Raw genomic sequence first — 570,116 nt, 5'->3', positions numbered from 1 at the left:
TACCCATGGACCTCACTTGCAAGAAATGTCCAGAGAAGTTCTTTAGAGAAAGCAAAATGATACGGGCCAGACACCTGGAGCCACATGGACAAGGACAGAGCATCCGAGAGGCAACAAGCAAAGGGTCCTGTGACTCAGGGTGCGGACAGAGTGGGGAGTGAGCGTGTGTGGGGACGGGGGTGGGGGTGGGGGGACATGGGGACTCTGTGCCTCCTGCTCAGTTTTGCTGCGAACTAAGACTGCTATAACAAATAAAGTACATTCACTTTTTAACAAAACAACGGGACTTTCATTTGCTTTATAAGACGCAAACTGCAGTGGTCGGCCTGTGGGCCTTTGTTTACATTCGTCCTGACTGGGGACAGGATGCTAACTTTCCAGTAATCTGTCCTGAGGGCTGGGGAATGGGGAGCTCTGCAACCAGGACCTGACTAGTCCCGCTTTTTCCTCTTCCTTCCTCTGCTACTCTCCAGCAGCCAGCCGCCCAGGGGTCCCACAGCCCGCAGGCGCAGGGGGACCTCGGGACGAATGGGCCTCAAGCCAGCTCTTTTTGTTTGTCTGCCGGGGCTCCCACCAGCTGTCCTCAAACCAGACTAGCGCTCGCATCCATTCCAAGCTCCGACGCTTTCTGGTTTAAAGGCATTTCTCGACTGTTCAGAATCTGGAAGAAGCTATTCCATAATGGAGATTTATTTCTCTTGTAAATATAAAGAAACAACTCTAGTTGCCTCTCCACCTGGTTTCAGAAAACATTTAAACGAATGAAAAATTAGAGCAGCAGGGAAGTCTGTGTGCTCGGGTCCATTTTGGGACGATGGGACTCATGCCAAATTATTACAGTCTTCAAAAATCCTAAGAATCAACATCGCGAGCTACTTCAAGGGGAAAAAATGTGAAAACGGAGGGGAAAACGTTAGTTGATCCAAAATACAAAGTAATGAATTAGAAAATGAGAAAATAGAATGGTTCAGATTAACATCTTCCCAAACCGTTCCTCTCAACTAAACACAGATGATACCAAGAAAGGAGATAATGAAAACCACTGGGCAGGAAGTGTTTCCCTAAGCGACAAAGGCTCGAGGCGTTCCCAAAGCGTTCCCAAAGCGAAGATGCCAGAGCCGGTCAAGACTGAGCAGCTTCGGGGGAGGAGACCCTTAGAAGGCAGAGCACTCCTCCCCAAAGGACTGCTCCCTCAGGCTGACGTGTGGATGGGCACGCACCCAGGGCCCCCCCCCCCACCCCCGGCTCGGGCCCTCCCCACCGCCCCCGAGGCAGATTTCAGGACAGTCCCATCAACATCAGGGTGGCTGGGTTCCCATTGAGTCCGGTACTGTTTCTGTCCTTGAAACCAGGGAACCCCCAAAGGCCATGCTCAATCTCTCTGATTGCACTTCATCTGACAGCTCTCTTGGAAACCACAAGGGAGCTCCGAGCAGAGGTTGGGGGTAGGCAGCGTTGCTTCTGCCCAGTGTCTCCAGTGCCCTGCTCCCTTCCTGACAAGGTCACTCCTCCCTCCTTCCTCACGACGCACACAGCCCTGCGGTTGGCTTCGACCAACGAATGGCACGTAGATGGAGCGACACGCGTGTCTTCCAGGCAGAAATCTTCAGGACTTTTCCAGTGATCATTCGCCACAGCCCGGGATCAGCAACGTTCCCCTCAGTGGCAGCCCCGCAGCTGAGTGAGCTCCCTGAGAGCCAGGGGCACACACAGCACCTGAGTGACAGGTGAACCCGTTTGAAGCTCCTGAGAGCTTGGGGTTGCCTGTGACTGCAGCACTGACCCGGCCTGTGTTGTTCAGAAAAGCGGATAATTAAGGCAGTGGGAACTAAGGCTTCCAAATACTTCGCACTGCCTTATTGTAGAGAAACTTCTTTTTGGATTAAAAAAAAGGGGGGGGGACATTTTCCAGCTCCCTGGAGACGACTGAAAAGGCAGCCATCTGTGAACAGGGACCTGCTGAGTGTGCGAGGCGTCAGAGTGCTGGTCTGCGCCGCCAGCGGACTTGTGGGGCAGCACGCGCCCGGCTGGCCGTCCAGGCCTCCGCCAGCCCAGCGCCTCTCCGCAGCCTGCTGTGATTTTGCTTTTGAGATGCTTCTCTGATCCTTTGTCATCGATATCATAGCTGCTTGAATAGCGCAATAACTCTACTTGTACTTCAATGTATAAACATGAAAATATAAAAATGCCTGTATATTTCTACTTAAAATGGCTCCACCTAAAATTAACCCAGCCCCTTAGAAGGATAATTATTATAGAGAGTTGAGTGTCCAGATATTAAGAAGGGTGAATGGAATTGCCAGGTGTGTTACTTAGGTCCTATTTACCAGTACATCTCATGTGTTTTGAAAGTCGTTTTCAACATTCAGTCAAGAGTAACTGACTGTGGGGACCATTACAAGGTCAAAGGGACCTTGATGTTGGACACGTATTTGGCAGGCGGGCGTCTGAGCCTGGGTAAGCTCTTGGACTGATTTTTATGTTTTTAGGCAATGAATTCAGAGAGACAATCTGAGTTTTAAAACATGCACTTGAGAGGAATGCTCACATTGACAAACTCTGGTTCGGGCCCATCCTTCTGGGAGGTAGTACAACACGTGCTTTTAAGTTCAAGTTCAATCTCAGGTAACGAATGTTGCCTTGTACTCGTCTACAGCATGGGTCTTCTGGAAGCCACGGCAGCACAGTGTGAACTAAACACTTCTGAAAGACGTGGAATTCATAGACAGTATCTTTTGCTCCTTGGAGATTTTGTTGAGAGAGAGGAGATCCCGACAGGCTCGTATGACTTCGCTTTGGGCCAGGCCTGCCTCTCCGTGAGTTCCTGAGAGCTTTCCAGAAAGCAGTGGGCCAGATGACACAACCTGCCCCCCCACCCCCGGGCCTGGGCTGACTCAGGGTATGTCCATGTGGGTGTCTCAAGGCCGTCTCTCCTCAGCCCGTCCCCGGGTGAACTCCTCGGCTTCCTCCAGTGCGGCGGCCTCAGAGTGCCCGGCAGCTCTCCTCTGCCCTCACACCCAACCGTCCTTGGACTCCAGAATCCAGCCCTCACCTCCCTGACAGTCTTACCGCCTCCCATGTCCCCCCCACCCCGCCCCACCATCCCAGTTCCCGCTGTCGCCAAGCCCATCACTGTAAAGCCCAAGCTGCTCTGTGCTGCGTTTAACCTCAGAAATGTCCGGTGACTCTTGTGCTGTCTTTTCCTTGGCCCTTCTGACCCCTGCTCTGTCCTTCTTTCTGTCCAAAGCCCAGCTTCTATGGGTGGCCTCCATGCCTCTGTGACCCGCTGACTGCTAGGTTGGTTCTGACGGTGGAGGCATGGAGCCTACAAACTCCCCACCTGTGTCACCAGCAGAGGTTGGCCACGTCCACCCCCCCTCCACTGAAGGCACATCTGGTCTAGAGCCTTCCCTGGTCCTGTCCTCATTACTGCCCACGCCCACCAGCCCCTCTCTCTGCTCTGCTCTCTGTCGCCTGCTCTCCTGCGGGCTGTAGGGAACAGATGAGTTGTTTTCCTCAGGCATCTGTGTCGGGCCGCACTCTTGCTGAGAGTCCACAGGTCCTCCGTCCACAGCGCCTTCTAGTCCGAGCTTCCCACACCCACTCAGGCCTCACCAGACCGCTGCTGCCGCGGGCTAGGTCCTCTCTCCGGCCAGGCCTGTGGTCAGGCTGTTTCCGCCCAGAGCACCCTCCCTGCGCCACCCCTCCTTCCTCCTTGACTCCTGCTGCTCACACTGGGTGCCCCCCTGCTGGGTGCCCCCCTGCTGGGTGCCCTCCTGCTGGGTGCCCCCCTGCGACCCCCTCCCTGCAGCGTCTCTGTCGAAGGTGATTTCGTTACAGTGCTTCCAGGGCCACTTGTTCGTCTGTGTCCCCCACCAAACTAGACAACAGGAAAGGAAGGTCCCCGCCTTCCTCACTCTCCTGCCCCCAGACCCGGCCGTGTAATTCGGGTGGGTGCACGAACGAATTCAACACAGACGCTGCTCGAACAAGCGAGTGGATGGTTGTTGACAGAAGCCCCAGCCTGGCGGATGGTGCTTTTTGACACGTGCGTGACCCTTCGTGGAGCTCTTCAGGTGGTCTTTCAGCCGTGCCCTTCACCATTTCGGGGTGCTGTCTTAGTCTGTCCAGTCTGCACACAAAAAGGGGCGACCCGCCAAGCTCAGCACTGTGAGCCACCGCCGGAGGTCTGATCAGAAAAGGTCTATCTGAGCGGGCTGCCGTGGGAAGTCACGGCCTCGGCCCGGACGGTACAGTGGTCTCTGCCTGGAGCAGGCCCTGCCCCGTGTCCGTGCGTCTAGGAGAGCACACTCAGGTGGTCAGGATGGCCGCTTCTCCAGACCTCGGGGGCAAACGCCCCCCACTCGGGGCGAGACGCTGGCAGCCTTCCTCGCTGCTGTCTCTTCCCTGCGCGGCTCTGGAAACTGGGCGTGTGCACCTGTTCCAGAGCCCGCCCCACCGCGTACCAGCAACGTGTCTCTCCAGCTGACTTCTGCCGTCCCAGAGACTTCCCTGCTTTGCTTTCTCCCGCCTCCTGAATCTGCTGTCAGTCAATTTCTCAGGCCCCTCCTCCTGGCTTCTCCTTTGATTCTAATGTGAAAAGAAACTGCAAGCCATTCCTTCAAGCACTTTCTCAATCCGTTGAGATTTTTGCATCCAGGTCTGGCCCTGAACACTTTGGATCCAATAAACCCTTTAAGCCTCTCTTTTTAGGCTGGGAATTCGTTATCAACAGGATGATTTAACAAAATACCACAGGCCGGGCAGCTTAGAGATGACAGAGAAATATTTCTCACTGGCTGGAAGGTCAAGTGCAGGGGCCAGTGTGGTCAGAGAGGGCTCTCTCCTGGGTCGAAGACTTCTCCCCGTGTCCTCGAGTGCGGAAGGGGCTGGGTCACTCTCCTGAGACTCTTGCCGGTGGTACTGACCCAGGACCTAAAGGCTCGGCCCTCAGGGCCTCAGCCCCTCCCAAAGTAGGGGTGAGGACTTCAACACCTGCATTGGGGGCACACACAGTCACACCATGGCACAGGGCAAGCCAAGAGCCCTTTTATCTCAGCCTAGGTAGGACAGCACGACCAGAGGCATGGGCCTTCAGAAATGAGAGGTCTGAGTGAAGAGAACACCCATGGGGACAAGAGAGGGACTTAGGGGACCATGGAAGCCATCTGTGTTGGAGGGACAAACCCTGGAGGAACTAGAGAAATGGCCTTTGTCCTCTTTCTTGCCAGAGGAATGTGTCCCGGTGGGAGCAGCCCTCCCTCAGGGCTCATTACCCAGAGGCTTCCCGTCCTGTGATTGAAGTAATCAAGGTCCAGAGAAGCCCAAGGACTTGCCCAGGGTCTCCAAACCTGCAGTAGGACCTGCCGAGAGCCGGTTCCTGGAACTGCACGGTCTGGATGTCTGCAGGCCCTCGGTGCTGACGTGTGACCTGCCAGGACACAGCCCTGCTTCCTCAGCCCCGGGCCCCTGGCCCGGACACCACGGGGGCCGGGGGCCAGAGGCCAGAGCCAGGCCACGTCCTCTGACCAGCACGTTCCGCGGGGCGGAGCTGCTCCTCTGTGGGAGGGCGGGGGTTGGCGGGGGCCGGGAGGTGGGCAAAACCGGGGAAACAGCTCTTTCTCTTCTGAGGTTTTGGTGACACTTCACTTTTTTACTTTGAGACTCAACGGAAAATGTTGTCTTGAGTGGATGGGTTGGGGGCGGCTGCACATCCTGCCTGAAGGAGCATCGGGGTCCATTGGAGCCGCACAGGAAGCACCTTCCCCGCCTCAGCCCCGGGCTGCAGCTGTGCAGCCGGAGGCCTCTGGGCACCATCCCGCTGAGCTCCCAGCCAGCTGCGCGTGCCCGCAGGTGCCCATTTTCCCTGAGCCAGGGCTCAGCTTGTTAGGAGGTAAATGTCCGTGAGTCGGGAAGAGAAATGAAGAGCTAATGAAGTGGTGACGGCCTTAAACAAGGCCTCCTTCACGCACACGAGCAGCTGGCTCTTTCCTCCTTTCTTCTGCCCATTCATTCATTCACTCATTCAACCAACTTTCTCTGCGGGGTCCAGAGGCTCACAGTCTAGTGGGGGAGACATTAAAAACTGAGTCTCTGTTGTACCAGGTATATTTGAGATGTGTGTAATGCATGTGGCAGAAATTCTGGTTCAATCAGACGCAAACAAGGAAGGGAGTCAATTGGTTCAGGATCGAAAACTCCTAGAGCCGGTTTGCCTCAGAGGAGTCCCTCCCAGCAGCTGCGCCTGAGGCCACCTTCCCATTCCTCCACCTGTCCCCTGGGGCGCCCATGCATTCGAGGCCCAGCCGCCCTTGCAGTCCAAAGATGACCACAGGCAACTCCCGGAGCTGCGTGCTCCTCCGACCCAGCCCAGGGAGAGAGCGCCTCAGCCCCAGCCTTCCTGGAAAGAGCCATGGGATGCTGCCGTCTGGTGCAGGGGTGTCGTTCATGGCCAAGTTGGGTTTATCAATCATGCGGTTAGTAGACGGTCACATGCCCCGTGGCGGGGGCGGGGGGCTGGTGTGGGCTGCATGGGAATCTAAGTGGAACTGAGAGAGGGGTGTGGGAGGTGTGGGGAGTGGAGGGAAGACACCAATGCCAGGAAATGTATTTCAGGGGAAGGGCTTTGGCAGGGCTGCTGCCACGACAGCCTGTGGACACCCAGGGTCTTCTGCGAGCAGGAGTCAGCCAAAGGGAAGGAGTTGGACTCGATCAGCCTCTGGAACACACTCTTAATGCACTTGAGCTAGAAGCTCCCCTCAGCTAGGACCGGATGAAGGCATGAAATTAATGTCCAAGGACACGAAGGCCAGCCATGGGCTCTATGCTGGGACTCAAGAGCCAATGTGCTGGGGGTGCATATCCGTCTCTTAAATTCTCAGTGAAGCAGATGAAAATATCTGAACGTGTTCTGAAGGGGTTCTGCGGAAAGTAGGGTCACAGGGTGGCCTGCTTTAAATTCCTGACTCACAATCAGGTCCTGGTGGGCAGTCGCGCCCCAGGCTGTGGCTTCTGTAGAGTGAAGGTTCTAAGCTGGCTCTCTTGTTGTCCTTGTGCACCTAGGTCAACGCAACTGGCCAATGTCAGAAATAACCCTCTTTTCCCTCCCTGGGAGGCATAACCTCCCCCCCTCAAGAGACTGTCCTGCAATCCAGTCCCACCATCCTGTAGTATTTCTTACCTTTCCTCCTTACTTCTAAAGACAGAAAGGAAACTTCAAACTGTCATTCTCAGGAGCTCTTGAGACCTTGCTCCCCAACAATGGGCATCAGTTTGGCTCAAATAAACTCTTATAAAAATTCTCTACAGGTTTGGACATTCCTTACATCGACAGAGCTATTTGTAAGAAGCTTCTGGTTCCAAGGCTCATGTGAGGCTGTTTCATCAAGACAAGGCTCGGCTCAGTTCCCAGCAATCTGGGTCACAGTCATTATCAGTGGGAGTGGAGATCATGCGGTATCATGAAGAAGAGAACTTCCTGAGACCTGCGCGGCAGGATGGGGTGCTGTGGTACACTCTATTGATGATGTGCGACTAAGGGGGCTCCCCTCCTGACTTTCCGTGTCCTAGCTCTGTCCATGTTGCCATGGAAAAGGTCCAGCTTCATCTTCAGTAGGGCCAGAGTTTCTGCTCCGTGTTAAAGCCCAGCCCAGCCCAGCATCCGGCCAGCTTAGCGTGCGTTCCTGGCTGTAACCCACTGCTGGGCTGAGGTATTCAGGCTCCCGCCCGGGGCCTGCGTGTGGGGTCCACACAGCCGTCGGTCACATGGCTGCTAAGGCCACATAGCTATGGATAGAGGTTGTGCAAGTGCATGAGATGAATGCAGGTTGAGACCGAGAGAGAGAAGGAGAGAGAGGGAACGCTTCCCTGGCCCCCTGGGAGTGTATTAGCCTGGGCTTGGAAAAGACCAGAAGCTTTTTCAAATAACCAGTCAACGTCCCAAGCTTTCGTGGGCTTTTGATAGGTCCCCCCGCCTAGTTAGACTGACAGGCCTCTTTGGTCCAGCACCGCCCCCTGTGCCCCCCAACAATCCTGTACTGAAGGGGGAAGGGAGGAGTGTTGATCCCCTGGGTGGAGCGATGCTGTGATCCCCTGGGGTGTGAAGCCGCAGCTTCCTAGCTAAGCAAGCAGGCTCATGTTCCCCAGTTTTTTAACCTCATTGTCTAACTCCCTTTGATCTCTTTCCTTATTAATAATTAGCTAAATGCCCACAGTAACAGAGTCTCAGCTCCACCACTCACTCACTGTGGCCTTGGGGAAGTCACTTAACCCCACCACTTAACCTCTTCATTTTTAAAGTTTGGATCATCGCACCTCCCTTGCAGGGGGATTGTGAAAAGCAGAACTAGGCCTCTGAGTGCCCAGAGGAAGGAAGCAGGCATCGGGCCGCTGTGACTAGTATTTTGTACATGGGCTGCCTCTCTGGGATGAGGCAAGGTCAGAAGAGGGGCGCACACTTTCTGGAAGAGCCTGGCTCAGACAAGCTCCAACTGCAAATGTAAACGTTCGGGAGAAGTAACAATAGGGGTGCACTGGCACAGCTGGGGTGTCTGCTCAGGTCCCAGCTGTGCTTCCCCTGGATCCACCTGCCCCTGGGCAACTCTGGTTCTAGCAGCATAGAGTCTGCCCTCAGTCCAAGGTAATAGACTCCCGTCGGAAAGCAAAAGTGATAATCTCACCCTTCACTCGAAATCAGAAGGTTTTGGTCACGCCCCCAGCTCTGGGTCCTGAAGGGGAGGAGACAGTAGGAAAGTAGGAACACAACTGTGTCAGGAGCCACTCGGGGGAACTTTGGGACGGCCCCCAGGAGGGAATTTGGGTGCCTTCTGGTTGGGGCTGGGATTGAAAGGGGTGGGAGCCCACAGTGGGTGGCCAGGTTTGTGCCAGGGACACCTTAGCACAACCTGGCCTGAAGAAGAATGTGGGGAGGCATCCACTCAGTGGGCACGGGAGTGAGACAGAAGGGAGCAGCAGCAGGGACACAGGTCACAGCCTTGAAGCACGGCTACAGCAGCTCGGTGGTTGGCGACCTCGGCAGACAGGGCTATGTCACACCCCAACACAGACATCCTCACAGCACCCGTGGTGGGGGGTGGGAAGCTGAGTGCAGGACCACGTGCTGGCAGAGGGGGCCCGAGCAGGGAGTGCCCACCCCTGGGGATGCTCATGAGCAGCGGGGACTCCTCAGTGTTGACGAGGGGCAGGCAGGACACACTGTGCCAAGTTTCTCTATTTCGCCCCAGAACAGGGTGGCTCGGGAAACCAGGTGGCGCATATCCATCATGCCGCCTTGGACGCCACATAATCCTTTCTGTGCCAAGTTCAATCACTGGGAGCACATATATTACACTGTGCCTTCAAGAAATCATGATTTAATGTTGCTATGACTGTGCCTTTCACCAGAGATAGATAATTAAGAATGTTTTCATATCTCCTATAAAACTTAACTATGAGGACAATTTTTATGGTAATGTTTAAAAAGCTGTGTAAACAATCCTCCTAATCACTTTCTGTTAACGCGCTGGGAATGTTTGCCACTCATGTTGTGCGAGCTGCTCTCCTCCCGTTTTTTCTCTTTTCTTTTTACTTTGTGAGGAGTTAAATAACTTATTTTCTCTTCTGTGTGGTGCACAGTGGGGGTAATTACGGTCCGGGTACATCTTACGGTGAAGCTACTTCCCAGCCCCCTCGTCTTCTCCACGGCTCTGGCTTGGGGTGTTTTCGTTCCAATTGTTGCTTTTTATCAATTGTCCATGTTGATGAGTCTTTCTGGTGAGCCACCTAAAACACTTATTGGAAGTGGTTGGCATTTACTTAATAAAGCCGCTCACTGAGCAGAGAGTGTGTAAAAATGTCATCTTTCTCAGAACAGAGATTTCTTTCTTTTAGGCCTCATATTGTTTTTCTCTTAGGCTCTCAGCGCTGAATAACGCCGCCCCTTTCTCAACATATTTTCATCTGAGGCAATTCTTTGTTCCGTCAAACAGATTTATTTTCTTTATGAGACAGAAATGTGGGCAGAAGAAAATGATCTCATTGCGTGTGACTCCTGACACAGTCTCCGGGCTGCAGGCTACACGACTTGGGAAACCGTTTCGTCTCTGAACGCCTGCCCCGGGAAACCCTGTGTGAGAGTGCTCCTTGCAGCTCACCCGTCGGCGGCCACACGCTCCCGGCCTGACCCTGACCTTAGCTTTGAGCATTCAGGGGCTGGTGTTGGAGTTTCTACTCCTGCTTTTATTTAAACGAGAAGCTGAAATAAATGGCAGCGCTGACTCACTGGACTCGTGTGCTTCTATTGACGGAGCTCAGCCCAGGGGGGGGATGGGCACACAGACTAGGAAGCAGAGTCACCAGCACCCCAGCAGCTGCCCTCTTGTCCCCACCAGTCCCCCACCAAAAGGAAGCAATTATTTATTTTTATGGCTCTGTACTAGTATTTTATTATATAAATACACCACAAGCCAGATATCCATTCTACTATTTACCCCCCTCAGGTTATTTACCATTTTGGGGCCCCGACGTATAGTGCTTCTACGCACACCCTTGCACGCGTCTTCTGGGGGCACATGCGTGCTTTCTTTGGCGGACATACCCGGTTGTCCTGGGCACAGGTTTTGTGTACGATGCACTTGAGAAGATTGTACCAGGAAGCAGGTTTCCAAAGTGATTGAACCCAGTTCCACCCTCACTAGCGGCATCTGAGCGCCCCCAGGCGCCCCCACCCTCACCAACCCTCCTTACCGTCCCTACGCAATGGCCACCATGAGACAGTCTTCACCTGACCTGTGATGTTAGCCCTGCGGTGACAGCTAACGGAGCTGAGCCCGCTTTGTGTCTGCTGACCTCGAGGATAGGCTCCCGTCTCTGTCCACACCGGAGCTCCACAGCTACCACCCGGCTTTTCTTTAGAAGCTTTAGTTTGTTGTTTCCTTTCGTCTTCCACTGAGGCCCGCCGTCCACATGGCAGTGTGTGTGGGGCCCAGGTGGAGACCTACCTTTCCATAAAAGTATACAGTTTGCCCGGAAGGATTCATTACAAAGACCGTACTTTCGCTACTGCTCTGCAGCGCTACGGGCATCCTCCAATCAATTGTTCGCGTGTGTGGCTCCACCTCCGGACTTTTAAGTGCAACCCACTGTTCTCAAATACCTTCCTCTCACCAGCCAACAGGACCTGGTCTGTGATTTCTGGCTCTGGGTTGCCCTGTAGCCTCGGCAGAAGGGCCTGAGGGCATAAAACACGTTAATGCAGAAGCCCTGTTGGAATGCTCCAACCAGGAAGATGCGTAAGGTCATTTCTTACAGCTCCACCTTATGTTTGAAATGATGAACCAGGAGGGCCCAGCGTGCAGACCACCTCCTGTCCGCCCAGCCGGGCCTCTCTCCATGCTGCCCACCTGCCACGGCCTGTGGGGACCCACGGGGGGGCTCCCTGGCCTTCGCAGTGCCGGTAGGTTCAGCTTTGGGAAACACAGTTTGAGGACAGAGGAGCGTGGAGTCCGGTGCTTATCTCCTTGACTACGTCCCTGTGGGCTGGCAATTCTCCTCTATGACATGGCCCCTGACGCATGGCCCTCTCCACCCACCCCGCTCCCGCCAGGTCCCAATGACCACTGGGGGCTCTAACCGCATCTCACAGCACTGGCTCCAGGGTTCGGGTTGGGATTCTGACTCCATGTGACTAGAGGCATTGGGTCCCAGACAGGAGAGTGGGAGACAGGACCCAAAGAAGAGTCAGAGGACATATACCTCCCATCTCTTGATGAAGGTTCTAGAAGCTGTCACATGACACTTCTGCTCGCCTTTCATTGGCCAGAATTTGGTCGCTTAGCCACAGTTAGCTACAAGGCTGGGAAATGTCCCAGATGGCTATGTGTCAAGCTAGATACCCTACCAGCTAAGAATAAGAGTCCCTACCATGTATGCCGTTTAGTTCACATCTAGTCATTAAACGTACTCAGGGCCGCCCTGGGCTGCTCACTACTCTGGGATGTGGAGAGGACTCAGGGCCTGGGGCCGGCCACAGTAGGACAGAGATTCCCTCCTCCAGCGAATGACCGTGCCGGTCCCGGTGCCAGGCACTGAGGACTCAAGGGTGCACACAAAGTGTCCCTGCCTTCAAACGGATACCCACGAAGACGTCCCCTGTCACAGTTCCTATCAATCCAGGTTCCCCAGGGGACCCAGGTGGGAAGGGCAGAGACCTGCTCTCCAAAGGAAGGTGTGAGCTCAGCACGGGCACGAGAAAGAGACACACCTTCTGGCTCAGAGGCAGCACCAGGAAGACGCAGGGTGCGAAAGAACAGTGTTTCACGGGGGCAGCGAGGATGCCGGGAGCCTGAGAACGCACACGCGTGGGGGTAGGTCCGCAGTGGCCACGGAAGGCAGGGCCTCACACGCTAAGCACAGGCATTTGACAAATGCCTCCACTCCGCCCGCCCGCCAATCTTTTCTGCTGTGCGTGCACACGCGGGTTCTGATAAGTCACGCATGAGCGGTAACATCGTGTCAGAAGTACGCTGAACCCGGGCGCACCTCTCGGGAAATTTACCAGCAGTCTGAGCCTGGGAATTGCACCCGCCTTCCTGACCTGAGCGATCTGACGGAATTCCAGTGTGATTTGCCTGGCCTGCCTCACTCCCGGCCTTGGGGAGAAAGGCCAGCATGGGAGAGGGCGGGGCCGGGACTCCCAGTCCCATCCAGGGTCTAGATTGCCTCCAAATACTGTGTTCTGCAAAAAAACACACACTCAAAGTGGGAAGTTTTTTCTTCCCTTCTCTCAGGAGTAGTCTGGGAGAGGGGAGGAGGAGGAGGAACGACTACGAAGGAAGGAACTACGGACTTCCGTGCGCACCTACTGTGCACCAGACGTTATTCTTGGAGCTGGGCCACAGTGGGGGTCAAGGCAGCGTCCCAGCCGTGCCCGGGGAGTCCGTACGCTACCAGAGGGAAACATAACTTGAATGTGCTTCTGGTGCAATTATTTCCAGGCAGTGATACATGCTGTAAAGAGAGTAGAGAGAATACAGTCAAGAGAGAGACCACGTAGCTAGGGGATGAAGGCGACCTTTGCACGCGGAACTTGTCTTAGTTTTCTGTCAGCCCTGTAACAGACTTCCAGAGGTCACCTGTGGACCTTGATGGGCCCTTCCTCTACTTTAAAGCCAGCAGGGCGGCACCTTCAAATCTCTCCCTGACTCTGACACTGTCCTGTCTCTTTCCGACACTCAGAAGGACCCTCTTGGTGACACCGGACCTACTAAAACAATCCGGGATGATCTTCCCATCTCAAGATCCTTAAGCCACGCAAGGCAACCTCTTCACAGGTCTCAAGGACTAGGGCTAGGCACCACTGGATGGTTGTTCAGCCTATCGAACGGGAACCCCAGGTGGCCACGGGCGGGTTCTGGACAGAGTGTCCCAGCAGAAGAGAAAGCAGGTGCACAGGTCCCGGGGTGGAAAACACGCAGCACTCTTAGAGACGGAACCACAGAGACAGGGCCACGTGTCTCGGGTCTGGTCCCCACGTCTTCCCAGTGTGGAAAGGAGGCTCGCCCTGTGTAGGCCTCGCACGTCGGAGAAGTCAGACGGAGCGGAACAGCATTGGGATCAGGAGACGCGGCTGTAGATCACCTGTGTGTGGACAGGCTCACCTGCAGCCCGTCCCCCACATTGAGCGCTGGGAGTTTCTCAAATTCTTGCATGCCATTTTTAAAAACCCACAATCAAGTTTTACTGTGAATACCTTTGAAAGCTTTCATTGAAAACGCCCACGTTTTGGTTCGACAGTGGAACGTTTCAACGTTGACTTTTGAAAATGTGCCACCATTTATTACTCGCCACCAGAGAGCAAATCTGCAGCCGGAGGAAGGTGGGCTATGGAGAAGGACACGGCACTTCAGAGAAGGTTTAGAGACTAGAACACTGATGGTTCTTTTTCCGCACTTAATAGGCGGTTTTTCAAAAAGTAAAAGCGTGCAGTTTAAATAGAAAGGAAAAATAAATCAAACTGCACTCTGAGTCTCACAGAACACATGCTTTCCGTAATCCTGGTCAGCAGGATGCTGGCTTCAGCAGAAGTTCAAACCTTCCCTTTTCCAAAACTGGCTGGGAGAAGCTGTCTGTCACACAGTGAAGACGGTGTGACCTTTCCCTCTAATCAAACGTCGTGTGTGTCTGTGAATTTCTCCAGTTCTAGTGGCCCGCTTGGGGGTCCATCCTGGCTGTGGCAGCTCCCCCATCGCTACAGTTTTCTACGTGCCATTGTTACCATGTCAGAAAGGGGGAACCGGGCACACGGGGACGCCCAGAAGTCTCAGCCACAGCCCCCGTGTAGTGTCGTCTCTTGGCGGCTCAGTGGAGGATGCCAAGGACCAAAAGGGCCACGCAGGTCACGAGGACGTTCAGACACCGCCAGCTAATCGATGATGGGTCAGCACGTGACAGGCCAACCGGGACCCTCCCAGGGGACACGCCCTGCACCCCTGGCCTGCTGCGCTTTATAAAGTGGCAACTCCCTGCATTCGTTTTATGTCCTTCATTCCTCAAATCTGTAGCATCACATCTTTTTAATCATAATATGTAGAAAACACACTATCATTTCCAGTTTCTTCTTCTCAAAGGCAACCACTGGGAACTACTCCTTTGGGGTCTTTTCCGAATTGTCTCTCTACGTTTGCAGTAAAGTATAGACTCGCATCACAGTATGATTCAGCGTGTCGTGTCTGTTCTCCCCTCGTGAACGGTCCAGGCTGTACGCATGGGTGGACAGCTCGCACTGTCCACTCCGCGCCGTTTCCCGGGCGACCCCCCACGGCAGCGGGTCAGCGTGCTGAAAGTGCCCCGGGCAGACTCGCAGGCCCCGGCTTCTCCGCGGTTCAGTGCTGGTGTCCGAAGAGGAAAGTTTCACTGAAATGTGTCCAGACCGAGGCCTTCGGGAGAAAGGGGTCCTTTGTGCGTGTAGCTGACTTCACCCAGCTGGAGGGCTTGGCTTTGGCAGTTTGTGTATTATTTTCCTTATCACATCATCAGACATAATTAAAGGACTTTGAAACGTCGCTTTTGTCCCTCCCGTGGCATGTGAACAGAACTCTCCCAAGGCCTTCAGGTTTGTCCTCTCACCAATTTCCATTCTGACAGCCAAGGGCAAGTAATTTCTCTCAGAGATTATGTGATGGAATGAGGTCCAGCTTGGACCCATTACATCAATTATGAAACAAAGGGGCCCTCAGCTGCTATGTTTACAAGAGACTTAGGAAAAACTCACTGTGAATATTTTTATAGGTCTCATAAGGTGATGATTCACATTGTGAGTGGGGGTATATGAAAACAGTGAATTCTCCTGGTGTGTTTGGTCCCTTCTGGATGGTCCCTTCTTCGAAGAAGGGATTAAATTTCAGATTTCATCAAAATCACACAAAGCATGGTTTTGAAAAGGGGTCAATCTAAGTTAACATCCAGAAGATGGTGAGTTTTTTCCCTCGTAAGCAAAGCATCCTACTACCCCGCTTTGTGCCCTGAGGGGGCCCTTCATTCCCCACGGGAGACACGCCTCCCCCATCACGCAGAGACCGGAACTTACCAGCCTGGTCGTCAAGCCCTGGCCGTGGAAGGTTTTAACAACAGAATTACTCAGTCTCTGCCTTAGGACACATCACGCCCTCCTAAACGAGAAATGGCCGCCTGGAGCAGCCCTGTTTCCTTGCTGCAACTATCATCTAAGCAGGCGACTTCTGTGAGAGAGGGTGTGTGGGCTGTCCGGTCAGGCAGACTCGTCTTGTGTTCGTCTTGGAACAGCGTCACTGAGCGATAAGTCACACACCACACAACACCCCCGCACTCGGTTCAGCCCCCCAGGCCTCCGCCTCCTTATCTGTGACGTGGGATTCCAAGAGCACGTCCTACTGCTTTGCTGTGGGAGTTCAGTGCGTGTGCTCCCTGGCACGGAGGAGGTCCTGAATAATGAAAGCGTGATTTCCTGATTAGGAGGGTTTCCTGGTCCACACTCACCTTGGCCCCTGAGATTTCTGCTCAGTCACGCCTCGGAGTCTGATTTCCCACGGCAATGGGCAGTGGGGACCTCGATCCAGTCGGCAGATGGGCATTTCAGCTTCCCCTGACCGACCTATGGTGACCTCGGCCTCTTCTGATTAAGGACTTGGTCTGACTGGCAGCTCAGCGGGAGGAAGAGAGGCAGGCCAGGCCCCATATGTAGGCCGACGCGTCTCAGGGTGGCCACATGCTCTTCCACAGCTGTCCACGCCTTACTGACCCCAACCACCTCATCGCCATGGAGACGTTCTCCACTCCCGGCTCTGGGTGTGGCACCTTACTCACTTTTCTCTCTTGGAAAATGAAATCTGAAGGGTTTCCTAATTCTAGGTTTACCACTCTTCACCCTGGCTCCTTGCTTCCATTCTCGGGCCTCCGATGTCCTCCACAGGAAGTGCCCCCCTACACTGGAGGTTAGGGTTAAACAGTGCTCCCCCCTCCAGTTTACACGTTGATGTCCTAGCCCCTAGTACCTCAGAGGGTGACCTTGTTTGGGAATAGGTGCCTGCAGGTTTGTAATTACTTAAGATGACGTCATACAGCTAGGGTAGGCCCCTGATTCCGAATGACTGGTGTGCTCATCAAAAGAAGAAATTTGAATACAGAACACACATGGGAATGGAAAGGAAAGATGAGGGTGATGCTTCTAGAAGCCAAGGCACACCAGCAATTGTCAGCAAACTAGCAGGATCTGGGAGAAGGGCCTGGGACAGACCCTATAGGCCTAAGAGGAGCCAGCCCCTCCCACACCAGGACCCCGGACTTCCAGCCCCAGGGACCTAACGCAGGGCTGCTGTGCTGTCTCCTGGGAAGGCCTCCCCACACCACCCCCGCCATGAGCAGCGTGATGCACCCCTGGCTGCAGTGACTGAGAACCTGCGTTTGGGACCAGAGAGCCGTCTTCAGTGACTGAGGTTGAGAAGCAGGACAGCTTGGCGATAGCCAACAAGCACGTTTTCCACCCCAGAAGGGAAGCCGGTCTGCAGCAGGACGCAGCAGCCCCAGAGAAGCGGGGCGCGCTGGGGGAGGGGTGCGGACTGAGGTTGCGGCCCACCTCCAACTCCAGGGACTGCAGGGACCATCCGGGACACCCCTGTTTTCACTCAAACTGAAGTGTAGCGACATGTGACACTCGCAACTCAGACTCCCAGGTAACACAGCCCCAGCTCATGCAGCCTCCTTTCTGACAGTGAGTGGGGGAGGGCTCACCCTAAGTCTCCTCGCACCTGGCTCCGCTCAGTGTCTGGGAAAGGCCTTGATTAGGATTAAGCTCAGCCGAAAAAAATGAACAGTGACAGTGGAACATTCTTTCTTCAATGAAACTTGAAGCCATCATGAAGGGCAAGAAATTAGATTCACTTATTTACCTTTAAAACAATTCTTTTAATTAAAAAACTTTTTTTAAAGATTTTGTTCATTTTTAGAGAGAGGGGAAGGGAGAGAGAAAGAGGGAGAGAAACATCAGTGTGTGGTTGCCTCTTGTGCATCCCCCACTGGGGACCTGGCCCGCAGCCCAGGCCTGTGCCCTGACTGGGAATTGAACCCGAGACCCCTTGGTTCGCAGCCCACGCTCAATCCATGGAGCTACACCAGCCAGGGCAATTTCTTTACCTTTTAGATTAAAACCAAAAGTAACTCAACAACAAGCGACTTTTATCTTTCATGAATGTACTGGAACGTTTGTTACCCTATAGACACAGCACAGTTCCTTCGTTAATTAAAAGTCACTGGCAGAGTGGACTAGGATGCCTCTGAAATTAGTCATTTCACGTATTTATTATTCCTTTTCATTAGGTCTCTTTTCAAATCTATTAGCTCTGTGATGAGTTTCAAATGCCCAGAACTGTGCCTGAGAAAAAACATGTTATTTAGTGCACTAACAATAAGGCCTTTTCCTGCCTGCCTGTGACCACGTTTCGTAAAATCTCAGGAAATAGTTGCTGAGTTTTCGTTCTGATTTGCACATGGCTTAATGGCTGCTCATTTGTCTGGAGACAGCATCTCAAAGGCCACCAGCTTTATGTCAGAAAATGAAATCTGACGCTGAAGATTAAGAAACAAATTCAGCAATTCCTTTGCTACTTTACATGCTCATTGGGGGAATATACCAGGGGCTTAACGCAACATTAAATATTTATTGTCTCATACAGTTGCTGTTGGCCAGGAATTCGAGAGTGACTTCCATGGGTGGTGCCAGCTCCGTGGGTTGTGAGGGTGGAGGTGAGAGTCGGCCAGGGTCACGGTCACACGGCTGGCTATGGGGTCTCTCTCACTACACAGAACGCCTCGGAGCCCTTCAGGGTCCTCAGGACGTGACAGCTGGCTTCACCGGCCATGAGCCACACCCACGGGACAGCAAAGGCAGATGCTGCAGCCTTTTCACAGGAAAAATACGAAATCAGCAAAATGAGAGTCTAAGCAATTTACACAAAAATTGGTCTGCGTTTTTCTTAAAAGATGATGAAATCCACGGGAAATGGAGCAGATCATGCGTCCACTTGCTATTTAATGGTAAGACTAGAGAAACGAGAGTGATTTGCTGGGTGGAGGAAGCTCTGTTAAAACACATGGAGTGCGCTCATGACTGAAGGTCGTGGCCACCGCCATTTCTGCCTTCGGAGAGCTTACCAAAGAGGTCGGGTGCTCCTGACCCTGAAGCAGGCCCTGGCTGTGAGCAGAAGCTTCTATAAGCACCCCTCAAATCTGAGGGGGGAGGAGTGCATCGGGGTTGGAGCAGACCTTTGCAGGGGAAATGGGCTTTTACAAGCAGAACAAGGAAATCTGAACTTCCCTTATTCTGTTGAGAAGCGCGGTGACCCCTTGCCTGACTCTGGTTTTCCTGAGATGACAGGACTTGTTCCGGGAGCTGCCAGCAGTTCGGGGGGGGGGGGGGGGGGGGGGGGAGGGGAGGGGGTAGCAGAGGGAAGGGAGATCACGGGGAACCGCCATGTAACTGACAGCAAGCTGCGGGCTCTGGCTTAGGCAAAGAAAGGGGTTTTCTTGACGATGAACTCGATAGAAGGGTCACAACCGGTAATTTTCCTGGAAAGCAGGGATGTAAAAGACCTTCAGGGATGACTGAATTCGCACCTGGAACCGAGTTAACAGTCGATGAGTGTTTCCTGAACGAAAGAAAAAACTAGAAGCTGAAGGGATGCTCAGACTCTCTCTCTGGCTTCTCTCTGCTTACAGATTCACTTTTCCTACCTGGGAGGAAATGCAGCCTCTGGCAGCCAATGAGGCTCATATCCTGTAGCTTCTGGCCCTGGAGGGGACTAATGCCCGCTCTCTCCCCGTTCCAGGTGGAACCATTCCAGGGAAGCACTGGCCTGGCCAGCTGCCTGCCTCCACGCTGATGAGCTGTGTGGCGGGGACACATGCGAGTTCCCACACGCTCAGGTTAATTTGGGTAGGAGGTGGGGAGGGAGATCGTCAGCCTGCAGGGAGGGACACCATCAGCGTCCCTCAGGACACCCATCAGGGTGTCTCTGCAACAGCTTGCTGGGGCTGCCACAACCAGGGGCAGGACTGAGGGCTGAAACGAGGAAGATGGATTTCCTCCCGGTCTGAGGGCCAGAAGTCCGACAGCGAGGTTCCGAGACCTCTCTCCTCGGCTGCTTGTCTTCACTGGCTTTCCCCTCTGAGCCTGGGCAGCAATCTCCTCCTCTTACACTGGGTCAGGGCCCACCCTGACGGTTCACTTTACCTTCATCACCTCTTCATAACCCTATTCCAGATGCAATCACATTCGAGGCTCTGGGGGTTGGGACCTCAGCGTGGGATTTGAGGGGCACGCAGGTCAGCCCGTGACCATCTCCGAGAAGAATATTGTGGAGGATGTTCATTACACAATGTTTTCTTTAAGTTCTCTCATCTGGGCACCAGAAGGACTCGTGTGGCTTCCCTGTGGGTCGCCCTAGCTGTGGTTTCCTGAGGGATAGTTGGCGAATACACGATCCGTTTGGAGCAGGTACTAGGGCCTCATGGCATGAATCTCCGTGTGGGCCTCTTTTCCAGCTAGGTTTTCTGTTCCTTTCGTCTTTCTTACCTATTTATACGTGGTGCGATCTGGTTCCATGCTGTGTATATGCATCCTTTATGGAATCATATCGATGGTTCAGTAGATAAATAAATAAACTTAATTCATCAACTGTATGTATACAAGTAGAACATCTTCACATCTTCAAGGAAAAACAGAGAAAACTTCTGTGCTAATAATAAATGTCCTTTCTAACAAATCACCTCGTATCTTTTTTGGGAGGAAGCAGAGCCTATAATAAATAAGTAAGTTGAGGGGGGAAACCAAGATGTGTCACAAGATATTTTTTAAGACTCCAACAGTAACTAAGCAAATCAATGCTTAAATTAGCACAAACCGGTGAAAATAAGCATCCCTAAATTGATTTTTCCATGTACTTGCCAGGAAGCAGACAAAGCGTAGGAGGAGCTGGGTTGCTGCCAGACCTAAAGCGTTTTTCTGAGGGCCACCGACAGCCACTAATGGGCACTGACGTCACTCGGGCCCAGCGCCCCCCTGCAGGCGGGCTGAATGGGGCAGGGGCTGCGTCAGAACCAGCCCCCTCCCGCGCGCGCTGGGCGCTGGGGAAGCTGAGCCCCCGCGACAGAGAACTGACTTCCAGTGACGCCAGCAGAGGGCAAAGGCCTGTGCCCAGGTGGCCTCTGTGCAGAGGAGGCTCTGGCTGACGGGACAAACCAGCAGCACTGCCCCCGCCCCCACTGCCCTCCGAGGCGCCACAGCCCCCCTCCCCACCCCCCTGCCGGCCAAGGGCAGTGGACAGGGACCCGCACAGCCTGGGAGCCCTTAGTTCCAGTTCACTTACTGAAGGCAGTCCACTCACCATGTATCTGTTTTTAAGACAGACACATTGCCTTTTTCTGAATTCCCTGCATCACCATCGTCCCAAAGTACATTCAGTAATTCCTCCCAGCGTGTATCCCGCCATGGCCGGCTCAGAATGCCCAAAGCGCGCTCGTGGGTGGCAGAGGTTCCCCGTCTCCTGTGCGAGCGGCTGTGGGCCGTGAGCTCATCCCTTTCCCGGTGGGAGAGTGAGACACAGCGGGGGAGGGGGGGAAAGGGCCTGGAAGGAGCACTGGGCCCGGCGCAGGCTTCTCAGTCCTGAGCACCTGCGGGTGAGGGCGACATGGGGCATGATATCCTTGAGTCCACAGAGATGTTTAAACGGAGGGTAAAGGACACCGCCAACAGGCTCACAGGGCAGGAAAAGGGCATTGGGGGAAACTGAGGAAATCTGAATCACGTATGGACTTTAGTCAATAACAATGTATCAATCTCGGTTCATAAATTGCCACAAATATAGCTTAGGGATGTGAAACGTTAGTAACAGGGAAAATCGGGTGTGGAACATACAGAAACACTCTGGTGCTATCTTCCCAATGATTCTGTAGATTTAAAGCTGCCCCCAAATAACAATTATTTTAAAAAATATTTAATATATTATTATTACATAAAAGATATGTATTATATACATATATTTTGTACAATAACTACTGTACAATAAATATGTATATTGTTACATGTGTGTGCATGTATAAGTATGTGTGTGTATATATATATATATATAAATCCATTAGATTTGCTTCACAATAATCTAACCTGAGGGGTGTGGGGTGGCGTATTAATAGGGGAACTGAGGAATCGGGACTGGCTGTGACTTCCTGATGATTGGAATCAGGTGAGGGACTCGGAAATGAATGTATCCTGTTATCCTTTGTCCTTTCACACGTGTTTGAAATTCTCCACAATGGGAAGTCAAAAACACATAAACCCCATGACACTGAGAACTCAGACGAATGGCTATTTCTCTGCCCGTTCGGGCTCCTCCAGGCCCTGTTCTCGCTGCCCCAATGTCCCCGCGCGGGCTCAGCGACAGAGGGTAGCGCGTTTCACCGCCACTCCCGAGGGCGTGCTCCCTGTTGTGTACGGCAAGTCGACGATACTGACACCTGTCACAGCATGTCCCACCGAGCTTCTCTATTCCGCGCAATGCGCGGGTCAGGCCACCCCACCGTCCCCGCCGCCCCCACCGCTCCGTGCAGACCCTGCTTCCCCAGGGGGCATCAGAGCCAACGGAGCTACAGCTTCGGAAGAACATCATTCCCTGTGTGACCCGTGTGACCCCCTCGGGTCTGGGGCGGGTCTGGGTGAAGCCCCTTCGTGGCCTGTGACACAGGCGGGGCCTGGCATGCTCCTCTGCCCAGCGCTGCACACCCACACTGCGCCCTGCATGGCGCTAGCTCCTCTGCCTCCTGCCCCTCTGCAGTGGGACAGGCGGCAGCATCCCGCCTCCCAAACAAGAAGGCGGTGCGGGAAGCCCCCATCTCCTTTATCTGCAGGAAGCACCCTCGTTCTACAGGCTCCCCCGCTTGCACTGTGCTCTCCACCGCAGCTGCCCCCCAAAGTCCCAACGCCCATTGTGGCCATGCGGGCAACTTCGATGGTCTCTTGCTTAGCCGCCGGTTCTGGTCCCAACCCCACAGTCCACTCCGACACCGCCGCAAAGCCCGACACCGTGACCCTCTCTCCCTCATCTTCTGAGAACCCTCGGCACTGACCCCCGACCCACAGCAGGAGGAGCGTGCTTTGGGGCTGGACCCTTCAGTGCCCCTCCCCCACCAAGTTCAACTGTCCGGAGTGCGGCAGGTGGTGTCTGATCTCCTTACCTTCACCCATGGGCCCTTCCTCCCAGCACGCTCTGTCCGGCCCTGTGCTCTCAGTGAGCCTGGGATCTTTCAAGGCTGAGATCAGGCTTTGGCCTGGAAGACAGCCGCCCTACAGCACCTGCCCCAGGTGGGTGGGGCAAACCCTGCCCACACCCCCGCCCCAGCCTACGCTCTGCCACAGGGATCCAGGAGCCCAGGAGGATGACGTCCTGATTTCCATTTGTGTTGGCAGCCGCCCCACTGCCCAGGTGGAGCCTCCCCTCCCTGCTGCACCCGCTGCACCCCGTGGCTTAGTAGATGGAGAAGGGGCCGATATTCGAACCCATGGCCCACTCAGGGCGCCGCCCTCTCTTTTCTGCCTGCACTGTCGCAGCCAGCGCTTAGTAGGTGTTTAATAGATGATGACTGAGTAAACAAACGCAGCCGTAAACGACGCCCAGTCACGCACTGCACTTGGATCTCTTACGAGCGTGTCTATTGAAGGCACAGTGGGCAAGCCAGCCGCGCGGTAGAATGCCCGAATGCCACGTCGGGCAGAGCACGAGCTGGTTCGGAGAGCGTTTGCTAAGTCTCCAGCTCGGGACTAAGGGCTGCCAGGTCCTCCTCACAGGCGTCCCCAGGAAGAGGCCGAGGCCCGGCCGGAGACCACCACCCCAGCCCTTGGCCAAGGCCACGCAGTGGAGCAGGCTCGCCCCAGGAGTCCCGTGGTGAACGGGCTCTGCTCACGCCCTGTGTTTGGATCGCTGGGCAGGGCAGGGCCCTTCCTCCTGCGCCTTTCGAGCCAAAGAGCACATTGCAGGTGGAGGGGACTGTGGCTGGAGGCCTGGGGTGGCACCCGGCAGAGGCGGCAGGGGCGGCGCCCTACACTAGCAGAACGTGCGGGGAGCCAGACACGTGTGGCAGGCGACCTAGGAGCGGGGTGGCTTTCGCTCCGTCGGTTTCTGCTGGGGCTGCAGCTTGAGGGAGGCCGCGTGATGTGCCTGTGCTGTGTTACGCTTGGCAGTGCCCCCCTCTCCCCCGTTAGCGCTGGTCGAATACTTGCCCACCGTGCTCTCTGTGGAAGAGAGGAGCCTGCAGACAGAAGGGTCGGCTCCACGCCGCGCCCTCCTCTCACGGGCTCCGGGCCCGGGAGGCCCGAGCTGCGGGCCAGGCGCTGTCCCCAGAAGCAGACAGACCAGAGGCAGAGGCTGGGCGAGTCCCGTCTGTTTCACTTCCAGGACTGAGACACCCACAGGGCTATTTTGGTCTATTTTAAGGAAGAAGAAAATCAGACCCTAGAAGACTGTTTCAGAAAAGCAGCAGAAAGGAAAAAAAAAAGATTCAGGCCATATCTCACAGAGAGAAAAACAAAAATTTGGGTTTTGTTAGAAACAATGTTCCCATTCCCAGCACCATCAAATCCTTAAAATGAGGAGAAAAACATCTTGCTGTGGGTTTTGCATGCACAGGGCATTTGTTTTCTCTCTCATTTCTTAATTTGGCATTTCTTTCTTCAAGTACTTTAAATCCAGTAAATGTTCTTTAAATGGAAAAGGAAAAAAAAGCATTAATGAATGCCAGAAAAGTTTCCCAGCCAGCCAGCCAAACCACAAATATCCAAAAATGTGATTTCGTTCTTAATAATAATAATGAACTGAAGAGTTTCAACTAGAAATCTAAAGAGACAGGAGAAAATGCATTCTCAAAACATCTGTCAAAAGAATTTGGTGCTTCGGATTGTTTGGAGAAGACAGATAAAGAGCAGCAGCTAGTCGGTGATGGAATCTGTGCAAAACCAGGGTCGACATCGGGTTTGACATTGATACTCCTGATCAGTGAACTCCCAGCCCTCACTCCGCTGAGCCCCTGGCCGCCTACTCTGAGTGCCCTGAATTCATGCGCCAGACAGCCTGCGGCTCCCTCATCTGTACCCGGAGCCAAGCAGCCCACGTTCTGCACCGAGAGACTGAAGACAGCGTTAGAACCTGTGCTTTCTGTTCACTCTTTATTTTTTTGTTTACTATACATTATGTACGTGTTTTTAAACTCTGTTTTTCGATGACAGCTGACATTCAGTGTTACTTAGCGTCGGTGCCAGGCACACAGCAGAGCGGTTAAGCAATCATCTACTTCCCAAGGTGGCCCCCGATAGGTCCAGTCCCCTCCTGGCGCCAGGCACAGTGACTACACTGTTAGAGACGGTATTTCCTGTGCGGGACTCACATCCCTGTGACTCTGTTGCAATCTGTGCTTCCTGGGTTCTCTGTTTATAAAATTGTTAGTTACTGTATCCTGAAGAATACCAGCCTCCCCACAGCACAAGTCGGTGCTTAGAAAACGCAGGTTCCAGCACAAAGCGGTGTTCTCCGGGAGAGACCGGTTAACGATTTCATAAGCAGAGACGCCGGGGCACATGTACGAACTACCAGACCAGAGCTGCTCCATCGTCGCTGCGCCCGCAAAGCCCGTGGACACGGGGTTAAGATGTCGATTCTGAGTCGGCCGGCCTGGGAGGGGCCTGGGCTTCCTCCCACCTTCCTAATAAACTCCCAGGCGATGGCAACGCTCTGGGGTCACAAGGCCACCGTGACTGGGGTCATATGGGATGAACTGTCCCAGCACACGGAGTAAATGTATGTTCAAGCCCCAGGGAAGCTCAGTGATTCTGTGAAAAGGTCGTCCAAAGGAAGGCAGCCAACATTTATGGGGTGTCTCCACCCAGCAGGCCCAGTCCTGCGTACTTTAGGTGGTTATACTACCTATAAGGTGCCCGCTGTTATTAGACCCTTTGCAGGTGGAGAAACTGAGGCATAGAGATGTGACGTGACTTGCCCAAAGTGACAGGGCTACTTGGGTCCGAACAGGAAGGAGCCCAGGTCCGAGACCCCTAAACCCTGAAGAATAAAATCAGGAGCTGGTCGCTGGTCTCTGCAGCTGTTCCCCCTGTGGGGGGTCCTGGTTCAACCCAGACAAAACCAGGCCTGCTCTTGACCCTTTCGAAAAGGCGGAAACGGAGGCTCAGAGGTGTGAGCGTCCTCTCCAAGGTCTCAGCCTGAGGGTCTAAATGCGTCTGGGGAAGTGAGTGAGTGTTTTCAGTTCTGTTTCAGTCTTCTGTGACGCCACCACCCTGCTGGGTTCACAGGACACAAACCTCTCAGCCCTTCTCTCTGCAACCGGAGAAGAGCTTCACCCGGCAGGGACCAGGGCTCCACCGGGGGCGAGCGTGAAACCTCCAGCGCGACTCTGGCCTCTGTTTGGGTTCAGCAGGCCTGGGGGTTTCTGCCTTGTGGGTTAGCCAACCGAGTGACTCCAGGGTCAGAAAGACACTGCCCTGCCTTTGGAAGAAATACCTCTTATCTGCCTGAGCTTTGGCTGAATAGGAAAGATGCATTTTCTTGTTAAAGAGACCAGGACTAATGCCCTCGGTCCACCCTGGCCTGGAGCAGACCCTTCTGGCTGAAGCACACAGCTCCCCTGTGAGGCTCAGCCCCTTCTCCAGGGTTCGGCGAGACTGCTGGGAAGGGCTGCACACAGACAGGGAACCCACAGCATCCTTCATCCGGGCCTCACTCCACCTGTTCGTGTGCCCGGGAGGCAGTGTGGCCTGACTACCAAGGTTGCCAAGGTATGCAGACAAGCCAGGGTGGAGTTTGCAAGGCCTGTCTCCATCCCCTGCTGGTGCCAACAGCTCCCTGCAGCCCTGCGGCCCAGGCCCTCCAGTTCCTTCACAGGAAGCCAGTCCTCGGCCAGGCTGCCTTTGATCCGCAGGGCTCTCCCGCGGCATCTCTGCCAAGGACATGTATTGGCTGGACCCACTCCCTAGGCCGGAGCACATCCCTGGGAAGCTGAGCTACGGGAAAGATGGCCTGGGCGGGAGAAGGGAGCTGTTGGGAGGGGGTGTCCAGTGAGTGCAGGACCCTACAAGGGAAAAGGGCTCCAGGGACAGGGGCTCAGTGGACCGGTGACCAGCATCCTTCCACCCCCGCCCTGAGCCCCTCAGCCTATGGGGATCAGACTGCTGGCTGAGCAAGGACCCCAGCCTCTTGGGGTCCCTGATTCCCTCCTCTCTGAGCAGCAGGAGAGAAAGTGGGGCGGGGGGGGTTTCCTTGTCCCCATTAAAGAGGGTCAGCACACAGTGCAGTCGGCACTGGCCTTGTCTGGGTTTGCAGTGGGAACTAAAGCCACTGACAACGAAGGGCTACGGCCAAGGGGGCCGTGTCCCCCGACACTGGGCCGCATAAGCAATCGTGCGCAGCTCCGCTGGTGTCGCCCCTGCCCCGGGGAGTCCCAGGCGCTATTTCAAGTCCAGTTCCAACCCCTCTCCTCTCCATCGCTCCCCTGAATCGGGGAGGGTCCTTCAGCCCACGGTGATCACAGGGCTGGTTCCGAGGCCACACCTGTGGGGCCACCTTCCCAGGCTCCTCTAGAGGCAAGAGTGTGCTTTGCGTCTCTGCGTTTGCCACGGCACCTGGGACTGAGCCTTGCCTACAACAGGTGCTCCACGAAAGTTACATTGATGGCAGCCTGTGTACACGAAAATCACCCAGCCACATGGTCTGTGATAGTTAGCACTCATTTACTGGCAGAGAGAGAAGTGAAGAGGGAATCGGCCTGGTTGTTTCATTTGCAGCCTTTCTACGCACACACTCAGTGAGACCTCTACTGGGACATTGGCCGGTGTGATGGGCGGAGCCTGACTCTGTGACAGCTGACTGTCTCTGAAGCCACTCTGGATGCGTCCCTACCAAAGGGCAGACACTCAGCATGGCCTGCAAACCGTCGCTTTAGAGAGGTTTCTCAGCACTCAGTAAAAGAGGGGCTTCTTATCGTCACCAAAGGGACTCAGCTGTTGGTTTTGGCCAGGGACCCGCCAGGGGCTGGCTCTGGCAGAGACAGCAGGACGAGGATGAGACACCGGCAGCTGTGTGACGGACCTCACTGGCATGGTCTGGCCTCCACCAGCGCCTGAAGATGGGGCGCTTTGTGTTGCTTGGAATTGCTACTGCTTTCCAGAATTCATTCTTGCCTCTGCAGGTGGCAGAATCCTCCCGTGCACCCACGCTCCGTGGAGGGGAGCTGGGAAGCTGGGTCCTCTGGGTGCCCGGCAGGCAGCTCTGCAGTGACTATACGGCAGTGGAGTTTCAGTCCGAGCCCTGCTTCCTGCAGCAGGCATCGACCGGCACGTCTCCCGAAAGGCCGTGAGGTCCTGGGTTCTGGAGAGAGTCGGTGGGTCCAGGCCGGAGCGCTGAGCACTTTCCAACCAAGGAGCTGGCAGGTCAGCTTTCCAACGAGAAGCTGCAAGAGCAGCAACAAGAGCAGAGTCTCCTCAGGGGTCTCCGTCACCCCTACCAGCCCCAGCACACTCACACTCACACTCACACCCCCCCATCTCTCTCCCAAACCCCGAGCCCCTGCGTGCAAGCGCTCAGGGGGGTGTCTGAGAGGGACAGCGAACCCCGACTCCCGCATCAATCCCCCCACCCGCGTTCAAGGACACGGCCCGGGTCTCCAAGCGCAGCCGAGCCAGGGCAGCCTCGGCAAACCCTCACCTGTGCAGGTGGCCTGATGCCACCGCCAGGGGCTGCCTGGCTGTCACAGAGAGACCCGGCTGCCTGAGTGGGGCCTGACCCCGCCCCCTGCAGTTCGGTTCTGCTGACCCTGCTTCCCTGGGCTCCAGTGCCTTCCCGACCCCACCTCGTGACTCTCTCTGAAGAACTGAATGAAGTGTTCCTTGTAAAGTGCTGAATGCACTTTTACTACTTCCCACTTGGTCCCGAAGGGAAGTCTCATTTTCCTCCGTCATGCAAGGATGGGTTGATTTCTCAGCTGCGAGGGATCTCGTCCTCCCTCGCTCCCTGTTTCCAGTTTTCTCCTTCAGGAAGTCGGACAACGTTTCGGTTCCAACCCGTTTGAAGGGTAGATGTTCACAACCTCTTGCAGGCGGAGCCAAGCCTCACACGACTCGACAGCAGCGCTGTCCGTACCCCTGTGTGAGCCGCCAGGGACAGCGCACAAAAGCACCAGTTGACGTTTTCATCAAATCGCTTCCCAGCTCAGCAGGAAGGAGACTCACAGAGGCGGCACCTGAGCACGAAGTTATAATAATCGCCTCCTACTGTGGTGGGCTCGGTCTGCAGGAAGGGTTCCGACGCAGCGACGGGGTCCGGCTGTCCCCGGACGCGTGAAACTGTGTGCGTTCAGACGGACGTGGAAACTTCTGCCGTGATGTGGACCCACACAAACAACACCTGACTCGGAGTGAAGGGCGGAGCAGAAACCGAAATCTGAATTTGGTGGGGGCGAGAGAAAGTTTCCAGTTTTCCCAAAGAGCACTTGTTCCGTGTTAAATCACCCTCCTTCTCGCTCTGCTGCAGAAGCAGCTGCTCGGCAGGGAGGAGAGCGCCGGCCGTAACCCACCAACAGGTGGGATCAGACGAGGACACCGAGGACAACCAGAGACATCAAGGGACTCGCCCAAGGGCCGGGGTGCGAGTCTCAGGACGGAAGCAGCCGTGTTTCTGAGAGCGCTTCGTGAGCAGCCAAGTAGGAAGCAGCCTTTTTGCAAACCACAGGCCCTTACTTGGCAGCCGCTCTGCCCCCGGGCCGTGTTGGACACCGTAGGATGAAGACACACCAGCCTGAAGGGGCTTCCTGTGTGGGGACACAGGAAGAAGTGTGGGCAGGGCACAGCAGGGTGCACCGGAGGGTGTGGCCGCTTCTGAAAGGGCGAGAGCAGGGGCTTTCCTGAGAGGAGACTCAGGGCTGACTCAGAGGGTGAGGGCTGGACGCTCCCCCCAAGGACAGAGAGGGGGGCGGTGCACACGGCCGGGGCAAAAGGGCCGCCCGGGCTGGGGATGGCATTTTCAGACTCACAGTTTCACCTTCTCTGGGGCAGCTGCCTGCGGACGGGACTGGGAGCAGGAACACAGCCCCCAGGCCCAGACCCTGAGGCAGTGAGGGCTGGAGGGGCAGGGGGCTGATAGGAGGGGTGGGGTTGAAGAGGCAGGGCGCCCAGAGTTTGGGCTCGCTTTGAGTTGGGGGGGGGGAGCTGGAGGCCCAGGCTGACCCCCAGTTCCGACTTGAGAACTGGGGGAGGTGCGGGTGTTGTTCACAAGAAGGGAGACCCAGGAGGGGACGATGACCATGGAGCTGGCTTGGCAATAGCCTCTCTGCTATGTTTCTTGGACTTGAGTCTCCACCCTGGCGTCTCAGTCCCCCTCCAATCTAGGGGGGCTTCCGTTCACTCACTTGGCTGGGGTCTTAGCCATTGGTGACTGACTGCCAGAGAGGAGACACAGCAGCCAGGTCCATGCTCCAAATGGTGGCCCCACGCTGAGACACAGAGGTGACACGGACATCCCGTGGAAGACACAGGTGCCTGCTTCTGGCCCGGTGCCCACATGGTCAGCCTTTGGGTGCACGTCGGGGCCTCGCTTTCACGCTGGAGCAGCAGGGCATGGCAGGACTCTGTTGACATGATAATCAGGTGGCCTGTGCGCCCAGCGTGTCGGTGTGGATGCCCGACAGCTGCAGTGAGGCTGGGCTCCAGGACACCTACATGTGGGGGCAGCTACGTGCAGGCTGAGAACTCAACCAGCCCCTGGGCATTTAAGGTCAGGGTCCATGTGATGCTCCACTAGCCTCTGCTGAAGGCAGGGGTGTCCCTTCTGGAAGGACGTAACTGCACGGGAGCATGGCTGGACCAGTGCCTGGCTCCGGGTCCAACACACAGCTCAGGAGGGGGAGCACAGGCCCCCACCGTCTCTCGTGCCCCCACTCCTGAATACAATGGCAGCCACTGTGTGAGGCACCCCGGGACCTCGGGTAACAGCCCCCCTGCCCACAGCAGGGCCAGGCATGACACCCCATGATTGGAGCCTGGAGAATCTCTTGTAACAAAGCTCAGCACGAAGACTATTGAATACTCGCTGTGCGAGGCACTGTGGGGACGTGCAAGCGTTTGTTAAATAAAAGAAGACACAGGTGAATGAACAACTCTCCACCAATGGCAACACTACACGGGCCCCAAACACATCCCCGGAAGGGACGGAAGCAGAGAACTTAAGCACCATCGGATCGTGCAAAACCCACATTTCCTCCTAGTAGGAAGAGCAGGGTTACGTGTTTATTCCCGGTCTTTCCCTTCAGCTCCTGACGCTGCAGACTAACAGGCTGATGGCCCTGTTTTCCAGCTCGAAGGGAAATCCTTCCGTCTTTAGAATCAGGGTCTTATCTGATGCGTGGTTTGTGTGCAGCAGCCCGACCTGGCAGCAGCTCCGTCAGAGACCTCGCACCCCGGTCTTCTCCACCCCACACCCGCCCGAATGGACAGTGTTCTGTGAGCGCGGGCAGAGCGCACGGACGTACGTTGGAGGAATCCGTTCTGAGTAGTTACTGGAAACAGGACAGATATCCTCTGTGTGTCCCTTTCCAAGCTTTAGGACCCGGCATAGCAGGCAGGAAGAAGACGGCCTTGTTCTGGCATGTTCTGGCATGTTCCAGCTTGACCGTGTGTCATTACCTAACCAGAAACAGGCCAGCAATCTCGTGCTGTTGTTTGCTAAATTGCCTACAGACGGTTTAAAGTGGGATCTCTGGGCCTCTGCACCGTGGAGACTCGGGGCTGGGTGACTCTTCGCTGGGTGGGGGCGGCCCTGTGTGATGTAGACGTAGAAAGTCTAGCATCTGACCTCTGATGACAGTGGCACATCTTCCCCTTAGCGATGACAACCGCAAATGTCACCGGACATTGCCAAATCACCCTGGTTGAGAAAAACTGATTTGAGAAAAACTCCCAACCCCGAGTTCGGCCAGACACAAGGAGCCAGTGAGCACCCCAAGAGCATCTCCCGGCTGCTGGGATGACCAGGACTTGGGACCAGTGGGTTGAGACTCTCAGGTCTGGGCGCAGCGAGCGTTGGGCACTGAGCAGACAGCTTGCTACGAACGTGAGAAGTGATTGGGTCCATCACCACAGTCCAACTTTAATGCCTTGCTGCTTCTTCCCGCAGACAGAAAACCATACAAACCATTCCAGCTCCGCATCTGTGTCTCAGCGTCTTCCAGCAGAAAGTGATGGAAACCCGCCTGAACTCGGCATAAGCAAGAAAGAGAGGCTCTTCATTGGCTCCCGTGGCAGAAAGTCCCGGGACAGAAATGGCCCTGCGGATACCCAGACTGTAGGAATGTGTCACTCCCCACTCTTGGTCCTATTTTTCTCTCTGTCAGCCTTGTTTCCCAGGGCCTTCCTGAGATGGTGACAAAGATTGCGGAGACTCAGGCTGATGTCTTGGAAGCTCCAGGGGAATGGGAGGGGCTCTTTCCAAGGGTCCCAGTCGAAGTCACACGCTTGCCTCTCGCTGGCCTGATTGGATCACATGTCCACTCGTGAGCCACTCACTGAGGCCAGAGAAGTGGAACTCACCAGGTGACCACCCAGCTTGTCAGCACACCCTGAGGCAGACAGCTGCTGGAGGATGGGGTCCAGTCCCCTGGTTTCCACACCCCTGCCTGCCCTCCTCTCAACTGGACTCCCTTCTAGTGGTGGCCCGAACACAGCAGAGTGATGGGACATCACTTCTGAGATGTGTGACAAGGAGACTGAGCCTTCCGTCTTGCTTGCCCTGCCAGGGGGTGAGTGGTCCTGTGGAGAGTCGACACGGCAGGAGGCTGGTGACTCTGTCCCCGAGCCAGGAGGCCGGCCAGACTGTGAGGGAGCTTGAAGCAGGCTGCCTCCGGGTGAAACCTGAGGTACCACCACTCAGACTGACACCTCCATGCGGTCCTGAGAGAGGTCCGGGGTGAGGGCAGACCGAAAATCTGTACCCCGGCTCCTGACCCACGGGGGCTGAGACAGCATTTGCCATTTGAAGTCATGAAGTTTTGGGGTTATCTGTTGTAGAGCCTTATAGAACTAATACAACATACCCTCCCCCTCCCACCCCTTCCCCTGGGACTCGGGATGCCTCCACCTCCCTGAACTCCCTGGCCCGAGATTGGGGCAGGCACAGCCCCAAAGGACTCCTGGTCTCGGACCCACAGCGCCCAGTTCAGGCTGCTTGGACGGAACATGCGAGCTTCGACATAGAAACGGAAAGCAGTGTTCTGACACCCCGGCCACAGGGGAAAAGCCCGTCAGGCGACTGCCCCAGGAATCGATTTGTGTGACTTACAAGACACACACAAAGCCAGGGGCCCGGGGCCGGGGCTGGTGAGGGTCGACGCGGGCTTCTCCCGACTCAGCCCTGGGTGGGGGTCGCCGGACGCCAGTGCGCGTGGCTGTCTGCGTTGCTTTGACCCTGCCTGCTCTGGATGTCTGGCCCCCACTATCGCTTAGGCCCTGCAGCACTCTCTGGTATACGGGCCGTTGATTTACTGCTCCCATTAAACGGGAGATGGAACAGCCTGAAAAAGAAGCTAAAATATCGATGAATCTTTTGCCGCAGGATCATGAATCTTGCGTGTAGTTCAATGTCAAACTATTGGCAGTGAGGTCCTGACTAAATATTTTCTTCCCAAACGTCCCTGAAGCACTGAAGTAAGGTACTCATGCTCTCAGAAGTGCTGCAGGGGCTCCGGAACACGCAACAGGTAGCCCGGAATTCTCCTTGTTTGCTTGCTTCTACCGTCCCTCTTATCATGCCCAGCTCGAACTCAGTACTCTGGGAAAAGGAAACGCCGGTGAAGCACCTGATCAGCGGAGACGGTGAAAGTTGGTGACAACCCACTGGAGCCCAAGTCTCTCCGAGCTGCCCGTGACAAAAAATCACAGTGGAGAGCATTTAGGAGCGGTCTGAACGCCGGGAGAATTCAACACCATGAGTGCTGACTGCCACTTAGGCCCACGCGGAGCGCTATTTTATGTTGCTTCTGCGCAGCGTGGCACCGGGTCCAAACCGCACCGCAGACAGCTGGCTCATCAATGTGTGTGTTTTGGGGGTAGCTGGACCCGGTAAAATGTTGAGTGTGTCATTGGTGGATTTTGTCATTGCTGTGTCTTCGGGTTCATAGCTGCCAGGGGGCTGCTAGAGAGAGGCCTGTGGTCCTTCCGCAGCCGTGGACATCCCCCCGGACCACAGTTCTTCACAGCGACCTGAGCACAGTTTTACTGATCTGCTTACTCACAGCTCAGGTTAAAAAACAAGAATTCCTATTCCGTCCCTGTGACCTAAAGCTCCTGAACGTACCCAACACTAAAGACATCGAGAGGAAGAACGGTGTATCACTTGACATCCTGAAGTCCCCAGGGTTTTACCCATGGTCTAGGCGGGAAAGAACCTTGTTTGTCTTTCTTTGCATATTTCTCAAAATAAATATTTTTAAAGCCGCAGAAGCTATAAAAAAGCTTTATTATCATAATTTTCATTGACCTGCGTTTCCCAAGACATCAGAGTCACATGCCCAGCGGCAGCCCCGAGTCTCTGAGCACCAGCCCCCTCACACACATCAGGGCCGTGGGCTCCCTCAGAACCGCCCCCGTAGCTGGGGGAGTCTGGGTGTGCTGAGTGAGTGTGGGGTGGGTGTGAACGGGGCACCACTTCCTCCTGCAGGTTCTCGGGGCTGCCTGGGGGCCCCGCCAGGTCCTCATGTCCTGCTTCAGGGACTCCGGCCCTCGCTGCCAGAGCCAGCAGTCCCAGCCCCACCAGCCCCATCTCAGGACCAGCTGGCCTCTGCACCCCGGGCTCCGCGTGCCCTCTCTCAAGGGCTGCGCTGCACTGCCTTCTGCGTTCCAGCCCCCACAGAAACACGTGGGAAGACCCCTGTCCCTTTGAGTCTTCCTGTGTCACTTCCCCAGGACTCAGGCGCCCGCCCCGAGGGAATCGGAGAAAGAGCAACTCCCGAAGCTCTGATCCAGCCTTGGCCTGGTGCTGGCCGCCATCCTGCGGCCCAGAGGGTGCACGTGGCTTTCTCTGCCCCGAAGGGTGAGTCTGGCCACCGCACTGGCCTTGCGGACACGTCTGACCACCTAGGACGTATGGTGCCGGCCATCGGGCTTACACGCCCCAAGCTCTACACCAGGAGGTGCCCTGTGGGCTGGGTCAAGTGAGGCTGAGCCACGTGAGAGACACACCGCAGTGTGTTTGGGGCGTGCGTGTGGGGAGGTGGGGGGAGGATCCAAAACGACATTCTCGTATATATGGTCACAGTTCATCTTAAGGCAAAAAAAAAAAAAAACTCAAGAAAGGATGAGCGTTGACTCCCCAGGGTGAAAAACTAATTAAAGAATTCAATACCTATTGTTTCCTGCTTCCAACCTGGCCAAACGTAAAGTAGGTTAGTTTGTCACGAAGCACCAGATCTGACATCAAACTCCACTTAGAAACAAGGTTAAACTTACCGCGTCGCTCAGTCTGCAGAGCCTCAGTTTCCTCATCTGCAGAACGGGGACAACATGGCCTCTGCCCCTGTGGACCGCTGCGAGCGTTCGCTGGGCTCAGTGACGTAGACAGAGCACAGGCAGCTGGCCCTTCGAATCGGCGGGCTTTGTGCCCTCGGAGTCCGCCCGCCGTGGGTCAAAGGTGTTTAAAAAGCCACGCTGTGCTGACGGACACGCGCTGTGGAGCCAGACCTGGGGGGGCACTGAACACGTGCGGGCGTCTCTTGTCATCGCCCCACAGACACCAGTGCAGCTGCTGCCGACACTGCACTGGGGTCTTCAGTGACCTCGAGGCGATTCGACGTTCGCGCAGAGGACCTGCGCGGATGGCGTGCAGATGCCGCACCCTTTCACACGGTGGACCGGGGCATCTGGGGCTTGTCGGATCCACCGGAGGGCCTGGAGTGGACCCTCAGTGGACACCGAGGGACGACTGTCCCGGCACAGAGGGAGCACCCAGCCGTTAGCCATTTTGTGTCGTCTGTGCATCAGTTTCTTTTTTGTTTGTAATTGATTGACTTTAGAGAGAGAGGGGAAGGGAGAGAAAGAAATGTGGATTTGTTGTTGCACTTACGGATGCATTCATCGGTGGCCTGTTGTGTGTGCCCTGACCGGGGATCGAGCCCGCAACCTTGCTGTATTGGGGCAATGCTCTAACCATTGAGCTGCCCGGCCAAGGCCAAGATTTCTTTACAGTATAACACAGAGGTTCGAAATAATTTTCCTTGCCTCACTAGACAGTGGTGAAAGCTTTTGGGAAAAGAGTACTATTATAGAAGACTGGCCTCAAATCTTGATTAAGAGTGACATGTCTAATTTTTTCCTGCTAGCATGTAAACAGCACAGAATCCTCACAAATAAATCACGTCACTTTGTATAAACAGACTCCGAGCTTTCTGCGGCGGAGGGCAGCTGCTCACGGATTCTTCTGAGAATCCGGGCTCTGTCTCGACCCAGATCGGCCCAGGCTGAGCTCGCTATTCAGACCCGATTGTTACCAGGCAGTTGGAGCGGCCCAATTCCCACAGCCAATTTTCCATTAAAATCCCAAGTAATTGAAATGGGAGGCAGGTACCGAGGGAAAGTCAGGGTGAATAATTCAGCACGGTGGCCGTCTGCAGCCTCTGAGGCGGTATATTCAAGGCATTCGTTAGCGGGCGGACGGAGCCGCTCTTGTCTCCAGGGCGTCCTGGCGGCAGCCCACCCGGCTCATCAAGAACGAGGAGTCCGGTCAAGATGGACGCGCAGGTAGACACGCTTCACCTCCTCATGCAATCACAAGAGGCATTGCCAGTAGCCTCAAAACAGAAAACACCCAGAACTGCCAGAAAATTGAGCTGTGTGGAAGTCCAACAACCGAGGATCCGAAGAAGCCACATTCCTCCAGACAGGTAGGAGGGGCAGAAACACAGAGTGGGGGTGAAGAGGACACGGTGTGGAGGTGGTGGGATGGGCAGTCCCACATTCATGTGTGGTGGATAAAAAGCAGAAGGGACACCTTGAGAGTGGGCGATCCCAGTTGCAGGCCAGGTTGCCTAACCCCGGGTTCCAACACCAGGAAGATAAATACCCTTAACTTCTGGCTCTAAAAATCAGCGTGGGTTGGGACGGCGGAAGAAACTGCCAGTTTCGCAGGAGAGTCCACGTAAAGGGCCCCCACAGACTTAGAATGAACGTAAGCCCACCCGCTCTGGGATTCAGCAGCAGGGCAACGGCTGGAAGGGTGCCAGTTGCATACAGGAAGTGGGTGAAGTGACTGGAAATGGGGCGAGTGCAGGGCAAGCCTCCAGCAGCCAGGCAGCGGCACTGTCCCCTCTCCTACCTGCCCCTGCCCCCGCCCCACAGCCCCACCCTGGCAAATACCTGAGGCTCTGCCCCTTATAACTTAACAGGTGCACCAAGACAGGGAGTCAAAGCAGCTCTACTTAACACACAGAAACAAACACAGGGAGTCTGCCAAATTGAGGAGACAAAGAAATGTGGCCCAAATAAGAGAACAGATCACAACCCCAGAAAAAGAACTAAACAAAATGGGGATAACCCACTATCAGATGCAGAGTTCAAAACACTGGTCATCAGGATGCTCAAAGAACCCACTGAGTATGGCGAACATAAGGGAAGGAATGCAGGTTACACTATGTGAAATAAAGAAAAATCCACAGGGAACCAACAGTGAAGGGAAGGAAGCCAGCGTTCAAATCAACGGTTTGGAACATAAGGACGAAATCAACATTCAACCAGAACAGAAAGAAGAAACGAGAATTCAAAATAACGAGGAGAGTATAAGATGCCTCTGGGACATCTCCAAACGTGCCAACATCCGAATCATAGGGGTGCCAGAAGGAGAAGAGGAAGAGCAAGAAACTAAAAACTCATTTGAAAAAATAATGAAAGAAAACTTCCCAAATTTGGTGAAGGAAATAGACATACAAGTCCAGGAAGCACAGAAAGTCCCAAATAAGTTGGATTCAAAAAGGACCACATCAAGATGCATCATAATTAAAATGTCAAAGGTTAAAGATAAAGAGAGAATCTTAAAAGCAGCAAGAATAAAGAGGACAGTTACCTACAAAGGAGTTCCTGTATGACAATCAGCCGGTTTCTCAAAAGAAACTTTGCAGGCTAGAAGGGACTGGCCAGAAGTATCCAAAGTGATGAAAAGCAAGAACCTATAGCCAAGATTGCTCTACCCAGCAAAGCTTTCATGTAGAATGGAAGGGCAGATAAAGTGCTTCCAAGATAAGGTAAAGCTAAAGGAGTTCATCATCACCAAGCCCTCATTATATGAAGTGTTAAAGGGACTTACCTAAGAAAGAGAAAATCAAACCTATGAATGTTAGAAAGGCAACAAACTCCCAACTATCAACAACTGAGTCTAAAAAACAAAAACAAACTAAGCAAACAACTAGAACAGGAACAGATTCACAGAAATGGAGATTACATGGAGGGGGAGCAGGGAGAATGGGGGAACAGTGCAGGGATTAAGAAGAATAATTTGTGGCTACAAAGTAGACAGGAAGAGGTTAAGAACAGTATAGGAAATGAAGAAGCCAAAGAACTTATATGCATGACCCATGGACATGAACTAAGGGGAAGGGATCGCTGGAGAGAAGGGGGGTACCGGGTGGAGGGGGGCAAAGGAGGAAAAATTGGGACAACTGTAGTAGCAAAATCAATAAAATGTACCTAAAAAAAAAGAACAAGGAGCATGGCGAGACCCGAGCGATCCTGTGGTTGCCGAGTGTGACATTGTCCGTGACGTCTTCCTAAAGGCCAGCGCCGAGGAACATCAGGAGTGGTTGCAGTGGCCATTAGGTGGGTGCTGTGGCCCTCCCCCAATCTGCAGGTCCCGCCAAGCGGCAGAGCCACTGCTAGGGACAGGAATAGGCCAGCTGCTCCTTTAGAAAACCAGCCTCCAAGCTCGATTCAGAGGGACATTTCTAATTTTTCCTCCCCTATGGAACTAGAAGAAAATTCTCACAAATCAATGCCTTCTGTCCCTAGTCAGGACTAAGTCAGGAGTTGGGGACACAAGTGGCAGGAACCCAACCCAAACCGCACTCAGTGGCAAGGGAATGTGTCAAGAATGCAAAGAATGCAAAGTTACTCCCAGGATGGAACGACGTTCTGGGCTCGGACGGCATTCGCCGGCTCTGGCGCCTGAAACCAGTGACCCAGCTCAGAGTCCCACGTCTCAAGGACCCCGTGGTCATGGGGTAGAGGTGGACATCCAGCACCAGCAACGGGTGTTTGGGAAAATGATGTGACGGGGCATTAGGTCAAAATGAGCAGTTCTGGGAGTCCCATGAGCTACTCTACACATACACGTTCACAGCGGCCATTTGAAGAGTTTACCGACAAAAACCCTATGCCCGAGGGGCGTGGCTGAATTGCGTTCCACCCAAATTCATCTGTCCAAGCGTTAACTCCCCCTTCCCTTCTGAGTTCTTAGCTGAGACCCCTGTAATAAAAGATGGATTAAACCCGGACTGGTGTGGCTCTGTGGGCTGGATGTCATCCTGCAAAGTGAAAGGTCACCGGTTTGAATCCTGGTCAGGGCACATGCCTGGGTGACGGGTTCGGTCCCCAGTCGGGGCGTGTACGAGAGGCAACCTCATCGGTGTTTCTCTCACATCCATGTTCCTCTTTCTGTCTTTCTCCCTCCCTTCCCCTCTGTCTAAAAATAAATAAATAAGATTAAAAAAATAAGACTGATTAGGAAAAGAAAACAGTTTATTAGCAAGTATATATCATGTATGTATGGGAGATACCCTGTGAAAAATTGGTAACTCTCCGAGGTGGCTTAGACCTGCATCTTAGTTTCATCTTCAGCAAACAACCGGAAACAGAAAGGAGTGGGTGGAGGCCAGTGATGGGAAGGTACCAGGAAGAGCCAGGCAAGGAAGGGGGTTTGTCAATCAGGGTTAAGGGGGTGCCTCCTCCATTGTTGAGGTCCCCTTGTGATTTGTAGCCTTCCGTTCTGGCACGGAGGGGTCACCATTACAAATGCAGATTTCCTGTATAAATGCAAATGTCCCTCACAAAAGATACATTTCTACTGTTTTCAGAACATCTTTTATGTCCATTGTTGCCCAAAATAATCAGCTCAAAATAATCCTGAAGCCAAAGAGGCATGTTTTAGGGTGGAGTATTCTGCTGCCCTTGACTAGCGACCCCCCTGGGTCCCCCCACTGAAGATTCCATCTTCTCTTGAGGCTCCTCTGCCCGCTCCTCCCTCCAAAGGCCCGGGGCCCAGGGATGAGCTCAGCTCTGTGCACACCTGCTCTCTCTCTCTCTTCCACTTCTTCTCTGCCCACGTTTCTGCAAACAGCCACTCTGTAAATAAACCCTTTCCGAGGCATCCTAATTCGAGTGTGACATCTGCTTTCCTGACTGGTAGAGCTCTCTACGAAAGAGAGGTGGAAAAGCAGAAGGATGAAACCTTCTCCCGTCCGCCTGCAGAAAGGACCCCAGAGTGTCCGGAGTGCGTGGGGCCCCAACACACAAAGCCCGTGTCAAGGGGGAGAGATTTTTAATGTGCCCTCTGCTACCAGAAATCAGTTGCTTAAATAATAATGTAGGCGTTTTTACTTCCTTTGTGTGTCTTCTTCCATCTCTGCTTTCTAATTCCACTTGTATCTTAGAATCTGTGTGGCCTGAGTATCAGGGTGAGCGTGTTCGTGGAAACCTGTGCCCGATCATGTTGATTGCCCCAGATTTCTACCTGGGCTGTGGTCGGTGATGCACCAGGGGGTGCGGATGGAGGGGGGGGTGGGAGGCAGGGTGGTTATAAACGGGGAGCCCGGGGGACCCTGGGGGTGTAGAAGGCTCTGGGATCCTGACCGTGAGGGTGACTACTCAGACCTGTACAGACGACAGTGTTGTGTAGAACTTCACACACTGATGCGGACGCCGGCCCGCAGTGGCCGCGGCATTTTGGGTGAGATGAGACAAATTCACACGGACTACAGAAGTCCTGTGGAGGAAAAGGGATGACACAGCCGCTCTCTCAGTGAAAGAGGGCTGGCCTGTCCCTTGCCTGGGCAGGCTTTTATTGGGTTTAATTTGCATAGGAATACAGGGTGTAATATACATAAAGCTCATCAATCATTGTCAGGCAGAAATGATCGAACAACAGATAACATTCAAAGAACTCTGAGGGCTTATTCTGAGTCAGGGTCAGATGGCGAAAGGGCCATAAAACTTTGGGGAACAAAGTCATTTCATGCTTGGACCCTTATCATTTAAATTGAGGGTATTAGCAGAGTAGATTTCATAGGATTTTATGCATTATTTCTTTGGCCTGATCCCCCGGGGAACCCGCCCTTTTTCTTTTTTTTTTTTTTCAATTTTTATTGTTATTCAATTACAGTTGTATGCCTTTTCTCCCCTTCCCTCCACCCACCCCAGCTGAACCCACCTCCCTCCCCCACCCCCACCATCCCCCCTGATTTTGTCCATGTGTCCTTTATAATAGTTCCTGCAATCCCCTCTCCCCACTGTCCCCACCCCACTCCCCCCTGGCCACTGCTAGACTGTTCCCAACCTCAATGTCCCTGGAACCTGCCCTTTCCAGCACAGGGCCACACCCACCTCCAGCATTGTTTCAGGCTTAAGGCAGGGAGGGGAAGTAAGGCAGCCGAGAGATTAGGAGACTTCTTGCAGACAGAATGAGGACTCAGGCTATGTCAAAGCCAAGGGGTGAGGTCCATCACTCCCTTTCTCTATAGCCCCCCGAGTCCTTCCCTCAGGGCTCCCTCGTGACCTTGCCTGTCTTAGGTTGTCCCTCCTTTGAGGAATCTTCCCCATCATTGGCTAACCGGTCATCAAGCAGAGTGAGGTGAAAGGGGACAGAGGCGGCGCCCCTGCCAGGGAGATAAGCTTTGTCTCCTTAGTGGCTTATGGTCCCAAGGTCTCACTCAGCCTTAGCCATGGGGGGTTACAGCTTCTAAAACCAAGCAGGGCGGTTCCCAACAGCACACACACCTGAGTGCAGGTAACAGTGGATTGTCAGTGTCACTCTCCTGGCTGGGACAGTGTCCTTGCATTTTGTGAGATGCCACCGCTGGGGGAAACTGAGTGCTGGGTAGGTCGGGCCTCTCTGTATTAATTGTTAAAGCCACGTGTGAATCTAGGATTGCCTCAGTAACAACTTAATTTAAAAACAATTGCTTTAGGCATGAGGATGATGGGATACTTTGGGGTGAGAGAAAGACCAAGGCTGAGTGAGGGTCCCCGAAGGGAGCCTTCTGGCCTGTTGCCAGCACCAGGTTCCCCCAGAGCTGTCTTCAGCAATACGGGGCAGACATCCAGGTATCGGGCTGGCCAAAACGTTCACTTGCTTTTTCCCCCACGATGGCTCTAGTAGCGCTAAGTTGTCTTTAACTTCATCTGAACCGATTTGGTTAGATTGTGTTGTGACAGCTGTCGTATCAGCGTGCATTTAAAACAAACCATCAAATGTAGTGAATTTTTGTGCAGCCATTTTAATATTGAAGGTGGAAGAAATATGCAACATTTTCGGCATATTATGCTTTATTATTTCAAGAAAGGTAAAAACACAACTGAAACGCAAAAAAAAAATTTGTGCAGTGTGTGGAGAAGGTGCTGTGACTGACTGAACATGCCAGAAGTGGTTTGCGCAGTTTCGTGCTGGGGATTTCTCGCTGGACGATGCTCCACGGTCGGGTAGACCAGGTGAAGTCGATAGAGATCAAATTGAGACAGTAATTGAGAACAATCGACGTTCTACCATGTCGTTCTACCACGTGGGAGAGAGCCCACGTACTCAAAATAGCCAAGTCAATAAAGTTATTGGTGTAAATCAGGGGTGTCAAACTCACTTTCACGGGGGGCCACATCAGCTTCGCGGTTGCCTTCAAAGGGCCAAATGGAATTTTAGGACTATATACATGTAACTACTCCTTAACTGTTAGTTAAGCGAGAGCTCGGCACTGCCGCCGGGTAGAAACAAGGTGCCAGGCTGGATAAAACAAGGTGGAGGGCCGGATTCGGCCAGCGGACCTGGTGTTTGCCACCTGTGCTACAAATGAAAAATGTGTCTCTTATTTTACACAAAAAACCCCACGAACTTGTTGGCCTGCCCAGTATCTTTAAGAGTGAGCCCTTTGGGACAGCAGGCACACCCCGTGTCCCCAGCCCCTGGAACAGAATCCGGCACGTAATGGGCACTCCGTACTGTTGTTACATGAGGGGCAGCAGCAGGTCCTCGGGACCCGTTAGTGCCCTTTCCCCTCTGCACCCGGCTCTCCTGCAAGCCCGGGAGAGCGGGGCGGGGTCTGCTTGTCTGTGTGCCCAGCACTCAGCAAGCTGGCAGCACGCAGTGACCTTGCTGGGTGGAAGAGAGCCCCGCTCGGTGCATGTATTCGGTTTGCTCAGCGGCGGTCTAGAGTTGACCCGAGGATGATGGCTCGGAAAGCAGGGAGAGGGTCCTGTGTTTGCGAGGAGCAGAGGAAAACGCCCAGTGAGGCGCCCTGGGCAGGTGCCTCTGGCCCTTTCTTTTCCTCCTACACTTTCCCCGTTGTTTCTGGACTCTGGCGTTTGCGGGGCCGGACCGAAGGGAGAACACACAGCTGGAAAGCTGGTCGACGTACATCGCCTGCCTCTGGGAGCCGAGGCTCGCTGGCTGGGTTCGCCTTCAAAACAACAGACATAGCACTGAAGGCTTTGGTCCCATAAAACGCAAGCGCCGACCTCCCAAGGCTTCTCGGCATTTTAAGCAGCAGGCTTCGGGCTGGAAACTCAAATGACTGTCAAGGCCAGGCCATTCTGACCGTGCCCGGCGCGTACAGGAGAATCACGTGTTTACCACTCTGCGTTGTGCGCAGTAAACTATACACAGTACACATTGCCCTATACGTGTAATAACGGGTTGTTAAGTGCAAATGGCAGGACCCGAGTAAAAAATACCCAGCTGGCACCGGGAACCATTTCCAGGGATTTTCTCCCCAAATGAGGCCGGCCGCCTTTACTGTCGGGAACCTGTTATCTCAGCCCTGAGTGCTGGAGGCAAAGGGGAACGAGGAAACCGCCTAGAATCCCCACATTAGCAGGCACCGGGAGCCTGCCCGACTGTGAGCACCCCCCACAGCCCCCCACCGGCTGTGCTAGAGTCCCCACCACCCAGAGCCCCCTCCAGAGTCCGCTGACCCTGGTTCCCGGCTTTGACCCCCACGGTGGGGGCTCAGGCACCCTTCCATCTCTGAACCTCCCACATCGCAAATCTCCAAGGCTTTCTCACCTCCACGGCTCTGCCCTGGGTGCTGGCCGTCTGGTGGGGCCAGGATGCTTGGGGGCCTTTGCCCACTTGGGGGGCACTCTCTGACCTTTCAGTGTGCGGAAGGCCTGTGGGTGGCTGCCTATCAGAAGGAAACGCCGGGCTCAGGAAACTGGCAAGCAGAGCAGGGAGCTGTGTCGAGCTGTGTCGAACTCCATCGTGCCTGGAAACCACACCCAAGTGCTGTCTCCAAACCCTCAGTTTCCAATGGTCTCTTTTCCGTTTAGACAATATTTTTCAATTTGTTCCCAGTCCAGTGTCAGTCTTATTACCTCATGGACTGGAGCAGGTGGGTGGGATGAGGGAGAGGAGAGAGGACCACAGTGCAGGGGGCAGGCCCAGGAGCAGGCGCTGAGCGAGCAGAGCTGGGGCCCAGGGGGAGGAGGACCTGGGGGAGCCTGCCCCTGCCATCTCTATCCCCTGTCCGTCCTGGAGGCCTCTCCCCATTCTGGGGCTGCTGCCTCAGTCTCTCCCCCTGCCTGCACCCAGCAAACACCCAGGCCCATAGGAGAGGTGCACAGGGCCTTGGAGAGTCGGACGCATTCTGGGCGCGCAGTTCACCTGTGTGGATGGATGGATGGATGGATGGATGGATAGATGGATGGACGGACGGACAGATAGCAGATGGATAACAGGAAGTACCCACGGTTCATCCTCTGAATCTAACTGAGGGCCTTTTCTGGTCATCTGTCCCAGGTACTCAGTCCTGCCCAAGTCCACACAGTCAGGGAGTCACCGTAGAGTGTGAGGGGCGGGGGGCACAGCTGTCCCTACTGCAGGCCCCACCTGAGGCTGCCATCTCACAAACATCTCACAGAGGACACAGTAGGTGTGACCCACCGTGCTGACAGACAAGAAAACCGGGAGCCCACAGGAGCCACGTTCCCAGGCCGTGGGTGGAACGACTACATCTCTGCCCAAGAGACGAAGTGGGACCTGTGGGTCCACAGAACTTGTTTTACTCCTCGGAACAGTGCGGGGGGTGGCACTACGTCCAGTCCCATTTTATACATTGGGAAACGACGTTTAGCAAAGCAACCTGCCCGATGCCACCCAGCCCCTGAGCCGGGAAAGCGAGACCTGAGCCCAGGTGTGCTGACTGCTCTTAACCAGTGCGCCCATGGCTACCCAAGACCGTCAGCGGGAGCGCCCGACATTGCTGCCCCATGCCACCCCCCAGTGTCCAGCCCTGGCCCCTGAGGGGCGGAGCTGGTCCTGCAGTAAAGGGGGCCTGGAGCTCCAGCTGACTCGGACAGGAGCCCCTGACGTGCTGGCGCCTTCATTCAGGACTGCTGCCCTCACACCTGCAACTGTGGAGCAGGCTCGGCCTCCGGGCCATAACAAGGGGCCCCACAGCGCCTGCGCTGCCTGGATCTTCCTGCAGCCCCGCAGGGGAGACACCGACAATTGATACAAAACCGGTGGAAGGGCTACATTGTAACATTTCCAGCAGCTCGGAGAAGAACGAGGCGAATACGGGCTGCTGTGACTGAGGGACGCCTTCATAGAGAGGGTACTTGGGTGGGAGCTCCTCCCAAGGAGGGGCGGGCTTAGGAGGGAAGGGTGGGGACACCCTCCTTAACCCTCCCCCACCAAGCACGGCGGCCCATCTATTTCTTTTGAAGCCAATGATAGCGAGTTATGTATTTTGCTTTTCTTCTTTTCAAATTCCAAAGATTCTGCACTTAGAACAAAAGAGTACAAACAGAAAACTGAACAAGCATGTCACCCCCACAGTCTCTAACTTTGTCTCACGAACTTTGCTGGTCGGTGCTCAAGGGGGGTCAGGTCGGTCGCTGGTCTGACCTGGTCACAAACAATTTCAGTGTAGGACCCAGACCTCTGCTGGCACCTGCCAGACTTTCAGAAGAATGAGAAACGGTGTCGGACCCAGACGCACAGCTCCAGAGGCCTGCTCTCTTTCCAGCTTTTACCAGGATGTCCGCAGCCTGGAGAGGGAAGAGTTTTACCGGGGCACTGAGCTTGACTCTGAAGCTCCAACCTACCATTTCTGGGGAGGCCCGTCCCCAGGCCTGTGTGGGGGCAGAGGCCTGCTCCCCCGTGCAGCCTGAACGAGCTGGTTTGCCTGGCTCGCTGGCCCTTGAACTTGATGCTCTGCCAGGGGCTGGAGGGGCCTCGGCCTTGGCGGTGGCCCTGAGCTCAGTCTCTGGTGAGAGGGCCAGCTGGTGAGGGAACAGCGACACAGCCCTCAGCACCGAGAATGCTCCTTCCAAATGAAAACCGAGCTTGAGAGAGAGGCCCACAGAAAAGCCAGTTAGCGCAGCTCTTCCTTCATCCGCAAGTTCAGATCTTCGGAGCGGCACCCCCACAACCCTTCCAAGACATGCTGGATGTGGCAGTTCTTCAAACGCGTATGTGAAATGCAGGCGTAAATCCGACCTTAAGGAGGGGGAACCCTAGTAAAGGGGGTGGGAGGGGCAAAAGGAGGGTCACCGTGGTTTGTGTGGGAAATACCTCGATAATCAACAAATGCTACACAAGAACAAACTCTGTGTTCCGTGGGCTCACAGCGGCGCCCTCCGTTGCCCTCCCCTGCATTCACTGAGGCAGGACTCGGAAAGGCTGTTCTATAAATGCTCTTCACTTTATCGGCCTCATGTCTGCCAGACCGGCGGCGTTGGGGCTGCGTGTTCGGGCCAGCGGTGCCCCCTGAGTCGGACCGTCCGAACCCGATCAAAGAGTAAATGTGCCCACAGGTGGACGGACAAACACAGGCGACTCTTGGGTCCATCTGGCAAATGCAGAAACGTATCTTGTTCCTGAGGAAAATATATTTCTCTTGCTCAACTCTTCTATTTAACAACAGCTGGGTTTTTTTCTTTCGTGTTTTTGTTCCTTGACGGGGAAGAAAATTCACTTAGCCGTGTTCCAACGGCCGGCCACCCCTGCTCCAGGACCTTGCCGGGGGCCTCTTGGGAAGATGCTAAGATGCTCCCCCGTCTTTCATTAATGTCCTTTCCCAATGGACACTAAGTCCTTCTGTTCACTAAGTGCTGTGGCTTTTCCACCTAGAAGCCTCACAGTGTACTTCCCTCTGCAGCTCCCTTACTAGACCTTTACGTCACCTCCCACCCAGGGGGGTTTCAAGGAGCCTGAACTATTCCAGCCTCTGCCAGTCTCTCCGACTCGGAGTCACTTGCCACACGGGCCTCGGGGCACTGGCTACTGGTGAAAGGAAGGATGAAGGAGGGAATCAATGAAATGTGCATTTATTAAAGTAATCAGTAGTTGGGCTCCTGATTCTGCATTCACTTTCTTTGCCATTTAACATTTTAACAAATGAACACAATGATTGGCCGAAATATGTCTGCTTCTGTCCCCGGCACAGTGAGGGCGTGAAAAGTGAAGACAAATGGCATGGTTTTGACGTCGGCGCCTTTCCTGTCTAATTAGAGAGGAAGGATGAGCAAACAGTGACTATCAGAGAGCTAGCTGCCTAAAACGACGTGGTGAGGGGAAGGGAGCAGCAGGTCAGGGCGGCTACAGGGGGGAAAACACCCGCGGCTACTTGGGAAGGGTCTGGCAGGGACCGGGGTCAGTCAGTTTCCTGCCTGCGGCGCCTGGCCCGGCCCAGGGCAGGTCTCTTCGTAAAGAAGAGTGTGTGCTTGTGAGAGACAGGAACCTCCCAAGCTCAGAGGTGAAGGAGAATTTATTCCAAGGGTCCTGCAAGACGTCCCTGGACCCGTGGAAAGCATCCGAAACCGGGCAACCTCCTCTCTCGTCACATCTCTCTCCCTCGGGCAGTGGGGCCTTGCGCAGCTGCTGTCCACCCGATTCGTTCTGGGCTCTTGGAGGTCAGGCAGCCTCAGTCTCCCGGTCCTCCTGGCCTCTCGTTAACTGACCGTGGCCCCCTCCTTCCGAGCACATGGCCGGAACACTGGGTGACTGCGGTCCTGGAGGCAGGTGCTGGGACCCGTGTCCCCTACTGCAGGGTCTGGGGCAGGAGGCCACAGGGTGCCAGCAGCACAGGGCCAGGGCACGCCCTCGGACCCCAGCGCCCGACTCTGCTTGCACACAGGGAAACGCCTGGTTTGGAGAAGGGCTAAGCCCTCCTGCCGTCCCTGGGGAAGAACTCCCTGGCGCCAGAGGTCTCTGATGAATCACCCAGCAGCTGACATGTTCGTGTCAACAGTAATTAAGCCATCAGACTCAACTGGCGGCTCAGGTGAACAGGTGCAGCCATGGACCTCACCTGGCAGCCTGAGGAGCAGAGGGCTGTGCCCTGAACCTTCGACAGCTGCCAGCCCCACCCAAAGAGCTGGCACCGCAAGCAGGAGGACCTGGGCCCGGCGGCCCGCGTGCAAACGGCATTTCTGGGTAATGGTGAGCGGCCGTGCTTGCAAATCAGTGGTGTGCTTCTTGCTTTGGGTCAGGCTTGGGTCTGACCTTGCTGGCTTCCCAAGTGGCTCTGACAGTGCCACGTGGCCAGCAACCACCTCCTCGGTCCCTGAACACACAACCCAAACCGGATGGGAAGAACAACTGTGGGTCACTCGCCCCTTCCCCTGGCTCGTCCTGGGCTCCGGCCGCCCTCTGTCTGGTTTTCACACGCCTTCAGGAAGGCCAAGCCCTCAGCTCTCCACAGGCTCTCCCTCCACCCCTCCCCCTGCTGGGGTCTTTGCATCCGCTCTCCTTTGTTCCACCTGGAAAGATCCCGCTGAAAGAGGAGCAGACACCTGGGGACAGATCCCAGCAGCCCCCGCAGCCCAGCCAGGTGACCGCAGGCAGGTCACTGAGTCTCTCTGGGCTCCAATTGTCTCCTCATTCAAAGCTCGGCCCCACCCAAAGCCACAGCCTCAGCCCTAGGATTCAGCCGTCTCCTCCGAGCTGGCTTCGATGCACACATTCCAGAATCTGCCTGGCTGGTGCACTCTCCCGCCCGGGGCTTACAGCACTGGGGAGGGGCGGGGAGGGGGCACCATTTTGATGTGTATTCAGGAGCCACCTGTGTGCTCCTCTGCCTCACCTGCACCCCACGACGTAGGCGTTCACATTTCCCTTCTCATACGTGGGAAATGACTCGGAGACACACTCCACACCCCGTGAACACCAGGCCCTGGGCTGCTGCGGCCCCGCTGGGAGGGGGTGGCCGGGCACCCTGCAGCTGTGGCCGGAGTGACGTGGATGGGGACCGGGGGCACCAGGGAGGGGAGGTGCCGCTGAGGAGCCAAACCAACGTCGTCAGCCTGGCCGTAGCTGCTGGCTGGGACCCCTTCGGCGAGTCGTCTCTCACCACGCAGCGCAGAAGCCGGGGCAGGAGCTCCTTCGGTGGCTGCAGGCCTGCACCTATGTGCCCTGTAAACGACGAGCTTTAACCTTGTTGCGTTGTAATCACTTTCACTCCGAGTGTTTGATGTGTCCTCTGGTAGGCTGACATTTCCACTGGTTCCTCAAGTAGACACAAGTAGGTTCTGAGGAGTGACAGGACGTCACCTCACCACGCAGGTTTCTAGAAGTCACAGGACGGTCTTAAAACCCTTAATCTGCCTGATGCTCAGAATCCGTTAGCACAGTGGTGGTAGGTGCTCAGACTTTGTTTTCCAGGACTCTCTGTGGGTGAGAGAGTCCTGGAAACTATTCATCAGGCTCATCGCCACCTGCACAGCACTGACCCTGAACTGGGCCAGGCTGCGTGCAGGGAGCCAGCGGAGTCCAGGCGGGAGATCGGGACGCATCCACTTGGCTGCGGAGAGTACAGCCCCGTGCTGACCATCGGACTGAATGCCTGGGTTTGAGCCTGATTATATAACTATTGATAAAGCATTTGGTGACTGTGGTGCTGGAATGACGGTACAGAGCTGCGTGGCTCTAGGTGACCGTGCCTGTGCTAGGCCTCCTGTGACGAAGGCCTCATCACACGCTGTGGTGACTTAAAACAGCAAATGTTTACCAGCTCTGCTGTGGAGGTCGGAAGTCCAAGGCCAGGTGTCAGCAGGGCCCAGTTCCCTCTGAAGGCTCCAGGAAGGGTCCTCCCTTCGCTCTCAGCTCTGGTGACTGCAGGCCACGCTGGCTGTCCCGTGGCTCACAGTTGGGATGCTCCGGTCGCCCCTGTCACCACGTGACCTTCTCCCTGTGAGTCTGTGCACCTGTGTCCAAAGCTCCCGGCTCGGATAAGGACGCCAGGCCCTGGGTCAGGGCCCATGCTGACCCAATGTGACCTTGCCAGAACTTGACTACAAAGACCCTGTTTTGAAATGAAGTCACAGTCACAGGAGCTGACGGACAGGACTGCAGCATACCTGTTTCAGAGACGCAACCAAACCCCTCACGGCCCACGGGACGGAAAGGAGTGGTGGAAGGCTGTCGGTACTCAAACCCAGCGGCACGTCTGTGGCACGCCTCCCACGGACGCTGGGGGCCTCGTTCTCCCCTGAGTCTCGGCAGCGTTGTGACTGCTTTTTCCAGTGTCGTGGGTAGAAGTGATGCTATGTGACTTCCAAGACTAGGTCATCAAAGGCCACGCAATGACACCTCGTTCGCTCTGACAGCCTTGAGCCACCGTGTGGGAAGTCCAGCCACCCGGAGGCCGCCATGCTGGGGGGAAGCCCAAGTCACATGGAGAAGCCCCAGGTAGGCTGGCCCTCCAGGCAACAATGCCCACAGAGCCCAGGGTTCCAACAAGCCCATCCGGGTGCTGCCTGGGCAGGGTGGTGAGGAAAGAGCCTCCAGGCATTTCCAGACCCCCAACATTCCATTATCAGCAGCCATTTGGGCCTCCCTCTCCGGGGCTGCAGACCTCAAGCCGCAGGGGAAGCCCCCAGCTGCGGTGGGCTGTCCCGAATCCTCACCCAGGGCAGTGATGCGCTGCCCCTAAGCGGTCGCTGTCTTACACCTGTAAGTTTTAGGTTGGTTTCTGCGGCAACGACCCTACGGCTCACAGAACGTCAAACATCGATCGCAGAGGCCAGGCCCACGTTCTCAAGCACGACTGTACAGGCGTGCGCAGGGGCGTACAGGTGGTTTGACTCCAAGCCGTTCAGAGATTGTTTGGTGGGGCGGTCGCCCTCCTCTTCACACCTTCTGTGTTTTCCGAGTTCTTTATAACGACGTCATATTACTGACAGAGTCGGGGAGAAAGAAGATGCTTTTCACGGAGCAGAAAGGCACCGGTGGCACATGGTGGCTGTGTCTGCAGCCAAGGGCCGGGCCGGCCCTGAGCCCGAGCCACGCAACCAGCATTTGCAGCCGGAGCCCTTCCTGCCCAGGCCGGCACGGAGCCCATTGCGGTCTCTCCAGGGTTGGGTCTGGGGAAGCAGCAGTGCGGAGAGAGCAGGTTCCAGCACTTTCCTCCCCAGACAGACCCTGCTTTGGGGTGGGGGCTGGGGAAGGTAGAGAGGACCTGGAGAGGGGAGTGTGCACCTGGCCGGTGGGGGCTGGCACTGTGGTCCCTTCCCCGCCCACTGGGCACAGGCACTCACACCACGGCCACAGCCCACTTCTCCCTCCACCACCAGAGCTCCAGACACGGGGTGGGTCACTGCCGTGCAGCCGGCTCTGCACAGGTCAAGGACACATCGCGCCACGCACAGGCAGAGTTCGGCCAACAAAGGGGGCCTCAGCGCTCCCGAATGGTCACACTTCGGAGATGGAGGGAAGGCAGAGAGAAGCAAGGGCCTCCATGGGGAAGAGCGACCCTGCGACTTCCACAGACAATGGGTGCAACAGGCGCCAAGGGAGAGTGAAGTGGTGTTGGACGCAGGGTCTCCACAGAAACCTGGGAAGCAGACAGTGCATTGTGGGGGAGAGCTCTCCTTACAGAGATAGTTCCCACACCCAGGGACCAACACTCCATTCCCTGCAGCCACTTCCCATTCCACACAACGCTCCAGGCCCAGGAGCCAGCACAGCTGGCAGGTGGCATCCTCCACGAGACCAGGTGAGGGGTGGGGCCCGGGTGCTCTGAGCTGAGCTGGGACAGAGGGCCCCCTCCCCCCACGGGACCCACTCGGCACGCTCCCCCAGCAGCAGGTCCTCTGGTGCTTCAGAGCTCGCTCTGCAGGGCTCTGGTCCCCACCAGGGCGGCAGGAGGCAAGGTCAGCCCCCTCTGCACCTTCCTTCCCATCCCTCCCATCATGCTGCCCGATGTCTCACAGGGACAAGAGGAAACACCTCGGTTCCCAGGCCAGACAGTGTGGGCTGGGGCCACCGCAAAGCTGCCCGCTTTCCAGTCAATGTGATACCCCTGCCGTTCCAGGGCCCCTCTGACCACCCTCCTCTGTGTATGTGGCTCCAACAGGACCCCTCACGCTACCCCTCTCGCCAGCCTTTCTGGGCCATTTCCCAGGGAACTTTGTCACCGCCCACGGTTCCTAAGGACCACAGCATACCATTCCCCGTCCACCCCCACATCCAATTCACGTCTCTGCTTGAAGGCCAAGCCACCTTTGTTTCTAGACCAGCTCCGCTGGATTGTAACAGCGCAAGCTGGGCAAGGAAGAGAGAGCGTGGGGTGGGCGGAGCGTGTGCCAGCTTCTAGAAGAGAACCCTCGAAGCCGAACTTGCCAAGTCCACACAAGTCCAACAGGGGAGAGGGAATGTTGCCAGAGGGCGTCCATGGCCTCTGGCCCTATAGCGCCACGGCCTGCCCTGAGGGGGAGAGGGTTCCGTCCTGTGTTCCAGACAGGCACTGGGGGAGGTGGCCAGCTGCGGGCCAACACGGGCTCTTCCCCTCTCTCCAGGTCACAAAGCCCCAGCTGGGGGCCAGTTAGGAACCTGGCCACAAGGGAAGCACCCCACACCCCCACACCTGAGCTCCGCCTCCTGTCCCCCCTTCCGTGGTAAACCGTCCCCAGTGCCAAGACGGTTGGGGACCACTGCTCCACTTGTTGCAGGTTTGCCTCCTGATGGAGAATTTGAGAACAGAGCAACCCCTTCCAGGACGTGGCTATTAGTTCTCACTGTTCGGACAGAACCCACTGGGCCCCCTGAGTTTGGTTAACAAGCCTGTGCCCGGCTCTCCAGAGGCTGATAGAAACCAGAGTCCTTCCTCATGAGGCCAGCGGTCAAGCCATGGGTGTGGGGGGACTCGCTGGGAGAGGAAGGCCACAGGCTGGGGCACCGTCTGCCAGGCTTCTCCAGGACAGGGCGTTTGCATCCCACATCTGTGGTGTCTCAGAGATGGTTAGTGGGCTTTTTCTAAGTGAGAACATGTTCATACTTTACTTCCTATAATAAAATATGGCTCATCTGATGACACGGGATTGAATTGTATGAAGTTAAAAGCAGAAATCCATCCCCTACCCTACCTGGCCCCCAGCGTGCCTGCTGCCAAGTTCACACCGCTACTGTTACCAGTTTGGAATACGACCTTCCAGTCCCTGATAAACAGATATACAAAGTTTTATAGACACAGCACGGTATTGTTTTCAAAAAGCAGGCTGCAGAATATCATAGATGTATGTTTTTGTAAACGTGAAAACGGCTGCTCTGCCTTTGTTTCTTTTTAATTTTCTGCTATTCCAATCTTTGTATGTACCATCATGTTAATCACTAAATGCTTTGAAATGAGAAACGGTATCAAAATAAACATTTATAAAAATGTATCTTTGTTCCAGCAGTTCCGGTTTTGGCAAGTTAACTTATAGAAATACACAAGAAATTTGCAAATGTGTATGCAAATTGGAATGTGAATGGATATTTCAAAATTGTCCCCCCTGAATATGCTATCAATTTATAGCCCCATGAACAATGTATAACTTTGTTTATATCTTCACACCATCACCAACACTGGTTACTGACAATCTTTTATAATATTGACAAATCTAACAGGTTTAAAACATTATTTTAGTAGATAATATTCAAAAATATTTATTTAAAGTGAACATCTTTATTGAAAATGAGCACCTTTCATATTTATTCACCTTTTGTATTTCTTCTCCTGTAGAGTTGTCATATAGTTTCTTTGCTTGATTTTCTCATTGAGTTATTTGTCATTTTCTTATTAAAGTGGAGGAGTCATTTATAAATTTTAAAAGAAATGGTTATTTTCAATAATATTTTTGCAAAACTCTTTTCCAAGTCTGTCGCGTGTTTTTGAAACTTGTTTATGGTGGTCTTGCCACACAGAATTTTAACTGACACGCTTCCAAGGTAGTCAGAATTTCCCTTTGTGAGTTCTTGGCCCATTTTGTGCTTAGAAAGGCCTTTCCTTTCTTTTCCCAAGATTATAAAATTGTCCCTGCAAACTTTTCACTTGTATGTTTATGGTTTTATGTATTCCAATTAAAGATGATCTGTGAGGATTTATAATTTTGTTGTAAGGATTATAATTTGTTTCATTCTCAAACAGGAAGCAAATTGGTCCCAACTTTTATATGGATAATTTCGTCTTTTCCACAATGCTTCGAGGATCCTGTTTGGCATCTGCTACGTTCCACATACATTACATGCCCAGACTCCATATTCTGCTCCACTGATCTGCCTCCGTGTCACACTATTTCAATCGTTCTAATTGTATAATATGGTTTAATGTCTAGAAGGCAAAAGTTAAATGCCTTTTGCATTCATTTTCCTCCTGAAATAGCATGTGTAAATTACTAGATAAAGTTTAGCACCATTTAAACAATTATTTTTCCTTCAAAAAGTTACTGAAGTCTTGATTGGGTTTGTATGAAATGTAGCGATAAGGAGAAAGTTGTATCATTTTTAGTGGTTTACTTTTAAAAAAATTGTATCTCTTCATTTATTCATCCTTTTGAATATTCTCATAAAATTTCATAGCTTATTGTATGTGTTTAATGTTTATTCCTATGTGTTCAATTTTTGCTACTATTATGAATATGCTTTTTCTGTTTTATAATTGATTATTATTTGAATAGAAGAAAGCTGGTTGAATTTCTCTGATAGTATATTTTTCTTTTCATCACAACTATTATCTTCCAGAACACAGCTGGGGAACGCTACTAAGTTTCAGAAAGTAACTGTTAGACGTGGTAACGGGATCATTCTTCGCCAAAGTATGAATTCAGAGCCGGGAAGTCTGCTTCAGTCTGCATGTTGGTACGCTGTAAGTTTCTCTCTGCTGGAAACAGCTACCGTTTTCTTATTCCAGGGCACACCGTCCACTTTCCTAGTGTAAACACAACATCGCTATCCAGGGAAACATCACCCGTCTCTTCGGAGACGGAACTTGTTTCCGTGCGCCTTTGCACACCGGAACTTCATCTACATACAGTGGCGTCCTAATGCGCTCCTGCTTTTAAGGAAAAGAGGAGGTCTTTATGAGGTCCATCCTGTCCGAATAAGTCCTAATTCGCTGTGGCTCGTTAAGAACATGCAGAGATCAGAGACAGTGTGTTCATTTACCCGGACCCACCCTGTTTCAAAGACCAATGACATCCCCTTGTTTGGGGCTGGCATGTCTATTTCCTTCGCCAGGTGAGGGAAGTTTTCCGTCACTGTTTTTTCACATTGGTTTCCAATTCCTTGCTCCCTCTCGCACCCCCACACACCCACGATGGAACACTTGAAGTTGTCCCAGGGGCTCTTCACACTATTCTTGGTTTTTGGATTCTTTTTTCTTTTTGCTGTTCTGAAATATTTGCTATTCTGAAATACCTATTCTTTTTTCTTTTCGCTATTCTGAAATAGTTGGGTATTTTCTGCTTACTTATCTCCCAAATCTCTGATTTGATCCTCTGTTGATTCCCTGTAATGTACTCTTCTCAATTAGTGTATTCTTCAGTTCTGACTGGCTCTTTTTCATGTTTTGTAGTTCTGTTTTTGTGTTTCCTCTCTCTTTGTTGGAGTTCTCACTAAGTTCCTCTGCTCTTCCCCGAAGTTCATTGAACATCCTTCCAACCAGCGGGTTGACTCTGCATCTACTAGATTGCTGGTGTACGCCTTGTTTCATCTTTTTCTGGAGTCTGATCTGTTCTTTCATTTGGGCCACGTTCTTTGTCTCCCCATTTTTGCAGGCTCCCTGTGTTTGCTTCTGTTCGTTAGGTGGAGCTGCTACATGTCCCAGGTTTGGTAGAGTGGCCTCACGTAAGGCTCACTCCAAGATGCATCATAATTAAAATGCCCAAGGTTAAAGACAAAGAGAGAACCTTAAAAGCAGCAAGAGAAAAGCATTTAGTTCCCTACAAAGGAGTGCCCATAAAACTGCCAGCTGATTTCTCAACAGAAGCTTTGCAGGCCAGAGGGAGTGGCAAGAAATATTCAAAGTCATGAAAAGCAAAAAGCTACAATCAAGACTGCTCTACCCAGCAAAGCTGTCCCTCAGAATCACAGGACAGGGGAAGAGCATCCCAGACAAGGAAAGGCCAAAGGAATTCATCAGCACCAATCAGTATTACATGAAATAATAAAATGGCAATAAATACATACCTGTCAACAATTGAATCTTAAAATAAATAAATAAATAAATAAATGAGCAAGCAGAACAGAAGCAGATTCACAGGTACAGAGAATGTTTTGATAGTTACCAGATTTGGGGGGAGATGGGGAGGATGGGTGAAAAAGGTGAAGGAATTAAGAAGTACAACTTGGTAGTTACAGAATAGTCGCGGATGTAAAGTACGGCACAGGGAACATAGTCGATAATATTCTAATAATGCGTGGTGTCAGATGGGTACGAGATTTATTGGGGTGTTATACAATCACTGTTTCAGGGTGTACACCTGAAACCAATATATGGTATGTCAACTATAAGGATAAAATAAAAATTATTCAAAGTAAAATTTAAAAACCCTACCAGATGAGAGGAATGCGCACAGAATACTACCATTTGCGTGAAAAGGAGGGCTACGCATCCACATGTGGGCTTCAGTGTGTCAGAACGGCTCTGGAATGATGTGTAAAAATCCTGGCATCGGTGGTGGCGGCGTCTGGGGAGCCTGGAGGACACAGGTGAGCAGGAGACTTCCTTTCCACGGGGACTCTTTTACACTCTTTGAATTTACTGTCACATGCAAGCATTGTACTTCTTAATAAGCTTCTGTGGCAGAAAGGTGGGGGCACAGTAACAGTCCGTGCTAGCTAGCAATGGTTTGGGGAGAATGAGATGGGAATGTTTTTAATTTGCAAATTGATACAAGGTGGTACCATTATGTTTGACATGTCAGAAGCTTTTAAAATTTCCTTTACCTGTATCTCTGATTCTTTCTGCAGGATGAACTTTCGGAAGAATTACCATGTGGTAGGCAGAATAGTAGTTCCCCCAAATGGTGCCCCACCTTCTAATCCCTGCATCCCGTCAGTTTGTTACATTACAGGGCAGGAGGGAACTGGGTTGCATTTGGAGCGGAGGTTGCTAATCAGAGACCCCGAGATGGGGAAATTATCCTGGATTGTCCAGACAGATGCAGTGTCATCTCTGGGCTCCTTATACACGAAGGCGTGGGAGGGGCAGGGGCAGAGTGGTGCAGTGGGAGAAGGGCTCCACCTGCCACTGCGGGCTTAGAGGATGGAAGGGGCCGTGAGCCAAGGGACGGGGGCAGTCAGCCTCGAGAAACTGGGGAAGTCAAGGACAGGGCTCTTCCCCAGAGCATCCAGAATGTACATGGCCCGGCCAACACCTTCATTTCAGCCAATGAGGATCATCTTGGACTCTTGGCCTCCAGAACTGAAAGATAATAAGTTTGTGTTGTTTTGTTACAGCAGCAATAAAAAACGAATACACTGTGTCAAAGAAGCGTGCATTTCCAAGAGTGAAAATCTGGAAAGAATTGAAATGTCCATTAACACAGGCATGGGAAACAGTGTTGCTGCTGCACTTTCAGGAAGGGATATGGTACAGCTAGTACACGCTTGATCTGAAAGTTGGTTCAATTCTTATGAGACAAAAGTGAGTTGAAAGAAGTTTATAAATCTCTATCTGATTTCCATTATAAAACTTTTATACTCATATAACATGTATGTCATACTTCTCAGGCAAGTTCAAACAGAAAGGAAGATATAAAGAATTAGATGCATACAAAGTCCTGCAAAAACTGTAGGCATCTCAGTGTCCTCTTGAGAGGTCACAGTGGGCTGCCAGGGTCACAAGGTGGGGGTCCAAGGTCACGTCTAAAACGCAGTGGAACAGAGACAGTCTGTCTCGTCACCGCTATGTTCTACTCACACGGTGTAAAGAATATTTACATCTGACACCACACTTTTCTGCCTCCATATTTAGAATACTTTTAGCAGACGAACCAGAAAGGACAAAGAGTCCCGTGTGGTTTGGGGCACAGACTCTGGGGCCAACGACCTGGGTTTCAACCCAGCCCCACCTCTGCCTACTCTGCCAGCTGGCTAGTGCCCTCGCTCCTGGCGCCGGGCACCCCTGCCGGTCAGTCCAGGGGCACCAGCCCTTGTGCAGCCCCTCGGCGCTGTCTGAGGGCCTGCCAGGAGGCGGAGGCCTAGCCCTGAGTGGGGAGGCCGAGGAGCGGAACCTCGCAGTACAGGGTAGCGATTGTTCTCCCCTATCCTTATCAGTTCTCTTATCATGTCTCAATTCTATCATCAGAAAGACAAAAACCTCATTTTAGAAAAATCCATGCTGGATGTTAACTTTCCTCAAATAATTGCGGTCTGCTGAAAAAATATAAATCTCGAACGTTGCTGCCTTGCGTCAGGTTCTGTCTGCTGTGCGCCTGCTTCCTGCTGATAAGGGGAAAATCAAGCCCCACAGGCCCCGAGTAAAAGTCAGGAGTCCACAGGCCCCATGTGTTTTGTGCTCAAGGCCAGTCGGTCTCCGTCTGCTGCATAAAAAGCACCCACTTCAGCATCTGACAGTGAACGAGTCCGTTTTGGAGGAGAGGGGAAGATGGGTTACAAGAAGAGGTGAATGAGATGCACTAGGTGACTTCAGACACAGGGCCACCTCAGTGTGGGCATCTGTCAGAGGTCACTCCGCAGCACAGCTACTCAGTGACCAGCCTGGTCCCTGCATGAGGAGCAGAGCTGGGCGCCACGTCTCTCCTACAGGACAGGGACCCTAAGGGACTGTCCTTGATGGCCCCACACACGTGGCTGGTCATGGGGGGCATAGCCTCCGCCTGGGACAGGCAGCTCCGGGTTCTCCTGATGGGTGAGAATATGAGCCTAACACCCTTTCCCTGCCCCTCGCTGAACACAACATCCTCAAAGAGCCACGTGGGGTGATGTAGTTTATGTCAGCGGCCATCCTTGTAATTTAATTTAAAAACCTCTATGTCAGTATGAGCCAGGTTTTACTCCTTCCAAATGCGGAGCAAGTCTGTGCGTTGGAAACACACTCACCCGAACGTGGGTGGCAAGTGAAGCGCGAAGCTCACTGGATTTCAGCAGGGGACGTTGTGTGGCTGGTTCTTCCGTGTACCAAACCAGTTCCCGGTCCCCGGAGGTGGAAGGAAGCATGGGGGATATGACCATGAAGGGACCTAAGCAGAAGCCCCGATAAGAAGCAGTTTCAGTTTTGTTCCCAAATTCCACTGCACACAACTGCAGGAAGTATGGCTAGGGATGCAGTCAGCATTAGCGATTAAGAACCAGACGGGAAATGGCTTTTCATGTGAGGTCATGGAGAGCCCACGTCCGGGGCCAGGCCGGCTGTGTCCTTTGTCCTTACGGCTCTTTCCCAGCCTTCTCAGAACAAAACACAGGCGTGGGCATAGGGCAGACTTCACCACGGCCTCCGCCAGTGCGGCTGGTGATGCTCTGCGTGGCTGCGGTGCCGGTACTGATGTTGAAAGAAAGAACGAGAGAGGAGGGAGCAAGGCAGGGAGTTAGAACCCTAACCAGCTAGCAAGACCCGCCTAAGCTGGAGGAGCCAGTGAGGGTCGCCAGGCACGTACATGCCCGTTAAGTGATTGTGCCTTCCTGTCATGTCTCGGGCGGCACTCCTGCTGTAGAGGACATCCGGGATGGTGGTCACAGTGTAAGTCGCTTCCACGTCACTCAGGCACTGTCAGGCATGAGGACATGGGAGAAAGATGAGCTGAGCTCAAACCCCAGCTTAGGTGACTCTGGGCAAGGGGGCGAGTCTCTCACCTGCGAACCAGGCCAATTCCTATGGGTCACAGAGGGTTGCTGGAAGGACGTGAGGAGATGGCCCATGGACGTGCCTGACGCAGCTTCGCTCAACAGACGTTCGCAGTTGCTCCCCTTTGATGCGCAGGAGACAGCCGGGTATGTTTTTAGCTTTGCAAAGAACTGCGGTAAAACAAACGGGGCCTGAAACTTACCATCTCGGGCACGTTGACGTGTGATGTGAAGGACACTCCCATCGTGGGGAACAAATCTCCAGAGCTCCTTTCGTCTTGCAAAACTGACCTTCCACTCCATTAAACCCTGTCGCCCCGCCCCGCCCCCAGCCGCTGGCGACCCCTCTGAATACCTCCCGTAAGTGGGGTTTGCCTTCTTGTGACTGGCTCATGTCAGAGAGTCAATTTCTTAGGTTTCTTTTTCAGACTCGACACATTTTTACACCCCAAAGTTTTGACCCCCACACATTATATTGCTACATTGCACGATGATCCAACTGTGTAGATAAAAGCATGACAGTTCCCAAAATAAAGGTGATCAGTTACAAATTAGATCGTGTAAGGGGCGATGGATGGATCTGACCTACGCAGTCAATTCTCAAGTTGCTTGCCACATCTTGGGCCCTTTTTTCCCTTGTGCTGCTCTGCAAGTTCCTGGAGGCCCGGCGTGCCTGGCACACGGTAGGAGTGAAAAGCACGGATGAATGAATCAGCAAGCTGGTAAATCAACGGGTTCAGATCCTGTTTGGGGAATTGCTGGCGGAAAACGTCCATCACGGGGTATTTCCCTTGCCATTGATTCCTGACTCATCAGAGTCAAGAATCAGACAAGGCAAAAGTAGCTCAACATCACCCCAAGCAAAACTCCGCTTCGAAGATGCTGCAGACGAAACTGCCGTGAGTCTTCCGAAAGGCCAACCCAGCAACGTCTGGACTGCAGACACTGTGCGTCCCATCAGCTGCTAGATGCCCACGCACACGTCAGTTTGCTTAGCTTTGCGATTCTGGAGCACTGGTGGATTTTCACAGCAGGGTCGCCGAACATTTAAAACATTCAAACCCGCGAGACCTGTTAGGACGGCAGACGTTGGGGCGTGTACACGTGACGGAAATCTAGACCTTTAAGCAGGCAATTAAAGCTCTGTGTGCATTCGCGTCCGCACCCCCATCAACCCTGCCGATTCAGTTCTAGTCGGTCATTCCACAGAGAAGGCACCCCAGTGCTCAAGGACGCATGGCCGAGGTTGGCCGAACAACGTCCTCCCAAGACGTCTGTGGCCGTGGCTGCGGAAACTGAGGACCTGTGGCTGTGTCGTGTCCGTGGTGGGGAAACAAAGTTGCTGCTCAGCTGGCGTTAAGAGAAGATGCCCCTGGATCCCACAGGTCGCTTTGAGGTGGGTGAGGACAGCAGGTGAGTTCCTGCACAAGCGAGTCGGGGTCAGCGTGGTCGAGACTCCACCACCATTTGCTGCCAGGGAAGGTGGATGGGGCCAGGGGCCGAGTAGCCTTCAGAAGCTGGAAAAAGCAAGAAAAGGGCCTCTCCCCTCCGGTCTCCATGGAGGAAGGCAGCCTGCCACCACCTGGACGGGGAGACATCTGTGTTGTTGCAAGCCACTGGGTTTGTGATACTTTGTTGCCGTAACAATAGGAAAGTTAACACAGCTGTGACAAAAGGTGTCAGCAACGTAAACGCCCATCAGTAAAAGCCTGATGAAATACTGTGTCACTTCTACAGATGTTGACGATTTCACCAGAGAGGGAACCCTGGAGGTAGGTCTCTTTCTGCTTTTGGTGAGGGCGCACCAACCAACTTAAAATAGAAGAGAGGAAAACAGTGAAGAAACTCTAGTTCCTAAGCCACGATGCTTGTAAACGCCCAGCAAATGCAACCCAACGCTGAGACTGCAGGGCTTCTGAGTCACCCAGCCTCATTTCCTTCTTATAGTTAATCTATAAATCTTACCAGCACTGTGCCAAACATTGGAAACAAGAGAGGAAAGAAGCTGACTGACTAGAGAGGGAGGAGGAGGAGCAAGCGAGAGAATTAGGCTAAGTGTGAGAGATAGATGCACAGGCCCGGGGAAGCTCGGGGAAATGGGCACAGGGAGGGCCGGCCACTGGTTGGCGGGAAGTCCTCAACGCAGTCCCACAAGAGGTGGGGGATTCAGCCAGACTGAGAAGCAAGGGTGGGAGGTGGGGCAGGCCAGGGGCGGAAGGCAAGGCTTACCCTGGGGAGTCAGCAGATTGTCCAGTGGGGGTGAGTGGGGGGTTGGGGAGGGACGAAACACACAGAGACTGGTGAACTCTACAATGCCACGCGAGGACTTTTACATACTCAGCTTTTTACGCTCCCTGAACCTCAGTTTACCCATCTTCAGCAGAGAATCATAAAACCTTCCCTGCAGGAGAGGACTAAGGGATTTGCCCAGAGTCCCTGGACCGGAAAAGGAGGCCCGGTGCTGGGAACCTCCACCCCGCACTCCGCCCCCCGCCCCGGCAGCTGGAGCCACTCTGGTCTCTGAAGCCCGGTGCGCTGAAGAGCGAGAAACATTCTGTGGTTTATGGCACTCGTTTATACTGAACAGACCTCTGCTTTCCACACACACACACACACCAGCGGAATAAAATTGTGCTATTCAAGTGGATTACAGGCTAGAACTCTATTAATTCACGGTTCATTACAGGCCGTGTCTGGTCACGGGGCAGAGATTTACATGGGATAATGGGCGTTTTCTTCCTTCCGTGCCTGCGCGATGCTGACCAGGAGGCCTGGTTCAGAGAGATCCTTTGAGCGCCGTGGCAAACGAGGGGCCTGAGCAGCCGGCCCATCCTTGGCCCTGTGGATGCTGACTTGAGAAAGAAAGCAAACTTGGGCATCAGAATCACATGGGAAGAATTTCAGGATGCACTGAACCTGGGCCCCACTTGCTCGATCCTGACTCCGTGGGCCTGCGTGCGGCCCACGCGTCCCAGTGCATTTCAGAGTTCTGCAGATGCTGCTGCTGTACAAAAAGCGAGGGTTGAAAAATACAGTAACTGAGGGCAGGAGAGACTGAGAAAGGAAGGACTCCTTTCAAGTTTTATCAACTCATTTGCAGGTATTTGTGAAAAGACAAAGAATGGTGAAGAAAAAAAAAACATGCCAAAACAGACGCAAAAGGCAGGCTCCAGGCTGCAGGGGGGGGCAGGGCCCAGCCTGGGAACCTGGAGCGTGTTGGCACTGGGGGCGTGGCGGCAGGGGGCCCGAAGGAAACGTGAGCGGCCGCTTCAAGTTTGCCAGGTCACGTGGTGGCGTCCGACCGGGCAATTAGGACGACCCCAGGAAGGATGGAGACAAGACATGACCCTCAACCTGTGTTCGAGGTGCGGGCACCGGTCCCAGGGCCACTGTGGCGCCCAGCACACGTCATCCCTACAGAGTCTCAGGCCGACACCGGGGCCCACCTGCTGCTGAAATGCGGGCTTGTGCACAGAAGCTTGGGAGTCAACTTTGGGGGTCCGACCTCCATCTGGCTCTCACGCCCTGGCTGGGGGGAAAGGGATGAGGTGGCCCTGGGCTCGGCCTCCACGGCCTGCTCTTCGCGCAGTTGCATCCCGCCTGCTTCATCACACTGGTCTCCCTGCTTCCGCCTCCTCTGCCCCTTGCAGCAGCCAAGTGGCCCTGCCGCCACGGGAGGCAGGCCCTGCTCTTCCTGCGCCAACCCTGCAGGACCCGGGCAGACCGAGGGCCAGTGCAAGGCCGCCGAGGTGAGGCGCAGGGCTACCCTTTGTTTAGGCCCTACTTCTGGGGCCTTTGCCACTGCCTGTTGGGTAGAGACGAAGTGCCACAAAACGGGTAAGGACCAAAAAGACGTGCTCACCCAACACTCTCGATAATCAATAGAATCCAGGCAGGCCCACCATACGCAAGAGGGAGCTGAGGCTGAGCGGGGTTGGGGAGCGCCGGGCTCGTTCAGAGTGCAGAAGCTCAGAGATGGCCCTGGCTCTGACGCACTGCCTCCCTCACCCAGGTGCTGACTCAGTTTCCCCCTCTGCCTGCAGAGAAGTCCACCAACTCAGCGGCTACCCAGGCCTGTGAGCCACTTCTAGGAGTGACTGAAAATTTAAACCACCTCAGACTTAACATCATTTCCAGATAAACTGACAGGACCCACAGCAAAGGAACACCACCCACCTGTGCATTCCTGAGCCTACCCCAGATCGACGGCCCCCAGCTTGGAGCCTGGAGCCACAGCAGACTCAGCTGGGGACCTCCAGGTCCCACGCCAGAGCCTCGCAGGACTGCAGCACTCTGCCCGGAGTCCACTCCACCAGGTCCCAACCCACCAGAGCTCCCTCCACAGGGCACTGCCTGTCACTTCTACCCGTGGCCAAGCGGAACTTGTCATGCCGACTCTGACCTTGACCGACTGGACTGAAGCATCTGACTTTAGTTCCCATAGCTGAGAGGAGGACCTGCGGGCGGGAGCCCTTACCCTTCTCTCCTTCCCTATCACTCTGGGAACACCTGATGGCTGAGACGGAGCCGGGCGGAGGTAAGTGCAAGGGCATGGTGCCTCTCACCATCCCGACAGGAACAAGCACAAAGAGCAGGTAACAGAGATGCCCTTTGCACCTTCATGCCAGGGCCCAAAGAATGACAGTCCCCCATCAGTCCGCCGTGGGGGCCTGGGAGAGCTGTTCGCAGCTTCCGCAGGAAGTGGCCTGGGCCAGGTCCCATGTGAACCTCAGCTCCACCTGGTTTGTATGACACTGGGCGGAAGATACCGGGCCCCTCTGACCCTTTTACCGGACCTACACACCAGAGGTGGTGGGCTGCCTGGGTCCGCTGAGAGGACTACTGACCCTTCCCTCCCTCCCTTCCTTCCTTCCTTCCTTCCTTCCCTCCAGCACTCCTTCCCAGAACCTCCCCTCCTCAGGCCACCCCCCCGACCCCCGCCTCACTGGCCACAGCTCAGTAGCCAGCTGGGTCCTGTCCACCACTGGGCACCTGGGAAGACCTGTGACCAAAACATGGTCTGGCCATGTCAGGAGATGCTACCAGAAGAAAAAAAAAAAAAGGAAACAGACCCCTGAAGGAAAGAGGTTGACTCCATGCACTCCCCCCCATTCCCCCCCAGGCCAAGCTTGGCTCGGATGGGACTGTGGCCCCTGGGATTCACCAGGTCCTCTGCGTTTTGGGTTAGGCTGGTCTGAGCTGGTCCGAGCCGGTCATCACACACTCTGCTACTTTTCTGTATTCACCTTTCTCATAAAGCAAATGCCTTCTTGACCACGGGAGGAAAAATAATTGTAACAGGCCATTGAAGCTCCAAAATAAGCAACCTTGGTTTATTTTTAGAAGATAAACATGGCTGATCTGCACTACTCATAACATTTTTAAGGAAATAAAACGATATTCAACATTTTTAGTCTATAAATAAATAAAACCCTGCTTTACTTATTCGACTAGCTGAACATGAGTGGGATGCTGCCGATGGGTGGAAAGGTGCGGACACGGTGTCGGGTTCTGAGAACATGATGTAAATGGAGAACGCGGTAAGGCATTTTACGGTGCAGGGTGAGAGAGGCCTCTACGGGGACTTTATGTGTCTGACCGGACCGGCTGAAACAGCTCTCAAGTCCTCAGCGACAGGGGCAGCCCTGCCGTGCTGGGGGCACCGACAGAGACCCCGCGCGCAGGCACAGGTGCGCTGGCTCCACGCAGCGCACCCCCTCCTCTGGCTTAAAGGGTGCCAGGAGGCCACAGCAGCCCCTCCTAGGGGCCATCATGACCACGCAGAGGCAGAGACAACCCCGCCCACGACTGAGTAGCCACAGCCAGCTCTGGCGGACGGCTTGGCCTCGTGAATACCCCTTGGGAGTATGGGTCACAGAAACAAGGACAGCGATGGCATGAAGGGCGTGAGAGTTTATTGGTAAAACCTGCACCACACCGATCACGGCGACCAGCACGCACATGAGGACGGCTTTTCCCTTGGGCGCCGACACCGCAGCACTCAGCGTCCGGAAGTGTTTCAACAGGACCAAGAACGCTGGCGAAGGGAAGCTCTCAGGTGCAACTGAACACTAATACCTCTGCTGTCCCGCCCCACAGAACGGACTTAACCCTCCTGCGAGGCAGCGGCGTCACAATGCTGTCACTACGAAAACCAAAGTTCTCTGTGAAGTCGGAGCGTGACCTTGCACTTCCTTGTGCTTCAGTCTTCGTTCCCGTAACTTAGCCGTGTCCGCCCTGGCCAGCGCACAGTCCTGTAAGACACCTCAGAAAATTCCCGCGCTACCATAGCACAAGTTTAGTGATTTTACTTAAAAAAAAAAATCAAACCACCATGAAAATAGAGGCAAATAAAACCAATTTTCAAATCATTTGAAAAGCTTACGTGTCCAATACAGACCCAAAATTAAATTAAATGCCAGAATCACAACCTCCAAACTTCTGCCATAAAATTAACATTTATACACATACGGGTTTTGTTTATCAAACTGTATTCTGCAATCGGTAAGAGAAAGTCACTTTTTAGAGAACAGCATGTTTGGTTACACTTATCCGTAGTAGAGACTTTAAAGCCACGTGATGCGAGACCTGGCTTCAAGTTTCCCCAAGGTATAAACTTCGGATCAAAATGACAACACTCTGATCTGAAAAGCTCAACCCACTCGAGGTTCCTTTCAAGGGTAGATAAACGTGTTGTGGAGCGACGGTCCGAACAATCACCGTCTTCTCAGTGGGTGTGACTCACCGGCATTTCGACCGACGTCTGCTCCCGCGCCGGCATTTCGGTGCCCAGCGGCTTCCCCAGCAGCGCAGTCTCAGTCCGCAGAAACGGCAGCTGCTGCAACCTCGCAGAGACAGTCCTCACCCCTGTCCCTGCAAGAACCCCACTGCCTGGCTCAGCAACTATGGAAAACATTGAGATTTTGGCACTTCGAGCCAGAATCTCTTTGTGCTTTTTAAGTGAAGCTGCTTTGGAATCTTTTTGGTACTTATCAGCCATTTCTACTTCCCTTGTAATGATAAGAGAGTACATTTAAGGTGATTTGTTGTAACGTTCGATGTCCCGGGGGCCCATCAGTCCTTGAAAATGAGCAGTCGCTTCTTTCTTTCCGCATCTGGAATAGTTGCGAGTATTTCTGGTCCCTCCTCAGATGGACACTAGCATCACTGTGTAACACTGGATCTTACAGACGTCCCTGAAAAGTGTCTGATTAAGTAAACGATGAATCACAGTGGAGTCTCAATTGGTTAACAGTGTAGATCCATTGAAAAAAAAAATCACACTGAATAGGAAAAGAAAATCTTCAAGCTAAAAATAGAAAAAAGGGAAAAAAAAAAACCCTTTTACAAGTGAAACTGAGTGTTCTCACTGATCCTGTGTAGGGTCCCCGGCTGGCTAGATTCCGCTTTCCCCACACAGTAGGGCACATCAGTGGGGGCCGCCCACCTCGCTTCCAGGACGCGGGTGGGACGAGTCCTCATCACTGTAGCATCTCGGGAGCAGAGCGGCCCCTCTCCTCCCCTAACGGACTGCACACCCTGGAGGAGCGCCGAGCCCCCTCTGCTGCACTCACCGCAGGATCAGGGGACAAACCCCATGCGCTGGTGACAGCGCCCTCCCACCCGCCCCAACGACAGCGTGGAGTCCCAGTGGGCTGCGACCCTAGGCACCACTGGCCTTTCACTGTTCCCATCAGAAAAGTGGTCACTCAGGGAGGAGGGGGGAGAAATGAAGAACGTCGAAAGGCACAAAGTCGCATAGCTGCTCTAGTTGGAGTTTGTAAACAGAGGACAGGCTGAATTCGGGGAACCCCAATCTACACGAGGAAAAAGGCATCCAGAGCAGGCTGTGGCCCAGCTGCCGGCTTCTCTGAGACCCTTCGCGGGTTCTGAGGTCTACAAAGTAGGCTCTAAAATACCCATACTTCAAAAAGCAATAAGGCAAATAGTATAATCATTATTCCAAAAGTTACAATGGTAGTGTAGGCATACATAGTATAACTTAGTTACAATGTGTGGTACTGTTTCTACTACAGAACCGTATTAACTGTTTCTGCCCTACGTAATTATGTATTCAGCCCAGTTTCAGTCAACACAAAACCAGCCTTGCACCACCACTGGGCGCTGGCCACAGCTCTTGGACAGCAGTGTCTGCTCTGCTGCAGAAATTACTCTTGAACTGGGAAAGCCCACAATCAGCCGTCCAGTCATTAAACACTATCGTATTTGTGGAGAGCCTCTTCCAACTTCTGGGTCACTTTCTGGAAAAACAGTATTTGTTGCTGTAAGAAATGCTGCATCTGTGACTTAAAGTCTCTCACTCGAATTTGATGGAAATGGTGGATCTCGGCCAAGGTGGCGAAGGAGATCGTGTTGCAGCGGTCCTGGATGCCGTCGGCCTTCTGCACCTCCATCTTGCCCTCCTCCACGTGCCGCCGGCTCTCCTTCACTTTGGTCAGCGCTCCTGCAGAGGAAACAAGGGCTTCAGAGGCGGGCACGTGCGCCCCACCGCACGGACACACAGGCTACACAGTCGGGGCACCAGACACACCCGGGACTTCAGGGCGACTGTACTTACCTGTTGAAGCAGGAAGGAATCTGGTCAAGTTTCTGAAAACGCCGATGCTTCTCCCTCACTGATTAGAACCCGTGTCTGCCATTGAGCAAGTGTAACCCTATCTCTCTCCCAAGTAGAAATACTAGGAATAACAGACCATAAGTACAGAGAACTGTCCCTGAGAACACGAACCGAAGACCCTGCACTTCCCGCGTCCCTCAGAGAGGGGGCTGGCGCCGCCAGGCTCGCGCAGCGTGGGCCGAAGCAGGTCTGCGGCTGTTGTATGGGAAGTAACACGACAAACCCTGTTCCGCATGCGCACATCAGCCACCTACTCGCGCCCACCCTGCATGTGAAGAGCTTTCTCTGGAAGGGCACCACCCCAGAGCACGCCACCCCCTCCCCAGAACGTCTCCCAAAGGAGTCAGTGCGCAGGACTCCAGAGCTGGACGGAAGCAGGTCGCAGCCCCTCGGGCCGTGTCCTGGGTCACGCAGGGCGACCACCCCTGTGCGTGCTGGCACAGAAGGGGTGAGTGACACACACACAGCTGGCTCTGACCCTGGAGTCCACCAGCGACCCGTGCCTGGAGCGCAGGGGCTGTGGAGTGCGAAGTGCTGTCTTCTCTTTAGGGGCCACGCGGGGGAATGAAGGCATTGCAACTGTGCCTAACAGTGATCTGGGAAGGAAGCAGAGGTGCCACAGCCACCTGCCAGGAAATATCACCAAAAAGCGTGTGCGAGGGGGAGGAAAGGGGGTGTGGCCCTGTGAGGACACAGAAGGGTGCCCAGGGGTTCTTGGGAACAAGTGACGACAAAGCCCCCAGCCCCCGGAACACAGCCAGCTCCAGGAGTCAGATCCCCGCCTCCATCCAGCGCTCACCCTCCCACCAACAGGAGGGAGGGAGGGAGAGAGATGCCGGGACACCGGACACCGGGCGTGGGGTCAGAGGACCTGACCCCGAGGGGGAAGGGCAGAGGGGAGCCAGGAGCCTTGTTCGGGATGTCCAGCTCAGCCGATGGTGAAACGTACAAGGGGAAAAGCCCTTAAATCTCTTCAAATCTCCTGCACATTAACACAGAGCAAACACAGTGGCAAATTAGGCCCTTCAAGGTGGAAGAAGGTGCTTTTTTCAGACACAGCCAAAGACCTGAGAATTTAAACCCACCGACAACACGTTACATGTACACGCGTGTGCATGTTTCACCTGTATTTCCTAAATGTGATCTTAAGCGAGAAGCAGAGAGAGTGCCCCACTTCCACTGGCCTCACAGCCGAGACGGGCCTGCCCCACGGAGAAGCCACCTATCCGCGTCAACACAGCTCCAGGAGGACCCCCAGCACCCGGAAAGTTTGGCACTTTTCATACAAACACCGACGCTGAAAAGACCAGGAAAGTGTGGGACAGAACTAAAGGAAAAAGTTTTCAAAGCGATGACTGAGCATAGAAAACTGGGAGCTACTGGTTTAGAGCGGTGAGAGAGAACAGGGAGAGGGAGCACGGGGTGCGGAGAGAAGTCTCGGGGAGCAGACTGTTTTCCCCAGGTCGGAGGGAGGTGCCAGGCCCACTGCGCGCACGTGGGGGAGCCTGTGGCAATCCCCCCCAACGTCCGCTGCACCGGCTGGGGGCTAGGGGGGTTGCTGGGCCGGGTTAGAGCTGCTCTGCAAGGACACTGGGCCTGTTTCTGAGCCTGCCCTTCCCAGTGGGGACGGGGCCCAGCACGGGGGGAGCCTGAGATGAGCCCGGGGCTGTGTGAGGGTCAGCCATGCTGCAGGCTGTGGCCTGGCAGACTCCCAGCAGGGTCTCACCGTGTTCTTAGAAACCGCACCCCGTCACACAGAGCTGCAGGCGTGCCTCTACAAAAGCCAATTTAAAGACCAACAAGTTGGAAGCCTTCACAAGCTCTCCCACCAGCACGCATTTCGAGACCCGGGCGCAGCAGTGAGCATGGAATCTGAGGCCTGAGGACCTGTGGCCTTGAGCACATTTAAGCTTTTCAAGTGGACACACTGAAGGGGCCAAGGGGAGTCTGAGTCTCGGCTTTCTCCCAAATGCGAATGCATTCAGTAGATAACCCAGGTGCTGCTCCGCAAAGCCTGAGTTTCGGGGGCCGGGACCTGACCTCACTTCGCAAGTGTGTGGAGGGCCCAGCGGGCACAGAGCGCACGGCCAGCGTGGGATGATTCACTCAGGTTGAGTATCCAAGTCCCCACCTCCTGCAGGTCCCTGAAGAAGCTCCCCGCAAAGCACATGGAGGACAGGCACAGCACCGGACAGAGTGCGGGAGGACCCTGAAGTCAGCCATTCTGTGGGACCACTGACCCCAGCCCTGTCCCAGGCACTGTGGGGTCCGCGTCACTGCGGAACGGAGCTCCTGCTGCGGGCCGGGCAGTGCATGCAGACGGGGTGTGGAGGGCAGGGGCAGGCGGGCGTCCACAATCCACAGCACACAGGAGCTGTCCAACAGCAACAGCTCTCGCTGGGCACCGTCCCTGCACGGCCCCCAGTGTGGCGGCAACTTCGTAACAGACGCGACCCCTATTTCCACAAGGAAAACAGGAAAGCCGTTCAATCCCTTCGAGCCTCCGAGTCACCAGGTAACCAGGTAAGAGGTGCGATCAGGTCTGAGAGCATAGCCCACGGCAGAGCACACACGGCAAATATTTAGAAAGGAAACGAGCGCAAAGGGGCCGAAGGGCAGGTGAGGATCCCCGGCTGTGCGCGCACACCTGCCCCCCCCAGGTCCCCCCTTGTATTTGACTTGCATTTCAGAGACCTGTGTGTCAAAGAAACTACTCGGGCTTTGAAGCTTCCCCTGGAGTCTCCGTCGGTCACCCCCCCACTAACTGGGCCTGTGAAGTCCTCCCATGTTTATAAGCTGTGTGATTTTCCTATCTCTGCAGGAACAGGTTCGGACGCCGTGAAACGACATGAAAAAGCACACACATCACGACCTTCCCCATCGAAGGGCAGAATGGCGTGCAGAGGGCGTTGTGCCTGCCCCCCCCCACTGGGAGATGACGTAGGTTAGGAAGCACCACTGGAAACAGTGACAGTGACCCCTTTATGGATACACGGGCTTCGCTCCCGTGAGGTGGACAACCAGGCAAACACCGTTCTGCAAACGGGGAACGGAGGGCAGGGGGTCCCTGAGGGGAGAGAGCACCGCCCGAAAGCTAGACCCACTCGGAAGTTCAGCCAGCCCGTGGCACAGCTCTGACCCACCGGTGTGGCGCACGAGGGCCGCTGGGGCGGGAGGCAGAGACAGGTTTCTAAAGAGACTGGGCCCCGCTTCAGGGGCTCCGGTGGCTGCGGGGGCCACAAGCTTGCGGCCGGAGAGGACGACAGGCCTGTGCAGTCTGACTGGACAACCCCCCACTGGAAGCGGCCCGCACGCATTTCTGCACATCACGCGCCTCCACCTCGAAAGTTTTAAGTATCGCAAGAAAGGCAGGGAAAGCCAAAATCTTCGGTCAGGCCCAGCCTCCAAGAAGGGAGAGGCTGGTGCAGGAAGCTCCTGGGCCGACACAGACCACCTCGGCCCCCTTGGCCCTGCCACTTGACTTCTAGGGCTCGGCCCTCACAAACTCAGCACCCTGTAGCGCCGGCCGGTCCACAACATGGGGAGTAAGTGACACACTTCTCCCGGCCGTGATCCAGGTGCTGCCCACCTCCGACAGCACCACCTTCCTTCCGGAGCCTGCCCGTAGTCACTTCCGTCCAGTCCGTGAGAACGGCCTCAGAGGCACCCCCAGGACATGCTGGTCTTTCTGAGGGGGGCGTGGTCAGGCTCCGGTGTCATCTGGCCCATCAGTGGGGGCAGGGACCAGCGCCAGCTGATGGCACACACCAGGTCCTCCACACCAAACCCATCCATGTCCCCCCACCTGGTCTGCAGAGAAATCCCTTTCCTGGGCTCCTGGGACCCCCACGGGCGGAAACCCTCCCGAGGCCTCTCAGGCACTGCACACTGAGCCGGAGAAGTGTCCCCCCTATCCTCCCCCCACACACAGCGGCTCAGGGCCCAGGGCCACCTGCCCCTCCCAGCCCCACTGTGGCCAGGCTCCTCTCCTCCAGCAGATCTCTGGTTCCGGTCTGTCCTGTCCCTCCTAAGACCAGTCACACCACAGGCCCAGTCACTAGGCAACAGGGATCCCGAGGCTACATTTTCTCTCTTAAAAAAGCAGGAAAAAAAAATCATGAACTCAATTTTCTGTCTTCCCAGGGCCCTGCCCCAGAAAACTGGAGCCCGGGTGGGACTGAGGGGCCCAAGAGAGGCTGAGGAGCAGCACCCACGCCTGGACGAGGCCTGTTCTTCCGTGCTCCCTGGCACAGCGACAGGGTCCAAGGAAATGTGGACTTGGGCCCATCCCTGCCTCACACCACCCACGGCACCTCCCCTTTCTTTCCTCCCTTTGGTCTCCACCTGTTCACTGGTCACCACACAGAGGCCACCATCCCCCTAACAGAGAGGCAGGACAGTCACAGGTGAGCAGCACCTGCTCGGCGCAAGCCTGCACCTGGCACCTGCGAGTCCCATCTCATCCTCTCACCCCTGGAAGAGAAGCAGCCATCGCCCTCACTCCTGAGGCGGGCGGCAAGGCTGAGGGAGCCAGACGGAGGGCGCAGCTGCATGGGAGCCGGGGTCCCGACTCAAGCAGGCTTGTCACACCTGGTCTGATGGGGTCTGCTCACCCACGGGGGCCTCCGAGCCCATGGAGCAGCCCTGGGCCCACAGCATGGCCTAGCCCCGCAGAAGTCTCAGGGGTGAGCAGCCCTCCGACGGCCTCCAGATGCTGTGCCCCGGCCACGCCATGCGGCTCCCCGGGGGACTGCACCAATGACCGCGGGAGGCCACAGGCAGCAGTGTGGGTCACAGGATGGTCACAGGGCACTTCTGAAGCCAAGAACTGTCAAAACTCAAAAATAAAGGGAATTAAGTTCACTTTCCATTCCTAAACATAATAAATGACAAAGAGAACTTCTGAGTCATCTTAGAAAGGAGGCGAGAGGGTTGGGGCAAGGGAAACAAATTGCCAAGGAAGCAAGAACCGGGGTCGCACAAACCAACGAGACAGCCGGGCTGCCTGAGGATGACACTGGCCAAGGCCACAGGCCTCTGAGCTCGGTCTGGCCCTAGAGCTGCACTGAGGAGGGGGAGTGTGTCCCAGTCAGCCCGGACGGACAGCTCCGTCCCGCGCCACCTCAGGGCCCAAGGGCACTGGTGTGAGGGGCAGCCTTCACCTGCATGGGTCCCAACCCGAACGCCAATGGCTTCTGCACGCCGGGGCGCGCACCTCCGTTCCTGCAGCCCACCCTGCTCCATGACGAAGAGCAGCCACGGGCTCCATTTCTCGAGGCTTATTCTGTGGAACAGGCCGTCCACTGCCTGTGAAGGTTCTTGTAGTCCAGCTTGTATCCAACAGTAAGTAGTGACACAGTTACCAATTCCGTGAACACAGTGTTTTCACTGCAGGAGAGGTGGGTGGGTGGTGAAGATGCTGATGTGCCTGGGGCCAAGGACCCAGAGATAAAGACTCTAAATTTGAGAACAGGGAAAAGAAAGCACATACCGCTTCCTTTCTCAAAGACCAAATGCCCACAGAATCTTTTTTTTTTAAATTTAAATATATTTATTGATTATGCTATTACAGTTGTCCCATTTCCCCCCCACTCCACTCCATCCTGCCCACCCCCCTCCCTCCCACATTCCCCCCCCATAGTTCATGTCCATGGGTCATACTTATAAGTTCTTTGGCTTCTACATTTCCTACACTATTCTTACCCTCCCCCTGTCTATTTTCCACCTATCATCTATGCTACTTATTCTCTGTACCTTTACCCCCTCTCCCCCTCCCACTCCCCTGTTGATAACCCTCCATGTGATCTCCATTTATGAAAGGAGGTAGAGAGACTATCCTTGATAATCACAAACATACAATGAAAGTTGTAAAAAGCATTGGTTTAATAAAACAAAACCCAGAGAACACAAGTGATGGCCGCAGCCTGCCGGCCACCGTGGCCTGAGCTGCGAGCGCAGGTGCCGGCCTGGAAGAACACGCAGCATCCGGTCTGTCCACACGCAGCCAGCACTTTGCGCCTGGGTGCCTTTTTCACGTGGAATAAACGTATTTGTACAAAAGAGAAGAGTGGACTTAGGAAACTTCCTTTACTGAAAGGTAAAACCTGAGCTTCTTTTTTCTAGGAAGATAAAGGGAGACCGTAGCTCAAATCAGTCGACCAGCTGCTGCTGAACACACAAGCTCCCCTGTGGGGGGCAGGAAGGGACCCAGGTCCTCAGGGGAGGAACCAGGGAGCCCTGAGCTACGGGCCCGAGGCCCACAGCCCACAGACGGACCGTGTGCGGGCCTCTGAGAGCGCGCAGGGGCAGGGATACTTTCTGAGAACACATTTCTGGCTCCCAGCTATTCTCCCTGAAGAATGGTTTTAACTATTGATAGTTGAGTTTTAACTCCAGAGTTGTAGCCATGGCCCTGGGGTTACAAGCCGCTCCATGAGCTATCAGACACTGACCAGCAGGCAGCACGGCCACCGCGCCCGCCTCAGTGCGCCCACAGTGGGCACCACAATAGGCACTTCGCCTTGCTTTATGGTCACTGAGCTTTGGGGACAGTCCCTAAGTCAGCTGATGTAAAGTGAAGAACACCCCGACCCTGGGATTTCCCTGCTTCCTCACACTGGCAGGGAGCAGGTTCCCGTGGGCATGAATCCTCACCCCGGCCACCGCTGGACTTCCCTGAGCTGATCACACACAGCCGACCAGAGACAGACAAAGCTCCTAGAGAGAGACCGTCCTCAAACAGACACGCAGCACAAGCCATAAAGCACGGAAACCTCCAGACGCCTGTTTCCCACCCGCTGGCGTGCAGTGAGACACCTCCCTGCAGAGAACAGGTGGCTCTTGGGAAACTCACGCGCGTCAACCTGACCAGATGCAGCAAGAGGCCCAAAGAAGGGAGCGTCCCTGGAGCCCTGTCCCGTTCTTGCCCCCCAAACCCTCCTCTTCCCACTGCCCGTATCGCTGCTTTCTGTGCCCAAACTGAAAACCTCACAGGTAACTCTAGACGCCTCCAGCCGGCCATGCTACCTGGCAGGTGTCTCGACTTCAGCGGCTCCTTTCCACAGCCACCCTCGTGCCGGCCACTCTGACACCCTGCAGGCCTGTGCTCCGCCCGGAGCCCTGACTGCGGCCAGAATGCTAGGCAAGGGCGCCTCCTCGCAGGGACGCAGTTCCACTTCTGCGTGCCACCTCTGGTCTGCAAGCTGGGGGTCGTGAGAGCGCGTGCCTCAACATCCCCCGGGGGTTTACGTGGGTGTGCTGCGTACAAAACGTGAAGCATCGTGCCCGGCACGGAGGAAGCCCTCCAAACGCGCCCGCTCCTTTTATCACGACTCACGAGTCGCTCCGCGGTTTCCTGCCCCAGTGCCTGCCGACCACCCGTGGAACAAAACTCAGTCTCCCGCCCGGCACACTGCTCACCCTGGCTCGAGGAACGCCGGTCTGAGCGCAAGGCAGAAGCGAGCTCAAACCCTGGCTCTCCTTATCAGCTGGGAGCCTGGAAGTCATTTCACCTCACTGCCCCAGGCCTCTGCTTTCCCAGGTACCCCAGGGCCTACACCCTCTCTGGGGGAGCCAACAGCCCTACTGGGTGGAAAAGTATCCCCCCAGCTCCTGCCCACCTGGAGCCTGTGACTGGCCTTACTGTTGGACACGGCCTGACGCGGTTCCAGCCAATGACAGACCACGTACAGGACAGCGGTCCCCAGAGATCACAGCGAGGCTGAAGGGTCCTGCTGCCTCCTGGTGTCATCGCTGCTGTCACACCCTCCTGTGATGGGTCACTCCCAGGTCTGTGCCACGCGGTGTCCTCTGACCTCCTGCCCTGGGGGCCGTGGAAAGGCGCAGCCCACACAGTTACGTCCAGCCCTGGTGCCTGACAAGGATGGTGAACCGCTATGGTGCCGGCAGAGTGTTTACCACACGGCACTTGTCTCTGCGGTTGTATAGTGCACTCGGCCGCTGGCGAGAGCGCTGGCTGCGTGACAGCCTAGCACCATCCGCCAGCAGCCTCACCCACCCCGTTCACCGCTCTCTTGCAGCATCACTTTCTCCCTCTCGGGACTCAGTCTCAGGTGGCTGCACCGCACAGGCCGTACGGTGGGCTGGGCTGGCCGGGGCTGCGTCTGCGCCCCTGTGAGGTCCGCCCCATGACAAAACCTCCTAATGACACATTTCTCAGAACGGATCCCACTGTTAAGCACTGTGTGACTAGCTGGAAATAGGGTCTTTGCCCATGTAATTAGTTTAGGGTGGGCCCTAAATCCAATGTGACTGGCGTCCTCTAAGGAGAAGACGAAGTGACCAACACCCAGAGTGCCTTTGAAGGTGTGGGCGGGGCCTGGAGTCCACAGACCAAGGAGCAGCAAGGACCGCCAGCAACTGCTGGAATCTGGGGCATGGGATGAGCCCCTGCCCCCAGGCCACTGGAGGAAGTTTGGGGGCCCTTCCAGCATCTCATTTTGGACTTCTGGGCCCCAGCCCAAGGAAGTTAATACAATAGCTGATAATTCATGCTTAAAATTATTTGCTACAAAAAAAGGTCATACCATGCTAGATTCAAGGAAACAGAGGCTGAGAGAGGCCCACAGCCCAAGGTCACAGAGTGTGCTGGTGGGAGCTCAGCCCCACACAGTGCAGACCCCAAGTCCACGAGCACTCCACTGCCACCCTGCTCCTGCGTGGAACCAAACCCCAGGCACTCCCCACCCAGCACGCTGCCGCTACTGGCCTCCAACTGCCTGCGTGCTCGACCGCCAGGTCGTGGGCCAGACAGTGAAATATTTGATGCTTCAGCAGTCGAGGCAAAGGGAGGCTTATAGAACCGTTAAAAAACGGAATCATTGACAAATGGAAGAGCCACTCTTAACTCCAGCGCTGGGAACCAATGGCCAAGTGGGCGGGTGCGGCCCACTGGGTGTGGCCCACAGACCCTGCTCCAAAGGTCTCCCTGGGAGGCTCCGTGGCAGCTCCACAGGTCACTTTATACTCCTCCCTGTCGTGCTCTGGTCCTGTCCTGCAGGCACACAGCCCCTCAGTGCCCCCCCCCCCCAGGACTCCTCCTCAGTTGAGAATGCCACCTGTTGGGCCTCGCCCCATCTGAGCCACCTGCACTGCTGCCACCAGGATCTGCCCCTCCCTCCGTCACCTCCTGCTGCAGCTGTAACCCCGGCAGGGCAGTTCCCGGAGGAGCTTCTCTGAGAGAGCACCAGTGTCCCGGCCGCAGGCCCCAACACTCGGTGGGTCCCGTGCACAGCTGTGGCCACTCCAGGGCTGGCTCGGAGAGGCAGCCAGCATCTGTCCCCGAGTTTTGTGCACAGGGTTCCTCTGCCCAGAATGCCCTTCCCTCACCCTGCCTGCCAGGCCAGCTTCTAGCTGCTTTTCTGGGACGGGGACAGGCAGGGGCCACCCCAGTTAATGACCCCTCTCTGTCCAAATCACACAGGGCACATGCCCAGGACTGTACCTGTCCCTCACCGACCCGAGCCCCTGGCATGCAGCCTGTCAGCTACTTCGGGCCGACCAAACCTGTCGTAGAGCGTTTCCAACCTCAACAATGCCCCGTCCACCCACATCCTCCAAGTCCAAACAGGACCATCCTCTGGAGGGGAGCCAGTGCTGCCCCCAGCCTCCCACCCACCACAGGCTCTCCGGCCTTGGGCCAGGCCCTTCTCCCGCAGGCTCTGACCTGCATCTGCCTCCCAGGCACCCTCCACACACACCTGCCCCGCCCCCTGAGGAACTGCCCCCTCTGAGGGTGCAGGTGCGCACCACTGTGCCCCAGTCACTCCACAGGATGCGTGCACTTTGCTCTCGGGGTCTTCGGCTTTCAGTTAAGCAACAGGGCCCCAGTAAAGGTGTCAAAATGAAAGCTTACAAAGAGGAAGACAGGCACATACTCAGGTTTAAACACCCAGAATCAGCTCAGTGAAATCACGAGGCACAGACGTCTCTGACACATAAAATAAAGTATTTCCAACCTCCTCCCCTCCACCCAATGAACTGTGGAGAGTCATTTCACACATGCCCAAGTCTAAGATGTTTCAATCGCTCGTGTTAATGAGGAACTTCACCCATAAAAAACATCCAGATCCGATTTTTATTTCCTATGTACTTTTAAACTGTCACCCATATTTGTATCAACAGAAAACAAAAACGTTCTATAAACCCCAGGGAATGTCCATTTCAAACTCCACCAGGAAGAGCTTACAGAGAGCCTAGCTCATTAACTCAGCAGGCACCGCCGCACGCACCGCGCAAGCACATAACCGTGGGTAGGGACTGCACGCGCGTAAACAAACACTCAACCCCACTGAGCCGGTCACAGAGCCCTGCGCACAGGCGCTGGGCACCAGCCAGCATTCCTGGTAACTAACAGCACCTGGGAGGGGTGGGGCTCCAAGGGCAGGGCTGTGGGGGCAGCTCCAGGGCTGAGACCCAGGCTTCCTGAGCCGGCAGGGGAGGGGCGCAGGGGAGGGGAGCAGACTGCTGGGAAGAGAGGCTCTTGCCCACCCCACCTGCCCCACTTGCATCACCACATCTCAGCGGACATCCACTCTGGCTGCTGGTCCCTCCTGACGCCTCTGATCCCTTACAAAAACCTGTTGGCCTGACCTTTAAAATACATCCAGAGGGGTCCCCTCCTCACCCTGTCCACTGTCCCCACCCAGTCTGAGCCTCCAGGTCTCTCCCTGGGTGGGCGGAGCAGTTTCCTGCCAGTCCCCGCCCACTCGGCAATCAGCACAGCAGGGCAGCCCCTCCCTCTCTGTGCAGAGGCCCCATCAGCCACAGCTCAAACTCAGCTCTGGCTCTCTCATGCTACACAGGTCTGTGACAGCAAGTCCTGACAGTGCCCTATGCCTTGCATATCAGACCTTCCGGGGACCACCCCCCTCGGGTCCTTTCAGCTCCCTTCACCTGGCATCACTGCTGCTCCGTGTGCCCAGCACATGCCCATCCCAGCGCCTCCTGGGCTGGAAAGTGCCCCCCAGGCTCCTGTCAGGCTGACTCCTCCCCCCTGGGAGGGGGGCTGCTTCTCAGTGAGGCCTACCTGGACCATTGACCTGGACCATGGAGCAGCCCCCCCAAGCCCACACCCTCTTCCGCTTCCCTTCTTTGCCCACACCACACTCCAACCTCCTGCGCTCACTCCCCACTGTTTGTCTGGCAGGGTCTCACCACCCTGGTAGCACCGACACTCCCCAAGGGCAGCGGCCACTGGTGGCCACTGACACAACCCCAGCATCTTCGATCGTGCCCAATCCACACCAGGCACTAAAACAGTCACCGAAAAAAATCAAGGATCTTCTGAATAAATCTAATAATGTACTTAGCCCCTCCACCCTAACCACTCGTCTTCCTACCTGCTAAACAACACAGAAAATTTCTTGATCGCAAAAGGGCAGGCAGACCACGCCGGAGGCGAGGAGGTATGAGGCGGGGACAGGAAGCACGAGTGGACTGACCCCTCTCACACTGACGTGAGGCCACGATGCAAGTGCGGACCAGCAGCACTGGGAGGCAGGTGGCATGCAGATGCAGAGGGGCCTGCACACCTCGCAGGGGGAAGACCCACCGCACTCCTCTGCCTGGTGGCCTGTCACTCACACCCGGTGGGCGGGAGCTTGTCCGGCCGATGCCCACACCTCGAGCAGGGGTGGGGGGGCTAAGGTGTGTATTTGCCCCTCTGAGCTAAAGGCCGACTGACGAAATGCACCGGGCGATTCCAAGCCTCCCGTCTGTGCCAGCTGGTGAGGCGCTGAGTGAGGGGCAGACGCGTCCGAGTTGCGTGCGCAAGGACGGGCATCTGGGGGGGCACAGCTAGAGGAGACACTCCCATAGCCTGTTCCGTGTGAACGGCACAGCAGCGACTCCACGTAACACAGACACGGTTTCCACTCCCACCTCTCCTGGTGGGCACCCAGGAGGCCACATGGGAGCACAGCATCCACCTGCTGCCCTTCTGCCTGCAAGCCTGGCGGTGCCAGGCTCCCTGGGAGGGGACAGGTCACTGGCCTTGTCTTTCAAGGAGGGCAGCTTCCATTCAGCTTCCATTCAGCTTCCTTTCTACTTCTCAAAAGGAAGCATTTAGTGAGCAGCTATGAAGAGCCTCGCGACGCCTGATGCCAGGCGACGCCAGAAGTGTCCCCACTTTGCCTGCGGGGAATAGGAACTGACCTAGGTGAAGGTAGCGCCCAAAGCTCCTGCACACCTGCACCGGTCCCCAGGCGCCCTGTACAGCCTCAGGGGGCCTTTGGTACCCGGGCAGGCGGCCTCCCATCACACGTCAGGGACCTCAGTGAGGAGTGGGGTCCCGTGTCTGCCCTCGAGACGCAGGCCCAGTCTGTGCTGTGCGTGTGGATGGCACAATACACAATCTCCTGGGGCTGTCTCTACACCGAGCTGGGCGTCGCCATGCCAAATGATGTGTGGTGACAGAGTTCAGGGTGTCGCAGAGCTGCTGACGTGGCTCTGATGATGCGGATTTTAAAAGACTGAGACAACGCCGCAGGTTCTTCTCAGCCTGAAGGAAGGGACGAAGGCTCAGGGCTCTGACGGGAAGGAAACTGAGGCCCTCCCCACCCCACCCCTGAGTGTGCAGGGCAGGTCCCTCTGCCCCTCGGGCTCTCTGGCATCAGCCGGCAGCCTGGGCCTTCTGGGGTGATTCCCAGGAAGTTTGAGAGCCAGTGACCGGGCGAGAGCAGTGTCCTGGAGCTTCGGGACCACACCTGGCTGGGGCCAGCCCCCACACCTGTGTTTCAGCAAGGAGCTCTGTCTCCATTTCGAAAGCCCCCAGGTCACCTTATTTTCTCTAGGAAAGTTCAGACCTGGCCAAAGGTGAAGCTGCCCCTGAAGTCTCCCTAGCAGCCAGCTGGGGCGGGGAAGCAGGGGCTAAGGCGGAAAAGGTGAGTGAGCTCGACTTCTGGCCCCGAGCCTGCAAACCGAGGGTGAGCCTGTACGCAGCCTGCTTCCTAGACCTTTTCTCTGGGCCCCTGGCACCACCCTCTCAGGGCTACTTTAAGCCCCAGGAGAACGGGGCGCGCGACGGCCCAGCCTTACCCAGCATGCCTTGCCGGGACTCTGGCTATCTCTAATTAACGCGGGAGGGACAGGGGACCCGCAGTCCCCGAGCCGAGCGGCCCAGTGGTGAAACTCTATCTGACACCGGATGGGCCCACTGCTGGCCTGCAGCCCCAAGGCCCTGGGCTATCGCCTGCAAACGGGAGGCTCCACCTGGAGCGGTGACAGAGGGCAGTGTAGTGGCCCCCGAATGTCTCTCTGAAGAGGACAGAACACGGGCAGTCCGTCTGGTTACTCGTCTGGTTCTCACACCCCAGACTACGTTTCACCAACAGGTCCCTCCGGCAGCGCTACACACCTTCGTCTGGAATAAAAGTTTCCCTGCCAGTGACCCGCCCAGGCTGTCTAGTCCACATTCGCAACCAAAGGGAAGGCCACGAGTGCACGGCACACACTCTCCCCCCGTCCCCCCATGCAGCCCCCAGAGACAAAGCCGAGACTGGGAGGCCAGGGCCCCTCCACGAATACTGGGCATTATTACATGTCAGATGTTACTTGTATCTTTGAAAACACAGTTGATTAAGTTAAGGAACTGATAAAAATATATTCTCTGCCGTGCCCCTAACTCACCAACGTCAGAGTGATAAAGGCATCCTGTAGGCAGGGATGATGAGAAAAGACGATCGAGACCACGGGGCCAGAGAGAGCTGTGACAGGCACATGCATGGTGCCTGGCAGGCATCAGGGAGCAGAGAATTAAAGGGACTCCTCGTCAGACAAGACAACACGTGAATAAAATTCCAACAGATTCGGAATTTCCACCCACTGTCCTGCGGTCTAGAGCAAGCTGCCTTCTTCCTATTCACGACTCCGCTAACCAAAATAGATCTGTTTATTTAACACTCTATTGGTAGAGAAAAAAAAAACCCCAATTCTAGAATTCTCTTTTAGCAAAAGGAACCATATGGCTCTCTTCAATTTTGCAGAGTACTCACAATAAGACCATTGTCAAGTCTAAGCAAGTTTCAGTGTGCAGTGTAGCCCGAAATGCCAGCCCTGCGGTCCGTAAGGTCCGTAAGAGCCGGTAAGGTCTCCGAGTCCGCGTTCCTAAGTCCATCCCGAGAGCAGTTCTTTCTGAACACACTGTGAGGACAGGGCCCGTGGCAGAGACATCGCTCCCTGGCTGCCAGCTGGGAGGCTCTGGAAAGAGGGCTCGGGCGGGGCCTGCTTCCCTGCATTTCTATTGCAGCCTCTGTGGGGGGCAGGGGCGCCAGGAGATGACCACGTGGGGAAGGAAGTTAGGACAGGACAGGGCTGAGCTGGCCACCGGCGGTGGGGAGGTGCTGCTACAAAACACTTGAGGCACACACTCAGTGTGAGAGGAACTGAACTGCTTGATTTTATTTCATTTTAATTAAGTTTAAGCAGCCACACATGGCTCACAGAGACAGCACGGAAGAGCGCTGGTCTGGAACACACAAAAAAGCAGCCTCCTGGCACACAGAGCAGCTCAGAGGAGCCCAACGCGCCCGTCCCGTCTCCCAGGAACTACAGGGGAAAGCCCAGTTAACTCCCCTTCTTCACTGCTTCCGTGACTGAAGAGGACTGTCTCACCCTAAGGACCGACTAGGGCAGGTGACACGCCACAGTGGTGAGGCTGCTGTGCTCTTGCTGTAAACAACGGGAACTCAAGCGTGGAAAGAGCTATTCTGAATTTTTAAATCTCTCTCTAAATTGAAACATAAGCTTTGGACCAAATGTTTACAACAGAAGATGGTTTAAACTGCTTAAAGGTTTTATCTTTGTAGCTGCTGCTGCTGTTCTCCTTTGACCTGATCGGGCTTGGAGACCTTGGGCGGGGGCGCTGGGGGTTGCAGGGGGAACCACCTGTAAACAAAATTCCAAGTGCTCGGACTGGAAAGAGGTTCATTCCAGCAGCAACTGTGTGACTGGGGGGGTGGGGGGTGGGGGGTGGGTGAGGTGGGGGGTAGGCAGGCTGGGGACGAGCTGCTCTTTACAAACACGCATTCAAGCATCCAGAACACGTTCAGAATGCGTCAGCCTGGCTTGTGATATTTGTCTCATCCGTATTCCTAAAAGTCGCCCTCACGGGCATCCTTGACAACCACAGGCCGTGGGCACAGGCTTCTGGCCTTACACACGGCACACGGGAGCTTCAGACGGCAGCCCGTCCCAGAGACGTGTCATCTGGGGACACGGCCCCTGTACACTGCAAGCCAAGGCCACGGCACAAACAGACGGCGCTGAATGCCACCAGTGTTGTTGCCGAGATGCCTAAAGACTGCGTTTAGTGCCCTTGAATCTGTCTGAACGACATAAAATGGTGCTGGTTTTAACAAAGGAAGTTTCTCAGACCCCAAGCCACAAGAGACAACTTTAGTTTTAGGATTAAAAAATTAAATAAACCACACGGTTTAATACTTTACATAGACACCTGCTGTGAAGTCAAAACAGACGGTGCCTTTCCCAACAAATAGCTTCCGGGGCAGGGCACCTCCCCGAGTATGCGGTCTGGGTGATGGAGAGACCGGGGCTGGCTCTCCCAGTCACCTGTGTCCAGGCTGCAGGTGTCTGTCCCTGGCTCCACCCTTTCACTATTTACCAGGAAGTTGCCTAAGTCCACCTAAGAATCTGAAAAGGCCACCGGCATGGGTGGGGTATGGGTGTGAATGGATGTTAACACGATGGAATTTAAATATAAGGTCCTGCATTTAAGGCTTAGAGTCTGTCCTGCCAGTACCAGCCAAAAAAGTCAAGGATTCCTAGCAATTTATGGAGAAAAAAAAAAAAGGCACAAGGAATGCAGAAGCAGGTTCGGTCGAGGCCGACAGAGATGGTGGCTCAGACAGCTGACTCAATCTCAGACTGCCCTCACAAAACATCCATTGCCAAGAAAGTGACTACAGCCCAGTGCAGTTTGTGCTGCAGAAGCTTCAGGGCACCGCCAGGGACCAGACCAACTCAAGGTGTTGGAGGCCCCGCCCCTCCCCGGTGAGTCACGAGGAGTCACCCACTGGGAAGGGGAAGGAGCAGACTCCAAAGGGCTAAAGGGCTGACAGGAGATGAGGAATAGTCTGGTTTTGTGTGGCTCCAGGGGACAGAAAGAGAAGCAAGAGGTGAATCTCAGTTCAATACAAGTAAGAATAAGCCCAGGATTGGGGGGGGGGGGTTCCACCAGCAGGAGTTCAGACTGGGTGATTCCCTCTACTCCCCGCCCCGCACTGAGCAGACAGGTGCACAGGCAGGACCACTGCCCCGGCTTTTCCACTCCCAGCACCCCATCCAAGTGCAAACCACCCCTCTTGTAAAGCGATAATCTGCGATTTCCAGGGCTTTAACAAAAGTCAGGGGCACGAGCAAATTACTAACAAAACAAGCTCTGACCCTGGGCAGTTTCTGGCCTGTCACTCCACCCCGGAAACAACGCCATCAGACACAGCATTCAGCATCTATACCTTCTAGGTAGTTTCCCACATCATTTCCCTAAATAATCTTCTAAGTTTCAGTCTTAACAGACTCCAAAATCAAAATGACTGAGCTTAAACAGATTCTCTTAAAACTTCCTGAAATTCTACAAGGTTGCAAGCTAGAAGGATGGGCAGGAAGTTCTTGGGCTGCCCCAGCTGGTGCCTCAGAGAACTGGTCCCAGATCCTCTACCCACGCAGGGGCGGAGGGGGTGCAGAACGAGGGCAGACTTACCTGCAGTGGCGGGTGGCCGTTCTTCTATTTCCACACCTCCCGAAACCCACTGCTAAGCGACACTGCAGTGTTCACAACAGATGCCTAACGTGGTCTGGGCCCCTTCTAATTGTACCCTAGACACAGATTACAGACCCCAGAAGTGCAAGGCCAAAAGTTCAAACTCCAAAAAGATGTCACAGAAAGCACTGGTCTGAAAGAGGTTAACAGCATTTCTGCCAAAGCCACTGCCACCCCCTCCCACACCCCCAAGAACGCACTTCACACCGTCGGCTGCAAAGGCCCGATTTACCTTTCTGCACGTGGATGATATCTGGGAAGTTGGCCAGGTGGCCCTGGTACAGCGCTAACAGGTCCATGACGGGGTCCAGGTCCTGCCTGGGCTGCTCCGCAAAGAGCTCGCCGATGGCGTCGTAGGCGTCTCCGGTGAAGGCGATGGCCTGGTTCAGGCCAGCGGAGAAGGCCTGCTGGTCCAGCTCGAAGGCCTGGCTGAGGCCGCGCAGAGACTGGCCCACCTTCTGGTACTCCTTCTTGAAGCCCGTCACCTGCTTGCGTGCGAACTCGGTGGCCGTGTGGTTGAGCTGCAGCGCACTGTCGTCCATCTTCTTGGTGAAGCTCTTGAAGCCGTCGATGCGGCTTTCCACCTCCTGCAGGTCCAGCGCGGCGGCGGGCGGCGTGCTCAGCGTCAGGAAGAAGTTGGCGCCCACCATCTCGTCCCTCTCGGCCTTCCTCTTGCCTTGCTTCCAAGCCTTCTCGTCAGTGCCGCTGGGGCAGGTCAGGAAGTGCTGGAAGACGTCGCACTGCGCCAGCACCGGGTGGCTGGTCATGTGGTTCATCCACCAGATGAGGCCCTTCCTGCGCTTGGAGATGAAGTCCTCCTCGAAGCGGCCGGTGGCCTGCTTCTCGGGCAGGTGAGGCACCGAGATGACGGGGAACTTCTCAGCCAAGCGCGCGTACAGCCAGTCGAAGTGCTTGTAGCGCCGGTGCACCGGCACCTGCGTGTGCGTGGGCACCAGCTTGTAGGAGATGTAGCTCTTCATGCCCTTAAACTTGGTCTGCTTGGTGGGGTCGTCGATGGTGCACTGGAAGGGGTAGGGGTTCTCCTGCCACTCGGGACCGTAGGGCCCCAGCACCACGCACAGCTTGTCCCCGTCCTTGACGAAGCCCGACGCCTCGCCCAGCACGAAGGCCTCCCCGCCCGACTTGACGAAGGTGGAGAAGCGGTTCAGGTTGCGGCTCACTGTGGCCGAGCTCTTGGCCCCCGACGGCTGGTGCTGCGCGGGCGCCGGTCCGCCGCGGGAGCCCAGCGACAGGTCGGAGCGCGTGGACAGGCGGTAGCGGCCGGCGCCCCCCGCGGACGAGGAGCCGTCCAGGTCTGGGTAGGCGCCGCTGCCCAGCGCGCCAGGCTCGTCCGCCACCGTGGAGCTGTCGTCCCACTCATCGTCCCAGTCGTCGTCGCTGCCCTGGCTGGCCTGGTAGCCGCCGCCGTAGAGCTGCTGGGGTGACGGCTGCAGGGCGCCCCCGGCGTACGAGAAGCCGGCGCTCGGTGGCGGCTGGAAGGTGCTCGGCGGCTGGAAGGAGCCGGGCGGCTGGAAGGCGCCCAGCGGCGCGGCCGGCAGGGGCTCGAGGCCGCCGGGCGGCACGTTGGCGTAGCGGGCCGGGGCGCCCGGGCCGCCGTCCGGCGCGGGGACGGGCTCCGGCGCGCGGATCACCTGCACGTAGGAGGCCGGGAAGAGCCCGCGGTCGCCGCGGCTGTTGATGCCCTCGAGCCAGCCCTCGATGTCCTGCTCGCTGCACAGGCTCAGCACCTCGTGCTCCCGCAGCGAGATCTCGCCCGGGTTCTCCGACCTGAAGTCGTACAGCGCCCGGGCACGCAGCGCCATGGTCCCGGCCTGAGCCGCCCGGCCGCCGAGGGCCCGCGGAGGGAGCCCGAGGCCGCGCGCTGCGCCCCGTCCGCCGGTCGCGCCCTCCTCCAGCTCCGCGCGCCGCCGTCTGCGGGCCGAGCTGCCGCCGGGGGGCGGGGCCCGCGGCCGCCCACGTCCCCAGCCGCGCCAATCGACCGCCGAGAGCAGCGCGCCAGGCAAGAGCAAGCGACGTCCGAGTCGCCGCCCGCCTCCGGCCCGGCCCGCGACGCCGCTGCCCCCTCGTGGCCACTGCGGTACAGCCGGCGCCGCGGGGCCTGGTGGGTGCGGGAGGCTGTTCAGAAGTGGGTGGGCTCAGACTTATTTAAGCTTTTAAGTGAGAAAACGTCTCCTGAAAAGGAAGTTAACACAGTGTTTGCTTCCCCGGTAGTAGCTCCCTCTCCGAGCGCTCCGGCCGTGATCAAGGGCCGGCCATTGCGCTGTGAAGACACACGACGCCTTGCGGGGCGCCGACGAACAGCGCCCTCCCAGCTGCCAACGCCGGAGCCTGCGGAAGCCGCGGGGCGGGGAGCAGGGCAGCACAGCCGGGAGGGAGCTGCGGGTGACACCGAGCGGTACTGCGCAGTTTGCGACGCACCGAGAGCACGTGTCCCTGCTCCTCCCCGAAACGTGCGTCGCGCAGGGAGTGACAGCCCGGGCTGCGCTTGAATCCACCTGCTGACCACACCTACCTGTGTGGCGGTGAGTGAGCCCCTCGTTGTACCCACCTCCTAGGGCAATGCTGAGTAACCCCCGTTTTGCAGACGAGGGAAGGGAAACGGGGACGTGCATATATGGCAGTCTACGTGGTGAACCCCGTGCATGGGTTTGCTGCCGCTGCTGCTGTTTCTTGGAGAGCAAACACCCTGTCCGCCTTCACAAAGAAAATGTGGGTCCCCAGGCCCCAGCCCGGGGTGTGTGCACCGGGACGGTTCCCGCGGTCCCGCCCCGCCCCTCTGAGATCAGTGAGCATTCTCCAGCGCGCGCGCTCTCGCTGTATTTGTATCATTTTTAAGGTAAGTAGATTTAAAAGTCGCTTCCTGAAATAGTAATCAACTCCAGCTCTTGCAGTTGCTTTGTTTCACATATCCCGCCCCCCCCCCGTGTGTCATTTGCCCGAAGCCTGTCTTCTCATAATCTTCTATTAAATCTGCCCAATTATTCCTTTGAAGACGCCTCTCATTGGGGTTCAGCATTCATATGCCATTAATTTCAGCCTGTCTTCTGACCCTTCTCAAGCAAGTCTGGGAAACGGGCCAGAGAGCATGCAGTTTTTGTGAGGGCCGTGGTATTCCAAGCATCCTGCACGAAACCACCAACCCAGGACACCCGAGTTGCTCCCACGGCGTTTACTTATAATGCACGACCTTAATTCAGTTCCTTAAGTGAATTCTAAACAACAACATCTTTAGCTGGAAACTCTGGACTGGAGCTCTCCTCACAGCAAGCAACAGAGGTCACTGTTTCATTGTCAACAACGTATGTGGCCAGAAACATGAAGCCAACGTTTACTAAACACCTACAACACAATTGCTCTCCGTATTAACTCGTGAGCAGCTAAGATATTTAAGATCCGTGCATTCAGTTTCCCCCTTACTGTTCATCTGGTAGGTAGTTCTTAGGCCAAAGAGTTTATGAAAGTGACATAAAACTGGCAGCGTGTCAGGCTCTGGCACAGGGAGGCTGACACCCCCTTTCAGGTGTGAGTACCCGGGCCTTCGGGTGAACACCTGCACGGACGCGCTGGGCCGCTCCAGGAGGCAAAGAGCAGGGACTAGCGGGTGTCGGTGGTCTCCGGCCCCAGCACCTGGCCACGCTTTCGGCTTCGGGAGTCTGGTGGGAGGCCAGGCCTCAGGCTTTGTGAAAGGACAGGGGACGGACTATTGAAGGTGCCTATGGTACCCACGGGACAGGAAAAACCTTACTCCACGGGGTCCGGGATATCTATAAAACGTACTCAGGTATTAGAACTGACAACTGATCACTCGGGGAAGGAGATACAGTAATATACTTTTAAAAGATTTCTCTAAAACAACGGAGCATATTCTTCAAAATGTAGTTTACATAGTTACATTATAACAATCAACTCTAATTTTTATGCTTTTGTAAAAAGAAGTCATTAGGGGCCATGAAATGGCCCTGAACAATTGTATCTCTCACCTCTTCCCTTAGCATTTGGTGGCCTGGACTCTCCGTCCATCTCCACTAGAGAGAGGCCACGGGGGGTTCTCTGCTATTTCTGGAACAGGCCCAGCGTATTGGGGACATGGGTTTCTTTAATAAACTTTTTTTTTTTAGAGAAGTTTTAGGTCGAGCAGAAGGTACAGAGATTTTTCAGATAGACCTGCCCCCACTGGTGCGAAGCCCCCGCTGTCAACCCCGCCCCCGGAGCACGTGTGGTAGGTAAGTGACGAACCTATGCTGACGTACCCCTGTTAATTACCCAGACCCCAGAGCTGACAGGAGGCTGCCTCTTGGTGGCGTACCTTCTGCGGGTTTGGATCTGCCATCACAGTGTCACGCAGAGAAGCGTCACTGCCCTTAGACTCCCCAGTGCTCTGCCTGCTCCCCCTCCCCGCCCCCACCCCTGGTGACCCCTGATCTTTCCCCTGGCTCCGGGGTTTCGCCTTTTCTAGAATGTCCTACCGCTGGGAGCCTACAGGTGGAGCCTTTTCAGACTGGCTTCTTTCGCTCAGTCTACTCATTTAAGGTTCCTCCCGGTACCGTCATAGCTTTTCGGCACGTTGCTTTTTAACCACTGAGTAATATTCCGCTTCCTGGGCGGACCACAGTTTATCCATCCAGTTACCTCCCAGAGGACATCTCGGCCGCTCCCCGGTTTGGGCAATTGTGCACACAGCTGCTGTGCGCATCCGCGTGTGGCTCTCCGCGTGGGCACAAGCTTCTGGCTCCTTTGAGGAAATGCCAAGGAGCCCAACGACTGGATTGTATAGTCAGAGCACGTTTAGTTTTGTAAGAAACTGTCGGCTGTTCGTCAAAGTGACTGCACCACTTTGTGCTCCCACCAGCAAGGACTGCGGCCTTCTGTTGCTCCCCGGCCTCGCCAGCATTTGGTGGTGTCAGTCTCCGGATTTAGGTCGAGTGTGTGGTGGTGCCTCGCCGTTGCTCCAACCTGCACTTCCCTGGTGACGTATGATGGAGCGTGTGGTCATGTGTTTAATTGCCATCTGCATGTCTGCTGTGGCGATGTCTGTTTAGAGCTTTGGCCCACTTTTAAATTGGGTTCTTTGTTTTCTTGTTGACTTTTAAGATTTCTTTGTATATTTTGGACAAGGGTCTTTTATTGGCCGTGTTCTTTGCAGATGTCACTCCCAGCCTGCGGCCTGCCTGTTTCTCTTGACATTGCCTTTCACGGAAGTATTTAATTTTACTGCCCAGCTTATCAATTAGTTCTTTCACGGACACTGTCTTTGGAGTTATAGCTGAAAAGTCATTGCCATACCCAAGGTCATGTAGGTTTTCTCCTATGTTGTATCTTCCAGGAGTTTTAGGGTTTTGCGTTTTACCTTTAGGTCTCTGATCCATTCCAAGTTAACTTTTGTGGAGGGTTTAGGTCTGTGCCCAGATTCTTTCTTTCTTCCTTTCTTCCTTTCCTTCCTTTCTTTCCTTTCCTTCCTTCCTTCCTTTCTTTCTTTCTTTCGTGCATCCAGTGTCCAGGCAGCATTTGTCTCCTCTGCCGAAGGCCAGTCAACTATATTTCTGTAAATCTGACTCTGGGCTCCCTGCTCTGCTCCACTGACCTGTCCGCTCGCTCACCCACCCCGCACTGTGCTGAGGGCACTGCTGCTGCCGGAGGCTGCCACTGCGCTGCGTCAGGCTCGAACTGTGTCCCTCTCCTCCAGCGGTGTGCTGGAGGCTCTGGCCTCTCCACACACACTTCAGAGTCCGTTTGTTTATATCTACAAAATAACTGGCTGGGGTTTTATTGGGATTGCATTAAATCTGTCGATCAAGTTGGGAAGAACTGATATCTTGGCAATATTGAGTCTTCTATCCATGAACGTGAGCTCTCTCTCCACACATTTAGCTGTTCTTTCATTCTTTCAGCCGAGTTTTGTTGTTTCCTCGTGTACATCTTGTACGTATTTTGTTAGGTTTACACTTAAGTGTTTTCATTTTGAGGCGGCGCTAATTAATGTCTGCTGTATTGTGCTCTTAATCTCAGTTCCACGTGTTCGTTGCTGGCGTGCGCAGGAAAAGAGCGGCTTTTCTGAGTTAGCCTTGCATCCGGCACCCTCGCTTTAATCACTTTAATCTAATTTCTTGTTGGTAACCAGGAAGGTTTTGTCTGTTTGTTTTGTTGTTGATTGTTTTGGATTTTCTACATGGGCAATAGTGTCCTCTGCAAACAAAATCAGTTCTATTTCTTGCTTTCTAACCTGTATGCCTTTTATTTCCTGCTCTTTTTTATTGCATTTGCTGTCTGTCTGATTTTGGTATTAGGATAATGCTGGCCTGAGGGAGTGAGTTAGGGAGGATTTCCTTGGCTTCTATCTTCTGAAAAAGATTGTAGGGAATTTGCAGAATATTTTCCTTAAATGTTTAGTAAAAATTCTCCAGTGAACCGATCTGGGCCTTGTGCCTTTTGTTCTGGAAGGTTATTCACTGTGGATACAGTTTCTTGAATAGATACATGCCTATTTTGGTTATTTATTTCTTCTCGTGTGAGTTTTAGGGGATTGTCGTTCAAGGAATTGCTTCATTTCTCCTAGATCGTCACACTCATGGGCCTGGAGCTGTTTACAATAGCCCTTCCTTATTCTTCTAATGCCCGCGGGGCCTGTAGTTGTACCCCCTCTTTCATTCCCGATATGAATAATTTGTGTCCTCTCTCTTTATCTTAGCCTGCCTAGGGACTTGTGGGTTTTATTGATCTTTCCAAAGAACTAGCTTTTGATTGTATTGATTATTCTTGATTGATTATAGAATTTCCCTGAATCCCACTTCGCACATTTTGTTAAGTCGTCTTTTCCTTTAGTCCAAAATATATTTTTAAATTTCTCTTGAGATTTCTTCTTTGACTGATGTGTTATTTAGATGTGTGCTGTTTAACGTCCATACATTTGGGGACTTTGGGCCTATATTTCTCTTGATTTCTAATGTAGTTCCATTTGGTCTAAGAACAGACACTGTATGATTTCTATTATTTTCATGTGTCATGGTGTGTTTTATGACCCAGAATGTGGTCGGTTTTGGCGAATGGTCCATGTGAGCTTGAGAGAAATGTGTGTTCTGCTGTCAGATAAAGTGGTCCGCACACGCCCATTCTGTGCGGTGAACTGGAGGTGTACCTGGGTTCCCCTGCGCGCTGATTCTCTGCCTGCAGCTCTGTGCATTTCTGACAGCGAAGGGCCCGAAGCCTCCAGCCAGGGGGCGGGTGCATCCGTGTCTCCCTGCGGCTCTGCCCATTTCTGTCTGGTATTCCCACACGGCGCTGTGCGAGCTCACCTGCTCTGTCTCCTGGGAGAACGGGCCCCTCGTCCTGTACTGTCTGTCTTTCTCCCCGACAACGCTCTTCACTCTGAAGTCCGCTCTTTTTGAAATTGATACGTCTACCGTTGCTTTCTTTTGATTAGTCTTAGTTAGCATAGTGTTATCTTTCTCCGTACATCTATTTTAATCCCTATGTGTCTTTGTATTTCATGTGGATTTCTTGTCGGTAACCTAGAGTTGGGTCTTGCTTTTGTGATTGAGTTTGACACTTTATGTCTTTTAATTGGTACATTTGTACCATTGATATTCAAAGTAATCATTGATAGGGTAATTATTGATACATGCCGTAATTGTTACTGCTTTTCAATTTCTTGATTTCCATTTCTGTCTTCCACTCTTTTTCTGCCTTCATTGATCATTTTATTATTTCATTTTTTTTCTCCTTTCTTAACATACCAGTTCTACTCTTTCTTTTAGTAATCGATCTAGAGTTTGCAATCCATATTTACAATAAATCCAAGTCTCATTCAAATAACACTATATTTACAAACGATAAAATAAAATAAGGTTAATTCATACCAAATGGGATTTTTGCAAACTCTTTTCAGCAGAGGATATAATTTGTGAATTAAATTTATTTTAATTATGTAATGAATACTATGACTGCAGACATGATAAAACCTATTATTTAAAAAGATAAAACAAACAGAACAAAACAAAACACAACCACTATACTGCCGCACAGGGAGTAGAGCACCTTAGAGTAACGAAGTAACACTAGTCCCGGCCCTTGGGTCGTGGCTTTCATCCATTTCACTTGGACACAGGCTACATAAGCACAGCCATGTGTGTGTACACGCACTCACACACATGTGACTTGTATGCATACGCACCTGTAGCTGAACGGTGTTGTCATAATAAAGTATTATTGGGTTGGCCAAGAAGCCCATGTAGTTTTTTCCATAAAATAATAAACACGTTTTTCATTTTCACCAATAACTTTATTGACTTGGATTTTTTGAGTATGTGGGCTCTCTCCCGTGTGGTGGAATGTTGTTTGTTCTCAATCACTGTCTGGATTTGATCTCTATCGACTTCACCTGGTCTACCTGACCGTGGAGCAGCGTCCAGTGAGAAATCTCCAGCACGAAACGCTGCAAACCACCTTCTCCACACACAGCACAGATCTTTTTTTTGCATTTCAGTTGTGTTTTTACCTTTCTTGAAATAATAAAGCATAATATGCCAAACATATTGTGTATCTTCTTCCATCTTCAATATTAAAATGGTTACACAAAAATTCACCAATTTTGATAAGTTTTTTAAATGCACACTGATATGACAGCTGTCATGATACAATCTAACAAAATTGTTTCAAATGAGGTTAAAGACAACTAAGCCATCATATTAAAAATCCAAATGAACTTTTTGGCCAACCCAATATTCTGAAAAACTGATATTTGTTAGATCAATTAAGAATAAGAAAAAGTAAAGGTTTTTTGGAAAGATTTTATTTATTTATTTTTAGAGAGAGGGGAAGGGAGGGGGAAAGAGAAGGAGAGAAACATCGATGTGCTAGAGAACCCAGCCCACTGAGCCACACCAGTCAGGGCTAGAAAATGAAAGTTTTAATTTTACCGTCTCCAGTATTCCTGCTTTCTTCATGTAGATATGCGTTTCTAACTTATATCACTTTTCTTCTCTCCGAAGACCTAACTTCTTTAACATTTCTTACAAGACTTCTACTGGCAACAGACCCTCACACGTTTTATTTGTCTGCGGGAGTCTTCATTTCCCAGGGTACAGGATTCTAGGTTGGTGGTTTTTTCTCTCAACACTTTAAATAGTTCCCTCCACTTTCTTCTTGCACACATGGTTTTTAAGTGAGAGGTAATTCTGATTTTTGTTCCTCTGTGTGTAAGGTATTTTTTCCTCTGGCTTCTATCAGGCTTTCTCTTTACCTTCCAGTTTCTGTAGTTTAAAATGATGTGCCCCGGCTAGACTTTTGGTTTAGTTTCTTCTTTTCCGGGCATTTGCCCTCCTTGCTGTCCTCTGAACTTCTGGGTCTGGGGTTTGGTGTCCGACGTTAATTTGAGGAAGTGCTCAGCCCCAGTTTCAAACATTTCTTTTTCTTTCTCCTCCTGCTGGTATTCCCATCACACTTATGTTATACCTCCCATGGCTGCCCATCGTTCACGGATGCTGTTGTCTTTTTTCAGGGTTTTGTTTTTTCTGTTTGCTTTTCAGTTCAGAACTTTTCCCCTGCGATAGCGTCCAGCCCGGAGATTCTGCCCTCAGTCACGCCCACTCTGCTGCAGGCCCACCCAGGGCTCCCCTCACTGCTGCTGTGGGGTTCGATCACCAGCATTTCTCTGGCTCTTTCTCAGAGAAGCCACTTCTCTGCTTGCATTTCCCTTCTGTTCTTGAATGTTGCCCACGTACCCGTTAGAGCCCTTTGCATATTAATTCCAGCTGCTTTCAGTTTCTGATCTGATCATTCCAACATCCCTACCCCAGTATATGAATCTGCTCCCGATTCCTCTCTCTCTCTCTCCCCCTCTCTCCCTTTGGGTTTTTGTTTTTTTGTTTTTTTTTTTTTTGCCTTTTAGTAGGCCTTGTAGTAGTTTCTCGATAGCCACACGACGTGCTGGGTAAAATGAACTTCAGTAAAAAGGTGTTAGTGCCGTGTGGTCAGGTAAGGGGGGAGGGAAGCATGTTCTAGTCTGGTGACGCGCCTGAGTCATTTGCTGAGCCCGAGCCCCTGGACAGGGAGGCTGGCACGTGCTTCTCCAGCCTCCTGCCCCCTTTTTATTAGACAGCGTGGCCGGACTGGGCCGGAGTTCGCCGTTTCTCTTCCCCGGGTCAGCGAGGTTCCGGTGAAGCCGCGGCGGACCAGTCTCTGGTGAGCTAGTCTCCCCTGAGGGCAGGCCTTGTTCCGGGAAGAGCGTGCTCCGTGCTCCGGCACATTCCAGAGTGGCCCCTCTCCCCAGCCGGGGCAGAGGAGGTTTTCTCTGATTTGACTGTGAGAACCTGGCAGAGGTGCCGAAAGTAAAACCGCTGAGAGTGCGGGGTCTCCCTGGAGCCGTGCAGGCCGAGCTCCCAGCCGGTCCTGGGTTGCAGGTGTTCCCACCCCAGCGCTGGTTCCTGCAGCAGTTTCCACGCTGGTAAGCTGTGATTTTCTACATCTTCCCATCGGTCTCGCCAGCTCGGGTTCAGTGGTTCGCCCTGCGACCTCAGTTCTCTTACAGATCTGAGAGTTGATTTTTCAGCTTTTTCAAAAGCTCTTTACTTCTTGTTAGTGGGGAGAGGGGTCAGAAAATAACTTTCCTCCCACTTTTGAAGTCCTTCTGGCTGGGCTAATCATCAAATTAACGCGAGACAGATTCACAGGAGAACAGGTCCAAAATGTGTTCCGGATGTGCGTGCAGAGCGGGCGGGGGCACGAGAACAGGAGACCGGTACATGCCCTGGGCGGTGGAGGGCTGTGTGCCTCTGGGTGAGCGTGGGAGTGGAACGCCAGGGTGTGGGAGCGCAGAGGGAAGGCTGGCAGTCTGCAGGTGGGGGGGGAAGAGCAAGCACGACCTAAACACTGCGTGCTGGCCCACTCAGGGACAGCAGGACGCAGAGGGGTCTGAGGACGGGCTGTACTCGGTTTCTCCGTCTGCCAGACCTCGTCCACTTTGTGATGCTAAGGCGGTGCTCTCTTCCTAGAAGCAGGTTTTTCTGTCTGAATTCCTTTAGACGGGTAAGAGGGGGCGGTGTCACAGGTTCTTTGAGTCTTTTGTTTCCCAATAACCTGCTTGAAATCGATATCCCAAAATGCATATTTGCTGGTGGCAAAACTTTGGTCACCTCGTCAGAATGGAGTGGCAACTTCCAGACGACTTCCCTGCCAAACCAGAACCGGAACTTGCCTCAGGGTTGCGTCTCTGCGGCTTCTGCTGCCTGGCACCCTGCTCCCCGGAGAGCCACCGAGAGGAGACTTTGCTTTGTGCAGAACCAGTGGGGCTCCTCCTCTGTCCTCCATCCTGGGAGAGCCCGGGAGTGGGGTGGAGGGAGCCCGGGTCCCGGAGTCACCAGCCCCGGTTGGACTCCGTGAGAGAAGAAATCTTGGTTGGGCAGGCCGCCGAGGTTGCGAGGTTTCTGAGGCAGCTGCCTTTAATTATCCCCATCAATAGCCCTCCCTCCCTCTCTCCCCGCCTCCAGCACTCACTGTCCTTGTGGCACTTGCCACCTAACACAGACACATCCATACTTTCACTGCCGCCCCACTACAAAGCAGACCTTTCAGGACAGCGGGTTTGTTCTGGGCACTGGGGGTGCAACAATGGCAGACCCCCCATGGGGGTTCGTTCAGTGAGTGAAGGAGGGGGACCCCTTATTTGCCTCCTAGGGGTCAGGTCTTCTCTGAGTTCCTCCTGTGACGGGGTCCCTTTGCCGGTGACCCACTGCTGTCAGCTGGGATCATTTCCAAGGGCCCCTGGCGACCCTCCTAAGTCAGCCACCTTGCAGTTCGCTCTGTCACCCAGAACAGCCCCCCACCAGTTAATTCCCTGAGATTGCTGGAAATGTCACCATTGACTACTTTATATTGGTATCTGGCTATTTATATAGTGTTGTGAATGGCACTATATTTATATTTTACTTGAAACCTCTTTGTATAATGTATCAAGAATTACATCAATATATACGTAGGATTTTATAGGCACTTCCACCTTTTAAAATCTTATTTCCTGCTGTGTCTGCTCTGTGGGCAGAGCAGAGTTTATCATCTCTGCTGTCACAGAGAACACCCAACCGCAGAGATAGGGGTGGGGGTGGTCTCTGCTGAGGTCACTTGCCTGGGGTTGGCCCAGCGGCTACTCAGCTCTCCTGAGAAATTCCCTGGTCTGAATCATAGGTTTTCCTCTGCTGGCTCCTCAAAGCTGCTATTATGGCTCCATTTTGACCACTTGCTAGAAGCTGTGTGGCTCAGATTCGATGGAAGGCCGGATTCAAAGAGGGCGCTGTGTCTGAAAGAAAGGAAAGAGGGGCTGAGACCACGTGCTGTGTCCCTGCGTCTGCCCGGCTTGCTCGGCTTCAATGGGACCGTATGCTCCACGTGGGCAGGGGTCTTTTACCGGCCTCGTGCACCACCGTACGCCCAGCATTTCAACCAAATAACCGTGCGAGCGAATGAATGAACACACGAGTCTTTCCGAACCTTTCTTAGTCTGCACAATGGGACTAAAAATAACTCACTTCATGGGGTTATACCAGGATTCAGGGAAGTAGTAATTCCATTTGGTGTTGTATAATGCTCTCAGTGTAGAAGTACTTTAGTATAGTTTAAAACATACTCCAATTCCTGGTACCAGGTTCCCAGATGGTGTGACGCGTGCTGGAGGTGAGTGAGGGCTCCCTGACGTAGACACAGTTGCACATTTGGACTCTGCGGCCTTCGCGTCTCCCAAGTGGTATTTACAGTGGAGAACACGCCCCAAGTGCCTAAAAAACCCTCCCCCGCTCTTGAGCAAACCGTCACTCCCTGGCACCGTGCCGTCACACGCGGCTACTCCTGCCCCACAGTTGAGCCAAGAACCTGACTCAGCTCCCACGGCCTGGCAGCCGCTCCCCGGTGTCCTAAGTTAGCGCGGGTGTAGAACGGTGTCCTCTTATAGATGCCTTGCCCCGTGGGCTTCCTTCCCGTCCCCTTTTGAACCATGGCCTCTGTTTTCCTTCCCCTCGTCACTATACACACACACACACACACACACACACCCCCAAATTCACAGTTTGTGAGTGGAATTCCTCCGTCGTTGGTACCAGGAGTCAGAAATTGTCAAGCCAAGGCCTGAATCCAGCCTTCTGTTTAGTTTGAGCCGCATTTAAAGTGTGTATCACTTCTCGTTTGTTCAAGATGCGCGTGGATCCCTGACGGGAGGTGTGGCCGCACGGAGCCAGCATTTCTGCATCGCGGTTATTAGCTGGTTCCCTTCGGCAGCGCGAGTCCTTGTGAGTTACCAGAGTCCTCCCGGCTCCTCGGTGTCCTGGACCCAAGACTCCCCCACCTTCCACCTCAGCCCCTGTAGACATAGGAGAGCCTGTCCCCCCACGTCTCCCGGGACAGAAGCAGTCACCGCAGTAGCTTCATGTGGACGGTTCCAGGTGCTGTCGGCCGTGGCCACGTTCTGGGCTCCACACCCAGCTGCAAATCCGTTCTGCGTCTCTCTCACAGAAAGTCTGCCAGTGGGCCCTCCCTGCCTCCCTTCCACCGGGGCATAAGGAAGATACCTGCTTCATGGCTCCGAGTGCTATGCGGCGGTGGCAGCAGGAAAGCGTGGAACTTGAGGGAGCAGGAAGGGAGTTTGGGCGGTAGGCAGAGAAGGCTTTCTGAAGCAAGCAGCACCCCCAAATTGACTGATTTAAGCTCCAGTGGGGCAAGAAAGGGGAGAGGATAGCTTTTATTCTGGGACAGTTGATAGAAGCCAGACCTCAAAACCCATTCGGCCACCTTCATTCTTTGTACTGATAGTTGAGTGTCTGCGATGTGGTGGGAAATGACCAGAGAGAGAGTGTGGACAAGAGCCAGGAGCCACAGGCCAGTGACAGGCGGCCCCCTTCAGCGCTCCGCTTCCTCCGCGTGCACAGAAGCAGGGGTCGAAGACATCAGAGGAAACTTAGGAGCATGACATCTTAGACAACAAGAGGGAAAAAATTCAAGGAAGAGAGGGAAAAAGTCACATCGGAAAAAGATCAAAAGCATCATTGGATTTAGCCAAAGAAGTCATTCAGTGGGCTCACAGGGTCCACTCCCGTAGGCGAGCCCAGGCCGCCGCCTCCTGGTCGGCTCCCCCGATGCTGATGTTGGCATGTGGACACATTCCTGGTAGAGCCGGCTTCCACTGCTGCCCCGCCTCTCACCTCCTGCCTGTACCCTGAAGTCGGTCCCTCTTCTCCATCCAAGTCACCACCCTGCGTCTCGGCTGTATCTCTCACTCTGTTGGATGGTGGCCGGGTCCTCAAAAATGCCGTGAAATCATTAACTTTCCACTTGTGCCATACCAGCTTCCCCGCCCTCCCCATTTCCTCGCAGGCTGTGTGCCAGTAGGGCCCTGGAGTTTGTTGCTCACAGACCCCTTCCTCTGCCTGGGTGCCCCCCTCTTTCCACCTGCTTGGCAAACCTGTCTGTGAACCTTCCGCTGAGGCTGTGCCTCTTCCACCACGAAGCTGCTCTTGGCAAGCCTGGCAGAATAGCGCGCCCCTTCCCCTGTGTTCTCACCGCGCTCCGGCGGCCACTCTCCCGCTGGGTCATGGACTCATTCCAGTCTACGCGTCTGCCCCCTGATGGGTTTTGGGGTGAACATTCCGAGGGTCGGAGGTCATGGTTTTCCAGGCTGGCGCTGCCCTTGGTTCATACCCACCTCTCCAACCATCCTGACGGCAGGCACACGGGGGACTCGGTTCCTGCCAGCTGGAAGCCCCCACAGGAGCGGGGACATGAACCCACTTGGGAAGAAGAAGCGAAGGAGAGGTTTGGGGGCACACCCAGAGCGCTTCAGATCCTGGATATGGAAGTGGAAAGAATCTTCCATCTTCATCCTCAGGGGGGAAAAAAGTCATTCATAAAGTTGGAATATAGGTTATCGGGGAGAGAAGAGAAAAGGGGAAAGAACCTAGTGGCCAGAGAGAAGCCCTCCCACCGAAGTGCTCTCTCCATCTGTCTGTCTCTCCCCAGCGCAGCTCTGTCTGTCTGTCTCTCCCCCAGGGCAGCTCTGTCTGTCTTGATGATGAATTCCAAGGGGGCCTTTATCTTATTAACATCAGAACTCCATTTACTGACCTTTCCCTGAAGGTCAGAAACTGCAGGAGAATCTAAATTCAAAGAAGTAAGGAGAAGAAAACTTAGCAGAATAAACAACCACACAAGAAAACCTAAATGAAAATTAGGGGTAGATTTTCACCATCTTCTCTAAGACACCTGCCCAAGCACACTGACTGAAGCCTCTGGGATAGCAGCCGACTTGGTACCTAAGGGAACATTCATCACACCGAGAACGAAGTCAGCCCAGCGCTCCAGGGGCCTGGCCGTTACACCTCAGACGCAGTAAAACCATGTGCTGCTCTGGGCATCTAGCACACAGGAGATGCTGCACAGCAGACCCGTCACCGAAATACGAGCTGTAAATAGCATGTGAGCTCCAAACAATGTTTTAAGTAAGAGGCCACCCGTTCCGATACCCCCATGGGACAGGCAAGGAGGCCAACAGGCCTGGTGAGGGGGAGGAAGTGGGCGGGACTTGGGGGGCCCTGGGGAGTTGAGGCGAGCCCTCCCACCTCCAGGCGACCGGAGACTCAGTCCTCCTTGGTCTCATGAGGAAAGAAGGGCCCCGTGTTGCCATATGGCTTGCTTTTTCTAAGAAGCCAGAAATCCTGATTTGTGCATAAAGTGTCCCGATTCTTAAAACGTGCATCAAATACCACGAGTCCCAGGGCAGCACTCACTGGACTGGCTTCCAGGTCGCCGCACCCGCTCTGGAAGTCCGCATGGCCCCTTGACCCCGGCTGGAGAAGGAGAAGGAGCGCGGAGCCTGCGTGGTGGCGCTGGGTGCCACGGGCTCTCCGCCTCCTGGACACGTGAAAGGTCTTCAGGGAGGCCAGGCCAGGTACACAGCAGACATCGGGACAAACACGCATTTCCAGTTCCTCCTTGATGATGACAAATGTCATTCAAATGTCCCCTGTCATAACAGGAAAAGGCGGGGTGCTTGTGATCAAACATTTCTCCCATCCCGCTCTATGCCCATTAGCCCAACTAAGAGAGCGTGTTTATAAGACTGAGGGGAGAGTGGAGGCGTGGCGGGACGGTCCAGGTGAGGGACCAGGTGACTTCTCATTGGCCCGACATCAACGAGGCCGCACAAAGGTCTGCAGAGCCGCTGAGTGCCATTGTCCCTGGCCGCCAACCGGACTCGAGACAAACACAGAGACAGCCCTGCAAAAGGAAAAGGCACGCACTGCGGCCTCAGTGAATCCACACACACGCGTCAGATGCTGCTTTCGTAGCGGATGAATTCTAAAGGCTAAGATGCAGCGAAATAAAACATTTGCTGTGAACATGGACAATTGTTCTTCTTGTTTGCGGAAATCTTGTGAGTGAATTCCTTGTAAATGCAAAGAATCCTCTGAACGTGCGGGACAGGTATGTAAAGGGTCCATATAAGTGTATCTAAGTAAATCCATGTTCTATGTGAAATACGGTGCCAGGACCTGGAGATGAGTCTAACGGCCAAATCAAGCAGCAGAAAAACAGTAAACCTGCGTTGTGTTCTAAGAGCACTATCGTCTATGAACTCCCAGTTACAGAATCGACCGGGCACGGGGATGTAACGCCTGGCATCGGGAAAATGGTCCACAAGGGCACAATGACTCTGCATGGTGGCGGGCAGGCACCAGACCTGATCACGCTGCAGATGTCAAGTCCCCTGCCGCGTACCTGCACCTGCCAGCATGTCGCTCGCCAGCCACGCTTCACTAAGTTAAAGGACAAGGCGTCATCATCCAGGCGGAGCATTCAGGGCCTGGGCTTCACACCTGGACACAGGGGCCAGGGGGTCGGGCACCAGCAGACGCTCCACGCTGCTGCTCCCATGTCTGAGGAGGGCGTCGGCGCTGCCTGGCAGGGCCTGTCAGAGCCAAGCCCTTGGGGACAAGCAATCTGCCCCGGTGAGACAGCCAGGCCCGTCCTCCGTGTCAGCAGGACTCAGTGGGACTCAGCGGAACCAAGGTCCACGCTAAGCCAAAGTACTGCTCAGGGAGGAGGCGAGTCTTCCTGCCTAGACAAACTGCGGCTCTTCTCCTTTAGAACGAGTCCAAAGGAACTTCTCAGTATTGTCGGTCTGTGCCGCTCGCAGGAGACTGGGCTCCCATAAAACACAAGCCAAGCGTGAGCAGCAGACGTACATGCCGCCTGGACCTGAAGCTTCCCAAGTGCACGTGGTACGTGGGGTCCCTGAGCAGGCCAGTGTGGGGGCGCTGTTTGTCCTTAGTCCAACCTTCGGTCTGTCTGAGGGGCGCCTGTGATGGGAGAGCGAAGACTCTCCGTCTCTGCTCAGACGGGTCCATGCGTACTTCTCAGGTCTTCCCGGACATGCGGGACGGGGAAGGAAGGGCCCCGCGGTGAAACCCACTGCAGGAGCTGCCAGCCGGTGGAGACTGTTCAGGATGCTCCTGCTGGCTTCCCCCTCGCTGTTCAAAGGGCCCGAGGGACTGGCCGTGCTTAGTTCATCCACCAACAGCACTGCTCGAGCGACTAGTGCACCGAACTCGAGGTACAAATGCGAATGAATTACAGGTACCGGCTGCGCGGGAACGGGGGAGGGAGGTGGGTGCAGAGAGTGCGGACACAGGCCACTCGGTCATCTCACTGCAGTGCGCACACTTATGGAGACACACACACACGTGTGTATGTTAACAATGTGGATGAATATATGTATGTATACGTGTGTATATCACATGCATGTATAAAACACCAAGTGCTAGTTCACTCAAAGTGCCGTGTGAACCGCATCACAAACATTATCACACTTAACATTCCGTTCCCCCAGAAGGGTTGTTTTGGGGCTTGTCATTTCCAAATTACAAAGCAGGAAGTTGAGACCCAGGGGATCCCTGACCTTCCTAAGCTCACAGAGCTGGTGAGTGGAGGCGTGGGATGGACCTCAGGCACGCCGGACACCGGCCCAGGTTTCGGCCCCCTGCACTGGGCTCCTCTTGCCCGAAGGACACAGAGGAGCCAGGCCAAGGCCAGGGGACTGGGTTTCGACTTTGTTTTTACTGTACATGTGTTGAACAGGCATTAAACTCACATGATTCAGAACTCCATGACGAAGTACGCAGTGGGAAGCTGTGCCCCACCCTGTCCACTCCGCGCCTCCAGCCCCCCTCCCGCCCTGTCCAAAGTCCCTATGATGTCAGGGGTCCCCCACACTGATACGGTCCCCCTCCCCTCCATCACGCACTGGGCTGGTTGGTCTGCGGCTCCTTCACTAACTTAATGATGTGCCTCAGTAATAGCTCCGAGTGGGCCTGCAGGGAAGGTGCCCTCTGGTGGACGTTTCTGGGTACTGTCTTGACCGTGCTGCCTTACTACTTTCCCGCATGGGATGCAGTAATTTTTCTGTCTGTTCTTTCGGGTTTTTCTGGCCTCTCAATAAGACGAGCAATAACGAGTGTTAGAGAGGTTGTGTAGATAAAGGAACCTCATTCGCTGCTGGTGGGAATGTAAACTGGTGCAGCCACCATGGAAAACAGCGTGGAGGCGCCTCAGAAAATTAACAATAGAGTTACCACAGGACCCAGCAGCCCCTCTTCCGGCGTCTACCCAAAAAACTTTGAACACACCTCTTTGTAAAGACATACTGTGCTCACTGCAGCCCTATTCACGGTGGCCGAGCTGGAGACACCCGCGGTGCCCTTCTGCACTGGAGGACTGCGGGGAGAGGTGTGCTGCGTGTACACAGTGGGACGCTGCTCGGCCCTGCGGACAGACGGAATGTTCCTGCGGACAGACGGAATACTGCCATTTGCGGCAACACGGGTGGGTCTTGAGAGTGTCGCACTAGGGGGATCAAGTCAGACAGAACGAGTCAAAAACCATTTGGTTTCACTCATATGTGGGATAAGACACTGAAAGCAACAAACGAACAAACGAGAAAACATAAACAACAGCAGACACAGACAAAGGCATGGTGGTGACCGGAGGGGAGGGGTGGGGGGGACAAGGAAGAGGGTGCAGGGGTCAAATACACAGTGACGACAGGAAACTGGACTTTGGGGGGTGAGCACACAGCGCGATAGACAGAGGGTGTGTCAGAGAAATGTCCACTCGAAACTTACATAATGTTATTAGCCAATGTCTCCCCAGAAAATGCATTCTAAAACAATCTCCTGGCTTTGTGCCAGCTCTCATCTTCCGCCACCTCTCTGAAGTAGCTGGCCGGGGCTGCTTCCATTGTACAGCTCGACTGACGTCCACAGCCTGGGGTTGCCCGCCTCCCCTCTTTCGTTGCCATTTCTCTTCTGCCTCCTTCCGCATCTCTTTTTTTCCAGGGAGCTTCCCATTGCGTGGTTTCAGCTCTCAAGTGTATACATGAAATCTCAGACTCACCCCCTCCTTGCTTGGCTTCTCGGCAGGCGCTTGGAAAGGAAGGATGAGAACGTGGCCCCCAGGCCCTGCCCCGGTGGCCCGGCCGGCACGTGGAGGGTCAGCTCTGCCGCATCCTGCCATTTCCATGGCCATTCTGCCAACTGCTCCTGAGGAGCCTGACAGGGGTCACCTTCTCTTTTCATTCAGTTGGTTTTAGTTTCCAGTGTTTCAGTTACAGGTGGCGTGCAATATTGTATCGCTTTCAGGACTACAGTGTAGTGATTTGACATTCACATGCCTCACACAGTGGCCGCCTCCAGTCCAGTGCGCCCCCGACACGCCGCATAGTCACTGCGGTATTCCCGACGTGTTCCCGACGCCGGGCTTCACAGCTTTGTGGATGTTCTGTCACCCCTGTCTGTGCTACTACCCCTCACCTTTTTCACCCAGCCCCCGACTCCCTCCCCGGTGGCGTCTCTCAGTCTGTTCTCTCTGCCTGTGACTATGTTTCTGTTTGGGACTTAATCAAACTAAAAAGTTTCTACACATGAAGAAAACCACCAACAAAATGAAAAGACAACCTACTGAATGAAAAGATATTTACCAATGATACAGCCAATCAGGGGTTAATATCCAAACTATGTAAGGAACTCACACAACTTAACAACCAAAACAACCAGTCTGATTACAAAATGAGCAAAGAACCTGAACAGACATTTCTTCAAAGAGGACAAACATGAAAAGATGCCCAATGTCGCTAATGATCAAAGAGATGCAAATGACAACCATAATGAGACACCACCTCACACCTGTCAGAACGTGGATCATCAATAAGTCCACAAACAGCAAGTGCTGGTGAGGATGAGGAGAGAGGGGAGCCCTCCTGCACTGGTGGTGGGACTGCAGACTGGTGAGCCACCGTGGAAAGCAGTGTGGAGGGGCCCCCAAAATGGATCTGCCTTTTGACCCAGCAATCCCACGTCTGGGTATTTATCCAAAGGAACCCAAAACACCAGCTTGAAAGATGTGCGCAGCCCTGTGCTCACTGCAGCGTTGCTACAGTAGCCAAGATCTGGAAGCAACCTCGGTGTTCATCGATGGACAAATGCGTGAGGGGGGAGTGGGGGGGGGTGTGTGTGTGTGTGTGTGATGGAATAGTACTTGACCATAAACAAGAATGAAGTCCTGTCATTTATGACAACTCGGATGGACCTAGAGGGCATTGTGCTGAGTGAAATAAGTCAGACAGGTAAACACCATACAATCTCACCTGTATGTGGACTCTGAGAAACAACACGAACCTCCCCTTCCTCTTCATCTCCCGTCCAAACCACTGCACCCGGCTTCTCAAACCCTCCCTTGACCAGCCCCACCTACCTCTCAGCCTGGTGTTGCAGCCTCCGCAGGCCACACCATCCCTGGGGCCAGGTTGGTCTCTCCACCGCGCCCCTTCACAAGGAAGGACCCCGGGACCCCGACATCACAAAGCAGGATGTCGTGAGAGAATGGAGTGGACAGATGCCCTCTCTCCAGGCTCTGGAACCCTCAGGGTGACAGCAAGGAAGTGGTAATACCTGTGACATACCTGTCTCATAGGGTTAGTGCCTTAGTACGTGTAAAGCATTCAGAACGTTCCGGCAGTGGGGTCATGTGTGTTTGGAGAACCAGGCAGCGAGGAACTACGTCCCCGTTTCTCGGCCATAGCTTGCCTGTGTCACTACATAGTCGTCACACGGGAACATGACTTTCTCAGTTTAACCAATAGTTCACGTTTATTCCGACTGCATAGAAGCACAAACTGCTCTAAGCCCTGGGAACAAAGTTACCTGGTTTACAGAAGGGTCCCTTCTCCTCCCTCCCACCGCCCCAGTTCCATCCCATTCCCCAGGGGCCTGTGAGCCCCCCTTCTGGGAAACCCTTTCCTGTTGCTTCGGCCAACTCTCATTTCTGGAAACCTCTGCATGGTGGGTTCACACCATACACGCTAGCAGTGAATGGTTTCTGTGGGTCAGTATGTCCTGTTGGGGTCTGTGGGGTCCTCTCAATAAATACTTCTCTGCCTCTCAGACTGAGCTCTCAGCCAGTGGTGAACCTAACCGAACGGCTGGCAGGTGGAAACCAATTACTGTCCTTGCTATTGAGCACACGAGATTGTGGGATGTACTGGAGAGTGAAGGTCAGGTGAGAACGAGCACAGATGTGAGAAGCAGGGGGTGCTTGAGGAAAAGCCCTCCTCAGCAACCAACAGGGGGTCCAGGCCCGCCCCTCTAGCAAGGTCTTCCAGAGTGGACTGTAAGCTTCCGGTGCATTCTCTATAATACTGAGACGGAGGAGCACACACCAGCTGCTCACTAATAATTCTTCCAGGCTCTGTTCCAATCAATCACTGTCCCTGCATGAGCTTAACCAGTCCTTACAACGAACCTGCAAAGTACTGACTCCGGTGTTTTATGTAAGACAAGGCATGGTGCTCACGTGGTCAGTAAGTGGTGGGCTTTAGCCCAGCCCAGCTTCAGTGTCCATTCATTAACCCCCTACCTTCAACCTCCCAGGCTGACTGTGATGGGCAACGGCGTTGGTGGAAATGAAGGTTCTGAGCATTCAGGAGCTGCCCGGGACCAGCCCTGCTAATGTCAAGTTCAAGGAAGCTCTGTAAATAACAACTGGTGCTCAGAGAAAACCACTGGAGCAGGTTCGACTGCTCATTTCCTTCTTCCTAAAAAAAAGAATCTCGTGAAATAATCTGCTAGGTGCTGCCACATGCACTTGGAGAGGGGTGTGCCAGCCCACCCCACTGAACCACCGGAATCACATCCGGTCCCAGCTTATTCACGAGCACAGAGCCGGATCCCAGCGGCTGGCGTCCGACTGGAAAAGGAAGTCGTTTCTGGCTCTGACCCTTAGTCGCTCACATGATCCCATCGCAATTAGTTTTACAGTGAATAAGGACGCTTTCCTTTATTTCATTGTTTCACAAGATGAAGTGAAGTTAAAATCCTGTCCAAATAGTAATTATGTTTTACCCCTGTAGCTTTGCATTGAATTTCTGTGATCAGTTTCAGCTGGAATCCTAAGTTAAAAAAAGCGTTCATGTGCTTTGTCTGTTTACCACTGGAGGGCACTATCTCGTCTCTTATCTGTCAAACACAAACCCGACCTTGGGCTTGGTTTGCTACATCAGCGATTTTCAACCTTTGTCATCGCAGGGCACGCGTAAACTGATTCCTAAAATTCTGCGTCACACCAAAAATATACGTTTTGCCTATCTGACAAAAGTAGGTATAATTTAGCTTCATTCACACAGATGGCCAATGCTGTGTTGGCTGTTGTCATTTTTCTTATTTTACGGGCTGAGGGAGAAGAGGTCAGTGCCCCTGAGAGAACAGATATTGCATGTTTTAAAAGCTCCCGTGGCACACGGGTTGGACATGGCTAGGTGGAGAGGCAGCGGGAGGCTGTCATCTTCTGTCTTCGGTGTATTATGGGGAGGTCATCCAAAGTAGAGACAAATTTCAAACCAAGCCGCTGCTGTGCATGATCTGATGGTGGCCACCACTGATTCGGGCCACGTTCTGTGCTGGGTGCTGCAGCCACATCCCCTCCGAATCCCACGGGACCCTCATTTTACAGCGGAGGAAATGGGAGCTCAGGAAGTCACCTGATGTCCCCAAGGTCCCATGGTTGCCCCACAAGCACTTAAGTCAGGCCGTGAACCCACGTCAGCCTCAGGGAATAAAAGAGGAAAATTCCCATGATGCCCTTAGCTGGTTTCCTGACCTGAGAAGAGGCAAACGGAGTTTGTCCACCTCGAAGACCGTTGGGGGTGGTGGGCAGAAGGAAGCAGCGATAAAACAGTAGCAGCAAGTCTGAATGGGACTCACAGCTCCACAGGGGCCCACAGCACAGCAGTCGGGGCACCAGCTGCTTTCAATGGCCTGTCCCACCCATTCGAGCGGATGCAGTAAGTGTGGCCACTTAAGGGGCCTGATACCACAGGACAGTCTGTTTCCTAAGGGAACTGTATTTCTGCCTTTGAGAGAAGTGGCCTTCAGCTGCTCCGCTGTCTTGGGGGGTCATGGCATAAGTGTGTGAGCCTGGGAAAGCAGCCGTTTTCCCATGTGATGTCTACGGGTCTAGAGAGCGTGGCTTCTGGTACGAACCTGCCCATGCTCCCACAAATGTGGCTGCGTTTGGTGGCCATGTGTGTCACACTTTCCCTGCATGCCTGTCAATGACACCTCTGGAACTGATCGGGCATGCACTTGAGGCCATCGGTGCTCATGGACATCAGCTCCTGAGTCCGAATCTCCGGGCTGCCCTGAGTCTGGACGGGTTCACTAAATCATGAAGGGCTTACAGTCACTCACTAGAACGCCCTTGCCTTTTCCGCCCTCGGTGTTGTTTGACAAGCTGCTAAATAAGCTCCTGAAACCTTCACTTTCGAGGATGTAGGTGAGGAGCACGTGCTGTGTATCAGCGGGGGGGGGGGGGGGGGGGGGGACAGTGGCTGCACCCCCTGCCTGCTCGGCGCTTCGGTATTGACTCTGAAATACAAAGTCACGGGGCTGATAAATCTGGGGGGAAAGGCACATATTTCACACACATTCCAATCGCTTGTTCAGTGGGGGTAAACATCAGGCGCTTTTCATCTAGAAACGCCTTCAGCTGAGGTCAGGCTTTTAATTCCCCCTCCCCTCTGGGGTCCTGGGTCAGCTGTTGCTCCCCAAAGGACCCTGTTTATTTAGATGGGTTTTTAATTACTATTTGGTGCTAACGGTGAGCAGTCTCTGAAAGACAGCGACAGCGACGGCACCGGAGCATGTTTCCCTTGTCCTGCTGTTCAGACCAGTTCTGTCCCGCGTTCTTTCCCGCAAGAGGCGTCAGGCCCGTCTCCTGGGCCTCCACTCACTCTTCCTTACGCGAGGAAACGACAGCTCTGCCTGACAGAAGCAGGGTCCTAATCACAGCAGCCCCGGGGATGCCACGTTTCCTTCTGCGGGGGTGAGAAGACAAACTAGCTCAGTGGTTCCTGGGGATTGCGACATAGGCTGGTACAGCCTCAAAACCCCGTTCCCGCAAGTGGGCCGTGAATAAGTGAGTGTTATTTTTAATTACATTTTTCATCTTGAGATGGTCGAAGATTTGCACGCAGTTGTACAAAATAGAGATCCCGTACCATTTTCCCAAATGTCACCACGCAGACACCCTGGGCAAAGAGAACCTTTCGGGGATAGACAACTGGTTAAAAATATCTGGGAACACGCCTGAGAGATGAAATATAAATAGACGCATCAGCCCGGTGCACGCCAGTTGGAGAGAAAGCAGAGTCAGACTTGTTTAAACATATCTTCCCACACCTGCTCTTTCTCTTCCTTCAGAATGTCCCTTCCGGAGGGACAGGCACACCTCTCTCCAGTGTTTATAGAACATGTAGCACTGCACGATGTTTGAAGACAATGAGAACAGGAACAGATCAGTTTCAAGTAGTCCCTTGTCTGCAGGTGGTTTTCCCGTACCCCTCGCAGCGGGTCGCGGTGCCAGCTGGAATGTGGCCAGGCCGGCCTAGCTTAGTCGGGCTCCTTGGGAGAGCTACAATTTGGGGAGCCCTGTAGCTAACCAACGTCAGTGAAGTGTATGAACGATGCAGGGCTGTCCAACCCGCGGCCCAACAGAAAATCGTAAAAAAGTGTTATGAGATTTTTTTGTGATTACCTGTCACAATGTATTTAATGTGTGGTCCAGGACAATTCTTCCTCTTCTGGTGGGACCCAGGGACTCCAAAAGGTCGGACACCCCTGAGAGTTCCATTTAAAATTCCACACAGCCTTCGTCCTGTTTCCACAGATTTGTGTGACGTGGGCTCAAGCATTATGGGATGTTTAGCATCCCAGTCCCTAAGTACTAAAGGCTGGAGATGCCCAGGAGAGAGTGATGGTGCTCGGTTGAAGCCATTTTGAAAGGTGTCCCATCAGAAGCATCCCAGGGGACACCAACCAGATATAGGTCCAAGGGCTCCCACCCTCCACCTGCATCAGAATCTCTGTTGGGTGCCTGGAAATTTGTGCATCTAACGACGGCCCCTGGGGGTTCTCATACCCAGACTGGTTTAGGAAACAGGGAGATGGCCCTGCCGTCCTCGTCCCTGATTTGTCTGCGTGATCCCAATGGCTTGTTGTCAGCCAGACGTTTGCTGCTGTCGGAGGTCACCTGACAAGTTCCTTCCTAGTCTCTGCAGTGCTAGGAAATACGGACCAAGAGACATTCATGCCACAGAATGGGACTGACAGGTGGGAGAGACAAGGAAGTGTGCTCTGGCTGCCATCTTAACCGGAAGTGTTCTGATGGGAATACTGTCTCCAAAAGCTGATGTGCCTGATGTGACTTTTTATTCGATGACTCTCCAATTCATTTCTTATCATGATAGACGGTTTTTTCCTTAACACAGGGGCACTTTTTAGGAGCAATGTAACATCTTTTAAAGACTTGGCTTCATTAAATGAAAAAATCAACTTGTAGAATTTTAGAAATAGCCAAGTAGACCTTAGAAAAGGGCAGTGATTCTGATCCACCAATGGAGCATTTTGTTTTTTAATTATAACTTTCAGTCTTTCTATAAAAGATAAGGTTGTGATGTGTCTAATTGACCTATGGAGAAAACACCTCCATGGGCATATTCTTAAAGGCGTTTGTGATGTTTAAAATAGTAGTGTCCTGGCCGCTGTCTCAGCGGGTTGAATGTCATCCTGTGCACCAAAGGTTGCAGGTTCGATTCCTGCTCAGAGCACAACCTGGGTTGCGGGTTTGATCCCTGGTCATAGCACGTATGAGAGGCAACCGATCGATGTTTCGCTCTCTCTGCCCACCTCTAAAATCAATGAACATATCCTTGGGTGAGGATTAAAATTAATAATATTGGGTTGGCTAAAAGTTTTGTTTTTTTCTGGCAGATGGCTCTAGTAGCACTTAGTTGCTTTAACTTCATTCAGAACAATTTTGTTAGATTGTGTTGTGACAGCTGTCATATCAGCGTGCATTTAAAAAACTTGTCAAAACTGGTAAATTTTTGTACAGCCATTTTAATATTGAAGATGGAAGAAAATATGTAACATGTTCAGCATATTTTGCTTTAATATTTCAAGAAAGGTAAAAACACAACTGAAATGCAGGAAAAGATTGGTGCCGTGTATGGAGAAGGTGCTGTGACTGATCAAACGTGTCAGAAGTGGTTTGCGAAGCTTCACGCTGGAGATTTCTCGCTGGACGATGCTCCGCAGTCGGGCAGAGCAGGTGAAGTTGAGAGCGATCAAATCAAGACATTCATTGAGAACAATCAACGTTCTACCACACGGGAGACAGCTGACATACTCAAAATACATCCGACTCAGTAAAGTTATTGATGAAAAGGAAAAATGTCTTTTATTTTACGGAAAAAAATAAATGGATTTTTGGCCAACCAAATAAATAATAAGTAAATAAATAAGATAAGACAAAAGCGTAAGAGAGCAGCCGCCATTTACTGATGCCAGACACCGTGCAAACACCTGAAACTCACCGGCTGTTTCCACATTGAACTCTCCTGTCCCAAGCAACCCCTCAGGCCTGGGCACACCGGGCCGGCTGGCCACCCTGCCCTAGACCTCAGCTACTCCTCAAAGCACCGGTATGTGATAGGTACCACAGTGAACCCGTTTCACAGATGAGCAGTCAGAGGCACAGGGGCCTTAAGCGAACTGGCCAGAAGGACCAGGCTAGAAAGTAGCAAAGCTGGCTCTCAAGCCCCCGCCTGTCCCTGTGGCTGCTCTCAGAGCCTGCTCTCCTCGCTGCTCTGCTCTTGGCTGTGAAGCCACAGTCACTAGAGGTCCTGTCACCTCTTCCCTGTCCAAGGACAAGGTGATGTGTGGACTCCACACCGAAAGAGCCTGTTTAGAATTTCCTGGCAACTTAAGATACCAGTTTCACAAGCAATTAATTGTATCCCATTCAGTAACAACAGAAAGGTAAAGCCACACTGAGTTCTCCAAGGCTTTGGATGTTGTTTGGGGAATCTGAGGCCGCTGGGCTTGCAGGGATGGAACCAGGGCAGCACGACACCGCCCCTCAGAAGGAGCATGGCACGTGCCCCACAGCTGCTCTGAGGGGCACGGCCACCCAGGGACCCGGAGGAGCCAGAGGAGCCGGGGAAGGCGATTTGGGTCCTGGCCGGCCGCTCGGCCCAGACAGCTCATTGGCTGCTTCTCACTCAAGAACTCTGAGTGGAGTGAAGTGCTGGGATGCGTCTGTCGTTCAAGTTGGAAAGTGATTTGCAACGCAGGAAAGCTGGATTTTTAGGAATAAAGTCATTTGTGCTTATTGAATTTTATAGAATCGTGATGTTTTAGGGTTATTGGTCTCGAAAGTTCTGGCTTCTTTGGGACAACCCAACGGAGAGGGCACACGTTCACCAAGTGAGCGAACACTTGCTTTCTGCTGAAACTGTAACATCTTACGGAGGTAAGGAAAGAAAGCACTTTATGCCAAGATACTGTGATGATCATTTATCAAATGGCATATTTATAGAATATTTTAATCTTATATTTATTGTTTTTCCTGACTATAAAGTAATTTGCAGAAACATAGAATTCCTGCAGTGAAGTACAAAGTGAAGACCCTAAAATCCCAGTCATGTAATTACCCTGTACTCCTTCTTCTCTGCAATACGATAAGCCACGGCTATTCGTATTGCAGAGTTTGGGATCATCATTAAATCATGTCCCAAACAAAAGCTGATTGACCTGGGCATGTGCCCGCTGGTGAGCGGTGGGCACCGTGCACCCCTCTTGCACCCCACTTCCCCGCCTTGACTGCAGTGAGCACTCTCCCCTCCCCGCAGTGTTGTCCCAGAGGTGAGTGGCATCGGCAGCACAGGGTTTTCCAATACGGGTGGACTTCAGTTCGCTCAGCACATTTCTCATATCTTCAGTGGGTCAAGTTAAAGAACTCTTCACAGGTTATTATGCGGGGCCTTTCTTGTGTTTTTTTTATTAAGTGGAAGGTGGTCACACCAGCAACTTCTTCCCTAGGGGGACACTCCATAGACACTCCTGTGCGGGAGTCCATGGGCCTGTTCGCGAATAGTGGGAAGCGCACCGTTCACCCGGCCCCAGACTAGCCCGGGATGTGTGTTTCCAACTGCACGGACCAGGAAATCGCTGCGGTTAAACACAACGAAACCTGCGCATCCACGGGAATGAACAGAGCTGCCCTGGCAGGTGTGGCTCAGTGGATCGAGTGCTGGCCTGCAAACCAAAGGGTTGATGGTTTGATTCCCAGTCCGGGCACATGCCTGGGTCACAGGCCAGGTCCCAGTAGCGAGCATGTGAGAGGCAACCACACATTGATCTTTTCTCCCTCTCTCCCTCCCTTCCCCACTCTCTAAAAATAAATAAATAAAATCTTTAAAAAAGACACGAACAGAGCACTATTCTCTGTGCCTGAGGCTCACACCTGCTTCGGTCACAGCGGCGAGTCAGGGGAGAAGACGTAGGCTAGGGCTCCGCTTGGATAGAGTGCAAACACAGGCCCACAAACCTGGATCGGTCAGAGATGCAAACACAGCTGGGGACTTTGTAAAAAAAGAAAAACACACCGTCACATAGGACAGCACAGCTGTTGCTTCTGGAAAGGCAGGGAGGGGCACAGCTCCCGGGTACAACGACCTATTTCCTGTCCTGCGTGGTTTAACACATGGACGGTCTTCTGTAGAACACATGTGTACAACGTTAATTATAATTTTGTGTGTATGGGGGATATTTCAAGAGGAGTAAGAGCACTGAAGTGCTGAGAAATTCACCCAGAGATACGGCCCAAGAAGCCTAGAGCTGTGAGAGGCCCCAAGCTACACGGAATAAAAACTCAAAAAGCAACAAATAGGGTTAGTGGAAAACATGTGCAGAAATGGCAGCCAGGAAGTTTCCAGACCTTGAAAAAGGTATGTTTTCAGATGGCGTATTAAGCAGCACACACAAACCCAGACCCGAATGAGGACGCAGCAGAGCAAGCGAGCCCTCACCAGCCGAGCGCCCTTCCGCTCCCGGCGTGGGTGAGACGCCAGGCGCCAGGGCACCTGCGTTCCTGAGCAGCCGCTCGGGGTTGGGGGACCCCCACAGGAGAGCCGGAGAGGCTGTTCCTGTGCCGGGAAACAGGGCGTGGCTGGGACCGGGGCAGACGGCTGTTCCTTCCTCTCTGCCCCTTGCTCTAAGATGGGGTTTCCACTGAGGATCTGGGGGACCCAGGTGTTGAGGCTGCATCCCCATCCCCACCGAGAGGCTGCCGAGTCTCTCTGCGCTCACGTGAGGCACGGCCAGCCCAGTAACGCCTCACGTCACATGTTTCCCACTTCTGTGTGCCTCGTGCCTCCTGGTTCCTCAGCCGGACCATCCTGGGCTTGCACCTCCCAGGTCACGTGTGGGTGGTGTCGTGTAGGAAAGTTCCCACAGGGGAGCCCCAATGGCAACCAACAGAGCTGCCCTGGCTCATGGGCTGGATGTCGTCCCCTTGCCCCCAGGAGTCAGCTCTGCTTCCCCTGCTCACCCTCTGCCCTGGGGGCCGCTGGCCTTCCTAACAGAGCAGCCACTCCCCCTGCCTACCCATCGGGTCCAGCCCCTGGCCGCCCCAGGAGGAGATTGGAGGGAGACAGGATTTCTCCGGGTGCCTCTGCAGTCCCCTTGGGCCGGCTGTGTCACTCAGAAGCCACAGCTGGTGGTCTCCGGTACGGGGAGGATTCCTGCTTGGTTTCTGGGACTGACTTCCTCCTGCTGTCCCTCTGGACCTGGGAGACAGGAGGACATCCCGCCGCCACGCACCTGCCCTCCACCCTGCCCTTTGGGATTAACCTCTTTGTCAACAAAGCGTTCCCATTGGAAGGGTTCCGACTGGAGAGTGCCATCTGCCTCCTGTCAGGACCGGTGGTGACAAGGGAGGGTTAAATGATAACGCAGTTTAAGAGCTGAGTGCCTAGCCTCGCACCTCAGTTAATGTGTGGTGGCAAAAGCATGTGACGTGTGTGTGTTTTTTTAATTACTTAAGAGGACGAGCAATCGGGTTCTGGTAGGAAGCAGAATTCCAGCGCCTGAAAGAGACTCTGATGAAGGGACCTTTCGCGGGAGGGCAGCCAAGTAGAGGGAGTCAACGGGGGACGGGGCGTAAGAAAGGGCAGAGAGCTGCCGGACGGACGGACAGAAGGCAGAGAGGGCGTGACGATGTGGGAGTCCACGTGAGTGGGCAAGCTGGAGGACTGGCCGCCTCTCCGGAGCCCGGCCAGGCCGGGACTCAGGCCCTGCCACAGCCTTGTCCGGTTGTCAGTGGGGAAAGGAAGGCCCTTGCCCCCCAACACCACCCCCGCTTCTCTCCCCAGACTCCCGTCTGCGGTCCGTGTCTCCACTGGCCGGACCCAGTTGGAAACTGGCAGGACATGTGCAGAGGGGTCAGCCCGCCGGGCTGCGGGGGAGGCTGGGAAGGGCTGGCAGGGGGCGGGAGGGGGACGGACAAACACCAGGACCAGAGGGACAGCAAACTCCGGGCGAGTGGAAGCCTAACTTTGTTAAAGCGATGCAAGTATTTATGTACGAGAGAAAACGGAACAAGACATTTAAGGTAGCAACCTCACATGAGTAGAAAAATAAATGATTTGTATTTTCCACAGCGCTTGGTATATTTTCCACATCAAAAAATGGCTGTGCATTACTTTAACTTAGAAAAAAACACATGCCAATGGGATGGTGCGTTTATTTCAATGTTCATGTGTTAAAGGACATACTTTCTTTCAGTGGCCCCTCGTGGAAAGGATTTCATCCACTTCCTGGCCTGCCCCACCAGCAGGGCCTCAGTGGGGCCAAGGCTAAACGGGAGGTGTGGGCTCCTCAGTCCTCACCCTATTGGCAGGTGCAATCTCATTAATCACGACCGGTTCTGTTATGCAGTGAAGCTGGCCCTGACGGCCACTCTGTCAACCACGGTGCCCAGTCCTAGGGCAGGAGGGCGAACCTCAGAGCGAGGGCAGCAGCCTCCTGCAGGCGTGGAGCAACTGCATCCTCTCAGGCTAACTAGACCCCCACACGCAGCGCTCTCTGGGGCTGTATCTGTGGTCTAATGCTACTTTGAGAACTGTGTGACTTCTTTTTCTCTCGCTGCCTGTCTCTCCTGTGTGCACTTGAACTAGATCGCCCCCTAGAGGCGCAGGGTGGGATCATCAGCAGCTCCTCTGTCCCCTGACTCCGCCCCCCCATCGTCAGTTCACTGCGGGGCTGCCCTAGGCTCACGTGGGGGCGGATCAAGTATTCAGTTTGTACCCGAGGAGACAGCAGGTCTTTGGAATGTCACTGACCAGCTGTCAAAGGCAATATTCCTGAAACAAACCCTTAGCCCCCCTCCCGTGTCTTGGCCAAAGCCCAGCTGGGGAGAGCAGCAGCTTCCGAGCCCACTGGCTGCATACCCCAGCCTGGGTCGGCTTGGCCTCAGCCCCTCAGGGCTGCCAGGCTACAACTTGAAGCCAAGGATCTCACAGCAAGCAGAGGCCTCACGGTCGCTTGTCTTGTGACCTCTAAAATTCCAAGTAGCATCTAAAGAGCATAGATTAAGACTCTTTAACCAGCTGTGCTTTTTAAAGTGGTTTCCTATACTTAATGTCAACTGCTAAGAGTATGAGTTAACACACATCTTATTAATATTTCATGCACATCCACAGACCATGTGCTGTTTTAAAAAAACTGCAGATGAGAGTCAGTTTAAAAAAAGAATAAGATACGTATACAGAACTTTTAAAAATAAGGTTTATATCCTAAAAGCCCCGTGAGTTCAAGGCAGTCACAACTGTAGTGAATCACACATATATTTCAGGCCCAATTTCCAAGTCCCGTAATTTGACCTTCAGACTGTTTACAAAGCGTCCCTGTGGTTCAGACACGCGGAGAAGAGAAGCCTGTCGGCAGGAGGGGACCGCCACTCTTTTTAGCAGCGCGAAGATTGTTCACCAGACGGGTAAGCACTCCTGCAATCAGCGCGGCTGCTGCCACCCGGCCTGACAAAGGCAGCTCCTCCGGCCTTGCTGCCGTGACACAGAGACAGTTCTGAGTTCTCGCTAGTCCCCACACCGTCCCCACAACCGTCGGTGTGTCAGGGGCAAGGATGGCATCACTTTGCGCTCTGGGGACATATTTAACGAGAATCCTCTTGTTAAGGGAACAAAGACAAGCTCAACATACCAGCGACCACGTCTCTATCTTTAATCTTCCCAGGAAGCATTTCCAGCGTGGGTCCCGCGAACACTCAGCGGCGCAGTACCGTCGCCACTGACCCGCACTCGTCCTCGGCCCGTGAGAGGTCACTGGGTCCCCGCCGGGTCCTTCACTTCCACCACCAGGATGCCGTCATGGCAGAGGAGGGCCGACAGGTCCCCGGTCTTGACGCCCTCGGGCAGCCTGTACTGCCGGGTGAAGCTCCTCGAGATGAAGCCGTGCTCGTCCATCCCGGTGCCGTGCTGAGCCTTAATCAGCAGCCAGCCTTCGAAGGTCTGGATGATGATGTCTTCGGGGAGGAACTGGACCACGTCCAGCAGGACCTGGAAGCGTGCCTTGCCTCCCCGGGCTGGCGCCTCTGCCGCGGCGTCCCCTGCCGGAGCCTGGGCCTCGCCAGCTCTCCCCAGGTCCACGGTGGTTGGCCCGGGCAGTGCGAATAAGGCATGGTCCAGCCTGCAGTCCTCCAGACCCCGTGCTTCGAACTGCTCCTGGTAGCGCACCGGGGTCTCTATGAGGTGCCTGAGAATGATCTGCGCCATGGAGGAGAGGGCAGCAGCGCAGGCAGCGTCCCTCTGGGCTGTGTCCCTCCGACCGTCCCCCCTGCTGGCACCCTCTGACCAGATTAGCAGGTGGAGCAGCCACTGGCTTATAACCCTGCGCAGATGCCGCCACTTGATCAGGCCCAAAAATACCCCCTGCCCTCAGTCTCCTGTTGCCGCGCAGGCTGCCAGTGCGGGGCTATTTATAGGGTGGCTCGGGGCTGGCTTTTATTTAGCTCACAGGCTGCTGGAGCCGCCCTCTCGTCCGGCCTCCACTCTCCCCGCCAAACGGGTGTGCCGAGCTTATCTCGGGAGAAAAGAGTCCGAACCAGAAGCAGTGTGTGAAAAATGTGGTGCACTGCCCTTGTGAACAACCGTGGTCGGAGGTGCCGTGACCTCTCAGAGCAGCCCGGACGGCAGGACTCACTGCCCACAGGAGCCGAGGCTGGTGGACCCATCTTCACGGGCAGGGCTGGCGGGTCGCGTCCGGCTGGACCCGTGGGGACTTAAGATGCCCACACACACATCCAGACCTCAGACCCGCGACAGACCCATGGCCCTCAGTCCTGTCTTTCCTCTCACCTCCTCTTTGATCTTTTGTCCTTAAGGGACATCGGAGCCCCATCCTCTGGGTTTATTCCGTATAACTCATCAAAGATGAGATGGGATGACTAAGCCGGAGAAGTGCTGAAGCTCAGGGTTGGAGGCCACAGAACAGGGAAACTTAGTGGTGAAAATAGAGCCAGTGGGGAGAGAAAAACGTGAAAGCTTTCAACTATGCGATAGGCAAGCCCGGGAATCTAGGATGAATCTAGTCACAGCTCTGCTATTGAATCAGCAAAGATAAATTACCCGTAATTTCTCACCTGTAACAGCCTTGGAAAGGACGAGGCAAGTTTGTACCCGCTGCTGTAGAAGGGTCTCCGGGGCCTGTTGAAAGCCCGGGACGGCAGTAATGAGCTACGGTTTGTACAACAGGCATTTGCCTCTATAAATAGGATCCCTCTGAAAGCTGCGGGCTGGGAACGGCAGTTGCCGCCTGGGCTGGAGGGAGACCTGACCTTCAGTGCGAATGATCTGTGCTTTTGGTCTCGGCAGTGTGCGCGTAATAAACACGTACACAAGCTTCCTTTTTACATATAGAAAAGCTTCCTTTTCGTGGGCCGGTATTTTCTAGAATGGGTAGGCGAGGCAACACAGTTCCTTTATTGACGTGTCCATTTTCTCAGAATAAAAGAAAAATGCCTGTAAAGAACTTAACGTTGGAAACCAGGGGGAACTGACATAGATATCGGCCCGCAAGATCTGCTGTTGAGGTTGCAGTGTTCCAATACACAGACACACGGACGAGAGAGGTCCTGTGGGGGAAGAGGGATGGCGTGGCCACTCTCTCAAGAGGAGAGTATTTCTGAGCGCCTCAGCCACTCCCTCAAGAGGGGAGCGCAGACCCTTGCCTTGACAGGCTTTTATTGTTTTTCTAGGCCCCTTACATCAAAGAAGGTCCTCCTTTACTAAGCAAAGGTTTGTTTTGGGTGGTTATCTTTGCAGACACAGGAGAGGGTGTCGCTGAATACATCAAGGGAGGACATTTGCAATGTAAAGGGAGAAGTGGTCCAAACGGCTAGGTTCCAGACCTGGAAGGTCTAGCCCAGATTTTGGGAAGATAAAGATACTCAGTAAACATTTGCTTCCTCAATTCAGGGAGAGGGAGTTTTAGCAAGAGCAAGTCTCATAGCAGCCCAGGTACAATGCAGGCCTGATTCCCCACGGGAGAACCTGTCCATGGGCGTGGGTCCTGCCTGCCAACCTCGCTCCCCACTGGCTTTTCCGAGTGGGGGCTGGGCCACATTTCCCATGCCTAGAATGTTCCCCACAGGGAACCACCTCCTCGAGCTCCTCTTACCCTCAGCCCTCCACAGACATTTGGTACGTACTCCAGAACATGCCTTAAAAGTGCTGTTCACGTGCCGCTTTTGTGACCTGCCCTGGACCGGTTGGTGACATTTGCGGAAAAATGTACACTTTTCCACATTTTCACGTCCCCTGGCTCATCAAATATCGAGAGGCGTTTCCATTGGCGCTGCTCTGAGTGATAAGCCAGGAACGGACTCACCGCCAGCAGCAGGATAGGAAGAATTTGATTTTAAAATAGTAGAAAATGTCACAGCGGAATTGAGATTCTTTCAAATGCCCCCTGCCCCCACACCTGCATGGCTCCCCCATCACCACCCCCCCCAGAGGTGCATTTGTGACCACCTATCACCCACGGTGACACGTCATGGCCGTCATTGTCACCCAGAGTCCAGAGTTCACAGGAGGCCCACCCTTGGCGTAGGCGCCTGTGGGTTCAGACAGAGGTGCGGTGCCGTGTCCACTCTGCCATGTCCACTCCTCTGTGTCCACTCCGCAGTGTCCACTCTGCCGTGTCCACTCCATGGTGTCACACAGGGCGGTGTCCTGCGCTGACCCCTCGTGCTCTGCCCGCTCACCCTACCCCTCCTCAAACCCTCTAAAGAAAAAAGTCTATTTAAAGAACCAAATCTGAAACTGCTCTAAAAAATAAACTTTGTTTTTAAAAACCTGGAAAGACCCCGTCAGGCGGTGGACCAAAGTCAGGGCCCACCTCTGAGGAGGACCTGGTGGTGTGAGCTGTCCCGGTTAGAAACGAGCACCCCATTTGTGACACAAGCCTGAGCTGTCTGCTTCCGCATTTCCCCAAACTGCCCTCTGGCGCCCACCCTGCACCTGACCTGCCCTCCTCCTCCTCCTGGCCCCCTGGGGCCCCTGTCCTGTCGGAGAAGCTGCCTGGCTTCCTAACGGGCCTGCCGGCCCCCTCACCCGCGCCCGTCCTCGCCGGTGGAACCAGAGCAGCGGCTCCGGAGCCTGGTGTAGATTCTGTCAGCCCCGCTGAAACCCCCACCAGAAAAACCCTCCTCCTGCAACCGGGTGAAACCCCCAATCCTTCCCACGGCCCTCAGGAGCCAGTCCCTGGGCGGCTCGCCTCCCCGGCCTCTCGCCCTCGGTCCTGCATTCAGCCGCCCTGCCGCCTCTCTCCTGGAATATTCCACATGGTTCTTCCTGGGCCCCTCGCTCTGGGGTCCCCTCTGAAAGCCCCCCTCTCAGCCCGTGCATGGGTTGGGTCGCCTCCTCCTGACCACTGGGGCGTCAGGTCAAGCGTCGTGCCTTCAGGCAGGTCCCCCACCATCCCGCGCGCGTCCTCCTGTCCCTCCGTCCTGGCCCTGCTTCATCTCCATCATCACCGTGGGCACCTGCGCCTCTCTCACCGAGGGGCTCTCTGAGGTCAGAAACTGGGGGCTCCCTGCGTCTCCCCAGCACCTCAGCCAGCACTCGGGAAATGATTCGTGTGCTGGTATTTGTTTAGGGGGCAAATATTCAAACTGCCACGAATTGTGTGGTTTTCATTCTCGCTGGCCCTCGATGTCACTTGGCCATCCGCTGTGGACCGAGGGCGGCCCCTCCCGCTGCTCCAAGGTGGAGACCCAGCCCCTCCAGGCCGTCCCCCACCCGGGTCTCCCTCTCTGGGTGAGGCGACTCCCTGGCTACCTTCTCACCAAGACACCTCGGCCGCAGGGACGCACCCTCGGCTCCCTCACCTCGGCTCCAAGTTCCTCCGCCCTCCCCGCTCCTGGGCCCTTGTCCACCAGTCACCCCTCTGCTGTCCTGCGGCCCCGCACCAGCCAGGGCTCCTCTCCCTCAGGCCAAAGGCAAGTGAGCCCCACCCTTTGAAAACCAAATCAAAACCCTCAACCTCACTTCACCTCCAGCTAGCTAGTCCCACTTCTTCCCGCCCCTCGCAGCCCGCGTCCTTGAGCCTGCAGCCTGTGCTCTGCAGCCACCTCCAGGCCTCCGCACACAGCTCCTGCCCTTGGTCAGCTGTGTCGGCCTCGCCGCCAAACCCACACTATACCCTGGTCTCCCTGCACCTCGTCCGCATTTGATGGAGCCTCTCGTCCAGGACGAGGGTGAACTCTTCTTCTTGCCTCCCTGAAGGAGGCAGTGAATGGACATGCGTATCTGTGGTAGTAAGCGCCACGGGGAGGGCGAGGGAAATGGGGTACAGAATGTCGTAAAAGCCTCCTGGGGGCGGGGGATGCGGGACAATTTTAAAGGTGGGATGAGCGGTTCTCCTTGGCCTCACGTTGCTCCTGCAGCCCCCACAGCACAGGCTAGCATTTCGGGGGTTCCAGTACCTTCTGGGCCCAGAGGCCAAGACAGCCCCCTAGGAAGAGTGACCTCTCGGCGGGGTCAGCTGGTGACGTGAGCAGCCGGGCAAAGCTTCAAGCCGGAGGGAAGGAGGGTGCAGGGCCCCCACGACAGAGTGGCTCGGTCCAGGGCCCAGAGGCCAAGGAGGGTGGGGTGACCGCAGGACACAAGGACTCAGTGCGGCCACCATGCAGACCCCGAAGGAAGAAGTGGAACAACGAAGCCGCAGTGGACAGCAGGGACCGGTCACATCATTTCTGTTGGGACAAAGCTACATTTTCAAACTTTTATCACCTGCTCTAGGAGCACCCCCAGGGCCTGGTGTAAAGGGTCTTCTCGCTGTCTTCACAGCGTAGAGGTCGAGGGGGGACAACCCCCACACCCCGAGTGAATTTGAAATTCTCAGGGAACAGGTGCATTGATGTCATGGAATCCCAGCCAGGGCCTTTTTGTTTCCCTGACTCACCCACAGTAAGAAACACAATGACTGTCACCACCCAGTGAACACATGGGCACCGTCCTGGGGACCGAACCCCAGTGCCCCACACCGCGCACCCCCAGTCTCCAATTCCACCCGGCTCCACAATGCGCCTGCAATTCACTGAGCTGACTTCACAGCCCCCCCCCCACCCCGATGGCTCACAGCCCACAGTCTGAAAGGCAGTTAATCCTCACATCATCACACAAGGAGCGTGTCCTGTTCCTGTTTGTGAGGCGAATCACCCCTCTGCAGAGAGACTGCCACGGTCTCGCCTGGTTTTTCTCTGGCGGCTGCAGTGAGCTGCTGAGTGGGCAGGGAAGTGCAGCCTGGCACTGGGCAGCATGGCCTCTGGAGGGGCCCAGGGGTCAGGAGTGGAGGATGCACAGAGGTGGCAGCAAGGGTGCCTTTGAGTGAACTCAGCGGCAGGGGCAGGCAGAGTGAAATTGGGGGTGAACACCCCATGCAGACCACAAGTTCAGGGAGCTGGGGGAGGGGAGGAAAGAGGTCACTAAAGGTTGACATGTCTTGTTCTAATAAGAAAACTGGCCAGTCTAAGAGCTGTCCATCAGTCTGGCGGGGAGGAGGGAGTGGTCAGCAGGGCCGAGGGACCGTGGCTGATGGAGTCTGCAAACTAGGTGGTTGATGTCCTGTTTTCAGTATCTCCTTTAAATGGAGTAATTTCCTCCCGCCGGCCTGCAGTCACGAATACGGTTTTGTTCAACACGATGGCGTGGCCACCCGGGCTTTGGGGCAAGGAAGGGGGAGGCTGCACCCGCGCTTTGGGTAAACCAAGGGAAGGGTGCCCCCCGAGGCCAGCTGGGAAAGCAGCCTGGGGACAGCGGCAGGCATGCTGGGGAGGAGCGGCTGCAGAGCTGGAACACAGATGTGCCGTAGGGACTCCAGTCCCGGATGGCAGATTGGACTGGCCCTCGAGGCCGTCCTGTGGGCTGGACGCCAGCCTGAGGCGCCTTCAGGAGCTTGCACGTCAGACAGGAGCTGAGGAAGCACAAGCACAGTTCAAAGGGCGTGAGAGGATGGAGGACATGACCTTCCTGAGTCTCCGCCTTGAGCCCAGGCCGTCCCTCTGATCAGATGTGGGCAGCGGCATGAGGCTTTCGCACGGGAGACTGTGGTGCGTATACAGGCCGACCGTGGCGGCTTTCCCCCACCATCTGCATCTATCCGGCCCCTGTCATGTGTTCCAGAGTCTCTGGTGTGGGGCTCAAGGCCCTGCCAATGTGGCAAAAGGTGGGGGGAGGAGACCTGCCTTCCAGGGAGCTCTGCGTGGTCCACGCCCCTCCAGACACCCTGCTCCGCCGGCCTCCAAACCCCACTTCTTCTCCCTCATGCTGTTACTTCCCGTTGGCCGAGTTACAGCCCCCCAAAGATATCTCCACCCTCGCCCCTGGAATCTGTAAAGTTCCCCCACATGACACAGACTTGTCTGATCTACTGAGGAGATTACCCAGGATCACCTGGATGGGCCCCAGAGGTGGTCACAAGTGTGTCCTTCTAAGAGAGGCCCACAGCGGGGTGGCGATGGAAAAACGGAGCAGAGAGTCGTGCAGCGGCCAGCCTGGAAGACCGGGTGATGTGGCAACAAGCCAAGGAGCTCCAGCAGCCACTAGAAGCCAGAAGAGGTGGGAAAAGACCCCGCCCCCCACCCCCACCCCCCCAGAGCCTTCAGGGGGAGCAGCCAACAGCTCCATCTGGGGCCTCTGGATCTGGGAGAAAGTGAAAGCCTGCTGCTGGTTTCAGCCGTGAATTTGTGATTGTCTGTGACCCAGTCACAGGGCAACAATGCATCCTCATCCTACTTCCAACGCTCAAGGTCTGTCCTTCCGGCAGGCTGAACACCGGCTCTTCCCGCAGGTGCCCACAGCACTTCACCTGAAAGCACATGGCCTGCTGGGTACGAGGGTCGCCTGGCACCTGCGGGCCGAACTCCTGGACCTCACGTCAGTCATGCTTAGTGAGCAGTCTGCTAGGAATCCCGGATGGTAGGGTGGGTGTTCCAGACTCGTGAACAAGAAAAGCTTTGAAAGAGTCTGCAGGTGACTTTGTTTCTAAGGTGCTCATGGAGCTTCAAGTCCACAGCGCCGAAGAGACCTTGTCTAAGACACTTCCCGAGGGAGTGTCACCACGCTGCAGTCACGGTCACCTGGCGCCGCTCAGGGTGGACATGCCCGGGACAGGGGTTCGCAGGGGGTGTCTCCCCCCACCCTGTGTTCACTCTGCCTTCCCCAGGGTTGGCCCGGCCCCTGCTCCGAAGCCTCTATCACCAAGGCAAACGTGCCACCCACAGCCTCGGCTCACTGTCCCGGGGACCTACAACAAATCAGCTTCCCAGGCCGTGAGGCAGCCACACAGCGGGGCACCCTCCTGCCCTCTCAGACTCCCAGTCGAGGCCCTTCCTACTCTGGGGGCTGGTGCATTCGTAACACTGACCTTGGCCAAGACTGCCTCCTCTCTTTGCTTTCTTCCCTGCCAAGCCCCACGGTCCCTCTCAGAGCCTGGATTTGGTGCTGGGCCCTGGCGGACAGCTGCAGCCAGGCACCCCTGTGGAGGGCACCTGTTCTTTCTGTAGACATGGGGCCAGTCTCCAGGCTCCCTCCCCCCCTGCGAGCCACACTCCCGCCAGACTGTGTGACTTCTGGGTGAAGAGAGCCCCAGGGGTCCTGGCCTGCCGGGGAGTAATGGTCTGCCACCATGCAGGCTTCTTACCTCCCCACCTCCTCCTCCTTACGCTGCCACCGACTTTCTGAGCCCCGCGCAGGCGCCCGCCTGACCCTGCCAAGTCTGTCTCCCGGGCCCCTCCCACCCCCACCAGATCCTTCCTTCACCCCGAGCGAAGGGGCACGGCAGCACAACCACCTCCCAGGGATGTTGGGAAGACGGAACTTGATTCTGGCCACCAAGCATTTTCTCCATAAGGCCTTGTGTCAAGAGATGGGGAAATGGAAGTGTTTCCGGTGGTCTCTGCAGCCACAAGCAGGCGGGACACCCAAGCCATTATTTGTGGTCTGACAGGGTCTTCAGTCCCCGTTCTCAGCTCCCCAAGGAACCCTCGTGGCGAAGCAAATGAGTCTACTTTTCTGGACAGTGCGAGTACTGAGACCCAGAGGGTGTTCACGTGGGAAAGTGTAAATCTGGGACCCAGGAGGATGCTTTTGCCTGCCAGTGAGGGTTTGCACGAGGTTTCAGCCTCTGAAATAGGACCAGTACAATCACCTGCCTTGGGCCCAGGTTAACTCTCCCATTCAGAGATGGTTTCTAAGATGTCACAGCTCCCTGCAGCTGCTAGGCAACCAAGCAAGGCATAAAGGGTCAGCTCCAGACCTAGAAGAAGTGGAGACCTTCCCAGGGTCTGCGCTGAGCTGTGAGACTGATTCCAGGTGGGACAGGGTGTGGGTGGGGATCGGAAAGCAAAGCTCCGAGGGGTTCATATTTTGTGTGATGGTGCTCTCTGGTGGTAGAGACTGGAATTACACTGACAACAGACTAATAAATTCTAAATGAGCAATTGGTACTCCTCTTGCCTTTGACTCCCTGTTCCAAGGAAAGGCCCCCACAAACTGATCCAATTTTACTATTCAGTCCAGAGGTTGCAGCTTTTAGGCCACTTGTGTTGGACTGGGGTAGCAGGGTGGGACTGGGAGCTCTTCAAAGAATAAATTGTGAACCCTTGCTTCTGCGTGGAAACTATGAAGAGTGAACTATGTCGGGTCTGCACAGATACACCCAAAGGGGCATCGCGGCAGTGTGATTGGAGGCAGAGTTTTCTGGGACAGAAAAAGGCAAACTCGAGTCCTCAGTCTGCCCGTTCCCATACGCTTGGTCCAGGCAGAGCACCACCTCTCCGAGGCTTCATTTCTTTCCGCCAGGAAACTGGGAAAACTACAAACCCCTCTTAGGGCGGCTTTGAGGATTTGAAAAGAGGTATAAAATGCTTAGAATGAAGCCCGGCACATAGGGCGTGTTTGGTAAATGTTAGACAGTATCACTTGGACCTACAAGAACATTAAAGCTCCTTGGGGGAAAAGCTGGCCCCTTTCCATTCAGCAGCGGCTATTTTTAAAGGAACAGCAGGGAGCATGGCCCACGTGTCTGTAAGCACTAACCACGGCCTGGGTGAGTGTGAGGCGTTACTGGGTAACTCTACGAGCCACTGGTTCTGTGCAGATGGGGTTCAGACCATGCCGGACCCTGGGAGGAGCCTTCTACATCTTCCCTGTGGGACCAGGGCTGTCTTTATCAGCTACAATCAAATGATTTTTTTCTTTTTCCACAATTTGCTTTTAAGCCCTTTGGTGGTATTAACATTTCTTTTTAGTTGCTGAACTACTAAGCTTGAGAAACTCCAAATTGCTTTTTTAACCGGAGGGAAATTCCAAGGAAATACTTACCACAGCTGCTCACGACTGGTTCTCAGAGCTCCCGAGCTAGCTCTCCCACAGCGCTGTTCGCCCGAAAGGTCAGGAGAGGCGCGAGGTTACGGGGAATGTAGGCTGGGCGGTGGTGGGTGGAGGGCCGGGGGCGGCCTGGCCGGCTGGGCTGGAGACAGAGGCCAGGCTCCTGGCTAGCTCTGTGGCCGGCAGACCCTGGTAACCAACGCGACCCTCAGCTCTCAGCTACAAACAGAACGAGTGACTGAATGAGGTGTATAACATTGCTTCCAAGTTAAAAAAAAAATATATATATATATATATATCTAGAAGGAAAGAAGAAAACACTTAGGTATGATGTTGATGACAGATGGCCTGTGTCCCCCGAGATGTCACCATGTTTGTGTCTGTGCACTGCTTCTCGTCCCCAGCAGCCACCTTTCTATCCATTTCATGCCCTCCCCGCCCCTCCACGCCAGGGCTGCCTTATCTCCAGCACCGTGGGTTGGCCAAAGGTGCTTCAAACGCACGATTCTGTTGGAGGCCTCGCCCTTGGACCAGAGGAGACAGCGAACAGCAGAGGAGGGGTCTGTCCTTCCGGGTGAAGGTCGAGAGCCTTTGACACCCACCCCCACGATTTATGATGGCACGTGGCGAAAGGGATTGTGCAGGTTTCATTAAGTCTGTTTATTCTGAGTTGAAAGGAGTGGTATCTCAGCTGGGATGACTTAACAAGTGAAAAGCCTTAAAAACAGCCGAGAGCTTCTCCTGTCGGCTCAGGGAAGAAAGCAAAGAGCACATTACCTACCAGCTGTCCCAGGCCAGGGGCAGCCGCTCCATGCTGAGGCCTGAGTTGCCCGACCTCAGGGAACTGAATCCTGCCCCCGATCGCGTGAATGTGGCAGAGGGCACAGAGCCCAGACCAGAACCTCAACCCGGAGCCCAGCTTCCCTGGACCCAGGTCCTGCCCGTAGAGACCGGGAGTGTAAGCTTGCGTTGGTCCAGCCATCAGGTTTGTGGCCGTCTGTCGCTTTGCCAGCCTCACACGGCGTCTTCAAAACCCTGTCCAGGGCACCAGCCTCTGCAAGATGTCTTGGCCCTGCCCCCAGCCTTCCTGGCCACACAGTGCCCACTCACACCCCCGTCATAAAGTCAGATGCGCCCAGGAGATTGCCGAGACACCGTGGTGTAGGGCTCAGGCCGGTGTGACATCATGTGACCACAGGGCACTGGTCGGAGACACGAGTGGTCTGTGTGGGCACAATAAGAGGAAAATGCCGTCCAGCACCACGGCCTTTGTAAGCTTCTAGGCCATTTTGGACAGAAATCTCACTTCCTTCTGATAACGGGACCAACTTCCTGGTTAGGAAGAAAGGCAATACGTTATTATATTCTCTGAACCTCTGGAGAGAGGTATGGCTTATATCTTCTTGCATCTTAATCGCTTTTAAGTAAAGTGGGGGCAAAATAAAAACAAGTTGGTGAATAACCACTTCCTATAACTAATCATCACTATTATAGCTCCCGCCCAAACTTTGGAGTTCAAGAGGAAAGGCCCCATGAAAATACGGCAACGCCCAGCCGCACTCTGCAAACGCCCAAATGCACCAGGTCCACCCAGGACGTCCCCCGCATGCGTGTGGTGCCTGCTTTGAGCCTCCGGGTGGGGGGAGGGGAGTCGCCTGGAGACCCTGGATTCAGCTTGGTGGAAGTCGGTTGCTTTGTGCCTCTGGCCTATATTTGGAGATTGCGGAAAGCAGCCGAGAACGAGTCCACGGAAGGAGACACAGATTTCATGGCTTTGCCGTAATGAAGCTGCTGAAGGCATGTTCATTTTCTGATTGTTACCGGAATGTTCCAGGCCTCCTATATCCGAGCCTGGCCTCTGTGCTGTCCAGCCTGCCTCCCCCGACGTTGCTGGCTCATCGGCCCCCACCGGCCCTTCCAGAACCTGAGTCTCAGGCAAACCGGTCCCCACTGGGCTCTCCCCGAAATGACCTTGCCGATGCTAGAGGGTGAGCTGGCTTCCTTCTAGTGTGATCTGCTGCTCTTCCTTGTGGTGTTTGCTGCTTCTGGCTACTTCGGAGGCAGACTCCTGGGTTCCCCAAGCTGCTGAAGGGGGTGCGTGGCTTCCCTATTTCCTCCTCACACACCGTACAAGGCACAGTACAGATGCTGAGAAGACATCTCTCCAACTATCTCACACTTGGCCCCTAAAGCTGGAGATAGCACGGCTCTGCACCCTGAGTCTCAAAATCCCTAACACCAACGGCTGCTCCACTGCCTCCCACCACCCCAAACCCGGGACTCAGAGCTGGTCCCTGAGGCCAGCTGGGGACAAGGAACTGAAGCAGCTAGTGATCTTTACCCTGCTCCCCTCCTCCCCAGAGAAGCTTCTCCACCTTTCTTTCCCCTTGCAAATCACTCCTGGGCCTGGAGGCTGTGAGACCAGCAGCCACCCAGAGAGCTGCGTAGTGGAGAAACTGTGCCCCCGGCAGGGATCCAGAAAGAGTTTGTGATCCAGCAGCCCCTGCTCTGGGAGTGCACCCTGAGGAAAGGGAACCAGCCCTCCTCTGCCTGCCCGAGCTCAGTGCTGCCTCACTCACGGTAGCCAAGGTGGGCTTGTCTCCTCGGCAGATATGCCTGCTCTGACTTGGGTGGTTTCCCTCCTGAACCAAAGTGTCACGGCTGACTGGCAGCCGTCGTGGTTGACATGAGCGACTCCACTTTGTTTCATAGACTCTGTGCTACATTGACCAGACCGGCACCATCTGATGGGTCCTGCTCTCCCCAGTACACAGGGAATAGTCTCCATCCTCAGAAAAGAGAGACGTGGCCCTGGAGGGCATTGCGCTGGGTGGAACAAGCCAGACGCAGAGAGGAGCGAGCTGAGTGGCCTCATTTGTGTGTGGAATAGTTACAAAGCTGATTCCATACAAGCAGAGAGTAGAATGGTGGTTACTTGGTGGGGGGGGGGGCTGGGTGACGTGGGGAGATGATGGTCACAGGCCACCAAGTGGCCATTCCGTCCGATGAATAAACCTGGGGGCCTCGTGTACAGCAGGGTCACCGCGGGTCACGTACCTGAAATTTGCCAAGAGCGTAGATTCCGGGTCTCACCACACACACACTGATCAGTGGCTCTGTGCGGAGATGCTGTGCTGATGAACTTGGCTGTAGCCATCATCGGTTCACCCGGCGTCGGTATAGGGGTGGGCGAATGTAGGCTCACAGCTGCGAGTGCGCGGAAGTTTTCTCCTTGTGTTACTCTTCATTCTTGTGTATTCCCTAGTGTACGTTTATACAAACAACTGTGAGCCTGCTTTCGCCCACCCTCGCATGTCAAATCATCATGTTGCGTGCCGTAAACGTACCCAGTTTTTATGTTTTAATGGAAGAGTTCCTTCTCAATGGGAAGGAAACTCCAGTTTTTTCCCCACAGACTCAGAGTGGGTCTGGTGTCCCGGGGAGAAAGGTGGTCCTCCCGTGGGCACTGAAGCCCCGCTGCGGTCGGTCACGGGGGACGTGGGAGACTCAGGCGTGCAGGGCCAGGTACTGACTGTGGTGGGGGGGTTGGCGACAGCAACCCACCCATGGGGCCCGGATGGTGAGAGGCAGCTGGTGGGAGAGGGGACAGGAAACATTGAATTGTCAAAGCCTCAAAGGATGAACGAGTTGCCTACTTTTAAGTTGCATGTTAGGGAAGGTCACGCGTTCCTACACCTTGGAAAGGAGACAGTAGGTGACCTTTTACAGCGCCCAGCCCAGGGGGCAGCTGCACACGTCCCCGGGCGGGAGGGGCTCTGGCTGGGGGCAGGGGAGCCCTGTGTGCTGGCAGGCTGGGGGGCGGGCAGGAATCAACCCCAGGCAGGTGGGATCCAGCCTCAATTGAGGAGAGGGGGGCATGTGTTTTCAGGTAAGTCCCCCAATCCCGCGCCTCTCGGAGGGGCACTTCTGAGGCGTGTTGTGCATCGTCTCTCAGGTACTCCCAGTGACAATACGCCCCAGTACCCCAGGAAATAACCTCCGCACCTATGCAAACTTGAGTGTCTTTATTGCCTCTCTGTCTCCCATGCCTACTCCCTCCCCGTGCCTCCTGGAGTCCCTTCTCAAATGAGTAACCTCCAAAAAGGAGCAGTGAATTGGCTAAAATTTCCAAATTACATCCTACTTTGCATCTTATTCATATTAAATAGTGAACCAAGAAATTATACAATAAATGATTTATGAAGAAAGAACTAGATCAAATTTAATAAAGAATTAGTTTATAACTCAAAAAAGAACTAGAAACCATTCTAATAGCATCTTTAACTCTGAATCTTAATTAGAATATTAACCCCCAGCAACTACAGATTGTATCTGGACCAATCAGAAAGCCGTATATATGTTTGCCTGGTCATTTGCATAGGAGCAGCATGAATATTCACTCACGATGAGAGCCTTCTTAGGTTCACTGTCCTGGGAGGTATAAGGAATGGGGGGGTGCAGCCTTTAAAAGCTTTATAATGTGCCATCCTGAGGGCGGCCCCGTAGCCAAGCTGAAAAATTTCTGTCCTCCACACTTCACTGGCCACCCCTGTAAGTGTGAGCAGATTCCTCTGCTCTCATGTCCCCAAATACCCAAGCCTCCTGGCCCACCCATCAGTGACCTTCCCTCATTTCCTGTCAGGCTGGACCCTGGGCATCCAGTATGGAGGCTGGGGATGGTGCTGCTTTAGTTCCTCAAATGTGTCTGCTCATGTCTGATGGAATGGGTGGGCCTCTTCCCTGAGTATGACATTTCAGGCCAGGCCTTGATCGAATAATCCATTTTTCCAGGTATGGCCTGGTAAACAGACAGCAGATTCTGACTGAACCTTTGCAAACAACTCTATTACTGCGAAAAGTAGGAATCCTCAATCACAGTCTCTGAATTCAGGCTAGGGGTGGCAAGGTCAATGTGAAATACATAGTGTTTAAAAACGTTTTACTTCTGTTTATAAAAGCAAATCCTACTAAACTGCTAGGGGGTACAGAGAGCTGAAGAAGAAAGGGCTTCCTCTCCCACGCAGAAAGCGCTGTGTTCAAACAGCACCAGCGATATCACAAACAAAGAGCCACAAAGACGCCTCGTGAGTTCACGCAGTCCCAGGGAGTCATCCGTCCACTGTGTCTTGGGTTGGCCATTTTGTGAAGCCATCTGCTCCTCAGCCAAAGAGTTCTGGAAGTCCTGACTCAGCCTTCAGGGGCAGACCAAAGATTGTGAGAGCGATGCCAGCAGCAGCCCCATGCCCACAAGTCCATTCTTGAAGCGGCTTTGGTCTGACGTAGCTGGCAGGGTCCTCTGCCACGGGGCCCCGACACGGCCACGGGGCCCCGACACGGCCACGGTGTGAAGACGCAGACGCTAACCTGCGGGGCAGCGCTGGAGGACAGCACGACCTCTTTGCAGATGGCAAGGCCTTCCCACGGCCGCGACGACTGTATTCCTGACCCGGTTCAGGGTGCAAGGTCTGGTGAGAGTTTGTAGCGAGAAGATAGCAAGGAAATTTTTGGTTGTTTCTTTGGCACGTGTGATAAAGATAAAAAAAGCCACTTCAAAAAAGTTTTAGATTATTTATACACATATGTATACACATGTGTGTATACATATATACACACATATATACTTATACACACACATATACATACACACAATGATTAGCAGTTTTCAGAGTCAGTACCTTTCATCTGGTTCATAAAAACTGATACCTATCATTGTTACATACAATAATTTTGAGACATAACGTACATAACATAGAAAGCACATACCAAGCATTTACCAAGACTATGCCAAGAATGCCGAGGAAAGAGAGTCGGTCTGCAGTAAGTCCTAAACATCTATATTTTAATACAGCTTCATAGGTGACTCTAATATGCATCGCCAACTAAAAACCACCGGCTGAGAAGATGCTAGATTTAAATTAAAGAAGAGTGTGAAAGAGTTTTAAACAATAAATGAAACTAACACTGATAACCCCCTGGCGCTGTTGACCGAGGGTGTCAGACAGAGAGCCACCGCAAGTGTGACAAATACAGGAAACCTCATCAGAACCATTTCATGTTATTTGTTTTCCTTGATGTCAAACATATTATTGAAAATAAGGACACTGACATATCCTTGGAGACTCCCATAAAGTATTATACAGGTAACATTTTACCTTAAATTTAAACACAGGTTCAATTTAAATACAAACTTAACAGATTTAACCTATAGTTAAAAAGAAAAGCAGGCCTCTCATAGTGCCCCGTGCCAGAGCACCCTGGCCTGGAACCATCGCCGGGCCTCGCCCGTGGGCTGCCGGCACTGAAGCGGGCCGCACAGTGGAAAAAAGAAGAAAAAAAAAAGAAAAGCAAGATCCTTTCACCATAGGAGATGAACGATCAATTAAATTTAAAAGCCACCTACTCTGGAAATGCCCATATTGGCTTAATCATAAAAATAAAGTCCAGGGTCTGTTTTGTTACTACGTTGGATAACAAAGTAACAAAGTATCCTTGGACACGTGAAAAGGTGAGCTCTGCCTGAGAGCAGGGAGCTGAGCTACCACTAGAGGGCAGTGTAAACAGACGACTGCCGAGAGCACCCCCAGCACCTCCCACCCGCCTCTGCAGCGTTCGTCCTAGAGAAATCTTAAGCCCTTAGTAACAAAGTAGGAAGGTATATCCGTCTTTTTTTTTTTTTTCAATTTGCAGTTCACATTACTTTTCATTGGCCTCAGGTGTATGGCTCAGTGACCGGTCTCTCTGAGACCTGTGACTTTGTATCCTCCTGTCCCAGCTTCCAGGCTATTCTTCAGGGGCTGCCTTGGGGTGGGGGAGGGGCCGAGGGTCACCTTAAAAGGTTCCTGTCACCCAACGTCAAACTAGAGCCTTCACCTCAGGCTTCACTTACTTTAATAGCTCTCTAAATACTTTATTGTCCAGCCTCAGATGAAAGGATCGTACACACACGTTCTCTCCCCCGTTTGAAAGGAGATCTAGGAACTTGCTTCTGATATTTTCAAGAAACCATACGCCGTTCCTACGGAACTGAACCCTTCCTGAGCCCGCCCGTTTGCTTTGCGCCCTCCTGTATTTAACAATTCCGGAAGAACCCACTACCCTGGAGGGGACATCTGTCCGTCCCACCTGCAGTGTACCTTCCTGCTTGCGTCCACGCTGTCGCCCTTCATTCCTGTTCCTGGGTTGGAGAGCGCATGTCTCCTCCCTGCTCCTGTGGCTCTGCGTTTCCCGGCCAGCGCGCACGTCACAGCTAAGCACCTTGGGATCTTGGTCGGCTCCTCGTCCACCCCTTCTCCACGTCATCTACCCGGTGTCTCTTCACCCTCATTGCCATCACCCATTGGCATCTGACCCCGCGTCCCCGGGTGTCGGGTGGTGGGAGGCGCGTCGCCTGCATCAGCTCAGCGCGCCCTGCGGGGGCTGCAAGTCCCGGAACAACTCGCTGCTTGGCCTTCCTTCCAATCCAAGCACAGCTTTCCTCTGCTACTTCTCTCCGCAACCCGCGAACTTCGGGTCACTTCCCTGGTAGTGTTAGAAACCGTCTAGTACGACCCAATATGTTTTTCCTGACTCTCCCACTTTTTCCACCCACCACCTGTTCCCCTAATCCAGATCACGGTGCTTCCCACAGCCTGCAGCACCTTCCGTGTCCCGCTCTGCACCTGCGCTCTTTACCACACCTGTAGGCGAACGTGGGACCGGTCCATGAGAGCGTCTTGTGCCCACTACCCCGTTTCTATCTATCCCTTGCTCCATTTTTAAGGCTCCAGAAGTCTGTTACACCATCTACCGTGGGTCATATACACTGTTATGTTCTCTGCGTACCTAATGGCTCGTTCCTCTTGGTGGGAAAACAGGGTTGGGTGTTTGCTGGCTCTTTCATTCAAGCGTCCATGCAATCGTATTTATGAATTTCAATTCGACTTCAGAACACCTTAGCAATGAAATGGGAAGCATTCAATCCTGTGTGTAGAGGATTTGCAGAGCTGGTTTTATGGGAGATTCTGATTGATTCAGTGCGGTCGTCCGCGTTTTTTCTGTTTGCTGTTACAGTCCCCAGATGCTGAGTGGGAGTGCACAGGCAGGTGTCGGTGCCACACTCCATGGGGAAATGCAGACTGGACCCAGCCGCTTCCCGACCCACTGGAACTCACACGCTGGGGCCGGTGGAGCCTGCACTGCTGGGGTTCCACTCTCAGCCCTATCACGGACTGGCCATCTGACCTTCCGGAGTCCCCTCCATGCTTTAGGGTGTCACACTGAAGGTGATAGGAAAACTCCTAGGTGCGGGGTCCCCAGTTACCCCTTCGAGGACAGATGCAAGTGTCAGACCTCAGGAGAGGGGTCCTCCAGCCTCCAGGGTGGAGCTTTTGGCCGGGTGATTCGGGAGGCCAGGCTCCTGCCTGGCGTCTGCAGCAGCTGCAGTACCTGCAGTGGTGACGTGGTGAGAAAGGCTTTCCCGCCAGCGCTGTCCTTCCAGCTTGGCGTGGGGCTGCAGCCCTCGCCCTTCTGTCTGCAAGGTCAGCAGGCTGGGGTACCAGCCAGTGGCACGATCCATCACCGCGGTGTTTGTGGTGGGGGCAGCAGGCTCTCCTGGGTGGGCAGAAGGCAAGCCTCGAGGTCCATTGGCTCTGGCCAGCTTCCACAGAACTTTGCAGCTCCGTTCTCCTGGAAGGCAGCCTGTAGGGCATTGGCCTCAGGCTAGTAACTAACTCTTACCCTCACTTTGCTCTGCTGTGATGGGGACAATCAAGGTTCACGCCCCCTGGGGTGGTGTGAGATTCAGTGGGTTAGGGTGGGATGCATGCGGGGGTGACGGGCATGTGACAGGTGCTCGGTAAGCATCTGTACCCAGAATGCACTTGCAGAGCTGTGACACACAGGCCTCGGGCCCATACCACGCAGTGTGAGCTCAGAGCGCATCTCCATCTGGGGTTTCCAGAAATGACCCTTGCGTCCGCCCACAGCTCGCCACCCTAGGATCTGCCTGTGCAGAATCTCGGAGGTGGGGTCAGCCTTGTCGTCTGGATACCACACACTGCTGTTTTCGGTGCCTGTTTTGTCCCTGGACCCCAAGGCCTGTCCGTGTCTGGGCCTCACTCTGCCTGTGCGCTCGCTGGTCTGGTAGGCGAAGCCCCACCTGGCTCCTCCTTACCTGCGGACATCCAGAACTCTCAGGCCCCTTAGCCCCCATGGTGCTGCAGCAGCTCTGCCTTGCCCCAGCCCATACCTCTTAGTGACCCCGGGCTGAACGCCCCCAAGGGCCTGCCATTCGGCCAGCCCCATCCTTCCTCCACTCCCCTGCAGCCCCTGCTCTGCCTTCCCCCTCCTTCCTCAAGGTCATGCCTGACTCTTCTGTTAGACTTGTCTTTGTCGGTGTTGGCTGCTACTGTAAAACACCGTAGACTTGACCAACCAACACACTTCTGACTGCTCTGGAGGCTGGGAGGGGACGTGTCTGGTGTTCAGGGGGCATCGTCCTTCTGTGCTCTCCAGTGGCCCAGAGTGGTCCTGTCTGCCACCTCTCCGCTCACAAGGGCACGAGTTCCACCATGAGGGCTCCCCCCCATGACCTCATTTATCATGAGTGGGTGCAGGATTTTATCAAGTGTTTTTCCTACACCTATTGATATGGTCATGTGATTTTTATCCTTCATTTTGTTTATCAAATGATAATAATTCAGCTGAATCAAATTTATTGAGTTACAAATGTTGTACCAAGCTTGCATCGCAGAATAAATCCCACTTGATCATGCATTGCTGTATTCGGTTTGCTAATATTTTGTTGAGGATTGTAGCATCTGTGTTCATCAGGGATATTGGCCTATAATTTTCTTTCTTTGTAGTTTGTTTACCTGGTTTTGGAATTAGGATAATGCTGACCTCATAAAATGAGCTTGGGAGACTTCCCTCCTCTTGAATTTTTTGAATAGTTTGAGAATGAGAAGTGTTAGTTCTTCTTGAAATGTTTGAAAAAATTTACCTGTGAAGTCATCTGGTCCAGGGCTTTTGTTTCTTGGAAGTTTTTTCATTACTGCTTCAGTTTCACTAGGTGTAATCTGTCTGTTCAGAGTCTCTGATTCTTCCTGATTTATTTTTGGAAGATTGTATGTTTCTAGGAATTTATCCATTTCGTCCAGGTTGTCCAGTTTGTTGGCATGTAGTTGTTCATAGTATTTTCTTACAATCCTTTGTGTTTCTTTGGTGTCAGTAGTTATTTCTCCTCTTTTGTTTCTGATTTTATTTATTTGGGTCCTTTCTCCTTTTTTCTTGATGAGTCTGGTTAAAGATGTGCCGATCTGGTTTATTTTTTCAGAGAACCAGCCCTTGGATTCATTGATCCTTTATATCGATTTTTTCAAGACTCTATCTCGTTTATTTTTGCTCTCATCTAATTATCTCCTTCCTTCTGTTCACTTTGGACTTTATTTGTTGTTCTTTTTCAAGTTCCTTTAAGTGTGAGGTTAGATTGTTTATTTGAGCTTTTTCTTGTTGTTTTGAGATAGGCCTGTAATGCTATGAATTTCCCTCTTAGGATTGCTTTCCCAGTGTCCTCAGATTTTGGATTGTTGTGTCTTTATTTTCATTTGTTTCAAGGTATCTCTTGATTCTTTTCCTTGATCTTATTGTTGACCTATTCATTTTTTATTAACACGTTACTTAGCTTTTATGTCTTTGCACATTTTTCAGTGTTCTTCTTGTGATTGATTTCTAATTTCATAGCATTGTGGTCAGAGAAGACGCTTGACATCACTTCTATCTTCCTAAATTTATTGAGATTTGTTTTGTGTTCTAACATGTGGTCTATCCTAGAAAGTGTTCCATGTGCCCTGGAAAAGTCTGTATATTCTGCTGCTTCGGGGTGAGATGCTCTGAAGATACCGATTAAATCCATTTGGTCTAGTGTGTCGTTTAAGGCCGCTATCTCCTTGTTGATTTTTCTGTCTGGAAGATCTAGCTATTGAAGTCAATGGGGTGTTAGAATCCCCGACTGTGACTGTATTGCTGTCGGTCTCTCCCTTTATGTCCATCAAGATTCGCTTCACATACGCAGGTGCTCCCATGTTGGGTGTGTAAATGTTTACTAGGGTTATGTCCTCTTGTTGGATTTGTCATTATGTAGTGTCCTTCCTTAAAGTCTATTTTGTTCAATATAAGTGCTGCTACCTCAGCAGTTTTTAATTTTCTATTTGCATGAAATATCTTTTTCCATCTCTTTCCTTCTAGTCTGTGTGTGTCTTTCAATCTGAGGTGGGTTTCTTAGAGGCAGCACATATATGGGTCTTGTTTTTTGTCCACTCAGCTACGCTATGTCTTTTGGTCGGAGCATTTAAGCCATTACTTTTAAGGTGAGTATCGATAGATACATATGTAGTACTATTTAATTGTTAGACTGTTTTCCTTTTTTTTTTTTTTCTCTGTTTCCTCTTCTTAAAGCAAGCCCTTTAACATTTGTTGCAGTACTGGTTTGATGTTAACAAACTCCTTTAGCTTTTTCCTTATTTTTCCTTCAATTTTAAATGATCGCTTTTTTGGGTAAAATAGCTTTGGTTGTAGGTCCTTGCTCTTCATCACCTTTAATGTTTCACCCCACTCCCTTCTGGCCTGAAATGTTTCTGTTCAGAAATCAGACGAGTCTAATTGGTGCTCCCTGTGTGTAACTACCTGCTTTTCTCTTGCCGCTTGTAGGATTCTCTCCTTGTCTTTGAGCCTTGTCATCTTGATTATGACGTGTCTCAGTGTCAGCCTCTTTGGGTCCAACCTGTTTGGGACTCTCTGAGCTTCCTGGACTTGTGTATCTTTTTCCTTTGCCAGACTAGGGAAGTTTTTAGTCATTATTTCTTCAGATTGGTTCTTGATCTCTGCTTGCTCTCTTCTCCTTCTGGTATTCCCATGATGCGGATGTTGTTACATTTTATGTTGTCCAAAATGTTTCTTAAGCTGTTCTCATTTTTTTTATTTCTTTTTTTTTTTTTTTGTGCTGTTCTGCCTGGGTATTTTTTTTTTGTCTATCTTGTCTTCCAAAAACAATGATTCTATCCTCTGCTTCATCTAACCTACTGTTTATTCCTTCCAGTGCATTATTCACTTCAGATATTGCATTTTTATTTCTGATTGGTCCTTTTTAATGGTTTCTATGTCTTTTTTCATGTTGTCAAGTATCCTTATAATCATTACTGTAAACTTTCTTGTCTGATAAATTGCTTGCTTCCATTTCATCTGATTCTTCTGGAGAATTCTCTTGTTCTTTCCTTTCGGGACTGTTTCTTTGTCTTCCCATTTGGGCTGCTTCATTGTATTTGTTTCTATGTATCGGGTAGATCTGCAAAGACTCTGGTGCAGACCTTTGTCAGATGCTGCTTGTGACTGGTCCTGTTCAACCTGCTTGGAGCTTTCAGTGGTCCCCAGTGTGTGGCTCCCTCTGCTGGGCCTGTTTGTGTGCAGAGAGAACCAGGCTGCACACCAAGGGCGGCTTTTGTCAGCACCAGGCAGGAGGGAGGGTCAGCTGAATTCTAGAGCTCCCAGAGATCTGCCTAGTTGTTAAACTAATCAGTGATATAGCCTCAAGCTGTGATCAGCAGCCTGACTTAAGGTCCACAGGGTGGGGCAGAGTAATTCCTTTGGGTGGGGTATTGCTTCCTCTCAGGCTGATGCCATTTGGAGAGGAGTGCTCTGCCTGAGAGAGATGGCTTCTGCAGTGTGGAGGGTGACTCAGCACAGGGATGCTGGTGGCTATTCCCTTCAGTTCTCTCCCCAGAGCTATCAGCCCCAGGTTCTCCTCAGGCGTCTCTAGTCCACTCTGCCCTCCCTCTGCCAGAGCTCAGGGTGTCTGCAAATGAACTTTTGTGTGTTGGCCCTTTAAGAGACTGTCTGCATCTCCAGCCGTCTCTCCCTGATCAACAGAAGCCCTGCTGCTTCTCACAGCTGGATGTTATCTGAGTTCCTTTCTGGCTCTGGTGCTGTAGGCTGGGGAGTGCAGCTTGGGGTTTAGACTCCACACTTCTCCGGGGGAACCCCCAGCCACTGAAATATCCCTCCAGAACTTCAGCTGCCATCCATGGGAGCCCAGCCAGCCCTCTCACGCCTCCTCAGCACTCCCTACCAGTCTCACCGTGGTGAAGTGGTTTCTTCTGTCTGTCTGTGGTTATAAGGCTTCTCTCCCACTAGCATTTAGTTGGTTATTGAGGATGCTTTCCCTACAATTTAGTTGTAATTCCAGATTGGTCCTGGGAGGAGATTAATATAGCTTCCACGTACTCCTCCACCATCTTGGGTCTCAAATCATAACATACTTCATAGCATAGTGTGAGACACACAGTAGGTGCTCAAGGATGAATAAGACAAAACCTTGCTGTTGACAGACTTGTGACTTGCAGGAGAGACGACACGTGTATAGAAGTGTGTTAGGGTGCACAGGAGATACTTTCACTGAGAAAGGGACACATGGGTCAGAATTCAGTTTGGCACCCTGCCCCCTGACCCCTGTCCCCACCCCAGCCCCAGTCGTGTCCCAGGTCCTGGGGTTAGGAAAGAGGCGGGCAAGGACTGTTTCTTCAGGTGGGATGCAGTTGGATCCTGAACGAGTAAAGCTGGTGGCGGCAAAGAGGAAAATCCTCTCAGTTTGTTTCCATATTTGCTTTGAGTATCTATTCTTTCTGTCTGTCTATCTGTCCACCTACCTACACACCTACCTGTCTATCTTGCTGAGCCATTTCAAAATAAATGAGGCATCGTGACATTCCACCCCTTAATGCTTCTACGGGCACTTTAAACAAAGAACTCAGGACATATTTTTATACAACTCCGTCATCACACCTCACAATTAGCAAGAGTTCTTGAATCTCTTCCACCACCCAGCTGAGCTTCATTGTCTCCCTGCTCCCCACCTCCATGCACCCAACCTCCCTCCTCTGCTGCGTCAGAGCCCCAAGAGGGTGACTTCTCCAGACCACCAGAACTGGGCTCCCAGGGGGTGCAGCTATGGGGGGGGGTGCAGCACCAGGGGGCTGCACCTCTCAATAGTCCCTTCCTGGTGTTTCCTGATTAAGTTCTTCTGAGTTCGCCGCTCGCTTCCTGCAAGGACCCTGCCTGATATTTGAGTAAGCCGTACTGAGGTTCACATTGGCCCAAGAGGTTTACAAAGCTTTTACAAAAAACAAAATCCAATTGAGTGTCTTGCATTGAACTTGGTTCTGCCTCTTTAGGCTCTTAATCTAACTCTTCCTTTTTTTTCTTATCATTGACTTTTTTCAAAGAGACCAGACCTGTTATTTTATAAAGAAAGTTCCCACGATCTGAATGTGTCCAGTTGTTTCCCCGTGGTGGCACTCCACTGCTTTGTATTTGCTGGAACGTAATCTAATCGGGCCTTCCGGCCCAACGTCCATTTTAAACATGGTTGGTGGGAATAGAGGTGATGGCGTGGAATGTCAAAGGCATCGTCTCAGGAGTCACAGGGCATCGTCAATAGCAGGACTACTGGGCAGTGAGTCTGACTACTGGGTGGTAATAGCCTTACTTGTCTCTTATAAAAGACCCCCCCCATCTACTAGCAAGTCATTTATGGGGGGCGCTACTTTGGAGCCGTGTGAGTATCTCGTTCTCCGTCAGCCGCTCCACTACCCGTCTTAGCATTCATTATGGGTCCTTGTCTGGATCAATTCTTTCAGCACACCTTGCACACTGGTTCCTTTCTATTTTTGTCAGTGCTTCTACGGCCATCAGCTAGTGCTCTATAAATGAAAGCTTTGCTTTGACCACAGGGGCTCTTTCTGTTTCCTGACTACAGTCACAGCCATGGGAGCAGGATAAACCTTGAATTTCCCCTTCAGCTCCTTACTCTGAGTCAGGCTCCCAGGGCGATACTACTACTTGTATAAACTTGACACTGTGTTTCATCAATGAGGCCTCAGAGCTCAGTACAGTTAAACCTGGCCTGATTATCGGGGAAACGGAATGCTATGCCTCCCGATACACCACATATTCAACGCCATCTGCCTTCCCACCTTCGATCACCGCAGCAGAAATGTTGCGGCCAGCCCTGGTCACACACCCAGTCCAGTGCTGCCGACGCCGGCTCGGAGAGCACCTGCCACAGGGACAGAACCCACGCTACCCCTGGCCCCACGAGCAGAGCGCACACCTCCCTGGCACACTCGGACACACTCAGAGGGCCGGAATGTCTGCTGCGCTGGCTGTTAGTTTCGCAGGCCATTGACCGCAAGGCCCGGAGCTTGCTCCACCGGCCCATGGCTTTCTCCCTGGGTATTGTGGAATGAGCACATAGCTCCCAGGAGTGCTTCTGCCGGGAAGAAATAATGGGTTTTTAAAAGCCAGGCGGTGAGACTTCTAGGTTCTGCTTGGACTTTTAGAATCGAGCCCTTGGGGGCGGGGTTCTGGTCACTCCCTAGGGGCTGTCACTCGCTGTGGGAAGAACTGCTGCGTTTGGAGTGCCCAGCGGGGATTCTCCCCGCAGCTCCCTGGTCTGGCCTGGCCCCGCCTCTGCATGGCTGGTCCTCAATTACAAACAAAGATGACACGGCCATCATCAATTAATAAAATCTTCCTCAATAAGACTAACAATAATTACCTGGAACTTCTAACACCCCCGTGGCCATCACAAATAAAGCCTCCCTCAGCAGCGGGAGAGACCTTGACGGTCACTGACAGAGCACAGGGAGACCCAAATGAGCCAAGAGCGTCTGAGCTACGGGGCGCGCTAAAATCCCGTGGCATCATCTGTCTGCTCCTGTCTTTCCCTGTCTGCTTTTGCATTACAGGCTGGGCCCCGCAAACGCCACCTCCCAGTGTACTCCCTTTCTGTTGCTGCATAACTAACTAATCACCACGATCGCAGTTTAAAATAACACCCAACGATCATCTTGTAGCTCTGCTGCTCAGAAGCCGGGTGCGCCGCCTGGCTCTCTGCTCAGGATTGCACGGGGCCCACGTGGGATGGCTGCTGGGCCCCTCTGTGCAGGCTCTGGGAGGCCTCATGTGCCAGGAGAGGGCTCGGCTCCCTCTTCCTTACTGGCCATTGGTGGGGGGCTCACCTTCTTCCGTCATTTACTGGGGGCTGCCCCAAGAGGGCCGTGACCTGGGCCCAGGGTGGTGGGGGACCACGAGGGGAGAGCTAACCCTCGAGGATGTTAAATGGCTCCCCTTGCACCTGGGCAGAGGGTCCAAGGGCCTTGCAGGAGGGTCTCAGCCAGGGGTGGGCGGACGCAGCCAGAGCACCAGGACTGGCTTGCTGCCTGCTTTTTCACAGCCCTGTAAGCTAAAAATAGTTGTCACATCGTTAGTGGTTCCACTTTAAATGATTATGTAAGGTGCTACATAGTATTGCGGTAATTTTGCTGCTTGGGCCACAGGGCTGAGATATTTACTATCCGGCCCTTTACAGGGAGAATCAGGGGAGGGCACAACCCTGTCCAGAGCACAGTTGTCTGCGCAAGCCTGGGCGTCAGAAAGGGGGGGGCGGGGCGGGGCTCCGGTAACTGGGGAAGGATGGCGATAGAGGACACCCCAAACCCTGGCCTCATGAAGCAGGGAGGGCCTAAAAAATCTCCCTGAAATAGAGTATACTTTTTCAAGTTTCTTGCTACCTCGTAAGAAAAAATGCTTTTGTTTTAATTTGCATGTCATTTGGTTACTAATAAAGTTGGAGTTGGATTTTTCCTATGTTAATTTGAAGAATTGCAAATGACTGCCACAAATAAACCGAACAGATTTCTGAACCAAGAACAAAACCCCTTGGTTTCTATCCATAGAGCTAAAATCATCTGTCAAACAGAGCATGTGTTAGTGTCCCAACCAAAAGTGAGCAAATGTTCACTCCTTCCCCTGTGTGTTACTCTGCGAAAGCAGGCCCCCCTTTTCAGCAGAGCTCCTGGGCCCCGCACCTGGTGGGGGGCGGGCTGGAAATCTCAGGGGAGCTTCCCGGACTCGCTTCCGGTCTCCTTCCCTGTCGGTGCGGCCAAACTGCAGAATTGCACTCCTACGACTCACATTAGCAAAGAAGCAGGAAAATTTTAGAGAGGAAATGGAGTCAAGACAACTGAGTTTAGATTTGCAATAAGACTGGCTTGTTATTATTATTATTTAAACTTATAATTAGAATGTTTTTTCTTGAAGAAACTGCGACACAAAGCTTTATAAAGATCAGTGTCCCGTTAGGAAACCTATGCCTGATCGCTCTAGTTCAAGAGTAAAACCCCTGTAAGTTGCTAAGAGGAAAGAATCGTAGGATTACATCTTTAAAGAATTCATGTTTTTGTTGTGGAAGTTTGGCCCTTATGGGCTTTTGTTTCCCATGCAAATGCCCCAGTTATGTGGGTGGTGAGTTTTTGCCCAGCTGCAATATCTTTAGGGGTATTTAGGTTCTTCTCAACCTGCCTCACTCTTCCTTATTCCCCCCCCCCCGTGGGCTTAGAACCTGACGTGAGGGTCAGCCGTCCGTGTGGATATGACGGTGGCCTATGCAGCTTCCCTTCCAGGCCGTGTGACATGCCCATGAGACACCGAACAGGACACAAAGCTCTCCCTTGCAGAGCGCTTTCAGACTGGCCTCGCTCTCAGGGGGTCTGGGGGCACGTGCCTGCCCGTTCGAGAGGGGGGCTGGAAAACACGGGGGCAGCCTGTTCCCCATGTTCCCCAGAAAGGGAGCAGAGGCACCCATGTCCCGGGGGGCGCACAGATGCACTCACGGAAGGAAAACGAATGTGGCGTGCGCCGGGGCTTACGGCTGCGTTGCGTGTGCGGCGCGGGAATGTAAACGGTAGAGTGGGATCCTTTAAAAACTCCTTGGTTTTCCCCACCATTCTCTACAAGAGTAAGGGGAAAATGCAATATCAAAATTCATGCGAGAGCCGGGGGTTGGGGAGGCTGGGTGGAAAAGGCGAAGGGGCTAAGAAGGACAAAGTGGTAGTTTCGAAACAGTCACAGGGATGCCACGTCCAGCACAGGGAATATGGTCAATAATAGCATAATAACCATGTATGGTGCCAGGTGGGGATTGAATTATTGGGGGGATGACTTCTTCAATCATGAAATTGTCTCACCACTGTGCCACATACCTGCAACTAATATAAAATAATACTGAATGTCAATTGTTGAAAAATAAAATTTTAAAAATCACAAAAACAATTCACGCAAGAGCTTCCAAACATGGACAGACAAGTTTTGCGTGGCCCTTTTTACCCTGAATGTCTGGAACCCCTTTGAGTGTTTTAAAGATACTTTCACAGAAGCCTTAAAAGAACAGAATTTCTACCTGCTCGCTAGTCTCCTCTTTCAGAAAAACCAAAATGAATTGAGCAAGATCATTGCTTACAGATTTGGATAAATTACATTCCAAGAATATTCATGTTCCTAAAATTAAAACCAGACCAATTTAAAAGTTTTATGAAAAACTCAATGACTTTTGTTTCTGAATTAAATCTCAGAGACTGAATCTAAGAGAACTCAAGCTGATTTTGTCCAGCTGGAATTATCTGTACTATGTCTGTCAGGAAGGCCGCCGTGGGGGTCCCACCTCTACCACAGGGATTCTACGGGAGGAAAGGAGGCTGCTTTGCTCCTTTGTGCCTGAAAGGACTTGTTCTGAAAACACAGACAGACAGCAACAACCCAAGCAAATTTAACAGTTGCTCTTTCGTGACATTTATGGGCTACAAATACAGCGAAACTTTTAGAGGTGTGTAGTAATCATGTGTTGCTGTGTTAAAACGATACAAGTTCCAAAATTTAAGAACTTCAAACAACATTTATTATCGACGCAGTGCCCAGGTCAGGAACCCTCAGAGTGAGGGACAGAAGAGAAAGTGAGAAGCCGCAGTGCCTTTTATAACCTGATCTCGGAGGCAACACACCATCAGGTCTGCCATAGCCTGTTGGTCACACCAACTAATTCTGGTGCATTGTGGCGGCGGGGGGGAACTCTACAGGGGTCCCCTGCATACCAGGAGTAGACCACCCAGGAGGCTGGCTGTCACGGTCTGCCTTATGGGCCGCAACAGCCCACGACCCCCGGCACAGGAAGTGCACTCGCCCCATCCCAAGATCTCCAAGTTTTCATCTCATCGCCGCATCCGCTCGAAGTGCAGTCACGCCACCTGAGCCAGGTCCGGGTTCACGTGGGGCTCCTCGGCACAATGGCTTGAGTATGGTTTCCCTGAATCTAAAAATGGGGAAGAAAGAGACACATTCTCTGCCCCCCCCATAGTCACCATGCAGGGGTGGAACAGGCTTACGGTAAACAACGTAGGTGCTACTATTCCAAGCGGGGCGGGGGTGCCCTGGCTGGTGTGGCTCACTTGGCTGTAACATCATCCCATGCACCAAAGGTTGCCGGTTCGATTCCTGGTCAGGGCACATACCCAGGTTGCAGGTTCAATCCCTGGTCAGGGAATGTATGGGAAGTGGCCAATCAATGTTTCTCTTTCACATCGATGTTTCCCTCTCTCCTCCTTCCCTTCTCTTTAGAAATCAATGAACGTGTCCTCAATGAGAATTTTTTAGAACGGGGGTGGGGTGACGGGAGGTAGACAGAAGTCCCCATAGCTCCAAAATTGGGCCAGGACAATGTTGGAAATTCCTAGGACTCAGGCCTATTCCTACCTGGGAGCCGTTCTCCAGGGCCCTTGGCTACAGCTTCTGAGCCACGTGTTTTCTCCTGAAAGCTCGCACATGCACGCAGGTGCATCCTTTCCAGACCTGCAGCAGCATGGGGCGTGGGGTGCAAACGCCTGTTTTCACTTCATGCTGCTTCTGCCCCTTTGAGTTCCACTTAGTGATGTTTCTGCTGATACAATCCTTTAAAACATGTTGTGGCTCTCCTGCCAACTGGGCCAGTCGGTTTCATTAGGCAAAAGTCACACCGGACACACCTCCTTGAGATTAACCCCTTCTCCCAGCTGGGATTCTGCGGAGGGGCGATGCCCTTAAGCTTCCTAGAAGCCCTGCTGTTTGATCGAGAAGCTCTGTGAGCCACGCCCTTAAAAACCTCAAAGGCCTGTGAGTGACTAAGCAGGATGCTGAGGCACCCTTCTGATCTCCCTAAGGTCACAACAAAGGGTTTTATGGTCACACCCTCAGCTCCCTCTTTAGCCCAGGGTCCCTAAGCGTGCCCGGGATTTGACCTCCGCTCTGAAGCCATTTCTTGATTTCAGCCTTGCCCTTGGAGGAGGCTGGACTCTCGCCCGAACTAAGTCCTGGCCCCTTTGTTGAACAATTCTTCCTTTGGCTCGCCGCTTCTTGCATTGTGTTATCAAGAGCTAGACGAAGCCCCTGGCACCTCCACACCCAGCTGGAAATCTCAGCAACATCGCCCAGCCCACCAGGTGCCTGTCCGTCTTCCACGTCCCTGGAGACAGCCACATTGCTCAGCTTTCCGCCTCCACACAATAAGGATTCCCTGGGCTCCGGTGCTTAGTGGGATTTCCCCCACTATCTTTTGAACGCCTACCAGCGTCCTGCTCACTCTACAGTCCTGCTGGCCTTCTGTTCAAGGCTGTCACTAGTGCGTGCTTTCAGACGCTCCCTCCTGCCGCCAGCGCCCCATCCCAAAGCCACTCTGAGTCTGTAGGTATTTGCTAAGGTAGCACCGCATGCCACACGCCAGGTGCTAGAATCTCTTAGTCCTCCGTTGTAGCATAACAAACCCCTCCCCAGGCTCCACTGCTTAAAGCACCACGCATTTATTATCCCACTTAGTTTCTGCGTGGGAGGCACCCAGAAGTGGCTCAGCTGAGTGGTCCTGGCTCAGGGCCTGTTGGGAGGGTGCCAAGAAGTCGCAGCCAGGGTTGTGGTCGGTCCCCGAAGGCTGGGCGGCGCCGAAGATCCACCCCGACCCCTGGCCTCACACACGTTGTCAGTTCTCATGGCGGCCTCTCAACAGAAGACTCATCTTGGATCTCTCTCTCCCCCAGAGTGAGGGACCCACGAGAAGAAGAGAGATGGAGAGAGAGAGAAGCCACAGTGTCTTTTCCAACCCACTCTTGGAGGCGGCACACCAACACCCATGCCGTACACACAGACTCTGGAACTAAGTGCGAGGGTGTGACCGCCCGATGTTGGGCTCACTGGGGGGATTTTGGAGGCTAAGTTTCACGGGGTGTGATTTTAAAAAGAACACTCCATTTTTTTTCTTCCCAGAGCCAATGGAAAAGCAGATGCTAAGCAAGAATTAAGCAGGGAGATCAAAATATTAACTTAATTGTGGCTTGAAGCTGCATTGGAGGAGGTGGCTTCAATTTACGTGACCACACTGAGCCTCAGAATTAGACCAACGCACCCGGTCACAGAAGGGACAGGGCAACACGTCACCTTCCCAGACCGGCCTGTCACATGGGCAGTAAAACAAACCCCTTCTCTGTGGTTTGGTGAAGTCTAGGGGCAGGAAGGAGCCCCCCGGATCAGAGTGGGGAGTGGAGACAGGGCAGCAGGGCAGCCCCCACTCAAGTCCTTCCACAGACAGGAGGGCCGGATGGGGTTGCCCATGAGTGTCTCGGGGGGGCTCCACTCACAGGGGCTCAAAGAACCTTTCAGGAGTCCCCACATTGACCAGCGTCTGCACTACCCTGTCGTCAGCCCGGCCAAGGTCTTACACAGTTGTTCTCAGACTTCAGCCTGGCGACCGCTGGGGCCACTGGGAGAAACTGCGCCTCCCTGCAGGCGCCCAGGCAGTGCCAGCCGCCAGAGGGCACACGGAGAGCCGCTGGCCTTGCACTGGCCCGGCACGTGTGGGGCACGGCACTTCACTCTTCACGGTGTACCTCACTCTTCGGTCACGGACACGTCAGTCCTCCCGACAGTGTCAGATGTCGTCCACTCCTTCCCAGTCGGGGACACACAGAAGCTCAGAGGGGAAACAGTTCGGCCAAGTTCCCACCCGGCTCGCCCTGCGAAGCCCGTTTTCACACCCGGATCCGCTCCCGAGCCTGTGCCCTTCCCCAGCACCGCGTTGCCGTGCTGTACCGAGGACCGTGGGCGGGGAGCCGAGACCCACGCCGTTTCCTGCTCACCTTCTACCCACTTCACTGCTCGGCGTCTTCTTGACCAACGGCCTCAAGCACAGTTTTCTCCATTTTCAGTTGTCAAAATCAGTGGCACACGCGGCACAACATACTCAGCTCAGTCTACGCCCATGTGCTTGTGTCTTAGAGGTAGGTTAGGAGGTTCCCCTTTAAGAGAAGGAGGAAGACCACAGACTTCCAGTGAACAGTCCCATCGCAGGGTGAGAAAGTGTCCAAAACAGCCGACATCTGCCTGGTCGCCCCCGACGCCGGGCGCACCCAGGCCCTCTGACTGGGGGGACCTCCGCAAACCCCATACTCTCCTGTCCTCGGGCTTCCCCTGGGGTTCCTCCGCCCGCAGTGAGGAAGCAGGTTTCCAGCCCGCTCCCGCAGGGCCACCAGGACCGCCTGCATTCCTCCCTAAAGGACACCGGTCCTCCGGGGAGCAGCTACTCCCAGTGACCTTTCTCCCAGGGTTCAGGAGCTCCTCCCTCCCCTGTGCCTTCAGCCTGGGGGCAGTGACAGCCTCAGAGTTCTGTGCTACCCCACGGATCCCCACACCCTGTCCACGCCTAGTAGACACCCCCTAATTACTCCCTGCTTGATGTATGCTATGTGAGCGTGCTGGTTCCTGCTGGGACCATCCCTGACTGTCTGAGGGGGGCGGCTTACCGCTTCGCTGGCTTGGAGCTAGGCTGGGTGACTTTGCTTGAGGCTCAGGCTAACCTTCCAGAAGTCGGTGACTTCCTGAGATTCCTGCTGCTGCCCAGGACGGCAGGCTAACACGCCTATTACAGGTCTAAAGATGCTACACCCCACCTTCTGGCCCTCAGGTGTCCCGCTCTGCAGGTAGAGACCAAAGGGCAAGAGGCGGCTTGGAAGGCTGTGCTGGCAAAATGCCCGTCATGGAAATTGCCGCTGCGCTTCAGCGGTTTCCCCCTCACACTGGGCCTGCATCCCAGCAGGAGGCAAATGATTTCTGGAACGCAGATCGAGTGGGCGGGCAAAGACATTTATGTCCGAGGAGTTTCGGATAAGTTTTCTATTTCGGTGGCTAGCTAGCGACATGCCTGGTTTGTGAAAGGGGAAGATAAGAACCATCTAGAGTCTAGATTCTAGAACAATGGTCCTCCAGGTGTGGGGGGAGGACGGAGGGCATTTGGAGATTGCGGGGAGTCTCTGACAGTGGGCCACGCGCCTCCAGGGAGAGGCCCAGTGGAGGATAAGCCCACAGGCCCCAGGGTGCCCCGGGAGCGCTCACGTTGCCCAATGAACCCACTCATCAGGGTCTGGACAAAGGGCTCGTGTTTCCTTTTGCAGGAAGGAAGGAGGGGGAGGTGGAGGGAGGAAGGAAGCTGTGTCTTTAATATTTCATTTGGGTCTGACCAAGCCGGCCAGGGGGTTGGACAGCGGCGCAGCTGGCCCTCCGCGTTTGTGTGCAGCATTCCGGGCGGTTCTACAGAAATATTCCAGGGCCTGACCGAAGGCTGTCTGGCCCCGGCTGGTGTGGCTCCATGGATTGAGCACCAGCCTGCAAACCCATGGGTCACTGGTTCAATTCCCTGTTGGGACACATGCCTGGGTTGTGGGCCACGTCCCCAACAGGGGGCACTCGAGAGACAGCCACACACTGACGTTTCTCCCCTTTCTTTCTCCATCTCTTCCCCTCTCTCTAAAAATAAATAAATAAAATCTAAAAAAAGAAGAAAGAAAGAAAACTTGTCTGCCCATTTCTCTTTTGGTCTTCTTGCTTCGTAAGACCCTGCAACTTTACCAACTGTGTGTTACAAATCTGTTTTCCTGGTCTAGGGATTTTTATTTCTCTGTTTTGTGTTTGCTACCTTTATACACAGAAGTTTTAGATTTGTGCAGGGGAATTTCACTGTTTCCATCGACATCTTTGCCTTGTCTTCAAGGGGGGGGTGACTTGCACCCCCAAGTTTTGTACAAGTCGTACCTTAACTACAGACAGATTGTCAGTCGTCCCGGAGTCGCCTCATTTACTGGTGCGAGGTAGGGGTCTGATTTTGTTTTGTTTGTTTCTGAGTGGATAAGCATGTTCCCAGAGAGCTTTATCTGCAAGTCCTCTCCCCCCCTGATCTGCGAGGCCTTGCCGGTCACACGAGTTGGGCAGAAATGTGTGGAGACCGGTACCAGGCTCAGTTCTGTCCACTAACGCATGGCCAGCTCACTCTAAAATGATGGTGGAAAAAGCCCTCTGCTGCAGCGGTCCCCTGCTCACTCCCCCTTCACCTTCCTGTTCGCCTCCAACATGTTGACTGCAGGTGGTCCTTCGTTCTCCCGTATAATTTAATATCGATTGGTGAAGACCCACCGAAAAACCCTGCTGGGACCCCACCTGTCTTTTAAAGCTGAGTCGTTTTCAAAAGCTTTAGACTTGAACCTGTCTCACTCACCATTCGAGGCACTCATCGGCTGGGAGACGTGCACGCGTGTTTCAGGCCTTCAAAGTCCTGCCGCTCTCCGGAAGCATGTCTGTGGTAGCTTTGGGCAGAATGGCCCGGCCCAAAACCTTGTTTTTGTAATCCCAGGGAAGACACTAACTCAGCAGTTGTTGTGCGGAGCTTGCCCAGAGGCCTTCCGCCGAGAGCTCCAGGAGCCGGCAGCTTGGGTTACTCCGCGAGGTCACCCCATGTGGGTTTGTGGGCAGATGGCCAAAGCTGACACCAGGCTGCAGCAGATGCCGAGCGAGTTCGTACACGTCGCTCCCTCTCTGTCTGCAGCCTGCCTCCTTGGTCTGCACCAGTTGGGTAGGCTCCCAGGGGATGTGTAGCAAATAAGCTGTTCCTAAAAAATTAAGTTTCAGATAAGTTTTAGGACAGACAGCCTCTGTAAAAAGCTCATGCCCATATATAATTTTCTTCTGCAACAAGCTTAAGTAACACGAGTTCTAATTGCCATACAGAACTCCAAATCCAGTCATTATAACTTGCAGTGAAACCTGGAATTAAAGATAACGTAGTTCAGTGGTTTCTAACCTTGACTACACTTTAGAACTACCTGGGTGGCTTTCAAAACCCTCGGTGCCCGGGCGGCACGCTCCACCGCAGTGGGTGGGGAGACACAGGGGTCAGGGGTTTTGGAAGCTGCTCGAGTGATTTCACTGTGTAGCCAACACTGAGGACCATTGGCTTGGTCCAAACCTAGAAGATGAGCCTTACAGAGAGTGACTTGTAATCCTGTTCTAAGCTTACACTGTTTGGTACGGCAGGCTTATCCACATGTGGCTTTTTAAATGCATTAGAATTAAATGAAAGTACAATTTGAGTCCCTCAGGAGCACCAGCCCCTGCTCTGAGGCTCTGTATCTGCCTGCGGCTGACAGCGGGACGCTCTCGGGGTCATCGCTGTAACATGCACTTCCACGTGTATTTTTTAAGGTTTTTCTTTGAAGGACGGCAGAAGACCACCTTATGCATAGCTGTAAGTGGGGTTGATTTGTAGCTAGCATTTAGTAACTTGAGAAGCATTTTAAACCATTATTGCAGAATGGTTAATATAGTAAAATATGTTTCAAACAAGTGCAAGTCAACATCGGTGTGTACATTTGTGAAGCACCTAGTACCACCATCAGAGCAACAGCTTTTCGGGTAAGTGTGACCCAGGAAGCCACTGTTCCCCTCGATTGGCGAGGAGAGTACACGGGGGTGAGGAGAAGGGGAGTGACAATTTCAGCGACAGGTCCCAGGCTCAGGGCCACTCCGAGCTTGTCTAGACACTGCGTTGGCCCAAGGAGAACGTACAGAAAGTCGGGAGAGAACCATTGCCTTCTTCTAATTGACTGAAAACAAGACACAGTACAAGAACTAAGCAAAAGGAGGTTTCCCAATCTCTACACCAGCTTTGTGACCACCTCTGTCTTTAAAATGAAGTACAGGACAGATTTTATCACTGAGATTCCTTGACCTCTTGGAGTGCACGGGCCTCGGGGCAGGTTTCCTAAAGCAGGCAAGGGGTGGGGGGGGCGCTCACGGGGCCGGTGGACTGACCAAGTTGGTTGTGTTTTCCTCACGGCAGGCGAGCATCTAGCGGAATTCAGCGTTTTCTGTGCCTTGTTTCTTCAGTCTGTAATGAAATTGCAACTTGACACCGCGGTGCCGCAATACACTGTTGCTCATCTGCTGTCTATGGATTTGTTTTCCCAAGTGCGTTACAGCGAGCGCTGAGGCAGCCGTGCCTGGGCCTGAGCGAGAGGGGCCGGCGAGACCCACGCTGAGCCAGCGTCGCCCACGGCAGCAAGCCGGTGCAGTTCGGGGTGCTTTGCGTGCAGTGCATCCTGGGATTCTCACGACGCACAGCGAGCTGAGTGCGGCAATTGTCCTCACTCCACGGGGGAAGAACGGAAGTCACCTGCACAAGGCCACCCAGCGGGTCAGTGGTGGCGCCGGACGTCCAGCCCTGGCAGTCTAACCCAGAGCCTGCACCCCACGGCTCTGCTCTGTGTCCAATATGCGCGTGCTCCATAAAAAGGCCTATTGGGGCCTGTCAAGATCAAGGTCAGAGGCGGCGGATCGAACTGGTCCATTCGGGTGGGTAAGGGGGCCCCAAGGTAGCAAGGTGTGACGTGGGCAGGTGCGGCCGGAACCCCAGGTTTCCCAGTGTTGCCTCACTGGGGGTCCCCTCACCCCACTGGACTCTGTCTCCTCTGCTCCCTGGCTGCACACCCCTCGCCCGGCAAGGGCAACATAGTAGCTGCAACAAAACCTGTGACCAGAGACCGCAGGGGGGGGCGGGGAGGGGCGCAAAGCCCACCCACAGGAGCTGCGGATGGTCCCTGGAGGGCCATACAACAGTCCCCAGTGTCTGCGCCCTGAGGGGCAGCGGGCTGAGGTGGAGAGACACCAGCATTGATTAGGCCGTTACATAAAACATCCTCTTTCTTAGGTCCAGTCTCTTCCTCCATAACCTTTACAAATCTCAGCGTGTTCCCACGTTTCATCCACAGATGTAAACAAGAAGCACAGTCTGGCCCTGTAGCTGGCTTCCCAGCCCCAGCGAACCGCATCACCTTCTCGCCCCGCAGCAGCACCCTGTTCCCACAGGCAGCAGAAGGAGCTGCGGGTCCTTCTCCGCCCCCAGGTCTCTGGGCTCCTGTGCTGCAGGCCAATGCCACTCCCCCGAGCAGCCTGGCTTTGAGCCCCTGGGGCTTGTCCTGCGCCCCAAAGAGTCCACCTGTTTGTTCTTCTTTCTTTCATTCATTCCCTTAGTCACTCATCACAAACTGTATCATTTAAAGCAGGCTCCTGTTCACAGCAAGGCTGAGCTGCGAGTACAGAGCGTTCCCTCGTTCCCCCACCCCACCTCCCCCAGCATCAACATCCCCAGAGGAACATTGGCTACAATGAATGGGGACACGTCCCCTCACAGCCACCAGAGCCCGTGGCTCACGTGGCCCGTCGTGCTTGCCATTGTGCATCGTATGGGTTTTGTTAAATGTACCGTGACATTGAGCTGCCACTCTAGTGTCGTTTAATCATTCATATTTAAAGGGTATCATGTGTGTACTTTGTTCCCGAGTGGCCCCACCTGCTGTTTGGATAATTCAGGAACGGCCTCACCGTTCAGGAAAGCTTGCAGACTGATGCTTGTGAGTTCCCTACAAGGCCCTTGTGCTGGGTGTCACCGTGAGTGACAGCAGAGGATGCTGGCCTCGGAGACACTCCTCCTGTGGCAGCTGGTAATCCTGCAGTTGCCTTGGCAACAGTGAAGTTTCCTGTGTTGGGCTGAAAAGTGAGATGCCTCTTCATTTATGAAAAGTCTGTTTTACCCTCTCAATCTGCCTGGGGCCCCAGTAGGGCCGGACAGGAGCCAGGGATTGCATTTCCTGTGTCCATCCCAGGGGCTGACCAGCAGGCCTGCACGCAGCTCCTGGGGGCATCAGGCTCAGCTCTTGTGGCGCAGGCGGCATTGAAGCTGGGCCAAGCCTCACGCTTGCACAGGACGTTGGTTCAGGTACAGCATTTGTAAAGGCCGTTCCAGAAAGAAAGAATCCTATGGACTGTCTCCTGCAGGGACTTTCCGGGCCCTCCCTTATATTTTTAAACCCAGCACCGTTTTCAGAGAGGAAAGAAGTCGGGCCTCCGTGTAAGGGCCTGCATGCTTGATTAAGCCTAATGTATCTGCAGTGGCATTTAAAGAGCTCCAACGTGACCTCTTCTAGCCTAAAACACTTAGGAGGCCCATCAGCCTGCAGACAGAGAGCAGACGGTCCCTCCGTTTCTAATTGATGTCTCTGTTTGAGTCCAAAGAGTTGCAATTTCCTTGACTGTCTCTCCTGCAAAACTCCCCAGACCATTGCTTATCCCAAAGCCCTGATGGCTGCCTATTCTAGTCACTGGGATGCAAATAACAGTTAATCATCCTTCCCTCCTTTGAAGAGTGAAGCTGTAATCTCTAAAATGCATCCGCCAGAATTTATTTTAGCGCACAGGTGGCAAACACAAGGCCCACTGGCTGAATCCGGCCCTCCGCCTTGTTTCATCCGGCCCGGCACCTTGTTTCTACCCGGCGGCAGCCCAGAGCTCCTTGCCCCTAGTTAAGGAGTGGTTACATTTAAACAGTCCTACAATTACATTCGGTCCTTTGAAGGCAGCTGCAAACCTGATGTGGCCCCTGGTGAAAAGCAGTTGGACACCCCTGTTTTGGAGCAAGGAGAACAACTGGATTTCCCGAAGCAAAGAGAGTCACATGTTTCTACAATCCTGTAGCTTAGCATCTCTAGAGGTGGCCACTCACCCACCCGATTCTGTGCGCCTGGGCGTGAACGGCCGGGCCAGCGGTCAGCCACAGGAGGGCCAGCCCTGGTTCCGGCAGCCCGTCCTTTCGGATCCAGGGGACAAGGCACACCTGCTCGAAGCAGATGGCACGTTTTTTCTCCCTTGCCCTAGCACAGGGGGTCAGGGGCCGCAGCGCAGGCCGGGGCAGTGTCAGCAGCGTCCCTGTCGTCGCGACAAAGGCCCACGCTGAGGCGGAGTGAGCCCCTGGGAAACGCGTGGTTACGTCGCGAGCCGACTGCTCACTGGCCTGACCTGAGGTGAGGAAGGGCGTCACACTGTCTTCTGGGACTTTCTACACAGTAGATACTTCAGGAAGGTGTCAACGCCAGGAAGGGTCCCATGGAGGAAACCGGCTCTTGCCGTGAAGGAACCGCCAGCAGGACTGTGGCGTCGCCGGCTCGCGGGGCACGCACCGCGACGGGAGTGCAGGCAGCAGGCGGGTCAGAGGACGGGCTGATTCCAGGGAGCAGAGCCCGCAGAGCGGAGGTCCACTTGGGATCTGAAGAAGACACCACCGACGCTCACCGGGGCCACTGAACCCCTCCTAAGGGGTCCATTCCTGCCCTTGTGCCTCTTCGGCCTGTTTGCACACAGCTGCCAACGACCCTGCAGAGAGGAGGTCTGATTCCACCATCTCTCCGTGTGAATCTCTCGGTGGGTTCCTGTGTGGCCCCGAGTGAGGAACGAAGACCCACGGTGGCCACAAGGCGCTACGCGACCCGGCACTCTGCACCACGGACCCCACTCTCTGTCCCTCCCCACGCCGTTCTCTCTGCTGTGGCTGCTGGGCCCTCTCACAGGGCTGTGCTCACTCTAGGGCCCCCCATGGCTCACCTGTACCTCCCCCGCCCCACCCCCACTTCTTTCAGGCTTTTGTTCAGAAGGCACCTGCTCTGTGAGGGTGCCCTTCAACCCCTGTCTGACCCTCCATCCCAGCCACTTAGCACCCTTGTGCTTCCTCTGTTCCGTTCCCACTTGTCACCAATGTGCCATATATGGGCACCTTACCTTGTCGTCTCCCCCACTAGAAGAAGACAGGGCAGAAGTCAGAGATTCAGACAAGCATTTTCCCTCTGCACAAAAATACCGTCTGGCCTCACACAGGGGTTTTGATCCCTTGGGGTCTCAGTTCCTTCATCTGTAAAACGAGCCTGGAGTCCTCGTTCCAGAGCTGTGCTCGGGCTGATTAGTCATGAAGACTCTCATCTTAGCTGTTGGATTCCAGCTCAGGCAGAGAGACAGGAGGGTGCCCCGGGCCTGCAGACTTTGCAGAGCTGGAAGAGAAGAATTGGATTTCTGTATAATAACTTTTTTTAAAAGTCCCCTTTTGTTCTAAAAATGAACACAGAAGAGTGACCTTTTTGAACCTTGGGCTGTTGCCAAGGCTCTTCCCCTGTGTTGTGTCACTAGTGCTTAGGTTTCAGCTCTGCCCCTTGAAGAACACAGGAAGCCCTGTCCCTCAGGTAGAGGTCAAGTCTGCGAGTCCACGTGGAGCCCCCTGTGGAAGCCTTTGTGGCTGGAGGGCCATGGCATCCTGCTGCCTGCTGGCTGGGGCCCCAGTGCTGACTGTGGTGGGCAGGCTGCAGCCGTGCCGGATCCTGCTGCTGAGTTTCTCACTCCAGGCCTCGCTCCCCGTGTGCGGCCTGCCCCAGCGATTCATGTTTTCCTGCTAAAGGAGCGGCTGGCTTCCTGAGGACCACGGGAAGAGAACGCTGACTTAGCAATTCACAGAACATTGCGGTTTAAGCTCTCACCCCATAGGGTGAGTTTTCCGGCCCTCTAGCTTCATAGGTCTAGACGGTTTCCCTTTCTGCAGCGTCAGAATCAATATTCAACAACTCCTTACTTGGGACAGACATGTAGGGGGTCCCCCATGTTATCTCATGCGATTCTACAATTAAGGAAAGTTGGGAGCCTGCACAAGGCTGTGACGCAGGTGAGAGTGAAGCCGAGACTAGACCTCGGGCGGCCAGGCCGCCTCTGGGGTGCCGCGCCACGTGCTGTAACTTTCCTACTTTCCAGGTAGGTATTGATTTGCCAGTGTTGGGTGCACCCGGGGCCCATCGCTTGTGAAAACCTCGGGTGGGAGTTCTACGTGGAAAGAGAGGCTTACAAATGGCGTGACTTAAGCCAGGGACTGGCAGACTCTGGGAAGGGCCGGGGGCAGGCCCTGTGGGGAAGCCCGGTTGCAGCAGCTCAGCTGGGCCGCGCAGTGAGAAAGCACCGCAGGCGACGTGTGCCCAGACTGGCCATGGGCGATTTGGTCACACAGGCCAGGAGGGCAAGCGTCCAGCCTCAGAGCCAGGCCATGCACGCCCGGGACCGCGCACTCTCACCTAACACTTTAGAAGGCGGAATGAAGATGTCTGTCCCTGCTTTCCTTAGACAAACGGGAAGGGGACGTTTGTTTCACAAAAGTATCACCCCCGTACTTCAGGAAACTCCCACACATTCAGCTCACAAGTGCAGTCCGCAACCCTGCCTGTGGCATCGGGGACTCAAAGAGCATCACCTGCCCAGGGACACCGGAGACAATCCGGTCTGAACCCGTCACTGCACAGGTGGCGAATCTGAGGGGGTTTCAACCTCCCGTCCCAGAGCAGTGCAGGTATCATTTGGAATTTATGCATGTGGAACTTAACATGTGGCTGGAATACCTATTTCTTTTTAGCCAAAGAAGAGACTATATAATAAAACAGATAATAAACTATATAATATATAAGTATATCAAGTTATTCCTGTACATTTTATGTATATAATTAAAATAATGATATCATGTGTAAAATAACTATGTTATATATTATCTAAATAATTACATACTATAAAAATTTATATTATATACAAATATATATTCTACAACATATAATATATAAAATCGAAATATATATGTAAAATAAACATATAATATATAAACATATGTTATTTAATACATAAATAAAATGTTATGTAAATATATAATCGACAAAACAGGCAAGCAGAATATTGAAATTAAAAGCAAACTGACAGTAACCAGAGGAGAGGGAGGAGGGGATAAGAGGGGAAAACAGGGGAAGGGCCATCAAAGAACATGTATAAAGGACACATGGGCAAAGCCTACCACGGGGTAGGTTCAAGGGTGGGAGGCAGGGATGCGTAGGGTGGGGGCTGTGGTAGGGTAAAAATGGAGACAACTGTACTTGAACAACAATAAAAAAAAAGAAAAAAGCTGAAAGAGAAAAAAATATATGAAATGCTCCCTGATACCCTCCTTTCTCACCTTCGTCACACGGCAGAGAACTTGTTACTACAAGACACTTTAAAGTCTTTAAAGAAATATCCGGCAGAAAGATACGAAAGCACCTTCCGTCCCTAGTCTTTCCAAAATGTTGCTCCTCTGTGTGCTTTTGTTATTGGCCAAGACACTCGCAGACCTCTTATCTGACATTGTGAGCTGAGGGTCGGGACACAGTAGGACGCCGGTGGCACACTCGCTCCGGGTGCCTCGCAGGGAGCGTTAGGGAAACACAGGGACACGGCACAGTCACCCGGAGCAGAAGCAGAGAAGTTGGTGCCACTCCCAGGCAAACAGCGGACCCTGCGGTCATGAAAAGGAGGCTCCCGCAAAGGGACAGTGTGTCTCAGTCACGGGACAGAGCCAGCCTGGGCCCCGTGGTCCAGGTTGAAGGCTGGGAGCTCTGGTTCCCAGACCCCCTTCCTGACAGAGCTCCAGGGGAGACTCGGCCAAGGAGAGGCGCCCACAGGAGGGTCAGGGGGTGAACTCGAGGAACGATCACCAGTTTGGAAGGTCCTGCTGGTCAGGCACGGTGACAGACAGATGTGGCTGCCCGGGCTGGCCCCAGCCAGTCCCCGCTGTCCTGATTCTCCACGTGCTGCTCACCTTCACAGTGGTGGACACTGTCACCAGCTCAGCTTCAAACCTCCATCCAGGCAGTAGGTAGTAGCTGTCACAGACTCCATGGCCTCCTGCCTGGGTGTCACTCTGTCACCCAGACGTGCACGCTTCTCAGAGCCACCTGTGTGCCCTGAGGGGCTGGGCAGCCCCGGCGCCCTGCACCTGGCGTAAGTGACTGGTTATCCATCCCGTCCTCTCACCAGCTCCTCCCAGCCTGCGTGAGCCCCGACTCCTTCCGGTCTCATTGGTAGTGACGCTCTTTCCCTAACAACTCGGGAAACACCGGTCTGTGCTACCCGGCAGAGGAAGAGATACCCTGCCCCCTTTCCCTCCTCCTCCCAGTTTCCCCCGTACCCCTCCTTCCTAGACCTCTGGGGTGGCCAGCCGGGGGCAGGATACTTTTTATGGAGCAAGGGGCCCTCAAAGGTCAAAGTGCTGAGGGGCGTCGGAGGTCCCTGTGGGGTCCGGTTTCATGAGCCCTGATTAGGTTGTAAGATTATTATCTTGAGAAGCCAACAGAGGACCCTTTGGACTAAGGGATTTTGACAGTGAAGGGAAATTTCCAGAAAACTGTCCTGTGAGTCCTATGCATTTTCAGAAAAGCAGCCCCAGCCAGGGCATCCTCATGGGGATCCCTGAGACCCAAGGACCCCCCAGCCGCTCCCGGAGAGCTAGAGAGTGGGAAGTGATGGGAATGTGGGGTCACGGGCCATGGGCCACGGAAGGAGAGGAGCAGAAGGGAAGGAGCTGAGAATAGACAGAGGGCTAAATTATAAACACAAGTATAAATTATAACCACAAGTAATGACCTCGTACCAGCAGTGGCCTTGGCTGCAGGGACGGCTCAGCGGGCAGCAGCGGGCAGGGTCCCAGCCTCTCCCCGACCTTGGAAACCAGCTCTCGGGCTGGGCTTTCAGAAGCCAGCCTGCCACCCACGTCCATGTCAGTGTGCTCGGTACTGTGTGTCCCTGTGTCCCTGTGTCCCGTCCTCCGTCTTATCATCATGTCAGGGTCTGCCTGGCGTCAAAATAAGACACGCCTTATTCTGGGGAAAGGGCATGCCACCAGATTAGACAGAGATTCCCAGCTCTGCTCTCGCTGCTGCTCCCGGGAGTCTGGTTGCTCAAAAATAAGACAAGTTGAAACTGTGTGAGGGAGCTCCTCACGCCCGGCTGCGACCGTGTGCAGCTCACGGAAGCAGGAGACCAGGGTCCCCGTGGTCCTGGATGCGGAGGGCCATGCCCTCTGCCCGGTCCCCCACAGGCTTCTGGGCCACTCTTGCTTCTGCAACAGGACAGGGAGAGGGCTCGAGGAGGTATCTCCAGGGCCCCCTCGAGCCCCAAATTATATTGATTTTGCAGATCATGCAGCAGGATAGTCGCTGCAGCATCAAACCAGAAGCAGCAGAGTCGCAGCTCTGGGGTGCTGGAGCCCCAGCTGTCTCAGCGGACACTCCCAGTCACCCTGCGGGAGCAGCACCCCCTTTGGCACCAGCCTGCGAGGTCCAGTGTACCTGTCCTGCCAGCAGCGCTGGAGGGAGGCTACACGTGTTGTCCACCTGGTGTCCTTGCCTGGCCACCTTTATGAAATTCTGGGTGCAGCTGGCAGGGACTCTCTGCACCCCTGTGGCAGGTGACTCTTAGAAAACACAACCCCCGATCCCAGCAGTCTCCCCGCCCTGCACGGTCTGCCAGGGTCCCTGCTGCCTCCATCTGTCCGAAAGGAGGTCGCACTTGAGGCCTTCTGCCCAAAGCCCACTGCTTAAAAACCGACGCCTGTCTAGAAATGGACAATGGCCGTGATGGCACAGCACTGTGAATGTACTTAATGCCGCTGAACTGTACACTTGAAAATGCTCCCGTGGCCAAAAAAAACAAAAACAAAAACAAAAATCAGTGATTCAAAAATCAATGATTCCTCCTCGTCTTTTAACCTTCTCAGCCAACTTGCTATCGAGCATTCTGGGGCTGCATCGTGGCAGATGTGCAATGTGGCGTCTCCTCTGCCTCCGTGTCCAGCAACCGTGCTCTCACGACGGCACCCACTCTTCGTGGGAGCGACGGGCTGGCCAGACACCCCCACCCCACCCCCACGTGGTGAAGGTCACGTGGCTCTGATGCCGCTTGAGGTCTTTGTTCCCAGGCGCCTTTGCTCGGGGTTCAAGCCACCACTCATTGGAGCGGGTGGCGGTCTGTCCATACGACTTCCCAGCGTCAGCGCGGAAACCAGAGTTCACCTGCTCTAGCTGCCCCACGTGCTGTTAAATGTGGAGGATCAGGCAGATGCAGGCTCGGTGAAGAGGTCACGAGAAGTTACTTCTGGGAATAACTTCTTTTGAGCAAGGCCCGCAGTTTAGATTCTTTAGGGGAGAGGTGAAACTTTCTCTGAGGCTGCAGGTTCTCAGATGCCTTCAGCTCAAAATATAAATACTCTACAAGGCAAAGCAGGAGATCTTGGGGTCAGGCTCTGAACCCCTCCAGGGGTCAGGCGAGGGGCAGTGGGACGGGACCCTGCTTCTTTCCTCAGCCTGGGTTCCCCTGCGCTTCAAGGTCCAGTCTGAGGTCTGCTTCCCAGCTCTGTCCCCAGCTCAACAGCATCAGCTGGACACGGGACAGACTTAGTTTCCTCACCTATAAGAGGAGCAGGTTGGGTTGGGACAGTTCTGAGGATTCTTGCAGATCAAAGTCGTATGAGTGTGTCTCCTCTGTGTTGGTTGTGACCTCACCACCCTGTCCTTTGCCTTCCAGTTGCGTTTGCCAGGACACCCAGCAGGGTGACACATCACAGGCCAGAAGGACACATGGCCTTGAGTCCTTCCTACCTCGGAGTCCTCATAAGGTATGACTTATAGAAACTGCTAACAGAGCGTTCGATGAATTAAGTCCCACTTCTCTGGTACCATCCCCAAGTGCTCTGATCTGTTCTGCTTTCTCCTGAAATTCTCTGTCACTTGGCTTTCAGTCTCAGGCTCCCTCTTAATTTTTCATTCGATAAGGTTCAATATTAAATGCGTAGCCTTCTTTCCAGGAGCGAGACGGATTCCCCAGGAAGCCTGCAGCCTGTTCACAACAATGCGAGCGCCCGGTGTTGACTGCGTACATGGCGAGCCCTCCGCCCCTGAGCCGCACCTGCTACCCAGCAGGACACTGTGCGCGGGTCCGCTTGGGCTGCAGGAACGAAGTACCGTGCGCGCGGTGGCTTACAGGCAGACATTTATTTCTCACGGTCCCAGAGGCTGGGAAGATCAAGGTGCAAGGAAATTCAGTGTCTGGTGAGGACCCACGCCCTGGTCTTCTCGCTGTGTCCTCGCAGGGCAGATGGGGGAGGGGGCTCTCTGCGGTCACTTTTATCTGGGCACTAATCCCATTCCCGGGGGCTCCACCCTCATGGCCTAATCCCCTCCCAGAAGCTTCCTCTGCCAACAGCGTCACGTGGGGGGGCAGGACTTGGACCGATGGCTGGGGGTGGGCACGAACGTGCAGTCGCTGGCACGCACTGGCAGCATTCTACGAGACTTAGGTTTGGGCCTGCCTTTGTTTTCCCATTCCGGGGCTCCGCACTGTAGACCTCGGTCCACACGTGGAAGAATCGTGACCCTAACGATGCTCTTGGGGTCGGGAGGGGAGTTTCTTCACGAGCAGAACGCAGAAGAATGTCATCTCCATGCTGGGAAAGCACGTCCGGTGTTCTGGGTTTTCCTTGCTGTGGGCGTGTGCAAGGCTGCTCACAGCCCCTAGCACAGACACACCTCATGTCCAGCACCTTCTGGGCATCTGAGAGGTGACCGAAAAGTTAATCGGGGCGAGGAGGCGCTGGACACCTGCTCCCACTGAAGAAGAAAGCACACTCAGATTGTTGTGTGATTTTCCGACCCCACCTGCAAGGGGCCGACTGCAGCCCGACAGTCCGATCCCAGGGTGGCTCTGGGGGGCAGGACGGAGGAAAGCCCTACTCCCAGGGGGCAGAACGGGGAGCAGAGCCCCTGGGTGCCCATTTCCTCTGGGGGAGAGCTGGTGAGGCGGGCGTAGCTGATGGCTTGCTGGGTGGTCGGGACTGGAAAGGATGGTGACTGGGAAATGCTGACAAACAGGTCTGGGGACTCATCTGTAGCCGGAGGGAGGGTGGAGGCTCACCTGCCCCTGCCAGTGCGCCCCCTGCCTCCTGACAGGAAGTGCGGGGGCAGGAAGCTCTCTGCAAGGACTTTTTGTGTATGACTCCAAAAGCAAAACTAAACATCTCACTAAAAAGAACAACCAACAAAATCAAAAGGCAACTTACAGAATGGGAGAAAATATTCTCAAATCATAGATCTGATAATGGATTCATATTTAAAATATGTGATTAACTCATACAACTTAAAACGAAAAAAAAGTCTGATTAAAAAAGGTGCAGAGGACTTGAACAGACATTTTCCAAAGAAGACATGCCGTGGCCGATAAGTACGTGAAAGGCGCTCGGTCATCAGGGAAGCGCACGGACACCGCAGCGAGGTGTGCTCTCCCGCCTGTCAGAACGGCTGTTAGCAAAGCACAGGGGCTAACAAGTGCTGCTGCGGACGTGGGGGAAGGGCACCCTCCGCACGGCTGGCGGGCTGGGAAGTTGGTGCAGCCACTGTGGAAAGCAGTGTGGAGGGTCCTCAGAAAACTGAAAATAGAACGGCCATCGGACCCCTCTGTTCTGACCCTCAGTCTCATACAGTCTCAAACCCCCAGACGCAAAGGGTGAGGCTGGCTCCTGAGCGCCCTGTGCTCTCGGCCAGCGTGTGATCTGCTGTCTACCAGCCCCCACTTTCCCCTCTCCATGCACAGGAGCCTGTGGGGGCCCTCGAGGTTCCCGCGGTATCACCCCTGCCTCCCCGGCCCTCTGTCCCCACATCTGACCGTGACGGACTCTGGTTTTCCCCTTAGCGGTTCCCCTCTTCTGCTGCTCACGCTCTTACTGTCCTGGCCCTCCTGCCTCTGACAGTCACTTCGCAGGTCCCCTCCCTCCTCCAAAGCTTCCAGGCCCCACCTCCATCCCAGGGTGGGGATGTTAGGCCTCAAGAGCATTGGACTTCTCTTGCACGGTCGAGACCTTCACGGACGGCCCTTCTGCTGTGACCCAAGCAACGCTTTACGGTTGTGGGTGGGAAAAGCGGCCTGGAAAGCTCACTCTGTGCCCGCACCGTTCGCAGTGCCACACAGCTGCACGCACATAAACAAGTCCGTGCCAGCCAGCCTGTGGGAGGCGGTCCTGGCGTCAGCCTTGCTCAGGTCCGGACACTGTAGTGCAGGGAAGCTAGACAAGGTGCCCCGGGCCACCCAGCCAACAAATCGTGGAGAGTGAGTTTGAACTTAATGGAACTTGTTTCCAGAATCCAGGCTTTTCTGCATCCGCCTGGGGACAGAGGACTGACGTTTGTGAGCCCACGGCCTCCAGAGTGCCTGTCACACGGAGGTCTTCGCGTGTGGTGGCCGTTGTCTCCTGATTCGCCAGGGCTATGAATCGGATGCAAACGTGTGTGTCACGTGCTACACCACTTGGCTGTACGGGACGTGGGACGGAAACGCTCGCAGGCCCTGGTTCTTCCGCTGGGACCTTTTCTGAGAAGCACACCCAGGTGTGCGAGCCCCTTGCCCCCGGAGGGGACGGCGCTGGCTTGTGGTCGTTTGATGCACCGCCTACACAGCACTGTTTTCCTCCTGGGACTGACTGAACTTGCTTCATTTTAGGCTTGTCAAACACTATGAACATGATGAATCCTTCTGAGTTACAGATTTATCAGAAACATCTGTTAACTTACTAAAAATACACCATGGCCTGGGCTGCGCCTCCCCGAAGCAGGATCAGCCGCGACCAGCTTTCTGTCCCTTTCTCAAGGGCTAGAGCCATTGTGTTGTGGAGGCTGGGACATCACTCAGTATCAGCTGCACATTTTTTAAAAATCTCCACCCAAGGATATGTTTTTCGTTGATTTTAGAGAGCGAGGAAGGGAGAGGGAGAGAAACATCGATGTGAGAGAAACATACCTTGGTTGTCTTCCCCACATGCCCTGAACAGGGATCAAACCCACAACCTAGGTACGTGCCCTGACTGGGAATCAAACCCGCAACCTTTCGGTGTACAGAGTGATGCTCCTACCAAGGTAGCCACCCGGCCGGGGCGACCTGCGCATGGAACAGGGTGCTCTTGGCCTTCTTCCTGTCCTTGATCCAGGGGGTGTCGGGTCTTCCCTGAGAGCTAGCGCACACTTCCGATAGGACACAATATAGCCTCGCCTCCCACTCGTCCTCTGGCCCAGCAGTGTCCTCTTCCATGTTAGACTTCCGGACAATGACACAAAGTCTTGTCTACGGACACTTTACGGTGCATTCTACACAGAATCACAGGACATGTCAGTCACTCAGGTGGCACCACCGAAGGAAAAGTAGGACACGAGGAGACTACTGCCACTTCCCCACTAGAAAATATAAATAAACCTCCCTTAAGTGGCCAACTGTATCAGCTTAGACTCAAGACAAAGGGCTTCCCCTGTAATACGGGCTTTCCTAAACAGGCCTGTGTTGGCACATGTGCTTCTTGGGTTCACATGATTCTTCAAACCTTTTTGAGAGGAAGTTATCAAGTCTTAGGACTGTGATATGTTAAATCACTTTCATCAACGACCTCTGACATGCCGGGAGCTGAGTGTTTTGTTATTGTGCTGTGCTGTGAGATTCACTGTGAGGTCCCCTATGAACACGATCACGCATGCCTGTGACGGACGTGCCTCCGTGCACCAGGAATTGCAGCCTTTTCCTGGGAGATCTGAGCAGAGAACCCGAACCCCACTGCTTGCCCCCAGCCCGCACCCCCATCGTGATTACTGAGCACCACCTCACTGCTAATTCTCCCTCATAAGACAGCCGAGCCTGACAGATAATGAAACACTTGACTTCTCAACTTCGAATAAGAGCGACACACGACCTCGGTAGCATTAGAGCTTCCTTTTCTGACCACAGATCGTTGACATAGTGACGTGTCCCCGTGTGGCAAACAGAATTGTGACTCCTGCTGTGGCATTGCAGGGTGACCTGAGCCTCCAGCCTTCTTATTGGGGGTGATCACATCTGCAATGCAATGCTGTCCCAAAGGGCACATGCTGAGTTCTCCCCTGGTAAGGTTCTAACCACGGGGGCCCGGGGAGGGTTACTGGCGAAAGACAAAAGCCTCACTTACGTCCTGACGTCCTGACACTGTGCGTGTGCTCTGAACATCCCGTCTAGTCGTCCAGACACATCATCAAAGCCATGTGTCATAGGCAGAACTTTCATCCAAAGCAGCGACCGCGAGTTTGAGACAGACAGATGTCCTTCCAACGAGGCTCTTTCCTCTGACGCTCTCTCAGGTGTCTCCCTCCTCTGTAAGGAGAGCCCCGCCCGCCTGTGTGCTCACAGTGGTCACTTAGGCTGCAGAGAGAAGGGCGGCAGCCCTGCATGCCCACGCATGGCCTCTGTCACAGAGAGGCAGGCTCTGAGTCCATGACGGAGCACTCGAGCCTCTGTCCCCCTGCTGATGTGCGGATGCGGTTGTCACCAGTGGAAGTGGGCCAACGCGCCAGGTGGCCAGCGGAACGGCTGGAGAAATCAAATGGCCGATCACCCCCTTCAGCAGCTGCAGAGGGTCTCCTGATGCCCTCACTGCTCCGTTGTGTCGGACTCAGAGACGGCGCGGGAGACAGAGCTCTGGTGCCCACCTAGCCGGCCCGCATCCCCGGGACCGCGCATCTCCTGGGCGCTCTCCACTCTGTTCGGGCCCAAGTGGACAAGGCCCAGGAACCAACCAGAGCCGCCTCGTCTTCCCCACTGCTCTTGGTTGGCCCTTTCGCTTCATGTGTCCGTTTCTCCAGCACGGTAAAGCTGGCGTCGTCACTGCGAGGGGGGCAGTTATGCTGCTGTCCAAGGCATCCGGCGACGGAGGCAGGACCCTATCAGGTCTGCAGCCCAAGTCACAGGCCGAGTCTCTGGGACACACACATCTCCCACGAAGCTCCCGGACAGGGACAGCGCTCCGTGCGGTGATAATGATCCTCCCAGCAACCTGGAGGCAGCCACGGTGTCTTACCTGCATTCACAAGAGGGAGAGATGGAGTCTCAGAGGTTAGGTGCCCTTCTCAAGGTCACACACAAATAAAGTGCCTGGGATTGAAAATTGGGTCTTCGCGCTGCCGAAGCTGGATCTGAACCATCAGCTGGCTGGACCAGGGTGAGGCGGAAGAGCTGTTCCACCACGTGTGGTCTTGGTGGTGTAAGGCGGCCGTGGCTTTTCGGGGCCCTTGAAACCTCAGGAAGCCACGCCATGCCTCGGTCCGTGGCTTCTTTCCGTTCCTGTTACTAAGATGGGCTATGCGGTTGTGCTGCCCTTTACAATGACCTCTACCAGTCCCTACTTCCCTCTGACCTCCAGATGTCTCCTGGGAGGCAGCAGGGGCAGCAGGGAGCCCTTCCTTAGTTTCCCCTGGAAGGTCAGTGCCGACCACGCATGCACGCCGCTGGTCATCCGTGATGCCTGCTGGCCCACACACGTGCACGATGTGCAGGAAAAGAGGCCACAGTAGGACAAACACGTCCCAGAACACTCTCGAAAGGCACTGACTGACAGTTTAGAAAGAGTGACTCAGCGGTGCGCCCTGGCCGAGACTGTGCCGTGCTTGCCGTCTGCTCTTCCAGCTCCCAGGGGCTCAGAGCAAGAGTCTCCGCTCCAGTGCGGGGAGAAGCACACCGCCCCTCTAAGACCGAGCATGGCACGGCAGTCTGTGAGGCGCGGCACAGAACGCAACGTGCAGGCACAGACCTCGGTCGCGGCAAGGGGCAGAGAAGCGCTGCAGGAGCCTGGCTCTCATGAACCCCCGGGCTCCTCAGATACCCATTAACTAATTAATGAATAGGTAGTAATCAATGGTTAATTGCATGCAGGTTTCTCAGAAAACCTTCTTCTAAGAAAGCTGATCTGGGATTTAAGTAGTCGATTTAAAAGTCAGCTGCTTCTGGAGTATTTAACTTAAAAATAACTTATTTTGAAAGACAAATTAAGTTACGATGGTTCCCGCCTGTCCTGTGTTCTATTGCAGACTGGGTAGAGTGTTACCAAGTGGACACGCACTGCGGGTAGAAGGCAGAAAAGGGGACCGGGACCGCGTCACCGGGGAGTCACTGGGGAGGGGCATACTTACCAACGTGAGAGTTGACGATTGCCTCGGCCCACCACAGACCATCCGAATGTGTAAGTCCAACACCTTGCTCCCTCACCTCCCCCCAAGTTTTCTGGCTGTGCGGGGGACAAAGCCGACGTACATGAAAGGGATTGTGAGGAGGGAGGACAAAGTCAGGGAGACATGTCCTGTGTTGGCACAAGAATAAAGGGATCCGTGAAACCGGAGAACTGCGAGGCGGACTCACCTGGAACAGGCATCTCACGTAGGCTGATGGTGATGTCACCCCGTGGGAAGGAAGAGGCTGGCGTTGTGCACCGGTGGTGCTGGGGCCCTGGCTGGCCACACAGGTACAGACCGATCTCTCCTGAACCCAACATGCCCAAGACAGACCCCAAGTGGACAGAAGGCACAAGAGTGAAAGGTAACGCCAGGAAGTTAGTGAAAATGGAGACTTTCGACTTTGAGGCTGAAAAGGATTTAACTTCAAAAGCACCGGCCGTAGGGCCCCAAGTTGGTGGACCTGACGACAGCGAATGGAGGGTTTTCGTGCACCCAGGGGTGTCATGGAAGGTGCTGAGGGGCCATCAGGCAGGAGACCCGTGTTAAGGACACTGGAATGACGGCCCTACTGTGGGAAGTGGGTATGGGGATAAGAAGGAGTTGAATACACAGAGAGAAGGACCTGGACGGACCAGCATGGACAACAGGGGGTGCCGTGGGCTGCGATCCCGACCCACTCAGCCCTCCTGCCAGGAGCACGCCGTGACGCCAGGCCGGGAGAGCCTCGGGCACCTGGTGAACCGAGGCTGCCCAGGAGCTGAGAGAGAGAGATCCTGAGGGAATTTTGACAAGTGTGGGTCACGCCTTGGGCATTTAGTGTGTGAAACCCAAGGAGAGAATGGTCTGCCGTTTCAAAGACATAGGCTGTTGGACCAGCCTCTTTGATTTGCATACACAGGGCATCCTCAGCCCCACCACCAGTTTCTCCTGGGTTGGGACCTGGGGCTTGGGGACCTGGGCAGCTAGCACAGGCCCGTGCGCCCGCACTGACTGAGCGAGGCTCAGAAGCTGCCAACCCAGGGAGACATTGAGTCCTTCCCCCGAGGAACGGAGACCAGAGAAGAGAGAACAGAGACAGGAGCAGTGCCGGCAGTCTCCCGATGCTCGCCGTGGCCTCACGCTGCTCCAGGGCCTCCCATCAGCCCCTCATCTGAATAACTCCGCCAGGTGGGCATTTGCTTCCTTACCTGTCAAATGTGGTAAGTAAGTTACAGAGAGTTAAGTAATGGGCCTGAAGTCACGGAATGAGAAAGAGGTAAAGCCAACCTGCAAACCCAGGCAGACTGGCTATGGCACCTGGGTCTCGGGCCTCCACGGTCCACTGTCGGTTCCGACAGCGCCAGCAGGTAAACGTGCATGAAGCAAGCGCTCCCCTCGCAAGGCGAAGGGTGCTCTCCTCGAGGTGCGGCCAGTTAAGAGATGTTTCTGTGTAGCGTCCTCCACGATTCGGAGTGTTGTCGTCTGTACCTCGTTCGAGGAGAACTCACAAGTCTACAACATGTGATGTCCATCCACGAACATCACATGCAAGGTTTTAATTTCTCTCAAACTCTTAGAGTTGTAAGATTCATTCTTAGATGTTTTTAAAATTTCTATTTTAAAGGTTATTTTAAAACACATTTCCTGCCTTTGCTGCTAAGTAACTAGAGATACAATTAATTTTATATTGATTTTTAGGGAGTAACGAGATTTCATTTTCACTTGAATAATTGATCTGTAGATTTGTGTTTTCTATGCATAACTATGGCCTGAAGGTGAGTTATATATAGGAGACTGTTCTGCGTGGTGTGGGCCCAGCTCCCACTCGGAAAGGCCAGTGGAAAGCGAGGTCCGGCACACAGGACCCACGCCCACAGATAGGTTCTCCTGTGGGGAATCAGGCCTGCATTATACCTAGGCCACTTTGAGATTGCTTTCTGCTAAACTCCCTCACCCTGAATTGTGGCAGCAAATGTTTGCTGCATATCTTTCAAGTAACTTCCTAAAATCTATGCTAAACCTTCCAAGGACTAATGTAACCAGTTCAACCACTTTTCTCTTTACATTTGCAAATATCCTTCCTTTTTGATGTAATTAGCAACATCCTCTCCCTTGTTTTCTGTGAAAGGTAACCACCTAAAGTGAACCTGTGCACAGTAAATGACCATCCTCAATGTAATGTGCCCAGAAAAGCAATGAAAGCTTGTCAAGGCAAGGGTTGGGGCACTTTCCCCTTGAGAGAGTGGCCATGCTGTCCCTTTTCCTCCACAGGACTCGGTAGTCCGTGTGAATTTGTCTCTGCTTGCCAGTGTCTGCATGAGTGAGTGGCTTCTTTCCATCTTCACTGTGTATATATTTTGTCTGATTGCCCAGGACTTTTGGGATACTGTAGCATAGAAGCAGGGAGAGCTGGCACCTATGTCCTGCTTCTGACTATAAGTTTTTTGTAGATACTCTTCATTAGCCTGAATAATTTCCCCTTTATCCTTAGATTGCCAACCGTGAATGTTGCTCTGGGCTGAACGGTGTCCTTCCATCCCCAGCTTTGTGTGTTCCGGCCCTAACCCCTAGTGCATTAGAAGTGGTTGCCTATGCAGACGGGACCTTCGAGGAGGTGGTTAAGTTAAAATGCGGCTGTTAGGATGGGCTCCAATCCACTCTCACGGGAGCCCTTAAGCGGGGAGGACATGTGCGGAAGGAAGAGCAGTTACAGACACAGGGAGAAGGCAGCCATGCGCAAGCTTGGGGGGCAGCCTCCAAAGAAGCCTACTCTGGGAGGGTTTAAGGTGGGAATGTTTTGTTTCTGGCATGTTTGGTGAGCCATGGATGGCAAACCTATTGGGTGCTGTGCTCTTGTGGGAAGCTTTTTAAATAGTTGTTCCTTTAATAATAATGCATCTTTTCCCACCCCTCGTCCTGGGTATCCGCGGCCTTTTCAGTCTGGGAATGCATCATTCTAGGCCGTGCGACGTTTGCTGGGATTCTCTGATACCCCGACCATGGACGACGCTGTTTTTCTTTGCTTGTCTTGAAACATATAAGGTATCCGACCTCCAGGTCGATACTCTAATTTTCTTTGTTCCACTGCTTCTCACTTATTTCTTTATTTTGGGGGGTCGATTTCCTCAGTTTCTTTCAGCTCTACTAAATTGACTCTTGATCTTTCACCTGGTGCCCCTGAAATCCCCGGAGTAACCTTTCACGCTGATCTTCTTTCAGGTGCCTCTGGGGTGGGGGATGGCGGGCCGATCAGTGGGCTCCGATGTGCCCTTCACGCCTGCCTCACGGCTGGTTTGCATTTTCCCCAGTCTCTCCCAGGTCGGAGGATGGGGCCTCTTATTCCGAAGCCGAGGGTTCTGCCGCAGGGATCAGCGAGCCTCTGTCGGGCTTTTCCCACTTAGAACTTCGGCTTCAGGCTCTCCGCTCCACTGTGTCACCTGCTACTTCTCGACCTACTTTCTATTTTCCGAAATGGGTGGTCTCTCCTGTGCTGTCTGTAATTCTGACTTTATGGATCTCTTTTTATTCCTTTGCTGTCCAGGTCAGGTGGGGGAGTTGATCTTGGTACTTCCACAGCAATATTAGGGGAAACACACACTCTGGAATTAGGGAAGGAAATTCCCCGCCTCAACTACTCAATAATATAAGGCACTGGGAAAGTTATTCCATCTGTGACTTTGCTGTGGGAGTTCAGCCTGTTGATCATGGGGCAGGTGGATTCACATGGCAGGAGTGACTTCGCAGATGGGACAAATTAAGGGTCTTGAGATGGGGAGATTATCTTGGATTATGTGGGTAGGCCCTAAATGCCATCCCAACTTCCCTAAAAGGGAGGCAGAGGAGATTAGAATGCAGAAGAGGGGCAGGCAATGTGACCACAGAGGCAGGCTGGAATGATGTGGCCACAAGCCAAGGGATGCAGATAGCCACCAGAAGCTAGAAAAAAAAGTAAAGCAACGAAGGAATTCTCCCTTGGGACAGCTAGAGGAAATCACCCCTCCCCACGCCTTGATTTAGCTGCAGAAAACTCAGGACTTCTGGCTTGCAGCACTGTTAAGAGAATAAATTTGGGGTTGGAGTCATTAAATTGGTGGTAATTTGTTACCATTGGAAACCAATACAATCCGTGGGGCGGCAGTGTGTCTAAGACAGTCAGCGATTCTGGGGAGCCCCTGAGAGGGATTGGCAGAGCTTTTCAATATCTGGTGTTTGCACGGTGGTTGCTTATGATGTCCAGTTCCATTTTCCTGGTGTAATTATTTCCCCCTTTAATTGGTGATTCTTCATTTTAAATGCCTTACCTGTCCTTACTATTCCAAGACCCAGCAAATCCTTTCGGGAAGAGGAGAGTCATCATTTGGGGGTCAGTCCTTGCTGTCCTAACCTCATTCTGATGTCTTGCACGTACAAACCACACTCTGTTAGCAGCTTCATGCGGGGCACCCTGCTCTGGCGGGGCTCATCTTCCAGGGCGCAGCGGTGCTTTGTGTGGGTTTAGGGCCCAGAGACGGACGGGAACTGGAATAAATCAGAGGTGGTGGCGGTGGGGACAGGGACGGGGGCGGTCAGGGCCCCGGGAAAAGGGCAGGGCTCGGAGGAGCATTTTTAAGTCACAAGGGCTCCTGCAGGCACCAAGTGGGCAGACTGTCTGGGGACCTGTGTCCACAGACTTCAGTGTGTGGCACCTCCGTTTTTTTCTGAGAAAAGGGTGGTCTGTGGTTTAAGAACTACTCTGATGAAAGCTACCATCTCTCAGCGATTAAGGAGTAATACCCTCCATCAAGGCGAGAGTGAGGCCAGATAAGCACTCCCTGCTTTGGGGTTGGCGTAGGGGAACAGAGGCTGCAAGCTGGTGGTCACCTGGGTGTTAAAGCACTCATACCCTTTGTACCAGTAATTCCGTTTCTAGACACTCTCTGTGGGATAATGTGATGTGAACAATTCTATTCGCAAACACTCACTGCGATATTTATCATAGTTGTATCGAACAGACGATTTGTTGACGTAGTGCATTTATACAATACAGATTTATATTCCCATTAAACACTTATGAAGTTTCCTGGTATGGTGAATTTTATACATGGAGCATGCATGATACAAAACTACAAAGATATGTTCTTCCCAAAGTTACGATGTATCAAATGAACAAAACAAAAGGAGTCGATGGAGATAGCCACTAATATGTTGGTTTTTTCTGGATAGCAGAATTTGGGAGACCAAGTTGCAAAAACTCATTTTTGTTTTTGTTTCCTACAAGTAACATTTTTACAAAAAACCCTCCAAATCTGGGTAGCTGGTGCTCTTGATGGAATTGTAGAGCATGGGCTGTCAAAAAAATTTCCCCTTGGTTTTGACAAGCCGTAGCGAAGGCCTGCTTTCTCAATCAGTGTAGTAATGCACTTACCGCGGGAGTTTGTGCATGTTTCCTTACTCATCTGGAGCAGGGTCACTCTGTTTACGGAGAGCAAAGGCGAGCCTGCATTAATGAGACTGTGTCTTATTCAAGAGTACAGCCTGTTACCTGGCATGTAGTGGGGTGGGTTGACTGAATGCATGCTAACCTCTCAACATTCTCTTTTTTAAAAACACAGATTGGGGGCATTGCTGCAGCTGCTGTCTACTTTACGAGCTACGACGGCGGGTTCATGCGATGCGGAGCGTAGTATCTACTTAGATCAACATAACCCAGTTGGCCTCTTTCTTCTGCACAAGGGTGCACACATTTACATCCCAGAAGATTAATACCTAATGGGAAAATTTTGCTCTACAGGGGGTTTTGAAGCTTTATTAAAAAGACGAAAAGCAAGCCCTGGCTGGTGCGGCTCAGTGGATTGAGCCTGCAAACCAAAGGGTCACTGCTTCGATTCCCAGTCAGGGCACAGGCCTAAATTGCAGGCCAGGTCCCCAGGTGGGGGTGTGTCAGAGGCAACCGCACACTGATGTTTCTCTCCCTCTCTTGCTCCCTCCCTTCCCCTCTCTCTAAATAAACAAATAAAATCTTTAAAAAACACAACAAACAAGAAAAGGACTCTTCCAAAAGGCCATGTATTATTCTTTTGTTACATTACACCTAATGCAGGGTTTCCTTGGCGCCAGTCAGAATGAATGTGCAAATGGCGTGGAGGAGGGCACCACGGTGCAGACTTTGGAAACTGTCCTTGAACAAATTCTTTCCTCTGCCTGCTTTGGCCCATTTACTCATCCCTGGAGGCAGCACGGACGATGGTTCACCCAACATCCTTCTGTTCAGGATGGTCTTTCTCCGACCTTGGCTTCTACCAGAAAGGCGGAAGCCAGGGGCTCCTGGGTGGTTCTTTCCCTGCACAGAAAGTGACCGGCCTCTGGAGAGTCGGGCCTGACAGTGGTTGAGACGTCACTGATCCTGAAAATGAGGGGCCAGAAAGTGTCTCTTTGTCAACTCAAGCCCTTTATTTGCAATATGCTTATTCGTGAAGAGAAGGCAAACAGACAAAAACACAAGGTTTCTTGCCTGTTTGAATGATTTTTGCCAGCGAGTTTGAGAGGCTTCCCACATCTGCAATTAGTTTCAGGCGATTGTGCTGGAAGTTCATGGAAGTTCATTGCCTCCAGGACCCAGGTCAGAATCTCTTCTAAATCTCAGAATGCTAAGACCAATCATAATTGGATCTACTGACAATGCATTTGAGTCTAGTTAGCTCTCACACAGAAAAAACTCACTGAAAATTTTTAGAAGTATAATTTCTTATATACACACACACCTTGTCTGTAAATGGGGTCACCAAAGTCAGGCTCTGTAGTATGTCCCTTTGAAAAACCCTCCCGCCTTAGGAATTCTCACTTTTTTAGCAGAGGAGATAGGATACCCCAAATCTCAAGGCTCACCACCTGGAGTTCCCTGGAAGTGGACACACTCCCCCCGCCCGAGTTATCTACATATTTAGAATGAATTCCACTGTTATCCAATAGAATTGTTTTCATGGCCCTGCTAAGCATATTGTATGGAAATTCACTCAGGACAGAAAAAGGAAGGTGCTGAGTTGGGGGAAGTAAAAATCCAATCCTACCTAAAACAACTTTTATACAGTTAGGCAGTCACTTCAGAAAGATTTCAGTTGAAGTTTTCCTTTTGAGAGTTACTGTGTGGAAGTCCTGGTTGCTAACACGTGAGCCATCCCTCATCCTCCTCAACCTCTGGGGGCACCTCAGCCACCCGAGCCCGACAGCACAGGTATCCCGTATCTGGAACTGTGCTTGTTGAATTGGCTGTTCATAGCCTGAATCTTAGGGGGAAAAATTGAGCCTGGAGTGTTCTTACCCAGCTTCCTTCCCCCAAACTTAATGAAATAGTGAAATCTCAATGCTAACCAATTTGCGCGCTGTTTACCAGGAAATGCACAAGTCTCAAGGGCACCTACTGATAATAATTTTACTTAAAATACTTTCCAGAGAGCGTCTTATCGTATTGCTCATCTTCAGAGGCGAGGGATTTGTGTTCAGTGTCATTAATTGGACAACACAGGCAGATCGCTGAGCTTTTCTCCCCAGTGTCAGAGGTCTCCAATGGACTCTGCCAACACTCCCATTCCCGCGTTGGAGAGCGGAGGCTTCGGGGCGATCTGATGAGGGAGCGTCCGCGCCCCTCCAGGACTTTGGGCTGCGCTGCGCTCCCAGGCAGCTGACGCCCGGGCAGCTCTCCACCGCGGAGGGCGCAGGCCTGCCCGGGTCCGGGCTTGCTGGGCCCCGTCCCCGCGGGCCGTCGGAGTCCAGGAACCTGCAGGAGTCGCTGGGGAGCGAGGCTCCAAGGGTCGGTGGCCACCGCTCCTCTCCCATTGGGCTCTGGCTTGCTGCTGGGGTGAAAGGAGACACTACCGCCGTCCGCCCTGGCACCCAGTTCTGGCCGCTTTACCTAATGAGGAAGCTCTGGAAGCAAAAGCCTCCAGCAACCGCACCGCCGACTTTCCGCCCCTCCCGCCCGCTCTTCCGCCTGCACCGCCCCAGCTCCCGCCCCCGTGCCCCGCCCTCTCCCGGGATACCGAGGACTGGGCTGCTCCCGCGCTTCTCCGCCGCCCGCCGCAGCGGCCTGGTTTTTATAGGCGCCGGCAGCCAATCAGCGCGCCGCTCTCCCGCGGCCCGCCCCCCGGCCAATCGCCGCGCCCTGGTGCCGCCGTCGGCTGCTCGGCGGCGCTCGGCTGTTTTCGTGGTGGCTGGCTTTGCAGGAGCTGCTCGCTCGCAGCCCGAGACGCTGCTTTTTTTCCGGGTTCGGAGACGTTCCGGATGCTTTAGGTGCCGGATGACTGATCTCCGGATACCTGAGGCGTTTCTGTACATGGATTATCTGGTAGGTGTGGGGACGGGGCGGCGTGTCGCCTGGCGGACCCGGCGCGCCCAGGGTCCCCCGCCTGGGGACAGTCCTCCTGCTCTCTCCCCGGGACGGGATGCCCGGGCCCCCTGATCCCGCCCCGGCCCTGGAGCTGCGCGGGGCTCGGGCTCCGCGGGCGGGGGGCGGAGTGACAGGTGAGGCTGGCCGAGCGGGGGCGCTCCCGCCGAGCACTCTCCTCCCGGGAGCGGGAGCCCTCGGCGCCCCCTTGAGCGGGACTCCAGGTACCATTAAACAGCCATATCCTGAATGGCTCACTAAGTGCCCGGCAGCCCGCTCATTTGGCTGTTATTAGCTCTCTAAAGCGGTGACCTCGGTCGCGGCGAGGTTTTAAAAGCACATTACCCGAAAGCCGACGGGACTACCTGCCTGCAGCCCGGCCGGCCGGGGCTGGTAGGGGCCGGCGCGGCCCCACCTCCGCGCCCACGGGCGCTCTCACCTGCGCGCGGGTCGGTCCCGGCCGAGCGCTTGGGCCAGGCTGGCGCCGAGAAGTTCAGGTGGGAGGAGGGTCAGCCCCGCGCTGGGACTGAACCTTGTTTAAAAATGGACGCGTGTGTGTGCGTTTGTGGAATTAGGCAGCACCTCGTATTGTTCCAGAAATTAGATTTTTCCTCCGAGCAGCGGGTTTGTGCTCTGGCTGACGGGGGCTGTGTTCGGTCCTATAGACACAATCACCAGGGTTGCCTTGTTCCCCGAACCGCTCTTGCAATGCAGAGTTCAAGTTCAAGACGATGGTGCGACACATTGACCCTCTTGTCATCGGGTTGGACACATGCAGTCGCTTTTCCACTGTGGACTGGCCTGGCCAAGACTTGCCAGTGCCTTCTAGGAAATGCTTTTACTGCCGTACTGAGAAAGACTGTGGCGCTTCACGACCGAGAAACGCGGGCCGAGGGTGGACTCGTACTGTTACTTTGTACAATATTTGGGCTTGTTGTTGAGCGAAGCAGATAGATGTTTCCCCTGAAGCTTCGAGGTTTGATGAGCTGTGGCGAAGCCGGCAGGTAGCCGAGCAGAGTGAACGATTCTGAGTTCAAATTCTGTTTGGTTGTTCATTTGTTGATTTTAGTCACTTCCTCTGTCTTTGTGATAAAGGGACTTTATCTGCCTACAACTGGAGCCGGCTAGGGGATTATCCGTCTGTGTTTTAAAAGGCAAAGTGCCCATGTAGGTTAAGAGAGTTGCCAAATATTTCTCAAGTGTTATTTTTTAAATTAAATAACTGATTATTTTGTAGCTTGTCTTTTAAAATACAGTACTTCGGGTTTTCTTGCAGTCGCCCAAAGTAAAGCCACTTTGTTGAGGATAATTACCAAATAGGAAAGGGTAGCATTACCTCTACTATTGACAGCTAATTTTTGATCCTTAAGTAGTTCCTAAAAAGGAAGTCAAGTAGTTACGATCATTTTCTTACAGTATTTTCTTTATTTACCGGATGACTGAAATGTACAAACTGCATTACAAACTGTCTTTGAGGTGCCAACCCCCCCAAAGCATTTGGCGAGAGAAGAAATGGAAAACGCTGGTTAATCACAGTTAATTTCTGGATGGAGAGCCTGGGGACGGTGGGTGGATGTTTGTGGGGCCCTAGGTTACCTTCCAAGCAGGTTAGTGTCTTTACTAATTTACTAACGGTTTCCTGTCGGAGTCAGTAGGCCCCAAGTTTGACTGGCCTGTTTGTTTTACCTGCCCCCCACCCCCAGCCCATTGCATTGTTATTTGAAAAATCATTATTTTGCCACTTTATGCTTTTTAAACAGTTCACAAGTGCAGTGAAATGGTCGCATTAAAAATCACTGGATAATCATTTGGGGTGAGAAAAAAAATCTTAAAGGAAATAACTCAGTTGTTATGAGTGTGCCAAGTATCGCCTATGAAAAGAGTTGAGAAAATCCTTAACCATTAAGTCAGTTTTCACTGAAACTGGACTGAGGGGGAAAAAACCTGTGTGGTGGTCTTTGGTGTTTAATTTTTGCTCATGAGCTGTCAGACAAATGATGGGCCACCACCCCTTTCTTCCTGCCTTTCACATGGACTCGTTTTCAGGGACAAAATCTTGTTATCAAAAACCAATTGCTGAAAAAGGAAGATCAACTTTGTTGACTATATCTGGGATCTTATTCTTCAAATAAATCAGTTCTCAAGTCCAGTAAAAAAAAAAAAAAATGCTCCTTTCATTCCGAGTCCGACCCTTCGGATTTTGCTGAGATTGCAGATGAGGGTGAGCGGCCCCGTCTGCGCCCTGCCTGCGCCCCACGCCTGTGGCCCAATCTCAGCGATCACGGCGTGTGCCGTCTTTTCTCATCTTGCTTTTCAGCAGGGGGGTTTGACTCTCGGGCTGTGGCTGTGGGAGCTGGAGGGGGAGCTGGGTGTGCGTGGGGGCCCTGCCCATGGTGTGCGGGACTGGATGTCATCACTTAAACATTTTTATTTGGAGGAGAATGGAAAGGAAGGGAAATGAGAGAAAGAGGTGCTATTTTTAACAGCTTTTAATAGGGTGGTGGATAGTAAAACATGCCGGCAGCCTCTGATTTGAGAAGTTGCTTTTGATTTCTTAAAAGAAATGTTCTCCTTTAGAGATGACAGATAAGGTGAGGGACAAGGATAAGGCCTTAATACTTAAGACGGGGTTTTTATTGATTTCCGTTGAAGGAAGTAGTGGTAATTTGCTAATCCTAAATACTCCGTATCACCCAGCGCCCACTATTTATGTGCTGAATTGAGTGAATGTGAGACTTAGACTTTTCTCACCTGCTTCTTCTACTCTGAGACGAGATAAAATCTGCTTGGATTGGGTGTTTTGTTCTGGGGAATGCAGAATGTATCTCTTACCCTTCCCTTTAAGGCTATCAAGATACAGTTTGTTTAAGCCTGGGTGGTAACATAAGTATAAAAATCTCAGCTTTCCACTTGACGAGGAAGGTGGCCCAGGAGGCCACACACCTGCTTCCCATTTTGGTGATGGGCTTCAAGGCCATGTTCACGCTGGGCAAGCCTGTGCGTAAAGATCGTGGTGCTGTTCCAACAGGTAGTACTGGCACTTTTCTCTGATAAGTGGAGCTAGTGAGCCAACGTGCAGAGCTGTTTGAATAAGTGGGAGAAAATAATCAAGCTGCAATGAAGGAGAAAAACACGTTTATCAGTTTTTCCTGGGAGGCTGGATAAGGTCAATTTCTAGATTCCTTTTTGTTTTAAGTTTTTTTTTTTTTTTCCCCACTGGTCTGGATTTCGCCCGTTCCCTTCCTCTGCCTACAATGATGAGATGATGTCATGAAGAGGGATGTAAATACACCGTGATTACATTGCTGATAGTGTTCTTATCTCCTGTGGAATGACTGTTCCTGCCCAGTAGTGACTATTGGGCTACCTTTTAAACTAGCCTGATAGAGGGAAAGCTCAGAGTGGTAATCAGCAAGCAGGAAGTCACAAGACTCTCGAGGACTGCTGAAGACCCATGGAAATAATGCCACATCCTGACCTTTCTCATTGCTCCATTCGGCAAATATTTGTGGAACCCCGCTTTGTGCAGGGCGCGGGCAGTCAGGAGGGCTGCACACCCGGCGGGGTGCCCTTGGCTGTGGGAGAGCAGAGCCCGTTGTCCTGGGGCGTGGGTCGGACAGGTCAGGGAGGAGGAGGCCCGGGGGCTTCCTGGTGGGGTTGTCTCTTATTTCACGTGTTTCTTTGTCTTACTGTGAACTAAAGTGTGACGTTAGACTTGAAAACGTGGCAGCGCACTGCGTGATGAATCGTGGATGTCGATCGTCTGTGGACGGTCACTGCATTTGTATGTCGTGCTTGGGATTGAATAAGGCTGGGTTCTAGATTCTTCCTTGTGTAGATGGGCGAAGCTGGCCTACTTTCCTGGCCAGAGGCTGCACCGGCCATTATAAAGCCCTGTGTGTCAGTGGGGAAGTTCAAGTGACAGAAGCTAGTTCAAAGCCGTCACCATTTGCAGGATAAAAACCAGCTCACCAGCCATGCAGCGAAGGACAGAAACTCGTGGTGCTGCCGCACGCAGAGGAGCCGAGCTCCGGTCAGCTGGAAACTGGCCTGTTCAGAAGGGGACGTGAAGGCGCCTGTGCAATTTTGCCTGCTGTTCAGTGATGTTAAAGGTGTGCTGTGTTTAACTGAGTGACTGTGGACGTGACTAGTTGTGGTTCTGGCTTGTGGTCAAATTGATTGTAAAGTAACAGTGCAGGCCAAACATTTTTTTTTTTTCTAGTTTTAATGGGTTAGTCAGAGTCACATAAATATTCTCTTACTGATAAATAATAAGACAAAATAATGCAAACACAGGAAGCAGGTCTGCCCCCTGTGGAGGTTGCACACAGACCGGTTTAAGGATGGCCACAGCATTGGGCAGGAGCGTGGAGTCCAGGGTTGGTGCTGGGGCTCTGGCTGGGGCTCCGGCAGTCCTGAGCGTGGCCCTAGGGGTGGGCCCAGGGGACAGGGTTCCTGCCCTCTAGGAGCCCCATTCCGGACGGTGCCCGAGCCGCGTGCGTGCTGGCGTGCTGGGGGGGGGGCTGCCGAACACGGGGGGTTAGGAGCATAAAATCCGTTGACATTTAACTGAGGCTCAGAAAGGTGGAACAGGTCCCCAAGTTCACACAGCGGACAGGTGATGGAGCTGGGACTGTGGCCCCAGGGCCCTGCCTCTGCACGTCCTCCCAGCTGGTGGGTAACGCTGGTGGAAGCGGGGGGTGTGTAAGGCCTGTTTCATGTAAACACTCTGCTGCTTCTCAGGTCCAGGGTGAAGACACCAGGGGCCCTGAGCCCACGACTGGGGCTCCCACGGCTCGGGGACTTGGTTCTGCTGAATGACTGTGCAGGAGAAGGCCTGGTAGAAACCCTGGGCTGTGTCCTGACTGGTCGCTACGACGACCGTGAGCATCTGATGTTCCATCGAGTGACCGCAGAGGGGTTTCCAGGCAACCTGGTCAGTCGGCCTCCAGCCTCACTTCAGGGACACGCTCTGGCCTTCCCCAGTGCCAGTTTCTCTGGAGATGTCACTGAGACTCTGGATCTGTCAGCTCCTTTACCAAGTGCTGCCTCGGACACAGGGGTGTCCCCAGCAGACACCAGGCCCCAAACAGCCTTTTGCTTATGGATGTCAGTTTGGCCGAGGGCATGAACTTCACAGGGTTGTATCTGAGGTAGAGTGGAAACAAGGGGAGATTTCAGGGGGCGGGTGGTAACTGCACTGTTGATGACAAGAAAGCCGCACTGTTCCTGGATTCCGTTGCAAACTGCATTAACAGTGGGATTTCATTTTAGCTCTGGCAGCCCCCTGTCGTTCTGCTGTGTAAAGATTCTGCTGCCCTGCATCTCCCAGGTGCTTCTGCTTTGGGGTACTGGTGGGCCCTCACTTCTGAGTGTCTGGACAAAGTGCCTGGACACATCCCCTCCCAGCAGGGCCGGGGCCGGTGGCTGCGGGGGGCCTGCACTTGGTTGATGCTCTGCAGTTGCTGTCCTGAAAGTTTTCGTTTTGGGCACTCTGCAAACATTTCCATTTTACAGTGGGCCCCACGCGAGAAGTAGCCGGTTCTGACTTCTGGTGCTGGCGTCAGGACACGGGGCGAGCCCGCAGTGCCCAGGGCAGCGGTCACCTACCACGCCTGTGACCTGCAGTGGGGTGGGCCCGGCCAACCGTCCCGGTCCTGGCTGTCATCTGTCGTCAGAGTCCAGTCCGCTCCTGATAAGCAGGGGCCTGTGTAGCAGGTGCCATGCGAGGATGTGTTCCTCCCAGTGGCCGGTAGGCCTGGCGCTGCAGACTTGGTTTGGAAAGAGGGGCCCTGGGGCTCTGTGGGGAGGGGACGGTGGCTGGGGTCACGTGACCAGTGGAGTGCCGGGCCAGGGTAGGAGCCCAGCTTGGCGGACTCCAAGTCCATGCCTGAGGGCATCACCCAGGACGTGCTGGCCAAGCCGTGAGCTGGAGGGGCCGTAGGAACCGTAGACGCAGTGCTGGATATGGAGGGGCCCCTGGATTGCTGCTTTCACTTGGTCCCGGCCCTCCCCTTCCCTCTCCTGCATGAACTTGACATTCTGCTCTTTGGCCCTGAGCCGAACACACCTATGTGGTTTTGATAGCAACCAACCATTGAAAAGTTGGGTGGACGGGCCAGTGTCTTCTCTCAGGTACCTTTGTACCTGGCTGTGTGGATGGCTCTGCCCTCTGGACGGCTTCTCTCGGGGGCAAGGACTTTCTGTGTCCTGGTCCTTGTGCCTGTGTGTCCTGGGAGGGATCCTCGGGGTTCCTGTCTGGAGAGGAGGCTGCCTCTCCGGCCCCCGCAGGACCGGTGACTGAGGCGCGGAAGGACGGCGCTTGTCCCGAACCGATCCACACACTGAGTTGGGGGCTCCAGCGAAATATATATTGCAAAGTGTGATTTTTAATCAACACAAGTCTTCTAAATACTCGTGTTAAGCATAGAAAATAATAAAACACACTTCTGTGTACTTACCCCTTGATCGAACAGTAGTTAACAGTTTTCCATTTTAAGGTCAAAACTCTGATATTATTTAAAAAGAGAAAGAAAGCTAAGGCTCCCCCTGCAGCCTGGAGCTCCCGGACGCTGTCTCCCTCCACCCTCTGTGGGGCTGACGACTGTCGCGAGCCTGGTGGGTATCGTCTCCTGCCGGGTTTGCATCTTTACTGTATTTGCATGTGTGGATGACCAATGTACAGTATTGTTTGGGTGTGTTAACAGTTCTACAGAAAGTGTAACATCCCACCCTTCTACTGTGACGCTTGTTTATTTCTCTAATGTTTTTGAGATTAATGAATGTTGCTGCATGTGTCAGTAAATACTTGTTTTATGTTTCTGGTTTGGCTATTACCATTTCTTATTTTGTATGTGGAGATTGTGTCTAGATTTTGTGAGGGGCTCACCGAAGAGAATAGGTGTTGGTTTTAAAAAAACAATAATTTCAGAGAGAGGGGAAGAGAAGGAGGGAGGGAGGGGGAGAGAGAGGGAGATGCGGATTTGTTGTTTCACTTACTTGGTTGCTTCTTGTACGTGCCCTGCCCGGGGAGGGAACCTGCAACCTTGGTGCCTCGGGACCATGCTCTGACCGACTGAGTTACAGGGCCTGGGGCAGGGGTTGGTTTTGAGTCATCGTTGTGTGTGTTTTACTTGTTTTCACTTCACATACATTGTTTAATGAAATTTCATTGCATGCATTCTAGTTTGATGATTCATCAGTTTGTTTTGCAGTTTATAACAATCACTTTGTAATCATATCAACACAGGTATACCTATATACACATATATGTTCTTGCTTATGTAAGGACTCAGATTATTTTGGTAACAGGTTTATTGTCAACATTACTGAAGGAAAAGCTTACTGAAGGAGATTTGGAAAGCGTAACAAAGCACCCTGGGGAAAAAATATATGTCTGTCATCTAGCAACCCACAGGGAACCTTTAACATTTTTTAACCCAGTATCAAAAGGAAGATACAGTTTTATAACCTTTTTATGCCTATGAATATTTAAATTTCAACAGTTTCCCTTCTGCAACATTTGCTTTCTGCATTATCCTGGTAACCCGTGCTTTTCATAACTAATCACCTTGCTGAACATTTCACGTCTGCTCCAGGTTGGGCTGTTACAAGTAATGCTGCCCTGAACATTCCCAGTGGACTCTGCGGCGCGTTTCAGGGTAGTGTCCCGTGAGGAGCCGCGGTCCCACGGCACTTTCACGGGGTCCCACTCACAAGGGGTTCCAGTGCCGAGTCAGCTTGGAGACTGGGTCAAATAAAGTTAAACAATTTTTAAAAATTTATGTAGCTTTTATTCTGCAGATGCACATGGTGTGTCTCTAGGAGGAAGAGTATTACTTGCCTTTGGGGTATTTGTGCTTCCTCATCAAGTTCTAGAAGGAGATTTGTGGGGTCAAAAGGCAGCTGCATTTTAAAGCCCTTGGTATTGATTAAATAAGTTAATAGCTGTGGTGCCTTCAGAACAGCTCCTGGGTGTTATCAGTGGCTGTTTAAGGCACAGTTATGTAATAGCAAAGTTGGTGATAGTGATAATTAATATTTATTGGCAGCTTGCTGTGTGCCAAGCAGCACTTAATCTGCACCCACCATTCGTCCAGTCCCTTCCGCATCCCGCCGATCAGCGTAGGAGCTGCTACAGTTCCTCCTGGCTGGTGGTCGAGCAAACCCGGGTCAGGAGGAGCTGAGCCGGCCCGCTGCCGCGGTGGTGAGCAGCCTGCGCGAGGCGTCCGTTCGTAATCTTCGTCTGCACGTGCTGTCGTTATTGTGACAGAGAAGAAGAACTTTGGCTTCCAGGTGTCCCGCTGCGGGTGTTCGTGACATAGGACGTTTCCTGAATCTCAGTCCACAGAAAAATGGGAAATTCAGGAGAGTGTTGCAAAGCAATTGTCTGTTTAATTTAGACTTAAAACATGTGAGATACTTTTCCAGCTTTTGTGGATATAAGAATATATTGTCTGTTCTGAATGGTAGTGAATGGTCGTTTCTCTTTCTCTCAAAATGTCATACCTGGCAGACTCAAAGGCTGACAGCGCGGTATCAGTCCTCGAGTGTGTGTGTGTGTGTGTGTGTGTGTGTGTGTGTGTGTGTGTGTGTGGACAAATGGAGGTGTGGCTTTGCAATGTCTTACTTAGGAAACCCCAAATACTGGGAACCTGGTTTAGGACAAATCACCCCAAGCCACACATTGTTTGCCTTCTCAAAATTCGGAGAGCATCAGAGCCTCTGCGTTGGCATTAGTAACATCAGAATAGGCTGTCAGTGCTCTGAAACAAAGTAATGCCTTACTGTTTCTGTACTGATTGTGTGAGAGGTCCGAGGACTCCAGGACTCAATACACCCGCGTCAACATTAGGTTAACTGGAAAGTCAGTCTCTCTTCCCCCTTAATTTCCTTCTCTCTCTCATCAGTTACACTTGGGTTTTTTTCCTCTCTCCAAAAATGGCAGTGTACACTCTTTGTGAAATAATTTAACTAAACATGTAGGAACACATTCTTTCTTGTACATTTTAAGAGCTGGGCATTGAAAGGTTGGCCCTGGCGTTTGGAAAAAACAAAAACAAGAACATGTTTTGTGGTCTCTTCTGCGATTTACCAATATGGGGACTTCTAGTCTCAAGTAGAATGTTAAAGTTAATTTTTGTTACTTTAATTTTTATTTCCTCTTTTCTCCCTGATCTGATTCAGAGATTTTTTTTTTTATTGATTCATTGATTTTAGAGAGAGAATGATCTGTTGCTCCACTTATCTGTGCATTTACTGGTTGATTCTTGCATGTGCCCTGACCAAGGATCGAACCCTCAACCTTGGTGTATGGGGACAGAGCTCTAGACAGCTGAGCTACCTGGCCAGGGCCAGAGGTTTTTTTTAAGGTGGCATTTATGACTAGTAAGTGATCTGAGAATCTTGCTTACAAAACACTTTAACATGGGGTTTCTGAGGGCTGAAAGAGACAGTTCCGCCCCGTGCGTGGCATGTGAACAGAAGGTATTATATGAAGCTCAAGTGCACCCACCGCTTTTGTCTGAATTAAGTGTTTACTCACCCAAGTACATGATCATCTTTTCAAAAACGGAGGTATAGTTTACATACAGTAAAATGCACAAATGGTGAAGGTCCAGCTTGAGGAATTCGTACGTCCCCGGACCTGGCGTGACCACCCCAGATGGAGGTGCGAAGCAATGCCAGTTCCCCAGAAGGGTCTCCCGTGTCCCTTTCCAGGCACTATTGGCGTAGGCGAGTCTTGCCTGACTTTGAACTTCATGTAAATGGAACTTCAGTTGTGTATTCTTCGGTGTGTTATTTCTTTCACTCAACATCGCTGTGTGAATCAGTAGTGTGTGCTTTTTTTGTTGCAGGATAATACTGCATGGAGATACCATTGCTAGTCTACCCGTTCCATTATTGGTGGGCGCGAAGGTTGTTTCCAGTTTTGAGATTTTTGACATACGGCTGCCACAGACACTTTGTACGTGTTCTTGGTGGGGAAGCCCGCCCTCATTTCTGTGGGGTGGGGCAGAATTTCAGGTTCATAGGGCATACGTGGGTTTGGGCTGACTAAACACCGCCAGACATTTTCCCAAAGTGTTTGCACCAATTAGACTTCAACGAGCCTGCCAGGGAGTTCCGGTTATGTCACGTCCTCACCGGTACTTTTTATGTTGGTGGAGCTTGTATTTGGCCATTCTAATGGGTGTGACTCCAAAAAATTTAGAGTTGCCCAGGGCTTCGTCCAGATATCCAGGCATGAGAACAATATAAGGCAAGAGGATTATAAGGCGGATTTTTTTTTTTTTTTTGGAGAAATTACTTGGCTGCATCCTGAAATTCCTGCATTATTTATTCAGTTGTATAATTCATTTGGAAATTCTGACATGCTCCAGAGGCACCATGGGAGGCGAGCGCCTTGGTCGTTTCCGGCTTGGCCACTGATTCAGTGTGGGAGCTCGGGCAGGCCAGTCCACGCCACTGACTTCGTCTCCTCATCTTTCAAAACGATGGTATTTCTTTTACGTTAAGATTATCCTCAATCATGTTCCTTCCTGGAATGGCTGTCTTTCCATTCTTTCTTCGAGTTCTATGGAATAAGCGATCCCAACGTTGTCTTTACGTCCTTTGTCATTCATTCACCCGGCTCTGGTTCCATACGAGCCTGTACTGCTCTGGTGGCGTGTGGGGCACTCGGGGTGCACGGGTGAGCCGCACACAGGCCCGTGCTCAGGGGACGTGCGTTCTCGCAGAAGCGGTTCCACACTGGAGCGCCGTGTTCTGTTGAGAGGGAAGGGACAGCTGCTAGGTAGTATATGACACAGGAGCTCACCCTTGGGGGCCAAGGAGAGCATCCCAGAGGAGTCCTTTTCAATCTGCGACATTAAAATTGCATCGCCTTGGCCCAGGGCAGGTAGGGTCAGGACCCGGCAGAAGGAGCAGCTTGTGTGGAGACTCGAGTGTGAGGAGCCCCAGGACGTCAGGGGACTCCCTGGCCTCAGTGTGGCCGGAGCTGGGTTAGGAGAAGGCCAGCTGTGAGGCCTCCGCCTCGGTGAGGGTGACACCGTGGGCACCGCTGAGTTTGCCCGGAGTGACATGGTCACCTCTGGTCAGATCTGGTGCGTGGTGGGGGTGGGGCCGGGGGACTGGAAAGGGCAGCCAGGCTGCAGCCAGCAGACCAGTGGTGTCCTGGGTCCGCAGTGAAGTAAATGGTGGCGCGCAGGGCCAGGCAGGGGCAGAGGGAGGCAGCGATGGGGGCGGAGTTCAGCGGCCCTTAGGAGCAACCACACGTAATTCCTACCAGATCCTGGGCCGTAGGAGGTGAGAACAAAGGCGATTTCAGGGCTAATTTTCAGGCTCGGGGTTTGAGCATTGTTCTGGTTATCTATTACTAAGTAGCAAACCACCTTAAGACAGCAGCTTGGCCCTGGCTGGCGTGGCTCCGTTGGTTGGTGCTTTGTCCTGCAGAGTGGAAGGTCGCCAGTTTAATTCCCGGTCAGGGCACGGGCCTCTGCTGCAGGTTCAGTCTCCTGTCGGGTGTGTGAGAGGCACCCGAGTGAGTTTCTCTTCCTCTCTTTCTCTCTGCCTTCCCCTCCTTCTCTCTAAACAAACAAAAAAACCAGTGGCTTAACAAAGAACAATTTATTTTGCTCATGAATCTGGAGGTAATTGAATTCAGCTAGGCTATTCTTGCTCAGGGTCCCTTGAGAAATCACAATCAGATGGTGCCTGGAGTCACCTGGTGGCTTTTTCACATGCTGGCCTGGCCCCTTGGCTGGGGGCCAGAGAATGTGGACACCGGGGCCACTTTCCTCATGTGGCCTTTCCGAATCACGGCCCTGCGTCCGGGCCGAAGGCTCACGGAGAGAATGTGCCAGCAGACACTGGCAGGCTGCTGCTCTTTCTCACCCAGCCTCAGCGTCACTTCTGCGTCTTGTTCATCCACCGTGAAGGCATGCTCAGGGCCAAGGGCAGGAAACCAACATCACCTCTTGGTGAGAGAGGTTGAAGAATGTATGGGCATGTTTAAACCCACCGCCAGCACCCAGGGGCTGACGGGGTTGTGCACGGCTGTGGGACTCCTGGGAAGAATGGCATGGGGGGGCGGGAAATGAGCTTTATTTACGTGGTACCAAGTTGGCGCAGCTTGTGCCACAGCCAGGAGCTCTCGTGAGCGCAGGTGGGAGGGCGGCGGCGGCTCCTGCATGCTGTTAGTTTGGAACAGCAAGGCTGCTGCTCATGGTTTCTGCCAGACGTGTGCTATGCTGTTGGTACCGCTCGGGAGCCAGAGTGCGAGGGAGGCAGAGTGCCACGTGCTTTCCGAGCCTCACCCGTTGCTGTTATCACTGTGGGGAATAGAGACCCGAGGCTTAGAGGGTTGAGTGTCTTGCCCACGGTGTGATGGGGCCAGAATTTGAGCCCCGGTCTGGCTGATGTCTGACCTCTTGTTCTTACCCACGTGGGTGACTGGTGACGGCCAGGAGCGGGCTCCCCAAGGAGGCCCGGCACCCCCGTTGGTGCCGGCACCGGTTGGGCATGTGGTTGCTGTGGGACCAGCAGGGGGAGAGGGCGAGGAGGAGTCCCAGAGGAGGACCCGTGGGGTGGCCTGTCGGGGCCAGCATGGCCCAGAGGTCATGGAAGGTGATGGAACGGGACCCCCGGGTTAGGTCTGTGGTGACCGTGCTGGGCTCTGTCGGAGGGAGGTGAGGGGGTGCTGCTGCCACTGTTAATGTGAAGAAGTCCCTGTGAAGGAGTGGGGGGTGGGGCACGCTGGGTGGGAGGGGGGACGCTGGGGGGCCTCCTTTCTAAACGGGACTGAACTGCAGACGTGAGCTGCTGGCAGAGCGGAATGTGACACCGCCTTGCTGATGTGACCGGAGGTGGTGGGGCGAGGGTGAGGGGGACCCGAGTGTCGTTTGCTGTGCTCCGCTGCAGTCGGAGACACGGCGGGGCAGTGACTCGGGTCTGGGTGGCTTAGCACTTGGTTTTCCCTTCAGACTCGGTAGCTGTGTGGGGGCAGGTGTCAAGAGCTGCCAGTATAGGCTGGGGTTTGTCTGGGGTGAGTCAGTGCCCGGCATCGTGGTCCAGGACCCTGGGGCACTGGCTGGAAGATGGCTGAAGCCAGGAAGGAGGGCAGGAGGGCGAGCAGTCAGTCTCCGAGGTGCTGGTGGCAGGTGAGGCCGCGTGGTGGGTGTTGTCTGGACAAAGGATTCAGAAGATGGACAGAAGGGAGGTGGCACTGGGGGCAGACAGGTGGGGAACACACTGGAGCGCGCAGACGCAGACCGGGTGTCCGAGGGGGGCTCAGTGGCTGTGGTCCCCTGTGGACAGGGTGAGGGCACCCTCGTGGGGAAGGCACCAGGACCAGGGCGGGACCCTGTGCCTCAGTTTCCTCATAGGCAAGTTGGCCGTGACAGTAGTACCTGGGTCACAGAACTGAGTGAAATGTGAGAAGCGTTTCGAAGAGAGCCCAGGCCACCAGCGAATTGGTGAAGCAGACTGTTGGGACCGAGAACCTGGCACTGGAAACAGGACACAGGCGTCCGCTGGGCCTGGGTTGGGAATCTGCACATGGAACGGGCTCGGGGCACTACTGTCCCCCAAGGACTCCGCTCTGCTTCTCTTGCTTTCCCAGCACCAGCCTTTGCAACCCCCCGCCCACCTCACAAACAGGGCAGAGGAGCTGGGCTGAAGACGGAGCTGCTTGCTGGAGTTTCCAGTGGGGTGAGCGGTCCTGGCGTGGCACCTGGTGGCCCGAGTCTCTCCGCGGCCACCTGTGCCTAGAGCTGTCCCAGGGTTTGACAAGCTCTCTGAGGCCCTCTCTGGGCTGTGTGGTGGGGGTGGGATTCTCAGCCTCGTTTCTGTTGGAGCCAGCGGTTTGAAGGTCAGGCTTGCGCTTTGGAGAACCTTCCCCCGCGTGTGATTGACTGGCCGGCTCTTCCACCCCCGCTTCCCTCCTGACCGTGTCCTGCAGGCAGCGTGTTGCAGGGACGGAGCTCGTGCTGATTTATGGGGTAAGGCTGCTGTTCTTGTCAGCTTGAATGTTTCCTGCATGTGGCCAGTTCTTTTTTTAAGTCGCTGGGCTGGAGGTAGGAAACCTCTGGTGATTATTGGATTTCTCTTTCTTTCTATTGCGTACAGAAATGCTGTACATCTATATTACTCACCGGTGATGTCTCTCGGTGCAACATCATTTTCCCCATGATTTGTTGGCTTTTTGAGACTGAGGATTTAGACAGGATTATTTGGTCATATCCTGGGTTTCCTTTACGTTTCCGGACACTTGTTAGGGCCCCCACTGACGTGACCTTGACTGCGGGCCGGATTACGTCTGGAGCCTGAAGTGGAGCTGCCCTCTCGTTCCTCTGGACTCAGGCTGCAGTGGTTCCGCAGCCCGAGTGTGCGGGAAATAGATCCCTGCACTAGCGGGTCCGACTCTTCTCTCAAATATGCCTTTGTTTAAGATGCCCGATTGTGAAGAAATGATGGAGAGGTTTAACAGGCGCACGGGTGGGTGGATTCCGGCATCCAGTTGAAAGCAGTTCTTCCGTTTCCCAAATCCAGCGTGCCTAAGAGCGCACCTCTGAGGCAGAGGTTATTTACCCCACTGCTGTGTGTTATTGCAGTGAGTGACATTAAAACAGCAACAACAGTAACAGCAAAGAGTATTCTTCTATGAGCGTCTGTGGGGAGCATTTTCCTGGCTATTCAGAATTCACAAGGACTTGTGGTTTACTAAGCACCATTTTAATCTGTGTTTATTGCTTGAAATGAAACATAGTGACTTTAGGTCCTTGATTTTAATTCAGAGACAGAAACCCGCATTCAGATACCTTCCTAGCTACCGCAAGAAGAGACTCTGAGAGCTTTTAAATTATTCCATGAAGGATCGATGTCAGAGGAGTTTTGGGAGAAGAAAAGTTCTACTCCCTCCCCCTTCTTCTACCTAACTTCTTCATTCACCAGATACTTCCTGAGGGCCCAGTGTTTGCGAGGCACTAGGGCATCTCGATAGGACAGGGGTAACTCTCTATCTGCTGAAACGAGAGAGCCTGAAACTTTGAATACTGCTCTTCGCTGTGGAAAACTCCAGACAGTGGGCTGGAGCAGGGGGCCGGCCGGGGATCGTTTTAGCCTTTGCAGGGCACCCAGTCGCTGTCCCAACAGCTCAGCTCCGCTTGCCCGTACAGCATGAAAGCAGCCACAGATAACACGTACCTTGGCGGCTGTGGCTGTGTTCCAGTAAAGTTTTATTTACAGCAACAGGCACTGGGCCAGATTCCATCAGCCGGAATGTTGTTGGAAGCACATCTGCGCTCACAAGCAGCACCGCCCCAGGCCCCCTCTCCCCACCACACGCCGTTCTTCCGTGTGATCTTTCTTTGTAGCGCTTGTCATCATCCCACTCCATCTCTTTGTTGCTTCTGCCTGCCACCCTGCCATGTGCAGGCCCCGGGAGCAGGGTGTGGGCATGCGTGCCTCCAGCGTGGGGCGCTGGTGCTCTGTTTACTTAATGCAGGGGATTCTTGCCAAGTGCACGGGTGCCTTCCACTTGGCCATCGAAAATCCTCTAGCCTTTCAAAAGGACTGCCGCTCCGAGCCACCCTGCCCACCCCGGGGCGGCGGGACACCCAGTACATCCGTGCCTGGGAGTTGCAATGCTGAGGCTCAGAGTTACAACAGTCATGGGATGGAGCATCCTTTTGCTCGAAGTTCATGAGAAAGGCCTCTTAACACCTTAAAAGAGCTCTCCCATCTTACACAGCAGAGCGTGCCGCAGGCCTCCCAGAATCCCTGTGCTCTTAGAATCCCCCCGCCCCGCTCCCTACAAACCAGACTGTACAGGCTTCTGCCACGCACGTACCCCTTCCTGCGGGCTGAGAGTGGAATACTCGTGTCGGGAAAAGTGCTTGTGTCCAGCTCGGCCAGAGGGCTGCTGGGGCACGTCAGCGTGTCATTTGTGCAAGGCAAGTGACCCTGCCTTCAGCACGGGTGTTTCTATCCGTCAGAATGGTGGCTGAACCGTGAAATACTTGCGAACCTGCTCTTCTCAGTTTGGCTTCATTTCTGTGAACGTGGGATCTCGGGTCCAGGTGATTTGGTTTCAAATCCTGGTTCTGTCACAAAGGAGCAGGTACCTGTTTCCCCAAGTCTAAATTGGGGATAACAACATTACCGTAAAGTGGCCCACATCAGACTTCCATCTAACTGTCTGAGGGACCCCCCCGGGACCCCCTTCAGGTTGAAATGACACTGTCCCGACCTCTGGGTCACTTAGCATTGGTGTTGTTTGGAAAGTAGGAGGTTGGACAAGATAAATGTTTATGTTTATTGCTTTTCTTAGGTAGGTAAGTACACAAGTAATTAGGGCCCCAAGATACTTCTGCCCACTGTGGGTGGACTTTAGACTTTATTTATTTATTTTTAGAGAGAGGAGGAGGGAGGGAGAAAGAAAGGGAGAGAAACATCGGAGTGCTAGAGATACATCTATCGGTGCCTCTCACATGCCTCTCTGGGACCATTTATTTTGTAGCATCTCTTTGAAGATTTTTTTCTCCTTTATTTTCATGCTTACCTTTGAAATTTCTTAGGGAAAACAATAATAAACTGTAAGTAATACAGGCTTGTAAACCAGGCATGTGCCCTGACTGGGAATTGAACCAGTTACCTTTTGGTTCACAGGCCGGCACTCAGTCCACTGAGCTACAGCAGCCAGGGCTGTGGGTGGACTTTAAACTCATGCTTTACAATTGCTGCCAGAACTCCTGCCATCACTCGGCATTGCAGGCAACAGGATGGAGAGAGGGTGGAAGAGGTTTTCTCCCTCCTGGAAGACTTTTTTAAGACTGATATATCTTATGTACCAGAACTTGGTTACATTGTCATACCTGACTGCAGAGGAAGCTGGGGAATGTAATTTTTTTACTGAGAAAAAAAGAATTCTCTGCAAGCCCGTTCAGCCATTGTTGACACACCTGTGTCTCTGCTTCTCCCGAGCGTACCAGCAGGGATATTCTTGTCTTTGGCTCTGTGGGCCTTCTCTTTTCCATATGGTGTCTCATTAGTCGTTCTTTTGGCTTCCTCATAAATTAGGTTGCTCTGATTCTTCATGGCTACGAAGTTACTTAACAGCGAAGTTTTGAATTGTCAGTATTTTTCCACTCAAATTTTGGGGAGTGAGAATCCCTTGCCGTTCCTTCTGGGCCATCCCGTGGTTGTTGGGCATCTCAACGTGGCTGGCCTGCCGGTTGGGTCAGCCCTGCCCGTCCTGAGGCGGCCTCTCCGCCTTTGGCCGACGTGCCTGTCCCTGACACGTGGAGCCTCCTTTGTCAGGAGCTGGGGACGAATCTTCGAATGGGGATGCTCTGTGCACTACTGGGCGGATTTAGTGGTGACAGATCCTGGGTGAGCGAGTCTGAGTCACGGACGGGAGACTGACAAGTGACTGGAAGAGAACAGGAGAGGCCGCGGCCTGCAGCGGTAGCCCCCGCATGTTCGCTGCCCTCACTTTCGTCTGGAAGCTTCTTTTCTTCTTCTGTTCCCCGCTCCCTTACCTAGCTTACTCGTAATCTTTTATTGTTTTTAAGGACTTCATTTATTTGTTTTTAGACAGAGGAGAATGGAGGGAGAGAAACGTTGACGTGTGGTTGTTTCTCGAGCGCCCCCTGCTGGGGACCTGGCCCACAACCCAGGAACGTGCCCTGACTGGGAATCGAATTGGTGATCTTTTGGTTCGCAGGTTGGCATTCAATCCACTGAGCCACTCCAGCCAGGGCTAACTTGCAGTCTTTTAAGACTGTTCAGGAGGTACCCCCCCCCTTGCAAGTCTTTCCTGACACCCCTCTAAAGCCGTCGGGGGTCTGGCTCTGCATCCCCGAAGCCCTCCGAGCACCCGTGCCGCCCCGCTGAGCGCAGAGCCGTTGCCCTGTCTGCCACAGGTCTGTGACATCACTGCTCTCCCCCGAGCTGGAGACGGCCATGCCAGGGCTGGGTCTGTCTTTGCCTACCTGACAGTTACCTAGCGATGCCGGTCACGTTTAATGAGGCTCCACACATCTTCTTCTTCTTCTTTTTCTGTATTGAACTTTGTATCCCCAGTGCCTGGTAAAAAGTGAAGGAATAAAACCTCCGAGGTACTAAGTGGCAGAAAGTTTTTAGTGACTATAGATTACATACATCTTCCCATTAATCTTGTAAATTAGAAGGGGATTTCTTCCCCTCTCTCCATACTGTTTAATAAGAATTTTCTGAATGAGAACTGTTCTTACCTTCAGCCTGAGGCAAAATCTCTTTTTGTTAGTGTATTATGTGTGACTTTTAGTGCCATTTTGCGGAAGATTGGCTAACATTTTGCTGAGAGAAATCTATACATTTCGATATGATGATTTATGCTTGCGTTTGGTTATGTTTGGCTAGAAGGCTTGTCTTAGACTGTATTGTAAGTAACATTTATTTTGTAGCATCTCGTTGAAGATATTTTTTCTCCTTTATTTTCATGCTTACCTTTGAAATTTTTTAGAGAAAACAACAATAAACTGTAAGTAGTCACATAAACTTCCCATTGAGTGTTCCTTTCCCTTTTTTCGGGATTACGCACTATTTTCTAATATTAACAGATTTTAACCAATCCACGACTCTCTTTTGACGGCATCGTTTTTGTGCTTTTATCACATGAAGCAGCAAAAAGACACAATATTCTTTACAATATTCGTCCTCAGGCAAGCCGAGGTGGAGGTTTATGAGGCCCAGCTGACTTTGAGGCTCCTGGGTCCCAGTTTACCTACAGGAGAGATTCGTCCTTTAATTGGGTGTAATTAACTATTCATCTTTCATTCCAAGTAGTGTGTAACGTTACAATATAGTGGGTTGTTGCAACTGGAGCCTCTGTCTAGGGAAGAACGTGAACCAGTCATTGGAAGTCGGTTACCAGTGTCTCTGCTGTGACCAAAGGAGGCCTGGCTGTGCTTCCAAACACCCCCATACCCATCTCCCGCACCCGAGCACGAAGGGCCCACTCCATCTCAGGATGAATGCGGGGTTCTGCGGCAGACGGGCTCCTTGGTCTCGGGTAGGGCTGTCAGGGCTCGGGCAGCACCTCTAAGAACTGGAGGTTAGAGAGTGAGGGGTGAGGCTAGTCGGGAAGAAAGTTGCGCAGAATCAGGCTTTCCAGCATGATAGCAGGAGCTGGTGTGGCGGCCCTGCCGTCCCCTGTGCCTCCAGGCCCCTGGTGCTTGGGCTCCGGGTGCCCACCGTCCTCAGGTGCTCCAGAGTCCCAGTGGTGGGAGCTACGATGTTCCATCCCAGTGACTAGGAAGAGGAGTGAGTGAGGTGGAGGAGCCCAAGCAGGCCCTTTGCAGAGTCCATTCCCATCATGAACCTATCACCTGTAGGGCTCACCACCGCGAACTCAGTCCCCTGCCCATCAGTCCCCAGCTCTGAGGAAGAGTAGGAGAGACTCTTCCTCCAGGGGACAAAAATATGACAGCGTTTTTCATCTGGGGACGGGAACCTTGCCAGCTCACTGAGAGAGCTGTCAAGTAATTCAGTGTGTGCCAAGTGATCCCTGGGGTGACTCCGCAGGTGGGGCGGGGGGAAGCGGGGACCAGGGACAAGATGACAAGCCCCTGTCCTCCCGCCCGGAGGAGGCTGGTGGCATTGCCCTGGGCTGTCCTCGGTGGTGTGCTTCATCCGAAATGGAGGAGCCCGGCGGCACCATGGTAACTGTGGTGCCTCGATGAAAGAAGTGATCCCAGATGATTATTGATTTTTTTTCTTTATTGATTTAGAGAGGGGGAAAAAGGTGGGGGAGAGAGAGAGGAAGAGGGAGAGAGAGGTATTGAGAGAGATTGATGTGTTGCTCTAGTTATTGATGCATTCATTGGTTGATTTCTTGGATGTGCCGTGACCGGGGCTGGAACCTGCAACCTTGGCGTATCAATTGGGACGCCATTCTGACCAATGGAGCTACCCGGCCAGGGTCAGAAATGATCCCCAATGTTAAATCAGCAGCCGCCTGTTTGAACAATAGCATCAGCTCATGTTTGGAAACCTTTGAAAGTTTACATTTTGCGTCTGATTTTTGCATTGCTGTGATTTTATTTTGAATGTCTGTGTACGTAGCGTTTGGCTTTTGGAATGTTCCTTACTGGTTGTGCTAATCGTGCAGAATTCAGTTTCCGGTGGATATCTGAAGAGGCAGAGCCTTTTGCAGGGTCGGTCTGGTACGGCTTCCTGGCCTTCAGGGGGCCTCGTCCTCGGAAGCTGTTTGGCTGCTCCGGGGGTCAGGGCGCCTGTGCCTCTGCTCCCTTGGTGCAGGGATACAACCGCGCCTGCCGAGATTTGTGGCAGAAACTTGATGGAGGAGCGTGCCCTTGGCAACGGTAAACCCCAAGGTGGCCATGTTGGGCTGTATCCAGTAGGGTTGTCTTGATTACATACCAATTTAATCTCTTAACAACCATCCTCCGGGTAAAAAATGAATCAGTACGTATGTGTGGTTTTGTGAGTGAACGTGAGTTTCCGGAATCGAAACCGGATTTGGGAGAAGTGGTAAATTCTAAAGTGAGTACTGTGACTGACGTTCTGAGACTGAGGACTTCAGTCTTCTAAGTTCAGCCCTTTGAAACTTTTAGTCTATAACTGATAAGCTTTTCCTTTTTTACAAAGGCTACTTACTTTCTACAAAAATTGCGGATATTTATGATCTGGTAACAATTGAACTAAAAATGCTTATAAAGCTATTTCTCGTGGTCTAAGAATTTTGCCATTAAATGTTGGATTTTGGAACAGGACTTAAAGGAAACAGAAATTCTGAGCCGTCACAACAGATCGCCTTCTTTCGCTGAGCTGCCGGGTTGCGGGCCGTGCCTCAGTCCCGGGAGGGAGCACAGGTGTGCGCTCCATTCACTCTGGCTTACCTGAGCTGGCCTCGGGAAAGCCGAGGGAAGGGAGAACCGAGCGCCCCGCTCCTAAAGTGGGTGTCAGCACGCAGCAGACTTTCTTTAAGGAGAAAGCAAGACAAGGGGGAGAAGTCAGTTCGGCGGGGCCAGCATTTATTTAGTTGTAGCCTCTCGTTCTTACTTCCGCCTTGTAGAGAACGACGTCTGAGTGTCCAGGTCTCACTTGCGCTTTGTGGAGCCGGCATTCACGCGGTGCGCCGTGGGTGTCGGTCATGGAGACGCCCCTGAAGGACTGCGCGTGCGGGAGCACGTGGAGCCCTGGGAACCAGCTCCCCCCATGCAGGAGTGTTGTCGCACACAGGCACCTGGAGCGTGACGAAGTGGACGCCAGCGGGCCCCAGGCCTGGAGGACACCACGCAGAGGCGCTGTGTGTGACTGTTAGAAGACTGGGCTGGGCTTGCCCCCAGCAGCAGCACGCGTAAAAGCCAGCCGTCACCCACGGTGCAGGTGTCTGCCAGTAACAGACTGGATCCATAAGTCGTGGCATTTCAATGTCAGGATGCCATGCACCAGCACAAACACGGGAGCGGAAAATAATACCCAGGGCCCGGCAGAAGTAACGCCTGCTGGAGTGTGGCTGGTAGGGTAATAATACAGATGTAACAATTTATAGTTTTAATTTGAACAGTTCCCCTAAAATATCACGTGGTGTGCTTGAGTGTGACATTGCCGTGTTACAGAATGACATGCATGAGATTTTGTAATAAGAGATTTTAATGTAATAAAAAAGGGACGTTATTTGTGCTGGACCCCATACGTAACTACAGCTACACAATATGCTATGGATACATTTCACAATGTTGAATGAAAAAAAGTTACAGGAAAATACATGCAGTATGATTTCATTTCTACCAAGTTCAAACCAGCAAAACTCAGCGACACTTTGTCTTGGGGAGGTAAACTGCAGGACGAGGCGGATGTGGCCGCCCCCAGGCAGTGGTTCTCAGAGGCGGGTGACCTGCCCTCCAGGTGAAGGAGAGGACTGTCTGGCAAGCCCGGAGCCAGCTCTGGGTGTCCCACCTGCGGGCAGTTGATGGAATGCTGCTTTTATCTTGGGCTGACGCCAGCTGTATTGCTACACAGCCATCAGTGCTCCGGGGAAGCACTTAGGAATCCTCAGCCTGGTGCGGAGGCTGAGAGAGTCCTCTGGGGGTGCAGGGGGACCAGCAGCCTTTCAAAATCTCGGTAACTGCTGCCTTCTCACTTGGTGGTGGGCACAGGGCATTCGCTGCCCATCTGTGTACTTGCTTGGTGCACTCTCGTAAGTCTGCAGAAGAGGAGATATGTTACCACGTGTGTGGGATCTTCTTTTCCCACGCGAGTCTGTGTCAGTCCAGTCCAATGCCCTGCGCCCATTTCTCCATTTCGGAAGACGGGGTGCTGTCTATGCAGAGGACTAGTAGAGGGCTCCTCTCATCTTCAGATAGAGGCGACGTGCCTTGGCCCTGTCCCTCTGAAGGCCTGGGAGGCAGTGCCGAGACCGGCCTGGAAGCCCCGTATGTTCACGCTCGCAGACCGAATGCTCTTTAAGGGAGGGTGGAAAAGATGACAGTGACTGTTTCTCACGCACCCGCACACAGAAGAATGCGAGTGTGTGCACACGAAAAGGTTAAGGAGATTGTTTGACATGAACGAAGCAGGAGCCCGCTGTGCATGGTACGCACACAAACTGTAAATTCTTCCAGGGCGGGCACCCCCGCTGTGTGTGCCGTGCGCCCCGGACCCTCACAGCACCTGGCACACAGCGAGCGCTCAGTCGGTATGTTCAGTGGCCGTAAATTACAGTGAATTCGGTTTTCAGTTTTGCCTTCGTTTCAATTTAAGAAGCAGCCGCTGTACTTTATTCCTTCCACCGCTGTTTGCTTTAGCGGCCTGTCTCAGCCGAGTCTCTTTCATGTATTTTACGTATTCATTCAAGGTGCTGGATTTTGTACCTGACGTTTGCAACCGCAAAACTGAATGGGCGGTATTTGTCTGCGGCTAGATGAATAGGTTACCCGGGAGCTAGACGTGACTTGTATTACTTCATGGGGGCGGGGGGCACTTTGGGAGTGTTTTCTTTGTGGCCTCTGGGACGCGGAGGCCAGGCTGGGGCCAGGTGTGCCAGGGGTGAACTGGGGGCCTGTCAGTGCAGGATGAAGGGGGTGGCAGGAAGAGGTGGAGAGGGCCCTCAGCCCAGGTGTGACTTCTCTGAAAGGAAGCTGTGGAGGGAGTGGCTTGGGGGAGAAGAGCCCCTGAGGAAGTCTTTCCCTGCTGCTGGGCCTCCCTGGGCAGGAAGGGCCGGCCCCGGGGCCCCGGCGCTGGCTGGCAGCCACTCAGTTGTGGTGAGGGCCGCGTGGACCGGAAGCCCTTCGGGGAGCTGTCATCCAGTCGCTGTGCTTGTCTCCGTGCAGAACTGAGCGTGAGGCCTCTGATGCTGCGGGTCATCACAGCTGGAACCCGAGCATCCTGGGCTGCTGGTGTCCTGAACCACGGACTGGCCCCCAGTCTGGGCCCTCGCAGCTGGTCGGTCCCACTTTACCAAAGGAAGCAGCTCTAAGCTCTGGCCGTGGAGTGCTCGTTCTAAGACAGGTAGACATTGTCTCTGAAAGGGGAGTGCTGTGGACTGGACTGTGTCCTGCCTCCCCCACCCCGCCCTTCCCTGAAATTCCACAGGTTCAGGCCGGTTCTCCCAGTGGTGGTTTTGGGAACTGGAGCTTTGGGACACTTTAGATACAGCCGTGGGGGCGGGGTCAGCCCTTGGAGGGACGTGGAGGGTTTGCTCTCCCTGCTCCCGGAGGCCACATGGAGTAGGCCACGCAGAGGAGGCCACATGGAGGAGGTGGGGCCAGGACTCGGGCACCCACTGGAAAACCACGGAGGCGGCACCCTGCTCTTGGACTTTTTCCCACGGACCCGCGAGGGAGAAGTTGTAACCACCGTTCTACCGCCGTTTTGTGCGGCGCCCAAGGGGACTTGCGCGAGGAGGGGAAAACTTCGTGAATTGCAAATAAAGCACATAAGCCTGAAAAAGTTTTGTTATCACCTGCTGAAAATAAATGCTGCGTATGTTCTAAGTGAAACAAAAAGTAGAGGAGGAACTTTACAAAGTTGCACCTGGGTTTCCAGGAAGAGAAACTGTGTTCAGTGGTCTACTGACTTTTATTTCTGCGTGTTTCTGACGTACTGCCGAGTAGCAGCTGATGGGCACTTGTAAGAACCGCGCTTTTCTTTCCTGGTTTGTTTAAGTGCCCAAACCGCTGCATACGTTAGGAATCCGCAATCTGAAATGAGCAAGACAAACACGAAGTGATATACACTCCTGTGTACGTACACACAGGGGTGGGCAAAAGTAGGTCCACAGTTATGAGTACACGAAACCCAGAGTTTATTCTTATATTATTATGTACTAATTATTGTATTATTTTCCACGCAAACAACTGTAAACCTACTTTTCCCCCACCCCTGTATATATGTGACAGAGACGCTGAAAACACCCCAGGTTTAAAGTAAGTGCTGTGTACAAGTGAATGCATACTGAGCTTGGGTGTGAGACAGCTTAATAGCAATCGTCACCGGGGACAAGGAGGGCCACCTGTGCTTGCCATTCCCGCGTCCCTCTACTGTCTGCAGCTGACAGCGCTCTTTCTAGACGGGATGGCAGAAGGAGATGATGCTCACTGAGTCGTACCTGGGGAAGCAGAAGCACAGCCACCCTGCTTTCCGGGCGGGGGCTGAGGCACAGGTAGAGACACGACCCCGTTCTCAGCGATGGACTTACCACAGCTGTCAGATCCGGGAACACGCTGAGATAGCGAAGCAGAGAACACCGAGGAGGGGACTCCTTCCTGTGCGGCCTCGGTGGCGTGTGTTCTCTCCAGGGTCACACCACGATGCCTCACAAAGAGGTGATTTAGTTTCTGAGACAAAAGCAGTCCTGTTACTCGGGGCTGGACCCTTTCGGGTATTCAGCAGCGCTCCTGCGTTCTGGTCAGGAGGAGGGAGGGGAAGTGAGTTCAGCCAAGAGTTTGCAGTACAATGTGGGCTGTGCTTTTATGAAATCCTGGCAATGGGAACAGGCCAGACTCCACGAAGGGACCGTGAAATGACCCTTCTGCGGTCAGGTGTGCACGGGCTCTGGGTTAGAGGGCACGCCAGGGCAGGCCGAGTCAGGACTTCCCTTCGGAATATCAGGAGCGGGGTCCCTGGGCTGAGCTGGGAATGGGAGTGTCAGGAGCCAGAAGTGCGATGGCGGACCCCTGGTGGTGTCTGGGAGCAGGATGAGGGGGAGCAGGGTCTGAGCCTCCAGGCACCTTCCCGTCACGTCTGAGCCTGTTTGATCGGAAGTGAAAGCTCAGGGGCCTTGGATGGATGAAGCCTTGCCAGTTCACCTTGCCCCCCAAGGACGGCACCGATGGGAGCACGTGGCCCCCATGGCCTGTGGTTCCCCTGTACCCAACGCCCACGTGCACTGCCGCTCAGTCTGGTGGCGGATGTGAGGTCTGCACTGAGAGCTGCTGGCAGAACACCATGCGTGGTGAGGGAATGGGTTACTAGTAGTAAGAGCTTTAAAAACTCCTTAACTTCTCCTTGGACTTTGCAGAAAGTACCGGTGCTGTGATACTGGCAGAGACAACATTCATCCTTTAGAGCGATAACAGTTTGTGGAAAGAGCACCGGGCACTGATCACACTTTATTCGGCTGTAACTGGTGTTGAAGCTGCCCCCAGCCCCTCTCCGCCCTCTCCCCGATCCTGGCTCAGAGTCAGCTTCTGAGCCTGTTCTTTTGAGGAGGGGCAGGGAGAGCTACGTCTGCTATCACAGTAGAATAGAAATCGATAGTGTTATTAATAATGGTATTGATAACATCGTGCATCAGTGACGCTGCTTATTGTGTGTACCTCTTTAGGTCTGAGCCGCTCCTGCCCTAGACTTCGATGGTGTTCTTACAAGATACGGGCCTGATGTAAGGGCACCGTGTTTGTTTCCTCTGCTGCCGAAACGAGTCCCCGCACGTTCAGTGGCTTAGAGCAGCGTGGTTGGTTGTCGTGGTGTTCTGGGGAGCAGGAGGCTGAGGTGGGGGCTTCACCGGCCAACGTGGTGTGGCAGGGCTGGGTTACTGCTGGGGGCTCTGGGGGAGAATCCAGTCCAGGTCTTTGGGGCTTCCAGTGGCTGCCTTCGCCTTGGTGGACGGTCCCCTTCCAGCCACGATGACACTCCAACTTCTGCCTCAGTTGTCATCTCTCTGTTTCCGCCCTTACTTCTCCCACCCCCTTCTCGGGAGCATCTGACTCTCCAGCCTCTTTCTCTATAAGGATTGCTGTGGTTACGTTGGCCCTGCATGACCACGCAGGCTGACCTTCCCAGCTCAGGACCCTTCCTCACACCTGCAAGGTGAGGCACTCCCGGATCTCGGGGAGCAGGGTGTGCACACCTTGTGGAAGCGGGAAGGGACGAGATGTCTCACCTACCACTGGCACCGAAGAGGCGAGTGCAGAGGACTCAGACCATCTGTCCGTCCTGGGGGGACAGTCAGGTGGCCAAGTCCTGGTGCTGGGTTCAGGTGTCATCGTCACGTCCAACACCAAGGTCAGATACTTGCCAGTCGGCCGGAAGGCCTGCCAGTGTGGGCTCTGCGAACACTGGCTATCGCAGCAAATCAAAGAGCAGGTTTAACGCCCGGCCTCGCCGAGCGGCAGGGCGCTGACCGGGCCTGTCTGCCCTGCTGCCCCCGGGGAGGCTCCAGCTCACATACTTGTTGCAGACTCTGGAATGCTGAGCTGTCTGCCGTCATGCCGCAGAAATGAAAAGCGCCCAGCCGAGGGGAGGCACACCTCCACTGGAGGGCTATCGTGGGGCAGAGGGGAGGCAGTCCAGGCAGGGGGGCGGCCGTTTTAGTGGAGATCAAACGGCCGTGTCTCCGCAGAACAAGTTTCTGTCTCAGATAGCAATCTACCCCGGTAGTCAGTCGGGAGTGCAGCCCGCAGCTTCACCAGACCGCCAGGGACTCAGCTCCTTCTAGCTGGCCCTGCCTTCGCCGAGGCAGTCCTGCTCAGGTGCCGCTGCGGGTGGCTGGCCACTCGGGCTCTTTGTGAGTCTGTGGGAAGGAGGAAGCGGAGGCCAGGCAGCTGCCTTCTGGGCACGACCTGCAAGTCGCACACAGCCCTTCCCCTCACCTCCCAAGTGCCAGACCTGAGTCATCTGCTCCGTTCCTGCAAAGGAGGCCTGGACATGGAGGCTCTGGTAAGGAGCTCACACACAGGGGGAGGGGCGAGCGGGCCCTGGGGGCCCACCGGCTGTCTCCTTTGTGGGGAACTCACGCCGTGGGACCGTGGGATGCGCCTGGAGGAAGATTCGGGGGCAGTCAGGGTTGCCTGGAGCCATGGGTGGTGTGCACAGTGGATGGCGCATAGTGTGGCCTCTAGAGTGACTTTGTGACAAGTGCGGGTTATCTCGGTCACTGAGACTTCATGCCAAGATCGGATCCCGTGTTTTGTTCGTGCATGTCAGCACACCTATGTTCTTGTCCACAGATGCACACGTGTGGTTGGGACTGTTTCTGACGGTCGTGTTTCGGAGGCTGTATGTGGGGGTACACGCTTTACAGTCCAGGCGATGAACGTTTCTGGTGGCTTTCCTTCTTTACTGAACAAAGTAATGTCCTCAAGGAGAGGGAGGCTGCCTGGCTTGTGCCGCTGAGGTTCCTGGCAGGGACCCGGAGGTCTTGAGTTTGGTGAGCCTGTCGAGGGCCGCAAACATGCGCGCTGCTGGTTTCTGCAGGAAGAGATTTGCACCTTGAAGTGCTAAGACGGACAGGACTGCCTTTGCTTTCTTTTTTTTAACTGTCTTGTGAAATGGGAGCTCAGCTTCCGGCCAGATGGAACCTGTTTGCTTTAGGTGTTTTATTCTGGGGAAGGCAGGACGGACCCTTATCTCTCGGGTGAAGGCTGGTCTGCCGCAGACCTCCGCCCTCGCGTGGCCCTGCCTGTGAGTGGGAGCCACCCTGAACCTGCGTGTGGCCCGGGCTTCCTTTCCTGGTGATTAGCACCACGGCCCAAGTGGTTGCCGTGGCCCATGGCCGGACCTGGGCTTGGTCCGCAGCTGCCCTGCCTCTTCTTCTTCCCTGTCCCCAGGTTTGTCCCCACACCCCCCAGCCTAGCATCTGTCCTCACCGCTGCTGTTACCTGGGCTCCAGCACCAGCCTTTCCCACCTAGGAAACGCGAGCAGCTTCCTCCTGTCTGGTTTGCCCTTTCCAAGGTCTCGCCCCCTGGGTCCATTTCACCCCTGTGCAGCCAGCAGCCTGCAGAGTGCAGATCTGCGGGCGCTGACCCTCTCCCAGCCTCCCGTCTGAGTTCAAGGTGAAGCCCGGAAATCTTAACGTAGATGGTGAGGCGCCGAGTGTGGGCTGCCCTGTACCCACCGGCCTCTCTGCCTGCTGCCCTCCGCCCCCACATTGTGTGTTCTGGGCACACAGAGCTGTTTTTGGCTCCTGGCACATGCTGTGTTCCCTTCCTGTGCTTCGTGGGGCTCATCTGACACCCTGGAGCTACCAGCTGCCACCTCAACCTCTGAATCCGGTTCCCTGCGGTCCCCAGGGCCACTGTCTTAGCGTTGCCTGGTGGTTTTTCTCTGACTGGACCTCGGGGCATGACCCTTCACCCTGGGTCCCCGTTTCCTCTCCTTCGTGTCTGAAGGCTCTGTGTCCTTGTCATTACCACCACCACTGACTTGTAGTGAGGGCTTCCTCAGTGCGCTGAGGCCGTCTGGACGAATTAATCAAACTCTCTCCGGCCCCCCGGGGGTGGTGCTGTTAGCATCCTCACTTTGTAGAGCGGGCACAGCCCAGTTACCGTCTGTACCCCTGGGGGGCGGGGGTTGGATTTGGGCGAGACTTGGAGTTGATTTATACCAAGTTCTAAGCCCTGAGCCACCACGCTTACCGCCTCCCAGATAGTGGGTGTTCAGTGCACATTCGTTGAATGGGATCTAGAGGAGTTCCTCCACGCTCTTGTCTTCTCTTCAGTGATGGCTTCGGAAAGGCCAGGCCAGCTGTTTGCAGGGTGCCTTTCAGCTTAGGTCCGTGTCACTGTTCCTTCATGATTCGGTGCGTGCAGAACACCTTTGGCTGGAACTTTAGGTAGGCGACATGGTATCCTCAGTGCATCTTGTCAGGGATACGCGATGCTAATTTGTCTTACCCCTGGTGACTGGTGGACATTTTTTAATTCCTAACTAACCCAAATCTGAGGCTGGTATGTTCTGGCTGCACCCCAAATCCACAGGCCGCCCTATTTACGGCCTGAGGTGTCCCTTATGCGCTCCCCACAGTGTGTATTTTCTCATTACAGCTTTGTAGCACGGTTTGAGGGCGGCCCTTTTGAAGCCCGTGCGGAGTTTGCTGAAGTTTTGGAATGGTTTCAGACGTGTGCTGTTTTGATCTGGATGGGACCTTGGAGAGTCTCCTCCAGCCCCTGGACCCAGTGTTGGTGAACTGCACATCCCATCCCAGGCAGTTGGGGTTAGTGTTGAGAGTCCGGCTTTCACGGGTCCGTTCTGTCTCCCGGGCTGTGGGTGGCTCCGCTCGCTCTGCCAGCTGCCCGCAGCTTCACGGCTCGGCGGTGTGGACTGGTGGCTGTGCCTGTACGGTCTCCAGTGGAGAGGAAATTGTGATTGTGTATTTCCTATTAACTAAACTTAGTAGGAAATACAGCATTCTCATCTGCTGACTGTGCCTATCCTGATTTGTCTTTTTTTTTTAAAAAGGCAAAACAAAGAGAGGCAGCGGGAAGTCGGCTGGCAGCTCCCTGAGGGTCATTCTTTACAAGGGGCCTTTGTGGACATTCTTTTGGTTGTTATCAACCACGGCTGGGCGGTGAGGCCCTTTGCTGGGTAGGAAACATTTAGAGTCATTTAACTCGGGAGCTCAGATTATTTTTAATTTTCCTATTTAAGTGATATGGTGGCCCCTAACAAGAGTGCATCTAGTCAATGGAAATTTCCACCCAGGGAAATTGTTATGTTGTCTCTTTTCACGGAGGCTGGGGTTTGCTGACAAGTGTGTAGTCCTCTGGATGAGTTCGTTTCTCTCGATAGGAAGAGTGACTTGTTTTTGTCAAAGTTATTCCAGCACACACTTGCTTTCCAGGATGTAGTTTACTCGCATCCATAGCTGGGGGACCAAGTTGTGTTTTAGATTTTAAGCCGAGCCAGGAGATTAATATTATGCATCTAGAGGAAAATAGAACTGGCCCTGGTGGAGGTTCGGTCTTTGCCTTGCAGAGCTCAACTTTAATGAAACACTAGCTTAAAATATCACCCTGAGTGGCTGGGGACATGAGAGACTGCGCCTGTGACACCCTGCCACACAGGTCGGCGTCCTCTGCGTTCCTTCGGGCTCGGCCAGGGCCCTGGCAACGAGAGGTTGGTCAATGGCTGACTGTGGACTGACCCGGCACGCAGCTTTTTGGGGTGGGGAGGGCAGGGCCTCACTGGGGTTCCAGGAGGCCTGGCGGCCCTGGCAGGTGCCGTTCTGGACCTCACAGGTGTGCTCTCCCCCTGGATGAGGGTTGCGGGTTCGGATCACTGCTTCAGCTCCAGTGCTGCCCTGTTGCAGGAGCTCAGCGAGTTCTGGTGGAATGGACGACTGAGCTGGTGAACCACCGGTGAGTGAGTGAGTGATCGGGGCTCCCATCAGTGTCAGTGTCAGTGCGCGGGACGGGTACGCACGTGCCCCCGGGAAGCATGGAGACCTTTCCGGAGGTGCGTGGGCACGGCTGTGGTTGGAAGGAGGTCCCTCTTCCATCACACCGCCTGGCACAGCTGGCCCACTTCCAGGGGAGAGCAGGCGCCTGCACTGCCCTTGGAATCCCCTCGTGCTGCGTGGGCCTCAGGACCAAAGCCTCCAGGGCCCAAAACAAGGAAAATCAAAATGTGGCGTTGTGTTCAGAGAGTGGATGGCCCTCCTGTGACCAGATTAGTCTTTTCTGTTCTTGGCTTTCACCAAAATTGAGGACGAATATACTCAAATAGTCATCTGATCATTAGCAATAATATCAATAAGCCACAATAGTGTTACCCCATGGCGGACCTGGCCCGGAGCATGTGGGCTCTGGCTTGGGCAGGGAAGATCTCACAACACAAGTCCAGCTTACTCTGAGGGTGTGTTTATTAGAGCCGGGGACAGTGACACAGGGAAGGGCTCAGCGTAGAAGAAGCAACAGGAGAGCCCAGGCGTGGCTGCCTGAGCTCACTGGGATGTTAGAGAAAAGGGGGCCTTGGGGACAGATCCGGGGGGTGAGCCCGGGATGAGCTGCCACTGCCCACTGCTCCCTTGGTTGCAGGGCTCGTGGGGCCCTAGAGTTGAGGAGGGGCAGCCTCTGGGGGAGGGAGAGGGGGAGGGAGTGGCACAGTCCTGCCTGTGTCTGGAGTTCTTAGGGGAGGTCTTGGGGGTGGGGGGGTTCAGCAGGACAGTCATCAGTTTTTTGGGTGGGCTTTGCTGATTGGCCAGCCCCAGGCCAGGGGCTCATCAGTCACCACAGCTGGTCCTGGGGTCGTCCGCCTGGTTTTGCTGATTTTCTGGGCCTGGAGCTGCCGTACAGCTGAGGCCTGGATGTCACCTCCAGGGAGGTGACCGTCTGCATCTGGCTGTAAGTGGCTTGGCCAGTCTGTTCAGCTGGCTACCTGGCTCAGTTTCCCTGTTCCACTGTCCTGGCCTGTCTCAGGTTTTACACCCAGTGTATTGGCAGGGAAGCAGATACAATGATAGTATGTGATTTTCCACCATAAAAATACATTAAATTAAAATTCTGTTGGGGATCTGGAAAAGACAGATGACTTGAAGAAGAAAACGGTAAAAACAAAAGGATTCAAGACTGAGGAGGAGCTTTTTTTTTTCTTTTTTTCCTTTTTAAAATGAGTAATGTTTTTCAAATTCTGTGTCACTTGGGGATCTTGTAGCCACGTAAGAAATTAACAGTTGCACTTACGGACATGGGTATTGACGCCAAGTCAGCGTTTAAACTCTACTTGGGAGCTAGTGGCCAGGAGAGACGAGCGAGCTCTTGACCTGAGACGGGCACACCGAAGGGCTAGTTAGTGGGCAAGGAGGGATGCCCTCGGGGGAGAGACGCCCTCGGGGGAGAGAGGCCCTTGGCTTTGGGCCTGTGAGTCGGAGGTGCCCTGTGGGTGGCCCGGGGAAGCAGGGGGGCTCTCTCTGCTCAGTTCGCTGCCTGCCCCTGTTTGCCAGACCCCTGCCTGAGCCAAAGGCAGCCCTCCGCGAGGATTTGTCGGGTGGACGGGTGGGAGTAACCTTGGCCGTCCTCCAGAGCAGAGGTGGCTGGTCTGCCCTTTGGCCCATTCGCTCCTTAGGGGCCTTGCTGGCTCCAGTTCCCATTTCCTTTCTCCCCGGGCCGTCGGGGACAGACAATGGCCGGGAAGCACAGGACATACATCTTCCGTGGTATTTTACATCCCGAGACCAAAATACTGCCTTTCCCCTCAGTCCTTATCTGTTCACACTGTGACCCCTTCCTTCTCCGCGCTGTGGGGTGGGGGGTTCCAGGCGCAGTGGCTTCGTGGTGGATTCAGGCTCTCCGATCGCGTCTCGGTTGTTCGCAGTGAGAGCGACGCCCCAGGCGTTTGCCCGCAGCCCTTCCGCTTTGTCTCCTCCAGGGCCCCAGGCCCAGAGTTACGGCCGGGCCCCCACAACACCAGTAGTAACAGTAGGGTTTCCTTGCAGTTTTGTTCTTCATAAATGCATGATGCGCTCCAGCCTGTAATTAATACTAAAACACAACCACCACCAACCAACCCAGTACTGCTTTCTGTGGGCCCTGTCCCCTCCGCCTGACCGTGTCCCAGCAGCGGTCAGGCAGGCTGTGCTCTGCCGTTTCCCTGCCATGTGTCCCCACCTTGCCCCCGCCAGGGCGACCTGCCTGGGAAGATGAGCCCGAGGTCCGCTGCCCGGCGACTCCACCAATGTCCATCCTTCCCAAAGGCTACTGTTTGTTGCCGGTGCCGGGCTGAAGGAATTAAAATGCCCGTCCACTTCACTGAATTTCATTATCTAATTTCCTGTCTCAACTTTTCATTGGAAAGGAACACAGACGGAGTATTTTGGGGGGTAGGGGTGGGTGAGCTAATGTAGGAGTTAGATAAAACTTTTAACCAGTCTGGAACTGGAACAATGTCCACTTTAGTGAGTTCCCACGAAGAGTGCAAGGAAAGGCTCTCAGCTCTACTGGGCGGCAGGCGAGACCAGCATCTTTTATCATTACCTTTTATTTGTTAGAGGTAGGAGAAAGTAGCTGTTTGCAGTCACAGGCAGAAAGAACAAAAACCCTAGACCTTTTGTAGGCCGCCTACGAAATGAGAACATAGTTCCCCTCTCAGGCCTGGTCACAGGTCACCGGAGTGCGACTGTGTCTCAGTGAGGGGGCCATGTTCAGTGCCAGGCCCTTGGGTGGCCTGACATCCAGTCCCACCAAGGCGGGCAGGGGAGTGGGCGGGAAGACAGGCTCTGACTCAGGCCCCGCCCTTTACCGGAATGATGCTGGGCGAGACACTTTGTGATCAGGGCCGTGTTATTTTCTGAAAATGATGCCTTTGAATGAAATTCCCAGGAAAATCGCTGCCGATGCTGTGTCTTGTGAGGCTAGCCTTCGTTTAAAGCGGCAATGGAACCGGAAGCTCAGGCGGCGGCTCGAATGTGAGATCAAAAGGTTGTTGAAGAGACGCAGGAACCCCCAGGCATTCAGGAGTGTGTGCGGGAGAGGGGCGTTCTGTGTGCAGACGGATTTGCGGGGGAAAGAGGTTTCTTGTAGGAGAGAGGCGGAGACAGCAGATCCTGAAGAGAGATGGCCGTTAACATACACTGCGTTCACCCCAGAATACGTATTCTTCTGAGGGCTTGATGTTTTTCGGAAGGCCTTGCACTGAAAACATGCATTATCCCAGACAAACTTAGCTCACTGACACTTAGTTAAACTATGGACTTAAACAGCGCATTACCCTCTGGGACAGTTACTGTGAAACCTCCGGTTGATGGGAATCCGACTTACTAGAGTCTTACTGGAATTTTTGCTTGTTTATTTGCAGACGATAAGAGAAAATGAACCCCTGCCACTCCCCCCAAAGAGGTGGTGGTAATGGGGTGTGTGTGTGTTTGTGAGAGAGAGAGAGAGAGACACAGAGAGAGAGAGTTGGTGCAGGGAGAGGGAGAGAGACAGAGAGAGAGAGAGTTGGTGCAGGGAGCGGGAGAGGGAGAATTAGGTATCTGGTGGATTCACCTGTCCTGAGGCTTAGTTTTCTGCTGGATCTGAGAGGACAGGGCTACACTAGATGTCATTCTCTAAGGGTTTTCCAGTGCCCGTGCTGTACGATGACATATGTAATGAAACCCAGACTTCTGACGTTCTCTGGGTTTATGGCGTCTCCAGTCCCAGGCTTTCCCTACCCAACACCTGCCCCGTTCAGTTTGGCCAAGGTCTCTGGTGCCTCTGCCGCACGTGCAGGGCCCTGCCAGGCTCCAGAGGTGAGACGGCATCCTGACCCTGGAGGAGTCGACTGATGGTTCTGGAAGGCCTCTCTGGGTCAGTGTGAGTAGCTGGAGCGCGGTGAGATGCATTAACAGGAAAACCTGCCCTGTCGGTTGTGGTCCAGCTGGAGCGTGGATGAAGTCTGTCGATGGGCGTGGCTGGCAGGATGGGGGCGTTGTCTCCTACAGGACATCGGGCCAGGCGCGCTCCCACAGCAGGCCTGTGACTGGGGTCGCAGGGACAGCGATGACCCACACGTCCATGCTCCTCTCCTGCTGGGCCTGCGGAGAAGCCCTGTGAGTGTGCTGTTCGTTGGCACACGCTGCTCGGGCTCACCTCAAGAAGCACGGCGTCGGCCCATTCAGTGGGCTGCGTTCCAGATTCCACGCCTGGTGGTTTGGGGAGCGGTCAGTCCCTTTCACCGATGACTCAGGTTGGGGGTACGGTAAGAAGAGATGCTCCTGGACCCTGGGCGCGCTCCTTCGCCTCTCCCCGTCTTCAGTCTGCTCGTCGCTTCTGGTCCCTGAGTCTTCCTCCAGGTGGCTGTTCCCTGAGTCTTCCTCCAGGTGGCCGGTCCCTGAGTCGTCGTCAGGCCTCAGTTCCTTCTTGTTTAGGCCACCCTGCCCCTTGGAGGCAAGAGAGACATTCTGTGCATTTTGTAGAGTTTTCTAAAGGAAGGGTTGAAGTCAGGAGGGTGTTCAGTTCCTCATTCGGGATTGAAGCAGCTTGCCCCAAGCCCTGTGTTCTCCTGGTGGGTGCGTCTGTGGCTGATCCTAGCACGGCCTGTGTGGGGAGTAGCAGATGTTCCTCTCGCCCCCCGGCTCTGCCGGCTGGTCTCCTGGTGGTCAGACAGGCAGGAGGCAGATTAACAAGGGAAAAGAACCAGTTGAACACAAACCTATGCGGGAGGCACCCGCAAGCTGTGCGTGAGGATCAGAGACAGACAGGGGACCCTGGCAGGACGCCCTCGCTGGGGTGGCGTGCGTGCAGCGCCCTGGGGCCCCGAGGGCTGTTGCAGGGCAGTAGGAGCAGGTGGTTAGGGAACAGAAATTTGTCTTGTCCTGCAGACGGGTCAGAAGGGATTCTCTCTGACGGTCTCCCGTGGTGGGCAAGACCCCCAATCTACGTTCTTGCAGGGGGTCCAGGGAGGGCATAAGGTTCGCCTGAGCCCTCAGCTGGAGTTGCCTTTCGCTCCAAACAGCCCACGTGCCACAGAGGCACAGCTCGGGTGACTGGTTCTGAACTCCACGTGGTCTTTCAGTTGGGTTAATGGGACCGGGACTTCTAGGGCCTGTTTGCCTCTTTCCTTAGTTCCTGGGGAGCCACAGGGAAGACCCAACTCAGAAGCAGCGGGCGGGACCTTCAGACATCTCCAAGGAAAACAGCTGGGAGTTCTGGCCTTCGCTGTAATGGCCCTGTGACGTCAAAGTTATAGGCAGCGGCGGCTGGGGGGGTGACGTCCTGGGAGAGGTGGGTGCTGTGGGTGCTGGGGTTGGAGGAAACCCCGGCCCCTCGTCCCTTTCTGCCGTGCCCGTTCCAGCTCAGGGTGTCCCTGGGTGGGGGTGGGGAGCATGCAGGGGGACGCCATGCCCAGGTGGGGATGCCGGAGACGCCCACGCTGCGTGAGCCATCCCAGGATGGCTGCGGGAGCGTGCTCGTCCTGGCCCCCCAGGCCAGGCCCCGCACAAAGGTTGTGTCATCCCGGAAGGCGGCCAGTTTCAGTCCAGTGTGGCAGCGGGCTGCGGAATGCACACCCGTCCTTTGCCCACAGTTGTGTGTCTGTGTTAACCGAGCTGGCCTCGCGAAGGGGCGGGACGTTCTGAAGGTATTCTGGATAGACACCCTTTTCCGTGGCTTCGGGGAATGCTTGCCGGCCCGGGGCCAGAAGGCCTTTTGCTCACTCACAGCAAGCGGTGTGCAGTCGGGCTGTGACGGTAACTCACCGCATCGTCCCGTTTGTCTGTCGGAGAGCCGCCCCCTTGCTCGTCCTCTTGCCTTTGTATTTTCTCTGAGATGCAGACTTGCTGTGGTCCTTCACCTCCGCTGCAGCGTCCGTCTGCAACCCACAGTCGATTGTTTGGAACGCCCGGCTGTGGATGGCCTCAGCTTACCCACGGAAGCCTGTTGAGCCCCTGGGCTTGCTTTCTGGCAGTCCCCTCTCACCGGGTGTTTTCCCTTGCAGAGCACTTCAGAGGGTTCCCACTGGTGTCACCATGGGGATGGAGGAAGTTAGTAGAAATACAGCATTTCTGCACAATCGCATTCTCGGTCCTTGAAAGAAGGGCTGGGCTTGCCTGTGGTTCTCCGTCTACCACCTCTGCCTCTGGCAGGAACAGTCAGGAACTGGTAACAGGACAGGCTGACACCAACCAGCCCCCGGTTAAGAGTGTGTGTGCCTGTGTGTGTGTGGAGGGGGAGTGGAGTGGGGCCTGCCTGTTCGGGAGGGTGAGCACCCTGTGGGCCGCCCCGGCCTGTCTGTCCCTAGTGTCTATGCCTGATGGGTGCTGGGTGGCTCTGAAGAGCCCCAGGTGTGCTGCGAGGCCCCCTCTGCACCACTGTCTGTCCCTTGGAGACCACCGTGTCCCGGACCCAGAGTGGAGGGACGGCAGAGCTTGGCGGGCAGGGGGACTGGTCTCCACAGCATTGCGTGCGGTCCCGCCACTCTCCTTCCGGCTGGTCTGCAGGGTTGTCTGAGTCTCAGAAGGTGGGTGTCCTATGGACTCCCGACAGCCTCTGGAATTGGGGGCGGCTGGTTCCACCACAGTGCCCCCACAGTGCTCCTCAGCCCTGGGGGCTCGTGTGGGTGGGTGCCTGGGCCCGCGGTCCTGATGTTTCTCAGCGGCTCTGGCTAGACTTGGGGAGAACCTGGCTTTACCTCCCAAGCCCCTCTCCCTCCACCCCACAGCTGAGCGGGGTGGCTTTTCATCATTCAGAGGGCCTTGAGCTGCCTTGGGGGCTTTGGCAGAAGACAGAGTTCAAGTGCCTCGTGAGGTTGGAACTATTCTGTTCTGGAACTCTTCTAGGGCAGAGGGTGAAATATATTTTCATGCATGATCGGCTTGTCTCCAAGACTTCCAGGAGTGAGTAGATGCACTTGGACTTCAGCTCTTTAAGGATGAGTGATTGGTGAAGCAGAAGAGTTTCTTCCTGCCCTTCAGGGCTCTTCCGGCTGGTCTGATCATCGGAGTGGCAGGAGGCAGACCAGTGGGGGAAACAGATTATCGAGCTGAATACCATGTCTGCCTCCTGTTTACCTTATACCCGGGAGAGACCCAGGACACCTGAGTACCTTCCCAACGTGGGGCAGGGGGGAGCCATCGCCTTAAGTGCCACCTTCAGCTGCAGCGGAAAGATGTTATGGGTGGAGAGTCAGCCACAGGAATGACCAGGAAAAGTGCAGGAGTGACGGCACCGTGGGTGGCCCGGGGACGGAGACCCTGCACAGGGGGGGCGCTGCCCCTACAAGTGCAATGTCCTCCTTGTGGAGGAGGGTGCCTTCTACTCAGGTTTCAGGGCTTCCTCCTGGGATGCTGTGCCTTAAAATTAACTAGCCTGAAATAATCAGCATCCCAGAGAGGCGTATTTTGGAGTGGCAGGCGTCTCCCCTTCATTCTTTTCCCAACACCCTGCTTTTCTCTCTAATTGTAGCTGCTTCAGGTCCTCGTCTAAGAAACGGGGCTAGCGAGAAGTTTGAATGACACAGGAAAGAATAAAAATGCGCCCGCCCAGCAGGGTGGGTTGGCTTCCGACTTGGTGTAAGCCCAGCCACCTGGCCCCCTGGGGGGGGGAACAGTCCCGTGGACTTAGCTGCTGTATGCGTCTGCTGAGGCTTCCCACCTCCACTGAAGTGTGTTTTGCAAACACAAGGTGGTATTGTTATGGCAGCAAATAGTGTAAGTCAGTACCCCGTTGTTTATATGAGGCTCTGAAAAGAAACCCAGTGCGCGCAGCACCCAGCAATTGTGGTCGGCAAACAGGTACCTGCCCCTGTTTCGCCGGAGGCGCTTTGCCTGTGGGGCCTGGACGGTCCGAGGCTGCGCCACTCACAGGAGACCGGCAGCCTCTCCCCTGACAGGCGACCCGGTCCTTGGGTTAATTCTTACCCGGCATGTGAGCGTTTCTTTTTAATTGTCATTGTAGTAAAAATGAAACAGCCCATCTGCTTATTTTCAGCTGAACCTGGCTCCCCGCGGTCGCTGGCCCTGACTCATATTGCCACTTACAGCGAGAGCTTATAAGCGTGATTTCGTTTCCAAACAGGGGTTTCTGCTGCAGGGGAGTGTGGCCCGTTTTCTCTTTCTAGCTCGGGCCACAGGCCAGGTGTCCGCCTGCGGTGGCTGAGCCCCTCTGAGTCTGTCTGCTGGGCCTGGAGCTTGAGGTTGGATGGCCCTCGTGGGGGTGTGGGCAGGGTGAGCGATAGTTCATTTCTAGTATAAACATCCATGATTGTGTCCTTAAGCTGAGCTCCCTCCTGTGAAATTACTGAGTCCTAGGTATGGGCCGCTTTAAGACTGTTTTCCTCCCCGGTGTACAGGAACGCCATGTCGTCATCCGCACCTTCGTCTTCCTGGTTTCTGCATACGGGTGGGACAGTGAGGAAGGCAATAGGAACAAAAATGGGTTCCCTCGGGACTCGGTGTTGGAGGAGGCTCTGTGGGTGCCCTGGGCCGCCAGGGAGACGACTGGGTGGGTCCTAGTGCACGTTGGCCAGGGACACTGCTGGAGGCCGAGATGACAACCTGGGGCTGACCTACTCAGGGCAGGTCCCGAGAAGGGGCTCTTTGGAAAAGACAACAATGCCGAGAAGGACAGGAGGCATGTGGAAAGGAGGAAAAATACCATCCAACAAGGGGGACCGAAGACGGGATGGACTGGCTCGGGGCTGAGCAGGGCTGTTGGGGACAGGACACCATGGACGTCACTCATTCACGGGGTGGCCAGGAGTCAGAGCCCCTGCTGGCATGACACGGGCTCACTTCTTCCTGGCACCGCTCCAGACATGTTACATACTTCACGCTTCTGAAACCAGGGAAGCCGGCGCTCGGGCTGCCGGTCACTGCCAGACCCAAGAAGCAGAGACAGGGACTGAGTCTTCATGGGCGCTTTAGTCAGATGCCAGCCCTCTGCGAAGACGGCGGGTTTGCACCCTAGCAGACCGTCTTACATTCCATTGCAAACCGACCTTTTTTTGCAAGGAGAAGGAAAGTTTAGGCAAGGGGTTTGGAATTCAGGGAAAAGTTAATCAGATGAAAAGCTGCAGCATTCTTCCATCTGTTGACCTTGATTCTTTATCTGTGTCCTGGGTGGTGGGTGTTACCTGTGTCCTGGGAGCACAGTGGCTCAGATTCCATCTCCAGGCTTGCAGTCCTCCCAGGCACAAGGGTGGCACTGCTTGTGGTCTCCTGGAGTCCGGATGGGTCATGCCTTCATTCCTAAAACGATAGCTTTTACAGGCATTGATTACTCAGCTTCTTAGCTATCACCTGAAACTAAAGTTTCCCAACATTGGCGCCCCACCACTTTCACCAGCGAGGCGTCACGGGGGCTGCCTTCTTGTAGGTCGTCTCACCCCAACTCCAGATGCTGTCTGCCAGGCCCAGAGAGAGCCCGGAGGCTGTGCTAGAAACAAATGATACACGTTTATTCTCGGATCTCGGCGTTCGCGGACTGGGAACACAGCTAAGCAAAAACTCAGAAGTGGCCAAAGGAAAAGGAAAAGTTGAAGTTCTCACACATATTCTGGAGAATTGCCAGTCCTGTGTTCTCAGCCCGGGAGTGGGTCCGGAACCTTTGTCAGCCAGACGGTGGACGGTCCACGGGCTGGGTGGCAGGAGGTCTGGTCGCCTCCGGTGGTCTGGACATTGGGTTGGGTGTCAGTACCTGTGAGTCCTTCCGGGGGCAACCACAGGGCTGTCTGGGGGTCCAGAGGTATAACCAGGCCTTGACTGGAAAGTGCAAGAAAGTGTAAGTTCCCAGGCTGCCAAGGACAAAAATAGCGCCCTCGTGCCTGAGCGTTCGTAGTGCTAGTGATTTTAGGAGCTCAGTTCCTGTGACTCCATTTCATACATTCCGTAGGGGTTCAGAGCGAGCCGCCCTGAGAGGCGCCTCAGCGGCGTGCAGGCTCCTTTGCGCTCCAGGCGAGTTTAGCTTCAGGCTCAGGAGAGACTCCTGCCCCTCAAACCTCCTAGCAGAACTTGAATCAGGGATCTTGCTCAGGGATTATCAGAGACAACCTCTTTTGGCTTATCTGTCAGGCAGGGCAAACTTCTACTTACTAAACCGGTTCTCACCATCCCGCCGTGGCCCTTTGAAGCCCCCAGGGTGCATGATCTCCCTAGCTCAGGACGTCTCCTGTGCCCCGTTCCCCTTCTGTCCCCATCCTCTCCTGCATGTGGGGTCTCTGACTCTCTCGTGCACGCGGGTTCCCTTCATGGGCAGGCGTTCAGTTTGGTTGTTTTCCCTTGCTCATCTGTCCCGTGTCTATCTGAGTATTAGACCAGCCAGAAGAACCTGGAGGGAGGAGGGAAGTTTGTTCCTCCTGCACAATTCCGTATCTTCACTCTTTCCTCAATATTATGATTTAAAGCAAAACTAAATCATTGCCACCTAAGATGAAAGGGTATCACGTTGAGCCAGGGTTAGGGGCCAACCCCCACCAGCTGAAAGTCTGCACGTAACTCTGGCTCTCCCCAAACCTAACTACTAATAGCGTAGTGTTGACCAGAAGCCTCGCCTGCAACAGGAACAGTTGACTGGCACATTCCGCACATGAAAAGAAAACGCTATCGGGCCAGGAAAGTAGGACGCTAGGTGCAGGCCTCTCAGAGAAAGACAGATGCCCTGTGATTTCACGTGTATGTGGAATCTAATGAACAAGGTAAACACACAAAATGGAAACAATCAGAGAACAGACTGGCAGCTGTCAGAGGGGAGGGAGGAGCGGCCTGGGGGAGCTAGGTGGAGGGATTCAGAACAAAACACCAAAACAGGCACAGACCGGGTACGGAGGTTGGAGGTTACCTGAGGGAGAGGTGGGTGGGGGAGGTGGGAGCGGGTAAAGGGGGGAAAATGGCGGCGGGAAGAGACTTGACTTGGGGTGACGAACACAGATACAGTGTACAGAAGTTGTGTCACAGGAGCCTATACAATCTCATTAACCAAGGTCACCCCAACAAACTCAGTAACAATTTTAAAAATTCATAAGGAAGAGAAAATGCATCTGATGCATTACGGGGGCAAAGACCTACGTGGGAGTGAACCCCTGCAGGCCAAACCTGAGTCGTTCAAGGGTCAGCTGACCTAGTGCATTGGTTTCCTCCATACGTTCAGGGGGTGGTTTGTATGCTTTAAACGTGTTACCTTCCCCTGTGTTTCTGGAACACACCTTTTCAACGTCTGTTGGAAGATGAACTGGGGCATATTAAAAACGTTAAGAGTTTATTCGAGCAAAAATCAATTCTGACCAGGCAGTGCCCAGCTGGAGGCGGTTAGGTGGCTTCTGGACAGGAGCGGGGGTACGGCTTTTCTGGAGAAGAGGTAGACGCTGGCAAGGGGATTATTTGATTTGCTGAAGGTTAAATGGTTGCAGTTGGGGGAAGTCCTTTTATCTCAGAAATAAACTGATCTGCTGGTTGTTTAACCTGATACAATTACTTTTAGTGTGACCTGCACCTAAACACCCTGATCCTTTACCTCAGTCATAATGAACTGTACTCAATCTATTTGTGCTTTCTCTTGTGGCTTGGCAAAGAACCTACTTGTGTTGAGTTGACTGAGCTAAGATTTTCATTTGGTGACACTGGGTTGGCTAAAGAGTGCATTATGTTTTTTCTATACGACGGCTCTAGTGGCGCTTAATTGTCTTTAGCTTCTTTGAATCAACTTTATCAGATGTGTTGTGACAGCTGTCGTATCAGCGTGCGTTAAAAGAAAACTTACCAGAATTGGTGGAGTGTGTGCCAGTTTAATACTGAAGATGGGAGAAAATACGAAACATTTTTGGTGTATTATACTACATTATTTCACGAAAGGTAAAAATGTGACTGAAACACTGAAAGGACTTGTGCAGTGTCGGGAGAAGGGGCTGTGACTGACTGAATGTGTCAAAAGTGGTTTGTGATGTTTCTTGGTACGAATGACATTTTGGCCAAATAATCCTTTGCTGTGGGGCTGTCTCATGCATTGGGAGATGTTGAGCAGCACCCCAGGCCTCCACCCACTAGAAGCCAAGAGTGGGAGAGAGCCGATGGACTCAAAATACGCAATCAATAAAGTTATTGGTGAAAATGAAAAACACATCTTTTATTTTAGGGAAAAAACTAAACAGACTTTTTGGCCAACCCAATACTGTGTTTTAATCAGATCTCCAGTCTTCCTAACCACCCCTGCTCCCCACTGGGTGGCTGGCGTTGGTTACAGGTGATCACTTGTGATCATGTGTGCTTACGTGTGGTTGCGTGAACACTGGGCCCTGGGCCCTGTGGGCGTGGTGTGACCAGCGTCATGGGCATCCTGCCTGACCCCTGGGGTTCCTGTGACCGGCCTGGGGCCCCCCAGACAGTGGTGCGGCCACTGTGGAGCCCCTCACTGTCTCAGCCTGCATTTAGTGACAGTGTGGAGCGGCATCTCTTTTGTCCCAGTATGGAGAAATTATGAGAATTCCTCTTTTTCGTGGATTCATCAAATACCTGTGTGGGCCAGCTCTTCGCATACATAAAGTCACACGCCACTGGGGCTCACTTACGTAAAACCTGTGGACGTCACCCTGTGTCAGTGGTTGGCATTGGCGACTGGCGATTGGAGTTCGAGGTCGCTGTAAACAAGGCTTGTGGCCCCCCTCGCCCCTGGAGTCTGACGCGTCCATTTCTCGGGGCATCGGGGGTTTTAAATGTCCCCCGGTGCCCTCGAATGTGCAGACAGGGCTGCGAACCGCCTCTCTGCGGGTGACTGCCTTCTCCACCGGGGACGCTGGACTCGCCTGGTTATGCTGCGGGCGTTGTGGGCAGAACGGCCCGGGAGATGCCGAGGAACGGAAGACGCACATCTCCTCGCTCCAGTCCCGTCCCTGCGGGTTCGGAATCGTGGTCTGAGGCATTGAGGAGCAGCTCGCCGGATGGTCTGGTGACCCCTTACCAAAGGGGCGTGGCTGCGGCTCCGAACCAGGGAACCTCAGGGATGCTCAGGGTGTAGACTGGTTGCTTGAGGGCCCCTGCCGTCCAGGACTGCCCTGCACCTCTGGTGCTGCCGTGGAGACGCGTGTCTCACCTCCCCCGCCACCCGCCACCCCCGGGACTGACCCGGTAATATGACAGCTTTTTTCTTTGGAAGTCTGCCTTCCCTAGTTTGCGTGTGTACCTGGAAGAGCATCCTCGGTGAAGAATTGGGACAGATACGTGAAAATAGACGGCTGCTGGAAGCCTCCAGGGGTTTCTCCTTTTGCTTCAGTTTAGAGTCTGCGTAGGAGTTTTTTCAGCTCCCTGGAACTTCTGAAGGATGTGTTTTTGTCCTAAAAAGCGCGAGGCACTAATTAAAGCCTTACATCATTGTTTGCTTTTGTTCTTGTCCAAACTGGGAGGGGGGCTGACCTCGGCCACCGGCAGATGGGCCATGCTGTGTTTTCTTTAGCTTTGTCGAGCTATGCCTAATAATTAGCCAGGGGAAAAGAGGATTTGATTTAATTATAGCATTTAACTATAGCATTTGATTTACTACTGTATTACTGATACAGTAAAATTAAACTTTGTTTTGTTTTATAATTTGTTTCTCTCTGGGAACTGTGTCTCAGCTCGGCTGAAATAGTGGCCCTGTGACCTTTGGTGTGTCCACCTGTCACTCTGGAGCTGGCCGGTCCTGGCAGCAGGTGCCTGGCTGAGGCTGCCCTCCCCTGCACGGCCGGCGCGGCTCCCACCCCAGGACCTCGGCTCTGCTCCGTCTCCGGCGTCCCTCTGCCACCAAGCCAGGTCTCCACTGGCCACCTTCTCTGCGGCCGTGTCCTCACACGTCTCGCCTTTCCAGACCCGCAGGGTGAAAGGCCCGTTTCTGCGTTGTGGCTGACAGATCTCAGAGGCTCCTGGCCCTTGCGTGTCCCTGCGAGCCGGCAGAATCACAGGTCCCCTTCTCTTACTCTGGTCACACCTGCCCCTCACCCTTCCGACAACCTCAGAAATCTGGTTGTCCTTGTACGAGTCTCACCCACACTGGCTGCTTTTACTTCCCCATCAGCTCAGACCCCCACGGCCCATCTTCAGGTGCGTTCTCCCCACACCAGCCCCCAGTCCCTGCCTCCTGGTGGCCGGCCAAGTGCCACTCGCAGAGACCACTGTAACCCGTGTCAGGCTTTGATGCAGGGTGATGACCCACAAGCCTCCTGGGCCCCTCACTCCCCAGCCATCCCCGTACCCCTTACACAACCAGCCCCCCTCACCCCAGCTCTTAGAGGTCTTTTCTCATTGTCTGTGGACTTGAGCCCCTTCCCTGCCTTGGGAAGAGGCCTCGTGAACCCCTTCCTGAGAAACCTGGGGTAGGAACCATCCTTCGTTCCCCTCCTTCCACTGTTTCTGTGTGTCTGCCTGTCCCTCCCCTTCACTGCACCTGTCCAGGGTCTCTCGGCTGACCCGGCCTCCCCGTTCCCTCGTGAGCATTTTCTCTGTTATTTGCCTCCTGAAGTCTCTTCCCCACTGACCCCAGGCTCTCCCGTTCCGAAAACACCTCCCTGCTGCTGCCCGCCTAACTCTTCTTCCCCTGATGGACAACTTCCCCAAACCAAAGCTGGAGGCTAGTTCTGCCTCCACTTCCTTGAGTGACAGGGTCATGGCCTTACTGTCTGCCACTCACCTTGGAGACGCCCACTTCTTCCAGCCCCGTCCTACGTGGCAGCTGCTGCCACTGTCAATCACTTCGGCTTCCGCAAGACAACGCTCCTAATTTTCCTTCTGCTTCTTGGACTGCCTTTCTCTGTCTCCTCCGGGGGGCTCCTTTCCTCACACTCGTTCTGTGAGTGTAATCAGTGTCCTCTGCTTGCCCCTTTTCCTGCTTATCCTCCCCGGGGGTGGAATTCATCCGTTCCCGTGAACTGTTTCCTCTCAACAGTCACTGAGCTCCACACACACCTGGCCAGCACCAGCACTGAGTTCAGAGACGAGCGAGGGAGACGCCCTGCCTTTGAGGAGCCGGACAGGTGTTTAGGGAGCCCTGCCTGTGCCAGGCACCGTTTTCACGGATCACACGGAATCCTGGGCCCCCTGGAGCTTCCTGTCCAGTGGGGGAAACCCACCCACAGCGAGCAGACAAACCAGCCAGTGCAAGACCGTCAGATGGCAGTAAGAGCTACGATGGTGGCAGAGCGGAGAGAAAGGCATGCGCTGGGCTGGGATCTGGGAAATGCCCTCCATGGAGAGGGAAGGGGAGAGGGAGAGGGAGAGAGCTGCACAGCGACAGAGGAGGCAGGCGAGCCCACCCTGCCTCAGCTGCCTCCTCCAGACCTCGGGAAACCGCACGCCTGCTCCGCAGGGCTGTCGTCTGTGCGATGGGCTCCATACAGCGTGTGCCCCGTCGTAAGTTCTTCCTCTCCACCCCGTGCCTGTGTCTCACACTTCTCAAACTCAACGGGGTCAGTGGGCATTTTGTAGCAAGACTTTAAGAATGTCTAAGAAGTGAGTCCTGGCTGGTGTGGCTCAGTGGATTGAGCACTGGCCTGTGAACCAAAGCGCTGCCAGTTCGATTCCCAGTTGGGGCACATGCCTGGGTTGTGGGCCAGGACCCCAGTAGGGGTGCTTGAGAGGCAACCACACATTGATGTTTCCCTCCTTCTCTTTCTCTGTCCCTCCCCCCTCTCTAAAAATAAATAAATAAAATCTTAAAAAAAAACTAATGTCTAAGAAATGAGAGTCATTATAGGAGTCGACTTTAAGATAGAATTGTAGAATTTGTCGTTTTCGATGCTTTCTAAAAGGACTATTTCAGCAATTTTGAAATAAAACATATAAATATCTTTCTTGAAGCAGGGTCGGTGATCTTAATGTCTGTCACACAGGTGGCAAACACAAGGCTCGCCGGCCGAACCCAGCCCCCCACCTTGTTTTATCCGACCCGGCACCTCGTTCCTCCCTGGTGACAGCGCCGAGCTCTCGCTTAACTGTCAAGGAGTAGTTACGTGTGTACGGTCCTCAAATTACACTTGGCCCTTTGAAGGGGACCGCGAGGCTGATGTGGCCCCGGGGAAGATGCGTTGGACACCCCTGCTCTAGCACATGCGGAGCGTGGCTGGGCGATTGACGTCCGGGACACGTGATGCGCAGGTTTCCCTTCCTTCCCAAACGGGGCTTAAACTGCCCCGGCCGCCAGACCCCACGCGCAGGCTTTCTCGCGCAGCCTCCACCCGCTCCCTCTCAAGGCTCCTCCCGTCTGTCCCGTGGAATGGAGGCTCGTCATGGAAGCGCTTTTTAGTTTTTGAATCTGCCTTGTCTCACCTGTTGCCTCCCAGACCGAAGAAGAACTGCTTGTAGCTTAGCTGGTTTTGCTCTCACTGGGAGGGCCCTGGTTAGGACATTGCACTTTCAGGAATTCGAACGTCCTGAGAAATAATTACACAGGTGGAGTCGGAGTGTGAATCGGAGGGAAGGTCGCAGCTGGCGAGCTACGGGGATGCAGGACCACTTCCCTGGATGCAGTTGCTTCTGTGCTCGAGGAAGATGTGAAGGGGCAGCTGGTCGGCTCTGCGGCTCTTCCGTGCTGCGAGTCCGTGATGCGTAGGACCGAAGCGCACTGAGCCCCTTGCGTGCCACTGGCGAGCAGGGCGGCGAGGCGGGCTGTCCCAGAGTGGCCGGGCGTGTCCTCTCACGTGTCTTCGTTGACAGGTCCCAAGGGGGCGTGGCTTGAACACCAGTGATGGGAAACTTGTTTTCTGGGTAGGGCAGCGCCTGTCGCATTTTCAGAGAGCGGGTGACGCATCTGGGAAACAGGCGTGCGTGGTGCTGGGGAAACGCTGTGTGAGCTGACTGGTGGTCTCGAGGTGCCGGAAAGCAGGGTTGGTGGGGGTTTTCTTGTTAAGATGGTTCTTAATCTCATGAACTCTTAGTTCTGTTGTAACTGCAGTTGTCGTTTGGGGTTCAGTTCTAGCCCCTGGGTGGTATGTTCTGCACGTTGGAGCTACACCGCGTTTTCTGGGATGAACAAGAAATGGTTTCTGGAAGCTACAGACGTATAAACAGATGATTTCAGGGTCTTGTAATAAATGCTGAGACAGCATTGTGGGTGGATGGGGGGCGGTGCGGTGCTGGGGTGCTCTGGTGGGAGAGAGGCCCGAGGTCTGGGGGAGCTGCGTGGAGAGGTGCTGATGGAATGGGGTGTGGAAACAGGGTCAGAGTGAGCCTCGTGCAGCCACGGAAAGTTGGTCCCTCCGAGGGGACATCGGAAGGGACAGCCCACTTCCCAGGCCAGGAACCTTGTCCTCCGCCCTGCAAAGCCCATCGCCAGCTTTCCTCTTCCACATTGAGTAGTGCGCACGCCTCGTCCGTGGCAGCCCCTCTGCTCTGTTCGGCTTCCTCTGATTTCATCTCACTTTAGGTTTGGTCTCTGATTTGAGCTCTTCATTTTCATGGCCGCCCAGCCTGACGAGTGTTAGCCTGTTGGTATTGGGCAAAAAGGTTGCAGGACACCAAAACTAGATGGCAAAGGAGACATTTGTTTCTCTGCCTCACATAGTCCATTTTTCAGAAGGTGCCGAGGAATTTATGGCTAATTAAAAAAAAAAGGGCCGTTAATGTTTCTCACAGCCTGCCTTTTTTTCTAAACACGTCCCGTTTTTTTCTCTCCTCCCCTTCTTTGTGTTTCAGAGTCTCAAAACAGGGCTCGGCAGAGGAAGTGTGACGCGGTGTTTGGTGTGTTGTTTTGAAGTTGTTGGGTTCGCAGGCTTGTGTTCCCAGGGTGTGAATTGCAGGATGCAGTTCTGGGGTCCTCCCTCCCAGCAGACCCCACTTCAGGGTTATTCTGGGAAGGCTTATCCAGAGCGGCCTGTGGACACCGGCTGAACTCTGTCAGAGGGCTAAACAGGAAACAGATATAAATAACTATTCAAACTTAATTCAGGACTAGCTACTTTCTCACACGTCCTTTACAATGTGTTTTTAAAACATCTATTTTCTGTTTAAAAGAAACATTTTATTCCTTAATTCCAAATTCTGTTTTGATAGGAAGCTCTTTTCACCCCGATGCCTCTGCAGGTCCACCCTCCCTCGAGCAGGGAAAAATGAACATTTAATATGTGACACTGTGTAAAATACAAAAGAAAGTTTGAGAACAGGAGAACACGAAGCTGACTTTTGCCCGAGTTGGTGGCCCCCGGAGGCGGTCAGGCGCAGTTACGTGGCCGCGGGGCGCAGAGGAGGAGCTCGGGAGCCTCGGCGAGTGGAGTGCGGCGGCCGCGCAGGCCGTTTCCACAGCCTTTCTCAGCCTTTCCTCACAATGCCCCCCGAGCCTCGTCAGACGGTTTTTCTTAAGTACCCCCCGCCCCCGGCACTTTAATCTCCTGAGATACTGTATGCATATCTGTGCTTTCTGCGTAAACAGAGTGAGGTCGGCCCCTCCCCACCAAGAACCTTTCCACTCCCTTGTCGGGGGGCGGGGGGGGGCTGAACCCCACCACTGAAAACTCTGGCTGCCAAGGCTGCAGGGAACGCTTAGCGATTCGATTATGTCCAAACCAGGTGTCAGCTGCTTGGACACATTTATAAGAAAGGCTTTCCTTCGTGGGACGTCCTTTCCCTGGGCACACGGATGTCCCCGAACTTCCGCAAGGGCCCGAGTGACCGGCCCCTGCACCCCTCTGACATGTGCTCAGGGTGCTGCGGGCGGTCTGAGAATGTGGGCGGCTGCTTTGGGGTCCGTCTGCGGCCTTTTGGCTGTGGGCTGGCCCGTGGCCGGCAGATTCTGGGTATACAAGGCAGTAGGCGAGGCTCGAGGACATGTGACTAAGGCACGCTCTCTGACCCCAGACGCCTCGTCACCTCACTGGGCAGAGTGCGCAGGGATGAGGGAACATTGACGGCGGAGCTTAAGTATCGTAACGTTTAAGTGGCAGCGGGTGCCCCGACAGCAGAGGTGGCCCGTAATTGATGGCCACACGGGAGTGAGTGTGAAAGGCAAGTGCCGTGTGGCTGTTCAGCGCCAGGCGAGGTGTTCAGGCCGAGTGGTCCACGGAGGTGCTTCTTGGGAAGAGAGCAGGGGCTGGAAGGCTATCGAGGGGGGGCGTGATGAAGGGGAGGCCCCAGAACGAGTCCAGAGAGGGTGGAACGGGCGAGCCGTATGCCGGGAGCGGGGGGGGGGGGGGGGGTTTGCGTGGGACGGGGGCACGGGAGCAGGGGCCGGAAAAACCATCTGGGACAGGTTGCCACAGAGTCTCTGTATCTCGGCCTCCATTACCCCCGAAGTTTAATTTCCCGTGTTACCTGTCTTCTTCCACGGAGGTGCCTAAGTTTCTCAGGTGGCCCTTGAAATCTCTTTTCAGGGTTTCAGGTGGCTTTAGTGAGCAAAGATGTTTGTGGCCCCTCTGAGTCCAAGGAGTCTGGCAAACGAACTTGAACCTCAGGCTGTACCTCGGGTGGGGGGGGCTGATATTTTAGGAAGATGCTCAGGGCTGTAGTCTACACGGCCCTGCAACAAGATGCGAGTGGGAAGAGGGGGCAAGGCAGGGACCCTTTGAGGAGACGGCGGCCGGCTGAGAGGGGCGAGCGCCTCGCTGTGACCACCGCAGTGTGGGTGAAGGACAGCTGCCCGAGCGTGGCCACGTGGCAGGGACGGACCACAGGGGGGGTTCACAAGACACGTGAGAGGCAGAAGTGGCCGCCTTGTTGTCTCGGAAGAGATTTGAAAATTGAGAATTCTGTTTATTCCTAGAGGCTCTGTGTTCCTTTAATCTGAAGGAAGAAGGTAAAACAACTTTTTATTCAGTCTGAGTTCTACCCAGTTCAGAAAGGCAACGCAGGTGTGACTGCTTTTGATTGTGAGCTTTCCGGAGAATTCTTTTACGTAATTTCTCCGAAGAGTCAGTGGCTGCTAGTTATTCATCTTGAATTACCACTTTCTTTTGAATAGCACACAACATGCTTGAAGATTTCTTTTAGAGCTCAGTTGAGACAGGCTGAGGAAAGGGATGGGACGCCGCCGAACGATGGTGGGAGGGAGGGTTGACGCTAACGAAGCGTGCCCCACTCTGACTACACCCAGGCCGAGGGCAAGCTCCTCGACCCCAGACGGAGTCTGGTTCCACAGAGAAAATCCGCGTGGGGTCCTGGTTAGGTCGTGCTCTTTATACATTTCAGAGACAGAGTGCACGGAAAATGAACGTTGAGATGAGTAATGGCATTTGTTGAAATTGCATTTTTCACTTCGAAATTTAAAATTTTTGAAATACTGAGAACTCTGGGAGTGCTGTAACTTTTAGTTAACGTGGATGGTGACCATTTTAATGATATTTCCACGGCTGCCTTTCCTTTGTTGCAATGATGCGCAGACTGAGGGAAATGGTTGATGGGGGAAAACGGCAGGCGGGGCTATGGGGGGGGGTGACGGTGTCCAGAGCCCAGCAGGAGGATTTTCCTATCAAATCGAATTTCTGATGGAAAAGCCCATTACTCTCTCTTTGTAACAGGAAGCCATGGCCTTGCTGCTCGTCGAGATTATGTCTGAGCTTGACCTTTATTGTGTTTCATTTCGTGATCAGCTTTTTTTTTTTTTTTTAACTTTTGGGTGTAGACAGGAGAAAATTCTTTCCCTTGTTCTAGGGAGTGGTCTTAAAGCACATTTATTTTGTTCAATAGCTCTGTTTCATGCTTCCTGCAAAAAATAAAGACCCTTTTTTCCTGTGTGTTTGTGACCCAGTTGAGTTTGGAGGTGCCTTGCTCTAATATTTTTGACACAAAAAACTTCATAAAAATTCCTGCAGCTGCTCCTGCCCCAGGGCCGTGGAGTCTTTAGTCCGTGTTGCCTGTGGACTGGTCACAGTCCCCAGTCTGCCTGAGTAGCACAGGTCGCTGGAAGTGGGGTTTTCTTTTGTGACGTCTTTTGTAAAGTATTGGATACGGGTGCAGTCTGCAGGTGTCTCCTCGCAAGGGTGGCATTTGGGGGGATGTGATGGAGGGGCAGGTCTGTACTGCCCGCAGGGACTTGCTGGCCGTTTGGTTCTCTTGTCCACTTGTGAGGCCCAGAGAGGGAAGGCAAACGGGAGGGCTCTGCACCCGGTGTCTCAGACACCTGCTTTTGGACCGTTGCTTGCATCTGAGCCCACTTTGCCAGTCCGTCCTTGGGGCCCCTTTGCGTCAAAACCAGGCGTCCCACTGGCCTCGAGTGTGTTTTGTCGGCCCACGTATTGCTCACAGTTTCTTCACACAAAGTTCCAGCTGTCTGGCTGCTTTTGAAAGTTGGAGATGGGAGGGCTGGTGAGGTTGGGTTCCCACTCACAAGGGACTGCTGCCCCCTGGGGACGGGACTCAGACCGTCGGGTCCATCACCTGGCCCCAGCCACCGTGGCTTCCTGTCTCCATGGCCTCCTCTGCCTCAGCAGGTGTTTAGATTTGGAGCTTCCTCTAGTCCTGCAGTTGGGTCCCTCCTCCCTCAGCCTCTAGTGGGCGCTCTTCCCGCTTCTGGAGGTTGCAGACGTCCTGTCTGCCTGTGGTCATACTGGCGGTCCTGCCTCTCCCAGAGCCTGGAGTGTGATAAATGCTCCGTGAATGCTTAGGGCCCAGAACAGGGGCCCCGCCTTTTTTTCTCTGAGGAGCCAGAGAGTAAATATTCTCGTTTGTGCCGGCTGCCTGGCCTCCGTGGCCCGCATGCCCTCGGTGCTGTGGTGTGGAAGCAGCGAGATGGGACAAGAGCCACCCCGTGGGCCCACTGCGGTCCCTCAGAACCTCGTTGTGCAGCAGCGGGCGCGGGGTGCACGCGTGCCCTGGCGTGGGCGTTCCGTGTCCCGAGGAAACCCCAGTGCCTCGCTCTCGGCCAGCACACTCGTGCGTCCCTGCTCATGCCGCAAACTCTGTCCAGACTTGCAGGGCCCCCCAGTTTTGTGAGCCACAGCGGGCGCCCCGACTGGCAAGGGTTTATGAGTAGTTGAGAATCAGAAGAGGTGGATAATGTCAGCTCCTCAACCCGAATGTGTCATCATTGTGTTTATACAAATACCAGGCCTTTGAGGTTTCCTGGATGGCATGTGTTCACAACGGCCTAAATCTAGCTTTAGCCGCGTGTTCAGAAACTCGGTGACGCACATTTTCTCAAAGACAGGGCCAGGGCAACTGAGTGACAGCGGCAGCTTTGCGGAAAGGACCGGTCACATCGTCTCGATCGTCTGCCACTTGTTCTTTTTCTGTCTTCCTGCCCCTGCCCCCGAGCAGGTCACAGCACTCTGTTGTTAACACTCAGAGACTCGTTCTTAGAGTAGTGAAATGGCCGGAAGTGTCTCTGCCGCCGTGTTTGCAAGAGACGTTTTCCGCAGTGTCAGGGGCTGGCATGTCTCTAAGTTAGGCGGGGGGGGGGGGGGGGGGGGGGGGGGGGCGTACCTCCCACAGGGGTGCCCAACCTCTGGGCGTCTCTGGGCCACGCTGGAAGGAGGAGAGTGGTTTCGGGCTGCACCTTAAATTTGTTGCGGCGCATAATCACAAACAAATCTCTTCATGTCCTAAGTGGATTTACGATTTTGTGTTGGGCCGAATTCACAGCCACCCGGGCCTCCTGCGGCCTGCAGGCTGCAGGTGGGACACCCCTGGTAGCGGTTTGCGCCCAGAGCTTCATTTACGTGATTAATATAATGAAAAAGTGAGGGCAAGTCATTGTTTTCCCCTTGGGAGGGCTGCGACCCATGTCATTGGAAAACCCGAGGGGAGTGTGTTAGGGTTTCTGGTTGCAGCCCCAGACTGTGAACTAGCCTGGGAGAAAGGGGGTGACTGGGACTTCAGGCATCTCTGGGCTTGGAGGCATAGGTGAGGTCATTAACAGGTGAGTGGCTTGCCCCCTCTCAGCTTGGCTTCCCCCTCTGTGGGTTCCGTGTGCTGCAGGTGCCACCATGGCCGCCAGAGTACTCATCTGCCTTCCGACCTCCCGCCACCCCTTCCAAGAAGCACTTGTTCCCAGTGGTCCCGACAGAAGTCCCATGTCAGGGTGTCATCTCCCCTGATTGCCTGGTGTAGGCTGTGAGTCCACCCAGGTGGCCAGGAAGATGCGAGGCTGTGATGGGCCAGGCCTGCCTCAGTGCCCGCCTGCGGGGTCGAGGGAGGCCATCCCACCCAGACAGCATGGACTGGGTGGGGGGCGCGGTTCTGCAGGGCGAGCCAAGGTGCTGTGGGCATAAACACGCCCAGACCTGCAGAGGGTTTTACGAGAGTTCCTTTGAGCCAAACGGACGGCCCGTGCCCGGAGCAAGGTCTCCAGTGTCCCGGAGAGTCCCAGCCCTGCAGCTTCGTTTTGTGTGTCTGAAGTTAGGGGGGACATGAGGAAGATAACCTGGAGGAGGGGGAAAGCAGGGGGGGCTCGAATTACAGAATTGTTGACAAAATTATGTGGTTTGGGGGGTTGTTGCAGTTTATTGCAGAAGTGTGTTAACCTAGATGCACAGAAACAAGGGGCAGGGCTCGAGTGAGGCCGAGGTGAACCTCCTGGGTGGGACATCACCCCCCGCTGACCCACCCAGTTAGGGATTTGTGATCAGACCACCCTGCGGGGTTACTGACCTCGGCACCCCTGTCTCGTCCACAGAGCTGTGTCCAGGGGAAGGGCCTAGACGGCCTTCCCTGAATGTCCTTTAAGTGCTTATTTTATCAGTAGTGCTACCATTGTTTAGCCAGTTAGCTATTACCATTAGCGCTGTAGTTATTTTATATTTAGTCCGTCTGGATTTAACGTGTGATCTCGAACTCAATTGTACGGGATTTTCCCCGGTAGGTGGTGTGTCCCAAGGATCGACTCTCATGTACGCTCCTTTCTGCCATGCGGTGCAAAGCGGGGTTCAGTAGGTAGCTACTCATCAGATTTTACTTATTTATGTATTTAGTTTTAGAGAGAGAGGGGAGAGAAACATCGATGTGAGAGAGGTTTTTTTCTAGCCCGTCAGCCTCATTTTGTAGATAAGGGAGCCGAATCTTTGAAAGGCTACGTGAGTTCTCAGGGGTCGGTTCTCATTAATGCAGGGTTGAGACCCGAGCCTGGTCCTGTGTCTCTGACAACAGCTCTAAAGCCTGGGTCGTGGGCCGGAGGATTAAAGGAACCCGGTAATGAGCTCCTTCCCAAGGCCGACGGAGCCCGATAGCAATGAAAACTCCTCCAGCTGTTTCCCGGGTCTGATTTCTAGGAACATGTTTTGTAACAGAAGGAGACCAAGCACATCAGTTGGTGACGAGGAGGGACGGGAGGATGAGGCCCACCACCAGGGGTGAGGTTGGTGGGGTCCTGTGAGGTGACCCGTGTGTGCGGATGGGGGAGCCTGAAAGAACCTGCGAGGCCCTGGCGGGGCGGTGGTTGGGGAAGGATTGGAGGACGTCTGCTATGTGTGCTGCGCGGGGACTATGTCTGTCCTGACGGGTCGCAGCGTCTCCAGGAGAAAGGTCGGCACCCTTCTCCAGCCTTGACCCCTGCGCTCTGCAGTGAGACCGCCAGGGGCTTGGCGTGGGGGCACGGTCAGGTGGCACCCCTGTGGGGTGAGTGGGGCTGTGTCCCTGGCGAAGAGCATGCATTGCAGTGGACAGGACGGATGCAGGGCGCGGGGGCCCAGCCACCACGAAACGAGTCCTCCTGATGTGGCCCGGAGCCTGGGCTGTTTCTTTGGAGGCGGTTTTCTTCTCATGGGGACTGATGGTGGATGGGCGGTGTGGGAATGTGAGAGGCAGGGGCAGGAGGTTACCCGTGAGGAATGGACACCAGACTCTGGGTTTTTGGAAACAGCGGCACATCCAGCTCACAGCAAATAGGAGGCAGCTCAAGGCCGCAGTTCTGGGAACTCGGTTTAAACTTTCAGAATCAACGTTTTATAAAAATTTATAGAAAGGGGTGTGATGAAGTCGAGAGGAATCGAAGACCCAGCCTGTGCGGGGTGTGGTGTCTGAGGCTCGAAGATAAAGCACAGGCAGGGAAGGGGCAAGACGTGGTCCTCTTCTTAGGTTCCAGGTGGCAGAAGGCACGGGCGTGCGTGCGTGCGTGCGTGTGTGTGTGTGTGTGTGTGTGTGGTGGGTGAGGCTGGGGAAGGAGAAGTGGGGTGGGGGGCACACAGAAAGGCGTTGCTGGGCCCTCTTGCTGATCTGGGCAGGAGAGGAGGCTGCGGCGGGGCATTCACCTGGCCTGTGTGCACTGCTGGACCCGCCGAGCCATTCGGCCCAGGTTCCCACGGGGTCGGTGTACGAGTCTGCACCTGTGCCCCGGGCAGGTCCTGTACGACCCAGAGAGGAAAATTAGCCTTAACAAGGATAGACCCTAAATGATGGCTTCAGTGGGTCCCCGTACTCGTTCGTTGGTGACAGAGCCCCCAGAAGTTGTGGCATTGTTTTCGGGACACCCTGCAATCTCGAAAGAGGAGGAAATGCAGCGAGGCTAGTGTTGGGTTCGAGAAGAGTTCACATTTCGAAGAGCCCTGGAAGCTCGCAGTTCCGCCTGCCCACCGCGCCGCTGTCCTGGAAGGAGCCCGACTGGGCGTAAAGGTGAATAATGAGGCGGTTTTCTGGGGACCCGCTCTGACAGAGCTGCATCGTTGCGAAAAGTTGAGGAGTGTTCGGTGTGCTCTTGAGGCAGCAAATTACATCATAATACTCTGATTATCCTGCCATTTATTGAAATGTTATTTGAAAAGTATGTTAAAAAATCATGTGATCTTGGGGGCGGGGTGGTAAACCAACCTGCGAGGTACGTATAATTATCTCCATTCTATAGATGAGGAAATAAAAGACACTGCCCTGGCTGGTGTGGCTCAGTGGACTGAGCACCGGCTTGTGAATCCAAGGGTCGCTGGTTCGATTCCCAGTCAGGGCACGTGCCTGGGCTGCAGGCCAGGTCCCCAGTGCGGGGCACATGAGAGGCAACAACACATTGATGTTTCTCTCCCTCTCTTTCTCCCTCCCTTCCCCTCTGTCTAAAAGTAAATAAATAAAATCTTAAAAAAGAAAAGCCAAGTACCACATTTGGAAAGAGTATTTAAATGTCTTATCTAGAATGGTTCATTTCGTTGTGATTCCGAATACTAATGCAGGCTGTTTTTCCTAACACAACCATTGAGCAAATTATATTTCGATTACCAGACACGGTTGCTGTTAGTTTTGCAGGTTTGTTTTTAATAGAGTCATGAAGGATTGGGACTGTGACTGAGTATCATTATGTAGTGTTAACTGTCACCGGTACTTCAGAAGACTGTAGTGGGCCGTGTACTTACCTGTGATCAGATGCCCGAGGGGACCAGTGGTACAGCACAGCGGGCCGGACAGGAAGAAGGCTTGTTCCGAAGGGCAGCGTCTAGCTGCTTCGCTCTGTAATCCTTGTTGCCTTGTGAGAGGAAGTGATAGGTTTTCTGCCAGAGGTAAGGACACAGAGACCTGGCAGAAGGTCTTGGCGGTGCCCCCGCTGCTGCAGGACAGGAGGAGGCCCGCAGAGCCCCCAGGCCTGAGAAGCCACTAGAAAATCGGATGGCTGTAGACGGCATTGAAGAAACACACTGGCGTTAGGCGTGGAGACAACATACAGAAGGTGCTTTAAAAAGTAAACAAGGACCCACACACTGGCATTTATAGTTCACGCACCGAATGTGCCCCAGATTTAATGTTGCAGCTGAGTCCCCAGCTGTGCGCACATCTGCAGTCATACATGTGCTCATGGAAAATATTTAAAGTAAATTAAAAATTTGAGAATTTAATGACATCTTTTGAGATATGTGAGGTGCTTATGTTGCAAAGCTGTAAAAACCATGGGTGTGTATCAGAATTAGGTTCTACTGTCCGTGTACAGCAGCTTGAAAAGGATAAAGAGTTACTTCTGTGAACAAATTTGGAGGCAAATAGTCTGGAGTTCCTGCGGTGGCCCCTGATCTTCCGGCTCCGGTCTCCAAAGCACGGTGGACACCTCACGGTCCAGAATGGCTGCCAGAGCCCCAGCTCCCACGCCAGGATTTCAGACAGTGGGAAGAAGCAGCCTAGAATATCATACTGCGTTGCTTACTTCCCGTGTTTCAGAACTTTGTCACATGGTCCTGCTTGACTGCCAGTGAGGCTGGAAAATACAGCCTTTTCCCCACGGGCCGTGCACCCACCTCCTTACTGAGGAGGGGGAGCAGATCCACGCTGTGGACCCCACCAGTCTCTGCCGTGGGGAAACCGGAGCCTGACGGCCCAGAGGAACCAAGGAACCAGGGACTGCAAGGGCATTTGTTTCAGGTGACTCGTTACCCAAATAAGTATATGTCCCCTTACCGCACTGTAATCTGGGGTAGAAAATAATTTTTAATGAATACCCGCTCACCTTTTACAGTAGACGGGACATTTGGACTGTACTTTGCGCATGCCTTTTTTCAATCATAAAGCTTAATACCTTGGACAGTAGTGCAAGTTGTGCCTAGATTATAGTCTACGAAAGAAATTCTCAGAAAAAATGACATCATCAAGCCTTTTCCCTTGCCACCGCCCCGAGATGACTCAGTGTGTTACCTACTCACAGTTGTACGATGCTCGCCTGATTTCTTCAGATGTTACAAATCGACGTGTCATCCTCCAGGGAGGGTGCTGTTTTTGTGGGGGGCATAAAACACCGCTGGTCTTGGAGTTGCAAGGCCGGGTTTGGGCCCCGTGCACCTTGGCGGGGTCCTCGGTCGCGTGAGCTGCCTCTGGAAAAGCAGCGCAGCATGGCCCCTGCAGGTTGTCGCTCCAGGTTAGGTTGGACGGCTGTGCCCCTGGATATTCGTGAACTTATCTCTGTCGTTAGCCAGTCGTAGACATCAGGCCCCCAACCTTTGACAGCTGTCCGTCTGTCCTGGGCCAAGTGTTCCTCCCTCTGAGAACACCTTTTTGGCTCATACAACAACTGCATTATTATTGCCGCCACCCGGTCTGTTTCCTGGAGGGCGATTTGGAAAATGCATCTCATTTCACCTTCACCCGCAGATTTTCTTGTTCTTTGAAATGACCATTGGTCTGTGAGGTCGGCTTAAAGTCAAGGTCAAATTCTTGAGTCAGAACTGCTGAAGAATACAAACTTGAGGTGACTTTAGAGACAACTCCTTGTTCCAGTGCTTCGAGTTCCTGACAAATGTCCTTCGATGGGGTCAGAAGGGAGAACGGGCATCATGTGGGTGTCAGGTCCCTGTCTCTGCCTAGAAGTCAGGAAGGGGACGTCAGCTGTCCGCGTCCTCCCTGTCCTCCCACTTCCCGGGCTCGCGGCAGTGCTGAGCACAGGGCAGGTGGTCCTGTAGCACCCCCAGAGCTCAGAGGGCCATCCGTTCCGGCTCTGGGCTTCCCCTCGACCATGGAAGGTGGAGTGGCCAGGCCGCATCTCTTGTCCTGGGGCCTTGTGAACCATCAGGGTGGGGTAACCACAGTGATGGGAAGGACGTCTGCTGGGCTGGTCACAGGGAGAGAGGGGCATCCTTGTGACTTACACTGCCCTCTGGCATGCGTACAGTCTTTTTGTTCGCATTTCACATTTGAGCCCCACTGGACTTCAGGAGCAAGCTGGAAGGCCGGGCTGTAAGTCTGCCCTTGCCCACCCTGCGGTTAGTCGGTGGCGCAGCCCGGGTTGCTGAACGATTTGTGTTTCCCGCTGTTCCAAATGCTGCATTAGCCACGGGCGGAACATTGGTAGTGGTTGACTAAACGTGTTTCTTTAAGACTCCACAGATTCTGCAGAGGGTCCCCCGCAGGCCCTCTCCGGTAAGGGGGCACCTGGAACGCCGGTGGTCCGGCTTGCCAGGCTTCAGATTGTGGTACTCTCGATGCACCTTGGAGGTTTTGTGCCTACGAGACTTTATTAATACCACATCATTCTATGCCTACAGGCCTGCGGCTGATGTGCACGAAAGCTCCCCCCTGTGGTCGGTTTGCAGCACACGCAGATGCGTTTCCTCTGCCTGCTTCTCCGTCCCTAGCGGTCTGCATGTGCCCGCGTGCCACCCCCACGCTGCCCGAACCCTGAGGGTCCCACAGGGTTCTAACGCCGCGGGCTCTCTCCCATGAAGAGGGGAAGCAGAAAGCGGAGGAGGAGGGTTTGGCCGCACAGGAGGCTGGAATCTGCATTCTGTAGCCCAGTGGCGGTGTGTCCAGCTGGATGTGGTCAGTAAGGAGCCTGCTAGGGTTCGGCATGCTTTGGTGGGACCCGCTCAGCTCTGGGAACTCCTGAGAGCTTCTGCTCAGGGACACAGGTGTCGCTTGCCAGCTGCTGCCGCCCGGACACGCCAGCTGCACTCAGGCGGATGCGGGGCTCGTGTCTCCAGGGAGGCTGTGTGCTGTGTGGGCCAGGGCACTGGGCTGTGTGTCCGAGGAGCACTGGAGAAAGCTGTCAGCACTGGCCCCGTGCACCTGACCCCATCCTTCCCGCCGAGACCCGGGGTGCCCTCGCTCTGTGGCTGGGCAAGGGCTTCATCCAGGGGAGGGGGCTTCCCGTGGCCTCGCTGCCTTTCAGGGGGAGGGGAGGAAATGCCCCGCACTTGCTCCTCGCAAACGCCAGTCTCTGGCCAGGTCGTGCGAGCCCCGGCGTCTCTTCGAAGCTCTCACGCCTTCTGCCGTGGTTCTGATGAAGCGTGTCTGTTGCCTGACACGCAGCCCTTTGCCCTTGTTGCCTTTTGGGCCGTTTCACGTCGTGGGCATGCGTGAGCCGTGCCGTCCTACATGCAGGCCTTTCTTCTTCCTTTAGCATGATTCCGCGTGACTAGGTCCCGCGTTTTATTTATTTTCGTGTTTTGCAACTTGACTGAACGTAACTGACATGTGACAGTGTCTCAGTTTGTAGCCCCCCCTCGGAGGACGGGACTCACCTGTGTTTCCAAACGATTGCCGCGGTGAAGTCAGCGACGCCTCCATCGCCTCCCGCGATTACTTTCTTTTTGGTGAGAACACATAAGATTTACTCTCTCAGCGGCTTTCCGCCACCTAACACTGTGCTATTACCACGTCCTTGAAGAAGCATGCCGGCATCTCCACACTCAGAGAGGCTCTGTCTGTCTCAGACCCAGAGGCCGGGAGGTGACTCCCGAAGGACTAGGACTGTGTCAGGGAAGTGTGCGCCGAGCAGCGGCGTTCCTTCATCTCAGGGCCTGACATGCGGGGCAGAGCCGTGTGTCCCCGTGACCGGGCCCCCAGCGGGGAGGTCTCGCCTAGGAGAGCCAGGTCCATGCCGTGCCCAGTTCGGGCGGGCACCGAACGTTGGGTCATACGTGGCTCGTGTCCTCTGGCAGAAAGTGGTGTTTCTTCGAGCACAGGGTGGGGGAGGAGTTGGTAAAATAGGACCGATGTCTGCATGTAAATAGTCGGTGGACTGGGTTCACAGACTGAGACGGTGGAGGGCTTCACTGCTTGACGAGGGGCCTTATTTCCATGGACACATCCGGTGGGCAGTACACGGTTACAGAGAGTCGCCTGCGTGGCGGGGAGGACCAGGCCGTTTCCTGCAGTGCTGACAACAAACCTTCCTCCCGGCCAGTCCGCTCGTCCTCCTCAGCGCTGCGGCGGGAGACCTGCGTGTTCGCAGGAGAGGGACAGCCCCACACACGCTTTCTGTCTGTCCGCGGTGCACTTACGTTGTAATGGGGAGAGCGCGCCCCCTAGTGACCGCTGGTAGGCGGCCCCGCTGACCTTCCAGGGCTCTGCAAGCCCTGCGGCTGCCTGTCTGCCAAAGGACCGTCTCCAGCGGGCCGTTGGGTCGAAGGCCAGAACTGTGCGCACTCAAGGCCGAACAACGCGCAGTGCCCACAGCGGCGTCTGAGCCTCCACTGGAAGGTCACGGTCAGGGGCCAGGGAGGGCCAGCCCCAGAGGCGCTCCTGCTCTCCGTGGAGGAGGGGCTGCAGAGTGTCCCCACGCAGACACTGGGCTCGTGGCCTGGAAACCAGACGCCTCGCTCAAGCCTCTGACAGTCTGGCCTTCTCCTGCCCTTGCTGGAGAGAGAACTAGTCATCCCCACTTCTCGCATGTTTTCAACCCGTTTTCATCTCTAACTCACTGAAAATTACGTATTTGACTGTGTGGGATTAAGGTGTTGACAGCATTTAAACAGTGCGGAAGTACACGCGTTGCTTGCTCCAATAATGCGTATTCCTTCTCAGAAATAACATACGATGACCATGTACTGCGTGCTCACATAACCCGTGCTCACATAGATGCACACGTGTACGTGTTTAAGAACATAAACTAGACGATACCACCCCTGATTCTGTGACTTCCTTTTTTAACTTAGCCATGTACTTCAGGCACCTCTCCATGCGACCACGTCAGCTGTAACTGGTGAGTGTGGAGCTGTGCGTGTTTCACGCCCGTTTTCTTACATCATCCCAGAGAAGGATGCAGAGAATTATGTCTCCTAGCACTGGCACACGGAGCTTAGCAGCAGCACCTCCAGGCGCTGGCTTCGGCCTCCAGGGGCCGTGTTGGGTTTTCTTCAGGCGGTGGGAGCATGAGCGGGTGAGCTGAGCTGAGCGGTTGCAACGGTTTCAACGTTTCAACATCCGGAGACCAAACCAATGATAGCCGTTCCAGCTTTGTGCATTGTGACAGTGTTTCTAAATGTTGACACTTACAGCTACTTAGTAAACAACATATCACTTAAACAGGTGATTTTGCAGAGCCAATGTGCAATTAACTCCTAAGAATTTAAGAAGGAAGTTTTTCGCTTAAGTATGTAGAAGTGTGACCTCAGGTTCCCATTTGTGATTAGTTATCCACGAAGTCTGAACTGGGTTTGGTTTCACGTTTTCTTAGTTCTTTTTAAAACATGCCATCAAAAGTTGAAGTTAATAATTTTCCTCTGCTGATGCCGGACCTGGGTTTTCCGGGAAGAGCCTGAACTCCCCTGGAAATCCACCTAAACTTCTCCTGTGGTCGGTGAGCTTCCACGTCTGTCCACTAGAGGGAGCACCTTACTCTCTTTTGACGCAACACTGAAGTTTAAGTCTGTAATTTTGTTTGTGGTTTCATGGAGCTCGCCGTGTTAACAATGGTCATAAAGCAACTTCCCTAAAATTCGGAAACGTGGACACTTGGAGATTGCCATCTGCAAACCTGGCTCGCTCAGATAAAGCAACTATATGACTATTAAAATAGTGGCCTTGCCTGTGAACACAGCGCTGTGGGGTTGGGGTGACTTGGAAAGTATCCGTGACAAGTTAGGACCTGCTGGGACACCGAGGAGCCCGTGGGGTCACACAGGATGCCCTGGCGATGCTCAGACGTTTTGTGCCAGGATCCTTTGTGCTAACAGTTACTGAGGCCCCAGAGAGCTTCGGTGTACGTGGGCGGTAGCCGTCCATATTTAATAGACTAGCATTGGGACAGAGACACTTTGAAGATATTTACTGATTCATGTAAAACAACAACACACCATTGCTTGTTAAGACGAACAATGTTTATTTCAATGAAAAATAACTACGTTTTCCAAAAAGGAAGAGTTGGTGAGAAGAGTCGTACTGTTTTGCGTTTTCGCAGACCTCAGGTGTCAGGCTGAGTGCAGGACTGCCAGATTCCCAGTGCGGCGTCTGTGGCACGAGGTCGCTTTGGCTGAAGACTGTGAAGAGCACTCCGCCCCCTGCGGGTGTGGTGTTGGAAGAGGGAGGGGTATTTTGATGGCTTTTCTAATAATTGCGAGTGCTCGGCGATCCTGCACCACACTCCCCCGCAGCAGCTTCTTAGAGGCTGGTGGCGGGGTAGACCCTGAGACCCTACCAGTGACCGCACAGCAGTCTGCGGTGTTAAAATCCGTGGTTGGCCTCGGACTTTGGAAGGTTCTTGTAACCATGCGTGATTTTATAATATTATGTGTTGGTCTTGGAAATTATTATGTGTCGGTTTTATAACTGGCTTGTCAAGTTCACAATCAACATAAGAACAACCACATTTGTTAATACCACTTAACGTCACCAGAGAAGGGGTTCAGTATTGCGAACTTAACAGGTTCATGGGGGCAAATGCAGGCTTTCCAACAATGTAATTTTCATTTGAAAGCTTACGTTTTATCACGGGCCACAGATGCCAGGAGTGGTTTTCCTTGAATCGACAGACCCACTTCATCCATCCTGAGGGCTTGTCTGTGAAGCGCACCAGTCTGAGTAATGGTAGTTGGTCCGTGCTGGGGACGATGCGTTCTGTGACAGCAGAGGCCAGCCCGTGCCTGCGTGACGTGCCCGGGACAGCCTCATGCTTAGGTGTTTCAGCAAAAGCTGTGAGTGTCCTGCGTCATCACACAGGGACAGAAGGGAGATGGTCCGCAGCAGTAAAAGCCCACACGGAATAATAACGTTCACTAAAGGAAAGAACAGGCACGGTGCAGGAGCCTCTCAAAGGCTGAGGCAGACCGGCGAGTGTAGTGAAGTCCCTCCTGCCCTCTGCTTCATTAGTGCTGGTCCTGAGTGAGGACCGTGCCCCCGCCGCCATGGCTAGGGTCTGCTGCCTCTGCGCCCCGTCATGCCACAGCCTCACTCCCTGGACTCACGGCGTCGGTGCCGGCGTCAGAGCAGCACAGGAGGTGGATAGTGTCTCAGTGTGGTTCTGAAAATAGTATCCCTGGCAGTGTTACGAGGAAAATCGTCTGACCTTGCAGATCCTCTGGAGGGGTCTTGGGGCCCCTAGGAGTCCGGGGACGTTGGAAACAGCTGCTGTAACAAAGGGCAGGACTGGGTGTTGTGGAGCCCCTGCCAACAGGGACTGGGCGCAGGGAAGGGGGCGCAGGGCCCGGAACGGAGGACAGACTGGGGTGTTAGTTCTCAAGGGGCAAGGAGGAGGTCAGTGTCTCCCCCACCCTCCCTCCGTCCGTCCCTCAGTGGGCTCGTGCTCAGCAAATGAGGACATCTCTCTGGTTGCTCTGGATGGGAATGTGAGGTGGGGAGTTTCCAATAATCCAGGAATTCGTGCAGGGTTGTCGAGAGTCGGGAAGGTTTTGTTTGTTGCACGGACTGTTTACATGTATTCTCTCAGTTCATTGTCTAAGGTTCTGCACTTGGCTCTTCTAAGTGAGATGCTGTAGAAGGTGTTGGTCCTTACTGCGTAATTCTGACCCGGGCTTTTCTAAATCTTCAGCAAATACCTTCGGCGTATTTCAAATGGGCGAAGCTTGGACAAGGCCCTAGAACTCACATCAGTGAGAATGACTTAGGAGCACTGTCCAGTGGCCCCGAGATTCAACCCATTTGTCGCCCGTGGACTGTCTGCACTTCAGTCCCCCTGTCCCCCAGGAGTTGCGTCCCAAGGCGGGAGGGCCTGGGTGCCCCATGCTTCCTGTGTGTGGGGGGGTGGTGACTCCAACAGGCTGAGGCTGTCCCAGGGAGCGTCTGTTTTCCAAATAATTGTTTGCCAAGGATCAGTCAAGGAGTCAGAGGCCCCAGGGTGCCTATTCCCCACCTCTGGTTCTGTTGGAGTTGGGGAGAAGGGATAGGGGAACAGAGGACTAAAGGGGGGACTTTTCCCTAAGCCGCATAGGCATGGGGAGGCCTTTCCTGCCAGTTCCGCATAGATCTGGCTGTTCCGGAAGCCTGCTCCTTCCCTTGGACCTTTGTGGGTGTGCCGGGACCCCGCTCAGGGGAAACCTGTCTCAGACTCCAGGGCCACCTGACATGAGGCAGCCTTGACCTCCACCACCGGGAGTCGCCTTCCCCCGACTCCCACTCTGCACTGTGGTCTGCGTGAGAATGGCTGGGACGCTTGGGGCGGCGCGGAGATTTCGCGTGGGTGCGTCTCGGATAGGGTCGGCGTTGGAGCCAGTGGCCCTGGTCCCCACATTCCTGGACAGACACACTGCCCTGGACTGGCGCCCGGGCCCTGCGCGGAGGCAGCACCTGGGAGTCTGCACAGCGCCCGTGCGCAGCCCGCCCTTCAGGCTGTGGTTTAGTTACGTGGGGTGACCGCAGGTGTGCCCAGTGCCCAGCCACGCGAGGTCATGCAGCTCGGGCCACCAGGCCAGCAATCCTGGCCGAGGTCTTGGTGCCTGGTCTCTTTCTTAGTCGTTTTTTCCTTTTTTAAAAAATAAAATTTCATTCCACTTATGCCAGATATTCATTTTTGTCAAATAAAAGGAATTTTGATTTGTGAGTTTTATTCCATCATTTCTCAATTCATTGTCCGAGGGTCTGTTGCCCCACTCTCCTCCAGGGTGTCCTTCCTGCTGCTGGCCACCAGGGGGCAGGCACGTTCAGTCAAATCCTGAGATAGTACTTTCTCTGGGTGCACTTTGTAGCTGGCAAACGAATTATGAGTGGAATTGCCACCCTTCGCTCTGCCCGCCTCCTGCCTTCACTCTCTCCCTTCCCCAGGACCCTTCCTCCATCCTGTGAGCCCCCGATGCCTCCGGAGCCCTGTCCTCAGCAGGACCTCGCATCCTGGTCCCCTTCCTCCCCTTGTCCCTGCTCCCCCTCCACCACCGAGCCCTGTGGCCCAGGGACACGACCTGGGCCCTGCACCCAAGTAAGAAGGGCCGCTTTCGTAGTGGCCGGGAGGGACAGCACGTGTCAGGATCCCCGCCACCTTTGACACTGGCGGTTGCCCCCTCGGGCGCACCTGGGTGGGGCTAATCAGTTTCTGTTGAAGGAGTGAGTACAGGAACTCTGGTTTCCTTCCCGGGCGCCATGGCTGGCCTGGCCCCGTCTGTTTTCTCCCGGGGTCGCTCTGGTCCCCCCTTTGCAGTCCCCACGTCCTGCCTGACTCTTAAATGTTGCGTTTCCCCAAGGTGGCGCAATGTTGCAAACTAGGGACTCTTAATTAAGCACCTACCGTGTGCCAAGTGCTGCTCTTTTCCTTCTAACGACCCTATGAAGTATCTTTAAAGCCCAGTTTTAGAGGAGAAAAGCCAAACTGGAGAGAATTTAAAAAGCTCACCCAAGTAAGTATCCATCAGCAGCATCTCCTGGATCCCCAGGCCTGCTCTCTCCCCATGGGACGGGCCTGGGGCGCAGCGGGGACCTACCCTTGGGTTTTGCCCGGCGCCCAGCCTGCCCTGGTGCATAGAAAGTGCTTGTTACATGTTTGAGGAGTGAATCTGAGATACCATTGGTGCCTGTGGCTTCAGCCATTTTGTCTTTTCTTCCTTTAACAAACATTGACATAAAAAAGTCAAAGTAGTATATGCTCACTGACAACGAAGTATGTTAGAGGAAAAATGTGAACCCCCCCCCCCACCAGTCCCACTCCCCAGGGCGGGTGGCAGCCACCGTTCTCAGTCTGACGGTGGCCAAGCGTTCAGTTCCAGCCCCCAGGCCCCTCCGGAGTTTCACGGCCTATCTCTGAGTGTTGCGCCCAGATGCCAGTTTCTAGCCATTTCTGTTCTCCCGCTGCCTCGTCTTTACCCACGTGTCTGAGCCGCCTGAAATGCTTTTGGACAGTGGCCCAGTGAACTCCATCAGTCCATCCGTCAGTCAGCCCGTTGGTCAGTCTGTCCGCTGCTGAGTCTCATTCTAGCCACCGGACCCGCTGGCAGGTCTGCACTGCTACCACTACGCTCGCTGTTTCTTCCCCTTGAACCCCGTGACGGGCCATCCCCGCCCCCTCTTCCCGTCTCTGGGTCCTGCCCTTTCTCCTGATTTCTGAAAATGCCTTAAGAAAGGTGCCCATGAACTATCGAAAGTATTTGTTGGTTAAGCATTTTAATTATTTTTTAGTCTCTATATTTTAATCAATCTTAACATAAACATTACCTACACAGGGTCTTTTTAACCAGGCTAAATGTAAAATATTTTTTAAAAGATTTTATTTATTTACTTTTAGACAGAGGGGAAGGGAGGGAGAGAAACACCGGTCGGTTGCCTTTTTCGCCCTGACTGGGAATCAACCGGGACCTTTCAGTTCGCAGGCCATTGCTCAACCCACTGAGCCACACCAGGCATAAAGTTTGTAAATGAGTTAAATTTCAATGTAAGAATTATGCAGTTTTGAGGATGGCTTAGTGTTCTCATGAGGAGGGGATGGGGGACACTTGCCTGCTTATTTCAAGGTCCAGCTCGACTCCCCAGTGATGTGTCTCTCTCACAAGTGGCACCCGGCCAGGACTTGAGAGGAAGGCCAGGGGCTTCTTCCATCTTGACGGTGCCGTCCGTCCCTCCTCGGCACCTGGCTGAGTGCAAAGTGCCCTGTGGCTCTTCCTCTGGGAAGGGGAGGGGGAGAAGGGGGGGTCAGGAAGGGCCAGGAAAGAGGCAGCGCAGGTCCCTGTCCCCTCACCCCCACTCTGTCCCCTGCCCTCCAGCCCCCCAGCAGTGCGAGAGAGCACTCCTGTGTTGCAGGTGCCAGCTTCACCCGCTTGCGAGACGGACGTGGCTGGGACGTGTCGCTGCCCCGCGGGGCCAGACCAGAAGCACCTGGGCGCCGGCGTGACGGTTTAGAAGGAACACCACCATGTCCAAACAGGGAGCTTCAGGGGTTGGGGTGTTTGCACTTTTTTGGGTTGTGTTTTGTGTTTTTATGGGGCGAGCCCTGGCCAAATCATCTCCTCAGCTGAACGTCAGCCTCCAGGGTTCGGGGGGCTTTTCTCGAGCGTGGCGCCCTGCTGTTGCCATGTTCTACTCCTGCATCATTGAGGTGGCAGCAGTCAGCATGGTCGCTTTGCATAAAATGCCAAGGAGTGGACTTAATGGTGCCGTCTTTTTCAGATGACACCTTGGCTCAAAGATGAATCCTTTGCCCAGGGACTCAGCTGTGCCTCTTAGAAATGTGGGCATCACTGGCGTCCGAGAGACGCTGCTCCGTCACCCTTTCGGGGTGGACCTCCCCACCCCACGTGGCTCCCTGGCGCTTCCCACCCTCTCGTCTTTAAAATTTGCTTTTAGGATTAATTTTGTTTGTGCTTATTTGTCACGAGAGGAGTATTTTTGACGTCACTTGAATTTCTCCTGCCTTTTCATTGTTCAGAATTGTTCCACACTTCTGAGTGAGGGTGTGTGTGAGAGAGAGATTCACATGAAAATTACTTCTCTAGGCCCCCATGGGGTTCTTCTTTTTGTCCTGTTGTGAGCTTGACACAGAGTTTATTTATTCTTAGTAAACGTGGTTTGTTTATATCATGTCCTTTGCGTGAAATTCGTGCTTAGGAAGAGTTGTTCTGAACCCATTTTCTCCTAAACCAGCTGCCTTCATACTAACTCTCGTTTGAAGGTGTGTGTGCGTGCACATGGGGTGCGTGCGTGCACACACTTCGCTTCTCACGTGTGTGGTTGTCCAGTTGCAAGATTTGAGAGAAAGGAAGAAAGAGAGGAAAGGAAAAGGAGAGACAGACCCCTTCAGGAGGACAAAGGAACACTCTCCTAGCTGGACCAGAAGTGAAGTTGTGTTCCATTTAAAGTGACAAGCCAGCACACCCCTCTCTGCGACGTGGCGTCAGGTGGATTCCCCTTCGCATGGGGCTTTGGACACCGTTGGCCTAGATGTCTTCCCCCGTAGGCCCCATGTAAACTGCCCCCCCGCCCCCCCAGTGAGGTTCGATGAAATCGTTTCATTTCCATAACACTTGGCTTTGGACCTACGTGAAAAGCACCACAACTCTTGTGGTGCATATATTAGGTCTTAACTTTACTAAAAATATTATTAAAACAAGAACATTTAAAGTGAACACAAAATTCTCGCATGTGCCCAAACTGATACAAAATGAAGGTGATAGGTAGAGGGAGATGCTTTCCTTACATTGGCGAGGCCATTTGGGGAAAGAAATTAGACTTTTGGCAGGAAGAAAATGTCAGGTTTGGGGGAGGCAGGTGGAGAGTGCTTTGTGCTGCCCTAAATTCTGGAATTTTATGTGCAATTAAAGAAAGGAAAGGAAGGTACTTACTAATTTCACTCCTCGGACTTCTGCGTCTCTATGCTGAGCTGGAGCGGGAGTGCGGCCCTCACTGGAGCAGGGGGCATTTCCGGCAGTCCACGGTTTATTAGTTAGCTCCCCCAACCAACCAAAGAACAGTAAGTAAGTTAGATGATAGGCATTGTTTCTTTTTATTATTATTTTTACTGATTGATTTAAGAGAGGAATGGGGGAGAGAGAGAAAGAGAAATAACAATTTGTTGTTATGCTTACTTTTGCAGTCATTGGTTAATGCTTGTATGTGCCCCAACCAAGGACTGAACCCACAACTTCAGCGTATCAGGATAATGCTCTAACCACCTGAGCTAGGCAGGCTTCCCATGACTGTTTCTTATCCCTTGCTCCAGGCCAGCGCTAATTTCAGACAGAAATCAAATGGGCTTCCTCTTTTGTGTAACTGCAGAGCGAAACCAATGTAATCAAACTGTATACACAAACAAGTAGCAGAGTAGAACTCTCAGGCTGTTCCCGAACTTTTCTCTGTACCTTGAAATTTGGGAGGGGGTGAGGATGATGATTGTTGTATTAAAAAATCAAGCAAGAAGTAAGTTCCTAACCTAAGGCCACTAATACTTGAATTGCATGCCAGAATAGTTCAAGGTAACGGAACACGTCACATAGAAACTTCGGGGAAAGCCAGTGGACCCAGGCTCAGCAGATTGCCTTTGGGTCAGCTGTGGGCTCTGCTTCGCTGTCTGTCTCCTGGGGGATCGCCTCTTTCTCTCTCTTTCTTTCATCCCGAGCAAAAGCCAACAAAGCAGAGGAGAAGGGAAGAAAAAGAAACCATGTTCAGATGCTGGGTCGGTTTCTAAGCCAAGTTTGACCTTTCTAAGTAAACGATTTTCCACATCTGCCAACCCCAAATGTCCACATATGGCAACAGGTAACTGGCTTCAGTGCCATATAATCTGTGGGATGTAAATAACCAGGCATTGTAATTACATGGCAGTAACTGTACAGTTGAAGTAGTTACATAGTTATTAGTACCCTGTAAAATTAGGCAACAGTGTTTTTCTGTCCTGATTATCTGCTGAAAGAATTTATTCTTTCTGTACTTTTGAAGATCATTAATAATCTTGGTATCCTCCAACATTCAGAGAGGGCACTGCAAAAAAAAAGAAAGAAAGAAAGAAAGAAAGAAAGAAAGAAAGAAAGAAAGAAAAAGATAGTTATTTCTCTAAGACACCTGGCTAGTTAACCCTCTTCCTAAAAAGATCAGGATCGAAGATGGAAGGACTCATTTTGTCTGAAGTTCTTGATGCTGCTAGGTGGCCGGTCACCCAGGGCTTTGAAAGAACAGTGTGAGGAATGGCCATAATTTTTGTAATGCAGTTTTTGGGAATTCTTAAAAATCACTCTTTGAAATACTAGTGGTTACTGCTGTTATTCTTTTTCCCTTCACTTTTCTCCCTCCTCCTCCGCCCTCTCCTTCCCCTTTGTGACTTGTCTTTTTTGTTCACAGATCACCGGGGTGATAGAGACCGTATTGGTTTAAAAACGAAACCCAGACTTGCAGAAAGTCCTCGAACAGTGTGTATTTAGTTAATATGTAATTTAATAAGTTAGCTCCCCTCCTCTTCCTTGGGTGGTTGCTTCTTGGTTCCCAGTTGCAGCTTTAAACCCGGGGAGGTGTGAGGCCTTGCTGGTTCTGCTGGTGTGGTCCGCAGCACACCCCAGGGTCCCTCCCAAAGACCAGCCTTGAAGCTGAGGTTTGATGAGTTTTAGTCCCCCCCCTCCCTTTCTGCTCTGACCCTCTCTATGTAGCCTCTTTGCAAGACAGTCTTGTGCTGGCAGACGTGACTTAACTCTGTTCCCCACATAGAGAACTATTCAACTTTACTCTTATGTGTTCTGAATAATGCTTCATCTGAGCCTGCGACAGCAATAAAGTATGCATGGCCAACCTTATTTTAATAGCGCAGGAGAGCTGCTTTTAATTAATAAGTGGATCTCTTTATGTCTGGGGTTTTCAGTTTATTTTGTGGTTCTTTGGCGTTCTGCAATTATGTGGCCTAAAAGGGCTATGTTAGTGGAGACTAAACCCTTTTAAAAATCTGTCATTTACATATATTGTGTCTGTAATCTGTGTTTTCAGATTACTGTCTTTAAAAGGGGAGAGGGGGGAGGGAAGCAGTAGTTTTTCTCTAAAATATTAAAATCTCCAGCCCGTAATTGTGTGTATTTTAGCAGTCGGCAGTGGAATGGGCCTCCCCCTCACGCATCGAAGACGCGCGGTCCTCGGGCTGCCGGTGCTGCGGGCCCACGCGGCTTCCAAGAATTCTCGTGCATGCCTGTCCCCACTTGACGCCTGTGTTTCCATAACGAAGACGTGGGCAGAGCTTTTGTAGGGTGTCTGCGTCTCCTCTTGGGCGCCCTGAGAGGTGTTCATAGGCCCTTCCACGCAAGGCTTGGGGAGGTGTGGTTCAGGCAAATCCAGGGTTTCCGTGCGCACCGGGTGGCCGCACCGGGTGGCCGCCCCGAGGGCCCGAAGCGGGAACGGGAGCCCAGAACCGGGTGTGGACCCGCGGTGACCAGGGAGGAAGAGACGCCTGGTGGCCCCGTGGACCGCTTTCCCGGTGGGTGGCAGCGGACTGCAGGCTTGCTTCCCGGTCTGTGCTCTGCCCCCTTCGGGGCTGCATTCTGGGCCGTTCCTGCGGACGGAGGCGGCCTTCAGTGGCGCGGAAGGCCTGGCCTGGTGCATGCAGCACGGGCGCCCCGAAGACCCGCCACCGCCCTTGCCTGGGCTGGGAACGAGTTACCAGCTGAGTCTCTGGGTCGCTGTATTTTAAAATTTCAAAAAAAAAATCACTCCTCTTGGCGTGTTGAGAGGAAGGAGGGAACACAGTGTGTCTGTACAGGCTGGGCTGAGACCGGGTGGTCCACTTTCCCCATTGCTGCCGCTCGGTCCCAGACGGTGTCTCCCGAGGCTGCGGGTGGGGACAGGCGGCGGCACTGCTCCACCGCTGCCGGTAGATGGCAGTACTGTTCCACCGCACCATTTCCGAACCCCTGCAACCGCTGCCTGCCGGACAACCCTGCCGCGTCTAATTGTGAAAATGCTTGATTAGCTACATTAAGCAATGTTTGGGTGATTTTTTCCCCCTTTTACATTTAAGGAATTATAGCCACAGCCTAAAAGAAAGCCATTACTGGTAGACAACATTATTTTCCGTTATAGGGTAGTGAGCCCTGCCTGGGGAATGGTGCGCAGATTTTTAATCGTATTTGTAAAAACAGCTTTTTTAAATGTATAAAAACAGTTAACCAGAGGAATTACATTTTTTCATTTATTTGTCTCAGTTTTTTTCTCCTTAGTTCTGTCTAGGGTAACAGCTGATCATGGCGAATCCCGAGCTGTGTACTTGTGTGTTCGTTATTGCTTTTCATTCCTGTGGGTCTGACATGTGTCTTGCTGATGAAATACTTTTTAATCTTGCTGAGATTGGTGTGTCCCGCCTGACTCTGGAGACCGAAACAGCTAATACCTTTCCAGTGTTTATCAGCTCGGGAGCTCAGGGAATAAGGCCGTCTCCGGGGAAGGGGAGGCCTCTTTCTTCTGTGGTGTTTTTTGCCGTTGCCTCCCGGAAACACGCAGCCCAGAAAAGTGGGCCTCGCTCTGCGTTTCTCTGGGCTCCAGACTGTGTTGTAATAATTAACTCTGTCCAGATTGAATACAAAATAACAATGTGTGACCATCCTTTAGGGCGAAAACCGGCCCAGTCACTTGGCAGTTAATACATTTCCTGAACTTTTCTTATTTTAAGATAATTTGAGGCAAGATTTCTTATAGTATGAGAGGGTAAAATTAGTAAGTTTATGAAAAAAAGAAACAAAAGCATTGTGTTACTACTATTCCACTTGAGAAGAAAAATATATTTTCTTTTATGACATACTGCAAGAGAAGTCTTCCTTTCAAATGGAACTGAATTTGGAGAAAACTGTGACTTAACTATTTACCTTTCATTTCCTCATTTTAAACCAGAATTTGTATCTGGAATTGTAAAATGGTTAGATATACAGTTGATTTCCCTTTTTTTTTTTTTTTCTAAATTTCAAGGCATTTTAAAAACTGGACTGTTACTCTGTTCTCTATTACCTTTATTCTCTGTTGCCTTCAGAGAATTAGCGGGCAGAGCCGAGACACAGGCAGAGCTGAGACACAGGCAGCCCTGAGGGCTGCCGAGATGGGGTTCTGTTCCAGTTACCGTCTTCGGCTCCACTCGTGCGGCTGTGCCGGCCGTCACAACTGCCACTTCAACATCGGCTGCAAGCTGTGGTGCTGAAGCACCCGGGGGCAGCGTGGAATTCCTGGCAGGCTTTGTTTTGATCTTTTTAACCCCATGACATGATGAAAACATTTTCGAGGTCCACGTATGCTGTGTATGTACACACACACACGCGCGCGCGTGCTCGCGTGTTGTCGAGACGGCTGTTTGTGCTCCTGCAAAATGAAATGTGACACGGGAGTTTGTGTGAATGCCACACAGTTGGGGACCTCACGTCTTCCGTGTCTCGGCACACAGAGCTGAATGTAGGAAGGACAAATTCGTAAGCTAGCTTTATGATGCTCTCACCACAGATACCAGCAGCCATGGAGCAAATAAATCAGAGTTTCTTGTCGTGGCGAGTCCAGGGTGGAGGGAAGCGCGGCTGGGGAAGAGAGCCTGTCTGTCCCCGGGGGAGCTGGGCTGCAGAGGGGTACACACAGCCTGCGGTTTGCAGGAGTAGCTTCAGGTTTTGAAAGAGTAGCATGCTGACAACATTCACAGTCGGAGTAAACCCATTCACGTCTGCCTCCTTCCATACCGAGGGAGGACTCGGGAGTCTCCCCGAGTGACTGGGGACCGGGATTGTGGAGCAGCGTCTCTCCCCAGCCAGCTATGGGGTGAGGGTGGACGGCGAAGTTGGCTTTGTTCCTATTTTATGCGCAGCCAGGCTTGCTCTTATGTTTGTAATATTTAAAGGAGTTCAATAGGAGGCCCTCGATTCTTTGATCTAACGCCACAGTGCTGTTTAATGAGAAAGGTTTTAATATTGCGTGCGATGTCACGCCTATCTCTGCCAGCTCGGCCGGTGTAACGTAGTGTCAGACCTGCACCTTGGGCCCTCCTTTTCTTTCTGGTCACGAACCCGCCAGGCCCCCCAGCCCTCCCCGGCTGAAGCAGGTAATTACAAAGGTCCTCAGATCAATGTTTGTGAAGGGGCTCCCTGACGGGTACCGTGACTGAGTGTGACGTGGGCTTTTTCCAATACAATGGGTGGCCTCCCGGTCCTCAGGAAGCCCAAGCTCATTAACCATTCGCTGCCTTTTCCCCCTCCCCCTCCGCCCACTTAGCTGGAGTCGCTCTGAGTCTGGGGCTTCCTCGCAGAAGACTTAGGAAAACCGCTTCGCGCTCTCAGATTGAATTTTTTGTGTGTGCGACTTCATGACAGCATTAGCGTGAGCTTTGATCCATGCTTGAACGGCACCGGCCGGCTCTGATTGCCGCGTCCAGATGGTCTTCCAGGGAACAAACAGTTGTGTTTCAGGGCTTCTCAATAGGCTGTCTAGACTGGCCGCGCAGCAGACAGATACCGCCACCCATCAAATTAGCGTTTGTCAGATTTATGGGAACGGTTCACCAAAGCCTTCCTGTCTTTGACATCAAGATTTACGCCTCCCAAGCTATTTTGTCTTCCTCAGAATATAGCTTGTGATGGCTCGGATTTAAAAAAAGAAAAAAAGTTTAAGGCAGGAGAGTCTTGCTGAATGTGAGCTGCTTCTGAATGGGAAGCAAAATATAAAAGGAATTAAACCAGGCCGGCCCTGGGGCTGTATTGATCAGGGACAGGCCCCTCCCGGCCCGTGCAGCCCCAAGTGATAAGAAGGGTGTCCTCTCCCGGCCGGCGTCTCCCGTTTGCCCCGGTTGCAAAGGAAAACACGGGTGTGGGGCCCGTGGCCAGTGCGGCCCTTTCATGTCGTCCCCTGCAGTGACGTGATCTGCTGCCCCGGCGCGGTGGGACTAACCTTTGACAGGCAGCACGTCCATTCTCGGTGGCAGTGTTTTCCCAGGTCTGCGCCGCCTTTGATGGTGCCTCCTTCCCCTGCGGGTCACAGCCACCTTGCCATGCCCGCGCCACTGGGCCCTGCATGGGAGGGGGAGACACGAGGGCTCTGAATAAATAAATAAATATGACCCTCCTCAGCCCCCTGCATTCTCCATCCCCGGCGTCAGGGAGCTGGAAGGCTGGACGTGCCCGCACTGATCGTCATGGGCGGGGCAGGGTGGGCTCCACGTGCGCCTTCCTGCCTCTGTGGGTGAAGCGAGGGGCACTGCACCCACTTCTGGCCCATCCCCTCTGGGACGCGCTGGGGCCGTGGGAAAATGTGCTTTCCTGCTTAGTGTTGGAGTGAGATGCACACGGTGCGGAGGGCCGTGGAGACAGCCTGTCGTAGGGACAGGGCTCTGGCGGGGAAAGCTGCAGCCTTTCCCGGAGGCAGTTGTTCCATCTGTCGGAGGATGGACATTTGGGGAGCCCTTGCACCCCCTTGGAATCACGTCAGGACTGAGAATGGCTGCCTGGCCTCTCGTGGGGCAGAGCCTTCGCTCATGGGCATTGCCTCTGCTGGGGCGGGGACAGGTGGCCCTGAGTGAGGCATTCTCCGTGACATTGGGAGGGGTGTAAGGCCTCCCCGAGGCTCCCAGCCCCTGCACCGCCTGCCCGTCCCCCGCACCCCTCCCGGCCCTGACCCTAGCAGCCATCATTGGTGGCCTGTTCTTCAGGGCCCTGGGGACAGGCCCCTCGCTCACATACGCACATGTTCAGATTTCGTGATCAGTGTATTGTACCAGCTGCACCGGAAATGGTGTAATTTATGCTCAACTGAATTAAGTATCGACAAACTGCACTCTGCAATAAGACAAAGTGATAGTTTTCCCTTTTTGCCCTTTGTAAAGTTTTAAAAAAATGAAATGCACTAGATGAAAATAATTTTTCTGCATTAGTTTCTTTGATTGTTATGACATTTTCTTAGTTTGGGGTGTCTTTTTTTTAATGAATTCTGACCAATTTAGGGACTAGAATTTAATGAGCTCTGTGATAGGGATATAAAACTAGGAAATTTCCCAGAAAAATATTGAGACATCTTTGCTAAACACTTTTCCTCCAAAACTTCCTCTCCCTCTCCCCTCCTTTTCTGTCTTCAATTCTTTTCTTTCTTCTCTCTTCCTGTGTATCTCAAATTGCTAAAAGTCATTCATTTGGATTCCTGTTAACAAAGCAATTTTTACTTTGTTTCTATTAATTTCTAACTCATTGTTAAAAGGGTGACCAGGCTACCTTCTCTCCTGCAGTGTATGTAGGCTTGTGTCTGGAGGGGGAAGGGAGAGCACCCTAAGTTAGTAAGTCTGGCCAGGACAGTTACTGTTTTGACTTGAGAACTATTTCAAGTTAGTTGTAAGAAACAGTATAATTTTTACAAGACACATTTATAGTGTTTTTAAAAAGTTAACTACCCTTCTCACACGTGCGTTTTCCTAGAAATTGGAAAGGTTGAATGGAGTGCCAGTCTTTCAGCAATGAGTGAAAAGCTATTGGAATAAAATCCTTTCTCTTCTTTAGTTTAAGACTTCACCCCGGGAACCCTCCACATTTATCAATCGGGCTTAGCAAGTTTCAGAATGAAACCTCGAACTATGTATTTGATGCTGTGGCATTTCCTCGGTGAAACAACATATTTCAAGGAATCACAGGAAGTCCAAGCTTGGGAATGTCAGGCCTTAGAGGGCATGCCATTGAGCAACCCCATTTTTCCAGTTGGGGAAACTGAGGCATGGCCAGGCCAGGTGCTTTTGCTCAGGTCACAGAGTCGGGCCAAGAGGACCACCCTTGGCTTCCCAGTCCCTGGTTTCCCGTCAGACCCCTACTTTCAGGGAGCTGGAGGCGGAATCGCTCTTATCTGGTTATTTTTTCCCCATCAGACATGCTTCATCTTCCTCAGTCTCCGTTTGACGAAGTTGAAAGCTAAGAAAGCGCATTTTATTTTCTTTGAGCCGCTTACACCAGCAGAGAAACTATGAACGATAAAGTCCAATACAACATTCTTAACTGTGTACCAAATAACCACGGGCCCTTCTCGCTAAGAGAACGCTGGCTTAATCTGAAGCAGCAGTGCACCTCGGGCCTGGCAGTGATCATCGTTTGTCTAAGACGCTGTGACGCTTGTGTTGTGCCCGAGGTGTGTTGCCTGGTTCCAACCTTAGGCTGGGGTGCTGGGAGGGGCCAGAGAGAGTCTGTCTCGTGTGCTTTGGGGAAAACTTTTGCTTTCTTGTGAGAAGGGATGGATATGGTTGATTCAGCCTTTCTTCACCAACCCCCGCCCCATCCTTCTTCCTCTCACCTGAACATGGATGTGACATCCGGAGCTGCTGCAACCTTCTTGCTACCTTGTGGGGGGAAGGCCAGCTTCTTTTTAAGTCTTTTTGGCTTAAACCAGGGGTTGGCATTTTGATGATACCAGTGATTGGCAGATTACAACCTGTGGGCTAGCTGCCTCTGCTTGTAAATAAAGTGTTACTGGAGCAAAGCTACACCATACAAATGCATTGTTGCATATTCCCTGATAACGTCATGTGTATTTTCGTGCTGCAGCGACCTTGTCGAGTAGCTGTGGCAGAAACTGTGTGACCCACAAGCCTAACCATGTACTCTTAGGCCCTTTATGTTTGCTGACCCCTGGTTGAAAGCATCATGGCATGGTCTTCTGTTACTTGCAGCCAAACACATTCCTAATGGGGGTCAGCCAATAGCCAAGATGCCTAAACAAATTTGGGACGTAGCATTTCCACCTGCTCAAATTACCCTTGTCTGGATCAGCATCTGAGTGAGCAGATCCCTCATTTGGGCTTTGTCCACTAACCTTTACTTCCTTCCTAAACTTTTTTTGTTATCTTTGTCTTTTATTTTCTTTTAAAAGTAAGGTGGAGTATAAACATGTTTCATTTAAGTGCTGCCTAAAGTTCAGGCTAGCTCCTTGATGTTGCAACATTGTAACAGTCCAAGGACTTGCTTTGTAGAGCACAGATGAGGAAAGTGGCCCCAGCTCCCAGTGGGTGAATAGGTCCGTTGAGGGATCCTGAAGTGTTAACTGATGTAACAGCCCCCCACGGCCCCCAGCCTCTAACTTGTCACCCTTTGGGATCCAGTAGGACCGGGAGAAAATCGGCAACAGCACCCACACTGTGACCATGCCTGCTGCTGTGAGCGCCAGACAGAGGACCTGATGAGGGAGGACACCTCGGAAACCCCTGTCTGGTTCAGTAACAGCTCTGATTGGACAGCCTGTCTTGGGCACAGTAAAGAGAATCCTGATTTGATTTGTGTGACATGTGACTGCGAAGATAAACAAAAGGTGTCTAATAAAAATGTGTGTATTTCACACTGGCCTCCTTGAGCTTCGGGGCATGATCACCCTGGTTTTGTGGACTGTGAAACGTGTTCTCGCAGAAAGAGCACTGGGCTGGGTTCCAGGACCACCCAGACCAACCAGGAGGCCAATGTCCGAGGAGGCAGCTCGTCTCTGCCAGTTTCTCATCTGCCGTACCAGGAGAGGAGATTGGACCCCACGATGTGGAAGGTTTCGTGCAATGCTAAGATACTAGAAGTTCTTCAGGATGCCTGGGACACACTTGGGGGTTAGGCAGGTCAAGCAACAGACCAAGAGCAGCAACAAAACTCCCTTTGGAGAGTTAAGGCCCTTTATTCAGAACGGCCTTCTGATTCCCAGGCCCAGGGGTCTCGGGGCTGCGGGGCTGCACAGGTGCACTGCAGGGTCCAGGGAGGGGTTTCGGGGGATGGCCCATCCTGAGGGAGGGAATCTGGTCTCTGATGACAACTGAAAATGCTGCGTTTTGGTACACACGATCTGTTTCACAGTACACTTATTATTTTTTAAAGTGACACCTTGTGTTCCTTCAAACCACTTTCTCGAAAGTATAGAATTCCAAGGACATATTAGAAGTAAATTAGGCGGAAAGTGGGAGTAGATTCCAATAGGAATGGATAACAGTGATCCATTTTCCTTTTGATCAAAGTTCACTTGCCTTGCTTAAGAAATTACAGTTCACGAAAGAAAAAAAATTAATTGGGAAATTTTATGAGAACCATGCCGGTGTCCCACAGTCTTCCTACCGTTTCGAAGTGGATCCGTCAGACATTTCTGGCTTTTTAGTAAAAACTACCGATGAACAAAGAAAAGGCTTGTTTTTGTGGATTATGCTTATTATGTTCACTTATTTGGCTTTTCACTGTGCGTGGAAGACATGAATAAAGATTTTGGTGTTGTGTTGAAGCTAAGAAGTAAGATACAAAGAACAAATTATCTTGTTTTCGGCCCCTTATTCCCTTTGCAGAGAACTGTCTCTTTGGCTCTTCTGGGAAGTCCTTTCTCATTAACTCTGCCCTGCTCTGACTCACTGTGTGTCTGTGCATTTCGAAGAGAAAGTTGTAGTGGGAGAAAAAGGTAGCCGCTTCACTTCTTTGAGGGAAAAGGTAGGCTATGAATAAACAAAAGATGCAAACATTTAAGAAAGGCTGCCCGTTTAGAACTCGGGAAGAACGTTGACTACAAATAACGGCTCACAGATTGGCCTTTTTATACGGTGTGTCTGGCCAGTGTCTAGTGCTCACACGGGAGGTGAGTGATTGTTTTCAATAAAAGTGCTTTCAACCACAGAAAACCTCAAAATTGCTTTTAAAAAAAAATGTGGCACTACCTGTGCTATAAAATACAGGCACGCATGTTTTTGTAATAATATTATAAGGGACATAGAAGTTATATTTGAATTCTGTTCCATGGCTCTTTTTTTTTTTTAATCATTTAGTTTTTATTTTTTATCAGGGTTATATATGAACATATTTTTAAAGGGTCAGAAAATGATCCAGCTGTTATGGAAACAGGATCGAGACTCCTCAGAAAATTAAGAATAGAGTCACCACATGAGCCAGCATCCAGTCTTCTGGGTATCTACCCCCACTTGGAGAACATTTATTTGCAGAGACGTACGCTCCCCTGTGTTCACTGCGGTGTTAATCGAGGTGGCCCAGACGCGGGGACACCCACAGTGCCCTTTGATAGGGGACTGGAGAGAGGGGTGCATTTATGCCAGGGGACACTATCGGCCATGAGAGAAGATGAAATACTGCCGTTTGCAACAGCAGGGATGGCCCTTGAGAATCACATGCTAAGCCAACTAAGTCCGATGGAAAAAGCCGAGAACCATGTGATTTCCCTCATATGTGGGACATGAAACTGAAAGCAACGAACAAGAAAAGCTCACAGACGCAGGCGGCCGTACGGTGGTCCCCAGAGCGGAGGGGGTGGGGGTAGTAGAAGGTGAATGGGGTCAAGTTTATGGAAGGGAGACTAGACTTTGGGTGGGGGGCACACAGTGCCATATACAGATGATGTGTCACAGAATTAGACACTTGAGACCTGTGTAACCCCATTGGCTAATGTCCCCCCCTTAGACTTAATTAGAAAGCCCCCCAGAAGGGTCCGATAAATTTATAACACATATGATGAAAACCAGTGGTGACTTCTTTACCTCCCTTTCCAGTTCCCTCCAACTTCTCCTCTAGCTTTCTCCTCTTGCAACTATTTAGCACTATTTTTTTTTTTTTTTTTTTTTTTGGTTTTTTACCTTCATCATTCTAAATCATGTGCTGATATGGCTACTTCTTGGTGTTTCTGTTGTAGGTATTACCCATTGCACAGTGAGGGTTTATCTCTTCTCCCTCCTCCCACACCCCCTCCCACCTCCCCACCCACTCTCGCCCCTCGAGAATGATTGCTTCCCTAGTTTGGGTGTGTCCATGAGTTTCCCGTGTGCCGTCTTTACAAACGCCACCTGCAGCTGCCACGTGGTGCGGACACCGCACGACTCCTCTCGCTCCTTGCACCACTCCTCCCGAGAAGAGCGGTCCTGTCGTCCTCATCAGTTCATCTCCTGGTGCCTTCCTTAGTTGCGTGACTCTCCTTTTTAAATAATTTCAAACAGGAATGGTAGACAGTTCTCTCAGTTCATCTTCTTGGGGAGATTCCTCCCAGCGTTTCCCATCTGCTCCGGCCTGGACTGGTTGCTGTCGGGCTGCGGCCTGGCTGTGGCCCCCGGTGCCCCGGAATTATCATGCCCGGAACCCCTTCTCTTCCTGAGGTCCCTGCTGGCCTCCAGGCTCCCCTGTCTCTGCTTACTCCAGGGAGCATGGAGGCCGATCTTTGACTCTCTGCTCATCAAAATCATGATTGATGGTGTGTAGCTGGTGTAGAATTCGAGGGTGGAGATAACTTGCCCTCATGGTTTTGAAAGCCTTGCTCCCTCGGCTTTGAAGCTTCCAATTTTGCTCTGCAGAGAAAGTGTTAATTCTGGTCCTGAGCTCTTTGTATCTGATCAGTTTTTTTTTTCTTGATTGTTTGTTTTTGTTATTGTTTTCATTTTTAATCCTGTTTGGAAACTCCAGTCTTCTGAAATTCACAGCTCCTTTGGTGTGTGACTGTTTTTGTAGCTAAATTTGCTGGACCCTTGCAATTTAAAATTCAAATCTTTAAGTTCTGTAACACTTTTCTTGAAATTTTTTTCTCTTCTTTGTTGGCTCTCCTGGAGCGGTCCTCTAATTTTTGTAAGTTTCATCTTGTATTTTTTTTTTTTACCTCTTTGTCCTTTTGTTCCATTTTCTGGGAGATTTTCTCAAATCTGTCTTTCAAGTCTTTTATTGAGTTTTAAATTTCTGTTTACCTTTCTTTTCCCTCTCCTTCAAGAGCTCTTTTTTTGTTTGTTTGGTAGCTTCCTGTTGCTTTTCTTTTATGAATGTAGTATCTTTTAACTTGAGGCTTTTTTTTATTAATAATATACTCGTATATATTTCATTTTCATCTTATAACACTGTTTCTCTCAAGTGGCTCTTCTTCTCGGTTAGGTTTCTTTCATATTCTTGCTTTTCTTAGCTGCCTAGCAATTCCTGTCAGTCTGCTTATGTCTGAAAGTAGGGCGTGGAAGGGAGTCCAGGGCTTTCTGGGCCCTGGTGGGACTTGTCTACTGCAGCCCGCAGCCCGAGGACATCTGATAGTTTTATTGGGGAGGCCCCTTAATTGCACCTTTAGGTTTTCTCTCTGTCGGGCTGGTCAGCTCCTCCCAGGGTGCAGTCTTCCAGCTGTCCCCGGACACCAGGAGCCCCGGAGCTCTGGAAGCGTGTGGGGAGAAGGGGCCAGGGGCTTGGTGCTCGCTGTGCTGGGTCACCTGTACTCCCTTCTCCGGAGCACGGCCTGGCTCTAATGCCTGGCTCTCCTCGGCTCACAGGTGGGTTTTCTCCTTTCCAGGGAGCGAGGGGAGAGCCTCCCACCAGGTTAGCGGGAGCTGCCCCGCTGTGTGGGATGGGAGAAAGGACCTAGAACTCTCCTTCCTTCTGTCAGGGGCTTTGAACCAATCCTCCTGTTCTTACCCTGACTTTGCCCCTGATAAGACATCTTGGGTTCCTTGGGAGCCCTGCCTCCTTGCCCTATAGGTTTAGATTCAGCTTCCCCTGGTCTCGTTACCGCTTATTCTCCTCCTGTCTGGTTTCCACGGTGCTGTTGTTTTCTTTCCCAGGTGTCTTGCTTTTTCTTAAAAAGTACAGTAAGAACCCTCTCTGTCTAGTGCCGTGAGGAGAGGGTGGAACTAATGTTGGACAGCCCCACCTTCCACGGAACTGGGAGCCTCTTCTCGTAGTCCTGGTGACAGAGCGTGACTCTGCGGCCGTGTGGCCGGGCGGGCTGGGGACTGGGAAGGACCACAGGGAGATGCCCTTCCTCTGTCTAGGTGTAGGTGCTGGCACCTCACACTTTTGGGAAGAGGTGACATGAGGCCAAGTCAGGTGTCTCTTTTAGAAGGGTCAGATACGTCCACCCCGGCATGTTGGAGGGAACGGGAAAGCAGGCATGTCCCCGCTCCGTGCAGCTGCTGAACGGCAGCGTCCAGTCTCTGTGCGTCCACACCGTGCGCAGCCCGGGCCGGAGCCCTGGGCGGAGCCTGCTTCTAAACTGGGGTACCACCGTTGGGCTGTGTAAAAGCACCTTTCCTCTCCCTTCACAGCCCTTCTCGCGGCAGTTTTTATGTGGCTTCTTTTTGCTCAGGAGTGAACCCCGCCTCTGGACGGTAGCGTTTTGAAGGCAGAGGGTGCAGCTCCCGGCCGCCAGGCTCTGCTGAGCTGCTGGCCGACTGGGGAAGATTGTCAGCCCAGGGAGGTGGCCCTGCCGCACCTTTGCAGGCTGCTGCCGCAGGGAGTCCTAATTGTTGTATTGAAGACGCTGGAATTAGGGATTTGTTCTTGTTTTCACCGCCGTGTCTCGTAAGTGTGCATCAACAGTATGAGTGCTGGGAGTAGAGAGACCGAATTTGGGCCAGTTCATTGTAAGTAAAAATTCTGTTTTCTTTTGGTTTTTCTCCAGGTCTCTCAAAATCAGTAATCGAGATTCTCCAAAGAGCGAATGCAAGTGGCGGGGCCGGGGACAGTCAGTCTGCTCCCCTGGGTGCTTTCCCATTGCTCACGGGGCTCCTGCTCTCCTCCCGCACACCCCAGGGAATACCGCATTTGAGGAAAGGGTCAAGGAGGCTGACGGTGGCCCTCCGGGAACACCGGTGGCTGTTTCTGGGGGCCGTCTTTGTTCTCACTCACACCTTGGATGGGAAGGAAGCTCCTGGGAGACAGAACACGCCTTTCTCACGTTGTTAATAGTTACCTGAATGTGGTGGCGCTCACACACGCTTTGTGGGGTGACTGGTCCTACACGGGGTAGCAGGTTTCAGTTCCTTGGGGGCCCAGGTGTAGTGATGGTTTAAGTCGCATGGCCCTTGGCATCAGGAAGGTCGCCCTCTGTCGTCAACGAGCTAACTGCCCCCCAGCAGCTGTGAGACAGGCCTGCCCGAGAGAATGCACGGTGGTCTGGGCGTCTGCCACCGAGGGAGCCAGGGCAGGCGGGCCCCGAGCTTCTGCTCTTTTAGAAGGAACCACGAAGACCAAGTTTTTCCTTGCTGTGTTTCCTGTAAGAGGCAGCACGGCGCAGTGGTTAGCGGTGTCCGAGAGCAGAGGAGACCCGTGTTGACATGTCAGATCACAGCAGCTGAATGATCTCCGGGGAAGTGACTTCTCTGACCTGTAGGTTCCTTCAGGGTCACGGGGGGCTGAGCGAAGGGTACGCCTGCCAGGGGCTGTGAGGATTGCACGTGATCACCCCCACAAAGTGCTTGGAAAGGACTTCGCCCCAAGCCCAGCGAGGGCCCTCCCCTCTGCGCAGTTGTCAGGGGTTCCAGATGCGCAGTCGGGGACGGAGACGGGTGAGAGGGCTGGTAGCAAAGGTGATGATAAGGAAATGGTACATTTCGTCAGGGAAATGTACCCATTTCCCACGGAAAGTGTTTCCTCAAGCTATGTGAGTCATGGATTCTGAGTGTTCACTACTAAATAATGAATTTTGTTTGCTCTAAAATAGATAAAATGCCTTTACTTCTGGTGTCTTTGGGGTTAAATTCCTAAAGTCTTCTCTAAGGCCAAGGTTGCTAGGTTTATACCTTTCTGTGCTTCACTGTTTCAGGTCTTAGGTTTAGGTCTTTGCTCCGTTTTGGACTGATGTTTGAACACGGGGACAAAATCTCGTCTAGTTTCATTCGTTTGCATGTGGCTCTCCCGTGTCCCCAGCACCATCTATGGAAGAGGCTGTCTGTTTTGTCCACGGAACGTTTTTGGCTCTGCTGTCAAAAATGTCTTGCCCATGTACCTGTGGGTTGATTTCTGGGCCCTCAGTTCTGCTCCATTGGTCTCGGCGCCTGTTTTTCTGCCAGTGCCGTGCTGTTTTGATTATTGTAGCTCTGCAGTATAACTTGAAGTCAGGGAGTGTGATTCCTCTGGCTTTGTCCTTTTTTCTCAGGATTGCTTTGGCCACTTGAGATCTCTTGTGGTTCCACACAAATCTGATTTTTTTTTTTTTGTATTTCTTTAAAAAATATCAATGAAATTTTGATGGGGATTGCATTAAATCTGTATATTGCTTAAGTGAATGGGACTGTTTCAAACTGCAGAGCTTCTGTGTAGCAGAAGAAACCACCAACAAAACAAAAAGGTAACCAACCGAATGGGAGAAGAGACTTGCAAATACCAGCTCCGTCAAGAGGTTAACATCCAAAATGTATAAAGCACCCATACAACTCAACACCAAACAAGCAATCCAGTGAAAACACGCACGGAGGACCTGAACAGACCCTTCTCCCAGGAGCACACACGAATGGCCATCAGATGCGTGCAAAGATGCTCAGCCGCACTGGCTATGTGCTAGGGAAATGCGAATCGAATCCACAGTGAGGTGTCCCCTCACACCTGTTAGAAAGGACTTTATCAACAGGACAGGGAGTAACAGGTGCTGGAGAGGCTGTGGAGGAACAGGAACCTCAGTCACTGCTGGCGGGAACGTCACCTGGGGCAGCCACTATCTCAGAAAATTAACGATAGAGTTACCGTAGGACCCAGCAGCCCCTCTCCTGGGTATCCGCCCCCACAATCTGAAAACGTGTGTTTGCGGAGACATGCGCTCCCCTGTGGTCACTGCAGCACCGTTCCCGGTGGCCCAGATGTGAGACACCCACAGGGCCCTTCGGCGGGTGACGGAGAGAGGAGGTGTGGTGCGTGTGCACAGCGGGACAGGACCCAGACACGGGAAGAGATGAAGCACCGCCATTTGTGACGACACGATGGACCTTCCAGACGTCACGCTGAGTGAGACAGGTCCTCCAGAAAAAGCTAAGAACCACGTGATTTCCCTCAAGTGTGGGACAGAAAGCTGAAAGCAACAAATAAACAAACAGAACCGACTAAATCTCACAGACACAGACAGCAGTGCGGTGGCTACCAAAGGGGGGTGGGAGGCAGTGAACGGTAGTAAAAGGGATCAAGGCGTCAAATACCTGTTGATGGCAGAAAAGCTGACTTTGGGTGGGGGGCACACAGCGCGATGTACAGATGATGTGTCAGAGAACTGTGCAGCCGAAACCTATGGGACTTTATTAACCAACGTCACCCCAGTAAGCTTAATAAAAAGAACTCAAAAATGACAAAATGTTTTGAATCATTTCTTGAATTATGTATGGCCTTTGATACACCATACTATGGGAACTTTTACATTTTAATTCTTAAGTTTTCGAATCTCATTCTGTATCAACACTGAAGTATAAAAAGGTAGGAAAAAAGTACAATACTTGACTTGAAACGTTTTTTACCATTATCATGAGTTTAGGGTGTGTGCATCGCGTTAGTATGCAGGAAGAAGCGTGGTCTTTGGGCCGTTCGTCAGGGTTTGAGAGGCCCACAGTCTGGAGGCGCGTTACCTGGAAGGGGATGATGGGCGTGCAGGTGCGGGTGAGAGAGGCGCTGCTGAGCCGTGGGAGGCAGGCTCCTCTGCCAGAGCTCTGAGCTCACCTGCCACAGCTTCAGACGAGCTTCTCGGGAGTGTCAGGAGGGAAAGAAGAGTGAGCATCCTGATGCTTGAAGTGCGGGCAGTGCCCAGCTGCCGCGGGGCTTCTGCAGGAGCCCACAGTCCCCTTCCCAGCTGGTGTGACCAGGCCGCTGGGCGCCCCTCCCCTTCGGGGGTTTTCCTGTGACGGCGGCCCGAAGACTTTGACCTGAAAGGCAGCTAGAAGAGCAGGTGGTTCCGTTCCTTCCTCAGTGTGGGGAGACTCTCAGGCCCCAGAGAAGGCCCCGGCGAGTTCCCGGGCTCTCCTTGCGATGAATCGCCGCCCTGTTGGTGGTGTCTCCTCCGGCCTCTTCCTCGGGGCACACCTCCGATGCCCGAGTGTCTGTGTGCAGGTTGTCAGAGGGGTCTTCCTAAGTGAGACAAAGATGGGGTCTGGCCGGATCGCTCAGATACACTAGCCTGCGCCACAGCAGGGACCCCCCGCGCCCCGCCAGGGTTGTTACAAGGACCGTGCAGTTCCTAGGGCTCATGGCTCCACACGCTTGCATGGGGCTCTGTCCTTTTTCTTTATATTAATAGAGTAGTTCAGACAATTAATTGTTCCTTGTTTTCACTCCCAAAGAGCAGTCAGTGTATACATACCTCCTTTAAAGTGTTATTTGTTTTCAAAATATATTTTAAAATGAACTTTGCACCTGCTATTCTCACAAGATGCTTTTCAGAGTCTCACACAAGGAAGGTCTCTTTGAGATCATTCTGAAACACGCAAGTGAATTACTGATTAGACTGTGGGTAGTGAAAGCAAGTGTCTACCTCCGGAAATGAGACTAAACCCTTCATATTTTCTGTCGATCCGATCTAATCCAATCTGACGTAGCAGGTAGCACGTTAGCAACATGAGCTGCCCACTCGGCACAGAGCGCAGGGTGAGCCTGGAGCAGGGAGGAGGCAGGAAACCCGGGCCTGGAGGGGGGAAGGTGTTGCTCTCCGGCCACGGGAACGTGGGTTTGCTTTCTGAGGAGTGAGCATCCAGAGGGCCCCCCTACCATCCCCGTCTCCTAGTGGCAGGGAGTTGGGGTGCCCCAGTCTCCGGGCACACCCATTGGGGTTCTAGAAAGCATGACTAGAGGACTCCTGGTCGCTAAAAGTAAACCTCTTCTGTGGTGTGAGTTAAATAGCGGATGGTTCTTTTTGTGTGTGTGACGTACCAGCTCCGCTGAAGTAGGTTCTGTGCAGCTTTTGGCCGCGTCTGGTGTGGGTGCACCAGTGTTTAAAGGTGCGGCACTAGGCAGCACAGGACGTGGATTCCACAGCATTGTAATGGGGGCGTGTGGTGCCAGGCGGGGCCTGGAAGTACTGGTGGGAACGCTTTGTAAAGTGTATGGTTGTCTGACCAGTAGGCTGTGCACCTGAATCAAAATAATACTGAGTGTAATCTGTAATGGAAAAAAATCAAAACTTAACAAAATGTGCAAAACTACGTAAACTTCTGTTACCTACTCCCTCCCCTCCCCTTGTAGTAAAGGTGTGTAGTTGACCCCTGGACAGTGCAGGTTTGAGGGTGTTGACCCCCACACAGTGGGAGACCTGCGTGGGACTGTTGACTCCCCCCGAACTGCCCTGCTGGCCAGGAGGAAGCCCTCCTTCCCACCTACAAAAACAGTCGATGGACACATTCTGTATGCTCTACATATTATACCCTGTATTCTAACAGTGAAGAAGCTAGAGAAAATAGTGTTATTAAGAAAATCGTGAGGTTTGTCTAGTTATTGCAAATCTGCAAAACTTCCTCCCTGACACTTACTGAAGGGAACCTGCGGGCCTGTGCAGCTCAGGCCCCTGCACTTGAAGGGCCAACTGAAGAGTGCTTTTTTTTTTTTTTTTTTTTTGGCCGGTCCAAGATTTTTATTAGAGTGAGATTAGGGGAAGATTTTTCATTTTCGGTGGCTGGAAAGTACACCCAGCTGAAAGCCATCAACCATTGAGACTACATGCTTCATTTGAGTTGTATTTCTGGATGCAAGTCAAGTATGACAAGTGTGAGTTTCATAACTTTCTCTAACTTGACTCAAAAAACGTGTTGGGGCCAAGATTCTTCCGAGGTCTTTTCTGTCCTCTGGGGAGGCCCTGTGGAGGTTATCAAGGTCAAGGCTATGTTGCTGGGTCTCAGAACAGCGCAGGCGAGGTGAGGGACATGAACCTCTGGCTTGCGTCACCTCTTACTCTCGCCCTGTCCTCCCACTCATGACCCCCCACGCGTGTCCAGGATGGCCTCCTTCTTGCATTGGTGCCTCTCCCGGGGAGAAACGGATCATTTTTGTCACGTATTCTGTCTGCTTTGGCCGTTCTTTCATCGGCGCTGCAGTTTGTAGGCAACGTGGAATAAGTCAGGAAGGGGGAGTGTGTTGCTGAAGAAGGCCGAGCGGACAGCGGGACTGTGGGCTGTAACAGGATAATCCCAGGTCACGACAATTGGGATTCGACTGCGTTCGCTGCTGAAGTCTCCCAAGAGACCCAGACGCAGATGGCACTTTCCATTCTGGAGTCTTTTTATTTATGGTGTACCTCAGTCCCCGATTGTTCAGCTTATTTTTTAATCCAACCGTGGGTTTTAAGGTTAAAAACTTGGTTTGATGATTACACGTCTGGACAGTTCAGAAGGGAGCCGTATGGGCGACTGCAGTGACCCAGCCAAGGCTTCCCTGAGCCCCGGGGGAGGCTCAGCCCTCACGCCGACATGGCTGGAGTTCTGCCGAGAAACGGCGGGGGCTTTGCTGCAGAACAGCAAGGCTACAGTGTGTGTGCTGAAGGAAGGCCTAAGAGCGAGAACCCACACAAATAGGGGCCTGCGCGAATTATGAACAGCATGAGAGAAAGAGGGCTGAGGATGCTAAGAAGTCTCTAACTTTGGATGATTGGTTGAATTATGATACCACTTATTAAAAGGGGTCAGAGAATTGATAGTGAATTTGGGGTTCTGTTAGAGCAGTGGTCCCCAACATTTTTGGCACCAAGGACCAGTTTCTTGGGAGACAATTTTTCCACAGACAGGGGTGGGCAGAACCAGGAGGCAGAGCTCAGACAGTGATTCCAGCCAAGCTTCTTCACTTGCTCACCCACTGCTCGCCTCCTGCTGTGCAGCCTGGTTCCTAACAGGCCAGGGACCAGTACCGGGCCTGCGGCCGGGGGTGGGAGACCCGGTGCTAGCTAGAGGGCCTCACAGGTTCTAGATGTGCACGCCCAGCAGGAAGTGTAAACGCAAGGCCGTGGTTCTGTAGAAAGAGCTTGCAGCCGAACGTGAGACTTGGAAATGGGTAGAGTTGAAGCAGCCCTCGTGGAGGGGATGACCCGGGTAGAGCCGGTCAAGTGAGCAGAGGGCCGTTGGACACAAAGCGTTCCCTGGATTTCCGTCCCCCGCTTCGTTGAGATTGTCAAGGCCACCAGCCTCCTCCATATTTTCAAATCCAATGTCATCTGTGTGTTCTGACCTTAGGTGACTACCTGGAAGCCTTTGTCTTGGTTGATTACTTCCTCCCTCTTGTAACACCGAACTTTTCTTGATGCCCAAGGCACTGTGGGTTTGTTTGCCCATTACACTGTGTGGTTGTCCTCTTGCCTAAGTGTAAAACAACTCCAGGGGTCTGCCCCAGCCTCCCGTCTTTGTCATTGGCGTGACCTCGGGGTTGCAATCCAGAGGAAGACTGAAGTCGGTAAGAGTCAGATAAAGTAGAAGATACACCAGACCCAGTACGATGTGATTTAAAAGCATATGTGTTCCTTCTGTTCAAGAAAACTATAAATAGGATATAGAATTCCATCAGCCTCCATCTGATGGTTAGAGGTTAGGAGATAATCCAGTATGGTTGTGAAGGATCTACAGCAACCATTCAACAGATTAGTTCAAAATATTTATTGGTTGTGAACTTGGTGCCAGGTCCTGTTCTAGCTGCTGGGGATGCGTCAGTCAAAATGCAAACACCACTGCCCTCAGGAGATTTACATCCTAATGAGGATACAGTCCTGTGATTATATCGATCGATGCAGAAAAGCATTTGACAAGATTCAACGCCCACTTATGATTAAAAAAAAACTTGCAATAAAGTGGTTATGGAAGAAACGTAACTCAACATAATAAGCCCACTCAACAGATGATAAGCCCACAGCTAACATCACACTCGGTGGTGAAAAGCTGAGTGCTTTGGAAGCATCGGAAGCTCTGGAAGGCATTGGAGCAATTAGGCAGGAGACGGAAAGGGCATCCGAGTCGGAAAGGAAGCAGTGAACTGTCACTGTTTGCAGATAACATGTTATAGCTAGAAAACCCTAAAGACACAATAAAAACCTGCTAGAGCTAATAAACAAATTTAGTAAAGTTTCAGGATACAAAACCAATGCACAGAAGTCTTTTGTGTTTCTTTATGCTAATAATGAGCTATTCAGAAGAAAGAAATTAAGGAAACAATCCCATTTACAACTGCATCAAAAAGAGTGAAATACCTAGAAATAGTTTTCTCCAAGGACGCGAAAGACCTGTCCATCGAACACTGCAGGGCATTGAAGAAGACACCCATAAATGGAAAGACGCCTGGGCCTATGGATTGCAAGACGCGATGTTGTCAAAATGCCCATACCACTCCAAGTATCACACAAATTCAGTGCAATCCTGCCAAAATTCCAAAGGTAGTTTTCATAGAAATAGAGCAAATAATTACAAAATTTGTAAGCAGCAACTCTGGGGGCATACAAGTGTCTCTGATTTCAAGCTATATTACAAAGCTGTACTAATGAAGACAGTATGCAAAACAGCATGCAAGGCAACACGTAGGTCGATGGAACATATTCGAGCACCCACAAGTAGAACCATGCATAGATGGCAAGTTGGTTTACAATAAGGGAGACGAGAATGCCAGAAAGGACAGAGTCTTCAATAATGGGGTTGGAAGAGTGGGCAGCCACCGCGAGAAGTGAAGCTGGACCCCTCTCTGACACCGTGCACAAAAACGAACTCAAAATGGATAAAAGACTTGAATGTTAGACCTGAAACCATAGAACTCCTAGAAGAAAACATAGGCGTTAATTTCTTTGACACAGCTCTTGGTGGTGATACTTTGAATCTGACTGCAAAAGCAAAAGAAGCAAAAGCAAAGATAAGTGGGACTACATGAAACTGAAAAGCTTCTGTGCACCAAAGGAAAGCAACAAAATGACGAGGCAGCTCGCTGAGTGGGACATTGCAAATCGTATACCTGATAAGGGGCTGATGCCCAAAGTTTGTAAAAGACTCAACTCCCAAAACCAAGCAGTCTGATCAAATAATGGGCTGAAGATTGGTATGGACGTTTTCCCAAAGAAGACACGCAGATGGCCAGCAAACATGTGGAAAGATGCTCAAACATCATTGATCATCAGGGAAACACAAATCAAAACCACAATATTGCCTCACGCCTGTTAGAGTGGCTGTTATCAAGAAGTTACAGAACAACAAGTGCTGGCGAGGATGTGGAGAAAAGGGAGCCCTTGTGCACAGCGGGTGGGGGTGGAAGTTGGTGCAGCCACCGTGGAAACCAGCATGGAGGGTCCTCGCAAAATTACAACTAGAACGGCCGTGTGATTCAGAAACGTCACTCCTGGGTATGCGTCCAAGAAACTGAAACCTAGTGGAAAAAGACACCTGCACCCCTGACTCACCGCGTCATTGTTACAATTGTCAAGGCGCAGAAACAACCGGCATGTCTGTCTGTGGATGGAAGGGTAAAGCATTTGTGGGGGACCTACCGTGGAGCGTCACCAGCCATAAACGGGTGAGATCGTGCCGTTCGGGACCGCGGGAATGGGCCTTGAGCGTGTTATGCTACATGCAATCAGTCAGATGGGGAAAGACAAATACTGTGTGTTTCTCTTACGTGTGGAATCTTAAAAAAAAATAAAGACAAACTCATAGATACAGAGGACAGATTGGTCGTTGCAAGACATGGGGGTGGTGAGAGAAGTGGGTGGATTTTGTTTGTTTAAATGAAATAAACAAATTTTAAACCTAATATGGGACTTAACATTGTGTAACATGTCATTTCAAAAATCTCATGTTTTAAAATTCCATGTCACCTGTACTAATTGGAGGTCAGAAAGAAATATGCAAATTATGAGAAATGGTGAATTATGAGAAAATTAATAGGATTGAAAAGAGAGCTCTGGTTTTTATTATCTAGTTGCCTTGGAAGTCTTGCCTGTTAAGAAAACCTCAGAACAATTTTTAATTCTCTACCCCACCCCCCTGCCCCCAGATTATGTGACAATGAGGTCTTATTTTAATGTACGCAGGGTTTGTCAAGACCCGAAGCCTTTGTCTCAGAGTTTTGTGTGGCAGAGAATACTTGCCTTTTTCTGATGAAGCCTGTTCCTCTTGTGTGGCTCCCAAGTGAGCACAGCCCCTCCCAGATACATTTTACACATGCTTGGTGACGAGTGTTTTATCTCCACCAGCTCTGTCTCCGATTTGTCCACAAATGATTCCCCAAGGACCACGGCAGCTGTAATTACCCAGCCAGTTCTAACTAGGTTCAGAGCTGGGGAGAGCCACGGGCAGCTCCAGGGTCTGCAGGCTGTAGCCAGTTAGGGTCATTTATGATAGTCTATACTAGGAATTATTTTCTCAAATTCACCGAAAAAATGAAGCGTAGTGTCCTTCTAAAACAAGAAATGCCTTTATCCAATCCTTTCCTTTCCAGCCCCGGGACTCTGCTGGTTTTTTAACACGTTCTTTAACTGTCAGCCTTCAGATCTCGTTGTTCTGGGAGGGCTGCATTTCTCAGCAGAGACCATGGCGGTTTTGGGTTTTGCTAAGCACAAATATGAGCGCTCTTACGTTTTTGTTTTCTGCGTGCTCCAGATGAATAGTCCTTCGTTGTTGTAGCTGTTGCTTCACACTTTTGGTGTGACTTGCAAATTAGAAAAGGGAGACTTGGAAGCATATATATCATTTAGACTAACGCGTTGAAAACCAGAGTGGTCTTATTTAAAAAAAAAAAAAAAAACAACTAGTGTTCTCGATTTCAATGAACAAAAGCTAGGTACTGCACACTCCCCTGCGTCTGTCCCGCCCACCTGCCTTCTAGGGGAAGTTGAAAAGGGAGTGGAGTGGGCGAGAAGGGACACAGACCTGCGGGCACTAGCCTCTCATTCGTACCTGGGCAGCCCCGCCTCCCACGTGTGACCGTTTGTCTGGAAGTGTGGAGGGAAAGGGGTGCCTAGCGCCTGCGTCCCGTCTGGGAGAGCCAGGAGTCACAGTAGTGCGCAGGGGCTCCAAGGGGGCGGGGGCATTTGCTCAGGGAAACTGGAGCCCCACTTTTGATCGCTCTCGTCTTGCCCACGCCAAAACTCTTCTTGGTCCTTCCTAAGGCTCTGGCATCTTCTAATAAATCCATGAAATTGAAAGATCAGCAAATATTGATCCGACTCTTCCATGGCTTTGAGTTGTAACGATAGAGAAGGTTTGTTGTCTCTCGGACCAGAGGACAACGTGGTAGCGATTGTTGTGGGCTGTCCTGCCAATGAGTGCAGTGGCTCCTCGGTATCTGCGGGGCCGGTTCCAGGAGCACCGCAGACGCCCAACCTCAGGGATGCTCAGGCCTCATGCAAGAAGGCGCAGTGTTTGTGTGGAACCTCTGCGCTACCTCCTGTGACTTCAGGTCACTCCAAATGACTTGTAACCTCGTAACACTGAATACAGCATTAATAGGTGTTACACTGTATTGTTTAGGGGATAATACGAAAGGAGTCTATATTTGCTCAGTACAGACATAAGCATCACAGGCCTAACTACATAGTACACATTTGCAACAAGGTAACATAATGAAAAAAATATTTCTGATCCCTGGCTGGTCGAACCTGTGGATGTGGATGGAACCCAAGCATACAGAGGGCTGACGGGACTCTGTTTAGGGGCCAGTTCCACAGGAGCTGAGTCTGGTCCTCTCCTGTTGTTGCAGCAGATTGGCAGGCAGGCCCCCGCACACCACCACCGTGTGAGCCGCTGGGTGCTCTGGCTCTGGGGTCTGTGGTCCCCGCTGGAGCAGTCAGAAGTCCCTGTCACCTGCCGTGGGGTCTGGTCAGGGCTCCATGCAGCCAGTGTGAGTGGCACCTCCTGAACGGATGGTTGCTGGGGTTACCGTGGCCGCCTTGTTCTTGCAGGTCTAGCTTTGTCACCAGTTCTGTGAATTATTAGGATCCTTCCAATAAATCATGTTCCTGGTGTTTGCAACCAGAACCCGGTCTAGCACAACACGAAAGGGCCCTTTAGAAAACACACACACAGTCTGCCAGTGTTTATTTTCCTGATTGTTTTGAGCAGTCCCTTGATAGGGAGTTGGGTACTTTATTTGACCAAAACAAAAAAAAAAACCTGTTCATGTTCAGACTGCTTTCTAGTAAGACCCCAGTTAAACGTCAGACCCATGGGATTTCCCCAGTATCGTCACCAGCCTGTCCGTGGTACCTGTACCATCCATATAACACATAGAAACACAGTTTAAGGCGTTTGTGCCTGACTTAATTCCTGGGAATAAAATAAAGCCAATGTAAAAGCATTTATAAAGCCAGTGGAATCCATGTGCTACTTTCAATCTCTTGGGAGAACAGAAGGCTCTTTTCGTTGGCGTTTGGCTTCTGACGAGTGATGGGCGCTGAAGAGTTCAGTCGGTGTCTCATGGAGGACCAGGACCAGCCGCCTGAATCTGCGCATCCAGCCTCCGCCAGCCAAGTCTGGCAGTTGCTGGAGCGCGCTCCTTGGATGAAACGCGCCTTTAAATAACTCTCGCAGATGAATCGCAGCTTCAGAAGTGAGAAGAAGGCTCGCACGCTGCAGCTGCCCGCGCAGCTGTGGGTGCGAGGCGCCCAGCTGTGCCCTCCCACCCCCTCGTCACGGTCCCGGGCCCTGCCGGCAGACGCTGTCTGACACGGGTGCCGAGGTGTGAGGCGTCAGTGTCTTGTTCTCGGGGTCGGCTCGCAGCGCCAGCCCAGTCAACATTTGTCCTTGTCAGCAGGTACAGTGGCGTGATCCGAGGGAGCACGGGGACTACAGGCCCCCCCTGGACCCCGTGATGCTTTGTCTAGGTCTGCACAGACAAGGGGAAAGCTTCACAATCGAAGAGAATGCAATGAACTGTGGAGAGAAGACCAGTAACATTTAAAAGCTGGTCTCCTCTCGGGAGAAACAAAGCCGGCGATGGTCCCACGACACCTTCTGCTCCCTTTCCATAGCTCTACTCCAGCCGGCTGGAAGGGCTGTCTGCGTGTCCTCGGCCGCCATAGCATTTGGTGGGCCATCCCAGAGCCTTACCAAAGGGGCAGTACAGTAAATCCCAACCCGGAACTACCTTTCCTTACCCGCTGCGAGGGGAGTCCTGACTGGCGGTCACACAAATCTAGTGTGAAGCGATGAGGATAATGAGACCTACCGATGACAGGCGCCAGGCCGGGCAGGCGGCGGTGTACAGTGTCCACTCGCCGCTCCAGCATGCCACGCGATGACCCTCGTTTCCTACGTCGGGAAGCGCATCAGTGAGGTGGCGTCTCCCCAGGCAGCCTCGGGGGTCAAGTTCAGGCTTGTCTGACCGTGCGTGTGGTCAGGGCCACACGCTCTGTCGCCTGCCACCTGGGGGCTGGGGCTGAGTCAGACATGCAGGTGTGGGTGGAGGGAGAAGTGGTGTTCACCCAGGTGCTCTGGGCCTGCAGGCGGCATGGCCTTGGAGTCAGCGCGCTCGACAGCAGGAGGGGCGCCGTGACAGTGGACTGGGGGAGGTGGCACTGGAGGCGGGTGTTTGGCCAGGGCACGCAGATCAGACTGGGGGGCCCAGGAGTCCTGGAAAGAAGCTGAATACGGGAGGATGGCTGGGAGCCAGCGGAGGGTGGGCATGGTGGAGGCAGGTGGCCGGGCCCTGTGAGGACGCAGAGGCAGGACCAGCTGGATCGGGAACTGGGCGGGATGGGCAGGGCATCACGGCAGGGTGGGCAAATACAAAACAACAATTTGGTGATGTTCTATGTGTCAAACTCTGCGTTAGGTGCTCTGCAGAGATTGCAAACATTATCTCCCGCAAACCCTGAAACAACCTTTGGAGGCCAGAAGTGAAGGGAGAGCCCAGGTCCTAAAGGACATCAACTTAGATACGGAGTGGGGGCAGTGCCTGGGCAGCCCTGGTGGCCGCAGGAAGGTCTCCCGTCATGGGGATGGCTTGATGTGCTTTGCAAAGATCGTGGTCAGCACTTTGGAGATGGAGGTGGAGTGGGATGAGGCCCACAGGGAGGGCCACGTTAGCGGGGCAGACAGCGCTCAATCCAGGAGAAGGCAGTGACGCCCCAAACAAAGGCTCAGGGGCCGGAGGGGACCAGGGAGACAGCCGGGACCAGGGAGACAGCTGGGACCAAGCAGGACCGGTGTCCAGGAGTTGGTGGCTGATTCTGCGTGTGGGACTGAGAGTCATTGTTCGGAGCCTGCAGATGGTCCAGTGAGAGAATGCTCTGCCGCTTCCCGAAGTGTGGAGCAGGGTTTCCAGGTGGGACTGCAAGGAAGACAATGGTAGTTTGATTTTTCTCCCCTCTCATCTGCTGCAAAGCTTCCCATGCCATCCCCGGTTCAGAAAGCACCAAGAGCAGACAGGACCCACCTTGTGGGACCTTCCCTGCGAGTTCTCTGTGATGCTTAAATCTGCCTGAAGGCCTGCGGCAGCCCAAGCTCTCTCAGGAGACCCTGACTCGTTCTAAGTGAATGAAGCTTAGGGATATTGCTAAGGGATGTTAAGACTGTTGCTGTATTTTGATGCCTTACTTTCTGCTTAGAAATGTTCTAATATGTTCCAATAGTGACCACAAAAGAACTTTTATAGAAAAGGCATTAAGCTCTCTTCAGCTTTCAGCTAAATTTGTATTTCTTTGCTCCTTAGGAAAGAGTCGTACGCGGTCTGAGGCGGGCCCAGGTGAAGCCCCTCTGCGAGTGTGTTTGTGAAAACGAACAGACTCGTGCAAAGCTTGGTTCTCCTTGCAGATGGTCGCGCCTGCGGAATTACCGCTGGTTTCGCTGGGTAATCCTGTCAGTACAAAAGCTGATATTTAAAACTTAGATGTGCCGCCATAATAAGAGAAGTGCTCCATCCTAAAAAGAAGACGTTTATTTTCTACTTAGCTTCCTTTCTGAATTGCTTAGTCAGAAAAAACAGAAACAAAAACAAAACTCATTCTCCTGACCTATTTCCAGTATGAGAAGACCTGAAATTTTGGATAGCTAGGAAAATATGAGAATCTCGGGGTAGTGTCTCTTTAAGTGTAATTATCAGCTACACGTCCTATCTTTTCAAACCAGGACCCTGACCGCCACTGGCTGGGAGGGCTGACGCTCGGCCTGGGAGCCACGTGGGCCCGGGCTGGCTCAGCTCAGCGGCACTGTCTCCCAGTCACTGCCCGGGACGTCCACCCCTCTGCAAAGCCAGGAGGCGAGTGTCTCTGGCTGCCAAGCATGAAATCCCCTGCTTCTGTTGGTTTCTTTTGTTGCCCTGAGTTAATAGGGACAGAGACAGGAGACAGCCCAGAACAAAGCAGAAATAATGGAGTATTTCACCCCAGAAAGGAATGAGGATTGAGAAATACAAAGGGTAAGGCCAGGACAGACTTAGTGTCCTGGGGCAGTGTGCTGTATTGGCCAGCAGCCTCAGCCCTGGGACAGTTTGGGGCCAGAGCCTTCCTCTGTGAGGCAGTCCATCCTCTGTGAAAACAGGGTATTGTTTTTCCCATTAGGGTCCTAAAGGGCTGCGGGGGTTTTCACCTCGGAAAGTGGATCTCTCTTGTGACGTGGGGTCTCCCTGCCGCTCCAAGAGCATTGTCTCCTGCTCACTGTTCACTGTTCCTTGGGCCGGAGGAGCCACTTTGAACTTAGCTGCTTGTCACCTGTGTATGAGACCCCCGTTTTCTCTAGGACAGTGGGGCCTGTTGGAGACCCGCTCTCCTTGCAGTTGGGAAGGAAGGGCCAGCCGAGAGATTGTGCTTTCATTGCAGGCCCTCTCCCTTGCACTCATTTCTACGCAACCCAGTTTGCCTCCTCCCCCTACACATTTTATTTTGTTCAGGACTTGCTTGTTCATTTACTTTATTGCAATATAATTTATCTTAAGGGGGGGAATTTAAGGGCTGTGTCTTTAGGGAATTTTTTCCCCTCCCCACCATGCGGACAGCCAGCCATCTCTGCAGCCGGCTTGCTGAGCTTCCCTTCACAGACAAGCCTTGTCCTTTCCAGGGGGCAGAGGGGTTGAAGGAAAGAAGCGGATGAGGGGAAGGGGAGCCAGCAGCCCGGCCCAGCCCTGGCTTCTGTCCGAGGTCCCTCCCCTCCGCCGTCCTCCCTAACTCAGCTGGAACCTGTCCTCTCAACTGTGCTGGGAGCCACGTGGCGGTCTGCCTGCCCCAGGCGTCCTGCAGCCCTGACCCTGACACTGACCCGGACTGGTGTCTGCCAGGTGTCCGTCTGTCCTGTTTCACAGGCACACGTACTTAACACGCTGTCCCCCAAACAAGCAACACCCCACGTCTGGCGCTTGGACCCCTGACCTCAGACACGGCGGTGGCAAGGCCCACAGAGGACCCGGGTCGGCCCAGCTGTTGGGTGTGTCTTTCTACCTATCTGCTGCCCCCCCCCCCATGAAGACACACCTGACATCCCCCATATGCCACACCACCAGGTATCATCCTGGCTCTGCCTAACGACTTAACTTCTCTCCCATGCGCCTCAGTTTCCTCGTCTTCACGTGGGAAGCAGGAGTGCTGTGCTGTCTGGGCTGTCCTGGGAGTGATGTGCCCCCACGCATGAGCTGCTGCTGGCTGGTGTGGGCCACCAGGAGCTGCCTTTGGCTTTTTTAAAGTCGTTCGCACCCCCCTTCCCACCTCTCCGCCTCGTGCCTTTGCCAGAGCGAAACCGGCTCTCACTAGTCCTGCAACGCAGCGTGGTTGTAATTTCAACACAGACCCCATGTGACGATCATAGATGGGGCAAGTACTTAAAATCACGTACTTTTAAATATCTACAGACTGCCTAATGTTTTATCTATGGAACATGTGTAGTGTTAGAAAACATGTCTAGAAGTTGACCTTTTCAAAACTTCTTTTATTATGAGCGTCGGGAAGGGTCACAAAGCTCAAGGGCCTGCTTTTTGTTTGGAAGCCTAAGAACTCAAGGGATAGATCCGCTCCAAGTTCTGGGGCATTTTCTCTTGCTTTGAAGTGCCGACCAGTCGAGGCTGCGGCAGTCCGACTAGTGTTCATGGGGCGCCCACTCTCGGGCCCCACAGAGGACCCCATGACCTGCCCTTGGGAACCCCGGACTTGTCTGCTGAGACCTGTGTGGAAATGAGGAGGGGAGAGTGGGGGCCTGGAGCGGTGACCACATGGCTGTGGGGACCCCTGAAGCTCACTGACTGGAGAAAAGTCTCCAAATGGAAAACACATGCCATGTCCCCAAAGGCACAGGATCCAGCGACACGGGACGGTGGTGGGCGACGCAGGTGGTGCTGGGGCCGGAGCAGCAGGCTTTGAGCGAGACTCCGTGAAGCTGCAGGTGAACTCTGCTCCCGGGTGCCGCCCGGCCACCCTAGGGAGCTGTGGCATCAAGCTCATAAACCGATGTTGCACCTAGGATGAATATGTCTGTGGGTCTGTGTGTGTAATTCTCTCAGCAAATGATTTTTACAGTCAGAAAAAAAATGCAGGTGGCGCAGTGTTAACGGCAGTGCTAGAAATTGTGCCAAGGGCTGGGAGTGGAAGCAAGGGTGTGCTGTCTGTCCCTGGGGGACCTGGAGAAGACCGCCCAGAGAGGGAGCCCCCCGAGCATGGAGGAGAGACAGGCCAGGGCCTCCGCTGGCTGCTCGGCGCCCAGCGGCTGGGAAGCGCAAGGCGCTCAGACTGGCGGAGGGACTGGGGAGTGGTTTGGAAGGAACTGGACTCATTAAGGTGCAGATGTGGAGGGAATTGAGACACCCAATTAAGTGCTTAATTAGTGCTTTACAGTGTCAATTTGCCGAGCAGTTCTTCACTGAGTATCTGCTGTGGCAGGGCTCTGTCCCCAATAGAAATGGGGACGTTTTAAGACAGTCTTGCTGCCTCGATGCCAGGCCACCAGACTGAAGTGGTGGCCTCATTTTACCCTTGCAGTTTTATCTTTAGCTTATTTTTCCTAATGCATGTGTTCACTCTCCTTTAAGCAAATGTCTTAAAGGAGAGGTTTTTGCTTATGCTTTTAAGCCAGTGCATCTTTCAGCTGAAGATACGATTTGGGCAAAGTCTTTGACACCGGGGTTTCTGGTCCTGGCCCTTCACACCATCACCTCACCTCCCGTGGGGACAGCAGTGGCAGCTTGTGGACGGAGGCCTGCTCAGGGGTGACATCCTGTGCCCTGACGCAGTGGGAAAGAGACACTGTGTTCGTTTGCAAAGGAGCAAGTCCATATGAACCCCAGGTGGGAAGACCTGTGCATGGAGCCATCCCACCTGGGGTTTCTATGAGACCGTGGCCTTGCTTGCCCCCACCCCGTGCCCAGTGGCTGCAGCGCAGACCCCCCTGTCCTCTGCTCCCTGCTGCATGTCAGGGCCAAGGGTCGTGTGTATTCCGTGTCTCGGGTTGGACCGGGGTGGCCTGGAGCACCTGGGGGCTGCCATGCACTGATGAGGGAGGGGCCGCAGCACCGATGCCTCCCAGCATCCTCCTGCCAAAGGGAAGTGGCGGGGATGGTTAGGCGTGACCGGTTAACCGCAGGGAGACTGGAGCGTGCAGGGTTATGGGCCTGAGCAGGGGCGCACAATGCCCTAGTGTCTGGCCTGGGAATGGAGCCCGAGCTTGCCACTTGCTGTCAGGGCCGCCGACAGCATTGTGCTCGGCATTGTGCGCAGTGAAAGGGGCGTGCGCTTCACAATGCCGGCTGCTCGGCAGGCAGACACAACGGACTCCGGTGCGGCGCGGTCTCGGGCCCAGCTCGGCCCCAACGAGTCATTTCAAGTCAATTGACTATGAGATCCGAAGCTTCATTAAGTTTTAAAACGAAACACAAGTGAAAACATAGAGTTTTTAGGAACTGATTAAAAAAACGTGGACATTTTCTCCCCCATTTGAAATAACATATTCTTAAAACCTGCTTTTAATTGGCACAAAATCTGATACTCTTTCTATTTAAGCATAGGATTTATTTATTTCAAATCAATATTCAAAGATTATGCCTTGTAATGATTGTTACTCTAACCTTGAGGCCTTTTATGTCCCAAATTCCTTATTTCCAAATACTGCGCTTTGTGGGGTGGGGGGAGGCTTTTGTTTTATTCCGATTTAGCTTGGGGTCTTCCAGAACAGTTGGAAATATAGGTCCTGAATTTCTGGAAAGAGCCTGGGGCAAGGGGGAATGTCGTGTCAGGTGCTTTTAGTCTCTATGTGATGGGGCTCGGGGGGCAGAGAAGGAGGTGAGAGAATGGAGGAGAATGTCACTGCTGGTGGCTTTTTATGGCGGCAGTGTCTCAGGTGCCCTGGAACACACGGATGGGCAGCACAGATACTATTGGGCTTGCCCACAAGGTTTTCACGCTCTGGGCTTTAAAAAGAAGATGAAGACGGAGTTCTGGAACTTTTAGCCAAACTGTTGAGTCATACTGGCACGTGAGTGCTTTCAGCCGGGTGGTGCCGTCATCATTTGTATTTAAGATTGATGAGAGTTTGGTTTAGGGCGGTTAGAGGCAGTCCAGGGGAGTTAGCAGAGGCTCTGAGCAAGAATAGGGGTGACCACAGAATAGGGGCTCCCCTCCTCCCAGCTGAGATCAAAGCAGCCCAAGAGGAGAAGCCACAATGAAGGTGTGACGTGACAGGTGGGGTGGCCTGTCACGGTTGGCCCTGGCGGGGCTCTCCTGAGCGAGCAGCTGCCAGGCCGTGCTCGTCTTCGAGGGAAAACACACATCATCACATGCACACACATATACAGCGTGCTTACATACACTTTACACACACACACACACACACCATACTCACACCACACACATATACACAACACACATGCACATGTAGTATATGTACGCACACACACACAGCACACACACCAGACCTGCGTACATGCACAGCACACACCAGGCACACATGTACACCTGCAGCACACTATCACACACAACGCACACACATGCCTCTCTTCAGAATGTCCCCGTTGAGCCTGGAGACTGGCTTCTCCCTGGGCAAGGGAAGCTCGCAGGAAGTCAGACGTCTCAGCCAGCCCACGCACGGACCTGGGGCGTGAAGCGGCTGCGCCTCGAGTGCACTCCAGCCGCAGCCCTTGGTCATGCGGGGCGGGGGGGGGGGGGGTTGCGGTGCTGTGGAATGCAGCGAGGCCGAGGAGGGCGGCCACGCGGAGGCAGACAGACGCCATCAGGACCCCTCGGGCTGGGACAAACTGAGGACATGTGGGTAGACTTTAATCCGTTTGCGGAGAAGATGGATTAGATCAGACTTGTTTACCAGAAGTAGGCAGAACCTCTTAAAAGCTGAGGGAGAGGGAAGTGGAGACAGAAAGCAGCTCCATTATGTGGATAAAAGAGTCTGTACATCAAACCCCTCTTCTGGGAACTGGGCTGACTTCTGGCGCTGAGGCCGCGGGAGAAGGACGGTGCAGGGTTCCTCTTATTTCGACACTCCGCTGGAGGCCCAGCGAGCACAGATCGAGCCTCCTCCTAGTCTTGCACTTGCTTTTTCCCTTAGGTGACACTTTGATGTTGTTAGTTCTCATTCAACAACCACTTACGGAGGCGCGTTCCCAGCCCCGGGGATGGGAGGTGAGGATGGACGGTCGAGGAGGAGTGAGAAACGGCAGGTCTGTGTGCAGAGTCCTAGACGGGCGGGGGCCGTTTGACACAAATTCTGACGCCCTCTTAGGGTCGGCACAGGACGGGGTGCTTGAGCTGAACCTGAACCCTGAGGAGGCTTCCCTCGGCCAAAGCTGGGGGCAGCAGCACCCACGCCTGTTGGAGAGACGTAAGGTGCGAGAGGCTCAGTATGGCTGGAGGCGGGTGCGTGGGGGAGGGCATGATGCTGGAGGGCCTGGCAGGCCACGCAGGGCCTTGCAGACAGGGACCAGGGTTCAGCCCAAGAGCAGGGGACGTTGTGGAGCGGGGCCAAGCACCTGCGATCAGGTTTCCTGAGTGACTGTGGGGTGGGGGGTGCTCGTGGAGAAGAGCGAGAGTAGGATCGGAGGGCCCAGGCCCGTGGGAGCATGCCGATGGTCCAGGTGGCTGTGGCCTGGGCTGCAGATGCGTGCACAGACGCTAGAGCTCTGGCAAAGGAGGTGTGGACCAAGTGCGTCTGTGTGGGCTGAGACGTGAGGCGGCAGGGAGAGGAATGACGAAGCTGGTTTGCCAGAGCAGGGCAGCGGTTAGGCGTTGGATTTAGTCTGAGGAAGGAGAGTTAGCACAGGTTTCTTAGCGGTCACTTCTCGTGGTCTTGGGGGGCCCAGACGTTGGTCGGTCGGTCGGTCGGTCTTGCCTGGCTGCCCTCTCTATCCGTGTAGACCCATTCAGGACCTAACCGTGTCTGGATTGACAACCACGGGCCCCTGGTAAAGGGGTGTCAGACTCATTGAAAGACCGGAGACGGCGTGAGTGATCTTCAGTGGCCCAGCTATCCTTGCCTTTGACTCCCGCAGGGCCGGCTGGTCCCGTGACAGTTCACAGACCCAGGCTGACCAAGGTCGGGCGGCAGCGCTGTGTATAGGGGCTCTAGGGAGTGATTTTAAAAGGATCTTATTTTGAAATAATATCAAGAGCTGTGAGACCGGCACAAGGAATTTTCCTGTCAACTGTTTCCTCAGCGTCACTAGTCATCGCTGATGTTTCACCATGGTGCTTGTCACACTCCCCACCACGTGGAGACGGAGGAGTTTTCTTAGCCCATTAACTGCAGGTGTCAAGCTCCTCCGCCTCTAAACGCTCAGGTGTAGGATCGCCAGGGTGCCGCTTTCCTTGGGGCCCCCGCAGCACCATGCCTGCGTTCAGGACGCTGAGCCTGTGTGACAGGGGGTCTGCTCTGCAGCCTCTCGTCAGCCCTCACCTGCTCTGGTCGCAGTAGTGTCCCCTGTGGCATTGTCTCCCAGGCCCCACCCGGGGGCACTGCACCCTGTTCGTGTGTCCCCCACTCCCCCACCGCTGTCTGTGACCAGGGACACTTCCGCCGTGTGCTTTGCCGGATTTGACGGTTGGGACACGGTGGTTCTGGAGAGCAGGCCATCACCTTGAGAGCGATCTCTGAGCGGCTTGTCTGACCCCCCGCTGCCAGTTCAGTGCCTCCTCGCAGCCCACCTGCTGCGTGGGGGTGGGGAGTCCACACCTGTGTCCCTCCTGGGGGTGGTGACCGATCATGGGCTAAGCTGGTGCCCTCTAGTTTCTCTGCTCTGAAGTGACCTCTCCTCCTGCTGAGTGATGGGGTCTTTAATTACTTCTGAATACTCACTGATTGTGTTGCTAAGCTCTGTGCCTGTGTTCTTATTAAAGAGCCCCCTTGTCCCCTCTCTTGGCAGTGTTTTCGAGCACTGTGCTGCAAGGGACCGCCACCCGCACGGCCGGAGTATGACCTGGTGTGCATAGGGCTCTCGGGCTCTGGCAAGACCAGCCTGCTGTCCAAGCTCTGCAGCGAGAGCCCCGAGCACGTCGTGTCGACCACAGGTGGGTACCCGGGCCTGCGCCCCCGCCCCAGGGAGGCCTCCTGCCCTGTCTGTCTGTGAGGCCCCTCCCCTCGCCTCCACGTGAGGTTCGGTGGTCCCGTCATGTCCTTGTGTTGTAGAGTCTCTGTCTGGTTTCCAGAGTAGATCTGAGGGGCTCCAGTGACGTTCATTTGCTGTACCCCGTCTCCCTCGGCCGGGTCATGTCCTTGTCCCCGAGTGAGTCACACTTAGGAAAATGTCACTGCAGATGGACCTGAAACCTGAATTCGCTCTCGTGATCACGGGTTCCACACAGGCCTCGCGAGGGCCACATCCTGTGAAGTGCCACCAGGCCTATGTGTGCCAGTCACGCTGTCGTGGAGCCCACGACTGACGGAGTCTGCGTCCTCTTCCCTCCGCATTGTCACCGGAGGCACTGGGTGCAGGGACCTGACCAGGGGACCTGTGCTGCTCCTGGTGATGGCCCAGAAAAGCCAGCCTGGGCTGTGGTCCCCCCTCGGGGACACCCGGCAGCGTCGGGAGACATGCAGTTAGCCCAGCCTGGAAGGCAGCGTGCTCCTGACTTCCGCTGGGCACGGGCCGGGGATGCTGCTGAACATCCTGTGCGACACAGGACAGGCCTCCACGAGGACTTCTCCGGCCCCGAATGTCAAGGGCTCCCCTGGAGCTTCTGTCACCTGTCACCCCCCAGACACTGGCTCTTTTCTCCTGGGACGGGGGCAGGGGCGAGGGCACAGAGGACAGAAGGCAGTGGAGGAGCAGCTGTCATGCAGGAGCTGATGAGGCCGAGCCATCGCCTGGGACAGCTGGAAAGACGGTCCGTGCAGCCAGCTTTTCTTGGGCACCTGCTACGTGCTATGTCCAGTGTCAGGACCTGGGAATAAGCAGCGGCCCCAGCATTCAGGAGACCCGTGTGCTGAGTTGTGAAGTTCATGTCCAGAAATACACGAAGGAGGAGTGGTCAGCACTGCCTGGAACGGGGAGGGAAGGACGCACAATGGAATGCTCTAGGTCGGACCTTGGAGACAAGTAAGCCTGAGGACCAACAGGAGGAGAGACTAGGATGGGAGAAGAAAGGGTTTTGGGACCGAGGGAAGCTGGTGCGAAGGCAGAGGGGCCTGGGACCGACGGGCAGCTCCTGGGAACCACACAGCTGTGTGTCTGCAGGGCACGGTTGGTAGAATGCCAGCAGTTGAATCACAAGAGATGGCGGTGACCACACCTTGGCCACCCTCTTACACCACACCTAGGAACGTGGACTTCTCCTGCAGGCCACGCGGGGACATCTGTGTGTAAGCCAGAAACCACATAATCAAACACCCACTGGAGAAGGCGCGCACTCGCCTTCCTGTGGGGGCCGGGCGTGGAGCTACTGTTGGCCGTTCAGGAACAGGGTAACCGCGGCGAGGGGCAGGGAGGAGGGACGAGACAGGGCCTCATTGGAGGGCCGTAGTTCTGCCTGCGGCTGACAGGCCCTGTTGGGTTTGCAGGGTGAGGGCGGCAGCCCTGGGCCTGGCTGGGTGGTGGGCGGAGGCGTGGTCATTGCCTGGGCTTCCTAAGCGGCAGGAAAAATACCGAGTGAGAGCCGTGCACAGTTTAGGCTTAGGCTGGGTTTTGCCACCAAGTAAGTGGGAGAGAAACTGCAAGTGTCAAGAGCTGCTCAGCCTTTAGAATTGTGGGGAAGGACCCGCGGGCCTGTGAAGAATCAGACGCCCGGCCCAGTTCCAGGCCGAGGAAAGGGGTGGGGGGCCTCCGAGGCAGCGAGACCACGGAGCGGACGCGCGGAGCTCCGCAGAGCTGGCCTGTGACGCCATTCCCAGCCACCGCCTTCCGGACCCCTCAGCCAGAACTGAGGGCTCCCTGTGCCCCTTCCCCCCCACTGCATGTTGTCCATATTTCTAGCCTCTAGTGCCTATGACCCTGCTGTAGACACGCCGCTCCCCATCCTGGGTGAGGGCTCGTCAGGGCAGAGCGGAGCCCCATACCTGGCTTTGCACCCCCAGAGCTGGGCACAGGTGTGGGTGTCGTTACACATGTCTGCCGAATGAGTGAGCAACAGCAGTGGTACGTCGAGTCGGGGTGTTTTTACCTTCAGCATCTCGGTGAGCCTCCCAGAGGCCCTGCATGCAGGTAAGGTCCTTTTCCACAGTTGCCTGGGGCTCAAAGGTAGGGTGACGGGGCCTTGTCATACAGCAAGGGACGGCAGTGGGGTGTCAGTTCACATCTTCCCATGAAGTCAGGTGGGACCCGGGGCCTAGGGTTTCTGGTACGAGTCTCTTTTTGCTGTTTGTGAAATGGTCGCTATCTTCTGAGAAAGGTGCTATATAATTGTACAAACTCTATTAACTTCATAATTTTTTTATAGCAAAATAACTTCCCCCCAGAATGTATAAGAGTGAACAGTGATACTGTTCTTCACTTCGCACAGTTTAGAATTATAACGTGAAAAAATTTCTGTAAATACTATGTTTGTAATTTACCGTTTGAAAATGGCTGTAGAGTATGTTTTGTATTTGCTTTCACTGAAGGTTTTAGTGATGTTTCCCTTTTCTTGGAAGCAGTCGTAATACTGTGCTAGTTGCTTTCTGATGAATTGGGTCTCAGGTTGGCTAGCTGTTTGGATATCAGGCTTCTGTGAGTTGTCATTTCTAAACCAGGCACAGTGCCCTTTCAGAGGCCTCTCTGGAGAACTCTCCATCCAGAAGTTTACACCCAGATTAGAAAGATAAGTATCCGGATGATAAACAGTTTACACTTACTGAACGTTTAATATGCGCCAGGTGCTAGGACAGAATGCGGTGTGTGCTACATGCTCGGTGGTGTAAATAAGGGAGTTAAAAGAGAAAGTGAACATTTCTAACGTGGGGGTGGAAGAAGACTCCAGGGGCAGGCAGGCTGTAGCAGAGAGGAATGGGGCGGGGGGCGGGGGGGCAGAAAGCAGAGGGGCATTCGGAGAGTGGGTGGCCTTGCTGGGCTGAGGCCCAGGATGCAGGTGTTGTGGCCCGAGGCGAGAGCCTATAGGGGCCATCGAGAGGGACCTGGCACATGGAGAGGGGACCCAGCATGTGAGCTCTCCTGGGGATGGAGAGCCGGCGTCAGGTGTGACAGACCCCGCTGGGCACTAGAGAGACTAGAGGAGGGAGAATAAGCCAACCTGACCTGCGTCTCTGGCCTGGGAACTGAGTGCATGGTAGGAAGGAGGGAAGACGTGAGGGACAGTTTAAGGTGAGAGACAGTGAGTTTGGGGTGGATGACACTGAGGTGCTGGCAGGCCTTCCAGCTACGACCCAGATGCTCGACACCAAGCTGGTGGGAGTCTGTAGCCAGAGCTGTGGGTCTGAGAGAGAGCTGGATGTGGGTTCAGGTCAGACAGCTGAGGGGTGCTGGGGGGGGTGCGATCGCCACTCCGTCTGCACGGACGGACGGCCTGTCCCATGGCTGCCACTGCTCAGCACTGAGGACGCACTGATGAGCAGAACAGACAGGCATCCCTGCCCTTCGGGGCTCCCGTTCCACCCTCTACAATAGATGGGGGTCGACACTAGGCCGTTCCATGAGCATCGTGTGAACCAGTCGTGAACAAGAGTTAAACAGTGTAAACATGAGTCTACAACCTGAGCGGGGCCACTGCAGGTGGGGACAGTGCAGTCACTGAGGGCCGCTGACCGAAGTGGCAGAGGAGGCCCGATGGGCGGGGAGCAAGCAGAGGCTGCGGGGTGGGGCTCTCCTCCCTCTCTGGGCCCTCGAGACTAATCTGCACATAGACCCCTCTTCCAGGAGGGCAGACAGGAAGAGGGGAAGTAGCGTCTAGGGCTGAGTTTCATAGGGAGAGGCGCCCTGCCAGCCCACTGGCGGAAGGAGGCGTGAGGGTGGCCGTCCAGGGAGAGGGAGGGGCTGCAGATGCAGAGAGGGCGGCAGGCAGGAGCGAGGACTCCCACGCCGGTCGAGACCCAGTAATGAGAGCTGGCGCCCCCTCCCACCCGAAATAACTGAGGGAAAAACCAGACGAAATGTATGAAACAGTTTTCGAGAGAATGAATATCAAGCTACAAGGTTAGTCATCTCAAGCAGTAAGGTTAGTCATCTCACTTTTTTTAAAGAGTATATTTATTTATTTTTAGAGGGAGGAAAAGGGAGGGAGAAAGAGAGGGAGAGAAACATCGATCAGTTGCCTCTCACATGCACCCCATCTGGGGACCAAACCCTCAACCCAGGTCTGTGCCCTGACCAGGAAGCCAACCCGTGACCTTTCAGTTTGCAGGACCACGCCCAGCCCACTGTGCTGCCCTGGTGGGGGAGATAGTCATTTTCTTGACCAGCATTTCCAGAGGGGAAGGGGGAGGGGCAGGCGGCGGAGGGCGGAGGGGGGGATGAACGGTGACGGGAGGAGACTAGACCGCAGGACAGAGGATGTGTTACAGACTCGGACACTTGGAACTTGTATAATCTCACTAACCTGTGCAACCCCAACAAATTCAATACAAATATTTTTTTGAAAACCAGGTTAGTCATCCCCGAGAGATGAGAACCAGATGAGAAAAGTCCCACTGTTGCCCAGCTCACTGCCGTGGGCAAGTCCTCAGGCTGTGCCACAGCCCCAGAGGGATGGAGGTGGGGGTGGTGGGCTCCTTGCCCTGACCCTGGGGAGCTGAGAGCCGGGGGCGAGGCAGCCAGAGTTCAGGGGACACCGTGCCGGAGAGGAGAGAGCTCACAGAGGGAGAGCCCCAGGGGTCTTCTGAGGGTGTCCCCTGAGTGTCGAGCGGGATATTCCCGGCAGGCGCACGAAGAAACCGAAGGCCAGGGGAAGAACCCTCCGAAGGGGCAGCGGGAATAGCACCTGTTTCCACCAGCTGGACTGGAGAAGTCACAGTGTCCGAGGAACGGGGCAGAGCTTTCAGGGAGGCCTTGCCTCAGCAGCGGCCTCAGCCGAGCACTTCTCCGGACCCACCTGCTAACTCATGTTGAGACTAAAGTCTCAAGTTCCCTGGTAACCTCAGTGCGTCCCCAAAGCAAAGCTGTGTGCGACCTGCAGAAAACAAGATTTCCCAGCGCTTACCAAGGTAAAATTCTCAATGTCTGACTTTCAGGGAAAATGGTCAGACCCACAAATAGGCCAGAAAACATGATTCATAACAAGAAGAAGAATCAGTCAGTGAAAACTGACTCAGAACTGACACAGGTATTAGAATTAGCAAAGAAGAGCATTCAAACTGTTATTAAACTGAATTCTGTTTGAAAGTTAAGTAGACATATGGAAGATATTCAAGGAGAAAAACCGTATAAAATTTCTATTGGCAAATACTACAATATCTGAATTGAAATATGCAGCAAATAGGAGGGATGGCAGATTAGACCTTGCAGAAGAAAAGGTGAATAACCTTGGAGGCATTGACATTAGAGAGTATCCAAAGGCAGAAAGAGACAGAGGAAAAAGTGCAAAGAACAGCAGTGAGCTATGGGACAACTTCAGGCAGGGGTCTGTGAAGGTGGGGGGTAGAGAAAGGGACAGAAAAATATTTGAAACATTTTTAAACTTGAAGAAAACTACCAGCTTGGTTCCAAGAAGCTCACTGATCCCTCAGCACAAGAGACAGGAACAGAACTACAAAGCACATGATCACGAAATCGCTCCACACTGGTGATAAAGATGTGGTGGTTAATTTTATGGGCCAGCTTGCCCGGGCCACAGTGCTCGCATATGGGGTGGAACATAATTCTGGATGTTTCTGTGAGAGTGTTTTTGGATGAAATTAATATATGAATCAATGGATTTTGAGCAAGCAAAGGAGCTTGCTCTCTGTAGAACATGGGTGGGCCTTGCCCAGCCAGTTGAAGGCCAAATAGAACCAAAGTGTGATGTCCCCAGAGCAGGAAGGAATCCTGCACCGACTGGCCTTCAGGCCTGAAGTGCAGTGCCGGCAAATCCCCGGCTCCCCAGCCTGCAGTGTTGGGATTGGCAGCCTCTGCAGTCGTGTGAGTCAGTTTCTTAACGTAAGTTTCTTTCTGCATTCACACACACCCTGTCGGTTCTGTTCTCTGGAGAACCAAGAGTGTACAAGGAGAACATCTTAAAAGCAAATGAAAGATGTTGCAGAGGAAAAACGATGAGGGCGACTTCAGATTTCTCATTGGAAATGATACAAGTGAGAAGAAGCATCTAGAAAGTAATGAAGGGAAAAAATGATCAACTTATTATACACAGCAAAAATAGCTTTCAAAAGAGAAAGACACACAAAAAGCCAAAACAATCTATTGCTGGCAAACCAGAATTACAAGAAACATTAAAGGAAGCCCTTCAGGCAGAACAAAAAATTTCCAGCTGGAAATTGGGGTCTGTACAAAGGGATGGAAACTACCAGAATGGTGAATACATGGGTGAATATATGAGATTTGGTTCTTGCTGTCTGTCTCTTTAAGAGATAATTATATAACAAAATGTTGCGAGGCTTTTGGCGTGTCAAAGTGAAATGCATGAAAACAGGAGCATAGAAGTCGCAGAGGGAGAGGGGAGGCTCTCGGTTTGCGGTTCTTACACGTGCAGGGGCACAGGAGGAGGGAAGGTAGTAGGTTGTGAGAAGTTAAAGGTGTGCTATAAACCACAAAAATTATAAAGACAGAGAGCTGGTGAGCCAACAAGTGTGATCAAATGGACTCACCAAAAATATTTCGTCAAGAGGCAGAAAAAAACAGAACATAAAGGACCATGAGTAGATGGGACAGATAGAAAAAAAGTAGCAAGGTGGGAGATCCGCACCGAACCATCAATAACCCAATTAAGTGCAATTCTAGACTCTTCCATGATGAGGCTGAGACTGATGTGCTTATTTATATACAGAAAACAAGACCCAACTGCGCTGACTTCAGAGAACCAAGTTTAAATACAAAGACGCAGACAGGTCAAACGTGGAAGGATGGGAAACCGTGTATCATGAGAGTAGTTGCCCCGAGAAAGCTGGACTGGCTGTATTAGTCTCAGACAACGTAGATTTTAGCGCCAAGACTAACACTGGGGATGAGGCGCTCTACCTATTATGATGAAGACACCGTTTAATCAAGAAGGCACCCAGTGCTAAACATTCACAGGTCTCATAGCAGCTTCAACCACAAAAAATGACAGAGCTCAAGAGGGAAATAGAGAAATCCACAGTTACAGCCAGAGATTTCAGTACTTGCTATCAATTACTGATAGAACATGTAGGAAGAAAATCAGCCACGTCGACCTAAATAATGAACATTTCTAGAACATTCCACCCAACAACGTACAGGACATTCTTCTCAAGTGTGTATGAAACAACTGAGAGCATAAGACAGGTCTCACTGTGTTTAAAAGAATTTAATTAATACTAGATATGTTCTCAGACCACAGTGGAATGGAACTAGAAATCACTAACAAATCTCCGGGAAAATCCTCAAATATTTGGAAACTAAATTACTTCGCAATAAGCCGTGGACCAAAGAAGACGTCCAGAGGGAAGTTATAGCGCGCTTTGCACCGAATGGAAGTACCACGTACCGGAACGCGTGGACGCCCCTGCAGCGGGGCGCAGCGCTGCACACTGACGTGAGCAAAGGAGGACCTCGGTCAGTGGCCACGACTGCCACCGCGAGGAGCGCAGAGAGGAGAATGGATTTCACCTGAAGAAAGAAGGAAAAAACAATAAAGATGAAAGTAGAAGTCAGCGAAATAGAAAAATAGTAGAGAAAATCATTGGAATGAAAAACTGTTCTTTGAGAAGATCAATAAAATCATAAAAGTCTAGCCAAATTGATCAGGAAAAAGAATCAAAGAAGACACTGATTAACAATATCAGGATTGAGGAGAGGTTACGTTGATATAAATCCTGTGAACATTAAAAGGACAATAGAATATAATGAACAGTTTTGTGCCAGTGAACTTGACAGTGTAAATGTATGTGCTTTGGGGTCACTGGGAGGCTGGACCGCAGGGCCAAGTGCAATACGCACGTGTTCCACACAGAGACAAAAATGGATGAGCCTCCTGCCGGAAACTCACTCCGTGAAGGATGCACCGTTTGTTGTGAGTGAGGACTGCAGGGCAGAGGTGGGTGTGAGTGAGGACAGAGGAGAGAAGGAGGGTGGATGCTTGTTTGTTGTGTGTGCGTTGTAGCTGTAGACGGAGGGCGAGAGGTTTCCGAGACGTCAGGGATGGCAGAGAGGTGTGGAGGGAGGGTTCCAGTAGGCATTGCTGGCATGCTCAGGTAGACTTCCGAGTTCTTTCGGTGTCGGAGCCGGGGTGTGTGTGTGGACTGGAGAAGAACAAGGAGGTGGAGTGACCAGGATGAGTGTCAGGAAAAGGTAACTAGGAGAAGACACGAGGATGTCAGAAAGCCACACGCACGTGGAGCGCTCAGTGTGGAGGGTGGGAAAAGAAGCGCAGGGGCCTGAGCAGAGTAATTAGAAAGGCAAAGATCGCGGAGCTTAACTTCACACAAAGTGGAATTACTGGAAGGCTAGACCCAAGACAAACGCTGTCAAGAAATGTTTGCATCAGAGGACAGCTGATGGTTACCCACTTGGAGAATTCAACCATATGTCCAAACAGTGTCTAGGATCTGATGGATAAATTAGCTAAGTCCACAAAAAGATAACTCATAAAAAGAATGAGTGGCAGACAAATAAATGGAAAAGGTTTAACGTTGCCTGAAACTCAACTTTACTAGCGAATAGACAAAAAAGTGTTAATTTGATAGCTAAATTTACACACTTGTGTTTCTTTGGGGCGCGACCCAGGACTCCTGAGGTGGTGGGGGCGTGCCTCACTGCTGGCGTGGTGAATGGTGAGGCCCCCTTCCCTGGAAAGCTACTCTCCATGGAGGCAGAGGTCACCACAACAGCCACATTGTTGACCTAGTACGATAATTGGGCGCCTGAGAATTGACTCTGAGCATGTAATTTCAAAGAAACTATGCACACATTTTGCATTACTTGCAACATTTTGTATGACTAAAACTTTGAAGTAATTTAAATGTCCTATAGCAAGGAGTTTGTTAATTAAATTGCGGTACCTCAGTTGGATTTATTGTCCAACCTGTAATCTTCTCAGTCTTCAACAGAGGAAAGTTAAATTTACATTTATTTGCAAAATTCAAGCATTCAGGACTATAGTTTTGAATCGAAAACTATAAAAGAACATGTCCAAACAATAATGTGCTTTGTCAGGATTGCCAAATTATGTGACATTTCACTCTTTAAAATGATTCTTCTATGATGTTGTGGTGATACCAAGCCAATTAGAAATGAAGTGTTTGTCGGAAGAGTTTGGAGCCATTGAGAAGAGAATCTACCTTGGAAACTGGTTTCTTAAAATGAAAACACCCTCCAGGAAGGGCCCACCCATCCCACGTCAGCCAGGCGCGAAGGTCTGCCTTTTCTTCAGAAGGGCAGGGGATCTAAACTTCATCGGATTGTAAACCTCAGCCGTCCTTCCCTTTGACATCATTTTAAAAAGGTACTTAAATTGTCAAAACTCAAAGAGCCCAGACATCCTCCAGAGAGCAAGCAGGTCCTGCGGGAAGGAAAGAAAACTTGGGCAGCTTGCATCTTGGTCTGGAAACAAAAGTGAACTCTGTGCAGAGTGCATTCCCGGGCTGGGAAGGCACCGGAGTTTGTTGATAAAAGGGCTTGTTAACCCGTGGATTACACAAATATTCCCTCTTTTTCCTTTTTAAACCAGAGGGACCGGGCCTAAGGCTTTGGGTAATATATCAACATAACATGGAAACAACCTAAAGAAAAGGCAGCACCTGGAATTGAAAAAGGTTGAAAATATCGTTTAGGGACATACTACTGCACTTGAGAACTTGTCAGGTAGCATTGTTGAGTTAGAAAAGATCATGATAATTTGAAAGAAACAAAAGTTTTAAGAAAATTTGAATGAGGCATTGTAACAACTTCACTATTAGCTGCATGTGTATTAGGTCAAATAAGAGAAAGATTAGAAAGTGACATTTCAGTGTCTGCTACTATGGGACTGTTGTTTTATAAATGCCAGTGGATTAGATTTCCTTTTATGATGTTGAAATCGCATTTACAGGGATTTCACTGGGCCGTTGTCCAAACCTCACGAAACTGCCATAAATCGTGCCCTTGGTCCAGGTCACGGCCACCAGACCCGGGGCTGCCTTTCCCTTCCCCAGCTCTCAGAGCGCCCCGGGACCACAGAAGCACACGCTGCGGACCTGTGTGCGCATGCGTGGGGCGGGCGGCTGGTCTCTAGGTCCAAGTGAAATACTCTTGTGTTCCACACACAGACTAAAAATAGACTAGCCTCCCGCCCAAACTAATTTTGTTGCAATTCCAGAAATGCTTTCCCTGCCTTAAAAATTTCAAATCCACCTCTCCTGTATCACAGCTTTTGTTGGATTTAAGGACAAAAAGAGAAAAACTGAAAGTCTGTGAAAACAAGTATTTCCCCAAAGAGTACTAAGTCATCTATTGATTAAAATGTGTGGCATTAACTCTTAGGGGAGGCTTCCATCTTGATCATGTGGGGAGGTGGGCCAGGAAAAAGTGAGTGCATGACTCGGGGTTCAGCCATCGAGCTGTTGGGGCAGATGCTGGGGGACCTTCCCCTGAGGCCTTCAGCCAAACACCAGAAGCTGTTGATGATGGACTCGCTTGTTACTTGTGTTTTCTTCTTGTTTAATGTAAATTATGGAATCCTGGTGTTAGGTAAAACTGTAGGGAGCTAGCCCAGTCCACCAAGTGTGCGGACAAGGGGTTCAAGACCAAGAGCCCCACCTTAGACTGGCGAGTGGAGGAGCTGGGGCCAGGACAATGCCACTGTCCCATCAGCCTGCTGACTTCCTGTATGGAGCAGCAGGGGCCCCTTCCTGTGTGGGGGAGCCACAGTGAGAGCGCAATCACTGCTGAGTCAGTGGGCTTCCCCCCCCACCCCCACTTAAGTTCTTGGTTTCATTAATAATGTCTGTTAGAAAGCACTTCCTGAGCCCATGCTCTGGTTTCCATTCCATTCATCAGAGGGCAATGCACTGTAGGCCTGAGAGCGCTCAGCGTGCTTCCTTGTGTTGGGTTATGTACAAATAGTAGAGAGAATGTGTTAGTGAGTTTATTGGCACATGTGCATATTTTCCCTATCGGCGTCACCGGTATTTAGGCTCAAAATGGGACTAAATGGTACGAAACTCTCAGCTTGTCGGTAGGTGGAGGGGCGAGGGTTAGCTCCGGGACAGGCCCCGGGCTCAGGGTTTGACCGTGGCACTTGGTGCTTTTGGCAGGTACTCAGCCCTTCAGCACTGTTGTGGCAGCTCAGTTAGGAGAACTGAAGTCTATGAAAACAAAATCAGCCCTCAGCATGGGTCTTTAAACAGAAGTTGAGATCCTCCTGTGTGCCTGGCACTGGTGTTTGGCACATGCTCTGCACCATTTCTCCGTTCCTGGGCAGTCCCTCGGCGGGGGGGGGGGGGGGGGGGGGGGGCAGATGTAAAACAAGGAAATAAACCAGTGTATCAATACAGCTGTGAAAATCGCGTGGGGGAAGTGCTGAGTGCTGGAGGAACGTGGATTCCAGAAAACAGGCAGACACACAAAGGAAAAAAACAGCCTATTTCTGGAACACTGGAGAAAGCTCACCTGAAAGTAAGCTAAAACACCGCCTGAAGCCTTGGCTGGTGTGGCTCAGTGGACTGAGTGCTGTCCTGCAGACAGAAAAGTTGCCGGTTCAATTCCCAGTCAGGACACGCCTGGGTTGCAGGCCAGGTCCCCAGTTGGGGATGCGTGAGAGGGAGCCACACATTGATGTTTCTCTCCCTCTCTTCTCCTCTTTCTAAAAATAAATAAGTAAAATCATAAAACACACACACACACACACACATACCACCAAAGGATGAAGATTCTGCCAGCAAGCGGAGAATGCACACTTTAGGAGCAGCATGTGCAAAAGCCCTGTGGTGGAAGGGACACAGCTTGTTTTACACACATTGAGGAGTAAAGGGATGCAGAGCAGGCACCAAATAAGCCTGGAGAAGGAGAGAGGAGCGCATGGGGGGGGGGCCCTGGTGGGGGTGTCCCACTCTGCCCTGAGCGTGAAGAGCTGTCAGAAGGGTTTCACTTCCGGAACGGGGTAAACCTACATGCAGGTCAGAAGGAGCAGGACAGCGAGGGTGTGGTGATGGCCGAGGAGGCTGGCAGCAGGTACTGAGCGTGTCATTAGGAGGCCTGGGGGTGGTCCAGGAGGGACAGTGGCAGCCAGCACAGCTGAGCAAGAAGGTGTGGAGAAGAGGGAGTATTTGAGACCCAGCTCCAGGCTAGGCTTAGAAGAGCGGGGGACTGACTGCCAAGGCGTAGTCTGTGGACGTGCTTGGTCCCTGTGTGTTTTCACTGGGACAGCGGGCCTGGGTTCAGCGCCGCTTTCACCGTCTGTCAGGGCCGCGGCTCCACGCAGTCTGGACCAGGAGGAAGCTTGCAGGGGTTCCTTACAGACCATTGGTGTTCTGGATTTTTAGTTTTACTTATCTGAAAAAACAAAACCACATTCTGGCGCTGAGTGCTGTCTGCCCTCACTGCTTGATGAGGAAGCTGAGGCCCAGCTGGGAATGGCAGAGCCAGAGTCTGAGCCCAGGCAGCCCTGTGGCAGGGCCAGCCATCCCCACCCCTCCCCACCCCTCTGCCCCGCCCCCCGCCTCTCACTGTCACCTGTCAGAGCGGCCCTTTCAGAAAGGAGCTCGATGGCAGGGCCTCTGTGTCCCGGCTGCATGCTCATGTCCCTTTCCAGCCTCCTCCCGCCCCGTAAAGCAGTGGCTCCTGGTCGTTGTCTCCCTTCCACGCTGCCCTTCAGGTGAACGGAAACTGTGTCTAACTTCTCATTCTTTTTATTCCTTGCAAACATTTACAGTGACTGAACTAAAAAAGTATTGGGTTTTTCTCCCCCACGAATAGCACATTGTCTTGTTTTCTGTGAACGTTAATCACCGCGGCGTTGTTGAAATATTGGACCGAGATGGCAGATAGAAGGCCGCGTGCGCCTTCGCAGCATAGACCTCGCCATACGCGCTGCGTGTGCAGAACGTTTGCAAGCGCCCTGCAGAAGCGTTTGCATGGCTGCGAAGTAACATTGCGAGGTTACTTTTTTGAGCGTGGACACTTGAGGACACTTTTTTAGGCAGTTTATTGTGAAGCCTGCGCAGGGATCCAAGATGGTAACGGTGGCACCGCCTGCCTGTCGGAATCAGCCCTTGCCAGCGCAGCGCTTTGCCTGCCCGCGCAGGACTGCCTGCGGGCCCCGTACTTCCCTGTGGGCGCCTGTGCGGTGTCAGCTCGTAAGAACTGGAGCATAGAAAGCATCGCTGCCCTGCTGCCTGCCTGCGCCGGGGCCTGTCCCCGTTTCCCAGAACCCTTACTTGAGCTGCCCTGAACGTGACCACCGGTAGGCCATTCGGCATTTGCAGGCGGCTTTTCATTTTCGGGATTTCGGGGCCACCGCCTTTCATTCCATATCTGCCCCCGGAGAGAGGTAGACGCAGTGCAGCACCTGGTTCCCTGCCGGCAGGTGCATCCCTGTGCCGGGAGCACCATGGTGGGCTCGGACTCCGCCCACGCCCAGACTCCGGGTGGGGCTTTCCTGCAGGCCGGCGGGGCCTCTCCCAGTCTCTGAACGCACCATGTGCTGCCCCTCTGTACCCACCGTGCCCGTTGTCGGCAGTAAAGCCTCACAGGAAGGGTCTGTCCTGGAAGACCTCAGTGAGCCCGGTGCAGGGTGACTTTCTGCCCAGCGCACCTCAGCGCTTCTCACTCCGTGGCTCCAGTGAAGGACCTGGATTAAGTATTGCTCACCCAGGACTCGAAGACGCACGTGCTCGCTGCCCAACTCATCCACGAGGACCGATGGGCGGAGACAAGATGCCAGCGGCTCCAGCCATGTGCGTGTGCGCATGCGTGTGCGTGCCGGGCCCTGGGGCGACCCCTGGGCGTGCGTCACCCCGCCCTCCGGCAGCTCCGTGACGCAGTCCTGTCACTGCCGTGTGTAGACGTGGAAGCCCGCCGGACCCGGAGTCACTGTGTAACCGCTGCGTGCTCGTCACGGCCGAAGTGGAAGGTGGCCTAGAGAATCTTGATCGCTCGGAAAGCAGACGGCAGCGCACTGCTGGGAGCCGTGGGCCATCACAGGCCCGGGCTGACTGTCGTCGCCAAACAGTCAACGAGGCTGGTGGGGGAACTGCTGGCCAGCCATCCTCCCTACTCTCGCCGCTTCTCGGGCGCCCGCCGGGACCTGCTTCCCCCAGGGGGCGTGTCTGCGTCTTCCCTTTCACTCTGCGGGTAGTTTCTCGACAAAGCGACTCTGCTCAGTCTGTCTCGTAATTGTACCTACAGCATCGTGCTCAAAATCTTACGTGGATTGGGTGCTCAGAAGAACTGCTGAGTAACTTTTCAAAATGAGTGGGGATTTTAACTGAAAGAGAGGTGCTTGTGCTTGGGGAAGCTCTCAGATGAGACCCAAGCGGCCCTCGTCCTGTTAGACCCCCAGACCGCCAGCTGTCCCAGGCCTGCGAGTTCCGGGTTCTCGCGGGTCCTTCCAGCTCGCATGGTGTGGACACCGGCTTCTGTGCGTGTGCGTGTGTGTGTTGTGTGTGGGTGTGCACACGCCCACACGTGTCACAGCTGAGTTCACTTAAGTGCTGATAGCCAAGCCCGAAATACGTCGTTAATCCTAACGCTGCACTCTGAATGTATTTTTATAACGGAAGTCATTCACTACATGCATTATAACATAGTTGCCTTGCATAAATAGTTATGATTCTACTTTTAAGAAAAATGTATGCATGTCACTAACCACATCCTTAAAAGAAAACCAGCATAAACGTGATGCAATTCTAATATGAGATGGTTATAATTTAGATGCCTTAGTCTCTAGGGTTGCTGAGTTACTTGTGAGAGAGAATTAATGTTAGGAATTCGTTCAGTGCCAAGGTCCCAGTAGATTTGATATTTTCTTTGAGGTTTCTCATATTTCCAAGTGTCTTTCTTACAATTAATAATAAAACTTTCAAAGAGGCATTATATACTGATTAAAGAATGAGACAACATTTTGAAGAAGAGGGTTATGTTTTGCTGTAAAACCAGCTATGTTTCGAAAAGCAGTGGCAGATAATATCGGATCTCCAGTGTATCTTGGAAAGTATGTTCCCGGTACAAGTGTGAGCTGAGAGAAGTAACCTCAGCCCGTGTGCTGAACGGGAGGCCTGGACACCTGCCTCTTTCAGAGTTGTCACTGCCTGTCCTTCTGTGATTGCAGGCTTCAGCATCAAAGCGGTGCCGTTCCAGAATGCCACCCTGAACGTCAAAGAGCTCGGAGGTAGGGCGTTTCAAGTCGCTTCTGCGTCTGGCTTTCGCTGTTCCTGCTTGGCGTTAATGTGTTACATGTCATTGAAACAGTGATTTGTTACAGGGGATTCACTTTACCTTTCCTCTTGATAATACACTTCCTAGAAATGCTTCCTTCTCCTTATATACGTTTCAGAGGTTGTTGATGAGTTCCAAGTAACGTAAACGTTTTCTTTTGTGTGAATTAAAGAGCTACACTAGAAGTGCCACATCAGAAACTCTACTTCGTTGGTTTTACTCATTTAAAAATTTGTTCTTGAATGAAAAATACATAGAGAATATAATTAGAGAAAAATAAGTTATCCATTATGCAGAGCAATGAACTGTATTTTAGAGTAGTTTGTGTTTATCTGCGGGTTTTATTGTATCAAATCTTTTTAGAGTGTATTTGTTCCGATCATAAATCTTGGCCAATGGGTTCTTTGCTGGCCAAGCACATGCATTGCCCAGGCTGTTCCCCAAGCCGTCCATCTCTCAGTCTCTCACTGCACTCTCTGTCCGGGATTTGGGGGCTGTGTCTCACGGCAGCCGGGGCCTTCACCCGTGTAAATAGGTTCACAAAGGAATCAGCCCTTCCAGTGACCCTGCCAAACTCTCTAACGGCGCGGGAAAATGGTGAGCGCTCTGCGTTCCGTGGACTGTTGGTGAGTTAATGACGTAGAAGAAAGTTCTCTTCTCTCTCCTTTAATCACTGTGTGACATCGACCTTACCCTGCTATGTTTTAAAGCTCATTCGCACCGTGACCTCTTTTTGACGTGATGAAGTTGAAACTCAAACTTGAAGAAGCCATTTTCACAGCTTGAGGCCCTCTCATTTTTATCTCATCTTTTATGAGCTGATCTTTCCAGGTGTGGCTTTGCGCAGCCGTGTCTGGGACGGCTGGACTCTGTCTGTCGTGCGGCGACCTTTGCCGTGCGTAGTGCTGCTGTTTAAAACCAGCCTTGGTTGATGACTTCTGATTTTCTTTTAAAATACTTGGTTTTGTCATTTTGACTACAAAAGGCATAAAACTTGAGAGTTCGTGTAGTAGAATAATCTTCCATGTAAAAATTTGGAAAGACTATGTTTCTTCAGGTTAAATATTTTAATACAGGGGTGGGCAAAAGTAGGCTTACAAGTATTACAAGTAATTATTACAATAATAAATAAACAATACAAGGATAAACTCTGTGTTTTGCGTACTCACAGCTGTAAACTACTTTGCCCGCCCCATGTTACCCTGTGGTTTCTGGTGACTCTTCGCTTCTCGGGGACCACAGCATCACAGTTACCGAGCATATTGGAAAAGTGCACGGGATCAAAATGTAGGGCTTGAGAATCCTACTGGTGTTGAACGTGGCTGGTACTTAGTATTCTGTGACGAGGCTACACACAGAAATGTTTGAACACCCCCCAGGTGTAAGACACCGTTGATTAGTGGAGAAGGTGTTCATTACTGATGGCGAGTTGGATGGTACAGGTAGTGATGATACCTGGACAAGTGAAAAGAGTGAGCACTTCCGGGAATTTTTATAGTCTTGATCCGGGGCCGTGGAAGCCCAGGACCGCAGATCCCCAAGCACCGCTGCCTTCCGCGGTGCTGTTTTTACTGCGTTGATGAGAGGCTGTAGGAACTTAGCGCTCGACAGTATCAGTGAGCTGTGTTGAACTCTGCTTTGCGGTGGCTCCCAGAGCCGATTGACACGTTGGGTGAGGATTTACTTCCTGTATAGGGAAGGATCAGGATGGAGGACAGGGGTGTGTAATGCGGGCATCCGTCTGTTCCCAAGCAAGTTTAACGTAGCTGAGACAACTGCAGTTTCTGAAATGGAGGTCACAATGGAGGGAGGACACCGTGATGTTCGGTGGCGATGTTTTAGTTCTCACCAATTCTGTGATGAGGGAGACGCAGGGAGAAGACACAGGGACGGGAAAAATCCATTAGTTCCCAGGCTCATAACACATAGTGTCTGGCATGTGGTATTCTGTGCCCTCGATTTTAATACTAGCTCTGTCTCAGTTGAGAGGCTGTGTCGAGGAGAAGCTGGTTTTCTGGGTAGAACCTCGTTGTGTATCCTGGGTCACTCACTCAGGGACAAGCCACGGAGGGACGTCACCTCTTGCCGGTCCGTTCACTGATTCCTGTATGTCACAAATATTGTTTGAGGGCTACTCTGCCCAGGATGGGACTGGGTGCTCAGCCAGGTCTCACCCGAGAACGACGGGGAAAGAGCGTGGCTGTCCCAGGGTTTACAGTAACTGCGGGCCAAGGGGCTCATCCCAGTGTGTGGTGTGTAGCTTTAGGGAGAATTATGACCTGCTGAAATCAGGCTGTTCGAGAGGAGATTGCTGGACTCAGAATTTCTGATTTCAGGAGGAAAGAACTGAGTGTTTTAGGATCCCATAGAGGGTTTTTCAGAAGAGCGGTTTAATAAGAGTTCCATCGGGTTGTCATTTGGGGAAAAATTCCGAAATCAAGATTGAAGCTCAGGAAGGCGGTGGAAAGATGGCAGGTGTGAGGGCCTCGAGGATGAAGAGCGGGACACTCAGGCCTGCCCCTCCTCCCACTGGCGCCTCCCTCTGCCCCTTCCGGTAGCTCCAAGGTGCACCCCCAGCCCCTGCTCAATCCTAAATTAAATTTCTCACTTCTTCAAAACAGGAAGAGGCATCAACCTGTGCTCCGTATTTAGTAAGAAGAAATGGTATGGAAGAAACACCAATGACCCCAGACTGAAAGTGAATGGATGTCACTTTGGGGGGAACTCATGACAAACTTTATGCTCGTGCACACAGCTGATGGGTGTTTGTATGTGTGTGTATATATGTAATTGATACGTATAAGGTAGAGATACATATGCTTCTATGTTCCGGTTGACTTTTTCCCACTGTTTCTCATGTGGCCTGTCGGATGTGACCCCAGGAGATGGGATACAAGATTTGAAACATGTCCCCATCTCCAAGGAACTCACAGTTCCGTGATGGAGACATTGATGAAAACAAGTATTTGAAATTAATGATTTTTAAAAGTTTTTAAATTGTTGTTCAAGTACAATTGTCTCCATTTCCTCCCCACCACTCCCCCCAACCCCAGCCATCCCCACTTCTCCCCCCTGACCCCCCTTTGGTTTTGTCTGTGTGTTCTTCATAGATGCTCCTGAAAACCCTTCTCCTTTTTCCTTCCGTTATTTTTTTTGAAGTAATGAAACTAAGTGTGTGTGGGGGGGTGCGTACAAGGTCAGGGATGACTCAAAGGTGGACATGGGTCATCCGGCCCAGTGGGCCCGTGGGCGAGTTCCCTCATCTCTGAGAACGACTTGCTTTCCTCAGCTTGCCTGTCGGGCCCACCCGGGCTGCACCAATCATGCCGATCTTCTTGGGATGTTGGAACTCTGAATTTTCTTCTGTTTTCTCCTTATTCCCATTTCTCTCCCCCAACACATTCTCAGCACATCTGTGCACCTTCGTGCCAAGAGAGATTCATTGTCTCGTAGATGATGAGACTCGGGGCGCTGAGACAGAACTCAGGTGGCTTGGCCACGGTTGTTTGGAGACGGGGTCAGGGAGTGAATCTGAGCGCCGGCCCTTAGCCAGCGTACCTCGGATGTGGGCCGTTTGTCCAGAGCCTGGCCCCGGGGGTGGTGCCTGCCTATTACCAGCCGCTGCTCTTGTCATAGGCACACTGTGGTCCCCACCTGTCGGCATTCTTCCCACGAGGGCTGTGTAGGTAAAACACAGCCACCTTGCTTTCTCTCCAAGAACTGCTACAGGACTTAATCTCTGACTACTGCAGCCGCGTTGCTCCTGTCTCTGCGTTTAGTCCTTCCAGGCCACGCCTTGGAGGTGTGCTTTCCTCCTGTGGTGGATGTCTTCCAGGCTGCCTCCTGAGTCAGAGTCTTACCTCAGCGTTCCAGACGGTCTGGAATCTTCCATAGCTGGTCCTGGCCCTATGATTTCGTTCTCCCTAACTCACTCACTCAGCGGGCATTTATGGAGTGTGAAGTGTGTGCCGAGCTGCGTGCCAGAAGGTGGCGGCAGCGCTGGTGTCAGCACGGGTACAGGCCTGACCCAAGAGGAGGCTTCTGTAACGTACCCCTCCCCCCCGCCCAGTAAAGCCGGGGTGACTCCTCTGGGCCCAGGATGCGTTTCTCAGCCACCTCGTCCCTTCATCCCTTCCGTACCTGAAGGGACTCTGCAACACCACATAGCACGTGACCCCTGTGAAGGGCGTTCTGTAGCGTACCGCCCTTGAACTCTTCTTCCCGAGTATTCTTTCATTTGGGATGCTTTTGATGAAACTCATATGAATCTTTTTCTTGTATGTTTAGTTAATTACTCTGCCTGTCTTGCTCTATCATTTTTATTTTTCTGGGTTTTGTGTAAGACAGCAGGGTCCTGGATAGACTCTTTCAAAGAACTTTCCTCCCTCCTAGTGCCTTGTTGTGAAGCCCAGCCATTCTGTACGATTCCCAGGCGAGGCCTCTTTCCTGCGTCTCGGTTTCTTACCTGTAAACGGGTTAATAATGGGTCCCCCATCATTGAATCCTTCTGAGGACTCAGTTAATTCACGTCAGGTGCAGCAATTCGAGATCGCCTGGCCCATAGCTAACATTTTTGGAAGACTTACTTTAATTATAATTATATTCTCACTCCCTCATCCCCCCAATACCTTTCAATAAAGCCTTTTCCCCCCAGGTCTTTAAAAAATACCCCAAGCCACACATCGATTGCTTCTCTCTGTGCGGGCGTGCCTTCCTGCGGTGTAGACAACCTGGTGTCTCCCTCACCGCATTCCTCCAGTTTAAGCTGCAAAGTCCCTGGGTGGGGACTCCGGTTCACTGCCGAGCCTATTTTTTGGCACTACACATGCATTAATTAGAAATGTTCTTCTTCCTCGCCCCCTTGCCACCTCGCCTGCTGTTTCTAGGCTCCACCTGACAAACCCCTCCGGTCCTGGAGCCTTGGACAATGTTCGTTCCGCCTGCTCCTGAGTCTTGACCCCGGTGTGGAGACTCCGGGAGCATCTGGCCTCCAGCAGGGTTAAAAGCATTGGTTACACTTCGGTCACATCCCAGCTCTGACCGATTTTCGTTTTAGAAATTTCCAGGCCTTCAATCAACCAACAGATTTTATGTATACATACATGTTTTTCTCTTGATTTTGAAATTTCATTTGGAAATTGATAGACTCCAGAGAGGAAAGTTTCACTTATTAACACATTGGGTTTGTTACTATTCATCAAGAAGGAAGCAGACGTCATAATATTCCTTTTCTTCCCCTAACCGGATTCTGGAGCCATGACTGGTTTTATTTAATGACCTACTTTCTTCAGATACTCTCACGGTTGTGTCTGTCCGCTCCCCGCTCCCGGCCCCCGGCCCCCGGCCCCCGGGCCCACTCAGTGCTGGCAGTCTCATCTCCATTGACCTGGGAAAGGCCGGGAGAAGCTCAAGAGCAGTGAGCTGTCTTTTCCGCTTCCGTGTTCGTTGTTGCCAGTTGTCCATCCGAAGGAAAGTTCGTGAAGCTTTTTGTTCGGTTTTATTTTTTTCCTCTGAAGATTTTTCCTGAAGGCGGCGTGGGTGTTGTAGGAAGTGCAGGTTGGGTTCGTTACCCGCTTCCTTCGGCCCGAGCATCAGGGACTGGGTTTGGAGGACTGTCCGCTAAGCCAGTTTTTTGAAGGTCGCTTCTTCTGGCAGCCAAGCAGTTATGTGAAACAGATGTTGACTCTGCCCCATCTCTTTGTTTGCCTGGAGGATGCGGCCTTGCAGGAAAAGGTGCTGCTTCCCCGGGTCCTGCTCGTTATCGTGGGCTGTTGGCCGTCCAAGCTGGTTGTGTTTCCTAAGTTCTGCAGAACCCGGACGGGACAGAGTTCTTGACGGGCAGCCCCAAGGGCTGGGGGCTGTGGAGGCTGCTGCCTGCTTCCTTTCTCTTCAGTGTTCCATACCCAGGCCATGGGATGTCTGTCACCAAAATAAAGCTTTCTCCCCTCAGGATCTTTTGTTAAGACTTATTTCAAAGGGAAGACTGGCTCTTTAAGTTTCAGTGGGTGCGTTATCACAGTTCTGGGTACATTGTAATTATTCCATTACCATCTCCCCTTCTGCAAGGGCTACAGCTCTTGTAGGATTTGTCTGGTAGGTTTTCTGTTCTTGCTGGAAGACCCCCTCCACATCAAATAAATGAGATAATAATAATGCCACCGAATACCTGTGAATTTCATGTACTCATTGTCTCTACAAAAAGGCAGAAGAGGAACCCAGACAATGCAGACCCATAAATGGGTGGCGTAGTGGAAAAAGGAACAGCATGGGCAGACGGGTTTGAAGAGGTCATCACGGACCCATCAAGGGGACAGGTGGACCACTTGCTGGTGTGGAGAGAGCTACTTGCCATGTGGAACTAGTTTAGACATCTCCACACGTGGTTTTCTGTGGGAGGGGTGGCAAAGGAACATGACGTCACCGATCGGGGTGCAGGTAAGGCAGGCGGGTCCACCGGACGCCTTGTGGCCACCCTGCAAACAGCTGCCCCTGCGGACACGCACCGTCTGCCTCAGCTGCACACTGACGAGCAAGCATGAAACGCGCAGCCTCCAGACACTCGTGCTCTCTGCATTTGAACTTCTTGTTGTTTTCTTATCTATAAAATGAAAGTTTTCATAGGTCATCGCCATTCATTTCCCAAGGGGTTGGGTTGGAGAAGAAAAGTGGAATTGCCTAAAGCTCCTCAACAGAGATGCTTTAAGAGTAGACAGTGGGATTTTCACTAATTCAACCCTCAGAGCTATGGACAGAGTGTGATGTGGGCTCTGGGGTGATCGGAACTTCCTGATGGAGCGTTGTTTCCTTATCAGGGATGAAAAGCAGGCCTCTTGGTATGGGGAGCAGCCTGTTAACTCCTGGCTCACTGAGCTGTGTACTTTCTCACCCGGCTCAGGCTGCACTGGGGGAAATGATACTGGGACAGAGCCAAGTACTTGGACGTGAGTTGAAAGGCCATGGCTATCTAAATTGGTTGAACGGGATCCCAGGGTGGCGGTGTTCAAGCGTTTTTACACTTGCTAAGGGGAACCGGAGCCAAGCACTCAGCAGAGCCCAACAAATGGATCTGGGGCCCTGAAGGCTGTTACTGGCTGACGTAGACCTGACCTTAATTTCTGCTTTCTTCTGGAGAAGTGCCCTGGGACATTTTTTAAATCTGTCTTCCTGGTCATTGTTTAGTGTAGCACTTAATAATTGCTTCTTCTGGACCTATGTATCTATATAGAACATTCTAGAAACTCGTTTCCTGGGCCCTGGGCTCCCCCTTGGCCAAAGGGGCCCCCTGTGCCTGTGAGGTTGCCGCCTTGCCACTGGCTCCTTTTTCAGGGCCATCAGGACACTTCACTTCTTCCAACTCTACCGAACTGCCTCCCTGGCCCCGTGTGCCAGGCCCTAGCTGACGACTTCTCCCTGACGAGGGGACCGCTTCTCTGTTTCTCCCAGTGTGCAGCCGCCCTAGCAGCTCATTTTTGTCGTGTGCCTGCTTTCAGCGTGTTGCGACCACAGCTTCGGAAGGCAGGAGAGCAGCACTTCTCGCTGACAGAACAGGCCCCGGGACGCCGCATCTCCGAGGCTGGTGTCTCCCATGGCAGCCGGGCTCGCTGACAGTGCTCTCCTGTTGGGCTTAACGCCACCCATTCGATTTGCGCCTGCAGGCTCAGTACCCCCATTGCTGCGTCCCCTAGGAACTAGAGAGCACCCGTCTCTGACAAACGTGCAGCATTCTGATGCGCAGTCATCTCTATTCTCCTTTCGCCCTGGCTTCCTCACTTATTTTTATTTTCCGTGGAGCCAACACGTTGAGAGATCTCAGAGCTTTCTTCGTGTGTGAGCAGGACGCGTCAGGCCCCACAGACCTGACGTGGCCAGTGCCACCTGGACGGGGCTGCGGCCATGCCGCTGGCTCCAAGACGCGTTCCAGGCTGGTGCGGGGAGCACCATGATGGGGTGCAGTGCCAGATGCAGGAGTGTCACGCAGAAAGGACAGAGGAGGTGTCCCTGAGGGAAAGGAGCAGATGGGACAGTAGTCAGGGAGGTGATGGCGGGCTTGGCCCAGTCTTGTCCCATCTGGAAACCAAGCCCGCACCTCCGTGATTTTTGTCTCACCTGTGCCTTGTCCTCTGTGACCTCTCCTCTGACCTTTCCATGTGATCCGACTTGCACCTGTTCTCAATCCTGTGAGGGTATTTACCGCACCTGTCTATAAACTTATGAAGAGTTGAAAAACACACCGTAATTGTCAGCGTTCATGGTACTGAAGAATAAAATACAGCGGCAGTTCTACGATGCAGGGGAATTTGCTCAGTGATGTCCCCAAGATACTGGAGTGATGCTAGAGCCTCAGAAGGAAGGTGTTGTGTTGACTTCATTTCAGTGAATGTTTAACGCATCCTCACTACACGCCAGGTCCCGAGGGTCCAGGCCCTGCCCTGACACGCGTGCGCACGCACACACACACACACTCACCCATGCACGTGTGCACACACCACACACAAACATGCACTCACACACGTGTACGCACATGCACATGCCCCCACACATATGCACACCCCCACACATGAACACACTTGTGCACTCACACCCATGCATGCACACAGGCACACCATCACACACACGCGGACACACACCTCTGAGCCCATTTCTATTTTTTTAAACATTGTATTGATTAAGCTATTTCAGTTGTCCCATTTTTTTCTCCCCTTTATTCCCCTCCACCCTGCACACCCCCTCCCACCATCATTCTCCCCCCTTAGTTTACATCCATGGGTCGTACATATAAGTTCTTTGGTTTTTCCATTTCCCATACTATTAACCTCTCCCTGTCTATTTTCTACCTACCATTTATGCTACTTATTCCCTATACCTTTTCCCCCATTCTCCCCTCTTACCCTCCCCTTTATAACCTGGCATGTGATCTCCATTTCTGTGGTTCTGTTCCTGTTCTAGTTGTTTGCTCAGTTTTTGTTTTTGTTTTTTTAGGTTCAGTTCTTGATAGTTGTAAGTTTGTTGTCATTTTATTGTTCATATTTTTGATCTTCTTTTTTTGTTAGATAAGTCCCTTCAACATTTCATATAATAAGGGCTTGGTGATGATGAACTCTTTCAACTTGGCCTTATCTGGGAAGCTCTTTATCTGCCCTTCCATTCTAAATGATAGCTTTGCTAGATGGAGTAATCTTGGATGTAGGTCTTTGCCTTTCATGACTTCAAATACTTCTTTCCAGCCCCTTCTTGCCTACAAGGTTTCTTTTGAGAAATCAGCAGACAGTTTATGGGAACTCCTTTGTAGGTAACTATCCCCTATTCTCTTGCTGCTTTTAAGATCCTCTCCTTATCTTTCATCTTGGGTAGTGTAATTATGATGTGCCTTGGTGCGTGCTTCCTTGGGTCCATCTTGTTTGGGACTCTCTGAGCTTCCTGGACTTCTTGGAAGTCTATTTCCTTTGCCAGATTGGGGAAGTTCTCCTTCATTATGTTTTCAAATAAGTTTTCAATTTCTTGCTCTTCCTCTTCTCCTTCTGGCACCCCTATGATTCAGATGTTGGAACATTTAAAGGTGTCCTGGAGGTTCCTAAGCCTCTCCTCATTTTTATGAATTCTTGTTTCTTCATTCTGTTCTGGTTGCATGTTTATTTCTTCTTTCTGGTCCAAATTGTTGATTTGAGTCCCAGTTTCCTTCCCTTCACTGTTGGTTCCCTGTACATTTTCCTTCACTTTTTATAGTCTTCCCTTTTCCTATATTTTGTGATCATACTCAACCAATTCTGTGAGCATCCTGATTACCAGTGTTGTGAACTCTGCATCTGATAGGTTGACTATCTCTTCATTGCTTGGTTGTGTTTTTTCTGGAGCTTTGATCTGTTCTTTCATTAGGGCCATATTTCTTTGTCTTGGCACACATGTTATATAGTAAGGGGTGGAGCCTTAGGTGTTCACCAGTGCAGGGCAACACATCACTGCGCTGTGATGCTGTGTGTGGGGGAGGGTCCAAGAGGGAACAGTGCCGCTTGCTCCGCTCTCCCCGGCTTTCAGTCACTTCCCCTGCTACCCACAAGCAGAGTGGGCCCTTCTGGTGCTAATTCCCGGGTGGGTGGGTGTGTGTACATTCTAGGACCCCGTGGGTCTCTCCCACAAACTCTCCTGTGAGTCTGGGAGTTTCTCCTGCTGGCGCCTCAACCCCCACAGGTGTTTTCAGTCAGAGGTTTGAGGCTTTATTTCCCTGTGCTGGAGCCCTGGGTTGTGGGTCTGTCTTGCTCCCCAGTTGTTCCTCCCGGTTTCTGCACATGAATGTGGGGCCGCCCGGTCCGCCAGCCGCCGCCTTGCCCCGAGCCCTCTCCTCCCAGCTGCCCATCTCTGCCCCTCCCACCGGTCTGGGTGAGTGTTTCTTCTTTATCTTCTTGGTTGTCGGACTTCCATACAGTTCAGTTTTCTGGCAGTTCTGGTTATTTTTTGTTTTTAAATTTGTTGTTCTCCTTTTTTTGGTTGTGCAAGGAGGTAAAGTGTGTCTGCCTACACCTCCATCTCAGCCAGAAGTCTGAGCCCATTTCTTTGGCTATTTTGATCGGAGGATGATGTTGTCTGTAAGGATTATGAATGTTCTAGAAGAAATTAAACAGCTTTACTAGATTCTTGTAATTGGAATGGCAGCTCGGCAACTGGAGAGGTAATATTGTATTTTGCTGTGTATAATGCACACTTTTTTGCCCCATTTTTTGAGGGACAAATAAGGGTGTGAATTTTACATGGGAATTAGCACTAAAATGTGGGCGTCCGTTATACAAGGGAGCACATTATATGGCAAAATACGGTAGGTTTGCAGCTAGTCATCACTTACCAGAATGGGTTGATTCTCAGACATTTCCTTGAGCTGAACAAAAAATAACCGGTTAGATTTGTTTTGAGGCATCATAATTTATGGGTTTTAATTTCTTAAGGTTCAAAGTATTGTTGAAAGCTATACTGAAGACCCTTGGTCATTTTAGTCTTGAAATTCACTGCTATTAAAGGCATCATTGTGAGATGTGATAATGTGAAGAATTTATCCTATAAAGTTAATTATCACTTTTAATCCAAGTATGTGAATCACTTATGATTGAAAATTGAAAACTGATTTTTAAAACATGTTTATTTTCTCTCCCTTGCCAAAATCTCATAAAATAAAAAAATCAAAGCAAACAATAAATTAAATCTGTTACAAAGATAGATTTCAATCTATAATAATGGAAAGCAAGACAAAGCTTCAAGTACAGGCAATGGAAACATGAAATAGAAGGGGAATTCATCAGGATTACTAATCAGGTCGCTTATCAAAGTGATTAATTGGGGCTTTGCATTGGAGCTCTGCCTTTATTTTTCTTCTCTCCTGGTGTTAAGTAGTGGATAGCAGCTGTGTTTACCCACAAACCGAACCTCTGAGTGTGGGCGCTAGGCTCAGAGAGGTGGGCAGTGTGCCCCAGTGAGGTACCGACTGCCAGGTGGGTTAGAAACCGACCCCCCCCCAGCAAACAAGTCCCTTGTCTGTCCCTATTAATTACTGGAAACAGGTGGCTGTAAACAAAAGAGCAGCAAATGGAGATTCTCCAACAAGACATAAGCATATAATCACAGCATGCAGTGCAATGCAAGGAAAATTGTCCAATCAGAAGTCAGGAGGAAAAATAGTCAAAAACCTGGAGGTAATAGGGTGATCAGCAGAAGACACCCAGGGAGATGTGGGAAGGCTGTTATTCATGAAAAATGATCTGACACAGAACTTAGGAAATGAAGACTTGACTTTGACGTTTTAAATGAAAGTATCAGTTGACACAACTCAGATGTAAGTTAGTGAGTTGGAGGGCTGAGCTAGTAAAGTTCCTCAGAATGCCTTGCAAAAGGAATATTTGGGAGTATGAGAAAAAACCTAAGAGGCAGGAAAGAGTTGTACAAATTCCAGCATCCCTCAGAGACGAGCTCTAAAAGGAGGGGAAAAAGAAACCAGGGAGAATGAAATAATCAAAGAAATAATAGAAAGAGCACCTCAAATAGGACCAAAGAATGTTCAGATTTAATGAGCCCTCCAAGTGCCACGGAGGGACACTACCTAGACACCGTGTGACAGAAGCATCAACCGCAGTCAGAGAGACCACCCAGTGCACAGCACTGTTTCCAGTTTCAGCGCGCAAGCCGGCGGAGTCGCGTAAGAGAGGGAACCACGGAAGTGTATCCTCTTCTGATTTACAGTGTGGATTGTAGTTAACAAATGAAAGTTTAAAGCTTGAATTATATCTTTAGATATCAAGGTTAAACACTACAACCATAATGTAGGATGATACACACGTACATTTTTTTAAAACTGTCTGAAAGGCTTATTCAATTAACATAGTATTCAGTTACTGTAATAAATCTTCTTAGAGAATCAAGACTTGCTTGAGATCAAATACAATGTTTGCTTTTTTGTATCGTGTGAATTTTTTATGAGAACTTTTTTAAAAGAGATTTTTAAGAAAGAATGCGCTGTAAGGATACAAAGCAAAGAATATTTGATACAGTCAGCAAAATGCAAGAATGCAAAAGCAGAGCAAAGCAAAGTAACCAACAAAAAATTATAAATAGGTAACATCTATGTGTACATAAATAATCATAATAAGTGTAAATAGATTAAATTCTCCTTTTATAATATGAGTGGCATTAAAAACAATTATAGTCAGCTATACCTGGAGATAAGAGACACTTACACAATGAAAAGATGCAGTCAAGTAAAAGCAAAGGGCTGGAAAGGAAACCCTAAGGACAGGTCATTAGAAGGAGAGCACGTGGAGCAGTGCAGGGAGGGCAAAGGCAGGCTTACGATTGTTCGTCTGGAAACTAGCACAGTGACTGATAAGCACTCCAAGAATAAGCCCTCTTTCACATACTCACCACTCCAGATCTCCTTTTGCTCCACCCTGTGTTAATATTAGATGAAATGAACTTCAAAGCAAAGAATATTAACTAGAAGAAAAGATTGCATATTGATATATGAACATAACTGAGTAGTCCTGAACTTTTACATATTTAACTGCATAATTCTGACCTATGTAAAGCAAAAACAAAAAAAAATGTAAGAAAATATCAACAAATCCATAATCAGTAGAAAATTTAGCCATATTTTTTTGGAAGACAACAGATCAAATAAATAAAAATATAAAAGGCTTAAATAGCCAATTAACAAATGTCTTTTTGAACTACACATGAAATTTTTACACACATGACCCATGTATAATGTGTTTTCTTATTAAAATGCAATAAAATTAGAAATTAGTAGCAAATAGACAAAAATAATGATGCATGAAACAAGATTTAAAAGTACTCTAACCATATACAATGCACAAAAGTTAAATCAAAATAGATCCTAGACCTAAATATAAAACCTAAAAGTAAAACGTTAGAGAAGCAAACACAGGTGAGCATTTTTGTGACCTTGGGTTAGGCAGAGATTTCTTGAATAGAAGCATGATTCCTCAAGAGGAAATTGGTAGGTTGGATTTTGTAACGCTTAAATCGTGTGAACTTTGAAAGCTGCTGTTGGACAATGAAAAGGCAAGCCTGAGGCAAGGCAGGCATTGCCTGCGATAAAGTATTCATATCTGGATATGTAAAGAGCAGATGGAAAAGAAACAACTCTTAAAACCAGGCAAAAAATTGAACAGGTTCATCATCAAAGAAAATACGAAGAAGGTAAATAAGCTGATGCAAAGCTGCTGAACATCATTAGTAATTAAGGAAAGAGAAATTAAAATCACCACCCACACATTAAAATGTTTAAAGTGAAAAGCTTGAATATAGCAAGTGTTGACAAGGCTGTAGAGGACCTGGCGCTCTTGTGTAGGACAGGAAAAATGGCAAATGATACAACCATTTTGGAAAACAATTTGGCAGTCTCTTCAGGGAAATGCAAACCAACCTTATAATTAAGCCATTCCACTCTTAGGAGAAATGCAAACTTAGTTTTACACAAAATCCTGAACACAGATATTCATAGTAACTTTATTTGCAATGGAACAAAACTCGACAGAGCCCAGATGTCATGAGCCAGTGAGCAGATAAACAAGTTGTGGTATAGCCGCACAGTGAAAGAGTATGCAGCGATAAAAAAGAAGGGACTTCGGTCATGACGCACCATGGGTGGGTCTCCAAATCATCATGCCCAGTGGAAGAAGCCAGCCAAAACGGAGCACCTAAGATAATATTCCTACACTGAGGTAACTTTAGTATATCCCTTTTATAGACACTTCTAGAAAAATACAAACTGACAGTGACAGAATTTCAGCAACTGCCTGAGGGGTAGGCCAGGGACAATGCAAAGGGAGGGGTGGGTGGGAGGGCTTAAAGGGTCACAGGAAATTGGGGGGTGGTGATGGATATACTTATTATATTGACTGTGGTTTTACAGATGCACGTGTGTCGAAACTTAAATTGAATACATAAATATGTGCAGTTTGTTATGTATCAGTTATATCACGATAAAACTATTAAAATATTCTATCCACTTAGAAATTAAAAGATACTCTCTCGGTCACCCCAGGGAGAGCATTACTGAAAGTATGTTTCATAGAGCACTTACGGCCTTTTCTTGGCTTGCCCTCCGGTAAGGAGTTATTTTAAACAGGCTAAGTCAATGCACGTGGCTAGAAAAGAAGTCGTGACTGGGGAAAGACTCAGAAAAAAATATCAATTTCTGGATCATTATATATTGACAAATTATTAAGATTAAATATGTAAGCACTTGAAACTCTAAGATCAAGATGTTATCAAATCCATCAATTTCATGTGTAGATTTAAAAATTCTCAGCCCTAATAAAAGCAGACAGATTGATCTGTCTGGGTACAGCAGCACTCAATTAATCGAAGAAATACCTGTGACACCTTCATTACACGCAGCAGGAGAGACTTCTCGGAAGAAACCAGTTATTGTTCACTCTGGAGAGGTGCTCGGAACCGCAGGGCCCCGTACTCTCTTCCCACCCCTGCTGTCGTTCCTAGGGCTAGTGTGCGCGCCTGGCAGGACACAGGTCTCAGAGAGAGCAGGGGGAGAAGGGGGAGAGACAGCAAAGACCACACCGCGGTGGGAAACATATTTAGAAACATCTGCTTCTAAACCACACCAGAAAAATTATTAGAATTTTAATAATCCATCCTCTGTGCCTGTAGAATACCTGTTTTTGTTCTTCAGGAATCTTTACAGCTTCAGATTACCTTCTTGGGTTGATCGGATGCTCTCTGGGTTGCAGCTGTGGTGGACGCTTTCCAAGCAGACCTTATTTGGGCGTTGGAAGTATTATGTTTTTCATTTGCGTTTTTCCTTGTTTCCTTGCGTGAGGCTCGCGGACGTGTGTGGTTGCAATGGATAGGCGTCTGTTTGCGTGTGGTGGCCTTCCCTGCGATGTGCTCCGAGAGCAGAGTGCAGCGCACACACTTGCCGTCAGGGATGCCTGCCGCGGGGCTGCCGCGTTCCTTCGGTTGCAGCGCTGGTGTATTTTAAATTTGGGGTGCACAAACACACCGCCTCTTTATCTCAGAGCCAGCGTTGGTGACACTGCCGGAGCTGGTAATGGGACTGCGGTCTCAGCACAGAGTCCACACTCCAGGCAGGGCTCGAAGGCAGAGCGCTAACCTTTCTTGTTTCAGTTTTCCTTCTCTTCCTTCCAAAAGTGTCTAAGAAGATTTAGGTATCGATGACTTCTTCCCCTGACGAACTAGGTTGGATCTCAGGGGATACAGATAGACCTAGATAAACCGGGAGGTTAAAGATGCAGGGGCAGCTTTTGGGAGCTTAGTTTTCAGGTTATGTGACTTCCATGTAGACAATAATCAGATAAACTCGTTTATTTGTTAAAATGGGGGCTGTCTTTGATGTGGTTACTATTTTATGTCAACAGCATCGGGCAAAAGCCAGTTCACAGTTCTGAATACATGAAACCCGGTTTATTCTTGTGGCATTCTTTGTTATTGTAGCACTTTCCATGTGAAAACTGTAAACCTATTTTTGCTCCACCCCGGAGTTGTCTCTTTTTGCTAATACTTAGGAAGTTGTGGGGCCATCATATCTCCTTAAGCAGATGAAAATCTATGAAGTGTTAATGTGTTAAGATGCAAAATGATTGTACCTTAAATCTAGAGCCTAGAAAAGCAGCTGCCATTTCTAGGTGCGTCTCTGAACAGGCTTAGCACGAAATTTCCCAGTCCCTTTAGGTTCGGCGTGTGTTTATAAAAGCTGCAGCGGCTCAGGCTGTGCAGCACGCAGGGCGTTGGACTCGCGTCGTCTTAGTTCTGCGGGAGATCGGCAGCCAGCAGCCGAGGACGTTTCGGGAGGGAACCGTAAGTTCCTCCCCGTCCTCTGAAACTGGTAAATGGACATATGTTTTCTTAAGGCTCCCCCAAAGCTTATTTTTCCCTTCTGAGTTTCTGTGTGTTATTGTCATGAAGTTTAGTTTAACTCTTGCCACAGACATGGGCGAGGACTCAAAAACAAAAGTCAAATTAATTGCCCGAGGGGAATTTTGACGCAGGTGTAGCGGGCATCGTATTGCGGGTGACAGAGAGCAACACCAAACCCATTTTTTTTAGGCAAAGTGACTCTAAACTTCCTTCAATGTTCCTTTTTTTTTTTTTTTTTAATTTCTTCAAATCCTCGAAAGGCCCCTGCATCCACACACCCAGGTTTCTTCCTAAAGTGAAGAAATAACAATTCAGGACAAAATAAATGAGCAAAACAAACACTTCAGACGAAGGCCAGACACCCAGCTTCACACTCTTGTTTTTAAAAAATTTCACCACCGTCAGCCTCTGCCTCGGCTCATGTTCCTTAAAGCCACTCGGCCCCCTTCTCTGTTGAAGGTCAGGCGCCTCTCAGTCCCGTGTATCTGAGGCCAGCGTGGTGCTTCGGTGCTGGGAGTCCTGGGCCGTCGGCTTCCTCTGGGGCTTTTAGGTATTCAGTATCTTTTCTTAAATCTTTTGTTTTAGGCATCACACATCCGCATACAGGAGGTCCCGCCACTTCTAGCACTAAAACAGCTTACGCTTCCCGCTCTGTCTATCCCCCCCACCCCAGCCCCAAGGCCTGGTCTCTCCTTCAGTCTCTGAGTTTTGCTTCTCTTCCAGTCTGTGGGGGGAAAAGGGGAAAGGACAAAAACAGTATCAAGGAACAATCGCTATGTCACTGTCCCTTGACTTCTCATTCTAATCTGAAAGAGGTTGGAATACAGTTGTTTGGGGTTCTGTTTCAGCTAGATCTGCCTTCTCTTAACTGATTTGCCCACTTTGAGTCGAAGGGTGTTTTTTTTTCTTCAATTTGCACGAGGGAGTAAGGGTGTGAACTGAGCCAGTCTTCTGAAGTTTATCTGCCACAGCTTTTGTCAGAGACTAACGGACACCCTCCTCCCCAGAAACCTCTAGACCCGAGCGAACAAAATGAGGCCTTCTGTAAACAAAGTCACATATTGCGGTGGCTCCCTCCACATGGCCTCACGCGGGAAGCACCGTGGCCGCCCTATGGAAAGGGCCTGGTCGTGGTTCACCACAGCCGACGATGCCAATGCCCGTGCAGCACCCTGCAGACAAGAAATCTGTGTGGCCCTGGTGCGGGGGTTTAGGGTGATGGGATTCTGCCCCTGCCATGACCGCTCACGAGCACCATCACCCACGGCCCCGTGCTTCTGCAGGCGTCCGTGGGGGCCTCTCGCCTGTCCTTCCCTTTGTCACTGAGACCTGGCTGGTTTGAGAAGTGTGTAGGTGTGCTCCCGTAAGACAACCTTCCTGTAAAAAGAACAGACGTGCACATTCCCGGGTCTTACTAAATCGGTCGTGGTGTTATGAAAGCATGGGTTTTATTAAAGGGTTCACTTTAGATTTCCTTTAAGTATTGACGTCCTCATGCATTTTAAGTTATTTGATTGATCTAAGTATTTTCCAGACCATTTCTAAGGCCTGGGCTGATTCAAAAACTCTTTTTTGTAAATCTTAGCGCATTGTTCTGCCTGCTGGCTCACCCTACTTTTCTTTGGAAAGCATCCTCTCCTCCAAGGGTGGTGGGCTCCTTTCCTGGGTTTTAGAAACCCCGGGAATTCACCATGGGCCTCTTGTCTTATGCAACTTTAACTTCAGGGAAATTACTTGGGGTAAAGGGTTTGTTGGCTGCTGCAAAATTAAAATCTGCTATAGTACTTCCTGTGTCGCCTGGGACGCATCGTCGCTGTGGAGCGGAAGGGAGAGCAAAGGAAGAGCCACTGTGGCAGATGCTGGTCCGCAGGAGCGCAGACGCCCGAAGTGAAGCTCGTGCTCATGCTTGGCTCTGCTCAGGTCGTTTCTCCATGATGTACGTCCCCAGTCTTGTCCGGGTTTATTAGCTGGAGAAGGGATTGTTCACCTGGATTGCAGGCATGGCAATTAACATTTCTGGTTTTACTAGTATAGCTTTTCGGTGTTTTATCTCTTTCTTAGGGCTCCTCTCTCGCATCAGCTAGGGCTTGGGTGCCACTGGGGGTGGTCAGCAGAGAGCTGGGAGCAGTGGTGGCTTGCCGGAATATTGCTGGGAGCGTGAAGCCCTGCGGCAGGAAGGAGGGACTTGGAGGAGCGTACCCTTGCCTAGAAACTTGTCCTGGGAGTTCCGTGGGGCAGGTCACCAGAGGAGGACGCCAGCTAAGGGACAGCCCTGCGAGTCACCTGGCACCGCCCTTGTCCTCTGTGGCGGGGAGGGGGAGATGCTGGTGCCCTGTTTGAATGTCACTGTGGTTTGCTGATCAGGGGAGCCCGGAGCCACCAAAGTCCTCCACTGCAGTTCTAAATCCAGTTTGAAAACAACAGAACATTTCAGTGTCTGTAGCTGGCAGGGAAATGTGTGGTGCTGTGTCACTGGCAGGCAGGAGAGCGGCAACTGAAGAAGAGGCGATCCGTGGGCCAGCTCTGGACGTGCACCAAACTGAGCTGAGGGAGACCCGGGCAGATCCCCCGTCTGGCGTCGCAGTCGGGTCAGAGGGGACGGGGCCCTGGCACGGCTGTGGATTTGCATGCCGGGAGGGATATAAACAGCAAAACCCTCAGCCCTGTGGCTATAAAAAGAAGTATTTTTTATGATGTACTGTTGTTTAAGAGCAAGCTGTGAGTTGTGTTTAAGATTTATCCCCATGCAGTTCAAAAACCAGAGTTCTGCCTGGGTGCTTAAGCTCTTTCAGATGTTTCTATTGTGCAACATTTTCTCCAGATTCTCCTTTTAATGTATGGGTTTTTTCCCCTCACAATCTGTTAAAAGATCAGTGTGTGTGAATCTTGATGCTGCGGTGCTGTTTCGTGGGTTCCATTTGGATGCGAGCTGTTGCAGCTGGAAGGAGGCGTAGGATCCATGGCTGAGACTTGTCACCAAAACGGGTGACGTTTTACATCTCCTCAAGATGCATCGAGAAGTGGGCAAGCTCCAGGCTGCAGCCACATTTTACTCCATTCACTTTGGAACTCTGCTTGCGATTTGAATTCATCTTAAACATGTAGATGTGTACCCCTGGTCAGGCAACTGGATAGCAAAGGTATTTGAAGGATGGTTTGAAAAAATTGCCTATTAAATACATGCTGCCCTTTAGTTGATTAGCCAATTTTTTTTTCTTTTTTTTTGGCTGGGAAAATTGTTCTAAATGAGTCCATGAGACTGGGATTCTGTGTAAAAAGGAGGGAGGGTGTGGTAACAGAGTTTAGAAATCCGTTGTTCTTGATTGGCTCTGTATTTTCCTACACTCTCACGGTGTGTGGCCCCTGGTCTCCCCGACCTGCTGGTGCGGTGAAAGTGACGACCCACACAGACCAGACTGGGAGGCACCTGCAGCCGCAGGCAGCACCACCGCCCGGGCCGTGGGGCGTGTGCCGTGGTGGTCCGAGCATCCTCGCACCAGAGGTGTCAGAAAAGACGTAGCAGCCTCCCTCCTCTGTGCCTCCCACGAGGGCATGGGGGCCTGTCCCCGGCCATCTGCCATCTGCCGTCTGAAACAACACAGCACCACACACCTGAAAGCAGATGTTACTTAGTCCGACGTGCTACACCGGAGTGGAACTCGCCCTTTTCAAATCCCTGAGAGGTGGCTTCACAACCTCGATTGAGCCCTTCCTCGGCAAGGCTGTCGGCGGCTCAGAAAGCATGTTTGTATAGTTGAGGAGTTCTAATTATTGCAATTCATCGTGATTGACCGAAATCAAACTTTTCGCTTCTTTGCTCAAATGGATGCAGTTCAGCTGGGTGGGGCCACACCCACCCAATGGTGGGTCTTCCCTAGACTGTGACTCAGAGAGGAGACACTGCCGCCACAGACTCTGAGCCATCATTTCCCAAGCTGGATGCTTTCATCACTCCCCTCCTTCCCAGAGCGCGGGGTCTCCAGGTTGATCGCCATTCTGTTGCTGCCTTCTGGACACGTGTTAAGTGGGTGCGTTTCCTTTTGAGACGTGTGTCCGGAGGTGTGACGCTCAGTGTGGTCTGACCGGCCCGAGTCTCACTGTCTTCTCGGGCACGACACCTCTCTTCAAGCCCGCAGCCCGAGCCACAGCGCCCTTGGCCCGCGCCGATCTGCTTTGGAAACACCCCGGTGTTCTAGGGCAGGGCCCTTCTGTTCTCTTCCCCCATGGCTGATGGTTTTTTGTTCCACGTTCCAGACATTACTGTAGTAAATGCTGTCCCGTGAGTGCAGGCTCGTTGTTTCAGCTTGTCAAGAATTTTTCGACTTTTTCTTTATTGTCATCCAACAGATCAGCAATTTCTTTCATCTTTGTGCCATCCGTACATCTTGAAATGATCCTTCAAAGGTTTTGTTCAGTTGAAATTCATAAACCTGTATCAAACTGTGTGCTCCGTGCCCACCTCGTGCTCCCTGCTGGGGGCAACAAGCGGACGGAAACGTAGTCATTTCTTTGGGAGTGCGCAGGCTGCGGGGAGTAACGGACCTGCATCCATGCAGCCAGAGGCAGTGCAGTAACCGCAGTAACGGAGGCCGTGTGAAGCACTGTGAGAACCCAGGTGGGCCGCAAACTCCCAAGGCCCATCCCTGCCCATGCTGGCCCAGGCCCACGAGCTGCAGGGCACCTGGCTACTGCCGTCTGATTTCAGTGTGTCTCTGCCTTTACTGCCCAGGGCGACGCCAGGACATGTGGTACGTATCTTGCCGAAATGATCCCCTGCTCTGCTGTTCCCGAGCGGGACCAGCCTGGCAAGCCCATCCAAAAGGGGCTGAGGGTTGTTTCGGAAGACTTACTGCTCGTGGTGCTAGGGACCCCATGGTGGTTCGTGATGATTTCATTTGTAGAATCTGGGGCACTATGTGCCTGTCCCCGATCTCCTGGTAACCTTCCTCCTGTTCTTGGTCACAGGACAATGTTTCAAGTGGTTTTGTGCTGACCTCCGAGTGTCCCCGCTGTCTCGGTCTGTGATCTGTCTGGATCCGGAGCTCAGTGGGCTTCCTGCTGTCTGTACGTCCCTCTTAGCTCTCTCTGGGTTGAAAATCGCTCTTCGTATGCCCTCCCTGTTGTGTTTTTCTTTCTTGGCTTCTCTGTTCCTAACATTTTTGCAAATGTAAACTCACTTTTAGCCTGTAGTCTCCTTTGTCTTCCGTGTCTTGGACCCTCCTTTAACTCTGGTCCTCTTCAGGGCGGCAGACTGGTCATGGCTGGTTTTCACCTCCTCCCCGTCCTCCGGTTACTGGGTTGCAACCCTGCAGTCCAGCATAAACAACTGTCGTCCGTAGTACAGTCTCTAGGAAACATGTCAACCATTTCTTCTTGGAGGGTCTCAATTTCATCTGAGACATGGGCTCTTCATTGTTTTCTCAGCCTTCTTTGCTGTGACATTGTCCCCAGGTAAGGTAGCAGTTTATCGGGACAACCGGGGACTTGGTAGCGGCCCTATGTTGAACAGCATGGCACGCCGATGCCGTGACTCCCTGCAGCAGTGCAGCCGTTCATATGGAAACTGGGACAGTCGTTAATAAGTGGTAATGCAGGAACTAACCGCATGCCTCCTGTACTCACGACTGCATGCCCACTTTTGCCCGCCCCGTTTACCTGCTACCAACACTGGACAAGACACGGGAAGTCCTGTACTTGGCCATGGATAGTGCTCGTCTGGGACGCGGGGGTGTGCCACTGTCTCTTCTTGGGATTCTGTCGCTTACCTGGCCCTCCTCTCGACTCATTTTTTTCTGTACACCTGTCAGCACTCCTAATTCAGGCTGATTTGTAACTTTGACTCTTTAGTATGGCTTGATTTCCAGTGATCAGTGATGAAAGAATTTAACTCTGTTTCTGTGTCCTTGGTAGAGACTTCCCAGGTACCCTACATCTACATTGTCCCATATAGTTCTGTGTATCTGACACTAAGGTATCCATCCCGATTTTTTAAAATAAAAGCATATATTTTTATTGAGTTTCTGAATACTCCTTTAGATTAGATACCGACAGACAAAATTCAGGATCGAAGCCTTTGAAGGCCTTTGATAACACATACGTGCAGAATGGTTCTGTAGCAAATCTACACGCGTTTAGTCTTATTAGGGTTACATCCTGTTGCCTCTGTCGCTGCGTCTTCCCCTGCAGATCATCACTAGGTAGTTCAGAAAGGTCAATGAAAAGACGCTACCGTGTAATTTTGATTTACAATTTTTTCAGTACCTGAGATTAAAAGTTTTTGTTTGCATCTGCTTTGTAATTTTCTCTTTGTGTCTGTGCTTTTGCTATTAAAAATGTGGCTATTTTTAGGCGCTAGTTATTCCAGGTGAATTTTCAGGTTGAAAAAGTCCCTGAGATGATGTGTTAGACTGACTAGTAATTTTGGAAAGACTGGAGATATATCTAGTCTTCCCATCTAGAAATGTGCTATTATACTTCATGTGTACAAACATTGTGTCTGTGTGTGTGATTTATACAAATTTTGAGATTTTTTTCAAGTTAGCATATTTTATTGCTATTGCATGGATTGTTAAGTGTTTTCAGTGTTGGAGTAAAAAGATATTTTAAAACATCTTAATTGTGTCTCTAATCAGCTATGGAAATCGTCAGTTCCACATTTTCCCGTTACTTCTCTGGCACTGTGGGTGCACCGCCTTCCTCTGTGAACGCGGCCGGGGTTGCCTCCTTCCCGGCGGCCAGGCCGCGGACGTTGGTTTCCTGCCTCTCTGTGCTCGCTAGAACTTGGAGAACAGCGCTCAACAGTTCTGGTGCTGGGGGAGGCACATTAATTTTTACATCCTCCACACCTCGTATAGTACTTGGCTTATAAAAGGCTCTCAGAAAGTGTTTGCTGGAGTGAATTTAGCTGTTAAAGAGCTTTGATTCTAGTTGGCCAACTGAAAACAATGTGCATAAATAACCACAGTACACAGTAAAAAGTTACACAGCATCATTAAAGCCTACAGATAATAAACTACTCTGGCTTTTTAGCGGGGAAAAAAGATTATGTACAAATGCATGAAGGGAATGGTTGTCATGCAGGACTTGAGACTAGATGGTATTGGATGATAGAAAGACGGGAAAGGAAGGAGAATCCCGCAGGGGGCGAGGCCTAGCGGAGGCGGAGCCCTTGGGAGATGGGGCAGGCTCAGGCGAACAGGTGAGCGGTTCATTTTGGCAGCTGTAAAGGCTCTACCCCTGGTGCACAAGCCGGAAAGGCTAGCAAGGGCGATGGGGCCGGACCGTCAGGAGCCCTCCGTGGCAGGCCAGGCTCCTTCACGGGTCTTCCCAAATGTTCTGTCATCATCAGACGCACGAGAACGCTGCTGTTTTCATGACACGTTGGGGTACACAGAGACCGCCTGCTGCTGGAGGCAGTGACAGGGGACAGGGACTGCCCGGGCCCACGAGGCCCCCGCCTGTGGTTGCAGGGCTTGAGCATAGGTCTCGTCCTTCTGGGCCCCTTCACGCAGGAAGAAGGGGAGGTTTCCTCAAGGCCTGTGTTCTCTCTCTCTCTCTCTCTCTCTCGGGTGTCAATGTCCAGCCGACTTGAGCTCTCTGCCAAGCCAACCACCTCCCACCTCTGTACACACAGCCGCTTCTTTACGTGTCCTCCTGGTCCCCGTTCCCAGTTCCAGCACCAAGAAGAGCACGCATTTCCTTTCCCTTCAGGGCCATGGCCTTTCATGGTAAGAAGAAACTGTGGTCTACCTGCGTCTCTCTTTTCCTTCCCAGATGGGGGTCACCAAGGAGAAACCCAGATTTCATGCGTGTGTATCATTGCACTGGCTCCACCCGACTTGCTTTGACCTTGTGATCTGTGTCGATGATTGTCACATCTCGGCACTAAGGCAGCTGAACTTGGACGTGGCATTCTCCCTTGCTTAGCTCTGGCCCCCCGGTCAGTGAGCACGCCTTCTCTGGTGGTTCCTTGGGGAGCTGGTGCATGGGCTCTGAAACAGTCACTCATCCGGTTGCTCCGTCATTTGACGATGTCACACGTCCATTAGCTGCCGCCTGAGCGAAGAGGGTGCTTCTCTGAGTGAGTGCTCAGTCTTCACATTTAACCCGTTAGCTGGTCGAGAGTGTAAGAATAGATGTTGGAGTGGTGTTTTAAAGCATATTTAATACTGACAATGGCTTAAAAACCTCACCGCTTGATTTTAAGCCTCAGAAGCCGTTCTATGTCATATATTTCACTTGGACGCTTTGGGGACTGCCGAAGCTACACTTTCAGTCCTGAAAGTTATTTGAAAAACTGGGTGTTTGATGATAATAGGGACTTGTTGTTGATTTCTTTTTTTTTTATTTTTCATTTTATTTTTTTAGATTTTATTTCTTTTTAGAGAGAGCGGAATGGAGGGAGAAAGAGGGGGAGAAAAACATCAATGTGTGGTTGCCTCTCATGTGGCCCCCACTGGGGACCTGGCCTGCAATCCAGGCACGTGCCCTGACTGGGAATCAAACCGGCGACCCTTTGGTTCGCAGCCTGTTCTCAATCCACTGAGCTACACCAGCCAGGGCTTGTTGCTGATTTCTTTTAGATGTCATGGTGGTATTTTGCTTGTTTTTTAAAAGAATTCTTATCATTTAGAGATAGATGTACAACAAAATACTTACAGATGAAATTATACACTCTCTGAGATTAGCTTCAAAATAATATAAAGGAGGGAGGAATTAGGATAAGGCTGGATTGGCCAGAATCAATGGCTGTCAAGGCTGAGAGATGGTGTTCGCCCTACCTCTCTCCATAACAACAAATGGAAATATCAGGAGTATAAGTCACCCTTTACTTAATGAACATCAGAAACTACAATACTCTCAAGAGGGTGAGTAAACTGTTACAACGTTGCATTAAGTCTGACTGCTGTGCCTTTAAAATTCCCTTTCCTTGCCTTTTTTCTTTCATAGTTGATCTCTGTTTTTCTTCTTCAAATTCTGAAGGTCTTGATTTAGTCTGTCTTGTAGCCATCTCTTCCTGCTCTTGCCCACGTGCCTGTCTCCGGTGGGTCCGCGGTTTCTCTGTCTCCCACATAAGGTTTACTACTTCTAATATGCCCTGAGCCGGGAGCCGGAAACGGGCCACATTTTTTTTTCCTAGGCAAGGTTTCAGTGTGTGCCGCTTTGGTGTCCAGCATGGGAACTGTAGGATGGTAGTTAGGGGACATCGCTGTTGGCTGCCCCGTGGCTCCTGGATTTTAGCTGTGCTCCGGGCGGGTGAGCCCCCCCAGGGCTCCTGAGTTGGGCCAGGGCCACGTCCACCTGGAGCAGCGCTGTACTCCTGGTGCCCAGCGCCGCCCAGGTGCACTGAAGCCCCTCGTGAATATCTGCTGGTTGACTGAGTGAGTGAACAGTATCAGTCAGATGACTGTTTTCAATTCTGCAAACGCGGACAGAGTGAAGACTATAAGCCAGTTCCTACATCAGCCCCCTGCAATGTCCAGCATAGGTGCCAGTTGTTTGTGCAGAGTGCTGGCAGCCCAGACGGGTCCTATGGGGCCAGACACAAGGACACACACACACAGGCCTCGGGCCCTGTTCTCTCGCCGGAGGGGCAGGCGGGGTGCTCTGTGATCACAAAGGGGGCACAGAGTGGCTTTGCAAATGTAAAGTTAAGGGAGACCTCACAGGTGATGTGTTTGGACCTAGACTTGAAATGTACAGAAGGCTGTCCCGGGCATGATGGGTACAGCAGGAAAAGAAACTGCCGGAGGACACAGCAGTGGTGCCCCGGTGTCCAGGCACTTGCTGGTCACACCAGGAGTATGTCTGGGGGTGGAGGGCCGGCTGTCAGGAAGGAGGGCGTGGGGTCAAGAGGGCTTTGCAGATTTGTACTCCGGGTGGTTTCCAGGCCCCAGGCAGGGAGTTCAGGAGGCCAGTTTGGAGAGGAGTGCATGGCAAGAATGAGTTTACTTGGGGACAAGTTGAGTGTAAAGTACCTGGGAAAACATCTGGAAGGGAACATAGGATAGCCTTGAAGAAGTGAGAGTACGGCATCGGTGCCAGGGAGAAAGTAGGTGAGAGCACGTGAACGGGCCGTTTTCAGGATGGCAGAGGGCGCTGGGACGGGTGCGTAACGACACTCCCCAGGACCCAGGAGTGCGTGCGCAGTGAGGAGAAAGAGTTCTGGGGGCGTCAGCAGAGCTCCTTCTGAACCGGGGCTCCAGGTACTGCAAGGGCAGAGACCTGGCCTTTATCCTTTAATGTTTTTAAAAAAATTTTATTGATTGATTTTAGAGAGAGAGAGTAAGGGAGGATGGAGAGAGACAGACAGACATCAGTTTGTTGTTCCAGGTATTGAGCACTCATTGGTTGATTCCTGCATGTGCCCTGACTGGGGATCGAACCTGCACCCATGGTGTATTGGGACGACGTCTAACCAGCTCAGCTAGCCGACCAGGGTGAGACCATGGCTTTTGTATTTTCTCATCTCTGTAGTGTAGCCCCAGTGCATCTCTGTAGCGTATCTCTGTAGCGTATCTGTACAGTGTATCTCTGTAGTATAGATGCTACTTGCTACAGAAATGATGCGTGGCCAGCAGGACCTAGGGAAGGTTGTTTTTACCCTTTTGTTCCACATTTTGGAAATTTTTGCCTGGCTAGAAATTCATTTTAACCTTGCATTAGTTATCTATCAGTGTGTAACCATTTACTATGAACTTAGAGACGTGAAAACAAAGCCGTCACGTTTTGCCGTGGTCGGAGAAGCATGGAATGGCCACGTGACCCCGCAAGTCCACCCCTATGCGTATGCTCAGGTGAACTGAAAACAAGTGTGCAAACAAAACCTGACACGCCTATAACTCACAGCACTCTGTTCCCAGTAACCAAAACGTGGAAACCGCCGAGATGTCCTCCGGTTGACCAGAGAGGGTGACCGGAATGTTCTACGCCCATGCAGTGGGTCTGATTGGCTGTACAAGGAGCCCCTTCTAAACACCTGTTCCTGTTTGGCGGATTTCAGTTCCTCGGGGATGGTTAGGCTGCGGCCTCAGTTCTGACAGGCTCCGGCCGGAGGATGCCCTCAGCCCCGTGTCACAGGTGCCTGTCCAGCACCGCAGTTGGCTTCATAAATTGTCCAAACCGAGAAGGCAGTAAACCACTATCAACACAGAAGTTACGGCCTGTGTTAACCTGGTCACGGGAGCAGCAGCCCAGCCCTGTGCCCTTCTGTCACTTAGAAGCTAAGCCCCAGGCCAGACCGCACTGAAGACATGATGCCAGGCGTCTGCACCAGGAGGCGGGTGGTGGGGAACCGTCCTGGGGGCTGCCGGCCCTCAGCACTGAAGGTGTCCGAGAGACTTTGGTTATTCCCGCGGGGATGACCCCATGCTCTTCCTGACGGCCTCCTTATGGAGACGCACACGCCTCTTACCCAGTGCCCCGGACCCCATGGCAGGCACAAACACAGAGAAACCGTGGCCCCTGACTTGATTGAAATACAAAATAGGGGTCAGTTTCTAATGCTTCCTACTTCTCTGCAGAAGCAGTCACCGAGGCATTGATTATTGACCAGGATATGTGCCCGTGGATTGGTTCGTGTACCAAGACTCTGTGTGTGTGTGTGTGTGTGTTACTGTATTGAATGAAGTTTATAGCAAGACCATCATTTTTCTGAGGAAGAGAGAAATCTTGATGGATACAAACCAAAAAATGGAGATGGGGTGGGGAATATATCTTTCCTCTCCAAACATTTTTTTCTGTGTGTGATCTAGCCACTTGTATATAGGAGGAAGTATTTAAAATAGCAACAAATCTACCCTAAATGTGTCAAAAATAATTTTTAAGGACACTGACCCTGTGTCAGAGTGGCATCCTTTACACATGCCAACCCTACGATTGTTTTCCCTAATGTAGAATAGGGCACAAGAGAACCAAAGTGTCCCCGTGGGTCAGCTGTGAAAATAAGCCCTACCCTGATACCAGAGCTTTCGGAAAAGTCAACATTTTGGAACCCTGCCGCATACCCAATCAGCGCTTCTTCTCCTGGAGTCTGTTTTCTGTCCTCGGGCAAATGCATTCTTTATCGATCCCCCATCTAAATGAAACGGAGACAGCAGGCTTAACATTGACTCTGCACTGTCTGCCTCTTTCTCTGGAGTGAGGTCTCCGTGGGAGGCTGCACTTGGACAGGAAGAGAGCTTGACCTCAGGCGGAGTGTCCGACTCCTTTGCCTTCCCTCCCGCGAGCACACCGATTCCTCGTCTTTCTGTGCTGTGCCACTCTGCGTGCCCCCCTGACCCCCAGTGCTGGAGACACATACACACTGGTATTTTCAAGTTAATTAAAGTCGGCTCCATTTTGAGAGCTCCACTTCTCTCCTGAGGTACCTGGAGACATCCCAAAGCATCGAGGACGGAAGGCCAGCAGTGACTGGTGTGGAGATGAGTCACACGTGGAGAAACCTGTCTAATGGAGTACGTGATGGCGTGGGCCAGTCTCATCTTAGTGTAACTGTGCAGAGAGGAGGCCTGGTCCCCTTAAGGTCTCATTGTAGGGAATCATTGGCTCTGGTTAAGAGCAGAGTGGCCCTGTCACCAGCGTCCCCTTGGCAGTGGCCGTTTCGAAGCACAGGGGAAGCTTACTTCAGAGAACAGATGAGAAGGGACTGTCCTGCTGTAGGAATGTGCTCAGAGAGTAAAGGAGTATTTCAGACCAAATTATGAAAGGAAGAGAGGAAGCGAGGAAGAGCACTGGAGACTACATGAAAATCCGAGACTGCTCGTACTCAAATGCAGGGTCAAATACTTGTCATATTCTTTTATTCACTTCTTAATTGACCCAATCAGTGAATATCAAGTGCCTGAGCTTGCAGAGACACCTGGACACACAGTGGGGAACGTGCCCAGCGAGGAAGATCTTGGGAATTTTGAACAAAGTTGATTAGGAGAGCTAGGGAGACGTACCTGGTGACATTGGTCTTCTTGCATGGAAGCTACAAGAACTCTGGGACAAAGTGGGTTATAAACAGCTGCGAGAATTCCTGAGAAAAAGAGCCCCTTTTGTGTGTCACTGTGTTTGCATTTTTCCTATTCTTCATCGACTCCGCTTTATCCAAAAGTAGCCCTGGATGGAAAAAATCTACAGACAGCACTTGCCTAGAAGCGCAGCCCGGCCCTAACTTCCTCAGCTCTCACTGTCGACGCCCATGAGCCACAGAAAACGTGCACCCGTGTTTGACCATCCCTGTTCCCATAACAAAAAGGAGGGAGAACACAGTGACAGCGGCCCTGAGTGCATGTGTGTGCATGGCACGTGTGTGCATGCCACATGTCAGCCTTGTTGACAGCATCACTCACACACATGAGACCAGTTTGTATTAGTGATCGATTTGGGGTTTTTTTAATGTAAAATATGAGTGTCGATGTCAAATCGGTTAACACGCCGTTTCTCTAACCATCTAGCTGAGGGCGTGTGCATGGGATGGGCATGCACACGCACCCACGTAGCGGGGACCTGCCTTGGGGGTCGGGCAGGTGCGGCATGCAAAGCACTGGGGCTGAGGGACACGAGATGTGACGCAAAGGGACTAGGAAAGAAGAAGGAGTCCACCCCACGTAAACCCGGGTTCGTTTTCCTAACATCGGCCGCACTGGACGTTGCTCAGGAACCTGCCCTCCTCGGCCCCTTCTAGTGCCTGGTGGACTTTTACTTCCAGACCGTGGGACACAGGTTAGTTCCGTAATTCACTGAGTGGCGTGGCCAGATATGACCATGGTAGTTCACACTCAGTGAGCAGGCAGAATGCTCCAAGGACTATGCCTGATGGGTTACCTCCTTTAATCCCTGTAACCCTATGGGGTGCCTGGGTATTATTGTTTTTCTCCCTTTTGTTGAGAGGGAAACTGAGGCCAGAACAACCAAGCTGAGCATCCAGGTCGGCAAGCTGACTGCGCAGAAATGGCTTTTGAACCCAGGGAGTCTGACTTCAGCGCCCGCGAGTCACTGCGCAGCAGAGCTAGCCTGCTGTCAGGCCTGAGCCGGCCCCGATGCACCACCCCTTTACCCAGGAGCGCTGTGTGCCAAATTCTGAAAAAAAAACGAAACCTTTCTGCCAGTTCTGGAATGTGTCTGACCCCTCAGCGGGCAGCTGCCCATCGTTACTTACGGTTTGCAAAGTGACTTGTCCGATGACAGAATTAAAATCATAGCATGAATTAGTTTAAACTAAACAGGGGCGTCGTTCACTGTTTTATGCTTATGCCTCAACATGGATCCTGGGTGTACTTCTGTGCTCAGTCGGGTGACAACCCGTGGAGCAAAGGCAGGGGTCCATGGGGAAAACCTTGAATCTCCCTTTGGGGGTGGCTGTGAGGAGCATCTCTGTCGGGAACAACACGGAGGACGGTAAAGGGAGGACGGGTGCATGTGGGTGGGATAAATATGGTGGACCAAGCAGGGTCCCCTTGCGGTCCTGTGACTCGAGTAGGCTGTGTGCTAATGACTGTTTGGGGGGCACGGGAGACCCGGCGGAGAAGCGGCAGTGAGGGTGCGAGACCGAGTCTCCCTTTGAGTGTCCAGGGTTACAATCTGTGAGCCCGATGACTCCGTACTGCTCTCGAGGACGAGACGTTCCATGGTGTTCGTGAATTTGTGTTCATCTAGAGCCTCATGTTACCCGGTCAGTTTTGGCGCACGGCTGAGAGGTTCAAGGTTACTAGAATGAGATGGCTAAATTTTCCTGAGTCTTCATAATCTCTTCTACATATTGAAGGCAGTGGCTGCCGTTCCAGAACCTCTCTGGGGTCTCAGGCCCTTCATTCTCTTACACGTTAGAGACCCCCAAAGGGCTTTTGTTCATGGGGCTGATGTATGTCCACACTTGCCGTGTCGTGAGTTAAAGCTTGTCAGTTAAGAAAACATTTTTAAGTTCCTGTAACAGTAACACTAAACCTTACGCATCAATGTAAAGACATGGTTTTATGAAAGTGAACAATTTCCAAAACAAAAATAGTTGAGAAGATTGGCAGATCTCTTTGATGTCTGACTTCATAGCAGATAGGATTCTCATATGTGCTTCTATGTTTAATCTGTTTTGGGGATGGAGTGAAAAAAATCCAGCCTCACAGAGATAGGACATTTGAAAAGGTGGGTATATCTTAATAGCCTTTTCAGACAACTGTTGACAGTGTTCTTCGATAGTCCACCAAAATTCTTCAACAAGGGGTGACTTCTTAAAGGTCACTTGCAGTGTGGACTCCGAGAGCCACGTTGGTGACCCTGTCGGGCTCGGGCGCTCTGTGGGCGGCCTTGCCCTCGGAGCGCGCTCTGTGTTTGTGTGTGGTTCTGCGCCGCTCTGCGGTCGTCCAGGGAATACCGATTCATGAGGTCCTGTAGGTCTTCTGTATGTTGTCATATGATATTGTAAACATGTATGTGTTAATATCAACACCAGTCTCGCCGCCGAGAAGCTGTCAAGACCCCAGGGGTGAAAACAAGTTGTCCAGAAGTCTAGTTTTGGCTTGAAAACGTGTTTTCGCACTGACAACAGATATTATCAATTCCTTTCCTTGAAGTTGCAGGCTTACATACTCATTTTTGAGAAATGTATGGGAGACACTCGGGCCCGAATAATCACGGCCTGTCAGCTGAAACTCCGAGTAAAACTGGAGTCCCGTGGAAGAAAAAGGACTTGTTTAGCTCACAGCTCACTTGCACAAGTTCTGTCCCTAAAACAACCACGGCTTTGGTCTGTAGCAAAAACGCTTTTCGTCTGCTTCGCGTTTCACCACACAGAATATTAAAAAAGACATGTTGAAGAGCTAGTTTAATAAAGCTAAGCATTTTTCCTGCTTTATGAGGTTCATTCTTAGGTGCAGCTGGCTTTTTTCCTCCCTGCACGTATGCGGTCGACTAGGATGCCGCGACTAGCAGGGGTGTCCAACCCGCGGCCTGTGGACCACATGCGTCCCAGGATGGTTGTGAATGCGGCCCGACACAAAATCGTAAATTCACTCAAAATATTAGGATATTGTTTTGCAATTACGTATTGCAGTGTATTGAATGTGTGGCCCAAGACAACTCTTCTTCCAGTGCGGCCCAGAGACGCCCAGAGGTCGGGAAGCCCATGAGCCTGACGCCAATGCCTCTGTCTGTGCTGAGTTACCTGCAGGGCGTTAGCTTTGCTTTGAATCTTCAGTGAGAATGTCTGCACGGCGAAAATAATAGATCACGTCTCAGCATAATTGTGACAATATTGTTGATCTCAGGGCCTCCTGAAGTAGGCGAAGCCGTTTCACTTTCACAGAGCAGTGGTGATGTCTGTGCTGCTCTCTTGTTCCTGAGCCGACAGCTGGTCACTGGCCTACACTCGACACTTACTTGCCCTTTAGGGAGGGGAGCTGAGGCGGATCCTACCCGTAACCCCGTGCTCATGGGCACCGGCCAGACTGATTGCCAACAGACAGTTCCCTGGGTTCTTAGTCGGGGGGCGTTCTTTAGCTACGGGTCCATGGTGCCTCAGTGCACCGGATGAGCGTGAGTGCTGGGAGTCGTGCCTGGCCTTCCACACCAGCCCCAGCCAACCATGGTGGGAGGCAGGCGGTACAGGCCCCACGGCTCATCCCAGTGGTTGGCTCCTGGTCCCTGCACGAACAAGCCCAGGAAGCCAGGGTGGCAGCTGGCTGCGGGACCCTCCCCCTGCGGGCTCTCTGTCGCCGCCTCACTGCCAGCTTGATGGTGCTCCTTCCACCTTCACCGTCCCATGCACTGCTTGCCCTGGGAGTCCGAGAGAAGGCCTGTCTTAGGGGCTTCCTCCTTTCCCTTCCCCGCAGCACTTTCTCACGGGACCCCCGAGTAAAGACATCTTTCACAAGCTGTGCAGTCAGCCATGTGTCCAGGCGTGGGGAGGGCGCCTGTGTTTCCCTGTCAGAGGTTTACCAAGTCTGGAGATGGGGCGGTAGCACTGTCCCACGAGCACAAACAGGTGGTGGGGGGGGATGTGCAGGGCCGCCCTGGCAGTGCCACGGGGCTGAAATAGCCCCCCATGCCTGCCGCCTCCTGCCCAGACATGGCCTGCCCTCCACAGCCACCCAGGCTGTCTCCGCGTGAGCTGCCTGCGTGTCCCCAGCTCGGACTCCACACTCCATCTCACTGTCTTCACTGCACCCCACGCCCACCTGCTCGCTTCCTGCTCGACTTGGCACCCAGCTGCGTGCTCCCTGTTGGAAAGCCTTTCTCCTCTTCTCCCCTGAAGCCTCCTTTAAAGCCTGCAGACCTGTCCCTTAGATATATCTGCTCATTCACGGAGAGCGTTCTGTTGCTTCCCATTGCGTCGGAGCCCCTTCTCTCCCGGGGAGGCAGCGCCGTGCTCTGTGAAAGAACATGGTCTCTGGGATCAGACAGGGCAGACTTGGAACCCTGCACCTGCCCCTTTCTACCTGACTGTGGGGCAAAGAATGTCTCCTCTCTGTCCCAGTTTCCTCATCCATCCAATGGGGACAGGCGTGCTGGGAGGTTGAATGAGAGGTTGTATAGCCACACCCGACAAGGTCAGTGCTGCGTGGATGTTGGTGGGATGGCAGGGGACAACTGTGTGTTTGCCGTCTCTCATTTCCCACGTGGCTGTTCCCGGCATCTCCCTCAGAGTCTGAGGATGTTGGGACCGTCCAGCCAGCAGCCCACACCCTGTTCAGGGGCGGCTCTGCTTCCGTCATGCCTGGCAAAGTCCTGTTTTTCATAAGAGCTCACTGGTTCCCTTGGTTTGAACAATTCTTTCACTTTCTAAAGTGTGTTCTGACTCTTCGGAAGACAAGACAGGGTAACGCACCTCCCTTCAGGGGGCTTGACTTTCCCTCTTCACGTTTGGATACCTCGTGCTGACCGTTCAGGGAGGCTCAGTTCAGCGTGAGGGGCCTGCCTTCCCGTGCGTGCGTGCATGGGGTGGGGGGTCGATGGGAAAAGTTTGAGTTTAGATACGTATGTCTTAGTCCTTCTGAGTTCGTAGCATTTCAGTTTTAAAAGAGATTGAGTCTGTTGTGCAGAAGATGTAAAGAATCAAAGGAACCACTGATCCGAGAGACAGAGTCCACAGACAGGAGGAATAAAAACGAATTTGAAATGATTACTTTTACCTCACGCCCCTTTCCTTCTCCCGCTCCTCAAACATTTCTTCCCCTGCTGGAAACCACTCCTCCTAGAGCAGTGCCATGGGGCATACCTCTTCCAGGGTGCTCTTCCAGGGTGCGTCCTGCGCTGTGATTTGACGGCCGTTCATCATTCAGGTGCTCGCAGTTGGCTCCATGTATAGGTCTCCAATCCCATCACATTTTCCGGACGGAGATGATTCTCAGTGTCTTTCATTTTCTCATGACTGCGGTTAAAGGGTGGAAGGAGGGGATAACCTGGACTCCTCCCACCTCTGGCTGCCCTCTCAGCACAATGCCCGTGATGGAGACCCTCTCCCTGGTTGGCGTTTCTGGACAGGGCCCGCAGCTGCCCCTCCACCAGTAAGGCTGAGCACTGTTTCTTCTAGAGGTAAGGTTCGATCACCTCCTGTCCTTTGGCTTCTCGCAGTCAGTCATGTGAGCAGTGAGCCTGGGAAATAGCTGGAGACACTGTCCAGTAGAGCAACCGCTAGGCACGTGTGCCGTTTCACCTTTATGTGAATTCAGAAGAAATGAAGTAAACTCAGTTCTTCCGTTGCCCTGGCCACATTCCAAGCACCCAGTAGCTGTGAGAGGCTGGTAGCTACCCTGTGGAAAAGCACAGACATGGCGTTTGCACCCAGGACGTTTGCTTGGACTCCCCTGGACAACTGGAGGTCAGCTTTTTCACAGGAACAAGGTCAAGCACCTGTTTTTATTGCCACCTCCTCCACATGCCTATTCGTCCTTCCCTTGTTGGGCCCATCTTTCAAAGGGCAGCCACTTTAAGGGACTTATCAGAGCCTTTTAAGTTAACATGAGGGAAATAAGCTTCTTTGGGGCTGCACATAATGAAATAATCTTCAACTGGCTTGCATGGTGGTCGTGTCCTGGGTTTGCAGGGTAAGGAGTCCTTACTGTGCCGGGCTTGGTTCTGCAGCTCCACACGTTCGCGGGGCCCCGGGCTCTGTCTTCACCTTCAGTGCGTTGCAGATCCCTTTCAAGGTTGTCAGAAGGCCGAGGCTGTTCAGAGAACCCCCTATGCCCTCCTGAAATCCAAAAGCTAGACAGACGAGGAAGGAGGTTCTCTTCGGGCATCTTTCTTCTAACTGAGGAGCACGATTTTTTCCTAGTAGGCCTCAGGGAACCCCCATTGGCCAGAACCTAGTGCAATGCCTGCGTGATTTCAGAGGGGCTGTGACATGAGGCCAGCCCTGCTGGGAGCGAGTGTGAGCACTAGGAAAGCTGATGTCGCGGTCCATTTCCTTCTGTGTACGCAGCGCCTGGGGTGGCGCCAGGTGCTTGGTGAATGTCTGTTGGATGGATGGGTAGGTGGGTGGGAGGACAGATGGATAGATGAGAGCATGTGACTGGAGTCTCTGCAGAGCCACAGACATGGCCCTGCACCCCGAGGATGTTCGAGGCTCCTGTCTTCTCTCTCTGCTCCACTGAGGTCAGCACCTTGCGCCAGGCTGTCGTCGGGGGGGCAACTGGCTCCCCATGTGAACACTTGGATTCCCGGGGGTTGCTCATGACTTTGGAAAGGCAGTTTCAGACCATGTGTGATTGGGACATTTGGCAACACCCTCCACCCAGTGTCCCTACTGGTAAGACTACCCCCTTGTGTTTTATGTGTGACCTTTTTGTCTAACTGTTGTGATGGGAGGGGTGCCGAGCGCACAGCTGTGCACCATGAGAACGAGGGTGGCTGCCGACTGCTGTCAGAAGGATGTTCCTTGCCTGCTATTCCTTCTGGGTTTGGTTTATGGGGTGGGAATGTTGGGATGTGGCATCCCATGGTTGTTCCTGATTTTCCCAGTTAGACGCACCCCTCACAGCACCTGGCACTGGGCTGCTGATGCATCCATTTCTCATTGTAATGTGGTGACTCACAAAGTCCCCTCCCCTAAACTGGATGTGTGTCACCCTCATCCCGAGGCGGGTCTCCTTGGCCCCAGTCTGGGTTTGGGCTGTGCAGAACTGGAGTGTGGAGTCCCACGCTCCGCGTTTGTGACGCAAGTTAGAGATGCCAAGACCGGGCATGACTGGCTACATAGCAGGAAGTTAAACAAGAGGGACTTTTCTGAGGAACAGTAATGCGTCATTCATATGCCATGTAAGGGACAGCTTAAAAAGTGACAGTATTTCTCTTTGCGTCTGTTTCATCTACCAACACAGTCATTGGACTTCACTGTCATTTTGTCTCATTATGTTCAGGTCCCTTATTTGCTCCTAAATGTGGCAGATGAAAATAGAGTTTTGTGTTGAAAGAGATGACCTCACAATTTGCGTTTCCAGTACGTCCCACGTATTTCCAACGGACAAGTGCCCTTAACACAGGCCGCCAGCATCTTGTCCTTGGACCCCACTCCCTGGATGCCCTCCCCCTCGGATGGGTCTGCAGGCCTCATTGTAATTAGAATTACTGGAACCAAGAAGAAAAATGGCTTCTAAATATATCTCATAGGTCTCTGACTCGTTTACAATAGGTACTTAATAATACCTACCATTTGTTGAATTAATTGGCTGGGACATCCTTTGGACTTGTTCCCACCTGGAGCATTAATATACACAGGCACATAGGTGTCTCTCATTCGCACAGGTTCCTTTTTCCCTGATGGCCTTTGTGGTAGTAGAATTCATTATTCAGCTCCATCATCTTTCTGCTCAACGATCCTTCCATGTTGGTCCCATTAAAACCTAAGTGTACTTTTAGGTGTGCCGCCCTGGGCACGTGATGTGATTGTTTGGAGGCTTGGTTTCCTTATCGATAAAATGAGAGTGAAAACGGCACCGACCTTGTAGACTGTCTTGAACAAATGCATTGATCCGTGTGAAACACTTAGCACAACTGACGATTATTGCAAAGCCACATGTGGTCGGGCAGCCGTGGCCGCCTGTGGATGCGGAAGGTGGGCTGTGAGCATTTAATGAGCTCTGTGGAGTTTACAGCAAAGCCTGTTGCATGTATTTTTGTTATGTGGAAATTGGGGGCTTCACGTCCTGTTAGGGGAATTGTAATAATCTTATGTGTGGGTACTTTTGCAGACAATATTTCTGTGGCCTTGGACGTTTGCCACCAGGTCCCACTGTCTTGACTCTTGCTGCTGGAGCTGGGGGCAGCCGTTGAGCATACGTGCTCTGTCTGTGTGTTGCCTGCAGCAGATGTTGATGGTGGCCCGTGCCAGCCCCTTGGCTGGGCCGGGCGTCCATCTCCCAGCTGCTGATGACTCACACCTGTGCCCTTCTCCAGAGCCGGCTCTTGGCTGATGGTACCCGCCTCCACCCTATGTATTTGGGAGGTTCTGAGATCCACTCTTGCGGCTCCCCAGGGGGCTTGTAGGTGGGGACTGTGCAGGGCCTGACCGCCTAGCCCCCTTGCTGTGGCCTGGACCAGTCCTCCGGTTTGGGCCATGCTGCGGGGCTCCTTGTGGCATCCAGCCGCACCAGATTCCTGACACCACGTCTTTGCTCAGCTCCTTCCCCCACCCCAGCGTGAATGCTGTCACCCGTCTCTCCTGACAGCACCCTGCCTGTCGTCACACGCAGAGGAAATGTCATCTGACGCGCCGCCCGTGAGGTCCTGACCTGCGGTGCTGGACTCCTTAGTCCCAATCCCACCTGTTGTTCTCCCAGTCCCACCACTGCCTATGCAGCCAATTGCCTGCATTGCGTTGCCTTGGGCTGACATTTCTTCTCTCTCTTTTGTTTTTGATTCACTTTGTTTTCTTGGTTGGACCTTGCCCGATAGGCATCAGCCCTGCTCCCATCTCGTGTCTTTGCACATTGAAGCTTCCTCAACATCAATGCCTTGGTCTTCTTATGTCCCCATGGGTTTCAGAATAGCACCCTGGCCATCGGGAAGTTAGCCTCAAAGCTGGAGTCGGTCACATCTGCCCCTCACGGTTGCTGTAAGGTCCCGTGAGCTGTTCTTTTGAAAACACTTAGCACTGTGCCTGGAATGTAGAAAGTGCTTAGTCAGTGGTAGCTGTTGATACTGCTGTCCCTCACCTAAGGGACCCGCCCACCGTGGATGAGAGGTGGCTTCCTTGCTCCCAGAGCCCCTGATGGGGACCTCTCGCCCGGCACTTCCTTATGCAGGGTGGAGGTCTGCACTTTCCCAGACAGCCAGAAGCTGCTCCCTGTCGTCTGGGGGTGCTGGCTCACAGGGGAAGACAAGACGTATGTATTAGGATAACATACATATGTAGCCTTTGCTGATGTCCACAGTGAAAATACCCCAACCCCGTCCAAAGTCAAGCTGCTGGACACGATGTCCCCAAGCACAGGGTTGGGAAGAGCACACGGCTGGCTGTTGGCCACTCAGCACACCCCACCCCCCCTCCCACTCTTGGTATCTGTAGTATTGGGTTGGCCAAATAGTCCATATGGTTTTCTCCATAAAATAAAAGACGCATTTTTCATTTTCACCAATAACTTTGTTGACTTGGATATTCTGAATATGTTGGCTCTCTACTGCCTGGTAGAATGTTGATTGTTCTCAATTAGTGTCTCAATGGGATCGCTACCAACTTCAACTGGTCTACCCGACCATGGAGCATCGTCCAGCAAGCAATCTCCCGCATGAAACTTCACAAACCGCTTTGGACACATTCGATCAGTCACAGCACCTTCTCCATACACTGCACAAAGCTTGTTTTACATTTCAGTTGCATTTTTACCTTTCTTTTCTTTTTTTAAAAAGAGTTTATTTATTTATTTTTAGAGAGAGGGGAAGGGAAGGAGAAAGAGAAGGAGGGAAACATCAAGGTGTGGTTGCCTCTTTCATACCCCTAACTGGGGACCCGGCCTGCAACCCAGGCATGTGCCCTGACTGGGAATCGAATTGAGACCTTTTGGTTTGCAGCCCGTGCTCAACCCACTGAGCCACACCAGCCGGGGCACATTTTTACCTTTCTTAAAATAGTAAAGCATAATATGCCAAAAATGTTGCATGTTTTCTTCCATCTTCAGTATGAAAATGGCTACACAAAAATTCACCAATTTTGATGTTTTTTTTAACGCATGCTGCTATGACAGCTGTCACAATACAATCTAACAAAATTGTTTTGAATTAAGTTAAAGACAACTAAGTGCTACTAGAGCCATCTTACGGAAAAAGCCAAACAAAATTTTTGGTCAGCCCAATGCTTGGCCCAGTGCGTCCAGCCAGGACTGAGATGTTCAGTGGTGACTCAGGTGTAGCTACTACGTGGTAAAGATGTGGTCAGATGCACTGGATTGGGGAAATACCTCGATAACCTAATTTTGTTATATAAGCAAAGTTAGAGCCCCTCACCCCACCCCAAACACATACATTACTAATCTCAAGTTTGTGATCAACTACATGCATGAACGACCCTTAGTTGTTCACCTCTCCTGGCTTCAGTGTCCCCCGAGAGTTGGACCGGAGAGTCTCTGAAACCCCTTCTGGCCTCAAAGTCCATGAAGCCTATGTAGTATATGACATCATTCCCTCATCCCTCATCTCCCTTGTTCCCGTGTCGGTCGTTGAGTCGGGCACTGTGCTGGGATCGGGAGCACAGTGAGCAGCAGGACGCAGCCCTGGCCCACGCACATCGCCACATACTTTTTGTCAGCGCCCCGTCGTGGCGAGACCACGGGTGTGCTCGTGGCCCAGTGGGGTCCTGCAGACTCACCAAGGGCCGAAATGCGGGTTTGTCGCGACTGCCAGCACTTGACACACCCAGGTATTGTGCCGCTCATTTTACTTCCTCAAACAAGTGACACAAGGCTGATTGCCAACCCATTCTTCTGGAAAGTGTCACCAAGCTGCTGATGATGGCAGAGAGGGAAGGCCGGTGAACAGCTGGGCTGCGCTGCTTTCTAAGGTAGCTTTAAACCCCATTTGTTTAGGGCTGTTACGCAAACTCTGAAAACATCCTCTTGCTTTGAAGTCTGGGAAGCGTGTCTCTGGTCAGAAAGGCACGGGGAGGGATTCTTCAACTCCTGCGTCTCCCTCAAGTTCACGTCCATCCATTGGCCCAAATGCCTCCTTTGTTCTCAGCAGCCATGATCTCTGCAGTTAATTTTTAAAAGTACATTGGTTCCCAACAGGAATTACTGCTGGGAGTGTTTCTCGGTTGCTGAAAGCTATTTTTGAAAGGAGAATTTGTTCTGCTTTGACAGGGGCCGATCATATCCGGAAATACTGGAGTCGCTACTATCAAGGGTCTCAAGGGGTGATCTTTGTGCTCGACAGCGCGTCCTCGGAAGGCGACTTGGAAACGGCCAGGAGCGAGCTGCACTCGGCTCTGCAGCACCCGCAGCTGTGCACACTGCCCTTCCTCATCCTGGCCAATCACCAGGACAAGCCGGCCGCCCGCTCCGTGCAAGAGGTATGTCTCCCGAGCCGGACAGCTCCCTGTCTCGCTGCGGTGCGCCTCCTGTTGTGGTGCCTGCCCGTCGCTCGGGACTTGGTGTCATGCTGTGTTTGAACGTGACACGTGAGCTTTCATAGGAAGCCTGTATCGATTCAACAGGAGTTGCTGTTTACGTGCCTGATTCCCCTTGGGGTGCGGAGACTTGGTTTTTTAACTGTTCAGCAAAGTGAGGGGACTCATCTGGGTGTTTTTCTCCTCTTTTCTGCAGGGCCGATGGCCTGGCAGTGTCAGTTTCTCACGCCACCACTGACGTAGGTCCTTCTGTTCCCCAGCTTCTCAAGGGACATGCCGTGCGTCACCACGCGCCCCTTGCCCTAGTAGGCTGCGTTCTCGCCCCTCCGAGATGCTCCCTGTTGACCACAGTGGTGGATCCTGTCCTGTGACTGGCCAGGCTGGACGCTGGGGTCTGGTCTCACCAGTCCCGTGCCAGCTGACGCAGTTCACTACAGACCTGCTCTTCAGTGCCCTCGTTCACTTTCCTGTCTCAGCTGACATCTGTCCCCTGAAAGCAGGCGACTAATTCTGGGCAAATAATCAGGGTCTCACTCTGCAGAGCTTCTGATTCATGGCCCTGAAGGAATAAGATGTGTAAAGAGTTTCCAAAACTTACACAATAGTGAATTTTCATCTAGGTGCAGGGACATGAGAACTCTGGGTGCGTTCCCCTCCACCCATAACGGTCCGGATGTGTGTCGTCCCCTCCCCCCCCAAAATCTGTGTGCTCGCTCTAATGACTTCGGAACCAGAGGGCTAATGGGAAGGACGCGGCTCTCTAGTTTGGGAAATGAATGAGAAGCCAAGGGTGGGACCTGTTCTGTCTCTCCCTCCCTCACCCGCGGGCACGTGGCTGTGTTCCCGTGGCCTGTCTTGTCCCCTGCAAGGTGGGAGCAGTGCATTGTGGTTAGGATAAGTGAGTGGGATTAACCTGGATCACGCACATTGAAGTTTAAGGTGCTGAGTATTAAGAGGTACTCTATGCAGAGAATTTTCAGAGAAAATTTTCAGAGAAACTTAAATTTTCTGAATTTAAGTTTCAGAAAAACGGTTAACAAGGCTAGGATTTCTTACTAAGTAGACAGAACGCACACCCTTGAGTGGTGTCACTTAGCACTAGGTAGTTAGCCCCTTTTTCTTTGCTAGGTTTTGTGAAATCCCTCACAGGTATTCTTAAGTAATTAAGATAAAAACAGCAGAACAAATCTATCCCAGGTCCGTGAATGGGCAGATCTTCCCAATCTGTGCTGAAGGAAGGCCTCGGTAAACACCAGGTTTTTGTCTGGAGAGTGGACATGATAGTATCCCCTGCCGGGTAGTTGAGTTAGTTTATAAGTAGAAGATGCTTTGTGAAAATGTTATTATGTGTTCATTATGGGAAATATAGTATATGCACGTGTTACAGAATTCACAAACAGTATAACATTTCGTACAGATCAAATAACACATAGGTAGTAAAACACATAATATGAAGTAGATAAAATACAAGTGACATTATAACTTCAAATCTCTTTCTTCAAATTAGGAGCAATAACGGGAAAAAATTTTTTTTGTTTTGCTTTTAAATTTAAGAAACTGTGTACTGTTTTCTTAGACATCATACGGCAGCTGATGTGTTCTTTAAACCTAACCTGTGGCTGGTGGTGATCCGCCAGGGGACATCCAGCTGCGACCGTGAGTGAGGGCGCTTTGTGGACACACTGCGTGTGTCGTGCCTGGAGTCCTAGGAAAGGGCAGGTCTCTCTCTGTGATTCATCTTTTTCTAAGACGGAGACTGTCAGTGTGGAGGAATCACAGATTTGATTTGAAAATTTGGATTCTAAACTTGTATGTACTAGAGCGTACGTGACTTTGACTTTTGCTTTTATGTCAAATTTAAGTGAATTGTCCTCAGACTTTTTGCTTGGGGTGGCATTTGCAAATACCATCTTGAGGACTGCTTTTTGTGAGCATTTTCCCCACGAGTATACGGACACACACTCCACCCAGTACACGTGGACACTTTAATCCAGCTGATGGATGCCTTCTGGTGCAGATCCTGAACTGAGTCAAAACCTACGGAAGGGCTCCTCCTTTGGATGTGGGAGACAGAGAGATGGCAGCTCCCTAGTTTTCCCATTGCCTGAACGCGGGAGGTTTCTCGCGGTAGTCTTGGGATGTCTTGTGGAAATCCTCCCAGGAATGTTTTAGGAATTAAATCAGTACCTTACTGTTAGCATAAAGATGGAATTGTGAAACCGAATCGTAACTTTTTATAAATAGTAACCTCCGAATGCTTGGGAATCGGCATGGGGAGGAGAGGGAGAGGGAGAGGGTGAACAGTGAGCCAAGTCGCATATTACTGGAAATATGTTGAGAAGTGGTCGTGCGTTTATGCCTCTGGCTTGCCTTATCAGGAGTGTGTTCTGTGCCCTAAGCTCTGCTGCTTATAAACGTTTTTACCTGTTTGCACCTGCCTATGTGTGCACTTGGTAGAATTTCCAAATGCTAAAGTGATGGTGTTTTCCCTGTGAATTTTAGGCAAACTCCTGTTCTTTCAGAATTGAGAAAAATGCATTCAGTTTACCAAAAAGCCCTGACCAGTTAGCTGTTCGATGCGGTTAAGGAAAGGCGAGTCCCAGGGCTCATTGTCTCTTCCCCGCCTCCCACTGCAATTAATACATTGTGTGCTTGATGTGTTATGAGAAAATTTTGCAGTTACTTCTGACACTGGAGTAAAACTTTAATTAGTCATTTAAAGCGGATGCTGTGGTATTGAGCTTAGAAGCCGGGAGAACAAGGGAGAGCTGAGTTGTCCCTTGGATCCCAGCGGAGGGTGAAAATCGTCAGGAAGCCACATGCATTTGGTTCCGTGCGTTGTGCTGGGAGCAAGTGCTGCTGCGTTTGGGTGCAGACCAGGGTTCACACAGAAAGACAATGGTTAAAATTACTTTGTGAGCCGCAGACAGAAGGCAAAACACCCAATTTCTTTATTGCCCTCTTATAACGCAAGTGGAGTCTTGTGCTCCGCAGTTTCTCTTTCTGTAGCACACCTGGTAATGACCTAGTGTAGCTCATTTAAGATTTTAATGTCCTGAGAATTGATAGGAGAAACTTTATTTATTTTTTTTCACGGATCAGTTTTTTTTTTAAGAAAACAGCAAAAGCCTGGGAAAAGCACCCTTTACATTCTGTCTGTAAGCCAAGCAGTTCTTACAGCAGATGTTTGCTCTGTTCACTTGGGGAGGGGTAGTCAGCACCGTTTTCCAGAATTTACTCGTAACTGTTTTTCTCTGTAGGAAACATAACATAAAAATCTTGTGCTTATGTCAGGGGGCCCACTGGATTCATTAGGGAGAATTCTGGTCTAACTTAAATGATAAAGCCTTTAAAATGAAAATCATCTTAAGGGTAATTGGGTTGGTTTTTTATTTGTATTGAGTTGTAATTGCATCTAATTCGTTTTACAACCCCCAAAGGAGAGCATACTTCAGTTCTGAAGTTGTAGAATGGATCAGGAGGATTTCACGAGAAGCTAAGTTAATGGCGTAGCCAATAAATGTGATCCTGCTTTCCTTCCGCACCGCGCCTGTCGCTGGGCTCTCAGCGCCTAGCTTTTCAAAACCCAGTGTTCGTTTCCTATAACCTTGGGCATTACCAAGTCTTATAAAGTGACACATTTGGTCAACACCAGAGCACTAGTTCATCCTATCAGCAATGTCTTCCGATCCGATATTTGTCCATATCTTTAACCCATAAGTATTTGAATTTTCAGGAGTACTGTGTTAACTATTGGTCCAATTTTTTAAAATTAAAGCAAATATTAAGAAATATGAGTGCTGTGCAGCACAGACCTTTGAAGTGGAATTATAAGGTCAAGTGAGCCGACTGTTTGCGTGGCTCATTCATTGTAGCACAAGAAAACCCAGCTTCTCCTTGAGAGTGTCGGCATGAGAGTTAAAATTTGTGATCAGCATTTCTCCATTTTCACGCAATCGTAGTTCAGTTTACAACGTGGGGTACATAGAATGTGCTGGTCTCTCAAAAAAGAATAGAATAGAAATGTAAGAAGAGTATTTTCAAGTCTTTCTGTCTTGATGTAAACATTACTTTTTAGACCATGTTTTGTTTGGATTATAAATATTCATATTTTGAACAATGCTTTCAATATTCAATGTATCATGAATAATTTATCTAGTTCTCACTTTTTAGTCTGTAGACATCTTCCGGAAGAGAGTGCTAGTATGTGTTTTGTGTTATTTAACTATTACACTTAATTATAATAACCTGTTTGTCAATAAATATTTCTACATTGTGTACTTTCTCCCCTTCCTACATAGGGTATGAGAGAATTTTGAGGAATCAGAAATTTTGGACAATGTTTATTTATAGATAATAAGCCTCTAGTTTAAATTGTTTATTTTATATGCTGCTTAACAGTGAGCAATTCTCTTGAAAGACAGCTCTGTGAAGTAGCAAATATCTGATTTTCCTTAAGTGTCTTATTAGAAAATACACAGTAGTGTTTAAACCACATAAACTACTTCGCTTAATGTTATTCTGTGTACGTGGAGAGAAACGTGTGTGTGTGTGTTTGTATGTGTAAAACAACCATCGTAAAGCATCCTGTACTTTACATCTTCAGAGTCTTCCAAGGACCGTGACCTGCTTCTTGGCAGCGGTTCGGAATACTGATTAGATTTCGCACTGAGCAGCGTGCATGCCTATTGTGTGAGCAGTTTGAAAACTCCCTAAAGGGACGTACACTTACTCTAACACGATATGAGATACAAATTATTTTTTGTCCATTCCTTACAGATGTACTTCACTCTGCTGCAGTTTAATCTTTGGGAAACAATTGGGAGTTTGGAAGTCAGTTTTCCACTGAGTGACTCAGTGGTCTCCTGAAAATGTTTACTGACTTGGGAGAGAAGCCGAAAGAGCAATCATTCCAATAGTTGGTTACAAAGTGTCGTTATTGTAAATATATCTTAAAGAGCAGATTTTAGCTGAGAATACGCAAACAGCCAGAATATTTTATTTATTGTACATTCAGAGAGTTTTTTATATGCATTCCCTGAAAAACTTGTTTGTGTACTTGGTCATTGATTCTAAATGTAGCCACGTGGATGCCTCCATACGAGGGGTCTCTGGGCGCTGGTGCTGAGGCCCGCCAAGCTGTGCTACAGAGAGCGCCCTGCCCACCACAGATCACTGCAGTTCCCACCAACGAATGTGTTGCAGGAGAAAGGCCCATTCTCTAAAGAACATTACGTAGGTGAGATAACAGAGTAACACATCTGAAAATATAGCATCGGGTGCCCCAGCGAATTCATTATGTTCTAAGGCCCCCATTTCTTTCCACTTTCTTTATTCAGTCCCATGCATATCTTCATTTTATGTAAAGCTGGCAAATTTTGGGAGCTCTTCCAGTTCTTACTCTTTCTTACTCCCCCATTCAGACATTTCAGCGCCCAGCGCTCCCACCTGCGCCCCACAGTACCTCTCAGAGCCTCCAGGTTGTTGCTGCCCCGAGGCCTCCCCTTTCCCTGATCCTCTGCACAGACCAGGAAGCACAGGCGTCCTGCCCTCTGATTCCTTCTAGAGTCAGACGGAATGCTACAGACCTTACACATCAAGTGCCTGATCACTGAACCCCCTTTCTCACTGGTGCTCATCTACCGCTCCCTCCTCCTGTTGCCTTGGGAGCACCCCCGAAAGATCATGTGTCCTGAACACCCCCAGCTGCGCCAGGTGCCCTCCCGCCTTCCCGAGGCGTCCCGGCCTCGCCCGAATCCTGGTGTTCAACTTCCTTGCCTTGTGACTTTTCTGTCTGCCCCTGAAGGTTGTGAGCATCTTGCAGGACAGGAATTCTGGCTCGTTCATATCTCTGAGCTCAGTAGATGTTCCCTGAGTGAGTTACTACCTCTGAGTCTGATCTATCACACACGCTTCCCTCCGGCCTAACATCCCGCCTTCCCTCCGAGCTCCTTTCTCTCTTCGCCCAATCTGACTCCTCTCTTACGTTCTTGAATATAAATCTTTTCCTTTTCTTCTACAGCAAAACTGAGCTTTAAGTATTGCTCTAGAACAACATCTTGTGTGGAACCTTACCGCAAATTGTGTTCATAGTTTAAAAAAACACCTTTGTTAATTACCATATTTACAAATTTTTGTTTCCATGTATTTTTATGTACTTACAGTGTCCACTTGAGGACTTGGACCATTTTCTTCCTGAAATCCCCCCTAGAAAATGGCAGGACGTCTTTTAATACATTTTCATCAATTGCTTCTATTTTAACTGTCTGGAGCTTATTCATGTGGCCGGCATCCCAAACTGCCTGCAACCGGTTTGTTTCCCCTGCAGAGGGGCAGGTGCACGGGGAGCTCTGTGGGAACTGGGCGTGAAGAAGGTGCTTTTAAAGCAGTGCATTCAGTTTAATAAAAACAAATTGCGTACTGTAATTTGTAAAATTACATTACATTAGTGATACTTCGGAGGATTTTTAAAATTCTTACATTTAACACTGTTTCTTCCTATACATATTTAAGTAAAACAATATTGTTTTGCTTCTTTCTGAGTCTTTTGGAAGCAAATGTATTTGAGTGGCCGTACTGGTGAACTTCACCCTCTATGTCTGTGTTTCAATTTTGTATTTTCTCAAAATTAGTGTTTCATTAACACTCATTCAACAAAGTCAACAAGTGATTCTGCAAAAGTTCACAGGACCATTTGCTTGGCCCTTGGGTCTCTTTATTATTTGTTTATCTATCTATCTATCTATCTATCTATCTATTTATTTAGCAAAAGAAAACTCAGTTTAATTGCACATTCCACAGCTTACGAAGTTAATAAAGCATTTGTTGAGTTAAATTAATTTGAGTATTAGACACGGAGTTAGTGTAAGGAAAGTGCTTTGAAGATAAAAAGCACAATAAGCGTTGGTTATTATTATGATCATTATTATCATTACTATTATTATCTAGTGTCTGCCCAGACACCACTTTGGCCACGCGGGGAGGCCAAGGCTGCCGAGGGGAGCTAAGCAGCAGCGTGGTGCATAGAGCCGAGGGTGGTGAGCCTCACACACCAAGGGCTGTTTTTCCTGAACAGATCCGGGAGGTGCTGGTTGGTGTTCCTCCCTCAAGAAAAAGACGTCCTGTAATGCTGAAGCATCAGAACTCATTTTGAGGAGTTTGCATGTTTTCTTATATTATTTCTCAAAAGATGTCTGAGGCGTAAATGCCAGTCTTCTGAAAGGGTTCTAAAAGCAGGGGTTTTGATTTGTAAGTAGCCAAAACCCTTTATTAGTTCATTATTTCTGCATTGGATAGGGCTCAAATTTATAATTTTTAGATACTAAAAACAATGGAGCACAGTTTTGGGAAGAAAACATAAAAACTTCATTTTTCTTGCAAAAATGAAAACTGGAGTTATAAAAATAAATGTAACTAAGTACATAAATTACCTCCTATGAGGTTATTTTAAGGAGGATTCTTTAGATTAGTCTTTAGAGAGGAGACTTCAAGATTAAGCCAATTTCCTTATAAGATGCTGCAAAAATTGTCATCACAAGTCGGGGAGAAAGGAAACATTGAAACATTGTCACAAGCAGATGTACGGGAGCCGAATGCACAGCCGGCCTCAGCCCCAGGAAGACTCCAGTGACAGGCCTGCAGAAGACGTTCCCTACTCCTAGAGTGGATCAGGACAAAAGGGTCTGGAGAGATTGGGGAGGGAGGAGGTGCCTGGAGTGAGTGAGTCATGATGGACGACCGCAGGCCGTGGAAAATGCTGGGGGACCCAGGCAGGTAGAGACCTTCGGAGAGCGGGGTGAGCCCGCCTTCCACTGTGCCACCGCTGCAGGAGGGACAGAGGGCCCTGGAGGAGCCGCTGGCCTGGAGGCCCAGTTCCAAGCAGCTGCAGACTGCACGCTGTGATACCAGTGTGACTGGTGATCCCAGCCCAGCCTGACCGCAGCGCGTCTGGGGACAGCCAGGTTGAGAGGGAGGCGGATGCCCTCCACCTCAGAAAGCCAGTCCGTTTCCGGCAGTGGCTCCCTAATGTTCTGCTGTGTTGGTGTAGACGTGACAACCGCACAGTTTTGGACCTCGTCCTGTATGGATATAAACCTGTAAGGAAAGATACCTGCTTTCACCTTTTGAGATAAATAGAGCACTCTGCTACTCAGAGGCCGGCGTTTTCTCCTTCCCACTTCCCTTTCTCCTTTACCTGTGAGTTGCACGGGCCTTGGACAGACCAGTGAACCAGGCGCCTGCCATGGTGCAGACAGCTGTCTGAATGGGCCACACTTCCCGTGCATGTGGGCTCAGGGCAAGCGAGCCGACCCACACCTGCATGCTTGTTCTGCAGAGCCTCCTCTCCCTCTGTTTACTGCAAGGTGGAATCTCATTCTTGTACTTTCTCCAGTAACATCTCTGTGGAGAATTCCCTGTTCAACCATGAGCACCTCTGTTATGTAAATATTCACACTGACTTGAGCCCTCTCTCCTGACACGGGGGCGTCGGCTGGTGTGCGTGGGGCTCTGACACAGGCCGTCAGGACAAGGGAGAAGGCACTGCGCCCCCCCCCTCCCAAGGGACTGCAAAGGTCTCGGCTGTGTCTGCTTCTGCAGCATCTGGGAGGGACGCAGCGGTCTCCTTGTTCTGGAGAAATTCCGAAATCTAAATTTGGACACACGTGAATCTGTGATCAAAAAAACGTTTTGTAGCACTCGGTTGTGAAGGAAAAGAGTCAAGTAGGGTTTCATTTTTGTTAAGGCTGACGTTCAGATATTTAACCCGTTTAAATACAGGAATTCAGTTGTGTTAAACAGTGTCTATAGGGTGAGTGTAGTTCATCTCCCACCTGAAATAAGATTAGGGTCTTTTAAAAAAGCTCCTTTAGGCAAAGCTCTTAGACTGAAATGCTCTGTTAGGACAGTAGGTAGCTCCATACGATAACTGGAATTGGTTCCAAAAATGACATGCGAAACCACCTACGCCTTGGAAGAAGGTTCTGTGTATGAACTGTGAAATCACTTGGAACTTGCAGAGCACAGCGTGATTTTCACATGTAGGATTGTGATAAATTATTTATTTTCAGCTGTGGTTATGAGTAATCATTTGTCAAGCTCCACAGCAGTTGCTATGGAAAGGGGCCTGAGTGGGCCTTCTGGGCTACTTGTGCGGAGCCTGGACATGGAGAACCAGCAATGGTGAAATGAGGGTGCGAGCTGGGTGGGGGCCCTCGGCTGTCGAGGGCGCTGGAGAGGAGTTTGAATGTCATTAGCAGGGTCCTGAGAACTGGGCCAGAGAGGACCCGAGGCAGAGGTGGTGTGGCTGGCGTGCACTGAGTGGGGACCTTGTCACCGGGGGTGTTGCTGCTGTCACACAAGAGCGACTCACGGCACGCAGACAGATGCCCTGAGTCCCAGAGCAGCAGAGCAGTATCCTTACGACTCTCTTCTTCTTATATATAAGGGTTTACATTGCGCTTAGTTCTAGGCTAGTTTTATTTGAAATGGTCCTTGTTAAACTGATTAGAAAATTAAGTCTGAGTCTGTGAGTTATTGAAATGTGTGGGTGGAGATTCATAAGTGTAAAATAATGCGTGTTTCTTCATGTCTTGGACAATAAAAAATACCAATTTCTCAGATTTCTATATTAGCTTTGTTCTTTAATTATAACTCAAGTTTAGACATCTTTCTGTTTGTCTTTAATTAATAATGGCTTTGCAATGACTTTTATATTAATAAGCAAATTAAGCTCTTTCTTCGGTTAACCAGGGAAAACAGCCTTTGAGGTAAGATACGAGATCACCAGATTGCTTGAGCCGGTTGTGGCTGACAGAACATTTTTGTTAATGTAGCTGTCTCTGCTTCCCCTTACCAGACGCGCTTTCTTTTCTTACTGTGAAGTCAAGCCCTAGCGGCAGAGGTTTTGCTCGGGGGGGATGCAGTGTGGCTTTAATGACTCTGAGTGTGCGGCACCCTTTCTTTAATTATTTAGCTCTTCAGTCCCACAGTGTAGGTGCAGAAAGTATAGAGTATTTTGTTTAATCTGTAACTCACTCCATATGAGGCGCTAGACATTGCTTTTTTGGTAAAACACTAGATATGAGTCTGTGCTTTTCCAGTTTCATCTGTTAAAAATGGAATACAAAAATTGTTCCTTTATACTTCTTCTTACTTGGATTCTAGTTAGGCAGAATTTTGCCATATGGCTCTTTAGCCCTAATAAAGCTGAACTGAAAAATGCACGCTATTAACAACGTCACATTTCCAAGATGTGACAGTGGTTCCCAGGTCTCCTTCCAGCGAAATTATTTTCAGAATGGCACCTCTCCTCCCGTGCGGTTTGTCCGCAGATGCGGGCGGGCTCATGCAGACGGTGGGTGAGACACACGACCTCTGTCGGTCCGGTCGGCGCGACTGACCTCCTGCCGAAGTGTGTGCCTAATGCTTTCCTGTGCGTCTCTGCGGGCATCGCACGATCTTTAAAGTTCCATCCAGTCTCGTTTCTATGAATAACCCAAGTGACCAAAAACGTCACGTGGCACCGCTTTAAGACAGCACAGAAGGAGCCCAGTGAACGGGGCTCCATCTTCCCCCCAGACACCCCGCTCATCCCTTACTCGTGGCCTGCGTCCATCAGCCAGCCTGCGCAGTGTGACACTTCCAACGTGAGACGGATAGGGGCGCCATTTAGCGAATTTCCCTTAACAGCGCAGGAAATATGGACTGTATGTTGATGAATGTAATTATCTTAAAGATGGCTCTCCTAAGATAGTTGCAGTGAGAAACTATCATCATTTCAAGAAAACTGATCTTAGTAATTGGGTCTCTAGGCTGTTACCGTGAGTTTTAGACAGTTTATGGAATCAAATGAAGGAAGGGGACGTATTGGAACCCCAATTCTGATTTCGCGAGGATTTATTTACTTGCATGTAGATATGCATTTAAGGAGTCATACCTTAATTATGAAAAATTTCAAACATACAGATAAGTACAGTGAGTCCAACAGGAAAACTCACCCACCCATTACTGAGGTTGAGCAAATGTTAACATTTTTACCGTATTTGTTTCATTCAGGTCTTCTTGTTTTTAAAGAAACAAATTATTACAGGTACATTTAAAGCCCCTTTCCTCGCTTCTTCAGAATTGAGTATAATTTGAAGCTGGTGTGTGACCTTCCCAACGTACGTTTTGATATGTTTAATGCTTTAATGCGTAGGCGTGCGTCTGCAAATGATATACAGGAGTGTCCCGTGTGGTAGAAATGTACGGGAGTGATGTCCTACAGCAAGTACTTTGCGGTGCTTTTATCATTGTGTTTTTAATGTTATTTACTTGCTGTATGCAAATCTAGCTTATTCATTGTCACCGATTTACCATGTGCCAAGGCATGACTGTGTCATGGTTTTATTTATTCACTGTCTCATTGATAACGCTTTAGGTTGTTTCTAGATTTCTGACATTGTAAAGGAAGTTGATGAGTATCTTTGTGTATGTTCCTGTGTGTGTGTGCACGCACACACATGTGTGTATGCATGCATGTATGTAAGCGTTTCTCAAGTACATCTGTGCAAAATTAGAATGCCTCGGTCCGAGGGTACACACATGCTGAGCTCAGTGGGTATTTAACCTGGCACTTCAGTTTGGAAGTGACAAATAAGACTTCGCGGTGAGAACATAGATTTGCCTCTTTGGTGTTGTTGACCCACTGAGTAATATTGGGCCAAAACTTAAACCTGTTTCCTCTTCTCTAAATGAGGGTGGTCCGAGAACCCACCTCAGCACAGATGGGATGGAGTGAGGACCGAGTGAGGATGGGGCACCCAGAGTGCTCCTCACCAGCCCCCCGCCCCTCCCTGCCCCTGACAGGGATGTCAGAAGGGTCACATGGTCACATGGCACTTACAACTGTGTGTGGCATGGTGTCGCGTCACTGCTGGTGGAATCCACAAAAACGAAACAAGATCCGGTGCAGGCGCGCTACACTTCTGCACTCGGAGGGTGCTCAGGGAGTGAACTACAGGCACAGGACGTGAGACAGAGAGCGGAAAGCCCCTACAGCTTCCATGACACGGTATAAAATGACTTTATGTGCTTTCATTCACGTGTCCTCTGCTCTCCTCAGACTCTGTTTTAAACCATCTGCCAGTGAAGTGTTCCTCCCTCTTATGTGGTGAGGAAGCCTGGAAAACCAAACCTTTGGGCGATCCTTGCTCGTGAAATCTGACACTGAAGCTTGTTCTTGACAATGTCCCAGGTTTGTCCTTCTGCCTTAATTTTTTAATACATCAGTTTGGCAGTACTGTTCAGTGAGTAGCTTTATGTTTCTTTAAAAAGCACAAAAGCAAGTGTACAACGCTATGCTTCGCCACCTAGAAATGAAGGGGGTGCTTGGACAAGCCTGGGCCCACCTGCAGGTCCCCGGTGCCTGTGAGCCCACAGAAGCCCAGAAACCTGCTTTGGTGGCCGGTCACATGCATGGGCTCGTGACGGGGCTGACACATCTATTGTTTCCTCTCTTTGAAGACCCAAGAGGTTGCTCGGATTATTTCAGAGTGTTCGTCGTGCCGATTCTGATGTTCGGATTTCAATAGGATCTCCTCAAGCCTTCAAAGTGGATTACTCTGCATTACTTTTATTGCTTTTCAAGTGTTTTTGGAAATATTTAAGAGTTCTCCTAAAAACCGGATTTCCTGGAGTGTGTTTTCTTTGGGGGGGGGATTTTATAAGGCTTAGTTGTGGATTTTCCAAGAGCTCCAAAGGACCATTACTGAAAGAAATTCTTAATAAAGAACGAGCGCAGGGCGAAGGAGGAGAAGCCCCACACATCTCTGCGTTCCCGGTAATGAGTCGGACCTGCGGACCTGCGTGTTTCTGACGCTCATGCAAGGGTGTGCTTTCCCCTTCGTTCCCAGTTTCTGTTGATTGTAGATCCGGGTGACCTTGACAAGGACAGATTTTTGAAGTGGAGCTGTCCTTTGGGGACCCGGGCAGTCCCACCTGACCAGCCTGCGATCTGCTGCGCAGTAACCCAGGGTCACAGTGGCCATTTTCTGTGCTTCGAGGAGGACGGGAAGCAGTGGCCAGGAGGCGACGTCTGCAGAGATGGAGCGGGCAGGGTGAGGGGACAGCGTGAAAAAGACTCGTTAGCCCGCATTAGTCTGCCCGATTTACTTCACAGCAGGTCGGGGAAGGACAGCAGCAGGGTCGTCGTTAAATCGCACCAAGGAAAACCGTGCCGTTAGGAAGCTCTGAGACCCCCTGAGAGCCAGGAATTCGCGAGCTGGTTTTACACACCTTTTAATGGCAGCCAACAGGGAAGCATGAAGCTTTCCTTCCGTCTTACATATATTTATGAAACATCATGTGGCCCTAGATTCTTTTCTTTTAAATTTTTATTGCATTTATTGGGTGACATTGGTTAATAAGATAATACAGGTTTCAGGCACACGATTCTGTAACATGTCGTCTGTAGAGTGTATTGTGTGGTCATCACCCCCAGTGCAGTTTCCTTCCATCACCATTTACACCCCCCTTCACCCTCTTCTTTCTTGATGCTGCAAGTTTTAAACATCCTGTTGTGGTCGGTCTGCTGCACTGAGCTTGATGGGAAAGAGGAGCTAAACGCTGAGCAGGTCACTGGACATTTTGATGCCCTGTGTCCGGCCTGTCCGCATGGAGGTGCCGTCCAAGGCCATCGTGAAGTCCTGCCTGGATAACTGGGGGGAGCGCTTCCATTCAGCCCCGTTTACCAACTTGCATGCGTGTCCGCTTGGACGTGTGCTTGTGTTCACGGCCCCTCCCCTGAGAGCACAGTTGGTGTGAATCACGAAAACCGAATACGCTTTCCACCTCCTTTCCTCCGCACCCCGCTTCCCCTGGGGTAGGTTGTGTCTTACTGTTGTTTGAGTCTTTTAGGTGAAAGAAATGGATGACCTACCAGAAAGTACCCAGCGTAGGTGTTACAGGAACTGACGAGTGATCTTCTTGAATTTTTAATCTTTTCCCTTCACATTCAGGAGAACTTTGGAGTTGATGTCTTGCCAAAAATGTGCAGCTGTTGGTGGCAGCATTGCTTCTGTTTGACTGCCACTTCTTCAGGTCTGGCCAGTAAAGGCCACCTCCCTACAGGGTTACAGGACAGTGGGTAGTGCCAGCCTGTCTGTCGTCCATCCATCTGTCTATCATCCATCCATCCATCTGTCTATCATCCATCCATCCATCTGTCTGTCTTTCTATGTATCATCCATCCATCCGTCCGTCCGTCCACCATCCATCTATCCATCCATCCATCTGAAATCTTATGTTTGAGGTAAAAATGGAAGCCCAGCAAAGGACAGTATCACTGCCTGAGTGTGGCAGATGTTACCTCAAGCTCCACGATGGCGTCTTGCCTTTGGGCTGTGAAACGGAGCTGCTCTTCTTGCCGGCAGCCCTCCCAGGGCCAGGCCTGGCCTCTGCCATCCTGGTTTGGGGGCTTTGGCTGTAACAGGGGAATTTTGTTCATGGAGTAAAGGTCCATGAGAGAGACCACATTTAAGCTCCCCCCAGTGACCGGAATATGGAGGTTTCTCCATAGACACTCCCCTACATGTAAGTATGCCTGCGGTCTGCAAATAGGCAAAAGGACATCTCCCAGGGAGGAACCACACCTTGGTCCAGAATTTTAGGCATATTTTAGTGTTTTTTTAATTTTATTATCGACAAAACAACTGTGTTCATTCCTTCGGCCAGTGCTTTTTGTACACTTGCTGTATGCCAAATGCTCTGCAAGGAGATACGAAGGTGAATAGGATGCGGCCCGTTCCCTCCTGTCACCTGCGCGAAGCACATAGACGCGGTACGCCGTGGGGAGAGCCAGCGGACATGAGTAAAGGGAACACGGGGAGGGCTGCAGTTAGCGTGAGCTGCCACATGTGTAGTGCGAGGCACGTTTCACGTGCCTTCCGTCAGCCGTTCTCTGGGCTGTCCCAGGAAGCACGGCATAGGTTCCTCATCGCTTTATAGATGAAGGTCCCAGAAATGAAGCAGTAAATTACCCAAGACCCAGCCAGCGACCTGGACCCGTGTCTTTGACTTTGGTTCACCTGCCCTTTTCGGTCTACCCCCACAGTCTCTTATAACTGAGTTCTGAAAATAATACATTTTCTTTGATTTCTGAGGTATAACTTAATTTTTTTTAATTTTTAACTTTGAAGTCTGAGATCAAGTTTTGTTCTTGGGTGTCTCTTGCTACCTGGACATACCCCAGCTACCAATTTGCCAATGGGCCCTTTGGCACATGAGCTCAGTTGACATGAGGGTAATGTATGGAAGGAACCAGGCCAAGTACGTTTTTATCCGTTTGTGAATCAGAGAGACCGTGGTGCCCCAGTGCCTAGGGCAGAAAGCCTGCTGCTCCTGGCATGGCGGCCGGCCTGTCCTTGTTTTCAGAAACAACACAGCCCCAGTTAGAGAACTAGTGCCACCAAAAGCTACTTCTGTAAACCCCCATCCTCCTCCTCCCTGAGCTCTCCTGGCTCCTTCATTCACGGGCTTATCCTCCTCACTTTGGTAAATGAGGAACGGGAAGGTTGGAGGGGTCTCCAGGCAGACGGAGCAGGTTGAGGAAAGGGGTGGAGTTATAACACAACGTATTGCACTTAGGAAATGGCCAGGCATTCGGAAGCAGACAATGCGCCTTTTGAAATGCAAACCTTCCTGTGCCCAAATGGGAGATAAATACCAGCAGAGAATTAAAAAGATGAGTTTGCATCGGATGCTTCTTCCTTTTGGGGGTACTTCTTATTAAATACCTCTACTACCTGTGCTGGAGGAACAACAGCCTGGGATTTTAGATCTGACCTCAAAGTAGCAATAGATTCGTAAACCCTCCCTTTCCTATAAAATGCTGCTGGCCCCTGAAGGATACAGCAAGCCCATTAGAAACTAATTCTAGCTCTTAGACACATTGTGAATCTTGATTTTATACCCCTGTTATCTTCTTTGAATGATGTGGTTGCACGAGAAATAGTTGATATCTTTGTTCCGAAGTCTGCTCATGGACCTTTCTCAGATCAGCAGATGGTCGCGGGGGGAAGGGGCCCGTATCTTCCCACAGCGATCCACACGGGCGATTTTCACAACTGCCTGCTGATTCCCTGTGAAGATGCATGAAATGAATGATTTAGATGTGGTAAAAAATTATTAACGTAGCATTTCTAAAAATGCTTTAAAACCTTTATTAGGGTATGTAAGAGAAAGTGGGCGTAGTTATTTAACATAGCTCTCTGAGTCATATGCTCTAGCATTTTTTTTTTTTGGAGGGGGAGTTACTGCCATTTTACTTTCATATAGTCTCATCATTTATTTGGGAGTTATATGTTAGTTGGGAATTTCTGTGTTTTACTCTTGAACTCAAAACCTTTATTTTAGTTTTTAGTTTTTCAGTCACAGTTGACGTACATTCTTACATTAGTTCAGGTGTACAACATAGTGATTACACATTTATGAGGTCTGTCCAGAAAAAGTCCAGCCATTGTTAATATAGCAAGAACAGTTTATGCAACATTGTTGTCACCTGGCAGCCAAGGAGAGTGGACTGGACTGTGCATGTGTGAACGATGACGACTTCACTGTACTCGTCAGTGGGGGCGGTAGATGCCGTTGAGTGAGCATGTGTACTGTGTGGCCGTCATATTCAAAATGACCGAGCAAGTAGAGCAACAAATCTGCATCAAATTTTGCATTAAGCTTGAACGTTCCTCCTCAGAAACTATTGGGATGATTCAGAAGGCCTTGGCTGTGGACAACTGGTGACTGGCAGCTTCATCATGACAATGTGCCTGCTCATGCATCATGTCTCAGGCAGAGTTTTTTGCAAAACATGAAATCACCCAAGTGACTCAGCCCCCCTACAGCCCAGATTTGGCACTCTGTAACTTCTGGCTTTTCCAAAACTAAAATCACCTTTGAAAGGGAAGAGATTTCAGAATGGGGATGAGATTCAGGAAAATACAATGTGGCAGCTGATGGTGATTGGGAGAACTGTGTGAGGTCCCAAGGTGCCTACTTTGAAGGGGACTGAGGCATCATTGTCCTGTGTACAGTGTTTCTCGTATCTTATATCGTCTTTAATAAATGTCTGTTTCTCATATCACATGGCTGGTGGACACCTCTGGACAGGCCTCATGTACAACTCACGGAGTGATCACCCCCATGAGTCAGACCCCCTCTGGTGCCACCTGTGGCTGCTGCAGGGACGTGGACTCTGTTCCCTGTGCCGCACTCTACTGCCCTGTGGCTGTTTCTGTCACTACCAGTTTGTACATCTTAACTCAGGATCTTTAATATCGCCATTTTAAAGTACAATTCGGGTATTTCTAACAAAATTTATTTAGTGGAGTTGTTCTTTTTTTCTCTACACTTTAGGAGATGGAAGTACATTTGCCGTGTTGTAGAAAGGTGTTTTCCCATCTCCATTTTTAAGGAGATGTGAATAAAAACCTTGTAAAGACAAGTCATGGCAGAAGTCAGAAATTTGGTGAACACCAAGGTTCGTGGGTGTGACATTTGCTGAGGCAGGTGGGAAGTGTCAGAAGGTACCAACCGGCCTTGTGCGGCACGTACGCCTCCAGGCCTGAGAACTGGCGCGTCTCCGGGCTGACTGTCTGAAACGCCTTCCCTGCGTTTGCCTCCCTGTTTCACAGACTAGAACCTGCGCAGGACCCTTCACTCCTGGCGCCATCCGAAAAGCACCTCTGCCCTTCAAGGTGCAGTTTTTTTAGATGCGTGTGTGTGTATATCCATATAAATTGATATTTAAAATAATCTTTTTATAGCAGACTGTGGATATTCATCAGCATGTGTTCTAAACTTTTCTCCAACAGAGAGGTCACTTAAACATTGTGTAATATCGATATTTCAGAGAAAAAAGAGTAAGTTAAAGTCACTTTTATACGTTTTTCAGAAATTGCTGTTTTATTTCCAAAGAGAGTTGGTGACCCATGTTGGCTTGAACGGGCAGACGGCACGTGGCAGGCACTGCTGTCCTGGAGCCCTGTCCGTACCTGCTGCGCCTGGGTGATGAGCCTCCACCAACGCGCTGGAGCAAATCCGGCCCTTTCTTCCAGGAAAGACAGTGGTCAACAGAGCTGCTGAGCGTGGGCCAGAGAGTGCGGAGGGGGAAGACCTTGCCCTGGGGCCGAATGCTGCCCTTGTTTTCTTCCGTTCTCATGAGCCCAGGTGTGGGGTGCTGGCTTGGGCTCGGAGAGCACACTGGCATCCAGAGGCGTTCGGCCCTGTGCCGGGACGTTTCTCACGTCGGAGTCTTCCTAAGGAGAATGCACCTGGGAACAGCGCAGCACCACCCCCCACCCCCAAGAGACTCTGCGAGCAACCCCCGTTCAACAGTAGACACCATGCTTGGTGGTCACCGAGCACTCAAGGACCTGTCCTTGTCAGCACTGCAGGGCTACCTCTGGACGTCAAAGCCCAGCTTTGTGTTTGTCTGTCACTGGCCCTTTATGAGCCCTTCCTTCCCATGTCCACGTTTCCTCGTGTCTATAAATGTGCGGATGTGAGCGGGCTGTAACTATGACACCAAAGAACTTGTGAAAAAGTACCCCAAAAGTGCATGAGTGCTGTCTCCTTCTAAGAACAAAGGCTTTAAATTTATGATGTGTTGTGTTGCAGAAAAATGGATGAGGCACCCTTTGGATCTCGTTTTCCTATTTAACATGTGTCTAGATTTGAACATCAATGCCATTGGGAGATTGGGCAGGGTGAGTGTCAGCCTGAGGAATCCCTGGGTGGAGCTTTGTCGAGACCTGGAGCCCAGCCCAGCGCAGATGAGGAGGGCCTGTGAGGCCTCAGGGACACAGGGCCGGGACAGCAGACCTCGAGCGTGTCAGCAGAAGCCTTTGGGGAGCAGTGCAAGACAGGAGGGTCAACCTTCTTAACCCAGATGACCACAGAGGCGCTGCTGCTCAGCAGGGCCTGCCTCCCTCCACCGGTGTGGTCTTCCAGCTTCCAGGACGTGGGCTGTACAGGAAGGCCTCCATGTTTCTGGCTTACTTTTATTAAAATTACTTTCTATTTCATGCTTCGTTACCTACTCTGTCATGAATCTGTCTGAGGACTGTGAGTGTCTGCTTCATCCATTCGTTCGTCCTTTCATTCAGTATGTGCTTGTGGAGCACCTGCTTCCCCAGTCCCGGCCACCCGGCTTCTCTCTCAGAACCAACTGTCTTCATTCCCGACAGTGTTGAGGAGAATAGCCCCGGCACTCAAGCCAGATGCCAAGAAGATTCCAAACAGGTTTTGGCAACACTTGGAATAAATGTACAGTGTGAAACTTCACAAGAAGACTACTTTAATATGTACATGTCAGCCTTAAGAGTTCTGGGGTAAACGTGTATTGATTCCATATCCTAGTGTTATTTGAAAAAAAAAAATAAAAGCTTCAGCCTCAGTCCATTAGCCACATGGAAGTAGCTGGAAGCGGGGGCAGGGAGGAGTGTGCGGAAGTGTGTCCGGCTTGGGATGTCTCGTTTTCCAGAACCCCTGCCAAGGCCTGGCAAGCCCAGAAAGGCAGATGCTGGCACGTTCCCCACGCCCCCGCCGTCCGTGGTGGCCTCCCCGTCAGACGCCTGTTCCGGGCGCGACCCAGACTCCCGGGCTGAAGCCTGCGCCAGCCGGGCCCGCTGCTCTCTCCTTTTTCCTGCTTCCTCATCTCTTCATCACGTCTTGCTCAGCCATTCAGTTCAAGAAATGCTCCAGAGGCTGCTGCCAAAAAGTGTCTGCCCTCCTTCTTGGTGGCACACGCCCAACTGTCAGTTGACAGGTGGGCACACCACCTGGGGAACAGCTAACTTCCCGACCAGATGGAGGCCCGCAGCTGGGTGCCGCAGCAGGTGCTCTGCAGACGGTCTCTGGCCCCCGGTCTGCTCCCCGTCCCCTCGACGCGCCATCCCTCCTGCCCGTGCACGGGAGGGCTCTGCATCTGCAGTGCGGCGGTGGTTTCCCAGCTAAAAGCTTCCAGCCCTTCAACGGTGCGGAATGAAGCCTCCAAACCCGGGCACGGGTGTGACTATGGAATTTGAACAGGGACCTTAGGTTAGGAAAACATTTCTATTAGCACTTGCCAAGAGGCTGTGTGGCTGCTATTGGCAGCGAAGACACTCTAAGTGGCTTTTTCGCCTCTCTGTGGCACCGTCTGGATTTAAATGTATTTACGGTAGATGATCATACATGGAAGAAGTACCTTTCAGATTCCCAAGTGTCGAAGAAGCAGTTTCCCCTGTGGTCTGGTGCATTTCCTCGTTTTATCACAAATAACTGAAGAAATGTGGAAGTGGATTTCTCTGATTTCCAACCTAGCACTTAAAAAATTTGGAGGAAATTTAATCAAGTGAAACTTATTTCTCAAATAAGAAAATACCAGGGTTTTCAGTCCTGCCTTTCAGCCATGAAAAGTTTGGGTTGTGACAAACGACTCATTCACTTCAGTAACAGGGATCTAAGAGCACCTTCTTGTTGTAGCCTCTCACATCCGCGTGACCAGTAGCTCGGTGGCGTTGCACCCTTCTGCCCGAGCGGCTGCCACAGCACACCTCCTGCTTCTCTCCGCAGGTCGGGGCTTTGCGATGAATGGCCCGCTCCTTTTCCCCGCCCCCCCCTTCTGTGAAATACGTGGCATGTGTAAAAGTGTGTAGCACGTGTACACACATGGTTTAAAGAAGGTGGTTTTAAAGGCCAGTGCTCCACCACCCACAGGAGAGCAGAGCCAGCAGAGCCTCGTTCATCTCTGTGCCCCCACGCATGGGCCCCCCCCCCCCCGCCTCCCAACCCAAAGACACTGCCATCTCGAATTCTGTGTTGCCGTTTCTTTGCTTTTCTACTTCCGCCGCCTGTGTATAAAGCTCCTAATAATCTGCTGCACCGATTTTCCACCAGTGCACGGCAAGAGTCTTCACAACATGCAGCACCCGACTATGTTTCAGGGCCACTGACCTCACTTCTCTTAGGTTGTCCCCCCCCCCCCCGCCAAAAAAAAAGACAACAGCCAACACAATGGCCATCCAGTGTGAACGAATAAAAATTATACCTATTTTTTTCTCAGATCGGCAAAAAAATATATGTTTTGGTGTGCTGCAAAATTTTAGCAATTAGTTTATGTGCACCGTGAGACGAAGAGGGTTGAGGCTCACTGGTCTGCTTTATAGCTCTGCCTGTTCTGAACTTTATGTAGATTGGGAACCACACTAAATGTACTCTTCTCATTTTTGGCTACTTTTGATCTTGATAAGCTTTTTGAGGTTCATCCGTGCTCATATTGGAGGCTATGATTCTTTTCTCTTCGTTGCTGCATAATATCCTGTGATATGAATATGTCACTGCGTACCCATACCACCGCTGGGGACAGTGTCCATTGTTCAGATGTTGCAAGGCCCCTGCCCTGGACCCTCCTGATACACACGTTGCCATTTCACAGTCGTAGACACCTAAGCATGTAAGAGTTATAGGATGAATGGTATTCCACCTTATTACGTCCAGCCGAGGAGTTTTCCAGAGGAGATAAAAATCTCCTTTTGTTTATACCCTTGTGGGTATATGGAATTAGCTAGCTCTTTACATTTTGCCACTCTTGACATTTTCTGATCGTTGCTGTTAAATATAAGAAATTTATATTTGAATATTGATTTTTGTAGCTGGCAAAGTTAGGGGAGTACTAATAGTTAAGACTTACCTGTCTATTCTGTGATTTTTGTGCATATATCAATTCCATCAGCAAATGATGGTTTTCCTCCTTCCCACGTCTCGTGGCTCCTGCTTTTTCACGTGTGCCTGCATTGACTCAGGGTCTGGGGACAGTTCTGAATGGGACTGGTGAAAGCACGTGTTCTCGAGAGCTCTGACACCTTTTCTGTGTGAGAGCCATGTCTGCTGTGGGCCACTTGTCCCCTTACACACTTCAGTAGAGAAACACCTCTCATCCAGGGCAGGACGGACGGAGGGCATTCTCGTGGAAGATGTCCTCCAACTCTGGGAAGCGGGTTTTATTATGAATGCTTTTTTATCATTTTTGAGAGGATTATGTAGTTCCCCTCTTATTAATAGTAACCTATTAATGTGGTAGATTACCTAAATTTATTATCTAATATGTAATCACCCTTGCCTAGTGTTGGATGGGATGGCTGCAGAAGAAATGTCAGAAGTTCTCCGCCCTTAATTAACTTATAGTCTGACTGAAGAGACGAAACTCGATGAAAGAAAAGTTAATAGATGCCGCAAGGGTGGATTGTAATTATTTGCCACATTAATGGGGCTTTGAGTGCAGTGAGCGAGAACCGTTGTGTCTGCTGTGGGCTGAGCCAGCTTCCTGGAGGGTCCTGGAGGGTCCTGGAGCGGGCGGGACAATGGCTGTTTCTCTTTTACGGCACGTTGAATAGCACCACTTTGGCTTACCAAATTACCGGCTTTTTGAGATTTTAACACTGATTTCCAGTAACCATTGCCCATGTGAATGTGGCTGCTTAGGAAGATTTATTGCGTGTTGTCCGACAAACCGCCCTCAGCAGCTAGTCCTCATTCCCAGCAAATAGCTTGCTGCTGCCTGACTTTTAGGTCATTAGTCTCATCCCGCTGCGAAATAAGCTTCATAAATATTTGGGCTTCCTTTTCCCTAATAAACTATTTGATTCTCGGGGCTGATTGGAAGAGTGGACTAATTAAGAACCATGTAATTCAGCAAACGTTCGCATGGCGCCTGCGATGGGAAGGGGGCTCTCCCGGGTCCTGTGGGCGCTACGGTCCCACCTGCCCCAGGGAGCCCCTGTCTCTGGTGGCTTGAAGCCCAGTGAGCTGCTCTGCACGGCTGTCCTTGGACGTGAAGCCGCTGAAACCCTTGTTCTTTTTCTCCTTGGGAATGAGTTTTGCCTCAGTGGTTTCATGAGGAGCTCTCTCTCCCTTTGAATGGGCCGAGAGAGCCATTTTCCCGCTGGGTGGCGGGGCAGGAGCTGGAAGAAGCTTCCCCTCCCGTGGCCAGGACAGGGTCTTTCCCGGTATTTTGTTTAAAGGTCCTGTGTGTGCACGTATCTCTGTTCTGTTTTGTTTAACCTGTCTTGGGGATTTTCTTTTACAATCCCTTGCCCCCCGTTTCCCACCGCTTAGCCACAGATGTGTGCCCCAGCTTTGACAGCCCCATGAGACCTCTCCAGTCTGGACAGCACCTCGGCTGTGGAACCTGTGTCCTCACTGTGTCACCTGCACTCAACCCTGTGGTTTTCCGAGTGCCTTCTGGAAGCAGCCATGCCAGCGGGTGGGGCGTCTTGCTGTGGTCACGTGAGCTGTGGGGTGCAGGGTGCTTGGGTGCTTGTCCTGTTTCTGTGGCTGTACAGTTGGTCGGCTGGTATTTAGACGCAGTGTCCTGTCCATGCTTATGGCTATCCTTTCATGTCTGCTGGCCGTGGCGTGGTCACGGTGCATCTGGCTTCCTCTGAGGCTGGCGCTGTCAACGCGTCCCGTGGTGGTTGTGCCCGCGTGGACTGGAGGACTTGAAGCAGACGCAGGTGCGGGCGGGGGGCTCCTGCCCCCGTGCTCCTCAGAGCTGTCAGCACTGCTGTGCCTCGTCCGGAATCCAGCCAGGGCGTGCTTGGGGTTTGCCGTTAGGGTAATTGCTGGAGTTGAGAATGTCTCAGCTTAGTTTAGAGACGCTGAACTAGAGACGCCTCAAGCTGTCAGCAGTACCAGCTAGGGCTCTGTAACTGGGAGTGCAAGCGCTGTTCGTCTGCCTCCCAGATTTTCAAATGGAAACCACCTATCAGTCCAGCTTTGAACAAAGCTTGAAAAGGACCATTTACAGTGTAAAAATTATTGAGCCCTAAAATACGTCTTGACCTCGCATATGTGAATTCCTCATTTCTCTCTTATATCTTCATGGTTCCTCCTTCTGTTTTCATGTCAGAGTCATCTGCCTGTAGGGCCTCAGTTCTAATGTTTGTAAAAGGCAAACCCAAGCCCATGAAATGAAGGCTCGCGTCTCTGTACTTACTGTTTGGCTAGTCGCTTCATTTTCCTAACCATTCTGATGTCCTTTTGTTCTTAGTTTAGTGTGCTAAGGTGTACTCCATGGCTGGTCGGCATCCATATCTCAGAGTGTCAGGGTGAACTCGGGATGACCAGCGGGGGTGGGGCAGTCTTTGCTTCCCCGTCCTGTCTGGAGAGGCCCCAAAATGCGCGCCAGTCAGGGTCAACAGCTACCACATTAAGAAGCCTCCTGGGGTGACAGCCTGATGACGTTTACATTTGGTGAGTGGTCGGTCATCTAAGCTGCCAGAAGAGACCTGTGAAGGGGTCACACGTGTCTAACAGCCCCTTTACCGCCTGTCTGTCCCAAAGGCCTCTCTCAGGTCGTGGAACCGTCCCTGAAGCTCCCTGGGCAGGGGGGGCTGTTCGCATTTACAGAATTTTAGAACCATAGAGCCATAGACGGGTTTTTTTTAAAACTTGTAAATCCCTAAGTGATGCTGTGTCCCAGTTGTCATTAGACCTGACCCAGATGGGTCTGGAGTGTCCCGATCGATGCTCAGGCAGACGTGCGGTGCCAAGAGCCTCGGGCCGCCCAGGGTGCCCGCCTGTGCTGATGGCCAGCAGCCCCTCCTCTGTCCTTCAGAGTCATGGTCACTGCTACGAGCACGGCCCACCCCTAGCAACACCTTCCAACGAGAGCAGAGGCAGCCAGAATGTCCCAAAGGTCAAGGGCACCTTTATTCTCTAAAACAGGGGTGCCAAACTCATTTTCACTGGAGGCCACATCAGCCTCGTGGTTGCCTTCAAAGGGCCGAATGTAATTTTAGGGCTGTGTAAATGTAACTACTCCTTAGCTAGGGGCAAGGAGCTCGGTGCTGCCGCTGGGTAGAGACAAGGTGCCGGGATGGATGAAACAAGGTGGAGGGCCAGATTCGGCCTGCAGGTCTTGTGTTTGCCATCCATGCTCTCGAAAGTACAAGTTTGAGAACACATTTGTCTAATAAATCATGCAGCAACTTATAGTGAAATCCATGGAGGGAATTCAAACATTTTTTACATACAATTGTCAAATGTTTTATTTATTTATTTTTGGCCGAATGTTTCAAACCAACGCTAATCGAGCCGTTTGTAGCGAGGAGCTGATTTCCCTCCCCCACCCCCGCCAGCATCCCGCGTGGAGCAGCGCTCTGCCGTGAGGTGAGACCACTGGGCACATGTTTGGAAGTCAGGCCGCAGCAGCAGATCCCTCCGGATGCTTCCTGTGTGCGTTCTCAGCATCCGCATGCGTCACACCTGGATGGGTCCCGCCCTCACGCACGCTGGGAACAGCACCACTCCCAACTCCAGGGAAGAAGAAGGAAAGGAGATCGATAGAAGTAAAATACAGGAATAATAAGGTGATGAACAGAATTACGAGACTGGTTAGATATTATTAAGTAAAAGCAAAGAGTATTCTGTAATGTATTTGATCCTAACAGTTTCTTAAGCCCTCTGAAGGTTGCAGGGTTTTTACAACATCCGTTCGTTTTGGTGTTCCCATATTCTATAATGGATAGACCATAGCAGTTCACCCAACGTGGATGAATTCAGCTTCTCCCAAAGCACAGTAACCAGGATATATTTGTTCTGTATTTTCAGTGAAGTAGCTTCTCCAATTTTACGGTTTTTATTAAAGTCTGTGTATACATACACCCAGACATTAGCCAAAGCAATGAACCATAAAGCAGCCTCACTAAGGATTCATAAGTATGACCTCTCCCGCCCAATTATTTTCAAATCATATGCATCCCTTTAGCAGCTTCCAGGACGATGAGCGCCCCCTGCTCCCTGCACGGTCCAACTGCAGGGTCTACTCGGGGACAATGGTGATGGCAACCCCCCCAGTCTCATGCATGTGGGGAATTGCGGGGAGGGTGGTGTTGAGATGGAAGGAAGGGCAGACACGGTGTTGTTCTTTCTGTTGCACTTTTCTCCTCAAAAAAAAAAAAAGAATTTAAATAAAGCACTGTCAGTCGAAGCCTCTGGATCTTTTCTGAAGAGAGTCAGCACCCCTATGGTGGCCCCCAAACGATCCTCCTCCCCTGCCCCTCTGGGAGTCTCCAGGTCCCCAAGACCAGAGGAGCGCAGGACAAGTCTCACCCCAGCCAGCCCCTCTATCGGCAGCCGCCTGCCCAAGGAAACTCGGCTCCCATGTGAAGTATGACGGTGTCATGCACACCTGCTGGCCTGCCTGTGGGTTCTGTCCCACAGGCGGACAGCCAGGGCCGCTCGCTGAGGTTCCAGGGCTGGGAGCCTGCCAGGGCCAGCAGTGCCCTTGCCCTCAGACTGGCCGGTCACCAGCGGCCCTCCTGGAAGACCCCTCCCCATGGTCAGGGCACACAGCCCTACGGTCCCCAAGGCGCCCTGGCAGGGGATGAACGGTGTCAGGGTGGGGGTGACCGCCCCTCGTCCATCACTCGGTGACCTCACCTGTGTGATATGTTCCCACGACCCCCACCCGACTCCTTTCCCCCCGAGCCCGTGCTTCAGGAATTGTGGTTGAATAACGAACAGCGGACCAGTGGGATAGACCTTTGCTGAAGTGTTGTTGCCCTTGGAAACAGAAAAATCCTCCCTGATTAAACGGGGCTGCGAGACTGTTAGATATTTGGCAGAAATCAGAGTTCTGATGGTAGCTGTATATTGTAATTACAACCAATGCTTTACAGAGTTTTTGAGCTCAAAGTTTAGCAACATAGAGACTCTGGACTATACACCTATTAATATAACTAATGCATTTCTAAAAGCTTCTAAATAAGGAGAAATGATATTGTAGCGATAGTTGGAACTATTTTCTCATGGAAACACCTTTGACCTGAAGCAGTAAAATGTGTCACGTCTGAATATATCCCAACTCATTTCATTGTCGGCGAGCATAGAAAACGCGTTCAGTCCTCGCACAGCCACCCCTGCCGTAAGGCAGGCGAGTGAGCGCTCTATCCCCGCAGCATAGACTCTTCCAGAAAAGCACTTAAAATTACGGTGTCCGTGGACTCCACCCCAGTGGCGTGAGGGAGTTCTCCCTGGTCCCTCGGGTCTCCGCTGCGCAGCAGCCCTGCAGCTTGGTGCCTGCACTGCGCAGACGCCCAGCAGAACGCAGAAGCTTGTCCCCTTCTCTTCTTCTCCCTTCTAAGTGGAGATACAAAGTTCTTTGATTTCTTCCCTTGACGGGAGAAGGGTCATTTCTTCCATCAATTAGGACAGAAGATTATTTCTTCCTCGATGAAGCCCCATTTGTGACGTGCAATTATGGAGAAAGGAGGGGCCCTGGGCGGAGTCCCCACCCCTCCACACTGTGCATCCGTTTACCTGAGACACTTGGCCTCCCTCAGACATGGTCACTCAAAGGGGAAGCAAGGCAGCCTTCTCAGGGCTCTCTGGGAGTCAGAAATTAAATAGTAGAATTACTTTTAACCTAGGTCTTTTAACACGCTCGCTTCTTGCTATTTAATGGAAAGGTTGGACTGGATTTGCACAGTACAGAAAAATGGTGGTTGGCTTGCCTTCGGGGCAGGTTGGGTTGGAAATGCCGCGGTTTAAATAGGTGGGTCTCATGCTCATGCTGTGGTGACACGCCTGCGCCCCATGAGGCCCCGGGGAACTGAGACCCACTGGTGGACTCCTGTCTCCCCTCTTAGACCGTGTGACAGAGCCCTGTCCCACTGCCGCGCCCTGGTCAGCAGTGGGACACCCACAGGGCCAGTTATTTCAAATAGACTAAATACTTTGGGCTGCTTCTTTTGGTTGAAGGTTTTCGAAGGAAGCTTCAGTGGAGAGCACACAAGGGCCGGTGACTAGACAGAAGAAAACTCTGTGATATGCACACTTTCATGAATGACACAAAAATCTGTATTTTTTTGACTTAGACTGTGGACTGAGTGGTGACCCCTCAAAATTCGCAGGCCAAAGCTGTAACCCCTAATGTGGCTGTACTTGGAGATGGGGCTGTTAGGAGGTAATCAAGGTTGAATGAGGTCATCTGGGTGGGGTCCTGATCTGATAGGATTGGGTGGCCTTTGGAGAAGAGGAAGAGCGATGTCCCCTGTCCCCACCTCCTGCAGTCTGCTACTCTAGTAGAGTGGACAACGAGTGCTTGTTGTCGGAGCCACCGGGCTGTGGCATTTTGTTACCACAGCCTGAGCTGAGTAAATCAACTTACCCACTCAAAACTTGAAGAGGTAGCAGCGCGCCGAGCTCCTCCGCACTTGGCCCAGCGTGCTCTGCTCTGCACCAGCTCAGCTTCCTGCTTGGTACTGATATTTCCTGAATTTGAACTATGTTGAAGGTGCATATTCATTTGAAATTAATATTTAAATACCTGGTTTTAACATGGTTCCATGACGGAGAAAAAAAATAGCAACTTCAGGGCTCTGTTTTTTCTCCCCCCTTGGGGGTGGTGAGGACGGGATTCAAGGGAAAATGACTTCACATCCCTATCTAAACACCTGCTTAAAACATCACTAGTGGGCAGAGGTGGTCCTCCCCAACAGCGTCTTTGGAGAATTACGCACGTCAGTGAAAAGCGGGCTTGCACCAAGTCCTGTGCCGCTGCGGCCGCAGCGCTTTGAGAACTGCGAGCTCAGCAGCGGTGGCCCTGTGTCCTTCTCCTCGCCTTGTAGCTCTCCGCCGCCCTTTGGTGAAACATTTAAAAATGGTTAATCTTCAGGAATACCCGTTTCGAGAGTGCCCGACCCTGTGTCTACTGTGGAATCCTTGTGTCCTGTATTTGTCGAAAATGAGGACGCCTTCAAAGAAGTACTTTGTGAATCCGCTGTCCCTAAGTCAGGGCCTGGTCATAGAAAGTGCCCTGGGGAGGATGTTTCTTAAAGGGTGAAGTTACTGTACCTTTTAAAGCTTGTTGTGGATTTTTGGCGTTCTGACATAGTTTAATCACTGCCTATCCCCTTTCTGCAGGCTGGCTGTCTTTCCCCCTCTATCCGTCCGTATCCCACCCACCCGCCCAATTCCTGTCGGAAGAATATCGAGGAAGGGAGCTTTTTAAAATTTCTTTCTTATCAACATTTCTTAATTTTTCTACACGTAAAAATTAAAGGAGGAGGCATTCAAAATGAGCTTTAGAAAGTGTTGCTATTATGTAGATTTGCAAGTGAAAGAACACTTTCCAGGCAGTGGAATTCTGCACTAGCACTTCGTGTTGGGAACTCCTTGCCTGGTGCTTGGTTCCCTTTTAAGATTCATGGTTACATGCAGTTTTCTTTCAGTTCTTTATTCTGTGGTTATTGGGTTGGATGGTTTTGGTTCTGTTCAACAATGGATGCTTTGAGTAATGAGCTTCAATGCATAATTATCCAGTGAAATCATAGCGAAGTGAGATGACAAAAAGCCAACTTATTTTCAGACTAAAAATAATGCTGTAATATCGGCATTAATCCATACACGGCTATTCTAGCATCTGACTTTATCCTGCTCGTTTTACTTACTTATATAAACCATAATTTAAAATTATGAATTTTTGAAGTACTACTTGCTATGTATCTCTTTTTTTTTATGATTTTATTTTATTTTTTAGAGAGGGGAAGGCAGAGGGAAAGAGAGGGAGAGAAACATCAATGTGTGGCTGCCTCTCGCATACTCCCTACTGGGGACCTGGCCCGCAACCTAGGCATGTGCCCTAGACTGGGAATCGAACCAGTGACCCTTTGATTCACGGGCCAGTGCTCAACCACTGAGCCACACCAGCCAGGGCTGCTATGTATCTCTTAATATCATTTACATTTTATAAGTTAGCGTATATGTAATCATTTTTCTTTACATTTGTTAGAGCATGTTTGGTGGTTGGAAATCATTCTCATTTTAATTGTTTTGTTTAGAAAATCTGCAGTTGATCTTACTCCAGGGAGAATAGTCATCTTGAGTACTAGTGTTGGGGAGGTCAGTGATTGTGGGGGGACCTCTCTTACCTCATCTGGAAAGGAAGGGACGGAGGAGGGGTGTTGAATATTTACAGCGGCCAGTGCTTTTACAACTAGTCGATGGAGTGTTAGCATACCTTCTTGAATACTTCTAAGTATAAGTTGAAAATAAAACGCATTCCTAGAGGACAGTCCCTGAGCTTCGAGTGGGTGCCCTCTGGTGATGTGAAGGGTGTGTGTTCATGTTGCTCCTTCACTCCTGCCCAGGGTGTTGGCTGCTGAGTGACGTACAGTGAGTGCACTTGCTTCCTGGCTTGTCATGCATTCCAAACTTTGCTGTCACTTAAACCAGCCTGTGGAGGGACCGCAACACTCATTCTCGGCAAAAGCTACTCTGATGATTTGGCGTTGATTGTGACGCTTCGAAACAAGTCAGGTTCGGCATCGAGAGAAAAACTCAGCAATTTGGGCTTTATGAATAATTCATTGTGCTTATTTTATTTTCATGTTTTTATATAACTTTCAGAGGGCATTATAAATAGAGAAGTAAAATTAAATTAAGAATGCCCTTATGTGGGCATTCCCTTTAAATCCTTAAAATTCTATTGTTTGAAATAATTAGCTTAGGACATATTTAAGTTTATTGTAATCAAGTTAGCATAATTCAAGAAAGACAATGGCATCATGTATTTTTCTCATAATGCTTTATTAATTACATCTTTAGAAAGGAATGGCTGGTCAGTTTCTGGAATTTACCTAAATGTTCACAAATGTTGTCAAATATCCTTTGAAATGTAGTTAAAAGTCTGAGGTCATGACAGACCCCTCTTTGCGTCCCCTACCCCCTTGCCTTGAGCTTAAAAGCCTCACATCTTTGCCAAGGAATGGAAGTCAGTTCACCTGGCCTGAGGTTTACAAGGTAGGAGAGAACGTTGGAAAAGAGCCCGAAGTTAGTTACTAAGGCTGGCTTTTTTATTAGCTGGTTTGTACAGACCCAAGGCCTTATTTATGCATGTTAATTAAGGAAAGAGCACCCCCAGGATCATGTAGTGTAAGTGCTTGAAGGTTCCCCCCCTGGAATGGTGAATCCTCCCTGACAATAGTACTTGGCATAGGACACTCCAGACCTTTTTAATACGACATGCCTTGTAGTGTGGAGGTGGGCTGCTTTGCTGTGCCTTCTTTGCATTTACCCTAGTTTCTGAGCTCAGTTTTGGGGACAGGCACTTCCATGGTGCCAACAGCCACTTTAGTCTCTCCTCATTGACTGGCCTTTGGAAAGTTTAATGAACTGACAGGGTGAATTTCTGCTTTGACCTGATAAGGTTCTTTTTAAGTTGCTCTTCTGCGGCCATGTTTCCTGTGTGATTTCCAAGACATTCCTACCACATTTTTCTTTCAGTAGCAGACCTCCTGAAGCATCTGAGTTTGAGAAAACATCACTTTGTCCTTTGCGTTCCATCCAGGAGAAGGTCAGAGTTCGAAGAACTTAAGTAAATGAGTGGCAGGAAATTAACAGGTGCAAGGAGAGTGTACCAGCGCTCTTTATTTACTTGAGAGACAGAGAGAAACATTGATTTGCTGTTGCTCTTGTCTGTGCACTCGCTGGTTGGTTCTTGTATGTGCCCTGACTGGGGATGGATCCCGCAACCTTGGCGTATCGGGACGATGCTCCAACCAACTGAGCTATCAGGCCAGGGCTATCAGTATTCTTAATTTCTCCCTATTGAATTTGTATTGATGATGGTGAAGCATAGTACCTGTCTTTGGGGTGACTTGAAACATCCCTAATAGTACGGAGCATGGGATGGTAAGGGAAGCGAAGGAGAATTCACGGCCTGCCCGCCCCGCCCCACAACTGTTGAGTTGGAGGAGTCTTGCTGAGAGACTTGTTATTAGATGGCACTGGGCTGGTCCAGGGCGAGGCCTCTCGTGAGCCCCTGCAGGAAGTACAGTGGCGTCTGGCTCCGCAGGTGTGCTGCGCAGGTGTGCTGCGCAGGTGTGCTGCGCAGGTGTGCTGCGCACAGTCTGGAGGATTTACAGAAGACCACTCCTGCGATGGACCCAGTTCACGCTCTGAATGTTACTGGTTCATGCAGTGTCCTCTTTCATGTGCTGTGACCTCCGAGACCACCTAGAATTTACTGTCTCTTAACAAAGATGTCCACTGAAAATGTAACGGTTTGGCCTTGGGAAAATGATTTTCACAAGATTCTTTTTTTCTTTGTGGCTTAATTTTGGGGTGAGAATCCCCTTTTCAAAGACAGTTTATAAGGTGTCCTTTGCGACAGTTTCACAGTGTATCAAAAAGGCTTTAATTTTGCTGTATGTCATGATACGTATCGATAAGTTTTCATCACATTACCTTCTATATCACCTTGATTTCTTAGTTCGCTGTCGGGTATCTGCTAAGCACTGTGTGAGGTGTTCATTGAGTCCTTAACCAGCCCTGTGGTATGTGTGCACGTGTGTGTATAAGCAACAGAGACACAAATACACTTACCCGGGCGTGTAATTTATTTTGGATAGGTATCAGAAAACTAACATAATGTGTTAAGAGAGGAACTTCGGAGTCGGTATACAAATCCAAGTCTGTCTAACTCTAGGTTTTATCTTCTTACTTAGTCTATACTTGTCACTGACCTCATTTTATATGGTGCTTAAGTTTGTAATTTAATATAATATAATATAATATAATTATAATTAAGCTTATAATTTAAATACAATGTTAAATAACTATGGCTTTAAAGTCCCTGCATAAGATACACATATATCATAGTTTATTTAAAAATAAATCTATATTATTAACCCAAACAATACTTTTTTCTAACATCTGTTTGTTCTTTTATTTTGGCTGTCTTGTGAGTAAAATCTCAGGAGACCACAGTGGATGAATTAAGGAAAACAGTGTTAGCTAAAACCTTGCGTGAGTCCCTGGGAGGGAGCCTCTCCTCTTCGTGGGAGAGCCCGCCAGCCCCCGCCGGCTCCTTGTGTGGGTGGGGGCGAGAGCGGGACGCTGGCCGTGGAAGAATCGGCCATGTTGAGTCTGCGAGACTTGGCGGGAATCATGAAGACTGGCTTTTGCCTCTGGGTGATTAACTCTCGTAGGAGCTTCTCTGGGCCGGGAGGCTTGCACGCGTGTGAAGCAGTGTGGTCTGATGCTGACCCTGGCTTTCCTTGTTCTTCCGTGTCCGTGTCCAGAGTCATTCTGTCCCATCTGTGTGGGGCTTTCTGCACCTGTTTCTCTGGAGCTTGGAGATTCCACTTACCAGGACCACGAAACTGATACTTCTGGACCTTTGTGTCCCGCGAGGTCATAGAACCCCTGCAGGGTGTAAGAAATCAGAGGCTGAAAACAGGGTTACTTTGGAAAATTGCTACCTTTGGAGACACTGGATGCTGAATGTGGGCAAATGGACCCATATAATTGAAAGTCCTTTTTACCTTTTACATGTTTATACCTACTTTTTATATGAACATTGTTGGACCAGGTATATTTTTAAAAGGAAGCTTTATAGTCAAATAGAGAAGGTCAACATTGAGAAGGAAATAATTTATCTTCCTCGGTACCTGTAATACAGTCAAATTAAAACCGTTCGAGTTGGTGCGGGGCAGAAAGGGACGGCCCTGACACCGTGTGCCTGTGCTTCACCACGTAGCAGTTCGTCTTTGGTCCCCGGGGTAGGAGAGAGACTTCTAATCTCACACAGACTTCAGCACTCGGAGCATCCAGCTTTACTCAAGCAGACACAAATTAAAAGTTAACAAAGTATCTTTTCCTCCTGGATCCTTAGCTTCTTTGTTCTTCTCCCCTCTTCTCAGTTGCTTCTAAGCCCTCTCTTGGATTTTATGGGCCATCTGTCGTGTATGAACTCCGTTGTTCCCAGGCCGTCGTTTTCAGAAGGAGAAAAGGAGTAATGATGAGCTCAGCCAATGTTTCTGAATATCCATTAGGCGTTGGGCAGTTCATTCGCACAGCCACACAGCCAGGTGGGCGCTGGCACCGACCCTGTTCAGTAGACAGGGCTCAGGTCCCCGCCCACACCTGGTGTCTGAATACCGGTCAGTGTGACTTAGGGACTTAAGGGTTTTTTTTTTCCCATACCACTTGAAAATGTGATGATCTGGACGTGGAATAGAGTAAAGATGCTAATCAATAATAAAACTGCCAAATTGGTGAGCTGGAAGAGAGACTGACACTGTGGATATTCCGGTTGTCACACTCTGAACAAAGTAGCTCCGCCCTGGTCGCCCTCTGCTGCCAGGGCAGGTGGGACTGGTAGGCGATGCCTGGGGAGACGGCCCCACCCGGCCTCCGAGATGGGTCTTGGCAGTCCCGCCGAGCGATTGAGGAGCCTGGAATGTCAGTGTAAGAGCGAGCGGCTCCGTAGCCAGGGTGAGCTCTGTGCCTACAGGTACTGCTACATTCCCACCTGGCTGGTGCTCGTACTTCCAATTGTAAGGTGCTTGTTCCTGCTAGTTTGGGCCACCTTCATGTCTCTTGGCTTTTCCTTTAATCAAGGGACTAGAAGTGAGAAAACATTTCTTTAGGGTTTAAATGATGTCAGTAATTGGCAATAGGAGAAAGGAAATTTAATCTGCGATGATCACAGAGTCATGGGTCTCTTCCCTTTAGAGGCAGATGCCATCGGACTATTTCCGTCTGCTTCACCCAGAGTTTACATTGTTTGCCTCTCCACGCGGGGGGCCAGCCGTGGTTTTGTGGGAAAGCGTTTTTTTCAACCAACTTCTAAAGTAAGATGTGAACACTCTTCCTCGTGCTCTGGATTTTAGCGCACCGCACGCCACGTGCTCTTGCTTCAGCTTTGGGGTCTCTCCTGTAGCTGGCGAGAAGTTCGAAACTCCCCCTATTTTTCAGCCTTTGGCAGTTCCGGGGCAGTGTGCTTTGTCACCTGTTTGCTGTCTTAGGAAGAACTGGAAAGTTTATGAAGAAATAGAAAATATGACTTTGAGCCCCTGACATGTTAAAATAAATGTACATATTGTTAGTGACAGATTGCTAAACTTGGCTTTGGACACCTCGCTGTGCCTCTTGCCAAAAGTAATCCAGATGTGCGTGATCTCCCGGCTGCCGTCTGTGCACTGGCACGCTTTTCTGTGATCAACTGTCTATTCTGTGCGGTTCCAGCGAAACATTCCTTTTTATCAACAAGCTTTTGAAACAGCACTCACTTGATAAATTATTCTAAATTTAACGACTCCTCAAGAAAGCAGCGCACGTGCAGTTTGGCTGTAACCTGAAGTGACCAGCCGTGTTGAGTACCGAGAGGGGGCACGGACACCCCACATTCTCGGGGTCCCCGGGCACTTCAGGGGGGAGTCCAGGCTACCCACGGCGGAGTGCGAGTCCACTTTGCTGAGTTTCTGAGGAGTGTGGAGTGAAAGGTCTGTGTGCCCAATTAAACGGTGACCCCGATGACCAACGAGTGACGTGTCTCCTGAAGTAGTTTGTTTTGGAAGGACGTGGGAAAGGAAACCGAGACGTAGGATGCAATGACCACATGGAAAGCGGACATTCTGTTTGTCCCCATTCCGTGTCTCCTGTGACTTCCTGTTGAAGTCACAGGGGACACGGAATGCTGAGCCCTACCTTTCTGTTGAAGAAGGGATGTGATACATGTTCTAACATTTCTCCAGAAAGCACATGCCGGGAAACGTCACTTCTCAGTTGCCATTTTTAATTGACACTCACACATCGGTGCGGCGACACTGAGGCTGCAGGACAGTCACACCTCCTTAGGACGCCCTGTCTTTGAGAGTGGCAACCGGGGACCCTGTCCGTGTTGCTTGTGCGTGGTGGCGGCGCCGAGTCACCACCAAGTCTGGACAGGAGTGTCGTCAGCCTCGTGTGTCCTTGTGCGTGTTCGCCCCCGGCTGCAGTCGAGTCTCCCACACCACCCCGTCTGTGGCAGCTGGCTGCACAGTGACCTTGGCCAGTCCGCACCTGCACAAGCAAGCCCACGTGTGGTGAGGACTCGGAGGACAGATGGCAGGGCTGACGGTGGGGAACGGCTCTGTGAGTGACGGTGACTGATAGTAACCAGCCTGTGCTGCCCTCGGGTGATGTGAAAGGACACGTCCTGTGCCCAGCGATAGTGCGGGGAACAGCAGTGTGGTGCAGATGTCCCCCCCAAGATGCGGGCGGCCCGGTGGCCATCTGGGAGGGGCTCTGCCTCTTTTTGTAGCCGGTGGGTAGCTCTCACTTCCTCATCAGCTACAGCTTTCCCTGCACAGCTCAGTGGGAGGGGAAGGCCAGCGCACAGAGAGAGCGCGGAGCCCTAGGGTTCCGGCCCTGAAAGCAGAGTCCACATCGGGGAGGGGGCCCCTCCCATGCAGACTGAGCCGTGGCTGTTATTGACTTACCTGCCTGAGCTCACGTGGCTGTTCGGGATCTTCTGCGATGATGTGCAGTTCTGCTTTGCAAAGATGAGATGTTCAGTTGTATCTTCTACAAGCTGCCAATCGTGGCTTTATAAAATTAAAAACAGTTACTTATTGGTACATATGTATATACATATATACAGTTTTTAACAAGTGTACCTACACACACACATATAACCAGACTGTTGCTTTTAGAGGGAGAATCATCCTCCTACTCATCGTCATCATTATTTCCACCACCATCTGGATTTGCTTGGCTTTTCCTCACTAATTTTGAGTCAATAAAATTTTCCAAATTCCTAGATTCATCCAAATACAGAAATCTTAACTTTTTTTTTTACTTTTAATAATTTTTACTGATAAAATGTCAGGTTATTTCAAAGAGGCCCAGGATTCCTTAAGAAATTATGTGTCGCCCTGGCACTTGGAACACGAGAACCAGGGCACGCACAGCAGCCGTGTGTGGAGCCTGCCTGCTGCACGCGGGACCATGATGACTACCCTGTGCTGCTCGCACCCAGCCCCCGCCGCGCTAGGTGAGCTGGGCGCCACGCAGGGCCTCACCTTCCTGGTGAGGGTGGCACTGCCTGAAGCCACAGTCAGGAAACATGAGCCACAAGCCCAGGCAGTGCGGGTCTGGAGCCCACGCTCCCGATCACATTGCTCTTCTGTCCCCTACCAGTTCCAGCATGGGTGCGTCACTCTGGCCATGGGCCTGTCCAGCACATGGTGGCCACGAGATGCCGTGGCCCTGCCTGCTGGAGTGCTCATGGCTTGTCCTCTGGAAGTTGCAGTTGGGGTGAATGCACCTTGGAATCTCTCATCTGCTTTGTTTGGGTTCATGCCCCCAGCTGACAGTCTGTTTCCTATTGTAGGGTTTCCCTCACCTGGCTCACCTGTTGGAGTCACCTTATACAACTGAGAGGCCCCCGTCCACTGGGACCAAGGTCACAGAGTCGTTCATTCTCCCAACATCCTATAAATCAGAAGTGTGGAAACAGACCACAAAACACAGCCACCCCACCCCCACCCCCACCCCGGTCCCGCCGCCCCGAGAAGTTCACTGAGGATGGCCCGAATGGTCCTGGCTGATTTTCCGTGGAAGCCGGAAGCTTGAGAAACACTCAAGAGACTGTTTCTGGGGTGCATGCCAATTGTCCGTATCAACTCGAACTGTGGTTTTCTGTTTCCCAGAGTTAATACCCTGGAACCCACTCATGCATCTTATGTTGCTCTGTATCTAAAACTTTGTGTTCGGTTTTGATTCGTACACTTCCCTGCCCACACCCTGCCTCTGTTCCCGTGTTCGCTGCAGTCTGATGAAATGGAAAGACGCAGTTTGGAGCAGGGTGTCCTCGGTTCAATCCTGCTTCTACCACCTTTGAACTCCATGACCACCGGCAAGTTCTCTGACTGCCTGCTCCTCGTCCTCCAGGCCTGTGTGGGAGATTAAGTCAGAAACGGTGTCAGGACCAGGTCCTTGCCCTGGAAATGCTGGCCTTTTACTGGAAGAGCCAGATACACAGTGACGCCAGCGAGTGATGAGGCTGGCAGGGGCCGTCTGCGCCCTGCACGCTAAGAAGAGCTTGCGGGGGGTGGGGTGTAGTCAGTTCTGGTGAGCGGATGAACATGTGAGCAAAACTTAAGAAAGGGAGCTGAAATTCTGAAGTCTTCTTGTTGGGAGGTGCGAGCAGCCCTGGCCAGTACAGGGTGTGACTTTGTAAGTTTTCACTCGTTCACGTACTATTTATGGAGTCCTACTGTCTGGGGGTCAGCATGCAGGTTCCTGGAGGTGACGGAATTGCCACTTACTGCTCCGGCAGACACTGAATCCTTCACTGCCCCTACCATTAAGTAGGAGCGCTGGAGTCCTCTCTGGTCGAAGGGTGCGGCACCCAGACCTTTGATAGACCGTGTTAGACCTTCTTATGGCGTCAGTGACCTTTTCAAGTGGGTGCTGCCTTAGGTGATTTTATTTTAAAGTTTCCTGTTTGGTGCCAGTGAATGAAGACGAGTGTGCACATAGCTTGCAGATGCAAGTAGGTTCGTTCAGAAGAGGAGTCTTTAAACAGAATTGATACAGGTGTGGGTTTTATGTTTCTGGTTTCCATCACGGTGACGTGGACGCTGGAGAGAGTGGTCAGCAAACATCTGTCCATCTCTTCCTGACATGCAGCGCCCATGGCAGCCTGTGCTGTCGGTCTCAGGGACAGTACACCCTTCGGGCTCCGCTCGCTCAGACGAGGGAGAAAAGTGTTTTGATGTTGAGCAAGGACTATGCCCGCCCCACAGGGAGTGCCAGTTTCCTGGCAGCTGGCCGAGGGTCGTCTGGCTGCGGTGGTGACGGAGCCAACGGGGCCACGTTTTAACCCAGAAGTAGTCTGCCGGCGTCCTTCCGGGGTGTAGCGTTCAGGAAGTCTTAGAACCATTTAAAGGGAAAGGGAATTTGTTTAATAGACCCTATTGCATTGCCCATCCCCCATATATGTAACGGCCGACTGTGTTGGTGATGCAAATCTAGTTTGCTACTCTTTTGTAGTAATAATGCTTTTTGTATTTGCAAAACATTTTTGTGTTGTACATCAGTATGAAATTATAAAAATGGGGAGAGCAGAAGAGAAGTAACTCTATCACCCCATTACCTTACGCAGGGTTTCTCAGTCCCGGCACTAGGGGCGTGGGGGGCTGGGCAGCACTTGGTCTCGGGGGCTATCTTGTATGTGGTAGGACGTTTGCAAGCATCTCTCTAGCGCCCTCGAGCTGTGACAGCTGAAAATGTCTCCCGATGCTACCACATGTCCCCTGGGGAGCAGCATCGCCTCTCCTCTGTTGAGAATTGCCCATCGTTAATTAGAGGGCTCCTGGGCCACCTTCCTTGTATCCACGTCCTTGTACAGGACTGTAGTCGGTGTGCGCATTATGCCATGCTCTGGCTTTTATGTCATGTAACACAAACACGTTTTGCTGTTACCCAAGGTACCAAAATGGTCACTTTTCAATTAGCTGCCTATTGGATTTTTTATGAATATTATAGGAGGTAACATCTTTGTGCCTATACTTTTCTGCCTTAAGTTTTCCTCTCAAAGCATGCACTACGTTGCCTTTGACTTCTCCTACTTTTTCTGTTGGTGCTCAGGGCTCAGGCTCTGGTAGAAGGAGCCGGAATGGCTCTGTGCCAGGCCACAGCACCTTACTCGGTTGTCTGTGAATCTGAGGGCGTCCGTGCCCTTCCCGATTGCAGCACTCACCCATCCTGCGGGGTGCCTTGCTGGGGATGTGCTGGGTGCCCCTTGCCGACAGAGGGCCTGTCCCAGTCACAGGCCTTGCTCCCCACGTGGCCCCAGTAGCTGCAGGACAAAGCACCCAGGCTTGGGAAGCAGACACACATGGATTCACTCCCTCTCTGAACACTACTGGCTTTGTGCTTTGTGGCAACACTCGCTCTGAAACCTCTTCTATGAAAAGAGAGAAGATACGGCCTAGTCCACAGAGCTGTTGGGATGCTTAGCGGTGATGTTTGCAAACACCTGGCAGAATGCGCGCTCGCTAACTGCTGGTTAGAAGGGGCAGCCACAGTGATCACGTGGCGGCTTCTTCTGGAGCTGAGCCGGCACGGTCTGAATGCGATGCATGTCACAGGTGTGAGCCACCTAGGTCATTGAAATGTCCCAGGAGCCACATTCATATAGAAAAAATAGTGAAATTCAGTTTATGCTGCCTTTTACTCAACTTAATATTTCCAAATAATTTCTACATAATCAGCATTAAAAGTGAATATCCTTTTCTGCTCTAAGTCTTTGAGATGTGGTATGCATTTTTCCCTTACCGCACAACTCAGTGTGGACCAGGCACACGCAGGCAGTCGGTAGCCAGGAGTAGCTGTGGCTGCTCTCGTGGACAGCACAGCTCTGCGCAGTACATGGGAGGTGCCCGGCTAATTATTAGTAAACCCGACTGGAGCGTCTCCCTTAAAGCTGAAACAGTTCTCGTTATCCTTGCCTTTTCCCTTCTTTACAGCAGGGAAGAAAACTGTTAACTCTCATACATTTTACATGGAAATTCTCAGTTTTGTGGAATTCCATGGTTGTCAGTAGACATATCTACAGACACTATTGCTTTAATCTATGTTATATCTTATGTGCTGCTCAGCTCAGTGTTTGATTCAGTTTGTCCAAAACTTCCCTTCAGCTTGTCTTCGCTGAGCGCTTGCCACGTGCCAGCTCTGTGCTCGACCCTTTCTCCCATGAGCCCCTTAGTACTCAGGAAACTTCAGTGGGAGCAGCGCGAGTATCTTCCCCACTTTCCCCAGGAGAAGCTTCAGGCACAGAGTGGCCTGGCCCCACACCTGCGGCCACACCTCCAGGAAGAGGGCAAGTCGGGATGAGAATTCAGAGAGCTGGCACACAAGTCCGTGTTCGCAAACAATGCCGGCCGCGCTGGCCTTTCCTCCGCGCCCATCCCTCTTGGCACAGGTGAGCTTCCTTGTCTGTCCCACAGCTATCCCTGGCCATCCTTGTTATTCCCCACAGGTGGTCACAGCTCTCACTGGGTTTCCTCAGTGGCCCTACAATGCAAAAAGCATTGCAGGTTTTTTTGGAGGTGGGGGCAACTGGCAGTAGAGAGAGTGGGGTCAGAGGCCACGTCCTGGGCTGTGGGTCCTGTCCTTGGTCCTTCTCCATCCTTTGGGGGAGTGACCCCTTCCCCTGCACGTCTGCCGCAGAACCATGCTTGCCTGTGATGCGGCACCCGTGCCTGAGTGTGGGAGAGGGGCTGCCTCTGGGTGGGCGGGGAAGGCCAGAGAAGGCTGTGTACTGTGTGAGTGGGACTCGCTGAGGGCACTGGGCGAGACAAGTGGGGGAACATCCTCCCAGCTTTTCTGTGACCTCATGTGAGATCCTGCCCTGTGCTCTAAGAACAATGTTAGAGATGATGCGGCCAGAGCCGGAGGGCAGCGGCCCAGGGACAGTATGGAGGGAGAATATCTGATTTCACAAAGAAGCTTGAAAACCTCAGAGCCACCGCTAATGGCCGCATAAATATTAATAAAGCTTTAGACACCTTCCAGATCAGCTTTATTTTTAAATCAAAAGTGCAAGACATGGAAGTGGTAATTCTTGTTGGTCCGGCAGACACAGAATTAACTGAGATGAAAACAAGAAGGAGCGGCAAGCCCTTTGGGTGAAGAAATAACAAGCGATGCTGGGTCACCGAGAGCCCCGAGAGAGACCCGCCACGACAAAAGCGCTGAGGCCACTGGCCCAGGAGGCTGCCGGCCACCTTGGGGCCCCTTCCTCCACAGCAGAGTCAGCTTGGGAAAGAGGCACAATTCAGGCCCTGCGGCCTCATTACCACCCTCGTCCTACGGGAGAGCTCCACCGGAGGAAGGCTCCGGGCTCCCCTCTCCTGGCACTCTGTCAGGGGTGCTGCCCCTGGACAGCCTGCAGGGCAGGACGGCGTGGCAGGATGAGCACGGGGAAGCATCGGGGGGAACGAGGCTCGCTGGTACCTCCAGGTCTGGTCAGTGTTTTCCAGACCAATGGCCGCACGGTCCTCCTGTTCTCTGGGGACGGTCAGCCTGTCCCTCCTCAGACCCAGGCCAGCCTCTGCCACCAGGACGGCCTGCCCTGTCAGGGCTTGTCTCGGGTGTTCTGGGGCCTGCGCTTTCTCCCCATGCGAACATCCCCTGCCGCAGGTGGCGAGGGTCTCTTCTGGATGTTGTCAGGGGGCGTCCCTGTGAAAGGGTCCTCGTGGGAGCTGAGGGAGTTGCGTTTCCGAGCTGGGAGTTTAACACAAAAGACGAAGGAAAGCAACCCAGAAACAATGACAGACAGCCCCTGGGTGTCTCTGCCTTCCGCCCCCACTGGGAAGTGCGCTGTCCCACCACTGAGCCAAGCCGTGTCCTCCCGCTGGCTCTCCCTGAGGGCTTCCGGGGAGGAACCTGGCTGTACCGGGAGCAGCCCGGTGTTCCACGCCTGGGCCCAGCCCTCTGTCCACCCCTCCCGTTAACTCAGCCTTCCTTCTGCCGAGGTTTCTTCTGCTCTCGACCTCATAGACAGTATCAGGTGCTAAGGAAATTTTCACCATTGTCAAAGGTCCAAAATGTTGTGAGGATAGCCGGTATTCTTTTCATGAATTAAAACGCTTTCTCAATGTTTCTTTGCACAAAATGTCAGTGTGGAAAAGAACTTTTTAGCTACTTCAAATATTTCGCTAGAAGTAGAATATGAGCTCTGGCTGGTGTGGCTCAGTGGACTGAGTGCCGGCCTTCGAACCAAAGGGTCCCAGGTTCAATTCCCAGTCAGGGCACATGGCTGGGTTGTGGCCAGGTCCACAGTAGGGGGCGTGCGAGAGGCAACCACACATTGATGTTTCTCTCCCTCTCTTTCTCCCCGCTTTCCCCTTTCTCTAAAAATAAATAACTCTTTTTAAAAAAGAAGCAGACAACTGTAATTGAACAGCAATAAGAAATTTTAAAAAATGATGTTTTCAACATATTATACTTAATTAAAAAGAAGTTTAAACACAAGGTAAAAAAAAAAAAAGCAGAATATGAAATGCAAGGATTCGTTTCCCACAAACCTCCTCTCTCCCCACGCTGACTACTGCCGCCTGGTCCAGTAGTGCTGAAGGAGCTGAGTAACCGGCACGGGTCCTTTGCGCACAGACTCTCCAGCGCAGGAGGCAGTGATTTATCCTCGGAAGTGAGTGGGGGATGCTCGGAAGCCAAAGTCCCCCTTCATCACTGCCGCTTTACCCCACTTCCTGCGATCACTCCCTAGAGGTAACTACTGCTGAGCCTCGTGTATCCGTCTTTCTAGAACTCCCTCTGTACTCCCCACATTCTGCACACATCCAGAGAAAGCGGAACGTTGGTTTTTGTCTGTGTTTCTGCATCAGTGCTGCAATGCCGACCACGCGATGAAGTGCCGGGTCGTGCCATTATTTCGGTACAACCGGCTAAGCCGCCCCGACGATGAAAGCCCAGGCACTGTGTTGAACTGAAAGTGTGAGAAATGCCCATGGACCCGGGGACCCACAGGCCAGTGTTAGCTGACCTTCCTGTGTTCTGGAAGGGTTCTTGGCCGCATGGGGAAGGTGGTGTCCGAGGGGAGGGCCTGATCACACACGAGCTCCTCTGGGTTTTCTGGACCTGTGAGCCCTGACGCCTGCTCCGTGGTCATTTCTCTGCTAGTGGCCACATCGGGTCACTGGGCCAACTCAGCAGTCCTGGGTTTCCGTGAGGCGGAGGTCACAGCGACCTTTATGCTGTACGAGTGGAAAGCACCTACTAGCACCAGGACAGAGTAGGGGGTGGGTGGTGCAGGGGGGCCAGGAGACCACGGGGTTTCGTGAGCCGGTCCCTCAGGAGTGGGTCCTTGGATGGGGATGGAGGAGGCGTGGGCTGTGATGGACGTGAGGAGTGTGCTGTTGTCACCGTTCCTTCGGCGCATGCTCAGAGCTCCACTGTGCCTCCCCAGCCTCGCGGCCTCCCTGGCAGGTCCCTGGCCTGCCCTGGATGCCACCGCCTCGCCCTCCATGCTGTGTTTGCTCAGTAACTGGGGGAGCCCAGGACACTGCCTGCCGGACCCTGACCCCAAGTGCCCCGGCCCCCTGGGAAGCGCGGGCCACCGAGTGCTCTGCTCTGGGTGTTGCCGCCTCCCTGGCCCCTCCCATCGCTCCGTCAGATGCAGCCGTGCGCTGTCCCATTCTGTGCCCGTGAACCTGGCCACTGCCACCACAGCTCAGAGCCACCACACCCGCTGTTGCTGTCACCTTACCGACTAGGCCTTTCCTGAGGTCCCGTCCCCAGCTCCTGCCTGGCTCCTTTATGATTTTATTTTCCCTTCAGAGCTCTAGTTACCTTCTCGTGTACGGTACACTCGTGTGTTGGCTCATCCCTCTCTTGCCCCAGCAGCATGGGGGCTTTCTGGGACGAAGGTCTCCATTTATTTTGGTCCCCGTTAGACAGAGCAATGCCTGGTATAAAATGGAGCTCAGTGAATGGCTCCCTAATAAGTAAGTAATTCATGCAAAACAGCTGCACTAAAGACTCTGAAAATCCAAAGCGAGGTGTGAGGGAACACTTTAAAAACCGGCCTTGAGCAGAACCGAGGGCAGCAGCGACTAGAGCAGACTGAGGGGAAGTCCGCTGTGTATTCTCCTTATAAGTCCCAAATTCTTGGGACTTGGAGGCCGTCCTGTGCTTTCGCAGTGACATGCAGCGTCTGCCTGTCGGGCTCAGTAAGCTTGAGTGTGCTACTATTTTATTAGCGATGAAAGTGGAGTTTATGCCTAGTGAGTAACCAAACACACCGTCGGGAAGGGAACAGGCCCGGAAGAGCTGCTCCTTCTAAACAAACAGCGGAATAGTTCTCCGTGAAAACCTGCTTCATCGCCTGTGCATTTGTGGCCGATCTTAAGGTTTTCATGTTTTGAAGGAAAACTGTTGATGGTCTTGCAGCATCTTTGAAGAGAACATGCGTTTCCTTCGAATCTGCTCCAGAAATACCAGACAGGAAACCCTGGTGAGCTTAGAGACAAGCCAGAGAGGAGAGGGGGCAAGATGGCAATAATTTTTAGTTTTGTAAACATCTTTTATCCCTAACGATTGCACGTTGTGTTACCCACTGATATTTACAAGGTACTGTTCCTACTTCAGGCTGACCGTAAATCACTTTGGCTGAAATGAAATCTCCCTTTTAAAACAATTTCTCTCTGCTGTGTGTGTGTGGAGCTGTACATCTCTGTTTTCCAGAGCTTGCTGTCTGCCGCCCATCAGTTCGCCATTGTGTGTCTCAGTGTTTGCACACTCACTCACCACCACACCTGCTATTGTCCACAACCTCGGGCTTCTGTTTAATCCCGGACCGCTCTGTGGGCGGGGTCTTCACTGTCCTCTTCTACTCAGAGGACTGATTTTTAGGAGACTTAGTCCCCTGCTTAAGGACATGTCACTAGTGAAAGGCAGAGCTGGGGGCCTTGCAGGTGCACTGTCCTCGGCAGCACAGCGTCTCCCGGCACCCCCACATCTTCCTGCAGCAGCCGGGCGGCCACTGGTGGCTCCCTCGTCTCTGCAGGTGGCAGCTTCTTCCCTTGTGAAACGAGGGATTTGAACCTGATGTTCCTTAAGGTCCCTTCCCCCTCCTCCACCCCTCCGCTTATGGCTTTCATCATTGGTGACAATAATGGCAACCACTATTGGGTTAGATTCTTTACAGACCTAATTTACTAAAGTCAAATGTGTGAGTGGGAATTTATTTATCCCCAAGTCTCAGGTGAAACTTACAGGCCCCCAGCTTTCAAGTGCGGGATGCCTCCCTGGGTCCTGGTCTGGGGTCAGGATGGCCCTCTGCTGCCTCGTGCACTGGTGGGGGGAGGGGAGGCGTGCGTGGATTATTAGGGTCCAGCAGGAGGAGAACAAGGCTGGTGTTTGCGCAGGCCTGGGAGTGAGAGCGGCGCTCTCAGAGCTGGGTGCTGAGGGAGAATAGGAATTTGAAGCAGAGGACAAGACCAGGCCCCTGGTGACAGGAAAAACTGACACCCAAAGGCAGGTGAGTTCATCCGAGAGCAAAAGGGAATGAAAGACTGCTCCCTGCTACAGCGTGCCCGAAGCTGGCCGAGCGAAGGAAGCCAAACACAGAAGTCCACATAGCATATGATACCGTTTATATGAAATGTCCAGAACAGCAAAATCCAGAAAGATGGAGCCAACCAAAACTGTTGCTCATCTGGGCTGGGGGTGAGGTGGGGGGGGGGGGGGTTGTGACATGATTAAAAATGTTCTGAAGCCAGTTACGGTGACAGTTGCACCAACTCTATGAAAACACGAAAAGCCGTTGAGCTGGATGCTTTCTGTGGGTGAATTCTGTGGTATGTGCATTACAGCTCAAAACAGTTCTTATAAAAAGAAAATGCAAGTGAGCGTCAGAGTGAGGTGTCGAGGTGACGGGAGGCCTGGTGTGACGGGAGGTGGCCTAGACGAGGCCAGTCGCAGCTGCCTGGTACAGAGCCCCATGTGCCAGGGAGCAGCCGTTACCCTCCGCCACCTGATGTTCTGTCTTAAGACTCTGGAGTTTTCTAAGAAACGACCCAGCTGTCTTCCAAAGTGGCTGCACTGCTCTCCATTCTCACCGCCAGTGAGGGGGCGGTCCCTGCTGCTCTGTGTCCCCACCAGCAGTTGGCGGTGCTCATGTTTGGGACTTTACTCATTTTCACGACTGTCTAGTGATACCGCCATGTTGTTTCCACTCATGGTTTCCGAGTGCCAGCGGGTGCTGCACACCTCTCACTCTGCTTGTTTTCCTGTTTGGTGAGGTGTCCATTCAGGTCTTTGTCCATTTATTTTTTTTAATTTGCTTTGCTTTTTTATTTTTTTAAGAATTTGGGCTTAACTTCAAATGACTCAAAGTGTGACTTTGAGCAAACTATGTAATCTCTTGGGCCTCGATTTCTCTATAGTGAAAATAAGGATATTACTATCTACCTCACCTGGTTTTTTGTGAGAATTTAATGAAAACAGTGGGGTTGGCAAGTGGTATGGACTTCACATGAGTGCAACAGAGGAGACGCTCCGTAACGGTGGGTCCCCAGGCCCCGACCACGGGCACGCTCGCTCACGCACCCTGCAGATGCGTGTTGGGAGCCAGTTCTGTGCATCCGGGACACGCCCACGGGTCTCTGTGTGGTGGGAATTACAGAAGTCTTTTAAGCTGGATTGTGATATTTACTCATAATTTAGAAAATTAACTTGGAAGAAAAGACCAGAGCCAGAGAATTAAGTTACTAGACTCTTCTCAAAATTCAGGCAAGAGATGATAAGAGCCTAAAAGGGGGGGTTGGGGGTACAGAGGAGGGAACAGCGGCAAGAGAGCTCTCAGAAGTAGAATCCGGTAGACGTGGAGATTACGAGGCGATTATGGGGGAGACAGAGAGTGGTCTTAAAGACGACCGACTTGCTCTGAACGAGGAGATTCCAGACGACTGGTTCATAAAGGAGCGGAGTCACTCAGAGTGTTTAGCTAACAAACACAGCCTTAAACACGCACACACACTGTCCCCAGCCAAGTTTTCTTTAGTAAAATTCTTTAATTCAGGAGTGCTGGTTCCCCAGGAGGAACACCCGAAGAGAAAACTAAATCTCCAGGTCAAACGGGAAACCTTCAAGATCCATTTCCCGGACTCATCAGCCACCAGAAACTGGTCGGTGTTGGTCTCACTGTCGTGTCACTGGCTCACTGGGATACAATGCAGGGCATGCTGGTCGAGGGAGGGGTGGGGGGGTTGCTCGATGGCACGGCTGACTCAGCAGCCGAGGAGCTGCACCATTTCATCTCCAGCTCCAAGTTCACTGGCCAAGAGGTCCTTACCCTGGTCCACTCGCTGGAGTGGAGTGACATGGCACCAGGTCCCCTCCCGGGGTGGCGTGGCACTAGATCCCAGGAAACAGGTGCCGATTGCTGCGCTGGACACGGCTGGGGAGCAGGAGAGGTTTCCCTGTCCTGTGGAGGACGGGAGTGGCTGCCGTTGTGGTGCACGAGCTGTCTGTCATCACGGAGTCGAGACAGTCACCTGACAGAGGGAGGAAAGCTCCCAATGTGGACAGGGCTGCGGTGGAAGGGGAAAGACAGTACAGTGCCATCTGAAGATGCGGATACGCTGTCCGTCCCAGCGATCGCTGGCTCCGCCTCATCTCCCCGTTCCTGTGGGAAGCAAGTTGCTCATGTGGACGGCATGCGAGCTCCAGTTTGAATGCTCCATTTCATGAAACGGTGCATCTGCCACTGCAGAATCTCCACATCGTTACTGCTTCTTTAAGTGAACTAGTTGCTTATAAAATAAGGTTAGGGAAAAATGGAACTTCTACTTCTCGGCGTCTCCAGTACCACAAGGATGTTGTTTAAGATACACGGTCTTTAAGAAGCACGGTAGTCTTGGCCTCCGTATGTCTGTATCTCCAGGTGTAGGTGTGATGGGAGTCACCTTTAAAATGAAAGCACTGTGCTGCGCAGACTGGACAGGACATGCAGGTTTGGCCACTTACAGTGGACGCAGAGAAGACCAGAAGAGTCCAGGATAGACTCCAGATCCCCACCTCCCCACCCCGCCGCCGGTGCGGGGGTTCTGCCAGTTGCTGAGTCTGAGTCTCCTCGTTATACATTCAGAAATGGAAATCACCCGATGATGGGCCTCGGAGATCCGCTACACCTGATGCAAGACAGACCTGAGCTGAAGTCCTGTGACCGCCCGACCTCCGTGATCCCTCTCTGCCAGGGCTGCAGAGGTGGCCTTGGTCTCTCGGAGTCCGTGTGAGTTTCAGAGCCGCGGCCCGGGAACCTCTGAAGGGTCTCCTGTTTCCATTTCCCGCAGAGCAGACGCCCTGAGAAAAGTCTGGGGCAGGGGAGAATACAAATACGATGCCATATAGAATGTTAATGGACAGGTCATTAAGTATGAAGGTAGTATACTGTAAAACCTATGGGAGACAATACTGAAATTATCGTTTCAAAATAACTACGAAGAACAAGACGTGAACCAGTAGAGAAAACTGTAAGAGAGATTTGGAAATCAGGTTGGCGTTAGAATTGCTGTGCTTGTGTAATGTTAACGTATCTGCAGACAAAAATGGGAACTCAGTTAAGTCATAATGAACTAACTCGGGGTGACATCATGAAATCCAGGCCAGTTCCCTGGTCCTCGGTCCTGGAAGGCTTGATTCTGTCCCGGCACCTTAGTTTGCAGGCAGTGTTTCCTGGTTGCAGGGAATGTTGCCCCCGCTTGCAACACCTCTTCAGCGTTTTCTGAGAGCAGCACCCCACACCCTTTGGGGCACTGTGCCTGCCACCACTGTAACACTTCTGCAGTGCTGTCCCATCAGCACGCTCACGCCCGGCCACAGATGGGCAGTCAGCCTCCTTTCCTGGGGCTTCATTCAGTGATGTTATGACAGAGGTCTCTTCTTTCTCCGGTGGCAAAGTTGCTTCCTGCCTCCTGCCTCCCCTGTCCACACCTGTCCCGCACCATGGAGGGAGATGTTCAGCGTGCAGTAGGAGAGAAGGAGAGAAGCAGGCCAAGACAGGGGTTAGTTTTGCAGCGCTGGGACTAGCCTGGCTCCAGGAACCTCCTGCACAGGAATAGGAACGAGTCAGTCCCACTGTATTTCTGAAACCACTTGTGGAACGCTGCCTCACCAGCTCTGTGTGGCGCAGTCCCTTGACACCAGCTATCTGGACTGGACTTCCTAGGATATGGAATTGTTCCCCAAACTCCCACACCCCCATGGCAAGAGCACGGGCTTTGCCAGTCAGTCTGAGGTGTGGGCCCCTCCGTGAATGAGCGAGTCTCTGCCGCCATCTGAGCCTCCTGACCCAGGCATGCGGACTTGGCTTCAGAGATCAGAAACTGATGCCGATGAACAGCCCTCCCTGGAGGCCTGGGCCTGGCGAGCACTGGGCAAGAATGAGGAGAGCGCTGCCTGGTGTGCCGTCCCACCTGCTGCAGCTGGGCCACCACCGAGTGCCTCCCCTTTCCTAACTCAGCTCTGCTGCAGCCACGCCGGGCCCCTTGCCCGGCCCCAGGAAGGCATACATTCCCCCCCACATGGCTGGCCTCCTACCTGAATTTAGCCCATTCTTTAAAGAGTCTGTAAAATCAATCCCACCTCTCCTATGAGTATTTTTGACGAACCCTCTAAAGTGATCACTTCCTTCTCCAAAGCACAAAACACTCTTTGAGTTACTTTTGATTATTAGACTTTTTTAATCCTATTTTTAATCTAATTGTATGCTCCTTATGGGCCAGGACTGCTTTTCTCTGTTTTATTTTTATGTCTGTCTCTCACGGAGCTCACTACTTCGGAGTTACTGAGTAAGAGCCTTGGATCAAGTTGTTCTTTCCTTCGTAGGTCTGTTTATTCCCGTCCCCATGGAAACAGGGAGCTACGGGGAAATTTAGACATTGGAATCATCCTTTCGACCACAGATGTAATCTTGTTCTAATAAGCACCTTTGCATAGTTAAGGAGTCAGTCATAGGTGAGGCAGGAAATAGCAGTCAAGTAGGACAAAAAGAACTGCAGGAATTGTTTGGGCCTAGAAAGGGACTGTCTCTTATTCTGTTTTGAGCATTTCCTTCAGGTTATCTGGCTCTTTTTTGCATCTTAATGAGGAATTATACAGAGAAACAGTGAATAAAATGTTTGCCTCTTGTTGACTGAAATGCAGTTACAGAGAAGTGTGTGGACCTACAGCCGTGGCCGCTCGGTCCCAAACTGCTCTGTGACCCGAAGACCAACTAGATGATGCTGAAGTAGTGACCAAGTTTAGGTGGTTTATTCCACTTAGTTCTCGACTTATTTACTCTAAATTCTCTCTCTTGGCTGCATCATAAAATTGCCAATACCGATTGCTTTCGCAGTCCACATCTGATGGGACGCACCTGAGTGTGCACCTGATGGCACACCTGTGCTAAGTGACCGGGATGCGGAACTGGAAACCTGAGAATTTTGGAGCTCAGTTCAACAAATTCAGGACAAGGTGATGAAGAGGGAAGGGTTTCTTCTACCTCCAACACTCCCCCAGTCTGTCCCCTCAGGCTCTCAGCTGTGTTACATGCAGCTGGTCATGCCTGACGGGTGAAGATCTGCTTCCTGCTCTTTGTGCAGGGAACTGGTCCAGCTGTCAGGACCAGAGGTTCTGCTGTCAGGGTCCGCTTGCCACCATTGCCATCGATGCAGGCAAGCCACAGGGGCAGCTTTGACTGGCTCTCAGCTATTACCCTTCGGAAACATGACGTCACTTTGGTATAGCCCGACCCGTCAGCTAACAAGTAACGGTGGGGTGGGGCCTTCATGAATTATTGAGGAAGCTTCTAAGATGTTTCCTCACACATTCCTAGTCTGAAATCTGGCTTTCCAAAATCTTGGCCAGCAAGATGCTTTTTAAAACAAACAAAACCAAAAAGGAAATCTTATATCCCAAATTGCCTTAAATGTGTTAAAAGTAGTTTAAAATAAAAGTATGCCAATTTAAAAAGAATACAAATTGGAAATTGTCAAATGTTCTATTATGTGATAAAACGATGTTTGTGGAGATTCAAAAAACTTAAAGATTTTATGAATAGGATACGGACCAGTATTTTAAAACATAACAATACTGTCATTTACTTAGTAGCCCAAGAAAATTATCTGAGGAGAACACGTCCTGTTTGGGGCATATTATGATTTATAAAAATAGTAGGTACACCGGAGAACCAAGATGGCGCCGTAGGTAGACACACTGCGCCTTCTTGCACAACCAGAACTGACGGAAGGTCGAACGGCAGGGAAGTACGACACCAAGTAGATAAAAAAGAAACATTCATCCAGACCGGTAGGAGGGGCGGAGACGGGCAGCCGGGGTGGAGAGGACTCGTGTGGCCGTGGTGGGACCGAGACTGGCGGAGTGTGGGACGAAAGGGACAGGCAGTCTGACCACTAGCAGACCCTGCAGCCCCACACTCACGCACAGATAAACCGGGAGGAACGGTGGGGAGCGAAGTGGACCGCGTAACCCAGGGCTCCAGCGGGGGGAAGTGGGGCCTCAAACCTCTGATTGAAAGCGCCCGTGGGTATTGGGGCAGCAGCAGGAGAGACTCCCAGCCTCACGGGAGAGGTTGTTGGAGAGACCCACAGGGGCCTGGAGTGTGCGCAGGCCCACCCACTCGGGAACCAGCACCAGAGGGGCCCAGTTTGATTGTGGGTAGCCAAGGGAGTGGCTGAAGTCCGGTGGAGAGTGGAGCGGGTGCCATTGCTCCCTCTTGGCCCCTCCCCCATGTACAGTGTCACAGCACAGTGTCACAGTGCAGTGACCAGCGTTACCCGGCCCCTGGGAACACCTAAAGCTCCGTCCCTTTAAGTAACAGAAGCACCAAGGCAAAAAAAAAAATGGCTCAAATGACAGAACACTTCAAAGCTCCAGAAAAAATACAACTAAGCGAGGAAGAGATAGCCAACCTATTGGATGCACAGTTCAAAACACTGGTTATTAAGACGCTCACAGAATTGGTTGAATTTGTTTGAAAAGTAGATGAAAAAATGAAGCCTATGCCAAGAGAAACAAAGGAAAATGTACAGGGAACCAATAGTGATGCGAAGGAAACTGGGACTCAAATCAATGGTGTGGACCAGAAGGAAGAAAGAAACATCCAACCAGAAAAGAATGAAGAAACAAGAACTCGGAAAAATGAGGAGAGGCTTAGGAACCTCCAGGACATCTTTAAACGTTCCAACATCCGAATTATAGGGGTACCAGAAGGAGAAGAGGAAGAACAAAAAATTGAAAACTTATTTGAACAAATAATGAAGGAGAACTTCCCCAGTCTGGCAAAGGAAATAGACTTCCAGGAAGTCCAGGAAGCTCAGAGAGTCCCAAAGAAGCTGGACCCAAGGAGGAACACACCAAGGCACATCATCATTACATTCCCCAAGATGAAACAGAAGGAGAGAATCTTAGAAGCAGCAAGAGAAAAGGACACAGTTACCTACAAAGGGGTTCCCATAAGACTGTCAGCTGATTTCTCAAAAGAGACCTTACAGGCAAGAAGGGACTGGCAAGAAGTATTCCAAGTCATGAAAGGCAAGAGCCTACATCCAAGATTACTGTATCCAGCAAAGCTATCATTTAGAATGAAAGGGAAGATAAAGTGCTTCTCAGATAAGGTCAAGTTAAAGGAGTTCATCATCACCAAGCCATTACTATATGAAATGTTAAAGGAACTTATCTAAGAAAAAGAAGATAAAAAAATATTAACAGTAAAAATGACAGCAAACTCACAGTTATTAACAAACACACCTAAAACAAAAACAAAAGAAAACTAAGCCAACAACTAGAACAGAAACAGAACCACAGAAATGGAGATCACATGGAGGGTTATCAATAGGGGAGTGGGAGGGGGAGAGGGGGGGAAAGGTACAGAGAATAAGTAGCATAAATGATAGGTGGAAAATAGACAGGGGGAGGGTAAGAATAGTGTAGGAAATACAGAAACCAAAGAACTTATAAGTATGACCCATGGACATGAACTATAGGGGGGGATTGTGGGAGGGAGGGGGTGGGCAGGATGGAGTTGAGTGACGGGGCGGAAAAGGGACAACTGTAATAGCATAATCAATAAATATATCAAAAAAATAGTAGGTGTAGAATATTCTTGTCTCTAAAAATTGCACCTATTCCCCCTTTTGAATTCAAAGTGGGACTTGGTTTAAGATGACCTTTTCTAAATTCAAAATCAAAGCAGCTTTGAATTGGAAATTGCAGATTTGCATTGTATCCAAGTCATGTATGTGCAGAAAACATCTGTATGTTAAAGACATGTCCAGGTTAATCAGTGGCGTGAAGTAAGCAGTAAGGGGCACGCGAGGATAAGTAAACCAGTGGACCAGCAGTCAGGACGCAGCAGGAGTGGCTGCCACGTCCCCAGGCTCGGCGCTGGGAGAAACAGCAGGTCGACCTGCCTGGGGGGCTGTGCTCAATGCAGCAGTGCCCTGCAGGGTGTGACTGTCCCCTCCCTCTGTGTGGGAAATGCAGTCACACACACAAAAACCCCAGAAATCTCCTCTCTAGACCTGCCAAAACGCACTGGCAGTGGGCGACCTGATGTGCAAACTCTTCCTCCCCATGACTCCTGTCCCTGTGGAGATGGTTTCCTGAAGGGAACTGTCCTTTGTGACCTCCCTGCTCGACCACTAACTCCCATTGCAAAGTCGAGATTGGTGGGAAAACACGAGGACCGTAGTATCACAGTTACCATTGCAGAACTCCCTTTCGTGTTGAGCGGAATCCCAGGGTGTCATAGGTTACAGGTGGAAAATCAACGACACGACTCACTGCAGCCTTTGCCGAGTTTTAAGGGCACTCTCCACAGGAGTTGTAAGTGAGGCAGCCGCCTGGGGCAAGAGCTAACATCCCCGGGCGTGTGGGGCTTGCCTGGCAGTAACTATGTGGGGCGGTGGTGGTGCTTGGAGGGGAGCAGCATGCAGAGGCAGCAGAGAGCAGATAACGTGGCCTGGGGATGCAGAGCCTGCGCGGGGAGGGTGCCCTGTGCGCCCTGCTGGAGGAGCGGGCCTGTGTCGGAGTGGGGGAGGCCAGGGCGGCGGTGGGGGAGGCCAGGGCGGCGGTGGGGGCAGGAAGGTGTGGGCACACCTCTGTGGGTGGTGCTCTTAGACTGTCTTCCCTCTCCTGTGTGCCGAGCAGTGCGCCTCTGACGCTGCCCCTGGTGGAAAGTGAGACCTTCTGTAGAGTTCCACCTGGGAAAGAGAGAAAAGCAAAGCTGCCCCTTTTCAGCAAGGAGGAAAAGAGGAAGGCTTGGAGGATAGCAGCCATGGGGGGACCCTGGGCCCTCCCAGGGAGGGAAGCAAAGAGGAGATGGGGCAGACCAGGACTGGGGACCAAAATATGTCACTGTAGACAGGCTGGGCTTTGTCCTCTGAGGACTTCAGAGTTATGGAACACTTTTGAGTAAGCGGATAGCGTCGGGTCTGATGAAAGAGAGCCCTGGGCATGTGGGCGTGTGGGCCGGAGAGCTGTAAGCGGAGAGCTGGGCACCTGCGAGAGTCCAGATGCCTAAGGAAGCCCGCGCGCTGACCCACTTAGACCTGGGCTCTGGTTCTGGTTCTGAGCCCAGATCTAAGTGGCCTTCAATCCCAGAATCTCGGGTTAAAAGGGTCCTTCTACGTGCACTAATTCAGCTACCTTCCCCAGTGACCTGTCCCTTTAACAAGGCAATGGCAATGATTAGGTCGTTCTATGACTCGGAACCTTTACATGATGAGAAGCACACTCCATTAGAGAAAGCCCATTCTTCCCTGGGAGCCCTGATTGCATTTAAACTACCCCCCCCTCCAAAAAAACCCCCATAAAACAACTCTTCCTTGATTTTCACCTAGAGCAAACCTCCTGTCTTTGGGTATTCATACACAGCCCTCAAGTCCTTGCTCCGCCTTTTCTTCTCCAAGACAGTGGTTCAGCACACCTGACTCAGAGCTCCTGGGAGTCGGTTTCAGACCCAGGCTTTCTCTGGTGCCCTCTGCAGACGCTCCAGGGTCTGTGCCCTGTCCGAGTCCACGGGGCAGAAACCCGTGCCCCAGGGCTGGGTGGTTGGCGCAGGGTGCCGTGAGTGGGGCTGCTACCCCTCTGGACTTGGAAAGACTGCTTCTTAAAGAAGCGTGTGATTGCAATAATATTTTAATAGCCTGGTCACACTACGGCTCACAGTGGCGCTGTAGTCAGTCGGGCCTTGGAGCCTCTAGCTGGTCTATTACCCCACCTGTCCTCTGGCCCTGGAGCTGAACAATGGGGGTCACACCTGCCTCCTGTTTATGGTCGTTATGCATAATATGGTGTTAAATTAAATTTATAGGCAATGTTGTACTTGAAATTCAAGGTGGCCTAGTTGTTGGATAGATGTAGTTTTAAGAAAGACAAAAGAACCATTGACAAGAAAGTAATCTGTATCAAAAGCCTATTAAATGGCCTTTGGAAAAATATGCGATTTCCTTGGATTTTGCATTCTGTGATCCTTTCTACTTCTATTGAAGCAATAAAATAGCCTGACCGCTCTATGAATAGGTTTTCAATTTGTATTGGCTGGGAGTGAGGATGATTTTCCCGAGACTGAGTTCATTGATTTATATAGAATGGCGTTGCACGTGTCTCAGTTTTTCCCTCGGCTTCTAAGCCTCGAGACAAACGAGACAAATGTTACTTCCTCCAACAGAATGTTCTCTTGGCTTACTTCAGCAAGGGCCTGACCAAGCCTGCTCTGTATTCGTGGGCATCTGAGGTTGCAGCTCTGGGAATAAAATCAAGTCCTAGGGAGACCTTGGCCCGGACAGTGGAGTCACCGTGCAGGAGCCAACACAGACCCCCCCGCCAGTCGGCCCTGCGTGGGGGGGTCACATCCAGTGCCCTGTGTACAGCTGAGCACCTTCCCCGCCCGGTGTAGACAAGCTCCACTCTGTGTCCGAGGGTCGCAGACAGTCTCACGCAGTCACCGAACTGCACTGTGACGCCGGACCCAGGGAGGTGGTGACGCACTGCGTGGCTCTGAGGACTGAGAAGACGTCACAGGTGCAGCCACCAGCTCCACGGCGGTCAGTCTGTTCCCACACTGTGTCCTGTGTCTGGTGGGACGAGGGAGGTGGGATCCGAGCTCTCAGCTGCATTTTTTTCTTCATCATAAAACTGAAGGAAATGTGATTCTCTGATAAAAATTTTAAGTCCCTGGAAAGTTACAGCTGGGTTTTCTAGGCTCCGTTGTCGCTCCTTTGTGCATGGAACCGATCTTTGCTTTTCTTGTCTCCGGGGACTTCAGGTGTGTCTCATGCACGAGCTTCCTTCCGTCATGGCGGGAACAATGTGCATGACTGCATGCCCGTGGCCACTGGCAGGACGGGACTCATATCTGCCTGACGCCCTTGGCCCGGAAAGTGTGCCATTGGGGCCAGCCAAATTGAGTCAGGTTGTTTCTGTATGGTATTTTAATGCATGATGAAATGTAAAGATGAGGAATACTGAAAAACAAAAGTTAAAAATTTGTCCAAACTCTTCTGTGAATCACAGGAGAATAAATAGAAAGAGGCCTAGAGGTGGTGTTCTGTCAGTGAGTTAAACGTCCACTTTAAATGATCTGTATTTCTTGTTTGGTCTTGGAATGCACAGGTGACGGTCTCTACCGTGCACTTTAGAAATAGACACGGGAAGTGACGATAGGGCCATGACGCTGATTTCTCCAAGGATGGCAACTGTCTCAGCATCTGATCGTTCCTCACTGGGCATCTGTGGGTGTGACTTGTGATTTTTTAAAATAAATAAATCCAATCTATTTTGTTTAACCAAAGGTGAAAATTATAAATACCGGTTTATTACTAGTCTTGCATGTAAGTTCGCAGAGTGAGACAGAAAAAAATGGAAGTCTTATTTATGTAATGCCAGTTTGCTTTACTCCACTGTTTAGTAATTCACTTGCCTGTGAGTATTCTGTTTGTTTTCTTTCAATGCCTGATACTGGCATTTACTTGGATTTTGATGGACTCTAAGTGTACTTGGTAGTACTTCTGTCAGGGACTTTGTGTACGTTTCCACAGTTTATTATTATAATCAAGTAACTTCAGTTCAGCTTGGGACATATAAGTTGTCAATCTGGAAGTCCTCAGGCAAGCATCTCATTGGCAAATACACTTTAAAATAAATCTCCTCATAACTTGTCTAGACTACCGAATGCTAACCACGTCTGCTCTGCAGAGAATCACATTAGGCCAGGAGAGTCTTACGCCTTCATTATGCCGTTAATGCAGTGCACGGTGTTTGGATAAAACATAATTTTCCCGATATCTCTGAGCAAGGTAGACATAAACAGAAACTTCTTAGGACAGCGATTTCATTCCATTCACATGAGAGCCTCCTGCACGCTCATCAAAGTATCCGTTGCTATGATCAGCCATAAATTGCTGGATGTTACACTAATTCCATAGATATTATATATTCAGTTAGCTACTAAAGTTTGGTTGATGTATATGGTAGATATTGTTTAGCCAATTAAAATAGACTATTAAAAAGTTATTTCTTAGATACGTAATAGTTTGAGGATTGGGGTGGGCACTTTGGTTCCCCTGGTGATAGGACTATAATATTTGCAGTATTTGGAAAGCCCCTAATAAAAATGTTCGCATTGCTGCCCGAAGCAGTGGGAACAAATGAGAGGTTTACTTCAGTTTGCTAGTGTCAGCATGATGCTCCCTTGCATTGCAAATACATTTAAGACTGTAACAGCTGCGGTGAAATAGAGGTATGTGCAGGTGAAGGGTTTTAAGTGCTTATCATCCACTTTCAAGTGTGGTTCAGCCTCTTATTATTACACGGCGTAACTGTCCTTGAGTTCGCAAGTGTTGCCAAGGTCTCTGAGTCAAGTTATGCTGATATCTTCTAGAGTGCATGTTAGTTCCACTTGACAGGTAAAACCTAATGACGATTAGGAGGAGGTGTTAGACTCACAGAGGTGACATGTAGCTCCTGCTTTTCTAATTCAGTGGTGAGTTTTTAATGTCCAGAGAGAGATCAGCTCAAACAGCAGGTCATTGCTCTCTCCACTTCTGCACTCATACAAGTATCTAATAAACTTCCCTTCTGAGTCATACTTCATAAAAAACACGCAAACTTTTTCTTTATTTGGGGAGGTGTTTCTAAGCTCAGTGTATTCTAAGTAGAAAAATAAACAGTAGAAAGGACAGGGATAAAATATTTTCTGAAACCTCATAAATGTACACTTTAAAAATAATTTTATTAATTTCTGTAAGGTGATTGAGAACTGTGCGTTTAGTACTTGAAGAGAGAAGACTTTTTTTTGTAGTCGAAAAAGCAGTGTTTAATTTTAGGGGTAAAAACTTTAAATATTATGTTGATTTTTTTTTTTTATTGCTTAGTAGGCGCAATGCCACTTACAGTGTTAGAAAATGATTCCCCTAAAAGTAGACCATTTTCCTGCAAATAAATTAGTTCTTTGTAAGATGCTTACATTCCCCATCGTTTCACTTGCAGTTTTAATTATAAGATGCCAAGCAAGAAAATACATTTTTGCTTATATATGATATGATAAAAGCCTTTGTATAGACTTCCATTTAAAACGAGAATTGCCACTTGGAACCTGTGTCTTTGTCTCTATTGGGATGAGCTACAATTACTCGTTTGTAAAACCCCAGCTAAAATCATTTTTGATATGTGACCTGCTATATGAAGTGAAACACTACATTTACTTAACTTTGGAACTCCAATTTGTCATGGCAAGGTGCCATTACATTTTTTTGGCCACTTTGAAAATTAGTAATGAATTCTGGTTCTGAAAGAATTAGGTTACTTTGTGCCAGCCTGAAAACAGAGCTCACAGCGCCCTTTCCCCAATTGCTATGTGAAGCTGCGGTGTTACCAGGAGCCCGACCTCCACCCACACAGAGTTTAGGCCTCCTGGGGTGCGTTCACCGTGCTCCTCCTGCCCCATGAACAGCGGGAAGGGGAGGCACCTGCCCTCCATCTGAGCTCGAATACATGGACATGGGGCCCGTAGAGATTGGACTGAACAGGTCTTCCAAGATTTTTTAAAAATAAAAAGTATTCTAACATTATTACTAGTCCTAGCTATATAAGACTATCGTGTGATTTATTGGCTGAATTTTATTTGTAATTTTGAAAATGTTGCAAATAATGTGTGATTACTTTAAAACATGTAATTTTCACAAGGCCTGTTTGCAGTATTTGGGAAAATTATGTGGTTTTCTTCGATTTCCAGAATCTTTCTTATTATACCTGATCAGTATAATTTTTATTTTTTTCTCTTTATAAACAAGTACAGGAGACTTCAGTTAGTTTTTAAAATAGTTTATACCTCAATATTTAATAGACTTTTGTTTCCTTTCTTAAATAGTAAAATTTTATAGACAGAAAAATACTTTGAATATGACTGTACTAAAAGACATTTTATCTCTAAAATATTTTTAAATAGGCTTTATCATTCCCTTGTCTTTAGCTATTTCTTAAAGGTCTACTATTTACTAATGATATGCTAGTTATTGATACTCCTTTGTCTAGAAGCTGAGTGCAAATTTCATTTGACGCCTCTTGCTTTGGAGAAAATCGGGGCTATATTCTCCAAATCAGTCACGTTTGCCCTTCTCTTACATTTCTGGTGACCAAATACATCATAGTTATATGTAATTAATGTTGCTCTTGCCTACAGAAACCTACTAGAAGGAGAGGTAATTCATTCTGAAGTAATCAAGGGCTTTTTAAATTAATTTTAAAATGAAATGAATCATCTCTTGGCGGACACGTCACTTGTTAATCCCGCTCGGAAATCTGATTACAGCGTCTGCACAGTCCTGCCCCCAGACAGTCGTCGCTGGACTGTGCAGCCGCCGCCGTGAGCAATGGACTGCGAGCTGCTTCCCTGAAGCCGTCCCAGGCACTTGCGCGCAGCGGAGCAGCATCGCTGCAACACGTCTCAGACCGCAAATGTATTTTTTAAAATTAATTGACTGGCAGGTTTTTAGCCTGTCCCATTTCATTTGGTATACATTTCTAACCTATGGTCTCAGGCTAAAAGTTGTTTTTCTGTAAGGCATGCATCTGTTTTGACTTGTTAGAATTTCAATATTTAGATTAAAACATTGGAAAATATATTTCTTTATAAGTTGTAAGCAGTTTGATGGGTAACCACCTTTTACTTTGACAGACAGCTCTGGTTTGAATGTATAGGGTGGGGCCAAAGGAGGTTCAGTTACAGTCATGAGTACGCAAAACACAGAGTTTATTCTCGTATTGCCACTTATCAGTTAATATTTTCCATCCGAATGACTGCAAACCTCCCTTTGCCCACCCTGTATTTTATTCCTGGTGGCAGAAGGAGTGACCTTAAATAGTTTAGTATTTGATCTTCCTCGGTCTGTTAGTCTGAGGATTCGAGCAGTTGAAGGAGACAGGTAGAGTGTTAAGATCTTTAGTGTGGGTATTGTTTCTGTAGCCTGTGAATTTATTTTACCAAGAGCGACCCAGGCAGTTCTGATGGCATTGATTTGTCTTCGACACACTCATCTTAAGAGTCAGATTAATCCACAAAGAAGTGGGTTAATCCTCCAATTTTAGCAAAAACAACTGGGGCATCTTTCTAGTTAACAACACACTGATTCTGCCTTCCATCCCTTTTTTGAAATAATCTGGGATAATGAAGGCAAGACAACGTAAGACCAACCTCAAAGCTCCTATTTCTCAGTAAAATTAGAATATGTTAATTAAGATGGTCTAAACTGTTATTTCTAAGGTATTTCCTTAATAAGATGCTCAACAACTCTTAATACTATTTTAAGGTAATTATTTCAATTGTCAAGCAAGCATCTTCTGAGCACCACTCGTCCAGTTTGTTACCTGGGAAGGCTGTGGAGTCCAACCCCCACGTGCATAAAAACACATGCGTGTGTAAACACACACAGTCACACCCTGAGTCCAAATGAGGCCATCAAACAAAACTTTAACCCAAACTTCCAGCTCAGTCGGGCCAGCCAGCCAAGGAAACAGAGTGCCGTTAGCAACAAAGGAGAATTGAAAATACTAACCATCCAGAAAAGTCAGGTAGCAAAGCCTTCGGTGTCACCCTGATTGACTTTAAGAGTCAGGAATTCGAATAGCTGATTTGTATGATTAGAGTAATAAAAACAAACATGCCGGGTCCCGTAGGCTTAGTTTTTGTGAAACATCGATTATTCCCCAGTTCGAGCAGTTTCTTCATTCATTCGATGGTCCTATTTCCCTTGTCAGAGATGTTTTCTGCTGTGGATCTGTTTTTCATTTCTGTAAAACTGTCGCTGTACCTCACACTCTGCACACCCTCAGTCTAGAGGTACCAAAGAAATAAGGAGTCAGCCAGTGCTTTGTAAGAACTCAAACATTTCAAAAGGCATCTTTCAAATTTTCCTCCTCCTGAGGATGAAGCCCTCATGTGGTCAGTCCCCAGCCCTGCTGGGACAGGGAGCAGAGTCCCGGGTTTGCCTGCTCATTAACTGGTGTGATGTGGAAGGCCGCTTTCCCGCTATCCGCAGAAAGGCCTCTCTCGGCCTCAGGAACGCCCGTTGTGTTACATAACCACCCAGGATAAATGACTGGAATTGCAATGCTTGTACTGTCTGTACAGATTGGGTGTTGCCCAGATTGCCCCAACTTCTTTTTCCATTCCAGCGTGACCAGCCCAAGAAAAGCATTGTCCTGGGTGCCGGGTGCCATGCAGCCTGCAGGTCTTGGGGGCAGTCCCGGGTCAGGCAATGTCTGAGCAGCAGGGCACACACTTGCACCTGCGTTCTGCGAAGGTGACCGGGAAGGGCTTCTTTGTTAGACAGCTGTGGCGACGGGAGCGTGGCCATCCCTGCGTCCGTCAGTGGCGCTGGGTGCAGGGGTTGGTTTTGTCCAGGGTTGGGTGTTCGCATGGCCTTGTCAACGATGCTACTCGGAATAGCTTCCCACAAAATAACTTTTCTCTTGGATGAATAATCCCACCACAGCCACAAGTCACAGGGGCTGCTGTCCCCAGACCCTTGCCTCTCAAGCGTGGCAGCGTGGCGGTGGGAGGAGGACAATCCCGGTTCTCCACACGCAGGGCCTTCTGCCCTCAGTGCTCCTGCAGGAGATAGGACGTCAGTGCCCTCTTTAAGGCCTCTGCCTAAATCTCCCCATCATGAGGCAGAGTGTTGTCTCCCCCTCTGCGTTGAACGGGTGGCCAGGATGACATTTGAGCTGTCCATGCCGGCGCCAGGTGGTCTTGCTTTAATGGGCTCAGCATGGGGCCAACTCCCCAGCGGTGCATTGAGAAGGGCTCACAGGCATTAATTTGACTCTCGGGGGCCTTAACTATCTGTTTCAGCAAGCCGCTCCTGATGACTGGAAAATTCCTCGTGTGGCATGAAACCTTGTTCTGGAGAGGAGTGCCTCAGGAATGGAGTCAGTCCTCTGTTAACACAGGACAGGTCCTGCCTGCAGACCCCTGCCCCGGGCTCGAGGGGCTCGGTCCGTATCCTTCTGTCAGGGAGCTCGTCACAGGTCACGGCAGCTCCCACATCGTGTCTCTGGGCCGTGTCCACCGTCTGCAGTTGGTGTCATTCGAGGGTGGCTCTTTTGTCAAGCCCTCTTATTAAATTTAGCATGTCCCCAATCAGCCTAATTATTGTAATCTGCCAGCACTTCCTGGGGTTCCCGTTTCCTGGAGCAGCACTTTCAACTCTGTGATGTGGTTCAGTTATTTGAATGGACTTTACTTCTCTTTGGGGCTCTGTAACTTTTAGCCAGGTAGGAGTTTATCCTTCTGCACCTGATACTTCTGCAGCCCTGCCTCCACTCACCTTGTGACTTCGTCCCACCCCCGGAGTCAAACCCACACCATTTGCTGTGCCCCATGCAAGTTCGTGCAGCCTCCCCACCACTGTGTGTCTGCCTTTCTCCCTTGGTACTCTGGTTCCCTCTTGTTCATCACGCAGGTGGGGCCCATCTGCTACCGCAGGCCCTTTGCACGTGCTGATGGTGCCGTGGAGAACGGTCTCCCCTCAGGTGCACGTGTCTGGCTCACCCCCAGCTCAGGACCCTCTCACATGTGTGAGTCAGCACTTGTCACATCCCTCTGTTGTAATACTTTCAAGATTAAAAAAGCCTAAGACATATAATATAAACGGCCTTTTTATCCGGAGGTTTCCTCCTCCCAAAGTTTCCATTAATGTCCTTTCTTTTAAGAAATCGTCATAGTAACATGACAATACTTTTGTCTCTGGGTCAGTCCACAGCTTTGCTTTCCTCTTACTGTAACGTTGTTCCCCTGGCTGCACACAGTGTCCAGGCCCCTGTGTCCGAGCCACGTCCGTGGCTGGGTCATCCTTGCAGTTTTGACCTGTATCTCCGGTCATGTCCTCTTGAGCTCTCCACATCTCAAGCGTGAGGCTGCCCCACTCCTGTCATCTCACTGAATGTGTGGCAGAAGGAGCCTGTGTGTGCACCTCTGGCAGCACCACCTGTGTCCCTGGGGGACGGGGGCTTCACACACTTCCAAGTGGCGGCGGTCAGCTCTGTGTGAGCTGGGCCGGTGACTGCCGTCCAGCGTGTTCCTCTAGGTGTGGCAGCGGTGGTGGCCGTAGCTGTTCGTATAAACTAACTATTCTCCAGACATTGTGCCAGGCTCTCGAAGAGCATGAGCTTCGCTCAGTCCCAACAGCCCAGTGAACTAGTTCCTATTATGACCCCATTTTACATCCGAGAAAAGTCCCGAAGGAAGCTGCCCGAGGTGATGCACAGGTGAGTGGCCAGTCTGAGCCGTGACCTCAGGCGGCCTGCCTGCGCGCCCACGTGCCAGAAGGCCGAGTGCTGCGGCTGCTGCCTCGCCCTGCAGCTCTCACTCGGCGGCCCCGGGAGGAGCCAGCACGGCCTGCTCTTCACTTTGGGGGGGGCGGGGCACGGCAGGGGCTGAGTGCTAACTACGTACTGGGTAGCGCCGACCACGAAGAGCCAGCTGGGCATGTTGGTGAAAAGCTAAAGAAGTGAAAGAACAGCTCATTGGGAACTCAGAAAATGTAGGCACTGAATGCGTTCTGTTTTTACTGTTCGATCCACTGGAAAGAACAGGGCCCTCACCCTCTCCGGGCTAATTGAGGAAGCGAATTTCAAGTGGGAGCAGAGGAAACACACCCAAGCCATTGAGGGAGCTTTTGAGGCCCTGAGGTAGTTGTGGGACGTGGTATGAGGAGAGGACTGTGAAGTTACAGGACACGTATCTGCAAGGTAAATGCAAGTAACTTAACCTTGACCGAGGGCACTTACGAAATTTGGAAAGATTTATCATTTACGTAAATTATTACTGCCTCCAAATATTACAGACTGGTTGATACTGAAATAAGTGTATTTTAATACATGTATTAATGATGCCTACTTTTCTTCTCAGAATGTTAAGTCCAAAATGCAGGGGATGGTTTGTTCCTGTTTGGCCTAATGGGCTAGTATTTGGTACTTTAAGAAATAGGGCTTGTACCTGGCTGGTGTGGCTCAGTGACTGAGTGCCAGCCTGTGAACCAAAGGGTCGCTGGTTTGATTCCCAGTCAGAGCACATGCCTGGGTTGCAGGCCAGGTCCCCAGTAGAGGGCGCATGAGAGGCAACCACGCATTGATGTTTCTCTCCCTCTCTTTCTCCCTCCTTTCGCCTCTCTCTAAAAATAAATAAGTATAATCTTAAAAAAAAAGAAACAGGGCCTGTAGAATACTGAGGAGGGAAGAGTAAGGAAAGCCCCCTTCTGCAGCAGATGGCCAGGTGGAGGTGGCAGCTGGTACAAGCATAGACCAAAACAGTAAAAGTAAAAATGAAACAAAATTTAAAATATCCTTCAACCAAGGGCTGGGCCATCCTTTTGTAGTTGACAGTATTCCATAATTTTACAGTTTAAAACCCTAGTTTAGCACTTAACTTTTCTCCTATTCAGTCAAGAGGGAGTTTAGACTTGTTGGCATTCACAGTAGACCTCTCTGAGCATAACCAATTCCCTGCTGGCAACTGCGAGCACCGCAGCTCAGTCGCCTGCCGGGCCGCACAGCCTCGGGGCCCGCACCTGAGTGTCATTAAGGCCGCTTCAGTGAGACAGGGAGGAATCTCACAGTTCACAAGTGCCTTCGACTGGTTAAGACAAGATGAGGTGTAGTTTTTTTTTCAAAAACTTTCTAGAACCACAGCTTTATTGCTTATGTTTCTGTGGCAAGGTGTTTGGTCGGGTTGCCTTTTCACGTGATCCCACTGCCTATCACCGCTGGGGGGACGCATCTTCCTTCCCCCTCTCTCCTGCTCACAGTTCAGAGTGCTCCAAGCCAAACACTCTCCAGTGAATTTTTTGAACCACCACAAACCCGTTCATTTGAAATGAAGAGGAAGTGGAGAACAGCAAAGTGCATTTGCGTTAGTCAGCCGGGAGGCCATCTCATATCCAAAGAGAAAGGCACTAGCTTCGGGGCCACTTCTGCGCCTCCACAGCTAGGGTTTGCGGGGCTGATGGCCCTAACAGGAGAACTTGTGTTCCGTGGGAAGACTGATCTCTCAGAGCGACTGGCGAAGATTCCGCGTGGCAGCCTTCTGGTGACCGAGCGCAAGTGTTCGTCCCAGCCCTCAAAAGCCCAGGCCCTTCCCGAAGACGCCCACTCCTTGTTCTTTAGGGACAGGAGCTGTTCCAACGCTGGTCGCCCAGGGGCCAGGCCGAAGCCTCCTCTGATCCCACTTGGTTTCCTCAAGGAGACGGGGAATTTAACCCACCATTCCTCAGGAGAGTGTCCCGCGGCCCTCTAGATTGTCAGGCTCAAAATTAGGAAGTGAAAGCTTACTTTTGCTATGAGATGTTATTTATCAAGTAGGCCAGTTTTTACTGTCTCTGCTGAATGTGACCTTTTTTCATTTATTTACTCTATAATTATTTATTGAGTACATACTATTTGCCAAGCAGAGTTGGAACAAGTTAGTGAAATCTAAAAATGCTGCATAACTCAGTGACTAATAAAAAGTTTAAGGAAATGACTTAACAAAAGAAATTATGATAGTTGTCTGTAACCCTGGCACTGAAAATTTATTTGTTTTCTTTTGGGGGGGCAGGGGAGAAGGGGATGATCTTGGTAGATGTTGAGATATCATAGGAAGATGGTATTTCTAATATTTCTGCCAAAGAAGGATGTTAAGAAATAATAAGACCTACAGTTTGAAAAGTTCTATAAATATTTCTAAGAAAAAGTGCCAAGAAGATTCACACTGTCCTGATTTTTATCACAAGTAAAATATTCCCAGAAATTAATTACTCATATGAGATGACACAAGTGAGCTTAAAATAGTCAAAATCTCATCCTTGTCAATTTTTTTTCTTGAGAAATGGCTTTTTCACTGATGTGATCAAATTTTGTAATCAGGAAAGAAACAAAAAACCTGCCTCTAGTGTAGGATCTCTCGCACTAAAAAAAAAGGAAAGAAAAAGAGCAGTTATCACTCCACACTGCTTTTATTCCCAGGGGCCACGAGTGTCGTTAGGGTGCACGGCGCTTCCCAGCGTCTGAGGCCCGGCTCGTGGACACGTGACCATGAGGTATGAGAAGCCGCCTCAGGTTCCTTATCACCTTAGCATCTTATGTCCAAGGTTCCAATTAATTTTAAGAAATTGAATTAAATTCTCCGTTTCCTTTCAGAATCTCCTTTACAAGCCATGGTGTCAGGTTTGCTGTTCTTGGCAGGGGGGAGGCTTGAAGTGCATGACCGCTGTTTGCTTCCCGCTCTTTCCCTTTGTCTCTCTATGATCACTTCTCATGTGTGTGCATGTGTGTGAGGTGTGTGTGTGTGTGTGTGTGAGAAGCTGGCAGATGCATGAAACTCAGGTGAACTTAGGTTTGCAGTCGCTACCCTCACGTCCATTTGCTTCACAAAGAAAGGGTTGTGTCACCCAAAGGCCGTTTCCACTTAGTGGCAGGAAAAGGGGCTCTTGTGTTGTTCTGTGGGTGTTGAATTAGCCTGGGGTTTAGCCCTTCTTCCCCTCGATATTTATTGGTTTTAAGTAACATATATACACACACATGTATATATAAAGTTTATTTAAGGAAATGATGTGTATTGACATACACAGACTATAAATACACATATATAACCTGCCTTTTTCATTTTTTGTAGTACTTTATGTTGTCTTTTATGAAATGTTTCATTTGTCAACTTCTTTAGTACACACATATAAAAATAGTTTTTGTCTTAAATGGCCTTTACAAAAGATTCTAGATTTCATGTATTAAAATTTACTCTCAAGAATTTATATTAGCTATAGATGGTATAGGTATGTGTTTTTGTATATCTCTTTTTCTTGACACCATCAGATCTTTACCCAGATTATTGAGTGATGGACTGTTAATATTAACTGTTTTAGTTCAACATGAGTGACCAGATGCTGTTTCATTATGGGAAAATAGGATTCCATGTTTCGATAAGCATAAATACATTTCTCTTAAATATTTGCGAAGTAACTCACGGACTTGCTTAGGAATCCACGTTACATGCATTATTGTATTTCTGGAAACATCATAATTATGAGAGTCGAACCATGCCGATCCTAAAGTGACAAGTAAAATTATATTGGGTGTTAATTTTCAAACTTTATTTTAGTATGTCTTGTAGAATTCAAAGTATTAAACTCTGGGTAAGCCCAGCTCTACAGTACATGCTAGTCATGCGCTAGGTCCTTGACCTTGACATAGCTTCATACTACTTGTTCGCCATGGTGTTATTGCGCATTTGCCATTGAGTTTTATTTCAAAACAACTATAGACGCATCAGAAGGGTCAAATGTCATGTAGAGAGGCTCTGTGTACCCTTCTCCCAGTTTCCCCAAAAGGCTGCATTTGATAAAATCGTAGTATAATGTGAAGACCACGAGATTGACACGGGTATTCGTCTCTCCCGACACCGTGTTTCTCAGCAGCGTAAATTTGTGTGACCACCGCATAGGCTGGGCGCAGAGCCACCCGTCCCCACAGAGATGTTCCCCTGTGCAGGTCTCCCGCCACTCCCCACTGAGAGGCATGGGCTCCCTATGTGGCCTGCTCTCCGTCGTGTCCTTCCTTCCATGTGTGTGTGTGTGTGTGTGTGTGTGTGTGTGTGTGTCACAGTGGGTCGCCTGAAGGCCCCAGGCCTCCCTCAGCCATCCACCTCCAGGTGCTGGCGTCCGCACGGGGCCAGTGAGGCGACGTGTGGAAGCCGTCTCCCCGGGTCTCGTTACCTTCCCGGTTTGTGCTGGAGTTGCCTTCAATATTTCCCCTGTTTTTTCAGGCTGATTTCCTTGTGTTGTTCAGACTGGCGCCTTCCTACCGTTCAGTCTTCTGCTTCTCTTAGTTTTTCTTCATCTGCGAACATCGTGATTCCCCTTCATTTCTGAAGGACATTTTGCCAGATACAGATCTGTTCTTTCACTGCGTGGAAACGTCACGTTTCTTCCTTCTGGCTTCCGTGGTTCCTGCCGAGAACTCTGCCGCTGGGCAACCCCTTTTATCCTTCCAGCAACGTCTCAGGTCACTCACTGCCCTCCAGGTGATTGTTTGTCTGTCCTTCTTGGAAGTTTAATGAGGAGGTGCCTTGACAGGGATTTTTCTTGTGAGTTTATGAACTATTTGGGGTTCTCTCAGCTTCTTGAGTAGGTAGGTTTATGTCTTTTGCCACATTTGGGAAATTTCTGCTGTTATTTCTTAGAAGAAAATGTGGGCCCCGTCCTCTTTATTTCTGGCACCCCGGGGACACAGGAGATCTTTTGTCCCTGTCCCCCAGGCTCCTGAGGCCCTCTGTGTGGTTCTCAGCCTGCACTCGCTGTCGCATCGCAGACTGGGAAGTTGCCGCCATGCCCTCTCTGCAGTCGCGGATTCCTTCTTCTGTTCTCTCCATCTGCTGTCAGTCTACTCAGAGTTGGTTTTTGACTGCTTGTTTGTGTTTTAATTTCAGTTACTGCCATTTTTTTCCTAAGTCTTACGTTTGGTTCCTGCTCCTGCTTTCTATTTGCTGGTGCTTTCTAATTTTTCCTTTGTTTCAAGTGCATTTGTAATTGCTTGTGAGCACATTTTCAGGATGACTGAGGTGAACACCTTGTCACAGCATTCTGACATCTGTGCCAGCCTGGTGTCGGTGACTTTTGATTGTCTTTTCTCAAAATTCACCTTGAAATTTTCCTGGTTCTTGGTACGTACGCTAAGTGATTTTCCATGGAATCTTTGACATTTTAGCTATTATTTCATGAGACCCCGGATGTTATTGAAGTCTTTGTCTAATAGGCCTTCCCTGATGACAGCTTGCCTCTTTGCTGGGGGTAGAATTTGGAAACCCAGATTTCCCGAGGAGCCTGCTTTGATCCCTGCGGGGCAGGGTGGGAGGTCAGGCTCCCCGAGCCCTCTGCGACTCCACCCTGTCCTGGGGAGTGGAGGCCCCTTCTTGCTGCCCTGCCTGCGGTCTCCACCTCTGGTGGGGGTCTGCGTCCTTCTCTTCGTTGCCACTGGCCCAGGCAGGGGGCCAGGGCCACACCACTGTTTTTTTTTTTTAAGACCCTTTTTTGTAGTTTAGGTGGATGACTCCAAATAACTTGAATAATTCCTGTGTTTACGTGAGGAGTTTTTTCAGCTATAGTTCTTTTAGATTTAAAGTTCAGGATATATTTAGTTTTTGTCAGACTAGTTTTAACAAAGGTCAAGGCTACATTTTGACTAGCCGCATCACATTGGAGAACTGCTAATTTGCTTTTCAGATGTGAGAAGAAGAGAATCATCGCAAAGCGTGCTGTGAATGAGAGTTAATACTTTTCTAGGTATTTTGCCAAAAACAGTGAAATTAGAAGTCTGTGTTTTTTTAAAAGAAATAGACAGTGCTTCCATCTTATTTGATTCTTCAGTTGGTAACAACCCAATTAGAAATATTAGTTTCTGTTCTCGCTTTGTCCCAGAATTGAGTGTGTGTATTTGTGTGGGACTACGTTGGCATGAGCAGCAGAATGCCATACTATTCCTCTCTCTTTTTTACATGCTAGAGATAGTTTATTGTATTTCTGGCATTAAGTACATAGAAGATCTAAATATAACATTTGCGGATCTGTAAACACAGTCAGAGATCTAGGTAATTTAGTGGTTTTTTTATGGCTCCAATATACTCAACCCGTGTTCAGCAGGAAACTGAGGCCTGTTCAGACATCTCTCCCCAAAATTGTCCGTTGATGGGTGCAGGACTCTGAAGACTTACTAAGCACTACTTTAGTTGCTATGAAGAGTCTCAGGTCATTTGATAAGACTTCCAAAAATAACAATGCAGAAAAATAAGGAATATGAGTTTATTACTTTAGTCTTGTCACTGAGCAAACACGGACCAATTAAACAATACTTAGTGGACTTCCCTGTGATGTGTATGAATGTGGTCATAATGAAAATCGCCTGTCAAATGTGAAACCACGGCTGGTTAACAAGCTCCTGTATTTCTCACTTGGATTAAGGACATTATAGCCTAAAAATGTTTATCCTGTACCGGGACTTTAGAAAGTATTTTACACTTACAATCATAAATTCATCGGGTTTGGAAATTAAATCTACATACTTATTTTCCATTAAATTTAGCAGGGAAATTGCCGGAAACATTTCCTTGATCAGAAACTTAAAGAATAAAGAGTGCAAGAGTACCAAGTCAGTAAAGAGTTTGACCTTCTTTAATTTAGCCTCCGCCCTTTATCTTAGCAGCGTGCCCATCACAGGGAAAACCGAGCTGGGAACCGGAGCAGATGAACCATTTTGGTGTTGAGTTCTGTTTTGTTAGAGAAAAAAGGGAAATTTTCTTACGTGTTTGTTGCTTCCCATCACCAGCTTCGGCCGACATTATGGCTTGTTCAGCGGGCACGGGGTGCCGCCGGGGGTGCGGGAGCTTAGTGCTGGAACGTGAGTGCTCGCAGGGCTCGCCTCCTTTTGTTTACAGCGTCTCTTTAAACTAAGACAAAGACCCAGTGCGGGGGTGAATGGCAGCATGGTGAGACACCTACACGTCCGCGTGAGAGGTTTTGGATGTTCGAAATCCTATTTGGATCCCTTTCCCAGGGCAGGGCGCATTCATGGGCGCTCAGCGGGAAACTGCATGGAGACGCACATTCGGGCAGAAGGCCTTTGACGGGCCTTTTTCTTAACTTGTGCCCTTTCTTCTTTAGAAAAAAGTAATGGCTTAAGTCTGACTGAAGAACAATCTTTTTTGTATGTTCCTTATAAGAATTTACTTATGGTTCACAGATCTTTCCCCACCGTCCTCGTCTGCAGCCCTTGGGTTTAAAACAGCGCGCGCTCCACCGCAGACAACAGGAAACACCGAATTAAAGACACCGTGACACACTGCCGAGAAAGACAAAAGGCGACAGATTATAAATCGGCCCGCTAAACCAGAGCAGGGAAACGCACACAAGAAGAACGTGCCTTTGAGTTTCGGGTAGTTGTGTATTTTTAAGCCTTAGCGCAGCGGGCCCCACAGGACAGGTGAACTCAGCAGCACATTTGAGCTCGAATTATTTGAAAAAATGACGAGGAGCGTGAGCAGAGCGCTTCTTCAGTGGGCAGCAAGCCTAGTGACTACGTGGGGGTTCCAGCCCTTAGGCATTCTGTCTGCTTTAAACACATTGACCGCTTTTTGCCGACCTGGGATCACTCGGCGGCTCAGGCTCCTGTGGCATCAGCCTGTGCAGGTGACAAGGTGCTCTTAATGTTCCTCCTCAGGCTTGCCCCGGCCATACTCAGGTGCATTCCACTTTTATTGACTCGTAAGGAAGGAGCGTGTCTGTCGCCCCCTGCTTCAGTTCCGGGGAAGGGCACAAGGACAGAGGTGGGGGCCGACGGAAGGGTTAGGGGACAGACACCATGGGAAGGAGACGAGACCTTCCCAACCCTTGTCTTCACAAGACCACAGGGGCTGCTTCTGGCTCACTTCCCCAGCCTGCCCTCTGGCGGGGCTTCCTCCACAGAGGCCCCGAGGCCCCTGGAGCTCTGCAAGAACACGCTCCCGGGTGGTGGGAACGTCCCCGTGGGCTGCCAGCCGCGCCCCTTGTCGTGAAGTTACGCTAACAGCAGCAGGGAGAGTCCCGGCACCACCGCCCCAGAGAACCTGAGGAGGTGGCAGCACTCGGTACCAGGTGGCCATTCCGGGACCCCAGTCTCGCCCTGTGTGCCAGCCGTCGCCGCTGGAGGCACACGCAGATCTCAGTCATCTTGACTGCAGCTCATCTGAAATGAGTGGAAACACAAACAGAGCTGGTTGGGCGCACAGTCTTGCACGTGAGAGAACACACATTTTGGGGGGAACGGTGTCAAGCTGTCCCCATGCTCAAGGATGTGACCTGGGAGTCCAATGCACACATGACTGTCCCAGCGTTGCCATGTGGTTCCAGTGTTGTCCCAGGTCCAGCAGCGAGCTGGACGCAGCTCAGGGAGCGCAGCGAGGACGGGAGGCGTCCCCCAGGCAAACCAGGACTGCAGCACTGGTGCCTTCACTTTGCAGGTGCCACCTCCATCCTTCGTCAGCCCAGAGTCATCGAAGTGTTGGTTCTCCTGGCCATGACATTGAGCTCTTCATGGCAAGGGATTTGTTTGGAACAGAGGAGGGAGAAATAGGTGGTGGAAATGCAAAACACTGGGGCATGTGTTTCGAGAAGCTCTTTTAAAAGACATGAGAAGGCATTGGCTCGTCAGAAAGTGGAGAGAAAAGAAGAGGGACTGGCCTGACACGTGGCAGCAAGGGGCGGTGAGGTCGCAGCCAAGGGAGGGCTGCGTGGCTGCATGGCTGAGGTGAGCTGCTCCGAAGCAGCAGTCAGCGCAAGGGCCCCCGAGCAGGGGACGTGGAGCCTGGCTTGGTCACGTTCGCTGCTCTTGGAGAGGCTCGTGCGCCGATGTGGGCAGAGCGGGCGGCGCTGAAGGCCAGGTGGCAGCGCAGCTACACAGTCTGCAGGCTGCAGCCACGCGAACAAGTGGGACCACGCGTTTAAAAATAAAAAACTTCAAGGCCGGAACAGGAGGTCGTTCAGTGGAGCTCAGGCCCCTTCTGCGTGCAGGCCCTCGACAGCCACACGGGCCATACCCCGAGGCACTGGCCCTGCCACTGGTCGCTTACTGTGGACTTGGGGAAAGTGCGAACAAAGCAAGATATTAGCGTCAGGCACAAGCATGCACACCCCCAGGCTTCTATTCAAACAGCCTATCATTCTCTATGTGAGTAAGACAGTGATTTGGTCAGAATTCGGGGAAAACTACGTGTGTTGTGACCGTCTGGCACTTTTACCACATCAGCTGTGAAGGGGTCAGTGTGGCGGGGCTGCAGTGTGTCCCAGCTGCGAACCCCCATGGTTCTGACACCCACAGTGATGTGCGGGGTGGGGGGGGGGGGCGGGTGGCCGAACACCCTATGGGACGTTCAGTTCACTAAAAGTGGAACTGGCAGGTGGGCATGAGGGAGGTGTTGAAAGTATTTAGTAGTAAATAAAACTTTTTCCATTTAAATTTATGGACTGCATGTTAGTAACTTGGAAAAGGAAGATAAAATGGGTTAGCTTTCTGTAGTCAATTTTCAGATCTAGTAGAGATATCTTAAAATTGAATAAAAGAGCCCTGGCTGGTGTGTCTCAGTGAATTGAGCACCAGCCTGTGAACCAAAGGGTTGCTGGTTCGAATCCCAGTCAGGGCACATGCCTGGGTTGTGGGCCGAGTTCCCAGTGAGGGGTGTGCAAGAGGCAACCACATGTTGATGTTTCTCTCTCTCCTTTCCCCTCTGTCTAAAAATAAATAAGTAAAATCTTTTAAAAATTTGAATGAAAGAAAGTAAGAAAGAGAAAAAAGCTAGTTGTCTCTCTTAAAGTTTATCTTCTTACTGCCTGGGTTTCGTGTCCTCGGTGTGCATTAACGCAGGTCCCAGCCCTTCGAGGCAGGACTGGGTTACTGCCTCGGGCTAGAGAGGGACCAGGTAGAGCGGGTGGCCCGAAACAAGGCAGAGAGCCACTGGACGCACGGAACCCACAGAACTGTAACCCCCCTGGGGAAGTGGAGGCGAGCGGCACACACTCTTCTTTTCGGAGAGATTTCAACACAGGCTTGTGAAAAGGGAGGGACGGTATCTTGTCGTCTCTCCCCGAGCTAGGATTTGAGCTGAAATACCACGAGGATATAAGGGGTCTTGTACTGCATGCACGTCGTTGTGGACACACATACGTAGGAGGCAGTTAGACAGGCGTGACCAGAGTGGGAACGACAGGCCAGGTACCAGGTATGGAAAGGCGGAAAGCCCCAGGTGCCTAGCAACGGACAATTGTGGGGTGGGACCTGGCCCCCAGGGCGACATTTCCTTCCCTGGTCATGTGGTTCAGACCATCCCCGAATCCCCTGACCTTACCTCCCCCGGCACACCACTGGTTGTGTGGCAGACCCCTTTCAAGGAGGAGCAAGGGCTGAGAAGGGCCTCTCAGGACCCCCACACAAACCCTCGAATGACCACCCCTTCATCACTGCGCCCTCAGCATAGTGAGGTTCCGATCAGCACCAGATAACCTCAGGGACAAAGCCTCTGCTCTACTGACCCCAGAGGTGGAGTTTCGGTCAAACTAGAGATGACCTCTAGGCCTCAGAGTGTTTCAGCTGCAGGCCCAGAACACCCGTGAGGGCAGGTAGAGCGATGCCCTGGCTGACCTCAGGACCAGCTGCCATGGCTAACGACCCCCTGCCCTGGTGCCGACCAATCAGTAGGAGACAAGACCCGGGAAGGACACACTGGATAGTTGATGAGTGTTCTGTTAAGATTTTCCCCTGGGCCCCCCCCCACCCCCCTTAAAATCCCCTTTCTTAATAGCCCTTCAGACACAGGACCCAGCAGGGGCTCTCAGCCTCTCTTGGGCACACCCATGCCTTCCCCCACCCCCTCCTTTCCCCAGCATTCTCTCTTTCTCTCTCTCTCTCTGCCTCTTTCTATCTGCCTCTCTGTCTTTCTCTCTCACTCCCTCCTTCCCCCAGGCATCTTACCTTTGCCTCTCTCTCCTGAGCTCCAAGGGCCCTCCTTCTGCCTTCATAACTTGTTCCCTGAGCGCACGCAGCCTGGCTGGCTCACTGCTTTCTGCCTCTGTGACTTCCTGAATAAACTTTCTCCTTTGATTTGAGTTCCTGGGCTCTGAATTCTTCCTTTGCAGAACTCAAGTACAGAGGTGGCTGAACCAAGGTCCAGTCTCCAGAAACACCTAGCGCTGTATTGCTGTTAACACTTACACAGGGTGTAGGTTTGTTACACTTGTGCATACGCAAAACTAATTACTGAATTACTTTCCATAGAAACAGCTGTAAATCTGCTCTTGTCCCACCCTGTGCCAATAGTGTGGTTAACTTAAATTGTGTGGTCATTTTTATACTAAATGAGGGTTAACAACCCTCTAGAAACGCTGCTTCAAGTTTACAATATCTGGTCTCGTCTACAGCCTTCCCTTGAACGCCCAGCAGAAGCAGGTTGCCAGTCTCGTCCCCACCGCCCTTGGCAGCGGGGCTGTGTTCCGGGTCCTCGTCCCTGGTTCCCTCTAACTAGGCACGTATTTAACTTTTCCGTTTTGGTTGTCTCAGGTCCCACGAGTTCTTAGCGTGGATGTCGAAAGTGGAGCTCACTGGTTTCTCGCCCCACCTGCCTTTCTAGTCCCCTTCTTCTTCTTCAGGAAGAAGAGTGTTTCCCCTACTTACACTTTTTTTGGTTCTTTATTAACAAGATCCCTTTCTGACAATAAAAGAAATGTGCTCACTTTTTAAAATAGATCCTACAGAGAATGGACGTTCCCTCTCATCCAGCTCACTGATGGGGAAGGTTGGGGGAACATTAAATTGTGTATTTCTAGGGCTGCGGGGCAGTGAAGGCCCGGGGTGTTTCTGCACATGCAGCATCTTCTACGACAGCTTCTGTGGAGACCTGCTCTTGTGTGGTCAGCTCTGCCCCCAGGGGGCTCTGTCACCTTCTCTGGGGCTTTGTGACATGAACCACAGACTCTGTCAAAGTTAGCTTTTTTAATCATGTCCATGATGCGGCGCCACGGTTGGGGTCTGTGAAACAACAGCTGAGACAAAGCCTTCAGAGGCCGGTGTAGCTCTGCTGCCCTCAGCGCCGGACCGTGTGGGCCCGGTGCAGCGGGTCCTTCTCTTCTGCTGGCCTGTGCTTGTTCAGAGCCCGGTGTGTGAGCGCGTTTCATCATGCTGAGTCCCTTCCAGACGGAGGCAACATCTGTCCCCTATAGAGGCTGAAGGGGCTTTTTGTTTGTTTTTTGGTTTTGTTTTTGTTTTGAGGCTGAAGTTCGTATAGGTCAGGTCAGCTGACCCTGGAGATACATCTAATGAAAGAATGTTTTTAATGGAAAAATAAAGATGTTGAGCCACGACAGTGTCAGTTGGAAGACCGTCTGTCTGAGGACGCCTAAGGCAGTCTTTCCAAAGTCCTAAGCGCGTGGCCCGTCTGTGGACAAAGCAGTCTGGCTGTCCCGCAGGACTGCTCGCTGCTCTGATGCCGAAAGCAGTCGGTAAAGGCAACTCGGTGGTCATTCATCGCGGACGGGCTGTCGAGCACCAGGCCCCTTCTCCGGCCGGCTCGTGCTCGGGCCTGGGCCGGCTGTCCGGTGGGCGGAATGGGGTGGGCAGTGCGCAGGGCTCCTCGAGAGTGCGTTCCTTTCACTCCGGACCTCGAAAAGGACACAGACCCTTCAGAACCCTCCCGCTCTCCCTGGATGTGTGGCGGGGTTGTTTGTCCCACTGCTCCCCCCCCCCCCAATCTGTTTCGTTTTGTCTTGTCTTTCTCATACGAGCGGAGTAAAGACAGCCTGCAGCCTGCCCCCCTCCCTCCTGTCCTTTTCTCTGCCCTGCAGGGGAGGGCGGGCTGAGGACTGAGGGAGAGCCTTCAGCCCTGGGCTTTGTCGGGAGCTCTGGTGACTTGGTGCTGTTGGGAAACTGTGACTTGAGTCATGGAGGCTCCCCCTGCTCCCCCTGCCTGCCATCTCCACCGCAGCTGAGGACCTGCGCTCTGTGGCCCGAAAGCACGGACGGGGGCCTCAGATGACCCGTGACCCATCTCATTTCATCTGACAAAACAGTTGCCTGGTTTCGTGGTGATGCAGCTACTCTTCTTACAGCAACAGTCAGCTTCAGACGTGCCGAGTCCCGTCTCTCGGGCTGGAGACAAGCCGTTGATGCGGAAGGTCCACAGCCCTGGGTCAGAAGCAGGGCCACCTGCAGCCACCAGAAAGCTCGGGGCTCTTTCCAACCTGGGACAGCCACCCAGCAAAAGGCCACAGAGCCCGAAGTGTGACTGCCTCTAGAACGTGGGACATTTCATAACTCAGCAGATCCCTGACAGGGGGTCAGTCCCATGCTTCCTTTAAAACCCGCGAATCTGTGTTCGCATGGGCTCGAGTGAATGAATGTTAGATAACGACCTGTTTTCCTGGAGAGCTGAGACAGGCACTGCAGGTGGGTGGGTTACTGGAGGAGAAGGCAGGCGGCGACGGACTAGGTTCATTTACTCGGTCTGAGGTTCATGGGGAACTGTAAGGCGTTGGGAGCCGCGTGGCGATCAGGCCAGTTCTCAGGGACGGAGAACAGGAGTTCAGAGGGAATGGGCTTTGAGACTGTTGAAAAGTAGTGGAATTATGGCGCGGGTTTATGTGTAACACGAACCCCTTATTTTATAGTTCACAAATTCCGGTGTCAGTGTCCCTTACAATGAAGTGTGAATGCGACCGTCAGGATACACTGGTGAAGATGATCAGATTATTTTCAGAACCTAAACATAGTCTACCTGGAAATAATTCCTAATGCTTGATTCTCTCACATGAAGATAAATCGTTTCTGAGACCTCCGCTCAGCCAGAATACTGTCGAAGTATGTGATGGCAATGCTGAATTACTTGACCACATATTCTTAAATTATTCTTTTAAAGAGTTTATTTATTTATTTTTAGAGAGAGGGGAAGGGAAGGAGAAAGAGAGGGAGAGAAACATCAGTGTGTGGTTGCCTCTCATGCGCCCCCCCCCCCCCCCCCCGGGGACCTGGCCCACAGCCCAGGCATGTGCCCTGACTGGGAACCAAACTAGCGACCCTGGGCTCACACTCAGGCCCACACTCAATCCACTGAGCCCCACCAGCCAGGGCGACTTGACCACATTTTATGTTATTAATGTGAGCTTTACTGTTTTACTCTGGGGCGGAAGGAAGAGTAAAACCTGAGGGGAACTTGCTGGAGCAGCTCACAGCCATTGGGGCAAAGGGAAAGCAAAGACATGGCCCAGGGACTGGGGGGAGGCTTCAGGGTCACTTCTGCTCGAAGGCCAGAGCGGCCGTCAGAACGCTCCCCTGTGGGTTGGGGCATCTGGTGGAGTAGCCGCAGGGACTGTCTCCAGCTCCGGCTTTGGGGAAGGGCCAAGTAAACAAGGCCGAGGAGAGAGGAAGGCCGCAGTCCCAACCCCCAAAGTGAGTCCTAGCTTTGTGCCGTGCCAGAAGCAGCGGGGTCAAGAGTCTGCGCGAACTTTTATTGTGAAGGGTGCTTGTTTTGTGGTTTTAAAATCTGGATGACATGGCCCTGGGCTCTGGGTGCAAAGGTTTGGGCCACGGGGGTGCAGTTTTAGTCACTCACTCGCTGGCAGCAGTGCATCAGCACCTAATGGGGCAGGTTTTAACCCCCCTCCACCCCTGGCCACTGCAATTTCATGGCCCATTTGGTGTTAGGAGGCCACACCTGTCCCGAGGTACCTGTCCTGCTCGTTCCTGTTTTAGGAGGTTTCTTGTCTCTCCTCACTCCTATGAAGGGTTTTAAAATTTTGCCTACACATCTGGAGGTCTCTGGCATTTAAACCAGTTTCTCCACGGTAGAAAAAGACCTCCATTCCTGAGTTAGGGACGTTGATTCAATGAAGTTCGTGGAAGACATTGCGATCTGACCAGCACGTGCTGGGTCCTTGGTAACTGTGACATGCTATCTCCTGTGTATAAATTCATTGAAACAGACTTTTGGTACAGTACATCCCCCCCACATGCAGATACAGGTAGCCCCTCCCCACCCCGCCACCCAGCAACACTCACTGGACGTCCTCTAAATAAACTACTACTCTATTACTAAACGCTTTGGAATGACTTGTCGGTTCACGCCGGCCCTCTGATAGAGAGGTGGTGATGCAGGGGACGTTACAAGCATTGGCCCTGGGCTCTCCCACCCGGACCCTGGGCCAGTGACTCGACCCCGTGCCCACACTGCCCCGGTCCCCAGCATCTTCATCTGGACCCCGGTCATGGCAGCAGAACGGCCGTTCAGGTGTGTGTGTGTGAGCTGAAACGAGTGAGTGCGTGGGAAGGGCTGAGAGTGTTGCCCACTCGGCACAGTTAGTCCTGCTGTCACCTGAGCATGCGGGGGAGGTGGCCAGAGCGGGGGTCAGCTGTCACTAAGGAAGGTTTTCTATGGAAACGGGGACGTGAGACTGTAGCAGGACTTTGAGGCGGGGCTGAAGAGAAGCTGGCAGAGGAGATGGACAGCTTCTCGGTTCACATCCTGTCACTGTGCACGGGGCACATTTTGATTGTCCCCCTTCATTCTTACCCAGGGGCGTCTGTCTGTTTCTTACAGTGAGTTGACTGGCATACTTGCTTTAGGTTCTGACAGCTTTTTACGTTTGACTTTGGTTCTTGCCTTTAAGGAATTACTCTCACTAGGCTTTTTTCAAAAGGGAGAGGCTACGAGAAAGGTGGTTCTGAATTTTTAGAGTTTCGTTCCAGGCCAAAGGCAGGTTACAAGTTCCGACTGACGTCCGGTCTCTTTAGGGTGGAACGCAAACTTCGCAGGTGCCTTCTCTGGCAGCCTCAGCCTGCTGCCATAGCTCACGCATCGCATCGTTTGGGGGAAGCCAGTTTGATGCTGAGGGGAGTTTTCCGAGTGCTCGGCAAGCCCTCGGCGCACGCGGGTCTTGGTGTGCGTCTGCCTCTTCATCGCTCTTCTGCATGAAAGTCCACCCTGTTGAGAAATGTGTGCTCGTAGGCGTAACCAGTTGAGGGATGCGGGGTGCTGTGGCGGTTGGGGTGCTTGCTAGAGTTGAAGCAGAGAGAGAACGCTTCACCCCCACCTGTGTGGCATGACCCCATCATCCGTTCTCTCTGTCTCCCCTCGGTAAGTCTTCCGCCGTGAGTGTCACATCCCCCGAGCCCTGGTGCTCTGCGCCTGAAACTGCCAGGAGCGGGTGTGTTCTGGGACTGTGTTCCGAGTTACCACAGGAGCCCTCTTGCCCCCTCCGAATCCGCGTCATGAGCTGTGTTCCGTGTCGGCGCACTGGGTGCACACCCAGAGTGTTGAAGACTCCGTGCACTCCGCAAGCAAGGCATCTTCCGCTGATGACGTAGTGCCTTCCATTTTGCTCCATCCACACTGAGCCCAGAAAAACGACTCGAGGCCCCGGGTTAGGGTCTGTCTCTGGGCTTTGCTCCCAAGCAGTGTCCGGCTGGTCAGTAGAGACAGACAGGGACAGCAGGAACACCAGCCTTGAGCACAGTCAGAAATCCAGAAACACGCCCCAGGCCATCGAGGCCGGCGATGCAGAGCTGGTCAGCTCCAAAGAAGAGGTTTGCGGACATCTGCATCTGCTAGCCATCAGTGTCCTGACTTAATAGGCAAGTTTAAAATTACTGATTACGCTGGTGTGCTTCTGATTTCTTTTTGCAAAACAGATGAGTAGTTTTTATTCCAAAAGTTGTTCCAAATCGTAGTTTTTGGCAGTTGTGCTTGGTTTCGTCACAGTGTGAAGAAAGTACGCTCCCTGTGTCCTGACGACTCTGCCTAGAACATCTCAGCGCAGTGCACATGGAGTCCTTCCACACGACTACAGCCAGTGTCGGGCGTCAGCAACTTAGGAGTTAATGAGACGCTCGCTGTCTGGGTGACGCTTGCCCCCACTGCGGTTCGTCTTGTCGGGGCTCCACTGTCCTGAGTGCCTGTCACTCCTCCTGGCTCGCTCCCCGTGCCCCAAGGTCCCTGCCTTCTGGTTGGAGTCCCCACAGTAACCTTTAGAGGACAGCCGATGTCCCCCCTTCCTTCTTGGATAAAGGACATCATTATTAAATTGGCTTCTGCTTTATTCCATGTGGATCCTGGACCTCCCTTCCCTTCCAGGGGCCAAGGACACATTGCTGAGCTCGTTGTCTCTGTGCTTGCCAAGACGGGAAAGAAGAGATGTGCTGAACCTGGCGTCTCATTGAGATACTCAACCAGTTTAACCGTGTTTTCCAGAGAAGTGACTTTTTGTCGGCCGGGGACTCCGAGCACGGAAACTGCGGAATATAGAAAGAGTTGTGGGGCTCCTTGTGGCATTTATCTCGGGGGCAGCGCTCTGCAATGAACTTGAACCATGGGATATAAATCATGGCCTAGGAATGAACCGTAAGTGGGCCGGCCTGAAAATGTAGCCACAGCACGAGGTGTAGCGGCGCTGGGAATCTGAGATAGAAACTTGACCTCTGTTTCTCGCCCCTGGACCGCCATTGGCTGGTAGTTAACATTTGCTCCCTTGGAGAGAGAAGCACTTGGGCAGGTTCCCTCAGCCGTTTGCTGACTCCAATTCAGCATCCCACGAAGCAGCATTCAACCCTCAGGAGAGTCCGCTGCCATGCTCTGGAATCTCAGGTGCTGGACCAGCGAACTTGCAAACAATGCTTTGATGGTCAGATGTAGCAGAAAGTTAAAAGGAAACACAGCCCTTGAAAAACAAACCTACCAGCCTGCCACTCATCCCTGCTTTATCAATACGGAGTGTTTTTTCTTCCAAGCAAGTGGGGAAGCTCTCCCTGGTTTGCCGCCTTCCGTGGAAAGGGAGGTTGGTCCTCTACAGGGTTCTGGGGACCAGAGAGAGGTTCTGACTTAGAAAAGAGGCTGTGTGGTTGTCATGGGCGCCCGGAACTGTCCCATGAGAGTGCTGCAGTCACTTCACACGTATGGAGCATCGGCGTGGCCTTAGCACTGGTTTGTCGGGCGCTTGGGCAGTCGGAGCTTGTGACGCTCCCCTGAGGAGTGTTTAGAGTCCACCAAGGTCCATGACACGAGGAAATGATGGGGGGGGTGGCGCAGTGAGCGAGCAGCGGACTCAATCCAGCACGCCAAACTGACCTAACTGGAGGGGCGTGGGGGGTGTCAGCAGGGCTGGCTGTGTGATCTACAAGGCCCAGGGGAATGAAAATCCCTTTGTTCAAAACGCAAGCGGAAAGTACCACGCAGGGTGGTAACACATAAAGATTATACGTCGGGCGTGCTGCTGGCAGGCTCTGGCCCGTGTCATTGACCTGGACGAGCAGCAACAGCACCCACGGTGGGGAGGCGAGCAGGAGGAAACCCCACCCTGGCCTGGGAGCCCACGCTTCAGACTGGGGACAAACCGGGCAGGACGAGAGTTTGTGGCAGCCTCATTTCTTTTCCAAATGCAAAAAGAACAGGGCGGATGGGTGTGTGAGTCTCCAGTACCTTGGTCTCCTGGCAGCGGCTCCTTCCCATTATTGCTGGTTTTCTCGAAGAAAGATGCCACAGATGCCGCATACACATGGGGTGCTCCTGCTCCCAACCGCCTTTGTGAACCGACTGTTGGCTCCTGGGCTGCTGCTGTCCCCGCCCAACTGACCCCGCTGTTCCCGTTAGCTTCTGAACACATCCCTCCTTTCGAACTTCCCCCTTTATCTCAGCATCACCCACACTTTCTCCCCCTACACACCTTTTCCATTTTGTCTCTGCCCCTGGGGTGGAAACACGTGTCGGGTTGGGCCTGCAGCCCTGCCTCCTTCTTGCCGCCTCCTGGGGTGCTCACTTCCACCCACGACAGCATCTTCGTGTGGATGGCATGGCTGTCCCCGACCTCTGATCCAGTGACCATTGGACGGCGCTTCTCACCAAGTCCCACCATCACCTCAACGATGAGTGAACCATTAGTCCCACTGGCGCTGAATCCTTCTCTCCCCTCCCACCAGTGCCTGCTGCTCCCGAATCCCCAAGTCTGTCGGCCCTTTCTCTTGGGCGTGTGCAGCATGGTGTCTTCTCGCCTAGAAACACCGAGTACCTCACCTGGGATGCAGGCTTCTCTCCACCTGCCCTCCCGTTTCCAGGGCTCCTCGATTTGAAGTAAAAGACATCTTGTGCCACCGTCTCTTACACAAACATCCCACTTCGGTTCCTTTGCATCTCTGACCTGCCCTTCCTATTTCTGCCAGTCCTCTTCCAACACACACACAAGGCTTTCTGTGCGGGGCTGTGTCTCCGAGACCTTATGCAGCCCACAGCCCGCTCGCTGAGCTGCGGGGCTTGTGCCAAGGAACCACTTAAAGGCACTTCGCTCGGTTACCCTGGATGGAGCACAGCTGGGAGGAAGGAAGGGCATGCGGGCTGAGAGACTGGAAGGAGGATGAGACCAATAAAGGAGAGAAACCCGCAGGCCAAGGCCAGGAAGCCGGTCTGGAAACATTCCGTTAGTTTTGGCGCTGTCCCACCCATGTCCCTAGGCACCACTTCCCCGTTTGGCAAAGAAAGACACGTTCTTCAGGGAGAGCAGGGAGGCCTGGGCTCGGTCCCCTACTCACAGAAGCCTGGTGAGGTCTTTGTGGAATCGGAAGCCCGAGGGATGCCTTCGTGGTCCCACGCTCATGCTGCAGACCGGGAAACCAAGGCATGGGCAAGTGAAGAGGCTTAGGATCTGGCTGCTGGGAAAACCAGCAGGAAAGCACGGCTCTCTGTTCTTCTTTCAGCACCTCCATCAAGAAAGTGCGTGTCCTCTTTGTAGTGGCCCCAGCCTGTTTTCAAGGGCAGGGGCAGGGCTCCCGGGGACCGGACGCTCCAAGACCCTCCGTTAGCCGCACGTTTTGCAAGACCCACATCAGGCTCTTTGAAGAGCGCAGTGTGTTTGGAGACCGATGAGTGGTTTGCCGTTTGCTGTTTTAAGCAGAGATTTCCACATCACTGTCTGTGTTTTTCTTTTGTTAAAGTGAAACTGGACGTGGGAGACGGAGCAGGGAAATGGGTCACAGTGGCTTTGCGGGGCCACAGAGGCGAGGGCGCGTCCTGCCCGGCCCTCCTGTGGGGTGAGGAGCTGTTAGCCTGATGAGAGGGTCGCTGAGGCCCTTCCATGGCTCTCAGCTGTGGTGCCCCTTGTGCCCTCTGTGGCCGTTTGGGTCTCTGACGAAAAGCCTCAGGTCACACAGCCAGCGGGGCAGAAGAAGAAGCAGGGTTGGGGAGCCCACTGCACCTCAGGAGCTGAAGGCGCCTCCCCTCAGAAGGGACAGTCAGGAAAGGGCTGTTGAAGAGGGTAACGGGGACTTCCTGCTGTTTGGGGATTTTTGGACACCGGGGCCAGGGCGATAGGCAAGGGGGCATTTCCCCAGAATATGCGCTGAGGGGTCTGGGCGCGGGGAGCTCAGCACTGAGGGCCCGCCTGAGCTTGGGAAAGAAAAAAGGAAGACATGTTATTTGGAGGAAGGAGTTTGTAGGGTGTTTGCGGACCGGATTTCTCTGTAAAAGGTAGCACTTCACCGGCTTGGTTTCCAAGGTTCCACATCTCAGGGTTCAGTAGTAGATGTGAGGCTGTTGTCTGCCATCCTGAGGTGTGATGCTGGACCCGGGCCTCACCGTACGTTGCAGAATGAAAATCGAGGCTGACTGAAACATTTGGCCGATTGGAGACCTTTGGGAATCTGTTTTCATAAGGGTAGGCTCACTTGGTAAACTTGAAGTTATTGGTGAATTTCCTGGGTTCAACCTGCATTGGCTGGGTTTTCACGATCAGTTTTGTATTTTAATTAAATAAAACTTACAGCGAAGTTTGACACATTTATACAGGGTGGGCAGGTGTAGGTTCACCTTTGTTCGTGTGGAAAATAATACAATAATTAGTACATAGTAACATAAGAGCAGGCTGGGCCACATGCACTCACAGCTGCAGACCATGTCCGCCCTCCCTGTGCATCCACTCCTGGCTCTTCAAGTTCCGCCCTTCCCAGGAGGCCTTTCTCCAACCCTGTCCAAAGGGCGTGGGCTCCCTGTGCCCTTGAGGTCTCTTGTAGCATTTGCAACAGTTTTTCTTTATTAAGTTTCTTGGGGTGACTTTTGTTGATAAGACCATGCAGGTTTCAAGCACATGGTTTCATGCTGCATCATCTGTGTGCTGCATTGCGCGTTCTCCGCCCACCATCCGGCGTCCATCTGGCACCATGTCCCACCTCCACCCCTCCCTGGGTGGCCGCCATGCTGCTGTCTGTGTCTGTGAGTTGCACACAGCTTTGACAGAACATACTCACCGGCACAACGTCGGACACTCAGCACACGCTTACTAAATGCTTGTGGACTGCACAGAGTATGTGTAAGTCATTCGGCATCTCTGAGCGTCTCTTCTGTCCCACCTGCAGGAATGGGAAGGCACACCCCGTCTGCCTGCCTCACGGGGCGTGGCTCCTGTGCGGGGTGGTCTCGTTAAGGACAGCGACCTGTCTCATGCCAGCCTCGGGCCTAGACTGCCACACCTTCACAGTCTGTAGCGATTTGCAGGTGGAATTACGCACACGAGGGAAGCAGTTCATTATCATCTGTCTTCAGCAGTGACGCAGAGCATTTGTATGTAGCTCAGCCTGGTAGGTAAGGAAAGACGGACGAGTGGGATCAAAAAGTTTTCTGAAGATGTGATTTGTAAACTTTCAGACAAGTTCACAACCCAGAGACCTCTCTACATGGGTGCGGGGGGGGGGGGGGGTCGTGAGCTAATGAAGGAAAGCAATGCTCCTGTGGCCGCAGCCCACCCCACCCCCCATAGGCAGGTGTCCCCATTGGCAGCCATGGGAGGGACCCCGGTGCCTCAGTGAGGTCACCCACCCCAGCCTGCCCTCTCCTGCACAGCAGGGGGAGATGGGAGGCGGGCACCAAAAGTCCTCAGTCAAGCAGGCTGCTCCAGTCCATTGTGAGGTGCCAGCTCCTCGCCGGCCGCTCAGTCTTCCTGAGCTTCGGTTTCTTCCCTGTGATCGAGGGGCGATAGTGGCCGTGGCTTTCCTCTGTGGCTCTTGGGGTTACACGCGATAGGAGCATGTAAGAAAAGCCCCTTATCAGAGCCGTTATTCACATATTACTTGGTATTTTTTCCTCACCCTACTTATCTCTAGGACCTAGAAATAGGCGGCATGGCGGCCTTGGTGTCCCCAGCTTATCTAGGAAGTGTCTGAGAGGCTTCGGGGAGCCTTCCTGCCCCGCCCCACACCCCAGTCCGCCCTCAGCTTCCCTTTGAAGGTGAATACTGGCCCCTACAAGCGCTTCTTCATCTTTTTCCCAGGGCACATCCACGCGCTCCTAATATGGATGGAAAAGTATGTTTTTCTTCATCTCCTCTTTCCTAGCATCCTGCTTTGGAAGCACACCCAGTACGAAGTGTGTTGAGTGGATAAAAATTGCCAAAAGGAAGACAAAGGGGGGAAATGTCAGGTTTTCAGAAGGTACTGTGATTCGCTCGGTCAGATTGCTTTGCCCACCTCTCGCCGCTGCGTCCCAAGTGTTTGTGTGACGGAAGGAACCCTTCGACACACCCGGTCTTAGCTGCTGCCCCTCCCAGGCCACAAGGGTGTGGCCATGCTGGGCGCGTCGCACTGGCAGCTGCTCAGTCCTGGTCCTTGTATAGAGGGCAGATGGGTCCGAGGAGACACCGTTCTCCAACCCCGTGTCCCCCGCCGTCCTCCCCAGCCAAGAGACAGGGCCAAGGTCAGCCAGAAGCCTGAGGACTGGCTCCGTAGGCCCCCCGGCCAGGTGCACTCTTGGAGGGCACACCTGGCCGCAGGTGCTCCCCTGAGAAGCACCTCATGGAAATGATGGGGACCATGTCAGTGACCCGGTGACTGGGGGCCGCCCCGGCATGCGGGGGGGTCTGCGGCACCAGGCCGAGGTCACCCCTGCACAAGGGCTGGTAGCCTTCCCGTGGAGAAACGTGCACCCTCGGGTAGAAGCCTGCCGTTCCTGTGCCATCTCTGTGTCGCTGCTGAGCTGTGGAGGGCTGCCCGCCTCCGAGGGGCTATTGCACTGCTTTGGACGTTCCCAGAGGAAGTCGGATCACTGGCATTCAGCAGGTGTGTCTGCCAAAACCCCAACGAATATGCAAGGTGAGGCATCACATACTTCAAAGTGAATATTTGTGTTTTAGACGTAAGCAGTGTAATCATTTTTACAGCCATTTATTGTCCCCTGCCCCCCAATGTACACAGATGTTTATAAAGACCATGGGAATTAAATCCAATGGAACACTCACACTTTAAAAACATTTCTGGTTACTGTGGAAGAGCGACATCAATCTAATGCATCGTAAGCAGTCAGTTCTAAAAATGTTTACAGCAAGGCCACCGGTATACGGCCCACATTCAAATTTGAGTCAGTTGTAAAATGCATCGTCACCATTGGTGGTCTCAGCAAAGTCACTTCAGATGAGTCAGGAGTGGGGGGAGGAAGGGGCAGGAGAGACATGTCATCTTCCTCATGTTAAGTGTGTGTTGCCGAGGTTCCAGTTTAAACGTGTCTGACATAATTGGAGCCCGAGGAGGCACTTTGCTAAGCAGCTAATTCAGCCCTTCTTCCCCAGAGAGGATATTGTTGTTAAAAAACAAAAAAGTAAAATGTGTTGTTTTCTCATGCAATTATGTAACTGACATCTTTATATAATAATACATTTGGGTGGTCTGTCCCTGAAACACTCGGCTTGTTAGGAAACATTACAGTTTCCACAAGTAATCACTTACTCCTGAATATTATGAAAGGACTTGGTACTGTTACATTGCATCATTGCGTTAGTCAGAAGCTAAACTTTCTAAATGAGCTCGCTTGGCACTGGAGAAGGCTTCTAGGTTTTTTGCTATTTTTTCCTTAAATGTCATTTCGTGAGCTAAAATGTTCCTGAGATAGAATACTATATGATGGAACATTAAAAAGTAGCCACAGATGAATCTCTATTGAAGCACAGAGTAAGGGCCCCAGAGCTGCGGTATTTTCTATGATTCCGTCACGAGACCTCTAACGGTGGGCTTCTTTCACGCCCTTGCAGCCCCTTTCGGTGAGCCCCGCTGGGCGGGGTGGGCACCTGGAAACCTCCCGGACTGCAGGGAACCACAAATATCTTGACCAGGGACACACTGCCATTAGGGTCGGGTTCATTTTAATCTGCGCTGGTATTAAGTCTCTGTGCCTTGCTGATTAAAAAATGCCACACTTAATGGAAATGAATGGAGTTTTTCTTCTGACTCTGCTCTCTGGGGCTGCGGATGGCTTTGGTCCCGAGACGCCTCACTCAGTGCCCTGTTCAGCCAGGACTGGACCCTGCCTAGTCTCGGTGGCTGATTATCCGCCCAAGGGCATTCTCTCACCTTGCTATTACCGAGGAGTGTGGGGGAGGCTTGGGAAGTTGGGACAGGTGAGGCTCTGAGGGAGCCCAGGTAGAAGGAGCTTGATGTGAACTGCAGAGAGTCAGAGGCGGGAGAGGGGGGGTAGCTTCGTGGAAGGCTGGGGTTTGATTTCAAACCCATACAAGGACTTTGTGACTTGGTGGCAAAACGGGCACCCTCGGTGTGGCCAGCGTTTGCCCTTGGCAGCAAGCGGAGCGACTGGGCTGCCGGGCCAGGCAGGGCGGTGGCATGCTGTCTTTGAAAATGTGCCTTCCCTGGGCGGCAGGGCTTGTAGCTGGGCGTGGGACGGACGTCGAAGCGGCCCGTCTCAGCTCTGCGCCCGTCTCAGCTCTGAGCCGGTCTGTGTCCTACTGAAAAGGATGTGAGATCTTGGGATGCGGTTTAATGACTTGAGGAGAATAGAAATAGTCTCCTTGTTGGCGCAGAACTTATGGTTCCCAAACTGTGTGCCAAGGCACCCCAGGGTGCCACAGTCAATTCAGACGGTCTACTTTTTGTTCTTGAAAATAGTAAGAGTTGGTTTGTGCCAGGCACCCAATAAACTATTGCCTGAGGTGGTTCACAGTTTCAACGTTAGGTGGCGCTACACTCCCTTTGAGGATGTCATTTTTCTAAAGCTGGGCCTGTAGAGATTGAAATAAAAACACGAACCCTGCTTGGCCGTTTGTGTCTAATGGGAAAGGCAGATAGCCAGGTGCAGCCCCGCTCCCGGACGTGTGCGGTTCTGCATGCTCCGTCTACCTGGAGCGGCTGGAGTTCCTGTCATGGTGACATTTTCAGAATTGGTTTGCTCTGCCTGGTGGACGTACAGATCCCGTTAGCCCTCAGTGGAAGGAAGGGGTCTGGGGCGTGGGGGCCGCCTCACTGGGCAACAGTTGATGTGGTTTAACGTGAAACGAAAATGTGGCCATGAACTAATAAATTCCAGTTAAGTTCTATTACATTAGCTCATTGCCTTCCATTTCAGATACTGAGTACTTTTTATTTGGGGGTGAGGTTGGCGTGGGATACAAGGAATTGGGCCCAGAATAAAGTGAAAGTTACACTTAAGGGAAAAAGTGAAGTATTTAAAAATTAAATATTCAAAGACAAAAAATATTTTTTAAAGTTGTTGAAAATAAACCACAAAAAACAATCACATAATTATAAAACAAAACCCAAAAAAAGAAAACAAAACAAAATAAGGAGCCAGTGCGGACCCTATGAATCAGAGATGCTTTTTCAGCCCCACGGCAGTCTTGGCTTGCAGACACATTCCTGCCGGGTTCCCTGCGGCAGGACCCCCAGGGCATTTGAAGGGTGACTCAATGTGCTGAAGTTCTCCTTGTCCCCCGTTTTGTCAGAAACAAAACTTTTTGGTTTCAGCAAGGTGTGTGTGTGTTTCCAGTAAATGGCTCTCACAGAGCTGTGAGCACATGGGTTAGTCTGCATCTGGGGGCTGACTCACTCCTTCGGGGTTCGCTCTGCGCACGCCACGCAGGCGGGGGGGGGCCCGCTGTCCTTGCGAGTGATTCTGTTTACATCCTGGTAAGGCTGTTGGCATGGGAAGTTGATTCGGTATTGTAAAAAACTGATTTAACAGTTATTTACACTCAGGAACTTAGCGTTCCACGAGCTAAAAAATTTGTACTTCAGATTTCGCCTGGCTTACCCTCACAGAAAAGGTACCTTAAAACCATCCTTTCCCATATTGATCGCAGAGGGTTCCGGCAGAGCACATCTGTACCTGTGCTCTCGGGAGATCCTCTTCTTGCCTCCCGACATGCGAGCAGTGACCGCCCAGCCCCTAGTCCCATCTTCCAAAATGAAGAGCCCTTCCCCGTGTTTGCATTCCAAGTGCCTTTTGCAAAGCGTGTGGAAGCTCTCTGTAAACGCCCATTGATTCACAGAATTCTGGGGCAGGCGTCCCTGGTTTCCTTCGCAGCTGTGCTGTGGACCCTTTGGGGCGCCTTCCCTCTGGGGCGCTGCACGTCAGATCCCACACAGACAGGCAGCACCGGTTTCTAGGAGCAGAGACTGAGACCGCGCACCAGCGTGCCAGCCCACGTTACGTGCCGCCGAGTTCTGTGATTGGTAAGGGGCAGACACATTCACGCCTCTTCAGTAAGGGTTTCTTCAGGATGAAGATGGCATGCCTCGGGGTCAACAGTGGGTAGACAGCAGGAGCTGAATGTTCTAGGAATCAGATGCTCAGGATGAACTTTGACCTCCATTCGAAGAGGAGTCTGGGATGAATCCTTGTTATAAAGCAAAAAAAATGGCTTTGGACTCTGAGCTGCTTTTCAGTCAGTGGCAGGATCACTATACCTTAAATCTGGCAACAGGCCCACGCAGAGCACACTCACCAAGGCACATGGGAGTGTGCCGCTCGCCGAGTATCTGTGCCAGATGGTTAAGAAGTGTTCTCTTTCATCCTGCGACAGCTCTGCACTGCAGGCTTGATTCTCCCGGTGGTACAGGGCGCATAATGAGAACCAGGGATGCAAAGTGCTTTGCCTGGAGCTTGGTGCACTGGAGGTCCAGCCCTGTCTGACTCACTGCGCTGTCTGGGCTCTCCCCATGATCTGCGCCCTTTCCCAGAACCTCAGGCAGCCGCAGGGCCGTTTAAAGGTTATCTGTCCCATCAGCCTTGCATCCGAGAGACGAGCAATTTCTTCAAAGTTGCCTCGTGTTCACTTCTTGTTGATACTTCTGAATAACCTTGAAACACGCTCAGTAAACATTCCACATTGATTCCAGTTGTTGTGTGGAGCCTTCCCAAAACTCTCCCCTCCCGAAGGGTAAGGCACCAGCCATTAGGCTTGTGGCGTTTCTGGAGTTCTCGGGAGCTCACGGGTGAAGCAGCACCTGCGGGCTGGCCCTGGAAGTCTCTCTCATCCTCTGTGCCCAGTGGCTTCTCTTCTCCAGCTCACTTGTCCTTTGTGCTCCCATTGCACCTTTGTCCAGATGTACTCCCATCTGGAGTCTACCATTAAAATTTAGCAACTCAGGTAGACACAAGGCTACCAGACTGCCTTTTGGAGGGTATCCTGGTCATATGAAGCATGCAAAATGTGTCCATTAATACATTCAGAATTCAGGTCCAGGGCTAAGCGTAAGTTATCACCAGACAGACACTAAGTGATCGGCTCATTCTTCCTTGTTCTCCAGGACCATGCAAGCTCCCACCCCGTCAGCAGCTAATGTCCACCACGCAATGGTCCTGGCTCAGGCACTGCAACACAGCAGCTCATCTCATTATCCTAAGGACCTGAAGTGGTAGCCATTATGCCTTCAATTTTGTAATTGAAAAAAACTTAGGCTCTGAGAAGTTAAATAATTTTTGAAGGGACACAAAGCTCTGTCCTAAATGGAAGTTAACTTGCCCTTCACCATCGATGAGCTGCCACTTTTTTAAAGATTCATTAGCGACAGAATCTTTCATCTCTCCTCACGCTCTTCAAAGATGTTAACAATGTTCAAAAAGACCTAGAAGGCTCTCAAAAGAGAAGCAATAAAATCCGGGGTGGGAAGGGAGACAGGGTGTCTCTGTGAGTAAACCTCCCTCTGAGGAAGGGAAGGTGGGCTTAGTTAAAAATGCGTCAGCCTGGCAACATTGTTCCAGAAGCACTTCAATGTCCATTTCTACATTTTACACTTTACACGTAATCTCTAGTATAGTTCACGTTTAACCTTCCTTCTGGGAACAGATGACTCTTTCAATTCGTATCTTGACATTATGTCATGTTCCTGCCCCGGAGGGCTCCCCACTGCGTTTTGGATAGCCGCTGAGTTCTTGTCGGTCATCTCCAATGCCCAGCCCCAACCTCTGTCCCTACAGCCGTGGCCATTCCAGCCCCTCCCCTGAGCTCCATTGGGCCCCCTACCCTGTCTGATCTCTTCTTTATCTAAGTGGGGTCTTCCTCCCCGCCCTTACTGTTGCAGGAGCGTTCCCCCTCTGTGGGACAGACCCCAGCTCTGGGCCCCCTTTTCCTGCTGTTTGCTTTTCCCCCACACTCTGACCCGCCTCCCACTCTGATGGCCTAGGCTCTTCACTGCCTGCATATTCCCTAGTCACAGCAGCACCACCAGCCCTGGGCTCCCCACTGCACCCCGAACTCTGCTCTGACTGGGTGCAGCCCGTCCCAGCCTGGACCTTGTGCGGGTCAGTGTGTGTCCAGCTTTACATATGAGTCATCCGCAGATCTCGTTAAAATAAAAATTCTCGTTTGGGAGCCCTGGCTAGAGCCTGAGACTCTGCATTTCTGATACTGTCGTATTGCCAGGTGACCCCAAGGCTCTTGATCCGAGGACCACACCTTGAGTGACACAGTAGCCCTTACATGTCTGAGGCGGCCAGTCCCTGTCTCAGCCCTGCCAGCACCCTAGCCCTCCAAGGCCTTCATCCTTCTAAATCCTACTGACCGGGAGACAAAGTCTCTAGGTGGCCACTCCTTTAGTCTAGAGCCGCCCATTAAGATTCAATTGCGGTGAACTTTACCGTTCATTGTTGGTTCTCCTGTCTCAATCTCATCAGTATGTGGCGATGGCACAAGTGTGTTCCATTGAAGCAGTCGTTTGGATTGGGCACTGTGTGTGTGTGTGCGCGTGTACACTCCCCAGTTCCCAGCACTGACCTGAAGGTTCCCCAGTAGCATCCCCACTGGGCCTATGGCGGTCCATCCTCGGCCACCAGGGCCTCCCCGCAGGGTGGTCTCTGGGCCCAGGGAGGCAGGGCGGCCCCACGGAGCCAGTTCACCATGGCTCCAGTCCCAGAACTAGAACTGGCTGTCGTCCCCCCCCCCCCACCCCCGTTACTCCAAGTACAAACAACCGCTCTCTCTTCAGAACTCCCAGGAGGACTCTGCTTCTCAAAGCTCAGTCGGTGCCACCTGCATGGGCCGCACAGTGCGCTGGGTCGACGTGGGTTCCCAGGTCCTGCTCCAGACCCGGCGATCCAAGGTCTCTAGACTGCGGCCCGGCCCTCTGCCATGGAGCACGTTGAAGCTCTGTTAGAGGCGCTGAGGAAAAGCAACATGACAAAGGATTGTCAGACTAGAAAGAAAAACAAATGTTCCCTTCCCCAAATAATTATCAGTTACCTTTTGGGTGTATTTGTGCTGGTTTTCCTTTCCCCCAGCAATGTCTTGTTTTTGGTTTGTGCCAGCGTCTTCCCTCAAGCCGTTTGAAAGTTGAAGTCAGGAGCACTTGTGAGAATTTCAGAACATAGCCCTCCCCAATCATCCGGAGTGCCGTATGCATCTTCGACTTGGGGTGGAAAGTAGGTAGGCACTCTTTTTTTGTGCAACTTCTGGAAGGATTTTAAGTGAAGGAAGAGGAAAAAGAAAACACTGGCAAATTGGATGAGGGTGTGCGTTCTGTTAGTTCTGCCGTTCCAGGGGATTAGTGGTGATGAAATCCAAAGGCCAGTCACCCTGGCGGTCAGCCCGCAGGCGCCCTGGAAAATTCCCGGGCCGGACACTGGGGCTGCCTGGGGATGTCTGAGGGAGAGGAGTGAAATCTGGGTCCTGTGGGCTTGGGGGTGACCTGTTACAAGTCGACCTGTGGAGTGTATGGGGTGGGGGGCCAAGTGTATTGATCACTGTGCTTTTGGGGTGTGTTTGACAATAGCAGGAAAGCATGGCCCCAGCCGGCCTAGCCAGACGTGGGGGTGGGCACGGGTGGAGGAGAGAGGATGCAGGGACGACCTGCTGACCTGGGGCGGGGGTGGAGAGGGTTATCCCTGGGGAGCACCCTGGATAGACAGCTGGACTAAAATCTGGCTTTGACTTAGACGGGCAGCTGTGCACATACGTGAGCACAGAGTTCTGGATTTAAAAGGACAGTTGGTTCACCAGGTCCCGCTGCAAAGGAAGCTGGCTTGTCATGGGCAAGAACATCGGCAGGAGGACTGGCCAGGGCTAAAGGTCAAAGGGAGTGGCCCAGCTACGCGTTCACCCTTCCAATTGGGAACCTTGTACAGACTGCCGCAATCGCTTTGACAATGAGGAAAGAAGTGTTTCGGGAGGTTAGGGTGAAGGTCTAAATAAGAATACATTTTCTCAGTAAATTGAAGGCAGAATTATCCAACCTTAGCAAAGAGAAAAAGAGTAGAAAAATAATCTTAGCTGAAAGGTAGGTAAAATAGTGTATTTGTCCGGACATGGAGAAGGGCCAATTCACCGGTGGTAGTTGTAGGGAATAGTCACGAAGACAACATTGACCTTAAAAAAAAGATGGTGGTGGCAGGTATCGATGACGCTAATGGATCCTGAAAGTCTTCGCCATTTCAACTGTAATATCAACCAAGGAGACTTCTGTCCTTGCCGTGACTCTGGTGGCCACGGGTTTGAGCTCCATGACAGCTCTCCAGGACAGAATGTCCAAGCAGGAGCTGGTAGAGTGAGGGAGAGCGTAGCGCAGGGACGGGAAGCGCCAGCAGCGCAGGGGGGTCGGGGGGACGAGTACCCGGAGTTGGTCTCTGACAAGCAGGACCACTCCAGGAAGAGTCTGTTCTGTGTGAGCAGCTCGGCTCCAGATGTGGAACAGCTGGAGGCAGTTCAGAGGAAAGCTGCGAGAAGATAGTGAGGCCGACAAAGAGCTGGGGAGCAGACAAAAGACAGCAGCCTCTGAGAAGGAAGCCCACGACGTGAGTCCTTTCTCGAATGTTTATGTCAAGGGTTAAGAAGTACCAGAAATTCTTTTCCACGTAGCTCGGTATTTGCTTGCTTGTCCAGGCTGCTATTTCCTAAATAGGTGAGTGCTTGCAAACAGACAGGAAAGAAAGTATGTGTGGAGTAGAGACACTCCATAGGCTGGGTGGACCCCGAGCCCTGACAGGGAGCAGCAGGGGGACATCGGTCGGAGTGTGGGCTCCCCAAATTCCAGAACAGCCTCTGGTGCAAGACTTAGCACTTCCACCCAAGGAGGCCAATAGCTAGCAAGTCTGCCGAACTGGTCCTGGGGGTTTTGTGTGGAGAAGCACCCCAAGTCTGGCAGGGAGCCGCGTGAGATTACCTAATGGGTCCCTTCCATCCGTTTTTCCGTGACTCACCCCCCCCCACACTGCTACTAGCCTAAGGCCCTCCAAGGTTGAGTCACTGCTGAATGCAGATTATCTCATTAAAAGGGGGAATTAAAGGCTATTAAACATGATTTGCTGCTAGTCCCAGATTAAAGAAGGAAAACTAATTTACAATTATAGCTGATCTGGTCCAAAGTAATATGCAAATGGTCGCAAGGGGGCTGTGGTAGGGTGATAGGAATGAGCCGGGCACACCTCCTGGTGTTGTCTCGAGAGAAAGGGTCCCTGTGGGTGAGGGTTTGAGACTCAAGTTCCCGCAGCCTCCCCATACCGGCCACAGAGCCCGAGGGCTCCCACCGAAGGGCTCCCTGTGCATCTGGACCACAAGCCCCTGGATCCAGGAGCTGCCTTCTCTGTGTTCTGAGAAAGGGTCGCGTCAGCTAACGATCTTCTGAAAAGAAGGTGTGTGTTTAAAACATACTGGTGTGCCACAGGGCACCCTGGCCACCCAAGATACAGGTTTATGTGTTTCTCTGGTAAGAACCTGAACACGGTGTGAACAGCCCACAGACTGGAACCTCTGTCTTGAGGAGCATTCTGTGGCCTGCGTGGGGTGCCGTCCTGACCAGATGGGAGCCCGCCCCGGTCCTATATCCAGCGGTTTGTGGAAGAAGACCCGTGAACTAGGCCAGTTGCGCTTTCCATGTGGAAAGACCAGTCAGAAGTCACTGGTGCGGCCACGCTCCCCAGCTGTCCTGGGAAACGAGGTCTTCCTCTGGCGTGCCCCCTTCTTGTCCCTGCCCCTGGCATGCCCCTGCAGCATCCGCATGGAGCCCTCTGCAAAACAACTCGCCCCAGCCCATTCAGACACTCTGTGCTCTGGCCATTGGGTCCCGTGGAAGTTACAAAGGAGCGGTTAAAAATCTGGGGACGTGAAGCAGAGGGTGAGACCTCGGAGTGTCCCATGCAGCTGTCGTCCCATTTCTGCAGTGTCCGCAATGCGTCCGTGCCCTGCTCCCTCCTCACAGCCCCTGCTTCCAAGGTTCCCTCTGAAGCCTCGCATAGCCACTTGTCCCTACAGGACAGGCCCCGGCTCTGGGCCTGGCAGGCGATGCTCTGTGCTCTGGGAAGAGGGGAAGAAACCCTCCTCCCAGGAGGCCTTGTACACCCCGCCAGTTACTGTCTTGTTCTGTTTTGTTTGCTTGAGTTTTCGAACCGGGAAGGGGCCCTGAGCGCGGAGGGGTGATGTTCGCTAGGGCGGTACTGAAATCCGCACACCACCCTCACCGCGCCCCTGCTGTGAGAGCCTGGCCTCTGAGTCCTGATCCAGGACCCAGAAAGACTCAGGCGGCAATTGCCACTCACCCCACCCTCGTTCACTGCCCCGCCCCCCCAGCCTCCGGGGAACGCCTGCCTTCCCCTACGTCCAGTGTGGCACTGGGTCACAGAAGTCGGAGGAGTGGAGCCTGAGGAAGACAGCCTGTGGCTGCCACAGACTCGTTCTCGTGTACTCTCTAATTCACGCCCGTGATCCTTATTCTCCTGTATTTCATGAGGGAATAGCACATTTACAATTTTTAAAAATCCACATGGAGTAGGAATTCTATGATTTTTTAAAACCTGCCTATAGCCGACATCTCCAGTTTTGAGCCGGGTGCCCCTCTCTGCCACTGCGGCCCAGCCGGGGTCTCTTCGAAGGAGCTGCGAGGTCTGCTGGACTCTAGACCAGCCCCTTCTGGACGCAGGGCCCCGATCCTTTGGCCTGAAGCATCACCACGTGTAGCAGGGGAAGTGCTTTGGGTGCAAAAACAGTGTTTTGGAGTTTCTTTTCCTTGAAAGTCTGGGGGGTCTACGCCCGTGTTTTAGAAAGGAAACAGCGCTGTGGTCTGCGTCCATCGCCGGTGAGGGCTGAAGACTTTTCGATCACAGCCCTCAACCCCTGAGGCTCACCTTCAGGTTCCTTCTCCATCTTTAAAACGGGTGCCCAGCACCAGCTCAGTAGCTTTGTCGTAAGGAATAAATGCACATAATACAAATTAAGTGCTGTGAGGGCCACTCCCCAACCACTGGGAAATGGCAAAAAAGAAGCCAGAGAGAGCATAGCTGGTGTGTGAGCATTGGTGGTTTTCTGGCAAAGCAGACCCTGGGGAAGGCAACCAAGGACATGCCGTAAGAGTAAACTTCGGGATGGTGTGTATTAGCCGGTGGGATCGGCAGTGCCCCTCACAGCTAGAATGTGAGTTCCGAACAGTGGTGGAAGAAGGAGGCTTGTCTCTGAGGCCGCTTACCATGTTGGTACTGAAAAGATGGTTTTAGCATCTGTTGCTGGGGAAAATTCTCCAATTCTGTGTGCTCATCACTTAGTAGGAGGCCGTGTTGGTACAGGGAGGGAGGGGCTTTGTAACCAGGCCAGCCAGAATCTTCTTCAGTTCTCTGACTGCTCTCAGAGCCCCCCAGCTACAAATAAGGATGAAAAGAAGGGTGCTGTGAGTGACCCTGGCCCCTGGAAGAACAGCCAAGTCAGAGCACCCTAGAGGGGATCCCATGGGTGAGGGCGGTTTGCACCCCACGCAGCCGCAATCTGCTAACTGTATATCCGGACAGAACAGGTCCCAAGGCATGGGCTGCCATGGGAGAATCTTGGCAAAGAACAGGTATTGTGACTGAACAGCATTTGTTCATCTCTTATTTTGTGGTTCTTTGAAGATTTCAATTGACGTGTGAAGGGACCGGAATAAAAGAAGGTGCAGAGATGGGCGTGCTGCTTTGCGCACCATCCATGCCAAGGTCTGGGACGCGCTGGGCTCCGGGGGGATACTTGGTCTGCTCTGGCTGTTGTACCTTGTCCCCTGTGTGTTCGCCTCTGCTGGCAGAGCAGGTCCACCTGCCACCACTGTCCCAGGGATTCTGAGAGGCCGGGCTCAGGGTGGCTGTGGTGCTCCAGGGGTGGGGACCTCTGAGTGCGGCCGTGCCTCTGTGATTCGGGACATCATAGTGCTTCGTATTTTACGAAACATTTGATCGACAAGGGAGACTTTTGAAATAGTCTATAGACACACTTTCATCGTTCCCTTTGTAAAAAGCATGGAAACGTCACCCTGATGCGGCGTGCGTCTTCCTCCTCCCCACTACACCGTGTGTGTCTCTGCGTGGTCTGTGTCTCAGGTACTTCATTCCTTCCCCTCTGTAGGGTGCATTTTCTTGCACAAATGCTTGTGTCAGAATACTGGGCCGTTCCATTCCTCCTGAATGAGATGTTTCTGTAAATTGCTTCAGCGAGTGGATGAACTAGGAAATAGGTCGTGAAAGCAAAGTTTCTGTGAAGCTAAGGAGTTGTTGCCCAGATTCGGCCTTCCCAGCGCTGGGCGGGTGTTAAGTTTAAGGTCAGGAATCTCTGTTGCAGATCAGGCAGTTGCCTGTGACTAAGGAGCTAGGTCCACATGTAAAAGTACCATTATTTTTTTTCCAAAAATATGTGAATAGCATGGGATTATTACAAATACAAAGTCATGGAAGAAAAGACACAGCAAATAAAGGACTGTTACCCAAAATATACAAAGACCTCTTAAAATTCAACCATAAGAAAAGAAACAGCCCAATTTAAAATGGGCCAAAGACCTGAACAGACACCTCACCAAAGAAGACATGCAGCCCCGGCTGGTGTGGCTCAGTGGATTGGGCATCAGCCTACCCAACTGAAAGGTCACTGGTTCGATTCCTGGTCAGGGCCCACTCAAGCCTGGGTTGTGAGCCAGGTCCCCAGCAGGGGGCGGGCAAGAGGCAACCAGTCAATGTCTCTCACACATCGATGTTTCTCATACATCAGTGTTTCTCTCCCTCTCTTTCTCCTGCCCTCTTCTTTCTCTAAAAACAAATAAATAAAATTAAAGCAATAAAGAAGCCACGCAGATGGCATATCAGCACATGCAGAGACGCTCCATCACGTATGTATCACCAGGGAAATGCAGGTTAAAACAATGAGATGCCGCCGCACACCCATGTCCAGAGTGGCCACACCAAAAGCAGGTGGGGGTGGAGCGGCAGGAACCCTCACTCGCTGCTGGTGGGAGTGCAGCGTGGTGCAGCCCCTTTGGAAGACAGCTGGGCGATTTCTCACTAAACTAAACATACTCGTGACGTTCGGCCCAACAGTCGTGCTCCTTGGATTCACCCAAAGGAGACGAAAACTTGGATCCATGCAGAAAACAGCACAGGGAGGGTTACAGCAGCTGTGCTCAGAACTGCCCAAACCTGGCAGCAGCCAAGGTGTCCCTCGGGGTGGGCAGGTCAGCTGTGGTCCCTCCAGACAGTTACTCAGCACCAAAACGAAAGGAGCGATCAAGCCAAGGAAGGATGTGGAGGAGCCTTACCTGCCTCTCTGCAAGTAAAAGGAGCCAATCTGAAAAGTTACTGTCTGTATGTTTTCAGCTATTGATACGTGACGTTCTGAAAAAGGCAAAATTATGGAGACACTGAAAAGATGAGTGTTTGCAGAGGTTGGGAGTGGAGGGAGGGAGGGAGGGAGGCTGGGGCAGGGGACACAGCCTGTGTGATGCCATAGTGAGGAACGTGCACTATTAACGTTGGTCCGAGCCTGAGTCAGCCCTGGACTTTGGTGATGATGGCGCGTGGCTGCAGGTTCATGAGTGGTGACGGCTGCGCCTCTCTGGTGAGCGGTGTTGATGATGTGTGAGGGCAGGGGGCTTCTGGGAAATCTGGTACCTTTGCCTGCATTTTGCTATGAACCTGAAAGTGCTCTGAAAAAGTAAAGACTTAATGTTTTTAAGTGTGTAGCCCGTGCAAAAATACATAAAATTTCACTTGCAGGCATTCTTGAATTGGCAGTAACCGGGAGCATTGTTTTCTCAGGCTACAGGTAACTGAAGGACCTATCGCTGTTCAGATTGGGATATTCACTGGGGTCCTTTTTGACACTGAGAGGTTTGGGGACGTGTGGCCCAAGTGTCAGCCAGGGAGCCAACCCGCCCGGTAGTGTCTCCAGTTGTGTCAGATGCTAGTCTCCCCCCCCCACCCCCCAGTCTCAGCGAGAGCCTCGACTCACCACTCAGGTGGCGCCCCCGTATCTTTCATCTGAAGCTCACAGAACACTTTCTCAAACTGCACAGGAGGAGAGGAGGGAGTGGAGGGGCATCTGCGGTGGGGGACTCGCCCGAGGCCACGTGGGGCACTGGGGAAGGAGCCGGAGTCTCGTGAGTCGGAGCCATTGTTCTCTGAGCCCCTTTCTGGGGCCCTGATAAGGCCTCTCTGCTCTCGTTCGTCATCAAAGTGCTCGAGTTTGAAATGCTTGTACTTTGTGCTGATATCTTTCAAAATATGATCTCTGCTATCGGAGGGGCCAATCGCTTGGGTTAGTTTATGTTGGCAAAATTGCGTGGACTGAAGGTCTGAGGTCTGTTGATCTGTATTCCACAGAAACTCATACCCGGGGCTTATGACATGGGCCTGATGGGGAGACTTTCAGGCTAAAAGGGCCGAACCTCCAAAGTGACGGTCTTTGAGTTTCCCAAGTGGGAAAGGCCACCGCGCGGAAGAGCACTACACTTAAACACACACACACACGCACATTTTGAGTGGGATAATTTCCTTGTCTGTGTCTCCAATTCCCCAATATCCACATTGTGATTTGCAGAGAAAAGTATACCAAAACCCTTTGGTAAACGTCTTGGTAGTTAGTTTGTATTTGTTCTAAAAATAAGAATAAATCAGGGCTTTGCTATACTTCAGAGACCAGGCAACTCAGGCCTCGGTGTGAAACTCCCACAGAAGGAAGTCCGCGGTCAGTTCCCAGTGAAACCCGTCGCGAGAAGCAGGGGGCGACCCCCACACCTGTGTGCCCACAGCTGTGCACCTGCATGAACAGCCTCCCCCTGGGTCCCAGCATGTCTGAGGCTCCCTCCGCACTTCAAATTCAACATGCCAGCATTGAGCTCCTCTGCTCTTGGGTGTTTTTCTCCTCCTGTTTGTTCTGTTTCAGGGAATTCTACCCCTGGTCACTCTGGATGATCACCTGGTCTGCCCCTTGGGGCTGCTTGCTAGCCTCGCCCCTCCACATTTGCCTGAGTCACTACTCTTCTCCGTAGGGAAATTTGATGGTGTCAGTCCCCTGCGTGACCCTGTCAAGTGGCCGCGCAGATCTCTTAGCGTCCAGTTCACATTCTGTCACACCGCACAAGAGGCCCTCAGCCACTCCCTCACTTACACAAGGGCCATTCTGCCTCACAGTGCGTGACGGCCCCATGACGTGGGGTTTTCCAAGCAGGTCGTGTCGCCGCTTGGCCCTTGGAGGTTTGCAAATGCTGTTCTCTCCCCGCGTGCTCCACACACGGTTCAGCTTGGGGTGTCTGTCGCAGCACCCTCCCCAGCCCCATGGTACGCTCAGGGCCGTCTCTCTCCTCTGCCGTCCTGGCCCATCAGGCCGGCAGTGCTGGGGCACAATCTGTGTTTATGCTACTTGTACATAGCCCAGCGCCTGGGATGGGGAAGGTGTTCAGATGCTATTCCCCCAGGAATGAGTGAACAAAAGACTCGGGAGATCAACTTCTGTCCTTCCAGTAAATAGAACGCGGATGGCACACAGACTGAATCCAGGGCGTCTGCATCCCCGGTGCTAGCAGGAGCCATGCGTCCCTGAGGGTGAGCGGCTTTCCTTGACAGAAAGGTGTCCAGGTTAGGGCAAGTCCAGGTCAGGGGGAGGTGCTGATGGCACAGCCTTGAGTGTGCTGCCTCATCTTCCCATGTCTCCGCTGTTGGCTCACTGGCAGAAACCTTGTTTCTGAGCAGAAAGAACACTGAGCACAGGGGAGACTTTGTGTGCTTTAAAAATAGTTATGTCTGCTGCCGTGGGGTGAGTGCCCCAGAGCGGCAGGGCGTCTGGCCCGGCCTGCACAGGAGGGCGGAGTACTGAGGGGAAACCACCCAGAGTCCTTTTCCTTCTGTCAGATGAAGTTGCAAGGAAAGGAGATGGAAGTGACTGTCCCAGTCACACAACGACGTGACTGGCCTGCCCCTGACTTTGCCGAGGGCCAGCCGGACGGTGGGATGACGTCTAAGGCAGCTTGCCAGGAGACAGGCGCGTGACAGCACGAGGCTACAGGGCAGCCGGCACCCCATCGACAAATGAGTCGAAAAGTCAGTGAGTGACTTGTCTCTGTGGGAACACGGAGTCTCGATTGTGCACGGAGTTACTTGTACTGAATCAGCTCCCCAGACCGACCCCCGAGGCCAGTTCTTCCCGCAGAGCTAAGGCGCGCTGACTGCGGCGCTTCTGCCTTCTGGTCCCACCGAGGTCTCCCACCTCCGGTGCTGTGTGTTGTGGGGAACTCTCCCGTGGGACAGGCCTGTCCCCAGGCTGGGAACAGGGAGTGGGCTCAAAGGAACAGGTACTGTGTGGTGTCATCTGTAGACACGGCCATGACTGCTTATACCATTTTCTGCCAAAAAAAAGTGTCATTCGCTCATTCAGGCATTTATTCAAAAAGTGTTTATCAAGTGGCCGCTGTGTGGAAGGAATACTTTGAGAATCTGTGAACTGCGCACACAGCCAGCAAAACCCCTGCCCTCGTGCCACTTGTGTTCTGGATGGCTGGGGATTCACAAACAGATGCTGGGGAGCTATGTAACGAGCACTTCTGCATGGGGATGAGTTGGTAAGCCCGAAGCAGACGGTTCAGGCAAGGAAGGGCTCCCCGTGGTTGGGGGCAGGTACCATTTACAATAGAGTGGTCATCTGGTCATCAGGGCAAGCCTCACCCAGGAAGGGACGTGTGCAGAGCCATAAGAGAGATGCAGGTCGAGTTCCTGGCATGTTTGGGGGACAAGGAAAGAGGGGACTGGGGACTGGGGGTGAGGGATCACAGCGCCCCGGCCCCTCCTCTCCTTGACGGGAGGAGGCTCAGCCGGGAGCTGCCATAGGCCTCCCAGCTTCTTTGTGCTAAGGGTCATCTGGCTTCTTTGGCTGCTGTCGACTGCGGGGGTCGAGGCTGGAGCAGGGACACAGGTGTGCAGCCTGTCTCGGAATCCAGACTGGAGTGGTCACGTTGGTGCCCAGCAGGGTGGTGGCAGTTCAGGTGCTTTGGAGGTGGAAGGGCCAGCAGACTCTCCTGGCAGAGCCGGGCCCGATGTGTGGTTGGAGAGGAGGAGAGTCTGTCCAAACGGCTTTGAGATCAGGGAGCTGGGCAACCGGGAAGTGGAGTTGCCCGCGTCTGCTGTGGGGATTGCATTGCTTTGGAAAGTACACGATGGCAAGCGCTGGGTTGTCTGTGCCTGATAGACAGTCCGGGTGGAGATGCCAGTGAGGGGCCAAGGGGCACATGAAGATGGAGGGAAGAGGCCCAAAGACTGAGCCCGGGGGCCCCACAACATCAGAGGGGGGCGAGGGGGAGCAGGAGGAAGAGGACGGAGGGGGTCAGGTAAGCTGAAGGCTGCCCAGCTCTTCCAAGGCTGCTGTGGGTGCAGCTTCAGTGCAGGGAGGGCTAGGGGCGGGGTGGGCTAAATACAAACAGAAGGACTCAAATCTCCATTACTCCGGTACATTCATACAGTCGGATGTATACTGTGTGTATTTGGACAGCGCTGAGTTACGATACATGACTACATGCCAATTTTATGTTCATGTATGTTACATGACTTAACTGATTAACTTGAAAGAACGCCTGTGGCAACTTCATCATATTAATGGACTAAGTGGCCAGCTACTTAAATTAAGAGCTTAAATTCTTCTTTTTATTAGTGTTATGTCCATCAGGAAAACAACTGGAATAACTTGTTATTTTGGATTGTGAATTGTTCACTTCAATATGTAAATCAAATATTTCTATATTAACTGATGCGTCTGGCTCCTAAACTAATTTTATTTCATTAATTTTTTGAAAATAATGGACTTTCTAAGAAGTGAAGATATAATTCTTTACATGCAAGGTTTTTTTTTCCCTTCTATATTTGCATTTTTATATTAAAAATGGGGCTCTAAAGTTCAGCCCCAGCTCACGTGGTTTTAACAGTGGAAGAGTATAGAAAATTTACAAAGAGAAGGTTTGTGCTTAAAAACTGAGTCTTTTATTTCACTTTATCAGTGTCAGGGCTGTGACTGAGAATTGTGTGTGTTGTCTCAGTAGCTTTGCAATTCCTGGAGAATGTTTTTGGCTATTGGACCGTATGTCTCATTTAGAACTTTTATTGCCAGCCATCTCTTTTAAGCCCTGCGTCTTTTCCATCAATAACCCTCTGAAGAGATGCTTTTTGGAGGGATGGAAGGAAGTGTTTGCTGTTTAACCTTAGAGGCTTACAGGGTGTGTTAAAGTAAGTGCCTTGACTGTGGCATGGGGAAGGGCGTTACCATGGCTTACTCACAAATGCTGAAGCTCCATTTAATAAAATTTCAAAATCGACACAAAAATCTTAATACTTTTTTCTTTTGCCCACAAATACAAAAGGGAGAAATCATTAGAAATAGCTTGGAGTTATTTACTAACATTATAAATGACTATTATCATTTCAGTTTATAATGCCTTAAAAAATGCCCCCTCATAGCAACCGGAACATTATTTAATATCTGTTAATGCAAGTCTTTGTGTGTTTTTCTGATACTAGTATTTTTGAAAGTTTATACCATCACTTTTCATCTTCTTTTCATCTCGTGGACCTTTGTACTCAGATTTTCCTGCACTCGGCTGCGCTTGTGAGCGGCCACCCCGGCCGTCACTGTCATTCTCCTCACCAGTAAACATGTTACTTTGAGTGCACTTTTTCTACAGCCGTTTCTCCAGGTAACATCACAGTTGCGCCGATGAGCTGCATGTGATAAAGCAGTTGATATTTCTAGAAAAGTTACTTCCGGTATCTTCAGGCCATTGCAAAGTGAAAATAACAAAAAACTGTTAGTATGGAACAGTCCTCAAAATCAAGTTCAGCAGACGACAGCCCTGGAAGAGACAGACACCTTCGGGGGCGCTCGTCCCTGCAAACTCCCCGGACTTGCGATGCCAGTACAACCTGGTCTTAGAGGACTGACTGAGGCTCAGCTGTAATTTACCTGTTGAAATGGGTTCCTGGGTTGTGTGGCGCAGAAAACGCCTTCCCCCAGGGGGTCACTCACCCTGTATATAAGTTATGTGGCAGTGATCTTCAGCTCTAAGTCGTCTGGAAGAAAGAAATCATGATTATAATGTCTTATATCGGGTTGGACTCCATGAAATTGCCATCATTCCACTTTTTTTTGGCATTTTTTAAAAAACTGGCATGTGACCTGGCTCAGCCTAATATTTGTATAGTGCTTGTGAAACAAACAGGAGATGCTGGTCCAAAGTCCCAGAAAGATGAAGTGACTCGCGCAAGGTAATGTGGTTGGAAAGCGACACCCTGTGTTTTGGACTCCAAGTTCAGGAGACTCGCTTCCTTCCATACTGCGCTCCTGGGGACAAATTAAAGTTATCACAGTAACTGTGGCCCAGCGCGTCGACCCAAAACAGGGGAACTGTGTTTCCTTAGGGGAAAAAAGCTGTCGCTGTGGCCAGGAAATTAACCCTGGGAAATTACAAAGTTTGGGGAAAGCGTGTGTTGCCCAATTATTTACATTTTTGAACCAAAAGGTAATTTTTTATTTCTGCCATTTTCTTCTAACTTAAAAAATTGCAGAAAATTTCGAGCATTTACAGCAGTAGAGGGAGTAGTATAACGAAGCCCAGGTACCCGTCACCCCAGCTCCACAGCCAGCCCCGCTTCGTCCTGCTCCAGCGTGCCGCCTTGCCCCGCACCGGGTGTCGGTGAGGCCATTCGAAAACACCGTGCTGTCCCACCCGTAAATATTTCCGTATGTATTAGACATCACTCTCAATCCATTTTGGAAGCTGGTTTGGAGAACTAAGTATTGTAAATAAGCAAACCTCTAAAAACCCTTCAGAAACGAAGCAGAGCCTGTGCAAGGGCTGCTCAGAACTAAAACCTGCATCACATCAGCAAGAGCTCGGCCACCCAGTCTTCGCCTCCCGGCCTCTCTGCCTCAGACCTAGCCGTGGGTGTGCCAAGGCGCGCACACGGAGGCCGGTTGTTGAGCACGCCGCTGAGACAGTGTGGTGGACCAAATGTGAGGTCCCACACCGTCCAGCTCCAGTAACGAAGTCATGAAAGGCTCTCCCCCCTTTTTTATCACTTCATGTTGTGTTTCTCTGTGGATGCATTTTTTTTTAAAATGTGTATAAATTAAATCGATCATTTACTCAGTAACTTCTGGAAGTATCACCCAAATGGTGTTGCTACAGAGATAGCGTTGGTCAATTATAAATATTTTTGTAATTGTTATGTTCTTTTTTTGGTCTAATTGGAAAACTGGTAAAATACTATCATTTTCCAGATAAACTTCCTGGCAAGTTTTCTCTCCTTCAAACCCCCTAGGACAGCCCAGAGCTGCATGAAAACATGAGTCAAATACATTACAAATTTCCCAAGGAGAACCAACAGCTTTCCCAGCTGTTTGGATGGTCTGTCTAACTTCTGACCAAAGCCCTCCTCTCCCAGCGTCGCTCTGGGCTTTGCCTCTTTGACTTGTTCAATGTTATAATTTAAAAACCGGGCCAACAGTGAGTGTGTCTTCACTTTTTTCTTTAAGACTTTTAACTCTTATCACTTACAGAAACAACAATTATACTTTTTTTTTTTTTTGAAAGCCCCAGGCCCAGAGGGGACTGTCTCCCGAGGCATTCCGCTCTGACGGTGCAGACTCCCTTACTCGTGCTGTCGGGCCTCTCTGCCCCGGCCCCCACCCCCCGCCCTCCTCGGTTTCTCCCTGGGTAATTTTTCTATTATTTATAGAGTAAAATGTCTCCCAACTATAACATCAAAAAGAACTAAACTGGTTTTGATTGATTAGTTTCAGGTTTTCTATTTTAAATGTGTTTTGGCCCTGGTCGTTGTGTTTCAATTTGTTCAGAAGGAATGCATTTGTGATCCTTCCAGTTAATCCCCTGTCTGTTTTGTCTGGCATCTGTGCGAAACGCATTCTGCTCACTTTCAAGTTTGGCCGGCCATCCCGTCAACTGCCCAAGGTGGGATGGGAAAGCTTCGGGGCCCAGTTAACTGGAGTCAGGTTGTCCTCCAGCCCATCTACACAGAATCATCTGTCGCTTCGAGTCGCTCGGGGCAGGCCTACAGGGATGGGCTCCAGAGCGCAGGGCCACGGTTCAGCACAGGAGTGTGGAGTGCGCCCCTCCTCCAAGACACACTCTCTCTCCCTCTTTTAAAGTTTGCAGTGGGGAGCAGAAGTGAGCTTCAAAAACCTAGAAGTTTGTTCAAGCTGCCATCTGAAGAGAAAATGATTGTGTTTGAAATGGACCCTAGAAGCCAAGTTGTATGGAGCTCACCCCCACCCGTGTGCCCCCCGAAACTGGCACAGTGATCAGACCCCAGTGTACCATTCCAGACAGAACAGAACGGCCCAATGCCGTAATCAGAACTCATCGAATTGTGTTAGTTCTTTATTGTCTGTTATCATTGACTATCTCTAATCATGTGTCTTTTTAACTTAAAAGTGGAAATCTATTTCACAAACGTTGACGGCCACATTTGAAACCCTGTGGGGGGAGTCTCCTTCAGCCCTCCCCCACAGCTGGTGACGGGATACCAGACACGAGTCGGGGTGGGGGGCTGGGGTGGAGGACTTGCCCACACAGTGGGCCCACCTCTTCCCAGGACTCCCTCGTTTCTACCGTGCAGCCCCCTTTGAGGGCGTTGAGAGACATACAGTGACTCTGGAGCCACACACCATGTTTTCGCGTAGGTGTGTTCCGGCCAGAAACACAGAGTTCATCTTAATTTGTGGTGTGTTAAATGCCGAGGCCACCACGGTTACCACGATGGTTTCTTGAATGGACATGAATTATCAGTTTTCACTATAACACATTTTAAGCTTTTCCATTTTTATTGCTGAAACCAAGAAATGTTCTTGCAATTTTTAATTTTAGAAAATTCTAGGCACTTGAGGAAAATGGTCAACTCACAAAATTCAGATTGTTGTCACATTTTGCATGTTTCATAGTGACTTTTGTTCAGATTATCACATTCAATGCAGAAATAGTTGGGTTTTGTTTTGTTTTAAATTAAGCTTAAAAGAGACGGCTGGAACGAGAAACAGGCCTGCTCTCATCTGCTTGATAACTCCCCCTCCCCCACGTCTGCACCTGAGTGAATGACCCTCCCCCATTCCCGGGCTCCTGGCTAATGTGCCAAATGCACTTTGGCGACATGTTTTTAATTTTGAAAAGCCATCTTTCTCAGACAGACACCAGAGGAAAACTGGGTGCGCCGAACACCACAGGCGGAGGCAGGCAGCTGAAGCCCTGCCATGAATAGTTACCCAAAAAAAAGCAGTACTATTTGGCCTCTTCTCCCTAGCTAAGGGATTTGGATTGTTGAATACCTAATAGTGCTTTTGTAAGTATTTTAGTTTTTTTTAAAAATATGCTGTGGTAGACAAAGCATGCCTGTTATGTAAACATGCAGTGAGTACAGACACGAGGACAGTTGAGAGTATTTTAAAGGATAGAGAATGTGCTCGGATGAAAACAGCAATACGCCCTCTATCAAGAGGCTAACCTTCTGGAAACTGCAGACGCCCGCAGACCCGTACGGTGTTAATAGTTGAGTGGGACGCAGCGCCGCTTGTGAGATACTGCTTTGGGGCTACTTTCTTACTAAAACTAAATTCGACCTAATTTGTGAGGATAGTGTGTATTTGATTTGCCTGTGAAATTACATCGTCACGGTTTAAGGTGTCTTCATGAAGCCAGTCTCCTTGAAGATGTTTTTGCATTTGGGAGTTTGTTTCTTGCTCCCTGCCTTCCCCCAGATGTTCAAAATTAGCTTGATGTTTTACGTTTCTGTGCCTTAATATGTGAGATTTTAAGTCATTATGAAATAGAAAGAAATGGGGAGCAGAAGATTAGGTATGCCAGGTTTTGCTGCTGTTTTGTTGAGTGAGGTACTATATAATCACTTGAAAGCTATACTAATTTATTCAGGCTAGATTTTTGGTAGCGTAACAGCTCACATCATGCTACATATAATCGCGCTTCAGCCTGCTCAGCTCTCTTTTATGTTAAAGAGGCAAAACCGAAACCCCAACGTCAGCCCGAGGTCCCGGCCGCACACTCATAGGAGCGTTTCTCCAGTCGCAGCCCGAGGCCTGGAGAACTCTGCTCAGGCGGCCATTGCTGAGCTTTTCTTCACCCCTGCATGCTGCCCCCAACCCCTGCCTGCACGGAAAAACCCCCTGCACAGGTTTTACAGGAGTGCCTCTGTCTTTCCAAATTCAGGGCCACTTCCCGGTCCTTTTTTTTTTTAACCATTTTTTACCCTTTTTGTCATTGTTCAGTCCCCCAGCTCCTTCCCTGCCTCTGTGTGCTGTGACTGCTGCCTCTGATGGCTTGTCCGGGCCTGCTCCAAGGACGCCTCTCCCTCGGTGCCTCTCACCCGTGGGTGTTCCCCAGGGTTCCATCCTGTGGCGTCCTACCTCTAGACAGTCCCCGTATGTGACTGTGGGGCCCACCTGGGGGTCAGCTACGCCCGTGAGGATGAACCCACACCTGTGTGCCGAATTGAGCGGTGGACTTGTGGACCCCACAGATTTCTCTCAAAGTCTGATACAGACTCCGAGACCCTCGTTATTGTTCTGCCTGCTCCTTTGATTTCCCCCGACTTGGGGACGGGCACCAGCGTCCCACAACCCAGAGTCTGGTGGTCCCTGATCCCTTCATCTCCCGCCGCGGCCAGTCACTGCGCCTGGGCCAGTCCCCTGCAGCCTTCGCGTCGCCAGACCAACCGCATCTGTCCTCAGCTTCAGTCCTGATACCTCTCTTCGCTGCAGGCACTTCCCTTGTGGTCCGACCTCATCACTTACTATCTTTCCGTGTCTTTACTGTTACTTCAGTGTGATAACGGGGGAGGGGGGTGGAGATAAAGCTGGTGCGATAAATTCCTTGTGTTTAGGCCAGAGCTTGGACCAATGTTTAAGTTACACTGCCGGTATTTCAGAAGTGCCAGAAATGCAAGTGAATGAGCTGTTTTAAACTGCATACACTGGAATTACAGTGTCCTGGAGAGAGATGGTTAATACATCGTCTGTAACTTTGCAGGCTCTGTCATCCAAATAGGTGTAGTGGTGTTTTCTTAATGGGGTTGCGATACATACACGCTGACTCATGTTATCCCAGGACAGCATGTGCGTGCTTGCGTGGCGAGTGCAGGTCTATACTATTTTTATGGCATTCCGCGAGGGCAGCAGCTTATTGAACCAGCGCCCTGCTGGTGGGTGTGCAGAATATTTCCAATTTTTCATTATAAAAAAGGTTTATTTGTGCATCCTTGTGTACTTGTTCACCTATTTTTGAGGACAAATTCCCACTAGTGTTATTTGTCACCTTAAGGGGATGCACTGTTTTAGGGCTTTGGGAGTAGATGGCCAAAGAGCTGTCCAGAGTCAAAGCCATTTGTAATGTGCTGGCCAAGCGGGTGTGCGTGTCTACTTTCCCCACAGCCACAATCACAGCATTGTTTTCTATTTTTAACCAGTCGCACAAAGAAAAAATGGTATCCCAGTGCATTCACTCTAATTTTAGACAAGTTTCTCAAGTGTTTGGTTATCTGCTTGCCAAAGCCATGAGAGAGGAAGGGCGGAAAATCGGAGGAAGAAGGTGCGTTACTGCCGGCAGGTCCGTGGGCAGCTCTGTGGAGTTACAGCAGGCGAGAGACGGAGAAGCCCCACCGTGTGCGGCCTGTTGAGTTCAAGGCCCCTGCCCCGTGGACACTGGGGCCTCCTCCGTGTTTCCATGGGGTCCCTGGTCTCCACATTTACAGGCCTACAAAGACAGCCAGCGGCATCAAAGTGGCAGTACATTCCAAGTCACCTGTTGTCAATCAGCGGCACATCGCTAAAATAATATTCTTTTGTTACCCTCTTCAAAGTAAAGCCTTTCGAACGCCCCTCCTCTTCGTGACCAACTTTCCACTCCCCACTGACCCTCTTCCACCAAAACACCCTCTCAGTTTTGTCCTTCTCACCATGTTTTATTTATTTCGTAACCACATTCTAGCCATATTGGCTTATTGGCCATATTCTAACCACACCTGCTGAACCACGGAAGGGGGCCTGATAATGGAGAGACAAGAACCGCACAGCAGGGGCCTTCAGGGCCCAGAGAAAGGAACGCTTCCGGCAGGCTTGACAGCAGCTTTGCACTAGAAGGAGCCATCAGTACTTCCCGGAAACCTGCTCACTTGGATCTCTCTAGAAGAGGGAGCAGGCAGTGGGGGCAGAAGTTAGAAGAAGGCAGATGTCTAAGAAAGTAGGACTTTCTCACTTGGTCAAGGGTTTTCCTGTGAAGTGTTTTGCTACCTGTCGGACCCCAAAGGAATCTTGGTGACAGATAAGTAACAACCCCCTTGTTTTGTAGATAAGCAGACTAAACCTGAAAATGAGGCGGGGGCTCACTTGGGGAGGGGCAGGACTCCAGCCACCCTGCCTTTCCATCCAGGCTCTTTTCACTGTGGTAACATTCCGCTCTCGGCAAGTCACATGCGGGGAGAGTGTTTGGTGGGAATTCAGTTCCTGGTCACCGAGGGGCTGTAGGAAGTGTCTCTCCAATAGGAGAAGATGAGGGGCTGGAAGACGCAGACGCTGTGGGCTCAAAGAGCCCACCCATTTTCAGTGACTGTTTAAAACCTTTGTAGAAATACCTTCAGGCGTCTTAAGGTGGAAGACCCCAATTTTTTTTTAAAAAAGAGAAAACAAATAAAATGACTTCACAGGGGACTGTCACACAAAGCTGATCTTGAGGGCCCCCCCACCACCATCGATTCACATTCTATAAAAGGGATGACGGGGACGCGTCCCCCCTGTGCAAGTGGGGGGTGGGGGGCGGGCCCCCACCCAGCAGGACAGGGTGGGAGTAACAACCCCGTTCCCTGAGAGCTCCTCCAGTTGGGACGGTGGGCAGCTCTGTAACCCTCCCCCGCCTCCCCATCCCCATCATCTGGAACCTTCAAGTCGGAAGAGCAATTACAAGGTCAAACCTAGGGGGCCTAGCAGTTCGAAAAATTTAAGGCAAGTTTCTCGCCAAGAAGAAATAACCATCCATGTCTAGAATTCACCTGGCAATCAGTGACCAACTCTATGTTCTCAGTTACGTCTATGTTCAAGTTACATTTTAGAGTCATTTTATATTCTTGAATTTTCATTTTTTGTAATGATTTTTTTCCCCATGAAACGTACAAACCTGGGGAGAGAAATAAAGCTTAACCCTGTCCCTCAGGCCAGCAGACCCCGTGAGTCTCTGTGCTGGCTCTGGTGGGAAAACGCTATTTTCTACCCAAAGCAAAGAGGTTAACTGCAATTTTTTAGTTCAAGAATAAGGGTTTCAAGATGTATTTTTACCATGCCAAAGCCTGCAAGAGGCTTGGAAACCCAGAATCAGAGTGTGGAAATCTGACAAGCTCGCGCTGCGATCTGCGCCTTTGGAGATAGCACGCTGGCTTTCCGTTTGAGGGAGGGGGTCCGTGCGCTCACTAGGCGGTGAGTTTCTACTGTCGGTTTTTCCCCGTCCTTATTGCTGCGTTTCTCTGTCCTTAGGGGAGCGTTGTTCCTTCCTGTTGTTCAGATGTGCTCCTAACACTCGGGTGTTCGTGGCTGCAGAGTCACAGCAGCCCCCGTGTAGGGAGCACTGTCTACGCTCCGGGCTTGGGCTCAGTGCTTTCTTTACATTCCCTGATTTAAAACAGAGAGAGTTGGGCCACTGGTCCAAAGTCAAAAGCTTGTGAGGGAAGACGCCAGATACTGCTTCGCAGGCCCCGCTTTTTCTTAACTGACTTAGAGAATTCTCTTTCCACCCCTCCCTTCTGCTGTGTCCTCTTGTGACTCCCACAGGAAGGGCATAGGCGTGATTTAGAACCTGCCCCGGAACTTTCACATCTCATCTTGACCTTCCATTCAATGTCAATGAACCACAGATAAGTAAGGAAATCTTTTCACATCACTCGAACACTCCTGTGAGTTATTTCTCGTTACTGCTGAGGCAAATGCAGTGTGCATTTAAGATATCTTTCTGGTCAACCCTTGCATGGAGACAATAAGTGGATGTTTTGGTTTTGACATTTTTACAAGCTGATTCGGATATATTTCAAAATGAAACTTACCGTTCAGAAATGAACACACACAACACCCGCTTGTATGGTTCCAATTACAGAGACTGGGCTGGCCTCCAGCCCCCAGGGCCCTTCTTACGGAAGGTTCTGTAGCAGAGAGTATGAGCTGTTCTCGCTGTGCATTCCTGTTTCGTAACACGGAGTTCCAGATAACTGTTGTAGTTAATGGTGATTATTCATGTAGAGGATGGCGGTCCCAACGGCTGCGTACATGACCAGAATGCGCACTGAGCGTGGTTTGCATTGATGGCATAGCTTTATTTTCACGTGCCTTTTGATTAAAAGCTTTATGAAATCATGGCCCCCAGCTGGTTGCTAGAATACAAATTATGTAAGCATTTTAGGGGGCAGTTCGGTACTCTCTAGAGTTGTGAGTGTGCATGTCCTTGACCAGGTCCCCTTCCCAGTCACTCTGCCCGAGTGACAGACCGATAAAGGCGCACCAGCTCCGTATACAGACATGCTCCCTCAGGCATTCCCGATCGCCGCCAAGAACTGTGAGCACTCTAAACATCCGCCAGGAGGGCACTGCTTAAATAAAACACATCAGCTCTGCGCGGTGGACACCACACGACCCTGCAACCAGCGTGGTCGGGATGTGTGCGCTGCTGTGGAAGGACTTTTCCGCGGAAGCTGAGGGAGAAGCAAGGCTCAGACGGCCAGCCCTGTGCGTCCATTGGGGGTGCTCTCTGGAAACGCAGACAGATGAAACCAGCACACACAGACACCGGCTCCTGGAACACACAAAAAATGTATTTTTTCTGGAAAGATACACAGAAATATGATAAATACAATCAAGAGTAATTAACAGTCGGGTGGGGACGGTTGACCACGTGGCTTTTACCGTTTGGCTCATGCCTTCCTTGCCTCTTGGAGTTTCTAAACCTGTGCATGTATTCCCATTCTTGAAATTTAATTTTCACTTTGGCCATTTGGATAATGGGATTCGGCACAATATTTTTCTCTGCTAAGCTTGTGTGCATTATGTGGAACTGATAAATGTTATTTAAAACATAATAAAATCAGTGGAAAGGATTTTTTGCTGTTTTTAAGATCACACTCAACCCCTGGGTGTTTCTGAAGTCTACGACTCTACTTAGGACTATGTCCCCTGCCTAAGCGGAGGGAGCAACATCAAGCTCGCCCCCACTGTGTGGCCCTGCAGAGTGAAGCAGTGATCTTGCTGCTGTTTGTCTTCGATACTCCCCAGTCCTCAGCTCGGTGTAGATCGAGAAGAACCGTAAGGGCAGATGCCTAAAGCCCTGAAAGGCCAGCCACATGGTACAGGACGAGATGCGGGAGCAAGCCTCTTCCCCTTCCTAAATGCTGCGCACTTTGGGGAGATGAAAAGGGCAGACAGCCCGGAACCCTACCCACATGCTCCAGGACTGTGCCCTGACACCCTTTCCTACTGCTGCGAGTGTGAAAGGCACAGAGGACCGGGAGTGGTGGAATGCTCCCTGAGCTGTGAGTGCAGAGGCCTGGAGTCCCCAGCTGTCACCAGCCCTGTGACTCACTTTCACCTCCATGGAGAGGCCAAGTGGCTGCTTATCTGGGCAGTAAAACAAATCAGGCATCCTAATATTTGTGGTAAAAGTTAAACCTTGCAACTGGGTCACCTGGGGCACGAAGCACCTTGCTGCGCCTTCACTCGGTGACACAGAACTGCTGCGGGAGAGCCACACTTGACCCATGTGCGCTTGCCACTCTCTGTTGCATTAGCTGTTCACAACTCGTCCTCAGATGGAGTCCGAGCTGCAGAAACCCTTATGCTCGCCCTCCCTGGATCACCTGCCTGCGGGGTGCTGTCCCTGAAGCCCATTGACTTCTGTTGGCCCTGAGCTGTCTCCAGGCCATGACAAGGAAGTCACGGTTAAGGACACGCTGTGTCATTGCACTTTTCACTGGGCTTTGTAAAAACGCCCGCTCGTCAGTTCCCTCCAGAAGGTGCGCTAGGAAGATGTTTATCTCTGCCGCCAGCCGGGTTTACTTCAGCTTGCGAGACCCTAAGAAGATGGAGTGTGCGTCCCACATCCTCACGGGGCCCCGTCTGAACCGATTGCTGCCTCTCTAACTGGGAATCTGTGGTCTCCTCTGACTCTCCGACCTACGTCTTCACTTTAGACCCTTTCGTTTAAACTCTAAACCCATCTCTGTGTTCGTCTGCTCAACACCTCCAGCCATCCATCCATCCGTTCATTCATTCAACAAGCATTTGTGCTGTGTGCCAGGTGCTGCTGTAGGCCCCAGGGATGCAGCGGAGAGGGACAGGCCGAGTCCCTGGCTTCTCGGGGCTTCCAGGGCAGTAAAGAAGATGACGTAAAATTGTCACATTTCCTTTTGTGTCTGTTTTTCACATATTTTGTTAGTGGTTACTATGGGGACCATAATTAATGTCCTACATTTATAACAATCTGAACTGATACCGACTTAGTCTCAATAACATAAAAACTCTGCACCTACGCAGCTTTGTCCTCCCCCATTTATGTTGTTGTTCTTACAAATTCCACTCATAAATTGTCTGTCTGGTAATGCAGATTTTAAGTTATTACTCATTTATGTATCTGTCGTACAGTCATACAGTAGATAACAAGAGGAGGTACCAAGAATACATTAATATTGGCATTTATACTTACCTCTTCATCAGAATTCTTTACTTCTCCGTTTGGTACCCTTTCATTTCAGCCCGAAGGACTCCTTTAGCATTTCTGGAAGGGCAAGTCTGTTGCCAATGAACCTCCTCGTGTTTGTTTGTCTGGGGGTGGCCTGCCTTCTTCTTCATTTCGAGGGGTAGGTTTGCCAGATGTAAAACTCTTGGTTGACAGTTTTCTTTCGGCCCTCTCGCGATGGCATCCCAGTCCTTTCTGGCTTTCACAGTTTCTGATGAGAAATTTTCTGTGACTCTTACTGAAGGTCTCTTGTATTGGTCAAGTTGCTTCTCTCTTGCTGCTTTTAAGGTTTTCTCTTCGTCATTTGCTTCCAATAATTTGGTAAGTGTGTGTCTTGGTGCGGATTTCTTCGCATTGGTGCTTCCTGGAGTTTGTCGAGTTTTCTGTCTGTGTAGATTCATGTCTTTTATTTTCTGGGAAATTTCAGCCATTATTTTTTCAAATATCCTTTCTTCTCCTTTCTCTCCTGTTCTTGGATTTCCATTGTGCATGTTCGGACACTAGCATGGTGCCCCGTGGGTCTCCTGGGCCCTGTTCGTTTTTCCTAATCCTTTCTCCTTTCTGTTCCTCAGACGGGATCATTTCAACTGACCTCTCCGCAGATTCGCTGGTGGTTTTCTCTGCCTGCTCAAACCCCCCACTGCATCCCTCTGTGAGCTCTTCATCTCAGTTATTTTACTCTTCGGCTCCCAAGTTACTCTGGTTCCTTTCTGTAATTTTTATTTCCTGGTTGGTATTACCTATTTGTTGACATATCATTCTTCTGGTTTCCTTTCCTACCTTGTCCATGGTTTCCTATACCCCTGTGAGCATATTTAAGGAAGTTTAAAGTCATTGTTGAGTAAATCTAATGCTTCTGTACCTCGGGTAAGTCTGTTAATATCATCTGTGAAAAAGCCATACTTTCTCATTTCTAAACATGCTTTGTAATAGTTTTAGTTGAAAAGAGAGCATTTTGAATATTCTAATATGGTAACTCTGAAAACCAGAGTCTTCCCTTGTGTAAGAGTTTGCTGTGGGCTGTAGCTCTGTGTTAGGTAACTTTTCTAAACTATTTTTGTAAGGTCTGTGTGCTTCGTCATGTGTGGTCTCTGAACTCTCTGCTTTTTTAGCTTGTATTCAGCTGGTGTTTCCACAGAGATTCCCCTCAATGCTAGGGGCCGCATGACAGAAATAGAGAGAGAGGTGAGAGTGAGGGCAGGCAGGGGGCGGGGGGCCCCATCAAGTCTGCTCTGAGCATGCGCAACACTTTCTAAATTCTGCAGTGTAGGCAGGTGCTTCTGAGTTCCCCGATTCCTCAAGTCACCGTTGTCTAGCTTTTCCTCCAAGACCTTTGGCACTGTGCCCGATGCCTCAACTTACTCTTTGGCTCCAATGGCTGCCGACTTTTTCTTTGCCTAGTAAGGAGTTTCACCCTAAGTTCTGAATCACGTGAGGCAAAGACAGGCACCTTGCCTCGGTCCTGCAGGCAGTCCCAAGGGAAGAGCAGACAGACGGTGTGTCTTACAGATGAGGACTGCTCTGCTCCCGCCTGCACCGGAGGCCAGGATCCCCTACTGCGAACAGGGACTGCCGTCTTCTTCCACGAGGAGGGCCCTGGCCCAGGATGTGTGGACACACCACAGTGCCGTTCCATCACTTTCTGATGGCCTTTCTGCTCACGCAGCTGCTGTGACCGATGTTGCCCAGGGTTCCGATGGCATTGACCCTGATGGCCTTTGGCTCGGTGTTTCAGTCGGTGTTCCTTGTGGGGTGGGGCCCTTGGAGCTATTTTTTCAGATGTCATTTTCTGCTCTACTTTAAAACCAAATATTTAGATGTGCTTTAAGCACCAAAACATTCTTTCTTCCACTACAAAATATTTCCCAGTTTTAGAAGTTTTAATTGCAGTTGTAATATCAATACCAAAATAAAGCTGTAGGCTCATGAAGGGTGTTTGCAAAGTACGTACATATTTATAAAGATCTTTAAAGAGGAACTGGTAAGTCACACTGTATTAGGTTAGCACTTCGGTGATTAAACAGAAATTTTCACCCTTTCAAAGGTGAGCTAACCGTGGGATGAAGGAAGCTACTGGTACAGCGGGAGTGAGAGGCGTCACCCATTTAACTGGCCCCTGTGTATTTAACACTGTACGCAGGTGACGTCAGGCTCTTCCAGGTAGTCATCAGAGAGCTCGGAGGGGCCTGGCCCAGTGTGTCACGTGACCGGCACTCCAGACATACTTGACGGGTGAACTTCAAGCTAACTAGGACCGTGCCATGGTGTTGAACAGAGGCAGGAGATGTGTGTTTGCGTGTGGACGGAGTATAGAGATTTTCACCCACAGAATTCTTTTTAGGTCTTCCCAGCAGACAGTGCTGGTTGGAGCATGGCACCTCTGTCACCCGCGGTCAGAAGTCAGAGTGACGGTCTTTCCACACTCTGGAAAGACCAGGGGATGGCTTCCCCTCCACCAACAAAGCTTCCGAAAGCAAGTGTTTTTTCTACGTGCAGAGTTCTGTGGCCCTAGGCAGCCATACGCTGGAGGTTGACGGGGTAATGACACCTCGTCGTCCTGATCAGGCCCTGGTTTGCGTCCCTGTCCCAGCTGCGTCTCTTAGGGACAGTTTTGTTCAGCATCCATGTAAACATGCGTAAACGTTGTCACTGTCCTGAGCTCGTCTGTTCTCCGTTGGCTGTTGTCGGGCCGTGGGGCTGGGCTGCAGAGCACAGGTTTGCAGAAGTCCATCCGCCACACTCACACGCCCTCGGCTCCGCCAGTGTCCCCCTTTGCTGGCCACAGCACTCAGCCCCAAGGTGACAGGAGAAGCCACGTGGCTGTGGTCACCTAATGACCGTGGGCTTGGCGCACCTGGAGTCGCTTCCTGTCCATTTCTTCCTGCAGCAGGGAAGCACAGTGCTGCTGCTTCTTCAAATGTTTGATCATCCGACACCTAATAATAAAAAATTCATTGGCCCTGTAATGGAGTTTCATCTCTCTTAATGTTTAAAAATGTTTAGAAATCATTTCATTTCTTAAACAAAAATCACAGTAGAATTAAATAATCCTTTTCCTTGGGAGATAAGGGTTGAAATTGGAAAGGAAATCACCACAAACTGCAGACTAATAAAAAAAAGTTTCATGGAGATGATTATTTCACTTCATTTTTAAAAATGCACTAAAACCAAAGAGCATCTTTTAAAACCAGCCCAAAGCACTATTTGTACCTAAGCTAACATTACTTGTGTGGCCTTTGACATATCAAAGAACTTTGCTATTAAAAAGTAAGCACGGGAAGAAATCTTTTCAACCTTCTAAAAATTTAAACACGAGAAGCGGTTTTTGTCTGTGCGGGGACTGTGAGTCTTCCCCTCACAGTCTCTAAAATCCCGGCACAGATTGTCTGAGAAACATTTGTACTAATTGTTTTATTTATGAAATCTGAGTTATCATTCCCCAAAGCATGACATGTAAGTGAACTTTGTTTTTTATCCAAAGCCTAGGAGACTAGTAAAATTTTTATATATTGAGGCCGTTGGTAAGGGAGAAACAACTGTTACAATTTTAAAGTGTAACGCTCAAAGGAAAACCGTCCGTGGGAAAACTTTCCCTGGCCGTGTGTGTACTTATGTACCGTACTGATGTTTTAGTGAACACGGACGGCATCCAAGCATGGAGGGAAGGAGTGAGGGTTTCAAAAGTGGCTAAGGGATTCTGGGGTTTTGTAAACCAGTGCTTTTTAAAATGCGGTCCAGGGACTTGTGCTGGGCCACAGAATGTTTGTAGCAGCGTGCAGCCAGATAAATACGGAAATGGGAGGTGAGCGTTTAAGAAACTGCTAACAAGCTGCCATCGCTACAGCCTCCACGAGCCGCAGTGTCTCTGTCTGCAGAAGCACAGCTTGATCCAGGGTGGACTCGGAAACAGATACATACGAATTAGGTCCTTCTTTACAGATGGTACCAGAAACCCCACAAACTTTGTCCGTAAGGAGTCAAATAGTAACTATTTTAGACTTTGTGGGCCACAGAGTTCCAGCTGCTCGACGCTGCCACGCACAGTCCATAGACAGCATTAAACAGAGCGTGGCTGGGTGCCGATTCAACCCCACGGATGGACGTGGAAGTTTGAATTTCATCTGGTTTTCACGTGTCACACGAAAAGCTGTTATTTCGGGGTTTTTGCTCAACCATTTGAAAGTGTAAAAACCACCCTTGGCTCCGGCAGGCTATACACAAACAGGCACTGGCTGGATGGGGCCTCACCCAGCTCGCTGAGCCCTGCCTGCGCCGGAGCACCGGCCCGGCAACCGCCTACCACAGGGGCTGTCGTGTCCTTGCCCCGCGCTCCCCTTGCCCCTGCGACTGTAATTGCCACTTGCTTTCACTCTGCAGTTTGGGTTATTACCCAAGAATACCTCAGAGCCCTCGTAATGCCTAGACCTTATTTGTAAAGTACAGAGGAGAACGCCCCAAGTCTCACTGCGGCAGTGAGTTTTAGGGTCCCCTACAACCTACCGACTTGCATGAACGTTGCTAAAAAATGAAGTAAGCCCCAGAGGAGTGTGACGACAGAGCTCTTTCTTGGGTGCATGAGAACGAACGGTCATGGGTAATGACGAATGAGGTGAGGTCCTTTCCTCCTTGAAAAGAAGTCATCTGTGTGGACGGCGATCAAATGACAAAAGCTGCGAACAGACCCTGTGAGCTCAGTGTACAGAACTGCTCAGAAGCCAGACCCTCGCTGCCCCCTGGCAGCCCGGCCGTGGGGAGACCCCTGTGTCCTCCTCCCAGAAGTCTCCTTGGCCTTCCTAGATAGAAGTGGCGTGTTCCTCGCTGTCTGAAGCGATCCGTACTTTTATGGGTCTGAGTACTACACAGCTCTATTACTTGGTTGGTTTTTCACGTAATCATCAAATGATAACAGTCATGTTGTGTGGTCACTGTGGGTTTACGTACTAATTTTTCACAGTACTGTAGCCCCCTTGGCCTGCAATCAGGTAACCCGAGCCCGCCCTCAGATCTCCACGCGTGAGCTAAGCGTGCTGCTGTGAGCGTGCTGACAGTCAGCTAAGTCGCTTCCCTTCTCCATTGCTGCTCGTCCACCTGTAGCCGTGACCGAAGTGGATTTTCTGCTTACTCTTCCCCTGTGTGGCATTCCTTTGGAAAGGGAGCGACTCGTCGCATTTCGGGCCCGGAGAAGGCCTCCGTGGGGCCCATCAGTCCAGCACTCTGTGCTCGGGGGACCAGCCCTCCCGTCAGTGTGGATGGGTGCTCCTCCTGTGTTCCCTCCCACAGGAAGAGAGGTTAACTTCGTGTGCATGCCGTGGCACTTTGGGACGAGCCACGCCCTCCAGAAGGGGGGAAACTCCAAGACAAGCCAGCCTCTCGGAGACACATCCTTGGGCTGCGAGCAAGCCCGTTATGGCTGCACCTGGGTCGGGCGTTTGATCACATGCGTGCTGCCTCCTTGTCGGCCTTCTGTGGCAGGAGGACGCTGCACCTCCTGGTGTTTGGGACCAGAGGCAAGAGTCGGTCCCCTGATTATAAATTACAAGTCCAGCAGAGGTCCACTTTCAAACACAGCAACTTTTTAATAGGCGACTTCCTATTTTTCACTGGAAAATCAAACTGCTTTAAGTGCTGTTTGCATTCGTCATATTCACTCACGTCGGGTTTTGTTCGTTCTTGTTTTGGTGTGTTTGTGGATTGAACGCCCTGTCTGTGGACATCTGTAGGCTGAGTGGCATTCTGCCTACGGAGTCATCCGTGAGCAGCGTGGAGTGGAGGGCAGTGGCCTCGGCAGAAGGTCAGAGCCCCCCCCCCCCAGGCTGCATCCAGTGGGAAGTCAGTTATGACTCTGTTGTTTCATGTCCTGGGGGTCATCTATCCAGAGTTTATCCAGCAATTTCTATGCGTCAAGCACTAGGTAGCTTTCACTTTCTTTAGCAAGATTCTTTTAAAGGTTGTCAAATGGTCCTTCTTATCTGAGTGTTGTTTGCAGAGGCCCATGAACGTGAAGGACAGCTGTAAGACTAAAGAGCCGTTCTCCTCAGCGTGGCGGTGCCGCTGGTGTGGGTGCGCTTGTGTGCACGCGTGTGCCGTGGGGGCTGCGAGAGCCCTCAGCCCCGGGGCCTGTGTGTCCACGTTCCGGAACGTGTGGAACAGCCCAGCACTTCTCAGTGAGCAGGGTTCTGGCCCACGTGAGGGAGTGATGAATGGGTGCGCGTGGGGCTGGCCCGCCCGACGCACCACCTGCCCGGTGCTTCTAGAACAGTGTTTCAGCAAGTTCATGACCCTCCCCTAATGAAGAAATACACAGCAGCACAGTGTCTTGATTGTTGTCTTCATAAAAGCAGACGCCCACCGGGAAGTCAGAACTTCTCTGGTTTAACAACTGCAGCCGCTCTGGAAATCTGCTGGTTGGAGGCCCCAGCCGCACCCGCTGGTACTTTTGTGAGGTCCAGCTGCCTCCAGATTTCGCCTCTCTGCTCCGAGAGAAGAGCGGTGCACAGGACGCACTTCCCGCGCTGCTCCGGAGGGCCGCCCTCAGGCCTCTGACACGGCCCCTTCTGCAAAGCCCACCAGTTCATTTGTGCTGGTTACTTGGGTAGGGGGTCCTCTAGAAGGCCCAAAGCACCAAAACCCTGTGTTTGTCATGTAAACGGTGATAGGAGGGAGGTGGGGCAAGTTCGCTGACACCTGTTAACCGACTAGAGAGCCGCCCTGCGGTCCACACTCAACCTGGCCTCCGTTCCAGACCTGCGCATCCCTGTCTCTTTGTCTTTTGCGTTCACTGCCATCGTCTGGGACTTGCAGGGTGGCCTGGTGGGTCCCGCATTCTGCTACCTGTGCTTACTCTGCTCCTTTCTAATTCGTTCGTTAGCTCTGAGCTAGCATTGTTTTCTTCGCTGCGGTCCCTTAGTTCCGCAGTCTCCCTTTGTCTCTCGTCCTTCTGACTCATCTCCTTACTGACGTCTGTTGGGTCCTCTTTTCTTCAGTTCTGTGTGTAACACGCTCTCAGAGACCCTGAGGGTGAGGCTGTATTTTCTACCAAAGTGGAGCCCCGCCCCCTTCCCAGCCCACCCTCCTTCTCCAGCTCTCTTTGCCCCAGTGCCCCGCTTGCTGCTGTACCCTTCCTTCTCCAGACTCGAGTTTAAGTCAAACAATTTGGTTACGGGCCACTTTTCGTGTGGTGGTTTCGGTAAATTGTCCCTGTTTTCCTTGCCTGTTTAGACCTCCGTGCCCTGTGCCTGGAGCTTCGCTCAGCTGCGGGTCTGAGGACACGGTGCCACCTGCTGCGGCCGGGGTGGGGGGTCACTGGGGACTGAGCGGTTGGTGTGGGATCCTGGCCCGACCTCCATCGCTGTGTGAAGCGCCCTGCAGCGAGGTCTGCGCCGCGTTTCCACAGGTGTATCTCTGGAGGAGAGAGGTTATGGGCTTTGTCCCCTCTGGCTGCGGATTACTCCTGCAACTCCAGGAGGTGATAGCAGGGCTTTTTATTTTGTTTTTGTTTTTGACTTTGGGGATTTTTTAACCAGAAAGGTCAGCCTCTGGTGCTTCCCTCCCTTGCCAAACCCTGCCTACCTCCATCAGTTGTTTCTGTCTTTCCCCAACAGATGGAGAGAAGGGGAAACCTGAGTGCTTTAGCAGTGGTGTTACTAACCCCCGAGGGGGGAGGGAACTTCACCTGGGGTTCTTCCCCGTCATTCCCATTCTCTCCCCACCTTCGGCATATTCATTGTCACTCTCCCTCCCTCACACAGTCATTCACACACACCCTCACATTCACACACACACACACTCACACTCTCACAGTAAGTCTTCATTTTTTATTTAATGTCGACGATAGGTTCTTGCAGCTGCGGTGAAATGACATAGGATGGAACCAACTTCACCGCGTGCCAATAGACATACACAAAAATTCCCACAGCTCTCATCAGCGTTAGGATGAAGCCACACTGAACAAGCCGTCTTCAGGTCTTACTCGCCCATCTCTTGGCTAACCCCTTGTTTACTGCTCAGGACACGGCGGGCCCCGATACAGACGGGCGCACCCACGCAAACACAAACTTGGGTCTAACACCATTGGCCGGTGGCTTCCTTGCCCTTATTTCATGACCTTCACACTAACGTGACCCCACTGAGGGACTGAATTTGTCAGCCTCCGACGTGTGGTGTCGTCATGGAGCCAGGCTGCCGTTCATTAGCTCCGCTTGCCGAGGACTTGTGCCGCCTTTCCTCCCAGATGTGAGGACCCGGAATGGTGAGCTCTGGTCGGCTTCTCTGTGTCTGGGGGCGTCCATGATGGCAGCAGGGAGGGGTTTCACTCTGGGGGGACTCTCCCCTCTTTCCCTTAGCTCACCTAACCAACAGCTCACATCTGCCTTTCCAAAGTGAGGGGCTGTTAACGACAGAGTTCAGGGTTCTGTCCACCTAACTCTCCATCCCCGGCCCCGTCTTTCCTTCTCTTGGAGTCCTGTGTTCCAGGCCCCCTCTTACAGATCGTGGCACGGTGTTCTCCTTAATTCGGTTGGTTTCTGTTACCGGTTTTGACTTTTCTTTTAAATAGTGATTTTAAGTCTATTCCATTATGCTCGAGGACAAAGACTCTGTAATCAGACTTTACTCCGCCAGGCTGGCCTAGGTCCATGCTCGGCGCTCCTCCTTGTCATAGGATTTAACCCTTGCAGCGCCTGCGCAGCCTGTCGTGGCTGACAGATCTCTGACCCACGTGTAAGGACACCGGGGTTCGAAAGAGGGAGGTTTCCCGTGTCCCACAGCTCGCAGGCGAAGGCCAGGGTCCGACGCGGGCTGGTCTGTCTCCAGAGCCTGCGTTCTTCCCGCTTCCATGCTGTCCCCTCCCCCTGTGGCTGTCTGAGTACCTGGAACCCCTTTCGGGGCTTCAGTTGCTTCGTCGGCCCGAGGAGGGGCTGGCCTGCAGGCCGCCAACGCTGAACCCCTGTGTTTATGGTGAGTGGAAGGGGAAGGCTACGTTTGACTTCCACGTAAATTTATTTGACTTCACATTTAATCGGAACGGCCATATATTTCAAGCTTAAATATATATTTATGTATTTCTGCAGTTGGGAATTTTAGATTATATAAACCTTCTTGTTTTCTCAACTCATTTTTCAGGTGCTTTGGAATTTCACTGCTGTTCTTTTTAACATATGGTGTTTGCAACAGTAGAGCTGGAAATTTTTATTCGTATGTTAATTTTCTCCCTATATTATTCTGTATCTGTGTAACACTTCTCAGTGGGCCTGAATCAGAGGCAGTGAGAATGCCTGAATCAGAGGCGGTTTGAGGCAGTGAAGCAAAGCAAAATGAAATAATCTACTTGGAGGTCAAGCCCTCGACCTTGACCTAAACAAACCGAGTCAGCTGCCCAAAGACCGCAGTCGAGATGACACATCCTGCTCTGAATGTTTGTGACCTACCGGTCAGAGGAAGCGACCGATGTCCGCGTGCGCCTCGCCGAGGCGCGCAGGCTCGGAAAGCAGCGCTGCGTGTGTCGCAGCTGCGAAGCCGGGCTTCAGTGAGGTGCAGCTGGTCGGCTGGCACGGGAGAGGGGAACATGAGCGACAGCATGGGCAGAACGGAGTTGCTTGGGGTTCGGGCCCCCCTGGTGTGCGTATGAGGACGGGGAGCTCCTTGGCCACCCCCAGGCCTGGTCATCCTCAGGGGAGTGCTGTTGAGGCCTGGGTCCACGAGACCGTGGCCTCCCTGAGCTGGAGTCCAGGAATGGACGGTCGATATTCGTCCTCCCCCTCCTCCAGCGAGTGTCCCCAGCATCCCCGAGAGAAGAGCTGCAGCGGGGTGGACTCACGCCAGGCTTCCTCAGGATGGTGGGACTTAACAGGGCTGCTTCTTGCCATACTCCTCTTGTCCATTCTGTCCACTCATTATTCTTGGAGCACCTTACAGTTGCCACGCACTTGGCTAGCCCTTAGGTGCACAGCAATGAGCAGAGGCAATGGTACCTGGGCCGGCGAATTTCCAGCGGGTGAATGAAAGAATTAAAGAGTCTAGAAGGGGATGGGAAGGACAGCACAGAAACCCAGGGGACGAGAGAGAGGGAAGAGAGAAAACAGCTCGTGTGCGTCTTCCTTCCGGCTGGGCAGACGTGTCTTTCTTCCATCCCTATCCTCACAGTCACAGGGCTCTTGCTCCAACTATGTGACCCTTCCCCTCTGGACTTGTGCTAAAGCCTCGGAGCGAGGCTGTCTGTCTGTGGAACTGATAATATTTCTAACCTCCTTTTAGTTAAACCCCAAGTATTTGTTCCAGTGCTGGGAGGCGTCTGGCTGTGTGTCAGGCATGGTGTGTCTGCCACAGAGATCTAAGGCCCGGAGCCCCCGTGAGGACCACGTGCTCTGCCCTCCATGCCTTGGGCTCCTCCCACTCCTGGACTTCAACTCCCAGGACACGTACCACTGCCTTCCCGTCCCGGCTGCCACGTCCAGACCCTTCCTCCCCCAGTCCCTTGGAGTCATAGGCCACCACACTCCTCTTCCTGCCACACTCCTGAAGCCTTTCCTGCAACCTCCTGTTCATTGCGCCCGTCCCCCTCTGATGTGTTGGGCCACCTGGTGTCACTTGCCTTCTTCCCATGGCTCCACATTCTTCCTATGGCTCCGTCTGTTGTCCTTGGAAGCTCCAGCCTCCCGAGAGGAAACCCACCCAGGCCTCGGGCCCTGCAGCTCCTGGAGCTCCTTCCTCCTACCAGTCTTTCCTCCACCCCACCTGGGCCACTGGCTCAGGGCCCTTCCCTGCCAATCTTGTCGTTGCAAAGTGCGGCTCCCCCTGCCAAACCTCACTGTCAAGCACCACCACTGGGACAGTCCCAGGCTGAGCGTGACCAGAGGAAAACTCCACAGCCATCTGCCTGGCCTCCCGTTCTGCGATAACCTTTCCCTGTCCACCTTTGGGGTGGGGGTGGGGGCAGCTTGTGCTTCCTCCTCCTGTCTCAAAAATCCGCCCCTCCAGGGGATGACCTGGCCCCTCCTCTCAACCACACCCATTAGCCTGGGCACCAGCTGTGCTGGGACCACCTTTTCCCCACCAGCTTACTCCCTCCTGGCCTGGCCCACCTTTCCTCCCATCCGCTGACTCGTTCTAATCAGAATACAAACTTACTCTTACAGCCACCCCACCCCCATCTGCACGGGACACATCCCAGACCCCCCCGTGGATGCTAGAAGCCACGGACAGTGCCAAACCCCGTGTATATCGTTTTCTTCCTGTGCGTACACACCTGTGATGAAGTTAGATATATAAGGTAGGCACAGTAAGAAATTATCAACAAGAACTCATGATAAAATAGAACAGTTATAACCGTACACTGTAATAAAGTTAGGCGACTGTGGTCTCTCTCCCCAAAACATCTCCTTGTCCTGGACTTGCCGATCACTCACAGGAAGCACTTCACGGCCCCTCCTGGGCACATCGGCATCGCCAGCATCCCCACTCTGGCACGTTGGCTGTTGTTGAGTCAAGTCAGGGTCACTTGAACCCAAGCGCTTCGATGCCTGGACAGTCAGCCTGATGATCGAGACGGCTACTCAGTGACCAGCGGGCGGGGAGCATCTGCGGACACTGGACAGAGGGGGATTCCCATCCCCAGCAGGACAGAGCAGGGCAGCGTGACATTTCATTCCACTACTCGGCATGGTGTGCAATTGAATATTTATAAATTGATTATTTCTGGAGTCTTCCATTAAATATTTTCAGACCGCAGGTAACTGAAAGTATAGAACATGAAGCTCAGATAGGGGGACTACTGTGGATGCCTGTTAAAATTGTTTTAAAATCCTTTCTTGTTCGTCCCTCTACCCCTATCCCGGCCAGCTCCTTCCTTGACTTTGCAAGCTCGCCTTGCTGGGAAAACTCCGGAAAGAACATTACTGACCCTCTGCCACCTCCACTTCCTCCCCTCTCATTTCCCCTCCCAGCTCCAGACCAGTCTGTCGCTAGTGACTCGACTCCTCAGCCAGGCCCAGGAGCCGCGTCCTTCTCCGAGCGTGGGCTCGAGAGCCTCGTTCCCTCACCCCTTCTCCATCCAGTCGCACCCCGGCTGTCTCCTCTCTACTCTGGGTTTAAATGTGCCGGTGCCTCCTGGACACTTCGCCTCCTACACTGGTGGCTCTGTCCAGGCCTCCCCCCTGAGCTCCAGACTAGCCCCACACGCCTCGGCCTCCCCACTCCAACGTTTGGTGGCTCTTATGCTTAAGGCCCAGCGACCCCTGCACTTCCTGCCTCCCATCCGCTTAGCACCCACCCCTCCCACAGCAGGAGAAGGGCCTCTCCAACACCCACCCCCATCCCGGCCTCTCCCCACCCGCAGGAGCTGCAGAACCTCAGCTTCATTTATGGTCCCCACCACAGGACTGGGTGGAGTGCAGCCCTGCCACCCTGGTCCAAGCGCCACGCCTGCCTGGTCCCTGCGTCTGCTTCCCACCTGCTCTCGGCTGCCACTCGCACTGCCCCTCCTGCTTCTAAACACACAAGCCTGTGGTCTTTAAACGCATGATCCCGCCAGTCCCTTCCTGAGTGCCTTCTTGTCGCCCAGAGAATGGAAAGCTCCTGGGCCCCGGGCCCCTGCCCTGCCGAGCTCTCTGGGTCCCTTTCTCTCCTGCTTCCTCAGCCCCACGAAGGTCTAGTGACGCTGGCCACCCCAACCTACGTTTTGTTTGGCTGTTTGGATAAGATGAAAGTACGTTTTAATGGAGGAGAGCCCCTGAAAGGCACGGCCTTCACCGAGTCTTCCCCGGACCTCCCACTCGAGGCTGCTCCAGTCTCTTCTCAGAGGCCACCTCCTCAGAGAAGGTCCCCTTGGCACCCTGTCTGAAGAGCTGTCCCCACTCCTGCCTCCAACAGGACTCTCCTTTCTTAGTGCTAATGTTCTTCAGGGCACCGATCATCCGAAGTCACCCACTTTATATGTGTGCCTTTCCAATTCGCTCTCTGCGTCCACGAGTCCTCCCGCTAGGCTGTCCCCCTGGCCAGCAGGGACCTTCTCTGTGTGCGGCCACCCCCTGTCCCCAGTACCGGAGGTGGCGCTGCTGCACACAAGACTCTCAGGGAATCTTTGTTGGGAGGATTCGTCGTTCTGTCTTCTCCCACCTGAAACTTTTTCTAAGAAACAGGCCACAATATACTTCCATTAGCAACACTCCCAAATTCAAGTGTCTTCAAGCAACGAGTGTGTCTTTGTCGCTCGTGCGGCCTCGTGACCACGCACAGACCCAGGCTGGGAACAGGGTCCCACCTGGCCCCTGCTGCTTGTAGGGGCGGAGGGAGATGAGGGCCGAGGGCAAGGGTGTTGCCCTGGGAGTTAACCCCCCAGTTCCTGCCCCCACTCACGGATCCCGGGTCAGTGTCTGGCCGTAGCCGCCCAGCCCCAGGGAGCCAGAAACCCCGGGGAACAACGGGGCCCATGCCACGGTCACATTTCCGAGATTCTCAGAGCTGCCGGAGGAGGGAAAGCCCGTTTCTTACCTTCTCATCTTGGTCAGTCTTAGGATGATTGCGTGTATTTCCTTATTTCTAAATGTTGCATATGCATTTTCTCTCTTTAGGTTATGAATCTATAATTCGTACGGAAAATAACAACAGAGTCTACACAGTCTGAACGAATGTTGCTATTTCGCCCTCTTTGTTTCGTATCTCGGTTCTTTCTTTAAAAACAAATTTTATCAGTAACTACTTCACTTTATTCCCCTCCTTGCCGCCAGCAGGTAACGGCGCTCCTGGAGCTAGGGTGTATTGTTTCGTGTTGGTTGTCTTTCTGCAGCTTGATTTTAGTTTGCATTTTCTGAGTGAAGTTACCACACCGTCTACATCTGGTGTATTGCCCTTGCCCCCAAGCCCCTCTCTGGGCTACCTGGGATGTTCTGTGGTCACTCACGGTGTCCAGTCCCTCTGCACATTAGACACCCGCGCAAAACTTTCCAACTTGGTCACTTTGTACTCCTAAGATTATCCTGGTCCGATATCCAATACCACTCATTTATCGCTATATCGGCAAACTGTTTCTCATTTGAATGTCTGGAAATCTGGACTGTATTTGCCTGTGAATCCAGCCTGTCTCCGAGTCCCAGCTCGCCATGATCACATCTCTGCAATTCTCTCTTCCGTATCAGACACAGCGGCACTAGGGGCTGCTGTAGGAGGAGGTGGGAGCGAGCACCCCGCCCAGCAGGGGGCCCTCCCCTGGGCAGAGGGAAGGAAAGGGGGAGAAACCACTGACAACTCGGAGAGGGACCACCGGGCATCAGAACGTGCAGTTGGCCTGCGCGTTGTGACAGCCCTGGGCAGAGGGGCCTGCCCCTGCTGGTCGCCTGACGTTCCTGTCGCAGGAATGGAGGCCCAGGTCCACCTTGGCCCTTCCGGAGCCGCGCGAGTTCTCACTGTTTGGTCTTCTTGACCAGAGTGAAGGACATCGCCTACCCTCACGTGCTTGCTTAAAACCCTCGATAACAGTTTCACTTGTGAGACAATTTAAGCCCAATAATCCTTGCTTCATTTATTTCGAATTTACAAGCCCATTCCTTTGGGTTTTCCTGCGTGAACTTACCCAGCCTCCTTCAAGAAGAAGACAAAGGGACTTGATGTATCTGTCCCATCCTGCTCTTCTCAAAGGACAGCAGTTTCTTGTTTGATTCTGCACGCACGGTGCTTTTTCTCAGTGCTGTGGGCACATCTCGTTGTGACTTTGGCCATGGCCTAGTGCGGTGTCATGGCGGACCGTGTATTTTAAGGGTTTTCTTTCTTTGTTTTTTAAGCCATATAGAAATAAAGGGAAAGGAAAAGAATGGGGGAATAACTAATGCTTTGGTTTCACAAATAAATAATATTGTGAAATAAACCATTGAGATGTTGTAAGGTAAAAATCTGTCAAATCTACTCATTATTATGAAAATAAGTAATAAAATATTCATCTCACAGGCCTTTCGAAAGAGCCCTATTGACTGAACATGGTAATTAATCAGTAAGCTTTAATGAACATTTTTCTTATAAAAGCCTGACCTAGTACAATTTTCAGTGAGGCCGTTTGTTTTCACAGAGCAATAAAACTACAAAGACAGCCTGAGGACTGCCAGCTGCGTGACGTGATTTTTAAACTATTTTTGGTTAAATGGACGTTCAAATTATTGGAAGTTTGAAAGAATTGACATCAGATTAGACATGCTTTTTCCATTTTCCGTATTAAAGTCCCAGAAGTTACGCGTGTTTGTTTCCTTTTTTTAAAAATCCATCACTGTTCTCTGTTAAGTGGGGGAGCGTGACGCCCAACTTCTGTGTCTGTACAGGCTTAGAAGTAGCCGGTGGGCCTGCGCGGCCACACTGGACCGTACGCAAGGAGGGGGTCCCTGCTCACTCGGTTTCCTGTTGAGGACAATTTCTTCAGACGTGTGAGTGACGCCGTCCAGAGCCGTGGGCTCTTTCTCAGCCATCTTTGTCACTTCGAGCCCGACTCTTGATATCTCTTTCAACGTTTGATTTTATTAAACTGCTCAAAACTAGAGAGAAAAGTTTATGGCTTTTTTTCTTTCAACGAATTAAGAAAATGCTAATCTCCTTTGTCCCTGTAGGAGTTGAGCAGAACTGTAGTACTGCTTGGTCTGGTGTTTCAAAAGAAGGCCTTTGTTTTATTTTAAAGCAAAAATAAAAATATATTTTTTCCCTTTTGGATAAATCTCTGGGTAACACATCCAAGTTACAGATTTCTGTGCATTTTTGCTGGAATCACACAGTGCTTCATTTTAGTCTTTTATGATCCACATACTTCAAACATAAGGAACACTGGGAGTCGCAAGTGATACTAACTTTCTATTTGCAAAAGGGAAATATGACTGAACATTGTCCTCCATCCATAAGCCAGGCTGGCTCCTTATCGATCATCCGTGTCGTTAACATCCCTTCTGCTGGCCGCACGGCTGATGCGTATTCTAGGAGAACCGAGGGGCACAGAGGCTGGGCTTCCTCGGGGACACTCAGCACACACTTACAGTGTCTGAGGTCCCTGGTAATTAAAATGGGATTGGCTGTTTTGCTTGAAACCTTTGAGAGAACTGGACTCTCTCAGTCTAGTTCTAGACTCTCTCAGTAGGGCGCGGCTACCTCGGTGTCCAGGCAAGATTCACTCCCCAGCCTCCCCTTGCCTGTTTCCATGACTGTGGGAGGTAGGGTGTTCGTGGCAAGTAAACACGTTTGAGCACTTTTGTCTTGCGACTTTCAGACAGAATGTTTTGTACACTAGCAGAAAAATTGCAGAGATTTAGTCTGCATTCAAAACTTCAGAACGCACGCGCGCTCCACTTCGAGCAGCAGACCCTCTCCCGCGGGAAGGAAGGCAGCCTCGGACAAGGGCACACTTGTCAGGAGCGTTAATGGCATTAGGACCAAGCCATAATGTCATCAGGCGGAAACTGGAGTACAGGCATTAACATGAAATAGGAGAGTGTGGGAAGATACAGGCGATAGGCAATACTTTCATAAGGAAAATTTTTCAAAAACAATAGCTACCTAAGTGAAGGAAAGGTCAAGGTACTTGGGGAAGACTAACAATTGCCTTTTTATTCACCCTGACAATGAATGCATTCGGGGCTCCTCCTGAGCGAAATCCGGTTAATGATGATGGAAATATGCCTCATTGGAGTGAAGTATCCTCTAGAAAGAACGCATCAAGATACCATTTGCCTGTGAGTCTGGGGGTCCTCAGAGTAACCGGCTTGGAGGAAACGGCAAGGCCCTTGAAGCATGCAGCACAGCTGGGAAGTGTGGGCAATGGGCAAGAGCGTCTGCAGGCTGTTGTGGGAATAGGGTTCGATTTCTTAATGTTTTTGTGCAATAAAGCAAGAGGCACATGGTGGGGAGGTCCCCTCAGGTAAGTATATCAGCTGTTCTTGGTGCCACAGGTATTATAAGCCAGTTTTTAACAGAATGTTCACCAGGACAAATAGGGATAGACCGCATTTTGTAACTAAAAAGAAAAAAATTGATAGTAAAAAATGTGCAAGTGCCGGCTGAGTACCACATCCTGCACGGTGGAGGCGCTCTCAAATTCTGGACCCCTTATTATCGGAGGGTGTTTATCTGAACGGCCCTCTGAGTCCAGAGAAAATCATCACAGCGTTTCGTGTGGGGGGTGTGTGTGTGTGTGTGTCTGTCTGTCTGTCTCGTAACGCACACCAGCTGGGATTCCTACTCCCATCTGCACAGAGAGAGATGCGGACTGACCTTCACCTGGACGGCCCGTGGGGAGACGGCTCTTGCCCTGCTGTGCCCCATTGGAGCTGCCACATCCCTGACAGAACCCATGCTGCTCTGCCGGGCCAGAGCCTGCGATTGCGGACACCTAGCTCGTCGTTGCTGGGGGGTTTGGGGGGCGGGGGAGGTACTTATGGAGCACTTCCACGCAGGTCTTTCCTCTGAAGCACTCACAGTTGTTCCCACTACTGACCCAAGAGTTAACCTAGAAAAGAAAAACCGGTGTAAATGTGCTGAAAGCTGAATGAGACCTCTGGTGACCCGGGGCCCGGCTATGCGTGTGCGCCGCACGACTTCCACTCTAACTTGCCATCTCCCGGACACTCGGCTGGTCATGGAGGACGTCTGTGGGTAGGAAGCAAAGGCCCACTTTGTGACCCGTCACCGTGCCAGGGGTGAACGCCGTTGACAGGAGCCTCAGGGGACAGAGAGCTCTTGGCAGGGCCCACGGCCAGTGGGTGGGTGTTTTTAAGTTCTGTCAGGTTCTCTGTTCCCTTGGGGAAATTTGTACCCAAAGAGCATTGAGTTTTTTCTGCTGATTTGTTTCCAAAAGCCTGTGTTTTCTGCATTCCTTCCTGTTTTATGGTTCTTTGCAAAGGAGGAACAGTTTCTTTCCTTATTTGGTTTGGATGTGATTAGCAATCTTGGGGATTAGTTTGGTCTTTTTAAAGTAAAACACACGAGAGGTGGTAGTGCCAGCCGAGGCCAGCCCACCACTCTGTGGAGGCCCCTGCCAGGCCCCGTGAGGATACAGGCCGACGAGGGACAGCACTGGGTAGCCAACCTCTAAGGAATTTCAGGGTTCCGTAGCCCCGGTGATGACAGCGACCCCCACAGCAGCCCCCAGAGATAAGTGAGCCTTACTTTTCAGACAAGGGTGGAAAGCTTTGTTCAGTATCGCACGGGTTGCAGGCAGCTTGGCCAGGATGGAAGCTCAGGTCGGCCCCGCAGCCTGCATTTGCCCAGTGCTCTCATTGCCCAGGCCAGACCACGGTGTGCGCACTGTACAGGGGGCTTTGGACCAGGCTGCTCCAGATTTAAACCCAGCACTGTCCCTTTCCAGCCAGGTGACCTTCCTCTGAGCATTGTGCAACTGTGACGTGGGCAGATCACTTCGACATTGTGAAGTTGGTGAGGAGAAGAGTGCAAAGCCCTGGGAAGCACTGAAAATTGGCAGGTGTGGAGCAAATGGTAGCTGTGCCCTCGGCTGCTTATTTGTCCTCATTTCTGAGAACGGAGGCCCTGCGTGAAGATACTTATGTAAGGCAGCGGTGTTCTGTTAGGTCTATATATGCATCTCCTTCTAAAAGCTAATCCCTTCGCAAACGATTTCTTATTTTTTTGCTTCTGTTTTCTTTCTGTTCTCTGAGATGGCGAACGACTGTCTGAGATTGCCGGGATTGTGGTGCTGCCGCTATCTGCTTTGGAGGAACCTGGCCCTCCAAGTGCGAAGCAGGCACAGATAAACCACATGTAGGGTTTCTCTCAGTGACTTGCCGAGAGCTTCCTGCCTGCCGGGCTTCCCGTAGGAAATGTCAAGTCCAGCGGTGGGAGAATAAAGGAAGGACGCTGTGGACATCTCTGACGAGGGTGGGCTTGCTTTTGAGCGCTCAAGTCAGCGGTACCAGAATAGGATTCTGCTCGTATTCATTTTCCTTTTTGTCAATAACCCGAATCTGTCCAATCAACAACTGATGCTACTTCTGTCCCTCGTGCCTGTGGATCTGCTTGGTAGCAGGCGCTGCCTCTGGATGTGAGGAGTGAGCCTTGGAGGAGACGCCTGCTTCGGCACGCAGGGAAGTGGTCCAAGGCTCGCATGTGAGAGTGTTTACCCAGAAACAAGTTACACCCAAGAGACTAGTATTATTTAATAGCTTATTTTACATTCGTTTATTAAGTGGCTTAATTCCTTGCTCGGACGTCGTTCCGCACCCACCCTGCACTAGTGGGAGTCTTAAATGGTGGCCCGCTCTCCCTCGGACCCCTGCAGGCTCTTCAGTTTCTTGTCTGCATTAATGACGTTTCTGGAAAATGCCACCTCTGGGAAGGGGCTCTGGACTCGCCCATCTGAGAGCTCTTCCCTGCATAATTAGCCTCATTTTTTTAAGGCGGGTCATAGCAGCCGTTATCCCGTCTGTTTGAACTCTGTGACGCTGCCAGTTCGAACGTTCAGAAAGATGCGTACTGTGTTCTCTGCGCCGTCCCTGGGAGTTGTGCTTTGAAGGCCAGTGCGGACACTTAATTTTTATTTGCTATTATAAAAGAGTCTTTGAGCTGACAAATATGAAAACAGGACTGTGATTTCGGCAGGAGTCCAGAAACTATAGAGAGAAAGATGCTTTTATCTTCCCAAAGTCTTTTGACTACTGCACTCTTCTACGAATAGATGCAGAAGGGGGAATAACACCCTTCAAGGCCGCTTTTTTTCCATTGGAACTGGTCTTCCTGCAAACTAGAGGGATAAGATGGATGTGTCAAGTAGTAAAAGTTTAATGTACATTTATTTAAATCTCCTGTCTTTGGGCAGCTGTTAAATTTATTTAAGAGCTCTCTGTGGCCAGGGTCCCATTTTTTCTCCTCCATTTATTTGCTGTCCTCCCTGGAATTTCAGTTGAACAATAAAAAATTATACTTTCAAGCTGACGAGCTGTTGTACACTTAAGATTTCTCATGAAGTCTCATGGGAATCCTGGAGCGGAACAGCAGCTTCATGGCCTCCGGGCCTGCGCGCCGGTCCTGGCGGATTCCGCCAGCGTGTCCACGTGCCCGTGCCGGGAGAGCAAAGCTGCTCGCCTCGCCGTCTTCTGTTGTAACAGATCGCCCGAGATTTGATGAAGGGTCATGTGACGCCCCGCAGGGAATATTCTCCTAGGTCAACTAAATGCACACAGTGGTCATAGGAAACATTTCTAGGAACATCTGTCAAAAAAGTCTTCCATGAAATAGCTACGGTAACGGCGGTGTTTATTTAGAACCCCAGCTGAAATCGGACGAGTTCCCTCTCTTGAAAATTGTCAGAATCAAAGAAACGAGGCTATTTTACCAACCACGACCAAAGTGGAGTTAGAGCTGAAGGGAGTCTGCCCACACAGCCCCCGTTTTCCTCGCTTGCAAGAGGCTTCAAGCCTAGACTTAGCCTCTGGGCACTGCCCTCTAAGCCAGATTTGGGAATGTCCTGTAGATGCTACCATGAAAAGGCACTGTCCCGGCCGTCGTCTTCCAAAGCCGGACTGAACAATGTGAAAGGAAGCGCAGATCCTCACTGGGAGCCATCCTTAAACTTGACGTACAGCAGGACAGCCTTTGTAGGTGTTCATTCTAATACATCTGAATGCTTTCTCCTGATTGATGGTTGAGGCCTGTGAGGGAACCCTGTCCACCCTACCCTCACCGTGGGCTATGTCTTCATTCCTCCAAGACCCTATGAATCCCTCTTCTCAGGGGGTAATTCTGCCCAGGCCTCCCCCTCCCACCTTTTAGAAGATTCTTGGAAAGCATGAAGCAGAGGTGGGTAGGTCTGTTGTTTTTGGAAAAGGCTCTGAAGCTTGTCCCGAGAAGTAATGTCAAAAGAACACAGCAGAGATGTTTGGTCCATTTGTAAATAAAAGTTTCGCGTTTGGTTCTTTGTTAGAAACGACAGCATCGACTCTGTGAGAACCATGACTGTATGTTTTCATGCTTGTCTGAATCCTTTTAAACACGCCCAACTGTACCCAGCAAAGGTGGGGATGTGGGGGAGCAGAAGGGGATTGTGGGAGGGCTCTGTTCGCTGGACGAGGGTCGGGAACTGACGGGGCTGCAGGTGTCCTTTGCCCCAGCTCCTCTGCGTGCTACGTGCCGTTCCCTGAGCACTTCGTCTGGGACAAGCTCACATTTAGCCTCTATTTGCCAATCTCGGTTCCCTGTGGCCTGCTTTGTTATTGCCAGGCCTTGTGCACGGCTCAGAGGCTACATGAACTTCACGTTGACACCGTGTCCAGCAGTGCCTGTGCCCAGGGCAGCAGCGAGTGAGAAAGACCACGAGCACTGGCCACATCCTGCCTTGTTTCCGAAGCTGGCAGTCGCCCAGGCCTCCTGATCGCAGCACAGAGTCTTCCAGAACGTCTCCAGCTCTGTAGCACCACTCCATTGGTGTAAACCCGTTGCTCAACCCAGATGGGAATCCACTTACGGTGTTTTTTTATTTTTTGCTTATTTGTTGTTTGGAAAGCCTGGGGTTGGGAATAGCAGGTCCATTTTGTAACTGGCCTTTGTGCCAGAGGTGAAAGCCATTGGCAGAGTGCTCCAGAGGAGGGGGAGCTGTTGGCGGGCCAGGCGGTGAGCGCGCCTCAGTTCCATTTGCCTCACACTCCCTGGGGGCAGTTTGTACCCAGAGCGGGTTTAAGTTTCGTTTTCTAGTGCCTCCTCTCAGCCTTCCCAAATGCATATGTTTTCTGCTTTCTCCGCGAGGTTCTCTTATCAAGCGCAAGTTCCCTGCCTTACACTCACAGCAGTGGTTTCTTTGTGACTCAGCAATGTCCCAGGCACGAAGGCTGTCCCTTCTTTGTCAGAATGCAAACACCGACTCACGAAACTGAATGTTGAGACCCGGGGAAGTGTGGGCTGATTTCCAGAAACCATGCATTATGTAAAATAGTCATAAAGAGGCAGGTGGCCCAAGGCCAGTCAGTGGTTTAGATTAAGCCTGGCCCATCAAAAAGTGGTTTTGTTTTTTTCAGTTCAGTAGCCACTGCCCCAGAAGTGCAGGGCCTCACACCATCCCCCCACCACCGCAGGCTTGTCTGGAGGGCAGCTATGCACACAGCCCGTCCTGGAGGAGGACAGAGGAGAGCTGTGGGCCGGAGCCGGGAGAAGCGGAATGCCTGGCCCCAGCCCGTTCCCATTCTGTTCAGATATTGTCGAGTTTTTATGCTGTCGAGGAAGTTGCAACGTTGTGTGGAAAACTGTATGATTCCCGTGATGAGTGGCGGGAAAAGTAAAGGTGCCAAAGGTGGGGGAGGGCGGACTGGCACGGATAAGAACACCCACTGGTACAGCTTACGCTAGGAGGAAGGTCCAACACGAGGGTGCCCGCCCGCTGCCGGAGCTGCTCTCCCCGCTGAGACACGGGACCATGGCAAGCACACTGTCTCCCTTGATGGAGTGCAGTTATTTAATCCTCCACTGCGTCTTAAATTCTTGGTGTCAACAGAACAAATTGTGTGTGGCGCGCGCGCACTCCAGGGGTGGGAGCGCCGTTCCCGCGATGCCTGTGAGAAGGGCTTTCTGGCTCAGGCCAGCCAGGCTAGACGCAGCAGCTCGGACTGGGGCAGAGGCTGCATGGGGGAGAATTTCCCCCGAATCGTTCCTTGTAATGTGCACCTGTGTGTAAGTAGCATCTAGGAATGTAGCGAACATTCACTTCCTCTTTGTCAACCAGAGGAAGCCGAGACTCTGCATTTATGTTCAGAGAGATCTGATTTCGTGACTTTATAACCATGATTTATGATTTACGAAAGGTGCAAGTTATTCCACATTTATACTGTTTCCTTGACTCCGTTGTTGGGCATGTCATATTTGATTCTCATGGAATCCTTTTTAGGTAGAAATAATTAAAAACGAGGAGTGTGAATCTATGCCCAGAATTCCTGAAGGGGTCTGGGACACAGTCTCTCTGCTTATGTTGCTTGTAGTTAGTTCAAACCGATTTCATGGAATTGACTTGGCATAAAGATGGCTAAATTTCCCAGACAAGTAACGTCTTTCCCACGGGGAAACCACATGCATGTTGGAAGTTCATGCGATCCTATCTAATTTAAAGGAAACCTGGGGTTGGGAATAGCAGGTTTCTTCCCTAGTTGCTTTATTCAAAGGACGGTCTTCCATAGTTAGCATGTGCATTAGATAACGTAGGAAATAAGCCCCCTGGAGTGCTGAGCGACCTCCATCCAGGGTGCCCTTCATTCACTTAGTTCTGAAATGAACTCTAACTGCAAAAGCAGCATCTTCTGCATCCTTTCTGCTGAGGGCACCTCTTACATGCAGGAGCAGCGATGCTTATTTTTATGGGATATTCATTCGGCTCGTGGGAACGTAGGTGATGTAGGGAAAGGGTTGCTACAGGGTAGTGGTTTCATCTCTCACGGGTGACCCTTTCCTTCGGGCCCTCTGGGGACGCCAAATCCAAGCAGCCCTGAAGACACCCTCAGCTGACTGGGCCACATCAGTGGGTGTTCAGTGGCAGGAGCAGCAGCTGTGGGTGGCTTGCTTAAACTGGAGTCTCTCTCTCTCTCTCATTCTCATTCTCTCCTTCCTCTTCTTGTTTTCTGGCAAGCAACACAGTACACATTGGGTGGCAAGAGGCAGCCTTGTGTGGGTATGTGATTTTTAAACTTATTATGAAAATGATTTATTTTTTATTAAAAATTTAATTTGAGCAGAGCAGGTCATCCATCTTCATGCCTGCCCAGTTCTCCAGGTGTCTGACAGCATTAGGCTTTAATCTGGAACTTCCCGTGACATTATCAGGCTCCCCGTTAGTATTTAACGTAGGAAGAACTTGTAGTAAATGGAGCAGCCCATCCTGAGAACAGGGTGTGAACACTTCAGGTCAATAGCAGCGCGGGAGCCGGTGCTGCCCTGCCTGCCCCGAGCTCTCCCTGCTGTTCCCTCCCAGTCTGTGGGCCGGGGGCCTTGGGCCATGCAGGGGGCCTTGACTGAGAAGCCAGACCAGTATATACGTCAGCTCCTCCGGTGGTGGAATCCACCCGCTGGTGGTGGCCCACCCGGCCTTCTACCCCATTGCCCAAGGCCAAATTCCTCCACACTGCTGTACATGAAGTGTTTGCCTGCAGAGATCCCCATTCCCTTAGGGGATCTAAATTTAATAAAGGGAAATAGTCTTACACAATGATTTAAAAGCTAGTTTTTAATTAAGTTATGTATTCCTAATTCAATGGATTGCTAAAACGATGCACAGTTATTTGCTAGCAAACGTGTCTCTTGGACAAACGATAATAGTATCATTCTACAGTTTCCAGTGGGCTCATTTTTTACAACCGTTTTTAAGTGGAGCAGAGGGCACTCACAGTTACCCTGACTTCGGGGTGACCCAGAAAGAGATACACGTCCTACTTGCACTTTTCTCAGATGACAACCACCACCAATCCTTTACAGAGCGCTTGACGCTGCAGGGCAGGCGTGTAGTTTTCAAATGCTCCCATCGCAGAAAAAATAACACTTGCCCCACTTCCTCCCTCCCCCTCCCTTCCCCTCCATCTCACTGATCTGCATGCTTTTCTGTATTCATTTTTGGGAACTTCTTCCCCATCCGGAGTGCTTATCTCCACGAAGAGCTGGCCCTGATGAGTGAGACTGAGCGGGCTGTTTCCCTCTAAGTGCATAAAATCTTTAAAGACCGTCCTCCTTGGTAATCTGTGTTTCTGTGCGTAGAAGGAAAGAACGAAATTTTGGGAACAGAACTACAGTGATTTTGCTAACGGGTAAACACATGTACAAACTGGCAAAGTCGTTAGTATTGAAAGCTGTCCTCCGAGCTGTTGAGGGGGTTTGGCTGCCCCCGGGGTTGCAGAAGGACCCCATTTCCCTCCCAGTGTGTAGGGTGGGGGTGGGGCGCCCAGGTGGAGCAGGCACACCTGGAGGTGTGAGGAGGGGGCGCCGCCCCTGGCGGACTCTGCTTCCCTCGAACCAATCTCCCCCGCTGCTGGAACAAGGTCCTTGGGATGTCTTTACACTCAGCCCTCGGTGTGTACATCCACACTGTCACACACGCACAGAGGGTGTGAGTGAGCGTCACTGACCATTTGTAGAATGTGGGTAACTGGCTGTGTCTGGCGATGAAGCCCCCGTGTGGATCTCAGTATACACCTCACACGTACAGAGGGTGCTCCCAAAGCCCCTCCCTCTCCCTGACCCGAAGTGACGGGGATCCCCCCCTTTATTTAGCCACACTTCAGCACGGGCTTGGACAGCTGGAAGGGAAGAAAAAGATCAGAGGGGCCAAGGGTCCTTTACAGAAAGACAGGTCACGGCCTGAACAGTGACATTGATTTTCTACCCAAATGGTTACATTTACTCTGCAACTAAAAAGAAAAGTTAACCCAAGTGCTGGTCCAAAAATTCTGCCCTCACTTACTATCAGACTACTCAGGAAACCCTGCCTCAAGGCCCACCTCCCGGCAGCACTGCCGGTCTTCCAGGTCCTCTGTTCAGGTGTCAGCTGCAGTCACGGGTCCACCGCCAGTCCTGCCTCCAACGTGGAAGCTTCTGGAACCAGATCCGCCACCCGCCTGTCACCCTGAACACCATGAGTGTGGGCCCCGTTGGGCCCAGCACCCTCACCTGGCTGTGGGGCAGCCTTCCTCTCCCCCTCTTTCCCTGGAGGACCCGGAGCTCTGGGAGGCTCAGAGACACATGGAGGCCAGGTTGTTAGTAATGGGCAGAGCCAGAGCCTGCGCCCGGCTATTGGAGCCCAGAGGCCACCGCTCTGCGGGCCACCCTGCACTGCCACCACTTTGCCGCTGTCCCTGGCGCCGTTCTGCATGAGGCTCAGCTTCACCTCACTGTGTGGTCCTGCATCCTCTGGGGGTGGTACTTTTACTTTTGAACTTCCAAATACAAGCACCGAGGCCCTAGCCCAGAACGTGTGTGGCTGACCCTGGGTCGAGGCATTTTACCCAGGTGGGGCTTGGTCCCTTTATCTGCACAAGAAGAGAGTTAAGGCACTTGCATCCTTGTAAGTTCCCGCTGGCTCTAACACGCTCACTCGAAGATTATCTCTCCTCTATCAGTTAATTGGAATGAATCTAATTTTCAATTCATCTGCACTGTTTCAAAATACTGTTTAGAATAATTAAAGTAACACTAAGAAAGGCTTGAAAAGTAATCACCAGAATTGTGGCTCCCCCACAGTGTTGTTGGTGTGACAATCTGCTGAAAGTTTTCAAGCTAATAAAAGACAGACACCAAATGAGTGCTTTTTAAGAAAGCTGAGGGAGACCTGATGCCGCTGACCGCCACCTGCCCCTCCCAGCTGTCCGCTCTCCGGGAGACTCCGTGTCAGGTATCCACCTTTCTCCTAAAGCCACGCTCGTACTGCCTCCTCTCCCTGCGAGTCACACTGTAACACCAAGAAGAGGACTCTGCTCTGTGTCCTGTTCCCGCAGGCACGTACCGCCAGAGCTCTGCTCACCAATGGAACATTCTCATTTGTGTAGTTTTCCTACAAGATCTGAAGCTTTAGTCGCAAACGTTTGTCTTTGTAATTTTAGTCTGTTTACCTGGTCTGAAACATAAGCAGGCGTTTTTAGTATGTTTTTGAAACAGTAAAACTCGATGAGTTGTTTTGGGGCATGACAAGGTTTTGATTTTGATATGCCCGAGATACACCAGAAATGGAAGAACGTCACCGTCTCGGTTGCTCGTACCTGAGCTGGTCTTCGCTCAGTCGTCCTGACTTGAGAAAGCTTTGTGCACTTGACGACTTTCAGGGTATCTAACTCATCCCCGGTCCCCAAAGATCGTTTTAGCAAGTGGCCCTCACCCAGGGCAGGGCAGGGCAGGGTGGGGACAGCCTGCCCCTCAAGCCGCTGCAGCATATTTTATGCGGATGTAAAGTTTTTTGGTCTTCCAAATCCAATCACAAACACAAGCCTGTGTTTCAAGGTGGGGAGATGTGAGGCCGTTTCTTTCAGGTCTGGGGGCGATTATTTGTTCGCTTTGAGTTCTACGAGTTTCCTTCTGTCCGACCCCCATACCTACCTGGCGGCAGCTGACCAAGACCAGACCTTGAATGGAGAAGGGGCAGCACTCTGCAGAACGTGTTTGCTCCTAAGGCTGAAGTTACCCACCCCTTCCGGAGACGTCAGGAGTGTAGAGTTAGGAGTATGTGCTCACCCCAAGACTGCCTTTTCCAGCCGCCCTCAACATCACGGCAGGTTTCATTTAGGTCGGTTGCACTTTCATCAGTTTCCCAGGACGCGCAGAACACCGATCCTTCAACGGTGAGGAATCAGACTCTTCCCCTGGTGTCCAAGACAGGACAGGGCTGACCCGTGTCACATCCTCATTGCTGAACACAGGCAAGGGGACAGGGAAAGTTACCTGCACTGAACAGACCTGAACATGGACCTCATACTTAACAGAAGCAACGGACTAAAATTTCCAGCCACTCCGGAAACGGAAACTAATGACACATCAGAAGAATTAGTCTTCTTCGTTACAAAGAGGCCGGCTGCTGAGGATCAGTACCAGCCCACAAATCCACATGCCACCCTGCAAGCCAGGTGGCACCTGCAAGCCCAGAGCAATATGGGGAGCAGGCCTGCGGGGCCCCCGTCACTCCGCAGTTCCTTGCCTGAAAGGCGTGTGCTGACTCGTAACCCACAGCACTGATGTGTCCACAAAACTGAATTCTAGAACTCCACCAGGGTCTAAACACTAAGAAGTGGAGATGCGCGTAGCACGGGTGGAGAAGCAACGGGACAAAGCGGCTTTCAAACTGCTGCTCCCGGGAGCCCCACCCCTGGTCCCTCGGGGCAGCCTGCTTCCGGTGTTCTACACACGCTCGTCAGTCGCTCACCAGCGAAATCGTCTACAAGAATCAGGCTGCGTCCACTTTTCCCAGGCTCCTGTGATCCGTGGGAAATGTCAGGTGCTTCTGCCATGGAACGCACATTCAAGGTGAAAACGGAAAATGCCGTCGCGTGGGTTTGTACTCACACAGCGACAATGCTGGGGCCCTCTGAGAGCTATTTGCCCTGGGACAAGTCCCCCTGGGACCCTCTGTTCCCCCTCGACTTCAGGGCAGGTGACAGATACCACTGCCTGACCGAGATGGGATGAGACTGAACAAGGTGACCTTTCTGCACAGGTCGGGGAAGTGACAGGAGTTGCTGGAAAGCTGGCAAGTCACCATAGACTGTGTCTCGTCCCCTCGCAGTCCCATGTGGGCCGGGGCAGTGCCCTACTCTCTCTAATGATTCGTGGACTCTGAACCCTTCTGTCTTCCCCAGCCCACCTCTCACGGAACCCGGGCCACAGTCTTCAGCGTCAGAAAGCCCAGGTTCAAGTCCCAGCCTGCCAGCGCGTAGTGAGTTACTCATCTCCTCCACAGTTGTGCCCACGTCAGAGCCCCTGCTCTCGCGGTCACCATGCCAAGGCCCTTCCCTGTATTCGTGCCCTACCTGTACCCGAGCCCTTTGAGGACAGGTGTTATTTCTCTGTTTTAAAAATGAGGAGACTAAAATCATAAGACGTGGAGTGACTTGTTCATGACGATGAACTTAGAAAATGGCGGGACCCGACCCTTCTTGTTCCAGGAGCAGAGCCTGGATGTCCTGCAAACGTTCGCAGGGGTGAGAGACTTGGGGGGGGGGGGCCCCCCCGCGAACGTGTGGGGGGCGGAGCCTGGGTCTGAGCCAGCCTACAGCCCCTACCTGTCCGTCAAAGGTGCACGCAGGTGTGCCGCTCGGCCCTGCCTTCCTCTTCCTTTCTGGCCCTCAGCGCCTACTTCCTTCCCCCTCGTGTGTCGGTGCAGGCACCAGCTCAACCCTCCTTCTCTTCATTCTAAGACAAACACGCGTGTTCACACTGTTCTGCGCTCACCCAGGGTGAGTGCCCTTGGCAGCGTGCAGAGATTCCACACGGGGCCGCTCTCACAGTGCGGCCCAGGGTGGGCTCAGCAGGCCGCCCTCCCTAATTCTTTGTCCCGTCTAGTCGCGGGAGCAGGGCGGGGAGGACCCTGCTCCTTCCTACTCGGTGCACCAGTTACAGCCTCTCTGGGGCACAACTCGCACACTTACAAGTTCGTCCCCAACGCTGTTAAAACAGAGTGGCCGCTGACCTTGGCAATGTGGTTCCTGTTTCCAGACTAGCAGTGTTTCAACAAGCACCTCGACAGGGAGGTGTTCTGAGGGATAGATACGCCCCCTGTGCAGCTGCCCAGTGAAGACTTGCCCATGCTGGGGCTTTTCCCGTAAACGGTAGAAGTGTTCCTTCCGACTGAGGGTAACACCGAGGGGGGCGGGAGTCAAAAGCCCGGTGCAAGTCCAGCGGTCAGCAAGTCAACTGCGCTTTCGCCTGTGCTGGTTTCCCTGTGCAGTTGGGTTACAGATTTGTGTCGGTCCTTTGAACGTCGGATGAACCTCCCAAGGGAGCACAGGTTTTATGTGCTCTCGGCCTCACGGGGTGACACCTCTCCCCCGTGAAAGTATAGATTCCAATCAGACCCTCAAGTGAAAAAATGAAACCGGTTTCAGAATCTCTCCTGCTTTGCACGCTCGCTGTTCTTCCAGATACTCCCAGTCTTTGATGGCATTCGCCACATGTCTCTCCCTGGCCCGCGTTGCTTGCCGTTACTTCAGAGTCAGATTTCGCGAGCATCATATTTATGCAATCCCCTGTTTGTGTGTTTAAAAGCCTTTCTATCTTCTCTGATAACTGTTGAAACCCTGCTCAACTTGAGGAGCCTCTCTCTTTGCTCCCTCAAATCTAAATCACTCTCATTATCACATTTATGTAAATAGTTTCGATATTGCCTAATCACCAGATACCTTTAAAATATCTGCTTTTTTTCCAATGTGGCCTGTATTTTCCTCCCCCAGGAGATTTCCTGCCGTATTCCTTAGTTCATCCATCGTCACACTCACGGGTGTCTAGTTGTCCTGGCCGTGGTTCAGAGCACAGCCTCCCTATCTCATGGCTGTGTGTTCCTGTGGCAGCCACGTGGTGTCTGGGGATGGGGACCCCAGGGCCTCTCTGCTGTCTCAGCTTCAGACTGGTCGCTGAGGATGCACTGTGTGAGGAAGCACTGTGCTGTCTCCTGTCTGTTTGCCAGAGGCGGTGTGAGGAAGGAGTTCAGCTTCGGTTTTGATGGCCTGCGCGCTCCTTGTAGACTCATAATGTTAGAAGCCGAAGGCCCCCTTCCCTCCTCTGACATTGGGGTTTGGTGACCTGGGAACCAGGGCGGCATGAACTCTGTCTGCAGGCCGCATGGGGGCCTGGCAGTGCCTGCTGAGGGCCCAGAAAGCACCCCCCACCCCCACCCCCGGCCCAGCTTCTCTTCTCAAGCCAGGACTTCGAAGAGCTCTACCTTCCAGATCAATGAGGATTTAAAGACAGAAACTACCAGCATTTTTAACAAGTGATCTGTTCGCTGATGAGTAAGCAGTCTCTTACTCATGGGAAGGGTGGGGCAGCTCTCTTCCTTTGCAGGCTCTGGAAAGGCACTGACTTGGGGTCTTCTGGGTTTGGTTAGTCCCCTCAGAGGGCCTGTAGACTCCCAGTCAACACAGAGGATTAGGTTGATGGGAAGTTCTGAGCTGGAGCTTCCCCGACTGAAGAATGAAGCCTTGTCTCAGAGGTGTCTGTATCTTATCTCTAGCCTTTGGAGTAATCCTCCCAGTTCAGGTTCCTAAGAGAATCATTTGATGATTCAATCTGTCGGTATGTTCCACTAATCTGTGTATCTGAAGTGATATCAGAGACCCACTTAATGAGCTGCAGCTCTCAAAGAGTTACAACAGCTGCACCGAAAGGCTTTTCTCAGGCAAGCCCAAGATACCCTGCCCCTTATCTGCTGCTGAGGGTTGGGCCTTCCAGGGGACAAATGGCTGGTCCCTTTCCAAAGGGACAGACTTTCCTATCTGATGCTGTGGCTCACCAGCAGGAAGAGAAAAGGAAAGCGGCCGTCTTCCGCTAGGACACTGAACCCGGGCAAACCGCAGCTCTGCGGAGTCCCGCAGCGGCAGCACCCCCGCACCCCCCAGCCCCCTCACCCCCGTAAGCACAAGCAGGCAGTTCCCAGCTGTCAGAGGTCTGGGTCGAGGTAGACCATCTCTGCCTGTGCAGAGGGCAGGGAACGGCAGGACGTCCATGGGGCGGGGGTGTGGGTCTCCTAAGTGGCCTGTCAGGACTTCATTTGCTCAACATGACACCTCATGTCTCCTTGGGATGTGACAGCCTGTGGGGAAGTTATATGAGGTCTTTCCATCATCCAGCCTTTTCCTGGTTCCAAACGAGGTTCCTTCTGCCTTTCTTTTTTTCTATCAGAATATTCGAAGCTAGCCATGTATCTGCTGAGCAGACTTAGTGCAAAATGCCTTAAAAGATAGGTCGCCCCCTTCTCAGGAAACAACGCTTTGTGTCCTGGAAGCCAGTCTTACACTCTTCTGTCTGCCTCGCCGTGTGGCTCTTCATCTAGGGTCAGCCTTGTGGAGCTTAAGGTGGCCTCTGAATTAAATCTGTTCTGAGTTAGTGTGTTTTTTTAATTAATAAGTTTAGAATTTCTCTTCATACTGGAAGGAGGCAAACAGAGAAGCAATGGATGAACCACATAAAGTCACCTGGCAAGTCCAAAGCCAAGTTGAGAACACAGGAGTTTATCTTTCGTACTCGATGCAGTGAAATTCAAACCCTCCGAAGCCGCACTTGACACTGGCGCTCTTCGGTCAACCCCAGTCCAAAGAAAAAGAGTGGGTCGGGCCGGGATGCGCAGACATCATCTCTTCCTTTCGCGTTTTCCACTTTTGCCACTGAAACAAGTGAACAGGGTGGCCGCTGCCACAGGGGTCTCTCGTCGATCAGGTCATAAAAGTAGCCCCTGTCAGAAACGGCATATGCTCTGCAAAATTAACTAATGTAGACAGTGTTGCAAAGGGTTGAAGCTACAGAAGAGAACTGGAGTTGTACAGTTGCTTTGGTTTATCTTCTCATAATTTATAAATGCGGTGAGCCCTTGAACGGGTTAGTGGCTGCCCAGACACAGGAACCTCGCCCCTCCTCTCTGCGCCTGCTGCTGTTTTATCCGTGTTCAGCACGACTCCTTGCAGTTACTGCCTTTCTCACCTGGCAGCCTGCCGGGTCGGTCTTTCTGCCCCACGACACAGGGCCTGTGCGTCATAAAGCCCCTGCAGAGGAGTGAGTGAACGGCACTCTGCCCTGGCTGGCCTGTGTCAAGGTGTGGCATGTCCCCTCCTCTCTGCGGCAGTTCAGGGTGGTCAGGCCCCTGCTCCAGAGTCTCTGCCCAGAAGGAGGCAAGGAGGGGGAAGGGGCTGGGCCCCTTTGGCCTTTCTCATTCGGTTCTACCGGTGATCGTCACTGAGCTTCTGCCCTGCTGAGGCCCTGCCCCTGCTGCAGGGTCCACCGAGGTGGGTGGTGGGCCTGCTTTGGGGAGGGCACTCAGAGCCCAGAGAATTTGCTCTCCAGCAGAGGAGAGGAAGACCTTGACAAAGAATGAATGAGTGAATGAATAAACCAATGAACGTACATATGTGCAATTGTACAGAACTTGGGCTGAGGGGCGGTCCATTTGGGGGGGAAGGGATATCAAGGAAAACAAAGAAGAGAGGTGACAGAGAAGGGTAGAGAAGTTCCAGAACGGATGAGTTGGATAAGTAACAGCCCCAAGGTGTGAAGAGTAAGAGGCAGTGTATTTGGAGAGATAGTAAGCACTTTGAGGCATACATTCAAGTAACGTTGGGGCTCACCTTGTTTGGTGAAGGGTATTTTTCTTCCCCGTTTAGATTGGGAGTCCTGGGAGGACAGGGACAAACTTCGCTCAGAGAGGGACACCGAGAACGTTGGCAGATTTAAACTGAAGGAACTGATACGGAGCTCTCAGTAGTGTGAGTGCGTGTGTCTGTGTGTGTCTGTGTCTGTGTGTGTGTGTTTTAATTTCTCTTGAATCTCCCCGTCCCACCCACTCTCTGGGGTTTGTGAATAACGAACTGATTAAAACACTGAACAGCAGGGAAGAGAAGGAGATAAGGAGAAAAAAGAAAAGATTATGTTCAGTCTAAACCCTCAGGGGTTGTGACTTCATTGGGAAGGGCTAGGGAAGGGCTTGTTTATAAATACACATATTTAAATAACTGCCCTTGAAGATAGTGTGAATGCTTGCCAGGAGCAGGGTAAATACCACTGGGATGATAAAACCTAGCTCGCAGCTCGCGCCCAGGAGTGGCGTGTAGCGGGGTCTGAGGCACAGAGCAGGCGGTTTGAGGGGGGTGGGGCAGCGGCCAGCGCTGGTCTGAGAGCGCGTCCACCCTCGCTCCCCAGGGCCTCCCAGCAGCCCTGTGAGGTGGGAGGTGTTCTTACCACAGTTATTTGACACGCGTTGCCCAAATGAGGGAACTCGGCCGGGGACAGTTACCTTCACCCAGAGCCAAACAGCTCTAAGAGGTAAAACGGAAGTTTAAAAGCAGGTGTCAGGGCCCCAGTCCGGTTGGTTGACTGTTACATTAGACTATCAGCCATGTGCACAGAGTGGGGGGCCTTCCCAGACATGAGCGACAAGGAGCTCACCTCTGGGAAAGGCGAGGTACGCTCGGGAGAGACAGTACCGAGTGAGGCTGGCCAGTGAGGGACCAGGAATGTGGGTATTGAGGATGACACCCCTCCTCTATTTTGGATGGTTGACCTTCCTCAATGGGTTGACGGAAGAGTCCACAAGTCAATGTATTTTTTAAATCTTCAAAGAGTGCCCGACACATAGAAGACATGTGGCGAGGGGTTCCTAGAATAGCTGGGAAGAATCACGGGACAGGCAGGTGGAGAGGGGGATAGGGCACACTTCATGTGGCTCACAGAGTTTGGCCACAGCCCTAAGGCTGAAGGTCCCGTAACTGCTGGGTTCACGCCCCCCGCCCACCCCTACTGTGAAAAGTTATTTTGGAACGTGTTGTTGGGTTTGACCACGTGGCGTTAAAAAAGCCAGATGACATCTGATATCTTATCTAAAAGATAAAACCTGGACAGGGCTTTTAAAATCCCATCACCCCAAAACGCCACAGGGAAAAAATTCTGCGCAAGCACTACCACCCCCTGAAAAAGAAGGAAAAAGTCATGAAAGTTATATGTTAAGCATCATTTGTTTTATACAGTTAAAACATTGAACAGTCCCTTGGATTTCTCTGTAAAAGATTTGATCTACTGCAGAATTTCTTCCCGTTGAGGTCCATCGAATCCTTCCTTCAAGCGGATTAACCTCAGCTGAGGTCTCCTCCGCTGAGACAGTCCTGAGAGACTGGAGTCCGTGGCCCACGGCACTGCGGCTGGCAGGTGCTCCCACGAAGGCCCGAGACCCTGTGACCGACCCCTGGCTGGCGACTGCCCGTGAAGCCCAGTGTGCTGGGTGAGAGCCGGAGCGGCCTGATCCCAGAAAGCCCACTGCTCCCGTTCACCGAGACCTGAAGGTGGCTCCCGGGGGGAAGATGATGATGATGACGGCTCACTGACACAGAACGTCAGGGCAGAGAAAAGGAGACCGCGATAACAGCCCCTGTGGGTCCAGCACCCCTCCAGTGTGCTTTTCCATTTAGCACCCTGAGCCCCTGGAAGATACAGGGGGTCGTCATCTGCGACATATGTCCATTGTCGGGCCACAGGGAGGATGAAAGCTGTTCTAGAACAGTTCTAGAACACGTGCTCTGTGGGCGACGTGGGTGATTTCAGGAGTATGCGGTCGCGACAGTCTTTCTGCAATAAATGCAGTTCTGAGTTTTGTGCGGCTTTTTCTTGTGGTGATGTTAAATTGGGTTGAGACCCTCATTAAGATGCCCCAGAGGGACGTGATCTCACAGACTTCAGCAGGCTCCACCTGAGCTCCGTTCCAGGGCGCTGGCCGTCCCCTGGAGGCGGCCGGGAGGCCTGGCCCCCTCCATGGCCTTCTGCACGTGTCGCTTCTCTCCGAAGGGCGTCTGAAGAAGAGCAGGAAGTAGACGGTGTTCTTTCTCGTCTGGGACCCGAGACTGTAGGACGTCTGAGGGTTGGACACCCACGCCTGAGCTTTGCGGCCTGGGGAGCGAGTGTTCTGTTGGAATAGCTCAGCACCCTGAGTGGAGTTCTCGCCTGCCTGGAGGGCCACCACCTTTCAGCAGTGGACAAACATTTAACATTTGTCCACTTAACATTAAGTGACTTTTGTTGATTTAAATCCCCACTTAACTGCAACGGTTACCAAGCAAGCACCTTTTCTTTTGTCACGAGAGGAGAAACCGCAGTAAGAGGAAAGTGTTTATTGGCGGCTACCCTGTCCTTGGTAGCCACACAGCAAGTGTTTGCGGAGTCTGTCCCGGGGGCTCCTCTCCCCCGTCTGTCTCTGCATACAGGTGCATCTTTATTTTCCTCAGAAAAAATAACCGTTCTGTGTTTGGATTTGTTCACATGTATGTTTCATTTCATTAGTTTTTTTAAAGTATGAAAGCTGCCAGGGCCCGTGGTTCCCAGTCCAATAATCCAGAGGTACATTAAGAAAAAGTTAATCCTTCCTGCCCCGTGTGACCCTCCGACATTATCAGTCCGCCGTGGCTTCCTCCGACCCTTTTCCTGTGCTCCGGGCACGGTCTTTACGGCTCACAGAGGGTGTCCAAAACGAACACGTCTAACACGGGTGATTTTTATTGGGCTGCATTCATTATGCCGACAGGTAGGGAAACACGCCCCACTGGTAGCTGACGTTCCGTAGTGCACCTGTTTGGGTTTTGTTTTGCCTTGAGAGGGGGTGGGGGGCAGTGTTAGCTCCCTGAAGAAGATCCCAGAAGGGACAGACCCCACCTGTGGCCAGAGCCTTTCCGGTTCTGCAGAGGACCCCACTGGACGGGCTTGCACTTCTCCGATGACGTCAACTTGCCTCTGGTGTCAGCTTCTGTTTGTGCCCATGTAACGCCAGTTCGGTGTGCTCCTTCACTCTGAGACCCTCGCCAGCATCACGGCATCCATCCTAAATGCGTGCTCGGAACCCTTCTCCAAATCCAGTGCTGAGTACCCTCGTGTTGAGTTTTCGTCCGTGGGGCGTAATCTGTTTTATAACAGTACTCGCCGTGCACTCAGTGTACGGACAGAATCGTAGGGGCAGCGTGACCCTAAAGGTGCAGAAAGAAAGACTGAGAACACCAGAGCACGTCGTTACCTCCATAAACCTGTCACAGCATCATACACATCGCAGACTGTGAGGCACTCTCGTGCCTACGGTGCACTGGAGGGTGATTCGTGGAAATGGGATCGATGGCTGTTGAAAGAAACAGGGCTACTTTGTGGGAAGCTGAAATAACAGTGGTATGTGAAACATTTCTGACGCCCCCGACTTTCAGACCATCCCTGAAATACGACGTGGAGTTTCTCCCACATCGAAATCGTTAGGCTTCGCCAGCCCTGACCCCGGAAAGCTGAACACGCACGTGAACTTTCCCAAAGAGTTACCCTGAAACCCAGAGACCAGTCACTGCCGAGGTGTGTGGGGTGTTGTGGGGAACGTCTAGGAGAGCGAACCCGAGAGGCCCTGTGGGCACAGGGGGGTGGACGGGCTGTGTGGAAGGGGTGGGTACGCTGGGCACCAGCCCAGGGAGGGTCGTGCGGTGGGGCGGTGTGGAGTGGTCCCCTGCCAGGAGACTGCACTTTCCTGCCCGTCGGCACCTGCCAGGGCGGCTTCCGTCCCTGGAGCTCACCGGCACCTGGAGGCGGAGGCTTCGGTGCATCCATTGCATCCACCGTCCCCCCGACCCACCCCCGTCAGTCACTTGCGTACAATCTGAATAGACTCTCAATTCACATTTCTGGAGCCACATGGTCAAAATAGCACTTTATATTCAGCGTGAAATTCTTCAAATGAAACCCAGCTGGCAGCGGGGAAGGGTGGGGGGAGGGGAATATTGGGTGTGCAAGGGTTCATAGTTTCCCAGAGCTTTCTTATGCTTTGTGCAGATACAGGAATATTTTAAACATCTGTGATACCGCACGAATGGATTTCTTAAGCCTGGACTCTAAAGAATCTGATTTGTAATATTTCATAAAAATATAAAACCCACTAAGATAGTTAGGCGGGCCGTCCCAAACCCTGGCCTGCACACCGTCATTTACTCACGGAGGGAGCCCTTCAAATCTGGGCAGTAAGGTTTGTCATGTAGTGCCTTAAGTTGGTTCTTGGCTCAATAGCCTGATTTGAGAGAGAGGTGGGGGGCGCAGGCTTGGGTGGCGGGGGCGGGGGGCGGAGAGAGAGAGAGGAGCTAGTTCAGTTCCCTACTGCCTGGGTCTCGGGGCGAGAACTTCCGCCCGGGAGGTTGTACGTGTCCGTCGGTCCCGTTGCCTTCTCTGTCCCCAGGCTGCGCGGGAGCTGTCCTGGGCCCTGGTGATGTACAGTGGTCACATCACAACCAGGCGAATCCCGTTCCGGAACACAGTGCGTTTCATTCCCCATCCACGCCTTGCAACCCTGGGGTCAAACCTGGTAGCTTCACGGTTTATCGTGTCAGGGAGCCCCTTCGAACGGCACCAACAAGCAGTCCGGCCTGCGGCCTGGCCACGGCACACGTGGACTCTCTGCCCTCGTGGGTGAGGTCAGAACGCGAGTGTTTCGGCAGCTGCGAGGGGTCTCCACTGGTCTGTCCTACGAGCACCGTGCTGCATTCAGCTGACGAGAAGCGTGCGGGTCGCCAGCACCAGGAGGACAAGCTGGAGTCAGACGGGCAAGAATTTCTTCCTCATGCCTGTCTGTCCGGGCCCCACCCTCTCTCCTCTCTGTGGGCAGACGAGTGTCCCTGTGAAGACAAGGCATCGGGTGGTTTGCTGACCAGAAATAAACGCACAGAGAGGTGAGGGCCCCTCACAGGTGCCAGTTTATGTCATGCTATGCCTGGCCTCTACCTCTCGTTAAAAACAGCCCCCGTTTGTCAGGTGTTGGCATTGTGATTCTTATTTCCAAACGCTCTGATAAAATTGCTGTCTCACTAATGGGAGACCACTGTGGTAAGGGCGGGGGGACAGACAATAATTTCAGGGAAAATGGGCTGTGATGCAAAGCACTGAGCTTGCCTGTCACCCAGACAGTGGCACCTGTCGAAGGGGGTCATCCGGGGCACGGCCGAGCGGCACCTGGGGATGCTCGCCTGGCGGGGTGGCCCACCGTCTGGTGTCCACTTCTGAGCCCAGAGCATGGGCCGAAGTCCGGTTTAGAAAGTGGTTTGCAAATGCATTCGAAACAGCGTCGTGCTTGCTTTTTCAGGTGCTGAGTTTAGTGATGAGGTGCCCAGGTGTCACATGATTTACCTCCCCAGCTATGACTGTTCCTACAGGAAGCTGCAAGGCTGTGGGGAGGGGTGAGTCGGACTTGAGTCAGGAAGATTTGTGGAGTTATACTGCGCCAAAGTTGTGGAGCTGACAGGCACTGGTACTGATTCTGACAGGGGACTTGAAGAGTTGTTTCAAGTGCCTTATCATTTAAAAAATTAAATAAACATATGCCCTAAGTAATTAATTTTAACTTAAAACATACAAGTGGCACTTGACTTTCAGTACGGGCCAAGGCCTTGCCCCTGAGTGTGGGGCCGTCAGAGTTCTGTGTTCTAGTTCTCCCATTAAACTCGGCCGTCGCCTATGGCTTTCAGCGCCCGTGTCTTTAAAATGGAGCCAGAGTGACCGGAGTGGGGGCAGCGATCTGCCCCTTTCCCTCCCGGGCCTCGGCGCCCCCCTCCCCAAGTCTCATTCGGCAGCAGGTGCTTCTTAGTGACTTGCCTTCACTGAGTTCTGTGAACACACTCCAGTGAGTTTTTCAGAGAAATGGACGTTCTCTTGTCCAGTTCACATGTCACCCATGGGTGCCACGCTTGGTTAAACCCTCCATGGTGATAAGAGGCAGGGTCGCCCTCCAGAGAACTGGGAAGAAGTCCGGAGCCGAGGTGAGCAGAGGTGACCAGGAGCCGGCACATCTGTGGTGTAGCCGGCAGCCGTGTCCACCGCGGTCTTGTCCCAGCTACAGAGGGTCGGTCCGTCCCAGACGAGTAAGTGGGATTAGTCAAGAGAGCTTCCTTGTAGGAGATTTTGTTCGGAGCCAGCTGAAGGTTTGTCCTCGTCTGTGAGCCGCGGGACCCTGTGCGTGGGCGGCTGGGGCCCTGTGGTGGCATGTGTCTGGGGCAGGCAGGGACAGAGCCCCGCCCTGCAGAGGGAGGGCCTACGCCCGGCCCCTGGTGGCCGATTATGGAAGTGTGTGCATGGTGTGGAGACTTGTGGGACCCAAAAGCAATTTTAAAATATGCAGGAGTTTCTGAAGAAAATCCCAAATAGGAGCAGTGTCGTGATTGTCATTCACGGGTAAGCCGACATCAGGTGACCTCAGGTTTGGGTGAGGTGAGTCTGGGGGGGCTGAAATTGGATGTTCTCGCCCAGGCAGATGTTGGATTTGGAAAACACCGGGCTTTTCCTCCAACGCTGTTTTGCTGGATCCGAGGCTGTGGTGGAAGGGCTGTGGCCCCAAAACACAAAAGTGTGGGTTCACAGATGGGAAGGCCCCAGCGCCCCACCGGCCAGCCCCAGCCTCAGCACCCAGCAGGCAGAGGAGGCAAAATCTAACTCCGCTGACCCATTTCAGCGCCTGAGACAGACACGATGGCTGGCGATGGATGCATTTTTTCCCAGTACCACTTCACCTCGTGAAACAAAGAATTCCTATTTCAACCGGCACCGCATGACACCGAGTATCTGCCCACCCAGAGACTTCAGTACGCACAGCTAATGAGTGTTCAGTAAAAAAAAAAAAACCCTGAAAGAATCAATTCCGTGGTGACTGTGTGTGGGTAAGCAGGCCATTGCACAGCAGCGTGCTCGTGCCCAGCGGCCCAAGGAGCCGACAGCTTCATCCCTGACGTGTTTGGGGCTGTCACGCCCCGTTCTCTCTCCTGCCCAGGACACACTTGACTGGACCTCAGGCACGGAGGCGGAACCGTTGAAACAACCGCATTCTAGTGGCAGGGAATAGGCTTTGTAGATAGGCTTCTGCCTCCTTACAACATCTGACTCCTCGAAACAAAGTAGAACCCTACAGTAATCATAACTCAGTATTGACCCCAACATGGGAGGGACAGAATCAGGGATAACCCCCTAAAGTGGTCAGCCCCAAAATGGTGGATGCTCTTTCCAAAGAGCAGACTAGAAATGAGCACAGAAAAGCAGGCGAGTCGGGGACGGGAAGTTGGTGCGCTATGGAAGGCTGGCCGCCCCTGTGCCGCATGACGATGTCGGGTACGCTGGGAAAGCCCGCCGCCTGCACCTGCGAGCCGAGGCAGGTGTCCCGCCGGCCGGGCCGTGGCTGTCAGTGCTTTCCACTCTGCGAGATAGGTGGGGATGCTTTGCTTGGACACAGATTAAAGGGAGAGGTGTCCTGTGGGTCTGTTACTGGAGAGGTTCTGTTTTCCATGATAGGTTGTTTTCTTTTCTGTTTGCAAAACAATTTGCCGCAGCTGCCTGTGGGCATATGCAGAAGGGAGTTTAAACCAATTAGGTCTCAGCTTTGAAACTGTTGGAGAAATCCCAGCTCCTGCAGGAAACCTTGGCCTGCTTGACTGTGAAGGGTGGTAACTGCCCTCCGATTTTCCACTGGCTCCCTTCACGCACATTTTCAGATGGGGTGGAAGGTAGTACGTCTCTGGTTGCCCCTTTCCTTGTGGTGTCAGGTCTTTACATTGGTTTAAAAGTAAGTAAACAAACGAGTATCCTCCTATGTCTGGCATTGTCCTGGGGATGTTAGAGAAAACCCAGTGTTTTTCTCACTGTCTTTCCCTCCAGGAACTGAGGGCTTAGGCACGTGAAAGCAAAAAGATCAAGAGTAATTACCCAAATCTGTGTCATCCCCGTGAATCTGGCTGAAAATGGAGCTTATCACGGGTGCCTCGTCCCTGATGAGTCTTGACATCCTGACCCATTAATTTATAAAATACCTGTTTTCAGGGGAAAGTAATGGCTCATAGAACAGAGTTTAGGTAACCAAAAAGTAGAAACAGCCCAAACATCCATCGACCGAATGCGCGTGAACGTGGGTGTGAGTGTGATCCGGCCGTGTGGGGCGGCGTTATTCCACCGTAAGAAGGAATGAGGTTCGGGAACGTGCCACGATATGGGGGACCTTGGGCTAAGCACGGGGAGCAGAGCCAGGCACAACCGCATTTGAAATGTGTGGCTTCAGAGTTGGCCTCCCCTTCGAAAGGCATGAGGATGTAGTTAGGCTTGTGATTAGTATTAGAAGGCACCAGACCTTGAGTCATTGAATTTACCAGTGTAGTGGAAGGAATGCTTACGCGTTCCGACTGGGGGGAAGGAAGAACTCTGAACAACTGCGGTGTCTTGATTATTAGACAGTCTAAATGCTTAAAAAGAACATTAAGTTGATTGAATTTATAAATGGAGTTTTGAGATGTTCAAAGTGAAGAGCGCTTCAGGCCTGGGCTTGGCAATTACTTTTCCGGAAGGGGCCAAACAGGAACTGTTCTGTCCCTGCGGCCTTCACTCAGTTTGCAAATAGACCCAAACAGTGCTCCGCCTCCAGACATATTGTCAGAATTTACCAGATGCATAAACAGAATGTTAAGATTTTTAGGTCAAATACAGTTGCCTCGGGGAAAACTACATTCTTTGTAAATTTAAAAAGTTTTTTTGTAAATTTAATAAATTGTATATCCCTTTGTAAAAACTGAAAATGACCATGGCTAGTACCCCCACGCACTGAAAGCCATCTGCAAGGAAGGATGGGTCACCCCGTGCCCCGGCCTGTCTCACAGCCTTGGGCGAGTCCCCCCGGGGAAAAGCCTGGGTGGACGCAGGGAGGGAAACCCAGGCTGTGCCAAGAGATGCCCCTTCTGCTAGACTCCAGCTCGGGCATCTGCAGTCATCCGTGGAGCTGGCCAGGAGGCAGGGGCCAGCTTCTCTGCGCCCCTCATGTGTGAGCCAGAGTGAAGAGGAGGGCTGGCAGGTGAGGGCACAGAAGGCCGCTGTCAGGCACTCCCTGTGCCCTGCTTCTGGCCAGGCCTGGCAGCTGTTTCTCGGGAAGGGGACAGGGAGTAAATATTCTAGGCTTTGAGGGACACGGCTGTCTCCGTGGCCTTTAGTAACTCTGCCGCTGGGGCAGGAAAGCAGCCACAGATCCATGAATAAGCAAGGCCATGTCCCCGTCTCACCAACGCACAGGGGATTTCTGGTGCCCAGGTGCTGGGAGGTGACTGGCCTCGACTGTGGTGTTGAGGGTCACTTCTGCTTTGCAAAGACTTTTCTGTACCCTGAAGGCTTCCCCTAGCCGTGATGGCAGGACATCGGGGGGACTTAAAACAAGAGCATCTCTGGGCTGCTCCTCTCCACCTGGAGACGCCTGCAGGGGCCAGTGCCGTCCAGGAGGGCAGGACACGCCTGGAGGAGGGGATGCTGGCCGGCTGTCCTTGTCCCTGAAACAGGACACACCCACACCTGACCTGTGCCTCCCCCAGCCGTCGTCCCAGGGGCAGGCTTTTGGGATGGAACTGTAATTGAATAACAATAAAAATAATAATAATAATAATAATAAAAAATAACCGAGGCATGTCAGAAAGCGAAAACAGGTGTGGTTTGTTCTCCCTTTCTAGGTTCACAGGTTAAGCAGAAGCAGGAGTGCTTTTCAGGCTACCGCCCAAGCACACGGGCTCACAGTGCTCGGCTCTTCCAGGTCGCACCAAGTTCCGTGCAAGCTCCGGGCTCTGTGTGACTGTGTCATACCACCAGGCCATTCTGCACCCGTTGGACACTTTGGCCTGGCAGGAGGGCTTCTCCGAAGGACAGGCTCGATCACAGGCTGTGTCTGGTGTCTCGTTGTTCCGAGGTCAGACAGGCTACATTTTGCTTAAGAAAGGAGCTGTCTTATCGGAACTGCACTTCCGTATTACACCTAGTGTTCTGGAAAGCAACCACGCGGTTTCAGAATGCACCCCGCGGTGCCTCTGTGGTGTCGGTTGCCACGGAGTTGCCATTTCTGGGTCCCTGTCAGAGCTCCGCGGAAAGAACTAACACCTGCTCTGTGCTGTCCTGTCGTTGGGACCGTGGCAAATCGGGTTAGCGTCCTGTTTGTCTCTGCCTTTAATGACACACTGAGTACCTTTCTGAGGATTTCAAAGCCCTGCGCCCGGACGGTGCAGCGGGGACAGCTGGGGCTGCTCTGTGGGCGAACCTTGCTTTGCACCAGCTGCCAAGAATGCGCTCTGAGGAATCCTGAGGCTGCCCTGGCACTTTCTCTCCAGTCCCGGTCCCGGAGCCACAGTGTGGGCCACGGCCTCTCCGACTCGGGTGAAGGTCACTGAGCTCAGCCTGTTCTATGAGCTTCTGCGGCTGAGACACGAAAGCCGGGAGGCCCCTTTGCAAACACGCTCACAAGGTGCAGACACCGGCGGCTGCTGGCGAGTGTTTGACAGCCGACTCTGGAGAGAAGCCCCGGCTGTGTCGCTCGCAGGTTTCCGAGCGTGAATGCTCCAAGCCACAGCCAAGCATGACTGTAGGGTCGGGCACCCTCACGCTGGGGGTCAGACAGGGGAGGTGCGAGGCAGGCGGTGAGATAGGAGCGTCCCCCAGTGCAACATCTTCGGGCAGTGTTTGCGCCCTCTTTGGCTGTCCAGAAGATAGCTGCATGACCACTGGTTGCCAGGCAGCCAAGTGCTTCTCCAGAAGCCAACACGGAGCGATCACCGTCTCCTTATTCCAGCAGCTTCCAGTTAACTGTGACATCAGGGCAGCTAATCGTCTGTTTCAGAGACTTTGGTTCATTTTCTCTTGAGTCAAAAATTTTACCTAGATAAGAAAATAACTTTAAAAAATTATGTTTATCATAAAAAAAAATAGATCCTTGCGTGACTGGATCTCAACAATAACACTGGATGTGTGCATATGATTTATGTCGGTTCAACTTAAACACCTTTCTTCGAAATTGTACCTCAGCCTATGGAAGGACCAAAAAAAAGCAACGGGGGCAAGTTAAGTGTGTCTGTAGTTTTCACTGTGATGAGACAGGGGAGGCAGAGACGAAGCCCAGGTTAGTAGATGAAGTCGAAACTGGAACGCTCTCCTCAAGGGGACATTCCCGTGGGGCAGTGAGTCCTCATCTCGCCACTTCCGGTGCGGCACTTTCTGTCCGCAGAAACCTGGAACTCTGGGTAATGGAGAGCTGTTCCAGGGCTGCGCAGGCACTCACTGGCCTTCAGTGTCGCGGGAGCGCCAAGCTTGTTTTAAAATGGATAGCAGAGGGGCGAGGGGCGAGGTGTCCCGTGGGTGCCAGTGGGGGGAACGGGGCAGGTTGGACCCCCACCTGCTTGGGTGACCGGTCGGAGAGTCCCCCGTCACCCCGGTCACCCCGGTCACCCCGGTCACCCAGCTGTGCTGGTCGGCTTCACGCGGCAGGCTCTGGGATCTGGTGAGTGCCCTGCCGTCGAAGCTGCCAGTCCCCCTCTTGTTTCGTCCTTGGCGGCGGGAGCCGGTCTGCCTGTCCTTATCATCTTCCCAGTGGGCCTGCCTGATGGCTGTGTTTCCGGTTGCCTAGAAACCAAGCTGATGGGCAACTGTAAAACTGACTGTCGTTCGTGTGTGTGCCTGGCCCTAATTGTGAAATATCGCAAATTACATTTCATGATTGTGTAAATCTAACCTTGTTTTCAAATTAGCTGTTACTGTGCTGCCAGGGCTAAGTCCGTGGCTTTTAAAGGGCCGTTCGGAGGAAGTGGCGCTAGTGTGTCTGCTGCTTGTTCCACCCTCAGTGACTGGCTTGCCCCTGACGGACCTCTCTCCAGGTGCTGGCAAAACTCACGGTGCTCTCCCTGCAGGCTCCAGGTCGCAAAATGCGGCCAGGGCACCACTAGTTCCTCCCTGGAGCGCACTTTGGGCATTGGCCTGCCGTGCCCTGGCAAAGTGAGGCGGCATTGACCGCGCACTGGCAGCATCTCAGCCACGGGCTCCCCATTGCTGCATCGGGCCTGAAGCCTCCCTTTGTGGGAAAAGAGGGCATCTCTGACTTTGAGGTCTTGGAGCAGCCGGCTCCCCACCCCACACTGTCCTTGCCGCCCACTCTTCTCTCCTGGCGCTGGTCGGGGCTCCCTGGGGGCTGGGGCTGGTCCCCTGTGCTGGTTGTTCTGTGAGCCATTCCAGATTCTCTTGCGAGTAAGCTGTTTTCAGTGCCCGAAAGAAAGGAAACTAAAAGAATGGAGTACACATTTTTCATGAGAGAGAATCCTCTCACTGTGATTTGTAAAAAAAAACCTTTGGCAACAGTTTTTCTGAAGTCGTGTGCTCATTTTCTGACGGAGTGCGATTTTCATTATACTTCAGAACCGAAATTGATGAGGGCCCTTCGATTCTCATCTTTATTTTTTTTTAGTAAATGTAATATTTACTATGAATTTGCAGACACCTATAGGAGGACGTTTGGGACACACTAAAACTGTCACATGCCAGCTTATTTGTGGTCCCTGAATGAGCATAAAAATGTAGCGTTATTTATACCTTCTCGCTCACGCATGAACTGCACACACATGTTAATGCCACTCTGAGTGGTGTGTCCTCGCTGTTAACACTCGTCCGGTGCTTGCGATGCCGAAGGCTCAACGAAGCCACACGTGGGAGTGGCGTGAAGATTGGGACACTTATTTTGTCCGGGCCAAGCACTGATCGAGGTCATTTCCCACGGTTCCTTGCATTTGATGGAATTTGTTGGCCAAGGGTGTTTCTGCACAGGCCACGTCTGGTGTTGGTGCCGACTGTTCTGTGTGGTGACAGCCCAGTGGGCTGTACACGCAGGCCCTGGTGTGATGTTGTGTGAGCGTGTGTGTCCATTCATGGACTTTGTACTCTACCCTTCGAGAGAAGATCATCAGTGCTTTTGAAAGCCATGACGGTCTGAGCCTGGTTCAAAGCCAGGGGTCAGTAACCCTGGGTACGCTCAGTGTCCCAGCCGACACCCTAAGCAAGGCGTCTGACTGGTTACTCATGGAACAGGTGTTGTAGGTAGCAGATGCCCTACCCACATGCCAGTTACAAGGTCTTGATTGGTCCCTGCCTGAAAATTCGGGATGGGGAGGGAAAGCCGGGAAACGTCGTGTGTGTGTGTGTGTGCGTGCAAGTTCACGCACACGTGTGCATACACTTGGTTTCCTTCCTCTTTCCTGAAAACCAGGTCTCAGGAACACGCACTAGAGATTGAAGAAGAGGGAAAAAAGATGAGTTAAATTACCTTTTTATTCTGCGTGGGATGGATCGAAACAATGGTCTCGAGTAATCGACAGAGTTCGCACACTGCCGCGTGTTGTCAGGAAGTTAGCAGCCGACGTGGCGAGGGCCCCCTCCCCACAGCTGTTCCGACTGACGGGCGTGGGCCCGAGTCGGCGCCCGCCAAGTGCCCGGTGCAGTGGGGACTCACAAAGGGCCTGTCACCCCTAAAGAAAACACTCCTGGGCCACACGTAACCTTCATTCTAACTGCAGCTGTGGATGGGATTCTAGAACGTTCCGGGCATCTCCGATCAGATATATTCTCCTTGAAATCTCCCCTACTTTATCACTCTCAAAATGTTGGTATGAGAAAAGCTCTGATATAATTAATAACATATTTATCTTCTCTGTCCCCCTTAAGGTCAAAAAATATTTTGAACTTGAACCCCTGGCCCGTGGAAAACGCTGGATTCTGCAGCCCTGCTCACTGGACAACGTTGATGCTCTGAAAGACAGCTTCTGCCAGCTGATACATTTGTTAGAGGAGAAAGACCACGACGCCGTAAGAATGTGAACCCTGGCAAAGCAGACGGGCCCCGGAGGCCTTGAACCCATCTTGTTAGTGTCTCGTTTTCATGTTATTTTGGTATCAAGACAGTACTCTCATGGCTTCGGTATCTGTCTCCCTCTGGTCGTCTCCAGCCCTCGTCTCTGTTAGAGCCGGCGCTCTGTGCCTCGGCTGAGTCCGCGCCGGCACTCGCGTCAAGCACACACTACTGAGAGATTTATTCTCTGCCCACCACTGACTCTCCTCACGCATGTCTCTTCCTCCTGTTGTCCGAGCGCCTCTTCCGTGCGCTGACATGCACGGAACTCGGGGCTCCCAGAAACCCAGTTCCCTGGTGACGGACTCGGGGAGACCCAGGACCCTGACCAAACCTCCCTGGGCGTAGGGTGGGGTGTGTGACTGGGCCCCCGCATATGTGCACCATATCCAAGATCTCCTGGGGGTTTTATTTTATTTTTATCTTCTTGTGTTTTTTCATTTTTGTATACTGGCCTTACAGATCAGGGGAGGAAAATGAGCACCAGACGCTTCAGTCACTTTCCTTACCAGAAAGGAATACCCCGCCAAGCCAAAACTAATGGGGAGAGCTTAAGGATAGGTTGCCTCTTGCTCCCTTCATGGCACCTGGAGTCTCCCCCACCCCCTTTGAGGGGCAGAGGCATTGGCTGAGCTTTGGGGAAGAGTTAGGGGAGAGCTGGGCCAATGCTTCTTCGCTGATGACGATTTCGTCAAGGCCACCAATAGTTTTTCAATGGAAAGATCATCCTGCATGAAGTCATAGGTATCTTTTTCTAAAAATCTTGTTTCTGGTCGAAATGGGAAAAATAATTTTTTAAATAACAGATAACATTTTTAATAACCGCCAAGCGCAGCCTGGCGCACACCGGCTGAGATGCGTGCTGGCATCTGCGTTTCAGCCGCGAAGGCCGGCGTGGCTGACGGAGCCTGCCGGGGTCCCTGTCTAGCACTGCGGGGTCTGACCAGACTTCTCTGAAAAACCTCTATTTTCAGGGGTTTCCATGTGCTAGGGCTGCAGCAAGTCAATAATTTTAGGGCCCAGATTCCATCTTCGGAACAAAATTTTTTTTTCATTTAATCTAACTGATAAAATTACATAGAAATAAATGTACAGTTTTACTGGAGTTTGGCTCCTTTGACCTTTTTTAAATCAAGAATAATCTATGGATATTGAGGCTTATGGGTGAAATACTTTTGGGGGCATTTTGTAGATTTTTGACCACTTAAAATACTCAGTGGCCCAATGACAGCAAACTGCTCCCTTCACCTGAGCAATAAAAACCTGTTTTCGATTTCTGGGTGCCCCGGCCGATCCCCAAGTCCCGCAGCCTCACCCTGTGTGGTGGCGTGCGGTCACGCCGGGTCCTTCTCCAGGAGACGTGCCATTTAACTCTCCCTTTTGTGGTTTCATCTTGTAGGCGGGTTTTAATGAAATTGTTACCTTTGAGACATCAAACCCTTGTGTAAGCTTCTTTTTTAATTGAATGGAGCGAAAAGATTCCTAGGCACTTCTGTCTGCAGCCTCCTTGACTATTTTTACACCGTGTGATCGGCGAGCAGCACAGAACTTTCCTTCCGATGACCAGTTACAGGATCCCCGCTTTGTTCTGTCCTGCGTGCTCCTCTCTGACAAATAAACGATTATCAGGCATCGCCTTCTCTGCGAGTTCATTAAGTGTAGAGTGTTGCTTTCTAAGACAGTGCGTTTCGCGCCTGACTGCTCCAGAGCCATCTGTTAAATGACTTCCCGTGTCTGTGTGTGTTCGCGTGCGCGGCGACGGGCCTCTCCCCAGACCCACTGCTGTCTGCGGCGCCTCAGCCGGCAGAGCGAAAACATGATCCATCAGGACCCAACAGCAGCTGTTTCTGACAAGTTTCTGTCTGACGCCTAATGCTTCACAACTGTCAATAACGCTCCCTCTTGTCTAGCAGCACCCTGTCCTCCTAACCCTGGAATGTGCTGCGCCTGGGAAATCCATGTGGGGGGAGGGGGCTGGCGGGGGTGTGGGGATGGGTGGTGGCTGTGGGTCTCTGGTCCCTCCCTGCATGTAAGGTGCCACAGGTGTCTTCGTTTGATATTCCAATAGCACACGGGAAAAACAGTCTGTTATGTATTCCTTCACTTTGCTTCCCGTTATAGTTATGGACGTTACCTGTTATTTGTACCTTTTTAGCTAAAACAGTTGCCTTTTTGTAATGGCAATTGACTTATACAACAAAACCTTGTATCTACTGCTGTTTACAGTATCAGCCGCTGACTAACTGCCCTGCCGCCCTGTCTGTCTCTGAAAAAGCCCTGCATTTGTGCCCAGAGGTTGACAGACTCGTGGGGACCGTGGGGACTGGTCCAGGCCAGAGAACTGGTGCTGCCCGCGGTCCGTACCAGAGGACCCCTGTCTCCCAATGAAAATAAATGCTGAGTGGAACTGGTGTTTTCAGACTGACTGCTTTTGGCCCCTGCATTTGGGATCCCAGATTTCTGTTTACATTCAAGGTGCCTGCTTAAGTCTTCAAACCAGGTTCTGCTGCCCTTGGGTCGAAACAAATGAGGAATTTGCATTTCCTTTGAGGCCACTGTGAAAACCTTAGAAGACAAAAAAAAAAAAAAAAAAAACACGTGTGTTTTCCCCTAGGTTTGTCTCAGCAACTCCCCTTCTTCATTAGAGCCAGTCCTCCGGAGTGAGTGAGGGGACATCAGTGTGAAGCGTGTCCTGCTGTCCGAGCCCCTGACACTGAAGCGACTCTCTAAGACAGCCTTTGGGGCCGTGCACTGTCTCCTTGGCAATGGTGACCGGTGCCCGGAGAAAATAAGGCAATTACTTTTAAGGGGCTCAAGAGAAAATATTACGTATGTACAGGTCCATCCTTAAGGGTGAGAATATTCCCTAAAAGGCAAAGAGTAAGAAAAATAAAAAGACAGATGGACAGAAGAGGAGAGGGACGGAAAAGGCACAAAAAGAAAAGGCCCCTCGAAGAAGATGAAAAACTCCGACCCCGCTCTGGGTGGTCCCTGGGGTGTCTGCACCCCGGCTCTCCCTGCTGGTGCTGGCGGCCCAGCAGGCTTACCGCACCTCCCTTCTCAAGGGCTGGGGCCGCGTTCCTGGTTTTGTGCCCCAGGTGGGCGGTGAGTGGCTCTCAGCTGCTGAGCACCTCAGACCTATCCGAGCCCACTGGACAGAACTGAGAGACCTTAAAGCCGATGGGGTTTTCTCAATGTCCAGACAGAATATTCCAGCTGGAGTGGGATCTAACATTCATGCCTGGCTCACGGTCTTGATAATTTTAGAGTGCATTTTCATTAACCCCTGACCTATTGGTGCAAACCGGAAGGGGTGCGTGCGGTGGGGGTGGGGAGTTGCCCTTCAGGGCTCCCTCATTTTCATTGAGTTTGAAAGGGAGGGTCTGTCTTTGTTATGCAGAAACTTGAGTAGAATCGGGATTCCCTGCCTCCTCTTTCCCCAAACCACAGTCCCCAGGCTCTGAAGTCCGCGCTGGGAAGTGTGTTATCACATCTCCTTGGGAATTGCTGGCTCCTGAGGGCTCACCGCTGAGTTGGCAAGATTAAGTGATTTGCATCTCAGGGGTGAAGGTTTCCCAACTCTGATGCAAGAAGTGACCAGGGAGCCCATGCTAGGGCCCCCTGCTGCCCCGCCCCATCCCCCCTCCTCCCCTTCCCCCCATCCTCCCCACTGACTTAGGAACTTGAAAGGATCCCTTCTGAGACCCAGAGCTAAAGATGGGGTATCAGTTCCTCCTCCCCTTTCCCATCCTCTTTGAATTAAAACCTAAATGAAAAACTTTCCTTCTGCCTACTGTTTCATGGGAGCTGGAAATTGTGCCTGTCTGTCCTGGGGGGTCACCTGCTTATGACAAATTCTTCATAAAGTGACTCTCTGGGAAAGCAATGCAGAGAATTTACGAGGCACCAGGAAGAATCTCTCCAACATAGGCTGTCCTCCCCCTTTCTTTGCAGAACAGGGGAGTAAAAAGCGTGTGATTTTTCTCATATTTTTTCTGTATTCTCATCTTGCTCCATCTCCCTGCTCCATGGGGTTGCGAAAGGTCAGCTACCATGTTCTCAGGCTTAGTCTGTGCCCTACCCCATCCCTGCGCTGCTCTGTGGTTTACAGCCGCCTCATGTCCATCCATATGCACCTTGGGAGGTCGCCGACACCCTGTCTGGAGCAGACAGAGGGGGACTGGTGGGTTTCATGCCTTCCTTGGCTCAGCCTGGCTCATGGGCTGACCTGGGAGCTGCCTTCAGACCACACTTTAAAAAATGACCTGCAAACTACCAAACAAGGGTGAATCCCTTCTTTCCCCTTTCTTTCTTATTCAGAAGTGTCTCCCTGGTATTCTGATACTCTCAGCCCTTCTATAGGGACAGCTCGGCCTGGTTCTTCTCAACAGCAGCAGCCGCCGCCACGGTGACAATTAGCTGGCACTGTTGTCCCCAGAAGGCAAAGCCTGGCCCATGCCCACGCTGACAAATGAAAATAAGCCTTGAGGGGGACCTAGCTCCCCGGCTCCTGCTCTCTGTGTCCTCATGGAAAGTGGGGAGGTCGGGGAGCCAGTGGTCCACACTGGCCTGTGCTCAGGTCACAGGCAGCCCTGCCTGTGGGCAGGGGCTCCAGCCCAGGACACCTCAGCCTGGGCTGACCTGTGACTCACCGGGGCAGACTGGCTGGAGCGGACCCGAGAGCAAACACCTAGGAATGACCGCTCTGTGAGCAGCGGGGTGATGCCTGCCCACATCCGGGTGGGCTCACAGAACACACGGGCGTGGGGGCAGGGACGGGCAGGGCGCTGCCTTCGCACAGAGTCCCAGAGAAGTGCAACGGCAGTGCTCACCTGAGGGGCTCCCGTTGCAAAGGGTGGTTTCAGGCCGCTTTGTGCACGTACAGATCAGTCCGGAAAATGTATGTCAAGGGCACCCTGAAGGCCAGACTGCTGTGATATGCTATTAAATCATTAGACACATAAACATCAGAGTACATTAAATGTGAGGAGATTGGGTTGGAGCGGAAACCGCTCAGCAAAAGGCAGAGACAGGAATGCAAACAGTGAGTCTGGCTGTCACTCGCTGCGGTCAGGAGCACGTCGGCCTGGGCTCTGGGCCTTGTCCACTTGTTTTACAACTTCCTAGACGCGGGGTGGGTCGGTCCACACTTGTGTTAAGCAGCTTCGAAGGGGCTTTTCAAATGGCACCCAGTCAGGACACTATGTACTGTTGTCCTCTTGAAGGTTCAATCTCACCGCTGGCACTTTGGGCTCTGATTCCTTCCTTCCTTCCTTCGTCCGGTTTTGCTGGATACCTCCCAGCCGCCAGGCACCGTGGCAGAGGCTCGAGACCCAGCACTGAGGGGGACGGACGTCGTTCCTCCCTCTGCAGGACTTTCCTCTGACGTTGCTGAAGTTGGATTATTTCTATGACCCTAGAGAATTTTCTTATTTGGGGGACATTTTGTTATAATAAAGCTGTCATTTGAGTCTCTGTCGATTTTTTAATATTTTCTTTTGGTCCTAATTCTGGATTTAATTTAACCGTTTAAGATTCAAAATTGTCTTTGAAAGCTGTTTAGCTTCTTTGGAGAACATTAATAAAACTAGAAATGTAAAGACAACGGAAGAGCGTTTGCCTCTTTTTAACATTTTTCTGCACAGACCTCCGGAAAGCTAGCACCTTAATCCTGCTACATAATCGCTATGACGACAAAGCGTGTATCTAGCACACGAAAGTGCTTTCCGTGCAAAACCCAAACTCCGTCAGCCAGCTGCTGCTTGCTCCTTTCCTGTGTTCTGAGGCCTTGGCGTCCTTCTCTGGAACAGCCGGGCCTCCCCCTGCTGTTGGTCCGACAGGTGACCTGTATCGGAAACATGCATGTTGCATCTCCAAGAGCCCAGTTCTTCCTCAGCGGATTCTCTAGTGTGTTACTCCGCCTACCAGTGGAGGCCGCTGTGTAAAAAGCGCATCACAACTCGGATGCCTGGACAGACGCATCTAGGACCCGTAAGCTCTCTAACCCCCTGAATGTTTTACCTCGTCAGTAGCAGGGAGTTCCAACTGGGTTTCAGGAGACCGATTTGCCTTCTCCTTGTCAAAGATTGGGGACACGGAGAGACCCCTTTGAACCCATCATTTAATCCAAGACGGTACTTGGGCAAAGTTGGCCCTTCGGCAGGAAGTTAATGCATTTAGGATTTAGAACACGTTTGCAAAACCTGTAGCAGCACCGATCGCATTTCCCTGGGCACCTGAAGCCCACACTGGTCTTCCCTGGCCAGCCCCAAGCCCCGTGTCCGTGTCCGAGTGCCTGTCGGGGAAACACGGCGCACCCCCTGCAGGTTACCGGTCTGGGTGTCCAGGTAGGATCGAAAAATCCACCGAAACAAAAACCTGTGTCCCTCCCTTCCATTTGTGAATTTCAGGTCATCCCAGACCTTTAGGTGAAGGAAGTGGGCTCCAGTGAAGTCACATGGTAACAGAGATGAATGAAGATGCATGCCCTGTAGTCCGGGGTTCTGCCCCTGAGAAGGAGATGAAGGATGTGAGCCCTGGCGTCTGCTCACATCGCCCAGAGGGAAACAGCCCCGTCCTCCCCACCCCCCCAAAGTGCTCTGGCCGGGGAAAATTGAACCTGAGTGTAACCAAGCCTCTAAATGTAACAATCACAGAAAACACAAGAACAGAGACGTGTTTTCAATCCCACCTGGGGATGTGATTGTTAAAATCCAAACCACTGGGAGCTTGACTGGACGGGCGAGCTGGTTTCTTAGCTACAGGGCGAGACGGAGAAGGAGATGGAGGGAGAACACCTGCAGCCTCAGAGCGTCTGCAGGCCCATCAAACCACTGCCGGGTATGGGCCGCCTTAGGATTCTGGCTGAAACTAACAATGTAAAAAAATAAAATAAAATTTGAGACAGTGGGAGGAGTTTAAACACAGAATATTTAACGAATGAAGAAAGCATTGATTTCCAGGACATTTTCGGTATGATTATGGAATTGTGTTGTATGTTTTCTAAAGGATTCCTTATTTGTTAGCGACACATGCTGAGATATTTGTGGGTGAAACATAAGGGTGCGTGAGATGTATCCAAAGTAGCTGACCAGGTGGAGAGAGGAACAGGAAGTAGGTGAGGCTGCGGTGGAAACAAGATTGTCCTCGGTGAAGTCAGGCGACTGCTACGCGGGGGAGTTTCGTGGCAACTGGTCATCTTCCTCTGAGCGGACAACTGACATTTTCCCCAGGAAAAGATTTCGAGAGAAAGAAGGAGACGAGAAAGTGAAGAGGGTGAAAAAACAAGCCACAGAGTGGGAGATATTGCAACACAACCCAGGTCTGGTGCCAGAGTAGATTCAGAACTAACTACTTAATCAATAGGGGGGGAAAAGGCAACGCACTTAATGGAAAAATTAGCAGGAGACTTGGACACAGACCCCACAAAGGGGGAAGGTATCCAAACGGCCGGTAACCTCATTAACAGGCGTGAATAATTAGTGAGGTGGTAACATGAGATAGCGTGACACGCTCACCAGAATCGCTGAAATTAAAGACAATACCAAGAAAAAGGAGAATAAGGACAAACGTATTTGAGTCTGGCATGCTCCTCACCAGCGAGAATTTGTGTCCTGCTTCCAAGAAGGAAGTCTGCAGCCTGGTGACTAGTCCCAGTTTTGGGGAGTCAACCAGAACTGATTTAGAGTGGAGTTTCACTCCTGGCTGGTCGCACCGCACCGGACAAGCCATTTAAGTGTGTTTCCCCTTCTCATCCCGGTGGAGACAATATACCTACTGCCAAGGGTGACCGTGAGGACTAATGGCCTCACGCCTGTGAACTGCTGCTTACAGCACCTGGCACACGGGGAGCACTCGATAAATGGCGACCACTTCAATTCCAGCAACGTTTGTTTCAAGCCGTGTTCCCTCGGCGTTGCTGAGGGGCAGCCCTGCAAGAGCTGGGGTAGTGGAAATACGACAGGTGTGGATGGAGAGGCTTACAACCCATGACGTCACGGAATGGCCGCCTGACATCAGCCTCCGGGGTCTGTCCTTCCGTGCCGGGAGGCCTCCTCTGTCATTCCTCGGTGCGCTCATTCGGTTTCCTGCACGACGCTGGCTGGCCGCACGTTCTGTGCGGGACTGTGGGCTGCGTGTCCCGGAGGAAGCCAGGCCAGTGGGGAATTTCATCTGAGGTCATGCTCAGGATGAAGATTTGCTCGTGAAATGTTTGCTCCTCAGCAGGCGCCGGTGCTTGCTAGGGCTCCCTGCGTCTTTGGTGTGCGGAGCAGAAAGGCAGTACTTACGCCTCCCGTTGCCTTTTTCAATCTGCACAGCACTTCCCATGCGACATTTCCTGGCTGTTGCTGTGTAGCTGACAACTTCAAGTTAGAGACGAGGGTTTTACGTCTACCACGTTTTTTCCCTAGCTCTGGGATCGCATACAGGGGAGGTGTTTTCCGTCACTGGCTTTAAAAGGGGTTCACGTTCACTGTGGAAAATACGAAGGTGAGCAAAGGGGAGGGAAGAAAATAACTGTGATCCCAGAAAGAGTCACGTTAACGTTGCAATGTATATATACCCTTTTAATCTCTTTTCTACCCATACATAATTTTACAGAATTCAGCTCGTACTATGCATAGTACTTCGCAACATGCTATTTACTTAATAATAAAGTAGGAGTATTTTGCCATGTTGTTGAATTTTTTTCCTAAAACACGATTTTTAATGGCCGCCTAGCACTTACAAATACCGCTGTCTGACTCAGTCTCTGTTATTGGCTATTTGGATTTCTGCTTTAAACACCCTGTAGAGGGGAGTGCCCGTTTCTTGATGATCTCCATAGAACGGGCATCACAAGTGGAACCGCGGGGTTGGGAGTGGAGTTGCAGGTCAGAAGGCACACACACAGTCGGGGCTCCTAGAACACGCTCCCACACCGCGCCCCCCGCCGGGCCAGCCCCCTCCAGCCCCCCTCGGTGGCTGCTGGCCAGTTCCTGTTTATCAGCTTGTGAAATGGGGCTTTTGAGTTATCATACTCTACCCTGATTTAATAGGTAGAAAATGAAATTGTTTAACTTGCTTTCATGATAACTTTAAACAAAACAGCTTTGGTCATAACTTTGGGGAAGTGGAAGAAGTGACCACTATTTATATAATTCCGTATGCTGAAATGTCCGACTCAAACACTTCCCCCCACTTATTATATGGTGTTGACCACGGGGTGGACACGTAATATATATCTTACGTGTTTTCGTGGGGTGGGAAGATTTATAGGTGAACACCAGGCCCTTGGCCGCGCTCACTCACTGTAGAGAAAGTGAGTGGAAGGCAGGGAGGAAGGAAAGACATGGAGGCACAAGGGAGGCGAGGACGTGGTTGTCACTCTCTTGCCCCAAAGGAAAGAATGAGAACACAAAGCTAGGATGAGGTCAGATGGTGGGGGGCCTTGAACGCCGGGACAAAGACCTTGGAGAATGGCTAGTGATCCCTGGGGAGCATGAGTGTGTTTGAGAGGGCAGCACCACCCAACTGCTGCATAGGGGGTGGCCAGACGGTTGCGTGGGGGTGGTTGGAAGAGAAGCTCCACATGGTCGTAGGTGACACTGAAGAAGAACCCGTGAGATGGGACGTCAGATGTACAGGAAAACGTTTGCCAGTGGGACAGCAGTGAGGTCAGCGAGGCCAGACTGGGACTGAGGAGTGGGGAAGAGACCTCGAACCAGCTTCCTTCCTTGGAATAACGCCTGCTGGACCCTCCGGAGCCCCTGTCCGAGCCGTGAGGGCAGGACTGGACCGTGTCTGCAGGTGGACGAAGCCAGGTGCTGAGTGAGGGCTGTCCCCTCCCACCCCTGGAAGGGGCCCAAAGGTCTGGGGAGCCCAAAGGCCGCCCAGATAGTGCCTTCCCGAGCACACTCCAGCAGCCTTGGGGAACGGGGTGTTATGGCAGGCCAATGAGTACCCCCCAAAATAAGGCAGGCAGGAGTTCACAGGAATCGCTCTGAGGGCGCAGAGCCGGCCTGTTGGGGTCCCTGGAACCATGTTTTCCGGAAGGATCAGTGCTTTACATTGTCCACCAGCCGCTGCAGGGCAGAAACGCTACCGATCCTCCACGGGCAGGCGGCCGGCACCTTCACACCACCCCACGCCCTGCTGGCACCTTCCTGAGAGTCCTAATCATTCTACCCTCCACCCTGTGTCTTGTGAGTGACATCCAGTGGGACGCAGGAGCTGGCCCGTGAGCAGAGCGGTACCATGACACGCATGTCCTCAGCTGCCTGTTCATACGTGGTGTCCCCATCAGTGCAGAATCCCAAGGGACCCACGATGCCCGTGCTCTCTGACCAAGCACAAGGTACGTGTGTGACGGCTGTGACCGGGTGTCGGGGTGCTGACACCCCTCGGGGGCCATGCTCTCCGAGGGAACCTGAACTTGCTCCAGATGCAGGGAGAAGGCAGATGGAGTTCTGAGGCACACCAACAATCAAGGAACCTGTAAGGGAGGGAAAATAATTTTCCCTCTCCCATTCGAGGTTCTTGGCTGAGACACCTCCCCCTGGAATAAAGGACGGATTAACAGGAGAAAAACAAACAGAGGTTTAATAACATGTGCAGCTCCCGTATGCTTGGGAGAGACCCAGGAAAACTGAGCAACTCCCGGCAGAGGCCCCGGCCACCCCCTCCAATGGCATCTGCGGCTGAAGACCAGAGAAAACACAGCTCGGGAGGGAGGCCAGGTGCACGTGGGAGGTCACTGGGCGAAGCCGTGCAGATCCCAGTCGGCTGCCCGTCTCTGTTGCGGAGTGCCCAGAGACTGGGTCACCGTCTTCCTCCCGGTGCAGACAGGGACTCGTCCTTGCCAGTGACGATGTTCCTTGTTGGTGTTCGTCTCTCCCACAACAGGGTAACTTCTCTGTTTTGGAGCTTCTCCTGTGCCTGCTGTCTCTTAAAAACACCCGACCACCTAAACTCATCCGTACCATAGAGACAAATTGTGCAGTGGCGAATCTGCTCCCCTGCCCACCTCATCATCCCGGCTTTCCTGGGTTAGCCAACCCCTTCCACCAAAAACACTGACACCAAAGAAGGGACAGAGTGGCCGACCCACGGTGTCTGTTCTTTTCGAGCCTTCCCTGCTCATCCGCAGCCAAAGGTAGAGTGGAAGGGATGTGTCAAGAAGTGACATAAAACCCCCAAAGCATCGCACGCCCCCAAAAAGGAGTCCGATGCCGCGGCGCACTCAATGCCCCGCCTTCTCCTCGCTGAAGAGCCCTGGGAGCCGGCCTCTCTGCACCTGCTCCGGCCCAACGATCTGATCCACGCCCCACGCCCCACGCCCCACGCCGTCTGAGTGTCAAAGCAAAGCAAAGAGCAAGGGATGGGCGCTGTGAGAGGCCTCCCCTGCAGTGTGTCTGAGCTCACCGCCCCCGGGGTGTGGGGGCCTGTCCCCCAGGCCGGGGGGAGGGCAGGGGAGGGCGGGGGGTTGACAATCGGGGCTGGAAAAGCCATCAGAGCAGTAAAGGCAGCACGGGTGTTTAGGCCACATTCCTGTCTATCGCTGCCCGAGTAACGTGATTTGCAGCTGAGAAAATAACCCTCTGCTCCGCCAGAGAGAACCCGGGTCCCGCACTGTGAGTCCGAGAGGAGAGGACAGGAGATGCTCACGGAAGTTACTGCAAACAAACCCACTTCAAAAGGGGCCGTGCAGACAGATTCCCTGTCACGGGGCCCTCCGCCCAGGTCCCCGCAGCCTACGAGCCCCCCTCAGACCTGCTGAGGTCCTCGCCCTGGACCCCCTCCCCCCACCTGCCCGGGTGCTTGCCCTGGCTGGCTGCTGGAGGGCAGAGGAGGCCGAGTGGACGCCGGCTGGTCCGGGGCCAGCCGCAACGCCCAGCACAGGGCCGGCTGAGCCCCGCCAGGTGCTGGGCCAGAGCAAGGTGGGCTCTTCGGTAGGACGTACGCACCAAACCTCAAAGACTTAGTACAGAAAAAAGAGAAACTGCCTTCTTTTTTGTTACTATATATACATCTTCCTTTTATTTGTTGATTCTAACAGATCAGGAATCCAACCAAGTACAGATGGTGTTCAATGAACATTTAAAACTGACAATATTAAACTTCTCCAGTACCCTTCTCCAATATGATTTTTTCTTTATTTTTAAAATGTGTTTGTTGTTTTAAATTTTCAATTACAGTTTACTTCCAGCCTTATTTTGCATGAGTTCCAGGTATGGAGCACGGTGGTCAGACAACCACACACCTTACAGAGCGGTCCCCCCCGGTTTCCCCGGGCCCCACCGGCACCATTGTTATTACGATAGTATTGACTACATTCCCCAAGCTGTACTTACCGTCTTGATAATTTTTTTAAATTTTTAAATATTTTATGTATTTATTTTCAGAGAGAGGGGAAAGGAGAGAGAAAAGGAGGGAGAGAAACATCAATGTGTGGTTGCCTCTTACATGCCCCCAACGAGGGACCCAGCTTGCACCCCAGGCATGTGCCCTGACTGGGAATTGAACTGGTGACCCTTTGCTTCGCAGTCTGGCGCTCATTCCACTAAGCCACGCCAGCCAGGGCTTCTTGATAATCTTTATATTGATACATTCAAAGGATACAATTTGGGATATACTGGGTAAAATTTCATTTCACCTGTTTCTTTTATTTTTTTAGTGTGGCCCCTGGAAAATACACCCGACATGTATGCGCCTCCTTGTCCGGCGGTCTGGCCGACTGGACCGTGGGGTGAGCAGCCCCGGGTGGGTGGGCGGGGATAGGGAAGTCTGGTGCTGCCGGGTGAGTGGGGTTGGGGAGACTGGGGGCCGGCCTCGACCTCCTTACCGAAAAGAGGTGTGTTTGTGACGGTGGCCTCCCGTGCAGCCCAGGCGAACAGGTTGGAAACCTGCCTGCCTTCTGGAGCTAATACTCACCTAACCTCGAAGGAACTCGAATATTTAAACCGAATGGCATGTGAAATTTCCACGGGCTGATGTACCACTCTCCACTCAGCCATTTGAGAAGTCCTGCCGGGGTCCCCACGCGGCTGCCACGCGGGGGTCGCCGCCACATCCCTGTGGAAGCCTGGCGCAGCTCTGAGGAGCTGATGAGATTTCCCCTGGCGTGTTTGATGTTAAATAGGAACGCCTTTCACAGTAAGCGTTTGCGGAGAGTGAGAACGTCAGAAATGCCGGTCTCGCTGAGCCAGCGCCGCAGACACAGAGAGCAGGCGCCCGGGTCACGGGAGGACGAGGATGCTGGGTCCCGGGGGCTCCCGCCTGCGTGTGGGCCAGCGTCCTCCTGTGCTCCAGACACCAGGCTCACCCTGCCATGGGCTCAGCTCTGTCCCGAACCCCGGTACCAAGATCACAGTCTGCTGAGTAAGCCCAGGGCTCACCGCTTTGGGATGGTGAGGCCGAGCCCGTCGGCTCTGCTCTGCTCTGCAGCCGGCCCAGACCTCAGCACGGGCCCCCAGCTAGCTGCCACCACAAAAGCGACAGCTGTGACTGCGTAGCGGGCCCCTCTGTGTGCTCCAAGTGTGTCAGCGGACCCGACGTGGGCTCTAAGTGACAATGACAGGGTTTCCTTCTGTTCTTTCCATCCCTTTGTTTCCTGAGTTGCCCGAGGTCGCACAGCAAGTGGCCGCAGGGCTGGCTGACCCGCGCCCACACTTAGCACCACTTTGCCGTTGGGTGGGGGGGAATAACTATGAAAAACCTAACAGGTCGCATCAGAAAGAACAAATGACAAGTCACGACGTCAGTCCCTCGGGAGCCGGGAGTGTGTGTGCTTGTACGGTGATGCTTTTGGATAAAAAGCTCGTGGATCTTTGTTCTTCTGGATAAAAGGTCTCGGTGAGGACGTCGTTCGCATGGAGCTACGGGGGCATGGTGGCCAGATTTTACCTTAGGAGAATCTCCCTAAAATTGCGGAAGACAGGGTGTAAACAAGGCAACCTTCCTTTCACGGTGAGCCCCTCGTTTCAGATAAAATGCTGCCTGTGGCTGGCACGTACATGGCGATTCACCAGGGGAGCGTGGGGCAGCACACGCAGCCTGCCGGCGCACTGGGCCGGGCCGGCCGGTGACCGAGGGCTCGCTCTGCCTGTTCCACTCCGGGGAGCCTCTCGGAGCCTCTGCGGACCCACTGCTCCCATCAGGCAGCCACGCTTCCCTGCCGTCCTCGGGACTAAGACACAGGTGGCAGTGAGCGTCCTAAAGAGATCTGCTCCCCGCCTGCTGTGCAAAGGGAAGGGCGCACCTGTCTGGGCTGCCCCCGTTCTCCCTCGATCCCGCGCTCCCTCGATCTTGCGCTCACCTCTAAAATCACCTTCTCCACCCCCAGGACAGGCAGGGCGCCCATGGCCCAGGCTCTCCAAAGGGCCCTTTCCTGCGGGGAGACACAGAGCAGCAGGGGAGGGACGGGCAAGCCGAGGTCCACGAGGAGCTGGGGGACTCCGGGGCACCCGCTCAAGGGCCTCCTGCACCAGGCAGGTGCAGTCTCAGCTTTGGTAGTGAGGCCAGGGTGGTTTCGCCCCTTCCCCCGCCACACACCTCCTCTTTGCTCAAACTCTCCGGGAGGAGGCTCTCCCAGGAAGGGGGTGCTCTGCATGCTGAGAGTCCACAGAGAGAAGATCGTTGTTTAAAGTCAGCATTTCAACAGAAAGCATCCATGGATGGATGGCGAGCAAGAACGTTGGAGAAGGCTGTTTACAGAATCTTCTCCTCACTGCGGAGCTTGTAGACGAGAACCCTGGGAAGGACCATGGGGTGATTCTCCTACTTCCGCTGTCCCTGTACCATGCGGTCACGCCTCCTGCCAAGTTAGAACGAGAGGGCTTGCTGCGCAGTGCCCCCTGTGTGGCCCTGTTCCCCCTGCTGCAAAGACAACAAAACCTCAGGATGTGGCTCCTGCCGTGAGGGGCTGGCTGGGAATTCTGACACAGACCACTGAAGCCGCCGCGGGCAGAGAGGAGAGTTCCCGGTTGAGTCCCGGGAGCGTGGCCTCGCCGGCAGTGCCCACCCTCTGTTCTTCGGGTTTCCAGGCTCTGGTAAAGGGGGAGTCACGTTGACCCGCCCTGGGCCCCCGTGTATCCCCCTCATTTCCCCCAGACTAGTCACCCCTTTTATGCGTCTCAGCAGCCCTTCTGGACCTGCCACACCTCCCTGTTCATACAGCTGGTGTTGGCAGTTGCACATACCTGTCTGTGCCTATTTTTACTAACTTACTGAAACTTGAAGTTTTAACTTTCAAATCACTCACAAGCTTGAGGCGAACAGGGGAGGAACCTGGGAGCCTGCTGTCGCTGGGCTGTCCGAAAGCATTTCCCGGCTCGAGTCAGCTCAGCAGCTCACGCAGGTTTTCCAGATGTGGCTGCTGGGCCGCCGGGCCGGCGACACCGCAGATGGATGGCCACAGCCCACCACGGGCGGATGGACCTGCGCGCCTTTGATGTGAGGGGCGGCGCTTCTCAGCTCTCAGACAGAAGGTGAAGCTATTTTGTCCTGTCCAGCCCTCAGGCCATTCCCGAGGGAGGAGACCACACCACCAGTGCAGGCCTGGGCCTGGGCTTCCGTCTCCACCAGGCAGGCTGGTCGCCAGCCCCCCAGCGGGGTCCAAACGAAGCCAACCCCAGGAGAGCTGTGGGCAGGTCCTTCACGGGCCCGCGCTTCCTACACCCAGGAAAACGGTTCCAGCGACCTGCTCCATCACATTTTCCACCCAGCCCACCAGCAGGGCGCCCACGCTCCCTGCAGGCGCAGGTTCATCCTTGCACACTGTGTGTGGACGTTTCGGGGGGCAATAGCGCTCGTCCCCCGGGGAGCCAAAGAATGATCGGGAACGCCAAGCAGAGGAAGGGCTCCCCAGCCCCTGTCTTCCCGGTGGGGAGGCCGCAGCCCCGGGCCTCCCGGTTTCCCAGGGTGGCCGCACACTGGCAGCAGGATCTAAAACGTGCTCTGTTACCAAGGGCTTGGGCAAGGGGCTGGGCCTCGCGGAAACTTGGTCTCCTCGTCTGGAAAGTCGGGGTCATGGGTGCTCACCCTGCCGAGGTGCGGCGGGAACAAAGGCCACACACGGAAAGCCACGCAGCACAATGGGTCCTCAGTATTCAGAGCCAACGGTAACAGTCTCATGGAAATAACTTGTTTCTAGCTCAGTACACAGTACACAGGCGGTAATTAACGAGTGGGCAGGCGCCTGGACATTTGGAAACTTACGCTTGGAGGCTGACGCCAGCGTCTGATCCCTCTATCGGCCAAGTGATTCGAGGAGGGTCATCGGTCGGGGAGGTTAACTAACATCTGCGTGTGTGAGCAATTGACTGTGGAAGGCCCATCGCTGAAAATACTGTGCACCATGTGAGAACGTTGTCTGCACAGGCTTGTTTTGTTTTTAAAGTAGGGCCCCTCCCGCAAGTGCATTTCAGTTCTAATGCTATTTTACTTGGAGGAAGTCGGGGCCCCTACAGCCCGTGGTCTTTGAAAGCTGCGGTGGGCACAAAGAGGCTCGCGAAGACCGAAGAGGCCAAAGGGGAGAGACGGTTTCAGAGGCGCGCTGGGTGCGTGCTTCTGTGCTGTGTTTCCCTGCGGAACGGTGACCAGGCTCGCAGGTTACCCGGGTCCCTGCGCCAAGCGCTCCGGGGAAGGCAGTGTGACCCTCGGCTCCTTCTGCTGGGTGGCAACGAACTTCTCCCTTCTCTGTTAAGTCTTAGAACTGCCAACTGGAGAGTCGGAAGAGACTAGAGAACTCGAGCCCCACATCTGCATTTTATTGTACAGATTAGAAGCAGGACAGTGGGAGGTGGTGACTTCTGTTCGAAATGCTTTGGGTCCTCCCCACCCTCACCCTGCGCTGTTGCCTGTGGGCTTGGCCACTTGACCTTCATCGGCCAATGGGTGCGGGTGGGCGTGGCGTTTGCTTCGAAGCAGAAATGTTCGATGCAATCACCGTATTTTGCCATGTACAGGGCACGCCACGTGTTTGTGGGCATTATGATTATATCCACGGTATGTAGTCATTATACCCATCCTTATAATGCACATCCTTATTTTCCCCTCAAAAATTCGGGCCAAAAAGTGCACATTATACATAGCAAAATATGGTATTTGTGTGGCTTGGCAGATGTGCCCTGGCTGTCCCTTCAGTCTGGGTCTGCCAGGAGGCAGGGCCGCAGCCCATCGACATCCCAGTGTAACACGGACAAGAAATTAGTGAGTGTTCTCTAAATCCCTGACACACGAGCGTTGCTTGTTTTGCAGCATCACCTACTGAGGGCAGGCGAATACGGTGACCCAGGAAGTCGAGGCGATGCACCCAAAGTCCCACAGACACTTTGTTGCGTGGCCTGGGCCCCAGCACAGATGCCCGGCGAGTGGTTTTCTAGTACCCCTCGGTGTCTCCGCGGAACCCGCACGTGTTCCGCACGCGCACCGCACTGTGGAGCAAACATTCGTCGGAGGGCGTGAGGCAGGGAAGGAAGGGAGGAAACAGGCACGAGAGCCCATCCAGCGGCTTCACCGAGTGCAGCAGCGTCCAGCTTACCGCGCGCTCCTCTGTGGGTCTGGTGTGCGCTAGGTGCTTAGGCTGCGTGATCGCCAGTGGTTATGAATCCCGTAAAGCAGGTGTTTCCATTTTACGGGCAGACAAGCCAACTGAGGCTCTGAGAGCTAGGAAGTGTCTTCCCAGCCACAGAGCCAGCAAGCGTCAGGCACAGAAGCAAGTCCAGCTGTGCTAACTCCAGAGCCCGGGTGCTTCCTGCCGCTCACAATTTCTCGGATGGACACAGATCCCAGGCCGGGTCACTGACAGATGGCTGAGGTACATAGCGGTGGCAGCCGGGGGCGGGGTCCACTGGGCCTGCGGGCCGGCTGCTTCGGTCCTCGGGGTGCAGGGTGCGTGCGCGATGGGGACCAGCCCCCTTTGCTGGGGAGCAGCCTCACTCGTCAGCCAGCAAATGCCGTGAGGACGTTATCCACGGCCCTGCGCGCCCGTGTGACAACGGGAAGCGGTTCCAGGTCAGTGTCCCCACGCTGCAGGGGCGCGGCTTTCAGAGGACTTTGGAAGCCGCATTTCTGACGGGCCCTGCTTACTCGTTGCCAGCACATTTTCCATTTGTTTGGAAACTCTTTTGGAAAAAAAACCCCAAATTGGAGTTGTCTGGGGATCATCTTAAGTCCTCTGTGGAAGGAATCGGAGCGTAGCTGGAGACTTGGACAGATTAACCGAGAAGGTCAAAAGCAAGGGAGGCGAGTTTTGACTCGGTGAAGATGAGCTTCTGCAGTGGACGGGCCCCAGAGGCCCACTGGCAGACGAACAGGTAAACAAAATGTAGTGCAGACACACGATGGAGAGTGGTTCAGCCTAAAAAACAAAGGGCCCCTTGTTGCCTGCCACAGCGTGGGTGACACGTGGACACTGTGTTAAGTGAAGTGAGCTGGTCACAAAACCACAAATACTGCATGCTCCCGTCTACACTGGGAACCTAGTTTCCACATGGTCAAAGTCACAGAGACAGGAGGCGTTGCCAGGGGCCGGTGGGGAGGAGCAGTGGGGGGCATTTGATGGGACCGAGGTTCAGTTCCGGTGGATGACGAGCCCTGGAGACTGGCCGTATAACCACATGAATCTAGTTAACACTACTAACCGGTCCACATTTTTCTATAGAGAGGAAGAGGATACAGTACAAGGTGTCCTAACTAAGAGGGAACTTATTTACTCTGAACAGAGGCTCCGCGGTCGTACTGTGGCCCGGTGTGAGGACACGGTGGCCTCGGAGATGGGGGGGGGGTCCCCTACCCGACCGCTGAGATGTTTGTGGCACGGAGTCACAACATCCCGTAGGCTCTACCTACGTCATTTCTGCTACTGACCTGGGTTGGTGACATAGTTTATGGAGCCCAGTGCAAAATGAGAACGCAGGGCCCTTCGCTCAAAACGCAGAGCCATTAGCGTTTCAGCGTCTGAAGCTTTTCCTTCCTCCTGTGGACTCTCTTTCAACTTGTCGTGGTGTTTGCAGTCTGCTACTTACTGTCTTTCTCAGCACAGAAAAATTGCCACGGAATCCTGTCATCGTTTTTATTTTGTGCGATGCCAGTTTTCAGTTCTCTCCCTTTTGCATCTCAGCTTTGCCCCAGTTCTGAATGCAAATATGAGTATTTAACTTGCTTGTGGGTTCACCAAATTTGCAGTTCACACTTCATAGTTCGCACACGCATTCACGTTTCACTCTCATCAGAAGAGTCGAAGCTGCATGAAACTCACCTGATTTTATTAACTTAGTCATCGGCTCATCTTTTTGGTAGGCCCGCGTCCTCCTAGCGATGCTCTCTGCCCTCGGCTCGCCGGCAAGGAAGGGACTCCAGGGGACTTTCAGAGAAGGGCATGGGAGAGGACAGAAGGAGATGGAACCGTAGGCCGCCCCACCTCTCTTGTTCCTTCTTCATCATCATTTGCAGCATGAGGCATTTGGAAGACGAGCAGTAACGTGGGCAAGGGTGGTGGGCACGCCAGGGCTCCTGGGCTGCCCGGTGAGCGGCACCACCTGCTTCCTGCATTCGAGCCTGGTGTGCACAGAAGGGCTGACTCGGTTCCAGAGGGCACACGGCTGGTCGCCCTGGGCTGCATCTCACTGAGCCCTCCTGCACTTGGGTGTGCGGGACACACATGCTCACACCTTAGTGCCCCACGTGCACAAGGGGGCAAGGAGGGCCAGCGACGGTGGACAAGAGATTGTGTATCGGTCCTCTGCTCACATGCCGCGCCCCCTGTCCCCCTGGACTTGCCCTGGGAAACGCATGTGCCCAGATGGCATTTTAAGGACTTCAGGAGAGGTTTGCAAACGCATACAGTTGTGTGACCGCCCCCCGCAAGCAAGATGGAGAAATGGTCTTCGCTCCAAAGGTCCCTTCTGCCTGGGAACAGTTGGTTTCTTCCCGACCCGGCTCCTGGCAACCATCGGTCTGATTCCTGCCCCTGCAGGTTTGCCTTTTCCCGAGTCTCTTCCAAGTGGACTCAGGCGGTGTGTATGCAGCCTCTTGCCTCCGCTTGCTCCCCTCAGCAGAACGCCTGGAAGACTCGCTCACCTTGCTGCACGCTTCAGTAATTCACCCCCCGCGGGGACGCGCCGCGGTGCGTCTCTCCGGTCCCCACTCAGGGCGTTCGGGCGTTTCCAGTCTGGAGCTCTCACTGATAACCGGAGGAAAAACTCACGACTGGACCTTTGCTGTGAGTGTCGGCACACGGGCCTTTCTGGGGACACGCTTCCATTTCTCTTGGAGCAGGATCGAAGGTAAAACCCATGTTGAACTTTGAAAGAAACTGCCAAACTTGTCCGAAGTAGCTGTACCACCTTCGCGTTCTCACCAACAAAGCACGAGATTCCTAGTTGCTCCACATCCTCCCCAGAACTTGGCAGCATCCTTCCTTTTAATGCAGTTTAGCTCTTCCAGCAGGTGCGCGGCTTGAATTTGCGTTTCGCATCCAGCAAACACTAGTCATGCCTTACAGTGCTTATTTGTTGGGGGGCCGTCCTTGTTGACCAAATGTCCAGTTCTTTGCCCTACTTGTTGAATGCCGGGCTTTCCTCGTCACGGGGTGTGTACACAGATATCTTTTCCCAGTCTGTGGCTTATCACCTCATTTCCTCAAAGGCATGTTTTAAAAAGCAGATACTTCATACTTTGATGAAGTCCAAGTCAGCGAGAGCTTCTCCTCTGGCCCATGTGCTCTTTCACTCGTTGCAGAAAGCTCTGCCTCACCCGTTGCTGTGAGCATCTCCCTCCTGTGTTTTCTCCCAGAAAGTCTGTGATTTCGGCCCTGACATTTAGCCCTGTGATCTGTGTCTCGTTTAGTTTTGCAGGAAACAATTCATTTGATGTGTAGCTCTGTCACCCAGAACACAACCATGGAGAATCCAACTCGGTCACAGGAGGACTCTTCTCATGGAACAAAAACCAGGGCCCAGCGTGAAGGCCTGGGATCGTCTCTCGGAGGCCCTGCACGGGAACTTCTTTGACTGGATTTTTCTGTCCGCACAGCTCTGCTCTTTGAAGGTTTGTCTCTCACCCACGTTGAAATCCCAGCTCACAGATGCTGAAAGGCCCCGGGTCGCCTGGCAGACCAAGGACACCTGTCTGGACATTCTGATGAGCCGCTGCCTGTGCAGGACCTGCGAGCCTCTTGCATAATCTCTGAAATGGGCGTAAATCGTGCCTGCCAGGAAGTCCCTGCAGAGGCTTGTGGAGGCGGAGACAGAAATCTTGTCTACAGGGGCCACAGGGATCCCGAGTTTAACTGTGATCGTGGCTAATTATACTAATTCTCAATTAAAACTGCTGCCAGAAGCCAGCCGATGACATCAGCGCCCAGGGTCCGTGGATGGCGTGTGTGGCAAGCACATTAATTGTAATTATCGCTTTGGCAGCCGCAACGTCCAAGCCCATAGGCGTTGGTTCCATTAGTGACTCATTCTTTTCCGAGGATCCTGGCAAGGGCGGGTCTGTGCAGCAGACCCAGGTTCGCCTGTGATGGAACGTCGTGATTCGGGGAGATGTGCCACTCGTCCCCCAGGAGACAGTCCCAGCTCCGCGTGCCCTCCACACAGGGCGCGGTGCTTCAGACCTGGGATGGGAGAAAACAGTCTCAGCCCAACCTCTGGTGTTTTGTTGGGGTTTTTTTCACCCTGAGAGCAGGTGCCTCCCCATAAATATTTCCCTGAGATGGGAGTTGCCATGGGAAGCGGGTGGGTGGTCTGGATGTCGGCAGAGGGCCGCAGTCAGGGGTCTGGAAGTGTCTTTGTGTGTCAGGGCCCTGGGTAGGGGCAATAAATACACAAGTGCAAAGGAGGGAGGTGGCCCTGAGCCTGAACTCAGCCACAGGACAAAGGGAACTGCCTCCCAACGACCATTGTTCAGCACTTAGCACTCTGCCTGTGACAGGCCTGCAACCTCTCCTCACTCCCCAGCGGCCCCGCAGTTGGGGAGCGTTCTGCGCCTGGGGCGGGAGGGCCTGCGCGGCCTCTCTCTCTCTCCGGGGCCTCCTGCTCTCTCTGGTCACATTTTCAATTATGAGTTTTTAAGAGCCAGAGGCCCTGACTCCTTCAGTTAACTTTGCCTCCCCCCCACCTTTACCTGTTAGTAGTAAAAATATTCCAGAGCAGAAAGAAAAGTGTAATAAACTCCCACGACCTCATCTGTAACACTTACAAAGTTGTGACTGATCAAATTTTATGGTAAAACTATCTTTCAGTAAAATATCTTGATACCTATTGCTAAAAGGTAGGATTTTCTTCTAAAACATAAAGGATCACAGTTTAAAAATTATTAATAATTCCTTCGTATCCAGCCAAGTTCTCTAGTTATCTTATAAATATTTTCCTTCAGTTCATTAGAATCAGGATTTAAATTAAATTCCACAAATTACCATTGGTTGGTATCTCTCAAATCTCTTTGAATCTAGGGTTTTTTTCTGACTGTCTCACTTTCAAAATCATTTTTCTTGTAGGGTTTTGTCCTGTATGTTGCTGATTGTGCCCCCAGTATTTTTTAAATAAGTTCGTTTGTCCCTTGTATTTTCTGCACATTGGTGGATGGATCTAAAGCAGCGATTTCAAACTGGTGTGATGCAAGATTTTTCTTTTTTATTTTTACTTTCACTTGTGGCTGGGCGCCACCGGGAAGGGCTCCCTAGTCCCGGCCCCTCTTCAGGGGTTCTGGCTGGAAACTGGAGGTCAGGAGATTCTCCATGGGCTGGGACATCAATTTGGGGCAAGGACCCCCAGCAGCTGAAGGCCTCTCTTCCTGTCACTGGGACTGGTGGTCTGGGGCTTGTACTCCTAGGGGCCATGTGGACCCTGCAGCCCACCACCCCATTGCTGAAGCCAAATTCATTGCCATAGCAGGAAAGGAGCTGCACAAAGTGGGCGTTGAGGGCTGTGCCTGCCTGGCATCCGAGGTGGAGGAGAGGGTGTCACTGCTGAAGTCGCAGAAGGTGGCCTGGCCCTCGGTTACACAGCAGTCCCAGGGATGGGAGGCACAGCCCAGGGAAGATGGACGAAGACAGAGCAGAAACTGTGTACAGTGCCAGGTGGAAAGAGCGGGGGTACCAGTCCCTGATTGTCTACCTGCTGCGCTGTACACCTGAGACTCAGACACAGTGATCTGAACGTCAACTGCAATTCAAAAATAAATAAATGAATGCACATTATGGTGAGTTAGAGAAAAAAGAAACTATTGCATATTAATGCCACATGAAATAATTTTTCTATGTGAGTCACGCCACCAACTTGGTGCATAGTTTGGTTTGTTTCCATTTATTTTCCATTTTTAAGGGTTATCTTTTTTCAATATTTATTTATTTAATATCTGTATGTATTTTTGCATTACCATTCAGTCCCCTTATTCCCCCCCCCCCATAATCACCACACTGTTGTCCATGTCCATGAGTCTCTTTTCCTTTTTGCTCAGTCCGTCCACCCCTGACCTCCCTCCACCCCCCACTAGTGGTCAGCCTGCTCTCTGTCTATGAGTTTGTCTCCGTTGTGTTTGTTAGTTCAGTTTGTCCATTAGATTCCACGTATGAGTGAAATCACATGGTATTTACCTTTCTCTGACTGGCTTATTTCACTTAGCGTAATGTTCTCCAGGTCCATCCATGCTGTTGCAAAGGGTAAAATTTTCTTCTCTTTTATGGCTGAGTGGAATTCCATTGTGTAAATGTCCCATAGTTGCTGTATCCACTCATCTACTGATGGACACTTGGGCTGCTTCCAAGTGTCCATCAGTAGATGAGTGGATAAAGCTGCAATTGTGATTATAAGTAACGCTGCAATGAACACAGGGGTGCTTATGTTCTTTCAAATTAGTGTTTTGGGTTCCTTCAGATATAGCGCCAGAAGTGGGATTGCTGGGTCAAAAGGCAGATCCATTTTTAATTTTTAGAGGCATCTCCATACTGCTTTCCACAGTGGCTGCACCAGCCTGCAATCCCACCAACAGTGCACTAGGGCTCCCCTTTCTCCACATCCTCACCAGCACTTGTTGCTTGTTGATTTACTGATGGTGGCCATTCTGACTGCTGTGAGATGGTATCTCATTGTGGTTTTAATTTGCATTTCTCTGATGATTAGTGACGTTGAGCATCTTTTCATACGTCTATTGGCCATCTGTATGTCCTATTTGGGTGAGTGTCTACTAGGTCCTTTGCCTATTTTTTAATTGGGTTGCTTTTTTTGGTGTTGACTTTTGTAAGTTCTTTATAAATTTTGGATACTAACCCCTTATCAGATGTATCAGCAAATATATTCTCCCATTCTGTGGGTTTTCTTTTTATTTTGTTGATGATTTTCTTTGCCATGCAAAAACTTTTTAGCTTGGTGCAGTCCCATTTGTTTATTTTTTCCTTTGTTTCCCTTGCCTGGGGAGATCTAACGAATAAAATATTTCTATGAATTCTGTCGAGATTTTGGTGCCTATGCTTTCTTCTAGGATTTTTATAGTTTTGGGTGTAACATGTAAGTCTTTAATCCATTTTGAATTTACACTTGTGTTTGGTGTAAGAAGGTGACTTACTTTCACTTTTCTGCACATATCTGTCCAATTTTCCCAACACCACTTATTGAATAAAGTATGTTGAGCTCATTGTATGTGCTTGCTTCCTCTGTAGAATATTAATTGACTATAAAGCTGTGGTTTATTTCTGAGCTCTCTGTTCTGTTCCATTGTCCATGTGTCTGTTTTTATGCCAGAACCACACTGTTCTGATTACCATGGCCTTGTAGTGTAGTTTGATAGTAGGTAGCGTGATTCCTCCAACTCTGTTCTTTCCCAGGACCACTGTTGCTATGTGGGGCCTCTTATGGTTCCATGTAAATTTTTTAAATAGTTGTTCTTGTTCTGTGAAATATGTCATTGGAATCTTGATAGGGATTGCACTGAATCTATAGATTGCTTTGGGTAAATGGACATTTTATTTACTTATTTTTAATATATTTCATTGATTATGCTATTACAGTTGTCTCACTTTTTTCTCCCCTTTATTCCCCTCCACCCTGTATCCCCCCTCCCACCATCATTCTCCCCCCTTAGTTCATGTCCAGGGGTCATACGTATAAGTTCTTTGGCTTCTCCATTTCCCATACTATTTTTAACCGCCCCCATCTATTTCCTACCTACCATTTATGCTGCTCATTCCCTGTGCCTTTACCCCCATTTTCCCCCTCACCCTCCCCGCTGATAACCCACCATGTGATCTCTATTTCTGTGAATCTGTTCTTGTTCTAGTTGATTCCTTAGTTCATTTTTGTATTTGTTTTTTCAGGTTTGGTTGTTGATAGTTGTGAGTTTGTTTTCATTTCACCGTTCATATTTTTGATCTTCTTCTTTTTCTTAGATAAGTCCCTTTAACATTTCATATAATAAGGGCTTAGTGATGATGAACCCCTTTAACTTGACCTTATCTTGGAAGCACTTTATCTGCCCTTCCATTCTAAATGATAGCTTTGCTGGATAGAGCAATCTTGGATGTAGGTCCTTGCCTTTCATGACTTCAAACACTTCTTTCCAACCCCTTCTTGTCTGTAAGGTTTCTTTTGAGAAATCAGCTGACAGTCTTATGGGAACTCCTTTCCAGGTAACTCTCTCCTTTCCTCTTGCTGCTTGTAAGATTCTCTCCCTGTCATTAATCTTGGGTAGTGTAATTATGATGTTCCTGGGTGCGTGCTTCCTTGGATCTAGCTTCTTTGGGACTCTCTGAGCTTCCTAGACTTCCTAGAAGTCTATTTCCTTTACCAAATTGGGGAAGTTCTCCTTCATTATGTTTTCAAATAAGTTTTCAGTTTCTTGCTCTTTCTCTTCTCCTCTGGCACCCCTATGATTTGGATGTTGGAACGTTTAAAGATGTCCCAGAGGATCCTAAGCCTCTCCTCATTTTTTTGAATTCTTGTTTCTTCATTCTGTTCTGGTTGCATGTTTATTTCTTCCTTCTGCTCCAAATCGTTGATTTGAGTCCTGGTTTCCTTCCCTTCACTGTTGGTTCCCTGTGCATTTTCCTTTAATTCACTTTTCATAGCCTTCACTTTTTCCTCTATTTTGTGACCCTACTCAACCAATTCTGTGAGCATCCTGATCACCAGTGTTTTGAACTGTGCATCTGATAGGTTGGCTATCTCTTCATTGCTTAGCTGTATTTTTTCTGGAGCTTTGATCTGTTCTTCCATTTGGGCCATTTTTTGTCGTGGCTTGCCTGTTACATAGTAAGGGGTGGAGCCCTAGGTATTCGCTAGGATGGGGCAACCCACGTGGCTGCACTGTGATGCTGTAAGTCGGGGAGCGGCCGAGAGGGAACAGTGCCACTTGCTCCACTCTCTGCCGGCTTTCAGTCACTTCCCCTGCTACCCACAAGCAAACTGGGCCCTTCTGGTGCTGATTGCCGGGTGGGTGGGTGGGTGGGTGTGTGTATGTTCTAGGACCCTGTGGGTCTCTCCAATGACCTCTCCTGTGAGGCTAGGAGTTTCTCTTGCTGCTGTCTCAGCCCCATAGGTGTTTTCAGTCAGAAGTTTGAGGCTTCATTTCCCTGTGCTGGAACCCTGGGTTGTGTGGTCTGTCTCGCTCCCCAGTTGTTCCTCCCGGTTTACCCCACACAAATGTGGGACTGCCCAGTCCACCAGCTGCAGCCATACCACAAGTGCTCTCTGCCCAGCTGCCCATCTCTGCCCCTCCTACCGGTCTGGGTGAATGTTTCTTCTTTATCTCCTTGGTTGTCAAACTTCCACTCAGTTAAATTTTCTGGCAGTTTTGGTTGTTTTTTGTTTCTAAATTTTTTGTTGTCCTTCTTTTGGTTGTGTGAGGAGGCACAATGTGTCTACCTACACCTCCATCTTGGCCAGCAGTTAAATCACATTATTGATCTGAAAACGTTGTACCAACCTTGCATTCCCTGAATAAATCCCACTTGATCGTGGTATGTGATCTTTTTGTTGCGTTGCTGTATTCAGTTTGCTAATGTTTTGTTGAGGATTGTAGCATCTGTGTTCATCAGTGATGTTGGCCTATGATTTTCTTTCTTTGTAGTGCTTTTATCTGATTTTAGAATTAGAATAATGCTGGCCTCATAAAATGAGCTTGGCAACCTTCCCTCCTCTTGAATTTTTTGAATAGTTTGAAAAGGAAAGGTGTTAGTTCTTCTCAGAATGTTTGCTTCTCAAGATTCACCCGTGAAGTCATTCAGTCAAGCACTTCTGTTTCTTGGGAGGTTTTTTTTGATTACTGCCTAATTTTCACTGGGTATAAACTGCTTATTCAGATTTTCTGATTCTTCCTGATTTAATTTTGGAAGATTGTATGTTTCTAGGAATTTATCCATTTCATCCAGGTTGTCCAGTTCATTGGCATGTACTTGTTCATAGTATTTCCTTACAATCCTTTGTGTTTCTTTGGTGTCTGTTGTTATTTCTCCTCTTTCATTTCTGATTTTACTTATTTGGGTCCTCTCTCTTTTTTTCTTGATGAGTCTTGTTAAAAGTTTGCCAATCTTTTTTATCTTTTCAAAGAACCAGCTCTTGGATTCATTGATCTTTCATATAAATTTTTTAGAGTCTATTTTGTTTATTTCTGCTCTGATCTCTATTATTTCCTTCCTTCTACTCACTTTGGACTTTGTTGTTCATTTTAAAGTTCCTTTAAGTGTAAGCAGATTGTTTATTTGAGCTTTTTCTTGTTTTTTGATATAGGCCTGTAATGCTGTGAATTTCCTTCTTAAGATTGCATTCCCAGTGTCCCTCAGATTTTGGATTGTTGTGTTCTCATTTTCATGTGTTTTAAGGAATCTTTTGATTTTTTTCCTTTACCTTGTTGTTGACCCATTCATTTTTTAATAACATGTTACTTAACTTCCATGTCTGTGCACATTTTTCAGTGTTCTTCTTGTGATTGATTTCTAGTTTCATAGCATTGTGGTCAGAGAATACGCTTGACATCACTTCTATCTTCCTAAATTTATTGAGATTTGTTTTGTGTTCTAACATGTGGTCTAACCTAGAAAGCGTTCCATGTGCCCTGGAAAAGTCTGTATATTCTGCTGCTTCGGGGTGAGATGCTCTGAAGATACCGATTAAATCCATTTGGTCTAGTGTGTGGTTTAAGGCATCTGTCTTCTTGTTGATTTTTCTGTCTGGAAGATCTAGTTATTGAAGTCAAAAGGGTGTTAAAATCCTGACTATGACTGTATTTCTATAAATCTCTCCCTTTATGTCCATCACATTTTGCTTCCCATAGTTAGGTGCTCCCATGTTGGGTGCGCAAATGTTTAGTAGGATTATGTCCATTTGTTGGATTGTTCCCGTTATCAGTACGTGGTGTCCTTCTTTGTCTCTTACTGTAGTCTTGGTTTTAAAGTCTATTTTGTCAGATATCAGTACTGCTACCCCAGCTTTTTTTCCCTTTCCATTTGCATTAAATATCTTTTTCCATCCCTTTACTTTTTAGTTTTTGTGTATTTTTCAGTCTGAGGTGGGTCTTTTGGAGGCAGCATATATATGGGTCTTATTTTCTTATCCATTCAGCTACCCCATGTCTTTTGGTTGGAGCATTTAAGTCATTTAATTTTAAGGTGATTATTGATAGATACATATTTAGTGAAATTTTATTGTTAGGCTATTTTCCTCTGTTTATTTCTCTCTCTCTCTCTCTCTTTTTTTTTTTTCTTCTTAAAGCAAGCCCTTTAACATTTATTGCAGTACTGGCTTGGTGTTAACAAACTCCTTTAGCTTTTTCTTGTCTGGGAAGCTCCTTATTTCTCCTTTGATTTTAAACGATAGCCTTGCTGGGTAAAGTAACCTTGGTTGTAGGTCCTTGCTCTTCATCACTTTGACAATTTCACTCCACTCCCTTCCAGCCTGAAATGGTTCTGTTCAGAAATCAGATGACAGTCTTGTTGGTGCTCCCTTGTGTGTAACTACTTGTGTTTCTCTTGCAGCTTGTAGGATTCTCTCCTTGTCTTTAAGCCTTGTCATTTTGATTATGACGTGCCTTGGTGTAGGCCTCTTTGGGTCCTACTTGTTTGGGACTGTCTGAGCTTGCTGGACTTGTGTGTCTTTTTCCTTCACCAGGTAAGGAAGTTTTTTGTTGCTGTTTCTTCAAATAGGTCTCAATCCCTTGCTCTTTCTCTTGTCTTTTCTGTTTTCCCATGATATGGATGCTGTTACACTTCATGTTGTCCAAATGTTTCTTAAGCTCTGTTCATTTTTTTAAATTCTTTTTTCTTTTCTTTTTTTTTTACCTTGTTTTACAAACCAGTGATGTGATCCTCTGTTTCATCTAACCTATTGTTTATTCCTTCCAGTGTATTATTTATTTCAGATATTGCATTTCTTATTTATGACTTGTCTTTTTTATGGGTTCTTTGTCTTTTTTCCTGCTGTTGTGTGTCCTTACAACCATTACTCTAAACTGTCTGTTAAATTGCTTGTCTCCATTTCATCTAGTTCTTCTTCTGGACAATACTCTGGTTCTTCCATTTGTGGTCTGTTTCTTTGTCTTCCCAGTTTGACTGCTTCTTTTTATTTTCTGCCTCAGTTGTTAAACTAATCACTGCTAAAGCCTCAAGCTGTGATCAGCAGCCTGGCTTAAACACCAGAGGGTGGGGAAGAGTAATTCCTGTGGGCGGGGCTACAGCTTCCCTCAGGCTGATGCCACTTGGAGGGGAGTGCTCTGCCTGAGAGAGATGGCTCCTGCAGTATGCGGAATGACCCAGCACAGGGATCCTGGTGGCTATTCCTTCAGCTCTCACCCCAGAGCCTCCAACCCCAGACTCTCCTCACACATCTCCAGTCCACTCTGCCCTCCCTCTGCCGCAGTCCAGAGTAAGTGTCTGCAAATGAAATTTTATGTGTTGGCCCTTTAAGAGGCTGTTTGCATCTCCCGCCATATGTCCCAGCCGGCAGAAACCCTGCTGCTTTTCACAGCTGGATGTTATCTGAGTTCCTTTCCAGCTCTGATGCTGTAGGCTGGGGAGCCCAGCTTGGGGTTTAGACTCCACACTTCTCCAGGGGAACCCCCAGCCACCGAAATATCCCTCCAGAACTTCGGCTGTCATCCGTAGGAGCCCAGCCAGCCCTCTCGTGCCTCTTTCGCACTCCCTCCAGTCATGTTGTGGTGAAGTGGTTTCTTCTGTGTGTCCGTGGTTATAAGGCTTCTCTCCAGCTCGTGTTCAGTTGGTTATTCAGGATGATTTCCCTACAATTTAGTTGTAATTCCGATTGGTCCTGGGAGGAGGTTAGTGTAGTTTCCTCTTATCCTCTGCCATCGTGGGTCTGCCAACTTCCACTTGTTAAACAGAAGTTTCTCTGCTGGAGCAACCAAACCTAAATCCTAACAATGCTTCTTCTCAAAGAGCTTATCCTCAGTTCTCATTGGCTTTATCCTTATTCTGTCCTTTGACCCACTAGCCTGGCATCTTTGTGAACCTAAAGGTTATCTTTTTACATTAAATTTTGTCCTTATAAATATGTAGAATATTTTCAGACCATCAAAGTCTAATCTCCAGTACAAAGTATAATAAACCCTGTCTCCCCCTCCTTTAGTAGTAATAATCTCAACTGGTTTTATCCCTTAGCTTTCACATATTGATTTTGTATTCTGCAACCTTGTTGGGCTCACTCATTAGATGAAATAGGTTTTTAGTAGATTCCTTAGGGTTTTCCATGCACAAGATCATGCCACCTGTGACTAGAGATAATTTTGTTTATTTCTTTACAGTCTGGGTGCCTTTTCTTTTTGTATTTTGCCTAGTGGTCCTGGCTGGCATCTCTAGCACAATGTTGAATAGAAATGGTGAGAATGGATATCCTTGTCTTACTTCCAAACTTAGGGAAAATACTTACTGCTTCTCTATTAAATATGATGCCAGCTGCAGGTTTTTCATAGATTCTCTTGAGTACTGTTTTTTCTTTTTTAATTGAAACAATGCTGGATTTTGTCAAATGCTTTTCTATGTCTAGGAGATGATAATGTTTTTTCATTTTTATTCTGGTCATATGGTATATTACATTAACTGATTTTTTAATATTTTCACCCAAGGACATGCTTATTGATTTTAGAGAGAAGGGAAAGGAGGGAAAGAGAGAGGGAGAAACATCGATGTTCTGCCTTCTACCTCGGAGTCTGATCCCACAACCCAGGCACGTGCCCTGACCAGAAATCGAACCCAGGACCTTTCAGTTTACAGGATGACGCTCCAACCAACTGATCCACACCAGCCAGTACGTTAACTGGTTTTTGGACGTTTTACCACCCTTGCATTCCTGGGATAAACCCCTCTTGAGCGTGGTGGTGTATGTTGTTGGACTGGCTTACTAAAATTCTTGTCTTTGTCTATATTGATATGCAGTTTTCTTAGGATGTCTGTCTGACTTCAGTGTAGTAGAAATACTGACCTCAAAGAATGAGTTGTCTTCTCTTCTTTAATTTTTCGAAAGATATTTCCATGTTTCACTATACAAAAATACACGCATGTGTATGTGTGTGAGTGCATGTTCTATAGATCTATTCGATTGCCAAACGAATGTAACGATGTTTAACCAGCTTTTATTGATAGACATTTGAATTGCTGCCAATCCTTTGCTATCGCGACTCATACCGCACTGACTTACCCTAACAGAGTGTCCCTTCACATGTCTCTGCATGTGCGGGGTAATTCTCAGAAGGAGGATGCATGAGTCGAAGCGTAAACACGTGTGGAACTTTGCTAGATTTGCCAGGTTCTTTTCCCTGGGGGTTGGACCATATTGCATTTTGTTAAACGGGAATGACTAATTGTACACAACTTCACTAACAAAGTAGTTTATGTAACTCTTTTTCCTTGCCATTCTGGTAGATAAGAAATAGTAACTCCATATAGTTTTAATTTGCACGTGTTTCATTATGAGTGAGTTTAAAATCATCTTTCTTATGGTTAAGGATGGTTCACATATCTTTCTTTATGAACTATCTGTTCATACCTCTCGCCTATTTATCTATAAAGTAGTTGAACTTTTTCTTCTGTTTTTAGAAGCTTTATGTATTGAGGACATTGAAAACCTTTGTCTATAGCTTAAATTGCAAATAATTTTTCCCAATTTAATATTTGTCTTTTTACTAGACTTACGGTATTTTCTTTTCCCATGCAAAAGTTTTGATTTTAATTCGTATGATTGATCCTCTAGGTTTCATTTCTGAATTAAGTACAGACATAGAAATCATTTAGAAAGAAAGAGCTCTGATTTGAGCAGCCCAAGTCCAACAAACCGCTGGCTGAATGCCCACCAGCCCTGGTCGACTGAGTCCCCTTAGCCATGGACAAGCCCCGTCTGACTCACCACAATTAGCGTAGTTACTGCCAGATAAATCAGAGGTTTCCGAGTGGCTCTCCTGCCCCTAACTAGAATGTTTCCCCACACAGCTTTTGTTGGCTTGGGTAGATATAAGCGATAATGTGGGGTGTGGACAGGGAGGAGGACCCGGGGAGAGTGAAAGCTTCGGATGACGCTGAGGGGCACAGCACAGCGTGAAACGTGGCCGGCAAGTGTGTCTCCCTCCACAGCCACAGCCGTGAGGACAGCGACATTTTCTTCAATGCGCATCTCTCGTCTTAGAAACGCCCTGCGGCTTTCGTCAGGACGGTTTTGCAGGGTCAGATGGACACTTCGGGCCTTGAACACCCCTGGGAGACACTGGTGCAGCGTCGTGGGTGATGCTGCGTCGCTTTCCTTTCTAGAGATGCCACGGCAGCAGGCCGGCCACCTGTTCATCGTGTCCAGGTCACAGATCGGGTCCAGGGCAGGTGACCGCCAAGCGAAGTGCACTCATTTCACACATTCGGGTTAATGTGTTTACTTGTTGCTGACTTTTAAACATTTAAATTTCTAAGTACTTAAAATAGATTTTTTAAAACCCAGAAAGTAACATAACTTCAACCAGAATTCCAACCAAGGATGTCCAACCTTTCGGTGTCTCTTGGCTGCACTGGGAGAAAAATTATCTTGGGCCACACATTACACATGCAAACACTAACGAAAACTGATGAGCAAAAAAAAAAAAAGGTTTTTAAGTACATTTATAGTTTTGTGTTGGGCTGCACTCATAGCCAGTGGGCCACATGTGGCCCACAGGCCGTGGGTTGGACACCCCTGGACCTACGCAACGCCTACTGTTAAAACTGATCTTCTCGTGTCAGATTTGAACAGCTCTCGGCATTACAGAAAGCTGCATGGACTGATATGAAATGTGTACCTGCCCCTTCTCTGCGTGGGCCTGTGTGCGGTTGGGGCAGGAGGCGCGTCAGGCTCGGTTCCCATCCCGGACGTCATCGGAGTGTGCCCTCCTGCCTTCATTTCATGCCTTGAAAATAAGGGTACATGGGGCCTCATTTCTTTCTTTAATTGTCCCCAAACCTGCAGTTGGTTTGGGAGCAGGGTCACATAGTACCCCACGCGGAACACACAGGAAGGCCCCTGGTCTGGATGTGATTTAGAAGTGGTCCCATGCACTCTGCCCTGCCCCTCGCTACTGGGCTCTGTGGAACTTCCGCGAATCTGCGCTTCATCTCTCTGTAGGAATTCAGACAGAGCGTGCTCGAAAGTCGCGAGCAGGTTATGATTCCGACAAATTAGTTCCTAATTACTTGGCTCCAGGCGCTGCCCATCCTGCATGCTGAGCAGGCCTCCACCAGGACACTTGGAGAGTTTGTAGCGTAGACTGATTTAATTTAAAACAAATGGGCCCGCGTGATTATCTCAACCACAAATACGTAACGCAATGTGTAATATATTTAAAAGGCAAGAGGAAAGTTAGTAATGGAATTTCAAAGCTGTTTGAGAGAGGGGGTCTTGGGGGGGAGGAAAGCCGTAGATTGGAGACGCCGGTCTGACCGGGTTTGAACGCCACTCACTAGCGGGACTTCAGTTTGTACTCGGAGAATCTCGGTGTCCGGCAGGAGCTGCGGGGCTCTCAGGGCTGGGAGAGCAGGTGGAGGGAGGAATGACGAGGCTTCAGACACCCAGAAAACTGCAAGATCCGCATGCTCTTGGTGCGCCTCATTTTCTGCAGGAGAGTGTCCTGACTTACAGCGTCCGTGGGGAAAGGCCTGGGTAGCCGTGCGGCCTGCATGCGACCGCCGCGCTCACCGGTTCGGCTCTCAGTCCTGCCACGTGCATGCTCCTTTTCCACCCCAACACACGTCCCTCCCACACGCACTCAAGCGGGAGTGGGGACGGCCAGCATGGCTGGGGCTCCGAGAGCTCCCCAGTGCTGCTGCCACAGCCCGGGGGCACTGTGCTGTTGTCACCTGGTCCTTCTGAGCAGAGGAGGAAGGAGTAGAGTCGTTGCCTTGCCTCAGGGGACACCTACAGGGTCCCTCCTAGCCACTATGCGGCCCTTCCCAGCATGCCAGTCCTCTCGGGAGGAAAGCCTTGTGCTAGGCAAGGACTTCCCAAGACCAGCTGATTCTCGGCGAAGACGCGGGACGAGGTCTTTCAATCCTACAAACATAAACGAGACCCTCAGGAAGGGGTGACAACAGGTTTCCAAAGCATTCATTTCGACGGCGTGTTTCAGTTCGTCTGTTTGAGACCAGCCACGTTTTTGAATCATCATCCCCACTGCAGCAGGCTGACGAGGTTAAAGTGTGCCGAAGTGCCCACGGGCGACTCTTGTAACCTGTGCAAATTGACATTTCAAGTGGCACAACCTGAGCCGTTTGGCACTATCGAAAAGGTGAGCTTCTTTGGGAACTGAACCATTTGTGTGCTGGTCCACGAGCGACAGTAACCGAGGATCACTGTGCCACATGCTGCCAGTGTGACAGCCAGAAGCCACAGAGACATGGGTCTTGTCCCCCAGAAATTCTCAGTTTTCGACAGGAGACGGACAGGTGTACAAGCAGCACAATTAAGGAGATTGCTGTGACCCTGAAGCTCCGCACAGAACGTCTTGGGGAGACCGAGGAAAGGGTGCGCACCCGAGCCCACAGCACGCGGGGTGGCCCCCACTGCAGGGACGGCCCCACTGGGATGGCGCGGGCGAGGAGAAGTCTGCAGTATTGCTGGGGAGGCTACCAAAGACTCCCAGCGGGGTCGGCTGTCGAAGACGCAGACGACATTTCTTTAGCATCCCTGCGCTGTCTTAGGGCGGTAACGTGGGCCCGCCAGACCATCGCTTTCGAATCTGGGCTATGCCTCCTCAAAGCTTTACATCTTGGGGCAAGTGATGTCTTGTCTCTGAGGTGGAGAGATTAACACCTGCCTCATAGAATTACCACAATCGGTTGCACGGTAGATACCAAAGGCTCAGCCAAATCATTCATGCAAAGTACTGAACAAATGGGGGCTCTTACTTTAACCGTCGTGGCCTCGCTCTTTGTTAAGCAGCATCACACCAGACCCAGCTCGGGGAGGTGTCGGCTCGTTTTCCCCTGAAAGCCACGGACCGTGTGCTTGGGGGGTGGGTGTAGTACTGCGCTGGTGATATATGACCTCAGAGGACTTGTGGCTTTTCATCAGGCCTTAGTGTGGTGCAGAATTTTCCCAGAAATCCATGGTGTCTGCTTGTCATCTTGCAAGTGTGTGTGTGAGCTTCAAGAGAAAACTTGTCAGCACACAAAAGTTCCCAGATGGCTTTTTCAAGGACTTTTGATCTCTGCTGTCTTTGATTTGAATGCTCCCCAGAGATCGGCAAGCAGATTTCTCGTTGCACCCTTAAACATGGCTGTGCACAATTCAGCAGATTGCTGGCACGGTCAGCCTCTCTTGTTTAAGTACAGATGGATTCGTGGCAGAAAGAACAAACCTCACATCTTTTATCATTGACCGAGCCACGGTCCACTGGCCTCGGGTGTTCGGCAAACCTCTCAGAAGAGCCCTGGGAGACACCAGCCAGGTGTCCACCGAGGCCCGGCCAGACGGGAAGTTCTCATCACAGAGCCCTGCCTGCAACACGGTCTGCCCCGCTGCCGGGAACTGTCTCGAGTTTTGAGTGGTTTTCTTTGCCTGGCCCGCAAGCGGCAATGGAGTCGAGAGGGCAGTTTCAGTTCTGGGACACAAGCATGCCACAAAGTCAGCCACAGGCACGCCAGGCTCCGAGCGACATGCTCCCTGGGCCGGCCTCCCGCGCAGAATGGAGGCCCACAGGAGGGCCCTCCACACGGTGGGCCCTGAGCCACGGAGCGGGGCGGGGACCTGAGCCTTACAACTCAGCGTCCTGCAGAAAAGCAGGGCTGGGCTACAGAGCGCCTGCTGTCTACCAAACAGCAGCCTCAATTCAGGGCATAAAATGTACTCTATTCGTTAACCCTGTCTCTGTATTTTGCAAGAGTCCCGTGGCACACACTGGCCAAAGGGTTAACTGCAGTGACTCTGGGGCGGTGGCGGGGGCGCCGGGTGTGCTCCAGTTGTCCCAGAAGCCTCTTCCCCTCATGGCCGTGTTCTGGTGTGACCTCAGTGCCATCCAAGGCAATAAAGAGCAGAGGAGTTGGGGCAGATCCAGTTATTTTCCCACAGCATCTCTCGTTGTAAGTGTGTCAGATTTTTAAAAATGAGACTCCATAAACCACATCATCGCAGAGTCCCGTGTGCCGTCTCTGGGGGCTTCCGAGTTCCAGATGCTTGCCTTTTTGGACGTTGCACTCACGTGGCCCCGGGGACTGGTTAGAGTCACTGAGAACACTCTGCTTTGGATCAGCGCGCGGCCGGCCAGCCGAGGTGAACCGGGGATCTTGTTTTCAAGAGCTTGGAGAAGAACTCACGGGAAAGGACCCAAAAGGGGGCGACTTGTGCTTTGGAGCTTAGGAGAGATTGACCCTTGACCTCCCCAACCTTCAGAACTTAGAAGCTCCTAACTGGTCACACACGTCCACTCCCAGCTCGGCAGCCTGGACCCCACATCCTCGGAAATTCCTAGAAGTGTAAAGACAAAAATCAGCCCCAGGATGTTGGCAGGATTCGACGTGTTACTAAAAATGGGCCTTTGTGGATGGAGACTTAAGAGTTTTAGGTGAAAAAAAGCAAAGGAAATTTATGTAATTATCAGAGGCCCCAGTGACTCCAGTCGTTCTGAAATGGTTCATTACCCAAGACCGACATAGGGTCGCAGGGACGCGGCTTCCCAGGCAGGGAGCAGCTCCCCCGCTGCCTCCCCTGGCGTCTCAGCCAAGAGTGTCGCTTGGGGATTTTCAGGGGTCAGATTTATAAGCTTCTAACTGGTCTCTGCAGGCCACAGCCCACCTTCACAGTGGTTCGAGGCTCCCCGGCCCCAGGCCAGCTTTGGGTCCTTTCCCAAACACTACAGGCCGCCACAGGGATAGAAGCCAGCATCTTCCCCCAGGTGCAGAGGCAGAGGCTGGAGGGTGGTCCCCCGCCTGGGGCGAACTCTGGCCCCCGGGATACCTGCTCCGGGTCAGCCTGCGGAGGCTGGGGTCTGCACGGAGCCTGGAGGAGGGAGTGGCCTCCAGAGAGCTGGCCTTGTTCGTGGCCACCCTGTCTCAGCCAAAACTGCGTTTCCTGGTACCTCTCTCGGGGCTGCAGGGGAGGAGCAGCTGGATCATTTGGTCTGCTTTTTCCCAGAACAGGGACCCTCCCATCCCTGTTTACTTCCCAGGGAGTGGAAGGGGAGGCCCAGGCAAGGGGCGCCTGCTGGGCTGCTCCGGAAGCAGAAAGAGCCCCTGCTGCAGCCTGGGTCCTGCGCCCACGCTCCCGCCCAAGGCAGGCCCCTGCGGCCACTGCACTCTGCACACCTGAGGAGACCGCTCTCCCCAGCCTACACAGGGAACCCCCTGCTGACCCCTGGACCACCCCCCTGTGGTGTTTTCTTTCAATTGTATAAAAGACACAACGAACAGCTTAGCACTCACCATTTTTCGTCGTTCAGTTCAGTGCGTCAGCTACGTTTACGTGGCTGTGCATGATGTCTCCAGGACGTTGTCCTCTTGCAAAACAGAACCTCTGCGGCGGTAACCAACCATGCCCGTGCCCCACCCCGGCCTCTGGCCACGCCCTCGCTCCTCTCTAGCGCTCGGGGTCTCGCTCCATTAGAAACCTCACAAAGGTGGAAATATCTGGTATTTGTCTGTTCATGGCTGAGTTATTTCATTTAGTATAACGTCCTCACCCATATGGGACACAGGGTTTCCTTCTTTTTTTTTTTTTAAAGATTTTATTTATTTATTTTTAGAGAGAGGGGAAGGGAGGGAGAAAGAGAGGGAGAGAAACATCAGTGTGTGGTTGCCTCTCACGCACCCCCCACCAGGGACCTGGCCCCACAATCCAGGCATGTGCCCCAACTGGGAATTGAACCTGTGACCGTTTGGGTCTCAGGCTGGCACTTCCTTCTTTTTTAAGGCTGAATAATATTCTGTCTGTTTACCCATCCACCCGTCCATGGGCACTCGGGTGGCTCCCATCTGTCAGCTACTGTGGGCCGTGCTGCAGTGAATGCCAGTGAGTGACTGTCCCTTTGAGGTCCACTTGCAATCCTTTTGGATAAATGCCCAGAAATGGGTCATCAACTTTCGGCTTAGGCTCATGCCCAGGAGCGCACTTCTGCTGTGGCTGCGCCCCTCCACACCAGCCTCCCCATCCACTGGGTGTGGAACGTTTCCCGTCTCCACCAGCAGCCCCACTGAGCAGGGAGGAAGCGTCAGGCGGCCTTCGCCCCAGTCCCAAGCCAAAGTTGAACACGGACTTTTATTTTTCAGGCTCCGGGGCTCCACCAGGGCCTCGCCGTCACAGGCGTGTGCTCGCGCCCTGCAGACCATCCTGGTGGCCAGCACTCACACCACTCGGGCAAGTCCTGCCTTGGTCCAGACGGCCACCGGCATTCTCCCAGGGCTGATCACGAGCTCCGCCCTTGTGCGGCTGTTAAAGCCAGGCAGGCAGCTCCGCTCCAGCCCTGCTCCCCACAGGAGCGATGGCTCGTTAAGCACAGCTTGGTCACTTCTGCTAGACAGCCGGGCGGTGGAGGAGGGACTGTGGCTGGGCCGCCCACCCAGGCTGCGAGCTCTAATCTGCACGGGGAGCCCGTCTTCTTTATGCTGCAGAAGAGGGGGTGCGACCTGAGGTGGTGGGAGGACCGGTTCCTTTAGCTAACCCCTTCACAGGCACATGCACACACACGTGTAAATGCATTCGACCACATGTGCACACCATGCTTACATGCAAATGCACGTGCACGCACATACACATATACATATACACAGGCATGCACGTGTGTACAAGAACACGGAGAAGATCAAGAGTTCCCGCCCACTCCAGCCTATGGTTTCCCTTCCAATTATTCTTGTTACATTTCCAGCTTTTGACTTGGAATTTTTTGGCTCCAAAAAGGAAGTAAAAGGTAAAATTTCATAAGACTGACTACTAAACAAGTGCTCCAAGTTTTGTCACTCCATTTTGTGCTCACCTTGTTTATCAAGGTCACTGCCGGCTTCATACGGAAGGAGAGAGGCTTTCAGAGCAATCAGAAATCCCCACCAAAGGGCTCCTCAAGCCATCTGCCCTGGAGCACAGAATCACTTCTTTCCTTTCGTGTTGTCCTCTCTGGGCTTTTTAAAAATGCAAATCTGCCTAATGGAGTCACAAATTGTCACTAACACTTCACTATAATTCAGTCTGTCAGCTGGCTGTCCCTTGGGGGACGTGGGGCGGCAGGAATGGAAGAAAAATGCAGAAAGCACAGTTGGGAAAACGTTTATTTTGCCATTTTTTTCCTGGGATCCTCCTGTGCGTGTTCCCTCTGGAACTTCAGCGCTTGTTCGCTGCAGGAAAAGCGGATCGAGCACGTTAGCCGAGCCACTCCCGACACCTGACCAGCTGGTGCTGTGCTACTGAGGGCTGTTCGGGAAGGAGGCCCCCCCCCCGCCCCCGAATGACTGTCTCGTGTCCTAACTCAGTCCATGTGGATCCCATGTGACTTCGGAGTATGGGGATCATGTCTGCAGTTTTCGTTTTGGTTTGTGTTTTCCTTCAATGTGCTGCCCGGTTAGAGAGGAAACGAGTCAAATCTGGGTGCGGAGGAAAGGTGGGGAGAGGGAATGGCATGGTTCACATGTGCCGAGTGACTGCATGAGCCCTTCAGTCATGAAAAGGCCTACACTGCTATTCGCTAAGACACTTTCAGATGAAGGAAGTGGAAACAATTTGAGCCAGCCCAGGCAAACGCGGGGTGGTCTAAGGGTAAGGGGTGTCTCACAGAGCTTGAGGGCAGGGACTCAGCCTGGCCTGAGGAGCTGAGGCCTGGGAGCTTGTCAGCAGCCCAGGGACAGCCCTCCCCTCGATTCCTGCTGCCCTCTGGACACCTGTTCTCACTGTCCCACTGCAGACCTGCTCCCTCAGGTCCTCAGGTCACATGGCGTGCTGCCCTGAGGCTCTGCGTTGTCTTCCCAACCCCAGCAAGTCAGCCAGCTATTCGGTAGCCTCAGTTCATGGGTTCCACATGGCCCAGGGTCTGCAGCGGCCTGATGGACCAAAGACATGGGGACAGACACACCTGGGCCTCGGGGGCACTTTCTCAGAGCCAGGAGCGGTCAGTCCCTGCTCCAGAAGAAAGCGACCCAGTGTCTCCTGTTTGTCCTGGGGTCATCTGAATGTCCCCAGGTCACCTCAGCCATGGCACACATGGAGTCCTGCTCTCAGCCCTGCCTGGCCCAAGTGCCACCAGGCTTTCCTCACGGGTTCAGCCGAGCATGCGAGGGGTCTGCTGCAGCTGGGCCCCCACCTCTCCCCGGGCTCCACCAGGCATGTGGTCGCTCCCCCTGTCTGCAGGCACGTGACCTCCCACGTGACCTCCCACTGTCCAGGCCAGATTGCGCCCTAGCGGCCCCATACATTTCTCGCTCACGCTGTTGCCCTGGCATCGCTGTTAACAGCACTCCACTTACTCTCGCGAGGGTCCCGGCCTGTACGGTCAGTTACACGTCCCACCTGTCCCGGCCGCACAGGTGTTTGTGAGGGTCCCGGGCAAGGAGCCCTCCGTGAACCCTCCGTCAGAGAAGCTTTGGAACAGTGGGGTTTGCACCCAACATCTGGGGAGCGGCAGAGAGGTCTGATTTGCCCCGAGTTAACCAAAGCAGGGGTGTTCTCTGACTGACGTACAGCAGGGAACGGGCATGGGGTGGAGTTCACCTCAGGGGCCACCAGACTCAGCGCCCCGAACACCAGGGACCTCACTCCTCCTCGCTCCCCCTCTGTCCCTGCTTCTCTGGGATGTGTTAACCTCACTCCCCCAGGTGGGTCCCCTGAGGCTGCAGACGTGGCCGCCACCCCTGGCTCTGAGCTTCTGCATTCACTGCGTCACAAATGTGGAGCTCAGCGAGCTCTGTCTGGGAAGACCCTGGGGCCAATCACTGTGGCCAAGGGGTGAGGAAGGTGTTGGTGGCCCCACCAAAGAACCCCCCAAAGAGGGGAGTGCTGTCCAGGCAGACAGAACAAGCCACGCCCACTCAGGTCTCTGTCAGGGTTTAATAGTGGCCAGTTCTCCCCACAGACGACATGCAGGTGGCCCAGCCTTCCTCCCTTTCAACAGCTGAGCTCTGACTGGGGCCAGCTCCTTGTGCCCTGGCTCCCCTCCCCCACCACCTCCACCCCCCCCCCACCCCCGGGCACGTCCCAGTCCTTACGCACCTGGTATGGTCAGGCAGCTGAGCCGGCTGTCACGAGGCCGGCTGCGGACATGGCCAACGCACAGGCCTACTGTTATCATATCCATATTTGCGCAAACAGGATTAGGGCTGCACGTCCACGCTACCAGCCCAGCCCCGATAAGTTCTTGAGATTAAACCGTCTGACTTCAGAGGACTACAGCTTGGGGGCCTGGGTCCAGGACGCCAGCCAGTGGGGTTCCTGAGAAAGTCTGTCTGTCTGTCTCTCTCTCTGTCTCCCTCCCCTCCCCCTTGCAGATACACCAATCTGTTTACAAACCAGGACCTGGGTGGTACAAACTGGCTTCAGCCCCAGGTGTTCTTCCCAGAAGAGAAAAGCGGGTTTCTGCTCTAATAAGAACTTGAACATTATTTTCTCTGTTTGTGGGAGATTCCACTTTTCTTTAGTGTTGCTAATTAACCGGAGACGCCCGCCTAATCTGCGGCAGAGCTCTGAATGACTCTCGGTGAGGTTGGGCAGCGTCCAGCTTGGTCAGGAACGAATGGGCTGCACGCCCATGGGTTTCCGTAGCTGCCGAGGACCCGCAGCCAAGGCTTCGCACTGGGACACCCTCTGCGCTAAGGAAGACCCTCCGCGACCATGAGCACCTTTGGGTCTGCAGGCGAGACCCACCTTTTGTCTCCCTCGAACACAGTTGGGCAGATCGTTACAAAGGAAGAGACTCCTGTGAAGCTTAGTGACGGGCCTTATGGGAAAGGAGATTAAGTTTACACAGCTAACCAGGAGCTGAACTGCCCTGTCCAGAAGATTTTAGAGGGGACGGCATGTAGGTCCATCATGTTTGGAAAACAGTGGTCCAGACACGCTTGTGGGCAGGTAGGTGCCCTTCACTGGGGAGTGCTGAGTTCCTGTCAGCACGGTCACTCCGTACCCTTCAGAAGAAGCCTGGTCCAGATCCCAGGGCCAAGTCCAAAGTGAGTCGGCGGCAGACTGGGCACACCCCATGGGAAGTCTCTCTGGAAAGCACCCTCAGCATCCCTCCCCTGGGTGACACCCGCGAGCACATGGCTGGTTTAAGGCTGCACCGCTTCTGCCAAGAGACGCTCGGGCCACAGCTTTTAAACACGTGATGCAAGACGTGTGCGTGGCAAGTCCCCGCTTACAACTTGAGGGCTTGGGTTCAGAGGCACAAAGGAGGAGAAAACACAGGGGCCTAACACAGGGCCCGTTTACAGCAGCGCATCGGGCAGGCCTCGGCCCCTCCCCGCATCCCCGGCCGCTGGCCGCGGGTCAGTCAGCGTCAGGGGGCTCCGGGTCAACTCGCACGTGAAGACAGGGCTGCCTCCTGTCACCAATTGCACAGAACATTGCAGACCTCCGTTTTTCCGCACTGTTCACGGGGCCCACGATCCACTCTTCAGTTCTCAATATTAGGGAACGAATTCTTGTGGAACTTACACCCGTGGGCTTGGAGGGTGCGTCTAGGAATGCCAAATATTGCGAAAAGCAAGGCTCACAGTAGTTTTGCCCATTTTCCAAAGAGGGGCCCGAGCAGGAGAGACAGAAACCGAAGTGTAATTCTACCTGTGGTGCCCGGGAGGCAGCCCCAGCTTCCCGAGCCGTGTGAAAGGAGAGAACAGTCGTGAGCGAGCCAAGAGCTGGGTCTTCACCGGACTCAGTAGCGGTTCCCAGGAGAACCCAGGCCCGCTCGCCCTCCCTCGCCTGGCCTCCGTTCCGGGCCTTGGCGCCAGGGGTTCTCGATTCGCAGGGGTTCTTGATTCGCAGTGCTTCCCTGGAATTAGGCTGGGCTTGTCTTCTTCAGTGACTTCTTAAAAACATGTCCCTTCTCCGGGTCCCCATCGTCTCTTCTCCCATTAGTTTCTGGACCATTTTACTGGAAATGGCCGGCACCAGCATCTCCCTTGCAGCTGGAGCAGCTCCGAGTCCCCACTCTGACGTCTCGGCTGAGCCACAGCGAGTGGGCTCTCCTCAAATGGCACCGCACTCCTGAGCTGTGACGTCTGGGGAGCCCTGTCCCATGGGCGCCGCTGGGACAACCAGGGCAACTTCGCCAGGGGCCCTGGCTCCGGGGGCTGGCTGTAGCGCCAGGCGGAGAAAAGCCCCGCGCACGGGGGAGCTTGCCCGCCTGTTGGTGGCCGGGTTGCCGTGTTGTTGTCTCTGTGACTCTGTCCAAGGGCCAGCGAGGGTTTGCAGCCCTGGTTCTGACCTCCAGGGCTCTGAGCGAGATGCCACTGCCTGGGAGTCTCCCCTGGAGCCCCTCCTGTCTTGGCCCCGAGGAGGGCCTTTTGCACTTGGGAAGACGAGTCCTCTCTCCTCATCCCTTCCCCGTGGGGGAGTTGGGGTGGAGACCTGGACACATGCCCTGCAGCCCCTTCCTTCCTCACTTTCTGAGAAGCCTCTTCAAGACTAGAAGTTTCTCTCTTCTCCAGAAGCTCCCTGGGATTGAACTTTGCAGAGCCGAGGCCTGTGGTTCTGGGTGGGAAACTCCAGGCAAGGGTGTCAGGACTTAGGAGCTGCTGGGCAATCCCCCCAACCCCGGTCATGCTCTGGCTTTGTCGAGAACAGAGGGGACAGATATTCTCGTCTTCAGCTCCTTTGTCCACATCTCAAAGGCTTTTGAGCTTGAAGTGGAAAAGAAGGAGAGTAATCAGTAGTCACTCTCCAGCCCCAGTCCCAGCCCTGCCCTTGGGAGTGAGGAGGGGCAGACTCATGCGGGAGGGACGGGAGGACCGTGGGTACCCAGCAGCCAGCAAAGGGAGCGGGAAAGCAACTGAGGGCCGGCAGGAAGACTGAGGAGAGAAGCAGCAGGACAGAGGTAAGTGGGGTCCCGTCTTTCTTCTAGGGGGGCTCAAACAGCGAGGCCGGAAGCCGGACTGGGGCTGCTCTCGGAGTGATTAAATAACGGTGCTTTCCGGGATTCAAGGCAAAGATGGTGAAGAAGAACCACCTATCCACTCTGGCCGGTGTGGCCCCATCCTATAACTGAAAGGTTGTGGGTTCGATTCCCGGTCCAGGCGCTTACGGTCCCCTGTCCCAGCGTGTATGAGAGGCAACCAATCAATGCTTCTCTCTTGTATGGATGTTTCTCTCCCTTCCCCTCTCTCTAAACGCAATGAAAAAAGTGTCCTCGGGTGAGGATAAAAAAAAGAAAATGCAATCACCTGTCAGTGCTCAGCACCTTCCAGCCACTATTAGAGGTTTCGCAGAGCATCTGCCCAGGAGCCGCAGCTGATTGCCACGCGTGCTCCGTGATCGTGGGCAGGGCGGCGGCCCTCGAAGTGGAATTAGGGATTTAACTGCAGTCTCCCAGGTGCCAGAGACCAGCCCTGCAGGGGCGGTGAGAGAAGAGAGTTTGGTGGGAGAGGGGGAGCACCCCTCCTAATCGTAAGACCTCACCCTGGGCCGGGGGTTCGAGGGGAATTGCCACCCAATCCTGATCTTCGAGTCGCCTCCCACGCCACCCAACCTGACCCTCTGGGGTTGGGCCAGGGTATCGGACCACCAGAAACCCCGCCCCCAGACGGTTCTGGGGAGTCGCTGGGACCGAAGGAGGGTTCTGGGGAGCAGAGCCGCAGTCGTCCTGGCCCAGCCACAGGTGTGCAGCGCTGCACTCTTCCCTGATGAATCTAAAGCTTTGTCGCTCAAAGGGTGGCCCCAGACTAGCTGCATCAGCACCACCTGGGGCCTCGCTCCACAAGCCACTTGGGCCGCAGCCTGGACCTGGATCTGCTGAATCAGAATTACGGTGGGAAAGCATTCCTTCCAGTTTAATGTGCATGGGAAACACCTGGCGTGTTGTCAGAATACGGATTCCGTGTTAGGGAGTCGGGGCTCCGGTCCAGGATCCTGCCGTTGTAAGAAGCTCCCGGGGGTCCCAAGGCTGCTGACCATGGACCACAGCCTGAGTATCGAGGCAGGAGAGCACGTGACTAGCTACAAATGGAAGCTGCTCCAAGAGCAGCGCCCCAACTGCGAAACGCTCTGTAGAAACTGTGCAGAGAAAGGTGCAAGGAGCATCTTCGGGACATGAAAGACGCGGGGGTTCCCAGGAGTGGCTGCCATTCCCAGGACAGCCCACTAGTGACTGCCACCCTCAGGAACCCCAGCTTCCAGTTGGAGCTGGCACCCAGGGGACCTTTGACGGGGAGGATCCAGTGACCAGCCTGCGGAGCGAGTGGCAGCTCTCCCTGCGTCCTGGCCCAAGTCGCACTTGAGACCGAGGAGAGTGGTTGTTTTATTGCCTGTGCTGGGGAGACAGAATCAGTCTCTCCACACGCTGAAATTAGAAATAACTTCCCACCGGGGTCCCTTCACTCCAGAAATATTTACCGAGCTCCCACGGGGCAGCAGGCACTGTGCCGACTGACATTTAGAAGCCTAGAAACCAGCTGGGGCTCTGCCCACAGTGGACACCATACGTGATTCCCTGGGAGTCAGGCACGGGAAAAGCCACCGATCTCAGCGGAGTAGTCGGACAGCCCGGAGCTGCTCTGGGTGCAGAGTAAGGAGACAGAGTTGAAGAATGAAGTGGCAGCCAGGGGAGATGCTGTGTGACGTCACGGGGCTGCAATACCAGCACCAATGTGAGAGATCGGAGAAGGCCCACCTCTGGGCAGGGACATAAGTGGGGGTTGACTGCTGGGCTGCAGCCCTCCGGCCCCTACCTCTAGAAGGGCACTGCCTGTGTCCTCTGGGACGTCCCTACAACTCACACCCTTTGTCCATGTGCTCTGGGAAGGCACGCCTGGCCTCACAACCCACACACAAGGGTCCTCGTGATGGGCGTCAGGCCACGGGCTTCCTCGTGGAAGAGCTGTGCCCCCCCGTTGTCAAGGCAGGAAGAGTCTCTGTCTACACGGACTCCAGGGGCCCCAGGGCAGGGGCACGTTGAACAGAATCTCAGGGGAAGACCTCGGGCACCTCAGCGGAGCTAGGAGCACAGGGTGGGCTCACTACCGCAGCAGCCAGGAGGCTTATGGGGAAGCCACCACATTGGGCGGGCCAAAAAGTTCATTCTGTTTTTTTCCATACGATGGCTCTCGTAGCACTTAGTTGTCTGTAACTTCATTCACAGCAATGTTGTTGGATGGTATTGTGACAGCTGTCATATCAGCGTGCATGAAAAAACTTATCAAAATTGGTGACTCTGGGTGTAGCCACTTTAACATTGAAGATGGAAGAAAACATACAACAATTTCAGCCTTATTATTTCAGCTTTATTACTTCAACTTTATTATTTTCAGCCTTATTATTTCAAGGAAGGTAAAACTGCAACTGAAATGCAAAAAGAGATTTGTGCAGTGTGTGCAGAAGGTGCTGAGACTGATCGAACGTGTCCAAAGTGCTTTCCGAAGCTTCTCGCTGGAGCCTCTCGTGCTGGAGATTTCTCACTGGACGATGCTCTGTGGTCAGGTAGACCAGTTGAAGTTGATAGTGATCAAATTGAGACATTAACTGAGAACAATCAACGTTCTACTATGTGAGAGAGCACCAACACACTCAAAATACCTAAATCAATAATGTTATCGGTGAAATGAGAAATGTGTCTTTTATTTAATGGAAAAAACACTATGAATTTTGTGGCCAACCCAATAGTTCCCCTCCTTGCAGAGGTATGCTAGAGACCATAGCTCACTGACGTCAAGTGATTTTCTAAAGCTACGGAGTGGAAGATATCAGTGGAGAAGACAACGGTTTTCTGACTTCATGTACCAACGCCTTGTGGGAGGGCGATGAGAAGCAACGAAGACACCGAGAAACTAAGGAGAGAGAACAACCTGTCCTTCTACAGCACACCTCAGCGACGCTGCGGGCTGGGCTCCAGACCGCCGCAATAAAGCGAGCTGTCACTTTTGCTGGTGAAAGGTCTTGCCTTCAGGCTGTAAAGTAGGCAACATTGGTGAAGCACAACAAAACGAGGTGTGACAAAATGAGGTGCGCCTGTCGTGGAGGGGGAGTGTGCAACAGGAAACATGTAATCATCTTCTTTGGGGGCCTTGTGTGGGGGGCACACACAACAGACCGAGAAGTTACAAAGGAAGGGAGGGGAAGGCTGCATCCCCGTGGCCAAAGGAGAAAGCAGTGTCACTGTGGAAACAGGACAAATCCGACGCAAGGGTGCCGTCACGCAATAGCATCAGGACGAAAACTACACCTGAGTGACAACAGCCGTGTGAGGAGCCAGGCAGCAGGGAGGCGGGGAGAAGGCTCAAGGGCACTGAAAGAACTGACTAGAGAGCCTCAGGGTTTGCAGCCACCAGAGAGAGACACTGCCACTGAGGCAGCTTCAGGTAAGCTCGCTGGGGCTGGATCAAGGCCTGCAGGTGCTCCGAGGTCCAGGACCAGAGGAGTGCAGACTGGGGTTCTCTCAGGCACGTCGGGTTGGAGAGGGAAGAGGAGAAATAAGGGAAAGCTCCACTGTAACATGTAAAGAGAAAGGAAAAGGAAGAAGTGAAAGGAAACCACGTGGACTTCCGGTCAAGATGGAGGCATAGATAGACATGCTTCACCTCCTTGAGCAACCACAGAGAGAATTACAGCTAGATCTCAAAGCAAATGACAGCCAGAACCATCAGAAAATCGAGCTGTATGGAAGCCCAACAACCAAAGATTTAGAGAAACCACATTCATGCAGACAGGTGGGCAGGGTGGAGTGGCCGAGACGGGCTGAGAGGCACAGAGATGTGAGGTGGTGTGGAGAAGCAGTGGCGGCGGTGAAACAGGTGGTCCCACATTCACATGGGGTGGACACAAATCAGGAGGGGTAGCTTGAGAGCAGCTGATCCCAGCCCCAGGCCAGACCCCACAGCCCAGAGTTCCATCACCAGGAAAATAAATCCCTGTTACCTCTGGCTATAAAAACCAGTGGTGGTTGGGGCAGCAGAAGAAACTGCCAGATTTTCAGGAGAGTTTGTTTACAGGGCCTGCACGGACTTAGAACGTTCACAGAGCCACCCGCTCTGGGATTCAGCAGCAGGGCAACGGCTGGAAGGGTGCCAGCTGCATACAGGAAGTGGGTGAAGTGACTGGAAATGGGGCGAGTGCAGGGCAAGCCTCCAGCAGCCAGGCAGCGGCACTGTCCCCTCTCCTACCTGCCCCCGCCCCCGCCCCACAGCCCCACCCTGGCAAATACCTGAGGCTCTGCCCCTTATAACTTAACAGGTGCACCAAGACAGGGAGTCAAGCAGCTCTACCTAATACACAGAAACAAACACAGGGAGGCTGCCAAACTGAGGAGACAAAGAAATACGGCCCAAATGAAAAAACAGAACAACCCCCCCCCCCAAAAGAACTAAACGAAACAGAGACAGACAACCTATCAGATGCAGAGTTCAAAACACTGGGGATCCAGATGCTCAGAGGACTCACTGAGTACGGCAACAACGTAAGGGAAGAAGTGAGGGTTACGCTAAGTGAAATAAAGAAAAACCTACAGGGAACCATCAGTGGAGGGGGAGAAGCTGAGAATCAGACTGATGATTTGGAACACAAGTAAGGAAAAAGCATTCAATCTGAACAGCAGGAAGAAAAAAGAATTCAAAAAAACAAGGATAGGCTTAGGAACCTCTGGGACAACTTTAAACATACCAACATCTGAATCATAGGGGTGCCAGAAGGAGAAGAGGAAGAGGAAGATATTGAAAACTTATTTGAAAAACTAATGAAAGAAAACTTCCCCAGTTTGGTGAAGGAAATAACTCCTGGAAGCACAGAGAGTCCCAAAGAAGCTGGACCCAAAGAGGACCACACCAAGGCACATCATAATTACATTACCCAAGATTAAATAGGAGAGAATCTTAGAAGCAGCAAGAGAAAAGGACACAGTTACCTACAAAGGAGTTCCCATAAGACTGTCAGCTTATTTCTCAAAAGAGACCTTACAGGCAAGAAGGGGCTGGAAAGAAGTATTCCAAGTTATGAAAGGTAAGGACCTACATCCAAGATTACTGTATCCAGCAAAGCTTTCATTTAGAATGGAAGGGCAGATAAAGTGCTTCTCAGATAAAGTCAAGCTAAAGGAGTTCATCATCACCAAGCCCTTATTATATGAAATATTAAAGGGACTTATCTAAGAAAAAGAAGAAGATCAAAACTAGGAACACTTGAAGGGCAACAAATTCACAACTATCAACAACTGAATATAAAAAAAAACAAACCAAGCAAACAACAAGAACAGAAGCAGAATCACAGAAATGGAGATCACATGGAGGGTTATCAGTGGGAGGAGAAGGGGGGGAGTGGGGGGAAAGGTACAGGGAATAAGAAGCATAATTGGCAGGTACAAAACAGACAGGAGAATGTCCAGAACAGTATAGGAAATAGGGAAGCCAAAGAATGTATATGCATGACCCGTGGACATGAACTAAGGGGGGGAATTGCTGGAGGGAAGGGGTATATCAGACAGATGGGGCAAAGGGGGAAAGAATTAGGACAACCATAATAGCTTCATCAACAAAACATACTTAAAAAAAAGAAAGAAAGAAAACCACATGCGAACTGGAGCACAATTGGGTGAACTGAGTGAAATCCCTTTCCTTCGGTTTCTCCCAGTTCGTGCTAAGATTTCTTGTTCCGGTCCAGCGTGCTGTCTGGCCAGTGGCACCTGCCCCTGTTCTCTTCCAACTCGACAGAGATCCTGTGCAGCCTCGAGGGAGGACGACAATGCACGGGAACCAACCAGCCAACCAAAGGGCACTGCTGGAAGCTGCGAGCGGTTCCTCAGTGGTTGACGGATCCCGTGGAGGAGAAGGGAATCCAGCACTGGGTCCATGCGCTGCTTGTACCGCGAGGCAGCTCCACAGCTGAGAGGAGGAGGAAGACCCCGTGCACTGTCCTCCTCTTTGTTCAGGCACACAGGTGTGAGAGCCCTGCTGAGCAGGGAAGCCCTGCTCCTGGAACAGATGTGGGCTCCCTCCCACTGCTACCTGTATTCGTTGAGGCGCAGCTGTGACGGTGTAGGTCCCTCCCGTACAGTACTGTCGGTGGGCGGAGACACACAGCTCGGGTAGCATGCTTGCAGGTGGGAGAGCCGAAGTTCTGCCACCCCCAAGCTGCCTGTTCAGGATTGTTGATTTTAAGCTGCTTAATAAGGAACAAAAGACTTAGAAAGAATATTTAACCCTCCCCCTTCCTGTCCAAGAGTTCCAGACAGAAAAACCTGCACAGGAGGCAGGTACCTGTTACCTACAAATAGTCTGTGTCCCGTTTTCCTGACACGTGTGTTCTGCTCTTCCTCCACCACCTGGAAATTGTCTGTTCCTGTCACAGTGGGGACTGTCACGGTGGGGGACCGTCACGGTGGAGGACTGGCACGGTGGGGGACTGGCACAGTGGGGACTGGCACACCGGGGGACTGGCACCGGCCCACCGCTCTTCTGACCTCATTTCTGGGGGTGCCGACTCTGACTAGTCTGTAGCTCGTAGACGAACGGCAGGTGTGTGTAAGAATCCTGGGAACCAATTTCAGAAGATCCGGACCCGACCTTCAGGTGTCCCGGCTCTGGGAGATTTGCTGACCTTCAACCCTCCAGGATCCAGGATGACGTGATGCTGGGACAGAGTGAAGCCAGGATGACTAACCAGGGTGACACACACCAGACCGTCACTTGCCTTACCGGAATGGACTGTGCTCGTCGGCACGTGGAGAACTTCCACCCCCTCCCTTGATCTCTGTTCTGTTCCCCGCTCCCTCCTTATAGAAACCTCTGCCTGCACTGAGAGGGGGAGATGGGCTCTGAAATGTGAGTCCCCATCTTTCAGGAGACAGGCTTTGCAACATGAGCCCCCAACTTCCAGGTGGCCGGCATCTGAATAAACGGCTTTCCTTCCCATCAGCACCTGGCTCTTGAGTCCTGGCTTTCATAGCAGCAGGCAGCCAGATCTGCATTTGGTTATATTCTCACTTCTGAAATCTCAGACTCCATCCCCGCCCCCACAACTTGCTCCTTTGTCCAAAATGTCTCATATGCCCAGTGTTGCCTACTGTCTGGAATTGCCACACCTGTGTGAATCCCCACGTGCATGTACTCAGCGTGGATTTCCTCCGGTGAATCTGTCTGTTGATCTGCTTACCAGTGCAGCACAGAGGAACAGGGGATGTGGGAGGAGAAGGGTCTTCAGCCTCCACACAGGGGCTGGAGATTTTCATGTCATTATTTGGTTCAGCATGTCAGAGAGCAAGGTCTTGGGAGTAGGAGGAAAATGCACACCTCTTTCCAGGAAAGCCAACATAACGCACATCTGTGAGCCCACAGGGCACATCTGCATCCTTTCTGGTCACAGGGCACAGGTGACAGTGCCTGGGCCTCCGCTGTAGTTAGGGAGGAGCCAAACATCATCCCCACAGGTTTCCCCAATGATTCTGAGACCTTGAGATCTACTGACCGAGAGGGACCCCATCAGAGCAGCTATGAAACCACGTTTTCAGGAAACGGTTGGCACCCTCAACGGCATGCAGCCTTGATGCAGTTGGACCTACCGCCCCAGGGGCGCCCGACCGAAGGGCGGGGCTCACAGGCCACAGCTGTGTCCTGTGCGGCAGCGTAAGAGGAAGACGTTGGGAAGAAAAGGTTGCCGGGAGTGGTCAAAACGAAACAACAACAGCAGCAGCAGCAGCAAGGCTGCAGCAAACAGTGCTTGCAACAGCAGAATTAAAATATCAAAGGGACTTATCTAAGAAAAAGAAGAAGATCAAAACTAGGAACACTTAAAGGGCAACAAATTCACAACTATCAACAACTGAATATAAAAAAAAACAAAACGAGCAAACAACAAGAACAGAAGCAGAATCACAGAAATGGAGATCACATGGAGGGTTATCAGTGGGAGGAGAGAGGGGAGTAGGGGGGGGAGTAGACAGCAGAGCGGACAGACTAGAATGCAAGCCAGTCAGTCACGGGCAGGGTAGCCTAGGACCTCCTCCGGGAGAGAGAGAAAAGGAGTAGAAAATTATTCTAATGAGACAAAAGGTGGTGGGTAAGCAGTTATTGTCATTCAGAGAATTTTTTTATCCGGACCGAAGGACATGTTTACCGATTTGAGAGGGAGAGAGGAAGGGAGGGAGACATGGATGTGAGAGAGAAGCATAGACCGGCTGCCTCTTGCATGTGCCCTGACTGGGGATCGAACCTGCAGCCTTTCAGTTTACACAACGTTACAGCCAATGGAGCCCCCCAGCCAGGGCTTCTTCAGGGAATTTTCCAGGAGCGAGTGGAAAGGAAGATTTGACATGAACTGTCCTGACTTCTAAGTGGTGGCAACTCATTCCTGTCCGGTTCCGCTTCTACAGGCCTGGCCCAGCACGTGCAGGGAGGCTGGCGCCCCCGGACGCCACTCGGTGGTCCCCCACCCCACTCCCACCTCCCGGTGAAGGAGCGCAGGGTGGGGCACCCTCACTTCTGTTTTGTTTCAGTGCCGGGAGCCGCTGTCTTCCCTCGATCTGGAGCCACAGGAAACGGGTCTGCACCGGCGGCAGGGCTTCCCCCGGGGAGGCGGTGGAGCAGCTGGGAGCGGATGTGGGACGCGCTGGGTCCTGGGGGCCCTGCGTCCTCGGCGGAGCAGCAGGCAAACTTTCCCGCGGGCGGGCGGACCGACGTGCCTTCAGCGCCAGGCTGGTTGCCGAGTCCGGGCTCCTTTCCCCAGTGGAAGTCAAAACGCTTGCGGAGCAAACTCTGAAGTGGCTGGAAAAAAGTGCCATGTTTTCTCGTGTACAATGCGCGGGGTTTTGTCCAGATTTTTGAGGGAAAAATAAGGGTTTGCATTGCACTTGGGTAGTCCCTGAAATACCTTGTATCTGTTCTTGTGCTTTGTGATTATCTGTCACATAAAATATCTTGTACCATAATATGTTCAAAAATAAATGCTGAGGTTCCTTTATAATACAAAAAACAAGTATCTGCTATAAATAAATAAACAAACAAATAAATAATTGAATTAACAATTTAACACAAAAGATGTTTCTCCCTGGAAGTTCAGGCCAGAACTGCGGGTGCACAGCACACACGGGGGTGCATTACACACTCCCCAAAGACGAAAAAAGACGGTGGATAGGAAGGCAGAGGCCGGGGAAGGTGGGCAAGCCCAGCCCCGGGGACAGAAGGGCGGGGCGGAAGCGGAGTGCCTACGGCGGTGGGGACGGTGCAGCCACTCCTTCGCAGACGCCTGTGTCGTTAGCGCCTGCTCCGTGCCTGGCGAGGCTCTGCACGCTGACAGCCCGTTTTCAAACCACAGCTTCGCCACGCGGTCACATCTTGCATCACTTCCACCTCAGCCAGCCAGACCCAGGGGCCCGCCGCCCTCATCGGACTGCAGGTGTGTCGTCGTGAGCTGGGGACTCACCTGCACTGCAGGGGACTGGAGCTCGTTCCAGGTCCTGGGCCCAGGAAAGCCGGCCCACTTCTCCTGAAGCGGAATTGCTGAGAGGGGTTTCCTTGCAAGCCTTCCCCCGCTACGATTTTGAAATCTAACCGAAATGTTCTCGGAGCAGACATGCCATGTGAGCCCTGGAGCCTCTGGGCGGGAGGTCCCCTTTCCCAGGATCCCAGCTGGGACGCGGTCACCATGGAAGTTGACGTCTTACCTGAGTGGGCGGCCAGCCTGTTAGGAAGGATGGGGGCGGTCCCCTTGAGGACGGGCAGAACGACTGGCTTGCGAGATACACTCTGGGTCAGTTCACTTCCTTTAGTGGGAAAGAGTGTGACGAAAAGCGGCTTCTTTGGGACTGACCAGTGGCCTCGGTAAATCCCGCCGCGTACACCTGCCAGGAAAGTTTCTCCCACCGCGCTGCTAGGTGCCTGGCGTGGGCCGGTGGCGGCGTCGGTATCGGCAGCCGTAAACTGTTTCATTCACGCACCGGGGGTTAGTAACAGACACGGCTGTTTTCTCCCAGGAATTTGCTTTATTTTTCCCTGTAGTATGATTTATTCAAATCACTTTCAACCACAGTGACAATGACAACATTCTACCCTGCCTGCTGAGTCCAATAGACGCATGAGGCCCCCGAAGCCCAGGAGTCAGCACGGAGTCCTTACAGGGTCTGGGTTGCCCTTGCCGTACAGGTGGGCGGGTGGGTGCAGGCCTCCCATCGCTCGTCCCACCCGGCCACCGCTCACTCCCTCCTGGAGCCCGCCCACTCCCCTCCACCCCTCATCAGCTTCTTGCCCTCTGCCTGGGCTTTCTAGTCCAGAGGTTCTTCCAAAGAAATGCGACCTGTGCGGCGGTGGACAGCAGAGACTGGGGTCCCACGCATAGTTGTAGGACAGGGAAGAGCTGCCGGCCTTGCCCACTGACCAGAACCGCAGACCCAGGGTTTGAAACAGGGCACGTGCCTGCCCCCACCCCTGGCCCTAGGGCCTTGTCAGCTCAGGGGACAGCCCAGGGACCATCTTCTGTCTCTGTTGGTCCATAGGTTACAGACTGACCATGCTCACCGACTGGACAGCTGGAAGCCCACTGTCTGGACAGGCTGGGACTCACTGACTCTCATGACAGCAGCCCCAGCAAAGCCACACGGCCAACTGTGGACTCCGGGGCCAGAGGCCGTCTCCCTGGTCCCAGTCTTGGCTCAGGAGCCCTTCATGGGGCCCTGTGGGAGCTGTCGCTAACCAAGGGTTTCCCACCCCAGCCCGTCCACTTGCAAAGCCCTCGGGACTGTCAGGCATCTGTCCCTCCATGTGATACGGAAGCATGTCTGACAAGTCACCAACTTGAAGCTTCATAGGCCATGTTTTCCTTCTAGGAGTTCTTCTGATTTCTGAAGAGAAAGAAAAAATGTTAAGCAAGCAAGGCTGTCATTTTTTAAATAACGAGACAGCTGCCACCCTGACCCAACAGGTGTCTCCTTTGTCAGCGCGTCTCTCCCCCAGGAAATGCACGTGGTGTGGCAGCAATTCTGGCTGCCACCCCCTGTCCCCAGGTTTTCCTTGTAAATAGACTCCTACAGGCCCACAGGCCCCTGTGCTTTGAGACAGCTGGGCCACCCTCAGTCTCCATTAGTCTATCCCAGTGACCCCACCCCCTTGCCAACGATTGGCTTAGAGCAGGGCCAGGGACGTCCCAGCCAACGAGACGAGAGGGGGAGGAAGGGTGTGGAGAGCGTGGGCGAGGCTCGGGGAAGTTTTCTTGTTCACACAGCACCGAGGTCCCCACTGTGGCCTTCACGTTTTGTCGAGTGGGGATGCCATGGTGGGGCTCCAGCCACCGTCCTCTCCCCCAAAGGGGACAAGCCAACCCCTCCCACCCCAGGACGGCAGAATTGTGCAAAGACCCTGGTCCTTCCTGACGTCCAGCCACTAAATGAAGCAATGTCGGACAGCCGTCCCTCAGACCGCTCCTCCTTTGAGAAAATCATACCCTGTGTTTTCTGAAGCCAGTTTCGGTCAAGTCTTCTGTTACCTGTGGCCGGAGAGCTCCAGGCGGGAAAGCCAGCTCTGGCCAGAAGACTGCCACGGCGCAAGGGCGCCCAGCGAGGTGAGCTGGCCGCGCTCCGTCTGGTCTTCCGTTTCCCTGCAGGCGCCTGGGCCCCGGGAGGGAAATGCGGCCAAGTTTAAACTGTGTTTGGGGGAACTTAGGAATCTTGAGGTAGATTTAAGCCCTGAAAGCTGAGGAATTTCTCCCAGGCTTCTAAAGTGACCATCTGTTGGAGACTCTCGGTTCTGTCCAGTGGTGCCACCGTCTGGGTTCTGACATACCTGTCCTCCCAGCCCCCCACACAGCTGGGCCTCGGGTGGGTGTGGGAGGGGCACAGGCAGGCAGGGAGATGCTCCGACCCCCACCCCAGCCCACCCTGCCCTGTACCATCAGCCAGGGATTCTACTCGCATGAGGAAGCTTTCCTTGGGGACAAGTAGGGTTTCTCCTTTGCTCCATGACAAGTGTCCTTTACATTGGCCGCACCGTGTGTCCAATTCGAATCGCTGGCACAGTGGAGTGTGGTGGTGTCAGGTGTGCTGTCTGCGGTTTGAACGGGAGCTGTATGTGCTGGGGGTGTCCCGCCTGCGGCCCAGGATGGCTGTGAATGCGGCCCAACAGAAACCGTACATTTACTTAAAGTGTGATACGATTTTTCTGTGATTATGTGTCACAACGCATGTAATGTGGGGGCCGAGACAACGCTTCCTCTTCAAGGGTGGCCCAGAGACGCCCAAAGGTTGGACGCCCTGCTGGCTCCCCCTCCACCACGGCGGCTCTGCCCAGGGCCGCTCCTGAGCTGCCAGTGGCTGAGAGTAAACCGCACCCCCGGCCGACCTTTGCAGGAGGGTCCCAGCTATGACAAGACTGGGCAGGAGACAGGCAGCGAGCGGCTCCCCTGCTGGGGTGGGGGCGGGGCCTCCCGTTGGCCGTGGCCGTGGCCGTGGCTGGGGCTGTGCCACGCCTGGAGAAGGAGGTCAGCACACCATCCACCAAGCGCCGACATGGACAGGCTTCGAAAGAGACAGAAAGGGTCCCCAGGCCAATACCCCCATGCAGGCAACATAAAGAAGGGTCCCTCGGAGGGTGTGCTGGTCCCCGACAGAAACAGACACAGAGGGGCCGAAGCCTGCACCGGAGGTGAGTCACCTGTTTGGTGACGGCCCTGAGAGCCTTTTATCTGCCTGTCCCACTCCAGGGGGAGGGCAGAGGTGTCTCAGACAAAGGAGTCATTGCTCAGGTTTGAGGTTCAAAACGGCACTCTTCAGTCCACCGAAGAGATAGGAGCCCAAACGCCAGAGTGCTTTGGTTTTTGGTCTTCGAGAGGCTGGCTTTGTTGGAAAGAATTTCTGCCGGCATTCCAAAAGCTGGCTTTCTCTCTTGAGAGCAAAGGTAGGGAACGGTTTGCAGAGCTCACACATTAAACTCAGAGCGGGACAGCGCATGCTGACCGAAGGCCAGGTGTTGGGGGTGCAGGAGGGGAGACGCAGCGGCAGCGGGAGGGTGAGGAGGGGAGGACATCTAGATGCTCGAGTTAAATCTGCTCCCTGTCCACCGCCTGACCCAACGCACCCAGGAGGAAACCTCGGGGTGGGGGGGGACAGAAGCTACGGTCAGTGGTAGGTTCGCCCGATTCATGCGTCAGACAAATTCTGACTGTGTGCCTCTGTAGGGCCTGGCGCTGTTCCGGGGGCTTGAGTGACATCAGTGAACGGAACGCACGCCTGCCCTCCTGGAGCTCGTAATCCAAGCCGGAGGTCAGATGTAACCACTAAACATAATCCATAAATTATTGTGTCAATCTGGCGATGAGGGAACAGGTAGAGGAAGGCGAGGATTCACAGCCCGATGGAAACCCAGCCCTGCACTCACAACCGCTTCGCGACAGTTTTCCGTTCGGGCTGCTTTTACTGTGGGAAACCTACGAAGAGCCTCTTTCCATTAGTGGTGATAAGCAATCGTTTCCTGGGGCGAGGGAGACGCATGTGCGACAGGCCCTGAACTTAATGAGAATCACCCTGAAAATACTTAGAGACGGGGAGCGGGCCCCAGGGGAGGCCGCGGCTCTGCAGAGCCTCCCGGGCTCTGAAACTTCCTGTCTGTTCTAAACTCCGCTTTTTTGAAAAGGAAGATACCCACAAATTAAGTCCAAACCGCTGATGAACTTGGCCTGATGCGTGAGCAAGGGTGATGTCTGATTCACACACATTCGCTGGAGCAGAGCCCTGTCCTGCAGGGTCCGGCCCTTCGAGAGCGCAAGCCCACCGCTGGCCTCTTCCCGGCAGCCACCGCCTCACGCGGCGGCGGTGGCGACGGCTTCCCGAAACAGTCGCAGCGTTTTATTGTTCTCCTGTCTAAACTCACAACCAAGAGCCTATTCAGTAAGTAAAATTACCCGCGACCATAATTTTATCCACATTTCTCGCAGAGGTTGTCTCCACCAGACTTCACCAGCCAGTTGAATCCCATCAGGAAGAGATTACCGCTGTTGGGAAATGTGTAAACAGTTGATTGTATGAGCTGCTCATTAGCCTTAGCGCCTGGCAGGCTCCCCATGTGCCTGAGGGCTCACGTGCACGCGCCGCACACTCGTGTGCACGAATGCTCACACATGCACACGTGTGCGTACACACGCATAATGTGGGAAGGGGGTGAGTAGATAAGCAGGCACTGCACGCGCTCACCACTGACGGGTAAAATGTCTCTGCTGCACTGGTTAGTCTCGGGGGGGGGGATGCCTCCCCCGTGGGGGGACGAGGATAACAGCCGGTGGAGGCGATATAGGTTTGGGGGAGACGGATCCTTTCCTCACCCCCAGACAGGGCACCTGGCTCAGGTCTGACCAGTCATGGCCGGTCCCTCTCCCCGGTCATGTGGCTGGGAGTTGTGCTCAGGACTGGGGTCGGCACTGCCTGCCTGGAAGGGAGCTATTCTTCCGCTCGGCCTGCTAACCTGGAGGAAGGTGAGCCTGGCGCCGCCTTGGCCTCGAGTGCACGTAGGGCAGGTCAGCCTGGCGATGCAGCCAGCAGGGGAGGGACGCAGGTCCTGCAAGATCACTCGGGTCCCTGGCTGTTGTTCCTGAAGCTGGACGGACTTCCCAGGGATGCGAATTAATACAGTTCCTTCTCTGCTTCAACAGGATTAAACCGGGTTTTGTCTCGTACAACCAAATCAGCGCCCATCCACACAAGGTCATAAAAATAATCGTCACTCTGAGTATCAGCCATGAGCCAGACACGGTTGTGGGTGCTCTGTGTCTGGGCCTGCCCTTCATTGCACGAGGTTACTCTGTCGCAAAACAGGAATGTAAGGGCAGAACCCGAAGCCCAGGCAGGCTGAGCAAAAGCCCAGGGTTAGCTAGTGCCCCGGGGGGGAAGTGAGTGCAGGACACTGGGCCCCTGCCCTTCCTGCCCCGTCTGTCCCTAGGCACCAGCCGCAGGGCCGTGAGCAGAGTTGGTACCAGGAGACTCTGAAAGCCGCTTATTAGGGATAGGTAATGTTGTATGAAATAAAAAGTAGGAGTAGGGTTGCCAACTCTAAGTCTACACCTATGATTCCTTTTTTTAAAGCAAATGTACCACTTTTTGATAAACTGATCACTATTTCAGCAGGTGCCTGGCGGTGTGTCACTTACACGGCCGCGCTGGGGGTGTGGCTCTCAGAGGAGCCAACGCACCTCTTTTGCAGATGGTCCCGGCGCCTGGGCCGCCCTGCCCGGTGCTCTGGGATGCGTGTCCGAGCTCACGTGCCGTGAAGACCAGTTATGAAAGTGCCACCGCCACGGGGGCCTTGTGGGTGTGCGCCCTGTGGGTGTCAAAGCCCGATGTTTGGGGGCTTATCTGCCAAGTGCGGGTCTTAGAGGCCGGGGTGCCCAGTGCGGGTGCCACCCCCCTGGGCTCTCCATTCCCACCTGACTGCAGGCCGCTGTCCCCGGGTGGGGTTTGTTTCCCGGCTTCTCCCACCTGCCTTGGTGCGGGTGGTGTTCTGGTTTGGTTTTGGGTTTTTTTTCCCTCATTTGTTGTATGTGTAGGACTCATTCCTCTAGTTTGGGGCTTGTTTTTCCCAGACAAAATTGTTCTACATGTGGCCATGGACACTGCGTGTCCGTCTGTGGGCAGAGGTGAGTTCAGGGTTGGCCTGCACCACCGCTGGGGCCTGGACTTCTACCGCAGTTGTCCCCACGGTCCCCCAGGCTGTGGCGAGCGCCAGCACTTCCTTCCCCCTTCTTACCACAGCGATTCTGGGCCTCTTTGGGGATTGAGGGTCCTTCAAGAATCTCCCCCAACCTAAGCTTCCCTCTCCCTGCAAACATGCACACGTGACAGTTTCCCAGCGTACCCAGGTCCCTCAACCCCACCCAGGGACTCCAGTGCATGTGTGTGTGTAGGTATTCATCACTAAAACGTCCGAGTGACTTTAAATGACACTTCTTTTCAATGAGCTGGCCTTCCCCCATGCAGGTAACTCTGACCGAAACAGGCCCAATGAAAGCGTTGGCCGTAAGGGGGTGGCTTTCCTGGGAACCTGTGCAGAGCGTGGTGTGACCATAGGAACGGGGGCGGAGGCTTGCGGGGCGCACGTCACCACTGTCCAGGATGGGGCACAGTAACCGAGGGGCTCGTGGGGCGCACGTCACCACTGCCAACGACCGAGGCAGAGGGTCTCTCAGGCCTGTGTGCAGATAAGAAGGATTAGATGAGAATGCCTGGACAGAGTATGAAGTAAGAACTATGTGCTGTTCACTGCGTAGTCAACTTAAACATGTACGGCATGTTTATAAAATAGGCTATAAATGATACATGGAGGATTCTGGTCAGAGTTTCCAGTCCCCGGGGACATCTGACCAAGTGTGGCTGAGAAGGTGGGCTTTTTTCTGGACCAGTCCGTGTTGGGGTAAACACAGGCTTGGTTGCCCCCCAGGGCCCCAGGGCACGCTGTCCCCAAGCCCAGGCATCTGTGCAGATGTGCACAGGGAATGTGGCCTCCACCCCCCTGGGAGCCTGGGTGTGGTGGAGAGAGACTTCTTATCCCACAATTAGGGTTAGGGCTTATCACATCGTTGAATGCGGGCTTAAAAGAAGATGTCCCTTTGACATACATTAATTATCTTTAGCTGACACCAGGAAAAGTTATATACATACATTTAACATTTTATTTTTACTTACAACATGTACCAGGTTCAGACAAGCATGTGCAATCACTGACAGTCAACTCTTTCTGACATTGGAAGAGTATACAATGAAAATAGTACTTTCACCGGATACAGCTTAAAACGCGTATTCCTTTGAACACAGTTCCTCTGACCAGGGCTCCAAATCTCCTCCCTGCGTCAGCCGTCCCTGTAAGCTGTCACCTGCCATTTCTGGTTTTGCTTGATTGAAGCGGAACCAGGCCGAAAGGAGCCTGCACTGGGCTGGAGCGCAGGATGTGTTTGTGGGGGCTCCTCTCCAACCCTTGATCGCCCTCTCGCCCAACGACTGCTGCCCGGAATTTGACGGAGAGGTTTTCTTTACACTGAGCTTTCGTGAAATCCGTCCGAGCTCCCGAGCTGACTTGCAGAAGAACAGCTCTCATCTTGCTCTCATATTTTACTTGCATAATATTTCAATAAATTACATTGTTATCGTCACAAGGACAAGACGCAGGCTTAGCTTAAAAAGTGTACTCCCAGTAAGCCTGCAATGCAACTGGGAGACCGGTGAGAGGACAGAAGTGGTGAAGGAGGCCTGTGACCTGCTGGTGTAGGAGAGAGGACAGAACATGCATGGAGATGCGTCTGAAACATATACTACATTACACACCACATGTACGATACAGTATCCAGGGCTTTGCCTTTTGTACACACATGCAGCTGCCCCCCGGAGCTGTGCACCGGGTCCTGAAGGGGTGCATGGAGACTAAACTCGGCCAGTCACTTCATACTCAAAATACACACAGGCTCCCCTCTGAAGGACGTCTTTGCAGAATCCTTTCCTACGAGAACCAAATTCCTCGTAGCAGAACTGTGAGAACATTCACATACGGATTTTCTGAAGCCAATGCCTAGGACCAGTTTCAGGCAACATCCAGGAGTGGGCTGAAGTTGTTTTCGGTGTGTTTCTTCCCCATTGTCCCCACCACCACCCCCTCACCGCCCCGGCGCCCGCTGCTCTAAGGTGGGATGGGACCCTCTCTCGGCTCTGGGCCGCCTCAGCCCTGTCTCCGGGCCTGAGGTATCTCCGCTGTAAATTGGTCTGCAGGTGCCAGGACACTGCCGCTTCTCTCTGCTCTCGCTTCCGCCACTGCCACCTCGGTGCCACCTGCCACCTGCCCCACTGGGACTTCTGCTGCGGCTCCTTACCCGTTCCCTGGGATCGCTGTGATGCAACCCAAAGCTTTCTTCACACAGCGGTTGCGGTGGGTCTTCTTGAAGGACAGGGCTGCTGTCCCTTCTGTCAGAACGGAGACCAGACTTGGCAGCAGCATCCTCGATGTCCTGTGGGCCCTTGCCTTGGGTACCCTCACTCCTTGGTCCCTGCCCCTCTTCCCTGGCCTCTGTCTTCTCCCAGTCCTCTGAGCCTGCCATAGTCTTCCCACCCCCGGGGTCTCCTGGTCCCTCCCCCTCTGACACTGCCAGCATCGTCACTCAGCTGGGCCCAGAGGGCCCTTCTCTGACCCTGGCCTCAACGCCCAAAGCACCTGCAGCACCCCCCTTGTGTTGTTCTTCGGACTTACTGTCCCAAGTCCAACATCCAACACCTCCCAAAGACTGTGGGGCCCATGAGGGCAGGGGCCAGGCTTGTTGGGGTCATCGCTGCACCTCCAAACTTAGTCATGCTACAAGTTGTTTGTTGCAACAATGACTGCATATGTCACCCTTCCCAGAGTCACTTGTCTTTGACTGGGGACTTGGGGTCACACAGAATCATAACCCCAAGGCATGCCAGCAGGCCCACTGGTAAGGCATGAATAGGCAAGGAAGTCTTTTCATGTGCTGCCTTCAGTGTCTGTATTTTTAGGTCTCTTGGCTCTTCGTAAGTGTGGGGACCCCCACCTTTCACTCTAAAGGTGCCCTAGAGAAGACCTGGGCTGCAGCAGCTCCAGGTCTGGTGTGTGGGTTTCCCGGTGCGCAGGCTCACCTGGTTCTTGTCCGTCGCTATGCACGTACCCTGGGAGACAGCGGGCACTGTTTCAGGTGCCTCGGACAAGGAGGGGGTAGGTGTCCAATCGCCAGAAAAATGACCTCTTCTGTCTAGTTGTGTATCTCATTTCAATTCTTCGTGTTTAACATATGAACTTTCTTCCTTCCCTTTTACTTCCTGATATTCTTGAAGCTGGCACCCAGTACCCTTCTGTCCCCTCTGGGCAACTATGTCCCAGGCCCCTGAGAGCACAGGGCACTCGGGAGGAGGAAAGGGGCATTGGTCTCCCATCGCCCTGCCTCACCGACTGGCCTCAGGCTCCTGCACACAACCTCAGTCAGCTCCTTCATTCTCTGACACCGCGTGAGGCTGTGTCTTTAAAAGAGAAAGGAACTCAAGAAGTTTAACCTCGCATTTTAAGACGATTGTTGAAATGAGGTTGCTTTGGTATACGGATGGCGTTTTCCACTGCATTTTCCATTTTAGGTCTCATCAGTAACTTTCTGCATCTTTTTTTAAAGCAGGCGTCCTTGGCCAGTGAGGAGCTGCTGGCGATTTAAAAATAGCCAGCTATCTGGTGATATTTCAAAGGCGTAATGGGGGGCTGTGACACGCCGCCGTAGTGCTGGGCTCCGTTTACGTCTTCCATCTTCCTCGGGCGGACAGAAGAATTAGTCTGGTTTATGATGAGTTTTGTGTATGTTTATTGGAAAGTGTTCTGCTTTAAAGAGACCTTTCACCCCGGCCAAATGTACATCACAGGGAAGCCACCCGGCACAGACCTGCGTGTGCTTGTAACGTGTAAATCTCAGACGTGGGCGTGTCGCTCCTTCCCCAATGCCAGGGTGAAGGCAATTAATTCACAGTTTGTTGGCTGCGGTCAGCTCTGGCTGTTCATCGCTGACTCTTGATGCTACACTCGACCATGCTCACGGCTTTAAACAGTCAGGAAGTGATGATTTTGGGGGGCAAGGGCAAATTACCTGAAGCCCGGCAGCAGAGGAGCAGTTCTGACTAGAGCTATTGTTTAGGTTCATGCCGGGTGCCTCATAAACCACATGCTCAGCGTTCAGCGCGTGGGAGTCGCGCGGAGGCTCCCCACCGCCCACCAGGCCGGGCTCCCAGTTGTGCCCCACAGTTCCCAAGGAGACAGTGCTCTCTGTCCCACCTAAGGGGCCAGCCCAGGGCGCCCTCCCTGGCAGACACCGCGGCATTATGTATGCATTCCCCTTCGATGCCCTTTCACCTGAAAGGCTTCTTTCCTGCGCTCAGGTTGACAAAACAGGAAGCAGAGAGCATCATTTGGTTTGAAGGCCCCTTTCCCAGGCAGATATTCTAGATCTGAAACAGCAGCAGTTCACTCCTCTTTGTTTGGGACAGGTGAGCAGGTGCTCTGCGTGTTTCGGGCTCCGCGTCCCTCTTCGTCTTCCCTGTGCGTGGGGCTGTGCCTCTGCAGGGACACTCGCTCGGCCAGCTCCGATTGCGAGGTTTGCTGGTGGCGAGCAAGCCCACGTCGGGGAAGTGGCCCCGGGAAGCCGTGAGGGCAGCGTGTGGCTGTGCCGTGCAGGTCCCTGGGCAGGGTGAGCGAGGCCCTGGCCAGGGACAGCCTGGCGCCGCGTGGGTGTGGCGGAGCGTCACCTCCGGATGCCCGTGTGTCCGTGGGGCCTCTGGTGATTGTGAGTCAGGAAGTGCCTGGTGATCAGCGCTGCTGCCTTTTATCTGCCTCTCCGATCGAGGTCCCTACCGAGCGGGCGGGGCTCCTCCTATGCACCAGTCCCATTAAGATACATGAGGCGAAGTAGTTAGTGACATTCCAGACCCAGCGGCCCACCCAGGGGGACTGAACAGGGCAGAAAACCTGTCAGGCTTCTCCCCGTCAAACTGAACACTCTGTAGGGTGCCAGGCGCACCTGTCAGACAAGCAGGGAGGGGGTCCCACAACCCTGTCCACCCCACTGAGGGCCCGGGTCAGTGACCCCCTTCACTCTGCGCTGGTTCCCAGGTCAGAAAGAGGTCCTCACCTTAGGGTCCTGGGGAAGCTGGAAGCCAGGAGGGGGTCCGTCATCCCAGGTGTGCGCAGCCGGTGGCTCCCTGGGCTGTGGCTCACAGACTGCGTCCTCGGTCCCCCAGAGGAGGCATCTAGGGGTCACTGTGCAAGGGCCGAGGAAGTGGGGGTCCCTTTGTAGTCTGGGTGCTCTGCCTGCTGGCCACAGAGTGCATGGAGGGCAGAGGGAAAGAATGCGGGGAAAGGGGAGGTGGGGGTACAAAGAGGTACAAACACAGGGAAATGAGGCCTGGCTCTGGCGTGTCTTCCCCTGCCACACTTCAGAACCCTTTGGAGGCGGGTGACACCGGGGCAAGGGGTTCCGGGGCGGGGGTGAGCAGAGGGAGCCGGCTGCCACACCTGGGCACAGGCGCCTGCTGAGTCAGGGTTTCCGAGGGCCGCTGGCTGGCGAGGGCTGGGTGCCTGTGCAGGGGACAGAGGACACGGGAGGTGGATGGGGGGTAGGAGGATGCCTTTGAACGTGGCACTCTGACGACCGTGGCCGGAGGGGGCCAGGGTCGCTTTTTCCTCTCTGCCCCCAGAGCCTGTTCTGGGGCAGGTCTCTCCCAGGCATTGCCATCTGTCCCGGCGTAGGTGTCTGGGAGAGGTGGGCCCAGTGCCTCCCCTGGGTGACCCAGGCCAGCAGGGTCAGAGGGTCCCGCTCGGACACCGAACGCCACGCGGCCTCCACCGGAGTCTGCCATGGCTCGCACGGTTTCACCACACACAGTCTCTGTCATAGAAACCCGTGTCCTAAACGGCGCAGGCCACTCTCTAGACGGCTCCCTGGCTCCCACTAGGAGGTGTGTGCCTCCCCCGGCGCCCACACCCCCAGCCTGTTCCCATGACTGGAGATTGTGAACCAGACCTCGGGTGACTGGCTTCAAGGCCACTCTCCGCACAGCCCCTGGGTGCATAGAAACGGCCGTTACTCAGAGAACCCACCCTGCGCGTCAGCCCTAGCAAGCCGGGCCATCGCCCAGCATTAACAGCATCTCTCAATTAGACAAAAATGATAATGAGCCTGCAACTATGCGTGCTGAGGTAGACTGTGACCGGTCTCCCCGGCACTAGAGAACAGATGTGCCATTGTGTATCAACATCTCCTCTCAAAGGAATATTAATCTCTGTGGAAACAAATCACAGGTAATTATATCCAGGCGCGTAGCGTACACAACTGAATACAACCTTTGTCGGCCTCATGCAATCCATCGATCCTAATTGCCCATGATTCAATATTTTGATAAATAAACACCCACCAGTAAAGAGAGTGCCCAGCAGAGGGCCGTAAACAAACCGGCACTCCCCACAGGTAGGATTTCTCACCTGCGTGTCCCAGCGCATGCGCTCCGTGTGCAAAGCACTCTGGTATTTACGCGGAACGCAAATTTCCAGCACCAGCACGACCCACCCTCTAACGTTACAGTCGAGGAAAAGATAAGGACTCCCAGGAAGGGAACCTAAGCCCCCGAGGGCAGGTGTTGTGTCTGGTTTAACAGACTGGCTTTGTGTGGCCGGAGCCTCCG

General features: G+C 52.1%; 3 protein-coding genes, 1 long non-coding RNA gene and 1 other non-coding gene across 5 annotated transcripts; 3 read left to right on the top strand and 2 right to left on the bottom strand.

Annotated features, from left to right (window-relative positions):
• Positions 1-65,771: 65,771 nt before the first annotated feature.
• On the bottom strand, positions 65,772-87,268 carry SNX18 (sorting nexin 18). Its single transcript, XM_053914809.1, has 2 exons — positions 85,542-87,268; positions 65,772-68,337 (listed from the first exon to the last, which is right to left on the bottom strand). The coding sequence occupies exons 1-2, from the start codon at positions 87,130-87,132 to the stop codon at positions 68,084-68,086; spliced, it is 1,845 nt and encodes a 614-aa protein (XP_053770784.1). The 5' UTR covers positions 87,133-87,268; the 3' UTR covers positions 65,772-68,083.
• A 97-nt stretch (positions 87,269-87,365) lies between these two features.
• On the top strand, positions 87,366-104,787 carry LOC128779616 (uncharacterized). The gene is made up of 4 exons (XR_011650638.1): positions 87,366-88,166; positions 89,449-89,553; positions 98,504-102,582; positions 102,722-104,787. It is a non-coding gene; the product is annotated as an uncharacterized lncRNA (long non-coding RNA).
• A 12,731-nt stretch (positions 104,788-117,518) lies between these two features.
• HSPB3 (heat shock protein family B (small) member 3) lies at positions 117,519-119,503 on the bottom strand. Its single transcript, XM_045204809.2, has 2 exons — positions 119,408-119,503; positions 117,519-119,264 (listed from the first exon to the last, which is right to left on the bottom strand). Exon 2 carries the CDS (start codon positions 118,539-118,541, stop codon positions 118,089-118,091), a length of 453 nt encoding a protein of 150 aa, XP_045060744.2. The 5' UTR covers positions 118,542-119,264; positions 119,408-119,503; the 3' UTR covers positions 117,519-118,088.
• A 58,228-nt stretch (positions 119,504-177,731) lies between these two features.
• ARL15 (ARF like GTPase 15) lies at positions 177,732-505,054 on the top strand. Its single transcript, XM_024571980.4, has 5 exons — positions 177,732-177,887; positions 283,408-283,552; positions 298,823-298,882; positions 339,597-339,805; positions 503,219-505,054. The coding sequence occupies exons 1-5, from the start codon at positions 177,840-177,842 to the stop codon at positions 503,369-503,371; spliced, it is 615 nt and encodes a 204-aa protein (XP_024427748.1). The 5' UTR covers positions 177,732-177,839; the 3' UTR covers positions 503,372-505,054.
• Positions 304,993-305,053, top strand: LOC112315306 (U7 small nuclear RNA). The gene has a single exon (XR_002975882.2). It is a non-coding gene; the product is annotated as a U7 small nuclear RNA (small nuclear RNA).
• Positions 505,055-570,116: the final 65,062 nt, after the last annotated feature.

This window comes from Desmodus rotundus, chromosome 1 (assembly GCF_022682495.2).
Source record: "Desmodus rotundus isolate HL8 chromosome 1, HLdesRot8A.1, whole genome shotgun sequence".
Classification (NCBI taxonomy): domain Eukaryota; kingdom Metazoa; phylum Chordata; class Mammalia; order Chiroptera; family Phyllostomidae; genus Desmodus; species Desmodus rotundus.
The sequence above is the reverse complement of the archived record's forward strand: the minus strand, read 5'-3'. Positions and strand labels throughout refer to the sequence as shown.

What these genes read in the sequence shown, in the direction of transcription:
- SNX18 (XM_053914809.1), bottom strand. Translation starts at nt 87,132, where the DNA reads ATGGCGCTGCGTGCCCGGGCGCTGTACGACTTCAGGTCGGAGAACCCG. An exon ending in TATCATCCACGTGCAGAAAG is followed by an intron (nt 68,338 to 85,541) that starts GTAAATCGGGCC and finishes TTTCCTCTGCAG; the next exon opens with GAGCGCTGACCAAAGTGAAG.
- HSPB3 (XM_045204809.2), bottom strand. Translation starts at nt 118,541, where the DNA reads ATGGCGCAGATCATTCTCAGGCACCTCATAGAGACCCCGGTGCGCTAC.
- ARL15 (XM_024571980.4), top strand. Translation starts at nt 177,840, where the DNA reads ATGACTGATCTCCGGATACCTGAGGCGTTTCTGTACATGGATTATCTG. An exon ending in GAACGTCAAAGAGCTCGGAG is followed by an intron (nt 298,883 to 339,596) that starts GTAGGGCGTTTC and finishes CTGCTTTGACAG; the next exon opens with GGGCCGATCATATCCGGAAA. An exon ending in CCGCCCGCTCCGTGCAAGAG is followed by an intron (nt 339,806 to 503,218) that starts GTATGTCTCCCG and finishes GTCCCCCTTAAG; the next exon opens with GTCAAAAAATATTTTGAACT.